The sequence below is a fragment of the Peromyscus maniculatus genome, chromosome 16 (assembly GCF_049852395.1).
Source record: "Peromyscus maniculatus bairdii isolate BWxNUB_F1_BW_parent chromosome 16, HU_Pman_BW_mat_3.1, whole genome shotgun sequence".
Classification (NCBI taxonomy): Eukaryota; Metazoa; Chordata; class Mammalia; order Rodentia; family Cricetidae; genus Peromyscus; species Peromyscus maniculatus.
Window position 1 is genome coordinate 67134270 of NC_134867.1, and position 552237 is coordinate 67686506.

At 37.0% G+C, this 552237-nt stretch overlaps 4 long non-coding RNA genes across 10 annotated transcripts; 3 read left to right on the plus strand and 1 right to left on the minus strand.

Annotated features, from left to right (window-relative positions):
- The first annotated feature begins 22572 nt into the window (after positions 1 to 22572).
- LOC143268986 (uncharacterized) lies at positions 22573 to 142537 on the plus strand. Of its 2 annotated transcripts, none has more exons than XR_013045244.1 (4): positions 22573 to 22947; positions 71091 to 71183; positions 75832 to 75963; positions 142230 to 142537. It is a non-coding gene; the product is annotated as an uncharacterized LOC143268986 (long non-coding RNA). The 2 variants fall into 2 exon arrangements; XR_013045243.1 differs by lacking the exon at positions 142230 to 142537 and adding an exon at positions 104153 to 104541.
- Positions 142538 to 173659: 31122 nt separating this feature from the next.
- LOC121823055 (uncharacterized) lies at positions 173660 to 318520 on the minus strand. Of its 2 annotated transcripts, XR_013045191.1 has the most exons (8): positions 318180 to 318520; positions 299143 to 299313; positions 291582 to 291620; positions 284405 to 284511; positions 210401 to 210530; positions 201977 to 202039; positions 176380 to 176510; positions 173660 to 175161 (listed from the first exon to the last, which is right to left on the minus strand). It is a non-coding gene; the product is annotated as an uncharacterized LOC121823055 (long non-coding RNA). The 2 variants fall into 2 exon arrangements; XR_013045192.1 differs by lacking the exon at positions 291582 to 291620.
- Positions 318521 to 318523: 3 nt separating this feature from the next.
- Positions 318524 to 465542, plus strand: LOC121823113 (uncharacterized). Of its 5 annotated transcripts, none has more exons than XR_013045189.1 (6): positions 318524 to 318809; positions 394523 to 394637; positions 395533 to 395798; positions 398730 to 398873; positions 426157 to 426237; positions 465050 to 465542. It is a non-coding gene; the product is annotated as an uncharacterized LOC121823113 (long non-coding RNA). The 5 variants fall into 5 exon arrangements; XR_013045188.1 differs by lacking the exon at positions 465050 to 465542 and adding an exon at positions 427534 to 427717 and having other exon boundaries at positions 318525 to 318809; XR_013045190.1 differs by lacking the exons at positions 426157 to 426237; positions 465050 to 465542 and adding an exon at positions 411926 to 412071 and having other exon boundaries at positions 318533 to 318809.
- Positions 326165 to 355637, plus strand: LOC121823056 (uncharacterized). Its single transcript, XR_013045193.1, has 4 exons — positions 326165 to 329729; positions 332436 to 332475; positions 334095 to 334153; positions 355198 to 355637. It is a non-coding gene; the product is annotated as an uncharacterized LOC121823056 (long non-coding RNA).
- Positions 465543 to 552237: the final 86695 nt, after the last annotated feature.

The window sequence follows — 552237 nt, forward strand, 5'->3', positions numbered from 1 at the left end:
CATTGGTGAACCATAGGCTATAATGCTAAAGTGTTATATTTGTACTATAGAAAACACCCCAACAAGTTTAATAAGTTCCAAGATTTTTGCTTAAAGCTTATTACAGAGAATGCTAATTTCTACCTTCAACCCATTATATCAAAGTTTACTTTGAAAACACAATATATTTCCCTTCAGCATTTGATTGCTGATTATTTCCAATTTTATGTTTTCAAAATGGTGGTTATATAAAGTTTAACTATTTTTTACATAGGTCTTAACAAAGCAATGTCTTCAGATAGTCCATATATAAATACAGAAGGACATTTAAACAACTTATATCTCATGAATGCTCTAACAGTTTAATTAACTTAGTTTCTGATAAAATAGTCAAGTATGGAAAGCTGATAGGAAGATCTTCCTCTTCACAGTAGTTCTATAGCAAATAAAAAAGAAAACAAGCATTGCCTAGTTACAAGCTTGTCCATATATGGAAAATTTACCCCCTTCTATTGTTTTTAAATTGAAGAAGTATTTTTTAAGATGTACTTTTCATTCTTTATCAATTCCAAATACTGTTCTTGGTGTTTCCTGAAGATGGAATGAGTGTGTCCTGATGAGCAGCAGGAACCACATGGATTGTGTCACACAGGTAACTGTATTAGTATTTCAGAAAGTTTTATAGCTTCTGTAGTTCTCATCAGAAAACTGATGCATAATCATGATAAAAATTACAAATGTGGACTTTGCAATTAAACAGACATGAGTTCCTAGCAAGCACAAAACAAAATTTTATATTTGTTGAATGAATGAACGACTCAATAAAACAATTCAGCCATTGAACACATTCTAATTATAATTCCTTACAGATTACATAATGTTGGGCAATGTATTTAGAAAACTGAAACACACACACACACACACACACACACACACACACACACACAGAGAGAGAGAGAGAGAGAGAGAGAGAGAGAGAGAGAGAGAGAGAGAGAGAGAGAGAGAGAGAGAGAGAACAAACAAAACCCATCACTGGAAACTGAAACACACAAGCAAAAGACCAGTAAGATAAAAAGACACCCAAACCTGTCAGTCATTTTTACAGAAGGAACAGAATACATCCCATAGCTGTCTGCTGTTTTCATCCTCAGTTCATGGACTTTCCAACTTTATTTCTGGTTTTGACAACTGTCCCTTTGGACAAACACTTCCCCACTCCTTTGATTCCTGTCCTCTCTAAAACATACACTCATTCAATCAATCATACACTAATATATATTTGTGTGTGATGTATATGTGTATACATATTCATGTCTGTGTGTACATGAATATGTGTGTGAAAATCGGCATCAAATGCCTTTAAATACTTTACAGCTTATTTTTGAGACAGGGTCTCTCAGTGAAACTGGATTTCATTGATTTACTAGTCTGGCCAATGAGCTCCACAGATTCTCCTGTCTTCACATCCTCATGGCTAGGATTACATGTGTGTCATGGAACTCAGTTTTTCTATACGGTTGCTAGGGATTTACACTCAGTCTTTATTTTTGTATGGCCAGCTCTTTGCCAACTAAGCCATCTCCATAGTGCCCACAAACATTAACTATTTTGATGGTAAATCCAATGTTCTTTTCTTATTTCTTATATTTAAAGTTCCTACCTCATTTTTCTCTTCCTTCCTGAATCTTGTCTTCCAAACTACAGCTATATTTTGTATCTTCAGAAGCTCTGGCTCTGTTTCACTTTTCACTATTTACTTCTTCAATATAGATTTTTTTGTACTGTACAATATGCTTACATATCCTGGTGGATGTGTGATGAACCATCCTACACATCATCCAGAAGATGTCATTATTGTCCTTGCTGCTGGGTGTCCTCAACTGTAAGCATGCCTGAGGACTCATCTCAAATGAAGATAATAACCTAGTGAAAGATCATTTAAAATGGCCGATTGACTAGGACAGCTGTCAAGGATCTTACCATCCTCAGGTATAAACCTACAGGGTTAGCTGAAGGATACACAGAGACCGCATGCTTTTTCCCAGTGTTGGCCCATATATAATCAACAGTCACCAGGCTCATTGTTCTCTTTTAGAGCCTGCTCCTGGGACATTCAGTATGTGACAGTCATCTTTTTCCTTTCATGCTATTTTTCTTCATGTTGCAATCTCAAAACACTCTTTGAACATCAAATAACATCAGATAATCCCCAGGTCATTCCTATGCCCTTGTCCGTATGCCTTGAGCTCCTTTGTTACCTACTGGTTTCACAGTTGTGTGCTGTGAATGTTTATAAAAATACCAATTCAGACTCTTTTTGTGTGTGTGTCAAGTGTCTTCGAATCTTTACATCCAACATCCTTCATAATTATCTTATTTCAGTGTTACAGTTAACAGCAACACAACCAACCATTTAGATTATCCTCAAACTTTAGAATATTTGAATTTTCTTTTACTCTTTCATCTTCTTTATCAACCCCCCCAAATCATGTAATTTTTAAAGCAAAAGCTCTATATCTATTTCTACTATCACTCACTTAGATATTCATTTTATTCATTCATTCACAAGTGTATCATTGAACATCTACTACATCAAATGCCCATCATGAATCATTCATTGACTAACTGGAGGTCTGAATGGTCTGTTTAGTTCTCCTTTCTTTACTTCAACGCCATGCCCATCCTCCTTGAAACAGTTATGATTATGGAATACTTATGTTTAAAAGTCTTAAATGATTCACAACTTTCTGTAGGGTGTAATTCAAGTTGTTCAGCTTGTATTTATAGCTCTTTACATACATCCCTAAAACCAAATCTAAATCTTTATTTACCTCTCCCTATTTTCTCCATTTATGATATTTAGTGACTTGAATGAGTGTACCTTTACATATTTGCATGGCACTATGCACATAGTTGAATAAAATAGGTTGAGTTGAATTTATAATTTAACAAATGTGAGAGACTGCGGCGCGCTCCTCGGCCAGCGAGGAAGAACGACCACCATGCGAGGATCCTTCTCAGAACACACTTTATTGGAGCGCCTCTTGATCAAGGGCGAGCGGGAGGTGAGGGGCAGCAAGGACTAAACTGCAGCTGCTTATATAGGGAATCAGGCAAACGTGCTGTACTGTGATTGGGTCCCGCCAGAAGGCAAGCACGGGGAGCCACGGGATAGGCTGAGGACATAAGGCCAATTACCATACTCGTGCATCATAGCCAAATATGGAGTTGTTTACAGCTAGGCTCCCAGGACGCCAGCGCCATCTTTGAATAGCGGCTCCCTACATCTCCCCCCTCTTTATTAATTAAGCCGCAGGAGAGAGTATAGGTCTGATTTCTGCAACACAAGTATTTCATCCAATCAGGTCCCCACCTCATGATGTGTTGACCGATCGAGGATGAGTTAACTGTGCATAATTGCCTGCATACCTTCCCGAGTGCAATGGACCAACCAGTCCCTGGGGTACAAAGGCTATGCATGTAACAATTGTCCACATACCTTCCCAAGTGCAATGGACTAACCAGTCCTAAGGGTGCAAAGGCTATGTGACTCCATGTGCAGTCAGACTTGCTCTCCTTGAAGGAAGGAAAATGTCCTACACTTCAAGTGCAGTGCACGAGCCTGGCATCCTGTGCTTAATTGTCCACACACCTTCCGGAGTGCAATGGACTAACCAGTCCTGGGGGTGCAAAGGCTGTGTGGATATATCTGGGGGGAGGCGCCACACTCCAAAGCGGCCAATGCTTGAGTGATAATGCCCTTGTCCTTTTTGTACGTGCTCGCAAACGGCAGACCAACCACAGACAAAACACGCATCCTCCAAGGCAGCATGCCAAAATTAAATTCTATCTCCCTTAAACCATCCATACCCAGCCTTAGTCAGGGGGATACAATCCCCAGACTGATCTAACTGGAAACATAAAGATCCTCTCTCGGGAAAGATATGGTTTTCTCCTAAGGTCACTTGTACCATATCTAAATTCAACAAAAAGGAAGATTAATTGCACTATTGGGAGTAAAGTATCTGGGAAAGACTTTTGCATTATGTTGTATCGGCATCGGCTTCGGGAACACAGACAGTATCCCCCATCTCTGTTCCATCATCCCTGGCTGCAGGCTCAGCAGAAGCATCAGCAGGCCCAACCACGGAGGCAACCTTGACGATTCGCGTCAATCGACTCGGTACCCAAATTGGATCCTCCTTGTCCTGTGGAAGAACACAAACAGCTCCCCTGGATCTCGATATTACGGGATCCGGTCCATGCCATTTGTTATTTAATACATCTTTCCACATCACTTTTTCCTCCTGACAGGGAGGTGCCACAGTGTGTCTGTCAGCCGCTGAATCGCCAGCATCATTCAAGATTAAAAAATTAAGAGTAAATAGCGCGAGAGATATTTTCTCTCTGGGAGAAGCATGCTCTGCTATCCCCCGTTTTTGTTTTTGAATCAATTCTTTAATACTTCTGTTGGCTCTTTCAACAACGCCTTGGCCCTGAGGATTATAGGGCAGGCCTAACGTGTGCACTACTTGAAGTTGTGCACAGAAGGCACGGAATCCGCGAGATGTATACGCGGGGCCATTGTCTGTTTTCATACGCTGAGGCTTTCCCCAGGCTGCCCATGCTTCTAGGCAATGAGTCTTGACATGAGTTACCTTTTCTCCCGTTAAGGGTGTGGCATGAATGACTCCAGAATAAGTGTCAACGGATACATGAAGATATTTTAACCTTCTGAACTCAGGAATATGAGTAACATCCATTTGCCATAACGCATTCGGTTTGAGTCCTTTAGGATTCACATCCACATGAGGTGGATGGAGGAAAGTAACACAGGAAGAACAGGATTTTACAATATCTCTTGCCAGATGTCTGGGAATGGAAAATTTCTGTCTTAACGTGTTTGCTGGCACATGATAAAGTTTATGGAATTCTCTAGCAGACTCTACAGGATCCGTCACCACCAAGGCCAAGGATCGAGTAGCACGATCAACCAGATCATTAGCCTGGGACATAGGCCCTGGGAGCAAGGTATGAGCTCGAATATGCCCAATGAAGAATGGATGCTCCCTATGCAATATATAAATCTGTATCTGGTGAAGGATGTTAGACACCGTGCTAGTATGCTTAATAGATGCTGCTACCTCAAGGGAAGCAACCGCATTCACCACATACTTCGAGTCTGAAAACAAATTAAAAGGTTCTGGGAATCTATTAAAGACTTCCAAGACAGTCTGACACTCAGTAATTTGCGGGGCATCAGGCCGAAAATGAAAAATAACAGGTTTTTGTCCTTGAACAACAAAAGCACCTTTACCAGTCTTAGATCCATCAGTAAATATTGTTAATGCAGAAATTATTGGCACCTTGGAGGTGATCTTTGGAAAATAAACTACATTATTATTAACAAAAGTAATCAACTCATGTTTTGGGAGATGGTTATCAATAACATTAGGGAAGGCACAAGTAAGTATTGCCCAATCATCTACTGTACCAGCCAAAATTTCCACTTGATCCTTTGTATAAGGAATAACTAATTTATCAGGCATTTTGGAAAAATGTGCTAAGCTATATTTCAGACCAGTCAATGCCTGAGTAGCAACCAAGGTAGGATAATGTTGGATAGTTTTTGCACCCAAGGACACAGGCCAGGCTGCCTCTGAGGTGCGGACAGGCGTTCCCTAGTCTTAGGGCATTGCCTCTTAAAGTGTCCCTTCTGCCCGCAGTGAAAACATCCTTCATTCTCTCTTCCTTGTGCGGCTCGTGTGGCTGCAAGGACTGCTGCCGCTAGGCCAGCATTACTTAGTGGTCCCCCAATTTCTCGGCAGGCTTTTAGCCAAGCTTCTAATCCCTTTCCTTTCCATGGGGTAATAGCTCTACGACATTGTTTTGTACTTTGCTCATATACTAATTGTTGAACCAGAGGCATAGCTGTTTCTACAACACCAAATATCTTTCCTGCTGCCTCCATCATTCTAGCCACGAAATCTGAAAAAGGTTCATTCGGTCCCTGAATGATCTTAGTCAAATTCCCTGAAACTTCTCCTTTATTTGGTAATGATTTCCAAGCTTTAGAATAAATCTCATTTATCTGCTGATAAACTTCAATAGGATATGCTGTCTGATTTACGGTCCATGGTCCTTGACCCAGTAGCATGTCAACCGTCCACTGTGGTCGATTATTCTGAAGATTAATTCTAGCTTGTACCTGGGCTCTATCTGTAACTATAGATTTGAAGTCCAGATACTGTCCTGTAGTTAAACATGCTCTAGCTATTTCAAACCAATCTGTTGGAGTCATAGCCTGAGTAGTGAGCCGAGTCAATAATGTTAAGGTATAACTGGCTGTTACTCCGTAGGCTCGAGCAGCCTCTACCAGGTCTCTTAATTGTTTATAAGGCACAGGTTCATGATATCTGTTGTTCGTTTGCGGATCTTCAAAGACTGGAAACGCGGACGCTAGCCGCGCCCAGGTGTCTCTCCTGATAAAACGACAACCTCCACCTGTTTGCAGATACGAAGGTGTTGCCGAGGGTGGATGTGGTCCCGAAGGCGCCGTTGGTTCCACATTCACCCCAGCAGAAACATTATAAGGAGGAGGTCGCTGCCGCCCATGTCTCTCTTCCTCATATTCAGCGGCAGCTTCCTCTAAGTCCTCCTCCTCATCAGGGTCTAACTCACCGTCTAATACTGGATATCCTTCCTTTTTAGGCCTACTTAAGTTCTCCCCTTTAACGTCTGATTCTGATAGACTATCCTGGTGCTTAATTAATGCCTTGCGTCCCTTTCTAATGATTTCCACATTGCGTTCTTCCTTGAGACATGCATATACAAAACAGCAAAGAAGAACAACAATTGTCATAGGAATGAACACAAGAGCAAGCACAAACGGATTTATCCCAACAATCAGCATACCTGGAGAACTTACCGACGTCATCGCCGTTCCTGGCGAACTTACCGACGTCACCGCCTTTCCTGGCGAACCTACCGACGTCACCGTTCCTGGAGAACTTACCGACGTCACCGCCGTTCCTGGCGAACCCACCGACGTCACCGTTCCTGGAGAACTTACCGACGTCACCGCTCCGTGTGCTGAGTTCTGAATCCTCCTCGACCCCTCACCTGGTGTCCCGTCCCGGGTTTCGGCACCAGTTGCGGCGCGCTCCTCGGCCAGCGAGGAAGAACGACCACCATGCGAGGATCCTTCTCAGAACACACTTTATTGGAGTGCCTCTTGATCAAGGGCGAGCGGGAGGTGAGGGGCGGCAAGGACTAAACTGCAGCTGCTTATATAGGGAATCAGGCAAATGTGCTGTACTGTGATTGGGTCCCGCCAGAAGGCAAGCACGGGGAGCCACGGGATAGGCTGAGGACATAAGGCCAATTACCATACTCGTGCATCATAGCCAAATATGGAGTTGTTTACAGCTAGGCTCCCAGGACGCCAGCGCCATCTTTGAATAGCGGCTCCCTACAAGAGACTGCCCCGTATCTATTTCTAACTCAATAAAATATGGTGACATAGTAATGACACTGATTAAAGTCCTGCATATAAGCATACAGTGGGAAAATATGTGTGTATGTAATATATGTAACATTATTGAAGACTTATTTGAGACCTTATTTTCCTTGAGAAACATGTTTGTGCATCAAAGTTGTATTCCTAGTATCAAGTAACATGTTTTAAATGTAACAAGGAATGAATATATTGAATGAAGAATTATTTAAAACCATCTTAGTATTAAACTATTTTTTTAATCTAGTTAAGAGGCAACTATACTTTATCATCAGTCTTAATTTGATCCTGGTTGAGGGCTCAGTAAGATAAATCAATAAATACTTGGCCTTTTTTTGGACAATTGTCTCAATTTAAATGGCACATGGGATTAATGTAACTTGTGTGCAATCTTGTGACCTTTTAAGTGTACCTTGAGGCTGGAGTGATATCTGCATCATGAGGGCCTCTGTGGCACTATCTTGGTATACTAACTTGCAAGTCTTTTGCTAGTTATCTACATTCTCATAGGTCCCAGGTACAAAGTCAGTCTGCTTACATCTAAAATGACACAGTCTTTAAACTTTGACACCATTTAAGGAGAACTCTTTAAAGTTCTTGACACAACATGGTTTATTATTTCCCTTTTCTGAATACTATACCAATATGGGAAAATATTTTTGGACTTATTTTTTTATAATTCAAAATATTATCCTTATTTTATGCACCTTTACACAGTGCATTACTGGTAAAAGGGAAATTTCATCTCAACTTTTGAAATAAATGTTTAAATAAATTGTATGCTCTAGGCTTTTGTGAGATATTTTAATGTCAAAGCAAACTTTTGCTTTTAAACAGTTTTTGGAAAATGAAATTATGTTCTGGTTCTTACATGCTCCTCTGCCTGAGTCTACCGACGACTGTTTCCAAGGCTCCATCTCATACCTTTAACTCCTTCAGCCTCATATTTTCTGTCTTTTTTGTAATGGACACCAAGAAGTGTACTAGCGGCTTTTCTTCTTGCTGTAGCTAAGAAAATAATATATTTAAGAGAAGAAGAATTTGTTTTGACTTATCATTCAAGACAGGTACTTCATCCCCGTGGGGGAGGCATGGTGGCAGGTACTCCATCCCCGTGGGGGAGGCGTGGCGGCAGATAGCTGATCACATTGCACCTACAGTGTAGCAGCAGAGATGAATGCTGGTGCTCTGGTCACTTTTTCCTTTTTATTCAGTTTTCAGCTCTAGTCCATGAACGGTATTGTACATATTTAAGTGAGTATTCCTACCTTAACTAACTGAGGAATTTCCTCATAGACCCTGCCTCAAAGTATGTAGATAGTGCCTGAGGAAAGACATCTGAAGTTGAGCTTTGACATCCACATGTACCCATACATGAACACACACATGTACAAATACATAAATACACACACACACACACACACACACACACACACACACACACACACATACGGGCATGCATACGTGTCTCTCTGTGGATTTATTGATCCATCTTTCTGTGTGTTTATTAATCCATTGATGGGCACTGTGATGGTTAATCTCAATAATTAACTTGATGAACTCTAAGGGAAAGGCCTCTGGACATATCCATGAAAGATGATCTTGATTATTAGTTGATGTGGGTGAATCTTCCCAATGTGAATGGCCTCATTTCCTGGCTTGGGATCTTGGACTACATAAAATTAGCAGAACAAAAGCATTCCTTGCTCTCTGCTTCTTGACTAGAGAGTCAATGTGACCAGCTGCCTCAATCTCCTTCAGCTGTGACTTCTGCCATAATAGAAAGAACCCAAATAAACCCTTCTTTTCTACCATAGCTTTTCTCAGATACTTTATCAAAGCACCTGGCAGCTAAGACAGGCATCTAGGTTGGTTCTGTCACCTCAGCTATTTGGGAGCAGTGCTTTTATCAGACACAGTGGTTCCAATATCTCTCATATGCTGACTTCAATTCCTTCAGGCATATACCCAGGAGTGTTATAGTTAGATCACATGACATCTATTTTTAAAGAATCGGCAGAGTGTTTTCCATAGGGGCTTAATTTGCATTCCCACAAGCAGTGTACTAGAGTTCTTTCCCCTGTGTCCTTATGACATTTGATATTTTTTGTTTTGTTTTGATTTTTCTTGTTTGTAGCCATTCTGACTGGGTAGAGATAGAGTCTCAGGGTAGTTTAATTAGTGTTTCCCTGATGGCTAAAGATGTTGAATATTTTTTCTTGTATTTAATTGGCCATTTTTATTTCTTTGAAAAGGAATTGTCTCTTCAGTTAGTTCATTTTCCCATTTATTAATCAGAATTTTTTGTTCTTTTGTTATTCAATATTCTGAGCTTTTCATATATTCTGGACATCAGTACTCTGCCAGATGATTAAATGGGAAAGATGCTTTCCAATTCTATTTCCTTTTCACTCTGGTAATTGCTGTCTTACAAATTTGTATATTATCTTGCAGGTACTTTTCTTATTACAGAACACACATCACACACACACACACACACACACACACACACAGAGAGAGAGAGAGAGAGAGAGAGAGAGAGAGAGAGAGAGAGAGAGAGAGAAAGACAGAGACAGAGACACAGAGAGACATAGAGAAGACTGTTCACAATGATTTTTAACTTTTTAGTTAACATAAATGATGAATTATGTAAAACTAAAAGCACTGTTTTAATTCCCTTAGAAGGTCCAGAAATACTCAAGAGTCTGGTATATATAACAAATCTCACATTGTTATTGAAGGACATAAGCACAAGCAGATTGCTTAGATTGCTTTAAAGGTGTTACTGAAGGCCATTCAAATGAAAGAGAAATATAACCAAAACACACATTTTCAAAACTGGAATTTCTTTCAGTTGGATTCAGTTTTTAAAATCAGGATTTGAAACTAGCCAGTCTTGCAGATGTCTTTCCCTACCATGTTTGGTATTAAACAAGGCAGCTGGATTTATTTTGATTCTTTGGAGTGTTTTCCATTTGGTTTCTTGAAGTTTGCGCAAGGATTTGTAGTGAGGGAATTGTTAAGGTGGCTTTATTGACCAACTTCCAGCTCTTAATCAGGTTAGGTGTACTCAAAAAGCCATCATTTAAATAAACCATTTTATTTCATTATTTGAGCCGGTTATGATGTTATGCACATATGTAGAGTGACTTTTTTGCAATGGAATGAAATACAGAAATACCTAGAAAAACATTGTGTGGATTAAAAGGTGACCCTGGCCAAGGAAAGCTTTTTAAATCTTCAGAAGAGAACATTTAACAGCAATAATAACAATAGATACTAGTTATTGGAAGGTCATTATGCATCAGGGCTTTCATATGGTTTATGTTGCTTAACTCTCCAAACAGAATAAGGATTTTGAAATTATTTTATATTGTCAGATGTAAATATAGAAATAAAGCCAAGTGAGATCAAATAACATTTTCAAGGTAGGAGAATTCATAACAGAGGGTGCGATTCAAACTCTGATCTGATTATACAACTCAAGCTTTTAGTGATTTTATTCTTTTGTACTTGTGTAGGTGTGTTACTGTGATTGTAACTTGTGTGTGTTTGGGAGTACATGTAGAGATCAAAGTTCAACTTGAGATCTCTTTCCTCGGGTGCTATCCATATCTTTTTGAGGCTGGATTTCTCACTAGCCTGGAATTCAGTAAGGCTAGGTTGACTTGCTAGCTAGCCACCCATCTCCACCTCCCAGTGCTTATAAACAGGTATGCTACCATGCCTGACTTTTTAGATGTGGGTTCTGCCTATCAAACTTGGATCCTCATGTCTGGGAGGCAAGTACTTCACTTATGTGCTATCTCCTTGGCTCCACACCCCCTTATACTTAATCTGTACATAATTATACTCTAACTTTTAAAGACTGCTGAAATAGAATATAGTAGGGGTTGACTTTTATGCAATAAAGCCAAGGACCAACTAACTTTAACATAGTTATATGCATGTTACTGTGGAAAATTCCAGGGATTGCATGAAATGAGTGATAAACATAACTACCCCTGTGTAGCACCAGTTATACAGTTTCTTAGGAAAATTAATTGCATACCTTTATTCTTCCCTACAGCATCGAACATTTTTTTTTCTTAAATCCATTTGCCAAGCTTTCCTTTGGAGCCTGGGATATTAAACTGTCATCTTGCAACCTAAAAAGGACAAGAGTAAAATGAAAATGGATCTCATCCCAAATAACTAAAAGTTTTTTTGGCATTGTATAATATTTGGAAAGAAATAAGTGAGCTGTAATATAACCGAGTGGAAAGCTCCTCACTGTCATGGTTTGACTGTTGCTTTTAACCCAAGAATTAAACAGAACAGACAGAGTGCATTTCCTACAGCCCACCACGAAATAATGCTCAGTATTGCAGCACCATTTTTGGAGGCAAGCATACTGTCTTTATACCTACTCTCTGTCCCAAGTCTCCAAGCCAAGCTCCATGTTACACACAGCACAGCCATACTGTTGGATAAAGGATGGTTCCTTAACATTGATGGATACTGCCACTTTTGTTGAATTATGAGGGAGATGTTGCTAGAGTCTATTCTTTCTGAAAGGCTCATATTTTAAAAGATGGAATTTGGGGCTCAAGAGATGGAGCCCATCTTCATGGAGCACACTTAGCTACCAGTTATTAAGAACATTTTGTTCCGTATTCTCTTGCAGCATCCACCCATCTATCTATCTATCTATCTATCTATCTATCTATCTATCTATCTATCTATCTATCAATCTATCATCTATCTATCTACCTATTTACCTATCTATCTCTTATTTAACTTTAAGAGAATTACTGCTGAAGAGGACACTTTGTTGTCTTTGTTGTTTTTTTATTTTTTTATTTTACAATACTATTCAGTTCTGCATAACAACCACAGATTCCCTTGTTCTTGCTGTTTTTTTTATCTTACATTTTTACATCCCTACTTTGCATTTCAGGACACATTTGCATGAAAATAAGCCTTCTTCATTGGAAGCATTATCTGCTTTAGTTTCCGAGGGATTGACCTCCAGTGATAGTGATAGCACAGCTTCAAAGGGTGGAAGACTGCAGCTTTCATCTCAGACTTTGCTCCATTCATCTAGTAAATCCCTCGCTTCCAATCTCAGTGAAGTCCTTTCTTTCACTGACCCTAGGAAAGCCTCAGCTCCCTTTCCCCTTCTCTTGACCTTTGGTCAACAGGCTCACAATCCGGCTGTAATTGTAAGCTTTTCAATAGAAGCTGTCAGGCATCAGTTCTTTTGCAGGCTCTTCCCAGTGGCTGAGGTCTCCAGATGTGCTTTTCTATAAAACTGTAGGTTCTCCACGGTGCTGGTATTTCCATTGCAGTTTGGTAACTCTTAATTCCTACTCACTCTTGAAGAATCAGCTTACCTTTATTTGGAAGCTTCCTTGATCCTCAGAATCCTGGCAGATGTTCCTGCCTGGCCCTGCCTTGGATCCTGTGCATTCACCATAATAAAGTAACTATAGTGGTGCAATTGTTTTTTTAAAATAACTGTTAAGTCCCTAGAAGGTTTAACATAATTTTTATCTATATCTATTGCCTTAAAATAAATCTAGTATTGCATGCCAGATATACCATATAGTTATATATCAGTTCTAATATATTAATATAGCTCACTTTAAAAGTTTACAGTGAGAATTTATTGAATAAATTGCATATTGATCAGTGACTGTGATTGTGACACTTTTTCAACTGTTATTGAAGATGTTCATTGAAGGCAGAAAGATGGTATAACCTTCGCAGAAACTATTTATGTTTCTGGAGCTGCCTGACCAATGAGATCTATATGCTCCACAAATAGCTAGGGAGGTATTTGGTGAAGACACGGGGGGTAAGAATCTCAGAAGAATAAACATGATATACAAAGTCATAAAGGTAGGAAGATGTGAAAGAAGAGATAAGAAGGTCTGAGTTGATTGGGTGAGGAGAAAAACATGATAAAAATGTAGTATATGGTTAAAAATTATTTCTTTTATTTTTGAGATTATGATATATTTAAATTATTTCTCCCTTCCTTTTCATCTCTCCAAACCTCCCCATATGCCCTTTTTTGTTCTCTTTTAAATTTATGGCCTGCGTTTTATTGTTGTTATATACAAATATATATAATATATATATATATTATATATACATTCCTAAATATAGCCTGCTCAGTCTGAATAATGCTACTTGTATGTATGTTTTCAGAGCTGACCACTGGTATTGAATAATCAGTTGATGTACTCTTCTCTGGAGAAGACTATTCCTCTCTCAGCACTCGTTAGTTGCCTGTAGGGTTGAGGCCTCGTGGGTCCTTCTGTCTGCTGTGGCATACCTACTGTTGTTATCCTTGTTCAGCTCATGCTCAGGCAGTCATGTTTATGAGACTTTATGAGTGTAGCTTCTGATATTACTAGGAGACACAGTCTTTCAGCAAATTCCCTGATCTGATCATCTGTTTCTTACAATTTTTCTGTCCCTTCTTTTGCCATGTTCCCTAAGTCTTTGATGTGAGAGTGTTTTTAGAGATGTATTCATTTATTTGATTGGGGGAGGAAAAAACATGATCAAAATGTATTGTATGATTTTTTTCAATAAATAAAAGAAAGTGTGATTTGACACATCAACCCTAGACATTTTCAGTCTTTCCTGACAATCTAGGCCTATGAATACTTCTAAGTTTCACTTCAAATTCTTTTGATCTTACAATGATCTCTTGTTCCCCAGAAAGCTACACTTCTTGAATCTCTTTTGGGCCTTGTGGTTTATAGAACTGACTTAATGTGAATTGTAGTAGCTTGTGTGCATGTAGTCATATCTCAACTGTTCAACTGTAGACTCTGAACATCTGTCCTCACTGATTCTCAAATCTTCTGCCCAGCCTGAAAATTAAGCACGTTGTAGATTACATCCCAATCACATCACCATTAGGAAGTGGGAAGTGATACCAAAACTGATTATGAGGGGTGCCTATATCTTCAATGGCATCCAAGATTGCTAACTATGCCTGTCAAGCAACTTAATATATCCTCCTCAGGAGTTGAGACTCTAAATTTATTTAGGAGATGTATGTCAAATCCTTGACTGCTTCTGGCTGAAGCCAGGGCATAGAAAGGTTCAGGATCTCCACTTCGGACTTTTGGGGCTTGAGGGGTAGTCAAGGGGACTCAGTCATATAGAATTAGATTATTGCAAGGGTGTTGCAGGTATAGATCAACTGTACATAAGAAGAGGCAAAATTAAGACAACAGTTGAGTACACAAGGGCCATGGATGAATGGCATCACTGCCAAGATTGTACTAGTTAAAACCTATCTCCATTATGAACATCCAGAAATCCAGTTCCGAAGCTGTTTACCCAAAGCACTGGTGTTTGACACAGTCTCAGTATGATTTATCTTGTAAAACATCAAGGACAAAATATCAGGAGCATACACGTGACATTGTGATTATAGTTAAGAAAAGCTTGGGAGTTCTTTGATTTAATTAAAACCATGGTGGTTCTGATTACATTACCTGGCATGGTTCAATGGGAGACATTTAAGACTTAGATGACTATATGTCCCTTTTTAAAGTGCTGTCTACTTCACAGACAGTGTGAGCCACCATGTGCTTGCTAGGAATCAAGCCCAGGTCCTCTGCAAGAGCATCAAGTGCTTAATCACTGAGCCATCTCTCCAGTTCCTACTCTAGTCCTTTTGGTTTGTTTCGTTACCACTTATTTTACTCTTTGGCTATAGTTTCCTGCTGAGTATATAAGATCATTTCGGTAGCCAGAATAACTATTTTTTTTTCCACCATCAAGGCCAGTTGAGAATCCAGTCCTTAGAGGTTACCTGGGACTTGGGAGGAGGCCCAGCTCCTTTAGTTTTTCATTTACTGATTGTGCCATCAGCTAGTGACCATCTGGTTTCCCTTGGATGACTTTAGGGCATTTTCATCAGTACTGATTTTCTTTGCAAAATGCATGTTAGTGAGAAAACAACCTCTGTGTTTCCATTGATTCTCTGATCAAGAGGATTAATGACTTACCATAGCTGCAGGATCCATTGAGGGATATCCTGTAGTCCCCTGAGACCTAGTTGAACTGGGACAGGGGCCCAAATACTGGTTTGCTACTTAACTCCAATATCCTCATTGGCTTTGGACTCCAAAGTTTTATCACCAAACACACAAAAGATCAATTACCAGAAATTATGGGGAGACCCTTCATGGTTATCATATGATAATGGAGAAGTTTTTTTTCCTCTTGGGGTTCTCAGACTTGGAGACCATAGTATATACTGTCCTAATATTTGGGATAGATCAGAATGTCATGGCCCCACTTAGGGCCAGAGGTAGAATCCAGATTCTATTCTTTTTACCTGGAGGAAGTTGTCTCTTAACTAGGCCTCAACAAATTCTAAAAATCCATCTTCTCATATGATATTTTAAATCTTAAGGGTGTCAGTTGGCATGCTTCCTTTTCTAGGGTTACCAGGGAAGTAGAAAGTGGGATCTGAGCCAACTGATTATGAGGGAGGTTTTTGTTTATAATTTTTGTCAACTAGAGAGAGTTGGAGTGGTCATGAGGAAGACATGAAACATCTGCAGTTACCAGTTTCCTACTGAGATGGCTCCTTGAGACTGTACCTCTGGCCACATGCTGCCAAGAGTCAGTTCTATGCTATTTCAAAGAAGGAAGAGTTGAGCAAGGGAAGTTCTTATGGTTTAGCTACATGATATGGGATGTGTCAGCTTATTTGTACATATCTAATGTCCACAAGTTGGGTTACATGATATTTTACATGTATCTATCCTCTCTCTCTCTCTTTCTCTCTTCATCATCATCATCAATCATGTATTATCTATCTGTCATCTGTCTTTCTATTGTTATGCTATGGTGTATACCTAGAGGTCAGAGGACAACTTATGGGAGTCAGTTCTCTTCTACCACGTAGGTTTTTTGGGATGAAACTCAGGTACTCAGTCTTGGTGGCCAGCACTTTTGCAGGCTGAACTACCTCACCGACTCTAGTTACATGACTTTTCTTTTTAATTTTTTTGTTTGAACTCATAATTTCAAAGATTTCTCCCTTTCCCTTCCTCCCTCCAAATCCTTCCATATACACATCAATTGCTCTCTTTCAAGTTTATGGCCTCTTTTTGCATTAACTGTTATTACATGCATATATGTCTTGTTTTTTTAGATTCCTTCCAACTTCCAGTTCTTAGGATTCTGTGAAATTTAGGAATTTAAAAAGAAAAAATATTTGATGCACAACTTTTCTTTCCATGCTGTTTTACTCCAGTAGGGACTATAATAAATAAGCTTTATATAATGCCAGTGGTAAGTAGCTCAGTCAGTATTTCTCTCTCTATCTTTTAGTTTTTTCCTTTTTTGTTTGCTTCTACTGAGTGATGTTTGAACACTGTGGCTATTTTACCCAGAAATGTTGAATCTGATAACACAGGTAACAATAGAGTAATCACTATGTTCTTCTTCTTTTCAGTATATGTGAGATATCCTAACACCATCTTTCCCTAGTGATTGCATCCTTTTCAATTGTATACTACAAAGGATTTATAATGTTTTTGGATTTCTAACACCTCATTTGTCTCCTCATGTAATAGTGCTGTACAGCAATAATTAACTAGGGAAAGGTAGGAAGAAATCTAAGTAGTATTTGCTCTGAAACATTTAAGACTTTTTTTTTTTTTAATAAAAATAGCCAGGAAAACCCTCAGAATCTTCTGCTTGGATGAGAACATTGAAGAGAAGATAACCAGTAGAGACAGGATTTTAAAGACAAGGAATTGATAGGAGGAACAAGTTTGTTATTTTTTTTCTTCCAAAAACTTAAAAGGAGATAGGTTGTGTTTCATACAATGTTGGTTTTCTTGTTTATAAAGTATTACATTGCTTTCAGTGACTTGAATTGAGAGGTTTCACAAAATTTCAAGTCTGCCTCTTGCACATAATATATCTGTACATACATATATATGCTTAGTTCCATATGTAATTTTTGAGACTGAAATGTTAACATTTTATAAAATGATAGATAAATAATTATCACTTAATGAATCTAAATTTATAGGTACAGCTTTTTAAATACAAATTTATCTCATTCCATGCATTTCTTCACTTATATGTTAAAAGAAAAAGTCCTATATAGTAAATTTATTTTATTCATTATTAATTTTTCTTTGTGGTTGCTTATATAATACTCACTAGAAACTGCTAAGTTAATCAACTAAAAAGTTTGAATATATTTTTCAAAGTTTAATTAAATATATTTTATATAGTATTTTTCTTGCTCTTAAATATCTAATATAGAATTCTATAACAAGCTACACTTAATTTATTGTTCATTTATAATTATATTATATAAAATATAAAACTATATTCATATATTTATAAAATTATAATTATATAACAAATTACACAATTTGTTAAGTAATTTCATTTAAATCAATAGTGAATTTTCCCCTGATTATTGCTCTATTTTATGTCAACAAAATTAAATATGTAAAAGAGAGAATGAAAGACCTTGGCACTATAAGGGTCCTTGGTCATGACTTAAATGAAATCACTTTATTTTATACATAGTGGGAATTATTTTGTGCTATATTTGGTGCTGCAGACACTTTGATATACATCCAGAAGTGCCCTATCTCACCTTCAAGGGACCCTTTAGGACAATGAGAACTGATGGACTGATGGTAATCCAGGAAGAGGGAACACATACAGGGAGTCCATAAGGGAATCCCGAATAGTGCCGACCAGACCCCGAGATGCACTGAAACTTCATTTGGGTGTCTTCTGGAGCAGAAGTTGTGAAGTAGAAAACTTTAAGGCCTGGAAGGCACAGGCTTCAAGCCATCTTCTGTCAGGTCAAAGGGTTGATCATTGTTGGGAAAAGGCATTTTCATTTTCAACCACAAATTGCTCTTCATTCCTGCAAAAGAATGTGGAAAGTACAACTGGAAGCAGGCCAGGCACTTTGGTGGTTTAGCTTTGGGTGTGAATTTTTTCACAAAGTTCTAAGTTCAGAACATAATGTTATGTGCTGGAAATGCTATGACATATTGTTAAGGGATGTAATGTCCCACAGAGGACCATTCAATTTGCAAAAGGAATTTCACTCCTAAAATACAATAAAACATTATATATATAACATGTTTGTGTATGTGTATGAACATACATATTTTATACATGTAAATGTTCAGGTTTTGGGATCTATTTATAAAAATAAATAAACACTACAAAACAAAAAATGCTAAATTCTCCCACTTTTTATTTAGAGGCAGAATTTCTCTGAATACTCAGTGTACCTCAAGAGGAGAATAGAAGTGTACGGATTGTGCTTGGTGAATTGTTCCTCTTCCTGTGATGATTCAGATTGCTTACCATATTCATTGTCTACATATTTGCAACAAAGTCTGTATATCTGAGTTCACAGTTTGACATAAAACAATTTTTCAAAAGTAGTTGAGCTATGAGGCAGTCTCTCTGTTCTCGGTCTGTTCTATTTGTCCATGTTTTATTAATGTCTCCCAGACTTATAGATAACAGATCTGAGCAGCATACTCAGCGTGGTTAGCCGTGAGATCATTCACCCTTTTACATTTCCAGAGCAATGAGCTGGGAGAGACAAGAGCCAAATGCAGAGTAATGAGGCTTTATGCTCTCTCTGGCTTGATGCAAATTGACTCCTTTGTATAATGTTGTCTTGTTCTTACTCATTGGTTTGTCCTTCACAGTGGAGTTGAAAATCACTCTTGAATTGGATAGGCTGTTTTTTTTTTCCTTCCATAATTTTTCACAGATTTCAGAATATCTGCAAAGAGTAGGCATTGAAGTATATATACATTAAATTATTAGACACCATTTAATCATTGGCACATCATATATTACATTCCAACCATCATGGAAGGCTGGGGATTCTTTTGGCCTGTTGGCTGGTTCCTGCCTAGCAAACTTCAGAGATTCCTGATGTTTTGGGCTGTTTTTGATCCTGGGAGAAACAACTCAAGACTTTGTTTCTGACCTGTAAGACTTGCTGGACTCACCTTTGGACTTCCAACTCCAAAACTCAGCTAGCACCCTAGGCTATGCCAAATGACAATATTATCTTTTCAACTTTTAGAAACACTCACAACATGTTAAAAAAATAAAAGGTCATACTCATTTTTTCTTTTTCTTTTTCTTTTCATTTTTCTTTATTAAGAAATTTTCGCCGGGCGGTGGTGGCGCACGCCTTTAATCCCAGCACTCCGGAGGCAGAGGCAGGCGGATCTCTGTGAGTTCGAGGCCAGCCTGGGCTACCAAGTGAGTCCCAGGAAAGGCGCAAAACTAAACAGAGAAACCCTGTCTCGAAAAATCAAAAAAAAAAAAAAAAAAAAAAAAAAAAAAAGAAATTTTCTACTCACTCTACATACCACCCACAGATCCCCCTCCTCCCTCCTCTCACACTCCAGTCCTCCCTCCCAATCCACCCCACATCACCACATCCCCTAAATCAAGGTCTCCCATAGGGAGTCAGCAGAGCCCAGCACACTGAGCCTAGGCAGGTCCAAGCCCCTTCCCACTGCACCAAGGCTGTGCAAGGTGTCACACCACAGGCACCAGATTCCCAAAAGCCTGCCCATGCACCAGGGACGGATCCCAATCCCCCTACCTGGGTGCCCCCCAAACAGTTCGAGCCAAACAACCATCTTCCATATCCAGAGGGCCTAGTCCAGTCCCATGGGGGCTTCACAGTCACTAGTCCACAGTTCATGGGCTTCCACTAGTGTGGCCGGTCATCTCTGCACGTCCTCTCATCATGATCTCGACAACCCCTGCCTGCAGTATCTCTCCTCTCTCCCATTGATTGGATTCCTGGAGCTCAGCCTGGTAGGCCGTGGTTCTCTTCATCTGCCTCCATCTGTCACTGGACAAAGGCTCTATGATGACAGTTAGGGTATTCACTAGACCGGTCACCAGAGTAGACCAGTCCAGGCATCCTTTGGACCACTGTCAGCAGTCCAAGGTGGGGTCATCCTTGTGGATTCCTGTAGTTGAAATTTTCTCCAGTCCTGCCTGGCCCACAGTCAGGACAAATCTCTCTCACCCACCAGTCCCACAGCCACTCAGACCCAACCAAATAAACACACAGAGATTTATATTACTTATAAACTATATGGCCGTGGCAGGCTTCTAACTAGCTGTTCTTATATCTTAAATTAACCCATTTCTATTAATCTCTAAGTTGCCACGTGGCTTGTGGCTTACCGGTATCTTAACATCTTCTCATGGTGGCAGATGGTAGTGTCTCTCCTACCCAGCCTTCCTGTTCCCAGAATTCTCTTCTTTGCTTGTCCCACCTATACTCCCTGCCTGGATACTGGCCAATCAGAATTTTAATTATACAGAGCAATATCCACAGCAGATTCCTGAGAGCCTTCCCAGCACCCTGCCTCTTCCTGTTCCCATGATGTCCTCATCTATCAGGTCATACTCATTTTAAATATATTTCCCAGCATACTTCTTTGTGAAGACTTGAAGAAACAATAAATCTTGTTCTCATTTCAAAAACAAACAGACTGCTGGTTACTTTGACAACTGACCATTTCTCTTGCTTTGTCCTCGCTCCAGTCCCACCTGTGAAACAACATTTCTTGGTAAAGAGCATGTAGGATACTGAAGAATACTCAGGTGAACCCTACGAAGGATATCTTTGGGACTAGCACAGTCTATTTCTTTAATGTAATTTCAATGCATTTATTCCAGAGTTGTTCATAAATGTTTACAAGTTCAGAAATGCCTGTTGGCTTTTAAAAAATATTTTTAATATTATAGGCATTTAAACTAAATGAGGTTCCTTAAAAGTCTTGTTAGGGATAAACAGGAGATACTGAAGTCAAATGAAGGCAATGCACTTAAATTTGTGTCTTGACCAGAACCTAAAAAATTCTACAAATACTCAGTATAATTCCACAATTGAACCTAATTAAGAGAGATAATGAATCGGTTGCTTTTCTCCACTAGTAAGGACACCTCCACTGACAAATAGATGTCATTCATCAACCAACTTCTTGCTTGCCTCTACTCAGCTGGCTGTGCTCTTTATTCTGTAGAACCTTATATGCCTATTTTCTTTGTAGCAGTGGTTCTCAACCTTCCTGATGCTGTGACTCTTTAATATAGTTCCTCATGTTGTGGTGACCTCCAACCATAAAATTATTTTGCTGCTACTTCATAACTGTAACTTTGCTACCATTATGAATCATAATGTAAATGTCTTATATGCAGGATATCTGATATGCAACCCCTGAAAGGATCACAACTCAGGTTGAGAACCAGTGCTTTGTAGGAAAATCAAAGGACTGCCATTTTTTAAGAAGCACTGGGCCTGCCACTTAACTGGTCTCTTTCTGTTCCAAGGCAGTTTATTTATGAATCTAATTCATTAATTTATTCCAAAAGTTGACACCAGGTTTAAATTTTTGTGGAACCTTTTTTTATATTTTGGGTTTGCCATAATGATGCTAAAGGTAGTATAAAAATGCTCAGGCTCTCACAATTGAGAAATTCCTGTGAATACTTCATAGAAGGGTCTGAGAGAGATGGTGTACAGAGTTCCTAGGGAGAATATTGGCACTGTCATCTAGACTAGTATTTCTCAAAATCTGGAGTGATACAATGACCTTCCCATTACTGAGACATAGATTAATGGACTCTAAACCACAGAGTATCCAATTTGGAAGTGAACTTTAAAAATAAGACAGCATGTATTTCTCACAGTACTCAGGGGGCTTGGACTGTACTATACACTATTGGAAACTCCATACCCCAGTGAGGGCTGCATCCCAGCCTCTAAACAAACATAGACAAGTAAAATAAATGTGTAATTGGATAAAGCAGGATGGAGGACAGTGGTGTCCTTGGTTGATTGGTAAGGTACACATGGAAATGGGGAAGACTTGAAGATGTAGAAACCTTTGTATGATGCTCTAACCTATCTTTGCTTAGAACCACAATATTTATGATATTTATGTGATGACAAGCTATAAGACATTCATAGTCATCATAAGAATTCTTCTATTCACTATTATTTTAATGTTTCAGACACACAATAGTGAGTACTAAAAGAAAAGGGACTTATGATCTGAAAAATAGGAGAAAAATGATCCTAGGTAGCACATTTGACACAGACAAAAACTGCTTAGAAGATACAGAATGATGCATCAATGATTATTTTAGAGAGGAAAAGATATAAAACACCTTTTCATGAATATTACCAGACCTAAATATCCTACCACTAATGCATTTGAAATGTGGGTTATTTTACTTGGGAATATTCCTCACTCATGAGGGAAAGGTAAGAGACACTGTTATGTGGGGTTCTAAATAAGAATGTACCTTTGTTCAAAACGTGTAAACAGTTCGTGCCCAATCTCCTGGACTTCAGCAAGTACAGATGGATGGTCTTTGTGCCAAAGGTAAGGTGGACAGATAAACATTTTGAATGCATTTTCTGGGTACCATCAGTCCAGAAGGAGAACTCTGATTTACAGTCAACAGTTTGAACAAGTGACCCTTGGCAGAAGGGGTCTGCTTTTTCAGCTGGCACTGTTGCTGAAGTTCAGAGGAATTGCTCATCTGTCTCTATTTCAGGCATCTGGCAAAGGGAAACTCCTTCAGCATTCTCTGTTCCACTAACTGCTTGCAGATGACTTCCACCCTCTGGAGCATCTGCTAGTTATCTCATTTCAGGCTATTTTCCCTGCTGTGTTTTGAAAAGATTCCTTCTCCAGCTTTCATTTTATAAGCCTACTATTGTTGCTGTCATCATGTTTGGGGACATCAACAGATGTGCCTGGTGTTAACCTCAAGAGATAGGCCAAACTCAGAGACAGTCTCAAAGCAGAAATGACAATTTATTTTTAAAAAGGAAGTGGAATTATGAATAAGTCTTAAAAACCCCAACTGATTCACAGTTGTATAATATATTCAGGATGTGATTCATGGGCCCTAAATAAACAGTCATCAATAATTTTATAATGTATTTTTCAAAGTTCTTGAAAACAATACAGACCCAAAGATTTCTGTACAGTTATTATTTGATGTGTGATGCATGCATATACAACAATGCTATTTATAATTTCTTAAGTGAATATCCTTGTTTCAACCTTTCCACTGCTTGGCAGTTTCTATGCTTTTCTCTATACCCCATAAAAGATAAAAATAAGCAAATATCTGGGTTATTTCTGAGAGAAGAGAGAATTTTTGTTCATTTCCATAAAAGGCAGACACATATAACTCATAATATATTTATTTCAGCTTCTTTACTTGGCTTTAAGAGCACACAGAAGGTGCTGTGCATGTATTAAGGCTTTTCTTGTTTAGTCAATCAGATATATGGGGCACTTACTCATGAATTTGAATATTAATATATTTATTTAAAAGCAGAGTTAGTAGTGCCATTAAAATTGTGATCTTGAACTGATTAATGCCCAGTGAAAATTTCTCTGATGTAAACTGCTAATTGGACAACATGAATGAGAGTGCTAATTGCAATCATTTCTTTCAAAAGAGGAATGCACAATGTGGTTGTGATTAGCTAATAGTCTTCCTTTATTAATTTTGAGACCTAAAGTCTATAAACAATAAAAGAATAACATGGAAACACCCGTTATAACATAAAGTAAATATGCCACATCATCATATATACTTTACCAGTTTTTAAAGAAATAATATATTATAGATTTAAGCAAAGTTCTCTCGATCTATTCTACTATTCTTAGACAATTTCCGAGTCAATATGCTTGGCTTTCAGTCCATCTCCTATGTATGTTTTTGTACACATATAATACATATTTATACAATGAAATTTTCTTAACCAATGTTGAGAACAACAGCAGCAAAATTCCTATATTCTCTGCTCTCATGGAAAGGGGTAGTTGCACATTTCCTATACCAAAGGGACAGGAAATCTAAATATTAAGATTTAGGTAGCCTTTATTATCTTCATAGTCTTTAATAAGACATATGGCTGATGATCAGAGGAACATCTGTCCATCTTTCTTTGTGACTGCTCATTGGATGCAAAGATTGATTTGTGGGGTTGGATTGTCATTTGGAAGTAGACCAGAAGAAGAAGGATGAAGGTCAGGCACATTCAAGAGTGTTGTCAGGGAAACCAAACCATCATGTTCTTTGTGAAAATTAGACAAAATGGATTTCAGCAACAGCTTGAGAAAACACTTTTACCGTCTCTGCAGGGAGCGGGGCTGTTATATTGACATTGCCTCCTGCTCAGAGGAGTATCAGTTGCTGTCCTTTGTTCCAGAAGATGCCATCACCAATGGTAATCTCTGTACATGTAGAAAACTGAAATTAAAAACTCTAAAGAGAGACTCAGTGGCCTTGATATATTATGGGGGAAAACAGGTTGCACTATTTTGTAGCTGACAGATGTTGCCGATGGTTTACAAGAAGATGATCAAGAGCCACCTTCTGATTTTTGTTTTGTTGTTCTTTGCTTTTAATGCCTTGTGTCTTATTCATTACTCTTATTGACAAAATAGTTTCAAAGAACTGGCCATTTTGGTAAATATGATAAATACTGTATCTGTTCATTTAGTAGAATGCATGCAGGGGTTCTGAATTACCCAGGTGTTTTTCTTCTTAGAATTACTTGGCTGGTGAACTTCTTACCTTCTAATATCTCTTTAGAAAATGGCCCTGCCTCTTTGTTAAGGATGTACTACATGAGTGATTTTATAAAGGAGAATTACAGAAGTAGGTGGAAAAATGGAAAGACCTCACAGGAGCCAATACCAAACTCATCATGGCAGTTACATAATTATCTAGTTTGCTATTTTTAAAACTATAATGAAAAAAATGTACTTCTGCAATATCTATTCTATGACTGAAATTTATATTTTAAACGTTTTAACAACCTTTTTTTTGTTATCTACAAAGAATACTATCTCAAGATGTTTAAAAGTTATTTTAGATAGACATAAATGGTATAGATTTATAATGTGTGATACATCATGGAGTAGTTAAATTAAGCTAGTTAATCTATTACAGTCTCCCATAGATGTCACTTTTGTAGTGAGAACATGTAATTCTACTCTCAGTATTCTTCAAGAATACAAGATGTCATCCTTATTGCTGTCACCACACTGCAGGCTACCCTGAATTTATTCTTCCTATCTATCTTTGATTATGTGTCCTTTGAATAACATATGGCCAGTTTTCTCACTTTAGTCCTCCAACTTCCACTAATCACCATTTTACTTGCCTTTCTATTAGATTATTATTATTTTTACATTTTACATAATTTTGTGATTGGCTGACTTGCTGATTTTATTTTATATAATGTCTGCAGGATTCCTCTATGTTATCTCAAATGACAAAATTTTATTTTTTATCACCGGATAGAACTACATGGTGGGTGTTTGCATAGCATAGCTTTCTTTTTTAAAATATTTCTTATTGAAAAAAATTTTCATACAATATATATTGATCACAGTTTTCTCTCCCCAAGTCCTCCCAGATCCTTGCCATCTCCCCAACCACCCAACTCCATGCCCTTCCTTTCTCTTTCCTTTTAGAAAAAAAAACAAAACAAGGCAGGTAAACACAAAAGAGCCCAAATGAATGAGATTTAAAAAACAAGAAACACATACAAGAAACACACACAAGAAACACACACACACACACACACACACACACACACACACACACACACACACACACACAGTCATACACCACAACCAGTAAAAACACAGAACTGGAAACCATAAAATACAAGTAGAGGACTGACATGATAAAAAATGCCCAAACAAAGTATTATGAGGCAAAGAGTCTACAGAAATACCATTGAGTTCTCTCTGTGTTGGCCAACTACTCCTGGGCATGGGGCCCATCTTGCAGTGTGGTTAATATACCCAGGGAGACTTCATTGGAGAAAAGTAAGTTTTCCTTTGCAAGAAGATGTCAATTGGAAATAACTTCCTGGTTGGGGTGGGCGCTCATGTTCACTGCACCCTCTCAGTGCTGGTTCCCTGTCTGGCTTGAACCTGGGCAGGCCCTGTGCATGCTGTCACCATCTCTGTGAGTTCTTATTTGCATCAATCCTGTTGTGTCTGGAAGACATTGTTTCCTTGCTGTCATCCATCCTCTCTTGCTCTTGCAATCTTTCTGCTTCTCCCTCTTCCACACAATTAGTTCCCCGATCCCTGAGGGGAAGGCTTTGATGAGAACATAACATTTAAGAGTGAGTGTTCCAAAATCACAATGTGCGCATTGTTCAGTTGAGAATCTCTGTGTTAGGATCCATCTGCTGCTGGAGGAGGCATCTCTGATGATAGCTGAGTGAGACACTGATCTATGGGTCAGTTGAAGACATTTCATTGCTATGTGACTTTATCAGGACAATAATAGCAGGACACGCATGAGTTCCATCTCATGGAGTGTGCCTTAAATCCAATCAGATAGTGACTGGTTATGACCACGTCACAATTGTTATGACATGTGGTACTGTCCAGCTTTGGATAACTTTTAAATAGAGACCCTCTTACAGGTTTAGTTCATTTGTTAGTTGTTATTTTAAACTTATTACTGAAAAGAACTGAGCAAGAGCCCCAGATACTAGACCTGTAGTCACCTGTGAAATAGTCTCATCAAAACTGTGGTTTCCTGGCATTGTGATGTCTGAGAAGATCTGGCTGGGCCATTCTTCCTGGTCAGGACTGGAACTTCAGAAAATTTCTCCTTTTGTCTCATTTTCTATGAGAGTATATTAATTGTACAAATTAGTGGATTTCATGATGACATTTTCACACATGTATATAATATACTCACTCTACTTAGGTCCCTCCTTCGCTGATCACCCTACCTTCCCCTAATGTTCCCCCTTCTATCATTCTCCCCTTTATTGTATTTATTTACTTTTGTTCTTTATTATTATTTCTTTATTTTTGAGATTATAATATAATTACATCATCTCCTCCTTACTTTTCCTCCCTCCAAATCCTTCCCTATTCTTTTTCAAAATCATGGCTTCTTTTTCCTTTAGTTGTTATATGCATATATGTATTTATATGTATATGTACATACATAGGTTGCAAATATGAGGGAAAATGCATGTTTTTGCTTTTTTTTCATAGCTAAACAGTACTGCATAATGTACATATACCACATTTTGTTTATCCATTCATCCACTGATAGGAATTGGTCTGATTCCGTGACTTGGCTTATTGTGCAGAGTGCTTTTAAATGCAGTTCTTGGAACATCTTACAATTCCTACCCATTTCAAAGTGGTCCCTTAGAGACTTGAGTGAGCCTTTGAAATGTGAAAACTGGAAGAATTTCAGAATGCAAGTACATGGGTAAATATTCACAAACGTCACAATTTTATTTAGTCCTAAGTGTGGATTCCTGGATTATGTTCATATGTGCCACATTATACCAAATTTCAGTGATAGGTATCCTCAGGTATATCCCTGTCCTGATTAAAAAAAAAAGGATTTTTTTCCCCAGGAGCTAGCTCAATATAAACATAAGTACCCTTTCCTACTCAAAGCTTTTTTTTCTGTTTTTTTTCTTGTGTGTGTGTGTGTGTGTGTGTGTGTGTGTGTGTGTGTGTGTAGGGGTTCACATGCCACAGCACATATGTGGAGGCCAGAGGAGCACATTTTGAAGTTTATTCTCTCCTCTACCTTTATGTGTGCTCTAGGAACCAAACTCAGGCTGCCAGTCATGTGTGGCATGTGCTTTTCCCCAAAGAGCCATCTTGATAGCTCAAGCCACAATGCTGGATAAACATTGTAATCCTTAAGATTAAAAAACAAAAATAAAAAACCTGCCCTATTTTCCCATTATAGTCCAATTATATTAGAATTGGATGATACATTACACATATATATTAAAATCCCAAAATAATTAAAAAATGAATTGAGGTTTGAAAATCCCTGTCTTGCCACTTTAGTACTGTCTGGCTATTTATCCATTGTGACTGCTACTGTATCTGACACGTGAGACAGAACTCATGTTGTATACTCATACCTGACTTTTCTACTATTAGGTAAGCATAAGAACACAAACTAGAGACTACTAAATGCCTATTCTACTGTCTGGTTCTTAATAAATATTTCTATCTCAGTTCATTTTTGAGAGCAAGCTAAACAGGTAGTAATCAATACATATTGTTTATGTATTGAATAAATAGAAGTGGAAAGGGGAAGTTCTTTGTGGTTTTTATCTTCAATTTAACACTTATTTCTCATATTTTCTTTTTTATTATTTCTTTTATTTTTTTTGAGATTATAATAAATTGCATCACTTTTCCTCTCCTTTCCTCCCTCCAAGCCCTCCCATATAGCCCTCCAATCTCTCTTTTAAATTCATGGTCTCTTTTTCCATTAATTGTTGTTACATACTACATACATGTATATATATCCCCAAATACATAAGCAAGCCTGCTTGGTTTATATAATGTTACTTGTATGTATGTTTTTAGGGCTGACAATTTTAAAAAAGAGCTCTATGATTTTTACAGTGCTTAATACAGCACTCAAAACCAAGGTTCCTAGTGAATTTCAGGCAATGGCTCCATTGTTTGCGTAAGTGTCTCATTGTATCTATAATATCTTTCCCTTGATTTGAAATCTAAGTCACTTAAATGAAACAAGCAACACTGCTTTTTTTGGTTAAGTTTACTGCTTTTTATACTTTCTCAAAATGCTTAGCATCAAAGACTATTGAATGTATGTAACTGACCGACTACTATTGATTAAAATAAAGAGATATAATTGGATCATGTTCAATTTTTTTGAACTTTATTCTTTTCCTTGTACTAATACTCTTTTTCTCCATCAACCTCAAAATTTAATGACTTACCAAAGCAATAGCTTGGTCATAGAGCAGTTACCATGCATGAATGTCCTAGGTTCCATCTCCAACAATGAAAAAAATTAATTCATTGAGTAACTATCTCCCTTTTTAGGCTTTGGTAAAAATACTGTTTTTTTTTTATATTATTCAATGTCTTTCCAGAAATTTGCAGTAACAGAATTATTTAACATAGTTTTTACTCAGTAATTCAAATGTTGCTGATCTCTGCTCAGCTTCATTTGTCTACTTCACATAGCTATTAAGGTCTTAGGGTTCATTTGCTCACTCTGGTATCATCTGCTGTTGGAATTGAAATGTTTGCAGTGACAGGCACAGGTTAGACTTCATGCTCACATAGCTTCATTCTTGGAACAGCATAGAGAGTTAGGTGATTGTGTTGACTTTTGTAGCATCTCTTCAAGGAAGGAATAGGATGTCTGTGAAAGCACAGATGCAATGTGGGAAATGACAAATGCCAATCAATCTTACTGAGAATTTTTTTAAAGATTGGAAATCTCTTCTAAGACATTTTGTGTTTGTGTATTTCAGACTTTAGGCTTTTTAGTCCTATATTTGGTGCCTCATAAGCTTGAAATGATCCAGATGGTATTTTCAACCCAAAAGGCCACTAGTTTTTCTTTTAATTGGCTATACATGTATTCTTTTTATTTTTTCAAATATTTTATGTAGATGGCTTGTCTCCAAGGATAATATGACTGACCTTTGATTTTTTTCCAAATAATTTCAATTAATTTCATGAAGATATGGCCTTTTTATTTGAAGATCAGTACAAGTCTTAGTGATGATGGGAATTATTGCAATGAAAACTTCTCCAGTTCTCCAGCCCAATTTATTGGCTCAATTATTTTATTTGTTCTCTGCCTTCAGTTTAATTATACTACAATCCACCGTCGATACTACTACATCAATTTTTATGTTTTTCAAAATACTTGGGAACTTTCAAGATGGCTTTGGGCACTCAAATATTATTATGGTGATCCATTAATTAAACAAAGCAACTGAGAGAAAATAGGCATAGTTATTCCTGCCATGAAAATAAAATATTCATATTATAGAAGTTGTTGACTAAGACTTATGGAAATGTTGACCACCTTGCTGCTTTCTGTACCTTGCTCACTGACTACAACTGATACTAAGATAAACTACATTTTAGACTCTGGATAATTAAAGCTTAAGGCTTCAGCTTCTTATTTTATTCTGTAAGTCATCTTGTAAAATCTTGGCTCAAAGGCTTTCTTTTGATCATCTTCATTTGTAGGCATGAGGTCTATTTTCTAGTAGAAATCTTTAGAATAGTCTTACTCTTGACCTGTTATAATTTCAAATCATGCTCATCTGCCCTTAATTAGCAACATTAAATATCTTATGAGAATTGAAGGGTAAGATGTAATGTTTATGGGGTGCTGCTCAAAGGATTTAAACCACCTAGTTTTAGCTGAGATGTTAGCTGACAATCACGCCACTAGTCTGGGCTTCACAGAATGTTTTGTTGGTCTTTGGTATGTGTATTATCTTACGCTTTGGCATGATGCCTTGAGTTTGCAATGAGGTGCATTGTAGGAAATTTTGTGAAACCTGCTGCTGTCTTCAGTGCCAAATGTTCTTGAGAACATCATGCTTTAAATGAGAGGATTTCAGATGTATCTGCTCATGAGAATCCCACAGGGAGATTGCTATAATCACGACTCTCACAGTTACTGAATTAAAATCTCTGGAAGTAGTCTATAGAAGAAGTCTATGGAAGAAGAATATGGTAGAGTTTGTTATAGTCCCCCAGCTTCATCCAATGATGGTAATTTGATAATGTTAATTCAGTGGTCTAATCCAGGAAATTGACACTAGAAGGTATAGTCCTATTAACTACAGATGCTATTAACCCTAATAACTAAAGACTCGAATTTTAGGACTTTTTTTTCTTGTTTGCTGTTGGTGTAGTCCCTTATGAGATTATATTATATTTGTAGCATGTTATTCACCACCATAATCATGTCACTGGGTTGTTCCATTAGCTGTTAAATACACCATACATTTATTATAATCCTACTCTAGCCTCAGTCTTAATCTATGAACACTGTTAATCTCTACTATTTCTATAGGTTTGTTATTTCAAGGTTATATAAATGGAATTATGTGATCTGTAACTTTTGAAGTTGGCTTTCTTTGCTAGCACAATGTAATTAATGTCAATCCAAGTTGTTCTGCCCACTAGTAATTACATTCTATTGTGTAAATGTCAATTCATATATTTATCCATTAAAATATATTTGTTTATTTGTGGTTTAGAATTATCACAAACAAAACATCTATAAACATTTATGTACATGTATTGATGTATGTGTGTGTTTCCATTTATCTCAGATAAATACAGTCCATACTTCAAGTATGTAAGTTGACCTATCCATCCTTAAAACAGTTCTCTCATATTTCCATTTTGAGGAGTAACTTTTTTTCTGGAGTTAATTTCTCTCTGCACCAAGCCATTTTGTGTTGAGAGATTGTCCCCCAAGTGACCTGAACTGTCACTTTTGTCACAGTTCTATTATTCAGAAATTTATCTGTGCTGGAGTTAAATGTCCTCTTTTGGGGGGACTCCTATGCCTCTTTTCTTTTGCTTTATATCGTTTATCAGTTCACGTACTTTTTTCAGCATGCTTTCTCAGAGGATCCATAATTGAAAAAGGTGTATTTTGCATTCAGAAAGTACCTTCATTTTGTACTCATACTTGATGAATGTTTTCATTAAATTTTAATTTAGAATCACTTCTCAAAAATTTGAATGCATTAGTTCATCACTATTCCATTTTTTTTTCTTTTTCTTTTGCTGCTAATAACACACTTCCACATACTGGGTATGTTTTAAAGACGTTTATGTTGGTTCACAGTCCTGGTGATCCAGGGTCAAGAGGCTGCATTCCATGGTGATCTTCTTGCTTATAGAATCACAAGGCAGAGAAAGGTACCACATGGCAAAAGACAGTCAACATGTACATGTGTATGTTATGATCTCTCTCCCTCTTCTTATAAAGCTCCAATATTCAACCATGGGCCTATACTCTAATGACTTCATCTAGCTCTGATCACCTCCCAAGGATCCTACACATAAGCTATGGTTAGAGTAAGTGTCCACACTCTTAATATCTCAGGATGGGAACAAAACTTCAATGTGAATTTCAGGTGGGGAAAGCTATCGACAAACCATAGCAGTTTTCTTTTGTTCAGCTTTGGAAGTCTACTTCTTTTGTTTATTCCTAAACCTTTGTAGAGTCAAGTTCCTGTCCTTCTCTCTCTCTCTCTCTCTCTCTCTCTCTCTCTCTCTCTCTCTCTCTCTCTCTCTCTCTCTCTCTCTCTCTCTCTCTCTCTCTCCCATCCTGTGTGTGTGTGTGTGTGTGTGTGTGTGTGTGTGTGTGTGTGTGTGTGTGATAGGACTTTCCTTCCTATCTTTACTGTCATAAATGTTTTATGGTTTTTTCTGTAGGTTTCTCTGTCATGATCTTGATGCCATTGCTCATAGAATCCCTCTTCTCTCTCTTTAACTGGACTCCTGGAGCTCGGCCTGGTGTTTGGCTGTGGATCTCTGCATCTGCTTCCAACAGTTACTGGATGAAGGCTCTATGATGACAGTTAGGATATTCACCGATCTAATTACTGGGGTAACCCAGTTCAGGCACCCTCTCCACTATTGCTAGTAGTCTAAGGTGGGGTCATCCTTTGGGATTCCTTTGAACTTCCCTGGCACCTGGTTTCTCCCTATCCCCAGGATGTCTCCCTCTATCATAGTATCTCTTTCATTGCTCTCCCACTCCATCCCTGTTCGAGCTTGACCACCCTGTTCCTTATGTTCTCATCCCCCATGCCCTACCCTCCATTGCTTATCCCTCTTCCTCAGTTTACTCATGGGGATCTCATCTATTTCCCCTTCCCAGGGCAATCCATGCATCCCTCTTTGGGTCCTACAGAGACAACCAAACCAAACTAGTGGAAACTCATGAAATTTAGATCATCAGATGTGGAGACTGCATGGGACTGGACTAGGCCCTCCGCATAATGAGACAGTTGTACAGCTTGATCTGCTTAAGGGCCCCGCTGGCAGTAGGATCAGAATCTGTCCCTGGTGCATGAGCAGGCTTTTTTTTGGAGCCCACTGCCTATGGTGGGACACCTCACACAGCCTTGAGGCAGGGGGAAGGGCTTGTACCTGCCTCTACTAAATGTACCTCCCCATGGAAGGCCTTACCTTCTTGTAGGAGGGAATGGGGGGCATGGGTTGGAAGGGGAAGGCTGGAGGGGCAGGAGGAGGGAAGAGGGGGATCTTTGATTGGTATGTAAAATGAATAAAAATTTTTCTTAATAAAAAAAGCAGAAAAAAATTGTGGTATTATCTTTTCTTTTAACTACATTTTTAAAAGTAAAGTGCTCATACTCAGAGAACCTTCTCTATTTGAATCTTATTCTGTTCTGCTCCTCTTCCTCCTTCTGGTGAGAATATCTATCTATCTATCATCTATCTATCTATCTATCTATCTATCTATCTATCTATCTATCTATCTATCTATCTATCATCTATCTATCTATCATTATCATCTATCTATCATTTATTTTATATGAATGTGCATGCATGTGTTTGCTGACATGCATGCCTACCCATGGAGGCCAGAAAGGGGCAGAGGATGTCAATAAACAGGCTCATATACACTCATACAGACACATATAAACAGATAAAATAAATCTAGCCAGAAGAGGAGGAGGATGAGGAGGAAGAGGAGGAGGAGGAAAAAAGAGGAGGAGGAAAAGGAGTAGGAGTAGGAGGAGGAGAAGGAGAAGTAGGGGGAGGAGGGTGAGGAGGGGGGGGGGAGGGAAAAATTAGAAGAGAGTTATAGGAGATTTTGAGATACCAAGTTGTTTGGATCTGAACTCCAGTCCTCATGACTCATAAGTGCTTTTAGTTGTTGAACCATCTCCCCAGCTCTGATTTTAATATTATTATATTTTGAGAAATTTTCTTGTATGTTTTCAGCCTGGGGAACATTCCCCTCTATTTGATTTCTCCTTCAGAAGTCCCTATTGGTTGGCTGGTTAATGTCCTCCAGAGGGTAAAAATTCATTCCCCCTATTTCTCTCTGCTTAAAATCTTATTCTACTTTCTTAAAAATGCCCTTATTTTCAGTCTTCAATTTTTGAATAAGATATTTTATTAATATTTTTCAAAATTTTTCTTATTCTCTGATTTTTTTCCTTTTAGGAAAAAAAATAAAGTTTTCCTTTTGTGTTCAAAATATCTTCTCTTTCCTCAGGACAGTGTAAAGTTCTGATATTTTGTTTTTTTCTTTGTCTTGATACTTTCCTTGTCCTTTTCCCCATTGTCTTTTATGTGAGAATTTGTGAGCAGTTTTGGCAATACACATTCCCCTATTCACATCAAGCATAAGGAAGCAAATAGCAAGCCTTGAACATGTGGATGGTGTCTTGGTGGTATAAAGCAGCTTGGTTTTTACTGAAGGAAAATATCTGAATCTGGCTATTTATTAAAGAACTGTGTATTTGCTTTTGTTTTGGTGTGCTTTAATTTGGACCTTGCAATGGCTGTTTTTGGTTGTTGACATATCTAGGAAGAGGGACCCTGACTTGGGGAGTTGCTTCCATTACATTGGCCCATGGGAATGTCTGTGGGTCATTTTCTTGAAAACTGATTGATGGAGGTTCCACCTCCGAACAGGTAGTTCTGGGTTATATAAAGAAGCAAGTTGAGCAGAAGCAAGAAAGCAAGCCAGTAAACAGGACTCCTCTGCTGGTCACCGCTTCAGCCTCTGCTTCTGGGTTCCTGTCCCATTTCCCTCAGGGATGTGATATAGAAGTGGAAGCCACCAGGTTGAACTCAATCCTCAGGGGAGTCTTTGCCCTGGAAGAGATGGGAATGGAGGGTGGGCTGGAGGGAAGGTGTGGGGGAGGGGGGAGAGCAAGGGAATCCGTGGCTGATATGTAAAATTAAATTAAATTATAAATAAATAAATAAATAAAATGTTTGTCCTAGCCAAATAAATAAATAAAATGTTTGTCCTAGCCCCCCCCCCCCAAAAAAAAGTGGAAGCCAAACGGACCCATCCCTTCCCCAGGTTGCTTTGGGTCACAGTATTCAACACAGTAATGGGAAACAAACTAGAACAGACCTGTTCAGTATCCCATTGAGAAAAACCTGAGTCCCTTGGGTCTGGGTATGTTTGTGGCTGCCCTGGGTTTGTACAGGAAGAGTAGGATTTACATTTGACTTGATCATTTTTTTTGGGTTTAGAATTAGATTTTAAGTCACATTGCCCTCACTCTTCATTCTCTTCATCTAGTAGGATTTTAGACTTTGGAGGGAAGAATCAAGCTAAACAGAGAGAGCAGGTGGTACCCTGGGGACGGAGTCAAATAACTTGTGTGCATCTCATGAGATGGTGACCACACGGTATTCTGACAATTGCAAAATGTTTAGATCCCGCTTTTAAGGGCAGGTGCAGCACCATAGATTTTAGGTGATTACAAATCTCTGTACATGTCTTCACATGTGATTGACGTTTGCTACTTAGATTCATAAATTGTGTAAAAGTGATTCAATCATTACATATTAAAGGCTAGAAAGGTTGGGGATGAATTTGATTGTATCTTACTGAAGGAAAGTTTTCCTGTAACCATCCATACTCTTTGCAACATTAAACACAGTTTACACCTGGCATTGTGGAGGTTGGCAGTAGGCCAAAGCTATTGCATTACCATATTAGGAAAAAGTGTGAAAAGTAATTTAAAATGCTATTTTTGCTCTGGCACAGTACAGCTTAGATATACAGTAGAAATTATAGTCATTTACCATTTCAGAAAACATTTTTAGAAAATGCTAGTGAGTGATAATTTTGCAAGTTGATCTCAAATAATTTGTATAGGAAATTGAAACAAAAATAGATGACATATTATTTACTTAGAACTTTATCCAGTTTTTTAGAATAGCCAGGCCATGTTTGATAAAAAGAACTATTATTTTCAATTTTTCACATTTAGTGTGCATGTGTATGTAACACTGTGTGCATGTAGGTGTAAGAGAAACCTTCAGGAATTGGTTTTTTTCTTCCACCATGTGGGCTCCAGGGATCCAACTCAGGTTACCACACTCATGGCAAGCATCCTTACATGAGAAGTCATCTTACAGGCTCTAGAATATTATTCAAAAGAATGAGAACTCATTTGGTGTCTTTGTTCAGCTCCTCTTCATTCATTATACCTAACATACATTAGATATAAAGGTTCTATCTAAGCAATAAAAATTGAACATTAAAAATTATTAATTGGCCTACTGGTGATTAAACAAGTTTAATCCCATGTTCTAGGTGAGGAGTAATTTAATATTGTGTTACATATCTAGCTTATATTATTAAGCCTTTTAAATGGCTTATTTTAAACTATTTCTACCAGCATAGTTGTTTAACTGCGGGGAAAACACAAGCCAATTACTTAAATATGTACCTGTCAACCATCAGAATCTTAATTCATTCAAGAGTCATTGCTTGCTCTCATCACATAGACCATGACTGGATGGAATGTTACTAGTTCTCTATTCTCATGGGACTTCTTTAACACATGCACTCTTTTTTTTTTAAATTCTCATTTTTAAGTTTTTTATTGTTTCTTTTATTTTGAAGATTATAATATAACTGCATCATTTCCCTCTTTCCTTTCCTCCCTCCATACCCTTTCATATATCCCTCTTTCCTCTATTTTAAATTCATGGCTCCATGGCTTCTCTTTTCATTAATTGCAATATCAACAATTAACACTTATACTTTTTAAAAACTTTGCCTCAGGAATAAGAAAAGAAGGGATATTTAAGGGATCATACTTTGAATGGGCATATTTTACCAGGCCTAGCTGAGTCATATGATCTTGGTAATTTTAAGGAGGCAGGGAAATGCAGTGCTCAGGAGAGACAGGCAAAGGAATTAAGCCAAAGTATCAATATCTTCCCTGTAGAAACCAGCAACTCAGGTTTCCAGAGAAAATGTGTGTGTGTGTGTGTGTGTGTGTGTGTGTGTGTGTGTGAAAGGTCAGCAGTCCCAGCTCTTAAACCTTTGAACCAACCCCTCAGCCTAAGAATCAGTGACATTTTGGTGAGAGTATAAGAACCAGAGGGTTAATAGTCATGTGAAATTCCTCCAGGAGCAACTTGAACCCAGGGTCCAGTCATTTTCCTGGCCAAAACATTTTCAGGGTTCTCCTGGATTCAGGAGGTGGCCTAACCACCTTTTTCTTTCCTCTCAATGTTCAGCCTATGTAATAGTCTAGATGATCTTGAACACAGAACTATAACAATAAACCTCTTGATCATCCAATGCTGTATTTGTGTTTACTTACAAGAAGTCCTAATATAACATGTATACATCTGGTTACTTGATTCAAAAAATGGAGCACTAAGATGAGATTTAAGAATGGTCCAAGGAAGAATCAAGTAAGTGTAATATGCAGCATGGATAATCCTTGACATAGGTCCTGGCTTACTCCATAAATATTTTAGCAGTACCTTGGTGCCCATGGAAAAATGTCCTAGGAAGAAAGACCTGTAAGAGTACAATATAACAGTTCCCCAGTTTTCCCAGAGTCCATGGTCACTTAAGTGTTTTCACATTGGAGGAAGGGGATTTTCTAGATATCTTGAGAATTATTTCAAGCAGAAATTGAGGTGATATCCATATTAGGAGACTGAAATTTCATTATGGCCCCACTGTGAGAGTAGGAAAGAACAGAGAACAAGCAATGAATGGTATCCTGGCTGAACAGCTCAGAGTGGCTATGGAGTCCATGAATAGAACAACCTTATTATTTCTTGATATTTGAGTATAATATTCTTGCCTGAGGGTTAACACACACCTGGGTTTTTGACTTGTATGATAAGGATTATAGTGAGAAAAGCTAAATCAAGTGAAAATCTCAGAAAGTGTGTTGTCAGATTTTTTTTATGGGCTGCCAGCTCCTAAATAAAACTCGGCCTTTAGCTTAGGCTTGTCTCAACTAGCTCTTATAACATCAATTAATCCATTTGTATTAATCTACAATCTACTATGTGGCTTTTACCTCTCTCCCATTCTGTGTGTGTCCAACATGTTCTGCATCTTGATGGCATCCTCTTCTTCTCTCTGCCAGGAAGTCCTGCCCATCTTTTCTTGCCTAGCTATTGGCTGTTTAGCTTTTTATTACCCTACTCATAGCCATATATCTTCACAGTATACAAATATCCCACATTTCCCCCTTTCCATCTAAATAAAAAGGAAAAAATTTTAACTCTAACATAGTAAAACTATAAACATTAAGAACATTTATCAAGTAATAATTATATTCACAATGTCCAATCTATTTGTATTTGGCAAATTTGGAGAAAGTACTGTATTATCTATCCTTTCTTAGTAAGTTCAAAGTTTTATACCTAAATCATTTTCTATCATAACTTGTAATACCCTAGAAGTACCTTTTTAGACCTTAAAACATTGTCTTATAAACAACTTAAGCTTTTATGTTTCTCAACCTTATAAACTTTACATCTCTTATGTGAGTTTCTTTTCTGAATTTGGTAACAAGGAAAACTGTAAAACTATGGCAATCTAGTCTTCAACCCCAATCAAAGCCCAGGAAGGCTATAATATTACCTGAGTAAACAGGAAGTATAGAGCAACAACTTCCAAAACTACAGAAATGACAGAAACAGCTGGATAGTCACCCAAGGTTTCTCTGCAATATTGGGACATTCACATTTAGAATACAAGCTTAGAATATCTGACAGACTTTTCTCTGAAACTGGAGTTTTGAAGGACTGTTCTGCCTGTTTTGGCAAAGTTTGGTAATTGCTTTCTCTTGTGTCCTGTTTGCCCAGTTTGGACAGCATATTGTCAGCAGTTGAGGCAAGGGAAGTTTTCTTGCCCAGTAGCTAACTCTAGCCAAGAAAAAGCAAACTCCATATGGAGGTTCTTTGATGCCCATCATCTTCTCTGAAGTAGATTGTTGCTGTCAAAAGCAGATGTGTCTTACTGTCATGAAAAGCCTTGTGTTCTTAAAACATTATATTTTTTATTTGACAGTATCTTTATTTCCTTCTTAATAAGCATACCATGTTCTTAGCCCCTACTTAAGAAGTTCTTGTGAGAATCAAGATAATGTTTTGGCAACTGAATATTCATGTTCAGAGATGTCATGTTACATTGAATAGAAAAATACACCCATGCTTCTCTCACCTGGCTTACCACACTCCAACTATGGAAGCTTCTTTTTCACTACTCAACCTACCATGCTGGCTGCTGCCCTTACAGTGGCTGCTACTCATATCTTCATAGGGTTGCTCCATCCTGGAATATCTGTTCTCTGTGAGCATTCCACTTCCACAGACAGGCCATCTGTGCTGGCTAGTTTTATGTCAACTTGACACAAGCTAGAGTTTTTTTGGAAGAGGAAACCTTAATTGAGAAAATACCATCATCAGATTGGCCTTTGGGTATTATTGTTTGCTTAAAACATTTTAAATGCCACATTCTGTAGGTCTTTGAAGTGTTTGAAGACCATCTATCTATTTAAAATATATGTTTGACCTTGAGAACATACCTAACATGACTATAAGTTTGATTGTTAGGGATGACTAACTATTAATCTGTCTTTCTTTATTATCCTAAATAGCTTTCAAGGACAAAAACTTTATATTACATTTCTAAATGAGCTGCCTCATTTAGAAATTTAAGGTATTATAATACCTTAAACAAGAGTAGAAACATATATACAGTATAACAAAAATATCCTTAAATTTGTATCAATATACAAAAATTCATACCATCATTTCTATACTAAATTTCCCCTTTTTCCTTCAGAAAGAGATTCCTGAATCTAATCTCCTTTGTTCAGCTTTTTTCCTGACCATTACCAATATCAGCTTGTAACCAATACCCCTAAACAATGACAAACATCTACAATCCACTGAATGATCAAAAACCACCTACCCTACCTCTTTGGAATGTGGGGATCATATTCTCTCGATTACTTCCTGCTATCTGGGTGTGATTGCATATTTAGGGGATCCTGAGAAAAATGAGATAATGGAGAGAGCTAGCTGTATCATTTGTTGTCCAGTCCCTATATAATGGGAAAATGCAGGACTTATCTCATGTCTTGGTTGGATAGCCAGTGAGGCTGGACCATCTCAGCTAGCACTTTTGAGATTGTTCTGGATGCAGAATTTTGAGGAAACTGCAACAGAGGCATTCTGAGAAGCTGGATCACCTAGGCTACTTGTCTTCATTTGTGTCTGGTCCTTTTTTTCTTTCTGAAGACATGCAAACTTTTAAAGGTAACATATATATCTGCATTAACACAAGTATGGAATGTGCACTGTGCACAAGTCAGTTAAAGATGATTTTTTGTTTTATGTTTGAGCAGGTAAAAGGCATCTGTTAACTTTATAAGTTTTTTGGACTGTATAACCAAACTTCTATCCATGCCATATGAAAGGATGACATCCAATAATAAGCCAGGAGGCCTCTGTAGCCAACAAGATTTATCCTGGCTCATCCAGTCTCAGAGCTGTTCCCATGTCAAGGGATCAGCATATACATCACCTGTCCTGTAGACTTCCTTGGTTCCTTTTGTAATGTGTATAGCCAAGATTTTCAGGAGCTCTCCCCCAATTAAATCTGATCTTTATTAATTTTGAAGAGAACCATAACTTTTTGTTTCCTGTAGAAACAAAAGCATAAACTCTTCCCCAATGCAACATATTTTCTGACTTCCATTTTGAAGACATTTAAAAAATATATAGGTTGGTTTAGTTTAGCATTTTTCACAACCTAGTGTCTCTCAGCAGCTATTGTTATTTGCACATTAGCATTTAAAATAATCCAAAGTCAACAAAGAATCATATAGGGTACAGTTACCCTGTGTATTTTTCATCTTTACGTGGCTTTTTTTATATTACTTTACCCTCTCTTTAAAGACTATTATTTTTAAACTATTTTTTTCTATGACTGTCTATATCCATTTTTCACTGTATCTGTTTTTACTGTACCTGTTTAAAAAAGATTATTTTCCCAGCATGGACTGCTTTACTGCATGCCTTGCAGCATTCTCTGACCATGAGACAAGACTTAAATGGCCAAGCCAGCCACTGTGCAGCTCTGGCAGCTGGCTCTGTCCCCATTGGTTCTCTGAGAGCCTAGTCTTGTGTTGGTGGGTACTGGCCCCAGAGCTGCACTTATCCACCCCAGCTCTGGGAATTTGTTGTGTCTGCCTGAAGCAGGGTTTTGTACCCAGTCCTAGCTGCTCAAGTACTCAGCTATACAGCAGGGCCTCTTGAAAGAGCTACACCTCCATATACCACGCTTACCTTGGAGACCATTTTCTCAGGCCCTATGTGAATATTTGAGCCCCATGTTGGGTGCCATATATAGCTGGACTTTTCTTTGGGCCACCAGCTACCAAATAACAACAGGGAAAGTTCTTATTAATTATGAAAACTCAACCTTTAGTTTAGGCTTATCTCAACTATCTCTTACAAGTTAAATTAACCCATTTACAAAAATCTAAGTTCTACCCCATGGCTTTTACTTCTCTACCATTCTGTGTGTCCAACTTGTTCCACATCTTGATGGAGTCCTCTTACTTTCCCTGCTAGAAAGTTCTGCCTATCTCTCATGCCTAGCTATTGGCTGTTTAGCTTTATATTATACCAGTCACAGCAATACATCTTCACACAGTGCATAGATATTCTACAACAAAAAGTGCTTTTGCTTGGAGTATTCCAGGAAATTAGTTTGTGTGTATGTGTTACATAGATGCATGTTTAGGCCAGAAGTTGTCAATAGGTATCTTACTCAGTTGTTTCCACCTCATTTTTTTGAGACAGGGTCTCTTACTGAACCTAGTGATCTAGGAACCTACTTACTCAATGCTGGGATTCCAAACATGAGCTGCTATGTCTGACTTATTTTACTTGGGTGCTGGGGATCTGAATGCAAATCCCCATGATTATTTTGCAAGCACTTTATTGACTGAGCTATCTCCCCAGTCCCTAATATTTTTTAATTATCACATTTTATAGGCAATGATAGTGTTTCAATTATAAAACTAAGGATGATGGGGATAGTAATACTTACATCACAATTTATTTTTCAATACTAATTTGATTTCTTTAAAGACATTAGACTCAAATTAAATGACATTATTTAGTCTAAGTTGTTATAGAGTATCACAAATTCAACAATGTAACACCATTACAGCTGTTGTACTAAATATTATTACTAGAATATTTGTAAGGCCTTATACATGTGGAAATCAGTTGCTGACTTGGAGAACACTTTTTTCCTATCTTGATTTTGAAGAAAAGTAGTTTTGTGTATGCTGGACAGCAGGATCTGTGTGTAGATTTGTCCACTGATTATGCACAATATATTCTTTTTTTTTTGGTTTTTTTATTATTATTATTATTATTTTACAACACCATTCAGTTCAACATAATAGCCACAGAATCCCCTGTTCTCCCCCTCTCGCCCACCCCTCCCCCCAGCCCACCCCCCATTCCCACCTCCTCCAGATCAAGGTCTCCCCTGAGGACCGGGGTTGACCTGGTAGACTCAGTCCAGGCAGGTCCATTCCCCCCTCCCAGACCGAGCCAAGTGTCCCTGCATAAGTCCCAGGATTCAAACAGCCAACTCATGCAACGAGCCCAGGACCTGGCACCAATGCACAGCTGCCTCCCAAACAGATCAAGCCAAATGACTGTCTCACCCGTTCAGGTGGCCTGATCCAGTTGGGGGCCCCTCAGCCTTTGGTTCATAGATCCTGTGCTTCCATTCATTTGGTTATTTGTCCCGGTGCTTTATCCAACCTTGGCTTCAACAATTCTCGCTCATATAAACCCTCTTCTTACTCACTAATTAGACTCCCAGTGCTCCACCAGGGGCCCAGCCGTGGATGTCTGCCTTCAGATTCCTCAGTCCTTGGATGGGGTTTATGGCACCACTATCTGGGTGTCTGGCCATCCCATCACCAGAGTAGGTCAGTTCCTGCCGTCTCGCGACCATTGCCAGCAGTCTTTTGAGGGGGTATCTTTGTGGATCTCCGTGGGCCTCCCTAGCTCTCTGCTTCCTCCCCTTCTCATGTGGTCTTCATTTACCATGGTCTCCTATTCCTTGTTCTCCCTCTCTTTTCTTGATCCAGCTAGGATCTCCCACTCTTTCCCTCGACTGTCGCCCTTCATTGTTCCCACTCATGACCAGGCTATTCATGTAGATCTCGTCCATTTCTCCGTGTCTTTTTTTGGGGTCCCGTTTTCCAGGTAGCCTCACTGGTGATGTGAGTAGCAGTCTAGTCATCCTTGTTCCATATCTAGCATCTTCCTATGAGTGAGTACATACCATATTTGTCTTTCTGGGTCTGGGTTACCTCACTCAGGATGATTTTTTCTAGATCCATCCATTTGCCTGCAAACCGTGTGATGTCGTTGTTTTTCTCTGCTGAGTAGTATTCCATTGTGTATATGTGCCACAATTTATTTATCCATTCTTCAGTTGAAGGGCATCTAGGTTGTTTCCAGGTTTTGGCTATTACAAACAATGCTGATATGAACATAGCTGAGCAAGTGCTCTTGTGGTATGATTGAGCATTTCTTGGGTATATGCCCAGGAGTGGTATAGCTGGATCTTGGGGGAGATTGATTCCCTATTTTCTAAGAAAGCGCCATATTGATTTCCAAAGTGGTTGTACAAGCTTGCATTCCCACCAGCAGTGGAGGAGAGTTCCCCTAGTTCCACATCCTCTCCAGCATAAAGTGTCTTCAGTGTTTTTGATCTTAGCCACTCTGACAGGCGTAAGGTGGTATCTCAGAGTTGTCTTGATTTGCATTTCCCTGATGATTAGGGAAGTTGAGCAATTCCTTAAATGTCTTTCAGCCATTTGGGATTCCTCTGTTGAGAATTCTCTGTTTAGTTCTAAAGCCCATTTCTCAATTGGACTGTTGGTCCTTTTGATGTCTAATTTCTTGAGTTCCTTATATATTCTGGATATCAGTCCTCTGTCAGATGTGGGGTTGGTGAAGATCTTTTCCCATTCTGTAGGCTGTCGCTTTGCCTTGTTGACCGTATCCTTTGCTCTACAAAAGCTTCTCAGTTTCAAGAGGTCCCATTGATTGATTGTTTGTCTCAGTGTCTGCGCTACTGGTGTTATATTTAGGAAGTGATCTCCTATGCCAAGGCGTTCAAGACTATTTCCTACTTTTTCTTCTAGCAGGTTCAGAGTAGCTGGATTTATGTTGAGGTCTTTGATCCACTTGGACTTAAGTTTTGTGCACGGTGACAGATATGGATCTATTTGCAGCCTTCTACACGCTGATATCCAGTTATGCCAGCACCATTTGTTGAAGATGCTTTCTTTTTTCCATTGTACACTTTTGGCTTCTTTGTCAAAAATTATATGTCCATAGGTGTGTGGGTTAATGTCAGGGTCTTCAATTCGATTCCATTGGTCCACATGTCGGTTTTTATGCCAATACCAGGCTGTTTTTATTACTGTAGCTCTATAGTAGAGCTTGAAGTCGGGGATTGTGATGCCTCCAGAAGTTGTTTTATTGTACAGGTTTCTTTTAGCTATCCTGGGTTTTTTGTTTTTCCATATGAAGTTGAGTATTGTTCTTTCCAGATCTGTGAAGAATTGTGTTGGTATTTTGATGGGGATTGCATTGAATCTGTAAATTGCTTTTGGTAAGATTGCCATTTTTACTATGTTAACCCTGCCTATCCATGAGCATGGGAGATCTTTCCATTTTCTGAGATCTTCTTCAATTTCTTTTTTCAGGGACTTAAAGTTCTTGTCATATAGGTCCTTCACTTGCTTGGTTAGTGTTACCCCAAGGTATTTTATGTCATTTTTGGCTATTGTAAAGGGTGATGTATCTCTAATTGCCTTCTCAGCTTCTTTGTCAATTGTATATAGGAGGGCTACTGATTTTTTTGAGTTGATCTTGTATCCTGCTATGTTGCTGAAGGTGTTTATAAGCTTTATCAATTCCTGGGTGGAATCTTTGGGGTCACTCAAGTATACTATCATGTCGTCTGCAAATAGGGAAAGCTTGACTTCTTCCTTTCCAATTTGAATCCCCTTAATCTCCTTATGTTGTCTTATTGCTCTGGCTAGAACTTCAAGTACTATATTGAATAAGTATGGGGAGAGTGGACAGCCTTGTCTCGTTCCTGATTTTAGTGGAATTGCTTTGAGTTTCTCTCCATTTAATTTGATGTTGGCTGTTGGTTTGCTATATATTGCCTTTATTATGTTTAGGTATGTTCCCTGTATTCCTGATCGCTCCAAGACTTTTATCATGAAGGGGTGTTGGATTTTGTCAAATGCCTTTTCTGCATCTAGTGAGATGATCATGTGGTTTTTTTCTTTGAGTTTGTTTATATGGTGTATTACATTGATGGACTTTCGTATGTTGAACCACCCTTGCATCCCTGGGATGAAGCCTACTTGATCATGGTGGATAATTGTTCTGATGTGTTCTTGGAGTCTGTTTGCCAGTATTTTATTGAGTATTTTTGCATCAATGTTCATGAGGGAGATCGGTCTGTAGTTCTCTTTCTTTGTTGCATCCTTGTTTGGTTTAGGAATCAGGGTAATTGTAGCCTCATAGAAGGAGTTTGGTAATGTTCCTTCTGTTTCTATTATGTGGAACAATTTAGAGAGTATTGGTATTAACTCTTCTTTGAAGATCTGGTAGAATTCTGTGCTGAAACCATCTGGTCCTGGGCTTTTTTTGGTTGGGAGACCTTTAATGACTGTTTCTATTTCCTTAGGGGTTATTGGACTATTTAAATAGTTTATCTGGTCTTGATTAAACTTAGGTATGTGGTATCTATCCAGAAAAATGTCCATTTCTTTTAGGTTTTCCAGTTTTGTGGAGTAGAGGTTTTTGAAATATGACCTTATAATTCTTTGGATTTCCTCAATGTCTGTTGTTAGGTCCCCCTTTTCATTTCTGATTTTGTTGATTTGGATTCTCTCTCTCTGTCTTTTGGTTAGTTTGGATAAGGGCTTGTCTATCTTGTTGATTTTCTCAAAGAACCAACTCTTTGTTTCATTAATTTTTTGTATTATTCTCTTAGTTTCTAATTTATTAATTTCACCTCTCACTTTGATAATTTCCTGGCGTCTATTCTTCCTGGGAGACTTTGCTTCTTCTTGTTCTAGAGCTTTCAGATGTGCTGTTAATTCACTAGTGTGCGATTTCTCCAACTTCTTTATGTGGGCATTTAGTGCTATGAATTTCCCTCTTAACACTGCTTTCATAGTGTCCCATAAGTTTGGGTATGTGGTGTCTTCATTTTCATTGATCTCTAGGAAGTCTTTAATTTCTTTCTTTATTTCTTCCTTAACCCGTTGGTGATTCAGTTGAGCATTATTCAGTTTCCATGAGGTTGTAGGTTTTCTGTAGTTTTTGTTGTTGTTGAAATCTAGCTTTAAACCATGGTGATCTGATAGAACACAGGAGGTTATTCTGATTGTTTTGTATCTGTTGAGATTTGCTTTGTGGCCAAGTATGTGGTCGATTTTAGAGAAAGTTCCATGGGGTGCTGAGAAGAAAGTATATTCTTTCTTGTTAGGATGGAATGTTCTGTAGATATCTATTAGGTCCAATTGGGTCATGACATCGGTTAAGTCCTTTATTTCTCTGTTAAGTTTCGATTTGGGAGATCTGTCCAGTGGTGAAAGTGGGGTGTTGAGATCTCCCACTATTAATGTGTGGGGTTTTATATGTGGTTTAAGCTTTAGTAATGTTTCTTTTACATATGTGGGTGCCCTTGTGTTTGGGGCATATATGTTCAGAATTGAAACTTCATCTTGGTCGATCTTTCCTGTGACGAGGATGTAATGTCCTTCTTGATCTCTTTTGATTGATTTTAGTTTGAAGTCTATTTTGTTGGATATCAGGATGGCTACCCCTGCTTGTTTCTTAAGACCATTTGATTGAAAAGTCTTTTCCCAGCCTTTTATCCTTAGGTAGTGTCTATCTTTGAATTTGAGATGTGTTTCTTGTATGCAGCAGAAAGATGGGTCCTGCTTTCGTATCCATTCTGTAAGTCTATGTCTTTTTATAGGTGAATTAAGTCCGTTGATATTAAGGGATATTAATGACCAGTGATTCTTCATCTCTGTTATTTTTGGTGGTAGTGTGTGTGTACTTCTCTTCTTTGGGGTTTACTGTTGTGGCTTTATCTATTGCCTGTGTTTTCAAGTGTGTATCTGACTTCCCTCGGTTGGAATTTTCCTTCTAATGCTTTCTGTAGGGCTGGGTTTGTGGATAGGTATTGTTTAAATCTGGCTTTGTCTTCGAATGTCTTGTTCCTTCCGTCTATGATGATTGAAAGTTTTGCTGGGTATATTAGTCTGGGCTGACATCCATGGTCTCTTAGTGTCTGCATTACATCTGTCCAGGTCCTTCTGGCTTTCAAAGTCTCCATTGAGAAATCGGGTGTTATTCTGATGGGTTTACCTTTATAGGTCACTTGGCCTTTTTCCTTGGCTGCTCTTACTATTCTTTCTTTATTCTGTACATTTAGTTGTTTAATTATTATGTGTCGAGGGGACTTTTTTTGGGGGTCTAGTCTGTTTGGTGTTCTATAGGCTTCTTGTATCTTCATAGGCATTTCCTTCTTTAAGTTGGGAAAGTTTTCTTCTATAATTTTGTTGAATATATTTTCTGTGCCTTTGAGTTGGTATTCTTCACCTTCTTCTATCCCTATAATTCGTAGGTTTGGTCTTTTTATGGTGTCCCAGATTTCTTGGACATTTTGGTTCATGACTTTGTTGGCTTTAGTGTTTCCTTCGACTGATGGAACTATTTCTTCTACTGTATCTTCAATGCCAGAAATCCTCTCTTCCATCTCTTGCATTCTGTTGGTTATACTGGCATCCGAAGTTCCTGATCTTTTACTCAGGTTTTCTATTTCCAGCATTCCCTCTGTTTGTGTCTTTTTTATTTTTTCAATTTCCCTTTTCAGTTCTTGGGCTGTTTCCTTTGTTTGTTTCATTGCTTTTTCATGATTTTCTTTCAGTGCTTTATTGTTTTCTTCCAGGATTTTAATGTTTTCTTCCAGGACTTTATTGTTTTCTTCTAATTTGTTTGCCCTTTCCTCTAGTTGTTTACAGCGTTCTTCCAATTTTCTTGTCTTTTCCTCTACACAAGCCTCTACCTTCTTCATGAAGTTACTCATAAGGCTACTTTCTTCTGCTTCTTCCAATTTTTGGTGTTCAGGTCTAGATGTTGGAGGCGAGCTAGGTTCTGGTGATGCTGTATTGCTCTTCATTTTGCTGTATGTACTTCTGCTTTGACGTCTGCCCATCTCCTTGTGGTTCCTTCTTGGTCTTATCAGTGGACTTGTTTCACAAAGAGCTGACAGACTCAGGAAGACTCTCTCTCTTGTCCAAAAGGGAGTTCTCTTGTCCAACTCTTTGGTCCAGAAGGGAAGTCAGGGGCAAGCTCTGGTCCAGAATGGCAGTCGGGGACAGGCTGGGAGCTGGGGGCCGGTCTCTAAGTCTCAGGAAGTGGCTGGGGTCTTGGGCAGATGGGCGTGGGGGCAGGGCGCGGAGACTGCAGGGGCTGCCGGGGGCTTGGAAAAGGGGATCCCTCCCGGTGGGGCTAGAAGGGGAGCTGCCCGGTGGCCAGAACCTGGTGCCAAGTTGGGCAGGCCTCTCAGGAGTGGCTGGTGGCCAGGGATGGGGTCCGGGCTGGACCCAGGCACTCACCTCTGGTCCAGAAGGGAAGTCGTCAGGGGCAGGCTGGGAGCTGGGGGCCGGTCTCTAAGTCTCAGGAAGTGGCTGGGGTCTTGGGCAGATGGGCGTGGGGGCAGGGCGCGGAGACTGCAGGGGCTGCCAGGGGCTTGGAAAAGGTGATCCCTCCCGGTGGGGCTAGAAGGGGAGCTGCCCGGTGGCCAGAACCCGGCGCCAAGCTGGGCAGGCTTCTCAGGAGTGGCTGGTGCCCAGGAATGGGGTCCGGGTTGGACCCGGGTACTCACCTCTGGTCAAGAAGGGAAGTCGTCGGGGGCAGGCTGGGAGCTGGGGGCCGGTCTCTAAGTCTCAGGAAGTGGCTGGGGTCTTGGGCAGATGGGCGTGGGGGCAGGGCGCGGAGACTGCAGGGGCTGCCGGGGGCTTGGAAATGGGGATCCCTCCCGGTGGGGCTAGAAGGGGAGCTGCCCGGTGGCCAGAACCTGGTGCCAAGTTGGGCAGGTCCTCCCGGGGTGGCTGGTGGCCAGGGATGGGGTCCGGGCTGGACCCAGGCACTCACCTCTGGTCCAGAAGGGAAGTTGTCGGGGGCAGGCTGGGAGCTGGGGGCCGGTCTCTAAGTCTCAGGAAGTGGCTGGGGTCTTGGGCAGATGGGCGTGGGGGCAGGGCGCGGAGACTGCAGGGGCTGCCGGGGGCTTGGAAATGGGGATCCCTCCCGGTGGGGCTAGAAGGGGAGCTGCCCGGTGGCCAGAACCCGGCGCCAAGCTGGGCAGGTCCTCCCGGGGTGGCTGGTGCCCAGGGATGGGGTCCGGGTTGGACCCGGGTACTCACCTCTGGTGCACAATATATTCTAAAGCAATAAGAATTCTCTGACATTACGTGGATCTGTTATATCACTGACAGAATACTGGCTTGACTGGACACACAGAAGAGGCTGCTGCCCTAGAGAGCTGGTGAGATACACAGACTCTAGAAGGTGGGGGAGGAGGGATAAGCCTCATAAGACTTACAGCTTAGTTACATGGGTAGAGATTTCCCCACCTACTTAGGGACTCTTCTTGGTATTCTATTCTTTCACATCACGTGCCAGCTTGGCTTGGCATACACCACTGTATGGAAGAGCAAATGCTTTCTGGAAAGGAGCAGATAGTAAACAGTTGCAGCTTCCTAAGCTTTATGGGTCTGGTTGTACCTACTCAGCTCTTTTGTTGTGATGTGAACGCCACAATATACAATGTACAAACAAGCCCACATAGTTGTGTTCCAATAAAATTTTATGTCTCAGACAGATGGTGACCAGATTTGGCCCATGGCTGGAAGATTACTGATGCAGATATTATTGGATCACACTATCTTTTGTAACATTTTGAGCTTGCATGTTCAGGAAATTTTGTGGAGTACTCACTATGTGCCAATTCGTCTAGGGCTCAAGATGTACCTGTGGACAAGGTAAAGGAGACTTGTAATAGAATAACAAACAAGAAATAGATTAAAACCAAAAGAAAGAATGAGGGAGTGAGAAGAGGGAGGAAGAATATGAGGGAGGAAAAGACAGCAAAAGATGTGTGTCTGTGATGGTGACTGAGATTGTGACATCGGATGGATGACAGAAGCATTTGATAGTGTGCTTAGCAAATACTTCCTAAGGTGAGGAGGAGGTTTCAGCTGCTTAAGGCTCTGAGGGAAGTGGTAATGTTATGAAGCAGATTCACAGTCTTTGTGACTGAGAAAAATCTCAAGTACAATGTTGAACAAACTTATTGAAAATAAGAGAGATAAGACTGGAGGAAAAACTAGAGAAAATTTTAAGTTATTTGGATTTTATGTTACATGCAATGGGCATGGGACTTGAAGAAAGTTGTGAGAATAACTGTGTTATATGATTTATGCTTTTCTTTTGTATCGTTGATTCCATTTGGAAAATGAATTCTGGGTGTGAAAATCATATGGGAGACTAGTTGGATGAAGATTGATGTACTTAGTATAAATGCATAGTATATATTGATGTAATTGATATTATTGATGACTAGTGGAGCATTAAGAGGACTCTGAACAGTTGGATGACAGGGTCTTGGAGAGGACTATGTGTATAAAGTATTTGGAAGAAGAGCTAATAGGCTTCTAAGAGGTACTGGATTGGGTAATAGACAACATGTGTGTAAATGGTGACTACTTTTGAGTTTTAGCTTGAAACATTTGATAATGCTCCCTACTGAGATAAAAAACTAAGAAAATTACAGTCTTTTTAATGTTTATGCCAATTTGATAGATGAAAAAATGGATAAAATGAAGAAGGCAGTGAAATAGACAAGTCTGAATGCTAAGATGTAATCAAGTACTATACAGCATTAACTTACAGAAAATATGTAAAAGTTGGGGGTTGGGATGGTTAGTGTTGACTGCCAACTTGACAGAATCTGGAATCACCTGAGATATGCCTCTCAGGATACTTGTAAGAGATTTTATAGATCTGATTAGCTTCTGGCCACATTTGTGACGGATTATTTTGATTGGGTAGTTAAATGAGGTTTGAGAACCTGCCTAAAAGAGTGGCACCATTCTCTGGTATTGGATCCTTGATGGCATAAGAAAGCAAGCAAATTGAGCATGGATATCCATCTCCTTCCACTTTCTAAAGGCAGAGGTAGTGTGACAGATGCCTCAAGCTCTCGCTACCATGACGTCCCTACTATCATAAACTGTACCTTGCAACTATGAGCCAGAATAAACCCCTCCTTACTATGTTCCATCTGTCAAGATATTTTGTGAAGGCAGCGACACAAAGGGGGCTAACCAATGCACATCTCCATGCCTAAGCAAAATAAAATAGGATGATGGTAATTAGCCCTACTTCAGATGGAGGAGGCAAAATACAAAGAGATGTACTGACTGAGACTGAGAGGGGAAGACACTTGAGTGGAGCATAGAGAAGAATATAGTGTACTAGAAGTTAAGAAAAGAGAATTCTGAGAAGGCAACAGAAGAAAAAAATGGTAATTCTATTTGAGAGGGCTGTGGCTTACTTAATTGTCTTCTGATGGCAATTTTTTAACCTTAATAATAAGGAGGAAGGCTGATTTATTCAATGAGATTAACTGGAATTCTGACAGGGAACAGAAAGTATCTCATTTGTAATATGGGACATAAAACCCTGAGGAGCCAGCAGAGCTGAAACCAGACAAAGTTGAAACTATTCTGAGGTGTCAGGAGGCAGCTTTGGTTACCAAGGGCCAAACGCCAGAATCAGATATCAAGGTTCTTATGAAGCCAGGAAAGTAGATATCACAAAACTAGAACAAGCTGGAGCAAGCTGAGACTAGACAAAGGAGTCTGGGACTTTCATAATAACCCAGGTGGAGTAGCCCTGAATCCAGCTCTGATGAGGACCAGACTCAAGGCTCATAATCTATAGGTTCTCGTCCCTAGCTGTAGTACACTAAAGCTACCTGTGAATTGTTAGGTGGAAAGTCCTGGCAGCTTCTGTGGGATTCTTGGTAAAAACTGGTAATTTGGGAAATAAAAAAATGATTTCACATAATAAGGGGTGGATTCATATATAGTTCTAGTTTGTGAACATTTCTACAGAGAGATTCATTTTATGAGAACTGATGTTTTTGGTCAAGAGTCATCAGGGACCAAAGGTGGTTCCAGAAGGGAATCTCCCTCAGACGGCCTTGGGGATAAATGCATTCCTGGCAAATGCCTGACTGAATCTTCACACAACCTACACAACCATTTACTCACAGATTTCTGACTCACAGCCACCTTGAGGTAACAAATGTTTGTTTTTGCATAGTCAGTAAGTTTGTGGGATAATTTGTTTCGCAACAATAGATAACTAATACACTAACTTTAAGTAGGTTACATTCTCATAAAAAGGATAAACAGCTCAAGGCTGTGCTTTCAATCCAGTGTTAGACTTGAACAATTTCAAAGAAGTCAGGGAATGGAACAATTGATTACAGGGTGATGCTGTCTTTTTCTTAAGAGACAAGTCTGGGCATTTTCATCATATTGTAAATTGATCATACAGAGAGTATATTTGTGTGGGATGCTTGATAGGACATCTGATCTGTTATCTAAGTCCCAGTAGCAGAGAAAAGAAAATAGCTTGCCGATTCACTAGATGAACTTCCTAGCCTGGAAAAACTGGAACGTGGAGAAGACTGTTGTGAGGAATGTGAAAATACTCTTGGAAAGTTTTGTCACATTTCTGGTAGACGGTGATGTGATCACAAGTCAGAGCTGCTTATACTCCAGGGAGTAACTTTGCTCTGGGATAAGATGTTTCCTGGGTGACTGGAGAATCCAGAGTGCCAATGGCTCATAGGGGACATGGGGAATGGCACTCACTGCCCTACCTATAGGGAGAGATCTAGGTTAGACTTCTCATGTTAGTATGTCAGAGCCAACATGGAAAGGGGAGGCAGGTATAGACAGGATAAGATTTCAGTTGTTTACTACTTAAGAGTGCTGAGAAAGAAGCAGGCAAATTCCACTGCTATGCTAGAAAGCCAAGGAATAGAAATTATGGACCTTTATCAAGGTTACTGTGCTCTATATGATAGGAAATATATTCTTTAGGCTTCTCTAGGTAATTAATAACCATCATATATGATTTCTATCATGGACTAGTTGCTGAAGACTAGAACTAATTGCTTAGGGGACAAAGGCAGGGCCATGGAAAGAAAACTATACAGTTGTTATTCATGTAGCATCCAGTCTGTCCTAAATGTTGCTAAAAGTAGTAGAACAGGTTGTTTACTATCTGAGGGAAAAGCAGTGGTCCTTCTGGACATCAGAGTTCCCTGTTAGCCTTCAATAGTTCCACCTGGAACTTTTCAACAAAACAATATATAAAAGGAGTATAAATGGGAAATAAAAACGTGTGTTGCTTGAAGCCTACAGGATTACAGTGAATAGCATCTACTCTAGTAGGGCAAAGAATGACTTTGAATTGTGGCAGAATGATTGATGTGTAAATAGGTATCTTAACTATGGAAGCATAAAGATTGAATTTTTATTTTTTAGCTATTTCAGAATTCACAGAAGTTCTGCTTGATGTTTAGGAACAAGATGTTTCATAGACAGTAATTGAAGCGGGTAAGATTGGGCTCTCTATTAGCAGATTATTGCATGGAGATTTTTTAAAAAAAGATTTATTTATTTGTTATGTATACAGTGTTCTGCCTGCAGGCCAGAAGAGGGAACCAGATCTCATTGTAGATGGTTGTGAGTCACCATTTGGTTGCTGGGAATTGAACTCAGGACCTCTGGAAGAAGAGCCAGTGCTCTTAACCACTGAGCCATCACTCCAGCCCGCATGGCGAATTCTTTAATGGTCACTTTGATAAGGGAGGGGGGAATAAAGTGTCTTAGATTCCCATAATGCTATATTTTGTGGTCTTGGGGACAGAATTTGAGGCCCTGTGAAGGCTAGGTGAGGACTTTTCGGTGAGCTACATCTTTAGCACCAGACTCCCCAAATGTTTTTGTTATTAGGTTGATTTTGGGGAGTGGGAGAAAGTTCAGTGCCTTAGATCCCCTTAAGAATACAAATTAATAGAAGAGTAGAGGGAGAAGAGCTGCTCTAGCATGAAGGAGAGAAGCACAACTCGTGGATACATTGATTAACTTATTTTGCTTTTCAGGATATTGTCCTAGAAACAAACAAACCAAAATTCAAATTGATCATTAAGACTGATTCTTGTGTTGTGTTACGAGTATATGAAGCTAAGTTGGCACTCCCAACCCATTCATATGGGTTGTCCCATAAAGGAAACCATGTCCCTTCCTTTATGATGCAGGATGGCAGGAAAAACCAAATCTCAGTTGAGTAAAAGCCCCCATCAGTTGTTAAGCCAGGTCAGACAGAGATCCTCTTATTTAAAATAAAGCTAAACTAATTTGATTAATTTTTTCTCCATTGTTCTTAAACTCTGAGGAGCTGGCACGTGGTGGTGTAGCACTGACCTCGTAAGTCCAAAGTCTAGTTTGATCTCTAGTACTGAGAAAAACAAAACAAAACAAAATACAGTTTGTGCAATGCAGTAGCATCATTAAAGCTTGAACCCAAGTTCTCTGTGTTTCAACTAGGAGGAACATCATGCTTGTTAAGAGCTCCATCTCCTTGGATTTGAATTCAGCAAGTCTGTGCTAGGACTCCAAATCTAATTTTAATTAGCATATTTCCCTTCTTGAAGTCATGTTGGGAGCATAATTTCAGGGTCTTTAGAGTGATGAATTCTGAGGACAAGCAGTAGCAAGAAGAGAATCACCAGAAAAGGAACAAGCAGAGCAGAGAATATCCACTGAGGCAAAGCTAGGATTCACTCGTCTTGCACCATAAAGATGCAAAGAAAATTCAGCTCAGACTGTGGACTAGAAGACCAGCTCCTGGCTAGTTTGGCGCATGTCAGTCTACAGACAACAATGAGGAGTTCTCCAGAATGATGAGAGTTGTGAACATTCAGTAATAATTATGATGATAATGATAGTTAATGTTGCTTAGCACTTAGTATTTGTCAAGCACAGACCTAAAACCATCTTTAGTAATTCTTATGATAAACATGTGATATCAGATAAGGAAAGATAGAATTAGCAAATTAACTTTTTTTTTTTACCTGCTCAGTAGAAAAACTAGGCCTTTTTTGTTTTACTTTTTATGGTTTTATTGTGTATAGGTTTCTTCTTCTTCTTCTTCTTCTTCTTCTTCTTCTTCTTCTTCTTCTTCTTCTTCTTCTTCTTCTCCTCCTCCTCCTCCTCCTCCTCCTCCTCCTCCTCCTCCTCCTCCTCCTCCTCCTTCTTCTTTTACTAAATTTATTTCATTTATTTTACCTACTGACCACTGCTTCCATGCCCTCCTCTTCTCCTGTTCCCTACTCCCACCTCCCTTCTACTCCCCACCCCCCACGCTGCCAACTCTTGCTCTGGCTCCATTCAGAAAGGGGCAGGCCTCCCATGGGAGTAAGCAAAGCATGGCACAACAAGTTGAGGCAGGATCAAGCTCTTGCCCTGAATCAAGGTTGGGAGAGGTAACCCAGCATGGGGAATGGGTTCCCCAAAGCCAACTCAAGTGCCAGGGACAGGTTCTGATCCTACTGCTAGGAGTCCCACAAACAGACCAAGCTACACACCTGTCACACACATGCAGGTTGCTGGGTATTGAACCTAGGTCTTCTGCAAGAGCAATAAGTATTATCTACTGAGCGACCTCTCCAGCACCCAAGACTGGCTTTTAATGTAGTTACATCTATCACTTATAGCTCATCCATTGGCCTTAAATTATTCATGGTGAATGCTAGGAAATACCATATAACACATACAAGAGTTCTTTTAACAAAAAGTCTTGAACCACACAGAGTTCTTAGCCCATGTAGTACAGTATACCACATGTGCTGACTAGGGATTGTTTGAAGATTGTGGGGAGGAAAGACAGTCCAGGATTGCCATCTGAAGCCAACCAGCTCATTGATGGCCTCCATACTGTCAGTGACTTGGGTGCTACAGCATGATTGGCACAGCAGAGAGGACTTTTCCCAGGAGGGCATCTGTATTCTGCATATTCAGCCATTATTGCCTGGTTCTAGAAAGTTATCCAACTATTCAGGGCTAGTAAAGTCATGGATCTTGGAGGAGAACCTACAACCACCACTTCACCAAACCAGCATAATACCTAATAGCAAAATAAACATTTGTCTTTATGAACCCAGACAAATGTAGTCTTTACCCCTCATAAAGGAAACTTCTCTTTGCAAGAGATGGAGATCATTACAGAAAAACACAACCAGTCAAAATGTAGCATTATTACAGAGCCTAGTCACAATGGATACATCTACAAAACATTTCCAAATCTAGGGCTCAGGGAACATTGTAGAGCCAGAGCATGAGTGAATTTGCTTTGAGACTATGTCTTCGAGTAATGCCAGAAGCTACATCCACAAAATCTTACTAACATGATTACTTATACATCATCTGAACAAGGATGGAGTCAATAGACATGCCAAAGTGGATCAGAAAAAGCCCATGAGGCCTTAACCCTGCATGAAAAACTCCGGGTGACTATGGAATGCTGTGAGTGAGAGAAATAGCCTTTTCCAGGCAGGGACACACCAACTGGTTATCCAATACCAAGCAGTCAGCCCTGAAAACATACATGTGAGTAACAGTATACAAACTGAGCAAGATGTGCATTAATAACTATTAGTGAAAAAAGAGGCCGTTAATTTGAAAGAAAGCAAGGAGTGGTATATGGATGGTTTAAAGGGCATAAAGGGAAGGGAGAAATGATGTAATCATAGTACAATCTCAAAAATGAAATCAAATACAAGAACTCAATGCTTAAATCCATGTGACTCCAGACCTAACCATGATGGACTTTGAGGGCCTTCAGATATTCTGAATAGTGAGTATGGGCAGAGAACTGAAGAGACTGTTTATAAAGATAGTGCTATGGTTGCAGTGGTATTCAAGTCTTTCAGATGTCAGCCATTACCTCTTGCTTTCTGATACTGAAATACTTGTTAGAACAACACATATGCAATGTTTATAATATGTATAAATGAAATCAATCCACGTGACCAAAAGAAGTCCATAGTGCACAAAGTTATGTGACCTCTGAAGCTAGGACATATCTTGTTCTCTCTGGAAGGAATCTGCCTCCGCATCCAAAGGACCTTCAAACATTTGGTGGAAAGGCTGCAAGGGGAGTAATAGAGAGAGCCTCTTACCAAAAGCCAGTACTTGCCAGTCACTTGAGTGAGACATTCTAGATGAAGCTTTACTAGACTGTGTGACAAAACTTTTTCTGGGAGACACAACACAACACACACACACAGACACACACAGACACACACACACAGACACACACACACAGACACACACACAGACACACAGACACACAGACACACACACACACACACACACACACACACACACACGTCTACTCACCCTAGATAGGGAACCATGAAGACCAGCTTGGTGAACCAATGAGTTTTATTGGGGTTATTTAAAGGTATACAGAGAAGGGGTCACTTACAGGAGCAGAAATGACTCAAAGACAGCTGCATCACCAAAGCCCACCCCAGCAAGGCAGATAGTTCACAAAGGTGGGAACCTGGAGCACACTGAACATTTCAGGCAGCTCAGCGGGTTGGAGAGTGTCCTTTCTAGGTACCTCAGTTGGTCTAAACCTCTTTCAGGCAGCTTAGCTGATTTCTGCTTCTTCTAGGCAGCTGATCTGGCCTCAGAGTCTTCTTTGCAACTTGGCTTCTCTAAGAGTATTCTGTGCAGCTCACCTTTTCTTCTTTCTGTCTGAGATGAACTCAGCTTTTATTGCTTACTACAGCAGGGAGAGGCCAAGTCAATCTGGTTAGTGTCAGGGATTTTCTGAAGAAATTTTGAGTTGTTCGCCTTCCTGCTTGAGGAGGTTTCTGCAGGATGGAATGTTTAAACATGGAGGAGACTTACATAACACAGCCTCAGTCAAGCTTTCACAGATGACACCAATCAGAGCCGTATCTGATTACCTCAAGAGAGATGAGCAAGATCTACTCAGAAAACCCTTTTCAAATTCCCAGCCTAATGTTCTCAAACAAAAACATGTTTTTATTTATTTATTTATTTATTTATTTATTTATTTATTTTGTTCTTCAGATAGTGTCTGAAAAACAGATGAAGCCCTGGCTATCCTAGAAATAGCTATGTAGACCAAATTGGCCTTGAACACATCAAGATTCATCTGACTTCTAAGTGCTGTATTAAAGGCATGCACTACCATGCTCGGTGAAAAAACACCAAAAAAAAAAAAAACCAAACAAAACAAAAAACAAACAAACAAACAAAAAAACAAAAAAACAAAAAACTAAAACTCAACCAACAAAACAAAAGAACACAAAAGAACACAACTGTTTATAGTTCAATATTTGTTTTAAATACTTAGGTTATAGAATCACACTAACGAATTTTCGCTCCTAGGCTAGAAAGACCAGAGAAAAGAATTCAAGTAAGATCCTACTGCTCCTTAATTAGAAGGTAGGGTTTAAATAGGAGCTGAGAAAATGGATCATGTTTTAAAAAGAGGGATAGATATTAGAAAAGAAAGAGAGGCAGATAATATCTGTGTTCAGTCGGAAGAGTCCTCAGGGTAGTTGAGACTGAGTGAACGGTTGAGAGCTGAGGATTTAGGTTGGTAAGCCCAGCTACTTTGAGGACAGGGAAGTCTTTATTGCCAATGTTATGACCTCAGAAGTGACTGAGAAGGCAATAGAAATAAGAGGCAGGAGAAAAGTGTAATGTATATTGTTTTCCCAGACCATGGTTTAATTTGGTGAATGAGACTTGAATGAAGAAGTGTCAACAGCACATGAAATTAAGTGCTCAAATAATTTAACTGTAGACAGTAAATAAATCTGAGTGGGCCAATAGAAATATACATTTAGAGAAGTTGGAGTTAACATTTTTAATAACATATGAAATTCTTAAAAGAAGAAAAAATTTAAATGAAAAACATTTTAAATGACTTTATTATTAGAACACTAGAAAACATTATAATTACTTGCAAATATTTGATTCAGAAGCTATTCTTTTATTAATACAATTTTATGAAATATTTAAGCTAGGAGCTGGACAGAATAGATTAATCAAATGTTAATGCATAATTATAGCAACATAGTGACAGATATTAAGTATTTCAAAGGATTTGTTGTCTCTTGAATTTACAGGTACACATTTTAAGAAAATACAAAAAAATTCTTTTTTTATAGTTTCTTTCAGTAATTTTCTTGTTTGTTAACTTCTATTTTGAAATGGAAAGCAGATACAGTCCTAAGAGAAATTTCACATTTCTCCATCATTATAGAAGCAAATTAAATCAAGATACTAGCCAGATGAGCCCCCTTTGCTGGGACTAAGGAGGAAGGATGACTTATTACTTTTGTCTTCGCTCAGCTGCATCTCAAAATCACCTCACCCCATTTCTATTTTCATTGTTTACCTACACAAATGGGTAGTACTTATATATATATATGTTTTTACATTCAAATAACTTAGCTCTATAGTTACAAATAGTAGTATTTAATTTAAATGTAAAGTGAAAAATTTTGCAATTGTATAGGAGAATTTTAAGGAAATAGTTAAGGGTAGTTGAGTTCTAGTTAATGTTGTCATTGTTTTAAGTCTGACATTAAAAAAATTCCTGAAACCAATGGCCTATTGATAGTTTGCGTTGTAACAAGAATGGTTTTTAAAAAATACATAGAATATTAGGGAATTGAAAATACTGAAGTCTACTGCTCATAGTAAGGGCATAATTTTTTTTAAATAAAATTGTTATTCTCAGTTATATGTGTGCTTGGGCAGCAGTATGAGCTGACCTTTTATCACGGATCATAGGTAACATTTTTGAAAACTACTGCTATTTGGAGATACAAATACTAAAGTATATTGCATTTTTTTTCTGTTAAATGATAATTTACTGAAGAATTTGCTTTTCTTCCAAATTATAAATTGCAAATGATGGCAATGGAAAGGAGAGTGTATCCCAGCCACAGAGGTTAGCCACAACACCCAAGTTGTTCTATAACTGATGATTAGATACAAAATAACATCATACTTCCAACATCAGTTTCAAGGACAGTTATTAACCCTGGGATAGGAAAATATACACACTTGCTAAGCAGACTGCTTTATTCCAAACCAAGGAAAAAACAGCAAATAGGCCTCCAAAAGAACTATAGGATTAGACAGAAATGGTGAGAATAACTTTGTGACTTTAACATACTGGGCATTGGTCAGTGGCATTCTTTCATCAAGACCCATAATAAGCTTCAGCATGTTTCTCTGTCCTCAAATTACCTACCCAGCTTTGCAGTCAAGTCCAAAGCAAGCAATTCTTTGTATGGCACAAAGCCAGTCATAGCCATAGTGCAGTGTAATGGCATTGAAATTAAAGAATTAATTAAACATCAGAAAACTTTGTTAGAGTAATATTGTAACAATTTCGGTATAATAACCTTCACAGACTGTTAATTTGTGACTTTGTGTATCAGTATCAGCATACTTGGAATTTACACCCTGTGGTGTCTATAATGCTCTTAAAGCTTCATTTCCCAGACATCTACCCTTAAAATAGGATGGAAAAAGGTGAAAATACTCCAAACTCTATTATGGTAAAACACAAAATAGGAGAAGCAAACTGGCTGAAGTTTAGAGCCATATGGTAAAGTTTAAGGAATAGTTTGATGATACTATCAAACCCAGGCAGCTGTGGTTCACACCATACATTTGCAATGTACATTTCAGTTCAGATTAATTCAGTTGCAAGTAGCAAATATTTATTGATTCTAACTTAAGGACTAAGCATAGTTAGTTAGTTTTTTTTTTAAATATCCATTTTCAAGCTGTTTGTAATCTGGAGAAAGATAAGCATGCACATATCTCAGAAATCAAGGCAAAATGAGCCCTGGAAGAGATTGTTAACAAAATGCTTATAAGCGCTTATTTTAACAGGGCAGGGCTTTTCTAGATAACAGTAACATTTATCTCGGAGGGATTATTGTGAAGATTAAATACAATAACCCACAGAGAGCAATTGAAGCACTCTCAATAAATGTTAGCTATTTTAATTTTCAATTTTATAGCTGTAGCTATTTATGCACTTTTTTTTTCTAGCAGGCTTATTTGGAGAAGGATGATCACATTTGTCCAGCTCTGCACATTTGTCATATTGATTGCTTTGCATTCACTGGATCAGAGATCTCACTAAGCCAGCTACGTTATTTCTTATCAATATAGGAGTTCAATATGGATGACACCCCTGGAAGGGGACGTTCCTTCCCTGGTTCTCCTATACCAGTAAAGGAATTTCATGGAAAACTCCCTAGATTTTAAAACTTGTGATCTCAAAGCCTTTGTGGAGGTCCACTTGCTTAGCCCCCAAATGTAGCACGAATTTTAAAAGGTCTTATTAATAAAAACAAAACCAGAGCCAGGTATTAAGGTGAACACTGAAAGATCAGAGAAACAGAACAAGCCACAGCTAACCTCACCTCACCAGTTCCTCAGCTGATCTTGTTTCCTCAAACTGGAAGCCTCCGTGTCTTCATCCAAATCGATCTCAGCTGATATGCTACTGAAAGCCTAAAAGCTTAACAAAGGCTCTAGTTCCTTAAATACCTTTCTGTTTCCTGCCATCACTTCCTGGGATTAAAGGCGTATGTCACCATGCCTGGCTGTATCCAGTGTGGCTTTGAACTCACAGAGATCCAGACAGATCTCTACCTCCAGAATGCTAGGATTAAAGACATGTGCTACCACTGCTTAAAACTATGTTTAATATAGTGGCTGTTCTGTTCTCTGACCCCCAGGTAAGTTTATTGGGGTGCACAATATTTCAACCACACCCAAATGTGGTACCAGGCATAACAGATTATCAGAAGATTACTGTGTGCGTGCGCACGTGTGTGCGTGTGTGAAAGAGCTAGTCTAAGTGACTCTGAGGTGTATTGTTAGAGCCATAGATAAAATTATGCTTTTTCCTTAGTTAACCTACTTTACTCTGAGGATGAGTAAGCTGAAGAGTCAAGTATGGATTGACTCTGTGTGTATGTGTGTGTGTTATGGTGTACATATGGATGGATTTATGGGGTTGAGGATCAATTCCAGGGTTTCTCACTTCATAACCCAGTGCTTTATCGTTTAACTACATCCTCAGCACATTGCAACGTATTTTATGTTCAATTATTATTACACATTTAAATTGTGGTGTTGTAAAACTCACTTTTCTCTTTGTGGATGATGATAACTTTTTTTATGTGCTTGACATGGCTTCAGGATCAACTTGGTTTCACACTGCTATGGCTTTGAAATTTTGTAATTTCATTATGTCTGTCCCACACAAAGCCTAGCCATGTTGACATTCAAATTCTCTGGGCAATCCAATGAAGCCAATGTATTATTTTATTTATACTTCTGCTTTTATACTCCATTCAAATTCTATGCAAAATGATAAATATGCCTAATAAATCATTACATGAATCAACTTAAGAATCTCAAAGACTTTCTTTTTCTCTACTGTTTATTGTAATGATACCAAAAGTGGTGGTTGTATTTCAATCAATGATCTTTAATATTTGGGAATATTTCATGTCTGACTAGGGAAAATAGTTATTTTGCTTTGAATAAATAAAGTTTTGGTTGTATTTTAAAGGTATAATTAGGTTTCTCTGGTGGGCACCAGTTATCGTGGTTTACAGAGGAGAGTAGCAAATCTGCAGGCTGAGGCTGTTCCAGATTTCCCATCCCTTAGCTGTGTGATTTTAGATCTCAGTCTCTTAATACCTCAGTGTTCTCATCTGGGCAATAAACAGCTATAAAGAAATGAGATCTGAGGCTACCTGTGAGCTCTGTACTTCTATAAATCTATTATGGTTAGAAAGTTAAAAATTAGCTAGAGGGCTAAAATTGATTAAACAGCCCATCCAAGGAAAAGCCAAGTTAGAGAATTTGAATTTTATTTACCAAGTATATATTGAACACTGAGTATGTCTATGTCTTTGGGCTAGGTGATATGTGTGTCTATGGGTGTTGCAAGATTCCTAATATTTACAGGTTTTAGACTCTCACAGTGGGCATCCAGTGAGTGCCTGAGTGAATGCCATGCTATATTAACAACAATTCTCCTTGTTTAAGATACTAACTAGGGAATTGAGCAACAATTCATCTTAGGTTTTAAAACAGCACTTCATGTTTTCTGATAATTTAAATTTACCCCAGGAAGAAAATAACTTTGTTGCATATTAGAACATCACAATTTGTAGACAAAAAGCTTGTCAACTTTATAAAAATGTGTAGGTGTACCAGTTTATGAGCAACAGATTAGAACTCTGCTTCTACCTTTTGTAAAGATAAATAAACCAACTTCAATCCCTTGCTGATAACCATGATTTATAAAACAGGCATAGGACTGAAAAGACAGATTAGAGAAAGGTGTTCATCAAATCCACACTGTCAGCTTTTATAGAAAACAGCATGGAAATAGATGGTTGGCTTCTGGGACTGCTCGGCTCTGTTAGGTAGCTTTTTAGTTTGATTAATGATGTAACAGGACAGCATTTTCTAATCCCATAGCGTCTTAGAAATCCATATCTTCACAGGCTTCTCCCATTCATATTGCAAGTAGTTCACAGTGTCTTCATTTCTGAGGCAGCCAGGTACCTAAATAGATTTTCTTGGCTCAGGTTTAAATTTTCTTAGATGTTTGGTGGTAGACAAAGGGGTCTTATTAATACAATTGTTTCTGATGCAGTACAGCAGTGCTGATTCGTTGTATAAACAAGTGGAGATGGCTTTAGAAAACGTGGAAGAATGGAGAAGAGGTTATACGAATATAAAGATGGCTCTTTCAGTTTTCTGTAGAATATGGAAAGCTCAGTTTTAAAAAGACGAACCTATGAATAGGTTATATATATAATCTACGACTAGGAAGAAGAAACGGGGAAGGATGTAAAATAATCTTAATTTTATGACTCTAATGAAGGATTTGTACCAGAATGAAGATGGATCCCAGCAGACACAGAATTTAGTGAGTGGCTGAACGAGAGGAGTAGGATAGTTAATCCCAAATTCTAATCTGGATGTGGGAGGAGGGTGGTTTTGGTTTCTATATCGAGGTAAATTAAATTCAAATCTATTTCTGAGTGAACTGTGCCCAGAGCAGAAAGTAAAGACATAATTTCATCAGTTTCCTGTTGGTTTCATTTAGAGACAATTGAAATTGGCAGAGGAGTTGCCAGAATAGTAAGAGTTTACATGATATTGCAGTTTTGGTCTGATAGTTAGTAAAAGCATAGATCCTACAATCAATCATTAGCAAAGATGGGATATTACTAAACCAGCTAGGTAAAGTAACACTGGGAAGAAGGGGGTCATCAAGGACAGATTTTTTAAAACTGATTGGAATAATAATTTTTAATAATCAGGTTTATCCATAAGGATGAAACCTACGTATTGCCCAGTATGTCATGTCATAAAAATATAAGGATCTTTCTTTTCTTTTTGGTGTGGATCTACACTATAATCGACAAAATTAAGTAAATACGTTTTTGGTTATAGTGCCAAATTATTGCAAAGGAAGATTTAAAGAAATAATGACATTTCTGCTTGGAATCCTCTACATTTTCTCTCAGATCCCTGTGCTCATTCTTCTATTCAAATTTATGGCTGATCTTTCCATGTAAGTTCCTTCATTTTCCTTACTATTCTTGCTGCCCCTTTCAGAAAGAAATCTCTTCTCAAGAATTATTACACTTGCCATCTTGAAGATAAAGTGTCTAGCATAATTAGTCTCATGGGTTAATTCAAATGCTCACATCAAACCACATGCATAATAATGTTTCTGGGTCCCCTAATCAGAGTCTTAATTAAGAGGGTGACAGCATATGTTACCTAAATTACCCAAACAGAAAATAAGTTATGAGGCAGATTTGTTTGAAGGGGTTGTAGTCTCTAAGAAATAGAGGGTAGATTTGGGAAAGGTCTGGGTGGAAGTAAGGAGGCCAAGAATGACTCCTGTAGTAAATTCTTGATTAGCAGTAGATTTTGTCATTTATTGAACTTGATAGCACTGTGCTCAGAATGAGAATGCAGAGTTTCATCCAACCTATCATTTCTTACATATTTAATTTTATTTTGTTGAGTTGTGATTATTGGTATTTAAATTGCCCATAAAATTAAAAAAATATGAAAAGGGTATCAATAGTTGGATTCTAGTGGTTATGATCCAGCCTAGAGTTTTGTTTTCATTTCTGTAAATTATTTGTTCTATTTAGTGAAAAATTAAAATATTTCCAGGAGAAATTTTAGATTACTGGCTCCTTATTGAAAGTGCTTCATTTTCGTATCCAGTCAGCCAAGCCAGGCTTTGCATTCCATGTATGTTTCTTCAGAAATATTCTCTCTTCTTCCACCATTCATATGTATAGATATCTGGTCTCGTTTGTTTGTTTGCTTAATAACATATGAGTCTTACTTTTGCACATTTTTTTAGTGTTTAATTTTGTTCATACATTGAGTTTTATGCAAGTAAGAGTAAATGTACCCAGTAGTTCCATGGTATTTGATTGTGCACATATACCACAATCCACTTAGCTGGTTTCCTTCTGCCACAGGGATTTATAAGAATATTTACTGTCGTGAAAATTTGACCAAGCTTCAAAAGGCTTCATATTAATTACATCAAACACCATGAAGGTGGGGCCACCAGATCATAATGCCAGGTCTAAATTTGTGCTTGTTCTGTCTACCCATTTCCCCAGCAGGCCTTAAAGCTTCCTTAGTATCTTCTGTTGTGTGGATATGTGGCTACGGAATATACTCCATTCCAGTTCCTCCCTTTTCCACGTTTTAGGCACTTTTTCTTCACATGTACTGTCTTTGCTCTTAAAACATCCATTTCCTGTTTGTTAAGCTACATACTCACTAGAGTTCCCTCTCCTACTCTTTTGTGCCTTCATTCTTATATTTACTTACCCATTTATTATTTATCATCTAATAAATTTTTTTGAGATTCTATCATTTAATGGGTTTATGGGAGTGGAATTAGGAGTATGGTACACTATTAAGATAAATGAAATATTTCCTAGCTTTCACTCAACTTATCATAGAACATAGAGACAACTAACTACAGTATGCATAATCATACCCAGTATATATATCATATATTATATACCATATAACATACCTAGGAACTTTAAGCTTCAATTCCCTAGCTTGAAAAGTAAAGTACCATGTACAAAGGCATTTCCTGTATGTACTCACAGTGGCATATTATTCAGTCTTAAAGATAAAAAAATATGTCATTTTGTAGGCTAATAGATGAAACTAAAAACCACCATGCTAAGCCAAGCGAGGCAGATTCAGAAATGCAAATATCCCATGTTTTCTCTTATATTTAAAATTTAGATTTAAAAAAATACATGAAGGTAGACTGGATTATATTCAGGAAGGGGAAGGGGACCAGAGGGAGGGGAAAGGGGACAGGAGAAAATATTGGGGGAGGGTGAGTGTGATAATGCTACATTGTATACATGTATGAAAACATCACAATAAAACACATTTTACACACTTAATATATATTAACATTCTAAAGAGTGAAGTACTATAATGTTTAACAATGTATGGCTATAAAATATTTCTAGATTTCTTTGAAGATTTTGTTTTTATTTTAAATTACATGTGTGAGTGTGTCTGTGAGTTTCTATATGTGTGTGTATGTCTGTGAGTTTCTATATGTATGTGTGTCTGTGAGTTTCTATATATGTGTGTGTATGTCTGTGAGTTTCTATATGTGTGTGTGTCTGTGAGTTTCTATATGTGTGTGTGTCTGTGAGTTTCTATATGTGTGTGTGTGTGTGTGTCTGTGAGCTTCTATGTGTGTGTGTGTGTGTGTCTGTGAGTTTCAATATGTGTGTGTGTGTCTGTGAGTTTCAATATGTGTGTGTGTGTGTGTGTCTGTGAGTTTCTATATGTGTGTGTATGTCTGTGAGTTTCTGTGTGTGTGTGTGTGTCTGTGAGTTTCTATGTGTGTGTGTGTCTGTGAGTTTCAATGTGTGTGTGTGTGTGTGTGTGTGTCTGTGAGTTTCTATATGTGAAAACAAGTGTTGGTGGAGACCAGAGAGGGTGTCAGATATCCTGGAGTTGGCAGTTTTAGGGTCCCCAGTGTGGGTACTGGGAATGAAACATCTTCTGGAAGAACAGTACAAGCCCTTAACTGTTGAATTATCTATTCTTCCTCAAACTTCTTTTTTTTATTGTAATTGAACTAATATTTCCCGAGGATCAATTTTCCTCAAGAGAAACACAAAATACAATAAATTGTGATTGCAATATTACAAAGGAGAATGTCCTTTCAACTGTTCATTTTTTCAGCTTACACATAGTAGTTCATAATCTTAGTCATTAATAGAGTAGATACATGTTCCATCTGATTGCTAAGGGATCAATGATGTAGCAAACACAAGTTGAGTCACGGATGGTCATGAGGGCGAGACCTCATCTATCAATAAAGAAAGCAGGGTAAGAACATAAGATCTTGAGCTTGCTTAAGGCTTCTAACTATGTAGGAGTTGGGGCAAGAAGCCAGAGCTGTAAAGGGAAAAATGCCACCTTTATGGGAATAGTAAAATAGAATGACTCCTTGGAGCCCTGCTCCATTTCAAAATAAATATAGAAAATTTGTACAGACTTACTTGTGAGCCTGTGTTCTACCCACTGCAGCTAGCCTGTATCAAATTCTTGAAAAATATTTTAGTATGGTAAATGTTTAATTGGAAAATCAACTATATATATATGAAAAACAATGTAACACAATGTATAGGAAGGTTTTGAAAATAAAAATGAGAGCAGGATGACATTCAATAACTCTATTGGCTGAAATGTTACTAATATCGCTACTCATAGGTTTATTGGGTTACTAAATTTTATGGGGTCCTAAGAAAAAGAAAATAGGCAAAAAAATGGCCTGTCAAGTTCAATACTTGATATATTTCTGTGGGCAAGATAACTAATCAAAGTAAAGACAACAGTGTATTAATTTAACCAAAACAATTAAAAAACAAAATTAAAATGCTTATTTTATATTAAAAAATTATAAATATAAGGATGAATGGATGGCTCAGAGGGTAAAGGCACTTGCTTCCAAGCCCTAAGACTTGGCTTCCCTCTCTGGAACATACATTTTGAAAGAACAGAACTCACAGATTATCTCCTGATCTCACATGTATGCGATAGCATGTACACACATGCATACACCCATATGCTAAATAAACATAGAATAATAAATTATGAATATAAACATGTGTGAGACTTAGTCTTCTCTTTAGTTAGTTGGGAATAATAGGTGTAATATCAACACGAATCTTATAAATTTTATAGAAACAAAATACTGAATTTTAAGTCTTTGCTTTATTCCTGGATCTACTTGGTGGTCAGTTCTTATTTGACATTATTATAATTGACAGTCTTTTAAGTCAAGTGAATCTGAATAATTCCAGGTTCTAGAGGAACAGAAATAGGTGCAATTGCAGTGGTTTGTATAAGGTATAGATGCATTACTCTGCAAGAAGATTGGAAAAATTATTTCCAGGATTAATATCTAGTGTACTGTAATCCAGGAAGATTCTGAGCATATCAGAAAATTTCTATACTTTATTTTTAAAGCAAATTATGTATATTTGATCAAAGTTAAGAAATGATGTATTACCCTACATAGGTACCTTTTGAACAACAGTTTTAAATGTGATGCTGTGAAAGTCAAGGCTCATATGCATGGATACGTTTGGCCAAAAAAACCCCAGCTGTTTCTTTTTTTAAGAATTTTAAAATTAGATTTATTTATTTTATTTAAGTGTGAATGCTTTTGCTTGCCTGCATGCATGTGTATTATGTGTATGCTTGGTTTCTGCAGAGGTCAGATCCCCTAGAACTGGAGTTATGTATTATTATGGGCCACCATGTAGGTACTCGGAATTGAACCCAGGTCTTCTGAAAGAGCAGCATGTTCTCTTAATTTCAGAGACATCTCCGTAGTCTCCACTGAATGTCCTTACCTTAGCTAATGACAGGAATGACTTTCTTATTAGATAGAGCAGAGGTGAGCCTTGCTTAGGAGCTCTCATGAGTTTAGGTACAAAAATATAAAACAGAAGTCTTATGAAAATGACTCCCATTCTTACATTTCTTTCTTTCTTCCTTCCTTCCTTCCTTCCTTCCTTCCTTCCTTCCTTCCTTCCTTCCTTCCTTCCTTCCTTCCTTCCTTTCTTTCTTTCTTTAATTTCTTTCTTTCTTTCTCTCTCTCTCTCTCTCTCTCTCTCTCTCTCTCTCTCTCTTTCTTTCTTTCTTCTCCTCCTCCTTCTCCTTCCTTTTGTGTTTTCAATAGATGTGTCTGTACATATGTTGCAGTATACTGGGATGTTTTGGGCCACTGCAAACTTTGTGGAATGATCATATCCAGATAATTAGCATACCCTCACCTCAAGTATCTGTCATTTCTTGGTAGTAAGAGAACTGAAGTCCTCTGTAGCTCTTTTGAGATGCATGTGCTTATTGATTTGGCTCACCTTTGTCTGGGTTTTCAGTGTTGTCCAGTGGTGGTCTTTTCCTCTCCACTGTATTTGCAGCTTTTTCCCTTCTTTGTTCTTTTTTTATCACCTTTTTTTCCTCCTGCAGTGAAGAGACCGCTATGAAACTTCCCTCCAGAGACCTTCCTCCTCAAATGGCCATATGGGTTTAATGTATAATGCATGAGAGGCTGCACAAACTGCAAATGATTCAAAAGTGAAGCCTCCAAGGCTGGGCTCAGGAGGCATTCCTTAATAATAATTAGAAAATCAAACAGTCCTAGTCATTTCAATGGTCCTAGTCATTTCATTGGTCTAATAGTGCCAGACAGTAATATAGTGCAGTCTTCCCAACACAATTATTGTGCAAATGCACTTTTTCATTACTAATGGGTTTATTATCTGCAGATTCCTACTTAGGGTTTATGGAAATCTGTGGACATCTCTCTAATTTCTGAGGTTTCAGGAAGAGACAAAATGATGTGAAGTGTAATTTGAAAATTAATTTTTCAGTGTCTTACATGAAGGATCATTTGGGTAGAGGCAGAATAGGGGCTTTTCCATAGCCTTTAGTGTAGTGGCAATAGCCTTTCTCTTTTCTTTAGGCCCAGAAATAATATTTGAAATTAGGGTTTGTGGAATTTTTTCATTAAAAATATATGCATTTAAATTTATCATCACAGAGTTTTTTTTAAAGGAAAGTAAATGTAAAAGAATGTAGAAATAACTGCTGAGTACTTACTATATATAAAAAGCTCTTGATAAACTTAAAAGCAACAGAACACAGCCATCTTTCTGATGAACCATACCAAACTTCTTTTTTTATGTCTTCAAGGACTTCAAAGACATCAAGTCTCTGGAATCCTTGCCAGGAGAAGCATAGTTGATTTGAAGAACTTGGCCTAGAAATTTGCTCAGGTGAGCAAAGGTAAGCTTGACATGTGATGTTCTGATTGGGTGTTTTATATGAGAAGATGTATGTATAATTACTTGATAAAATTTTGGGCCCAAAGCATTAGATATAATTACAGGAATTTTTTTTTAAAAAGACAGAGCACTGAACATTAAAGAATCAGCTTCTTTGAACTGGAAATTCAGATGCCACAAACTAGCATAATCATTTAATTTAATCTCATGTTGGTCCTAGGTGGTAGAAACCAGTGTTGCTTATTTTACAAAGAAAGAAATAAGGATACGAAGCCATGGGAAAGAATAGGCTGTTTGTTCATTATATTAGTAAATTTGTTTCTCTGTGCTTATCTAGTGCTTTACTGTACACTGCTTATTTAAATGCCTAACAGGGAAAACGGCTGTCATATGTAATAGAACATTGGGCTACAGTGATTGTACATTGTAATCCTTAAATCTTTAACAGGCCGAAGAAGAAATGTTTCGAGTTCAAGATCAGCCTGTATCACATAGTGAGACCCTACTACAAACACACAAAACAAAGCTCAAACATAACAAAGAATAATAGCAGGAAATGCAGGAAAAGATTATATTTAGGATCATGGAGAAATAAATTTAGGGTTAAAAGACTTTTCAACTCTAAAGCATGAGAAGAAAGCTGATCATATTTTCATCACAATTAAGAATATGTTTAGTGAAGGGTATCACAGAAAAATTCATTCACAGATGCCACAATAGCAGAAGAGGGGAAGATGTAAAACCTAGACAGAAAACCCAATAAAAATAGCAATGCCTATACAGGAGTTTAAAAGTTATCAAATCAGTACCCATATCCATTTTAAATACTGGAAATATGAGCCATAAGAATTCCAATATATTCCTAGAATATGTGGAAGAGTAAGTAATAACAGCTGTTGACAGAGTTACTGACAAATGGAAATTGGGTGTGTTACTGGTAGGAAATAAAACTGATATTGCCATTCAGAAGAACTAACAGGCCAACTTACTCAAAATTTCCCACTGTTTATCTTTTTAAAATATTTACTTGTTTTTATGTATATATATATTTTGCCTGTATATAGGCCATGAAAATAAAAAGAGGGAGTCAGATCCCCTCAAACTGGAGTTATGAGTGGTTGTATACCATCAGTGTTAGCTAGAGACTGAACCCAAGACCTCTGCAAGAACAAGTGTTCTTAACTGGCAATGGTGAGCCATGTCTCCAGTCTCCTACCTTATTTCTAAAAGTTCTTGTCCTTCATAAATATTTCAAGGAGAGTCTCGTACAGATCCATTATGGGATGATGCTAACATGCTCATGGCCACAGTATTTGTGGTGATGTGAGCTGAACCAACCACAACCAGCAGAGGAGAGAATATGATGGGCGTACATCAGTGGCTAAAAAAATTATACTCATGTGGAAATACTGACAGATCTTTAAAACTTGGTACATAGTGAAATAAAATAATAATCTAAGTATTGTAGTAAAAATATATACCTAAATAAATTCTATATGTAAATGCACTCTTTGAATTTTTTGTTTACCCCCCCCCCTTTATGAAACAACACATGAAAACAACAACAAAATGATCAGAATGGGATATCTGCCTAGCAAGCGAGTTAGTGAAGACAAGGAGGCAAAGGAGTACAAAAAAATACAAGTAAGCAAAGCAAAGGGAGTCTTTCTTTCCACAGCTCAGTGTTAATAACTTGCCATGAACCATGGAGACTGATTAACCCAATGCTCTGCACCTGAGGGCCAGGGAAAATGACTTCTCATCACAGTGACCTTAAAGAGCCCAAGGGCCTTTTGAATCATGCAAAAATTCATAAATATGTTTAAATGACATTTCTTCTATATTCTAAGTATTTGACATTAGAGTCCTACATTGTGAGTATAGGAAACATCTGAAATTACTAAAACCTGAGCTAATCAAATATTCTGCCTTATGGTAATGTTTTAAAACATGTATTTTTAGAAGAACTTGCTTATAAAATGTTGCGTTTACATCACTGTTGCTTCCTCGCTCTGTGTTTTACTGAAGTGCATTATCATCATCATTTAGGACTGGCCCCTTTTCAATTGGTGTACCTCTGCTGCTGCTTCTCAAATACTTTCTTGCTCTAATTTGTAGTATGTACCATGCCAGAAGCCATTGCTTTTTAAATATCCTGTCATCATTATTAATATTATTTTTAGCCATCATGGAATAGAACCATTTCCAAATGACTTTCTGTTCAGCAGAAGCAAGTACTGACAGGTGATTGATGCATGGATGTAGGATGGATTCCTGAGCCATTCACTTAGGGTAGCTGCATAGGGTCCTTCATTAGGAGGAATCCAAGAAGCTTTCATTCTCTGTAGTCACCATGATGAAATTCCAAAGGAATTTTAAGATAGGGCTCCTCTATTTTAATTATACACTAGACCCTAAACTTAGGTTGTTATTTAGTATAAACAGAACCAGGGTTCAGTTGATTCACTGATACCCCATTCAACATTTCTTATGTGGTAGGCACTAGCAACTTAGAGGTAAAAGTAATACTCCTTACTTTTCTTATTAAGCACAGTAAGGAGTTTTGCAAGGAGATTTTCATATACATATATAATGTATTTTCATCATGTTTACCTACTGTTATGCTTTCGTGTCTCTGTCCTACTCATTCTTTTCCTTTACCCAATCATTTCTCTGTCAACTTGTATGTGTGTGTGGCTCAGTGAGCTTAGTTAAGGTTGCTTATATGAGCACGGGTTGGGGGTTATTTTACAAGAACAAAGGAATTTACCAGTGACTACATCATTGAAAGTGTTTTCCCTTCCCAGCAGCAGCTATTATTAACTGTCAATAGCATCTTCGGTTTCACGAATCACCACCCCATCCATGGGGAATGTAGACAGGCAGGCTCCATATTGTGCAAATCTTATGCAAATAATTGCATCTATTGTGAGTTCATGAGTATGACAGCCATGTTGTATCCAGAAGACAGCATTTTTTATAACACCCCACCACTTCCTCTGGCTCTTACATTCTTTCTGTACTCCCTCCCAAGATGTTCTCTGAGCCTAAAGCAAGGGAGATACAATGTAGACACAATTGGGAAAGCCTGCTTCAGGTGAACGTATTTTTTATTTGTTTGAAAGCTGTGGGTATTTACAAACCAACAAAGAAGTAGAAACATTTCTATAACTCTAGTAAGTATAGTTAAATATGTATTGGCATTACTACATTAAATGAAAAAAAAGCACAGTGTAAGATGTATGAGGTGACACATTGTAATAATCCCATTGCATGTAAGTGCAGAAGGATCATGAGTTTTAGGCCAGCCTGGGCTCCACAATGAGACCCAAAATTTGGACTTTCTTCAGAGGTTTGTCCCTGCCTTTGAGTGTGTACAACTGTCCTTTTCTTTTTTAAAAAAACATTTTAATTTACTATTATATTATTTCACATGTACGGGTGTTTTGCCCACATCATATGTCTACATACCACATGAATTCAGTGCTCACAGAGGTCAGAAGATGGCATCAGATCCTCTGGCACTAGAGTTATAGATGGCAGTGAGTTGCCACGTAGGTGCTGGGAATAAAACCTGCATCCTCTAGAACAAGTGTTCTTTACTGTCGAGTCATCTTTATTTTCAAGTATCTTTTTCTTAGAATTATATTCTCCTCTCTGTCTTTGTCTCTGTCTCTCCTTTGCCCTCTTTCCCTTCCTTCCTTTTCTATTTATTGGTTAGATTTGATTTTTAAAATTAACTTACTGTTTGACAATTTTACACACACACACACACACACACACACACACACACACACACACACACACACACACATATACACATACACACTCTCTTTCTCTTCCTTCCATCAAGTCTTTCTCCTACTATCATGGCTGTATTTTCCATTGTGATATATTGAGTTTAACCAGGACCACCAACCAAGGCATGGGTGTGATGTTATCCACTGGGGCATGGATAACTCAGTCATCAATGGTTATTTCATTGAAGACAATGACTCCATCTTTCCCAGAAGGCTAATAGCTTTCTGAGGAGGAAGTAGGCCCCATGAGCTACACTCCTAACCCATGACTGAATGTCAATGGGTCTAGTCTTGTGAAGATAACTCTATTTGCTGTGAGTTTATGAGTACAGTGGCCTTCCTTTTCATTGTCTTGTCCTTATATTATTTTCATTACTTTTCTGAAATGTTCCCTAAGCCTCTGGAGGGGAACTATCAGTTTTCCATTGAAAGTTAAGCAAGCAAAAGTCATTTGTTCTAGGCACCTTGACCATCCATGAGTCTTTCTGTGTTAACTACCATTTGCTTCCCCAATAAGCTTCTTTGACAAAGGATGAGGGCAGCACTAATCTATGTGTATGAATATAAATATTTAGGAGACCAATTGACAGTATATCTGTTTATTAAAACAAATGATCATTTCAGCCCTAGGACCTTTGATCTCCCAGTCACAGGTCTTTGACTAAGTTCACAGTACTAGCCATCCATTCCTTCTTGTGGAAAGGACCTCAGATCCGACCAGAACACAGTTGGTTAACTCCACATCACTCATGTCACCATCTCTCTAGTGGGCATTTCTTGCTTGGCAGAGTGTTATTGTAGATGCCTGTTCATAACTGGGTAAGACCATTCATAACCTTTCTTCCCCAGCTACGAAACAACTTCTACCACTGTGGATGTTATTCTGGAAGATGATTGCAGCTCAGTTACAGCATGACTTCTCTATGTCCTTCCAGCAAGTGTGTGGTGTCTTCAGCCATAGAGCCTTACCATCTTGTTCTGGTAGGTAATCAAGAACGATGATATCAGTGTGCACTATTTGGGGTGGTTTCTGGGCTTCTCTGGAGCAGTAACTCACAGGGAAATATCCCACACTTGGCATTAAGATTTTTGTTAAATAACCCACACCTTCTGAGTTTGGAATTATCTGCCCCCACAGGCTACTTCCATTCAAAATCTTTTTGAAAAAGTATGTTTAAAATTTGCCTGTAACTTTCCACATGGCTTCCTCACATATCCTTAATTTTAGTTAATAATCTTTCCACATTCTATTCCATTTTAACACTTAACTACCTCAAGTATTGTCTCTATCTACTTTCATATTCCAAGAAAGTTAAATGCTACATGTCTTCTTATATGCTAATTATAATTTTGAATTTTTAAGTTTGTGTGTATAACTTGGAATGTGTGTAGCGATCTGGAAGCTAGAAAGGGCTTAGGTGTGGAGAAGGGGAAGAGGGGGCCTTAAGGGGATGAGTTACAGTAGAACACATGTGAGTTTCTTTATTTTTGAGCCAGGTTATCCCTGTACAGACTAAGCTGACTTCAAATTTGCTATCCTCCTGTCTCCACATCCCAATAACTGTGATTATAAACATGTTCCACCATGCCCAACACAATTTTTATATTTTTTTAAAGACAGGGATGATTTGAATAACAAAGAAAAGTTAAATCCACTTTCACTATCATATTGATTCATGTCCTTGATCATTTTGTTTTATTTTCATTTCTACATTTTTTATTTTCTTCTTCCATCTCACATATATTATTTTGCTAGATGTTTCTTTATTTGCAAAGTCTGCTTTAATATTGCATAGCAAAGATTTTTAGATCTTGGCAGTAAACTTCAAAACTCTTAGTTCTAGCATTTAAGTCACACTTGAATCTTGTTAAGAATCCTTGTTAAAATACTAGAATTTGCTCAGGACTACAGGATGTCACAGGGTATTTTTTCCCCTTCATTCCAGTGCTGAACTTCACAACTTGAAAATCTTTCCAAGATAAAATATACATTATATAATTTTACTATAAATGGGACGTTATAATGCATTTTTCTAATGTTTGCTGTTTTCCTGGTTTGCACCATAGTTAGATCAACCTTTTTTTTTAAATAATGATTTAGTTACTAACCTTCTTGAGGTGTAATTTACTAACAGTTTCTGATGGTCTTTGTTGCTTAGAATCTACAGTGTCTCTGAGATCAATTCCTTTACCTTAGGTAAACATTTGTCTTCATTTGAAAATGTCTGGATTTTACTTTAATTCGTAGAGGATATTTTCATTTTTGGAAAAATTATGGTTGATAAGTTTGTTCTTTGGGTGCTTTAAGGAGAGGTATCCTGCCTTTGCGCTTCAGACTTCCCTAACAATGAAACTTGTGGCATGCAAGTCTTTGTTTTGTTTGTGCTATTCTTACTGTTTCTTGCTTGGTAGCTTTCCCTTTATGTTTAATTTTGAACAGTCTGACTTTGATTTGTCCAGTCATGGTTTTATTCATATTTATGGCATTTGAGGACTTAAAAATCTTGAATTTGTATATTTATACCTTTGCTTACTTTGAGAAGATGTTAGATATTATTTCATCAAATATTTTGTTTACATTTATCTCTCTTTTCTTCTTTGGAGGGGAGGGAGAAGAGAGGAGGGAGAAGAGGGAAGAGGAGGAGGAAGAACCCTGACCCTCCTTTAGTTTAATGTTTAAAGTTATTTTTTATGGTTTAACATTATAAGAACTACTACTATAATTATGTGTGAGTGTGTTTTGCTGGAAGTGTGCATGTGGAAGCATATACCAAGGTCAGTGAACAACTTTGTGGAGTCAGTTCTGTTTTTCCTTATTTAAGTGGGTTTCAGGGTTCAAACTCAGGTTGCCAGACTTGTAAGCACCATGGTAGCTCTCCAGCCTTTTTCTTTTCTTTTCTCTTCATCTTGTTTTAGAGAAAGGATAGTTTTTTTTGGTCTTTTTTTGTGCACAAATTATTTCCTCTCATTCTGCCCTAGAGCTCTTCAGTGGATTTAATTTTTGAAAATCCTTTTTAGCCCAAAATTTTCATTTACTTTAATTATTTCCCATTTCTCTATTGCTCCTATCTCTTCACATCTGAATATCTTCCTTTGCCTCATTGAACATGATTATGACAATTGCTTTACATCTTTTTGTCCTAATTCCAGCATGTGGGTTATGTTTCTCAAATGCTGAGTAATTTTGGATCCTATCTTTGGTGTTGTAAGTGTGATATCATAAAGGCCCTACAATTTGTTACAAATTGTTGTTGTTGTTTTTTTAATAAAACTGTATATTTACAGACCAGAGTGTGTATGTAAAGAACCAGGCCAAGACAGGGAAAGAATTCCCAGAAAGGGTTAGTATGAACAGTGCTTGATGGCCACTCAGGGTGTGGAACTATGCTTTTTCCTGTCATAGTAAGTAACTTAATGAAGAGTGTACTCAAAGAGGACTTGCCTCGATGTTTTAGATAACTTTAAATCAAATGTTGTTCTGATTTCATTTATGAAATTTAAAAACAAGATATATAATTATCAAACCATTTCAAATTACTTAAATGGATATTTACAGAAACACAACATGCTGAGTTTGGAAAGGTGACGTTACAGCATTGAAACACAACCCAATATTCTCAGGCATAGAAAAGAGCAGAAACAAATATTTAATAAAATGAAAAACCAGTCAAACCACTTTAGAGTTAGATAAGTGTTAAAGTCAGCAAACTATTTAAAATTATTTTGTATAGATGTATTCTGTAAATTCAAAAATTTAAATAGCCATAATATACCAAAGGATTGAGATCCAGCTCTATAAGAGAAAACTATAATGCTTCAGATATGTATTCTGTAATCAACAAAACAATTCCATTTGTTATACACAGACCACGTACATACACACTTAGGAATAAACCTACCAAAAAGATGAAAGATTTATACTCTAAAAATTATGCTCTGTGGGTATTCTATAGTGAGGATACATGCATGATTACTATGTAACACTGATGAAAGGACTTTAAAAAGACACAAATAGAAAGAAATGATCTGTCCATATGTTGGAAGACTTAATATGTATTAGAGACTTTAAGTGTGAGAGCTGGAACTTTTTTCCTGGAAGAAAACAACAAGAAGTCCGCATGGCATTGGTGTAAGCAATGTTCTCAGATTTGACTGGAAAAACATAGGAACAAAGGTAAAGTAGAAAACAGAGAGTATAAACTGAGAAATTCTTCCACAGCAAGGATGACATAATCAATAGAAGTAAAGATACAGTCCATCAAATAGAAAATATTTGCATATTATATGTATGGTAAGGGCTTCATATCTCAAATGCATATAGAAATAGGGTCTGAAAAAGTTGCAAGAAAGCACTTCAGAAATTTTCATCATAAAAAATGGTATCTGAAAAGACAGTTATGTCTACTCTGCTTTATACATTACAGTTAAAACATCATATGGTACTTTGTAAGTATATAAAAATTTTATGAATTGTTAAAAATTATATGAAGAAGTATATAAGAAACTTAACTTTGTAGAAAAAACCCACCTAATTTGAAGGAGAGCCCAAAGACCTGAGCACATATTTCTCAAAAGAATCATAAAATCATAATGTGATCAACTGGTACATCAGCATTCAAATTACTAATAATAAGGGAAATGTAAACAAAATAAAAAATGTTCAATCTTCTGCCATCTGTTAGAATGGCTATTGTCTGAAGTTGCAGTATTGGAGAAGAGGTAGAAAAAAGAAACCCTTGCACACTATTGATGAGGATGTACATTAGTGTAGTCACCATAGAAACAATGTACAATCTTAATTAAAGAACATAATTGACATAGGACTTGCAAGTCCTCCCGTTACTTACATTTCTTTGAGAAATGAAGGCAGCATGATGAAGAAACAGCTATAGTCTCAAGTATATAATACAGTCCTGGTCACCACAGCCAAGGTGTGGAATCATCCTCAGTGTGCTGACCTGTGTGTAAGGGCAGCATAGTCCAATATACCACAGAACACTGTTCATTCATAGAAAAGACAAAGGCTGCCATTGGCAGTAACATGGGTGAGCCTGAAAAACATGATGTTAAAGCCAGACACAGAAAATCAAGCTGTATAAACTGATTACATGTAGAAATATAAAATTTGATTTTTATGAAAATAGGCAGCAGTATGGTGTTAACCAGATCCATGGGTAGTACAGGGTAAAATAGAATGGGAAGGACTTGGTCAGGGTGTATATAATAACAGTTAGGTCAAACAAATACAGAAGTAGAGGTGTAAGTCAGTGATAGAGTGCTTGCCTGACTCATAACGCTCTGCAGTTTCAGGGGAAAGAGTGAGCATTGGAGAATGGCCATGATGGATATTGAGTATCTTTATTGGAGTGATGAAAATCTTATAAAATTGCTTGTTGTGATGGATTTACAACTCTGTGAACAAGCAAAGATCTTATATTGCACATTTTTTCTTTTAAATATTAACTTTCTTGTTTTTGAGACATGTCTTTTATAATCCCAGGCTGGCCACGAGTTCTCCATCATTCTGCCTCCACTTCCTGAAGCTGGGATAACAGGCCTGTGCCACCATACCCAGCCAAATCATACAGTTTAAAAGTATCAATTGTATAAAATATGACTTACATCTCAATGAAGTTGATTGAAAAGACAATAAAAACAGATACATATTCTATCAGAAGATTACTCCCAAATAAGAGATTACTAAGCCGAGGACATGACAACACAATCAATAAAAATATGGAACAGAAGTCTGTGGAGCTTTCTCTAAGGTCTGTCCTCAGGCACTCTGTCTTGCATATTCTAGATGCCTTCCTCTTCCCAGATTCTCATCTTTATTTCTTTGAGTGCTCCAGGCCCATTCTAGACATCTGACCTCTCTATGCCAAGGCTGGGATGCTCTTTCATCAAAGAGGAGTCTGCAGCAATAATTGTGACTACTTTGTTCCCACCTCTCAGAGATCACTGCTCTTCACATAGTTTGCCCAATTTTATGCTTGCTTCAGGTAACAATTACTGCTTTCATATCTTGGATAGAATTGAAAGTAAACATCCTGTTATTCTAAATCTGTTATTGCATAAATTCTTGCAACACTGCAGTCAGCAAGTCAAGTTGGATGTTTCTTAAACACTGCAATGAGCACATCATCAAAGAGCAGAACTTTGGTTAGGTAAACTCCAGCTAAGAACCAAGATCGTCTCTTAGATAAAACTGCAGTTACCTCTGGAGTTGTGTTTTGTAAAGAATCACTTGTGTAACCCTTTAAAATAAAAAAAAAATGTTTATTAATGTACTGATAAACAAATTGGAGGGCGTTTCATGATTCAAGCTCTTAATATAATGGATTCTTCTATAGTTGTTGAGTGATGTGGGCAAATGAAATAGGTTGGCATTCTTGGAAAGTTGACTGTTGCTTAGGCAGAAATCTATGTTACAAATGCAGATACAACAGTAAGAAGGTCATGGGATGTGTCTACCTTTGAAAAGCAAGATAGCAGTAAAAGCAAAAAAATGATGCAAATCTTAGGACATACTTGTGGTTAGATCTTATTCCTTACTATGTGTTTCCCTGGTCTCTAAACAGATATGAAGACTGAATTAATAATCTCTTAAATGAGATAGCATTTGCTTTCTATTGTTCTTTTGGAAAATGAATGTGAGGACTCCTGTGAGGTTGTACTATATCTGCATTACTTATATGTAATATAAGATAATGTATTTTGTGAAATTTTGTAGATCCACTGAAGGGATGAACCTAAGTATAAAATAGTATATCTCCTTAGGAAAAAATGTCACTCATATTTGATTGTACTAATCATTTGGGTTTGTGCTAATTGGCTTGCTTCAGAGCGCAAAGATCAGAGACTATGGTTTCAGAGTGTATGACGAAGTAAAACATCAATGGCAGGCTTTGAACAGATTTCCAGCAGAGTATTTGCTCTCAGGCATGAGGAAACTGAACCGTCCTTTGTTGCTCTGTTGACCACATTGCTGTAATGTGTCTAATTTAAGCACCATTGACATTATCCAGTATTGAGTATGCTATGTCTCAAAAAATTCTTGCTTTTCCTTACTGTTGGACAATTATTATTGACTTATACATTGACTAGGGATCATTTGGCCAAAATCATAGGTTGGAGTTTGGAAACTCAGTTGGTAAATATAATCACCCAAAGAAAAAGAGTAAAGAGTGAACAGTTTTTTTTTAGATGCAGGTTGGAACTTGGCACATATTCAGTCTTTTTTAAATGCAAAATCACAGCTGTCTACCTTCATTGCTCATTTAGTAAGAGAGGGAAACTATTAACACTTGAAGTTCATGGATATTTGGGACTAATAGTTCATAAGGATGCTTGGTCTATGAGACCATTTTTCTGTTTGGTCTTGAATCCTGATTCTGTGTTTTAAGTGCTGTGATCTTAGTCATGTCATTTTATTTCCCTATAAAATAGGTTGGATGCAATCATTGGTTGGTGTAAGCATCAAATGAATTAATGGATGAGGGCATTTAGAGGAGTGTTTGGTTCACAGTTAGCACTTATTAGTTATTGTTAATGCTGTTATTATTGTCATCAGGTAAGTTTACAAAGTGTAGTTTTAACTTTTCCTACACACAACCTCATAGTTGGTGATTTTTCACAATTTGTAAAGTTTATGAAAATAATCTATTTTTAATAAGTGTTAATAGTACTTCATAAATGATTCTATCTATCTATCTATCTATCTATCTATCTATCTATCTATCTATCTATCATCTGTCTACCATCTACCAATATATTCATACATGTATATCATTACCAAAAAATTTCTCTTCCTAGGAAGATTTTGAAAGTCTGAAAAGAGACAGTTTTATTAATATATTCCAATTCACATGATATAGTATTTATCATGTAGTAGGTACTCAGTTCAGTCCCTAAACAGAAGTAAATTCAATCAAAATTAAATTACTTCATTTATTTCCCCTGATATACAGACAATTGTCCTATGATGTGTAAAACAGGAAACTGAAAACACAAATTGTGGTTCTAAGCCTTTTGTGTACCAGCTCTGTCACTGAGCCTACCTGTCAATCACTCTGAGATCTAGTTTCCTCATCTCTACAGTGTACAGCGAATACTCTACAACATCATGATAATAGTTAAATTTAGATTATTGTGTGTGGGACTAACCATAATTTAGAATATGATTTTTATCTTTTACCAGTTGTTATTATTTCTTTGAGTTCCAACTTTGAGAAAATATAGGAAACTGTTAGAAAAGTTGAAGTAGTCTTCAGATATTTCCAGGGCCAAGTGACTCTATAGCTAAAATGCTTCTGCATGCTTGATCTATAGCTCATTACTTCCTTAACTTAATCCTTTAGATAACTCAGTGCAAAGCAGATTGAGAGTTTCTTAATTGTATGTTCCTTCTCTTACCTAATTTAGTCTCTTCTTTGAAAATAACACAGACCTAAAAGGAAATGCTTAATAATCCAGCCTCATTACTTTACAGTGTTTTCCACAAACAAGACAAATGTGTATCTTAATTCACAGTGATTGTGAAAACATGCACAAGGCCTGCATAGGCTCCAGTCAGACAGAAAACCCAGCATAGAAGGGGAAAGACATGGTTTCCCACCACTAGCTAAGTAAGAAGCAGTTGGCACCTGATAGCCGATGGAAGAAGGAGAGGCAGTTTCCTTTAAAGATGTGAGCCCCTGATAGGTAGACCACACACCAACACAATCAGACTCGACAGAAAAGGAGAAAATAAAAGTAATCTCCAAGTTGGGTGGAGGGTGGAGAGGGTGGTAAGGGGAGGAATTGGGGGGATGTGTTCAAATGTATGAAATTCTCAAAAAAACTGATAAAAATGTTGCAAAATGCTATTACTAGAATTTAAGGGGAAAAAACCCCTCAGAAATACTAGACTTATACATTGAAATTTGGAACAACAACATTTTTGCTCTTCTTATATCTTCTAATTTTTTTGTTTATGGAACACAGTCCCTCCTCATAAATTCATTCTGAAACTGATTCACTTAATTGCTGCTATCTCGACATTACCTGATAAATTTTATGTTCATATATTTAAAAATACTGTCAGCCTGGCTGCAGACAGGTCTGGAAGTTAGGAGGGCAGACAGAGGAGCTGGCCAAGAATAGTCACTTAGGCAACAGACATAATGAATTTCTAACAGCAGCAGTCTTGACAAAGAATGAATGCCTACTCTTTCTTGAATAACTCAAGAGAATATTTGCAACTCCTAGACGTTTGCAACTTCTAGACTGAATTCATGGCCATCAGGAAGCTTGTGCTGCAGTCAAGTAACCTTCCTGGAAGATCAGAGGACTTGTTCTTCTGAATCTTCCTTTGATTAACAAGCAGTTCAGCTAATAGCTCTCCAGTAAGACTCATGCCAATAGCATGGAGGGATGGAAACCTATTCTAAATATAAGCGATGTAAATGTCATATCCTGATCAATCTTTAGAAGTTAAATAATTTACTTGGCATTATACAAATGAAGCAATAAATTATGTTTCTATATGTTGGGCATCAACATTAAGTACATCTTTTCACTCTTAAGGTTTTAGTGAATGATTTTTTAAGTTGATAAAAAATTTAAATTAAAATAGTTTAGTTTTGTGTGTATGTGTGTGTGTGTGTGTGTGTGTGTTTGTTGTGACACATATATGCCATTCTAAGTATGCAGAGGTCAATGGACAGCCCTCATAAGTCAGTTCTCTTCTACCATTTGGGTGCTGGGATGGAACTCAGGTCGGCAAGCTTGAAGGCAAGAGCCTGTACCCAATGAGCCATCTAGCCAGACCTCAGGTGATAAAGTTTATTTCCTTTTTTTGTTCTGCTTAAATTTGTTTGAAAGCAAACTTGCAGATGACACATATTTTTATAATGTACAACATGATATTTTAAATATACACAATTGAATGATAAATTTAGCTAAATAAATGCATTACTTCACATAGTTGCATACATAATACACATTCATCTCAGGTTTCAAGAACACAGTTGTAGCTAGAGTTTTCCTGCCTGGCCCACAGTCAGGACAAATCTCTGTCACCCGCCAGTCCCACAGCTGCTCAGACCCAACCAAGTAAACACAGAGACTTATATTGCTTACAAACTGTATGGCTGTGCCAGGCTTCTTGTTAACTGTTCTTATAGCTTAACTTACTTCATTTCTATAAATCTATACCTTGCCACATAGCTCGTGGCTTACCAGCATCTTCACATGCTTCTTGTCCTGGCGGCAGCTGGCAGTGACTCTCTCCACCTTCCTGTTCTCTCCTTTCTCCTCTCTGTTAGTCCCGCCTATACTTCCTGCCTGGCTACTGGACAATCAGTGTTTTATTTATTGACCAATCAGAGCAATTTGACATACAGACTATCCCACAGCACACAGTATTTTTCCTTAGAGTGGCATCTCTGTATATGAATCTTTTGAAATTCATTGCCCTTACTGTGATTATTTACCCTCTGACCAGCATTTCTCCAGCTTCCCTCCATGCTTCTGGGAACCACATTTATATTCTATTTAACTTGTAGGAAAACCTAAAACTGGGGCTGGAGAGATGACTCAGTAGTTAATAGCACTTGTTCCTCCAGAGACCAGAGCTCAGTTCCCGGTACCTGCACTGGACAGCTCACAACTGCTCCAAGTTTTCTTGGAGATCTGATGCCTGCTTCTGGCCTCTGGGGCTGCCTACACACACACACACACACACACACACGCACACGAAGGGAAGTTGATAGATTCTTAATGACTTTGTAGACTTCATATTAAGTGAGTTCCTGTGCTGTGATGTCATCTGAAGTTTCAGTGGATTTTCCCCAGATTTCACCAACATTCATCCTGAGGCTCTAAGGTTTACTCTCTGTGATCCTCAATACTGAAATTAGATCTTTAGGACGGGATGTGCTCTGTAAAGAAAGCATTAGCCAATTGTATTCTTTCAAGTGATAAGTTAGAGAAAATATTATTGAATAAATTCTATAATTATTCTTAGGATATTCACACATGGTATTTTTATATGGCTTTTGGGAAATGATCAGACACATTTTTTTTTTTCACAATAACAACTCATTTGAGAATTTTGGTTTAGTTATCAGGAACTTAGCTTTTCAATGACCTCGCCAGGCAAAAGGAGAGCCAAATGTATCATTCAGTGATTAATTGAAACGAGGAGGACACTTAACTTTGTATGCCTCTGGATTCACCCTAAACTATCTGATTTTCTACCTCTCAAATATCCACCTGCTGCCATTACTATCATTAGGCATCTATATCAGAATTCCCCATGCCTTACCATCTCATAAGGGCAAGTCAAGATCCTGAATATTTTCTTCTGAACTATATGTTATTTTGCAAATAAAAATATGAACTTTAAATGGTATCTGGATAAAATGAATCGAAAATTTTTAATGTATTATAAGACAACTTTAGAAGTTCTAGAGAATGATGTAATTGTATTATGGTATATAATGATTTGAAAATCATTAGTCTATGGTGAATTATTCTTCTAACAATTCTGTTATCAGAGCTGAGCATCAGTTTGATTCTAAAGCTACAACTGAGCTGAAGCAACTTCTAGAACCCAGGGGACTGTCAATTATCTTTTAGTCATGCAGTCTTGGATAATTGCAAAGTAGGTAGATCACCTGGTACCCCATATGTTCAGGGTCCCCCAGAAAAGAGCTGGTGCCATTCTTTCTAATGAAGCTTGGGCTTTTTGCCCAATTGTCTAGGAATTAATTGTCTAGAAAACCTTTTATGATACTGAAGATATGGAAGTCTTTTGAAATCTTATCTGTGGGAGAGTTATTTTATAAAGGGATCGTGGCATTTATATCACACGGTTTCTCTTGTTACTAAAAAGAACATTGGGAAGATGGATATAGTAACTTTGGCTAAATATAAAGGAACTAAGGAGACAAGGATCTATTGTTGTAATTTGATAGAACTGTAGTTAATATTTAATTCCATTCACTTATGGAAACATGGAAGCTACCTGCCTGATCTGGAGCTCAGCAGTTATTATCTGCCTGGCTCTGTCCATAGGCTTGACCTGCAGAACATGATGTGTAGAAACTAGAAGCTTTTAAAAAAGAATAGTAGCAGCAAAACTTCCATCTGCAGCCCTAAGTAGGAATGCACTTCCACAGAACAGGCTTACAAGAATTATTTCCTTCCTGTATTTTCTAGTTGGTGTATTTGTCAGTGAATGTCTCCTTTTAAAAGTTAAGCAAAAATTCTTGACATTTTCCCTGTCTCAACCAAGATTTCCAATTCTGACATCCTTTCCTATAAATCCTTTAACATGTTTATAACAGCTGAGTTAAAGCCCTTGTCTGCTAATAAAAACAGCTAGAATGTTTAGAGGGTGTGTCTATTGATGGTCCCCTTTCCTCAGTTACGGATCAGATTTTCCAGTGTCTCTCATTGTTCCTTTGTATTTTGGACATGATGATTGGCAAACTATACAGAATCCTCTGTGTTTTATTTCTTTCCTAGAAGTTTTGAGTTTCCTTTTGTTAGACAGTTCATAGGTGGCACGTGGATGGCTAGTTTATAGCTAGAGTCTTAAGGTATAGCCTTTCTGGGCTTTTCCTGGGACGTCTGAGGTCCTTTTAAGTTCCTCTTACATGCCCAGGTCACTGATGGAATTTCTACCATCTATCTGATGCTTTCATTCTGCGTTGTCTTATATATGCAGCCATTTAGACAGTGGTTGAAAGCAAGAAAGGATGTTGATTTTTGTTCTTCCTTTCTGTAGGTTTTTCCTTTTCAGAATTTTCCTGGCAGCTTGACCTATTTCTCATTAGTTTATTGGGGCTACTGCTTTTTTTTTTTTTTTTTAAAGATTTATTTATTTATTTATTATGTATACAGCATGTTTGCCTGCAGGCCAGAAGAGGGCGCCAGATCTCATTACAGATGGTTGTGAGCCACCATGTGGTTACTGGGAATTGAACTCAGGACCTTTGGAAGAGCAGTTAGTGCTCTTAACAGCTGAGCCATCTCTCCAGCCCAAGGGGCTACTGCTTTTTATCTGATCTCTATGCCACTGGACTCCATGAAAAAGTAGGGAATATGCTCAGGGGGCAGTGAATAAATCTGTTGCTCTCTCTTTTGCTCCCCTTCGCCAAGCTTTGTGTCAACTCCAGCATATACTTTCTTTTATTCCATGTATTAAAATTGCTTTGAAATATTTTGCTCAAAGCTTATATTACTGGTGGGAGAGTTAATTTGATATAAGTAAGCTATTCTGCAAGCACTAGCAGAAAAATGTAAACTTTTAAAATTAAAGCATATTATCCATACATAAGCACAAAGAACCTAGATATACTTAATGCCACCCACATAATGCTTCTTTCTTCCTTTGAAGCTAGATTAGTTAACATTTATTAATTATGTTGTGCTAGGTAGAGTCCTGGAATTTTATATTAACTGAATTATGTTTTTAAAATTATCAAACATTTATGATAGAAAGTATAAATCATCCCAATATGCCAGCTAAGCAACTCCAATAACTACTAATACACAGCAGATCTTGTCCCCTCTTCCTCTGTTCAGGTTTTCTTCAGTTGCCTATAATACACACGATTCTGTGTGTAAATATACACACATAGTTTAGATGAAAATTTCTCATCTGGGCTGACAATGCTTTCTCCAAAAGCCAAAGACCTTCCAACATTAACAACAACAATACAATGCCAGACATAGAAGCCTTCTTTTTAGTTGTTGTCAGAATTTTCCAAAATATTTCTAAAACATAAAGCCTATTTCTATTGCCCTTAGTTGAGCCCAAGAGGTGGAAGATAAGTTCCTGTTGCTGAAGACACCATGCACGTCATACACAGGGCCCAGAGGCCTCTGAGATAGAACTGACTTGCATGCCTCCTCATGAAGTACCAGAAGGTGTTGTGCAATCTTCTAAAGGAGGAAATCAGCCAAAAATCCTACCCAGTTGTGATGCATATGAAGCACCACATCAACCACCATGGCATAATAATCCTGAGTGTGTAGTAGTGGTGTGCATATATTGGTGGAAACCTACAGCTCTCTAATTGGACTTAGGATCCACTCACTGTTCAGAACTAGGGAAGTCATGGGTCTTGGAGGACAACGTACAACCACTACTTTATTAAACTAGCATAATTTTTAAGTACATTCTAAGCATTTGCCCTTGCATCCACAGATAACTGTAGTCTTTACTGTTCATCAAGAAAACTTCTCAATGAAACAGATGGAGATCTTTACAGAAAACCACAACCACTCAAAATGCAGAGTCATGGTGCTGTGGAATGGTTTTTATGTCAAATTACTCTGACTGGTCAATAAATAAAACACTGATTGGCCAGTGGCTAGGTAGGAAGTATAGGCGGGACTAACAGAGAGGAGAAAAGAAAGAACAGGAAGGCGGAAGGAGTCACTGCCAGCTGCCACCATGACAAGCAGCATGTGAAGATGTCGGTAAGCCACAAACCACATGGCAAGGTATAGATTTATGGAAATGGATTAATTTAAGATATAAGAACAGTTAGCATGAAGCCTGCCATGGCCATACAGTTTGTAAGCAATATAAGTCTCTGTGCTTACTTGGTTGGGTCTGAGCGGTTGTGGGACCAGTGGTAGACAAAGAGTTGTCCTGACTGTGGGCAAGGCAGGAAAACTCTAGCTACAAATGGCGCCTAGTCCCAGTGGATGTATCTACAAAACACTCTCACACCTCAGGCTCAGAGAACATTGCAGAAGAGGAGTGGAAAAATTCTAAGAGCCACTGGGAGTTTGCTGTGAGACTATGTCTCCTAATAACAGTAGAAACTACACCCACAGAGTCTCACCAGCATGACTGCCTAAACATGAATTAACAAAGATGACACCAAATAGACACACCAAAGTGGACCAGGAAACACAAGACCTCAAGCCTACACAGAGAGCTACAGGAAACTAAAGAATGAAAGCTGGAGAATTAGTCCTTTTCAGGTAACAGCACCTCAACTGGTTATTCAATATCAGAAAGACGACCCTGAAAACATACCTACAAGTATGCATGCAGACTGAACAGGTTATATTTAGGAATTTATATGTATTTGCATATATGTGTGTGACAATAATTGATAAAGAGAGGCCATTCATTTGAAAGAGACAAGGAGACAAAGGAGGGTTATATAGGAGGGCTTGAAGGAGAAATGCTATAATCATATTATAACCCCCAACATAAAAGAGAAAAAGGGAGTGATTCCTTAATCTTATCTCATGTTTCTCTCTCTTAGTATTACAATGCTTTTCTTCCATATCTAAAAAAAAACTTGTAGATCATTTCCTTTTCCTTATAAATTATTTGTTAAAATAATTATTTGTTTATACTGTGTTTCTCTACACCATGGATCATTCTGATGACACCTTAAGGCTCTATTTATTACATTTCTCTGTTTTGTTGTTTTAGTTTATTTTCCATAAACCTAGAGAAATTGGGTACTCAGTGTAAATTTTTGTAGCATATTAATCTGAGTTGTGTATTTTTTCATTTGCATCACACCAGGAAACACATGATGCCTAATTGTTGTTCTCTTTGGGATGTCAAGGTTGGTAAGTGGGGTCAGCTGGTGTCACCCTTGTCATATATTGTAGAATTTCTCAAGAGCTCCTGATCTAAGTGTTCAGAATTCATTAGGAATCTTTGCCTACGGGTTTCCTAATTCATTATTGCCTCATTAATTATTCATTCATTTATTAAACATTTGTGCATTTCAAACACAGTGCTAAGCAAGTAATACAACAACAACAACAACAACAAAAATAAAACTAAAATGGTCCTTGAAGAACATCTTACACGTATCTATTGGCCCAGACTGTAGAACTAAATTCCTTTTATAAAAGGATGCCTCTGATTTAGAAGGCTAAGAAATAATACACATAATTTAGAGCTTTAAGGCTGAGGAAATATGGTTGGTGTATTTTGAGAATGTCATTATTGCTAGATGAACTGAATTCGAATCTGGACAAGAAGACCCTAAGTCATCATGTATGGGAGTAGAATTAGAGTCATTATTTTGTCTGAATCATTTTGCAATAAGATAATGCAATCTAAAAAAAACTATTTGTCATATCATATTACACTTTTTATTACCACGAATCTGTTTATAATTTGTCATGTTTGTTTCACAGAGAAATTTTCCCTTTAGTTGTTTTTATATAAATTAAACATTCATCAGACTCTCAAAATTTCAAATTCTAAAGTAATTTCTAAATTCACTACATACAGTTTATGAGTCTTAAGTGTGAACATTAGTTTAGTTAATGAGGCTTTTAAGAAGCCTACAAATTATGTTCTTAAAGTTTACTTAAGCTTTCTGAGATATCATTTTGTTTTGAGACAGCACTTCCTAAGCTGGCTTCAAACTTATTATGTAGCTTAGCTGAGAATGACTTTGAACTCCTGATCTTCCCGCTGCTACCTCTCTCCCTTGTGTTAGGATGAGAGACGTGTTCAGAAATTTGCTTTGTGTGGTAGGGATCAAACCCATGGCTCCCTGCATGCTAGGCAAACATGCCACCAACTGAGTTACATCCTCTACCTTGAAATTTGAGTTTCTGTGTGATGAACAACAAATCAGGGTCACCAGAGGAACATGGATATAACATCTCTAGAAGACAAGTTACGGTAATTTCATGCACCCCTTTCAATAGAAGTCCAGAGCACCTACTACTTACCTGACAATATTCTGGGTTCATCAGTGAATCAGGAACACAAACTTCTGCCTCTTCATGAGATTTGTATTCCAATGCCTAGGTATGTAGGCTTAAAAACTGAAGTTCAACAGATTAATACTCTTATCCTTGTTAAAGTTCCAAATGTTATCTGATATCATAATGTACTGAGGAAAATGATTTTTGTTATATACTTTCTGACACACAAAGAAATAGTTGAAATGACTATTTCAGAGTTAAGGAAACATGAGCCAGGCTTATGGCATGATGTATTTGGAATCCATTAGATTCTTTTCTACATCTAGATTGCACAATAGCATTCACTAGGTGTGCAAAAGAGTTTGGAAGTGATGTGATGTAAGACTGCTCTGAAAAGACCTCAAGGACAGGAAGAATTTGAGTCTTTTTGTAGTATAAACTGATATATATATACATATATATATACATATATATATATTAATATCCATAAGGAGCTTGGTTAATAGAAAATATAAGATGGCAATTGATATTACCTTTAGAATAAAGATAAAGTTTATAGGTCTCTAAGTTTATAGGTCTGTGTTAAAATGGACATTTGAGTATAACTGAGCCTCATTATCAACATTCATTAATCCTTTGTTTAAAAAAGATTTTACTGGGGCTGGGGAAATGGCTTGGTGGTGAAGAGCCCATGTTGCTCTTTCAGAGGACTGGGATTGGGTTTCTAGCACCCACATAGCCACATGGTGGCTAACAAATGTTTATAACTTGTGCACCAGAAGATCTGACAGAGTCTTCTGGTCTCTATGGGCATGGTACACAGTGATGCACAGTCATGCATGCAGACAAAATACAGATACACATAATAAATACATCTTTAAAAAGATCTTAATTTAAATTACGTGTATATGCATGTATGTCTATGTGTAGGTGTGTGCATGTGAGATCAGGTGTTGGTAGAGGCTTGAAGAGTGTATTAGATCTCTTAATGTGGCACTGGAGTTACAGGCAGTTGTGACTACCTGGCATGGGTGATGGGAACCAAACTTGGATCCTCTGCTTGAACAGTTTATGCTCTTAACTACTGGGGCCTCTCTCCATCTTCATACCATTCTTTTAGATGTTTTAAACCTGTGTGCTCCTGGCCCAATGTACAGAGGAATAGTGAGATTTTATTTTATTGGGTATAATTGGAAAGATTGATGCTCTATAGTCTATTATATATTACTGACCTTGAATAATCTACTCCTAAATCTTAGACACTATCCCAGATACTTAAATTTTAACTCAGTTCCAATATCCAATATGTATTTTCACATCTCTTGAACCTTATTGGTGTATTGGTATTCCTTTCACAGTGGTACCCTCACTCCATCATTTCCAAACATGACACATAGTTTTCAGGAGATGGGTAGGGCTAGGGCCATATGAGAGACCATTTAGTGCAAATTGGGAACAACTGGATTCTTTCACATTGTGATTCTGTTAGCCTTACACCGGGGGTTTACATGAATCTGTCTTATTTTAGAATAAAAGTGGACTAAAATTGACCTCTTTATAGAGTTGTGAGGATCAGAGATGGAGGATGTAATCTACTCATCTTGTTGTGTACTGGTCTCCCTTCTACAGCCCTGAGTCCTTACAGTAAAAAACAAACAAACAAACAAAAAAACAAAAAAACAAGGATCTAAAAATGTGAAAGCAAAATACTCCTATTTGTAATATGAGGCCTCAGAGAAGGCCCAGTAATTACTATTAATATTTCTGGTATTTTCAAATTAAATATTTAGCTTTAATCAAAGGAATGGGCCACACTGTGACATTTTTATATGTATTTGTCAATGTGTCTTCCTTGTTCTTAATTATCCTTCCACTGACTTCTACATCTTGCTGATCTTCTTCCCCTCAATGGAATTTTATTCAGCTGTAAGGAAAAATGATATCATGACATTTACAGGAAAATGGGTGGAACTGGAGATCATTATGTGAAATGAAATAAAGTAGACTGGGAATGACAAACACTTCATGTTTTCTCTCTTTCTCATGGAGCCAAGAATTACTGCTTTTCACTGTCTAGAGCAGACTTCCAGAAATGCCATCATGTGATCTGCCATTCACCTTTCATCCATAGCCAAATAAAATGAACTGTGAATATGCTCATCATGTTATTTATTAAGATTGTTTATGCATCATCAGATTTCCATTGCTATGAAAAATAGTTGAGACAAACATCTTAAAATAATGAAAGATTTATTTTAGCTTAACTTGTTTGGCTCAGTTGACTTAAGACCCGAGAGGAGGAAGTATCTCAGGCTGAAGCAGGTAACAACAACAACAAAAAGCAGCTTACCTATGGATACCAGAAAATGGGAAAAAGAGAGAGAGAGAAATAGTGTGATATTCAAGAGTATAAGTACAATCTTAAATAGAGCTATCATTCCAGCCAGAGAAAAAAAACCTTGAACATGAGCTTATTGGAAATATTTAAGATAAAATGTATTAACAGTTGATGTTTTCACTTTTAGATATTAAAAAGCAGCTGCAAATATTTTCTAATTATATATTCATTTATATATGCATTTAAGACAACTGTAAGACTATTCATAGCTATGAAAGTCAGTGTGCCTGCTGAAAATACTTTTTAGATGAATGAAATCCAGTTTGGCTATATACTTGACTCAAAAATATATCATCAGACAACATAGTATAATTTCATAATGGATTTTAGCATGTCATTCAAGAGTGTGTTGCTTAATCCTCATGAAATTGTGTATGTTCTATAGTTGTTCTTACTGTTGATTTATAGTTTTATTTCACAGTGATCAGAAGGAATAAAAGGAATTATTTTAATTTTCTTATCTTTATTGAAACTTGCATTATATGGTAGCATGTGATCTACTCCAGAGAAAGTTTCATGGGATGATGAGATCAGTGTATTTTTTTAGAGTTTGTGTAGAATGTTCTTTACATGACTGTTATGTCCATTTGATTTATGATGACATTTAACTTCAATGGTTTGCTAATTTTTTTCATGTGATCAGTCTACTGGTGAGAGTGGGGTATTAAAGTGAGTGACTCACTATTATTGTTTTGAGGTTTATCTTGACTCTATATATATTTGTTTCAGAAAGTTAGGTGTTTCTATGTTTGGTGCATGTATGTTCAGAATTATATTCTTGATGGATTGTTCACTTATCAGTAGGACATAAACCTTCTTTGTCTCTTCTGACTAGTGATGGTTTGAAGATTATTTTATCTTCTATTAGAATAGACAGACTTGCTTGTCTTCTGAGTCCATTTTCTTAGAGCAGTGGTTCTCAATCTGTGGGTTGTGACCCCATTGGGGGTGTTGAATGATTCTTTCACAGGGTTCACCTAAGACCATTGAAAAACACATATTTTCATTACAATTCATAACAGTAGAAAATTACAGTTATAAAGTAGCAATGAAAATATTTTATAGTTGGGGGTCACCACAACATGAGAAACTAAAGGGTTGCAGCATTAGGAAGATTGAGAACCACTGGCTTAGAGTACTATTTTATAATCTTTTATCCTAAGATGTTATCTATATTGGTGGTGATGGGTGTTTCTGGCAGGCAGAAAAAAAAAGATAGATTCTGTTTCTAATCCAATATGCTAGTCTGTTTCTTTTTATTCAGCAATTGAGATAATTACTATTCAGTTATAGAAAGATTTGTTTGAACTCATCCCAGCTTGTTGGTTTTGTGGTGTTTTCTTTTACTGTATTTTCTGTGTAACTGGCTTATTGGTTATGAATTCCTTTACTGTACTTTTATAGTAGAGTATTTTAATTTTTCATTCAGTTGTGACAGGTATTTTTGTTGAGTATAATAGTCTTGATTGACAGTTGTGATCTTTCAGAATTTGGAATACATCACTTCATCCCTCTTGCTTTAAATTTTTACATTGAGTAATCAGTTGTTATTCCAATCCCTCTATCTTTATCTGTGGTTTGGCCCTTCTCTCTTGCAGTTTAAATATACTTACTTTAGCTTGTGATTTTAGTGTCTTAATTATAATACAATGGTGAGATTTTTTTGTCCTCTCTACTCTGTGTTCTGTATGTCCTTTGTATCTGGATGGATATCTCTTTCCCTGGACTTGGGATTTTTTCTTTGATTTTATTGAAAATATAGTTTCTTTTGCATGGATTTGTTCTCCTTCTTTTATGCCTATATTTGATGGATTTAGACTTTTCACAGTTTCCCAAAATTCTTGCATGTTCTGTTCATATTTTTTTCTTAATTTATCACTGGCTTTTATTAAGTAATCCTCTTCCTCCACTTCCTCTTCAAATCCTGGTATTCTGTCCTCTGCATACTCCATTCTATTGATGAGGCTTTGCACTGAGAATTTTATTTGACTTGTTGAAATTTTCATTTCCAGCATAATTTCAGTTTGTTTTTTTTTCAGCACTTTTATGTCTTTATTAAATTCTATTTTCATATCCTGAAATCACTTCCTTATTTCATTTAGATGTTTGCTTTTGTTCCTTGGAACACTTTCATGTCCTCTTTGAATTCTCTGAACATATTTATATTCATTCTTTTGAATTCTTCCAATAAAATTTATTCTAAGTCAGTCCCATTAAGGACCCTTACTGTGATGTCTTTAACTTTTGGAAGCAACACATTGTTTAAAACTTTTTTTGTCAGTTTTTCTGCATTGAAACTTGTGCATTTGAAATTAATTTGTTGTTTGAGTTTCATTTGTTTATTTATTCATTGTTATTCAAGTTCCCTTTCTTTTTTCAAGAAATTGTTAACTATTCATTTTCTTAATTTGCAATAATAAGTTACCTACTAGTTATTGTTCTGGATCACCACATGGAATTAAACCATGAATGTGTGACATTTCTGCAGATGGCATTTTCCAATGATTCACTTTAAGGAGATATAGGTATTGTTTCTCATAATAATGTAGAAGGAAGATTCACCATGAAACTTTAGAAGCTTAATGGGAAGAGAGTCAGTCAACAAAGGGGAGAAAGGGCCTTCAAGGTCAGAGGCAACTTCTTGAAGGGGGTGGAAAATTATTCAAGAAGGCAGAGCAATGTCCCTGGAATTCAGTGTTTTCCTGTGGATGAAGGAGAACAAAGTGGCAAACAAATGTTTAAATAGACATTCATTTTTAGATTTGTATGCTCTCTAAAAACTTTTCTGTTAGTATCTAATATTTGACAGGGGTGGGAGTGTACCCATATTCCCACCTTGTAGAGTTTAAGAGTCCACTACTCTTTTGACTTCAAGAATGAACATGTGGCCCATGCTTGTTCAGGAGAAATACAGCATGTATCCAAGAAGTGATTCAAATGCAGCCTCATGGTTCTGGTTAGGTTAATTGAGAGAATAACTGGGTCTTTGTAAAAACAGTTTTTTCCCTGCTTTTATAATTTGGTGCTTGCCTATACAGAGCCGAATGGAAGAAAAGAAAAGAGCAATAGAGAAAGGCGGGGGGGGGGACAGAGGGAGGGGTGGAGTCCAGACATAATCCTTAGACTATTGTAAGGGCACTAGATAGTAAAAGGCAAATTTATTCTTTAAAATTAACCAGTATTCTTTTTAATCAAACCAAATACAAGTAAGAGTTCTTATTCACCAGTTTTTCAAGCAAGTGCATGGCAGAAATTTGCAAGAAAACAATATTTGGATGCCTGGGCCAGCAGAATTGGGGATAATGGTTATCTGCCAACAAAGGTCAATATGACCCATAAGCAAGAGATGAAGTTTGTTAACACAGAGAGAGTGGAACTGCAGAATGGGTTCTAGTCTGAAAATATTGGGGAGATAATTCTTTACAAAAGAATCACCCATTAATCAAAAAACTGTTATAACTGGGCCTGAGATTAGAGGTTTTTCTAATGAATTAGGGAGCTCTACATACCAGAAAACAAACTGGCATTGAAATGAATAAAGCAAAGAGCAGGCACACCTAATTTTTTTTTTCAGTGTTAAACTGGGTGTGGTGACACACGCTTTTTTTAAATTATTTTTTTAATTTTATAATTTAATTTAATTTTACATATCATCCACAGATTCCCCTGTCATCCCTCTTCCCACTGTCCCCCCACCCCCAACCTACCCCCTATTCCCATCTTCTCCAGGGCAAGGACTCCCCTGGGGATTCAGCTCAGCCTGGTAGATTCAGTCCAGGCAGGTCCAGTCCCCTCCTCCCAGGCTGAGCAATGTGTCCCTGCATAGGCCCCAGGCTCCAAAAAGCCAGCTCATGCACTAAGGACAACTGGTCCCCCTGCCTGGGGGCCTCCCAAACAGTTCAAGCTAATTGACTGTCTCACTTATCCAGAGGGCCTAATCCAGTTGGGGGCTCCTCAGCTATTAGTTCATAGTTCATGTGTTTCCACTAGTTTGGCTATTTGTCCCTGTGCTTTTTCTAATCATGGTCTCCATATCTTTCGCTCGTACAATCCCTCCTCTTTCTCGCTGATTGGACTCCCAGAATTCCACCTGGGTCCTGGCCATGGATCTCTGCATCTGCTTCCATCAGTCATTGGATGAGAGTTCTATCATGACAATTAGGGTGTTTGGCCATCTGATCACCAGAGTAGGTCAGTTCAGGCTTTCTCTTGACCACTGCCAGTAGTCAATTGCGGAGGTATCTTTGTGGATTTCTGGGGACCTGTCTAGCACTTTGCTTCTTCCTATTCCCATGGGGTCTTTATCATGGTATCTCTTTCCTTGTTCTCCTTTTCTGTTCTTGATCCAGCTGGGATCTCTCGCTCCCCTAAGCTCTCTTTCCCTCGACCCTTGCCCTTCATTACCCCACCCCCTCACATCCAGTTTGTTCATGTAGATCTCATCCATTCTCTGTCATTGGGCTATCCCTGTGTCTTTCTTAGGGTCCTGTTTTCAAGGTAGCCTTCCTGGAGTTGTGAGTAGCAGTCTAGTCATTCTTTGTTCCACATCTATTATCCTCCTATGAGTGAGTACATACCATGTTTGTCTTTCTGAGTCTAGGTTACCTCACTCAGGATGATTTTTTTTCTAGATCCATCCATTTGCCTGCAAACCTCATGATGTCATTGTTTTTCTCTGCTGAGTAGTATTCCATTGTGTATATATACCACATTTTATTTATTTATTCTTCAGTTGAAGGGCATCTAGGTTGTTTCTAAGTTCTGACTGTTATAAAAAATGCTTCTATGAACATAGCTGAGCATGTGTCTTTGTGGTATGATTGAGCATTCCTTGGGAATATGCCCAAGAGTGGTATAGCTGGGTCTTAGGGAGATGGATTCCCAATTTTCTAAGAAAGTGCCATATTGATTTCCAAAGTGGTTGTACAAGCTTGTATTCCCACCAACAGTGGAGGAGAGTTCCCCTTTTCCACATCCTTTCCAGCATATACTGTCTTCAGTGTTTTTGATCTTAGCCATTCTGACAGGTGTCGTTTTGATTTGCATTTCCCTTATGATTAGGGATGTTGAACAATTCCTTAAATGTCTTTCAGCCATTTGAGCTTCCTCTGTTGAGAATCCTCTGTTTAGCTCTATAGCCCATTTCTTAATTGAACTGTTGGGCATTTAGATGTCTAATTTCTTGAGTTCTTTATATATTCTGGATACCAGTCCTCTGTCAGATGTGGGGTTGGTGAAGATCTTTTCCCATTCTGTAGGCTGTTGCTTTGTCTTGTTGACCATGCCCTTTGCTCTACAAAAGCTTCTCAGTTTTAAGAGGTCCCATTGATTGATTGTTTCTCTCAGTGTCTGTGCTAATGGTGTTATATTTAGGAAGTGATCTCCTATGCCAATGTGTTCAAGATTACTTCCTACTTTCTCTTCTATCATGTTCAGAGTAACTGGATTTATATTGAGGTCTTTGATCCATTTGGACTTAAGTTTTGTGCATAGTGACAGATATGGATCTATTTGCAGCCTTCTACATGCTGACATCCAGTTATGCCAGCACCATTTGTTGAAGATGCTTTCTTTTTTCCATTGTACAGTTTTGGCTTCTTTGTCAAAAATTATATGTTCATAGGCGAAGCACACCTAATTGTTGAGCTCTCATTCTTTTTAGAAAGAGGTAGATTATTCTCAGAGCATAGGGCAAAAGAATTACATGCTTGTAAATACAAAACAGAAACAAAAATCTTTCCCACTCTTGAGAAATGTGTATTTGAAGTCAGAGAACAGGTAAGCAACTGATAGACAAGAGGACAGAATCCATTGGAGAGTGGGGACAAACATAGTTATTCCTGAAAGTCTAATGAGGTAGCAAATGTAGCATTAGGTTCAATAGCCTATAACCCTTTATGGTCTTATAGAGATTTTAGGTTCTTTCAAAAGGAGAAGAAAGAGTAAACCTTTTAATTGAAAATGATTTTATTATGTTTATTTTAATATGTTTATCTGTACAATCTATTACTATAAAATATGACATCACTATATACAGTCTATTTCTACATACATTATACACACAATATATATATATATATATATATATATATATATATATATATATATATATATATTTCATTTTAGAGAAGAGACCCACAAACTCAAAAGTTCTCAAGGCCCATAAAAGTCGTACTACTACCCTACCTTGGTGTGGTGATATTTTATTTCTGCACCCCAATAAAGCTTATCTGGGGATCAGAGGAAAAAGCCAGCCACTATATTAAACATAGAGGTCAGGCAGTGGTAGCACATGCCTTTAATCCGACACTGGGGAAGCAGAGATTCATCCGGATCTCTGTGAATTCAAGGCCACACTGGGAACAGAGCCAGATGTGGTGGCACATGCCTTTAATCCCAGTGCTAGTTAACTGTAGAGGTCTGGAGGTCTAGACAGACAGACAGGAAGTGACAGAGCTGGGCAGAAAGAGTAAGTGATGAAGCTGGGCAGAGAGAGGAAGTAAGATGGCAGGGCACAGACATATATATATATATATATATATATATATATATATATATATATATATATATGTATAAGTATATAGGCAATAGCTCTCTCTGGAGGCTGAGGAGTTGGTAAGATTGGCTGTGGCTTGTTCTGTTCTTCTGAACTCTCAGTTTTCACTCTAATATCTGGCTCTGGGTTTTTTGTTAATAAGACCATTTAGTAATTCTTCTTACACCTTGGCACTGTGACAAATAGATTTTTAGCAGAGGAGACATTTCTCTATTTTCTCCACTAAAAGGCTTCAAGAGTGGAGGGCTTTATCCAGACTCTCTTACAGCTAAGAGTGGCACATGTTCAGTTCTAGCTACTGGAATACAAGACACTCACTAAATAGTACATTCAAAAATCACTTTAAAGAGAAAATCAAGAGGACCTTCTAAGTTAAAAATGAAAAATTTTAAGCTCTCTGCCATGTAACTGGCTCAATGCTTTAGATGGGGTGGAGACAAAGGTTCTTAGAGGGAATGTTCAAAAAATAGCTTTACAGGGCTCGGGGTGTAGATCATAGCATTATGAGGCCCTAGTTATCTACACACACACACACACACACACACACACAGAAGAGAGAGAGAGAGAGAGAGAGAGAGAGAGAGAGAGAGAGAGAGAGAGAGAGAGAGAGAATCTATTTGCTTAGGGGAAACTTATATCCTACCTATAATCCCCTCCCCCTCACTCATGTGAGTATGTGAAAATGTAGATATGGACAGTTTAGCATATAGAGAGGAGAACAAGAAAGGGTAAATAAATATTAACAGATGAAAAAGGATGAAATCCAGGTAGTGGACACATGATTCTTGAAAGAGGAAATGATGCTAATTATTTTTATAGTTTTAACTCTGTTATTGTTTTGTCTGGTAGTGAATACATGCATAAAATAAAAATTTAATTAATAGTGAAAATGTAAAATCAATTGTGAAGCTCCACAGTTCTAGACTGGCTATTCTAATTGTATGAAATTTAATTGAGATGTATAGCCCTTGAGTCTGGCTAAATTTGCTAAATGTTTTTTGTTTGAAAGTTATTTTTCAATGAAGTTTCAATTATAAAATACCACATAATACTATTAATGATTTTGTTATTAAAATTGCAATTAAGAACAGAATGGTGTGTTGAATGTTAATATTAATTTTCCATTTCTAGATTAGTTCTTGGATTCAGAAAGTATTGGCTGCCGTAGTCTTCAAAATGGTCAGATAAGTCTTTCTAAATGATAGCATCCTTAGAAACAGCAGTAGCCAATCATAATGGGAGTCCTACAGACACTGGTAGGTTTCTTTAGAGGCAGGCAAGGTCTAAAATAATACCATTAATTGCCATAGAACTTTTAGAGAGGAATGAAGCCTTTGAGTATGAAGTTACAGGTACCTCTTTAGCAGTGGTTCTCAACTTTCCCAATGCTGCGACCCTTTAATACAGTTCCTCATGTTGCAGTGACCCTCAGTCATAAATTATTTTTTTGTTGTTACTTCATAATTATAATTTGTTAGTTATGAATTATAATGTAAATATAAGACATGTAGGGTATCTAATATTAGACCCCAAAGAGGTCATGACCTACAGGTTAAGAACCACTGTTCTATAATTTGTGAACTGGTACTTTTCAGAACATATATGGATATATATATATATAATCTATGCTCTCAAATATTTATCAATTTTGTGTGCTGAGGGAGCTTGGTTAATGGTGCTAGCATAGTGGGATGAACTGGTAATTGTTACATGAATCTTAAAAAGTCTTAATAATAAAAACAAACCCAGGAGCCAGATATTAGGATGAATGCTGGAAGATCAGAGAAGCAGAACAAGCCACAGCTTCCTCACCTCACCAGTTCCTCAGCCGATCCTGTTTCCTCAGACTGTAAGTCTCTGAGTCCTCATCCAAATGAATCTCAGCTGAACTGTTGCTCAAAAGCCTAAAAGCTTAACCAGCTCTAGTTCCTGGTTTTCATGCTTTATATACCTTTCTGCTTTCTGACATCACTTCCTGGGATTAAAGGCGTGTGTCATCATGCCTGGCTGTTTCCAGTGTGGCTTTGTACTCACAGAGATCTGGATGAATCTCTGCCTCCCAAGTGATAGGATTAAAGGCGTGTGTGCCACCATTTTCTGGTCTCTATTTCTATCTAGTGGCTGTTCTGTCCTCTGACCCCAGATAAGTTTATTAGGATGCACAATATATTGGGGGACACAATATAACACCACAGGTAATGACGAGACCATCCACTTTTATTCCCTGAAACCTAAAATCCTTGAAAACATTCCTAGATGGCTATGTTGTACCTGTATTATCACATCACCTTCCAATTGAATCTCGACTATCCAATCTCACTTTAATCTCATTCTATGCCAAACATGTTTTATGTTTCTTCAGTTCTTAAAAGCAATTTTTCTTTCTATTATTGTAAAATTAATTCCCCCCCATTAATCCCAGTGTAATTTTGTCTTTATGTATGTTTTCCTCTCCAGTCATTTTGTTTTTTTTTTTCAAAGTACTATAAACCACAATTTGTTTATATAGCTTAGAACCCCCTTCACAGTATTTAACTTCTATTTATGTTATATTGATTATCCTGGACTCAGTTCAAATTCCTTCTCTATTCTTGAAATCTTTTAGGTTACTGTGATGTCTTTTCTCCCTTGAGCTAGTAAAACTTTCTTCTTAATTTTATGTCTGCAAGCTTATCTAAGAATATTCTTTGAATAACTGCTTAGCATAGAATGATAAAGCTAATAAGAAAAGAATTGTCTTATGCTATTATTTGCTAGTGAAGATATGGTTTTTTAAGGAGAATCTATAACCACAATTTTACTAAACCAGCATAATCTCTAACAACAATCTATACCTTATACCCACAGATAAATGTAGTCCTCACCTGTCATCAAGAACACTTCTCTTTATAATAGTTAGAGGACTGTTTAGGAACATTATTTTAAGGTGTGTTACTTTTGTTTATGTTGCATTTGTTTAACTCTGTGAAGCTGTGGTACTGTGCCTGTCTAAAACACCTGATGGTCTAATAAAGAGCTGAATGGCTAATAGTGAGGCAGAAGAAAGGATAGGTGGGGCTGGCAGGCAGAGAGAATAAACAGAAGGAGAAATCTTGGAGCGAGAGAAGGCATCAGGGGCCAGCCACCCAGCTGCACAACCAGCAATGGAGTAGGAAAGAAAGGTATACAAAGATAGAGAAAGATAAACACCCAGAGGCAAAAGACAGATGGGATAATTTAAGAAAAGCTGATTAGAAACAAGCCAAGCTAAGGCTGAGCATTTATAATTAAGAATAAGCTTCTGCGTGTGATTTATTTGGAAGCTGGTTGGTGGGCCCCATAAAAAGAGCAAAAACAAACAACAACAGAGAACACTATGGAAAACCACAAGTACTAAAAATGCAGAGTTGTGGAACCCAGTCCTAATAGATACATATACAAAGCACTCCCACACCTAAGGCCCAGGAAACATTGTGGAAAAGGAGGCAGAAAGACTGAGAGCCAGCCAATCAGTGAGTTTGCTGTGAAATTGTGTCTTCTAGGAACATCACAAGTTACACCCATAAATTCTAACTAACATGACCAGCCAAATGTGAGCTAAACAAGATTGACACCAACGCACATGCTGAACTGGATGGGGCAAAACCCACAAGGCTTCAAATCTACACAAGGAACTATTGGCAACTGTGGAATGCTGAGAGCAAGAGAAGTGGTCCTTCCCAGGGAAAAGCACACCGACTGGTTGTCCAGTGCCAGGTGGTCAGCCTTGAATACATACGTTCAAGCAACATTGTACAGACTCAACAGGTTCGATGTAGGAATATATGTATGTGCAAATACATATATGAATGTAATAATATTTAGTGAAGAAAGAAGCCATGAATTTGAAGCATTTTGGGGAGAAGGGTTTGGAGAGCTGAAGCGAAAGGGAAGGGAGAAATGTTGTAATAATATTTTAATCTCAATAAAATGTTATTTGACTTCAAATGTGTGTACTTTGAATCTCCATAGCAGTGCAAACAACTTTCTGATTAGATTTTGTCTATCTCACGTTTCTTGGACATGCGTTCTACTGTGAATCATAACCCTGTGTCACAAACCTTTGGTAAATAACAGATGGAATCTGAGAATTCTATAAATCCTCAGGTCCTCCCGGGATCTGAGAGTTTAAGAGGATTTTAATTGTAATAAAACATGTTATTTGTCATTTTTATATTTATTTGAAATGGACCATGGAGTTTTCCAGGGATTAAATGGACAAACTGAGATGAGCATCTGAACGGTTTACTTCTATTAGCTAAATAATTAAGAAATGAGTAAAAATGTAAACAATACTTTTCTTACTAAATTTTTATTCATTTTGAGACCAGTGATTTTTTCATAAAATGTACTGCTAAAAGTAACATAGTTTACTCTGGTAACTTAAAAATGAATGAATATATATTTTCCTTTGTTTTAATTTAAATTATAGTTAACATTTACAGATGCATTATGTATCAACTAAAGATCTATTGAGTGTTTGGTAATTTCTAAGCATATGAAATCCTGAATGTAAACATGAGAGACCTCCTGGTTTTCAGGCAGAGCCTATGATTTGCTATGGACATTGATACAGAATGGCAACAATGGAGAAACCACTGCCTTCTATGGTTGAAAAGAAGTAGCGTTGCTCCAGACAGGATCCTCAAGAGTTTTCTTTTGAATGAGAAAGCAATATAGATGTAAAAATGTCTTATGTGCATGAAAATTAAGTTTAAATTTTGCAACATGCTTTTTTCCCCTGCTAAAGCCTGCATTCTAGTTGTTAAATGTCATACTGTATTTTAGTTATTTCTAAGAATTGAGTTTATATGAGAATTTGTCTAAAGTTGAAGTTCTTCATTACCATTTTTTGCTTCTCCTTAGGCTTCATGTCCTTTCTTTTATGTGCTTCTCACTTACACTAATTTGCTATTTCACAAGGTGAAACACAGCATTGTTTATTCCCAAATACAGACACAAATAATACCATTTGTTGAGCATATGGTATTAGTTTAGGATATTTTTAAATTCTCTATACAAATTAGCTTATTTAATACCTTAGAAATACTGTCATCTTATTGTTCCTGTTTCACAGATAAGAAAACCAAAGGATGTAGAGGTTGAATAGAGAGCTAAAGCTACTTAGTGAATAAATGAAAAACCTCATTCATCATCATACACAGCAATCCAGCTGTAGAGCAGCCTAGCAGACAATGACATCCATCAGCTTTTATAGGCATTTCTCTTCTTTCTTCAAAGAATAAAACAAGCCAGGTGCTATGACATATACTTTTAATTCTAGCATTTAAAATGCACTTTCAAATAAAAAAGTAAACTAACTCATAGACCTTAGAAATTGGTTTGTGATAAACAAAATCAATCAATTAATAATAAAATCTAACACATATATCAAATTGTTCAAATGCTTTCACACGTCACGATTTTCTTTCCCTTTTAAAAGGTCTTAAGAATATATTAGGGTTTCACTGAAGTCAGTTTATTTGGATATGTTATTGGGAAGTTATATTTTAAAAAATAATTATTGTGTATTTATCTCTTTTTATCTCTATAACTTATCATTTGGGACAAACTACTTATCAATAGGACATCAAGGTCTAATTTGTACCCAGCAGGATACTGATTCTGTGGTAGATCCTAAGTTTATTGATACAAACAGATGCCCCTAGAGTATTATTTGGGGTAAATGACTGTTAGACATTTTGTTCATATGCGTATATATGGCAACACCCAAGATTCCTCTTGGCCTTGATTTTTTTCTTTCAGCTCCCTGATTAACTTCTGTAGGTTGACATCCATGTTGCATGGCTACCAACATGAAAGAAAATACTTTTAACAGGTTAGGTAGAGATGATTAGAAGTTTTGTTATTTTATGTTATATTGTTTTATCACTCAAGTATTAAATGCTCATAAGGTGGGTCAAAATACTGCATGATACATAAAGAAAAATAACGATGCAAATCTGTTATTATTAATCAAAGATAACAACTGGCTATCATTTGAGCTATGTAGCACCAATTTTCAAGAATGATTTTGTGAATATGTGTCTAAAATAGGTAGATGACAGATGATAGCTATGTTTGTACATTTCAAACTTGTTTTATTTGACATCCTGGAATGCTTTATTATTCAACTTTCTATCTTAAATATATATCTTAACAAATAAATATACAATTATGTTACTTATATTGGAGAGGTTGCACTGCATAGGATTTGATCATAAACTCTGAAATTAGAGAGAACACGTGTGTGTGTGTGTGTGTGTGTGTGTGTGTGTGTGTGTGTGTGTGTGTGTGTATGTGTGTATGTGTGTGTGTGTAGGCAGGGGGCTGATATCCGATATCTTTGACTACTCTCCTCTTTATTTATTAAGGTAGATTCTGTCCCAGCCTGGAGCTTGCTGAATTGACAGCTTGCTAATGGGTAGTCAGGCTAGCCAACTTGCCCTGGGGAATTCCCTTTCTCTGTTTCCTGAACTCTGGGATTGCAGAGGGCTGCCATGCCTGCTTGGCTTTTTTGTGGATTCCAGAGATCCCAGTTTCAATACTCACGCTTGCTTAGCAAGTGCTTTGTATCACCATGCAGCGCAGTCTCACAATGTCCTCCCTAGGCAGCCCAGGCTTGCTTTCAACTTGAAATCCTCCTGCCTCAGCTTCCTAAGGGTTGGAATTACAAGTGGCATATTTCTGGGTAAAGATACATGCTGGTAACTATTTTACAAATTTTGTTTTTCTATTTTTGGAAATGTGGAAAGGATTTTTCATCTAGTTCTCTTTTATAAATGCTGTGGGCAACAGGAAGATATTATAGGAACTCAGCTGGTAATGGCAAAGTCACTACCTGGAGGGATCAAGGAATTCTTTCAGAGGAAGCCAAATTCCAAGGAGCTTTTGGTGTTACTTGGCTTGTTATATATCAGCTGTTTTTTGTTATGACAATTGAGTGTGCCTTTATAGTTTTTTAAAATTGATTTTTCCCTAAGAAGGGCTAACAGTGTGGACTGATCACTCTCTGGACATACACGTTCCAGGTATTTGGAGAACAGCCTCAGGAAAGGCTTCTTTCCCCCCAGCCCATCTGTTTCTCCCCTTTCAGCACTGGAATCAGATATCTCCCTTAGCCATTTTCAAGGACTAACAGAAATTATAGTCCACATGCTAGTCTCCTGATCTAAGGAAATTTTATAAGGAGACACTTCCTAGGTCAGGTGGATGTTAAGTAATAGCTTTACACAATTTAGCTCGGACTCTTTCTTACAGCCTTACTAACTTTATAAACCCCTAACTTCTTACCTAACCACTTCTCAGAAGGTAGACTGAGCACATAGATCCCCTTTTTCATATACTAACTGGTCATTAGCACTCAGTTGGCCTCCTCTTTTACCATTCCCATTTTGGATTGTAAAAGAAAGCCTGGTGGTCACTGCCTGAGGAAAATTCTTACCTACCTTTATGACCCCATAGAATTCAAGCCTGGTGATCTTGATCAACCAGGGGATTTCTATCGTTTGGGTTTATAACTAGACTCCTGTAAGACTTGGGGTGAGTTAGGAGGTACATAGACAACTGAGAGAACTGAGAGACGGAGAATGGAGAGGGAGAAGGAGGATTTGATCAGAGAGAATGTGTGGATGAGATGGAAGATGAGGAAGAGTCAGATGCGCAAGTACTAGCTGGGTAAGAACGAGATAAAAAGGACGTACATGAGGCAGAATTAAGATAAGAGAATTAAGATAGAACATAGAGGGTGCAATAGATGAATATAGAGAAAAATCAGGCAAGAAAGGAGCTAAAAGAGAATAAAAGCTTGTAGAGAGAGAACTGACACAGAATAATAAAGTATATGGACTAAGAAGTTTTGTGTACATAGATTCATTTCTTATCATCAAAGATTAATTATCAACTGGTTATAGATTCTTCCCAGACCCTGGGAAGGGACTATCGAGGACCTGGACCCCCATAGTCCCTGATATATAAACATTATCTTAAGATAATTGGGAAAATTTAGTCAGTAGCCACATTGGGTTTTTCTCTGCATTCTGACAACATTGCTCTTTCATCATGGTCTAGGCCTGAGAAAATAATACAATTTTACTTACAAATGTGAATGTGAACATTTGATGTTTCCATATTAAGAATCATCAGTCCTAATGAAAAACTTTATTTATAACATCATCAACAGGCTTTTCAGAAACACCCACAGTAGTTCCACATGAGACTGATAATTATAAATGAGGTTATAGGGTCACCATGGAATATTTTCCCAATTTCAAATTTTCTACTCCATTAAATTAAAATTTTTTAAAAACTTAAAAAATTCAGAAATTTCTACCTAGTCATTACTTAAACTTTTTGTTATTTTTATTTTCAAGGTAAATAAAATAAAAATTATAATTGTATAACTCCCGAGTGAACATTTTTCTAAATTTATCCATCAATTTGAATTATCATGTGACATGTAAATTTTTATTTATCTACAAGTGTTACTATATCTGCATATATTTATTACAATCTTTAGATTATTACCCCTGAAATGTGCTATTATACTTTTAAACCTCTTTACAGCACAAAGATAACACTAAAACATCTTTAAAAGAGGAATTGAAACAGACCTGGGAAAAGTATAAATCAAGCATTTCTTAACAAAATTTTACTGTTTTTCAAATCCTGAATTAGTAATATTTTATGTGCCTATAAGTTGCTATTATCAAAATCTTTTTGACATCCTAATGTAGTTGTAGAAAGCTTCCTAAAATGTTCTGTGTAAGGCAGATACCCTGAGTAATCAAGGCTGCCAATGTCTGCTCTGAAAATGAACTGAAGCCTGGAAGTTTAGAAACAAGGCAGAGGCATGAAACAGAGCAGGAGAGTGCTGTTTTAAAAGACCTGTGATAGCTTTGCCTTGTGAATGAGCACCACCCAGACATCATTTCCTGTGTGGGACAGACTCCAACCCTAACTTACAGCAGATTTAATATTATATAGCAATGCTACATGGACCAAGCTGTTCCGAAACCTGTATATGGTTCACAGCAGTTGGTACTGCTCCATACTTCAGCCACAGTGTGAGGATTGTATCAAGTATGCACTGTACCTTTAATGTTTTCACATCCTGATCAGTTACAGAGTGACTTTATTATATTCTTTTTGGCTTAGTTAAATCTTGATTTTCAGGTTATTTTACTCAAAGTGTTCAATGAACAGAATTTTGTTATGCTTCCCTGCTGGATTTTTTTTTCTCTTTTTTTTACCTCCTATTGTACAAATATTGTAATTCTATCTTTTTCTATTGAGATCTTTTAAGACAGGCTCTTTTTTGGTTACTATAGTGCACTCCATGCCTACTATAGTGATGGGCACATATACAATTTTCAACAGGACTGTATTTGTTTAATAAATGAGTGTTAAGAGAGCAAATTTTCAATGTTAATAAATAACCAGCAAAGCAAATAGGAAGCAAGTACACTGGTCCAGAGGAGATGGTAGGGTTTGTGATAGCTCCCTTAGAAAGGACAAATGAGGTGAAGGTGCCTTCCAAATCAAAGCAGAAGTCATAGTTGATTGACACGCAATTTCGTTTCTCCCTTAAGAAATAAGTAAAGCTGGAGCTCAGTGTTGTTTGTTTTTGCTCTTTTTGGGGGGCCGACTACCAGCTCCCAAATAAGTCACACACTGAGGCTTATTATCACATATAAATGCCTGGCTTTAGCTTGGCTTGCTTCTTGCCAGCTTTCTTAACTTTAAATTAGCTCATCTATCTTTTGCCTTTGGGCTTTCACCTTTCTCTAATTTTGTATACCAATGGTGAAATTATTAAGGCCACTCAACGTAGTTAAAAGGGAGGTTTATTTAGTGGTGTAACTTACAAATGAAGGGATAGGTAGGTTGCAGGGTCTGGGAAAGACGTAGCCAGTCCGGCGGTGTTCTCTGGAGAACTCTGCTCGGTCTACCTCCAGTGTCCAGGGTCTAGGAACCAAGAGAAGGCGGCACATCCGGATCTCGGGTCTTCAGGGCTCTCTCTTGACCCCACCTTGTAGGCGTGACAGTTACTGAAGCCTCAGTGGGGGGTGGAACTTCCAGACCAACGCTGGAATGGCTACCCACTACAATATATCTTTTATTATTTCTTACTCCATGGCTTATTGTGTAGCTGGGTGGCTGGACCCTGATATCTTCCTCCCTCTCTGGCTACTTCTTCCTTCCCAGATTTCTCCTTCTATATATTCTCTCTGCCTGCCAGCCCCACCTATCCTTTCTCCTGCCTTGCTATTGACTGTTCAGTTTTTTATTAGACCATCAGGTGTTTTAGACAGCACAATAACACTGCTTCACAGAGTTAAACAAATGCAGCATAAACAAAAGTAACACACCTTAAAATAATGTTCTACAACAGCTCACAGAACAGACTGCAGTGCAGGTCAGGCCAGAGGAGCTCTTCTTGCTTTAAGATGAATAAATAGATAGAAGAGACTGGAAATCTATGAGTTGGATAAATGCCTTGAATTGGAGCCAGACTGGAATGACTCAACAACTGAATACCAGAGTCTAAAAATGAAGGGAGAAGAGGGAGGAGAGCCTGCCATGTCCCATTCCCTTTCTCATGAGACCCAGGCCCACACTATTAGCATTTTGAAGGTTTATTATAACATCTAAGTTACTTGTTGCTTATTTTTATTTTCTGGGGGGAAGATCACAATTATGGCTTGCTTTTCAAAGAAGGCCAGGGTAAAGATAGAGAAATAATAGCATTTTACCTGGCAGAGGATCTTAGTGATTTCTGTGGATTTTCAGCCCATAGGCAGAGTGAGAAGCCTTGCTGTCAGGCTCTGTGTAAACTAGCAAAGGCAATGGGTACCTCCTGTGTTCCCAGGAAAGAACTCTCACAGTTCAACCCTGGAACACATACTTGTGAGAGACTAATTTACCACAACAAATTATATTTCCAGTTGATTAAATGGTTAAGAAAGCATCTGCCATATGGTGATGTGGGTGGGGGATGCCTGTGGCAGGTGGGGACACTGGCCCTGAGGTCATAAGACTGGGAGAATTGTCTCTACCCCTCACCAGCTGCAGCACTCAGGGGAGTGGCTCTTACCTAGTCTGGGCAGCACAGTAGAGCTGACCTGGATAGTGACGGTGTAGGTGTAGGAGAGTTGACCCTGAAGGCCCAAATGCAGGAAAACTAGCACCAGCCCTTGCTTGTGGCTACAAAAGATGAACTAGCCAGGCAATGCTAAAGAGCTCACCCTGGTGGTGAGGACAAGGGAGAGCTGGTGGGATGACCAACATCGTCAGGCCCAGAACCAGGGTTACGAGTTGGCTCACTCTAACATCCACCCCATCTATGACCTGCAGCAGCACGTGAAGGGTCCAGTCCTGCAGACCGAAAGATGCAGGATCTTTATAACATAGGGCAACAACAGGATATCCAAGAGGAGTCCTAGTGAGGGCCCAGCATCCATAGTATAGCAGAAATCAGAGGCTTTGAACCAGACCAGGGACTCTGCAATGAACACTTGCAAGTAAAGATATATGGATAAAAGGGTTCACTCAGTGTCACACTACAGATTCCATGACAAGACTGATTTTTCTTCTTTTTCTCTTAAATTTTATTTTATTTTGGGGAGGAGGTTTCAAGGGTCGATATGAAAGGACAGAGAAATGAATGGGATTAAGATGCATGATGTGAAAGACACAATGAATCAATAAAAAAATGGTTGAGAAAAAGAAGTACCCAAAACAATATTCTGTGGCATCATTATTTGATTGTATGTGTGATATATTTTTATTCATTCTAAATTTATGTTGCTCAGAGTTCAATGCTGAGATAGTAAAAAACAATTTCCTGATAGCTATATTAAACTCAGTAATCTTATTTCCTTTAACTATATGATTTATTTCCAACTCATTTTTGATAGCTTAAAACAGTCTTAAATTTGATGACAAATATTTAAGGTTATAGGAGAAAAGTTTTATATTTTCCCCAACACTATTTTGGTGTTTAATATATCTAACTCACCTTCTCTCAAAATCCACTCCATGCCTCCTTTTATCTCAGGCAATCTGCAGAAGCCCATCAGATACTGAAGATCCTTTCTCTCTCAACATACCCATCCATTGCTGATAAAAAAAAAGCTAAGTGTTTCTGATCATAGGCAGGCTTCTAAATGATTGCTCTCATGCTTCCTTTATTTTATTTTATTATATTATTTTTGCAGGCTATTAAGGTTACATTTATGGTGGTGCCACTACTGAATTATTATCTTTTTTAAGCCTCTTTTTTTAATTGCAGTCTGTTCACTTTATCCCTTGCTGTTTTTCATCTCTTTTACCCTCTTGGGTAGGGCCAAGAGTACTCAGAATTTCATTAAGGATGGAAGGAGTCCTAATGGTGCACTGACAGACAAATGTAGGGCAGGCAGGTGACAACCCTTTCCAGCATTCCGACTTCAAACAGTTCCACACATCTTTGTACTGTCTTTGAGACTCAGTATTTAAAGTCAGTTCATGACACATTTTGAGACATTAATAGCGATTGTTCCCTGGATATGCAACAGCCCTCTTGTAATTTAATGAGAAATGTTCTCCCTAAGCTGAGGTATTTGACACTTGGTTCCTAGTTGGTAGCACTGTTGGGGAAGCTTGAAGTGATACAGACTCACTGGACTCACTGGAGGAGTTATGCCACCAAGGATTGGCTTTCAGAATTCATAGCCTTACCCTAGTTCCAGTTTTCTCTCTCTGCTCTCAGTTTCCTGGGTGGCCACCATGCATGTTGCTTGCAGCCATGCCTCCCCACCATGACGGACTCTTCTTACCCAGTGGAACCATAAGCCAAAAATAAACTCCTTTTTCCTTGAGTTGCTTTTGGTCATGGTGCTTTTAAACAGCAACAGGAAAGGCAACTAATATACCTTCTCCTTATTCTTGAGGTATCAAGATAGGAACACAATCATTCAAGAATTTCAAATATAATTTATAATTATTTGCTAATGTACCATTCTTGGGTACTGAACATTCTAGCCAGTGCTATCTCAAAAGGAGCAAGTTATATTTTTTTGATGAGCTTTAATGTGAATCACGGCCAGTTTTGAGCAACTAATACCCTAGACAATTAGAACTCCATGTTTCAAATTGATCTTCAAAAAGACATAAAGAAAAGGAAATGGCTCTAGGTGGGGCTGCCAGAATTTAAAGTCTTCTGCTGTGTTTTGAGACAGTCACACCACATGGCTTACATTGCACTGGCTGACTTCAAACTTGAGATTCCAACTGCCTCAGCTATTTACACAGCTGACATGATGGACATTCACAACCAACCCCAGCAGAAATTTAAAGTCTTGATGAAAAGGCTCAACCTATATATCCTGGGTTGCTGAGCAAAGCAAATACTTTGAATTGTGTTGTAATGGGAGATTTTGGAGAAGCAGAAATAGAGGTACAATCAGTAGCTCCATCCTACATACAATTGGATCCACATTAGATGAACACGTCTCACTTAGATGTTACTTTAACAAGCCACGCTTGGAGAATGTGCATTGTTTCCTTCATCCCCATAACTTGGTGAGATAAAATGTTAGAATCTTGGCATGCTATAGCTAAAGAGACTTCAGTTGTTTAATTCAACTCTCACATTTTTTAACAGAGAAAAGCTCCCGTTCAGGCTGCATAACTAGCTTAGAGTCCCTTAGCTAGTTTAGGAAGACCAAGCAAAGCCCCGCAAGTCATTGTCCAGTATTCTTCTGAATTAAAGTCAATGATTTTTATTTTTTTCCGGTAGCAAAAGGAAGGCATACAGCAAAGCACTCCTGATTTCCCACCTGTCTCCTGGTTATAAGGTAAAGTTTGGGAAGGTTGTCACCTCATGGAAGTCCTGGGGGTGTTAGTTTGAGGAAGAAATTCTAGAAATGATAGGATAGCAGCATTTATTTTGTCTTGTTTACTTCTTTGTAGTTCTAAGGATCAAACCCATAACCTCACAAGTTCTTTACCACTGAGCTATATGAATCTGTTAACATACATTTTTATCACTAGAATTATTTGGAAAAAAATCCCTGCATGCCAAGAAGAATCTTCATGGCTCATATTTAAAGCTCTGAATATGATGAAGTTAGAGGTTCTAGTCTCCATATGTAGCTTCTATATATGCAACTGATTGATATGACTCCTATGTGCAATTTGTGTTTGGGATTTGATTTTGATATTGTGTTGGTGAAATTCATTATGATAGATAACAGCAAGCAGTCATCTTAATACATGTCTTTATACTTAGAGATCAGCACAGCTCATTTATCTTGTAGGAAAACCTTTTAATTGTAATAGATGGCACCTAACACAGAGACTCTAGTTAGATTGCTAAGAATAAGTCACTGTAGAGTGCTCAACTCCAAATAGGACACCTGTATCACACAACACATCTACTATAGGGTTCAGGGAACATTGTATAGGACAGATGGGGTAGAAAGATTGCTGAGAGCCAGAGTTTCAGGAAGAGTGCTGTGAAATAGTATCCTCTGGACATAACAGGGATGTGGCACTGTAAACAGATGAAGACAATATTATTTACAAACGGTTTTGTCTATGGCTCAGGCTTATTGTTAGCTAGCTCTGACATCTTAAATTCACCCAATTCTATTAATCTATATTTTACCATGTAGCCGTGGTATTACCAGTCTGCTGTTGTCTTGTTCCTTGGGCAGCTAGATGGCATCTGTCCTGACTCCACCCTTCTTCTCCCTGTTTCTCTGCTTAGATTTTCTGCCTAGCTATAACCTGTTCAACCATAGGCCATAGCAACTTCTTTATTAACCAATGGTAGAAACACATATTCACAGCATACATAAAGACAATCCCACAGCATTTCCCATCTTCTTTCTAATAAAAAGGAAGGTTTTCATTTTAACATATTAAAATTACATAAAACAGTTATCAAGCAAGAATTACAGGTACAATATCTAGTCTATTTGTATTTGGAAAAATTAAAGAAAATATTCTATCATCTATCCTATTTTTGTGAGTCCAAAGTTTTATATCTAATTTATATTTTATCATTATAAGGAAAACTATAATTATAACTATCTAGTCTTCAACTCCATCAAAGACCCCAGAAGGATGTAATGTTACCTGAGTAAACAGGAAGTGCATTGTAAGCAATTTTCAAAATTCCAGAAATGACAGAGACATCTGGCTGCCTGACAGTCATCCAAAGTTCTTCGGTAATGTTGGGGCATCCATTTTCAGCCTAATAGGCCTAGAGCATCTGGCAGACTTTTCAGTGAAGCAGGAAATTTGAAGAACTGTCCTATCTGTTTTGTCACTAGTCGCTTTCCTCTGTGTCCTGCAGAATGTCTGGCAGTTTCCTCTGTGAAACAGGATCCAGAAGGACCATCTCGCCTTGTTTTGGCGAAATTCAGTGGTCATTTTCCTATGAGTCCTGTATGTCCAGTTTATACAACATATTGTCATGTAGTCCAGGCAAGAGCAGTTTCTTGACCACATGGCTAGCCTTTCCACATTGTAAGCAAACTCCATAATGAGTTCCTTTGATGCCCATCATCCTCTTTGAAGTAATTGGTGCTGCCAGGAGCAGACGTGTCTCATTGTCCAGAAAAGTGTTAAGTTCTTAAACAGTTTCAAATGCCATATCCTGTAGGTCTTAGAATTGTTTGAACATTGCCTTTCTATTTGAAATATATCTTTGTATATCTAGAAAACCTAACTAATATGACTATAAGTTGATTATTATAGATGACTATTAATCTGCATTTCTTAATTATACATTACAATTTCAAATGAGCTGTATAAACATAATACCCCAAACAAGAGCAGAAATATACATATAGTATAACAAAATTGACCATAAACCTGTATTAATAAACTAAAATTCATACCAATGTAAAGTATTTTGAGACCAACAGTTGTTTTTTAGATTAAAGTAGACCCAATAATCTACCTTTTCCCCATCATTTCTATACCATACCCTTCTCTTTTTCTGTAGATAGAGATTGACTATGGCCATTAACCATTTATAATCAGCCCCCTTTAAATGAAAACAAACATTCATAAACAATGCTTTGGAAATTTGGGTGTGGTTATCTAAACAACTTCTAATTGGACTCAATGGTTTCCAAAGGAAAAATAAGAAGCTGGGATGAAGACATAGTAAGTTACCTGGAAGAAATTGGAGGAGGGTGGTTAGACAAAAGTATTTTTTGTACATGTATACAATTCTCAAAGAATAGAAAAACAAAATAGAAGTTTAGAAATTAAACGCTTGTTTTAACTCAATAAAACCACACAATCTCACAAGCACTAGCATACTCTTTTTATTTTGGGATTCTAATCATCTTTCTCCAAAAATATTTTCCCTATATAGTACAGAGTACAGTGTTATCTCTGCCATTTTAAAGTTTTCCACCAAATACTGACTGATTGTTTCAAATTCTTAGTCCCATATGGAGGGTTTCATGTGTAAGGATAGTCCAGAGAATCATTGTTTATGGAAAACAACAATCTATGGAGCTGAAGTATCTTAGGTGATTGAGTGACTTACTGAAAGAAATGGTGAGGGTGTGTGTGATACGATTCTGACCTTTTCACACCTCCTTTCCTTTCCATTTCCAAGCTAGATCCTTCGTTCTTTGGCTTATGGGTTTGGAAGGCAGTGCTGGAACTATTTTGTATCCCGCTCCTACTCCATTTGAAAAATTGTGCTTGTTTTCTTCCCAAGTATAAGGAGTCTGTTAGAAAAGTTAGTCTGCGTAAGTATGAGAATTCAAAATATATTTAATTAATTCATTAATTTTGTTCATGTGTGTTAAAAATATTCTTCCTTTATGCTATAATACTAGGCTTATTTTATTTTATTTTACAATACTATTCAGTTCTACATAACAGCCACAGATTCCCTTGTTCTCCCCCTTCCTTCCCCCCTCCCCTTCCCCCCAGCCCACCCCCATTCCCACTACCTCCAGATCAAGGCCACCCCTGAGGACCTGATAGACTCAGTCCAGGCATGTTCAGTCCCCTCCTCCCAGACTGAGCCAAGCGTCCCTGCATAAGTCCCAGGTTTCAAACAGCTATCTCATGCAGCGAGTCCAGGACCTGGTACCACTGCCTAGATGCCTCCCAAACAGATCAAGCCAATCAACTGTCTCACCTATTCAGAGGGCCTGATCCATTTGGGGGCCCCTCAGCCTTTGGTTCATAGTTCATGTGTTTCCATTTTATTTTTAAAATAAGTTGAAAAAGTTATTGTCTAGAAGCAAGGGATTCCACTTTTTTTTTTTGTTGTATTTTTTTTTGGTTTTATTATTATTATTATTATTATTATTATTATTATTATTATTTTATAACACCATTCAGTTCAACATAATAGCCACAGAATCCCCTGTTCTCCCCCTCTCGCCCACCCCTCCCCCCAGCCCACCCCCCATTCCCACCTCCTCCAGATCAAGGTCTCCCCCGAGGACCGGGGTTGACCTGGTAGACTCAGTCCAGGCAGGTCCATTCCCCCCTCCCAGACCGAGCCAAGTGTCCCTGCATAAGTCCCAGGATTCAAACAGCCAACTCATGCAACGAGCCCAGGACCTGGCACCAATGCACAGCTGCCTCCCAAACAGATCAAGCCAAATGACTGTCTCACCCGTTCAGGTGGCCTGATCCAGTTGGGGGCCCCTCAGCCTTTGGTTCATAGATCCTGTGCTTCCATTCATTTGGTTATTTGTCCCGGTGCTTTATCCAACCTTGGCTTCAACAATTCTCGCTCATATAAATCCTCTTCTTACTCACTAATTAGACTCCCAGTGCTCCACCAGGGGACCAGCCGTGGATGTCTGCCTTCAGATTCCTCAGTCCTTGGATGGGGTTTATGGCACCACTATTTGGGTGTCTGGCCATCCCATCACCAGAGTAGGTCAGTTCCTGCCGTCTCGCGACCATTGCCAGCAGTCTTTTGAGGGGGTATCTTTGTGGATCTTCGTGGGCCTCCCTAGCTCTCTGCTTCCTCCCCTTCTCACCTTCTCATGTGGTCTTCATTTACCATGGTCTCCTATTCCTTGTTCTCCCTCTCTTTTCTTGATCCAGCTAGGATCTCCCACTCTTTCCCTCGACTGTCGCCCTTCATTGTTCCCACTCATGACCAGGCTATTCATGTAGATCTTGTCCATTTCTCCGTGTCTTTTTTTGGGGTCCCGTTTTCCAGGTGGCCTCACTGGTGATGTGAGTAGCAGTCTAGTCATCCTTGTTCCACATCTAGCATCTTCCTATGAGTGAGTACATACCATATTTGTCTTTCTGAGTCTGGGTTACCTCACTCAGGATGATTTTTTCTAGATCCATCCATTTGCCTGCAAACCGTGTGATGTCGTGATGTCGTTGTTTTTCTCTGCTGAGTAGTATTCCATTGTGTATATGTGCCACAATTTATTTATCCATTCTTCAGTTGAAGGGCATCTAGGTTGTTTCCAGGTTTTGGCTATTACAAACAATGCTGATATGAACATAGCTGAGCAAGTGCTCTTGTGGTATGATTGAGCATTTCTTGGGTATATGCCCAGGAGTGGTATAGCTGGATCTTGGGGGAGATTGATTCCCAATTTTCTAAGAAAGCGCCATATTGATTTCCAAAGTGGTTGTACAAGCTTGCATTCCCACCAGCAGTGGAGGAGAGTTCCCCTAGTTCCACATCCTCTCCAGCATAAAGTGTCTTCAGTGTTTTTGATCTTAGCCACTCTGACAGGCGTAAGGTGGTATCTCAGAGTTGTCTTGATTTGCATTTCCCTGATGATTAGGGAAGTTGAGCAATTCCTTAAATGACTTTCAGCCATTTGGAATTCCTCTGTTGAGAATTCTCTGTTTAGTTCTAAAGCCCATTTCTCAATTGGACTGTTGGTCCTTTTGATGTCTAATTTCTTGAGTTCCTTATATATTCTGGATATCAGTCCTCTGTCAGATGTGGGGTTGGTGAAGATCTTTTCCCATTCTGTAAGCTGTCGCTTTGCCTTGTTGACCGTATCCTTTGCTCTACAAAAGCTTCTCAGTTTCAAGAGGTCCCATTGATTGATTGTTTGTCTCAGTGTCTGCGCTACTGGTGTTATATTTAGGAAGTGATCTCCTATGCCAAGGCGTTCAAGACTATTTCCTACTTTTTCTTCTAGCAGGTTCAGAGTAGCTGGATTTATGTTGAGGTCTTTGATCCACTTGGACTTAAGTTTTGTGCACGGTGACAGATATGGATCTATTTGCAGCCTTCTACACGCTGATATCCAGTTATGCCAGCACCATTTGTTGAAGATGCTTTCTTTTTTCCATTGTACACTTTTGGCTTCTTTGTCAAAAATTATATGTCCATAGGTGTGTGGGTTAATGTCAGGGTCTTCAATTCGATTCCATTGGTCCACATGTCGGTTTTTATGCCAATACCAGGCTGTTTTTATTACTGTAGCTCTATAGTAGAGCTTGAAGTCGGGGATTGTGATGCCTCCAGAAGTTGTTTTATTGTACAGGTTTCTTTTAGCTATCCTGGGTTTTTTGTTTTTCCATATGAAGTTGAGTATTGTTCTTTCCAGATCTGTGAAGAATTGTGTTGGTATTTTGATGGGGATTGCATTGAATCTGTAAATTGCTTTTGGTAAGATTGCCATTTTTACTATGTTAACCCTGCCTATCCATGAGCATGGAAGATCTTTCCATTTTCTGAGATCTTCTTCAATTTCTTTTTTCAGGGACTTAAAGTTCTTGTCATATAGGTCCTTCACTTGCTTGGTTAGTGTTACCCCAAGGTATTTTATGTCATTTTTGGCTATTGTAAAGGGTGATGTATCTCTAATTGCCTTCTCAGCTTCTTTGTCCATTGTATATAGGAGGGCTACTGATTTTTTTGAGTTGATTTTGTATCCTGCTATGTTGCTGAAGGTGTTTATAAGCTTTATCAATTCCTGGGTGGAATCTTTGGGGTCACTCAAGTATACTATCATGTCGTCTGCAAATAGGGAAAGCTTGACTTCTTCCTTTCCAATTTGAATCCCCTTAATCTCCTTATGTTGTCTTATTGCTCTGGCTAGAACTTCAAGTACTATATTGAATAAGTATGGGGAGAGTGGACAGCCTTGTCTCGTTCCTGATTTTAGTGGAATTGCTTTGAGTTTCTCTCCATTTAATTTGATGTTGGCTGTTGGTTTGCTATATATTGCCTTTATTATGTTTAGGTATGTTCCCTGTATTCCTGATTGCTCCAAGACTTTTATCATGAAGGGGTGTTGGATTTTGTCAAATGCCTTTTCTGCATCTAGTGAGATGATCATGTGGTTTTTTTCTTTGAGTTTGTTTATATGGTGTATTACATTGATGGACTTTCGTATGTTGAACCACCCTTGCATCCCTGGGATGAAGCCTACTTGATCATGGTGGATAATTGTTCTGATGTGTTCTTGGAGTCTGTTTGCCAGTATTTTATTGAGTATTTTTGCATCAATGTTCATGAGGGAGATCGGTCTGTAGTTCTCTTTCTTTGTTGCATCCTTGTTTGGTTTAGGAATCAGGGTAATTGTAGCCTCATAGAAGGAGTTTGGTAATGTTCCTTCTGTTTCTATTATGTGGAACAATTTAGAGAGTATTGGTATTAACTCTTCTTTGAAGATCTGGTAGAATTCTGCACTGAAACCATCTGGTCCTGGGCTTTTTTTGGTTGGGAGACCTTTAATGACTGTTTCTATTTCCTTAGGGGTTATTGGACTATTTAAATAGTTTATCTGGTCTTGATTAAACTTAGGTATGTGGTATCTATCCAGAAAAATGTCCATTTCTTTTAGGTTTTCCAGTTTTGTGGAGTAGAGGTTTTTGAAATATGACCTTATAATTCTCTGGATTTCCTCAATGTCTGTTGTTATGTCCCCCTTTTCATTTCTGATTTTGTTGATTTGGATTCTCTCTCTCTGTCTTTTGGTTAGTTTGGATAAGGGCTTGTCTATCTTGTTGATTTTCTCAAAGAACCAACTCTTTGTTTCATTAATTTTTTGTATTATTCTCTTAGTTTCTAATTTATTAATTTCACCTCTCACTTTGATAATTTCCTGGCGTCTATTCTTCCTGGGAGACTTTGCTTCTTCTTGTTCTAGAGCTTTCAGATGTGCTGTTAATTCACTAGTGTGCGATTTCTCCAACTTCTTTATGTGGGCATTTAGTGCTATGAATTTCCCTCTTAGCACTGCTTTCATAGTGTCCCATAAGTTTGGGTATGTGGTGTCTTCATTTTCATTGATCTCTAGGAAGTCTTTAATTTCTTTCTTTATTTCTTCCTTAACCCATTGGTGATTCAGTTGAGCATTATTCAGTTTCCATGAGGTTGTAGGTTTTCTGTAGTTTTTGTTGTTGTTGAAATCTAGCTTTAAACCATGGTGATCTGATAGAACACAGGAGGTTATTCTGATTGTTTTGTATCTGTTGAGATTTGCTTTGTGGCCAAGTATGTGGTCGATTTTAGAGAAAGTTCCATGGGGTGCTGAGAAGAAAGTATATTCTTTCTTGTTAGGATGGAATGTTCTGTAGATATCTATTAGGTCCAATTGGGTCATGACATCGGTTAAGTCCTTTATTTCTCTGTTAAGTTTCGATTTGGGAGATCTGTCCAGTGGTGAAAGTGGGGTGTTGAGATCTCCCACTATTAATGTGTGGGGTTTTATATGTGGTTTAAGCTTTAGTAATGTTTCTTTTACATATGTGGGTGCCCTTATGTTTGGGGCATATATGTTCAGAATTGAAACTTCATCTTGGTCGATCTTTCCTGTGACGAGGATGTAATGTCCTTCTTGATCTCTTTTGATTGATTTTAGTTTGAAGTCTATTTTGTTGCATATCATTATGGCTACCCCTGCTTGTTTCTTAAGACCATTTGATTGAAAAGTCTTTTCCCAGCCTTTTATTCTTAGGTAGTGTCTATCTTTGAATTTGAGATGTGTTTCTTGTATGCAGCAGAAGGATGGGTCCTGCTTTCGTATCCATTCTGTAAGTCTATGTCTTTTTATAGGTGAATTAAGTCCGTTGATATTAAGGGATATTAATGACCAGTGATTCTTCATTTCTGTTATTTTTGGTGGTAGTGTGTGTGTACTTCTCTTCTTTGGGGTTTACTGTTGTGGCTTTATCTATTGCCTGTGTTTTCAAGTGTGTATCTGACTTCCCTCGGTTGGAATTTTCCTTCTAGTGCTTTCTGTAGGGCTGGGTTTGTGAATAGGTATTGTTTAAATCTGGCTTTGTCTTCGAATGTCTTGTTCCTTCCGTCTATGATGATTGAAAGTTTTGCTGGGTATATTAGTCTTGGCTGACATCCATGGTCTCTTAGTGTCTGCATTACATCTGTCCAGGTCCTTCTGGCTTTCAAAGTCTCCATTGAGAAATCGGGTGTTATTCTGATGGGTTTACCTTTATAGGTCACTTGGCCTTTTTCCTTGGCTGCTCTTACTATTCTTTCTTTATTCTGTACATTTAGTTGTTTAATTATTATGTGTCGAGGGGACTTTTTTTGGGGGTCTAGTCTGTTTGGTGTTCTATAGGCTTCTTGTATCTTCATAGGCATTTCCTTCTTTAAGTTGGGAAAGTTTTCTTCTATAATTTTGTTGAATATATTTTCTGTGCCTTTGAGTTGGTATTCTTCACCTTCTTCTATCCCTATAATTCGTAAGTTTGGTCTTTTTATGGTGTCCCAGATTTCTTGGACATTTTGGTTCATGACTTTGTTGGCTTTAGTGTTTCCTTCGACTGATGGAACTATTTCTTCTACTGTATCTTCAATGCCAGAAATCCTCTCTTCCATCTCTTGCATTCTGTTGGTTATACTTGCATCCGAAGTTCCTGATCTTTTACTCAGGTTTTCTATTTCCAGCATTCCCTCTGTTTGTGTCTTTTTCATTTTTTCAATTTCCCTTTTCAGATCTTGGACTGTTTCCTTTGTTTGTTTCATTGCTTTTTCATGATTTTCTTTCAGAGCTTTATTGTTTTCTTCCAGGATTTTAATGTTTTCTTCCAGGACTTTATTGTTTTCTTGGAGGGCTTTATTGTTTTCTTCTAATTTGTTTGCCCTTTCCTCTAGTTGTTTACAGCGTTCTTCCAATTTTCTTGTCTTTTCCTCTACACAAGCCTCTACCTTCTTCATGAAGTTACTCATAAGGCTACTTTCTTCTGCTTCTTCCAATTTTTGGTGTTCAGGTCTAGATGTTGGAGGCGAGCTAGGTTCTGGTGATGCTGTATTGCTCTTCATTTTGCTGTATGTACTTCTGCTTTGACGTCTGCCCATCTCCTTGTGATTCCTTCTTGGTCTTATCAGTGGACTTGTTTCACAAAGAGCTGACAGACTCAGGAAGACTCTCTCTCTTGTCCAAAAGGGAGTTCTCTTGTCCAACTCTTTGGTCCAGAAGGGAAGTCAGGGGCAAGCTCTGGTCCAGAATGGCAGTCGGGGACAGGCTGGGGGCCGGTCTCTAAGTCTCAGGAAGTGGGTGGGGTCTTGGGCAGATGGGCGTGGGGGCAGGGCGCGGAGACTGCAGGGGCTGCCGGGGGCTTGGAAATGGGGATCCCTCCCGGTGGGGCTAGAAGGGGAGCTGCCCGGTGGCCAGAACCTGGTGCCAAGTTGGGCAGGCCTCTCAGGAGTGGCTGGTGGCCAGGGATGGGGTCCTGGCTGGACCCAGGCACTCACCTCTGGTCCAGAAGGGAAGTCGTCAGGGGCAGGCTGGGAGCTGGGGGCCGGTCTCTAAGTCTCAGGAAGTGGGTGGGGTCTTGGGCAGATGGGCGTGGGGGCAGGGCGCGGAGACTGCAGGGGCTGCCAGGGGCTTGGAAATGGGGATCCCTCCCGGTGGGGCTAGAAGGGGAGCTGCCCGGTGGCCAGAACCCGGCGCCAAGCTGGGCAGGTCCTCCCGGGGTGGCTGGTGGCCAGGGATGGGGTCCGGGCTGGACCCAGGCACTCACCTCTGGTCCAGAAGGGAAGTTGTCGGGGGCAGCGGGATTCCACTTTTAAAAAATGATTTTTATTGACTTTTATATGTATGAGTGTTGTGCCTGCAGTGCCAACAGAGGCCAGAAGAGAACATCATTTTACAACTGGGGTTATTGTCATCCTCCTCCCTGTGGGTGCTGAAAACTGAAGTCATCTCTCCAGAATTGAATATCACTTTTTAATAGAATAGTTCAACAATTTTAGGCAGCTTTCCATAGTTCTGTAATATATATCATAACTGAATGGAAAACTTGTTCAACAATACGATTCTTAATGTTTATTTGCAGCCAGTTCCCGCTAAACTCCACACAAGCCCCTGTTTACTATTCCTAAGATCACAGTTTTAAGAAAATGTCAAACTTTAGCAGTCTTCTATAGATACTGAGTATTTTCATCAACTTTGTGTTGCTGTGATAAAACACTATGAACAACAGCAACTTGAAGAGGAATTTTATTTTATTTTTTTATGGTTTATACTTCATTATAAAGGGAAGTCAGAACAGGACCTTGAGGCAGAAACTAGAACAGAGACAACAGAACACTTGCTTACTGGTTTACTCTCCATGGCTTGTGCAGATATATATACCCAGCCCAGAACCACCTGCCTAGAGATGACACCACCAAGAGTGGGTTGGTCTTTGCCACATCAGTCTTAATCAACAAAATGCTCCCCTAGACTTGCCTATAGTCAAATTTTATGGAAGCAGCTTCTCAATTGAGGTTCCTTCTTCCAAGGTGACCCTAGGTTGTGTCAAGCTGACAAAAAAACTTACCAGTGTATAGAAATATGATTTTATGGCTACATATCCCTTGTGACAACTAAGATGAAAAAAATGACTGAGAAAAAGTAGTGACAAGATTGTGGCACAACTTGAACTCTCATACATTGCTAGTGGAAATACAAAGTACAATATGTTAGTACTCCTTACCCTGTGTGCAAGTATGTAGGTCTTTTCAATAACAGGCATGTATGCATACACACATCTACTTGTAAAATTCTTGAGTGTGTCTGAGAAATTCTTGATGAGCAAGAGGTGCATTGTGAGATATCATAATCTAGGTCATTCTTTAACTTTTCAATGGTGATGAACACAAATCAGTCCCTGTGCGCCAAAGCAAATATTACTAGATAGGAAACATGTCTTTCATTCTGCAAACAGATTATATGTTTGGGATATGGTTATGGGCATGTTGAGGAAACTGAGTTAATTTACTTTATGCTCATTCATTGTAATATGAATTAATGATTAGATGACTCAGTAACAGTTCATAAAGAGATTGCTATTTGGTTTTCAGAACAACTAACTAGAATATTGACAAATTCATTCTCATGTCTATTCTCTTTTTACCTCCTGTTTTCTTCCTTCGGAAAGACCAGTGAAGATACTGTTTTAGCTACTTTTTTGTTGCTATGACCAAACACCTGACAATAGTCAGCTTAAGGAAGGAAACATTTGCTTTGATTCATGGTATCAGGGAGTGCAGTTGATTATGGCAGGGAAAGCATGGAAACAGGAGCATGGAAGCAGGTCACACTCATCCACAGTCATGGAGCAGAAAACAAATCAGGTGGGACAGCCTATCAGATCTCAAAGTCCCTATTCACACACTTTACCCAGCACAGCTCCACCTCCTAATGGTTCTACAACCTTCCAAAATAGCACACTCTTCTCCTAGAATGGGAGTTATGAATGGTTGTGAACTATCAAGTGGGTGCTGGGAACAACCACTGGCAGGTTGTATTTGCACACACACACACACACACACATACACACACACACACACAGGAAGAGGACATAAATTTGAGAATGAATAAGGGAGGGGAATGGGGGGAAAGTTGGAGGGAGAGGTCAGGAGAGAGAGAGCTTGGAAGGGAGAAAAGGAGAATTTAGAAATGGATTCCACATTTATGGTGATAGTGACACATTGAATTGGGGTGAGTGCTTTTTTCTTGCAAACACAAGTACTTGAGTTTAACCCTGAGGACCATGTACAAAAAGTCAAATATGGTGGCATTAGCTTTTAGTACAGATGCTAGCAAGATGGAGGAAAGTGTATCCCTAGGGCTCACTTGGCAGCCAGTCTAGTCTGCTTGGTGAGTTCTAGGTCAGTAAGTGGGAGACTCCACTTCAAACAAACAAATTACAATAGCACAAACAATGGTGTGTAGATCTCAGGTGTCATTTGGCTTCTACATTCACACATAACACATACATGGGCATCCACACACATATATGCACACATATGTACTGGTCATGTTACATGTACTATATTACTGTAGATAAAAAAATGAGGAAACTCAAATCAGGCTATACTGGAAAAACTTTTTATCTTTACAATAACTATATAAATATGAAACTATTCTTAATGTTTAAATGAAAGATAAGGTGGTAAAAATTTTACTTTTTGATTATAATTGCCTATAAAGGACTATTTATGGGCAAGTATGAAGTGGTAGAGATAGATTAAGAATAAAGTACTCTACAGAGAAATGATTATGAGAAAAGAGGCAACAATGAATAGGAGCAATTTTTAAATCTATTTTCTTTTTGTTTTGCTGTCCATCCACATCCAATAAGAGCTTGATGCTTCATGGGTTAAATGATGCCAAGCATAGTTTATAGATACAACAATATAATTTCATTTACATTTTTCAGTTTTCCTTTTTATTTTATGCATATGAGTGCTTTGTGTGCATGTATGTCAGTGTATTACTTATGTGCCTGGTGCCAGTAGAGGTCAAAGGAGAGCATTGTGTCCCATGGGACTGAAGTTATGAATGGTTATGAGCTATTATGTAGGTGCTAGGAACTGAACCAGGATCTTCTGCAAGAGCAATAAGTGCTGTTAACCACTGAACCATCGCCCCACCTCCAAGGGGCAGGATTTTAAAGGAAAGGTTGCTGTTTCATTTTCCACCATTCTAGACCCTTGGAATCTAAGCAATCTGGCTTGCTTGATTGGGTTTACCCTTGAAACTCAAAACAAAGACAATAGTCTCACCCAAAATATTTGCATTTTACCCCACAAAATCCCCAACCAACCAAAGGAAATTCTTAGATTCATAACCTTTAGTTGGGTTACAACTCTTAATTTCACAGATAATATAAACTTTCTCAGAAGCATGCAAAAATCACAAATTCCTTTACTGAACTTTACTTAAAACATATGTAGTTTTTCTTAGAGGAGAGATTGGAATTTGACAGCAGACAGTAACATTTCCTTTCCTTTTATGGAAGATATTTTGTCTTTTAGTGCCAGGGCTTGAACCTGGGACCTCACACATGCTAGACAAGCACTCGATTATTCAGTAACAGTCCCAACCCAGAGAAAAACTTTTATGAGTTTCAGTCTTCTCTGGAGATTTCCAGTAATTAGTGTTCTGAGGGGAGCAAGTGTAAAATGAAGCTCCATTGTCCCCAAAATCTCCATTGTCTTGTTTCCCTAAAGTAACATAACAACTCTTGTCAGTCTTAGGTCATGAGACGCTGATTGTTTACTGCGAACATCCTGGAAGTGAATCTTTAATACATCTTCTGGGACTTTTAAGACCTCAAGTAAAATCGAAGTCTTTTGGGGAGCAATGATTCATGACATTGTTCTTTGGGAATCCTGGGAACAGATGTTCTCAATACCACCCACAACGGTTGTGTCGACTCCAAAATGAAGTGGTGAACTGAGGCAGCTTTCCAGACAGAGCTGATCACAAAGAAATTTTGGACTCAATTATTTTGATGTCACATGGGGCCTGCAACCATCTAAATACTCCCCTGGGCAAGTAAAGTACTCACTTTTAGGGAATTTTCATAGAGAAAAAACTGGAACACAAATATATGATCCTAGACACAACTGACATATTTTAATCTATTTAAACAGCTTAGTAGTTAATATAGGTGGGACTGTGTGATACAAGTACATTATATATGTGCACTAAAATATAATGAAACCAATCATTTTGTAAAATTAATTATATACTAATGGAAGAGTTAATTAAGAGCTAAACAGAGTTTCTCATTTAAATTAGTCAACTGTGTTAGAATTTCATCAGGAACAAAGGAGGAAAAAGACAAAGAGTTGAGAAATCATATATTTTCAGGTTGGAAAGTCTTATTTAATAAGTACAATAAAATAGGGCCTTTTTCCTGAAACATCCCTAGGTCTTATTTGTCCTAGCATCATTACTAACTGTTTCCATTGCCCAGCATAACTCCAAATGTTTTCTGGTTCAAATTAAATGGCCATTCCACTTAAAAGCCACTAAGTCCTAGAGCAACTCAAATGATTCTTCCAGTATCTGAATTCCAGAGAAGCAGAGCAGCTCTTGAGGATTAATGTATGTGAATATACATAAAAGATACCATTAACCAAAACCTCCAAATTCATGGTGTGTGTGTGTGTGTGTGTGTGTGTGTGTGTGTGTGTGTGTGTGTGTGTGTTATGTGGTTTTGGTGTTTGGAATTTTACAAACATACAACTTGAAAAATGGCAATCTTACCAAAAGCAATCTATAGATTCAATGCAATTCCCATCAAAATACCAACACAATTCTTCACAGACCTGGAAAGAACAATACTCAACTTCATATGGAAAAACAAAAAACCCAGGATAGCCAAAAGAATCCTGTACAATAAAACAACCACTGGAGGCATCATGATCCCTGACTTCAAGCTCTACTATAGAGCTACAGTAATAAAAACAGCTTGGTACTGGCATAAAAACTGACATGTGGACCAATGGAATCGAATTTTAGACCCTGACATTAATTCGCACACCTATGAACATACAATTTTTGACAAAGAAGCCCAAACTGTACAATGAAACAAAGAAAGCATCTTCAATAAATGGTGCTGGCATAAATGGATGTCAATATGTAGAAGGCTGCAAATAGATCCATATCTGTCACCGTGCACAGAAATTTTTGAGTTTTAATGGAAAATATTAGTTTTGACAGGACAATGAATTGAGCAATATGATTAGAAATAGGGTCTAAATATTACTTATATTATTTATAATGTTAAGTTGTATGATGTAGCTTAGTGTGATAATCAAAAGAACTCCTTTCTCTATTATGTTCTTTGAATGTTCCATACATTTATGCAATGTATATTGCCCATATCCATTTATTTCTACTTTTCTCCGGCTTCCCCTAGTACCTCCACCCCTAGTCCCCAGCTCCATGTCTTCTTTTTATTTACTTTTGTTGTTAATAACCCCTGACTCTATTTAGTTCTGCCTGTATGCATATTGGTATATGGTCATCCATTGAGGAATAAGCAACTTACCATCACACACATCTCCAAAATAAAGTGACTTCTCCTCCCTTCAGTGGTCTTCAACTGCTAATAACTCCTCTGGTGGGTTTGAGCTCTTGGATGCTCCTCCCTCATCAATGCTGGAATTTTGATTGGCTTTTGTTCATGCAGGTCGTGGGCAGGTGACCACAGCCTGTGAGCTGATGTCATGTCCTCTCCCATGACCTTCTTTCTGTCTGTCAGCTCTTACATTCTTCCCATCCCTTTTCTGGGAACTGTGACATTCTTTGAGCCATGGATTATGGCAGGTTAATAAAGATGATGCCTTCACAGCTAAACACTCATTTATACTCAGCATTTTGTCCAGTAATGAGTTTCTGAATTATTATCCACAATAAAAATGTTTCTCTGATCAAAGTTAAGCAGCACAAATCTATGGGCATAGACATAATTTTTTTTAGAATGCATTGTGGCATTTTACATTTGATGAGCCAGATGATCCAGGCACTGCAGAGAATTCCTGCTGCATGAGGGTGAACTAATGAGGTGGGAAGTATAGGATACATACAGATAAAGATACATGTAGAGATGATACAGGGAGAGAGAAATATTCCTGCAGTAATATACTACATTCTTCTGTCCAGGGGTAGCTTCTTGACCTTTGAGCATCTGGGTCAGATAAGAATCACATGAGAGTCAAAAAAAGTGATGTTTCTCTAAGTTGTTCAGTCCTAGGAGAAAGGTCGAGCTGAGCCTTCAATTATGCTAATCAGCAAGTCCTGAACAGATGGAAGAGTCAGGCTTGTGATACCATTGCATCTCCATAGAAGGGAGCATCAAGACTGGGAAATAGCTTTTTTCCTCTTCCAAAGAAAATGTTAATTATTATGGTGAGGAGTGAAAATATAGAAGAGTTTTAGGGACTTAATTCTCATAACATGCTGATAAAGTGACAGTTTAGAAATGAAGCCTCTAGAAAACATATATTTCCTAGTATTGTTATAGAGCAAGGTCTCATAACAGTTGTTGGAAATGCAAATCTCCTCCCACACCTATCCACCCTCAAAATGTGTTCTTTTCCTTGACCCTGTGATGTTATCAAGAGACAGTTGTTAGAGCTGGGACTTGTGGTAAGAGTGTCTCATGTCTGAGCCATGCAACGGGTGTCTGATGGGTAGTACTGTACTCAAAGAAATTTTATTTTACAGATTGATGGCTCACATCACCCATGATCTCACATCTCCCTGTTGGAATCAATTGCATTATCTGCCACAAATCATTGTGTCTGCAGGGTGTTCATTCTTAGACAAAATTACAGACTTATCTATTTGTGGGGAAGTGAATGCCTGGGTGTGCTGATGAGTTTCAGAGCTGAATACACTGACTCATTTTCAGGGAGGAGAAAGGTAAGAAGATGACATGTTTCCCATCGGTGGACTGAACTCTGGAAGGCCAAGAGTACTTTCTGTTTTACATTTAGATTAAATGCTCTTTCTCCCAGCAGTTTCCTGGTGATTACCACAGAGGGGATTTCATATGATGAAGGAAGTGATTACATTTCCCTCACATATACTTGGTCTTGCTTTTGACTTCTGAGGTATTCAGGGGACAGAAAGCTAGTGCTGATAGGTTCCCTGACTCAGCCCTTTGAGTATCACTTTGCTGTGGATGGAAATAGGCTTTCAGAATGAGATGCTTCTCACTGGGGATTTCAGAATCAGCCATCATCTTGAGAGCAAGGTTACCTATAAAGGCATTAACAATGCAGGTCTATGGAAAATGCAAACCGTGCTCTGGGTTAGAGGTGCTCATTTTCCACTTTACCTCAAAATTCAAATTCATTTGTGGTTCTGCTTTCAATGCTGGTCCACGTCCCCTTAAATAGACTTTTTTTGTGTGTGTGTGTGTGTGTGTGTGTGTGTGTGTGTGTGTGACATGGATTATCTCTTAAATTATTACTTATTATGGATTGTTCATACTTATTTGTATATTATTTATTTACTTACTGAACTGAGAGAGATCTTTGAATTTCCTGTCACAGTCACAAATTGCTTCTGTGGTCACCTAGCAACTTGGATATAACACATTCTGAATTGTATTGAGTAGTTTTACTTGTGTACTATATTGTATTATGCAGCATGTTTGAGAAAACAAGGGGCAGGGAAAATCAATAGAAAGAGCAGAGAAGCATTCCATTGTTTCTTCCCCACAACTCCTGGGAACATCTGGTCTCATTAATCTCTAGTGCCTTACTCTATGTGATAGACATATCCTGCATTTTCATTCATCTCAAGCATGGTCTATTGAGAACTGCTGTTGCATAGCAATATGGGCAGATGCTTTTAAAATGTGTGTTTCTCAATGGATTCCAACGGAACAGCATCGTCCAGCAGAATGAAAACAGAACACAGCATGTTTTACCTTATGGGTATTGGTGTGTGGTTCAGGTCAGAAACAACTTTAGGCTTAGTTTAACAAATTGGGTGGTCTTAGCTTAATTTCTTGCAGAGTACTGGTGTGGGGTTAATGTTGACAACTGTGTAGTGAATTATGTTTGAGCTTCCCTAATGTGGTCTCTGAAAGACTGTAGCTGAGTACCACCATATGGTATTGAAACATTAGGAAAATTAGCTACTTTAAAATCCAAAATGAAGATCACCTGATAAAAATTCTGGAATAAAACTGGGATCCTGTATAGCCTGACTTTTTTGGAACTTTTATAGTTAAAAAGGTGGTGAATTTTAGAGTTGGACACACACAGATTAGAAATATACCTAGTATAAGAATTTAGCCAATTTTACCTTGGAAAAAGTAGTTTAATCTCACTAAACCCAAATATTACCATATATAAAGTTGGGATAAAGCTGTCTACCATGCCTGGGAGTGGTGATGCATGTCTTTAATCTCAGCACTCAGGAGGCAAAGGCTGGTGGCTCTCTGAGTTTAAGGCCAGCCTGGTCTACTGAGCGAGTTCCAGGACAGCTAGGACTATACAGAGAAACCCTGTCTTGAAAAAAACCCAAACAAAGAAATAAACAACAAACAAAACTATCTGCCCTAAGGGATGGCAAGAACCAAGCAGGTATGGATTTTCATACTCCTTCCACAACAGAAGAGGTAGACAAAACTGTACTATCTATTCTGAGCTGATTCTATTAAAAGCCCATGGATCAAATTGCCCATTTTGGGGAGGGGATGCTAGGGAAGTAGGAAAGATCACCTCAATGCCAGAAATTATGCAGCTAGTGAAATCAGACAGCACAGGGAGGTGTTCCACCCACTGGCAAAGGTATGCAGTTTAGTTGGGCTCTTGGAATAGAAGGCATGTGATTCTGCAGGCAATTTCATCACAGTATGTTTTCTATGGTTACGCTTTTAGTTCACTGACTTTGCTATTCAACAAATTCTCCTTCAGTTTATGACTGTGTGTTTTATCATGTATGAAGGCAAAACCAAGCCCCTTTGGTGGAGGCCAACAGAGGTTTCCTAGTGAGATCTGAGCTTGCTTAGAAGCTGCATTAAAGGATTGCTTGACCACAGGAGTGGTTACCAGGTGGTTGGAAGGGTCTGTACTTGGCTGTGCTAGGGGGAGGTTCTTTGCTCTACCCCTTTGGGATTCCTCTAAAAAGTCCTTTTGAAGAGACAGAAGGATCATTATCCATCGGCCCTCCTGAGGCTATCCTGTGTTTCTATCTATTTCTCTCCTATCTAAATATTTCTCACTCTTCCCTCCTCAAGAGTACCCTGGGGAAAAAGTGGGAGCAGGCCTCCCACAGAGAAATGGGTAGGTCCTCCCACACCCTTTAAATCAGAAAATCATTCCTATACTAGCCAATGCACTCCTGTGATAGTGAAATCCATCCATTCATGGAGGTAGAGCTCTCATGACCTCCTTGCCCTTTAAAGATCTCACTTCTCAGGACCATTGCAGCTTAACTTGAGCAGGAGTTTTGGAGCAGACATTCAAGACATGGCAGATCATGACACAGATCTCATTTTGTAGTGGGAATTTGCTCCATCCATGACCTTGGATATCTGGCCTGATAGAGGTGGTGCTTTTTTTGCCTGTGTCTACATGACCTCTTAAAAGGGAAGGGGAAGGGGGTCAAGAGCTCTCTTTTGGATGTGGAAGGCTTCCTGGCACACAGTTTGGCAAACTGGTCTGAAGCTTTCCACATCTTTCCTTAGGAGATGAATAGGCAACAGTGTTACTTCATTTTGTCAGTCAGTCTGTTTTCCCCATATAACACACATATATATATATGTGTGTGTGTGTGTACTTTTGTGTGTATGTAGTTGTATGTGTTTCTGTGTGTTTGTGTGTGTAGGTGTATGTATGTGTTTGTGTATCTGTGTGTATGTATGTTTTTTGTGTGTTTGTGTGTGTGTGTATGCACATGTGAGTGTGTATGTGTGGAGTTACAGGCATTTGCAGGATACCTAGTTTTTTATATGTGTTCTGGGATCTGACTCTGTTTCTCATGATGTGGAGCAAACGACCTTAGCCATTGAGCAATCTCTCTACTTCCCCACCCCATCTAGGTATTTTAATATTCTTCTCTTCTTTACACTAATTATCAAAAACTTTAATGTGGTACTATTATATAAAATGTGACTAGTGCTTATTGATTGACGGCTGGGGAGCTTATGTTTTAGTGTAGTTTATCCTAGTAGCTGAACAGATTATGATTATGTAAATATACTGTCTGGCTCTCCTTTCCAAACACATGGAAACATACTTCCCAATGTTCTTGCAGAGCCACATGATTAATTCAGGCCAACAACTGGTGAGTAGGTTATATGTCATCTTCAGACTCAATCAGTAAAAAGTTCTTGAGGGAAGATGGAGAAAGGAGATGCAGTAGCATGGATAACTGAGTTGCCCTCTAGAGGAGAGCTGCCTATGTGAGAAATTTGATTTCACTATATATGTTTTATGAACAAGAAATAAACCTCTGTTGTTCACTCACTGGCATTTTGAGTTTAACTTGTTATCCGAGTATTGCTTTCCTTCTCTGACTGGTTTTATCACAGATTTGATACCCCATCTAGACTTTTACAGTTGGAGCGTTCACTCTAACTAATGGCTTCTGACTGTCTACCACTGATTACTTTTTTGAGAGTTGCATTAGCTAATGGAACTTTACTGGCTCAACATTGTGCTGTCACTACAGAGCACCCTGCATTCAATGACTGACAGCTGAATGGCATAAAGACAATGTCCTTGCATGAACAGGGAACACATATGAAGAGAGAGTTTGAAGTCACTTGTAGGTGGAGTTTTCCTGTCCTAACCGCCTCCTCCTAAGTAGCTGGCAGCTGCTTCCCAAATAACTGATTCAGAGACTTAACATAAATTATAAATGCTTGGTCAACATCTCAGGCTTATCACTAACTAGCTCTTACAACTTAAATTTACCCATTTCTATTAATCTATGAATTGCCATGTGGCCTGTGGCTTTACCTGTCCTCCAGCATGTCTTGCTCCCTCTGTGTCTCCTGGTGACTACTCTGACTCTGCTCTTCCTCATCCCATCATTCTCAGCTTGACTTTCCTGCCTAACTTTATCCTGTTCAGCTATTGGCCAGTCAGCTTGTTCATTAAACCAATCACAGCAACAAATCTTCATAGTGTACAAAGGGATTACTCCACAGCAAATTGTGGCAACTACATGTAAATCACTTCACCAAAAACATTGTTCCTAAGGGTTCTACTCACCAAACTTGTACTTTTATATATCTCCACCAAAGATTTATGCCCAGAAAACTAGAAAACAGGTTAATATAGAGTTATTTCAAATTCCAAAGATTAAAACTCAATGAGAAAATATGAAAAGGGTGCAGCTTGAGTCTTAGGAAGATCATTTATCTATCTTTATTTTTTGTTAGAGGATCTTTTATTAAGTATTTTCTCTCACTGAATTTTAACTAGGTGGAAATTCCACTGCACCCCTCAAAACAAAGGTTGGGGTAGGGTTCTGTTTTTGTCTTTTCAGGATAATGGAAATACCCATCTTCCAGAAATCATAAGGCCTTGGATATCCAGATGTTTACAGCAGAAAGAAAGAATCTATTGGTACCAATCTACACATAGTAAAATCTCACTGTCTAACATCTATATCTCTATCAATCTAGAAAAGTTGTGGTTCCAATTCAATTATAAGCCAAGCTGGCTTTGGAGATGGAATTGGCTCACTCCTTCTCTAAACCCAAGCATATTGCTAAAAGAAAAGGTTGAGAGATTCTTCAGTCCTGTATTAGAAGAGCCCTCTCTGTGGGACAGAAGGAAACCAATAAAAAAGGGACCATTGTCTTCAAGATTCTAATTCTCTCCATGCTTACCCCTGATTTCTCAGAATCCTTTCTTACATGTTATGTCCTCTTTAAATTCAAACTTTTCATTTTGATAAAAAATAAGTTTTTTCAATAGCAATCTCTGAAGTCTCCAGAAGGAAAACGGGGCCCCAACAACAACTCTACCCAATCCATAATGATGCCATCATCATACTACACTTCTTGCCAGAATTTCAGCCAATCTTACCCATTACTCTAAGACTTGCTGTGGAACCTACAGTTAGTCTAACTGAGATCTAACTATCTGAGCTTTCTCACAGTACCCAACAGAGATACCATCATCCCCTAAACAGTAGAAAACAATTCTAAGAAAAGGACACCCCTTCTCCCTAAGGTTTCATATTTCTCAGGGTTATGGATGATGTTTATAGGGTTGGGGTTGGAAGAAAATATTAGACTGAGTATTCTCATAAAAAAGAAAAAAAAGGGAAAAGAAGAAATGGAATGAATAGGTATAAGATATTATGGTAGATTATTGTATTTACTAGTAAACAAATTAGTAAAATAGCAGCCTTAGATAATTTGCACTGTAATATGCACTATTATGGATTCTTATATGTTGATACAAAAGTAAACTATTTTTATATTCCTGTTTAAGATAATTTGTATATTGATACAAATACAAAACTATATTTGTTATAATGTACATATCTTTCTACTTTTATTTGAAATATTTGTATATTGATGCAAATGTAAATTTATATCTGTCATACTTTATGTATGTTCTACTTCTGTTTAGGATATTCGGTATATTGATATATATTTAAGATAATTGTCATATTACATATTGCACTATATATTCCTACCTCTGTTATAAATATCTTGTGTATTGTCACAATTTTGAAGTCATCATTCTTTACCATACATTTTTTTTATAGACTGTTTACCTTGTTTACATGAAACCTTAGTCCTTAAGTTATTTCGGTAGATAAGACTTATAGATTTATAGTCACCTATGCTTGTCATCTCTATAGTTACGTTAGTTAGGTTATCCAGAGTTACAGATACATAGATGGACAGGTAATCTTCAAACACTTCATAGACCTAGAGAATATGACATTTAAATAACTTAGAATTCTGTTGACATGAGACACAATTGCTCCTGGCAGCACCAATTTGATCCTGAGAGAATGTTGAACTTCTAAGACATTTCCATTTGGAAGTTTGTCTTCTTGGCACAAAATGGCCTACTGGGCAAAGAACTGCCCTTGCCTCGACTGCTGACAGTACGAATGCAATGCTGTCCTTTCTGGACAAGTGGGACACAAGGAAAGCGACCACTGTATTCTGCCAAGACAGGGTAAGATGGTCTTTCAGAATTTCTGCTTCTGAAAATGGTCTGTCAGATACTCTAGGCCTATAGCCAATTTGAATGCACCAACAATGCTGAGAAACATTAGGTGACTGTCCAGGCTGCCAGCTGTCTTGGTCTACTCTTGCAAGATTCCCGAAAGTTGCTTGCATCCATCTACTATTTCTCAGATACCATTATATTCCTTCTCAGGTCTTTGATGGGACTGAAGACTAGCAGTTATAGTTGCAACTTAGTGTGTATATGTATGTATGTATATATATATATATATATATATATATATATATATATATATATATAATCTTATATATATACACATATACATTTATATATACATATACATTTATATATATACATATATACATATACATATATATAATCTTAGATAGAGCATATTAAGTATTAGTTTCAGGTTCTTTAGGATAGGATACCCTTTGGAATGATCTTTGTAACATACCATTTACCTACGCTCTAGACTTCTCTGGATTTTAGTATGTATTTCTTGCTTGATATTGTTTGCATTGATTGTAGTTCCATCTTATCTAGGTCATTATCCCTCATTACTCCTGGACAATATTTGATAACCATTCCTTTGTATATAGTCTTGTATTAAGTTAGAACCTTCTTATTTAGACAAAAAGGGGGGAGATGTAGTGGGTAGCCATTCTAGCTTTGGTCTGGAAGTTCCAACCCCCATTGAGGCTTCGGTAACTATCACACCTACAAGGGAAGGCCAAATGAGGGCCCTGAAGACCTGAGATAGGGACACACTGCTCTCTCTCTTGCTGCTGGGAGCCCAGACACTAGAGGTAGATGGAGGAGAGTTTTCCAGAGAACACCGCCGGACGGCACTGCATCTTTCCAGAACCAGCCACCTACCTATCCCTTCATTTGTAAGTTACCCACTAAATGAATCTTCCTTTTAACTACCTGGAATGGCCTTAGTAATTTCACCAATAGCTGGGTCTTGGGGGAGATTGATTCCCAATTTTCTAAGAAAGCGCCATATTGATTTCCAAATGGATGAGATCTACATGAGCAAACTGGACATTAAGGGGGGGTGAAGGGGAAGGGTTGAGGGAAAGAGAGCTTAGAGGAGTGGGAGATCCCAGCTGGATCAAGAACAGAGAGGGAAAACAAGGTAAGAGAGACCATGATAAATGAAGACCCCATGGGAATAGGAAGAAGCAAAGTGCTAGACAGGTCCCCAGAAATCCACAAAGATACCTCCACAATAGACTACTGGCAATGGTTGAGAGAAAGCCCAAACTGACCTATTCTGGTGATAGGATGGCCAAACACCCTAACTGTTGTGCTAAAACTCTCATCCAATGACTAATGGAAGCAGATGCAGAGATCCATGGCCAGGCCCCAGGTGGAGCTCCGGGAGTCCAATCGGTGAGAAAGAGGAGGTCAAGAATTGTTGAGACCATGATTGGAAAAAGCACAGGGACAAATAGCCAAACTAGTGGAAACACATGAACTATGAACCAATAGCTGAGGAGCCCCCAACTGGATCAGGCCCTCTGGATAAGTGAGTCAGTCAATAAGCTTGAACTGTTTGGGAGGCCCCCAGGCAGTGGGACCAGGACCTGTCCTTAGTGCATGAGCTGGCTCTTTGGAATCTGGGGTCTATGCAGGGACACTTTGCTCAGCCTTGGTGTAGAGAGGAGGGGACTGGACCTGCCTTGACTGAATCTACCAGGCTAAGTTGAATCCCCAGGGGAGTCCTTGCCCTGGAGGAGATGGAAATGGAGGGTGGCCTGGAGGGAGGGTGGGGGGGGGCAGGAGGAAGGAGGACAGGGGAATCCATGGCTGATATGTAAAATTAAATTAAATTATAAAAGAAAAAAAATGCTCCCCGCCCCCCCGCAGAGGCATGCACCACCACTGCCCAGCTTAAAAACATTTTTTTGAACTTGTGTTTCCAACTATAGACTCTTTTGAAATCATTATTGGGCAGGTGTTTTTTTTTAATGCAAAATAGAATTATACTCCTGTATTTGGTGACTTGTTTTGCCATATTCTGGCTACATCTGCTCAAAGAGGTTGAAAGAGGTCATCATGCTCCCAAGTGTGCCATGAAAACCCAGCAGCCTGTAAGGCAAACAAAAGCAATAATTGTGTTCCAACTTCCCCAGTGGAGAAGCCCTGCATCTCAGTGCCATCAGCGTTGTTCAAATTCAGAAGTGCAACATCACTGAATCCTATTAGAGCAGCCTACACCAATGGGAAGAAAGAGAATTTGGTAATATTTCAGTCAATAAAAAAACGGTATGTATTTGTTAGCAAGAAAGGGAAACCAGTGGCCATATTTCTATAGCTCATTTCAAATAAATTGCTTCAAAAATGACTTCTACAATAGCAGAAATTATCTCACCAGATTCACTGCAATAAGCCATCTCACCAAGACAAGAGATAAAGTGACACTATAAGATGTTTTTGCAAAGCTCATCATCTCAGACATCAAGGACTGAAGGGGCACAATTTGCTTTTCAGAAACAATGTACCTCTCTTAAATCTTTCGTGAACATCCAATAAGTATAAGCCACTTTAGCCATGATTTTATTTTGCACATATTATTTGACTGACTTGGAACAAGCAATAAAATTAAGAAGTTGTTTGCTGTATAAGATTTTAGTTCTCCTCAGTGTTACCCTTTATTTTAGAGTAAGTATAGTAAGATGTTTTGTTTTTGACATGTTATGATTTTGGACATAAACACACAGTGATATTTGTGGTGTTAATAAAGGCTAAGCATAGCTATAGAATTATGTGAAGTAGTCAGTGGGTTTTTAACCAGTGGCTAAATAATTAGAAATGAAATAGTAATTTTGACTGGATGTTTCTGGTGACCTAGGGTGGTAATGTGTAAAATCAAATTTAGCAGCAAAGATCAGCTGTCATGATCCTTCATCGTCAGCTTCCCTGTGGGCATGTTCTTCATTGTATCTCCTTGTGTGTGTGTGTGTACTTGCCATTATGTCAGGGGGTCCCTTTTATACTTATTTATACAGCAAAACATATTATAATGATGATATCTGTGTAGGAAATGTGGACCTTGGCAGGTGACTAGTAATTTAGTGTCAACTAGAATAAATCTCAGGTCTTAGGTTTTCTCAGTTAACCTTGATATCATCCTTGAACCCCCTTTAGAATGTGTCTTTCATTTTGCATCTATTATCAGTGTCTTCAAAATACATCTAGAATAGTCTAATCCCTTCTCACAACCTCTATTACCACCCCTGTTTAAGTAAGTTAATCCTCACTACCTCATTGTACCCACTGAAATACTATCCATTTCTTCATATTTTTCCTTATTAGTAGATGCATTTGTAGTAGTTCTGTGAAAATATAACCCAAAATTTGTTATTTCTTCATTCAAAGGCTCCAGTGCTTCTTCCCTCTTCTATATTATGTAAAAGTTGTTTTTGCATTTCTGGCATCAACATAAACACACACACATATGTCACTACACACACACATACATACACACACACACACACACACACACACACAAAAAGGTACAATTTTTTTTTTAGCATTTCATGTAGAACAAAAATCTTCCCCTTCAAACCTGATGGAAGTTATATACAGTTGAGTATCACATTTTATAACAACAGCCATACACCATCGGAAAAAATATGTAGAGGGTTAATGCATTACACATTGCAGATTGCAAGAATGTCTAAACTATACTTGTCATTTTAAAGTTTGTTTTCCTTTAAAATTAAAGTATTTATCATTGTGCTGCAAATTAGGATGATTGGTCTCTTATCCCAGTTTGGCATTTTACAATTGCAAACATTTAGTTTCTTCATATGCTTGAAAAGTTTTCTTATTGAATGGATACTAAGATCTAGCTAGTTATAGTAACCTGTAATGATTATCTAGTTTTGCCCTTCTGGACTCTAGGGCTGAAAGTTTTGTGTGCGGTATCAACATACCTCCTTGACCTCAGAACAGGAAAGGGAGGAGGGGAGAGCTGAAGGGTGAATGTGGTTGAAGAGTGAGCTTGCATGCTTCCTCCAGGCATCACTGCAGGTGAAGATTGGAGCTCCCGTCAGACAGTTCTTTCCTCACCACCAGGTTACAGAGAGGACTCTCCTGGCCACTGGCTACCCATGCCCCAGGCCATTAGCTAATTGCTAGGACACCTCTCCAATATTTCATCGCAGAGGTTGAATCTTTGCAAATTTTCTTCCCTTTCTTAAATTCATTATTTCAGGCTGAGCATAGCAATGGTTTTTGCTGGGATTTTAATTTGTTGAGAAACTATGGGATACTACCCCATAAAGAATAGAAATCATGTTACATGGGATATATACTACAGTGGCTGCTTCTGCTTCAGCTGTTATTCTGAAACTTCTGCTCTTTTGGAGACACAGGAGGCAACATTTTTCTCATTGTCAGGGATGGCAGATGATGCATGCAACTGGGAAACAGGTAAAAAGGGATGTATACTCTCACAGAGAGAGAGGAAGGCCAGATAGATGAGGACTCTATATTTTTTTGGTGTGTACATATGACAACAGATCACCTCAGAAGGAATGCTGTCCAGGGAAAAGAACATTGTATTCACAGAAGCCAAGGCTGTGGATTTTTCATAGATATTATTAAGTCCTTTGTGACAGAGAATAAACAGCCCAATTTAACTAGGCTGTGTTTTTGTCTTGCAGAAAGATGCAAAGTCCCACAGCAAAGCTGAATGACCCAGAAGGAATGGAAACTTGGTACATAAGAAAAATCACAGGTGGTACACCTAAGTAAGTGTTCTTATCAGTTTTAGTGAGAAAAAAAAAGAAAGTCAACTTTCACAGAACTTCGACTAAATGCCATATACCTAATGAAGGTTATTTTGGTTTGTTTTAAATATGTTTGCTTTAAATAATATGGAAAAAACTTAGTGATAGGTTAGTAAATATAGATGTATGTAGAATTCCATACAATGCTCAAAACTCAAGTTTAGACATTTTCAAAACTCACTTTTACAAGTAGAAGACACATTTAGAATAAGGGTTTGCTTCTGTTTCTCTTTGTTTCTTTGTCTCTTTATTTTCTTTCTTCCTTTCTTCCTTGTTGTGCTGGGTTGTACCCAGAGCTCTGTATATATTAGGCAAGAATTCCACCCAACTCTAGCCCTGGAATAGATATTTTTTAAAAATGTCTGCCTGTGATGACCATTGAGCATACCTCAAGTGCTGTATCAACAGCAAGGTTGCCTCTTGTCATGTCCTAGTACTTGAGGGAGATGTGGAGGAACATAAGGATGCCTTCCAGGACAGTTGCTGTCCTCCAGTCTGACATGACTTTCCATCAGCTCCACTACCTATCCATCCCCTCCTCTTCATACCTTTTCTCAGAAAGTATCTGCTCTGTGAGTCCTTGAGGGTTGGTTTTTCTTAGACTGTACCATTATTGTTACTATCTTTTAAGATTGTCTTTCTCCCCTCCCTTTCTTGTAGAATATAAACTGCATGACGGAGATTTGATTTGTAATCATAGTCTTTAGTACTTCATTCTTGAACATGGAGGTGCACTGAGCATGGTGGTTTGTGAAATATATTTTAGTAATTGACTAGGAAGAAGTAGAGCTGAAGAGACAAGCTCATCAGTTAAATGTGTTTCTTGATCTCACACAGGACTTGAGTTCAGTTCTTAGAACCCCGGTTCAGTGGATAACAACAGCCTATACCTGCAGCTCCAGGAATCTACTATCTTCTACTGGCCTTTTCAGACACCCCAACACACATTCACATAGAAAATCTTTAAGAAAATGAATGAATGAATGAAGGCAGGCAGGCAGGCAGGCAGGCAGGCAGGAAGGAAGGAAGGAAGGAAGAAAGGAAAGAAGGAAGAAAGGAAGGAAAGGATGTAGGAAAGGAGGGAAAGAAGAGAAAAAGACTTGGGAGAGGAGTCATTCATACCTTTGAGGAGAAGTAAAAAAATAATTTGGGAATCTCTTGCCTTTGAACTGAGTATCATAGATTAATGGTTTGTTTTTTTAGGTGGAAGTAGAGGGTATTGAATAATAAGGGGCAGCGATCCAATTGCCATGAAAATCATCTTGATGTAAGTGCAGCTCAGGTTATAAATGTTTAATTGGAACCTTTATTTAATAGCAATTTCCCTATAACTCAGTCCATTCAAATAGATTCTAGGTGCAGGGGGCATTCCTGGGGACAGTTTAGTACAGAAGTTCACAACACAAACACAAAGTGATGTTGCCTCTCAAAGGGACATGCTAAGTGTTGTGGAAGAATTTTAGTTGTTACAGCAAAGTGGTAATGCATCTAGTAGGTAGAATAAAGGAATGCTTCATGCATCTTACAATGCACAGGGCAGTATCTAATGCCATAGAGTTTTCTTGCTCAAACAATGAATAGTGCTTTCGATGGAACACTGGTTTCCAGGGAGCTGGTAAGATTTAGAATAATAACTAAAATCTATACTAGCACTGAGTAGAATTTAAAAAATATAATTCCATTGATGTTATATACACAAATAAATGCATGTGGGTTATAAATGAAAAATTTCAGAGTGTCCTTTAAAGTCCATGTTGATATTTTAGTGTGTGATTACCAAGAATACATCTTAAAAATTTTCTGTAGTACTAGTTCATCTTTCTTTGTTTTGTGCTGCTGTGACAGGAGAGCTGAGATTGGGTAATCTGTAATAAACAGAAATTTATTGGCTCTCAGTTCTGGTGGCTAGGATATCTGCTAAGGTGTTGGTATGTGGCAAAGACCTTCCTGTGTCATCTCATGGTGGAAAGCAGAAGGGAAAATAGCACAAGAGAGGAAATTGCCTGAGAGTCATTATTATCCATAATATTAATTTGTTCACAAAGTACTCCGCTTCCACAGTGCAAACACCATTAGTCCCACCTCCCTACACTGTAATGTTAGAGATCAAGTTTCTACTCTTGAATTCTGGGAGTCACATCCAAACCATAGCACTATTTTCACAGTGATTCCAAAATGCCAGTCAAGTGGAGATTTCTCAGGTCAATAAATAGCAGGTAAGGAATAATTGCTGTTGTAACCAGGAAGGCATCTACTCATCTTGACTGCTGGCGGTGTGGACAGCCCCATTGCTCTCATGTGTCTGAGACACATGTCCAGTTGCTGAAGTTACACAATTCTAATGTATTTCTATTTTCACCTACATTTGCTAATCTTACTGTGGTTTTCATTGTTAATTAAAAATGCTATTTTCCCCATTTTGTTCACACCAGCTAGGAAACTGGTATTGGGTGATAAAGGTGATTCTGTAAAAAACAGCCTTTGAAATATGGAACATTATCTTATAGAAAGGATAAATGGGAAGATGTATTTTTAAGTTTCCTTTATTGTACTTGCAGGAAACTATGAAAAGGGTACTCTAAGGGTTTATAGCAGGGAGCATCTTCCCAAAAATACATCTTAGCACTGGACTGACCCAATCTCTGTCTCGACAGCTCACTTAAATCGAAATGCAACCAGTGCTACACTTCATCCCCCACTTTCCTCTGGCTTCCATCTCTTCTGATGTTTATTTATGTAACAGTGTAGGTAAGGATCTGGCTATGTCTTCCGACACCAGTTTGGGCATGCCTGGACCAGTCATTGCAATGCTAGTTTCAGCACTAACCCTTGAGCAGCACAGACCTTAACACTGTGCACTCTGCCTGAAGTGTCTTATTTTCCCCTGGTTTTTCTCTTCCTTGCAACTAGCAGACTTTGAACTGGACGGTCTGGCTTAATGTCTATATAGTAAGTAGGTCAGGCTGATGCCAAGTTCTAAAGACCTGCAATGAGAAATCATCCTGACTTGAGTCATCTCTGTTTAGGCAGAGTTACTATTTGTTCTTCTTTCATAGCATTACAAACTTTGACAGTTTTGTGGATTGGTTTATATAATTGTCTTCTACTCTTTCTTTTAAAAGATAGCCTAGATTGGAATTGTTTAATGAACTATTGTTGTGGGACTGAGATGTAGCACACGTTTAACCTGCATGAAGATTTTCATTTACTCCCCAGTACACTCTCAATAAATTAATATAGAAAACTTGATAGTAAACATATTAATAGTTTACCTGGAGAGAATTATACATATGTGTGGATGTATTATCATAAATCATAGTGAGACATATGCTGGCATAGTTCATTATTTCACCTTGAAGTTCATTTTCCTTCATTATAAAATTAGTATACTCTCTTTTCTAGAACAGCTTTAGATTTACAAATACTGGCACAGGCAAGTAATATGGGGAGTTTAAGGCCTCCCTGAGCTACAGAGTATTTTGAAGGTCAGAATTAATAACATATTGAGATCCTGTCTCAAAACTTAACAAAGGGGGTGTGTAGTTTTTGTCTAGCATGTACAAAACCTTTAGTTCAATACTAAGCTGTACACAGATAGTCACACACACAGACAGTTACACATACACACTCGGGGAGGGGATAAGGAGAAGGAGAAAAGACAAGATAGTAAATAAAAACCACTGGTTAATTCTCTGTCAAAATCTTTCATATCATCATTACCTGGCACTATTTGTGTGGTACAGTTATTCAACTGAAAACCAATATAGACAGGTTGTTCCCAACTAGAACACACCTCTTTATGTTATATCCAATAAGTTTTGTTGAATGAACAATGTCCTAAATCTAGCATCATAGCACCATGCAGAATTATTTCATTGCTTCTAAAATACCCTGTTACTGCACTTAATATACCCTTCCTCTGTTCTTCTAAACTTTTGCTAACCAAATTATTTTTAAGTGCTTCTATATTTTAGCCATTTCCAGAATGACACATGGTTGGGCTCATACAGCCTGTGGCCTTTTTAAGCTTTCCCCTTTTGTTGTTCAGCAATTTGAATCTGCTTGTCTTGCCAACACGTTTTTCTTTTTGTCCCTGAGTAGTATCCAATTGTATAACAGATTAGTTTACTTGTTTACTTTTGGAAAATTAAGGAAAATCAATGTAAGATTTTTTTCCTAAACACATGATCTTTTTTCTAAGGTTTTGAGAAAAAAAATGTGAGGTGCCATTGAACACAGCAATCTGGTAGGGACCTTTCAATTACCTGACAAGGTATGCTAAAGATGATGCATAACAAAATACATGTTCCTTCCTAGAATGCTGTCGAAGCATACTATTCATGAGAACACTTGTTTAAATTGTACTAAGTGGCAAAGCCTATTCTGCATGGGGATGGATTAGGACAGGAGGTTTTTTCTATGAACCCTGGTGATAACGCCAGCTAGCAAGGCCCTTAAGGCATAACTGTGTTCTGGTTGCCTCTTGACTGCTTTGCCTTCATGTCTGTTGTCAAATCTCTTTTCTCAAATTCCAGAAATAGAAAACTAAGTGTCCAGAACTCTGTAATAAGTATTAGGAATTCAAATCTTGATGAATATCATTGTTGAAGAATAGTTTAAAACACTTGTCTGTATCAGGATGTTTATTAAATATTTTTTCCATCACAGGCAATTTATTTTGTTCTATTCAATTTGTAAGTATTGCTATATTTTAATGTGTGTATATATGCACATATACAAGCACATATCATACAGAGACACATCACTCATCATAGAAGGAAAGTCAAGAATCAAAAGATAGTATGGAAGCTGGGTGGTGGTACACACCTTTATTTTTTATTTTTTTTCAAATTTTAAATTTTAATATTTTCCCCAGATTTGCAACATGCTGTCAGATATTCTTTCACCATTCTGGTCAATGACAGAAAATAACTTTGCATCATCCTCATGATTATCAGGACAAGCAGTCTTTCTTTGTAGTATATTGGGTGACTGGATGGGTTACATGCCTGCAATATTTACTTAGATTATTTCCAATTTTGGCAGCTTTATCAGTATATAACTTCACTGTTGAGTCACCAAATGGTAGATATGGTGAGTTCATATTTCTGGTATCAGGTTATTAAAGATTATGGTGTCCAAAATTGCTGTGGGATGTTCTGTATGTCAAATTGCTCTGATTGGTTAATAAATAAAACACTGATTGGCCAGTGGCTAGGCAGGAAGTATAGGCGGGACAAACAGAGAGGAGAAAAGAAAGAACAGGAAGGCAGAAGGAGTCACTGCCAGCCGCTGCCAGGACAAGCAGCATGTGAAGATGCCGGTAAGCCACGAGCCATGTGGCAAGGTATAGATTTACGGAAATGGATTAATTTAAGCTATAAGAACAGTTAGCAAGAAGCCTGCCATGGCCATACAGTTTGTAAGCAATAAAAGTTTCTGTGTTTACTTGGTTGGATCTGAGCAGCTGTGGGACTGGCGGGTGACAAAGATTTGTCCTGACTGTGGGTAAGGCAGGAAAACTCTAGCAACACAAAATGACTGTTATTCTGTGTCTTCTCTAAGATATCTCTAGAAAAACCTGATCACAGGTGTGAATAAGCCTTGTGGAGAACACCTTATGAGTGAGCTTCAGATTGGATCTTTTTGGACCTGTCAATGTTATATTAATAAGCTTAGATGTGAATCCTTAAACTTGAGCCTTGACTCAATTGCAGCCCCAGTTAGCACTAAAATTGATCTTATGAGGGAGACTCTGGGCCAGATCTACTAGTCAAATTGCTCTCAGACATCAAAATCATACAATGGTAAATTTTTGCTGTTTCAAGCTACAATTTTAAGTTTAATTTGTTATGCAGCAGCAAGTAAATGGAGAGTATTTCAGAATATGAAGAGGCATTCCTAAGGATTGGAAGGCAGGAGTTATCTACAGACACAAGGGATGTGTCAGAGCTTTGTATGTCTAGAGTAGAGAGTCTTGGGACTTAATGAAAGACTGAGGCCACAGGAATCCCCTTGGTAGCAGTTTGTGTTCAAGCCTGTGAGCCTCTTGATCAAATAGTGTAATCTTACATCTAACACATTTAACGATAGAAAATAAAACAAAGAAAACCAAGGAACATCTCATAATGCTGAGTTCAGACTCGTAGCACACCACTGTTGTCTCAAGAGGTTTTCTTCCCCTGGCTAAGCCTTGTATGTTTGATTCAATACAACATTGTCAAATATAAGCTTGAATCCTGCTGGAAAATTAAGATACTCTCTTCTGGTTATTTAGCACAACTGTGCCAAACTTTAATCTTGCTTACCTGACAGTATACATAAATGATACCCTTAGGTCTTCCAAAAAATTATTTGGTGAGCATATCAATTGATAAACATCAATTCTTTCTTTTTTAAATAGACAATTGAAAAATGCAGGCTATTTCTTTGATTAGGTTTCTTCTTTATATTTTTGGTTAATCTAAGCCCTAAAATATTCAGTTGATTTTATGCTCCTTGAGGGAAAAAGTAATTTGCAATTCTTCTTTCTGTCTTCAATGTATTGATAGTACTTCAGGTCTACTCTTAAATACAATCAAGCAATATTTAGTTAATTGATTTGGACACTGTCTTAGGTACACGCCTTTAATTCCAGCACTTAGGAGACAGAGGCAGGTGGATCTCTGTGAGTTTGAGGCCAGCCTGGTCTACAGAGCTAGTTCCAGAACAGCTCAGGCTACATAAAGAACCTTGACTTGAAAAACTGAAAAAAAAGGGGGGGATGGTTAGCAATGAATTGTAACCTTCAGACTGGATGGATGTAGGGACTAGGCTTTCCTTTCTATGATGTGTGTGTGTGTGTGTGTGTGTGTGTGTGTGTGTGTGTGTGTGTGTGTGTGTTTGTGTGCATGTTGTACATGTGTGTATGTGCATGTGTATGTGCATGTGTGTGTGTTTTTTTGTGCATGTTGTGCATGTGTGTGTGCATGTGCATGTGTGTGCATGTGTGTGTGCATGTGCATGTGTGTGTGTGTGTGTGTGTGTGTGTGTGTGTGTGTGTGTGTGTGCATGTGTGTGTGTGCATTATATAGAGCCCAAGCTGGCTTTGCACTTTCAATCATCCTGCTTTAGCTTCTCAAGTGCTGGCTTATAGGTGTGTGCTACATTTTAGTAGTATTTTTTTAAAGATGGGTTATGTAAAAAATTCTTTCTTTTTTCTGCATTATCAAAATGCTAAAATATGTATCTAAATCATAAGAACTAAAATAGAGCATAGACCAATAGTATAATTTGGGAAACATCCTCATATTCACATTTGAAAATGGAAGAAAAATGCAGGTGTACAGCACTATTTTATCTTAGTGTTCAAATTTCGTTTCCAGATATAAATAGCTTTCCTTAAAAATGTTCCTTCTGGGGAATTTGCTGATTACATGTGAGAATATAAAACAGTTGAGGAATCAGTGAATGTAAAAGAATACTGTTTTCAAGGGGATAATCTCAAAGTGGTCCAGATGCTTGTCTTAACATTTCTTCTTTCTTTCTGAATAGCACAAAATGTTTCCTGCTTACCCTAGAATAAGACTCATAATAATCAAGTATAAAGTTGTCTTTCTATTTTGTCATTTAAAGAGAGCAGGGTGAATACTGAGAACTGCTGAGAATGTGCAGCACCAGCCTTGGCCTGACCACTTGTGAAAGTCTGGTCTCCATTCTGTCTGATACAAAGAAGGTCTGTGGAAGCGCTCAGTCGAGCAAACAGGAATGTGTTGTGTCTCTGGGGTTTCCTGTCCACCCCCCTCCTTTTCTTTTCTCCACAGAGATGGATCCTTTGGTGAAAAGACATCTGTGCTTTCGTCTTTCTCTTAAAGACTGAATGTCATGATTTAGGACACACAAATGTAATTTCAAGTTTGACTGCCTGCTGGTTTATTTCATGCACCTGCTTTTAGAGGAAGGAAAGACATGATTTTAAGAGGCCATTCTGAGGCCAGAGATGACATTTGACCTGAGATATCCCACAGGAACATAGGAAACAGAAGTACTTATTCATAATGGGTGACTTAAACAAGGAAGAACACATGTGCAATTATATTTACATAATCAACACATAGGCTTTTCGCTACCCTATTATTTTGTAAATTTTCTGGGTCACAAAACCAATTTCTACTTATATCTACATTCCTGTATTATTTTATAAGTTAATTCTTGTTTTGTTGACTTCAATCTTAAGGGTTTTTAAAATAATATTTCATTTTTAAAATTAGGTATAAGCTGAAAATCTGTAAATGTGATTTTCTAGTATTTATTATTTGTTTCTAACCAAAATATAATCTAATTAAAATATTTTGCATAGCTCAATATTAAGGAATTTCCCAAACAGAATTGTTAACAAAATTTTCTAAAAGTCTAAGAAATAATGAATGGAGGATCTAACATGCAACTAGCTAACCCTTAAATCATTTTCTGGGATGAATGGGTATTCATCCCAAGTTAGTTACCAAATGTGGGAAAATAAACATCAGAAAAGAGACAAAAAAAAGATAAAAAATAAAAATAAGCTCAGCGTAAATGTTAATAGGATAGCCCATGATTGCTTTTCCTGTTACTAAGAGCATGGATTTCTCCATCTTTGACGCCATGAATCAGGGAAGTTCACTTCCACTACTGTGGAGCTGATTTCCCTAGAATAATTAATTTCTTGTCCATTGTAAGTTGCTGAAACAGAGCAGGGGAAGTGAGCACTGCCAGGTTGTAAACATAAGACGGTGCACTGGCTTTATGGCGATGCCCACACTTGTTAGGACTGATGTACAGCAGGTGTCCCCAAAGCCTTGAAAACATCTGCACCAACATAAGGTGGGAAAAGAGTCCAATTAGTGGTTTGCTTTGTGCTTTCCTTTTAAATTATTTTTCAGCAAAGAAGTAGCCCTTCCTTCTTTCTTTCTTCCTTTCTTCCTTTCTTCCTTTCTTCCTTCCTTCCTTCCTTCCTTCCTTCCTTCCTTCCTTCCTTCCTTCCTTCCTTCCTTCCTTCCTTCCTTTCTTTCTTTCCTTCCTCCTTTCTTTCTTCCTTCCTTCCTTTCCATTTTTTCTTTCCTTATGGAACATAACAAAAATAAGAAGTGTTATTATATTGTTGGTGGGTGAGACATTTTTATTTATTTGTTTTAAAATCAGTGTTCTTTGCTACCATTACAGTGAACTTATCTTTTTAACTGAAGTATTTGTGTGTGTGTGTGTGTGTGTGTGTGTGTGTGTGTGTGTGTGTGTGTGTGCATAAATGTCTGTATAGATGCATATACCCATTCATATGTGTAGTGAATTCAGAGGAGATATCAGGTGTTTTGCTTCTGTATTCTTTGCCTAATTCTTGATGAACCTAGAGTTAGGCTGGTAGCCATCAAGCTTCATTGCTCCTTCTGCATCTGCCTTCTACGGTGCTGGGTATTAGGTTTACATGTGGGAATGCCCGACTTTTTACCTGCTGGGAATCTGAACTCATGTGCCTGCCCAGCAGGTGCTCTTACCCACTGTACCTTCTCCCTGCCCCCCATACCTATCCTTTTGTCTATAGATATTCTTATGCTTGCTTGATGAATTAGTAGGACTTGAGGAAATGAAAGTAAAGGTAAGTTATCAAGAGAATAATTTTTTTGTAATTCCCACCTTATTGGGATGTGATCATGTTTGGTGGTGAGTAGGTCATGAAGGAAAGGCAGATGCCTATTTCTAGCAAGTTCCTCAGTTGACTTTTATTGTCAAGCAACCAACTTCATTCTTTTGAGAGTGAATTCTATAGTAAACCTAGAAGGTTGCAGTTACTTTTCTTTTTTGTAAAGCTCAGGAATTTTTGCATTTTCAGAAAAGTTAGTATGATGTTGGGTTTTCATTCTCTGTAAAACAGTGGTGATTTCTTTTAGAGGAGTGGGCTGTATTTTGGTATTCAGAGTTTCAGCTGAAGGAAGTAAAGATAAAGGAACTCTTTAAAGAAAAGTATTGTCTCATGCTGAGATGGAAGAGTAAGCTAAGATTCCACAGAACTGTACAGAATTAAATCCTGTCTACTTTTTGTTCCACTTTTTCTGGGTAGGAATTTTGTACCTGTCTTTGGCTACAATAATAATTGCCCTCAAGCTAGTAACTTTTTATCCTTAGGACAAACAACTTGTGTGAGTGTGTGTGTGTGTGTGTGTGTGTGTGTGTGTGTGTGTGTAGACAAGATGCAGCTTTATTACGTCTATACTAGGTCAGTGGAATATCCTGAGACCAAGCCCAGAGTGCAGTAGGGTTTTGCTTTATTTACAGTTTTAATCTCTTTGTCCTTCAAATATAGTAACATATATTTTCTCTTTAAAAATCTTATTTTATTTTTAATTAAAATATAAGGACATCATATCGCCTTTTATGGATGCCAACCCAGACCTCTGGAACTTCTTTTCATAAAGAGCATTCTTATATCTTTATTTAATTCTCTTCCTCTTCAAGCCACAAAGGCATTCAAGTATATGTGATTCCTGGGGAAAATTGGCTAGCATGGTACCTATGTTTATTTTCTCCCTAAAGTTTTATTTCCCACTTCTCCTTTTCTGACTTATCCTCATATTTTTTCAACATCAATGACTAAACTTGGCATAAAGGGGAAATTATAGGAATCAGTTCTGTAAGATGTAAACACATGGGTAAAACGAACCACCTTCTCAGTGATTGCTTCTTTGAGGGTATTCTTCTGATGTCCTCAGGGGCTTAGTTAGCTGGAACCTCCAGATCTCTACCACCTTGAAACAGATGGAGTTATATTTCCATCTCTTGAAGGTATGTCTGAGTGACAGCTGGTTTATCTATTGAACTGAAATCTGATCATCTAAATTCCTCACAAGAAGAGGAATAAAAGAGAAATATTCCCATCAAATCAAAAGGAAAAGCAGACTCAGAGCAGACTCCTTTAGGCGGGTCAAGTTTCTCAAGGCCTCCCTATAAAAGTTTACAGTGGAGAAAAGTACAAAAGTAAGTAATTTGTAGACAAAATCCCACCTGTATCCAAAGAAGAATATTTCTTCAAAAGAGTGAAAGACAGACTAAGGCTTCTTCAGAGCCAGAGGCTGTAACTGAAAGCTTCCTCCAACTTAAGGTGACACTAAATCTGATACTGAAGTTCAATACTGAAGAATTGCTCCATCCATTCAAAGTCTGGGAGGAATTTTCTCTTGGAGAAATTTTCACTCATATTCCCAATTCTATTTATCCTGAAATGGTATCAGAACAAAGATATGAAGAAGATGATGAAGAAAAAAAAAAAGAAACAAAGCATAGGAACTTTGAAAAGAGGCCAGTTATGCAAGACAATATTATGAAGCATTAGCAAAGTCTATTCAGTCCAATAGGATAGTTGCTACATGCCTATTATTGGCAAGTCACTCAGTAAGGGGTTTATTGAAGCCAAGGTGAATGTGATGTTGACTTGGAAAGCTGACTGCCCAGTGAAGGAGGAAGAGGTGAACATGTGCAGAGGAGGAACTCTTCTGTGGAGAACTGATATCAGAATGCAAAAGAAGTTAAAGCACATCTCATAGTCTTCAAGTTCCACATAATGAAAATGTCCTTTTTCCTCTCCCCAGGGAGCAAGGCTTCTTGTGATACTTGCACTGAGAATTCGGTCCCTCTTCACTAACTAGTCACTTATTAAACCAACTGTTGTCCTGCCATTCACTTTTTCCTTCCTATAAAATAACCTGTATCAGGATACTTTTCTCTTTCCTGCCCTGGTCCCATGGTCCCACAGCCACTTTTAAAATAATCATTCAGAGGCTAAATATTAATTACAAAATGTTTGGTGTATGGCTCAGGCTTATTACTAGCTAGCTCTTACATCTTAAATCAACCCATGTCTATTAATCTCTGTATCACCACAAGGCCAGTGGCTCACTGGTACTTTCACATCTTTTATCTTGGGTGGCTTGCTGGTGTCTTTCTGACTCCACCTTCTTCTCCCTGTATCTCTGCTTGGATTTCCCACCTGGCTCTATCCTGCCTTGCTATAGGCCAAAGAAGCATCTTTATTAACCAATGATAATAAAACATATTCATCTTGTACAGAAAAATACCCCATAGCAATAACCTTTTCACACTTCTTTATTTGAGTCAATCATAACATATATTTGAGAATCCTGATGTGCTTAAAACCTTATTGGTTTTGATGCATCAGTCAAAAGAAATCATAGTTTTTGAAGTGGGTTTTTGCTGGGGTATGGTGTTCTCTATGCTGTGAATATGTGTTGCTCTGATTAGTTGATAAATAAAATGCTGATTGGCCAGTAGCCAGGCAGGAAGTATAGGCAGGGTGAGGAGAAGAGGAAAATTCTGGGAGGAGGAAGGCTGAGTCAGGAGTCACCAGCCAGACACACAGGAAGCAAGATGTCAAGGCATAACTAAGAAAAGGTATCAAGCCATGTAGCTAAATATAAATAAGAATTATGGGTTAAATTAAGTGCAAGAACTAGTCAGTAATAAGCTTGAGCTAATGGCCAAGCAGTTATAATTAATATAAGCCTCTGTGTGTTTATTTGGATCTGAGCCGCTGCAGACCAGGTGGGACACAGGAAAACTTCCAACTACAGGTTTTAAATTTTATTTATTTAATGTTTTAGAAGCATGCACTTGCTTAATTTACCCAGGCTGATCTTGAATTTCTGCTTTCAACTCCTGAGTCAATCTTCTGAGCTGTTGGGGCTATAGCCATGTATACATCTTATTCTAAAGATAATACTACGGATTCTACTAGAAGCCATCAAAAATAACTCAAATTTTTACCTTGCAGAATTTTCAGGGATTTACATCTTCTGAGAGCTGTTGTACATATTTTTGGAACTTGTGCCAAATATTGGGACTCCAATATTGCATGGTCTATACTCAGTACAATAGTTGACATGCATGTGTACAAAGGAATTGATGCAATGGTATCCTAACTTCCCTACTCCAAAGACTTAAGCAGGTGTTCCTTCATCATTTTGGAGGCTCTCATAGGTGTAACACAATGAGAAATTGCCTAAGCCATGTAATAATAGCAAAATAATATTTAGCTACTCAAAGGAAATAATTAAAGTATCCAGGATATAATGAATAAATTCCATGAATGAAAGATGGAAACTTCCTCTTACTGATCTTTAGATCATAATCTGTTTTTATTTTATTTTTTATTGGCATATATTCAGTGTACCTAGTAATGTATGCCACAGACACTTTTATTCAACTATTTCATATACTTGTAGCACACTTAATCCTCATTCTCTCTATTCTCTTTGTTTCTTTCCACTAGTCTTCTTCCTTCTCCCAGAGAACCCCACTTCTGCATTCATGTCATACACCTAAATTACTCTAATGTATCGATATAAAATCTAGGCTCCACACATGATAGAAAACACACAATACATCTGAGTTGTCCTATTTTGTTTAGTATGATGAGCTCCAGTTCCATTAATTTTCCATTCTTTTTACTAGCAGAATAAGACAAAATTGAAAGACTTTTATTTATACAAATATATTCTTTACTATGACAACAGCATTTTTCAAGATTTAATGTGTATCTTTATCAACCTGGGGAGCTTGTAGGATGCTGTTCTGGCCTCTGGACTGGGACCTGAGAGTCTGAATGTCTGTGTGATGCTGATGGTACAAGTCTCTGGATTTTGCTTTGAGAAGAATTTATTGATCACTTATTTGGGATGCACAGGCTTCTCAGATAATAGTTTTATTCATAATTTTACCTCATTATTCTGGTCCCAAATTCTACAGATTAATTTTCTGCTTATCCCTTTTCTCTGATACAAATTACTGATACCAATTTCTATTTCCTTCACAATTTCTCTCTTGAGGTCTTATTTAGAAATTTCAAAGGTGCTCCTTTGGTCTTCAGTCCATCCATTGAAATCTTTATTCCACTCATCATTTTGTCTTTGCCTCTTCTGAACTCTTAAATTTATGTAGCTCTTTTGAGTACTAAATAAGCACAAAGCTGGACGTTATATTCCAGGTGCATCCCTATTACACATATTTGGAAACACTATCACATCACATCTGTCTATTCTATGACACAGGTGATACAATCTCAATATTGAGTCTGAAACATCCTGCATGGTTTTGCAACTAACAGCTATATTGAAGATTTCTATATAATTTGACATTATAATTTACAACCTCAAATATCACTGATTCTTCAAAAGAAGTAATTTATATCTTTGAAGCTGGAGGGCATGTTTTTTCCTATACCTGTCTGTGTGTTTCACCCATTTTCCACTCTTTCTTGCTACTGATGTTAGCTTAAAGCTATCTCCATTTTCCAGTTTCGGTTGGTTTTTGGCAGGAAAGACTCTTTCATATTCTTTATAGCTTGTGGACTGCTATCAAGGCTAAAATATTCGTTATATCACAAATGCCTTCAAATTGAAATAACAGATCTCTAGGCTATAATTTTAAATAGGGTGAGAATAAAACAAGGTATCCTGTACTTTTATTTTAGGAAACATTGTGAGGCAAGCTCAAGAAGAGTTAATTGTGGAACAATCAGGTAAAGCATTTGAATGTCACTGCCTTGCAAAACTTTCATTTTTAAAATAATATTTTCCACTGCCACTGTGCTTGTGGTGTTGTTAGCCACATAAAAATTCTGTTAGTGGAATAAATTTAATCAGATCCAGGGGGGATCTATGAAGAGAAAGATAGAGTCATGTCTACATCATGAGAGATAAGTGGGCAGCAATTGCTGAGCATCAAATATTTTTTCACTTAGTCTTATATATGTCTAATGAATACTAGGGTCAAATGTAATTATCTTCTTTTGAGTATTAATGTTAAGACTTGGGAAATTATGCTTTACTCCAGCAGAGGTATAATAAAGTCACTTTAAATAAATAGCTGCAAGAACCTACCCAAGAAAATCTAGTTGAATGTGTGAGTGGTGAGAGGAAAGGTGGAGAACAGTAGAGAGATAAACCTTAAGCATTTTTCAACTCAGAACTACCTACTGATGCAAGACATTAAAATGGAGAAAGGTGATAAAGATAATTCATATCTCTAGCAGTTCATAATTACCAACTTACCAAGTGAGGCAAGTTTTTGCAGTTCAAGAAGTTATTATCTATCTTATTATCTTCATTTCATTTTGTTGTTTTATGCCAGAAAAATCTTATTAGGGAGGAGAAGTCCTTGCTTTTAAGAGCGGTAGAAGTACTAGAAAGACTCACTATGGGAACCTTTCAGATAGGACTATAAAGGATCTTTTATTGGCAGTATATGTAAAAGTAGATGCCCAAGACTAACTTTGAAAGTCCCCAGGAGCCAAATCCAATGGGATTTAGTGATGTGTAAAATAGCAATAATTAAAACGTGTAATCTGATTGATAACAAAGGTGTGTGTCTCCCTGGAGAAATAGATTTAGGGTACAGATATATGCCCATGTGCTGTTGCTTGGAAGTAAAATTCTTGTAGAAATTTGAAAGTGACATCTCTACTTCTTTGCTGCCTGAGTTGTATTTAATTACAATTTTATATAAAATTCATAGAAAGGGATATTTACTCATTAATATAGAACTTCAGAGAGATGAGCGAGAATGTTTGTCAATGGCATAGTTACAACATTGTAAGACCTGCTGTGGATTTCTATCAGCATACATTGAAAAAAATTGTCACATTACACTCATATAGTATTTCCATGTTCTGTCAAATATTTGGATATTGGTGCTTTCTTTTTACATTTTGTTTACATAGTGATTTATTTTAAATAGTAATCACATTAAAATAATCATAATTATAATAGCAACTGATATTTATTAGTTGTTAATTGTGTCAGGCACTTAAAGGTATGCCCAAACATTTGATACTGCAACATGCTCTTTTGCAAAGTTAATCTTAAGAACTGTGTGATCAAGTTACAAAAAACTATCAACTAAAAATCTCACAATAACTTAAGAGCATGTATTATTTAGTGTTGGGCTGTATGGCCTGTGAGCCCTAAGTTAAATATGTCTAAGCCTACATACCATTATAAAATTTAACCTCCATAAACATCTTCTGAATTGGGTGTACTCATAAAAGTATTTTACCTGTATGGAAACAAGCTCTAAAAGGTTGAAGAAGTTGTAGAGGCTAGAGTCTAGTTATATTGTAGCTAATGATGAATTCCATCCTTTATTGTCTATAATGTCAGCATGTATACATACACACACAACACACACGTGTATGTGTTGTGTGTGTGTGTGTAATGACACATTGTGCTTTTTGTTCAAAAATTCTAGGTTATAAGAACAATTAATAAACTCTCTGTCAAGATAAACTAATACTCAACCTATGCACTACAAGCTCATGGAAGAAATAAAAGGTAGTGTTTATGTACTTACAACCAAGAGTACATACATTAGTGGGGTTAGTACTTTCACATATATAACTAAAATATAATGCTCTGATAGGGAAAACAGCATTAGTGGAGGATGCAGAAGAGGGATTTATTTGTGGTAGATGACTCAGTTGATTTTCATATATATATATATTATGAGAGAATATATTATTGTGTCATTATCCAAAGGGTTCCATAGATGACCCCCATACATTATAGGCTATTGCCAATGTGATCAGTTACCCTCAATAATATGATGGAAAGGCTCTATTGCTGAAGATACCACTTACTTATGTCATTGAATATGGAGAAATTGTGTGGGTACCCGACTAAAAGCTTCACCCCTATTGACTAGCATTCATAGTGCTGGAAAGTACTGTGAACACTATCATAAGAGAAAAGAAATAATCAGTGTCAACAAGCTATGAACCCTGAAAGCTAAAGCAGAAGTCTTCCTATGAGATATACAGTTGCAGTAGTGGCATAAATATGATGGGAGAAACTAACCACTTTCTGGATGGATTTAAGACCTATTCCATGAGATGAGAACCATACTCAACATTACTAATGAAGCAAAGAGACTGAGACTAGATAGTTCATAGGTCTTTGGAGGGAAGTTACTACTATTATTCTACTAAATTAACACAGCAATGAAATAGACTTCTAATGGCATATTGCTATATCCACAGATTAAGTACACAGCTCAACCTTAAACAGAGAAGCTTATTTTTGCAGCAGATAATAACTAACACAGAGACTCATAACTGGACAGTGTGCTGACAGTGAGAAATCTGTGAGCATTCATCCCTAAATGGAATGTCTTTATCAGATCCCTCCCTTCAATGCTGAAGGAACTATGTGGAGGTAGAAAGATTGTAAGATTCAGAGGTGGTGAATGACTCCAAGGAGACTGTCTCTCAGGCACAGCAGGGCTAATGCATATATGAAGTCACAGATAATACGATAGCATGTTTAAGACCTGCACAAATTTAAGGCACAAAATCTCAGCATGGAGAAGGGGAAATGGGCACAAAGTCATACTCAATTACCAAGAAGTCATGTGCAATTGATTCCTACTGGGAAAGCAAAACCAATTTTCTCTGATGGACCGACACTGGATTTATCAATAAAACTCCAGGTCAGGCTTCATGCTCAGGAGTAGTTGAACAATACAAATCAGACTCCATGTTTTTTTTCGTGTGTGTGTGTGTGTGTGTGTGTGTGTGTGTGTGTGTGTGTGTTTTGTTGTTATTGTTTGGTATGTTTTATATCTTTGTTTTTTGTTTTATTTTATGTTTGAGAGAGAGAACAAACATGTAGTTGAGTATGCAGGGAGGTGGGAGTGATCTTGGAGGACTTGGGGGAGGGAAAAGAATGTGATAAAATATATTGTATGAAAAAAATTAAAAATGATTTTAAAATGTAATAAAAATAATAAAAAGAAGAAAAGATTTAGAGAATACTTAAATCTTCAGTAAGTGACTATACTATTATGGGTTGGAATAATGGGTAGAAATTGGAAAACATTGCAAGAAAAATTGTTCAGACTACAGAGAACACACTAAATAGCAGCAGGTGTGTTAGATAACCAAACATAAATAAGAAAGGAAAAAGACCACCAATGCATGGGAAATTAACTGGAAAATTATACTGAAGATAAATTATAAGTAGATTATTTAAACTTAGGGTTAACTGCCTGAGAATCATGGCTATTAAAAAGTTTCTACTGGCATGTGTTTTAAGAAGATTGTAGTCACTAAAGTTGGATAGTAGTTGTAAAAACATAAAGAATGAAAGTTCATCTTGTAATAGAAGATGAATGGCTGCACTGGCAGACATTGACCTAGAAAGACTGCAAACATGTTCACTCTCATGTGGTTCCTCTGATTTTAAGCAGTATATTTACTTCCTAATCTCAATACACATTTGCAGTCAACCAGGACTGGATGGTTGATTTGCTATCTAAACTTCCTCTGTTTACATTTGCTAATTCAGGATTTGGGATAATTTATACTATCATATAATATAAAGTTTCTGAATTTCATACAATGGAAGATTTTTCTTGATTTACATTTCCTTTTTAACATTTTAATAGGACATTGCCATTCTAACTTGTGGCATTTTGAATGATTTTTATAAAATGGAAATTATAATTTGCCTATATTAGTTCAAAAAAGGGAAAGGTACATATGAAGGGCCTTCACAAATGAATACAACGAGAAACAAGACCCTTTTCTTTAGATTCTTGAAGATTTCTTTTACAGGATGGATCAAACAACATTGAGTATTTTCAAAATTTTGGCTTCTATGGATCTTGGATTCATGTACTAGAAAAGTTGTTTTATCTTTAAATAGATTTTTAAATATCATTGTACTCCATGCTACCAAAAGTAAGATTCCTCCAAATATAAAAAATATTTCAAGCACTATTAGTGATAGCTACCACCCAACACTGCAACACTGCAGTTTGAGAAGGTACATCATTCAAAGTTAAATTTGTATAATTCTAGAGCTCCATTTTGTTCAGTATCTAACCATGTTACTTACAAATACTGAGATCTGTGAATTCTATTAGAAGCACAGTTCAAAATGCTAAAAATAATTATTGAACAACCCCTTTGAGCAAATCCTAATAGGCTCCAATGATTATAAATTATGTTATATTCATTAATAGTGTCCTTAGCTACCATTAATTATCTGGGTATTGTGTAAAGAGAGTGCTCAGTCCTGGCAATACATCCCTGTCAGTATAGTTGACCAGATTTGAAAGGAATTAGTTAGGGTTTCTACTTCTGGAATATAAACCATGACATAGACTGTTGGTGAGGAAAGGGCTTATTTTGTCTTATACTTTCAGGTTACAGTTCATCATTGAGGGAAGTTAGGGCAGGAACTTAAATGGGGTGGGAATCTTAGGCAGGAACTGATATGCAGGCCATGGAGGAGTGCTGTTTACTGGCTTGCTCACCATGAATTGCTCAGTGTGCTTTCTTAACGCACCCAGGACCATTAGTCCAGGGATGGCAATGCCACCATTGAGCTGTGCCTTCCCACATCAATTATCAATCAAGAAAATGCACTATTAGCTTGCCTCCAGGCCAATCCAGTAGTGACATTTTCTCGGTTGAGGTTCTCTTTTCCAAAATGACTCTTCTTATGTCAAGTTGACATAAAAACAACCAGCACAACTCACCAAAACTAATTAAATGTCTTATAAAGTGTATATATAAAGGGAATAAATAAGTCCTTGTGTGGCTGAAACTATATGATCCAAAAGCACATAAGTATGATTATCTGAAGTTGTGTAATAGTCCAAATTTAGGTCTGAATCCATAACATGGAGTAGAGGTTGATAAAGATGAGACTTCAAGACAACCTGCCAATAGGAGTTGAAAGGTGACCCAGCACACTAGCAATATGCAGGCACCAGAAGAAATAAATACACAGTGCTGTCAAGAAAAATATTCCCTCAATTTGGGTCATCACATAGGTCATGTAGTAAAATTTATCAAATATAATCTTGAAATTGTAGACCACTAGACACAATGAGCTAAATAACCATGGAAGACAGTTATCCAACATCAGATAACAGATATAGATTTTTTAGAATTCAAAAATTACACGTAGATTTAAACTTTTAATGTATTTTATTGTACATGTTATTTAAGAAAAATTCTAAAATAACCACACTAATAATTAAATAAGTTAGGATTTTCCAGAGAAAGAACCAATATAATCTCTCCTGTTCCCTCTTCTCCCTTCCCTTCTCTACTATGTTCTCTCTCTCTCTCTCTCTCTCTCTCTCTCTCTCTCTCTCTCTCTCTCTCTCTCTCTCTCTGTCTCTGTCTCTGTCTCTCTCTCTCTCTCTCTCTCTCTCTGTGTGTGTGTGTGTGTGTGTGTGTGTGTGTGTGTGTGTGTGTGTCTTTCACTCTTTTTAGCTTTTTTTCTAGTATTATTTTAGGGTATATGAACACATGACAAGAAGTTGCACATTTGAAAATTGTAGGTCAGCCTAAGAACTCAGGCATGATGTTACATGACCAACCCATGTGAAATCCTTAGACTATGATGACTGACTGGAAATTCAGGCAGGATTTCCATGTTACAGCTGTTGCATGACATTTCTCTGGGGAAAGTAAACAAACACGTATTTACCACAGATAGAGCACCTACAATAGAGTGAAGAAACAGCTCCACTGAAGTCTGGATTAGTGAACCAGTGAGATTTTGAGGGTTACTTACAGGGGTATGGGTAAGAGGTTGCCTCCAGGAGCATGGATAACTCAAATGAAGTTACAGCACCAAAAAGTCCATGAGAGTACTGTTGATGAATTAGACCTAGGAAAATTGCAGAAGCTCCCTGCATGACATGCAGACAGTAAAGCTGGCTAGTCTTTCCCTAGCAATCATTAATGTTTACAGAACCTTGGGGAGGACCCTAGTGAATCTTATGTTTCATAAACCTCTTGAGAGGTATGACTTGTTTACTTCCAAGGTTTAAAGGAACCTCTTTCCAAGATAAACTGTTTCAACTCTGAGGACAAGGCTATACAGCAGTTGAGTGGGAAATTCTTCACATAAACAGTTTTTGCTCTTAAGATGTTTATCAAACTGTAAGCATCTCAGCCCTATCACCAAGGGAAAATAATTTCCTTTATATACAGTCAACTGGCTGTAAACCTTAATCATGTCTACAAACAAACTCAGCACAATTAGGTTAGTGTTTAACCAAATAAATGAGCATCATAGTATATCAGTTTAACATAAAATTATCTACCAGAGTGAATATAATAAATTCTTTAAAATGAAAATATACTTATTGGTGATTATTGCTTATAAATAAAAATAAATTAAAAAGGGAATGATTTATAAGCACAGTTTAGTTGTACAACAAAATCCCTGTGCCACCCATGCACATGGAATATACTTATTGTGAATCAGAAACTGAGGAAGGGCTTGATTTCTTGTGGCATCTTCTTGCTAATTTCCTCTTTGGGTTTTTCTTTATAATCATTCGTACCACAAGACCTATTTAATTTCTTCAGCTGTAACAATACTTTGATACATGGAATACATGGAATCATTCTTGTCTGCATAAACTGATAATTTAATTATTTGTTTACTGATATATTTTTGTGATAATTTTCTTATTGATATAGCTGTTGAACATCTACTAATAAGGTATTATATGCCCTATAAATTCATTCATTGTTGTAATCCTTAGCACCTCAGCACATAACTGTTAGGGAAAAAAAGTACATTTAAAGAAGTAATTAGTAGTTTTTTCCAGTGGTCCTTCAAGCCTTCCTTTCTATCACATCTCCATTCTCTTGTGACCCACCAACCCTCAGTAACACTTTCCAGCAGGAGCCGTGAGTATTCACACACTAGTCTGAGAAACAGGTAGGCAATTTTCACTGTATTTCCGATCATCCTCCATTCAGATCTCTTCAGACTTACTCTTAGTTTTGCTTCAGCCTGCCTGTGGGGACCATTTAGCTGCCCACCTCCTCTCTCTGAAGACTGACATGGACACAAGATTCCCCTAGGCTTTCATAATACCTGTCTCATACTTTCTGCCTAGCCCGCTGCCATTCAATTGTGTCACTAGCCAACCTGCAGAAACGCTCTCCAACAGGGACCCCATGGCCCACACACATGTCTGGGATCTAGAGTGGGCAAAAGCAACCAAAGAATGAATGTCCACACAGCAAAGACAAGAAGAGATATCTACACCAAAAAATATGTCAAAAACCTAACTCTTTAGAAGCCTATATCCCAATGCAGAAACACAAACATGAACAGCATAGACAATATGCCCTCTCCAGAGGCTGGCAACTCTGTAGCAATAGGCACAAAAAAAAATTCCCACTTTAGGTGAAATACAAGAAAGTTCAAAATAGCAACTATGAATATATTTAAGAGCCTTAAGGAGGATATGGAAAATATCTTAATGATGTCTGTGAAAACACAATTGAACGAAATAATGAAAACATTTCAAGATAGGAAATAGAGTTTAACAAAGAGATGGAATCACTAAAGAAAACCCAAACTGAAATAAAACTGGAAATGAAAACCTAGGATGTCAAATAAAAAGCCTCAGAGGTCATTCTGATCAAAAGACTACAAGACAGGAAGAGTGAATTTCAAGTACTGAAGACAAGGTAGAATAAATGGATAGCTCAGTCAAAGAAAATATTAAATCTAAAAAAATCTAGGTACAAAACATCCAGAAAATCTGGAACACTATGAAAGGACCAAATCTAAAAATAATTGGAATAGAGAAAAAACTTAGCTCAAAGGCTCAGGAAATGTTTTCAACAAAACCAGAGAAGAAAATTATCTTATCCTAAAGGAGGAGATGCCTATAAAGGTACAAGTAGCATACAGAATGCCAAGTAGATTAGACCAGATATAAAGTCCCCTCAGCACATAATGTATGATTTGAAGAGAAATACATTAAAATTTAATCTTTACCTATATTAAGTGATCTGAGCAGAAAGAACAAATATGTGCCTCATTACAGAGCAAAACACATAGCATAGTTACTCATACTTGGCAGAGTAGAAGGCTCATAATGGGGAAAAGTCAAAATCTTTAAATATCTTTTCCTTTTGCCTCACATGACACTAATATTGATAAATGTTTAGCACATTCATGCTGAAGTGTATTATACGGTGTTAAGTTAGGGAAAGTCAGTGGATGCTCTACCAGCTTGCGTTCTTGTCTTTTCCCACTATCAAAGAATATTTCTGAGGCTTTGTATCACAGATTACACTTTCTGGCCTTAGACAAATAGCAACATAATTTTTCAAAGTGGCCAAATAAGCTGTTGTCAAGAGTGTATACTATAGGAAAAGCTTGCTCTGTCAGGGAGACCATCAATCTAGAAGGGAAATAAATAAAACTAAAGTGGCTCTTAGGACTTTGTCGTGTCCCGCTTAGAAGAGCATTTCTCATGTTCTGACTCAAGCTCCCACTTGCATTTCACTGGGAGAAATTTTTAAGTTGGCAATTGGTAGAAAACAGTTTAGCTCCAATATCTAGTATATTGATTTAAATATTTGCCTTGTTTAGATACAGTTATATGGTTTGTTTTTCTTATTTAAAGGCATTTTTTAAATCTAAGAAATTCAGTTGCATGTAAACATGTTTATTTTATAATTTTAAGAGTGAAAAAATTCCACAAAGATTTAATTTAATTTAAAGAAAAGCCCCAAAATATTTTTAAAATGATCATACTCAGAAGATTAATTTGAAAGATATTTTTTCAAGAAAACAACAAAACAAAACCCTTCCTCACTGCTGGTGTTGTATATTTTAAATGTAAAAGGTAAAGTTCAACTTTTATAGCAAGTACATTTTCCAACCTAGATTCTGAGATACTAAATACTTCTTGTCCTTTCAAAAACTGACTCAAGGAGAGAAATAATGGAGGTCAGAACCATTCCTACAATTACGTATAGGATCTGCACTAGAAGGCAATGAACAATTCTAGCACAACTATTATGAGTTGGGAGTACAGTACTGTCTTTCCAGCCATCCCTATTTTCTCTATATATTTTCCTCTATATGTTTTTAAATTTATTTTTTGAGAATTTCATGTATGGGTGCCATATAGTAACATGATCCTGACAGATATGGTGGCCATCCCCCATCCACTTGTGAAACTGTTTTTTTTCTTATTTTTCAGTGACACCAAAGTAGACAATCTGATTTTTAGCAGTGTCAGATATTCACCTGGAGATTCCTTAGAGAACAGCAGTTTATTTGAGGACTTATGACTCCTTCAAGGATAATAATCAAGGGCAATAAGCTTGCTCCCCACATCCAACCCCATTTTGTCACTTTCTACTTCCTGCTCAGAATTAACATTTGCTATGATCCCCATTTATCACAAGGAGGTCATAACTTTAAATTTAAAAAGCAAGTGTCTAAAATCAACAGTGCTAGGTCAATCATTATTGATATATTACAATATATGACTCTGAAGAATGAAGATATGTCTTTGTTTTGACAGTCTGAATTTTTTATTTTATGTAAGAAAGATAAGTGCAACATTTTGGATGTCTTCAGTTCATTAACACATTAAAGGAAAAAGGTAAAAAAGGTTTTAAACAAGTTGTTAAAATGAAAATCAATACTTTTCTCTTGAAGGACTTTTTTCTGAGGGTAAGATATTTGGATCTTTCCCTTCACTGAATAGTCATCCTCCAAGTATGAGGTCTAGTTAGGATGGCAGTCACACCCAATAGAGCTACTTCTTACATAGTTTCTCTAGAGCTGCATCATCGGATGTGAGAATTAAATACACATGGCTTTAACTTATTCTGACAGAAATAGAGCACCATATAGTATAGATAAAATGATTTACCTTATTGGTAGAATGCAAAAAAATTTTTTTTTATCTGGAGGAGGAGGGAATGGGGGGTGGCTGGGGGGAAGGGGAGGGGGGCAGGAAGGGAGAGAACAAGGGAATCTGTGGCTATTATGTAGAACTGAATAGTATTGTAAAATAAATTAAAAAATATAAAAAATGCAAAAAATTTAATAATCATGAAAATAACTAGTACTGTTCATTTTACATTTACTGTTTTGTGAAATGTTCTAAAGTGTGCTAACAAGCATTTTGTGTAAAATAACATTTATAGATGATACAAATAATTTTAATTGCTGCAGTGACATCTTTACTATCCCAAATATGTTAATCTTGTGTGTTCTCTGCCAGTAAGATTACTGTCTTTTCTTAGAATATAAGTGTCAGTATCAAGAAATAAATATTCACTTATGCCATTTTTAATACTCCTATCAAATCAAGTCTTACCAAGTATCAAAGCAATATCTTTTATGTTGAAAAGACCTAGTTTAGAATCATACATGAGATTCAGTTATTGTGTATTGTGGTTTTCTATTTTTTTTTCATTTTTCAAACACTGCTTCACTTTTGAACAGCTCCTAAATCCTTCTTGGTACTCACAAAGACTTCAGTTCTATCAACTTGCCAACATTTCATTTATTTATTTACTTAATCTATTTTTATATGTATGACTTCTTTGTCTGCATATAAATATGGGCACCACATGTGTGCCTAATGCCAGAAAATGCCACTGAGTCTGTTGGAAGTGTAGTTACTGATAGTTGTAAGCTACCATGTGAGTATTAAAAACTGAAACTGGTGTCTCTGGGAGAGCAACAAGTTCTCTTAGCCACTGAGCCATCTCTCTACCCTCCTAGGCAACATTTCTACTGAAAGTCAGTGATATACACTGTCAGCATGTGAGGGGTTCTTCCAGTAATGAATGTAAACAAACAATAGTCTGTTGTTTTACTTGCCTTTTGTTGATTATTAGTGTGATTCAGTGTCCTTTCTCAGTTTGGGGGGAATTGTATTTCCTTACATATATTTTACCATTATACTGCTTTTGCTTTTATATTTTAGGCACTTAGAAATATTTTTAATGACAACACTAGTTCTATTTTTCAGTGTCTAAGGAAAATATTTAAACATGGCATGAATATGTTAATGACAATGAAATTTATGCTTAAGTTTTATTTGCCCTGCCCCCCCCCCATCATCACAAAATGTCAAGAGGCTGGGTTATTTTGAATAAAAAGAAATATAATTTTGGAGTTCAGTGATCTAATTTTAATTTACAATTGAACAACAGCTAATGGTGTTGGATTGTTAGATAATCTACTAGCAAGGTCAAATACATTCTAAGTGACCTCATGAAATTTTGGCTAGGATCCAAAAGAATTTTTTTCTCTTTATTAAGAAATTTTTATTCATTTTACATACCAACCACAGATCCCCTTCTTTTCCCTCCTCCCTCTCCCCACCACCTTCCCCTACCCACTCTCTATTCCCTCCTCCAAAAAATGTAAGGCCTCCCATGGGGAGTCAGCTTGGTACATTCAGTTGAGGCAGGTCTGAGCCCTTCGCCCTGCATCAAGGCTGTGCAAGCTGTCCTATCATAGGTAATAGGCTTCAAAAAGCCAGCACATGCACCAGGGATGGATCCTACTCCTACTTCTAGGGGGCCCCTTAAGCAGACCAAGCTACATAACTGTCTCACTTATGCAGAGGGCCTCGTCCAGTCCTATGGAGGCTCCAATAGCTGTTGGTCTAAAGTTCATGCGTTACCACTAGCTTGGTTTGATTGTCTCTGTAGGTTTCTCTATCACAATCTTGATGCCCCTTGTTCATAGAATCCCTCTTTTCTCTCTTCAACTGGACTCTTGGAGTTTGGCCAGATGCTTTGCTGTAGATCTCTGCATATGTTTTAATCAGTTACTGGATGAAGGCTCTATGATGACAATTAGGGTATTCACCAGTCTGATTACTGGGGTAAACCAGCTCAGGCACCCTCTCCACTATTGCCAGTAGTCTAAGCTGTGGTCATTCTTGTGGATTCCTGGGAATTTTCCTAGCATCTGGTTTCTCCCTATCCCCATGATGTCTCCCTATATCAAGATATCGCTTTCATTGCTCCCCCACTCCATCACTGTTCCAGGTCGACCATCCCATTCTGTTATGTTCTCATCCCCTACCCCCTACCCTCTGTTAAACTCCAAGTTTACTCAGGAGATCTCATCTATTTCCCCTCTATGGGCAATTTTATTATTATATTCTAAATATATTTATATATTTTATATTTTTAAAATTTTATATTTTATAAAATTTATATATTTTATAAAAATATTTTATTTTCATATATATCAGTTTTTTCTCCTAGACTTAATATCATACTAAAGGAATCAAAAGATTTTTTAAATATTTCTTTTATACATAATTTTATATATGCCTTTACATTTTTAAATTTGCTTACTTTATAAATTGTTAAGTATGCCACTGCTCTTGATTACAGAAATAATCTACTTACTTCTAAATTAAGATTTTTTACTTTATGTTTTCCATAATTATCTGTTTCTGAACTATGTTTTTATTTTATTGATCTGTTTCTGAACTCTGATTTTATTTTATTGATATATTTGCTAATTTCTGTTTACAACACAATTATGATGACTTTATAATAGATTTCAATTATGGCAAATCATCCTTTAATTTTCTCTTATTCCCAATTTTGTAAAAAATTTATTCATTCATTTATTTACATTATTTATTTTTGTTTCTAATTCTATTCATTTTTATTTGATTTAAAAAATAGAAAGTTAAGAGCTTAAATTTTAGAAATGTCAGCTCTTAACAGCGGAGATGTCTCCATGGTTAATAGGGTTCACCACTCTTACAGAAAAATTGAGTTCAGTACCCAGAACAATCTAGGAATTCCATCTCAAAGTGATTCCACATACTTGTAGTCTTCCTTGACATACACAACCACACAGTGGGAATGGGGGATGGGGTGGGGGAAAGGGGAGGGGGAGGGAGAGGGGAGAACAAGGGATTCCGTGGCTGATATGTAGAACTGAATTGTATTGTAAAAAAAATATTCTCCTTTGGTAATAAGTTTGCTTTAGAATTTTAATTATGTGACATTGATAAACATTTGGAATATCTTTAAATTATCCTTCGGTAGTTGGGATACTTTTAAATTTTCTATTTTAGTAAGATCTAATGTTGTTTTATTAAGACATAATTTGTTATCTATCTGCTTATTTAATTATATTTTTTACATTAATTTAAAACTTGTTTATAGTGGCAATAGTAACTCTACAAATATTAGGTTTTTAATTAGAGTGTCATTAGTTTATATACCATTTTAGAAGATGTTATCTTAGAAGTATTGGATGTTCAGTTTTCATATTTGCCACTGAATGTCATTTTATTACATTGACATAATTTTCAGGAGATATACAACATGCATATGAAAAGTCCTTGCTGTCATTAATCACCTAGTAAATGCAAATCAAAATGTTATGGATGTGGCCTTATTCCTCTCAGAATGGCTGTTGTAAAATAGACAAAAGATAACAAGTATTAGTGAGGATGATGGGAAATGGGAACCTTTGTGCACTTGTTGGTGGTAATGTAAAATCAGTACAGTAGAACATTTTTTTTTTTTTGGCAAAATAGGGTAGTTCAATACTCTATGATTTAGCAATTCCATTATTGCATATATTCAAAGGGAAAGGGTAGAGGAAGAGGTATCTGTATTTTTTATGTCTGCTGCTGCACCCAAGAAACTGAAGTAGCATGCATCTGTCAGTTGAGGAAATGATAAATAAGGACAACAACAAATGCTGAATGGATACACAGAAATTACTATCCCTTCACAAGAAAAGATAAACATAAACAAACAACCCCCCTAAATAACTCCTCATTTGTGACATGAATTGAATCTAAAGTTATTATGTTTGAAGAAATAAGTTAGGCAGAGAAAGAAAAGTATCATCTAATTAACTCACCTGGGATCTGAAAAGACTGACCTGTAGGAAGTTGATAGTGAATGAATAGTGGACCTGCTGGGGTTTGCAGAAATGGGAGGAATGGAGAAAGTAGATCACAGTATACTGCATTAGAGCAGAGAAATTACATTTTGTTGTTTGTGTTTTGAGATGGCATCTCCCTGGGAGTCCAGGTTGGCCTAGAATTTGTGATTTTCCTGTCTCAGTCTCTGCACCACTGCGATCATAGGTTTGTGTCACTGTACTCAGGCCCAAGTTCTGATATTCTTTTGTACAGGCAAGTGACTACTTTTTAGAGTAGGTATAGTAATGTACTTTTAGTCTTTTAAAAGCTTATAGAAAAGTTATATTTTCATCATAAATAAATAACACACAGTTTAAGAGATAGATATATTTACCATGATTCAAGTATTATACAATGTGTATATGTATCAGTTAAAAATCAACTCAATTTTCTTTTCTTGTTATGTATGTATTTTCACAATAATTTATTTACTGCTTAGCTTAATTTAAGTGTGCATTTCCACATATCTAGTAGCTGAATTTTGTATACAATATAACCTATAATGACAGAATTGCAATTGGGGATATTAAACAGTACTTTCTGTTTTAATAAAAATGATAAGTTTTTTCCAATTTGTGCATCCCAGTTATGGAAAAATAAATTATAATCATTATAATTGTGTAATAGTAATGCTTTTGTTCTCCCTGTTAGTGGTGAAATAGAAATCAGTAATTAATTAATTAATTAATTAATAATTTGGAAATTACCTTTAAAAAAGTCAACAGAATGTATTGAGGAGGCAGCTCATATCCTTCTGATCTGCTAGTGGGCTCGATTATAAAATACTTTCTACTCATACTTTTGAATGCACTTGGGAGGCAGAGGCAGGCAAATCTCTGTGAGTTCAAGGCCAGCCTGGTCTCCAAAGTGAGTTCCAGGAAAGGCCCAAAGCTACACAGAGAAATCCTGTTTTGAAAAACCAAAAAAAAAAAAAAAAAAAAAAAAAAAAAAAAAAAAAAAAAAGAAATAAAGAAATTTGCAATTATCAAGGGTATTTTTGGAGTTCATTTATGGGGATCCACATGGTATAGCCTTCTCTGTCTTTTGTACTCAAATGTACACTCCACATTCAAAACTAGAGTCAATATTTAGATTTCATTAAATAAAAATATTGAAATACTTTTCCAAAAGAGTAACAAGCAGACTTTAGAATGACATAATGACAAATTATGAGATTAATGCTATGATTATTCAGTTTAGTTGATGACAGACCTCACTCAGTACAAATTATTTATTTAAGTTTCCATATCTATATACATATTTAAGAAATAAAATAGCATTTTTTTGGTGAGCAGCTACATAATCACTTCTGATTTCACCACAGAATACCCTTAGGTAATTTGAAGTGTTCATGAGTGACATGCAGTTTGGAATCTATTTTTTAAAGTGATGATTGTTTAGAATAATAATTTAAAAATATTTGTAAAACATGATTTTACTGTTTGTATTCACAAAATCTTGAGGAAGAGTCTATGAAGTATAGTTGTTATGTCTTGGTGATTGAAAGCTATGATAAACAATTGGCATGCATTTCTACTCGTTTGTTTTGTACAGTATTCCTTTCTTAAAGATGTCACCTAACCAGTGAGAATGTCTCCAGTTAATCAAATGTGTCATGACACTTTTGCCCTCAGCCTGGAAAATGCCAAACTCTGTAGACTTGTCCCAAGCAGACTATAAGAACACTTACTACTTTTGGGAGAAGTGTTCTCAGGAAGAAAGGTTTAATTAATGTAGTCTCAGGACTTGATTCTGAATTCAATTGACCTGTGGACTTTCTTAGTTTTCACACAACTATTTAGGGCTTTCTAATTCTCTCAGTTCTTTAGTCTTGGATCTATGAACTATAATATTTCATCAGATTAAATGCTCTTTCTAATTTTCAGGATGATTTAATCTTTAACTTTTTAATTCTTCTTAAGATTTCCTTAAGCCAGAGTTGTAGGTTTTCTGGTTGTAAATGTATCACAGCTTATTATGAAAGTGCTGGTAAGGAAAAGCACAGAAGTGTCACAACTCTTAATGATCTTCCCATCTTTCCAGGGTCCATGTTGCTTCTCAAATCTTGACACTCTCAGCCCTTGTGATGCTTATAAATGTTAAAAAAATTTTTTCTTCATAACATGTTTTTTAAATGGTCTTTTGCCTAGACACTTAGCTATAGAAAGATGTGTGAGTTTTGATAAAACTGGTGTTGTCCAGCAAACTTAGAAGCAATAATGAGTAATTACTGTTTAAGTTAGGGAATTGACTCATAGCTATCGCTACCAACACTAGTTTGGCCATAGAACACAGGATGATGACTCTGGAACACCATCCAGGACATGAACAATGCTCAGTAAATGTGAGTAACTGTTGTCAATTAAACAGTACAATATTTTCTCTTTTGTTTACTTTCTTCAAAGTTTTTTTTCACTAAAATTTAAAGCATATGTGAGAACAGATAGCTATATTTGAAATATTAGGGTGACATCACTGAAGAAAATATAAATTACTCAGGGAAAATAATAAATACTCAATGTATCATAGAGGTTTGAAGCCTATTGTTTGGCGGGGGCAGAGTCTGAAATGACTGAGTGCATTTCTTATTGAAAATAATGATGCTAAATCAATAACCCAAAGTTTAATTTAAATAACAAAAGCCTTAGAATATTAGGACACTAAAAGAAAACACATAATAAATGTATTCAAAGACTACTCATAAAGGGAAATATTATAAAACCTCTTTATGATAAAACAATATGTTTTAAATGTCTGAAATATGTATGGAGAAATACATTTTGACATTACATGGTGACATTTTTAAATAATACAACTTTTTTTTCTTAAGTTGCTAATAAAAGCAAAACTTATATGTAGTCATTGAAATGGGAATTCTATTTCGATTATTTTCTAGCAATTTACACTTACAAAAAGTTGCAAAGGTTTGTAGGAATGTTCACTTTCTCATCATTTATTAGGGCAAGAAAACCTTATAGGATGCAGTTGCCCATTTGTAGTGGTCTTCCACAGCTGAATAGATTGTGATTCCTCCCCATGTATATAGAAGAATGCTGGACAGTGCACAAGTAAATAAGTGGCTGAATTTAGATTCAAATTCATTTAGTTTGTCTTCAGAGTCCACCTATTAACTACAACTTTGTCTTTCAGCAAGCAATGATTGCTATACTGTGTTGATAATAAACCATGGGATAGACTCTCCCCTCAACAATTTAGTAGAGATTGGCAAGATCTTCACAAAGTCCCTCTGTAGTTGCCACTGTTGCCATCTTGCAGAGGAAGATCAGGCACAAGAGCGAAACCCATGGAGGTCTGAGTATGTTGGAAGTTTCAGAACTGCTTTCTTCAGATGTGGCATGGGAAACATTGGAGGTAGGATTTGGGCATCGTTTGCCAAATGTACATGGAAGTAGTGATATGGTGCACAGAGAAGGAGGCAATAGAGCTACCCAGGAAAAGGAATCATATTCCTTTAAGCATTACAGAATACAGAGGTAGGACTGGGAAACGTCAGCCACAATTATAACAGTTTGGAGTTGAGAGGTAGGAGGCAAATTGTGTAGGTAATGGACTCCTTGTGATTCAAAAGAATGATCTTAAAGAATGTAGTTCCATACACTCTGGAAAATAGCACACATTCATTTGCATATCCCTCCACTCCCCCTATCCACAGGCACACTTTTCCTGGGACTCAGCCTCCTTCCCCATTTGAATTACTAAAAGAAACAACCATCGTCAGGTTTTCTGTTGCTTGGTTCAGAAAGCAGCCTTCTTCCCCATCTCCAGTTTTTGCTCGTTCTCCAAATGCTGGTTCACATCATATTTTCTTTTTCCTGTGACAATTTCAGTTTGCCACATCTATCTCTGTGCTGTTATTATTCATTTGTTTTAAATAGGTTTTCTTTTTTTGAGTGTGCTTGTCTCTCTACTCCATTATTCCGTGTGCTCCTCAGAAAGAAAAACATGCATTATTCATCTTTCCTGTAGCATAGCCATGAATGTTTGGCACCTAGAGACAAAACAATGATGAATCAATAAATGATTGCTGAAGTGAAAGAGAACTATATTAGCTGAATGTATAGTTGTGGAGCTCAGAAAGGCTCCTTTCTGATCCACCAGCAAATCCTGTTGATGCTGGATTAAAAATGTATCCAGAATTCAACCACTTCTCAGTACCTACCTCCCATTTGATTATGATACTTTGTTGATTGGTTCCCAATTCTTTACCTTTCTTAATTTTCACCTTCATTTGACCTAAGTGAAAGCACACCTCGTACACACACACACACACACACACACACACACACACACACACACACACACACACACTATGCACATGGTTATGGTGGACCAGCCCCCACATTTTTTTGCCCCAGGGACTCTTGAGGAATGAGGGATAAGAGGCTTAGTTATACATGGAAGGAAGAGAAACAGAGAGAAAACACAGGATAGTCTCAAGTGGGCCTGGATCCTTATCCAAACGGGCTTAGAACTTTATTCCAAAGGTCTGTTTATAACAATGCCAAGGGACTTGACTGTTATCTCAATTTTCTCAGGATCTCCAAAGGATTACCAGCACCCCCAATCAGAAGGAAGTTGCTTAGAAAACCACACCCAAATTTCCAAAGCATTGTTTATGAATGTTTGTTTTCATTTAAAGGGGCTGATTATAAATGGTTAATGGCCATAGTCAATCCCTATCTACAGAAAAAAGAAGGGTATGGTATAGAAATGATGGGGAAAAGTAGATTATTGGGTCTACTTTAATCTAAAAAACAACTGTTGGTCTCAAAATACTTTACATTGGTATGAATCTTAGTTTATTAATATAGGTTTATGGTCAATTTTGTTATACTATATATATATATATTTCTGCTCTTGTTTGGGGTATTATGTTTATACAGCTCATTTGAAATTGTAATGTATAATTAAGAAATATAGATTAATAGTCATCTATAATAATCAACATATAGTCATATTAGTTGGGTTTTCTAGATACACAAAGATATATTTCAGATAGAAAGGCAATGTTCAAACACTTCTAAGACCTACAGGATATGGCATTTGAAATTGTTTAAGAACTTAACACTTTTCTGGACAATGAGACATATCTGCTCCTGGCAGCACCAATTACTTCAAAGAGGACTATAGGCACTGAAGAAGCTCATTATGGACTTTGCTTATAATACAGAAAAGGCTAGCCATTTGGACAAGAAACTGCTCTTACCTGGAGTGCTTGACAGTATGTTGTATAAACTGGACATGCAGGACCCATTAGAAAATGACCACTGAACTTTGCCAAAATAAGGCAGGATAGTCCTTCAAGTTCCTACTTCACAGAAGAAACTGCTAGACATTCTGCAGGACACAGAGAAAAGTGACTAATGAACATTGCCAACAGACAGAGTAGTCCTTCAAATTTTCTGCTTCACTGAAAAGTATGCCAGAGACTTTATGCCTGTAGGCTGAAGATAGATGCCCCAGTGTTACAGAGTAACTGTCCAGGCAGCCAGATGTCTCTGTCATTTCTAAAATCTTAGAAGTTGCTTACAATGCACTTACTGTTTACCCAGGTAATATTATTTTTCTTCTCAGGTCTTTGATGGGGTTGAAGACTAGTTACAATTACAATCCTCTAGTATCTTAGTTAAGAGCATATCAGGTACTAGATTTAGATTCTTCAGGATAGGACAGCTATTGGAGTAATCTCTGTAATTTACCATTTACCTATGGTCTGGACATTAGTATGTATTTCTTGCTTGATGTTCTTGTTGGTTGTAGTTCCATTTTTGTTTATGTTATTATCTTTTCCTTCTCTTGGACCATACTTGATAATCATTCTTATTGTATATAGTTTTATATTAGTTTTAGAACCTTCTTATTTCGATAAAAAGGGGAGGTATAATGGGAATTCACTCCACCCATGCCTTAGGGCTATGATAGAGGCAGTGCTTCGTATTTGCCTACATGACTGCTAGAAAGGGAGGAGAAAGATGGTCACACTCTCTTGGGTTTAGAAGATGGGATCAGGTCCTGTGAAGCAACATGTGAGTCTCCAGCTTTCCAGGGACTCTGCAACTGGATTTACCTTATCCTATGTATCAGTGAGTCTGTTTTCCCCATAGAACCCCTTAATAAATTGATATATATGGATCATTGAGGCTCTCATTACATAGCTACGTCTGATTCACCTGTCTGTAAACTAATCTTTTTGCAATAGTTTCTCAGTGTGTACCCATGCTTATGTGCAGGGATATTGTATAAGGTTTTGGAAATTGCTTACTGGGTATTTGGTAACCGCTGTGGAACAATCCTTTTCTAAATTATGAATATGTATTACTTTCATTTACTAATAAAAATTTGATTGGCCAATAGCTGAGCAGGAAGTGATTTAGTGCAAGAGCCAGACTAGGAGAATTGTGGGAAGAGGAAGTGTGGAGTCAGAGAGTTGCTGGCAAATGCAAAGAGGCAAGATGAGAATGCTGTGCTGAGAAAAGGCACCAAGCCATGTACCTAAATATAGGTAAGAATTATGGGTTAGTTAAGTGTAAGAGTTAACTAGTAACAAGCCTGAGCTATTGGCTGATCATTTATAAGTAATATTAAGCCTCTGAATGGTTATTTGGGAACTGGTGGGTGGGACAGAAATATACATTTACAGGTAGTTGGGGGCTGATGTCCAGCTTGTACTCTTGATTGGTTTGTGAATGGAAGGTGCAAGGTATTATTTTTCCTATAAGTTTTCACAAAATCACTGAAAAGCTGCTACTAGTCAGTAGATGTGTGTGAAATGACATGCATAAAGAAATGCTAGTGATCAACAATAACTGAATAAACCACTGTAGGATACAGATTTTCTCTCATCCTGTCTATATATGTCCACAGACCCTGGATAAACTTTGCAGACAAGTGATGGTGGCACCTGCTTTAGTCACTGTAGAGGATCTGCTGAGCAGATGGCACGAGGGATCAAGAGCAGTGAAGAAGACAGGGTGCCTGGTTGGCCTGGATGCAATTTCCAGATGTCTTCCCTGAAAGTAATAAATGGTGCTGAAACTTTAGACAGAGAACATTGTCAGACTTGAGAAACTCTATGAGAATTACAAAGCTGCTCCTGAGATGGCCAGGATGAGGACTCTGTACAATTAAATTTGAATATTGAATGAAATGACTACTTTTTATACTTGGAGCTGTTAAATGAAGCATATTGGGGATGGACACAGTAAAGGCAATAAAAATGGAAGGAAGTAAATTAGTGGGAAACAAAGCAGAAATGAGTGAATCAGACAACAAACACACCAGTGAATAGAAAGGCTAATTACATTGATATGTAAATACCACTTCCTTGGGAGAAAACAAAGCTAGCTTTACTGATTATAAATCCACAAAGTTAAACATCAAAAAGGGAAATATTATTACAGAAGGCAATTAAAGTTATATCATATAAATAAACACCATTATAGTAGATCCTAGGTCTAAAGAGCACGCAGGATTAACTTCTCTAATAATTACTCATGTTACCTGAACATATTTTTTTCTGGAAATATTCTTGGTGTTTTACATATATCAAGTTAATGTATATAAATAATAAATTGAATACTGTAATTATTCTTCATCACAAAGAGGGGAAAATTAAAAAAAAAATAGGGCACATAAGGGTACTCAGTTACTTTTGGTTGAAACAGAATTTGAACTGATGAACTTAAATGGTGATATCTGGGTTGGGTTATTAAGTCATAATACTGTCCTAATAGATGGTTTGTCTAAGGCCAAAGCAAATAATCAGCAAACAAAATCCAAAAGTGCACAGAAGAAAAAATACGGTACTTCTAAATGATGTGGCTCAGTAAGAAAGGTTGATTTTATAATACTTAAGTTGCAGCAAAAATTATTATGTGAGGTATCCAAACAGAAAAAAATCTTTATTTTGATTAATGTCAAAAGCAAATTTGATGAAATTCAACTTTTATTCTGGGTGATGTTTACTTAGCACTAGTTCCATGACATCCAGGATATAGGCGATTATTTTTTAAATATATATATAAATATATTAAAAAATATATAAATAGGGGGCTGGAGAGATGGCTCAGAGGTCAAGAGCACTGCTTGCTCTTCCAAAGGTCCTGAGTTCAATTCCCAGCAACCACATGGTGGCTCACAACCATCTGTAATGAGATCTGGCGCCTGTGGGGATATGTGCAGACAGAACATTGTATACATAATAAATAAATAAATCTTTAAAAAATATATATATATATAAATATATTAAATATATATATATTCACATTACATACACACATATACACCTGATAAAACATTGGTATAATTAATTCATGGAAACATAAGAGCTTGTAATATCATTTATTTAGTCTATTTTTTTCTGGAAATGCTGGTGTTTGCCACTAGAAAAATCATTTAAAAAGATATAAATATTGGAAATAAAGATTTGGTCATGTTCTTCCCTCATAATGGGGTATTTAGAATAACAGAAGATATGTAAAACATACAAGAGTCTTCAAGGGGTTAGGGAGATGGCTTAGTGGTTAAGAGCATATACTGCTCTTGCAGAGGATTTTTGACCTCTGTGAGAATCTGCATACACATACGTATCCATCTACATCCATAATTAAAGATAAAATAAATCTTAGAAACATAAATAAAACATTGTAAAGGAGAGTTAAGGATAGAGCTGCACTTTTCATAGCTACCTCTAGATCTGATCATCCCTACACATACAACCAACCAAAATATATATGCTGTGGGATGTTCTGTTTGTCCTGTGGGAGCCCTTCTTGGGTTCTTTGTGGCGTTACCCAGCAGGTCCGTATAGAGGATGATTAGGACCATGGGCCTGAGTGCAGGTGTTTGAGATGGTCTGCACTTGGCTGTGCTGGGAGATGGTCTGTATGTCAAGTTGCTCTGATTGGTTAATAAATAAAACCTGATTGGCCGTGGCTAGGCAGGATAAAAGGACAGAAAGGCAGAAGGAGACGCTGCAGCCGCCGCCATGACCAGAGAGGCTGCAGCCGCCACCATGACCAGCAGCATGTGAAGACGCCAGTAAGCCACCAGCCACATGGCAAGGTATAGATGTATGGAAATGGATCAATTTAAGATAAAAGCACAGTTAGCAAGATAAGGACAGTTAGCAGGAAGCCTGCCACGGCCATACAGTTTGAAAGCAATATAAGTCTCTGTGTTCACTTGGTTGGGTCTGAGCGGCTGTGGGACTGGCGGGTGACAGAGATTTGTCCTGACTGTGGGCAAGGCGAAAAAATCAAGCTACATTTGGCGCCCGAACTTGGGGCTAAAGAAAAAAAGGGTTAAAGAAAAAAAAGGGAAGAAAAAAAAGGGACTAAAGAAAAAGGACAAATGAACAGGGATAAAGGCCGGTGTTATGAAAAAAAAAAATACTAAAGACAAAGTCCCTTAACCAAGAGGCGCTCTAATAAAGTGTGATCTGAGAAGAATCCTCGAGTGGTGGTAAAGAGGATTCAGAACTCAACACACGGAGCGGTGACGTCGGTAAGTTCTCCAGGAACGGTGACGTTGGTATTAAAGAGAAAGTAAAAGTAATATAAAAAATAAGCCATGTAAAGATGGATATCACACAGAGAGTTTGGATTATATTGTCTTTGGGATTTTTAACTGCAGAAAAACATTTGATCGTAAAAGATGTTGAGTTAAACCAATATGTATATATTAAAGATATCTTGACGTTAAAATTTGGATATAAGGATGTGTTACTTTGGAAAGGAGACTCTGCTTTTGTCTCTACAGAAAGCCAGAGGCTATGGATTTGTTCCAGATTAAGATACATCAGGTTTGACCAGCCAAGACCACCTGAAAGGTCTCCGATGACACCATGGCCCAGATGATGCAACATCCAGAATCGTTTCAAGGCAACTGGCTCAGACGATACGGTCTCACGGACTACTCCATGATCCTAAAATTTTCTTTGCATCCCCATAAGATACAGCGCCCCCCTCCAGCAGGAAGTAGTTAAGAGAAGCTACGCCCAAATTCCCAAATATACCAAGCTGACTTTGGAGATGTGTAAAAGTTAAAACCTTCCTTTTTTAAAAAAAAAAGAAAAGGGGAGGTGCTGTGGGATGTTCTGTTTGTCCTGTGGGAGCCCTTCTTGGGTTCTTTGTGGCGTTACCCAGCAGGTCCGTATAGAGGATGATTAGGACCATGGGCCTGAGTGCAGGTGTGTGAGATGGTCTGCACTTGGCTGTGCTGGGGGATGGTCTGTATGTCAAGTTGCTCTGATTGGTTAATAAATAAAACCTGATCGGCCGTGGCTAGGCAGGATAAAAGGACAGAAAGGCAGAAGGAGACGCTGCAGCCGCCGCAATGACCAGAGAGGCTGCAGCCGCCGCCATGACCAGAGACGCTGCAGCCGCCACCATGACCAGCAGCATGTGAAGACGCCAGTAAGCCACCAGCCACATGGCAAGGTATAGATGTATGGAAATGGATCAATTTAAGATAAAAGCACAGTTAGCAAGATAAGGACAGTTAGCAGGAAGCCTGCCACGGCCATGCAGTTTGTAAGCAAAATAAGTCTCTGTGTTTACTTGGTTGGGTCTGAGCGGCTGTGGGACTGGCGGGTGACAAAGATTTGTCCTGACTGTGGGCAAGGCGAAAAAATCAAGCTACATATATATATAAAAATTTATATTTTAGTAGAGAATTAAGTTTTCTATCACAAAAGAGGAGTGGAAATAAAATGAATTATATTAAGTTTATAAGGCATCACTAGATCCTGCAAGAACCTTTGTAATCTCCCAGTCAAAAATGCTACTTCAGCAGTTTACTTCTCTTAAAACAGAATCAAGTTCTCTTTACATTTTCTTTTATTTGATCAAATATAACCTGTAGATTTATTATTTTTTGAGTTTACTTTTTCACAATGATAGAAATGTGTATAAGGCTAACGACTTTGCAGGTGTCAATCACTGAGGATCACCGCTGGTTTAGCAATTTATTCTATAGTTTCCAGTTTGTGCTATGGACCAACCTGGCAAGGCACTTGCATTTAAATCCCACTCATGGTTGGAAATGCAAATGCTAACTTTTAACATACTAAGTTTTCTTATCAATATATCTAAAAGCTTCCAGGACTAAAAATTATGCTTCTCAGTGTGAGAGGAGACTCAGCAGTTAAGAACAATGGATGTTCTTCCAGAGGACCCAAGTTTTATACCAACACCTACATGAAGGCTTACAACCATCTTTAACTACAGTCCTAGGGGGTCTGATGTCCTCTTCTGCCATCTGCAGGCACCAGGCATGCATGTAAGATCTAGGATAAACACTCATATACATAAAAAAAAATTCTCATTCCCCAGAGAGCAATGAGGTGTTCTAGATCCACTGAAAACATTTTTTGCTTGTTATAATTATCTGCTTTTATACTAAATTTATTTTCTCTGTATTTTAATTGCCTTTTATATGAATATACTTGTGAGCATTTAAAAGTTAAAAATAGCATGGATTGTTTGTGTTTTATGAAAAATATTCAGTATAATAAAATATGTCACTTAGGGGAATAATATAGGGAAAACTCTTGATAGAGATACAAATAGAAGAATAGTTTTCTTCTGCGTTGCATATTGGTTTTTTTGGGGAAGCAAAAATTGTTTTTATTCCAGAAACAAAAGTCTTTGTGGAAAGTATGTTTGATTCAGTGAATATTTTTAATTCATAACTTGAAAGATAAAGTAGCCAGGAATTGCAATAAATTGAAAATGTTTCTGAAAGAATGACAAAGTCAGTTCTACGCGGAAGGCCTTCCTTCTTCCCCAAACTAGATAATTTCTAAATACGTTTCTCCCCCCCCCCCCATATTAGAATTTAAGTGAAATTTCCCAGTTTAGGGGGAAAAAAGCTAGCCTTTGGTACTGAGTGTCTTCTGCTTTTGAGTAGAAATAAAATGTACCCTTTTCAGTGTGATATTGTTTAGGACTGCCTCACCTATCTTCTGAGTGGGGTGCCTGGGACTGTCATCCTTCAGAATACACCATAGCTACTAAGTCATTTTTATGTGTAGAGGAGATACTGTTGTCTTCAAATTGACAAGTCTCTACAGTTAGACTGAAGTGTGAAGTGTAGTAATTTGTTGGGGTATTTCAGAGAGAAAACTTGTTAGCCAAGTGGTTTAGGGACTTGTGGTATGGAGGTTCACCACTCAATAATTACTTTCAGTTTCAGTTCTGGCTATAAAACTCTGCCAATGCATATCAAATTTGTGTCACTTTTGCCTAAGGAATGTTCCCAGAAGTGTTGTCACAGTGAAAATTTTGGGAATGTGCCCTCACGTTTTGTGTGAGGATAGGGGATTTTAATTACTTTTATTTATTATTTATTTTATTTAATTAATTTATTTATTTTACATCCTGACTGCAGCCTCTCCTCCCTCCTGCCCTCCACTCCCTTCCCCCACTGCCTCCCCCCACCTCTCCTCTGCATCCCCTCAATCCACTCCTCCTCAGTATTCACTCAGAAAAGGGCACGCCTCCCATGGGCATCAGCAAAGCATCCCATATCAAGTTGCCTAAAGACCAAGCACCTCCTCAGGTATTCAGGCTGGGCAAAGCAATTCGGTAAGAGGAATAGGCTCCCAAGAGCCAGCCAAAAGCACCAAAGACAGTCCCTGTTCCCATTGCCAGGAGTCCCACAAATAGACCAAGCTACACAACTGTAACATATATGCAGAATGTTTTATTGATGACTTTGGCAAAGGAAATATACAATTATTCTTAAAATATAGGAGAAAACTTTAGAATAATTATAGTTTTGCTGTAAGACTATGTCAAGAAAAATTGTGTGAGGTTTATAATCTGCTTCATTGACAAAAAAACTGTTAGGAATAAATTTATTAGAAATAAATATTCTTAAATGATCCATTGCAGTCTAACCCCAAATAAATGCCTTGAATGTAGAAGAGGCTTAATTTTGAGAACTTTTAAGTTATTTAAACTTTCATATGCTATTAAGATCAATCCATGTGAGTCTATTTAATGGGCAATAAGGATTTATTAAGATATAAATCTTAATATATATATATATATATATATATATATATATATATATATATATATATAAATGACGGCTGAAGTTGTCCTCTGATCTGACCTGGAGCAAATCCACCTAACAGGCAGCGGGGAGAAGGGGCTCACGACCCTTCTCCCTCTCCTTTTAAGGGGTCATGTGTAAGGGCAAGAAGCAATGCCTCCTTCAGACCTTATAGCCCAAGGTCATGGGCAGAGCAAATACCACTACAAATTAATCACTTGATACTCAGAAAAATTTAAAATTATATTCTTTTTATTATAATTGACAACATTGTCTTTGTTTAGAGAAAAAAAAACCCAAGCCAGTGTAAGGTATTCATTGAAATAGCTATGGATATAGGCATTTCCTCTAAATTGTATTTGTCTATATTTTAATTGTTAAGATGAAAACCATTTATTATCTCATGCTTCGTAAAAAGGGTCCATCAGACTTATTATTGAGCTCTGTTAGAAATATGAAATTATTTTTAATTTTTATCCAAAAACCAAAATCATTTATAAAGCATTTTAAAGTAAAAAATTGCCACAGTTACGTTGTAAATTTCTCACTTCTTTTCATCACTTTGTTAGTTGATTATATGAGAGAAAGTATAGTTTAGAGTAGCTAAAATAATTTTAGTTTTCCAAACAAAGCTATAAAAGCATCCACTACCAGTCTTCATCCAACTTCCCCAAATGTCAGCATCTTATATATAAGTGTGGCACAATTACTAAAACCAAGAAAATAACATTGATTCATACTGCTAAAATTGTCTTAACAATATGTTGTTTGTCTAGAACCCCATAAAGTCCCCCCCCCCATTTTTTCTTATTATCCCTTAAGCTCCTTCGATATGGGGTAGTTAGCTCCCTCCATTCTCTAGGGTATTGATTTTGTCCTGTACTGGAAAATTAATGTGTTCCTTATTTATTGTATTATGAACAGGATCTTGCTGTGCAATTGAGGCTGACTCTGAACTCCTGGTTTTCCTGCCTTATCCTCTCAGTGCTGGAATTATGGGTTTGCCCTACCATACACAGCTGGGAAGTTATTGTTCAGAAAGTCCTCCCATTTCAGTGTGTCTGAAAACTATTCTTGGTCAAATTCAGGAAAATATATTCTTGACAAGACTGCCATGTGGTAGTATTGTGTTCCCCAAAATATTGTGTACCCTAATAAATTTATCTGGGGTCAGAAAACAGAAAAGCCACTAGATACTTAGGATAGGCAGTGGTAGCACACACCTTTAATCCTAGCATTCCAGAGGCAGAAATCCATGTGTTCAAGGATACAGCCAAGCATGGTGACTCACTTTTAATCCCAGAAAGCGAGCCTTTAATCCCAGGGAGTGGTGGTAGAAAGCAGAAAGGTATACAAGGCATGAGGACCAGAAACTAGAAGCTTTTAGCTGGTTAAGCTTCAGGCTTTTGAGCAGCACAGTTCAGCTGAGAGCCATTGGGATGAGGACACAGAAGCTTCCAGTCTGAGGAAACAAGACCAGCTGAGAAATTGGCCAGGTGAGGTTAGCTGTGGCTTGTTCTATCTCTCTGATCTTCCAGTGTTCACCCCAATACCTGGCTCAGGTTTGATTTTCTTAATTAGAACTTTTAAGATTCCTGCTACACTGCCATAGACTGTCATGTCAGAAGATGTGTAATGCTGCCTTATCATCCTGGTGATGCCAGCATTGGTCACTTGATTTACATGGTGTCTACAAACTTTTTATGCATTAATGTTGCCTTTTTTCCCTGTCTGTAATTCTCATCTTTTGGATAGGTATTTTGAGACTATACAAATAAATTTCTTAAAAAAAAATAAGTTTCTTACCATAGTTGCCCACTAGTTTAGCATCTGTTGATGATTGTTGCCTACAACTGTTACTATGGTGTCTGCCAGATGGTAAACTATTTCTATCATTATTTTTACATTGTTAATTGGAATCCTACTGAAAGCAAAGCTTCCCCTTCTGTTCTATTTGTTTGCTGTCTTGTTATTCATATCAGCGTAGGCTCATGAATATTTACTTTATTCTGTAGGTCATAATCCTTTACTTCTCATGATTACCTTTTATTCTTCCAAATTTTGGTTACCGAGTCTCTTCAAATTGGTTCATTTGTCTTTTGATCCTGTTTCCATCACATTTTCTTTTTAGTATTTCTTATTTTTGGTGACCACAAGTTATTCTAGGAACATTTTCCTCTTTCTTTCATTCTTTTTTTTTTTGTTTAAGATAGAGTCCCAGAGTCTTATTTAGTATACTTTAATATCTTGGAGATTTTCCTTCACTGTTAGTTATAAGAGGTGTCCTTGAGTTTATGACTAATGATGATAACAATTACCCCCTTTAAAATTATAGACAATTCTCTGTGTGTTTTTTTCTTTCTTCCTTCTCTTATTATCTCCCTTCTTCTCTCCTTTCCCTCCCTTTGTCTTCTTGTGTGGGTACTAGAAAAAATGATAGAAAACTTTAATTATTAAATTATATTGTTTAAGCTTAGGATAAAGTTTGTAAGTTCTAAATACTTGTTTAAAATAAAGTATTTTCTCTTAATTGCAAGTTTCATGCTATGTGGTAACTGACAATGTCTATTATAAGTGAATTAATCTTAATAATCTGTGCTATTATATCTGTGTGACTATGGTACAATTTTTGGTTATGTACTTAATAAATTAAATATGATTATAGGCTATGGTTTTAAAAATTATTGCCAAAAGCAGCAAAATTGCACAATAGGGTAAAGGTGGCTTCCTTACTAATTCTTTCTTAATATTTAGTTAGTATTTCCAAAATAAATATCAATTTTCAAAATTTGGAATATTGGCCTGTTTTAAAAATTACATCAAATTAAATTGAGTTTGATCCATTGGGTCATTTGAGACTTTACCTCCCAAATTTACAATTACAGCCTGGTTTCAGGGGCCTCAGTCCAATTGCAATAGAAAAAGAAATCCTATAAAGAAATTTGAAGGGTAAGAAAAAGCTTTGTAATTTTAGAGGCCAACATATTTAGGTGAACAAACATTTTATTATCCTTTACAAAGGGAAACAATTCATTGTTGTAACCTTATAATTCAAAATTATTTGATGTGAATCTTAAAGATAGTGTCTCAGCATATTTCTTTTGTTAGCATTTTAGGAAGGAATACCTGCTCTAATGACAGCTGTACTTGATGACTGACAGAAATAGCTCATCAACGTTTAATCAGAAATAACTGGTCTGAGTCAATTACAGAGGGCGTTGCTATGTTGTTGCCACAATTCTTACACTTTTGGGTCATCAGGGATGCAAGGCTATAAATGGTGGAAATGAAAAACAAAACCATGAGGAAGTTTCATGTTCATTCTAAATTATTTGTGAGATATGTGGGCTTTAAAGAGTTTAAAGAAAAATAGCTTTATTTCCCCTAATTATAAGAATGAGTTGCTTATTTTAGGCAATTAGAACAGCTTGTTGTAGTAAAAGGACCTAAAATTCATTGGCAGCTCTTCCAAGAATGACAAACACAAATATGCTGTGTGTACGCTATCAATTCAGCTTGATACAAATTGACTTTTCTTTATGGATTTAAGGAATGTTTGGGTTATATGTAAAACAGGAGTTTAGTGACTTATGACTATCCAAGTCTGTGTGGTGGTTGTATAATATGCAGAAACTCCAGTAAGCCATGCCCCTGTCTTGTCTTTCCAAATCACTGATAATAGAGCACACCCCATGAGGGTATAGGTGCATGCGTATATAGGTACAACCCTTCGGACAGGTTTGTAAGAGGAATAGAAAACAGAGGCAAGCTGGGCGGTGGTGGCACATGCCTTTAATCCCAGCACTTGGGAGACAGAGGCAGGCGGATCTTTGTGAGTTCGAGGCCAGCCTGGTCTACAGAGTGAGATCCAGGGAATGCGCAAAGCTACACAGAGAAACCTTGTCTTGAAAAACCAAAAAAAACATAACAACAGACATTGAGGAAATCCAGAGAATTATAAGGTCATATTTCAAAAACCTCTACTCCACAAAACTGGAAAACCTAAAAGAAATGGACATTTTTCTGGATAGATACCACATACCTAAGTTTAATCAAGACCAGATAAACTATTTAAATAGTCCAATAACCCCTAAGGAAATAGAAACAGTCATTAAAGGTCTCCCAACCAAAAAAAGCCCAGGACCAGATGGTTTCAGTGCAGAATTCTACCAGATCTTCAAAGAAGAGTTAATACCGATACTCTCTAAATTGTTCCACATAATAGAAACAGAAGGAACATTACCAAACTCCTTCTATGAGGCTACAATTACCCTGATTCCTAAACCAAACAAGGATGCAACAAAGAAAGAGAACTACAGACCGATCTCCCTCATGAACATTGATGCAAAAATACTCAATAAAATACTGGCAAACAGACTCCAAGAACACATCAGAACAATTATCCACCATGATCAAGTAGGCTTCATCCCAGGGATGCAAGGGTGGTTCAACATACGAAAGTCCATCAATGTAATACACCATATAAACAAACTCAAAGAAAAAAACCACATGATCATCTCACTAGATGCAGAAAAGGCATTTGACAAAATCCAACACCCCTTCATGATAAAAGTCTTGGAGCGATCAGGAATACAGGGAACATACCTAAACATAATAAAGGCAATATATAGCAAACCAACAGCCAACATCAAATTAAATGGAGAGAAACTCAAAGCAATTCCACTAAAATCAGGAACGAGACAAGGCTGTCCACTCTCCCCATACTTATTCAATATAGTACTTGAAGTTCTAGCCAGAGCAATAAGACAACATAAGGAGATTAAGGGGATTCAAATTGGAAAGGAAGAAGTCAAGCTTTCCCTATTTGCAGACGACATGATAGTATACTTGAGTGACCCCAAAGATTCCACCCAGGAATTGATAAAGCTTATAAACACCTTCAGCAACATAGCAGGATACAAGATCAACTCAAAAAAATCAGTAGCCCTCCTATATACAATTGACAAAGAAGCTGAGAAGGCAATTAGAGATACATCACCCTTTACAATAGCCAAAAATGACATAAAATACCTTGGGGTAACACTAACCAAGCAAGTGAAGGACCTATATGACAAGAACTTTAAGTCCCTGAAAAAAGAAATTGAAGAAGATCTCAGAAAATGGAAAGATCTTCCATGCTCATGGATAGGCAGGGTTAACATAGTAAAAATGGCAATCTTACCAAAAGCAATTTACAGATTCAATGCAATCCCCATCAAAATACCAACACAATTCTTCACAGATCTGGAAAGAACAATACTCAACTTCATATGGAAAAACAAAAAACCCAGGATAGCTAAAAGAAACCTGTACAATAAAACAACTTCTGGAGGCATCACAATCCCCGACTTCAAGCTCTACTATAGAGCTACAGTAATAAAAACAGCCTGGTATTGGCATAAAAACCGACATGTGGACCAATGGAATCGAATTGAAGACCCTGACATTAACCCACACACCTATGGACATATAATTTTTGACAAAGAAGCCAAAAGTGTACAATGGAAAAAAGAAAGCATCTTCAACAAATGGTGCTGGCATAACTGGATATCAGCGTGTAGAAGGCTGCAAATAGATCCATATCTGTCACCGTGCACAAAACTTAAGTCCAAGTGGATCAAAGACCTCAACATAAATCCAGCTACTCTGAACCTGCTAGAAGAAAAAGTAGGAAATAGTCTTGAACGCCTTGGCATAGGAGATCACTTCCTAAATATAACACCAGTAGCGCAGACACTGAGACAAACAATCAATCAATGGGACCTCTTGAAACTGAGAAGCTTTTGTAGAGCAAAGGATACGGTCAACAAGGCAAAGCGACAGCCTACAGAATGGGAAAAGATCTTCACCAACCCCACATCTGACAGAGGACTGATATCCAGAATATATAAGGAACTCAAGAAATTAGACATCAAAAGGACCAACAGTCCAATTGAGAAATGGGCTTTAGAACTAAACAGAGAATTCTCAACAGAGGAATCCCAAATGGCTGAAAGACATTTAAGGAATTGCTCAACTTCCCTAATCATCAGGGAAATGCAAATCAAGACAACTCTGAGATACCACCTTACGCCTGTCAGAGTGGCTAAGATCAAAAACACTGAAGACACTTTATGCTGGAGAGGATGTGGAACTAGGGGAACTCTCCTCCACTGCTGGTGGGAATGCAAGCTTGTACAACCACTTTGGAAATCAATATGGCGCTTTCTTAGAAAATTGGGAATCAATCTCCCCCAAGATCCAGCTATACCACTCCTGGGCATATACCCAAGAAATGCTCAATCATACCACAAGAGCACTTGCTCAGCTATGTTCATATCAGCATTGTTTGTAATAGCCAAAACCTGGAAACAACCTAGATGCCCTTCAACTGAAGAATGGATAAATAAATTGTGGCACATATACACAATGGAATACTACTCAGCAGAGAAAAACAACGACATCACACGGTTTGCAGGCAAATGGATGGATCTAGAAAAAAATCATCCTGAGTGAGGTAACCCAGACTCAGAAAGACAAATATGGTATGTACTCACTCATAGGAAGATGCTAGATGTGGAACAAGGATGACTAGACTGCTACTCACATCACCAGTGAGGCTACCTGGAAAACGGGACCCCAAAAAAAGACACGGAGAAATGGACAAGATCTACATGAATAGCCTGGTCATGAGTGGGAACAATGAAGGGCGACAGTCGAGGGAAAGAGTGGGAGATCCTAGCTGGATCAAGAAAAGAGAGGGAGAACAAGGAATAGGAGACCATGGTAAATGAAGACCACATGAGAAGGTGAGAAGGGGAGGAAGCAGAGAGCTAGGGAGGCCCACGGAGATCCACAAAGATACCCCCTCAAAAGACTGCTGGCAATGGTCGCGAGACGGCAGGAACTGACCTACTCTGGTGATGGGATGGACAGACACCCAAATAGTGGTGCCATAAACCCCATCCAAGGACTGAGGAATCTGAAGGCAGACATCCACGGCTGAGCCCCTGGTGGAGCACTGGGAGTCTAATCAGTGAGTAAGAAGAGGATTTATATGAGCGAGAATTGTTGAAGCCAAGGTTGGATAAAGCACCGGGACAAATAACCAAATGAATGGAAGCACAGGATCTATGAACCAAAGGCTGAGGGGCCCCCAACTGGATCAGGCCACCTGAACGGGTGAGACAGTCAGTTGGCTTGATCTGTTTGGGAGGCAGCTGTGCATTGGTGCCAGGTCCTGGACTCGTTGCATGAGTTGGCTGTTTGAATCCTGGGACTTATGCAGGGACACTTGGCTCGGTCTGGGAGGGGGGAATGGACCTGCCTGGACTGAGTCTACCAGGTCAACCCCGGTCCTCGGGGGAGACCTTGATCTGGAGGAGGTGGGAATGGGGGGTGGGCTGGGGGGAGGGGTGGGCGAGAGGGGGAGAACAGGGGATTCTGTGGCTATTATGTTGAACTGAATGGTGTTGTAAAATAATAATAATAATAATAAAAAAAAACCAAAAAATAAATAAATAAATAAATAAATAAGTCTACAACTCCAAAAAAAAAAAAAAAAAAAAAAAAAAGAAAGAAAGAAAACAGAGCCATTTAGGTACCTTCATGTAACTTGCTTGTGCCTTCAGAACTTGCTTGTGCCTAATCACATATATACCACCTCCATTTGATAATGGATTGCTGCTGAGAATGTGCTACTGTAAGATTAGGTGGATCAGATAAAACCCAGCTCAGGTCATATGGTAACTTGGTGGCCCATTGTAAAACATTCAGTTGCTAATAAAGATGAACATTGAGCCAAGAAATGCCTCTCAAGGGAAGAATAATTGTCTTCAGATGATCATAGATCCTTGCTCCAGAATCTTAAAGGTCTTCTCTGTGATTCATCTGTAGGGGCTTGTCAAAGGCTCCAAACAGCATCCCAATCTGCTGCTGACACAAGTACCATTGGGTTTGCTGGATCATATGGTCCAAGTGGTAAAGCAGTGTTCACTACAACCTGAACCTATTGAAGAACCTTCTCTTCTTCCAGTCCATACTTAAAGCTAGCAGCTTTCTGAGTCACCTTGGTACATGGGCCAGAGTAACACATCTAAGTGAGGAATGTGCTGTCTCCAGAATCCACATAGGTTACTAAATATTCTGCTTCTTTCTTGGTGGTGTGAGGGGCACAATGCAATAGTTTATCCTTCACTTTAGAAGGATTATCTCTGAATGCCCCACACTATTGGACTTCTGAGAATTTCCCTGAGATAGAATTATTACTTGCAATTATTTCCCATCTTCTGATATGCATATGTGTTACAAACATTGATCCGTAATATCAATCATATGATCAACATAATGTCATCATTATAGTGGACCAGTGTGATATTTTGTGGAGAGACATGTGATCAAGATCACTTCAAACTAAATGATGACATAGGGCTGAAGAGTTAATATACACTTGAGGTAAAAATGGAAGCGTATACTGCTAGCCTTGCCAACTGAAATAAAATTGCTTCTTATGGTCCTTATGGACAGGTAACAAGAAAAAGGTATTGGCTAGATCAATAGCTGCATACCATGTATCAGGAGATGTTACTCTGCTCAAGTAAGGACACCACATCTGCTACAGCAAGTGCAATTGGAGTCAGTGCTTGATTAAAGTTATAAGATCTCATTCTTTACCAATTAATGCCATTATTTTAACTACTGACAACTTGAGCTACTGATACCCTTTGAGGCTGGGACTTGAATTTTTGTTGTAATCCAGCCAATCTTATAAGGAGGGATTTGGTTTAATTTTCTGCAACTTGATCTTTGTGACTGCTGGAGAGGAGATTTCTCTTCCAGGGCACAGTTAGAGTCCTTTAGAGTACGTATGCTCATCTCGAACTGGTTAGTTTGATCACTGAGTTCATTGTCCTTCTTCCCAATATCCTGAGATGCTAGAGGTTGGTTAATTTTTTTTATCACAGAACTCATTTCTTTACTGTATCAATTTATCCAGAGATGCTAAGAGCAACCAACCACATCATTATTTTCCAAAAATTGTCAAAAGTTTTATATAGTCACTAAATTTCTTGCTTCCCATAATAGGTGCATCAGAATAATTAAACACATTTGTCTTGATGAATGTTTTAATGTTTTCCCCACTTCTAGGAGAGGCTTCAATAACTATAGGGATTGGTAAATTGAAAGCCTGCTCCAGATACTGAAAAAAATCATACTTATATTTCTTTTGCTCTAAAGCCACTCTGGATAATAAAATTTGTATTAGCCAGGGTTCTCTAGAGAAACAGAACTGATAGAATGAATACACACACACATACACATGCACATGCACACGCACATGCATATGCATATGCATGCACATGGTTTATTAGAATGGTTTACAGGCTATGGTCTGACTATTCTAACAGTGAATGTCTCCCAGCTGGAAGTCCAAGAATCCAATGTGTTCTTCTCATAGTTTTCATGTACTAGATACTGCAGTTTATAAAGCTGTTTCTTCAGAGACTTGTGATATTATTTTTCAGCGACATCTAGCATACATAACAAAAAATTGTGCCTTAAAAAAGGAGGTCTTAGAATTTTATTCAATCCTCCTTTTAGTGCATGGCAAACCAGAGGAAAGCGCATTTCTTAGAATACTAAGGATTGTTTCTTTCATTAGAAACCTTCACACCTTTCATGTTGTATAGTCACAAAGCAATAAGTTCATTTTTAAATGGTGATAGGATTCTATTGAGCAAGTTTTCCTGGCCCTATCAGAGTTTATGCTACCTCATCTTTACTACACAAGAAAAAAAGACCAATGAGAACAATGTGAATATAAAGATAATCCAAATGCAATGAATGAGAATATCACACTTCAGCTTTAACCTAATTTTGTAAGAATTTCAGAACCTCAATATTGACCATGTACTGTAACCCTATACTTTATTTCATTACTTGTGTTAAACAGAGGATGGTAATTTACAGTCACATATTTCTACAACGTTGCAAACAAAACATAGTCTTTCATCCTCTAAACTTAGATTTTTTAAAAAGATTTAAACATTTTGAAAAGTCTTAGGATGTTTAAAATTGAGAGGAAAATATTCATGTACATAGTCTTCCATATTTTTAGTATCCTCTCTGCCAAAGTGACATTTTCTTTTACAAATGATAAGTCTACACTTACATGTCATTACAATCTAATATTCATTATGTTCAATATCAGCATTAAATAGTAGATGGCTTTGTACAAATGTACTCATTTTTTTTGTAATATCATGCTGTTTTGTTGCTATCCTAAAACCCAAGTGTTATGCCTATTATTTCCATCTGTCTCTGCATAACTTGCAATGCCCTTTGCATGCTGTCTTACTGGATTTTCCCTTTACTCTGGGATTGGTTAGGTTCAGTCATTTTAGTCACATAGTATAAGGTAAAATTTTGGGTTTGCTTTCTTAAGCACTGTTCCTACAAATAGATTTAATTTTGTAAGAAAGTGAAAGCGGATGGGCAGAATAGGAAGGAGGGAGGGGAGGAGGAAGCAAGGGGGTGCTGGACCATGTCCAATTCATCTGCAACTAAGACTCATGTATAAAAATGTTTTGTATAATATTTATCTACAGACACATACACAGATTATATATTTTAAGGCAGAAGTGTAGTTTAAGCTCTCCTCCAGTCCAAAGTGTGCATATACATATATAAACATAAAACACATAGAGCTTTCTGTGGGCGCTGGTCAGGGTATTGCAACTTTGGAATGTATGCTCACCAGAACTAAGGCTGAGCTGGACCACCCACTAAACAGGGGCCACCCAAGGGAAAATTCAAGACCTGGGCAAGCAGTGCTGCCAGATCTGCTTCATGAGAACAGCTGGCCACCCCAGCACCTGCTGCCTGGCCCCAGACAGCTGGGGATAAGGCAGTGTGGACCCAGCTGCTTTTAGGAAAGGCATTGACAAAGACTACCGCCGTTTTGGCATCTGTCAACTCTTGCTATATTTGGTTGAGGAAGTTTGGCAGGGAGTTATGTGGTGTACCAACTAAAATTTAGGCTGATTAGTCATAAGCCAGAATCATAAAATCATAGGACCGGGAAGGACCTCCAGTAAAGTGGGTTTCAAGCTTTGGTATGAATTAGAATAACATTGGGAATTTCAAACAAGAGTTGCCTCCAGACCTAACACCTTACAGAATCTAATTCAGTGGGTCTTGAGTGAATTTATTTATAATTTGCATTTTTAGTCAGCACATGAGGTAAATTGAGTCTAGATGAACCATGAGTTTTAGAGTTCTAAATAACTTCACAGTTTGGGATGTTTGTTAAAAATAGATAATCATAATGACTTCTTAATTCAAAAATAAGGTTGTATGTAAATCTACTTGAAGTTAGGAATTTGCCCTTTCCTAAGCACAAATATGTAAGAATCATTCAAGTGACCCTTTTTATTACCTTAAAGGCTCAGTGTAGGCCAGCACTCTCCCATTTCCTTCACCAAAGCTCCACCTCCAACAAAGTTCCCACAACTTTCTCAAAAAGCACCACCACATGGAGATCAAGTTTTCAAATAGTAAGCCTAAGGGGGATGTTTCACGTTCAAACCATAGTGGCTAGGCAGGAAATAAAAAGGGTTAGCAGGATCAAGTCAGAGTTTTGTGGCAAGATGATTGATTGCCCAGGAATAAAACCAAGGAGGACCTTGGGGTTCTGTGAAGTTAGAGAATGACTTCATGCAATCAATAATTAGTTTAAAGCACTCTATAGAATTTATCAGAAGGGCTGGATGATATTATAATATGTGTGTTTTGGGGGGGAAATAAACTTAATAGATGTTTTCCACATAATATAGGAAGTTAGACACAGCATTTGTTTGAGCCATTGGAAGTACATGCTGACCAAGAAAATAATTTACTTTTTATTATGGGGCAGGGGATAGATAGATAGATAGAGAGATAGCCTTTAAAAGGATTTTAAAAAAGAAGAGAATACAATGGGAAGTAAGCAGAGTGCAATCTCAGCTTAGCTTAGCAGTTCTCCTCTGGGAGAGAGGAAAGAGAAGCCACTTCCCAAAGGTAAACCAGATAAAGCTGGGTAGTCCTATTTTCAAGAAATATCCATAGCCCTCACAAGCCCAGATCAGGTTTCAGATTTTGGTGAGACCACGACTACTCGGATGTATAAGGTCAGCACTGGAGAGACATCCCCTTTTGTCATTCTCTATGATCTGAGGACAGCAGATAAGCATCACATGAAAGAGAATCTATTGTTAAGAACTGAATACTTTAGGGATCTGAGAGAAGGGAAGAAAGCTTTGATTTGGTCTGCTAAATCTCCTGGGTGAAGGAAGGACTGGAGAGGTAGTTCTGGGGCACAGGAGAGCCAGACAATTGACAGATGGAAGAAGGGTGGGATCAGGCTGGCAAGTGTAGAGAGAAAGATTGTGCAATGGAGAATAACTCTGGTGTGTAGTAGATTTGAGCATAAGGGCAGTGAGTGATCAAATTCTATAGCCACTTATCTGTCCTTCACTGCTGTAGGGCTATAGATAATACCTATAGCTACATCCATCTGTCACGGTTAGTAATTGTCATAGTCATAGTAATAATCAGGAAGCCTTAAAATATGAAAACAGGTCATCTGGTAATATAGCTCTCAGTGCTATGGATGCTTCCTATATTCTCATCACTCTTGGGAGACATCACCTAGATAATGTAAGATTATGCAAAAGATAAGATCTGAATAGTTTTAGGAAGGTGAAAGAATTCTCCATCCACAGACTGTGAAGTTAAGTGTGGCCAGCAGAGAAGGAAAACCACTAAAGTTATGACAGCTCTGGTGGATATAAAACAGCTGTTCAACTCAGACTCAGTAGTGTAATAAGCCATTGGACACAGATTCCACCATGACTTCCTTCCATGCAGAAAACTAGTCTTAATTTTTGAGAACTGAGAAAGAAGCTAATCTGACCTTCATATTTTCCCCTGTGATTCCTTTTTTTTTAGTATTTAGCAGAATTTTTACTTCTTAATGTTTAAATTTTTATGTTCTCTTCACATATTCATCAAAATTTATGAAATGTTTTTTTCATTTTTAGGCAATGCATTTTCTTTTCCTTAGAGTATTTATTCTTTTTTTTCCCTTTGTGTTTTTTCCTACTTATATATTTAGTGTGTTTTGAATTAATTGTCTTGTTTCCAGTGTTCTTTAATAAATTTATCCAATTTTATTTTATTTTTTATTTTTTTTCGAGACAGGGTTTCTCTGTGTAGTTTTGGTGCCTGTCCTGGATCTTGCTCTGTAGACCAGGCTGGCCTCGAACTCACAGAGATCTGCCTGGCTTTGCCGCCTGAGTGCTGGGATTAAAGTCATGCGCCAATACTGCCTGGTCTCCAATTTTATTTTTTTAAAGACTTTATATTATGAAGTTTTTTTCCTCTGTTTTTTTTTTTCTAATTGTTTGTTAGTTTCTCATTATATTGTTCTCCACTCCACTTCTTTTTGCTCTTTTAATTTATTTAACCTTGCCTTTTCTCTGTTTCTTCTCTTTCTGCTTCCTTCCTCTATATCATTCATTTATTGTCTCCACATTTACCTTAAATAATTTAAAACTTAGCTTTTTTAGCTTTGACATTTTCAGAGGTCATTGGTAATAAACTGGTTTTCATTATTCATTTTAAGTACATTTCTGTATCATGTAGGGTTTGATATTATTGCAGCTACAGAAGTCTGGTTAGTGTTTATGAAATGATGCTGAGGATTAAACCCTTAAAAATAACCTGCTCGATAAAAGGATCCATCCCTAAAATCCAAACCAACAGGTGCAGAAATCACAACACAAAAATACAGGAAGTATGGAGAAGTAGATAATATGAGTCTTCCCAAAGACCACAAGTCCTCTACTACTGAAGCCAGAGATACAGGACTTGTTAACGTATCAGATGAATATTTCAAACATTTTCTGGAGAAAGTAATCAAGAACTCAGAGGATATAAAGAAACAGATGGATTTTTCCAGAGTTAGAAAGGACAGTCAGCCAGATAAAGGTAAAAAAATCAAAAAAGATGAGAAAAACAACATTAAAGATGAAAAACTCACCAACATAGAATAAAAATGAACAAGAAAATTGTGATTTTTTCTTTTTTATTTTATAATTTAATTTAATTGTACATATTAGCCATGGATTCCCTTATTCTCCCCCTCCCGCCCCTCCACTTTCCCCCCAGCCCAGCCCACTCCCCATTCCCATCTCCTCCAAGGCAAAGACTCCCCAGAGGATTGAGTTCAACCTGGTAGATTCAGTCCAGGCAGGCCCAGTCCCCTCCTCCCAGGCTGAGCCAAGTGTCCCTGTATAAGCCCCAGGTTTCAAATAGCCAGCTCATGCACTGAGTACAGGACCCGGTCCCACTGCCTGGATGCCTCCCAAACAGATCAAGCTAATCAACTGTCTCACTTATCTAGAGGGCCTGATCCAGTTGGGAGCTCCTCATATTGGTTTATAGTTCATAGTTCATGTGTTTCCATTTGTTTGGCTATTTGTCCCTGTGCTTTATCCAACCTTGTTCTCAACAATTCTAGCTCATACAAACCCTCCTCTTTCTCGCCAATTGGACTCCTGGAGCCCCACGTGATTTTTTTTTTTTTTTTTAAGAAACAGAGAAACATTAGAAATGAAAAGCTGATGAATATAAAAAACCACTACTAATAGACTAAATGATGGGAGACAAAATTTTCAAATATCAACAATAAAATTCTTCAAAATGAAAATGAGTACAATGTCCAAGAATCCTAGGATATATCTAAGGATCCAATTCCATAAGATTCTAGGAGAGAAGAAGCTGAGACAAATCATACTAAGATAAAGGCATAATGAGTCTATTTAATACTATAATAGTAAAAAGTTTTATGAATCTAAAGAAAAAATAGACAATCAAACATAAAAGCTGCTTAGCACCCTGTTTAGACATGGCTGGAGAAGCATCTCTCCATGGCACATAATAATCAAGATGTCAAAATTACAAAGCAATGAACCATATTAAAAACTGTAAGGAAAGCCGGGCAATATGGCACACACCTTTAATTCAGCATTTGGGAGGCAGAGGCAGGTGGCTTTCTGAGTTCAAGGCTAGCCTAGTTTATAGAGTGAATTCTAGGACAGCCAGAGCTACATGGAGAAACTCTGACTTAAAAAAAAAAACTGTAAGGGAAAATACCAACTCACATACAAAGGCAGTGACATCAGGTCTCTCAACAGCAACCCTGGGAGTCAGTGAGGCACAGATTGATATATCTCAAGCCCTAAGAAAACTAGCTACCAACTAGGGATCTGTTATCTAACAAACTGTCTTTTAAAGCTGATGGTAAAACATAGCTCAACACAAGCATAAATTAAAGGCACTTAATAAGAGAACATGTCCTGAAGGTCTTATTTAGACATGTTAAGTCTAAATCAGAAGCATTCTAAAACACTGAGATCCATACAGCCAATGCCCCGCCGTCTTCTCATACTATGTGCTGTTGCTCAATGATTCATTTAGAGTAGTGCAGATGTGCTGGAGTGCAAGGGCTAGATGCCTCCCCCTCAGTTTTTTTTTTTTTTGTGGTGGTAAGAGACTGCTAATTAGTCCTCTCCCTCTTAGAACAGAGAACAGAGTTTTATTGATAATACAAGTTAAACGGAAGCAGGCTCTGTTCTTCTTTAGTCACCCACTATTCTAACTACCTCCAATTGTTCAAACAATAAAATGACTGGCACTTGACAAATGCTATTTTTAAAAGGTACCAGATTATGTAATTTATATCTAACCCCAACAATTATTCTTTTTAAGATTACTACTGTTGTTAGTTTTATTTGTATTAGTAGGAAACCAGAAATTACAGAGTTCAAATGTATTTTCAAGGAATCACACAGCTAAAAATGATGGAGCTGGAATTCAGTCTCAGGTTTGAGTGCCAGGAAAATTAAATTGAGGCAAGAATGACATAATGGGTCAAAGGAAGCCACTAATAACTAAAATAGCAAACAAAAAGAGACTTATGGACTGACTGTTCTGGAAAACAAACACACACACACACACACACACACACACACACACACATAAATTTTAGTATTCAACATGGTGCAGGCATTTCATTTTCATAATGTCTCTTGTTTTCTATAATAGACAGAAATAAAATGAACAATGAAAGGTTACTAGGGAAACACAGTTGAGTTGTGTGTTTGGAAATAGCATGAAACATACAGCCTACCCAGGGGCACTGTAGGATATCCATCTGTGAAGAGTTTCAAAGGGATAGAAGACAACACCCTAGTGGTGTGTGTGTGTATGTGTTTGTATGCATGTACGTGTATGTGTATATTTGCGTGCATATGTCTGTGAGTGTGGTGTGTGTGTGTGTGTGTGCTCAGGGCCAGATCCGAGGCATCACACATTCTGCACATATGCTCTGTCTCTGAACTACATTTCCACTTCCAAAACCCTGGTTCTGAAATTGAGGATGTTCACATAAACATCAGGTCTCTTGCTGTTTTGTGGTTCTCTCACAGAAACACAATCACAGCCAGGAACAAATAAGCCTTACAAAAGGAGTCACACAATCACTACAGTAGTTTATGTTCAATATGTAGCTGTGGATGTGGACATATTTGTCAAGAAGATTTAGCATCATCCAAAAGTATCACACCTGGGGGCAAAAGGAAGCACTGGTGAGTAAAAACAGAGCCTAGAGACCTACCATGGAGTCTGAATAATGACAACTTGAGAAAGCTCCAAAACACAAACAAGAGTAGCACCACACAGGTTGTGTGAGCTGGGCCACAGGAGAGAACCACGCTTCCTAACTTGTTCTGTAAGTGAAAATTGGGCTTCACTAGCAGTCTTCCTCACCTCCCACTAGCTAGGAGGAATATTGAAACCCTCACACCAAATCAGGGCATACCTAGGAAATATCATAAGAAACGAACATTAATAAGTCCAATCAATTACAAAGGAATGTGTTTGATTAATAAAACTATTTCTGGATAAATTTAATGCAGGCTTTTAAGCAACATAAATGTGAGTCATTTTCTTTTAGTAGTTAACTTCAATTGATCCAAATTTCATCTATAAGAAATCTCCAAGCTCTAAGAAATCAATTTATTATTTCATAAAGTTTTAAGTGGCCTTTACATTTATGATAAAATTTTATTCCAGTAACTAACCGTGTTTTACTTGTACTGCTTTGTAATCCCTAAGCAAGGGTGTTCTGTTGTAGAATGAACATGGGACTGAATGACTGTGATGGGGAGAAAGTGTGTGTTTTACTGTAGGCCTTGCCTCACAGTTTGAATATGTGTTAATAGATATGACCTATTACCTCTCTGGGCTGGTGTCCTCTAAGAAAAAGTGACAGCTTATTAGCTGGTAACCTCTGGGCATACATTATATATACCTGGGATTTTGTAAAAGTCTCAACTATATTCATGAATTGAAGGCTAATGATTTTCCTGAGTGAGTTTTCTGGTGAATATATGATGTTACCATAAAGAGAATTAAACCAATTAAAATATTACATAGTAAACTCAAGTACCAGGTCCCTGTATTAAATGTTCCTGGTGCGACAATTGTACATCTTGAAGCAGAGAAGTGGAAGTCAAAGAAATAGATTGAGCTGGCACATTTAACTAGCAGCTATGTAAATATTTGTCTTCACAAATTCACCTTAATGGAGATACCTGTTTAGAATATTGGATACCACTGTGCAAGCCTGTAGGAAGAAATAGCAGAAAAAAATCATTACTTACATTTAATCGGAAGGAGCGCTGCTAGTTGCATAAACACTCTGTGGTCAGTAATTGCAGTCCCCACTGGAAAATAAATGGAAAAGTAATGCATTAAGGAGGTGATTTTGCTGCAACAGCTCTTGTACTCAAGTGCATGAGCACCAGCATGATCTGTTTGTTTCATTTTGTTTCTCCTATTCCTTTTATACATTATACTATTACACACACACATAGCTATACATTGCTGCTACCTGGGAGTTTCATTTGTTATTAAATACATTTAATGAGCATACACAGTTTTAAGTTTCATTTTGGCCTTTTCAAACAAAAGTTGTTTTGTTAATTTACTGCTCCTTTGATCCCCAAATAACTCCTACATGCTTGTACTATGGCCTTCTACCCACCCCTAATAATTTCCCTTCTACTTCAATACTACTTGTGTCTTGTCCTCCCTGCTCCTCAACATCTCCTTTTCCTTCTCATGGTCTCCTTTTTGGTTTGATATCCTATATCTAGTCTCACTGTCACACACACACACACACACACCACACACACACACACACACACACACACACACACACACACCTGATAAACTAGGATCCAGGTATTAGAGAGTACATGCAATTTTTATTTTTCCAAGTTTGAGTTACCTCACATAATACAATACTTTCCACACCCATCTACTTTCCTGCTAATTTAATTTTTTCTTTACAGCTGAATAAAATTTCATCATGCATATCTACTACATTTTCTTTACTTTTTCATTAGTTGATGAACATCTAAACTGATTCCATTTTTGGAGATAGGCAAACTGACTGAGCTAACATGGACTCTCAAAATAGTTAAAAATTGTTCTTTATTATTATTATTATTATCATTATTTATTGTTTGTGCTAGGTGTATGTCTGTGGGTGTACACTCTCTAGGCAGGGGGCAACTTTGTAGAATTGGTTCTCTCCTGCTACCTTTGAGTTAGTTCTGGGGAACAAATTTAGGTTGGGTGTTTTGTCTGGCAAACACTTTGATGTGCTGAACTACCTCACCAGCTAAAAGCCATTTTAATTCATATTCCTCTAATGACTACATATGAACACTTTTAAAATGTACTTGTTCATTTTTCATTTCTTCTCTTCAGAATTGTCTGTTCGTTTCATTAATCCCATTTGGCAACTAGAATTTTTTTTTTTTTTTTTTTTTTTTTACTTTTTGGTGCTTAATTTCTATAGTTCCTTTTATACTCTAGATATTAATTCATGTTTGAAGTACGGTTGGCAAATATTTTCTCCCATTATGTAGGTTGCATATTCACTCTACTGACAGGTTTTCTTTTGCTCTGTGGGAGCTTTTTAATGTCACTTAACCTCATTGTTAATTCTTAGGGCTATTTCCTGTGCTATTAGACTTGAGTTCAAAAAGTTCTTGTCTACACAAGTATCTTGAAGTGTTTCACCCTTATAGTTTCACAGTTTCAGTTCTTACATTAAGGTCTTTGATCCGTTTGAGTTGATTTTTTGTAGAGTCAGATATATAGCTCTATATTCAGTCTTCTTCAGGTGGCGATCTAATCTGCCTGTGCCATTTGTTGATTGGGTTTATTTCAGTGTATGATTTTGATCAATGTATCAAAAATTATGTGACAGCCATACTTTTCTAGGTTGATTTCCAAATCCTCTATTCTGTTCCATTGGTCATTATGTATGTTTTTGTGCCCATAGTTCTCTTTGTCACAATAACTGTATAGTATAAGTTGAGTTCAGGTAATGTGATACCATGATTAGTGTTCTTTCTGCTCAGGCCTGCTTTGGTTATTCATGGTCTTTGTTGTTTCCATATTATTGTTTCATTGTTCCTATTTTTGTGATGAATGTCATTGGTCTTTTGATAGGGATTGTATTGGATAGGTTGATTACTTTAAATAGGACAGCCATTTTCAAATACTAATTACGCTAAACTAGAATCATTGAAAGTCTTTCTATCATCCTGTATCTTCTTTGATTTGTATATATAGAGGTTAACGAACCAATTTCCAAGGTTATCATGTTTTGAATTAAAAATAACCCATTAATATACAGATTGTATGCCTAGAAATCCATCTTTAATTTCTACAGAATACATGCTGGAACATGGAAAATTCAGTGTTTCCTATGTGCCTGCTGTCAGCCACCCCGTGAGTTCAGAGTGCTCACCATGACTTTGGCCCTACTTCTGGGTTACCATGTAAAATCATGGTGCACAGTATATGCAGAGACCTTTCTTCCATAACAAGACAGAGTGATCATAGTACACCTGGCTCGAGGCTTGGCCCTTACTTCAAGAATACAGAATGACTGTCCAATTTGCAAAGATGTTTGAGGTAAAAAGTGTTTTATATAATTGAATTAGGTTTTTATTTGAAGATTTCAAAACAGACTTGCTTTAAGGAAAGCAAAGTTTTAATGGAATAGAATAGATGACTCAGAAATAAGACCATGCGTCTGGAGTCACTTTATTCTAAAGAGAGGTACCAAAGAAAACACTGAGAAGAGAGTCTTTTCAACAAATTATTCTAGGGAAACTGAATATATGAATGTAGAATGGAAAGAAACTCAAAATGGATAGAGACTTTAGTGTAAGATATAAAACTACTTGAAGAAAATAAATAAAATACCTGTAGATATAGACTTAGGGATTGACTCTGAGTACAATACCAGAGGCTTAAGAAGTAATAACAAAGGCTGACAAATGAGATCACAAGAAATCAAAAAGCTTCTCCACAGCAAAGGAAATAATCAGCAGAGACCACCAATATAATAGGAGAAAACCCTTGCCAACTGTACATATGATTGGATTATGGCTAGGATATTTAAAGGCCACAAAAATTAAACACCAAAGCCCAAAATAATTCAAAACTATAAACGTTCTTCAAAAATATATCTAAAATCAAAGTCAGCATACTATAAAGGTTCACTCACATTCATGTTTATAGCAGCACTATTCATAATGGAAAATAGTGGTATTACTCTAGGCATCCATCAATAGACGTAGGGAAAAAATAGGTAAAGAATGTATACACACCCACACAATGGAGTTTTATTCAGCATGAAGAATGAATTTTGTCATTTGTAGGAAAAGTGGGTACAATTGGAGACTATATTGTAGGTGAAATAAGCCAAACTCAGAAAGTCAAGCATTGCATATTTTTTCCTTGTTCATGGAGTGAGATTCAAAGAAAAAAAGAAGGATGTGAAGGTATAGTGAGACTATTTGGGTAGGGAAATGTTAGGGTGGAGAAATATAAGATAAAGTGATAGAATATGATGGAAGGACACAAAATGCCATGATAAAACCACATTACTTTGTTAAATCAATATTTAAAAGTAAAAGAAAGACAGAAAACATGATGTAAATTTGCTTTGAGAATCATTTCATTGATGACTTTTTCTAGTGAGGCCAGACATTTGAAATATTGGATTTTACACCACTGTGGGAAAATAGCAAGTTTCTTGGGATATAATTCTTTCATAGAACTTAATAAAAACAATCCTAAATTACCAATTAAATATTTTCTCTAATAGAGTTAGAGAACATTCTTAGTTGAAGCAGTGGGACTCCCTCCTCAAAATAGCATGCTTCTCACAGAGCTCTGACTTTTCTCTTCTAGGGGAGAGCTGAAGCTGAAAAGGACAAATTAATTTGTGTGTACGCATCCTGTATTTGCCTTCCCTTTGCCATGTTCATTGTGAAGTGTTCCCTCAGGTAAGTGAGAACAGAAGGGAATTATCTTCCCTTCCTGACATTGCTCCATTTGGAATTTCATACATATATAACAGTTACCCAGAGTGGAAAACTAAATCACTATGTAGTCTCAAGACTCTAGGAGTTGAGATCTTTCACTACGGGTAGCCAGGATTTTGTAAAATCCTGGAATTATCGGTATTATCAGAAGTATTGTTGATTTCCAAACTATGTTTAGCCTTTCACACCAGCTTTCAAATTATCTTCCTTGATTCATATGTTACTCTTTTGAGACATGTCATATTATATGTCCATTTTATAGATGTGAAGCTGGTGCTTAGGAAGCTTAAGAAAACTATTCCCAGGTTTAAGGCAGTCATGGCAAAATGGACCTCATTCCAGTTTTGAACTTGTGTTCTTATATTCTTTACTAGCTGACATGTTCTGTGTTTACCACCAGAATAACCAGTAGGTTAAGCTGTTTTTTAATCAAATTTTAAAACTATAGTAACTAAAGGCATGTTTCACCATTTGATTATGGAATTCCATGAAGCAAGTACTAGAAAAAAATTCTAAATATGTTCTGGGGAGCAGATCTTCCTGTGGTAGCACTGCATTCCAAATGTGTGCAAAAAGACAAGGGAAAACATGAACTGCAATAAATTATGGCTAAAGCGAGTTCATTTATTAACTTCCTTTCTGTTTCCTGGAGACTGGCTGCCAGCAACTCTCAGAAGCTTTCAAAACCTAGGAATGATTGGCATCCTGAAGTTCAAAGACTTCCTTGAACTTTTTGGACTTAGAACCACAGCTAGAAGTCCTGTGGAAACAGGCTTCCCTGGGTAACTTCCAATACATTTGTATACATGGTTAGAACTCTCTCTCTCAAGGTTGCTTATCACTGCTACTCTGGTCATAAGTAGGTTTGGAAGAACAGAGATTGTCTGTGAGACTGGCCTGGGACATATGTATACTCCTGATCTCTCTACCCCGGTGCATCTAACCCTGTTCACTCAGACATCACTCAAAGTACCTCCACTCTGACACAGGTGTCAGGTAAGGCCTAGAGTGCTGTCTTCACAGACAACTTATGGGTGTTTTCCACCCTTAATCTGTAATTTCTTGCTTTCTTAAAAATAAAATAAGAAAAGGCTTTACATATACTTGTGTCAATTTCTTTGGTACAGAATTCTACCATTAATATGAAGTCATGTATATTGAAGATCCCTATATTCACAGTCTGGTTAAGCAGTTTTATCTTCAGAGAAAAGGAGAACTTAGCTCAGAAATAAGAGGTCTTACTTATTTTTTTATTGGTCCTACTGAGTGAAATAGGAAGAGGCAGCATGACTCCTATGGACATTATTCCTCTAGATTTTAGAAAAGATGGTGGATCTTCTATATCCTAGACAAGAATGGGCATGCCAGAAACATGATACACATAAGGACCACTGGTATCTGGTTCTTAAAAAAAGAAAAGCAAATTATTCTGTAAGCCACTTAGTGACAAAATTGATGACCTAATGACTTTCTGTCAAAACCTGTTCAGGCCCAGTCAACCCATTTTTAGAAGCCAGTTGTTAAACACTTCATTACAAACCAAATGCAGCCCTCTCCTTGCCAGAAGTATTAATAGTTAAGACCAGAATTTGAAATGAGTTATAAAACTGACTCCTGCAATCAGGTCCAAATGTAGAATTCAAGAGGGAGTAGTTTCTGATATGTGAGGTCCTTCTTCCTGTGGACTTCAGGGGAACAACTCAAAAATTGTGCTAAAGAAGGGACCGACTGTTCCAAAGTCTTGATTCTTCATTCATCATCAGTCAGTACCCAGGTCAAGGACTTCCCTCACATCATTAGATAATTCTGTCTGATGGTAACACTGTTTGTTTTTATGGGGAGACTTTTCTAGTTGATACTAAAAGAAAGCAAGTATTTTAAGGAGAGTGAGGGGAGGAGAATTTGAATGTAGATTTATAAATTCTTTCGCTGTGAAAATGGTAGAAGCCCATAGAGTGTCCCAATCAACTGAAGCTACCTCATCTTTCTAAATAACTGCATGATCTACCATATGATGCTGATGCATGTTCAAAGACAGGAATACATATTTCTGGTGTCTCTATATGAGAAGTGTTCTCTATTTCTAAAATTTGCACTATTATAATAATAGTTTTCTTTTGGTCAAAGTTATTAAAAATTTATTTTACAACAAGTCAAGGTATTTCTTGGAACTACAGAATGTGCAATATTATTTTAGAGTTCCTATATTAAGATGCTTAGGTTTAGTTTGCCAACTAGTCTGAAAGATCTCTTGTTCTTGTGTGTTTTATAATCCAGTCTAACACATGTGGGACTTAAGTTTGGAGCCAAAATATTTTTTCTCTCCCTTGCTATTAGTTCATTTGCAATTCTGGACTTCTACCAGGAAGGAAACAATTTGTGTGTTGTTTCTCAGATTCTCCTAGTTTTGTAGGAGATAAAGGAGAAGACAGATCACACCAACCTGTATTACCAGCCAATGTTATAATAAAGTTGCATTATTATACCAGATTCAAATGTACTTTTTGAGCAGTGTGTTCATTACATTTTCATAAGATTTTACTGAAAGAAAAACAACTCATTTTGATCCTTCAGTGACAGAGTGTAAGTATTTCTGTTAGGGTGTGAACTGAGTTAGTTATACTTATTGCTCGAATTATAGTAATTTTTTCCTGGCCAACAAAAATACACACACACACACACACACACACACACACACACACACACACACACACACACTCACCTGGCCCTATTCTTGTGTTTTTGTTCCTTCTCAGAAAAGATAGTCTGTGATAGTTTTTTTTTCTTTTCCTTAAGTGATTATAGGCCCCAAATGCAAAATCTATGAGACAGAGATTTTGTTTACTTTCTTTCTTGTTGAATAGTATGTGAAAGGTACTCTACTTCTGTAACTTCTTGACAAACATGTATTTTCCCAGGCATCGACATACAAACTTTCTTAATTGTTAAATTTATGTATCTGGATGGAGTAATTGTAGAATGATTGGTCTATTAAATTAAGAGGCTATTTGCAATTGATACCCACTGGCAAAGGGAAATACATTTTCTCCTATGGAATTTCACTGCAGAGCAGGCCTCTGGGCCAGGAGTATTAGGCCAATATAAAATGAACTCAATGACATTGTGTGTGTGTGTGTGTGTACTTTGCTTGGGAAATTTTGTCTTGTTGGCCTTTTGCTTGTTTGGTTTGATTTTCTTTTTCCTTTTTCTTTTCTTTTTTTTTTCTTTGAGAGAGGGAAAGAACTTAAAGTTGGGTGGTTATGGAGGTGGGAAGGAAGGAAATTAGCAAAACAACCTGGTTTGACATGGTAGAGACCATCTGTAGTCCAGCTACTCTGTAGACACAGGCAGGATTGTAGTGAGTCTGAGACCAGCGTCATCTACATAATGAGTTCCAGGACAGCCAGTGCTACATAAAAATTCTATCTCAGCACAAACAAAATAACAACAAATAAGCAAGCAAACAAAGAAATTAATGAAAATCAATGAACTGTAGTGGGAAACATTTAAAGGAAAACAACTGGGCTTATTAGATGTGCATTGTTCATTGTGACTGCATATATATGTGTGTGTGTGTGTGTGTGTGTGTGTGTGTGTGTGTGTGTGTGTGTGTGTGTGTTTCTAGATTTGGTAACTGTTACTGGATATGAATCTGGGGACTCATCCCTTGGGAAGACTAATTTTCTCTCTCTCTATAATTGTTAATTGAACGTAGTTCTTCATTTAGACATGGGCCCTCTGAGATTTCCCCTATCCATGTTAGGCAGCCATGTTGAAGTTTCACAGGTGTAGCTTCCTTGTTATACATAGAAGGCATAATCTCCCACAGACTGCTGGGCCTCTATCATTCAGTCTTTCTGCCCACTGTTCTTTGATATTCACTGTGCCTGAGGTGCAGACATTGTGTTGCAAATATATCAATTTGGGCCGGCCCACCACAGTCAGTTGTCTGCATTTGAAAGCTGAGCCATTTTCTTTTTTAATTGAGACTTTGAACCAGTATAAACTTCAATGTTAAAAGTCACAATAGAACATTTCCTGGGGACCTGCTGACTGGTCTTTACCTCTTCCTCTCTACTCTGCCCCCATCCCCAGTGGATCACACAGACCTTCCCATCCAAACCTTTTCCCCTCCACTCATTGCTTTATCCATGACTCCAGCTCCAGCAGTCATTCTATGGGAACCCATACATCACTCCATTCCAGGGAAGCAGTAGCCTAACTACAGATCTTCACCTGCCCCCACCTCTAAATACAACCCCCCAGTCTCATCCCCAACTCTTTAGTAAACTAACTGCTTTGGCCTCCCCTTTCTATCTGTCCCCATTTCCAGCAGACAAAGTTTTTACAGTGCAGAGGTAGAAGGTTTCCATATGGGGGCTTTGGTGGGCAAAATAGGCAGGGTTACAGAACATAAGCATAACAAGCTAGTCATAATGACCCCCTGAAACAAAGACATGATTGCAAGGTGGTTGTAACAACAGATAGTCATAACAAGGTAGCCATAACAATGCTTTAGAAACAAAGGAAAGGTTGCAACTTTTTGAAACAAAGACATGATTGCCATTCCTGGAACAGGCAGTACAGAGCAATTTGTAGTTAAAGTTACAGTTGGGCCATAGCCCAGTCCTTGACAAACAGAGGTTTAATCATAAACAGCAATGAACCTACTTTGTCTTCACTATAAGATGGCTTTTAAGCCTAAGAGGGAGGCAGGCTGGTCATTTACTTCTTCTCCACTTATCCCTTTGTCTCAGCACCCAACTCTAGCAGGAATTCCTTGGGAATTTGCTGGCCAAGTCTAAAAGAGAAGCAAGTAGGTTAGCAAAGCTGGTAGGTGAGCTCCAGATCTTCACTCTCCCTCCTTTCCTTGAAATCCAATCCTCTGGTCTTATTGTCAGCTCTGTATCAGACTATCTGCTGTGGTCTTTCCTCCCTCTATGGCCACTCAAAGGAGATAAGCAGATGTTCACAGTAGAATACCCTATTTTTATCCCTCCTGTGGAATCCTTTAATATCTGTTGTGGGATGGTCTTTCTGTACACTGTGAATATGTGTTGCTAACATTGGTTATTAAAGAAGCTGCTATGGCCTATGGCAAGGCAGAATAGAGCCAGGCAGGGAATCCAAGCAGAGAGACAAGGAGAAGAAAGGCAGAGTCACAGGAGATGCTGAGAGCTGCCAGGGGAGCAAGATGTAAGGGAACACAGGTAGCACCACAAAGCCACATGACAAAACATAGATTAATAGAAATGGGTTGAATTAAGTTGTAAGAGCTAGTTAATGATAAGCCTGAGTCGTAGGCTCAGTTTGTTATTACAGTTTGCAATTAATATAGGTCTCTGTGTGTTTGTTTACTTGGGACTGAGTGGTGGTGGGACATAGGAAAATCTATGAATAATAGGGATAGAGGAATGAGAATAAACCCAGGACAAAGGCACAGAAAATGTTTTCAACAAAATCTTACAAGAAAATTTCCCTAAACTGGAGAAGGAGGTACCTATCAAAGTATAAGAACACAAATAGACTGGACTAGGAAGAACTTCCCATCACCACATAATAATCAAACATTAAATGTACACCACAAAGAAGGAATTTTAAAAGCTGCAAAGGAAAAAGACCAAGTAACAGGTAAAGAGGACTATTAGAGTGACATCTGACTTCTCAATGAGACTCTAAAAGCCAGAAGGGTCTGGATAGATATTTTACAGATTCTATGACAGTGGTTTTGACTTGAGGGTCTCAACCTCCTTGGGGGTGAATGGCCCTTTCACAAGGGTTGCATATTAGATATCCTGAATATCAGATATTTATACTATGCTTCATAACAGTAGCAAAATGACAGTTATGAAGTAGCAACCAAAATAATTGTATGGTCAGCAAAATAATTTTTGGGGTCAGCACACCATGAACTGTATGAAAGGGCTATAGTGTTAGGGTGCTTGAAAAGCACTGCTCTAAGAGAACACAGATGCCAGCCCAGATTTCTATGCAGCAGAACTTTCTATCTCAATAGATGGAAAAAGAAAGACATTTCAAGATACAACTAAGCAGTATCTAGCTACAATCCCAGCTCTACAGAGGCGCTGGAAGGAAAACTTCAACGTGAAAAAGCTGACCACATCCAAGGACATACAAGTAATAAATAATATCAGACCAGGAAATCAAAAAGGGGGGGTCACATAACCACAAGAAAATAACAATAAATAAATAAATAAATAAATAACAATAAATAATCAATAAATACAGCTCACTGATCACTCTCAACATCAATGTTCACAATTCCCCCAATAAAAAACAGACTGTTTGGTGGTGGCAAATGGCTTAATCCCAGCACTCAGGGAGGCAGAGGCAGGTGGATTTCTGTGAGGTCAAGCCCAGCCTGGTCCACAGTGTGAGCTCCAGGAAAGTCAGGGATATACACAGAGAAACCCTGTCTTGAAAAAACAGCCAACTAACTGACTGACCAACTGACCAACCAATAAACAACAACTACAAACCCTAGGTGAGAGGAGAGAAGAGGGGAATCTGTGATTGGTATGTAAAATGAATAAGAAAAATTCTTAAAAAACAAAACAAAGATACATCCTTCTGCTGCATCCAAGATATACCTTGACAGCAAGGATAGACATCACCTCAGGGTAAAAGGATAGAAAAAGATATTCCAAGCAAATGGTCCTAAGAAGCAAGTTGGTGTAGTCATTTTAATGTCTGATAAAACAGACTTCAAACTAAAACAAATCAGAAGTGATAGAGAAGGACACTACACACTGATCAAAGGAAAAATCCACAAAGAGGACATTGTAATTCTTAAAATTTATGCACCAAATACCAGGGACCCAAGTTCATGAAAGAAACACAACTTACTTTTCCTTCATTAAGATACAATCAAATTATATCTAGATAAAAATTTCAAAATAGTGTTAATTATTTCAAGGAGTACAATAATTCTATTGAAAGTAAACAAACATTCAGTTATAAAAGAATTAAATCTTTAGGTATGTACTCATACAAATGTACTACACAGGAAAGGCTGAAATGAAGGAGGGCTATGATCCCAAATTTTGCAGGTTTGCACTCTACTTTATTGTGATGCAAGATCCTGATAAGAAAATCAAAACCACGGTGTATGGAAAGCATCGTTTGTCTGAATTAAATCCTTAGTAAGATGGTGGGAAAAGAAGAAAAGTAAAAACACAATAGATGTTTATAATGAATTTGCTTTTCATTTGCACACTCATTTAGACTTAATGTAGCTTTGTATAAACAGGAAATTTTAGGATGACAAGATAGCTCAGAAGGGGAATTTGCTTCTCCCAGGGCTGGTGCCCTGAGATTAATCTCTGGGAGCCACATAATGGGAGCAAAGAACTGACTTTCTTAAATTTTCCTTTTACCTCTGTGAGCACACGGTGACTTGTGTGCACATGCACACATAAGTAAGTAGGTAAGTAAGTAAATAAATAAATAAGCAGACAAATAAATAAATATGTAAAATGTGGAATTTCTCAAATGGATGCAGAGAATCCTCTTAAAAATCCCCACAAAAAGAGAAATTTGATTTCGCGATGGCTGCAAGTTTGTAGTGACTTCCATCATAAAGATTTTGCAATTATTAATTTTTATGACACACACAAAAAAAGTTGTCACTAAAATGAAGAGCTGACTGGGTTTAGCTGTCCAAAGCTGGAGCCATTTCCGATTCTCTGGTGGATGCACACTGCAGATAAGGCATTACAGTGCTGTGACAACTCGTAGAGACAGCTGTGCATTTACTACATCCAAACAAGGATTAGACAAGGATGTTTCTTCCAGAGGGTACAATTCTATTCATCTCAAAAGACTACAGTCACATGGACAAAACAGAAGTAAAGTTAAGTGACTTTAAAACAACTCAGAAACAGACAAGTCCCTCTATCTTCTAACAGAGTTCCTGACACAAAATAATCATATGAATAGGAACAAAGTATTGGTTCAATGTGATTTTTATATATGCAAATATTACTTCCTAAGTGCTATTGTCTAAAACACTATTAAGTAATACTAAGTTATAAAATAACATTTACTTTTATCAGCTCAGTCCCTATCTAAGCTTTCTTTTATTTTGATACTGTTTGAAGTAATATTTCTCAATTTAAAAATAGGTTGAGTAGCAATGACTATCTGGTTGCAGTTGGTATTATAGACATAAGTTAATGCTTTAAAAAAACTTTTGTCTCTGTATGGAATGTCAGCAAACTATTCTGAGAAACAAATTCTTAGTGTTCTAAGAATAATTTTTTTCTGCATGTCTTTTGCTCTCTGCAGCACATCATTGTTCTGGCTGTTTCCTCCTCAGTTTTCCTACATCTTTAATGTCAGTTATATTTATTAGCACTCCAAAATTCATACTGGATCAATTCCCATGAACTGATGTCACATGCAGGTGGCCCATACTTCCTTGAACTTTAATATTTCAAAGTCCCCGAACATTAAAAAGATTAATGTGTGGCAAATTATTTGTGGCAAAATGTTAGTTCCTAAAATGAGCACTTTTGGCCCCATGCAGCTCTCCACGGCATGCACTTATTCTCAGCACAGGGACTACGTCAGGCTTTTGTGTGTATAGGACTGTAGACCCATCAGTCATACAGAACAAACAGCTTTTATTTTTTAACGTGCAAGCAATGTGTGTCTTATGTGGATTTTGTAGGATAATTGACAGGTTTTCAAATTTATTATTGTGTTTCTACTGGCATTAAACATATCTAATTATATTCTTCTTTGATTGAAAGGAAAGCGGCATGGGTTTTATTCTCAAGACAATATTTCTAAGCTATAGCTCAGAGAAATAGAATGAATATGTAGTTGTTCTCATCTGCTATTTTTAGATTTTGCTGCTGAGATTTTTATTAGATTTTTATTTTGCTGCTGAGATTTGCAGGGACAACTTGGTTCATCTCTCTCTCTCATCTATCATCTATCTATCTATCTATCTATCTATCTATCTATCTATCTATCTATCTATCATCTATCTATCTATCTATCTATCTATCTATCTATCTATCTATCTATCTATCATCTATCTATCATCTGTCTTTCTATCTTCTATCTATAGTTATATATATTTTACATTTATATTTATTATATTTATATTATATGGTTTATAGTTTTGTATTCATGACTACAATGACTTATTCATATATAATTGGCCAAGAAGAGAAGGATTTAGGAAGTGGGCTTCTACAGTAAAATCAATGTTTGTGAGACTGTCTTTCCTACTTCTCTTCCTGGAATCCTAGCATCTAGCAAAGAATTATGCACAAGCTAAATCATCAACACATCACAATTGGGAGATTAATGAAGAGATAACACTTCCTGACCTCAAGTTTCCTAAATTGTCAGGGGAAATGTAAACCTCACCAAACAAAATTTTATAGTCTTTATTTATAATATCTCAGCATAGACAAAGAAATGAAATAATTTTGAGGTGAGAAAAAAATATAACATTCTTAATTTCCTACATTTTTCTTTGGTTAGAACTTTTAATATAACAGGGATATTTATTTTCTCAAATATTCTTGTGAATCCATGCTTCTTTTTGTCTTTGGCAAAATATTTTCAAATCATTGTGTTCCAGCTTCAGAGGAAAATGGTTTTAATAGTATTCAACTCCTTATGCTTTCCAGGGAGATAGTCAAGGGGAGTTCATACACCCATATATCAGGGATCTGATCTGAAGACCAAGGGGGAGAGATATAGGAAAGGAAAGGGTACTACTCATACATTATTTAAAATCCTTTATTAGCCCTTTGAATGCCAGTACAGAGGAAGGGAGAAAGGAAGGAAGGAAGGGAGGGAAGGGCAGAGGGAAGGAGGGAGGGAGGGAGAGAGGGAGGGAGAAAGAGAGAGAGAGAGAGAGAGAGAGAGAGAGAGAGAGAGAGAGAGAGAGAGAGAGAGAGAGAGAGAGAGAGAAAGCTTTGACTCTAGTTCTATCCCTTAATAGACTAGACATATATAATCAAAGTTTACTTACATAAGTCAGCTGATATTACCCAAAGCAGATTTGTGTATAGGGATGAGATGGATGCTTGAGAATTAGAGATGTGCTCATTATTTAGAGAGCTTACAGATTGTCCCAACAGCAATAGGAATTTATTTAGTACATGTTGAATTCTAATAAAAGTATTCCCAATGGGCCTAATTCTACACTGCTTCCTGCCATAAAAGATCTGCATGTGTTACAGGGAAATTCTAGGGCAGAAGCCTCTGGAGGGAGAAGAGTCAATTTAATAATGCATCTGCTTCTGATCGTCAAGAAGACATACACCTGCACTTCCACAGTGGCTGTAGCAGAGATACACCAAATTATAAAAACTATGCACCCTGGATACACAGACACTTGGGCACATACTGAAAAATGATTTCTGTTGCTCTGCACACCGCACCATTTTTGTTCTTAATATGTAGGCAAGGCCAGTATTAAAGAAATAGAGCCATGACACATTTATATGGTATGGTTATTATTTTTAATCATTTTATTTGTATTTTATAATTACATAATTTACCACTTCCCTCTCCTACCTTTATAGCATCCCATATACCCTTCCTTGTTCTCTTCCAAATTTGTGGCTTCTTTTTTCATTAATTGTCTGACATATACACATGTAAATGAATTTTTATATACTATATATTCCTAAATACATAAATATATCCTTTTTAGTCTGTATAATGTTACTTTTATAAATATTTTCAGAGTTGACCATTGTCATCTCATGTGAGAAAATGTTATTTTTACTATATATGTATATTTATATACAGATTTATGTGTATTATAGGGTCTTTTAAAGCAAATAGTTAAGAGTATGATTTCTTAAGTTTTTTTTCAGACGTCTTTACTGCTGTATTACCCTTCTTTCTCTTTCCTCTGTATTTATTTACTCCACACTCTAATTGGAGCTCTCTCTATTTTTCCCACTTACTCCATGTCTTAGGGTTACTATTGCTGTGATGAAACACCATGACCAAAAGAAAATTGGAGAGGAAAGGGTTTATTTGTCTTACATATCCTGAATCACAGTCCATTAAGGGAAACCAAGGTGGGAACTCCAACCCAGAAGGAACCTAGAAGCAGGAGCTGATGGAAGAGTGCTGCTTACTGGCTTGTTCCTCATGGCTTCCCTAGTCTGCTTTCTTATAGAACTCAGGACCACCAACCTAAGGATGTCCCAAGCCACAATGGGCTGAGCCTTCTCCCATCAGTCACTAACCCTATACAGGCTTGCTAGCTACAGCTCAATCCTCTGAATGCATTCATCAATCAAAGTTCCCTCCTCTCATATGACTATAGCTTGTGCCAAGTTGACATAAAACTGGCCAGCACATGCCCTCAGATCGCCTGTGCCCTGTTATTCCTCTTTATTTTTATTTTAATTTTTTTATTCATTTTACATAACAACCACAGATCCCCCTCTCATCCCTCCTCCTGCTTCCCTGCCACCTCTTCCCCCAACCCCCTTCTAAACAGTTTAAGTTCTCCCATGGGAGGACAGCTAAGCCTGGTACATTCACTTGAGGCAGGCCCAAGCCCCTCCCCGCTTTATCAGGGGTAAGCAAGGTATCCAACAGTAGGTAAGGGAATCCAGAAAGCTGGCTCATACATCAGGAATAGATCCTGATCAAACTGCCAGGGGCCCCTCAAACAGACCCAGCGATACAGCTGTCTCCCATATGCAGAGGGTTTAGTCCAGTCCTATGCAGGTTCCACAGCTGTTGGTCTAAAGTGTGTGAGTTCCTTTGAGGTTGGTTCAGTTGTCTCTGTAGATTTCCCTTTCATGACCTTGCCCCCCCTTGCTCATGTAATCCCTCTTCCCTCTCTTCAACTGGATTCCCAGGGCTCAGCCTGGTGTGTGGTTGTGGATCTCTGCGTCTGCTTCCATCAGTTACTGGATGGAGGCTCTATGATGACAATTAGGGTATTCACCAATCTGATTACCAGGGTAGGCCAGTTCAGACACCCTCACCACTGTTGCTAGTAGTCTAATCTGGGGTTGTCCTTGTGGATTCCTGGGAATTTCCCTAGCACCAGGTTTCTCCCTAACCCTGTAATGTTTCCTTCTATCAAGATATCTCTTTCATTGCTCTCCCACTCCGTCTCTCTCCCAGCTCGACCATCCCGTTCCCTCATGTTCTCATCCCCCATCCTCTACCCTCTATTGCCCCCCCACCTCATCCCCAGTTTACTCATGGGAATCTCCTCTATTTCCCCTTCCCAAGGTGATCCATACATCCTTCTTAGGATCCTCCTTATTTCCTACCTTCTCTGGAGCTGTGGGTTGTAGTCTGTTTATCCTTTGCTTTATATTTAGTATCCACTTATGAGTGAGTGCATACCATGTTTGTCTTTCTGAATCTGGGTTACCTCAGTCAGGATGATATTTTCTAGTTCCATCCATTGCTTGCAAATTTCTTGGTGTCATTGTTTTTTACAGATGAGTAATACTCCATTGTGTAAATGTACCACATTTTCTTAATCCATTCTTCAGTTGAGGAGCTTCTAGGTTGATTCTAGGTTATGGCTATTATGAATAATGCTGCTATGAACATAGCTGAGCAAGTGTCCTTGTGGTATGATTGAGCATCCCTTGGGTATATGCCCAAGAGTAGTATCATTGGGTCTTGAGGTAGATTGATTCCCAATTTTCTGAGAATTTTCCATACTGATTTCCAGAGTGGGTGTACAAGTTTGCACTCCCACCAACAGTGGAGGAGTGTTCCCTTTTCTCCACATCCTCTCTAACATAGGCTGTCATCAGTGTTTTTGATCTTAGCCATTCTGACAGGTGTAAGATGGTATCTCGGAGTCATTTTTGATTTGCATTTACCTGATGACTAAAGATGTTGAGCAATTCCTTAAATGTCTTTTGGACATTTGGGATTCTTCTGTTGAGAATTCTCTTTTTAGATCTTTAGCCCAGTTTTTAATTGGATTGTTTAGTATTTTGCTGTCTAATTTATTGAGTTCTTTATGTATTTTAGAGATCAGCCCTCTGTCAGATGTGAGGTTGGTGAAGCTCTTTTTCTATTCTGTAGGCTGTCAATTTGTCTTATCGACCGTGTCCTTTGCCTTACAGAAGCTTTTCATTTTCAGTTGGTCCCATTTATTAATTGTTGCTCTCAGTGTCAGTGTTACTGGTGTTATATTTAGGAAGTGGTCTCCTGTGGCAATGTTTTCTAGGCTATTTCCTACTTTCTCCTCTATCAGATTCAGTGTAGCTAGATTTATGTTGAGGTCTTTGATCCACTTGGATTTGAGTTATGTTCATGGTGATAGATATGGATCTATTTGCAATCTTCTACATGTTGACATCCAGTTATGCCGGCAGCATTTATTGAAGATGCTTTCCTTTTTCCATCATACAGTTTTGGCTTCTTTGTGAAAAAATCAGGTGTTTGTAGGTGTGTGGATTAATGTCAGGATCTTCAATTTGATTCCATTGGTCCACATGTCAGTTTGTATTTTAACACCAAACTGTTTTTATTACTATAACTCTATAGTAGAACTTGAAGTCAGGGATGGTGATGCCTCCAAAAGTTGCTTAATTATAAAGGATTGTTTTAGATAGCCTAGGTTTTCTGTTTTTCCATATGAAGTTTAGTATTTTTCTTTCAAGGTCTGTGAAGAATTGTGTTGGGATTTTGATGCGGATTGCATTGAATCTGTAGATTGCTTTTGGTAACATTGCCATTTTTATTATGTTGGTTCTACCTATCCATGAGCATGGGAAATCTTTCCATTTTCTGATATACATTCAGATAAAGAAGAAAAGTAATCATTAGTATTATCTAGGTATAAATCCTTTGTCTTAGGGTTTCTACTGCTGTGATGAAACACCTTGACCAAAAGCAACTTGGAGAGGAAAGGGTTTGTTTCACTTTATAGTGTGTAAGTCCATCACTGAGAGAACTCAAGGTAGAAAATTGGAGACAGGAACTGATGATGAAGTCATGCAAGAATACTGCTGACTGGCTTGGTTCTCTTGGCTTGCTCAGCCTGCCCTCTTATATTACTCAGGACCACTAGCTCATGGGTGGTACCACTCACAATGGGCTGGACCCCCAATATCTGTCAAGAAAATGCCCTACAGAATCGCCTACAGGAATATCTTATGGAGGCATTTTCTCAATCTAGAGTTACTCTTCCTAAGTGACTCTAGCTTATGTCAATTTGACATATAACTAGCCACCATACCCTGAAAGCTAAAATAACAACTGGTTTGGTAAGACATGCCAATTGGTGCAATGGTGCCATGGACATCGTGAAGGTGACTATCACTTTCTGATTCCATTTTAGGTCTGCTTCATGAGTTGAAACTTACATCTGGCACCACTATCAGGGCCAAGAACCTTTGGCTAGACAAACGATAGGGAAGAAACTACTACTTCTCTGCTAAGTGGGCATAGCATTAAACTGACTTCTAATGACTTATAATTCTTCCCACAGATTAGTGAGTCTCTAAATCCCATCAAAGAAGTTTCTTTTTTTAGTGGATGGCAATTAAGACAGAGATCCACAACTCATCAAGGTACAGAGAATACTCAGCCATAAATGGGACATTTATATCACACCCCTCTTCCAAAGGCTCACTGTAGGGATGAAGCTTCTAGGTCAGTACAAACAATATCTTCATGTTCTGAATCAAGTATGTAGTCCTGCCAATAACAGAGTCTCACGTTCACATTCTGGAGGGTAACCACAGCATTGACAATAGCCTGCAACATTTAAGGGTCTATGGAAACTCACTGGCTAACAACTCCAAAAGTGGCAACCAATTCCTGGCACTGGGCCTTCTATTTCTCAGCCTGTGGTGTGTACTTGTTTTTACCCACTGTAGGATAACTCCATCTAATCTCTTTATGTATATGCATATGTATATATTTTAGGAAGCTTTTATAGTAATAGGTTGTCATGTGACCTTTTGAATAGTCTTTAGTGTTAGCTCTCCTTTCCCATATTTCTTCTTCTATCTTGCCCTTCCACCATTCACACTCTTTAACTCTTCTTGTTTCACTTTTACTCTTTAAATTTTTTTCATTAAAATTTACTATTTATAACATTTATTTAAATTTATATATTCTAAACTTGTCATTAACTGAATCTTTTTTTTATTTTACAATACTATTCAGTTCTACATAACAGCCACAGATTCCCTTGTTCTCTCCCTTCCTGCCCCCCTCCCCTTCCCCCCAGCCCACCCCCCATTCCCACTTCCTCCAGATCAAGGTCTCCCCCGAGGACTGGGATCGACCTACTCTTTAAATTTTATACCAGTATGTTCATATCTCCTTGCTTGAAGTCATGCCTTACCTTTTAACTGTATGGGTATTCAGAATGGAACACAGATATCTGACAGGTCAAAGTTAACATCCACTGGTAAATCCATGGAGTTGGAAACATTTATGAATGAGGTAATCCAGATCCCAAAATCAAATGTCCCATGTTTTATAAACATCTCTTAACATGCAAGCCAATAGCTTTAGAATATGTAAAGTTTTGTATGTGAGTAATAGGAAAAAAAAGGTCTATGATTCTTTGAAGGATTTAGGGCTAACACCTGAAAAATTAACTGAAAGTCATTAGAAAGAAGAGCATATGTGTATGTGCACACATATAAACCACACATAGATATATGTAATTTACAGGCCAGACACTTTATTGGAAATATTTTTAAAATCTAGAATATTGAAGAAAAATCATGTAAACAATACTTGTAATTTTATTAGATTTTTCCCGTTGATTTTGATTCTTAAGTAGAAAAAAAAAAGAGAGAAGAATGTTTTTCTTCTAAATTATGAACTTGGAAACTAATTCTATGACTTAAAAGCCACAGAAAAATCCTTCCCTCTGTCTCTGTCTTTCTCTTTCCATGTGTAGGCGTGTGTTTTATCATAATGAGGCATCTCCAAGGGGATAATTGCTATTAATAACTGCAGGAATAATTAAACACGAGTGGAGAAAGGATGTTCAGAAACAGGATTTGGCTACTGGTGATTATGATAAAAGTAACAAAGTTCTGTCTTAAATTGAGCATTTACTGTGCCAGATACAACAATTTCTAAGTCAAAGTATATTATATAATAATGTATCATATAGTATCACATAATATGTTATCATATATAGTGATATATAGCACTCTATAATATGAACTAATAATATTATACAAATTTTATAACATATATAGTATATATTAGTGAATATTGACTACCTAGTTTAATTTAAAAATTAATTTGGAAACAATATTCCCTATTTATAAATGAAGTCAGAGCGCACTAGACAAGTTTGACTTACACTATAAAACACAACAAAAAATGGCAATCTGAATGCAGATTTTCAATAATGTGATACTAACAAGGCTTGGCAAGAGCTGATTAATGTTCAAAAATTGTAAAATCTGTAAATGAAGGTTAAGTTTAGTCTGTATAAAAAGTGATTGATTTTTTTTAACCTCTCTGCCAAAGAACAATCATAACTGTTAGAACCTCAGGGTGAGAAAAAGTCTCAATTCAAAAATATATTTTTAAAATTAATTCCCTATATACATATAAAATGTGTTTTGATCAAATTCATTCATTCTCCTGATTCCCCCCAACCCACTCCCAATTCTCTCTCCACACTCTTTTGTGTATTGCTTGCTTGTTTATTTTTATACCCACAAAGTCTTAATGTGTCCTCTCCAAAGATTCTGGATTGCTGTGTGGCCTTCCACTAGAGTGTGGTCAACTTACCATGGACTATACTCTTGAAGGAAACTGATACTCCCTCACTCAGCATCATTCATTGTCAGTAGTTCCTTGGCTAAGGCTGGCACATAGTGCCCACCTTTCTTCTTCATCTTGGAAATTGATCTGACTTGAACTTGCACAGACCTTGTATGTATTGTCACAACCACTGTGGGTCCATTGCATGCGTGTCCTGTTGTGTCTAGAAGATACTGTTTCTTGTAGCCATCCATTGCATCTGGCCCTTATACCCTTTCTACTTCCTCTTTCACAATAATCCTTGAGTCTTGGGAGGAGGGAGTGTGATACAGATGTCACATTTGGGCAGAGCATTCTACTGTCTCATTCGCTGTACCTTGATGAGTTGTGGGTTTGTGTTAATCATCATCTACTGCAAATAGAACCTTCTTTGATAAGGGTTAGATGCACTAATATATGAGTATGGTGAGTCATAAGGAGTCAGTTTAATACCATGCACATTTAGCATAGTCAGAGTAGTAGGTTATCCCCTAGGACCTAGGACCTGTCTCTAGCCACATGTTCTTCACCCACTAATAGCACAAGGCATGGGTTTCAAATTGTGGAGAGGGCCTTGAATCCAATCAGAAAATGGTTAGCTACTCCTATGTTGTTTTGGCCACTAACCAGTGGGTATGTCTTGCCAGACCAGTTGTTATTGTAGTTTGCAGGGTTAACAGCTGTGTAAGATTGATGATTATTTTTCTCTGGTAGCATGTGTAGAACCTTCCAGTACTATAAAAGCTAGCCAATAGGATGAAACTTCCAGAACAATAAAAGCTTGATATATGCTTCTTCTATGACTCAAGTGTGTAGCATCTTCAGCACCAGGGTTTTATTGTCACGTTCTAAAAAATCACAAATAGTACTGGCAATGAAGGCTTATGAGACCTCATTGGCCAACTGCTCCAGAAGACGCAATCCACTTATGTCATTGTGGTTTCTATTTCTTAGCCTGTGGTGTTTAACTAATAGATATATTGTCAACTGTTATAGGAGGGCTCTATTATATATATGTTGCTATGTTATTGCATAGGTTTCCAAATGATCTTTCCAAAAGATCTTTAGTGATATTTATTCTTCTCTGTATTCCTTCATCTGCCCTGTCCTTGAGTTCCCCACCATAATATAACTCTTTCTGTTCCATTATTTCCCTTCAAGCCTTTAAGCCATTGTATTCTATCTCCCAGTCTTTGAAAGCCTCTCTACTATGGACCCTTACTAACTTCCTTGTCAGGGACAAGGACAGCATCTCTAGTTAGTGGAAAAATACAGACCTCCCCCCACCCCCACCCCCATAAGACAGGGAACTAGATCAGCTTACAGTCAGGTTGCCTAGCAACAGGACATTGAGTCAGAGCCCTTGACCCTCTCACCCTGTAAACATCCTATACAAACATCCTGTTAGCTTGCCCCACCTTATGCAGATGACAGCTTCTTGCTCCCCCCACCCTTCAGGAACTATATAAACCCTTGTGGAAGGAAATAAAGTTGCACCTTGATCAGAATCTAGACTTAGTGTATTTTCCTTTGTATCTTTTTTCCCTACATTCCCTCCTTAGGGTGGTCGAGAACCCGTTGTAAACCTGCAGGTGGGGCACTTCCTGATTCATACAGATATTCAAAATGAAGAACAAATATCTGAAGATTCAAAATTAGCATCTACAAATGAGAGAGAACATTTGAAATTATAAAATTCACAGATAAATGGATAACACTGGAAATAATTTTTTTGATTGAGATAACCCAGACCCAGAAAAATCAATTACGTTTTTTGTAGTGAAAGAGGATCTCTATGGTGATATTTTGTTTGTGGTCTAACAAGTAAAGCTTACCTGAAGATCAGGGTGTGGAGCTAAGCCACTAGTTAGCTGTAGAGGCCAGGCAATGGTGGCACACACCTTTAATCCAAGCACTCAGGAGGCAGAGGCAGATGGATCTCTGAGAGTTCAAGGCCACCCTGGGCTATACAAGATTGTTTCAGTGTAAATGAGACACAGAGCCAGGCAGTGGTGGCACACACCTTTGATCCCAGCACTTAGGAGGTGGAGACTGGAGATAATATGGCTGGATGGAGAAAGGAATATAAGGTGGGAGGAGGCAGGAGCTCGGTCCCTTTTGTACTGAGGAGTTGGAGAGGTAAGAGGTGGTGGCTGTTGCTTACTCTTTTGTCTCTCTGACCTTTCAGCATTTACCCCTATATCTGACTCCAGGTTTTTTTTTTTTTTTTTTTGGTTTTTCAAGACAGGGTTTCTCTGTGTAGCTTTGCGCCTTTCCTGGGACTCACTTGGTAGCCCAGGCTGGCCTCGAACTCACAGAGATTCGCCTGCCTCTGCCTCCCGAGTGCTGGGATTAAAGGCGTGCGCCACCACCGCCCGGCTGACTCCAGGTTTTTATTATTAAGACTAATTAGAATTTGTTATACAGATCTCTGTAAAGTATAAATACAATGCAACTCTGGAATAATAGCTATATTACAGGACCAGTCATCATTTAGCGTTCCTTTCTGCCTTGTGGCATTTAGATGAGAATATCCAAGAAATGCAGGTTTGACACTTGATTTTGTGGGCAGCTCCATGCATTCATATTTTTTTCAAAAAATAAAAATCAGCTTCATGCACAAATTCAGATGTTTTAAAATAATAGCATGAATTATTGAATTTTAATACTTCAATTGATATATGCACATGCAAAGGGAATGCAAATAAAAGGTCCATTTACTCATTCCTACAGCTTGTCATAATAATTGTCCCCCAAGGAGAGGAACACTTAATGTTCAAGTCAAAGAAATTTACCAAATTGGAGGCCAATGCCATTTTCACAGTTTTACAGATAATGAAATTGAGGGAAAGAAATGTTAAATCATGTCCCTAGGTTTGTGGATATGATAGATATTATATTCAAACATTTAGAAACATCAATGTTTTAGTAAACTTTGAACACTTGGGGGAACCTCTAGGTTTCTTTGTTTTTTCCAGAGCTGAGGATTGAACCCAGGGCTTTACACTTGCTAGACAAGTGTTCTACCACTGAGCTAAATGCCCAACTCCTAGATTTTTTTTTTTTATCATACTGTGAAATCTCAAAGAAAAGGTAATATTTATTTTTTAAATGAGTATAATTACAATAATTAAAATCCAAAATGAAGAGTTATTTATTTATTTTGCATCCTGCCACAGTTTCCCATCTCTCCTCTCCTCCCAGTCCATACCCCCACCCCCCACCCCCACATCCCAAACCACTCTTCCTCTGTTTCTGTTCAGGAAAGGACAGGTATGCTGTGGATCTCACTCTATATAAATAAAACACTGATGGCCAGTGACCAGACAGGAAGTATAGGCGGGACAAGGAGAGAGGAGAATTGGGGAAACAGGAAGAAGGGGGGAGAGAAACTGCAGCCACCACCAGGACAAGCAGCATGCAAAGACGCTGGTAAGCCACCAGCCATGTGGCAAGGTATAGATTTATAAAAATGGGTTAATTTAAGATAAAAAAACAGTTAGCAAGAAGCCTGCCATGGCCATACAGTTTATAAGTAATATAAGCGTCTGCGTGATTATTTTATAAGTGGATTGTGGGACTGCGGGGCTTGGTGGAACCTGGAGAGAAGCCCTCCAGCAACACAGGTATCCCATTGATAGCAACAAAACATGACATATCAAGTTTGTTAAGAGTAAATGGATTGAAATAAAGTGGGAATATTGCACAAACCAATTGTTTTCTAAATGTTTATATGCAGGTCTTAAAAATTAATTTTACTTTCAGAATTTATTTTCTCACTTACTGTATCTCTACTTTCACCCTGAGGGAACTGACATGTGATGTGTTATGTCTGCTTGTCTATGTTTCATGGCATGGTTGCACTCCAAGTAAGTGGCAATACAATGAAAAATCTATTGTAATGGACTTTGGTTAAGTTATCCAAACCTTGTAGGCCTCAGTTTTCTCACTTACGACATCAGGATAACAATGAAGCTGTGATTATAAATGGTGTCTGGCTTAATAAATGATTACACTATCTTTCTCCAAAGCCTAGACAAAAATGGGTTCAAGCTAAGGAAGAAAGACTATGTATAAAATCCTATAGGAAAGGAAGTGAAGCTCTGTCTTTGTTACTTCAGAAACCTCACACTCCCATTCCTCATTTTACATATTTAGACAGTTCACACTCTGTGTTCCATACTGAAAATTCATTTCCCTTCAAAATTCATCAAGCCTTGGGGCTGAGGAGAGAGCGTGGTTGGTGAAGTACTTACAGGGCAAGCATGAGGAATATATAAAATATATATGTATATAGATATATAATGTTTTGGTTTTTGTAGTTTTTCCTTTTGTGGTGGTTTGAATAAGTATGGCTCCCATAGACTCATATGTTTGAATGCTGGGCCTACAACAAGTGGCACTATTAGGAGATGTGACCTTGTTGGAGTAGATGTGGTCTTGTTAAAGGAAGTGTGTCACTGGGGAGGTGGGCTTTGAGGTCTCATATATGCTCAAGCCACACCCAGTGAGTTACAATTCACTTCCTGTTGCATGTGGATCAAGATCTAAAACCTTTAGCTACCTCTCCAACTCCATGTCTGCCTGCATGCTGCTTTGCTTCCTGCTGGGATGATGATGGACTAAACCTCTGAAACTATATGCCATCCCCAATTAAATGTTTTCCTTTATAAGAGTTTCAGTGGTCATGGTGTCTCTTCATAGCAATAGAAACCTGTAAATTGAGGCTTTTCTGTCCTGCCCGGCCCTGCAGCTGTTTCTGAATAACCAGTCAGAGGCTTAATATTAATTACAAATTGTTTGGCCTGTTGTTCAGGCTCATTATTAACTAGCTCTTACAACTTAAATTACTCATTCCTATTAATCTATGGTTTGCGACATGTCTCATGTCTTTACCTGTGTTCTAATACATCTTACTACTCCAGTGCTGGATGGCTGGTGTCTGCTCATGGCTACACCCTTCTTTTCTCTGTCTCTATGCTTAGATTTCCTGCCTGGCTCTATCCTGCCTTGCTATAGGCCAAAGCAGCTTCTTTATTAACCAATGATAATAAAACATATTCATAGCCTACATAAAGACCATCCCACAGCAGAAACTCTAATTAAGACATTAAAAAAACATTTATTTTATTATTACCTTTTTGAGAATTTTATACATGAATATTGTTTTTATATAATTTCTACCCATAACTTTCTTCCCTATAAATCCTCCATGTCCCCTCTGCTCCCTCTCTCTCAACTTAATGGTTGTTTCTTTAATTATAGATTTGTGTGTGTGTGTGTGTGTGTGTGTGTGTGTGTATGTGTGTGTACATACAATCTACTGAGTACATTTAGTGCTATTCATCAGTAAGTGCGTTTGCTGCACAGCCATATCAAGGACCCCAATGCTTCAGCTCCACGGGAATGGCAAAGTCTTCCCTAGGTTATCTCAGAGAAATGGAAAAACCTTTCCCCTGTTCTATGTATGGATGTTGATAGTGTAAGAATAAAGTAGACCTCCTGCCAAGATTAGCTGAATCTGTTTCCTTGTTTGCCTATATACAATAAATTTGCCTGTTCAATTCGGATATATAAAGAATTGTGCTGAGTTTCCTGGCTGCTGCTGTTGAAACTCCATCAGAGCACATGGCCCACTTGATCTGTATGTGTGTCTTTCCCTTCTTGTTTTCCTTGTCATTCCACTCAGGTTAAATCCAAAGCTATTCATGTTGTGGGACAGGTACAAAGAAAATAAAACCATGCAGGTAAATTAGTGGAAGTTGAAAATACTATACAGAGTGAGGTAACACAGACCAAAAATACAATCACTCCATTCTTACTTGTGGGCCATAGCTCCAAATCTCCAGACATAAGTATAGTACCTGGAGTAACCATAGAAACCAGGAAAGTAAAATGGATACCATGGAGAGTAGAAGAGCTGAAGAGAGGAGAGAAGTGGGAGACAGGTGCAATGAAAGGGGAAGTGGGGAAGTCAAGGGGAGAACTTTTCATGGGGATAACGGGAGAGGAAAGGGTGAAAGATAAAGACACCAAGGATGCTTTAAAAAGCCACGAGGAAACAGAATTATACGTTTACTTAAAAATACATAAAATATGTTTATGATTATATATATATATATATATATATATATATATATATAATACTTTAAATGAAGTTACACTACTTGGAGGTGATAATGTTACCTCAAGGAGCCTTAGTTTACCAAACAAAACCATAGAGACAGGCAAGGAAATCTGCCTGTTGAATCTTGGTCAAAGGAGTCCAAAAGACTCCCAAAACAATATAGAGTATCAATATTCCTGGTGGTTGCCTCCAGAATTTGGCCATAAGATCCTATTGTTTAAGATAACACACACCTTGGACACAGAACTTGAAAGAATTGAGATGGAACTTGTCTTAGGATTTCTATTGCTGTAATAACATATTGTGACCAAAAGCATCTTGGGGAGAAAAGGTTTATTTGGCTAACATATGCCGGGTCACAGTCCGTTGAGGGAAGCCAGGGCAGGAATTCAAGACAGAAAACCAGGAGTCTCTAAGAAGAAGATGTGGAGGAATGCTTGCTGGCTTGTTCCCCTTGGCTCGCTCAGTTTGCTTTCTTAAACAGTCCAGGACCATTTGCTCAGAGGAGACACAACCCACAGTGGTCTAAGCCATGCCCCATCAATCATTAATCAAGAAAATCACACACAGAGTTGTTTTCAGACCAATTTTATGGAGGCATTTTCTCAATTAAGATTCTCTCTTCCCAGATATATCAAAATTTGTGTTAATTTGACAAAAACTAACCAGCACAGTGATAGGTATGAGTCTATGTTCATTCTTCAACCTGTGGACATCCAGTTTTCCAGTTTCCCCAGTGTCATTTGTTGAATATTCTATTTTTTTCCTTCAGTGTATATTTTTGGTATCTTTGTCAAATGTGAAAAGGCTCTAATTAGTGTACTCATCCATGGGTCTTCTATTTTGTTCTATTCATCTATAGGGTTCTTTTTTTTTTTTGTCAGTACAATGCTCTTTTTTTTTTACTCTGTCTCTATAATATAACTTGAAATCTGAAATGGTATTCCTTCCAGCATTGTGCTTTGTGCTCAGGATTCCTTTGAGTGTTTGGGGTCTTCAGAGCCTCTGTAAGAATTTTAGGTTCTTTTTTTCCTATGAAGAATGCTGTTGGGATTTTAATTGATGTTTCTTTGATGCTGTAGATTACTTTTGGTAGGATGATCATTTTCATAACATGATTATACAATTCCATGGGTATAGAAGATCTTTCTATTTTCTATTGTCTTCTTCAGAGATTTAAAGTTTTCATTGCAAAGGTCTTTCATCTCCTTGGTTAGCATTACTCCCAGGGATTAATTAATTAATTAATTTAAGGGAAATTGTGAATTGGAGTATTTCCATGATCTCTTTCTTAGCAAGTGTATTATTGTTACATAGAAAGGCTACAGATTTTTGTAAATTGATTTTTTCTTTTGTTGTATATTTTTAAAATTTATTCTTCTCTTATACTTTACATTCTGACCACAATTTCTCCTCCCTCCACCCATCCCAACCATCCCCCCATCTCCCATCTCCCCCAGATCCACTCCTCATTTTCCCTTCAGAAAAGATCAGGTCTACTAGGGATATCAACCAATACCGCCTAATAAGTCACACTAAGACTAGGCACAAACCCTCATATCAAGGATAGACAGGGCAACCTAGCAGAAGGAAAAGGATTCCAAGAGCAGGCAAAAGAAAGAGCAACAGATCTTAGTCCCATTGTTATGAGTTTCACAAGAATACCAAGCTATTCAACTATAACATATACACAGTGGATCTAGTTCAGACCCATACAGTCTCTGTGAATCCCATTGAGCCCTGCTTAGGTGATTCTGTGGGCCATATTCTGTAGCTGGAGTTTTCTTCAGTCCCGCCCAGGCCTACAGCCACTCAGACCCAGATGAACACACAGAGGCTCATATTAATTATAAACTGTATGACCTAATGGCTCAGGCTTCTTGCTAGCTAGCTCTTATATCTTAAATTAACCCATTTCTATAAATCTATACCTTGCCACATGGCTCATGGGTTATTGGTATCTTTACATCTTGCTTCTCCTGGTGGTGGCTGGCAGTGTCTCCTCATTCAGCTTTCCCGTTCCCAGAATTCTCCTCTCTGCTTGTCCCACAAATACTATATTTCCTGTCTGGCTACTGGCCAATCAGCATTTTATTTATCAACCAAATCAGAGCAACATATTCACAGCATACAGAGTGATATCCACAGCACTTCCCTTTTCTTTTTTTTCAAAAAGGAAGGTTTTAACTTTAACATAGTAAATTTACATATAACAAAACAATTATCAAGCAATAATTACAGTTAACATATCTAGTCTATTTATAATATCTAGTATATTTGTATTTGGCAAAAATTAAAGAAGACATCCTATCTATCCTATATTTGTGAGTCTAAGGCTTCATATTTAACTTTTCTCTTATCATAACTAAGGAAATTATAACTATCTAGTCACTAACTACATCAAAGACCTCAGAAGGATATACTATTACCTGAGAAATGGGAGAAGGACCCAAGCAACTTTTGTCTTGCAAGAGTAGACAGAGACAGCTGGCAGCCTGAACAGTCATCCAAAGTTCCTCTGTAAAGTTGGGGCATCTGTCTCCAGCCCACAGGCCTAGAGTCTCTTAGTCACTTATCTCTGTGTCCTATAGAATGTCTGGCAGTTTCTTCTGCAAAGCAGGAACCTGAAGAACCATTTTGCCAATCAAGGTTCAGTGGTTACCTTTCTATGGGTCCTGAATGTCCAGTCGATATAGCATTTTGTCAAGCAGTCCAGGCAAGAACAGTTTCTTGCCCAAATGGCTATTTTTGCCAAGAAGAAGATAAACTCCATATAGAGTGTCTTTGATGCCCATTCTCCTCTATAAAGTAAATCAGTGCTGCAAGGAGCAGACATGTCTCACTGTCCAGAAAGTCTAAATTTTTGAAATATTTTATATGCCATATTCTGTAGGTCTTTAAAATGTTTGAAGACTGCTTACCTAATTGAATCATATCTATATATACCTAGAAATCTTAACATGACTATAAGTTTGACTATCATAGAAGACTAATTATTAATCTGTAAACATAATACTTCAAATGAGAGTAGAAATTATATATATACACATACAGTATAACAAAATTAAGTTTAAACTTGTATCAATAAACTAAAATCCATAGGAATGTAAAACATTTCTAAACAAGTTGTTGCTCTTTAAAAGTAGGTTCATTAATCTACCTTTTCATTCTATCATATCTATACTATTCCCTTTTCTTCTTTAGAAAGAGATTGCATTTATAATCAACCTGCTTTAAATAAAAATAATGGTTTTCTTCTGTCACACACCAGAGGGCTTTTCTGATATGGGACACAAGAATCTTTTCTTTTAGCAATATGCTTGGGTTTAGAGAAGGAGTGAGTCAATTCTATCTCCAAATCCAGCTTGGTATATTTGGGAATTTAGATGTAGCTTCTCATACTACTTCCTCCTGTATGGGGGCACTGTATTCTTATGAGGACACAAAGAAAATTTTAGGATTATGGAGTAGTCCATGAGGGTGTATTGTCTGAGCCAGTTGCCTTAAAACTGTTCTGGATGTTGGATCACCTGGGCCATGGTGTCACTGGAGACCTTTCAGGGGGGTCTTGGTTGGTCAAACCTGATGTATCTTAATCTGGAACAAATCCATTGCCTCTTGCTTTCTGTGGAAACAAAAGCAGAGCCTCCTTTCCAAAGCAACATATCCTTAGATCTAAATTTTAAAGTCAAGGTACCTTTAAAATATACAGATTGGCTTAATTCAACAGCTTTTACAATCAAATGTCTTTCTGCAGTTAAAAATCCTAAAGACAACAGAATCCAGATTCTCTGTGTGTTATCCATCTTTATGTGGCTTATTTTTATATTACTTTTACTTTTTCTTTAAAGACTTTATTTTTAAAAACTATTTTTTATATAACTGCATATATTACTTTTTTTTCTCTCTTCCAAACCTATGTACATTTTTACACACATTGTAAACCATTTAGAGTTTTATCCCATCTGAATCTGTCTTATTGTGAATCTATTGCTTTAAATTGCAGCATTTTCTGCCCATCTCAGCTTCCCAACATGGTGGTAGTATGTTTACTGCCAGCTCTGGGTCTATGAGCGTGTGTACCATCAACTCTCTGAAGCAGTGGGTCTATGTTTCTATCAAAGCAGTGTGTAGCCCAGAAAACTTTTTTTTTCGTACTAGCAAAGGCTAAATCCACCACAGAGCATAATATGTGGCTTGTAGATGCCTCATTCCTGCCATGCTGCAGGTCAAGCCTGCACACCATGAACTGCCATAGAGTAGCTCAAGCATGCAGGCTGCGGCTAACTTGAGAGCGACAACTAGGAAGCTGTTTTTAGCTCCATTTTAGAATTTTTTTATTTTGCTTTTTCAGGTTTTAGATAGATTTGTAGCTGGAGTTTTTCTGTGTCTACTTGGCTCCTGCAGCAGCTCAGACCCAAGTAAACACACAAAGACTTATAATACTTTTAAACTGTATGGCCATGGCAAGCTTCTTGCTATCTAGTTCTTATATCTTAAATTAACCCATTTCTATTAATCTATACCTTGCCACATGGCTTGTGGCTTACCAGTATCTTTACATCTTGCTTCCTCTGTGTCTGGCTGGTGACTCCTGACTCCACCTTCCTGCTCCCAGAATTCTCCTCTCTGCTCGTCCCACCATACTATACTTCCTGTCTGGCTACTGGCCAATCAGCATTTTATTTATCAACCAAATCAGGGCAACACACATTCACAGCATACAGAGCGATATCCACAGCAATGTTCTTGTGGTGTCCTTGATCCCTCTCACTCTTGCAATCCTTCCTCCCTCTCTTCTGCAGGATTCCCTGAGCTCTGCCTAATGTTTGACTGTGGGTCCCTGCTTCTGCTACTGTCAGTGCTGGAAGATGCCTCTCTGATGATGATTGTGCTGGCACCAATCTATGAGTATAGCAGAACATCATTAGGAATCATTTCATTGACTTTTTTTTTTGTCTTGCCAGTAATATTTGGTTGTGCCCTTGAGTCTCTTGGATATCTAGCCTCTGTTCCTGGCTATCATGGCAGTGTCAGGTGTGGGCTTCTTCTTGTGGTGTGGGCCTCAAGTTGGACCATTAATTGGTTGGCCACTCCCACAAGTTCGGCACCATTATTACATAGCATAACTTGCAGGCAGGACAAAATGTAGTTTGAAGGTTTTGTGGCTGGGTTGATGTCCCAGTCCCACCGTGGAAACTTTTCCTAGTTACAGAAGATGGCTGGTTCAGGCTCTATATTCCCCATTATTAGGAGTCTTCATTAGTGTCACCCTTGTACATTCTTGGGAATTTTCACTGCACTAGGTTTCCACATTGACTGAATTTGGGTTTGGTTTGTTCTTGTTTGTCAAAATTTTGGTGTGGCTTTGTGCTCTTTCTCAGTTTTTGGTATGGGCATTTAGAGCTATACATTTTTTCTTAGGACTGTTTTTAGTACATAGCAAATATTTTTCGTTGTGTTGTGGCTCCATTTTTATTTAATTCCAGAAATTTTAAAATTTATTTTTTGATTTTTTCTTTGACTCATTCATCAGTCAGTAATGTGTTAATCTCCACAAGTTAATTTCTAGAAATCTGTTTTCTGTTGAAATGAATTATTGTAATGGGATCAGATAGAATACATGGAGCTATTTCCATTTTTTTGAATTTGTTAGGATTTGTTTGTGCATCAGGATGTGGTCTATCTTAAAGCTTTAATAGGCTGCTAAGAAGAATGTATAACTTTGGTATTTGGGTGAAATAGTCTGTGGATATCTGTTAGTTTTACTTGATGTATAATACCATTAGATTCTGATTTTTTTTTTGTTCAGATGAGCTGCTCATTAGTGAAAATGGGTTGATAAAATCACCTACAATTACTAAACTGGAGGGAATCTGTGTTGACTTTATCTTCAAGTCCTAATAGTTATATCTTCTACTTGACCCATTCTACTTTTTCGTTGGGTTATTGAGTTTTTCAATTCCATCTTTGTCTCAACTTGAGTTATCTTCAGTATTTCTCTTTCCTGAATTAAATTTTCAAATTCTGATTTATCGTTTCATTTACCAGTAAAATTGTTTTCTTGGGCATCACTTGGGTATTTATTATTATTTTCTTTGTTTATTGAGTTTTTTTAATTGTGACTCCTTCAAACTCCTTGAATGGTTAAAGAAGTTTGTGATTGTTCTTTTAACTGTGTCCTAGGTAATCTAGATAATTCTTATTGGTATCATTTCTACATGACTGGTGAATTTTGCAGGTAGACATAGTGTCTTGGGCTTTCCTGTTGTTTGTGTTTGTATGATGTGCTAGCTTGGCTAGACCTGGAGGGATAGTATGACATGGAGATACAGAATAGGGTGTGGAGGACAGAGAAGATCAGATTGCACATTGATTTTTTTTATTTTAATTATTTTACTTTACAATACTATTCAGTTCTACATAACAGCCACAGATTCCCTTGTTCTCCCCCTTCCTACCCCCTCCCCTTCCCCCCAGCCCACCCCCCCCCATTCCCACCACCTCCAGATCAAGGCCAACCCCAAGGACTGAGATCGACCTGATAGACTCAGTCCAGGCAGGTCCAGTCCCCTCCTCCCAGATTGAGCCAAGCGTCCCTGTATAAGTCCCAGGTTTCAAACAGCTATCTCATGTAGCATTTGATTTTTTTTTAAGGGTGGTGGGTCTAGTTAATCTCTCTATGAAAATGATGCATTGAACTCATTCATTATTAATGGATTCAGGTATATCTGAGCTTCTATGTCTAATAGTGTTTGTTTTTATTAGACTTGGCTTACCAACATTTGGGTGTATATTTGTTCACAATTGTTATATACTCTTGCAGATTTTTTTCCTTTATTAGGATCAATTCTCTGAGCAAATACCAAGATTTTTACAAGGAATGTTATAACTTAAAAGTACCCAAAAATTCCATCAGAAAATGTAGATCTAATAAATGTTGTCAGCTAAGATGGAGAGAATGAAAATCATAAAAACAAGTGTTGTGATTTGAATGATAATGGTCCCCACAAGCTCATATGTTTAAATGCATGCTGAGTCCCAGTTGGTAGAACTATTTGAGAAGGATTAGGAAATGTGGCCTTATTAGAGGAGGCGTGTCACTGAGGGTGGGCTTTGAGAGTTTCTAAACTCAGCCCCAGTCCCTTTCTCTCTCTTCTCTCTCTCTCTCTCTCTCTCTCTCTCTCTCTCTCTCTCTCTCTCTCTCTCTCTTTCTCTGCCTGCTGTCTTTGGGTAAAGATATAAAGCTCTCAGCTACTTTTCCTGAGCCATATCTGCCTGTTTTCTTCAATGTTAATCATGGACTAACCCTCTAAAACTGTAAATAAGCCCACAATTAAATGCTTTTTTTTAAAAATGTGTTGCATTGGACATGGTGTTTCCTCATAGCAGTAGAGCAGTAACTAAGACAGAAGTTAGTACCAGAAGTGGGATATTGCTGTGACAGGCCTGCCCATTCTCTTGTTTGTGGGAATATGGATGACTTTGGGACTTTGGACTAAAAAAGAAGTTGAAAGCTTTAAGCAGGGCTTACTGGGCCATCTAATAGGAACATGAAAGACAGTAGTGCTAAAAGCAATGTGGACTATTCAGGCTTGGCTAAAGGGGCTTCAGAGTGGAAGAATATTACCCAGTGACCTAGAAACTATTCTTGTGATATTTTGGCAATAATGTGACTACTTTTTGTCTTTGTTCTAAACTCTGCTGGAGGCTAAATTGAAGAGTTATGGGTTAATGACAGTGGCAGAGAAGATTTCAAGACAGCCTAGTACTGACTCTGCCATGTGGTTAATAGTGATCCCACTTTTGCAGTTCTACAATGAAAAGGAAGAAGTAAGGAAAAGAGAAATATGAAATGAAAGTTTGAGCAGAAAGGGATCACCAGAAAATTTAATGTTGGAGCCAAGTCATATGTTCAAAGAGATGCAAAGTTTAAAGAAAGGCCTGATGCTAAATAGAATAAAGGTCTTGTGTCAGCTAACCTTCTGATTTGTGTTAAGGAGTTAAAGGAAAGCTTAAGCAGCAAAGGAAGCCATCAACCATGGAAAGCTTATGCAAATGTAACTCAGAAAGGGAGCCACGTTACAGCACCAGCGAGCAGAAGAATTTGGCAGCTCCAGACATGTGGCTACTTCTGGATTTGGTATCAAGAAGAATACAGGAAAGGGGGTTTGGAATCATTATATATGGCCAAGGAAGGCATTGAGATCAGGCATGTGGCAGAGAAAGTCCCTACATGGAGGTCTGGAGAGTCTACTACATGAAGCTGTGAAGTTGAAGCCTGGATTGTTTTGGAGACCCCAAGATGTTTAGGATCCTAGAGCTGTGGGATAACCTGCCAAGGAGACCTGCAAACAGGGTGTGGAACCAGCCTAAGAGAGAGAATTGTCTTAGAGTCAGCAAATGTGGAAGGGAACAGTCATCTAAGCCCTTGCACATTTGACATACAGCTACAAAATTTGGGGTTTATCCTGATGGATTTCAGCCTTTCTTGGTCCAGTGTTTCCTCACTATATCCCTTTCCTCATTTTTGGAATGGTAATACAGATATATATGTATATTCTCTCTCTCTCTCTCTCTCTCTCTCTCTCTCTCTCTCTCTCTCTCTCTGTGTGTGTGTGTGTGTGTGTGTGTGTGTGTGTGTGTGTGTGTGTTGCTGTAGGGCTTCTCTCCAGGTTCCACCAAGCCCTGCAGTCCCACAGTCCACGTATAAAATAATCACTCAGACACTTATTTTACTTACAAACTGTATGGCCGTGGCAGGCTTCTTGCTAACTGTTCTTATATCTTAAATTAACCCATTTCTATAAATCTATACCTTGCCACGTAGCTGGTGGCTTACCGGCGTCTTTACATGTTGCTTGTCCTGGCGGTGGCTGCAGTGTCTCTCTCCCCCCTTCTTCCTGTTTCCCCAATTCTCCTCTCTCCTTGTCCCGCCTATACTTCCTGTCTGGTCACTGGCCATCAGTGTTTTATTTATATAGAGTGATATCCACAGCACTTCCCCTTTTTTTTTCTTTTTTTAAAAAGGAAGGTTTTAACTTTAACATGGTAAAATTACATATAACAAAACAATTATCAAGCAAGAATTACAGTTACAATATTAAAGAAGATGTCCTATCTAGCTTATATTTGTGAGTTTAAGGTTTTATATCTAACTTATCTTAACTTTATTATAACTGAGAAAATTACAACTATCTAGTCTTTAACCACATCAAAGACCTGAGAAGGAACATAACAGTACCTGAGAAATGGTAGATGGATGGAAGCAACTTTCGGGAATCTTGCAAGAGTAGACCAAGACAGCTGGCAGCCTGGACAGTCACCTAATGTTTCTCAGCATTGTCGGTGCATTCAAATTGGCTACAGGCCTAGAGTATCTGACAGACCATTTTCAGAAGCAGGAATTCTGAAACACCATCTTACCCTGTTTTGGCAGAGTACATCGGTTGCTTTCCTTGTGTCCCGCTTGTTCAGAAAGGACAGCACTGTATTTGTACTGTCAGCTGTCAAGGCAAGGGCAGTTCTTTGTCCAGTAGGCCATTTTGTGCCAAGAAGACAAACTTCCAAATGGAAATGTCTTAGAAACCCAACATTCTCTCAGGAACAAATTGGTGCAGCCAGGAGCAATTGTGTCTCATGTCAACAGAATTCTAAGTTATTTAAATGCCATATTCTCTAGGTCTATGAAGTGTTTGAAGATTACCTATCTATCTGAAATATATCTATGTATACCTAGAAGACTTAACTAACATGGCTACAAATATGATTATCATAGATGACTATTAATCTATTTTTTAATTATCCATTACAATTTTAAATGAGTTACATAAACATAATACCTTAAACAAGAATAGAAATATATATATATATATATATATATATATATATATATATATACAGTATAACAAAATTAACTTTAAGTTTGTATCAGTAAACTAAAATTTATACCAATGTAAAACATTTTAAACATAAACTAAAATCTATACCAATGTAAAACATTTTAAACAAGTCGTTCTTTAAAAGTAGGTTCATTAATCTACCCTTTTATCTTATCATCTCTATATTCTCCTATATATCTATATCATATCCCCTTTTCTTTTTTAGAAAGATCACATTTATAATCAACCTGTTTTAAATAAAAATATTGGTTTGTGTGTGTGTGTGTGTGTGTGTGTGTGTGTGTGTGTGTGTGTGTGTCCCACACCAGAAGGCTCTTCTGATTTGGGACAGAAGAATCTCTTAACCATTTTTTTAAAGCAATACATCTGGCTTTAGAGGGGGAGTCGGTAGAGCGTGAGACTTAATCTCAGGGTCGTGGGTTCGTGCCCCACGTTGGGTGCCATTTGTTGCTGTAGGGCTTCTCTCCAGGTTCCACCAAGCCCCGCAGTCCCACAATCCACGTATAAAATAATCACTCAGACACTTATATCACTTACAAACTGTATGGCCATGGCAGGCTTCTTGCTAACTGTTCTTTTATCTTATATTAACCCATTTTTATAAATCTATACCTTGCCATGTGGCTGGTGGCTTACTGGTGTCTTTACATGTTGCTTGTCCTGGCAGTGGCTGCAGGCTCTCCCCCCTTCTTCCTGTTTCCCCAATTCTCCTCTCTCCTTGTCCCGCCTATACTTCCTGTCTGGTCACTGGCCATAGGTGTTTTATTTATATAGAGCAATATCCACAACACTCTGTGTGTGTGTGTGTGTGTGTGTGTGACATTATATGCTGGAAATAAGTGATTTGCTTTTTTATTTCAATGTTACAAGAGTTTTCAATTAAGGCACAGCCTTGTGGCTCAAGAGAGATTTGAACTTTGGTCTTTTAAACACTGTTGAGACCATGAAAGACTACAGGGTTTTTGAAGTTGGTCTGAAGGCATTTTCCTTAAGATATGGCTACAGTCCAATGGGGGTGTGGAAGGAGAATTTGGTGGTTTGAATGAGAATGGTCCCCATAGATTCATATGTTTGAATTCTTGGTCCCAATAGTGAAACTATTTGAAAATGATTAGGAGGGGTGGCCTTGTTGGAGTAGGTATGGCCTTGTTTGATGATATGTATTACTGAGCATGGGTTTTGAGGTTTCAAAAGCCTATGCCAAGTCCTTTCTCTAAATTTTCTGCTGCTTGTAGATTAGTATGTAAACGCTCTCAGCTACTGCTCTGCTCCAACACTATGCCTGTTTGCTTCTTGCCATGATTATCATGGACTAACTCTTTGAAACTGTAAGCAAGCCTCAAGTTAAATATTTTTTCTTTTTCTTTTTGGTAGTTGCCTTGGTTATGCTGTCTCCTTATAGCAATAAAGCACAGACTAAGACAATAAGCTAATACATTTTCTGACTGGGAAGATGGCTCCATTGGTAAAGTATTTCCTGTAGCAGGAATCTTAAAAGTTCTTATTAATAAAACAAACTTGAGGCCAGTTATTGGGGTGAATGCTGGAAGGTCAGAGAAGCAGAACAAGCCACAGCTAACCTCACCTGGCCAACTTCTCAGCTGATCCTATTTCCTCAGATTGGAAGCTTCTGTGTCCTCATCCCAATGGCTCTCAGCTGTACTGCTGCTAGAAACCTGAAAGCTTAACCAGCCAAATGCCTCTAGTTTCTGGTCCTCATGCCTTATATACCTTTCTGCTTTCTATCATCACTCCCTGGGAGTAAAGGCTCGCTTTCTGGGATTAAAGGCGTGAGTCACCATGCTTGGCTGTATCCTTGAACACATGGATTTCTGTCTCTGGAATGATAGGATTAAAGGTGTGTGCTACCACTGCCTATCCTCTATGTTTAATATTGTGGCTGTTCTGTCTCTGACCCCAGATACATTTATTAGGGTGCACAATATTTCAGGGAACATAATACCACCACAATTTCCTCCACATAAGCATGAACACCTCAGCTCTAGTCCCCAGTATCCACATAAAAGTCAGGCAAAGAAGTATGACTCTGTAACTTCAGCACTGTAGTAGTGGGGTGATGGAGGTAGTTGGATCCATGGAGCATATTGGCTAGCCAGTTTAGCCCAATTGATGAGCTACAAGTTCAATGAGATAATTTTTCTCAAAAATTAAGGTTAATAGTGATTGATTAAGAAAACTGCTATCTCATCTTTGCACACATATACACACTACCATATATATATATATATATATATATATATATATATATATATATATATATATATATATATATATACCATATATGGTATATCGATATATATGGTATATTGATATATATGGTATATCAATATATATATATGTATATATATATCTCAAATCTTTCTCTCTCTTTCATTTCTATACCAAAAATAAATAAATTAGACGAGAAACCAGAAAATAATCTGATTCACAGTAGCTTTCCTGTCCAAAAATACATAGGATTAAATCTAACACAAATATGAAAGTACTCTGGTCACTGTACTAGAAGTTATAAACCACTGAAGAAATAAGCTGAAGATATTAGAATTTGTAAATAACTCTTTTGTTCACAGATTGTGTAAATTAACATGGAAATGTCCATAATGCTGAACACAGTCTACAATTTGATGCAATCACCATCAAAATTACAATTATAGTGGTAGAAATAGAAAAAAGAATCATAAACTTCATAAGCCATCAAAAAGGGCCACCCCAAAGAGTGAAACAGTCTTGTGCAAAAGCCTTGTGAAATTATGAAAGTGTCATGACACCTGGCCCTATGTATCAATTTTGGCACAAAATGAGATATAATAAAGGGTGTATAGGAGACTGAACTTGTAGGTTGAGATATCCAGTAGAATGAGTTGATGATATAAAAGGGAAACAAGCAAGGCTCGTATTGTGCTATTGATGAAGCAATGGACATGAAGTTCACCATGAAGTTAGTGGGACTGGCTTCAGTTAAGACTATAGACTCTTCAAAAACAGGAAAGCTGACAAAGAGGACAGAGGCTAATAGGTGGGTATCTATGAGGATGGAATCTATAGAATCTCTCTTTTATTAATTTTCTAGATGATGTTAGATGTCAGAAGAGAAGCTATAGAAGACTTGAAGACAGCAGAATGTGAAATAGAAATCTAGGAATGTGGAATATTACATGGATTCATGAAGTACATTGGCATTGGTAGACATCATTATGAGTTGATGTCAAAACACATTGCACACAATTCTCAAAGAATTCTCAAAACTCTCTTCTTAGCCTCAAAGAAATAATTAAAAATTTTAAAAAATGAAGAAAAAAGAGTCAATTTCTCATTTGTTTCCATAAACTCAAAAATAGGTTATTCTTTAGGTTACTTTGTGGTGGTATTGTGTTCCCCAAGATATTGTGCACCTTAATAAATTTATCTGGGGTCAGAGAACAGACAGCCACTAGATACAGAGGCTAGAAAATGGTGGCACTCACGCCTTTAATCCTAGCATTCCAGAGACAGAAATCCCTCTGGATCTCTGTGAATTCAAGGCCACATTGGAAACAGCCGGGCATGGTGACGCATGCCTTTAATCCCAGAAAGCGAGCATTTAATCCCAGTGAGTGATGGTAGAAGGCAGAAAGATATATAAGGCGTGAGGACCAGGAACTAGAAGCATTTGGCTTGCTTAAGCATTAGGCCTGGTTAAGCATTCAGGCTTTTGAGCAGCAATTCAGCTGAGACCCAATCTGGATGAGGACTCAGAAGCCTCCAGTCTGAGGAAACAAGACCAGCCGAGGATCAGGCGAGGTGAGGTAGCTGTGGCTTGTTCTGGCTCTCTGATCTTCCAGTGTTCACCCCAATAACTGGCCTCAGGTTTGACCTCATTAATAAGAACTTTTTAAGATTCATGCTGCATTACTCAGTTGTATAGATGCAAGTATAGAATAGGCAGAAAGAATGATTTGACCAGGACTTTTGTTTTACCATGAACATTTCATCTCTCTATAAAAAAAGATAGGTAGGAAGAGAGAATACATAAGGGAATGAAGATGTGCAAATAGTAATTTAGCTATGGAATGACAATGAAGAGAACTTGAGTGTGGGCTGGGTAGTTATGAGGGGTTGTCTGAGAGTAGGGTCTACAGAATGGAGTTTGTAAAAGACCTAGATATGGTAATAACAGTGACTGGCAGAAAAGGTCGCCACAGGAGCGCAAGTAATTAGGAGTGCAAAGTGATGGATACTACTTGCATTTCAAGTTCAAAAAGAATGATGGCAGTGATTGTCCACAGAAATGTCTGCCTTAGGATTCAATAAAGTAGAGCATTAATCAGGGTTGCGGGGGTTGGTTGTTTTTGGACATAAGGGACTTCATGAAATAAGTGAAGGTTATTAAAGTGGAAATGAGGAAATACCTTGCCCTAGGGTGGTATGGGAGAAAATAGATCTGTTGGGTGGTCTACAGAGGAAGTATATAAGGAAAGGCATGTCTCACATAAAGCAGGCATGGAGCAGGATGGACACAAAACAAAATAAAACAAAACAAAAAGTGATGCTATTATAGTAATGAGAAAGAATAGAAAATTGTTTACTTATGATATAATTTCATCTTCAGATAATTTCCATTCCTCTTCTTAAGTCTTCATACCCATGACTTTTAATAGTACTATAGGCATTTATCTATAAGTATAGCAGAAGTCCTTTTTTGTAGTTGTTTTTTGAATAATAGTATGTAATTTTATCCTAGGTTCCTGGGCTGTCTAGTCTCTGGTTCTTAGTCACTCAAACAGTGTCAGGTGTGGGATCCATTTCATAGAGTAGGCCTTAAGTCAAATCAGATATTGGTTGATTATTGCCCAACTCCAATGTGATAATTTTTGTTTTATCTTACTAATTTTAAAATGTTATATTTTTATTATCTTTTAGAAGCCTGTTTGTTTTCTGATGATAGACATAAAGGGAGAGAGTCTAGAAGGGATGAGAGGTGAGGATCAACTGGGTGGAGTGGAGGGAGGAGAAACCATGGTCAGGATATATTATGTGAGGAAAAAATCCATTTTCAATAAGAGGGAAAGATAATACTATAGGCACAACTTTTTGCAACATCATTTATCTTTTTATACCTTATCCATTAGAACTAAGTTATTTGATCCTTAAAGGGAGAGGGGGATCTGTGATTGGTATGTAAAATTAACAAAAAATTCCTCAATAAAAGAAAACCCAAAAAACAAAAAATGGACAACTTAAGGGACTGGACTTCTTTAGTTCATAATTTTTTTACACTTCACAGAGAAAAGTTATAATGTTCCTTCTCAAAATTTCCCCAGTATGCTCTGTAATCTTTCTAATACTCAGCTTAAAACTAGAAGTAAACTGGCAGAGTCCTGTCTTTCCCTACAAAAGTCAGAAAAATTGATAAGGAAACTCATAGATTTAATCTACTGACATTTTCGTAGTCTTTGAAGACCAAAAATGTTAGCCCTTTCCCTTCCCTGTGTTTAATTGTGGCTTAAGCAACAGGGAATGGTATTAAGCAGATGCAGTGATTAAGGACTGTTTTCCCATCTTTGGAAAAGTCTAGAGATATAAGCTTTAAATTAAATTTGGTTAATGTTTGATGTTTTCAGTGTTGATGAGTTTTAGCCAATGAGATAACTCATTTTTTTAAAGCTTGATTTGTGTGTAAGCTTTTATTTACTGTATTTGTTATTTATTTTGGGAGTGAGAGAATTTAAAAATATCTTTAAATAAAATCAACTTAGGTTTGATTAAAACACACTTATTAAATCATTTGTAGTTATTCTTTTTCTCAAATGACAAAGTTCTGAAAAAGTTACTGGTGCTCATATATTTTGTTTAGTGAAATTTAATCAAGCAAATAGGACTTTAAAGATCAATGCTATGTTTCTGAGACAGATAAAATTAAGGCTCATTTGAATAATTTTTGTCTTGTTTGTTTTACTTTGAAATAAGTTTTCTGAACATTTTCTATCCAACAGTTCAACTTTTGTGCATCTTGTCATGATCTCCATTAATTAATCTTACCTACTTTGTAGGCTTTTAATCATTTGTAACACAGCAGAGTTCTCAAAATTTTATAACTTGTTCCAATAATAATATTGAGGAGAAAGTGGGACATAAATCCTACAGGATTATTTTTGATCTTTCTGTCTTTCAGAGAGCTTAGACTGATAAGAACACACACACACACACACACACACACACACACACACACACACACATATACACACACACACTGAAATCCTGAAAGATTTTCATATATTGCTTTTAATGAAAATGAGATGACTCCAAAATCCATCAAAATAAGATAAATCATTTTAAACCTTAGTGAGCAGTTGACTTAATGTTATCAACATACACAAACCCCTATTAAGGAAAACAAACTGTCTTTGAAAACTGACCATGAATGGGATTTCATGGTCCAGTTACCAGAATGCAGATCTTAATGAAACTGAGTAGTATTGGTCAATATTATAACATATTCAGCCATGTTGTAAACTGCAGAGCTGTTGGAAGAGCCAAGTGTGATCTAAACACAAGTATTCACCTATTTCTCAGTCAACACCAATTTGCTATTTTCATTGCAGAAAAATGTGTTACTTGATTTTGCTTGCGAATTGCTTTTAAGTCATTGTGTTTTCTTTTGCCTGATTTTCTGAACCCAGATTTAAAGGAAATCTGCTAATTAGCCTTTACTTTTAAAACAGACTCAACAGGGGAATCTGTGGCTGATATGTAAAATTAAATTAAATTATAAAAAAAAAACTAAAAAAATCAGACTCAACAGAAATAAATAGCTGTTAGGAGTGACTTGATTTTAGTAAAGTTATGTGTAATTCTAGTAACATGCTAGTGGGCTCTTTTCTATGATGTTAGGTAATCTGTCAAAAAATCTATTTTAATATTTTGGCAGGACTATTGTCAGATATCCAATTGTACATTACACAGAAAATTGTATCATGTTAGTCTTTTTTTGTCTTCTGACAGTTTTTCCATCTTCCTGACATTCTTAAAGATTGATTTAATATTAAATAGAACTTCCTGTTCATTTTTCACACATCCAGGATATGATTTACCTATATATAGAAGCTCCCTTTGCTGGATTAATTCCCTCCTAAACCCCATTGCCTCAACCTTATCCAAGTCCTATCCACATGGTGTATGACATAAGTTCCACTTCTCCCCTACAGAGTAACTCAAGATTATGTTGATTTTAAAATGCTATCATTGTGGATCTCGTCCTTCAGACAATTTTTCTAACAGTAATAAACTAGTAATTTACAGTTCTAGACACTTTAAGGAGTGATTGATGAAAATTCACTGAGTACATTGAGGGTAATGTTATTACTTTCATTATTCTCCCAGACAATGTGAAGTAAAATCTATAAGGTCTAACTGTTCATTTTTTTCTCTCATTTTAGGTTTTCTGCAGTATTTCTCTCTTAGAAACATTAATTTGGCTGCTACCTTTGTTTAATTTGTCTATTTCACATGTTATTTGAATACTTCAACTATTACTATGTATATAGTTAAAATATAACTTTTGAAAATGAAAAAGAAATAACATGTCTCTTATTATCACTTAACTAAAAAATTAGAATGAAAATGAAAAGTTAATAATCTTTACATTCTGGAGTTTTATGAATATTTGTGAATGATCTGAAACCACCAAACAAGCAAGGCCCAGTATCTCAAATCTTTAACATTATATTTTTCTTGTATTAATAAAATGAAGGTGAACAATAGCCCACTTTTGGGCTCAAGAATTCTCACTATCTCCTTTTTGTCTCTATACAGTTTTGCCAGTGTGTGTGTGTGTGTGTGTGTGTGTGTGTGTGTGTATGAATGTAGGTGGTGGGACATAGTGTTCCATATTCATGTGAAGGTCAGAGGTTGAGTCAGTTCAGTCAAATCATCCTTTTTTATTTTTCTTTGATACAGAATTTCTTACTGAACCTGGAGCTTATTGATTCAGTTAGATGGGTGGCAAGGGATGTTCCTCTTTTAAATTTCCTAGTACAGAGATTTCAGATGTTCATCACTAAGTCTGGCTTTTTACATGAGTATTAGGGATCTGTCCTAGTCAAGGTTAGTATTGCTGTGATGAAACTATGACCAAAAGCAAATTGGAGAAAGGGCTTCTTTGGTTTAATGCTTCTACATCACTATTCATCATCAAAGGAAATCAGGACAGGCACTCAAACAGGGTAAGAACTTGGAGGCAGGAGCCGATGCAGAGGCCATGGAAGAGTGCTGCTTACTGGCTTGTTCATCATGGCTTTCTCAGTCTGCTTTCTTATAGAATCTGCAATTACCAGCCCAAGGATAGGACCACCCATAATGGGCAGAGTCCTCCTCAATCTATCAATACTTAAAAAAATGCCTTAAAGCCAGATCTTATGGGGAATGGAGACATTTTCTTAACTGAGATTCCTTCCCTTCAGATGATTTTATCCTGTGTCAAGTTGATATAAAAATAGTGAGCACAGAATCCAAACTTCAGTCTTTATGTATGTGTAGCAACACTTTACTGACTGAGTGTGGGAGGCCAGCTTCTACCTTTTACAGGGTTCCTATGAGGAGGAGAGAGGCATAAGGAATTTGTAGATAGAAAAATAGCAGAAATTGAGACATACAGAAATAGGATAGTTTTGGGAGGACCTGGATCAATATCCACCGGCCCCTTCTGTCTCTTCAAAAGGGCTTTTTTTTTTTTTTTCTATATCAAAGCATACTGCACAGCCAAGTGATGCAGACTTTTTCACATACACATACCTGGAAGGTAATCACACACATGGTCCATATGCAGCCCTGCTGGTTAAAGCATGCTCAGATCTCACTAGGAAATCTCTATGGGCACCTACAACTGAACTACCTCCCAAGCTCTATTCTGCCACTTTATTGAAGTGGGTACTTGTAGGCAGAACCTTTCTTACCTGCCTATTCCTAAAACCCAGCATAAACTTCCTGAATGTTTGACTTGGAGTCTTAATATTACTTATAAATGATTGGCTGGTAGCTCAGGCTTATTACTAACAAACTCTTACACTTAAATTAATCCATAATTCCTATCTATGTTTAGTCATGTGGGGTACATTTTCTAAATAGAGCATTCTCATCTTGCTTCCTCTGTATCTGGCTGTCAGCTCCTGACTCTACCCTTCCTCTTCCCAGCATTCTAAGTTTGGTTGCTCCACCTACACTTCCTGCCTGGCTACTGGGCAATCAATGTTTTATTAAACCAATTCAAGTGTCAAATCTTTACAGTGTACAAAAGAATTATTCCACAGCAGGTACTTATAGATATTTCTTTGGGCTCTCCTACTTTGACAATTCTGAATTAAAGATATGTCTTCCCACCCCTAAGGTCCTGAATAAAAGTTGATCTTCCCACTTCAAATGATCCCATTAAGTAAAATAATAAATAAATGAATGAATGAATAAAGTCCTCACAGGTGTGCCCAGCCATTTTTTGGATTTTAGTTAATTTCTGATGTTGTTATTGACAACAAAGTATAGTGATCAAAAATGTTTGCCAGAAATATAGCTATTTTATGTAGCATAAGTAAGTTTCCTGTAGTCTTTCATCATTATATTTAATTTCTATATTATCTGCCTAATTAAATTTTTTTTGGTTCACAAAAGTATGTAACTCCAGAAACCAAATATTAGCTTTAAAAAGTAATTTTCACTCCTTAATTAGAAATTATTGATAGAATGGGACAATTTTGGCCAGTTGGAAAAAAATATAAGAAATTTTATGGTGAGACAATATACAGAGAAAAACTGACAGCCTTTTATTCTGATCTTTGAAAGTGGAAAAAGTAAAGAGGAAACATGTCTGCTGTGGCTGTTAAAGCCTATAGTAACTGCACTGTATTGAAAAGCACCTGCTAAACTATTTAAGGGAACATTGCTTCTGTTGTACAATCTGTGTTTCAGACCCTCTGCTGATGACCTACACAGTTGATGGTCTCTCATTCTCAGAAAACTGTGGATAGCTAAATATGGGGTTTGTAATTCAACAGAACATTATATTGCATAAAAGCACAGATATATGTTAAAATATATTGTATTAAAATGCATAATTTTTATAAATGAATAGTTTAGCTATTTAAAAAATAATATAGAAGCCTGTGCCCCAGCCTAGTCTGACTAACCAACTTGCACCAGGACCTGCCCAACCTGCGTCTACCTACAGGTCCCTTCATAGCCACCTCTACTACTCAGTTCCATACCCAGACTTACCACTTCCTCCTCTAGGGTCTAGCATAAACTAGCAAAGGAAGTCCACATGTGCAGATCTCATCATTAGAATAGCAACATTATGAAAGATAAAGCCAGTTTCTTCTTTCCAAAGCAAACAAGTTGTGGTGGTTTGGAAGAAAATGGGCCCCAAAGGGAGTGACACTATTAGGAGGTGTGACCTTGTTGGAGGAAGTGTGTCACTATGGGGGCAGACTTTGAGATCTTTTTCTCAAGCTTCACTCATTGTGAGAGTCAGTTGACTTCCTGTTGCCTCTGAGTCAAGATATAGCACTCTCAGCTCCAGCACCACATCTGTCTGCACAACATCATGCTCCTTGTCATGAGGATAATAGACTAAACCTCTGAAACTGTAAGTGAGCCACCCCAATGAAATGTTTTCTTTATAAGAGTTGCCATGGTCATAGTGTCTCTTCTCAGCAATAATAATCCTAACTAAAACACCAGTCCTAAAGGAAAGCTTGCCCATGAGAATTGCCTAGATGAACCTGGGACACAGAATTTAATCATAAACTTTATCAAAAAATTCAAGGAGTTTAAAAAAGACACAGAAATCACTCAATGAAATCAGGAGAAAGAGCTTAAGGAGAATAAATGCCTGGTAATGACCAAGAACAGACAAACATAAGGGTTATGAACATGACAAAGACAATCCAAGACTTGAGAATGGAATTCAAACAGGAGAAAGGAAAACTGAAGAGGAATCACGATGATATGAAGGTGGAATTGAAAGTCTAATTGCCCAACTAGAAAATTCAAAGGAAAGCCTTACAAGTAGAAAGAACCAAGTGGAAGACAGAATATCAGATCTCAAAGATAAAATAGAGAATATAGTAAAAATAAGCAAGGAACAAAAAAAATAAAAATACAGAAAAGGAACAAATAAGAAACACTGGACAACATGGAGAGGGGGAAAGCCCAAAGCTTTGAATTATAGGCATAAACAAGGGAGAAGAATACCAATTTAACAGCATAAACAACATCTTTGATAGGGTCATAGGAGAAAATTTCCCTAAACTAGAGAAATACCCATATAAATACAAGACACAAGAAGAACACCAAATAGACAAGACCAGAAAAGGAAATCCCCAGGACATCTAAAGTTAAAATAATAAGTATACATAGCAGAGAAAGTGTATAGAAAGCTGTAGGCAGGGGGTGGGTGGTGGGTGGTGGGTGGTGGGTGGTGGGTGGTGCAAGTCACATAAAAGAAAACCCATCAGAAAAACAGCTGATCTCTCAATTGAAACTTTGAAAATCAGAAGAGCTTGGACCCATACATTCCAAGTCCTAAAGGGCATATGACTAAACTAGAAAAAGTCATCCAATGAAACCATTTACCATTATTGAAGGAGAAAGAAAAACTTTCCAGGATACAAACAGTCTAAAACAATTCATATCCACCAAGCAAAACCTAAAGAAACTACAGGAAGCATTATTGCAGGCCAAAGGAGCAGAATGAGCAGAGCCAAAAGACTGTGGAAAGACATAATAAAATACACAATGCCATTGTGATCCCAAACATCAACACAGTAAAACTGCAGCATGATGACCACAACTCACACACATTTCAATAATACAATTAAATATCAATTACCTATGGTGGTATTTTATTTGTACTGAAATGTGATTTTAATTGTATGTTAATAAATAAAGTTGCCCGGGGGTCAGAGCTATTAGAGCCATAGCAAGAGCATGGCCGTGATGGCGCATGCCTTTAATTCCAGTACTTGGTAGACAGAGCTAAGTAGATCTCTGTGTGTTCAGGAATACAGCCAGCATTGGAAAAACACGCCTTTAAGACCTGGAGGGCTGTATTTACAGGCAGTGACAAGGCAGTCACGTGTTTGAATTTACAACCAATGAGAAGGCAGAACAGAAAGACTTTATCAAGACAAACATACAGGAAGTAGGTCTCTTTTGGAGAGGTAGGACCACCGCAGGAAGAAGGGTAAGGTTTTAGCTCTGAGCTCTGACCTCTTGGCTTTCTTCTTTACATTGGTTCTGTGTTTCTTATTTAATAAGACGGTTGGTTACATCTACAATGGCCTCAATTCTCCAATCAAAAGACACAGACTAACTGAATGGTTCAAGAAACAAAATCTGTTGTCTCTGAGAAACACTTCTTAGTTTTTTTTTTTTTTTTTTTTTTTTTTTTTTTTTTTTTTGGTTTTTCGAGACAGGGTTTCTCTGTGTAGCTTTGCGCCTTTCCTGGAACTCACTTGGTAGCCCAGGCTGGCCTCGAACTCACAAAGATCCGCCTGCCTCTGCCTCCCGAGTGCTGGGATTAAAGGCGTGCGCCACCACCGCCCGGCAACACTTCTTAGTTTTAAACATAGACATTGCCTTAGAGTAAAAAGATAGAAAAAAGTAGTCCAGTTGAATGGGAGTAAGAACTAAAAAAGCATTACTACACTAATATCTGGCAAATAGATTTCAAACTAAAACTAGTAAAAAGAGAAAAAGATGGACACTTCATTCTAATCAAGAGAAGAGTTAACCAAGGAGACATTACTATTCTAAATAAATACACATCAAACTCTGGGGCCCCTAGTTTCATTTAAAAAAATTGCTACTGGATTTAAAGACACAGATTAACATTAATCAGTTAATAGTAGGTTATTTCAATACTCTGCTTTGTCCAAAAGACACTTTATCCAAACACAAAATAAACAGAGAAACATTAGAATTAATTGACATCATACATTAAATGGACTTAATAGATATCTACAGAATATTTCATTACACCCCCCCCCAAAAAAAACCCACATTCTACTCAGCAACATATGAACACTTTTCTAAAATAGACAACATCATGGGAAATAAGTCATTATAAATTCAAAAAGATCGAAATCACTCCTTATATCCTATCTGACCAAATTGTAAAATTAACAGCAAAAGAAAAAAATGCTAATAAATACACAAACTCATGGAGATTAAACAACATATTATTGAATGATGAGTGATTCAAAGGGAAGAAATCAAAAAATAAATAAAAAATTTCCTGAAACTAAATGAAAACATACACAACAAAACCTCTGGGACATGTTGGAAGCAGTACTATGAGGGAAATTTATAGCTCTAAGTGCTGACAATAAACAATCAGAAAGAGCACAAATATTGGCTTAATAATGCAACTCAAAATATTGGGAAAAACAAGACCAAGCAATATCCAAACCCAGCCAATGGCAAGAAATAATAAAAACCAGAGGATAAATCAAGGAAATAGAAACAAAGAAAACAATATAAAGAATCAACAAATCTAAGAACTGGTTCTTTCAGAAGATAAACAAAATTGACAGACCCTTGGCCCAATTAACCACAAGAAAGTAGGGGGTAATTAACAAAATCAAAATTAAACAGGGAAACATTACAACAGATACCATAGGAATTCAGAATATTATGAGAGAATATTTTTAAAACCTGTACTCTATTAAGCTAGAAAATCTAAAAGAAATGGATGAATATCTAGATTCAGCCAAACCACTGAAGTTAAACCAAGAACAAGTAAAATTCCTAAAAGACCCACAGATAATGAAGAAATTGAAAAAGTAATAGAAAGCTTTCTAGCAAAAAGGAAAAAAAAAAGCCCAGAACCAGATGTATTCCCAACCTACTAGACATTCAAAGAGAAGATCTGTAACCAGCCCTTCTTAAACTATTAAACAAAACAAAACAAAAACAAAAACAAAAAATGAAGAAGAAAGGAAGAAAAAGAGAAAGAAAGCAAGAAATAGAAGGCACATTCCCAAACTCTAATACTAAATGAGGTAAAGATACAACAACAAAGAAATAAAAACTAAAGGCCAATATTTCTGTTGAACAGAGACTAAAAAATACTCAATAAAATACTTGCAAACAGAATATAAACATATATCAGAAAGATTATACACCATGATCAAACTTGATTTATCCCTAAAGTAAATGCTTCACAGATGGTTCAACATAAGAAACTCAAATCTAGTAAACCAAAAAAGTAGACTTCAAGACAAAAATCATGATAAAAGTCCTATAGAGTGTAGTGCTAAAGGGAACATATCTGAACACAATAAAACCTGTGTATAAGAGACCCGAAGCCAACATCGTCTAACTTGAGGAAAGCTTGAAACAATCACACAAAAGTCTACTATCCCCACTCTTTTTCAACATTGTGCTCCAAGTACTCGTTGGAGCTGTAAAGAATCTCTGGGAGATTTATCAGAAGGAAAGCCTTCTTCCTGGCATTTATAAAACTTCTATCCTTGTTAATGTGTTTACAGAATATATGCTAATTTAAGCATGGGGCCTATCCTGGAGTGTGGTTGATAAAACCAGTGTCATTCTATTGGAGAAAACTGATTTTTCTTTTCCTAGCAGGTATCGTTGTGTCTACTCCCCTTCTCTGTGCTGGGATTTTGTCTGGTGTGAGCATGTGCCAGTCTCATGTACACTGCCTGTCTCCGAGTTTGTATGTACATCAGCCATGTCGTGTCTAGAAGATGTAATTTCCTTCTAGTCATCCACCACCTCTGGCTTCTATAATCTTCATTCTTCCCAGTTTATTTTACTGCATAGATCCCTGAGCCCTGAGGAGGGGGGTTCATAAAGATATCTAATTTGGGCTGAGTATTCCAAAGTTTCTGCATTACTATATACAAATAACAAATATACCAAAGAAAGAAATCATGTAAACAGTACATTTCACAATAGCTTTAATAAATGAATATTGGCATAACTCTAAGTGGGTGAAATATTTGCATATGTATTTAGGAGTTGGTGTGTGCATGACAGTGTGTGTGTGTGTGTGTGTGTGTGTGTGTGTGTGTGTAACAACAATTAGTCAAAAAAGAGGTAATGAATTTGAAGGAGAACAAAGAGTAGTATATGGAATGGTTTGGAGAGAGGAAAGGGAAGGGGAAATGCTCTATATTATAAATTAGAAAAATAAGAGATGTACAATAAGTGAAAAATTAATTAATAAAAAGTTAAGAATATAATGAAAGAATGAACTTAAAAATACATAAAAAGATAAATAATAGATACTCAAAAGGCAAACATGTTGAAATGCTAATTCAACATGGACACACATGCTTCAAGTACCAGTCAAGATGCTACACTGGATAATTCAAAAGAAAATAGTAGACATTGTCTTTTTACTTATGGATAATTTTCACAGAATACTATGAAAGCAAGCCTTAGAACTTCGACTAAAGAATTTTCCTTGATTATATAACTAATGTTTTATTGTAGCTAACAGCTGTATAAGTATTGGGCAAGATATTAAGTGAGATATGTTATTGAACAGACTTGAATATAAGGTAAATGAACAAAATTGTTTTGGAAATTAATTTGGAGACTTCCACAGTAGTATGCATTTTTCAAATACTGGGTACATGAAATTGCATTTGGAGATATTGAATGACATTATAGAGTGGGATATACAAGTTTAAGCTTGCTTACAATTATGTAGGGATCAAGGTGTCTCCAAGACATAGACTATTAGTTTACTTATCTCAGTGACTTTAGACAGTAAATTTTTTACTTGAGTCTAACTTCATGAAGCCCTATGGTATGAGCAGGATATACCCATGTAAGTACATGTGTGAGTGAGCTAGCTGTCTTTTGAGCTAAGGGGAACAGACTTGCATTTGGTGACTCTGAGCCCTTAAATATATAGGAGTTGATGGTTCTTACTATATCTTTACCAGAAATGCACAGCATTATATTCAGTAATCCCCACAGGTATAAAGTGATGTCAGCATATTGGCCTGTATGTTTCCCAAGATAGAGCCTAATATTTTTTTATGTCTTCTTCCTTTCTCTCTTCCTTTCTTTCTTTCTTCCTTCCTTCCTTCCTTCCTTCCTTCCTTCCTTCCTTCCTTCCTTCCTTCCTTCCTTCCTTCCTTCCTTCCTTCCTTCCTTCCCTCCCTCCCTCCCTCCCTCCCTCCCTCCCTCCCTCCCTCCCTCCCTCCCTCCCTCCCTCCCTCCCTCCCTCCTTTCTTTCTTTCTTTCTTTCTTTCTTTCTTTCTTTCTTTCTTTCTTTCTTTCTTTCTTTCTTTCTTTCTTTCCTCCCCCAAAACCCCATCAGAGGCTCTGTGGCTCATGCATTTCATGTCCAGCTTTGTTTCTATCTAACAAAACTGAAAAATTTACAAGTCATATGTCATAGTTGTATCACTACCACAAGCTGAAAGCTTGGCTAGGGAAAGCTAATGTGTGCTGTGGTATGGTCTCCACATTCATTAATGCAATGAAAATCAGTGCTCCATGCCAGGTTTACACTATTGAAGACACTAAAGGAAGGGACTTCTTACTTGCAACCACCACCAGCTTGGATTCTATTTCCCTCTGGGTACAGACAACTCTGCTTACTTTTCCAGCACTCATCCTGTTATTCATGGTACACCTTCTCAGAGTTTGCTTGCTATGCCCATTGTTTTTAGTGTGATTTTTGAACCTCAGTAATTATTCCCATTAAGCATATATAATGTTATTTAATGAGGAGTCTTATGGTGTAATTATGTACATATTCTGATTTTTAAAAGAAATAATATCTCCTTACTCAGATAAGACTTAATTATGCTTCCTTTGAATAATGTCCCCATTTAATGCAGATTTCCTGTAATGTTATACAGTAGGCTAAAGTACACACCGTGAAAGTGCAGGCTTTTATTCAAAAGCCAGAATTTTTACTCAACAATACAGACAAATTATTCGTCTTCCTATTGATAAGGGATAATAATAACAACTTTAGGAAATTGTTTGTATCAATGCATGTAAAATAATCTTCACCTTGCCTGGTATGTGATAAGTGGCCAATGGATACTATCTGGGATGTACTGAGCACATGATACTTGACACGTACTAACAACATAACTATTTACTAATTAATTAAATAGTAGAAAGGTGGGCAAGAAAGGAGACTGGACCCTAGCTTCAGAAGTTATATTAGCATTACAGTCTTACAACGTAATATTGCATTCCTTTCTCTCCTACAAGATACCATCTAAGCCAAAACAATCATGTTTATTTACAAGTCTATTTCATAAGAACTTCCAACTTACTATACTACAAATAGCAGACACAAATATTTTTATTATTTTTAATCAAATTGTTGTAGTTAGGCTAGTCTTTGTCCTTAGGTTCCAGATGACTTGATATAGCCTTGCTCTGCCACCAAGAGGCCAGAGAACAATTTAAGGCCAGCTTTCAGTAAGAGCTGGACTTATCATGCCTGACTTCGGTCTTGCTCCCAAAGTTGCCTGGTGGGTTACTCAAACAGGCACTTTTCACCCACAGAAAGAAATTATCAGACCTGCCCATCACATGTCGAAAGAGCGTCATCTTGACTTTTCCTTTTCTGGTATGTAACACTGGAAATGGATCCCAGGAGGCAACTCTCACACTTGCTACCCTCCATTCCCTCAGCCTAACTGAGTGTAAGTAATGGAACTGCATTTTAATGGCTCACTGTCCCCAATGCCCTCCCAACCCTTCGGCGGATCTGCTTTGTAGCTTGACAAATATGACAGGCAAGGCTAACAGACCCTTAGGCCAGTAATATTCTCATTTTGAATCCATCATGGACATCAAAAAATAATGAGATTTCTTGAAACCATGCCAGCAGTGAGCTCATATGACACTGACATGATGGATTTACCCAAGCACTTACAAAGGAGTAGCCAGCACACCCGAACACCCAGGTAATTTCACAATGCATAGTATCGATGCATGGAAAGTAGCGATTTAAAAAAAAATAATAATCACATATCTCGAGTCTATTCATCCTTAGAATCTACTCCATTTCCAATTTGTGTACCACTTCCATCCTGTGATTTATTCTTCAGTGTGTTACACAGAAATTTAATTCTGCCACTCTTCTCCTGGGAAATCTGATGAGGGATATTCAAACCAGTGTGCATCACACGACTGTTGTCATTAAATGAGCCATTTAAAATGATAGGTCTAAACTGGACAACTAGAATAGCTTTTGACATGGTCCCAGGACTGATATGCTAATGACTAGAGTGTTGGAGACATTGTTGAGGGACAGGACCTGATCACCATGGGCCACTGTGTGGAAATATGTTTCTATTACTATGATCACAATATTTGTTAGAGAAAATAAATAGATGTGAAAAATGGTTTGCCATGTTTCTAATAGGTCTACTGTTTTTCTATTTTTGCATCAGTCTGACACCATGGTAGAATCAAGGCCACTTAGTGGCAGTCTCCTCTAACAATCTACCAGTGGAGTGAACTAAACTGTCTCAGAGAGCTCAAGATCTGCACTGGGAAGTATGATTAGAAAAACCTTGCTTTTGTTCTATCTAATTTTTGGTTTAGAAAAACATAGTATTAGAATGAATGACAAGCAAGGGCCCTGCCAGAGCCTGTGTTACTCCAGCCCAGCCAGGAGGAGGCAACAGGGAGTCTTCTGAAACCGGGGCTGCACTTGCCTCCATTCTCTCAAGAGGCCTAGTGCAGTATCTGAGAGCCCATCCACAGGTGCTCCTTACTGAACCCTGTTACACTGCCTGAGATAAAGGCTAACATCTGAGAAAAGCATGGTGCTTCTCATGCCTGTTAGGCAATAGAATTAACTCTGAGGCCTGCAGGGGCAACTCAGTAATAGAGCACTTTCCCAGCATGTGTGAAATTCTAGTTTCAATCTCTCTGGCCACGAAATTGTAAAATAAGTAAACAGATAGGTACTCATGATTGAAACTATGGTCTGATTAGCAATATCAGCTTCTCCTAAGAGCTTGTCTGAAATATAGTCTCAGGCCTACCCCACCTTCATGGTACAGACTTAGAATTTAACAATGTTCTCATTGTAATTTTAGAAAGGGAAGAGATACATTTGGACACAATACTGTCTAAGCATTAAAGGAAAATAGAATGTAGACATGTGTCTTCTGAATGGAACAGACAGATTTAGAGTAACATGCATACAGTATCTGTTGAGTTCTTTGAGGTCTAGTGAAGAGATTCCTTAGACAGCTGGGTTGAGGGTAGGGGCGTGCAATTAAAGTGATGAGCATGCCTTGGTGCATCTAGAGGTAGAGTGATGGAGCTGACACTCTTCATTATTCTTGTTGAAACCAGAAGTGGCCTTTGCCACACAGGAGTGGTACTGGTGTGTCTCCAAAGAGATGCCTCCTAGAAATGACTCTGTAACTAGGGCCCTATTCATAGTATTGTGACAGCTCTTGGTTGAATAGACAATATCCTGATGATTCCTTCAGTACTTTTAACTAATGGAAAATTGTTGGGTAATTATTATTTACAATGAAATGTAGACAAAAAATAGACTAGAAACCAAAGCAGTTATCTATTAATGGAGCATGCATGAAAGGTTCTACATCCGTTGTGTAGTACTGAATTGAATGGATTATTAATCTGACAGGTGAAATTGTATAAACGCCAGTCTCTTTAAGTTCCTAAATAACATTTTAAAATATCTATTAGTGATATAATGGGATAGGAATTGAGTGGACAGTGGACCATGGTTGCAAACTTTGAGGACCTTGAAAATTCTAAATCAACGGGCAAGGGAAAGATAGACAGGGTGCTAACCCTGGGAAGTCGAATTTACATCTATACGAGGAAGGTAATTTTAGAGAGAGGTAGTTTCCTAGAGCTGTGCAACTTTGGAAGAAAACACTAGATGTAATAGTGCTTGTTTTACTTGCAGTTTAGAGAGTAGTTTTATTTGGTGGTTTAAAATTCACTTTAGGGTAAACTTTATCAGTTGTTCTCAGTCTTATGTGTTCCCATAGATTTAACACACCTGGTATTAAAATACCACCTTGGCAAATTGGAAACATGGCTTCCCCACCTAACTCATTATTCTCCACTTGGCATCAGCATTTGGTTAGTCTGGGCAGGCAATAATAGTTTTATTCTTTCCATATTAGTGGTGGGAGGGATAGTGGTAAAGCATCAGGGAAGAAGGTTATTACTAGGCTAGTTCCAATGCTCACAGGGAGGTCTCCTAACTCAGAAGCTCTGTTCCAGCCAGATATGCATGTAGGAATTCCCCAATATCTTACTGGATCTGGTCCTACATAGTTAACTCATTTCTCTTTATGTCTTAGAGCTAGAGCCAAAATTCCAGTGTAACAGGTCAGATTCTTTCCCTGCCACAATCCTCCCATTTCTTGGGTGGATTGTATTCAGTAGTGAAGCTGTAAAAACTGTTTCTTAGCAATACTTGGAGAAAAGATGTCTACAACCAAGCTCATAGCTAAATAAGCATATGGTCTACTTATTTGGCTCATGTGCAAATTAGAAAACATGGAAGAAGATGTGCATTTATCTATAAGTTCTCTCTCTCTCTCTCTCTCTCTCTCTCTCTCTCTCTCTCTCTCTCTCTCTCTCTCTCTGTGTTTGTATCAGCAATAGGAGTGTTCTTTTTTACACACCCGAATCTACACTTTAGATTCATTTGTACTTTCAGTTTTGATATTTGCATTGTCTAAAACTATAAACATAGCATAGCATAACACTGAAGAATCATGTACTCTTCAGTGAGTCCCAGAAATGTTCTCATTAGCTATATCTGATTGTTAGAATTTTGAGTGAGCAGACAAGGAATTAACTGTTATAGCAAAGAATTTGAAAATTAAGTCAAGGGGTAGACTCAATCAGTTCTTCAGAGGAAAACTGTTGTGACACTTAATTCTTTTGTTTGTTTTTTACCTGTCCCTCTGTCCTTACCCTACTCTGTTCTGAATTGCAGGGATTTGGCCCTAACAGCACACTTCATAATTCTTTAACTGTTAGCTTTTATCTAGCCTTTCTCAGTGGTAAGCATCTTTGAAGACTGAAAGTTTAAAAGAAAATAGAAGAGCCAGAATTTTTCTAAGTTTCTTGAGGCAGTTTTTAGCGCTGTTTGTGTCTGCTCTATAGTCTTAGCTCATGAAAAAAGACACTGAATGACCCTTGCTTCTAAGTTTCACCAATGCCTTCTTCTACTTGTGGTTTTGCAGTGCTAGAAATGCTTTGTGATTATTCCTGCCTTTGTTAGTTTCTGTTCTTTTGACTTTTCTGTCCTCTGGAACCTTAGTTGCTGATACAAAAAATTAGTTTTCTTTAATCATTTTGGCATGAGTTTCCTGAAAACAGTTGACTTTACTGGAGCTTTTCTTGAAATTCAGCAAAAGAAATTCAGAATAGGTAATATGACCATAAGTTTGTACCAGCAACTAGGCTAGGTTTTGGAATCAAGAGAAAGATGATACTTTGAATTTTAGGAATAAACCTAGCATCAAACTTCATAATAGAACTTACTAAGCAGAAAGGGCTTGGGAAGAAACATAAAGTAAGCTATTATAAATGAGTATCTATCTGATTGTGGTCATAGAAAAAATCTGGATATTGAAATAGACAAAATTTAAATTAATACAAATGCTTAATGAATATTCTCAACATGGCATGGTGTGGGGGTAGTGGGGGGTATATTGCCTAATACCCAAATGCTTCTACATTTTTAATCTATTATCTACATATCCACTCATTCATCAGTTTACTTGTTTGTCCATCCATGCATTTATCTAATCAATCCATTTCTGGCCCATACTCTTAACTTCCTCTAACACACACACACACACACACACACACACACACACACACTCCTGCTCTTCCATTACTTTTGCTTCTCTTTTAGTTTTTTTTATTACAGACCCTTATCTTTTGTAAATAAATCAGAGCTAATGCATATTAAAAAATTCTTATACTTCATTGTATTTCCTCACAGCAATCAACACAAACCAAAGTGGAAAAATAGAGATCTGATTAAGTTATACTGAAGAAAAGTGGGAGAGGAACTAAGAGATACTTATTATTCTCATAATAGTGGTGAATAATATTTATGTAACAATTTTGGCTAATTTACACAGGCGAAGGACTCTGCTATTGGCGCTAAGGCAATTTAGGATTCAAAGCTGCATATAGAAACTGTTTAGCAACTGTTTAGCCTTTTAGTTTTTTTTTTAATGCCACTGTTGGGGGTCACCTCTCTTATATGCTAAGCAAGTATTCCTACTGACTTGTACCTCTACCCCTGGAAACCAGCTGTTGAGAAGGAAGAATGTTAGAAGCTTGATAAACAAATGCACAATACTTGAAATGTAGTATGTTATCCTATACAAATGTTCCAGAGAAAATAATCAGATGTGAATGTGTTGCTAAGATAGAATCAGCTTCATTCATCTTGAAATATGAGCTTCATATCTTTCAGGTCATGAAAATTAAATTAATTTTCTTAACTTCTTTATTTCCCGTGTGATGTACATGCTGTTGCATCTATTACTGTTTCAATTAGTAATTATTGAAAATGTCATTGTAGGCTCACCTAGGATGCAGTGAGATATTCTGAAAAATAAGCTGTGACTCCAAGAGGATCAGCAGAACAGATGTTGCTAGGGAGACATTTTAAGTCTTTCATTAACTTTTAAATATGCTTTCAGTATGGCATATGAGCTTAATATAATTACTTTGAATAAAAGTGCTATTTATTGGTTTGGAGATAGCTCAGATGGGGTAGATTCTTGCCTTACAGTGTGAGGACCTGTGTTCCATCCCCAGAAAAGGAGATATACGTTGTGGTGTGTTGCTGGAAACCCCAGCAATGGGGAGGCAGAGCTAGATGAATCCTTGGGATTCACCAGTAACCAATCTTAGCCTACTAGTGTTAAGTCCCTGCTTCAAATGACAAGCAAGCCCCAGTTCATAAAAGCCCATTCCACTATGAATTTGTCAATGGCTTATTTCATTGATGAAGTTTACAACCTCATAATCCAGTCACCTTTCAATGATGTCATCAGTTGGGGACCAAGTCTTCAACACAAAACCTTTCTTGATAGATACTTTATATACAAATGTAGCAACCTATATAAGAGAATATTACTCAGTGTTGAAAGGAAGTGATGTATCAACCTATTAAAAGATATAGATGACTCTCAATTGTTAAAGAAGCCACTTTGAAAATGCTATGAAATGTGTGATTCCAATTAAATGACATTGTATAAAAGAACTATAGAAAAAAAAAATCAATGTTCTAGAGTTTTCAGAGGTTGGGACAAAAAAAGAGTCAAAGGTTGAATCATGTTTTTTTTTGTTTGTTTTGGCATGTGAGTATATGTGTATGTATGTATATATGTATGTATAGTGAAACTTACAGAATTCTGGGTGATTTTATTTTTTTGCAGTCTTGGAGATTAGACCTAAAGCCTTGCACATGTTGAGCAAGTGCTCTATCACTACCCCTGAGTTGCATCTTCAGACTAGTTGTATTATACTTTCATGAGGTATATGACTTTAAGCACATGTGAAACCACATGAAACTTTACAGTGTGCAGTGAAAACCTTAGTACTTGAAAACATAAAAAAATTACTTTGAAAGGCAGTGAATACCAGATGAAATCAGAATAACAAAACAATCTTTCAGTTATAAATGCTTAAAATAGCATCATTTAAAGGGATTGGGAGGGATGTGATGAACTCAATACATATAGAAATTAACCAAGTCCATAAGAATAAAGATAAAAAATGCACATACATATTGTGCTTCAGTTGAAAACGGTTTTCTTTCTCATAGGCATTTTTGTTGTTAACTTAAAAATATAAATTATAAAAATGTCTAAAAATCAGAAAATGAATGTCCTCAAAATGCTTCAAGTGGGAAATTCTGTGCCATGAAACTTGTTTCATGTATATAATCATTGGAAATCTTGCATCAAATTATTTTCAAGATTTGTTGGTAAGGTAAATATGGAACATAATTGATTTGTGTATTTGATATGAGTCTCATTTTAAGACATTTCATTATATATGTAGTAAAATATATTGTATATTTTTTTTACTAAAGATGTAGACTTTTGTTCATGTGAAGATATCATAATTGGTTTACTGATTATAATACAAATATCACAGTAATAAATGAAATACACAGTGGAGGTTGACTATGAGGGCTATAAAAACTCTGTACTATCTTCAATTTTTCTATAACTCTTAAGCTGCCCTATAAATTAAATTTCATTATAAAATGTAGATAAATGAAATAGGGTTATAGAATAAATATGATAACTCTTAAATTGATAATTATGGAGAATCATATTGGTATATATTAGACCATTTTATTTACTTGTATTTTTCACAATAATAAATTTTATTTTATCTATAACATTTACACATTTATGTGGCTACATTGTTGTTTCTACATAAGTACACAATGGGTAATGATTAAATCAGAATACTCAGCATCTCCATCAGTTCAACCATCTATCAGTTCCTTACATTACAAGGCATTCAAAGTTCTCTCTTCAGGTTGTTTTAAAACATGTAATCCATTTCTTTTAGATTTTCCAGTTTTGTGGAATACAGGTTTTTGAAGTATGACCTGATGATTCTCTGGATTTCCTCATTGTTAGTTGTTATGTCTCCCTTTTCATTTCTGATTTTGCTAATTTGGTTATAAAAATGTCTAAAATCAGAAAATGAATGTCCTCATAATGCCTCAAGTGGGGAATTCTGTGTCATGAAACTTCTATCACATTTGTCTTCATCTTAAATCTGTTTCCCCTGCCATTTTATGGTGGAGTAAGAAAGCACATAGCAATTGTTAGTGCCTGACTTCGTATTTTTCAACCTCTAGAACTGTGAGAATAATATTTTCTTTATAATTTTCAATTTCAGACATTCAGTCATAGTGGCAAAAGCCAATGAATATTAATGTTCATGGGATGAATAGCCATCTGCAAACTGCAAGAGCTAGAAGAACTTACTCTGACATATTTTGTCATTAATTCCTTTTTAAAAAATCTGCAGGATTTTAGTAGGTCTGCTTGACTCTTGTCTGCTTTGCATATGCATCGGAACCATTGGCTTTACTCAATGTACAGTATCATATTGTGTTCTCACCATTCCAGCTGTGTTCTATTATTGATGAAGCCATCAGAGAAAATGAACATCCCAGGGTGAGAAGATAAAAGGAAAGAGGAAATGGGAATATTTCCTCTAGTGGCTGAAACTAGAGGAAAAGAACTTGGCATCTCTAATGTAAAGTTTTACATATAGGCGATGACACATATCTATTACTGTAGCTCCTCACATTCCCATTATAATCTATCCCACCCTCAAATTTCTCTCTCTTCTGCTTTTTTTTTTTTTTTTTGGTTTTTCGAGACAGGGTTTCTCTGTGTAGCTTTGCGCCTTTTCCTAGAACTCACTTGGTAGCCCAGGCTGGCCTCGAACTCACAGAGATCCGCCTGTCTCTGCCTCCCGAGTGCTGGGATTAAAGGCGTGCGCCACCACCGCCCGGCCCTGAATTACATTTTTTTTTTTTTTTTGGTTTTTTCGAGACAGGGTTTCTCTGTGTAGCTTTGCGCCTTTCCTGGGGCTCACTTGGTAGCCCAGGCTGGCCTCGAACTCACAGAGATCCGCCTGCCTCTGCCTCCCAAGTGCTGGGATTAAAGGCGTGCGCCACCACGCCCGGCCTCTTCTGCTTTTTAATCCATAAAACAATCCACAGAGAACTAAATAATGAAAACGGAAACTTATCCCAATTAAATCTTATTCTTGCAGAAATATGCACAGTACTATTTTCTTTCACCTTCCCTAAGGCTTTGCTTCATCTATATTAGAATGTGAGACGTGAGAGAAGACAACCTGTGGTGGTATTCTAATTGTACTGAAATGTGATTTTGATTGTATGTTAATAAATAAAGTTGCCCGGGGGTCAGAGCTATTAGAGCCATAGCAAGAGTGTGGCGGTGGTGGTGGTGGTGGTGGTGGTGGTGGTGGTGGTGGTAGTGGTGGCACACGCCTTTAATCCCATAGATCTCTGTGTGTTCAGGGATACAGCCAGCATTGGAGACATATGCCTTTAAGACCTAGGGGGCTGTACATTCAGACAGTGACGAGGCAGTCATGTGTTTGGGTTTACAACCAATGAGAAGGCAGAATGACTGGAAAATCGACTTACACACAGGAAATAGCTCTCTTTCGGGAAGCTGGGACAGCAGGAGGAAGGGTGAGATTTTAGCTCTGAGCTCTGACCTCTCGGCTTTCTCTTTTACATTGTTTCTGTGTTTCTTATTTAATAAGACTGTTGGATACATCAACAACAACCATTTAAAAGTATTTTTAAATAATCTTTAGAATATAACATTATTTTTAAATTATTATTATTTGTAAATTTATATAATTTTCTTTTTCCCCTTCCTTTCTCCAAACCCTCCCATGTACATGCCTGCTCTCTTTCAAATTCATAGTCAATTTTTCTTTAACTGTTACTAAATACAGAAATACAACCTTCTTAGTCTTTATAATTTTACCTGTATGTATGTATTCAGGATTGACTAGTTGGTACTGGATAACCAATTGGTGTGCTCTTCCCTGGGAAAGACTATTTCTCCCACTTTAGATATTTCTTAATTGCATGTATTTTTTTGGTAGGTTTAAGGCCCCCTGAGCTTCTCCCCATCTATGTTAGCATGTCTATTCTTGTCATTCTTTTCAGGTCATGTTTAGGCAGCCATGCCAGTGATACCTGGTATAGATAGATCCTAGTATTTCTAGGAGGCACAAGCTCACAGGAAACTCCCTGTTTCTCTGGTTCTTACAGTCTTTTTGCCTCCTCTGAACCTTCGGTAAAGGAATTGTATTGTAGATGTTTCAGTTGGGACTAGACTCCACATCTCTACATTTTGATTGGTCCTGCTTTTCTGTAATGGGCTCCATCTATCACAAAGAGAAGTTTCTTTGATGAGGAGTAAGGACTATCCTTACTTGAGGGTATGAGGACAAATGTTCATAGATTGTTCTTAGGAATTATTCTGATTTAATAAAGTGGTTGTAGGTTCTTCTTTACATTAGTTCTACGTGGCTTGGTAGATTTCTAGTACCAGGCATGATTTATCTGTTGTTGAAAGGGTCTTAAGTCAAATTAAGAGAGCTATTGATTACCCCAAGGTATGCATTTCATTATTGCACGCTTATGGTTATTGTGCAGTGCTGGAGATCAAAGGTCCTGCATCCATGGCTCAGGGATTATCACAGAAGAGGAAGTGAAAAGATTTTGAGAGCTAGAATACCAGGATAACTTCCACGAAACAGTCTCTTATAGAAATACCTCCATAAACAAGATTCGAACAATGACATTACCAACGCATGTGCTAAATTGGAAGGGCAGAAATTTCATGGGATCCCATTCCTAGGTAGAGAACTACAGGTAAGATGAATTCTGGGAGGAGTATTAGTCTCTCCCAGAGAGGACCCTTCTTTTTTGTTGTACAATGAAGAGTGATTGGGCCTGAAACCATATACACACAAACAAATGTGAACTCAGCATCACACACACACACACACACACACACACACACACACACACACACACGCATACATATATGCATATAATTGTAACTAGAATTTTCCTGCCTGGCCCACAGTCAGGACAAATCTTTGTTACCCGCCAGTCCCACAGCCACTCAGACCCAACCGAGTAAACACAGAGACTTATATTGCTTACAAACTGTATGGCCATGGCAGGCTTCTTGCTAACTGTTCTTATAGCTTAAATTAATCAATTTCCATAAATCTTCCACCTTGCCACGTGGCTCATGGCTTATCAGGGCGTCTTCACATTCTGCTTGTCATGGTGGCAGCTGGCAGTGACTCCTTCTGCCTTCCTGTTCTTTCTTTTCACCTCTCTGTTAGTCCCGCCTATACTTCCTGCCTAGCCACGGCCAATCAGTGTTTTATTTATTGACCAATCAGAGTAATTTGACATACAGACCATCCCACAGCATATAATAAGTGTGTACTAGTAATAATCAAAGAAAAAGAGGCTATAAAATCAAGGGTGGGGATGGAGAATTTTAGGAGTTTCAAAGATGGCACCTGGCAAGGGAGAGTAAAAGTGATGTAATTCTATTCCAATTAAAAATACATTTAAAAAGCACATAGTTTTAAAAGCTCTACCCTTTGTTCCAGGTCCCTCTATGTAATGATGTATATGTTATCTGGATGCAGCACAGGAACCCTTGAATCAACAAATCTTCAATGAAGCCCTTAACCACAGCATTAAGCCATCACTTAATTCACCCTTCTTCTGTCTTGTTGATTCTCTCAAATGAGTCTCATAGGTCTTTTAACTTGGCTCCTTTTTAACTTTTTTCTCTCTCTCACCTTCTTTCCACTTTCTCGCTATTTTGTGAGGCTGTGTTTGAGCTTTGGAGCTCAAATGATCCTCTTGTGTTAGTTTTTGGGATAGCTTGGGCTGCATCCCTGTACCACCATCTCTGGTTGCATTTTACCCAAGAGCCTCGCTACTGAAGTAATTGTAGAATTTGGGCCAAGCTAATTTTAATTTTCTTGAGTATTTTCTCATCTGTCTTGAATTCATTATTTGTATTGATAGTAACATAAAGGTTTCCTCAATTCAAATACGAATACATAATTTCCCTTTTAAATGTTAGGGTCTTTCATAGTGTCTAAGAATACAGTCTAGCATAGAAATAAGTTCCTAAAATCACTTCCTGAGCTTTGTGCCATTGGTAACTCCTTGTGTCAGAAGGGTAAATATACTTCTGTATCAGCATGCTTCTGCTTTTCCATGGCCTTCCTCCTGAAACTGTCTTGCTCTGTCTCTGTCTCTCTGTTTCCCTCACTCTAGTAAAATATTTCATAATGGCTTTCCTTACATGAACATTTTGTACATATTTCTTAGTATTTCTAGCTTAAAGACAGTGAAAGTTCTCTTATATATTTCTTTGAAACCTTCTTAAGGACACATTTAACTGTTTTGAAAGATTAGTTTTTTGAGTTTCTTATTAGATTCTGAGAAAATTGAGATAATAAACTATGTCCTCATCTGAAAATAATTTGTATGCAGGATTGAAAAGGAGGCATATAAGAAGCATAACACTAATGCTAGCTCAGCTGAAAGCTAATGTATTGTCACCTAACTATAAATAATTATGATTTATTCTTCTCTAGTACTGAGATCTGTTCAGTTTATATGAAAATAATTTTATTTTCACTGTTGTTTAGCTTCTGCAGAAAACTGTTTTAGCCTTAAGAACTCATTCCTCTGTGAAGGCAGTGGCAGCTGTTACATGTTTTCAGCATTGAAAAAAGTAATCTCTATATTTGGATTTTGGAAGAAATTAAAGTCTGTTCCGTTGGACAGAATGAGCAAGCTGTTCACTACCCATCACTCCTCGTCTCCCTGGGTGCTTCGCTTATATCAGTCTGGTCAGGCCAACATCTGTTGCTTTGTCTCTCAAGACTTCTCTGGGAACTGTGTTAAATTGGATTAAAATATTCCAATTATTTTTCTGTATCTGAATTGCCTTCACTATCATGAATTAATTTTGAAATAGATCCATGAAACTGTACTATCTTGACCCAAGTTCCTTGCTAATTATTATATATCTTAATTTCCTTTACTGAGGTTTGTGTTTGTAACAGAGCAAATAGCATGTGGGGCTAGTGTGTCAGGGAATCTGAACTCAGAGAAGCCTTTTGCTGTTATGTTTCTTGCTCTGTCTGAGACCTTCAGGATCATTAAATCCTAGCTCCCTTTGGTTGCTTTCAATTCCACAGTAGGGACATAAGCCCTGTTATGGGTTGAATTCCATCTCCCTGACATTCAGATTTTGAAGTCCTAACCCTGAGTACTTTAGAATGTCCCCTTATTTGGAGATAAGGCTGTGGCAAATTAAAATGAGATCATTACAGTTGACTCTGTGCCAATATAACAGCTATCATTAAAAAAGGAAAAGTCTGGAGGCAGATACACACAGAATGAAACCACTATGTGAATAAGAATTCCCATGGCCATCTGATTACAAAAATTGCCAGCAAACAAGCAGTTAGGGGAGCGGCACAGAACACAGGCAAAGGAACCACCCAGCTGTCACTGTAATCTCACTTTCTAGGCTGATGAACTGTGAAGCAATACTTCTATGTTGTTTAAGGTCTTGATTTGTAACACTCAATAATGATGGACCTACATAACTGATACAGACCACTGTTTTATTATTTTGTGTGTTAAGTCTATTCATGGGAAGACATTTGATAGTTATGAGATTCTGGACTTTGTAAAGCAAGAAATGCAGAAAAATGAAAAGCAAATAAGGGAAGGTTGAAAGAGGAAAAATGAGGGAAGGAGGAAAGAAAGGAAAAGGGGGATAAGGAAGACAAAAGGAAAGGAAGAAGGAGACAGGGAGTGGAATTACACAAAATTCACAGTACAGATTTTACCATTTCTAATACAGGAGGAACATATGGCTAAATCTATACATTAAGGCTAAGTGCCATTACTTGGTTATTAAGAATCTATTTATTCACTCAGTATGTATTTATTGAGTGCTTACTATATATTAAGCATCATTATGGATGCTGATCACTTACTGATGATAATAAATAAAAAAAAGTCCCTGTCATTAAGGTAATTACAGTCTGGGAGAGTGTTTGTGTATGTAATTGATTTAAAAATATTTTAGACATTTATTTTATGTGTATGGGTGTTTTGCTTGAATGCATGCATATGCAGCACAGACATCTCCAGCAAGTCAAAAGAGGGGTCAGATCTCCTGGAATTGATTATGGATGACCCAGCTGCCATGTGGGAGGTGGGAACTGAACACAGGTCCTCTGTAAGTGGAACAAGTCCTCTTTGCTGCTGAGACATCTGTCTAGCCCCAGTGTATGGCACCGATTTTAACCAGTGAACATAAGACCTCAGAAATAGAGGTGCAATTTTATAAATATTTAATAGAAGAAGAGAAGACAGCAAAATGAAAACAATATGGGTAGACACATCTCAAGGGAAGAGGCTCTGAAGCAGTATTATGGACAAACTTAAAGAACAGTATGAGCTGGGGGTGGGGTGGTCAAGGCTATCACAAGGGAACCCACAGAAACAACTAACCTGGGCTCATAGGAGCTCATAGACTATGGAACAACAGCTAGGGTGCCTGCATGGGACCAGCCCAGACTCTCTACATACATGTGACAGTTGTGTATCTTAGTTCACTTCTGGGACTCCTAGCAATGGGATCAGGGACTGTCTCTAATACTTGAGCTAGCTTTGGGGAACCTATTCCCCATACTGGGTTACCTCTCCCAGCCTTAACACAAAGGGAGGAACTTAGTCCTACCTCAACTTGATATGCCATGCTTTGTTGACACCCCTGGGTGGCCTGTCCTTTCTGAACAGAAACAGAGGAGGAGTGGATGGGGGGTGGGTGAGCAGAGGGGAGGTGGGGGAAGGAACTAGAGGGGAAGAGGGAAGGAAATGTGGTCAGCATATAAAAGAAATGAAAAATTTTAATTAATTAAAAAATAAAAGGAGAACAGAAAGATGGCCAGTGTACCTGAAACAGAGAGCAAGGAGAATTCTAAGGCATGAGGTCACAGGAATAATTTTGTATAGAGATGGATTTCTGCTTCCATTTAATGTGAATGCTGAGTACTTAAGTTTGACTGGTACAAATGCAAATCGTTGAGTCTGGATGAAAAGGAAAATCTACAGGAAGCTCCAACTACCTTAGATGTTCAAGTGGAGATGCTGACTAGCTTGCACTGGGGAGGAGACCGAGTGGTTAGACACATACTCCGCTGTGCAGGAAAGATCTGGGGTGTGTAGAGACGAGAGCTGGGAAGGTCTGGATGTAGAATGGCTGGAAAAGATGACCCATTACTAACCTGTCTCAAAGCCAAGAACTGAGGGGTCTGAGGAAGAGACTAATCCCCCACATGAAGGATGTGAGCTAGAAGTATGTCTCTAAGACTGACTCTGTCCTTATTACAGCCAGTTAGTGAAGAAAGCAAAGAAAGATTTGAGGCTAAAGGGAGCTTTGCTAATGAGGAATTGTGCAATATTGGTGGAAATTAGTCTCTAGAAACTGAAGAATAATGTTGAGCATGTTGTAACTGACAGAAATACGAATAAAGAATATGATTAAATGCATCCTGATGGTTACACATCACATGAGAGTGAAGGTCAGTTCTGTAGGAGGAAGGTTGGGAATCTTGGCAGGATTGCTAGGCTGCATACTTGGCACACACTGCTGAATGAATAAAGATTGGGAGGGGCACTGTCTCTGCGAGCAAGTAATTCTTTGATATTCTCTGGTAGAGCACATACTTCTTTTTAATACCTGTATATTGATGCAAGCTTATAGATCAGGACACACAAATGTGTAAGGTACCCACTTTACCTTTTTATATGGAGTCCATCAGGCCAAGGCAAGTGATCCCAGGTAAAAATGTGGTCCCCTCAGGAAGCAGTTGGGGGAAAGAGACCTCAGAAAATTTCGGTTCTGGGTGACTTCTTATTCCCCTTGAACTGAATATGTTTCTGGGGACATAGAAGTAATTGAGATTATTTTACAAGTATCTTTTCCTTATATCTTTTTGTATTCCACATGATGGTTTTTAGAAGAAGCTAGTGTAGTTTTGGAGCTTTAGGGTTTTTTTTTTTTTCCAACTCTTCAGTTTATCCTGGATAATCTTGAACTAAGTCTCAGGATTCTATATGGTTTTGATTTTGTCTTTAATGTATAGTGTTTGGAGCTCTGATATGATAGAGATGTATACACAACCATCCTACAGTTTCCTCTGGTTGTCTTTAATATAAACTTAAATATTGGTCTTGAAGTAATGAATATTAAGTTTTTAAAAAGGAGGAGAAGTGAATGAAAGATTGGGAAGTGATGGCAACAGTGTCATTGTGGGGTTTATTGAAAGATCAAGTAAGATGTAAAGTTGTAGTCGAATTGCTAAGCAGTCTTACAAATGAAATAACTGAAGCCAGGTATTGGAGTAAATTCTGAAAGATCAGAGAGACAGAACAAACCACACCTCACCTCACTGGTTCCTCAGCTGATCTTGTTTCCCCAGAATGAAAGCTTCTGAGTCCTCACCCAGATGGATCTCAGCTGAACTGCTGCTAAAAGCCTCAAAGCTTAAAAGCCTCTAGTTCCTGATCTTCACGCCTTATATACCTTTTTGCTTCCTGCCATCACTTCCTGGGATTAAAAGTGTGTGTCTTTCCCAAGCAAGGCAAGAGATCTCAAGTGCTGGAATTAAAGGTGTGTGTCTTTCCCAAGGAAAGACGAGATCTCAAGTGCTGGGATTAAAGGTGTGTGCCACCATGCCTGGCTCTATTTCCAGTATGGCCTTGAACTCACAGAGATCTGGATGGATCTCTGTCTTCAGAATGCTAGGATTTAAAGGTGTGTGTGCCACCATTTTCTGGCCTCTATGTCTATCTAGTGGCTGTTTTTTTTTTTTTTTTGTTTGTTTGTTTGTTTTGGTTTTTTGAGACAGGGATTCTCTGTGTAGCTTTGCGCCTTTCCTGGACCTCACTCTGTAGCCCAGACTGGCCTCGAACTCACAGAGATCCGCCTGCCTCTGCCTCCTCAAGTGCTGGGATTAAAGGTGTGCACCACCACCACCCAGCTTTAGTGGCTGTTTTGTTCTCTGACCCCGTATAAGTTTATTAGGGTGCACAATATACTGGGGGACACACTATCACCACATAAAGTTGTAACTGGGGTGTGTACTGATGAGAGTTGGAAAGGTCTGGATGTAGAATGACTGGAAAAGATGACCCATTACTAACCCATCTCAAAACCAAGAATGGAGGGGTCAGAGGAAGAGACTAATCCCTCACTACTTTATGTAATTTATGTTACCATAGAATCAGAATTCACTCCCCAGAGACTCTCTTGATATATCATTCTTCTCAGAATAAGCTAAGAGTTATAAATCCCATGAAGATTCAACAGTGACACTGATGATATGTTGAATGATGAAAACATTGAAGATTTTATTTTTATATCTGCAATAAATGAGAAGATAATACTTTTAGACTATTCAAAAATAGTTTTCCTGTTTATTTTCACTTAAAATATTTCCACATTCCTCTCAAACTTAAAGACAGTGTTTTAAATTCAGTTTTGCTCCTTAGTTTTCATCTGGGAAATGGAGACTCTATGGAAATGGTTGAGTAGCTCCTCTGTTTCACATTCATGACAAGTAAACACAAGCCACAGCCTCTCTTCCCAATAACTCTAATGACCCTACTTACTGCGAAGCGAAGCTCAAGCTTTATGGGTATTTGGAGGACGAAGCAAAAAGCAATCTTATCAGCCTTAATTTGTCACTCCACAGCTTCCTCTGTATTCAGCTCTCACATCCAGAAAGGCCCATAACTTTGAGATTAGCTAAGCCTATGAGATAATGCACTCGATTCCTTTAGCCATCTGTTTCGTGTTGCCAGGGACTTATAAATGCTGGCCAATGCTTGTGTTCACTTCAGGATACTTTAATCAGTCTTTGGAGACTTGAGTGAAAAACCTTGCAGCCTTGAGGAAAGATGACTTACTTATTCAGATAAATAAAGATATAGGGAAGCTAGGATGACCAAATAAAACAAATGGGGTGCTAAGTCTGAAACAGAGAAGGTGGTTTTCCCAGAAGGAGCCATATAGTTATAAAATAAGAACTTTCAAATTATCTGGTTCCACTTTCTCACTTTAATGATAAAAAAGCTCCAAATGAGACTTTTACAAGGTCACTGTGGATGTGAGCTGAAGTCAACTCTGAAGGACACCATGTCATTCGCTAAGAAGCCTCCCTGTGTAGAGGGACTCACTGAGAGTGTGCTACAGACACCCATCACTATGGGAGGCTGAGATTCTATGTTATTTGAAAACATAATATAGCAGAAGACACAGATCCATACTCAGACAGAAGGATTGCTTTTAGCTACCAGAGGCTGCTGGTCCTTTTTTATTTACAATTGAGAGACTTGTGAAGATTTGAGAGAATACCTTTGGTATACATACACATACCCTTATTCTCTCTCTCTCTCTCTCTCTCTCTCTCTCTCTCTCTCTCTCTCTCTCTCTCTCTCGGCATGGGAAAAATAGAAAAGGAAGATAATATTGGTGGCTAAAGTCAAGAGTCTTAGGTGACAGAATTGGACAGAGCTTCTCTAGTGAAGGCTCAAGCTTCACAGGGCATAGCACACTAAGCCTAGGCCCTGGCTTCCTGGACCAGGATAGTATGGGGATTGGAGAGGCAGGTGGAAAAGGGAGATAGCTGAGAAGTAAGGAATCTATACTAACTAGCACTGTAGGTAGGAAGTCATGGTTTGAAGAAATTCTAGAAAGAGATCTGTGGTGGTATTGTGTTCCCCAAAATATTGTGCACCCTAATAAACTTATCTGGGGTCAGAGAACAGAATAGCCACTAGATACAGAGGCTAGAAAATGGTGGCACTCACACCTTTAATCCTAGCCTTCCAGAGGCAGAAATTCGTCTGGATCTCTGTGAGTTCAAGACCACTTTGGAAACAGCCAGGCATGGTGACACACGCCTTTAATCCCAGAAAGTGATGGCAGAAAACAGAAAAGTATTTAAGGCGTGAGGACCAGGAACTGGGGCTGGTTAAGCATTCAGGCTTTCGAGAAGCAGTTCAGCTGAGATCCATTTGGATGAGGACTCAGAAGCTTCCAGTCTTGAGGAAACAGGATCAGCTGAGGAATTGGTGAGGTGAGGTTGGATATGGCCTGTTCTGTTTCTCTGATCATTCAGCATTTACCCCAATAACTGGCTCCAGGTTTGATTTTATTAATAAGACCTCTAAGATTCCTGCTACAGAGATCAATTGTTTTTCTTGAACTTTCAGAATGACTGACTCATTGCATCTTCTCTTGCCATAACTCACATCTCAAATGTAGAGCCTACACTCCAGACTGCTTGAATATGAGAACCATACTGAGGAGCAATAGCTCCAAAGTCAGGTCAGCCATCTCAAAGGACTATTACCTAAACATCTGGGTGAAAGGAAGTGATGTGGAGTTCCCCAGCTCAACACACAACACTCTTGAGACACAGCAGTTGTGTTTCAATTATGTCTGAATCAACAGTGTCTAGTCCAAAATTTGGCCTTGAACAATTGTTTCATAAATGAAGACTTCATATTGTTGGAAATAGTGGACATTTTGTAATCTCTAAGCAACTGGAAGATCTGAAGAAAAAAAAACTAAGTGAACTATTGCCACTTGATATTTATTACTTGCTTTCTTATTGACTGGAGTTTTAACTAACATCTAAAAGGTCAAGCACAACAAAAATTAGGAAGCTGTGTATTTTTGTATTTAAGCATATTATGAACAAGTGTGCTTTTTCTTTGAAGCTCTTTAGATTCTTTTCTAAAGCCAAGAAATCATACACACTTAAAGACATAATACACAGGGATTATTGATGTTTTTTTTCTCTAAAATTAATGAGAGATGAATGCCACTTTCAAAGGACTCACAGGAGGGGATGTTGAGTTAAGTGGAATACAGCAGTTAGTCGGTTCACCTTGTCTGGTGATCATCGTCTTCAAGAGGGAATGTCAAATCCCTGTGGTTCTAGAGTCTTAAGAGAAAAGAGCTTGAGTTGCATATTTGAGCCACCACCTTACAAGTCTTAGGTCTAGGAATTCAAGGAGAGGATAAGGGATTATGAGAAGGAAGTCACCTGTGACAACAACAACTTACAGTTTATTAACCTTGAATTGACATTCACTGGAACCTATTTCCTCTCAAAGGCCACAGAAATTTTACTTTTCATATACCCATGACTGCAGAATAATGAAATGGAGTTTTATGTGGGTTTTCAATAGTACTTTTCATTATATTATAGTTACTTCCTGCCCCTTTCTCTAGTCTCAGCAGTAAATTCTCTTTGTTTTAATGTTCTATACCCCTGCCTCACTTTCTAATCTCTTTGGAGTTAACAAAGTTCCAGTGACCAATAAAGCCAAGTTGAAACTTCTATTTGTTTTTGTGTTTGTTTGATCCACCTGAATTTATTACTCAGGAGAGGAAGAAAGAATCTTTCTCTAGATATTAAAATTCATCTTTTGGACATTTCTTTTGTATAGTAAAGAAAGTTAAATCTTAAGGAAACTGAGAGGATTGTTCTAAATTACTAACTAGTTTATCTTTAAGGCAGCAGGAAAAAGAAACTAACTTATGCTTAAAGAATTTTAAGAAATGCATTTTTATATTTTTGCCAACAAATTCTTCAGTTGAGTAGGTACAGAAATTGTGGGTTTCTCAGACCATGTAATATTTAGGAATAAGATCTGTTTGTGGGAAAGAAATATAAGTGTGTTATCAGAATTATCACATACTCAACCCACACTTGTGTGTGTGTGTGTGTGTGTGTGTTGTATATACTTTTATTTATTTAGATGGTAATGGGAAGATGTGTGGTATTTCTCTTTAGATTTAGAGTTTGAAAAATATCAAAGAAATGTTTGCTGATTTCCCACAATCCACATGGGGCTCATGTTCCCACAGTCTTGCTCACATCCTAGACTCGGTTATATTATCTGCCTTCTCTCTTGAGAGCAGGTGATACTTCATCCCTTGGAAATCTAGCTGTCACATGGGTAATGAAACCTGCTGAGGAATGCAGGAAAATCATGAAAATTGCAAGGGCTACTTAAACAACACAGCAACTGCTAAATCTCAATGATGTCAGCTTTCAGAGAAGCATGTGCATATGTGTTTTCCTCAAGAAATCTTAGCTGAAGCTCTTGTCATACTATTGCCTGATATTTCTTTTCCACATTGTTTCAAACAAAAGAATACTACGAAGGCACACCATCTGCAGCTAAGTCATCCGTAAGAATATATGACATTTTGAGAAAAAGTCTCAAGCTAAACATTTGTTTGGAGATGAAGAGGAAATGACCATTGTGAAATTTCTGAGAAAAAAAAAAAAGGATTTGGGTGGGGGTGACTTGGAAGGCCAGAAGACACTCTTTTCTGTTACAGCTGCTTAAACATCCGCTATGAATTAAGACATTGGGAGGTTTTCTTTGCTTTATGGCCATGATTCAACTCAGCGGTTTCAAACTTTTACTAAGGACAAACTGGTCTTGAAAATAGATCTGCTTTGCACTATTTCTTTAGAAAAGAAAATGTTTAGCTTTCTGCAGTCTGTCAATCTTGTGGTAAGAAAATGCCACCAAGGTACCTTTTATAAGAATCTGGGCTCAGAAACAGCTGTGTAAATCATACAATAAGATTTTCCTTCTTTAATTCAACTAGCATTTGAGTCCACAGCATTTTCAGACACATTATAAAGCAGGACTCACATTGAATCCCAATCTGGAAAGGAGCTGTGTACAACCACAAGAGCCTGCTCCGAAAGGAACATATGGAGCAAAATCACCTGTGATCACATAAGCAAACTTGTCCTGGAGCTTTCCTCTTGTTCTTAAATAGAAAGAGAAGCTGCACATCAGCCCAGTTTCTGGAACACACAGAAAGAAAAGTCCTTGAGAGATGAGATGGAGGGTATTATTCTTTCATGAACTAATATACTTTCCTTGTCAGTTTTAAATGAAAGAAGGTTTTAAATCCCCAAATGGGAAGCTAAATAAAGGCTTCTCAGGACAGAGCAATAACAGGCAAATGGCTGAAACCAATTTCAGCCCCAGAGTGACAGATAATAGTAAATCATTTCCTTCCCCTTTAAGGTGTCCCCTCCCTGACAAAAATAAAATTTGTTCTTAGACATTACCCATTAATATATGATTTTATCTCTTTCCATGTTGGCTTTGTCACCAAGACTCTTCCTTTGCCTCTTAAGAACCAGTCAGAATTAAGGTATTATTGAATTTTTTCTATATTAAGTAAGCATATACATTTTATTTTTAAATTTTTATTGTATTATTGTAGAGATGTGTAACATAAAATCTATGTTGTTAAATTGTATCCTTAAATATAACTTTATTTTTAATTCATACAGCAATTCTAGGTGCTTATGGAATACAGTATAACATTTCAAAGCATATATTCAATGTATAATGGATAAATGAAAATCTATCAAATCAGGTATTTATCATTTTTTCCTGTTCATTTATTTCAAGTCCTCTGTTGTTGGAAATGGTCCAAAAAGAGTTGTGTGAGGAAAAATTCCGAGTGCTTATGAGAAAACTCCAAGAAAACAAGACCAGAGTCTTGTGACCTCAGTTTCTTCAAAAACATGGAATTGTTCTTGAATTATGCTGTCATGCTCCTCCCAGATGTAGCAGATAGGGGTGAGTTTACTTCAGATTTTTCATTACAACTGGCTATTATTAGTTTATATAACTCCATAGAAAAAAACATGTTTTTGCCACATTCAGCTTATCCTTGTGGTTGTATACTTCCTCACATGACTCTTCTTAACTCTCAGAGTATAAATTGTATGAAACCCTGAATAAAACAGACTAGTGCATGAGGCTTTAGTCCACTATATTTATTGACTCTATTCTCCCAGGCCCCACTGTGTTTAGTGCAGTAAACAGACCATTAGCTGCTTAAAATATTCAATTGCCATTGTCCACCATAGTCATCCTTTGCAGGAGAACACTGGAAGATTTTCCTCCAATCCAGTCACAGCCTGTGTCACTAACTATCTTCTCTATTCCCCAACCCTCTTCCAGACTGCTAACCATTATTCTCTAGCATATTTTGGCTTCCACATAAATGAAAATGTGTGGTATCTGTCATTTTTGTGAATGATTTATTTTAATTAACATGATATCCTCAGTTCCTTTCATGTTGCTACAAATTACAGAATTTTCTTATTCCATTGTGCATTTATAATGCATGCTCTTCAATCATCTGCCAGTAGAATTTAAGTTGATTCCATATTTTGGTTATTGTATAACAAAAATGAACATCCAAAAGTCTCTTCAACATGCTGATTTTAGTTCCTCTGGATACATACCAGGTAGTTAATGCAGGATCATATGGCATTTCAACCTGTAGTAACTGAGGAGCCAGTATAGTAACTATACATTCCTACTAATAAACAGTGGATCACAGTTTTTCTCTCTCTCCATCTGCATCCTCATCAGCTTTTGTTACTTCTTTAATTTTAATAACAGATATAGTTGGGACCAGATGATTTGTTATTGTGACTTCGCCTTTTCTGATCAATTGTGCTATTCAACAAATTTTCAGATATATGTTAGCCATTTATAAATTCTTTTTCTAAGTTTTTTTTTTATTCTGGAAATTATAGCCTTGTTTGACTACCAGATTACAGATGTTTTCTTTGATTCTCTAGGCAGCATATACCTGTTTATATTTAAATTCCATTTTCCCAGTCTATACCTTTTAACTAAGAAATTTAATCTGTTTCCTTTCAAGGAAATGTAAAATGTAAAAACTGACTTCTGTATTAGTGGAGCTCTATTTCCTTCTGCTTTTATTTTGTGCATCTGGCTTACATTTTTATTGTTGTATGCTTTAAGATGGTAGTTATCAAATTTGTTTCTGGTATAGGATTCCATTCTGTTTCTTGGGAGGCTTCAGTTTTGGCTTGAGTTGAAAAGAACATATTTTTATGACATTTTTGAAAGATAACCTATCTGAATTTAGTACTTTGTGTTCGCAGTTCTTTGTTTCAGGAAAGTGGATATGTTATCACATTCTTTCCTTTACTCTAAAATTTCTTCTATTAAATCTACTAATAATCTAACAGGGGTTCTCTTTTGTATGTACCTGGACCCTCCTCTGACTCCTCTAAGGATTCTCTTGCATTATGGATTGACTCCAGAATTTTTCCATGTTTTGAATTCTTCACTCCCAGCTTTTGGTATTATTCTGAAACACATATTCTGAAGCTCCATTATTTTGGCAATTTTAGGAATCCTGGAGGGTAGAAATAAGGCACAAGGTTGGGCCTTTGAGGGCTATACTTACTGGTTCTCATGGTGTCCTCTGTTTCCTGGGTCACAGGCATGTGAGGAAACTCTGCCATATGATTCCACTACTGTGATCCATCACCTTTGCCATATCTTTCCCACCACCAAGAGCTGAAATCTCTCTGGAACTCTGGGCAAAAAATCAACTTTGCCTGTCTTCAGTTGTTTAGTTTGCCCAACAATATAAAAATAACTAACATAAGCTGTTCCTGTGACTCCTCTTTCCCATTAGAAGCAGCAAAAATCATATTTGAATGATATGGCATAAGTTTCAAAGGTATTCTCCATTCTTAGTGATTTCTTCCTCCTCTTCTTCCCCTCCCATCCTCTCCTCTCCCTAACAATATATCTTTTTGTCATTACATTTTCTTCAGTCTGCCTGGGTTATTTCAAAAGATCTGTCTTCAAGCTTGGAGATTATTTATTGTGGCTGATAAAATCTATTTTCTTAATTTGATTTTTAAATTTATAAACTTTATCATAAAAAGCTTGCTAATATATTTAAATATCACACATCTAAAGTAGCCATGACCAATTGCTATACACCTCGATGAATTTATATACAGTGAGAAAAGTCATTCCAAAGAGAAGCTATAGTGTTGCTGTGGCCTTGCACCATATTCTTTCTTTTCCTTCTCTTCACAGGTATAGATGTGTGGTGTGACCTCAGGAATCTTTCTTAGTAGCTTTCTTCCTTATCTCCCCACATTTTTTGATGGTTCTCTCATTCATATCCAGAGATCATAGCATAGCTTCTCTGGCTAGTGTTCTCTGGGAATCTCATGTCTCTGTCTTTAGGGCCTGGAATTACAGGTTGGCAACCATATTCAGTATTACATGGGTGCTGGGGATTGGAACTCTGATATTCTTCTTATGCTGAGTCAGCTCCCAGCCACTGCACTATATATTTTTTATTTCATATGCTAAGTTTTTGATACAAGATTTATATTTGACTCACTTTTTATAAACTGCATGTTTGATAAAGTTCTCATTTGTGTTATGAGTTGTCATTATACTCATTGAATTGTCCATTGGTGTTTCATTTTATTACATTCCATTGTTTTCTTAAAGTCATTATACAATTTAATTTTCTTTGGGATTCAGTGCTGCATGGGTATCATGTTTCTCTTAAGGAATTATAATACCTTCTTTCTCCCACGTTTCTTGTTCCTTTGCATTGGTGTTTGTATGCCTGACAGGTTAACTGCTTCTACTAATTTTATAGGGTACATATAGCTATTAGACAAGCTACCATGCTACAAGTCTTGCTATGCTCCCATGCTGTCCTTAAACTCTAGCACAGGCAGGCTATCCTTTTGCTTTATTCTCCAAGCTTTGGAACCACAGGCGTATTCCACCACACATACACAGCACCACATGAGTTCAAAAGCTGTCTTTGAAGTGCATTTGCTATGTGCTTAGTGTAGCTGTACTTTTCAGATTCTCATCTATCTCTTATGGGAAGAAAACAGAGGTTGGGGAGCAGATAGAAATACATTCTAGATCAGGCTTTTTGTGAAATTGATTCAATGTGTTTTCAGTACCTCACCTTCTACCTCACTAGATTTTACAGAGAAACTGAACTGTTTTCTTTTTCTGTGGATCATAGAGAAGCATAACTACAGAACTGTGTTATAAATAAATTATTACCGAGCTATTTCCTTCCTGTTTCAAAGTCTAAAGGTCTCTGTTGGGCTTTTTAGAACAATAAGATCCCAAGGAAATAGGCACCACTACAGTGCTCCAAGACAGCCCAGGACACTGGAGAAAAAACAGTTTGGCCAAGAGAAGACAAGCCAGGAGTGGGGCGGTGGTCAGATTTCTGAAGTCAGAATTGTTGAAAAAACAGGAATTCTTCATGGGAAAACATACAAATCATCAGGCTGTAAAGAAGGCATGGAATTGAATGGGTGGAGCAGTGTGGAGGATCTGGGGGGAATTGGGGGAGGGGAAACCATGATCCGCATATATTGTATGGAAAAAATATTTTCAATAACAAATGCTACATACTAAGCAAACACCCCTGGAATATACAATTACAAAAAGGGGTTTATCACGTGTTAAATAAACTGCTCAAATAATTAAAATAAAAGAGTGAAAATAAAGAAAAGAAATAATAAACTTTCTGAGACAAAGAGAAAAGGGAATGACCCACTTTTCCATCCCCCACCATGATATTCATTTTGGACAGCTAAGTAGTACTCAATAGTAATCAGCAACTAATGAGCACCAGTTAAAAGTGAGGCATGGGACTTGAACTCAATCACACAAAGTCAATAAAGGCTTGGTTTCTAAGGAGACTGAACATACATAAAATTTCCTCTGTGGAGTGCTGCCCATCTGGCTTGGAATCTGTCATTATATGCACAGCAGGTGGTGTTATCTTGCCTAGTCTAGAGTTTTTAATTCTTCAATATGTGCCAATGACTTTGTTAAGAACTTTAAATTTGTTTCCCATTGGTAATCCTCCCAATTAGTACTGTAGATTAAATATTATCTGCCATGACTGTCAGCCAAATAAACCAGAATTTTAACAGTAGATAAATTTGTTCCAAATCTCTTACAAACAGATAGTGGGATAATTTCCGACAAAAAAGACAACATCCTACCTATACAAAGGTGTCAGAGTTACATTCAGGCAAAATATATAACTAATATGATTAATCCTATGGTTATCAACTTCCTCCTATTTCTTTTAATCTTGAATCTATTTACACATATGAAATGGAAACATGATAAATGATTGTGAACTGTGTGTAATCCTCATTAAGGAAAATGTTCAAATTGGATGCACACTTATTTGGAAGATATTTTCTCCATCTCACAGATATGTCTGCATATCTGGGAGGGAGGGACCAAGCGAAGAAGGGAAGAAGTGAGAGGTGGGGGGAAGGAGAGCTTGGGCAACACTGTGGGAATCTGAAGTATATTATTAGTATTATACTTTCTGATTATAGTAAAAATTAAGATCACAGTGTCCTCACTGTCATTGCTCTAGAGGTGGTGGGACCTGGAAGAATGGAACCAATAAATGAGGTGTACTAAAGTCTCATGCAAAAGCTGACTTTACTCAGAGCTTCAGGCAATTTATACTTATCAGAGGATTAAGAAAAGATCACATGACTATGAGTTCAATCTGTATAGAATCACAAGGACAAAACACACATTGCAAAAGCTTTTTTCCATAGATAGTTTAAACATTTAATTGAATAAAAACAGCAAGCAATTTGAGTAATGTGATATAAACATATGCCTATCAACTACACCTGGGAGGAGCCTGGAAACACATTACAAGAACAATTTCCATGTTTTGAAGAAACTGAGGTCACAAGACTCTTGCTTTATTTTCTTGTAGTTTTCTCACAAATACTCAGGATTCTCCTCACATGATTCTATGCCTGGACTGTGTTCCTACACTTTATATATTAAATAATATCAGCAGAGTTAAGCATGGATGAAAACAATAAACCCAAGTAATAATTTGACTTGCTTCTCAGTGATCTATCAATATTCTGGAAACATTAAAGGAAAAATAAAAGTCATAATCATGTTATAGATTTCAACTTTAACTGTTATGTTTCTATTTCTTTTCATAGTACTAATTCTAAAAACTGTTATCTTTGAAATTAGTTAAGAAAGAGGTTAATAAGCATTCATAGAGCTAAGAGTAAAGTAAGATTCTTTTTTTTTTTTTTTTTTTTTTTTTTTTTTTTTGGTTTTTTCGAGACAGGGTTTCTCTGCATAGCTTTGCGCCTTTCCTGGAGCTCACTTGGTAGCCCAGGCTGGCCTCGAACTCACAGAGATCCGCCTGGCTCTGCCTCCCGAGTGCTGGGATTAAAGGCGTGCGCCACCACCGCCCGGCGTAAAGTAAGATTCTTAATGTTGTTATTTCAATGGTTCCTTTGCCTTTCATAAGGAACTTTCATTTTATCTGAAAATAGAGTAGGCATAAAGTAAAATGAATACAAAACTCCCTCCAAAGCCTGAAAGATTGATTCTAGGTTCTTTTATGGATACCATAATACATAGATATCCATGTGTTTTATAACATATGATGTAGGGTTTGAATGTTATCTATGCAAATCTTCTCATATATTTTAAATGATCTCTAAGTCACTTACAATGCCTTTGAACAATATTAGTGCTATTTGAACATTTGTTATTTTATGTACTTTGGTGAACATCTTCATATACAAAAATATTGTTTAGAGAATAACAAGAAAATAGTGTGTACATATTCAATGCAGACACAATATTTTTCTTTTCTGGTTAGTTGAATCTGCACATGGAGAATATGAGGACAAGAATGGCTGCCTACATTTTATGTTTTCATTATATTTAATACTGTAAAATATGTCATTGCATACTGACCTCTTATTAGTCTTACACAGATATTCATTTTATATTCAGTTATTTATCTTGGAGAAGACTGAGATATAGCTATTAACAAGCAACCAGCTGAGCTTTTGTTCACTGTTATAAGTCACATAAGATGAATAGACTTCATTATTATCCATCAAAATGTTAACAGAGATAAGAGAAATGTGAGAAAATACAGAAAACTATGTTTATTATTGAACAGATATTTATTTGTCATGTAGTAGGGAAGTAGTGTATCCTCAGAAGAAAAAAAAATAGCTCAAGAAAATCTACTGTGGATAATTCAAAGATTAGTAATAAGACTAGTGTGGAAAGACTGAAGTGCTGGAAATGATTGAAAATGAATTCAGATAGTACAGACTAATCAGGTCATGCTTGTACATCACAATGAGTCCATTTCTTCGTGAAATGGGAAACCAGTGAAGGGTGTTCCTCTGAGGCATTACCTGGTCCAGAGTCTAGTACAATATGGATCCACTGCAACATTTTCTCGTGAATGTCCTTTGTCTTTATCTTCATGGGCAATATGTATTCTTGAGTCTCATAGCCTGACCTGTAATCAGCAACACCAGATATTGTCAGTTACTTGTCCAAATGAATTTCTCTATATCACTATCACTACCAGTACATGATTGCAAATGAAAGGAGTCAAAGTGTAAGAATTCTGTTGTCATTAAATAATTCTTTAGTATCTTTGAGTTTTGTCAGCTTTATTTGATCTTTTTTTTTTAAAAAAAGTAATTTTAGCTAGATGTTGTAGTTCTTTCCTGTAATTACATCAGTAGGGATCTGAGGTGGGATATCGTGCATATGAGGCCAGCCTGAAATACATAGTGAGAGCCCATTTCAAACAAACCACCACCAACAACAAAAAATAAAAACAAAATAAGGAAAGTACTTTGTACCAGGTTAGAAACAAATTTTGAGTTTTGGCCAAATGCATATAAGATAAATAAGTTATGAAACTCTATCATTTTGCCTGTCCATTCAGAAGCACTTATTCTGAATGTTACTGTTACATGATTTTAGATCATCTAAAAGCATGTTTAATGTACAGTCATGTAATTTAGGAGATACTGAGATAAAATGCTAATTTGGACCATAAATATGTACCTTTCTGGTGCATATTTGATGGTAAGTAAAAAGGAGGGATCAGTTAACGACTGGATTGTTTTCCTTAAGAGTCTGTTTCTTGCTGAGTGTTAAAAGCTTGAACTTCTCAATGAGGTTTCATTTTAAACACAAAGGTAGCATAAACCAGACAATGAAACAATTGGCATTTAAAATCAAGATCATCAATCCTTCCCCCCTCTCTTCAACAGTACTCCCTGAACTCTGCCCAAGAATTGTAGAAGCCAGAGAGGTCAAGATCATGATGGGGAAACCCACAGAGACAGCTGACCCAAGCTCATGGGAGCTCACAGACCCTAGAGCAATGGCTAGGGAGCCTGCATGAGACTGACCTAGACCCTCTGCGTGTGGGTGACAGTTGTGTAGCTTGGTCTGTTTGTGGTGCCCCTAGAAGTGGGAACAGGATTTGTCCCCTGCACATAAGCTGACTGTTTGGAACCTATTCTTTATGATGGGATGCCCCACTCAGCCTTGATGCAGGGGAGAGGAGCTTAGTCCTGCCTTGACTTGATATCCCATGCACTGTTGACTTCCATGGGAGGCCTTACCCTTTCTGAGGAGTGGATAGGGGGTATAGAAAGGTAGTGGTGGGAGGGAACAGGAGGAGAGGAGGTAGGGGAAACTGTTATCAGTATGTAAAATAAATTTAAAAAAAATGAATAATAAAAAGAATAAAATCAAGATCATACCTAAAAGCATGAAATTATTTCATTGACATTTTTAGTTTAGTATGAAAACAGTAAAGATGAACGTTGGGCCTGACAGAGTGTTTTTTTTTAAAGAATATTATTACATGAAAAGAAGATATGGACATCTAGTCACCATCAAATGTCTTGGAAAAAAAGTCAAAAAATTCTCTTTCCAAGTATCTATGTAAAAACTGTATCAAGTAAATAGTAGGAGTGGGACGTTTGTCAAGAAACAAGTGGAGTTGGCATTGTGAACAATTACAATGACCAAGTAGAAACAGAAGACAGGATTTAGTGTGACTATATCCCAGGCTGTAGTTGACCATTAAAAATATCACATTTATATAAGTAATACAAAAAACAAAGGTTTAGAGAACTTACATCAGCTGTTCAATCAGTGGTACATATAGCACACTTAGGAACTTTGGACAATATTTAGGTGTCTTTGATTGTCAAATTATTATTGCTACTGGGGTTGCTACTTGCTTCTGGTGGGTAAAAGTAGGCATGCTGACAGATATCCAACAATAAACAGAGAAGTCAATCAGAAAATATTTACCCACTTCTATGTATTAAGAGTGCCTAGATAGAAACAGTGATCTCAATGACTATTTTTATGTAAAAACACACAGAGAAATTTTATTTTCTAACATTGTTGAAGTCAAGATTAATAGTTGCAATGACTGCACACCCTGAGTAGATAATGTTGACATGTTAGAAGCATTTTGAGTTGCCATCCTAAGACAAAAGACAGGGAGAAAATGGTGACTGTCCATCATGGTGTACTATATAGTAGTTACAAGCATCAAGTTATAAAAACACATACTATACAAAAGCTTAAGCATTTATTAAAAGTAAGGAGGAAAGCAAACTCTTAAGATAATGTTTACAATTATAGCCATGACAACAATCAACACTTTATATATTGCATATATAAAGCAATACTATACATTAAAAAATAGCTGGTAAATCCTTGTTTGCTTGTCTTGATTGATTCGTTGATTTATTCTATTCCTTCCACAGTTCTCTACTTTCTGTTCTTAGAGGGTGACTATGAATTGAGATTGGTGATTGCTGCAATACTCATCTGATATCCAGAAATGCATGATGCTAAAATTATCAACTTTAAATAAGAATACTCAAAGTCATTACTGATGGTAGTTCAATAGAAATTTAATTATACACATCAACACTTATAGATGTTCTTTATTGTGGAAAGATATGAAGGAAATATTTTTCAGGCAGTAAATGCTTCTTAGATTACATAAATTTAGAACCCATATGGAAAGAATATCCAATGAGTTATACATGAAAGGCAGGAAGTGAATCAGGAATTATGCAAACCATTACATATTAGTGATCGGTCCATGATTAAGTCACACTTTCTGCTGAAAATTAGAAAGCTAAGAAACACAGACTATGTGCTAACTCACTTTAAAAAGGGGATCTACATCAAAATATGGATTAGCAAAGAATGAGTGGGGAGTGTAAATAATCTACCAGAAGCTGAGAGACTATTTAAAACACCTTATCTGAAGCCTAAAGAGAATCTGTGCCAAGGTCAAGAACACATGACCTTGAACAAAAACTTCTGATGACTAATGACAAAGCAAAAGAGAATGTGGAAGAGAGAAGGAGGGCAACATTGTTCAGTATTCTGAAGAGTGAATAAATATCAAAGCAAAACATGATCATTGATATCTTTTCTTCCCAGCAACTTGCATAGCACTTTCTTTCTCCATAAAAACTATCCAGAGGGGAAGAAGTTTCCTGGCCTGTTTGAGGCTGACACTTATATGCCCTGTACCCAAAGTGTGTGATGTCTTCAGCAAAATGTCTTACCAGGTAGTTATGGTTGATAACTAAGGGCAACAACAATAGCCTGTGTTGTTTACATGACCTCTGAGGTCTTCATGATCAGTAATTAGGGAGGTATCCCATTCCTTACAATTTGATTTTCATTAATAAACCAAGTCTTCTGTGAGCAGTATTATCCTCCCATGCAAGGTGATTCTTTTCACACTCTTCTTTAATTTTTACTTTTAAATTAGCTTATGAACTAATGGGTTTCCCTATGACTCTTCATACGTTTTAATTTTGGTTAACTCACTCACTCACTAGCCCCTCTTATTCCCTATTCCCCCATGTCCATCCAAGCCCCACTCAAACTTTATTCTTTATCCCAGAATATACCCCTGTTTTTCTTTTTATCACATTTATTCTATTACCACTCCAGTTCTACTTTAAACAACTTGTTCTGTGACTTAACAGGCTTCCACGTGGCTTTTCACTTACCCTTTCTTTGGGTTGGCTTCTCTTTCCATTTCCTCCATATGCTCATCCTCTTCCCCAAATGAGACTTTCCACCCTCAATATTTAAACCCTCTACTTTAATAGCATTTATAATCTTCTATGCCTTACCCTTCACATGCCCCTGCAAAGTCCATGTTCCAATTTTACTTCCATTGTGCTCCAAATTTAACATAAAAGATTTGAGGTTAAGAGTCACATATGAGAGAACATGGGACATTTATATTTCTGGGCTTGAGTTGTATTACTGTTTTTTCATTTATCTGTAAATTTCATGATTTTATTTTTTTTAAGCTGAGTGATATCCCATTGTAAATATGTACCACATTTTACTTCTCCAGGAATCTGCTAACAGACATCTAGGTTGATTCCATCCCCTAGCTACTGTGATTAAAGGAGCAGTGAATGTAGATGTGCAAGTATTTCTATAGTCAGATATAAAGCCCATTTATGGTATATCTGGGCTATATGACAATTTTGTTTTTTTCAGAAATGTCCAGACTAATGTACAAGTTGGTTGCACTAGTATATATTTTCATTAAAATGTATGAGTTCCCCTTCCACTTCATTGGTTGTCATTGATGTTCCTGATGATGGGCATTCTGATTGTTAAAAAATGGGATCCCAAAGTAGTTTTAATCTGTATTTCCTTGCTAGCTAAGGATTTTGAGTACTTTTTAAAAATAGAGTTTCCAAGCCATTCATAGGTTTTCTTTTGAGATTTTTGTTGCTGTTGTTCAATTGGATAACCAGTTTTATAACTGGGCTGTATTGAACCTCAGGAAACATAGAAGAGGCAGAAATAATGTAAGAGCCAGCTAATGGTAAGTAATGTAAAATGCAAATGTTTTCAGTTGATATTGGTATGAGTATCATACTCATAAACTCATACCAGCTGTGATGACCTACCCAAGACTAATTCAGCCAAAATCCCAGCATAGATGGAGAGATGCTCTCTTGGCCCTATTTGTCATTCAGGAACTACCAGTAATCAATAACTGATAGGATATGGAGAAATATTCTGATATTTGTTTTGTTACTTATATGTGGATACTGGTAGATTTCATATGCTCCACTAGATAGACCCATGCTCACACATATATGAGTAACATTAATTAGACTTAATAGGTTATCAAAAAGTGAAGAGGATATGTAGTTAGGAGGGAGCCATCATGGGTAGAATTGAAGGAGGTAAATCACTATAGATATGATCATGCTTCATTATATAATATAATAAATTCTCAAGAATAAAAAAAGCTAATATAAAACAACAATAAAGCAAAGCAAATATTTCTTATTAAGATAATGTAAGAGAGTTGGAACAATATATTTCACAACAACCAATCATTCTTCACTTCAATAATTGAAGTCAATCTTGACTTCAATAATTCTAGTTTTAAGTACTCAGACAATAAACTATATGAAAAAGTAAAACAAAATTGAAATGAACAAATGGCTTTTGCTTGCTCTGAATCCTGGGACATAGTAAGATTAACTTAATTGCCTGCTGTAGTGTTTTTCATCTTTTATTTACCTATTTTAACAGGAATTAGCTGATTAAATTAAAAGGCTGTGCTGTACCTCCATTTCCTGGTATTTACCATAGTTTGAACCAAAAGTAGAACAAACAAGTCAAGCACTCTATGTGATAGCCAATTATGGGGTCATTCATCCTGCAATTAGGCATTGGAATAATGGGCATGACTAAAAAGAAAACTTCTTACAAAAGAAACTCATTCTCAGGAAAGTGGAAGAAGTGGTGACGGCATATAGTCACAATTCATTGTGACTGGTTTTATAGTAGCTCATAGGAAGTGATGTGATCAAGAAAAGGGGTTGGAGACTAATCCTGTTCATTACAGAGAAATTAATGAGTACTTAAGAATAATCATTAGACTTCTCAAGTAGAGGAAACAAATGTTCACTATGTCTAGGTGAAGGAGGATGTGACAATCATATTGTTTTTGTAGGAAAAAAAGAACTAGAAATAGTCTGAAGGATAAATTAAATATGGTATGATTATACCCAGATAAAGGACATATTTGAAAAGTGTAGGTAGATGTCGATAGATGAAAATGTAGTCAAGCTAGATGAAGAACACTGAGAATTACACATAAAACTTGTTCAGAAGAGAAAATATTTTAATTTGCAGAAGAATCAGGAGTCAGGGGTGGTTTTAGGGGGTTAATATTAGTCTGGATGAATTGTATTGTTCTTATTACTGGAGGAGAACATACAAATCATTAATGGAGAAGAGCATATCCTGACTATACCAAGCTGAGGCACCTTAAAAACATAGCAATACCAGAAAATATTCAACAGAAAACTGAAATGGAGTGCTTAATAGAGATGGGATTTGAAGGTAGACTATCAAAATCTTTTAGTGAAACCATGAGATATCATTGTTGGCAAGAAAAAATATTCTCTGTTGTCAGTGTCTCTTAAAGCTCTCACAGTGAGAGACATGTTAAGTTTACTTTCTATCCTTGGATAAAATTCATAAAAGATCCCCTATTATCATTCTTTTACAGTAGAACAAAATTAAACAATAAATAACAAAGTGAAAAACAAAACTTCACTCTACTAATTTTGAGAAATTATTACAATTCTTGCTCATCAAGGTCCAATATCAAAATGTAAGTTGTCCAGGCAAAGAATTACCTATTAGCATGTCAATATTAAGTAGAAAAGTGTTCCAAATGGCATCAGGGACAGTGAAGACAGTAGTGGCCCAGGTGTTAGGTGACCATGTCAGAACAAGTTCCTGATGACTGGGCTACTAGCAAGTCCACTTTGTACCTGTCTATGGCCACAGGGATGAGGAAAGTTACCAGAATGAATCATAGATCAAGCATAATTTTACCATTTTAAGTCTCTTGTATGAACTCTTTTCTGAAACCAGGAAGATCTGACTATAACACATGGCAGAACCTTCACACATAGTCCTACTTCCCATGACACATCTGGGAATGTGTTTCAGGAGGTGTAAACTTTTGAACGACCCTCAAACTCTCTTCTTATGAACATCACAATTCATTAAAATACAACTTCGGCTCTAGTTTGTGCTCACTAACATTGCCAACATCCTATTATTTATCACGTGCCATGGCTTATTTCTTTGCTCCCTGTGGAGCCTATAATAGTGTCAAACATTCACATGCTTCTGCTTCAATTCTGGAGGAAAGTAAGAAGGAGGAGAATAAAAGGTAAGTGTAAGAAGTCCATTGGAACATGGGGGAAGAAGGGCTTCTGAGATTACAAGAAAGTCAGAGTTCAGAAATCCTATAGATAAATGCTTGTATTTAAGGCCATAAGAGTTCCACCCATGTCATCCCATCTCTACCCCCAGTCCTCTCATATATTTCCTGATCGGCTGAGTGTTTAGGAAGCAGGACAAGTGATGTGCAGGACATTCCCAGGCCACGTGAACTAAGTACTGAACATTTCATTACTAGACATGTTTTCCTTTAGCAGCTAAACCAGACCAGCATACCTTTGAAAATGTCTCAGACCTCTATCTTCTGTTTATTCCCTGTTGTGGTGATAGAAAAAAATTGTTGTTTTGAAATCTTCACTTAGTGTTGCTCTACTGGGGATGTGTCTAATTATGGTAAGTTTCCTTATTATTTCAAACATAACAATCTTTGGGTAAAATCAAAGTGTTTTCTTATTAATTATGGAACAAAAGAAAAAACACATGAGTAAAAATTCAATACCAACTTTGTGCTTTAATTGGCTGTTTTTAACAGGCTAATTGGTTGGAAAATAGATCTTTGGATAGAGTAAATTAACAACCCCCTTTCCATTGGTAAATATTAATAGATGAGAAAGAATGATAATTCTTTGTTTACTAAATACTAGACACTTAATGAAATTCAGCATCATTTGTAATTTTGTAATCTCTGAGTGCTGCTAGTCAGGCTACTGCTTCTGGTAGGCTTCCTCCAGCTTTATGACTTCCCCAGAGACATGGCATATTGCAAAGAAATGCTCTTTTTTTTAGAAAATTAAAATTTTTAATGAGTGTGCTTTGTTCACATAATGTGAAAAAATCCAACAAACACAGACATACATTTTTAGTTATACTATCTCCAACCACTTTGCAACTATAATAAAACCCCATGTTCATAATCCTGATGAGCCCAACCAACCACATAGATGGCTCAGGGGTTAAGAGTACTGGCTACTCTTCCAGAGGTTCTGAGTTCAAGTCCCAGCTACCACATGGTGTCTCACAACCATTTATAAGAGGATCTGATGCCCTCTCCTGGCATGCAGGTATACATGCATAGAACTCATATACATGAAATACAAACAAATATTTTCTTATAAGCATAGTTAAGAGAAATGGCAATTCTCAGAACTTCCAAAGATTTTCCATTATTAAATATATGTTAACAGCAAATTGTCTTCTTTTGTTTTTCGATGTTCTTCCACATCAGGACCTAAATAAATGATCTTTCTTATGCAGTTTGCAATTTATACAACATTAGGTGATGTGCTACCTAGTCAAAAGCTACACATCTAAAAAGCACAGCTGCATAGGTGTCCTTGTACCCAAATATTGTTGCCCCTCACTCTTAGTGTTCCATGTCCTACTTCTTCATTTCTTTACAGGTTGAAATAATTCCAGTACTCTACAGTAGATTACTTAGAATTATACAAGAAATAGTGAATTCTATGGAGTGAGGTTTATTGTTTAGCTAAATTTTATGATATCCCTATGAAGGTGTTAGTAAATTGCAAAAACTCTGGGTTTGGTGTCCCGGGTTTCAGCACCAAAATGTTAGTAAATTGATGCCTGAAACTGCAAGGAGACAGTTCAGCCCTAGAGGGTGAGGTATCCCAGACACCTCCAGCTACTCAGAAGAAGAGCTCTACCCTGAAGGTGTCCTGGATACCTGAAGCTGTTTAGCACAGCTGTGATGACTGAACTGGAGACAGTTCAGCCCTAGAGGGTGAGGTATCCCAGACACCTCGAGCTACTCAGAAGAAGAGCTCTGCCCTGAAGGTGTCCCGGACACCTGGAGATGTTTAGCACAGCTGTGATGGCTGGGACTGCAAAGAAACAGCCCAATCTTGCAAAGGAAATTTTTCTGACTTCTCAGGAGAGTCACGCCTGGAACTGCTTCAAGCAAGGAAGGGTATCCTGACTCTTCAGGAAAGTCAGGATACACCTGGTGTGATGGGGCATGGTCTCCCCGCAGCACACAACAATCTTGCTCCTCTCCTGGAGAGTTACAATCTCTGGTTTAGTGTTACCAGCTCTCTCTTGCTCAGTCCACTATGGGACGTCTTAGCAAGGTTCTTCTGTTCAGCTCCCCTTGCTCAGTCCACTATGGGATGTCCCAGCAAGGTTATTCTGTGCACCAGTGAATGAAGGTTTCACTCAAAACTCTTTTGAGAAAGAGGTTTATTTGGGAAGGAGGAGTCCAGGAGAGTAGATGCCTCTACCAGGATGGAGAGAACAGCTCACAACTGACCGGGCAGGGCAGTTTATATAGGATGTCAAGGGGGTGGGGTCAACTGTGATTGGTTAGCTTATTTTCTGCCCAGGGATTGGCCAGTTTTGTGGGCAACAGGCAGAGATGGCCCTGATTTCAGGGCCAAACTGTGTTTCTTTCACTGGCCTTTCTTGGCTTTTTGACACTACCTCTAAGGCCAGGGCACATTTCTTTCACTGACTCTGATTCTAGGGGCCAAGAGTGTTTTTTTTTTTGGTACTAGTTTTAGAGTCAGGGCATATTTCCTGGGTTCTGGGTTTGGGGATAAAGTGTTCATTTCTCTGGCTCAGGTCCCAAACACAGGCTGTGTTTTTTTCCCTGGTCCTGGGCTCGAGGGCCTGGATTCTGCTGTCCTGCTCTGTGACTGGTTGGTTTCACAAGTCAACTGGACAGGGGCAGAGACAGTTCTGATCTGAGCTAAATTATGTTTCTCTCACTGGCATTATCTGAGCCATCCTTCCCTAATTCTGGGCTCCAGGGTCAGGGTGGGTTTCTCTAGCCAGCCCCTTTTCTCTACAGAATGTAAATATGCACACCAAGTAAATACAAATAAAGGAAGATTTTCTAAACAATCACAGAATTTCCATTTGCTTTCTTTGAGATTTTTCCTGGGACTTAGTTTTTCAACTATTTCAAAAGAATGATATTTTTAGAGTCTACATTTTAAGAATCTTATAAACCTTGTCTGATTACTTGTTCGTTGTAGGAATTATAACAAAATTCATATGTGGCTTCTGATTCAGGATGAAGAGAAGTAAAAATGATTACATTATGAGTTCTCCTTGAGCATCACACTCAGTGTTTCCATTACTATTTCCCTTAATTCTTTCTTAAATTTTTCTGTTAGGAAACATTCACTTTCTGAACCTTCTTTGCAGCTAATAATATAATTCTGAGCACAGAGAGTATGGTGTGAAAGAGGAGAAAGAGAAAGACAAGGAAGAAAATATCATAAGGGGAAATAGGATCAGAAGGAGAGAGGGTGAAGGAGCAAGAGGAGTAGAGGAAGGAGAAGAAGAGGAGGAAATGCCAAAGTCTTCCAATCAAGCCAAATGGGAAGAATCAGATCACAGTGTTGGGGGCCATTCTTAGATATGTTTTATATTGCAGTTAGTCACATGAATAAGTAAAGATGTTTAAAGAAAATAAAACATTGAACATATCACACAGCATTAAACTTTTGAACTAGAATAGTCAAAACAAATATTTTAGCCTCAAAGGAGGTCATCCATTATGTGCAACCATTAATAACTATTAGCCTATTCAAAGGTTGACATATTGATTTATGTCACCAATATTTCATAAATATGTACAAACATTGCAAACCAATGAAATAAGAGTGACAGAACTCTATGCTAAGCCAGAATGTAATAGGTTCCAGGAGAATAAAGGAACAGGGACGACATCACAATTCCATACCATGCCCTAGCTTCACTTTCTAGGCCTTTTTAACTTAAAAATTTGTTTCAAAAGCATGTGATCTAAGTCCTCTCTAAAACCATAGGTGGCCTGACAACACAGATAAACAGGTATGTGAAAAAAATATTGCTAATCCTAGTGAGTGTCAAGTTAACTGCCTTTTTAAAAATTTTATTTATTAAATTTAATTTTACATATCAGCCATGGATTCCCTTGTTCTCCCCCTTCCCACCCTCCCTTCCCCCATCCCACCCCCCCCATTCCCATCTTCTCCAGGGCAATGACTCCCCTGAGGATTGAGTTCAACCTGGTAGATTCAGTCCAGGCAGGTCCAGTCCCCTCCTCCCAGGCTGAGCCAAGTGTTCCTGTATAAGCCCCAGGTTCCAAACAGCCAGCTCATGCACTGAGGACAGGTCCCGGTCCCATTGTCTGGATGCCTCCCAAGCAGATCAAGCTAATCAACTGTCTTATTTATCCAGAGGGCCTGATCCAGTTGGGGGCTCCTCAGCTATTGGTTCATAGTTCATGTGTTTCCCTTCATTTGGATATTTGTCCCTGTGCTTTTTCCAACCTTGGTCTCAACAATTCTCGCTCATACAAACCCTCCTCTTTCTCACCAATTGGACTCCTGGAGCTCCACCTGGGGCCTGGCCGTGGGTCTCTGCATCTGGTTCCCTCAGTCATTGGATGGGGTTTCTAGCATGACAATTAGGGTGTTTGGCCATCCTATCACCAGAGTAAGTCAGTTCCGGTTGTCTCTCAACCATTGCCAATAGTCTATTGTGGGGGTATCTTTGTGGATTTCTGTGGACCTCTCTAGCATTTTGCTTCTTCCTATTCTCATGGGGTCTTCATTTATCATGGTCTTTTATTCCTGTTTCTCCCTCTCTGTTCTTGATCCAGCTGGGATCCGCTCCCCTAAGCTCTCTTTCCCTTAACCCTTGCCCTTCATTACAGCCATGAATGTTGTTCATGTAGATCTCATCCATTTCTCTGTCATTAGACTATCCCTGTGTCTTTCTTGGGGTTCTGTTTTCTAGGTAGCCTCCCTGGAGTTGTGAGTAGCAGTCTAGTCATCTTTGTTTTACATCCAATTGTTTTGTATCTGTTGAGATTTGCTTTGTGGCCAAGTATGTGGTTGATTTTAGAGAAGGTTCCATGGGGTGCTGAGAAGAAGGTATATTCTTTTTTGTTAGGATGGAATGTTCTGTAGATATCAATTAAATCCTGTGAGTCATAACATCAGTTAAGTCCTTTATTTCTCTGTTAAGTTTCGATTTGGGAGATCTGCCAGTGGTGAAAGTGGGGTGTTGAAGTCTCCCACTATTAATGTGTGGGGTTTTATATGTGGTTTAAGCTTTAGTAATATTTCTTTTACATATGTGGGTGCCCTTGTGTTTGGGGCATAAGTGTTCAGAATTGAAACTTCATCTTGGTGGCCAACTGACTTATAAAGGCAAACCCATTAGAATAACACCCGATTTCTCAATGGAGACTTCGAAAGCCAGAAGGATCTGGACAGATGTAATGCAGACACTAAGAGACCATGGATGCCAGCCTAGACTAATATACCCAGCAAAACTTTCAATCATCATAGACGGAGTGAACAAGACATTCCAAGACAAAACTAGATTTAAACAATACTTATCCTCAAACCCAGCCCTACAGAAAGCACTAGAAGGAAAATTCCAACCTAAGGAAGTCAGATATACCCTCAAAAAACACAGGCAATAGATAAAGCCACAGCAGTAAACCCCAAAGAAGAGAAGTACACACACTCTATCACCAAAAAATAACAGGAATGAACAATCACTGGTCATTAATATCCCTTAATATAAATGGACTTAATTCACCTATAAAAAGACACAGGCTTACAGAATGTATACAAAAGCAGGACCCATCTTTCTGCTGCATACAAGAAACACACCTCAAATTCAAAGATAGACACTACCTAGGAATAAAAGGCTGGGAAAAGACTTTCCAATCAAATGGTCTTAAGAAACAAGCAGGTGTAGCCATCCTTATATCCAGCAAAATAGACTTCAAACTAAGATCAATCAAAAGAGATCAAGAAGGGCATTACATACTTATCACAGGAAAGATCCACCAAGATGAAGTTTCAATTCTGATTAATTGCTTTTTTTAAGCAAGCATTATTATATGTGTCAAGATTAACTGCCTTTTTAAGCAAGCATTATACTATATTCATACAAACAGGTATCATTTCCTTCAAAACTGATTATTTGAAGAGTCATTCTGAAAGATTTTCCATTAATTGATGTATTTATGAAATTTATCTTTTAGGAGCATTAAGAAAACATACTTTACAATTTTATACTATCCAGTTGTCCTTTCGGGTGGATTTGACTTGTGGCCAGATGTGTTGCCAGACCTGAGGTTAGGTTTGGTAATCATATTTGTGACATGTGTTTAATGCAAATGACACTATGAATAAACAGATACACTTGTACATTTTGGGTATTCTGACACTGGACTTAAAGTTCATATAATAAAGCAACAATTTACATGTGTAGACTCTTTAATATATATTTAAAACAGTTCAGTATCTTCCTTGTATAATCAACATGCTGTGCCACATGACAAAGATAGAGTTTTCTATGAGGTAAATTGTTTTCATTCACCATCTTTAAAATACAGTGTCTAAAATATTTGAAAAATTTTGGATTTCTCAATTAATTACTTCTAGCTCTTCAAGAGGAAATCAATGAAAACTCATTAAATTGACTTCTGCCTTATGCCTTCTCTCTAATATTCAGACCAAGGCTAAAAATTGATGGTATTTGTGTTCTTAGTAATTTGTAACATTATTTAACTCTTTAGCAAAAAAGGTGTCCATAAAGAGCTTGGCTGCAATTTTCTAAGATGAATTATTATATAGAATATACTCTACAATAAATGCTTCATTTTTAGTGTCTGAATGACAAGAAATCACTACCAAATGATACCTGAGAAGTAGGAATTTTACTTCCCTAACGCTCCCTTTGGTTGATTTCTCTGCAGAAACACAATAACTTACCCAACATCCTTTCCTTCTTTCAATTTTGGAGACAATGAAAAAGCTGAATGTTTTAAAGTTAATATCAATAGCTACAAAAATAAAATATCCATTGACAGTCATGTTACAGTTACTAATTCTTAGAATATTCTAAAAGATAAGAGATATTTTGTAATTATTTAGATAAACAAGTAGAATTAACCACAGTAATCAGAGGCAGGCTGAGATTTGATCTCAGAATCCTTGGAATCAGGAGTAGCCCTACAAGCAAAGGAGAATAAGGTTTAAGTTTGGCAGTAATGACAGGAATAAGTTGTTACAAACAGAACATAAAATAAAGATGATCAAATGTCATTTTGGGGTTTCACATGAACTTAACAATTACAGTGTCAAGGTGAGGACAATCAATTTTCAACAGGAATAGGAGACAACAGCCAAATAAATCCTAGCACTTACACCTTCATACACTGACCCCAGAATCCCAGTGGAAGATTTTCACTATTCTTTTTCCAAGTCTTCAGTTCTAATAGAAGTTTACATTCAAGAAGCCAAGTTGATCTTAATTTATTTGGGGAATATTACATTAGTTTTCTCAGAATAGTAAAGAACATGGAAACCAAAATCTTGCAGAATGAAAAACAACAGATGTCACACAGCTGCTCTTCACACCATAGCTTTGTAAAGGGAGTACTATGACCTTCACATTGGCTTTGCCATTAGTTCTATTCAGCTGACCTTGGTGGATTTCCACATTTTTTTCTCTTTACCAGTTGGAAAGTTTTCTTTTTAAAAAATACTGTGACTTTGTGTAACTCAAATGGTTATGGTTCTGAACAGAAAATTCTCAAAAGAAGAAATAAAAATGGCTAAGAAATCACTCAAAAAGAGTTCATCATCCTTGGCAATTAGGAGAATGCAAATGAAAACAACTTTGAGATTTCATTTTACCCCAGGAAGACTAACTAAGATCAACAAAACCATCTAGAGCAAAGGCTGGCAAAGGTGTGAGGAAATGAGAACCCTCATGTACTGCTGATGGGTTTACAAACTGGTTCAACCACAATGGAAATTAATGTGGATAATTCTCAAGAAGCTAAAAGTACTGCATGACTCACCTATACGATTCCTTCAGTATGCCCAAAGGCTTGACATCCTCCTCCACAAATACTTGCTTAGCAATGTTTTCTTTTTGCTGTTCTATTCACAACAGCCATAAACCCCATCCAAGGACTGAGAAATCTGGATGCAGACATCCATGGCTAGGCCCCGGGTGGAGAGCTGGGAGTCTAATTAGTGAGAAAGAGGAGGGTTTATATGAGCGAGAATTGTTGAAACCAAGGTTGGATAAAGCACAGGGACAAATAACCAAATGAATGGAAACACATGAACTATGAACCAAATCCTGAGGGGCCCCCAACTGGATCAGGCCCTCTGAATAGGTGAGATAGTTGATTGGCTTGATCTGTTTGGGAGGCAGCTGTGCGGTGGTACCAGGTCCTAGGCTCACTGCATGAGTTAGCTATTTGAAACCTGGGACTTATGCAGGGACGCTTGACTCAATCTGGGAGGAGGGGACTGGACCTGCCTGGACTGAGTCTATCAGGTCGATCCCAGTCCTTGGGGGAGACCTTGATCTGGAGGAGGTGGGAATGGGAGGTGTGCTGGGGGAAGGGGAGGGGGGCTGGAAGGGAGAGAACAAGGGAATCTGTGGCTATTATGTAGAACCAAATAGTATTGCAAAATAAAGAATAATAATAATAAAAAAACAATAAAAAAGAAATGGAAACAACCTAAATGCTCTTCAACCAATGAATGAATAATGATAAAAATGCAGTACTTATAAATGGAATATTATTTAGCTGAAAGGAAAGCTGAAACCATGAAATTTGTAGGTAAATGGATAGAAGTAGAAAATATTATACTGAGTGAGGTAACCAAAACCCATGTTCTCTCTCATTTGTGTCTCCTGGCTCTAAATTTTTATATTTGAGTGTGTAACCTGGTGTAACCACAGAAACCAGGAAAGTAAAATGGGAGAATGGGCCAGATGGAGCTTTAAAGAGGGGGATGATTGGATATAAGTGCTATAAAGGAGAACATGGGCAGAAGAGCAGGAAGAGGCTTTCCTGGGGGAGGGGAGCAGAAAGCAATATAGAAATTGAGGGGGGAATACATAACAATAAGGATATTTGAAAAACTCTAGGAAATCATTGTTGTTGGTTGTTTTTGCTTTTTTTGGGGACCCACTACCCAGCTCCCAAATAAATCACATCCAGAAGCTTATTCTTGCTTATAAATAATTGGCCTTAGCTTGGCTTGTTGCTAGTCAGCTTTTCTTAACTAAATTAGCCTATCTTTTGCCTCTGGGTTTTTCCTGTTCTCTTACTTCTGTAAACCGTACTCTCACTCTTGCTCTGTAGCTGGGTGTCTGGTCCCTGATGTCATTCTTCTCTGGATACTTGTATTTCTTTCCTCCAAGATTTCTCTTTCTATTTATCCTCTTTGCCTACCAGACCCACCTATTTCGCTTTCCTGCCTCCCTATTGGCTGTTCAGCTCTTTATTAGACCATCAGGCATTTTAGACATGCACAGTAATACAGCTTCACAGAGTTAAACCAATGCAACATAAACAAAAGTAACATACCTTAAAATAATATTTCCCAACAAATAATATTATTTTGTTTACTTAAAATTACACACACACACACACACACACACACACACACACACACATATAAATTAGTACATGAAATAGTTATGTCTCTTGGGGTGATAATTCTCCCTGAAAGAGCCACAGATTGTATAGCAAAATCTAAGTAACAGGTGTGAGAAATGTCAAGTTGTTGGTTATAGGTGTACAAGCAACTCCCAAAACAATAAAAGCTATTGATGTTTCCCTAGGCTGATTCACAGAATTCAAAAGTAAGCCTCCCATTGCTAAGGATACCAAGCACTTCAGACACAGAATTAGGAAGAATATATCTGCGTCTGACCAAGCTCAGAAGACTAGCTTTCATAATACCAGAAGGTGTTAATAAAAACTGCCAAAGAGAAAAGCAATTAAATGTCTTATACATCTGTGCTGACTATGAACCACAGCTATGACTAATATGGCAAACTATTATTAAACATGCAATAGTGGGATTCATATCATGACAGTAACCAATAACTGTCTAATTGGACTTAAGTTTCACTCAGCAAGAGGATTTCATGTCTGATACTATAAACCAAGCCAATTATTCATGAATAGTGAGGACATGGAACCTAATTGGGAGTCTACTATTGCCACTTGCCTACACCAATAAAATTCCTAAGTGCATTCTAAACATTTTTTGTACTGGGTAGTTTTATGTCAACTTGATACAAGGTAGAGTTATCAGAGAAGAGAGAGGCTCAGTTGAGAAAATGCCTCCTTAAGATCAGGCTGTACAAAAACCCATAGGATGTTTTCTTGATTAGTGATAAATATATATGGGCCCAGCCCATTATGGGTGGCTCCATCCCTGGCTAGTGGTCCTGGGTTCTCTAAGAAAGCAGGCTGAACAACCCATGTGGAGCAAGCCAGTAAGCAGCACTCCTCCAAAGCCTCTGCATCAGCTCCTGCTCCAGGTTCCTGCACTGTTTGAGCTCCTTTCCTGACTTCCTTCAGAATTGATGATGGACTATGGATGTGGAAGCATAAGTCAAATAAACCTTTTCCTCTCCAACTAGCTTTTAATCATGGTGTTTCATTATAGCAATGGTAACTCAAACTAAGACATCCTTATACCTACAAATTAATGTAGCTCTCATTTATCATCAAATAGCTTCTCTTTGCAGCAATTAGTGCAATGATTCTAAGCTTGTAGGTCACAACTCCTTTGGGGATCCCATGACCCTTTCACAGGGATTGCCTAAGACCATCAGAAAACACAGACATTTGCATTATGACTCAGAATAGTAGCAAAATTATAGTTATGAAGTAGCAACAAAAATAATTTTATGGTTGAGGGTCATTACAACATTAGGAACTATATTAAAAGATCACAGCATTAGGAAGGTTGAAAACCCCTGAATTAGATAGGTCATTACAGAAGGAAACAAATGGTCAAAATGCAGAGAACAACTAACTCTGGGGTGTTCAGCTCCAATAGATCCGTCTACAATGCAACACTCATACATAGAGCTTGGATAAAAATTATGGAAAAGAGAAAAGAAAGATTCTAAGAACCAGGGCACCAAGACTTTTACTGTGAGATTGTGTCTTCTGTATATAACAAAGTTTTATTCATGAAATCTCAACAAAACAGCTGCTAAAACTAGACCTGAACAATGACAACACCAGTTTACACGCCAATGTGTGTGTGGGAAATCTCACTGGCTCCAACCCTAGAAGAACAGCAATAGGCAATTATTGAATGCTGGGACAGGGAGATCCAGTCTTCCTCAGGGATGAGGCCACTAATTGGTTATCCAATACTATGTGGCCAGCCTTAAAAAAATATGAGCAATTGCTAATGGACTCAGCAGGCTGTATTTATATATTTACACAATAGATATTTAAACAGAGAGAGAGAGAGAGAGAGAGAGAGAGAGAGAGAGAGAGAGAGAGAGAAAGAGAGAAAGAGAGAGAGACAGACAGAGACAGAAAGAGAGAAACCATGAATTTCGCTGGGAGTGGGAAGGAGAAAGAGAAAGGTTAGAGTGAGGAAAGGTGAAAATGATGTAAATAAAATGTAAGAAATTTTTCTAAGAGTTTTTTTTTTTTAATAGAAATAATCAAGTAACAGCCTGATCTGATGTTTCTTTTGTTCTTAGTACAGGGCATAATGGCAAGCTCAAATTACAAAAGTATCATCTTATCCAGCTTATCCCTTAATTGTTTTTCTATTTTGAGACTTCAATAAACTGTAGGTTCTCCATTCTTTTCATTTTTCAAATTCAGAATTTCTAGATAAATAATTTAACTGTTCAGCTACTGTTCTACATCATGACATTCCATAGATGCCACCCATCCTTTTTTCTTGGGTGAGGTGTTCACATCTGCTTCAAAGCTGTGAAATGGTGGGTGGAGACAGGGTAGCCAAGGATGAAGCAGAGCCACCCAGCCTGCCTTTGTCTAAGGCACTTGTGGAAAATAATCACAAGGAATATTTTGGTTGCTGTGTCTAGATCCAGCTATCCACTTGCCCCTCGCTCCCATTCCTAGCAAGCCTTCTACTCTCTCTCTCTCCTGTTTCCATCATATATTCATCTTTGTTAGGTTGGTTTAAAAAACTGTAAAAGTTTTACTATAAAAGTTTTATTGTTGTAAAGACAATTGTTTTATTGTCTACCTTACTTAGAGCACAAATTTTCCCCCTGAGTGAACTATACCCAGTCGATAATTTTGGTAAATCATACTAGATTTTATAATCTCATCTTAATGTAGACATTAAAGAAACGTGCTCTCTTCTAAATAATTATTTTTATATTTACAAATAGTCAATTTCAATTTAAGAGAACTAAATTAAGGATAAATTTTAATTGCTAAAAGAAAACATTGTATCATGGAATTCAAACAGAATAAAATCAACCATGATTTTACCCTTTAGCTATTTTTTTCTATTCCAGTTCTTATTTTTCTCTCTAAACATTTAACCATGGTTTTTAATCATCAACATCCTTTCCTGCTTCTCACAAACTTTTATCATTTTTCTGTCAAGTTTTGTTGATTTGCAGTTCAAAGTATAATTTACCCTGGTCAATTCTCAGTCATAGCACTCACTTTACTCTAAACTTTTAATAACTCTTGGAAGAGTATTATTGCTATTATTTTAGATTGTTTTAAGCTTTCTACTATATCTTTCTGCTTTCTTTTTCATTTCCTTTCCATTTAGCCACAAAATTATCTTTTAGCTATGACTGATCATTCCCTTGTTTAAAAGCCTCTCACCACATTTAATTATAACTGCAGACCCCAACTCTGCCACCATCTCCAATGGTATTAGGTGACTCTTCCGCTTGGATTCACTCAAATCCATCTGGCTCATTCGTCACTGTCAAACATTAAATGTGGTATAATCTCAGAGGTTTTACAGTTTCTCTCTACATATGACATACATTTTAACATATTTACAGATTTTGCATTTGAATTTCTATTCTGAAAACCTTGCTTTAGTTTTTGTTTTGTGTAGATGTGGGGACATGTCGCCCAAATCCTTCTGTGAGGAAGAATATACTGCTGTGAGGTGCAATCAACATTGTCTCATCTACCAGTTCTTTCAGGGTTGTCTCTTTTGTAGAGAAGTTCTGCTGAAAGACTTCCTGATTCCATGGTAGTCTACATTCACTAACTAAAGTAAAGCTGAGAAGGATTAATCATAGACACAGTCTAATGAGCTCATGTGGGTTAACTGAGACTGTGTGGACTGGATCTCAGATTAATTTTTTTCTTTCATGTCAGTAATTAAAATTAAGAAAAGTCTTAAACCTCATTTTTTTTTTTTGCAAATATCTGTTCAGAATCACAGAGAATCTAGACGACTTGGATGCCTGTCTTCCTGTCTCCCGCCACCCTCTCTTCCTTCTGTGCCTTTTGTTTCCTTCATAGCATCTAAAACAATGCTGTGCATTTGTTCATTTGTTGCTCTATGGTGGTCAAAATTCATCTATGCTGTTCAGTCTGTATCTAAGCAACACAAAATATTTTATCTGGCACATAAAAGCTGTTCAATAATATATGAACACAAAAGGAGTAAGCTTCTCTGGGCTGGAGTGAAGAGTCAACCACTCCTTTAACATTCTCTTGTAGAAAAATGTGTTCCAAATTGGTGAATACTGCAGGAATTCAAACCATTTGTAAAGTTAGAGATTGACAGTGTGTATTGATTATAACTTAACTATTTTAAGAACCAAACACATTTATAGCTATTGGAGACTTATTATTTGCTATAAAAATGAGGTTCTTTTCTTAATTTTGTAAATGATAACTGCATCAGACCCTTGACCATACAGTTCATCTCCGCATCATTAATCATGATGAATAGTTTATAAAAAGCAATTATATTGTGAGCGACTTGGATCTTGATGGAAAAAAGATAAACAACCATATGCTCATGCAACACAGCAGCTAGAATTGCATTTGGAGAAAGGTTCCACCTTGAGCAGCATCCAGATCAGCCAAATCACCATCAGCATTGTCTCTTCTGTAACATGCTGAGTAGCTAAAACTGTTGTTTTGTTCCCAACTGCCTGCCAGACTTTGAGAGCCCTAGGTCACCCTGTCCTGGCCTTCAAGTCAACATAGATTCCTTCTTATCTTATTTGCATAACAAACCATCTTGGAAATACTTAGATGACTCTGAGGCATGGTTGCAGCACTATTGCCAGTTACTTAAGCACTATGGTGCAGAAATCTAAGGGTTCTCAAGGGATGTTATTAAATTTTTTCTTGACATTAAAACCTGATAGATAAAATAACTCCTTAAATATGTGTAAAAATCCCTTAAACTGTGTGCATTTTCTTCTTCTCAATATTTAAATCGATTGTAGTACTATATGATCAGTGAACAAAATTCACATTTATGTATAATTATTGTAAAGTAAAGGAAATGAGTAGTATTCATGATGGTATCCAACTCATAACTAGTAATACATGGTTTGAAAGATATAATCCATGTAATGAGTGTTTAAACTTGAAAATCAAAAATATTTTTAGCATTTTAAAAATAACTATCTTTTAGAAAAAAACATGAAACAGCTCTGCATATTTGGTTGTATGAAATAGTTGCTAGACAAAACTTTCATTACTGCCATTCTCCTAATAAAAGTTAACATAGTTCTTTACTAAACAGAAATGTGTTGTAATTTGTATAGATGAAGTATCATAGTAATGACTATTTCTAGATCATGAGACACGGGAAAATTAAGAGAAAGAATGCTAGGGTTTTGTATAAGATGGCTAGTGAGCAAGAGCCATGTAAAAAGGACAATATATTATTTGGAATCTTAATAGTCAACAGGTCATCATGGATATAATTTATAGAAACGGCTGTTTTTTTTCTGACTCTCAAAATGTAAAGACTGTCCTTTCTAAGACTCTACCAGGAGGGTCACTGAAGTTTATTTAGTGTGGAGCTGAGAAGGATGTGGGCAGTGTCACTAACTATGGTTATTTGAAAGCCCTGAGCTGTGAACCCACCAGTGTGAGAGACTCCAACATATGAAACTCATTTTCAAGCCCCATAGGGATCTTCACGGAGCTCAGTCACCAACTGTCTTCCATCTGTGCAATACACAAAACATGAAAATTTGTGCCTGAAGTGAAACTAAAGTGATTTACGGTAGACACAAAGGATTCTGACAGTGATGTTTATCAGGGATGGAACACACAACCTATTCAAGTGAAGCCTCTGTACTGGAGCTCTTCATTTTGCCTCATTTTCTCCTTCTCTGGGGTGGTTTTAATTTTTACAAAAGTGGGAGATGGTCATAATGAGTTATTCAGAACCTATAATCATGATAAAAAGCAATATAGGCTATTTGTTTCCTTGATTTCCAATGCTTTGAGTTCTTTATGTATTTTAGATATTAGCACTCTATTGAGTATGGAATTGGTAAAACAAAACAAAACAAAACAAAACAAAAAACAAAACTTCTCCCATTATGTAACCTGCTGCTGTGTTCCATTGATCATGTTCTTTGCCATACAGAAGATTTTCAGTTTCAGATTCCAATTGTTATTGTTGCTTTTAGTGGCTGTGCTATTGGTATTCTGTTCAGAGAGTCTTTTTCTTATATCAATAAGTTCAAGACTATTCCCCACTTTCTTGTCTACCAGATTCAGTGTGTCTGGCCTTATGCTGAAGTCCTTGATTCATTTGGATATGGCTCTGGTGCAGGGTGATGAGTATGGATCTCTTTGCATTCTTCTACATGCAGCCAGTTTGTTCATCACCATTTGTAGAAGATGTTCCCTTTTTTCCAGTGTGTATTTCTGGCTTCTTTATTAAAACAAACAAACAAACAAACAAACAAAAAAGCTTTTGGTAAGCTTGCCATCTTTACTATGTTAATCCCGCCTATCCATGAGCATGGGAGATCTTTCCATCTTCTGATATCTTCTTCAATTTCGTGCTTCAGTGTTTTAAAGTTTCATAGAAATGTTTTGAATTTCTTTTCATTTTGGTTGTTATTGGCTCTGAGATTGCTGTAAATTGCCTTAATTATGTTGAGGTATGTCTCCTGTATCCCTAGTCTTGCCAGGACTTTTGTCATAAAGGGATGTTAAACTTTGTTAAAAGCCTTTTCTGTATCAACTGGGATGATCATGTGGTTTTTGTCTTTCATTTTGTTTATATGTTTATAGATGTTTTATATGTTGAACCATCACTAAATCTCTGGAATGAAGTCTATTTGATCTTGGTGGATGATATTTTTTGTTTGTTCTTGGTTCCAGTTTGCAAGTATTTTGTTGAGAAATTTTACACCTAAGTTCATAAAGGAAATTCATTTTTCTGTGGTTTGGGTATCAAGGTAACTGTGGCTTCATAGAAAGAATTGGACATTGTTCCTTCTGTTTCTATTTTGTGGAATAATTTGAGCAGTATTGGCATTAACCCTTCTTTGAAAGTCTCGTAGAATTCTGCACTAAAATCATCTGGCCTTGGGCTCTTTTTATTGGCAACTTTTAGTTAATGCATCTATTTCAGTAGGGATTATAGGTACATTTAAATTGCTTATCTGTCCTTAATTTAACTTTGTTAAATTGTATATATCAAAAAAACTATCTGTTTCTTTTAGATTTTCCAGTTTGTTGGAGTATATGTTCAGGGGTCTCTACACAGCCAAAGTAGGCAAAGTAAATATCCATGGGAGATAAGAAGGTAGTTCAGTTCAGCACAACTTAGTAGCTGGTGTTGGTTCAAATTTCAAAAGTCTGACTTCAGGTAGTATATTTTAAACATATTTAAGCATAGCACAATTTGCAATCCCCCCCCTTGGTGATAATGAACTCAATTCCATGTGAACAACAGTGCTTAAGACATGATTACATTGAAACTCTTTGTAAAGTACCAGTGACCTCTTTCATAAAGATAGAGTCTATAGATTAACTGAGAAAAGAGCCTCAAGGTAAGGGTCTGAAGGAGGATAGTACTATAGATTAACTGACACAAACAAGCTCAAGATAGAGGTCTGGGAGATCCAGGATTGCCTGGCCACACAAGTCACCAGGCTATTAACTGTATCCACTCCCAGCCTTCTGGATAGGAAACAGGTCAAAGAGATAACCCCATGTGTTTAACATCACTGTTTTCCCTAGTGCTTATAGTGAGCACAGGGATCTACATGCCTTCTCCATATAGGGTTTTAAAAGCATGTTCTTATGATTCTCTGGATTTCCTCAGTGTCTATTATTATGTCCCCTATCTGTCTCTAAGTTCGTTAATTTGATCTTCTACCTACACTTTTTAATTTGGCTAAGGATATGTCAATCTTACTGATTTTTCTCAAAGAAACAACTCCTTATCACACCTAATCTTTGTATGGCTCTGTTTGTTTGTTTGTTTTGGGGTGTTGGTATTGTTTTTATTTTATTGATTTCAGTCTAGAGTTTAATTATTTCTTCACATATATTCTTTTGGGTGTTAATTTTTCTTTTTCTTATAGAGTTTCTGGGTGTGCTGTTAAGTTATAATATGAAATCTTTCCAAATTTTTAATGTAGGAACTTAGTGCTATGAATTTGCTCTTATTTGCCTTCATTGTGCCCTATAAGTTTGGGTACATTATGTTGTGTTTTCATTTCCATTTAATTCTAAAATAAGCTTTTAATTTTTCTTAATTTCTGTCTTATTTTTTATTCAGTAGTGAGTTGTTCACTTTGCATGAGTTTGTAAGCTTTCTTTTGTTTATGTTTTTCTTGGTATCTGTGGGGTACAGATCTAAACAGAATATTCTCAGAAGAGAAAAAAACAAATGGCTGAGAAGAACTTAAAGAAATGTTTAACATCCTTAGTCATTGTGGAATCAAATGAATTTTTGAAATTTGAAATTTAATCTTATACTAGTCCAAATGGTCAATATAAATAAAACAAATGACAACTCATGCTGGTGAGGATGTGGAATAAGGCGAACACTCATCCATTGTTAGTGTGACTGCATCCCTGTACAGCCACTATGGAAATCAGTGAGGTGATTCCTCAGGAAGCTGGGAATAGATCTACCTCAAGATATAGCTATATCATTTTTAGGCAAATATTCAAAAGACTCTACATCCAACTACAGAAATACATACTCAAACATGTATTCATTACTGCTCTATTCATAATAGCTAGAAACTGGAAACAGACTGGATGTCTGTCAACAGATGAATGGATAAAGAAAATGTGATATGTTTACATAACGGTATATTTCTCAGCTGTTAAAACAATTAAATCATAAAATTCACAGATAAATAGATGGTGCTAGAAAAAAAATCATATTATCCTATGTGAATTAACTCAAACTCCAAAAGACATATATAGTATGTGTTTGCTTATATGTGAATGTTAGCTGTTAAGTCTTTAATAAGCAGGCTACAATCTATATAACCACAGAGGTTAGATATAGAGTAAGGGACTAGATGGGAGGGATGAATTACCCTTGGAAGGAGAACTAGAATAGCTATGGGTAGATGAGGGGGATTGGAATGGGAGGGTCCAATGAGGAAGGGTGGAAGAAGTAGGAAAGGGTGAAATAGTGTGGGACAGCTAAAACTAAGGGTCATTTGAGGGATCATAAAGAAATCAAATACAGTAGAAGCATATATATATATATATATATAGATCTAAATGGAATTACCAAATAACTGGGGAAACAGATCCCCAGCTGGATATTAAACATCACCAAATGAAGTCTCTAGTTCTGAGAATGGGTTACATCTAACTGAACTATTAGTCAAAAGGACTCTGTGGTAGTTTGAATGTAGTTGGTCTCCATAATCTCATAGGAAGTGGCACTGTTCAGAGATGTGGCTTTGTTGGAGTGTATATGGCCTTGTTGGAGGAAGTGTGTCAATGTTGGGGTGGGCTTTGAGGTTTCCTATGTTCAGGATACCACCCAGTGTCTCAGTTGACTTCTTGTTCTCTGCAAGATATAACTACTCCTCCAGCACCACATCTGCCTACATACTGCCATGTTTCCCCACCATGATGATAATGGACTAAACCTCTGAAACTGTAAGCCAGCCCCAAATAAATGCTTTCCTTCATAAGAGCTGCTTTGGTCATGGTGTCTCTTCACAGCAAGAGAAACCCTAACTGAGACAGACTCTATGGGAATCCTCAAAGAACCTAGGCTATTGTCAGTCTATTGCTTCCTCTCCTCAAACTGAGGGTGATGCCCTATTGCTTAAGACAACATTAAACAACTTATTGAACATGGAAAAGCTGACCTAGTGCCTACCTTTACCCCCACTGAAGGAACTCTGCATACTACCAGAGGAGAAAGGTAAACACCAACCCTCTTACAAACCCTTCAGTCTACAGTGGTGAACTGCCTGCAAGATGCACTGGTGTAATGATAGCACAATGCTTGTGGGACGAATCAAACAGTTTCTCCTTAGATTTAAGTCCCACTCCATGAGATGGAACCCATCCCCCACAATGCTCAGGTGGTCAAGAACCTAAGACTAGATGGGCTAATGACCCAGGGGAAAACCAAATACTACTGTTCTATTAAAGGAAGTTAGAAATAAAATGACTCTTAAGGACATTCTGATATACCCATAGATCAGTGTCTTACTCAGCCATCATCAGAGAAGCTTCCTCTTGCAGTAGATGGGAACTAATGCAGAGATTCACAATAGGCCAATAAGCAGAAAATAAGCAACCTTGGAACACTTAGTCTGAAATGGGATGTCTTCATCAAATCCCTTCCCTCAAGGATCAGAGAGTTCTTCAGAAAAGGAGGCAGAAAGAATGTAAGAGACAGAGGGCATGGAGCATACCAAGGAAACAAGGTCTTCTGACCATAGCATGACGATGCATAAATGAACTCACAGAGAAAGGACTTTTGACTTACAAGTCCAAGTCATGGTCTGTCATGGAAGGAAGTCAAAGCAGAACTCAAGGCAGGAATGTGAAAGCAGTCCTGCTTGCTAATTCACATAGCATTATCTGGGACCATAGCACCTTCTAGTAGTTGTTGTCCAGCGGAGTTACTAACAGCATGGAGTAATAATGTATTTAGGAAAAATTGAATTAAATAACAGTATCAAAGATGCAGTCTTCTTCAAGACAAATAATGTAACTAGCTTTCTCAAGGTACAGGCTACTTAGTGAGGAAGAATGAAATTGTTGAAAATGGACAAAACAATGGTACACTGAAGTGGGAAGTAATTAAGATTAGAAACAGTTTATTCTTAACATTGAACTCCAATTCTTAAAATATAACTTTGCATGTGCTAATTAAAGTACCCAGACTCAGAAATAACAGAGCAAAGCTGAATTTATTCTTAGAAATTTGTCTTAGATTATGGGATAAGATGCACTTCTCTTATAGCCATGAGTATAACTACCAGGATATGCCAAAGTCCTTACCTTATCCACCTTTAATATTTCTACTTGAATCAAAATTACATTGACTCACATTAGAAACTGACTGGAAAAGTAGGCTAATCCAGAGCACGATAGTTCAATGTGACATGGTTGCAGAGCAAATGAATGCCAGTCAGTTTCTGTAACTGAAAAAATGCCCAAGACAACACATATATCAGGAGGAAAGGCATTTTCTACTGTACAGTTTCAGAGAATTCTGTTCCTGGTCACTTGGCTTTGATGCCTTTTGGGCTTGCAGCAAAGCCTAAAACTATCCTGGGGGTGAATGGAGAAGGAAGCTGTTTTCTTCAAGGCGTCTTGGAAGAGATTGAGGAAAGATCCAGGTCTCAGTATTACCTTCAAATTCCTACCCCAGAGTCCTAACTTCCTTCTAATAAGCCAAGGATCTTACAGATTTTGCCAACCCTTAATAGTGCCAAAGGTTAGTGACTGCTAGTCAACTTTCTGTCACTTACAAGTCCCATGAGATGATTGACTTTAAAAGAAGAAAACATTGTTTTGGCTCATGATTTCAGGGGTTTCAGTACATGGTCACTTTCAGTTGCTTTGTTACTTTGACAAGATAGGGTATGTTTAGGAATGCATGGAACAGAGCATTTCACTTGGTGTTGGAAGGTAAGAGGACAGTGAGAAAGACAGGCGGGGTGAGGAGGTATAGGGTAATGGGGAGGAGGAAGAACAAATATATCCATCAGACACTTATCTCTGACAACCCACTTCCTCTAATGAAGTTTCATTTCCTAAGGCTTCCATCACCTTCAAATACCCCCAATGTTAGTCCACCAACAGAGGCTACTGCCATGGTAAAATCTCTCATTATGTAACTGAACCCCTACTCCGTCATTCATTCAACAATTGCATATTGCTCAGCTATTACGTTTCTACATGGGTGATCTTTACCCACCAGTAGACAATAGTCTGATAGGGAAATAAGCTATTGGATTGAACATGTGAAGTAAAATCCTTTCATCAGTGTTTTTATCATATATACTCAGCATCAATACATATTTGGTTGTTTATGTGTCCTATAAAGTCAAAAATAGATAACCACAAATTCCCAGGATAATCTTCATTTAGGTTTCCATTGAACTAAATAGAAAATCAGTTATATCAATACTTTTACTGAACTTCATAGCAAACAAATCTTCTTGTCTATTTTCCTCAACTCTTAACTCTTTTCCTCAACGTGCCTCTGAAAAATTGTTACAAACTAAAGGAAAATATATTCTGAGATAATATGTATGTAAAAATAAGCAAGTAGACAATATTTGCTTTTATCCTTTCTGGAAAGAAATAAAATTTGAAACTAGAGAGATAGATCAGTGGCTAAGAAGACTTGATCTTGAAAAAGGACCAAGATTTCATTGCTAGGACCCACATAGTGGCTCACAGCCATCTAAAACTCCAATTCCAGGGGGATGCAATACCCTCTTCTTACTTTCCTGGGCACCTGCCATGCATATGTTGCACAGATATATATGCAAGCCAAACAGTCATAAACATAAAATGAAATAAATAAATATTAAAATAAAAAGAAATAAATTTTCCTTCACACAGAAGAAAGGCTTTGAGAACTCTTTCATTTTTGCTAGCAAAGCTAGAATGTATACACTCTAATAGATTTGCAAAATGAACAGCAGACATATGACACATCTTATTTTTGTTGCATTATATCTTAACTGCTTAAAGTTAATTAAGAGAGAGAGGGACTTATTAAGGATCAGGTTTTTTTGTCATCCATACAAAACAAAGTATGGTACTGGAAAATCATGTTGAACTGAATGAAAACATAGTAAGGCTTATTAGAGGGTGTTTATATCTAGTCATTTCAATGACCTGTGTACTTCACAGAGGATTTTCAGCCTTTTGTAGGAGATGAACTATCTAGAACTATGTATTTCTACTGTGTCAAATGTTTGTTTCAGCACAGAAATGCTGACAATTAGATCTTATGACTCTAACAAGGTCAGTAACTCACACAGCTCTAAATCAAGAACTGTTTTGCTGATATTCATGGGCCTAAATCTGGGACCTAAGTTGTAAATATATTTTTGATTTGGAAAATAACGTATTTTGGAAACACATTGCCTACTAAAGCATAACAAATTGAAGATCTTTATATGTGCATGTATAAGTACAAATTTAGAATGTTTTAGGATTAGTAAGATAGTACAAATAGAAGTTTAATGATTGAGGAGATTTTTTCTAAAACAATGCAACATAGAAACAAGGTATTTTCTCTGGTGGCCAAACTGGTCATTATCCATTAGTTCACCTGACGTCAGTTGGGTTAGCTTTGTCAGCATGCAGATCTGTAGGAGATGCTGTCATGTAATGTGTGGGGACTATAGTGTAGAATTTTCACCACCTGGTGCAAAAGCTACTAACCTTCTCTGGTTACCAAAATTTAAATTTAACTTGCTTAAAAATAAAATAGCCTGTAACTGAGATGGCACTACTCCAGGGCTCGATAGCCATGTGTTGTGGTGTTATGCAGTACTGCAAAAGAACATTTTCTTATTGCCAAATTTTACACTGGACAATGTGGGTAGAGAGAATCTCAAAGAAACAACATTGAAAAAATGGGACTAAATCAGCCCTGATGATTGATCAGCCTCTGCACTTCCAGGTATGCTAATGAATAATTATCATTGTTGTTTAAGCTAGTTTGAGCTCAGCTTTCTTTTTTTTTCCATCTAGAAGGATCCTAGCTAATTAGATATTTTAATTGTTTAAACATTCAAATTTAAGATGTTCTGTGTACTAAGTAAGAACTGTGGTTCCTTAAAGTAAGGCTCCTATCATCACATCAGGACCCTTAATATGCATTAAACACTTTTGCTCAATTTATAAGGAAATGATTGAATAAATTGCTTAGGCCCCTTGCATTTAATAGTTTTCAGTTTTCTCACAAAATAGGCCAAATTAATTTGTTTGAACCTTTTGAAATAAAGTGCAACATTCTTAAAGCTCTGTATTAGATAAAAGCTCTACTGAACCAACCAACTGAAAGGGTTCTTTGATTTAGTCATACAAAGGCCAGCTTCTCTTCAAAGCCTTGTGACTTTACATGGTTTAGCATCAGATGTAACTGTCAACCCCCTTGCACACCATCCCTTCCTATTTAGGAGCTGGATAGGACTCATTAAATGGCAATATAACAATAGGGGTCAATTATATTTTTATCATGAAGTAATCATTTTTCTCAGAAAAGCTCAGGCACCCATCTGTGGCCTTTGCCTTAGGGAGGTAGTTTTCCTTTGATAATCTCACCTATTGAACTGTCATGTTTCATTGCTCAATTAATTTAGCCTAGGATATGGTTCAATAAAATGCCCCCTCTACTCAGGCATTTTGATGACTCTCTGTGCTCTTTCAGACAAAACACAATGAAGTCATAGCATGAGTTCCTGCAGCTGCACACAAAAGCTTCCAGACCCTGGATACCCCAAGGTATCCTCCTGTGACCCTGCTTTGGGGCAGATGGAGACAGAGTGTCACTGATCTTTCTCTATGCCTCTGAGAAGCAACCCAGCTGTTTTTCTGTGGCTCAGTATAGTCAGGTTAAACAAATAACTAAAATTCCCAATGGAGATCTGTGCCTCACATATGACCTCTCAACTCAAAAATAAACCCTTGTCATCAGTGAAAGAGTGATTTTATCTGACTTGTGCAATGTCCAAAACATCTGTTTAGTCTTCCGTTCAATGATACATTTGAATCCTAATAATGCTAAGCAGCCACCACTGGCTAAATATCCTTTTTAGTATAATTAAATGTGCTAATTCTTTCTGTTATAAAAGAAGCCCAAGGATGGAATAGAACAGAAAAGTTATTGTCACCACACTCTAATCTCACTTTTCTGTTTACAGATGTATTATCAAATAGAGTGAATTTCCTTCGAGAGATGCTTTTGTATGCTCGGGACACATGCTGACATGATATACGTGTGTATATCATGAGTCCAATCTACATATATGAAATCTTTTTCTGTGCAATATTATGTGTCCAGCTTTATTACTTAAATAGATAATGTTTGGATGCAGATAACTTCCATTCGACAATGAATGTAGGTGCTCACTTTCTAACATTTTAATCACCCTTTATGTTAACAACTTTAAGATTTCTCTTTGCAAATCTGAAGATCCACAATATAGTTACACACTCTTGGAAACCAGTGAGAGTAAGCTTACACTTAATTTTTCATTATTTTATAGTCAGTCTTGGGGAATTGCCTAGTTTTGTGTTCATCTTTCTTTTAGGCTGAGGTTTTCTTTTTGTATTTATACAAACTTGTAATGGGTTTATGATATTTATAGTGGATAACAAGTTTGGGCTTTACCTTTGCTAGATACTTGCTTATTTTTTCCCTCTTACGTGCCAATTTTTTTCTGTAATAAGTATGTTCATTTTGTTTGTAAGAATATATTTCCATATATACAAGTATATATATGAATATATATAGTATATATATATAATGTGAATTGGCAAATTTGAATATATTTATTATATATGATGGGTTATCTTGAAGTATATATGAATTGATCATGGAATTACTAAATATATGTAGTTAACATGTTCATTACACATTTGTCATAGTAACAAAATTTAAATTGATTAGTAGTGGTTTTCAGAAAAAATAATGCTATTGATTATAGTCACAATATTTTACAATTGATCTCTTGAACATATTTTTCCTATGTAATGGGAAGTTTGTATCTTTGATGAACATCTCCTCTGCCCCTGCTAACAACCATCCTCTTATTTACTTTATGTCATCAGCTTTTCTAGCTTCAGATGCTAGTGACATTTCTCGTATTTTCTTTCTGTAGGTAATTAATTTTAATTAACATATTATATCCTCTGGGTATATCTATGTTAGCCCAAATGATTGTGGCTTAATTGTATTCTATTGAATACATTTACCACATTTTATTTATTTATTTGTTGATGGATTCCTAGATTGATTCTATATTTTGACTACTGTAGGTAAAACCACAATAAACACAGGAAAGCAGATGTCTATGACATATGGATTTAATTCCTTTGGATATGTGCTCACTAAAGGGATTGTTGATCATCTGGTAGCTCTATTTATAATGTATTGAGGTTTTCTATACTGTTTTACATCATGGATATAGAAATGAATGTTTCCATCAACATTGCAAACAATTTCCTTTTTTTAAAATCAATGTGCTTCCTATTTGCCTTTTTAAAAAATCAAATGTGAAATATTGTTTATAACCTACTGTCATAGTGATTATTTAACTAGTTTTTCTCTGTCCCACCAGCCAGCTCCCAAATAACGACACAGAGACTTATTAATTATGAAAGCTTGGCCTTAGCTTAGTCTTGTATTTAACTAGCTCTTATAACTTAAATTAACCCATTTCTAGTCCCCTGTGTTCTGTCATGTACCACCATCCTGCTTCCCCCATGTCTTCTTGTGTCTCTCTCTCACGCCTAGATTCCTCCTCCTTCTCTTTGCCTGGAAGTCCCACCTATACTTGCTGCCGAGTTATTGGCTGTTCAGCTTTATATTATACCAATCGCAGCAATACAACTTCAGACAGTGAACAAATATCCAACAACAATTTCTTCTATTTTTGTCTAAATAAAAAGGAAAGGTTTTAACTCTAGCAAAGTAAAACTGTATACAATAAGAACAATTATCAGGTAAAAATTACATTTACAATGTCCAGTCCGTTTTTATTTGGCATAATTGGAGAAAATACTCTATTATCTATTTTATCTTGATGAATTTAAAGTTTTATATCTAAACTATTTTTATCATAACTTGTATTACCATCCTTAAACTATCTTTTTAGACTTCAAAACATTTTTTAGATTAAACAATTGAAGCTTTTATGTCTGTCAACCTTATATACTTTATACCTCTTTTGTGAATTTTTTTTCTGAATTTGGTAATAAGGAAAACTGTAATTATAATTATCTCATCTCCAAGTGTATCAGAGACTCAAACAAGATATAATATTACCTGAGTAAACAGGAAGTGCAGAGCAAGAAAACTCCAAAACTACAGAAACCACAGAGACAGCTGGCTGCTTGGACAGTCACCAAGTTTTTTCTGCAATGTTGGGGCATCCATCTTTGGTCTACAGGTCTAGAATATCCGACATACTTTTCTGTGAAGCAGGAATTTTGAAGGACTGTCCTACCATGTTTTGGCAAGGTTTGGCAGTCACCTTCTTTTGTGTCCTGCTTTTCCAATTTGGACAACATACTGCCAGCAGTCAAGATAAGGGCAGTTTCTTGCCCCGTGGCAAGCAAATAGACTAAAGAAGCAAATAGGTGTAGTTATTTAATATCTGTCAAAATAGACTTCAACCCAAAACTTATCAGAAAATATGAGAAAGGACACTACATACTCGTCAAAAGGGAAAAAAATCCACCCAGAGGATATTGCAGTTCTAGACATGTATGGACAAAACACAAGGGAACCCAAGTTCATGAAAGAAACACTATTACAGCTAAAATCTCATACTGACCCTCACACAGTGATAGTGGATGACTTAAACCAGAGAATTACTTTAGAAAAATCAGGCCTAAAGGCAGTTATTTTAAAGAGTTACCTTTGTGCTTCCTTCTACAAAGAGAAAATGATGAGCTGTATTGGGAAATATGTTGCCTAGGTTACAAAAGGAACAGTAATCTGGCAATCAAATTCTCAATGTTCAACTGATCTTGAACAGAAAACTTTTAAGAAGAAAACTCTAACAGAAAACTCTCAAGAGGAATCAGTGGGGAGCAAGGTATCATCACACCTGTGATCCCAGCAATTGAGAACCTGAGATCACTGCATATTTGAGGCCAGCCTGGGCCATGCAGTGTGACCCTATCTCAATTGAAAGGGGAAAAAAAGACAAAAATTAATGGGAGATCTCTGCATCTGCTTCCACCAGTCACTGGATGGGATGAGAGTTCTATCATGACAGTTAGGGTGTTCGGAACCAATAGCTGAGGAGCCCCCATGGAACTGGATCAGGCCCTCTGGACAAGTGAGACAGTTGATGAGCTTGAACTGTTTAGGAGGCCTCCAGGCAGTGGGGCCAGGACCTGTCCTTGGTGCATGAACTGGCTTTTTGGAACCTTTTTGGAGACACTTTGCTTAGCCTTGGTGCAGGGAGGAGGGGACTGGACCTGCCTCAACTGAATCTACCAGGCTGGGCTGACTTCCCAGGGGAGGCCTTGCCTTGGAGGAGGTAGGAATGGGGGATGGATTGGGGGGGAAGAATGGGGAGGTGGGAGGAGGGAGGACAGGGGAATCCATAGCTGATATGTAAAATTAAATTAATTATAAAATAAAAATATTTAATAAAAAATTAATAGAGTTAATGCAATTTAGTTACAACAAGTTGAGTGTCACCTTTGGATGTTAGCAGCTGTATCACATTACCCACATTTTCCACAAAGAGGAGAATAATGCCTTTAGTTTAAAAATCACATATTTCTACATGTTAAACATACATTATAATATACTGGTTATAGTTGAAGAAATATTTGTCAAGGATATTATAAAGCATGCCCACATCTTTAAACTTGAGGTTTATATTTAATGAAATGGATAGCCAAAGAACAGGTTCACAGGATCCTATTTCTCACTTTGAATGTCAATTGACAATACAGTGGTGTTCTTTAGAAATTTACTGAGATGAGACTCCCCATAATAATGTAAATACAAGAAGACTTACAGAAAAATTGACGCGTTCAGTAACATTCATGGTGAAATAAAGCAAAAGTAAAAATCAGTCTAGCAAAACCTTGTTTGGGTTCTCAAGGTAAAAACAAACCTCCTCATACATTTATGTAAACCTATGTTTTTTTCAAGAGGAAAATTTGTCAAAGAAACTGTAAATAAAAAAACCGTCCACATACATTAACTTCAAAACTCTGTCTCTAATGTATATTAGTAGCATTTATGTGGAGAACAATCAAGGAATAGTTTATAACATCAAAAGCCTGGAAGTTTGCTGTCATATGGCAAGCACTGGTTGGACAAATAGTACTGCATTTATAGTAAGAATATTACATAGTCATTAAAATAAATGAAGATAGATATTGGTTGTGACAATCTGCAAAAGATTGTGTGTATAGCATTATACTATTTTAAACAATTTACATTCCTCATTTTGTACAAAGGAAAGAGTGCTCATAAATCCTTAAATATACAGAATAACTGAAATGATACAAAAACTAACAAGACAAATTTGATATTGAAAGACAGAGTGTTAGATTTAGAAAGAAGACCATTTTATAGTTTCTGTGGTATTTACATTTTAGTTTTATGCACTTATTTTTTTCCATTATATAAGTATTTGATTTATAACCACAGTACTTGATCTACTCTTAGTTTACAATGAAAGCCTCAGGTGAACTGCATCCACCTAAGTCCCACCACAATTTAGAGAAGTTTCATTTTTCTACAGTTTCTCCAAATCCAAATTTTTAACAAAATATATTATAAATAAACCTCTTGTACTATTGCCTATTACATAATAAGCATCCAATAAACAATATTACTGGTACTCTGTCTTTATTAATATTAATGGCAAAATCAATTTCATAACTTTTAAGATTTTAAACTACCATATGGCTACACAGGTCAAGTTTAAAATCTTTTTCTGATATCCAAGATAAAAGTGTGAATAGTATTTTTAGGATTATAGCAGCACCTTAGAAGATATGTAAATGTCTTTAAATCTTTCTTGTCCTTTTTGTTCACATTCCAGCAAAATTTACTGGCTTAGAAGGAAGCATGGCGGATTATGAATCAATGAGAGTGATACAAACTTGTGTTGACAATTTGAGTTGTAGAAACAGCTGCAGTTTAAAAAATTACACCAATGTTTATTTCTCTGAAATACCAGGAACAGCCCTTCTGCAGAACTGCTTTTATAAACAGTATTGCTTTAGGTAGTGGGATAAATTATGTCCCAGAATTCTACAGAGCATGTCCTTGTATGTTCATGTGAACTCTTACAGCACAGAGACAGATTTTGGCAAATTCTCAACACTGTTGATGACAGATGTTCACAGAGGCTAATATTTTAAATTTAATTTAGGCAACCACTTTTCATAGGAATAATATTTTGATAATCTTCTATTCACTCAGTTTTGGGGGCTTATAATTTTAGGTACTGAAGGGTTACTTGCTAAGAGAACAACGTTAAGAAACCACATGAAACCATCCTGCTACTTTTGAAGAATTTTATGTTTTGTCAGAATTTAGTATGAGAGCTGAGGGAAATAAATACATAAAATTAGAAAGTTTTATAAATTACAGGCAATATAATATTTACAAAAGCATTTTTTAGTATTTAAAAAGCAAGTCCACTAGATGACTTTTAATAGAAAAAAATACCAAAGTTATCAACATCACTTTCAGCCTTTGTATTTTACTTTCCAATAGAAGATGTAGCAATCCTTCAAGTAGACATTGGCTGTGGTTGATATATTGTGCACCTTAATAAACTTATCTGGGGGTCAGAGAAGAGAACAGCCACTATATCAAACATAGGTTTAGGCAGTGGTAGCACACACCTTTAATCCTAGCATTCCAATGGCAGAGATCCGTCTGAATCTCTGTGAGTTAAAAGCCACACTGGAAACAGTCAGGCATGGTGACACGTGCCTTTAATCCCAGGAAGTGATGTCAGGAACCAGAAAGGTATATAAGGCATGAGGACCAGGAACTAGAGCCTTTTAAGCTTTTAACTTTTAGCAGCATTTCAACTGAGATCCATTTGGATGAGGATTCAGAGGCTTTCAGTCTGAGGAAACAAGATCAGCTGAGAAATTGGCAAGGTGAGGTTGGATGTGGCTTGTTCTGTTTCTCTGATCATTCAGCATTCACTCCAATACCTGGCTCCAGGTTTGTTTTTATTAATAAGACCTTTTAAGATTCATGCTACAGTTGGAAATGTCATTCAGTAGATGTGCTGAGACAAGTGACTTTTGTCTTGGAAACATTTTGATACACCAACAGTAAGGTCTTCTCAAAGCTGACAATGCCCTGAACATCCTCAATATTGAAATATTTAGAAGGAAACAGCAACAGTTTAATGTGACATTTTATTGTAACACACAAATATTTTACCATGGATTTATACAGAAGATAATGTAGATTCTGACAATACAAAAATAGTTATTAAACATCTAATGTGTCTGTTATTGAATGATGAAACAAAAAAAAAAGGATAAGGCAAGCTTGCCTCTCAATTTTTCCATAGCACACAAAGGCAGTGATACACCACACTTAGCTTACTGCAGCTGAATGAGGATATGGTACTGCTGCTCCTGAGATCCCTTTGCTGATACAGAGGAGAGTGCTGTTAATCACGCCTCTAGCTGGTATTGCAAGTAGTAATAGTAAAAATTCACTGTGAGTTTGGAGAATGATTGCAAATGACAAGCAATGAAAAGAACAAAGGAACGGTTTGAGAAAAAGCTGAGAGAACATTAAAATGCACATGCTTCCTCCTGGACATAGCGAGGCAGAACAGAACACAGAAACAGCAATTAGTCTGTCCATTTGGGTAGATGTAGTTGGAAAGGGAGGCTGGGCCCTGATTATGTGTTATTTAAATTTCTGTGGTAGGTGTTGAATAATTCTTGAAGTTAAGTGGAAAATGAAAGACAGAAATCAGATTTAGGAAGTCTTTTCCATAGTGACAAAGACTATTCTCAGATACTTGAGAGACACAGTACATCTGGATGACTCCAAAAGCAAGAAGACAGAGCACTATCAGTCATAATTCTTACTATAAATAACTATGAGGTTATTGAGTCATTTAAGGGCAGTATAGGTAAGAAGGTGAAACAGATGTGGGAGCTTCCAATGGATGGAGTTTCTAAGAGCAATATAATTGGTGCAGTCGGGATGAAGCATGGAATTTAGGAAGATGGCTTTGAGTGATGAGGCTCATCAGAGGCATTGCTAGATGGGTGGAAACAGAAACCGTAGCACTGGCTAGGATGGGTGGAAGGGGCACTCCCGGTATTCCTTCACTAGGAAATAGTTTAGTAATTCTGCAAGCATTGCACAGTAATAAATGTATATATTTTTCCACATTTAAGGCACCACAAATCCTGTTCCTCAGTTTAATCCTCACCATATTTTAGTTATTCATTAATTTTGGCCATTTGTAGCGATTCTACCTTATAAATTACTAGCCATTCTCCGTCTGTTGCTACTACACATAGGCAAGCTGCACTTATTTATCACTTGCATAAGGCAAGAGCTTTAAGAAATATTACAGATATTTCCCTCATATACATGAATACATGAATGTTTAAATGTTTATACCAACTGATAATTATCAGAGTTATTCTTTTTGTTTGTCTTTTCATTTCTTGGTTAAAGGACATCCTACCCAACACATAACCAATGTATAGTAGTCTCTCCTTATGCTTGCAGACATTTTCATGAGTAACCATTATCACACCCGGAATTAACATACATTATTATCATTTTCTATAGTTTCCATAATTGATTACACTTATTTTTAATTGTTCATTTGTAAAAAGGATTATTTAAAGAGACATGTCTAGACTCTAGATAACACTTGTGCTGATATAACCATAAGGTTCAGTTATGGATGCTGGAATGCAATAGGGCTCAGTAGGTAAAAGTGCTTGCTGCCAAGTATGATGACCTAAATTGGATGCATTAGACCCACATGGCAGAAAGCCAAACCTGACACCTGCAAGTTGTCCTCCGGCCTTCACATGCACATTGTGGCCCATGTGCTTTCCACACACAAACAAATAAATAAACTAAAAATAAATAACTTTGTGTTCCTTTAGCTGGACATTTTCATCATTAACGCAAAGAATATTAAGAATATTCATGGCTTACTTTCTGGTATTGAATAGGTCAAAATGCATAACTGTACAAAAACTTAGGCATGCTTAGCATGAAACCAATTATATGATAGTTACTCAATTTAGCTTCTCTTCTTGCTCAGCATCTCCTTGCTCTCCCCAGACCAGCAAAATGTGTTTAACTTTAAGTCAAAATTACTTAAGCTGGCCCACACACTGCACATGTTTGTTTTCATAAGTTAGCTCTGTACTCCTCCACAGTGTGATTCCTTCCTTATCATTGCCTTCCTGATGCTCTGTGCTTAACCCACTGAAAAATGTCCTCTATGGGTTTCATCTGGTGTGTCATTCTCTTGCTTCATTTGCTTGTAACAATATTGTGTGCTTTCCTGTGGTAAAACTAGCTGGTAATGAGAATTAAACTCAAACTAGACATTACTTTCTTAGGAAACTTCTCTGGACCAACCTTTGTGGTGGTATTGTGTTCCCCAAAATATTGTGCACCCTAATAAATTTACCTGGGGTCAGAGACAGAACAGTCACTAGATACAAAGGCTAGAAAATGGTGGCATTCACACCTTTAATCCTAGAACTCCAAAGGTAGAAATTCTCTGGATCTCTGTGAGTTCAAGGCCACACTGGAAATGGCCAGGCATGGTGACAAATGCCTTTAATCCCAGGGAGTGATGGTAGAAAGCAGAAAGATATATAAGGTGTGAGGACCAGGAACTAGAAGCATTTTGGCCTGGTTAAGAATTTTGGCCTGGTTAAGCATTTGGCTGGTTAAGCTTTCAGGCATCTAGCAGCAGTTCAGCTGAGACCCATTCTGGATGAGGACTCAGAGGCCTCCAGTCTGAGGAAACAAGACCAGCTGAGGATCCAGCAAGGTGAGCTAGCTGTGGCTTGTTCTGGTTCTCTGATCTTCCAGTTCACCCCAATACCTGGCCCAGGTTTGATTTTATTAATAAGAACTTTTAAGATTCCTGCTACAAACCTTAGATGGGTGCTATATTCATGTGTGTGTGTGTGTGTGTGTGTGTGTGTGTGTGTGTGTGTGTGTGTGTGCGTGCCCTCACAAGCATGCATGTAGAAGACAAAGGTTGATGCCTCATGTCTTCTTTAATCACTCTCTATTTTTTCAAACAAATAGAAACATTTTAATAATGGACTTATGAATGAAGACTTAGACACAGTAGAAAGGTAACTAACACTGTGGTTGACAAACACACACGCACAGGCTTGGCTCTGTCTTCTTTGTCTATTTTAAATTTCCTCAATCAAGTTTAATAATATAGGTATAAAGTTAAAAATAATGACCAAAGTATTAACTTAGTTGTCTTTGGGTAAAACATACCTGTATTTTATTGAATTCTCATCTGGAATGAGGTATGCGAGCAGTTACTGTAAAGTCTTGCTATTAGAAGAAATGGTTCCTAACGTTTGAGGAATCCCATCTTTTCCTATGCATTTTTCCAAGTCTAATCAAGGGCCTGTCTATTCCAATGCTCATTTTAATCTTTCACTTTCTAAAATACTTAGCAGTTCTAAAAATTGAAACATCATTCCTTTGAATGCCTTTTTCCTTTACTGGAAATTCTAAGTGATATTAGAAAGCTAAGTCAATCTTTAAATTTTCTTTTCCCCCTTTTATTGAAAATAGATTGTTTTCTCATACAATATATGCTGGTTACAGTTTCCCTTCCCTCTGCTCCTCCCAGTTTCTCACCATCAACCCTCCCACCTGGATCCACTCCTTCTCTGTTATTAGAAAAGAACAGACTTCTAAGAGGCAACAACAAAACATAACAAAATAAATATAGAAAGAAAAAACAAACCTACCACATTGAAGATGGACAAGACAAACCAACAGAAGGACAAGAGCTCAGAGAGAAGGCATAAGACTCAGAGATCCACTGGCTCACACACTTGGGAGTTACTTAAAAATACTAAAACAAATGATATAATACATACACAAAGGATATATGAAAAGGACCTGGTGCAGACCTGTGCAAGCTCTGAACTTGCTGTTTCAGTCTCTCTGAGTTCATATGAGCTTTGTTCAGTTGATTTAGAGGATCTTGTTCTCCTGGTGTCCTCCATCCCCTAGGGCTCTTACATTTTTTTTATTACAAACCTGGATGAATATTTTCACCTCAGTCAAACCTTTATGAATATGTATTCAGAGGTTTCTCTTTTTTCATTTTATATACCAACCACTGTTCCCCCTCCCTCCCCTCCTCCCACTTTCCCCCCACCTCTCTCCATTCCACCCCCATCCACTCCTCATAGGGTTCCAGATGGCCTAGTTGGGGGAAGGATAGAGAGGGAGAGCAATGAAAGAGATATCTTGACAAAGTGAGCCATTATGGGGTTAGGAATAAATCTGGTGTTAGGGAAATCCCCAGGAACCCACAATGACATCCCCAGCTAAGACTCATAGCATTGATGGAGAGGATATTTAAACTAGCCTCCCCCTGTACTTAGATTGGTGACTACCCTAATTGTCATCATAGAATCTTACACTTTTTCTGCCTCCTTCTCTGCAGGGTGCCCTGAAATTGGAGGGGAAGGATTTGATGACTATATCTCATTTAGAGCTGTGTGTTTCAAGGTCTCTCTCTCTCTCTCTCTCTCTCTCTCTCTCTCTCTCTCTCTCTCTCTCTCTGTCTGTCTCTGTTTTTCTCTCTATCTCTCTGTCTTTCTTGCTCTGTCCACCCACATGCACACGTGTGTGTGTGTGTGTGTGTGTGTGTGTGTGTGTGTGTGTGTGTGTAATGTCTGGCTGTGGGACTGTATTTGTTCCTATCTGCTGCAAGAGGAAGCTTCTCTGATGATAGTTGAATAAGGCACTTATCTATGAATATTGCAGAATAGAGTCATTTTTATTACTACATAGTTAAGACCAATCGTACTTGGAATTACCCTAGGTCTTTGGGCTCTCTAGTCTCTGGTTCTTGGTCACTCAAGCAATGTCAGGTATGGGATTCTCCTTGGAGAGTGGGTCTTAAATCAAATCAGACATTATCTTGTTACTTTTACAAGCTTTATGTCACCATTGCCACAGCATATTTTGCAATCAGAACAACATTTTATATCAAAGGCTTTGTGTCTGTGTTGTTTATGTTTCTTGTTTGGTAGTCTGCAGAGTACTTTCATGTACCAAAGACATTAGAATGTAGGGGGTGAAGGTTCTATGTAGGCACTAGCTTGACCTCTTCATGTTTAACAAGTTTTGTTGGTGTTGTCTTTAGCAATGGGACTATGTTGTCTTGCTATTTACTTGTTGCTATTTATCTTGTTGTGGCTATTGTAAAGGGTGATATATCTCTGATTTCCTTCTCAGCTTCTTTGTCCATTGTATATAGGAGGGCTACTGATTTTTTTGAGTTGATCTTGTATCCTGCTATGTTGCTGAAGGTGTTTATAAGCTTTATCAGTTCCTGGGTGGAATCTTTGGGGTCACTCAAGTATACTATCATCTCATCTGCAAATAGGGAAAGCTTGACTTCTTCCTTTCCAATTTGTATCCCCTTAATCTCCTTATGTTGTCTTATTGCTCTGGCTAGAACTTCAAGTACTATATTGAATAAGTATGGGGAGAGCGGACAGCCTTGTCTCATTCCTGATTTTAGTGGAATTGCTTTGAGTTTCTCTCCATTTAATTTGATGTTGGCTGTTGGCTTGCTGTAAATTGCCTTCATTATGTTTAGGTATGTCCCCTGTATTCCTGATCGCTCCAAGACTTTTATCATGAAGGTGTGTTGGATTTTGTCAAATGCCTTTTCTGCATCTAGTGAGATGATCATGTGGTTTTTTTCTTTGAGTTTGTTTATATGGTGGTTAATTTGGATATTCATTCTCTTCCTTTTAGTTAATTTGGATAAAGATTTGCCAGTCTTACAGGTTTTCTCAAAAACCACCTGTTTTTCTCATTGATTCTTTGTATTGCTTTTTTTGTTTGTTTGTTATTGACTTCAGTTCTGAGTTTGGTTATTTGTTGCTGTCTACACTTTGGGGGGATTTGATTTTTTTCTTTTTTTCTAGAGCTTCCAGGGATGCTGCTAAGTTGCTGGTATAAAATCTTTTCCATTTTGTTTGTTTGTTTGGTTTTAATATAGGCCCTATGTGCTATGACCTTGCCCTTATCTGCCTTTATTGTGCCTCATAAGTTTGGGTATTTGTGTTTTCATTTTCATTAAGTTCTACAAAGTCTTTAATTTTTTTAAAAATTTCTCTCTTAATCCATTTTTCATTCAGTGGAGGGTTTAGTTTCCATGAGTTTGTAAACTTCTGTTGCTGATATCCAGCTTTAATCTGTGGTAGTCTGAGAGGATGCAGGATCTTATTTCAATTTTCTTGTATCTCATAAGATTTGCTTTATGTTCAAATATGTGGTCAATTTGGAAGAAAGTTCCATGAGGTGATAAGAAGAAGGTATATTGCTTTGTGTGTTTGGGTGAAATGTTCTTCAGATATCTTTTAGGTTTGCTTGGTTTAAAATGTCTGTTAGGTTCAGCATTTTTCTTATCTATTGACTTATCTAATGACTTATCTATTGGTGATAGTGGGGTATTGAAGTCTCCCACTACGAGTATGTCAGGAACTCAATGTGATTTAAGCTGTAGTTGTGTTTGTTTTATGGATTTGGGTGCTCTTGTTTGGGGGGGCATAGATGTTAAGAATTAAAATATCATCCTGGTGGATTTTTCCTTTGGTAAGTATGTATTGTCTTTCCCTAACTCTTTGGATTAGTTTTGGTTTGAAGTTTATTTTGTTAGATATTAAAATGGCTACACCAGCTTATTTCTTGGGTCCATTTGCTTGAAATATCTTTTTCCAACCACTTACCCTGATATAATGTCCATTCTTGATGTTGAAGTGTGTTTCTTGGATGCAGCAGAAGAACAGATCCATTCTGTTAGTCTGTGTCTTTTTATTTTAGAATTGATACCATTGATGTTGAGAGATAACAAGGACCAATTATTGGTGAAAATATTAAGGCCATTCCATGTAGTTAAAAGGGTGGTTTATTTTGTGGGGTAACTTACAAGTGAAGGAATAGGTTACAAGGTCTGGGAAAGGTGTAGCACAGTCTGGCAGTGTTATCTGGAGAACTCTGCTTGATCTACCTCCAGTGTCCAGGGTCCAGGAACCAAGAGAGCCAGCCCTTCCAGATCTCAGGTATTCAGGGTCCTCTCTTGGCTCCACCTTGTAGGTGTGACAGTTACCAAAGCCTCAGTGGGGATTGGAACACTGGAATGGCTACCCACTACAACCAGTGATTGCTGATTCCTGTTTTTTGGTTGTTGTTGTTGATGGTGGTGGTAGTATTTATGTGTTTCACTTCTTTTGATTTTGCTACTGTTTGATTATTTATTCAGTGTGTATGTGTGTGTGTGTGTGTGTGTGTGTGTGTGTGTGTGTGTGTGTTTGATTGTAGTTAACCTCTTTAGTTGGAGTTTTGCTCCTAACACTGTCTTTAGGACTGGATTTATAAATAAACATTGCTTAAATTTGGCTTTATATTGATATGTCTTATTTTCTCCATCTATGGTGATTGAATGTTTTGCTGAGTATAATGTTCATAGTCTCTTAGAGTCTGCAGCATATCTGCCCAGGTCCTTGTGGCTTTTAGAGTTTCCACTGAGAAGTCAGGGTGTAATTCTTATAGGTCTGCATTCATGTTACTTGTTTTATTTTCCCTTGTGGCTTTTAATATTCTTTCTTTGTTCTGTAAGTTTAGTGTTTTGATTATTAATTGCCAAGGGGACATTCTCTTCTGATCCAATCTATCTGATATTCTGTAAGTTTCTTGTATCTTTATAGGCATCTCCTTCTTTAGGTTAGGAAATTTTTCTTCTATTACTATGTTGCAAATATTTTTCTGGGCCTTTGAGCTGAGATTCTATTCCTTTATCTATTCCAATTATTCTTAGATTGGGTCTTTTCATAATGCCCCAGAGTTCCTGGGTATTTTGTGTCAGGCATTTTTTACATTTAACATTTTCTTTGACTGATATATTCATTTTTTTCTATTGTATCTTCAATGCCCGAGATTCTCTCTTTCATCTCTTGTATTCTGTTGTTTTCAACAATAGAAGCTTGCCTCTGTAGTTTCTGTTTGATGCTGTGGATATTGCTCTATATAAATAAAACACTGATGGCCAGTGACCAGGCAGGAAGTAGGTTGCCAGGCAGGAAGTAGGTGGGACAAGGAGAGAGGAGAATTCTGGGAAACAGAAGGCTGAGGAGGGAGACGCTGAAGCCACCGCCAGGACAAGCAGCATGTAAAGACTCTGGTAAGCCACCAGCCACGTGGCAAGGTATAGATTTATAAAAATGGGTTAATTTAAGATAAAAGAATAGTTAGTAAGAAGCCTGCCACGGCCATACAGTTTATAAGTGATATAAGCATCTGAGTGTTTATTTTATAAGTGGATTGTGGGACTTCGGGGCTTGGGGAACCTGGAGAGAAGCCCTCCAGCAACAGTTTGAAGTCCTAAATTTTTCATTTCCAGAATGCTTTCAGTTTGTGTTTTCTTTATTGTTTATATTTCTGTTCTTCAGATCTTGAACAATTTTATTCATTTAGTTCCATTGTTTGTTTGTGTTTTTTTTTTTTTTTAAAGGATTTACTTATTTCCTCTTTCAGGACCTCTACCACTTTCATACAGGCTGTTTTAAGTCTTTTCTTGTGCTTCAGTTTGTTGGAATATTCAGGGCCTTCTATGGCAGGGTTGCTGGATTCTAGTGGAGACATATTGCTCTGTTATTGATTGCATTTTTATGCTGATATATAACCATCAGGGGTTGGGAATATTATAGTTCTAGGTTCTGATATCTGGCTTTGTCTTTGTTGGGTGGGTGTTTTGTTCCTTGGTTTCCTTTATGGATTTTAGGAAAAGTGTGGTGGCTGTGTTGCCTGGTAGGAAATGCTCTGTGAATCTGATAGGTATGGCCATTGGGAGGTCCAGGTAAAATGTGTTTCAGGATACTGGGAACTGACACTTAGGAATGAAAATAGGTTAGGGGCCTGAGGGGGGTCAAAAGAGGGAATAAAGCAGAGTGTTCTGCTAGGATCTGTTTATTTAGTCTTCTTGGAATGGGAATTGAGCATGAAGAGAGGTCACCCAGAAGGTCTGCTATAGCACTGGGGATGATACTGGGGGATTGAGTCAGGAAGAATTCAAAGAGAGGGGATGATCTACAGTCAGTCTACCTGATTTCCTGGCAGCAGTGACTTGTGAGTTAGCAGAGAGAGCTTGCTGTAGTTGGGATAAAGCAAGGAGTAGGGGAAGGAAGTCAAGAGGGGGAAGATCTATGGGGTCCACAGGAGACGTGTGCAGGGAAGGAAGGAAGGCTGCAGCAGAGGTTCCTGTTGAGACTGGGGGATTGGATTTTGTGAAGGTCTTAAGTTAGCTTTGGCCTGTTTCTTTGGCCTGCTCAGGTAGTGTGTTCTCACTGTGAACGTCTGCTGATACTGGAGGCTAGGATAACAGATGAGATGGGGGACGGAAGGTTGGAGGAGAAGACCTTTGTGACCTGGGGATGGCGTCATAGAGGAAAGGGAGACTGCAGCAGGCATTCTACTACAGAGCTGGGGCATTTGATCTGGAGGAGCAGAAGGAGAGGTGAAGATCTCTCTCCATTTTATATTTGAGACTGTCTCTCACTGAACTTAGTACTTACTAATTGGCTAGACCGACTGGCTAACCTGTCTTTGCCTCTTCCGCTCTGCTCCCAACACCACAGTGCTTGAGCTATGGACCAGGGTTACCAAGCCTGACTTTTTCTGTGGATTCTGGGGATCCAAACTCAGCTCCTGCTGTGACAGGAAGAACTTCACCCACTAACCCATCTACCCAGCCCATCTTAGTGGGACTGGGTCCTGTCCTCAGTGCATGAACTGGCAGTTTGGAATCTGGGGCTTATACAGGGACACTTGGCTCAGCCTGGGAGGAGGGGACTGGACCTGCCTGGACTGAATCTACCAGGTTGAACTCAATCCTCGGGGGAGTCTTTGCCCTGGAGGAGATGGGAATGGGGGGTGGGCTGGGGGAAGGTGGAGGTGGGGGGGTGGGAGGAGGGAGAACAAGGGAATCCGTGGCTGATATGTAAAATTAAATTTAATAAATAAATTTAAAAAATGAAAAAAAACCCCAAATAGACCATATAAAAAATAAAATAGTGATTCAATGAAAAAAAATATATTACTTTTCAATCTATTGCTTTTCTTTTTTACTTTCCCCATGTTCATGAATATTATTAATCTATTTGTACATACAACAAAACACTCATGACTTTATAACCAATAATTACAATTCTTCACATTTCAACGGGCTGAGTAGCCAAAGGGACATCAGTTTCTGTGTCTCATAAGGGTTGGTCTGTTTTCAGGATGGGGTTTTAAATGCTTGTTCTCTATATGGGAATAGTGCTGAGTCCCCATTTTGCAAAAAGATGGAAAGGTGAAAGACTGAGTTCATGAGATGTCACAACTCACCTGTATATACTCTCATACTTTAATCATGATATAAAGATGTTACCATTTACTTATACCACATTGGTATAATATATTTCAACACATAAATTTTGGAAACAGTTTTTTCATTTTGCTAAAAATGATTCTGACATCTAGCTCAGTGTGTGGTACACAATGTGTTCTTAATAAATTCTTCATCACACACATATGGCATTCTTCATGTGATACAGAATCTAGAGTTTATGCTATATATTTTTACCACCAAGAGAAAGTGAATTAAACACAGCTACTATCTCTAGTCCTCTTAAAAAGAAGGCTATGTGTAAACATACAAACATCATTTGTTAACAAGTTATTGTTAAATAAACTTAACAGAGATTGTTAGTATCATGATCAAAATAAAATGAAAAAAAATCTTATTGTTTATGGTGGCTCAACTCATAACAAAAAGTTTCAATTAATTTTTATATCAATAGAAATGTTTTATTATTAGTTAGAGAAATAAAAGGAAAACTTTCCATAGGTGCCACAGAACTTGCATCCAATCTGGTGTTGGTTTGAAAGTAAGTCATGCTCACTCAATTTAAGCATTTCAGCATTTTAAATTAATTTCTTGGATTAAAAACTATCTCAAGCTAAGATACTTGATTGACTAAGAGAATGCTGTAAGAATAATGGATGGCAATAAACAGAAAAACATTATGAGGAAAGATGAATACAAAGTTTTAGATACTTTATTGAAATATTTAAAAATAATTACATAATAAAATTTAATAAATTGCAATTATTAATACATTTTAAGTATTCAAAGAATAGTAACTAAACTTAAAATGCAGTCTAAGAATGCAAGCTAATGATAAAGAAATATTTTGTTATATTTGAGTAAATGTAATTTAGGTAAAAGCATAGATAATTTAATTATTTCAATTAATATAATCAGATGCAAAATTTAAAATACACAGACATCTATCAAGACAGGAAATATGGAAATAGTTAGTGAATAGTTCATATAATTAATGTAGAAGTGCTAAATGCACAAATTGTATACTTATACTTTTTAACCTAATCATGCTTAGTTTATGTATATGGTTAGTGTAAAAAATTTGAACACTTTTCATAATTTTTACTAATTTTGCTTTGCTCTAAAGAAAAAGCAAATGAAATCAATGTTTAACTGTATTTGAAGTGATATAATGTTGACATTCTATGATGTGTGGAATAATGTATAGTGATTGTTGATCACATGGTACCTGTGAATACCTATACCTTTTTGATTTTACGCTCAGTTAAAATTTTTTTGAAATGTTTAAAAATGCCCACAGCAAAGGCAACACATGATGATTTAGCAATATCAGAGGCAGCTCTGTGTACCAACATTCAACCTGGCCAAGAAGCCCACAGCCAAGTCTCCCAGAATAGGGAGCTGAGTGTGTGCTGTCTGCTGTCCCCATTGCCTCTCAATTCAGAGATAATTCAGGAGCTCTTAGCTTACTGGGTAGCTGGTTTATATTTCTATTTAGGCAATTGCTTTATAGGAATTTTTTCATGTACATGGAAAGAGACATAGAATATTAGAAAAATATATGAAAATAATCAGAATTACTATTATCTATTAGAAGAAAACAACATTTCAGTTGATAGTTGAAGAATAAATGTGTGTGAGTATGTGTGTGTGAGTGTATGTTCATGTTTGTGTGTCTGTGTGTGTGAGAGCATGTGTATATGTGAGCATACATGTGTGTGTGCCTGTGTGTGTAAGCATGTATGCATGAGAGTGTGCATGCATGTTTGAGCATGTGTGGGTGTGAACATGTGTGTATGTGTGTGAACATGTGTGTGAGTATGTGTGTATGCCTTTCTGCGTGCCTGTGTGTGTGTAAACGTGTATGTTGGGAAGAACAGGATGGTTAACTCAATGGATGGTAGGAGGTGAAGAGTATTGATAAAAAGGAAATGTATCAAAGATGAAGCAAAAAAGTCAATTGCTGCACCATTTTTACTCTTAAATGTAATGTTGTTGTAATGCTAATTTCCAGACTTTTGATTTTCTTGCAAAATCTAATTTCTTCTGTGCTTTTTCAGTTGGCCTCATTATTTGTTGTTTCCATAATCTCAAGAAATGTATTATCAGTCACGTTTTGCTATTGCTTTCATGTCTGTTCCTTATGTTTGCCCTTTTTAGAAGAGCAAATCAATTCCACCAGCTATGGACAGATGTACATGTCTCTGCAGTAACCTAAGGTTTGTAACAAAAGAATTGGAAAGGAGGAAGGGAAGAACGGAAGGTAGAAAGGGAAGGAGAAAGAGAGAGGGGGAGATTGGGAGAGGAGAGAAAGAGAGAGTGGAGGTGGGGGCTGGACATTATTGTCAAGTTGCAAACTTTCTGGTTTACTCATCAAATGGAATTGCAGTACCTTTGTTATTCATGTTTATAATGTTTTTCAAACCAGTTGACTCAAAAGATCCACATGTTCCTTAACTAAGCAGATACCAAGTCTCTGTTTTGTACACAGAGAAATATAGCATAAGTATAGAGAGCCGTTTCCTTGGAAGACTAAAACCATAGAGCAGAGATATGTCATCCTTAAAATCACTCACACCTTTTTGTCTGCATCTGTTGAAGTACACTTTGATAAGTCAGTATCTCCAATGGATGACACCAACATAAATAAATGACCCACAACTTGGACCCACACACAGCATAACAAGTATACAAACCTATGATCTGCATACTGCTTCTACTGATTCTATTGACAAAGAATTACATAGCACTTGATTTTCTTATAATGTCCAAGAATATTATATAATTTTGAGGTGCTTGATTTTCAAGATGCCCCAAGGATCAACTTACTATGCTTGTGCTAAGGAAGGCTTAGGTCATTAAATCTGAGAATGTGTGTATATGTTCATATATACTGGTAAGGCTTCATGGTAAACTGATAAGAGTACTCTTGACTCCAATTGCAAAGTAGTTTATATCAACAAATACAACATGGCAAATTATATTTTCTTCAGCAAATACAGTGATGATTCAAAAGGTACTGTTTATGGCCCAACATTCACCCCATCGTTATTGCCATCAATCACTTTTACATTCCAATTAGCCTCTCTGGTCTATCAGTTCAGCTCTCCCATTAAGATATAAAATGCAGAATTGTCTCATTATAATGATAGAAAAATGGCCATGTGTGGCTAAAAATAAGACAAAGATTTGGGAACTGCTTGCTCTATTTACCACTTCTTTCTCTGCTGTCATTCTTTTGCAAAAACATGAAAGATAACCATATTGTTTGTAGTCAGAAAGTTTTCCAATAATTAAATAGCTATAGGAATAAATGATGTCATCAGCATAAGACTATGATATAATATCATTATGATTATGGAAAGAAACGAGGCTCATTTCTGAGTTCTCACTGAAACGTCATCAGCCAACCTCAGAAGATAGTAGTTCTTTTCATTCTTTTCAAGCAGAGGATAAAAATTAGAAATGGAGAATGAGAAAAAGCTCTGTTAGGTAAGCAGACAGCATGTTCTTTCATCTTAATGCTATTACATTTCATCTAACAAAATTACATAATTCCAAAGAAAGGTGTATCTAAAAATGATCAAACTGACCATCTCTAAAATTGCAAATGGTATTATGTCCACATAAAGCATATAATCAATGGCATTCTTGTCAGAATTTCTCAAAAGTCTATTTTACAAAGGGTTCTTTCAAATTGATGTCAAAGAGTGTTCAAAAGAAATATTGCTTTTTACCAATAGCTAATAATAAGAGTAGTTCAGCTCATGAAGCCACATAGTATTATCTATGCTACCTGGAATGAAAATTGAGTTAACTGAATAGTATATTTAAAATTTTATACCCTTGTAAAATAAGTATTATTGGTGTTTTATGGGCTTGAGAAGTAAGCTTTGGGAATGTTATAAATTGCATTAAAGTCATATTGTGAATTATATAGCTGGCATAAAGTCATTTATTCATTTCAATATTCAATGCATATGTACCCTAAGTCGAGCAGCATAGTACACATAGGAAACAGTCATTAAGTATGCAGAAATATTATTGTTACTATGACACATACTGTGATGGAAGAGAAATTAAACATGCTAGAAAATAACTTTTCTAAGGAAAGAATAAATACTAATTATAGCTCATTAATGATAATTATGAAGAGAATATAACATAAAAGCCTTAAGAAAATACAAAAAATATTCTAGAGACAGAAATGAGCTGTTTATGCGTTTGAAGTGATAGGAAGACAGTTCAATTGGAGAGTATAGGAGTTATATGAGAAAGTTGTGAAGAACCAATGTATTTCTACACAACCAGCCAAATTAAAACGTCTAGCATTGTCATTTGAACCAACAAAATGATAGCAGTGTTCTGTACAGGTGTCCAGCTGACAGAGATATTACCAATTTCTTCTGCAGGAAGATAAGACAGCTGTTTGCCATATGGCACACTCAGATAAAAGTCACTAATTGTCTTTCCGGAAGTTTTGCAAGAACTAGTGGCATGAATGTGAACACGGGTATGATGGTTTGAACACGGGTATGATGGCGTGAACATGGGTATGATGGTGTGAACATGGGTATGATGGTGTGAACTCAGGTACGATGGTGTGAACTCGGGTACGATGGTGTGAACACGGGTATGATGGTGTGAACTCGGGTATGATGGTGTGAACACGGGTATGATGGTGTGAACACGGGTATGATGGTGTGAACACGGGTATGATGGTGTGAACACGGGTATGATGGTGTGAACACGGGTATGATGGTGTGAACACGGGTATGATGGTGTGAACATGGGTATGATGGTCTGAACACGGGTATGATGGGGTAAAACTTGTATCCTGTCACTCTTTTGCCTTTGCCATTTATTACCCTTCACCTAATTTATGAAACATGCCCCCTCAATTGTTTCTAGCTTCTTGGGTCTATCTGACATCCATTCCCACACATTAAACTTATTACTAAAGAAAAATTTATTTCCTAAACAAAAATTTGCTCTTGGAACTCTTAGATTTGATATGCTTCAAGTTTCTCTCCTCATCCATAACATTAATTCTAAATATAGTTGATGGACTCCACAAAGACTTCATCCTTGACAACTTGCTATCTTCCTGCTCTTTACATACACAACCACCATATACCTTCCCTCCCTCTACCTACTAGTACACTTATGTTCCTACCCTCTAGTATTGCTAAGCAGAGCAACAGCAGTGGTATTTTACATGAATATCATTGGAAATACAGAACCCAGGGCTCCATGATTTCACTTTTAAGGAATTAACAACTTTATGACTTAATGTTTTTAATTTGAGATAGTATACTCACTCTCTATACAGTTCAATTTTGTACTTTCCAGGCATTGTATACAATTTTGTGAATAAATTTTTCAGCATCTATATTAAATTTATTTCTAAATACTATGATATGTTTGTTGTTTTGATATGAGAAATTCAATTGCCTTGTACAATTACTTGTTACTATAGAGCAGTGGTTCTCAACCTTCTTAACACTGTGACCCTATAATACAGTTCCTCATGTTGTGATGACCCCCAACCATAAAATTATTTTGTTGCTACTTCATAACTAAAATTTTGCTACTGTTATGAATCATAATGTAAATATATGATATGTAGGATATTTGATATTTGACCCCAAAGGAGTCATGACCTACAGGTTGGTAACTACTGCTATAGAAGGTTATGTTTGATACTTTGATAAGGAATGTTCAACCCTTTGACATTGTGGTATGTAACCTTCATTTTAAATTATAAATTAGATGGAAGAATAAAATGTTACACTTAAGACTCACAATTTTCAAAATGTTTAAAACTCTACTGTCATTTTGTTTTGCTTTGTTTTTAAAGCAACATGTTATTTCCCCTAGTCTATTTTTTCTCTATTTCCTTTTACAATTGTGGCTACTATACAGTTTTATCTTTACCATTTATACCCATGCTTTTTTTTTTCTTTTTTCTTTTGTTTTTCAAGACAGGGTTTCTCTATGTAGCTTTGCGCCTTTCCTGGAACTCACTTGGTAGCCCAGGCTGGCCTCAAACTCACAGAGATCCGCCTGCCTCTGCCTCCTAAGTGCTGGGATTAAAGGCGTGCGCCACCACCGCCCGGCCTATACCCATGCTTTTTAAGTATTCATACTATAAAGTACATAATCTCTCTTTTTCTCTCTTTCTCCTTTCCGGCCTCCCTCCTTCAGTCCTCCTCTCTCTCTCTCTCTCTCTCTCTCTCTCTCTCTCTCTCTCTCTCTCTCTGCATGTGTGTGTGTGCGTGTGTGTGTGTGTGTGTGTGTGTGTGTGTGTGTGTGTGTGTTTATTTTGCTTTAGTTTGTTTTCTTCCCTAGTTCCTAGTTCATACTCTGTTCCAAAGGCAGGCCTCCTCCAGGAGCACGTCAAAATGGAGCTTGCTACATATCCAATAAAGCAACAACAACAAAACAAAACAAAAACAACCAGGCTTTCCTGGGTCTCCCTGTCCAGTCTTTAAACAATTGTAACTATTCAAGACAAATCCATAAAACCCAAAATATGAGGCTTGAGGAGTTTCTAAAAAGCTAGACATGGTGGCTTATGGGAAGAAAACAAGAACTTTTGGATCCATTTGCTGAGAACTCCCCAGGAATGGAAATTTCTTCTCTAAAGATCATTTCAGACCTTGCCCTATGTACCCTTTCACCTGGCTGGTAGTTTATACCAGTTTATAGTGTTTCCAGCTAAGTGATCAAAACAGTGAAGTGTCTGCTGGTTGAGCCCTCACTCTGTAGGTTCTGGCATTTCTCCAGGTAGGTGGTCTTGTAACTGAACTGGACCACAGGACAACCAACTTGTCCACAGGACTGATTGTGTTGGTGGAGAAATCTGCAACCTTTCAGACTCACAGGAGAATAAGCACAGAGTAAAAGAAGTTTGGTTTCCAACACCCGGAGACAGGTGGAGTGAGTCTTAGCACTATACACCCATGAGGAGACTAGCTTATGAGTTTAAATAGTAAGAAGAAATATTTAAAACCATGTCTGTCTTTGAATATTCTCCCTCCAGGTTCTAAATGACATTTATCATTAGAGAACCTTGTTTTGGGGACACACTTTAAGCCCTGTCTCTCCTATAGTGCTTATTAGCCTGCAAATCCTATGAGTTAGAAAATAAAATATAACCTCAAAGTCAGCAGGTACCAGCAGGGGACAAGTAAGACTTGGTTAGAGATCTGTTAGCTTTCTAGTTCCCCACAGACATGCTGATTTGAGCTTCTGAACATTTCTTAATATTTTATCCATTCTGTTCAATATAACTTTTAAAACTGTAAAATTTATTAACATTAATATTGTTTTCAATGGACAAGTTGTGCACACCGACAGAAATAGGACCAACGGTTCTTTTCCACCCTTCCTAAAGTATAGTCTCTGCTGGGAAGGAGTCTTGATCTGCAATGCTGATCATTTCATCTAGTATCCAACAATGTTTTGCTATATAACAGTCAGTAAACATTGATAATAAGCAAATGCATAGGAAACATGGCACAGAAAACAGTATTGAGATATTGAGCAAGAATTATTGACCAGAGAAATGCAAGTATTTTCGTTAGAAAATTAATAGTCTTTATATCAGTAATTCCTATTACTTCATAATAAATCCATTTACTTGCTTTGCATGGAAAACCCAAATGTAACCTGGAATAAGGAATCCTTTTTGGAGCAGAGGAGCTTGGTACAAGGGAGGTAGCTCGGTGTAGCACTTATCTAGCAAGGGCTGAGTTCAAGCTTTAGAAATGAAAAAAAAAATTAGAAAATGTTAAATTCTATTTCTGGTAATGCTGTAATCCTGGACCTTGTATTTTGTCTCTGAGTTCTCTTTTTATTTTTAATTTCTAAAACTTAGATCTCTAGGTATTAGCAAATATCATACTAAAAATCAGGTGGATTTTACAAAACATTGAAAAGCATGGTTGTAGCCTTTCAAAGGAAACAGAGCCTGTCTGGGTGTTTGGCTTACAAAGAACTCCCACCCATTATAGATACTATGAGAAAATGAGATTCCACCTTAGGAAATCATGAATGATTACCATCATCTCTCCTTTGTGGAAGCACCATATAATTTTCATTGGTTTGTTTCATTTAAAGTTATTTTAGGTTATTTTACAAGTACGGATATGGGAATTTGCCATTTTCAAACTGATAGAATTTCTAGAAAAGCAAAATTAACACAATAGGAAATATTGGTTTCTCAGTTTAAGTGATTTATCTTTTTCCCTGAGTAAGAATGATAAAAAAAATATTTATGGCAAAAGAAAATCATGGGATACACAGTGGTTGCTGTTTCTCTTCAGGAAATATATAAGTTGACATATGCAACAAATATTGTGTACAGAAACCATTTCTTCAACTCCCACTGCATCTAAAATTACCACACAGTGTTGATGGATTCCCATGAGGATTTTTTTTTTTTTTTACAGCACAGGGTAAAGGGAAAATCCCGAGAGCAAGAAAATTCAAAGTAAAGTAGACTATCTCAAAGAAACGAAAGAGCACTGAGGATTCCAAAGGGTAATAACTAAACTAACAGGTGTTAAGAGATCAGATCAAGGCTATGGAATTAACATGGTATTATCAAAAGGCATTCTAGGCTTGTGATATTTAAGATTACAGTCAAAAGACTGAGATCACGTGTGTGTGTGTGTGTGTGTGTGTGTGTGTGTGTGTGTGTGTGTGTGTGTGTTGCTAAGGTTAGGATCGCAAGAGCTTCTCAGAGGCAATAACCTTTTTATAGAATGGGAATAACACAGAGGGATTGCAATCGTATTTTGAAAACAAGCCAAGTAATAACACGTCACCAGAAATCTTGAATATTTTATTTGGAATCTGTCCAGAAGGTAAATCAATAGCCATAGGAGTCCAGGAAGAACAAAGCAAATTCTCCTCAGACAGCAACACAGAAAGACAGACCCACAGTGAACCTTAAGACTCTCAAACTACCGGCTCTCAGGATGAGTGAGGAGGGGCTGTCAAGATATGTGGTTTCCAAGGCTAAAGCAAGGAAATGGGAGTGTGAATTTCAGGATGCTGAGGTGCCTTTGGACAAGGAGCCCTGGGTGCTGCTCATATGAGAGCTTAGATAATGCAAAAAGCCACATGTAGATAAACAGTGCAAATAGTTTAGGATTTGACTATAAGGGTTATACATTTAAGTTTTCCCTATGAGGTAACTGCATTTCTTTAATGTGCGAGTAAAATAAAAATACTCCAAGAAAATGCCTTTGAGACCTTTGCAACCCTGAGCATAGGAGGTTGTACTCAGCCTACATTACCTTTAGTCCTGCTAAGGTCTGCTTTCAACTGGAGGCATTGAGTCAACAGTGTGACTGTATGCAGAGTACCCTGGGCACAGGCCGGAAACCCATCCTGGTTGGCCGTTTTAATCCTGGCCTTTCCATATCATTTTCAGTTGTAGTTTTTGGGCATGCGCATCCACAAACTAAAACATCCTCGTTTAAAGTCAGTGGCAATTTTTTTTCGTTTTATAGCAAAAGGTATATTATTATAAATACACTGTTAAAAGAAAGATAACCAACAAAATAGAGCAAAGCACTGCCCACCTAAGAAGCCCTTTTCTTGGTAGACAACACATTGATTTGCACATACATATGATGTTCTCACAATTGATCCAATTTATGTTAGCTTTTTTTTTAAAGTATACCAGGAAGCTAATATTGTGTGCAAAGTGAAAAGATAAGGGCTTTCTTTCCCTTTCTTCTGAACACAGTGGTTGACATCTGTGGTGCTTTTTTCTCAGCTTAAATAAACTTTGTATCATGTTGCTTCTACTAAAGGCAAAAAGAAATATGCAGAGAAATAGTATTTCCAAGTCACTGTGCCGTCATCCAGGCAGTGTCCCCGGAAAAGGTCATTGGGCAAATGTAGTATATATTGTATAGGACATAAAATAATTAAACAATAAGTTCTTATTTACTAATTTATGTTTGAAGGTTTAACACAGAGCATGTAGAGAAAACTGCGCTACAGATAACAGCAACTCTGTATTGTTATTAAGGAAATGCTTAGGAATTTTAGAGAAAAAAATAGGTGATTGCCATTTAAAGAAAGAATCTGATAGGTAATTATATTTCCCGAATCATCTCCAAGATATTATATAACAATAATTAAATCTTACAACAGATGTTTGGACCATGCCTAAATATGAATGAAACAAAGATGACTGAAATACTTACTTTGTACTCTGAAAATGAAACATAAAAATCTACATATTTGTCAAGTTGGGTTATGAGACTTTCTAGTTTGACTAAAATGATGCTAGTAAATTTTAATAAGAAATTGAGGATGTGGAAATAGAAATAAGGTGTGGCCATAGCTTTCAAAGTCTTTATACATGCTTTTCCAAATAAGGAATTATGATGTGTTTTAGAGGTCATTCAAACCAGGAAGGTAAGATTTCAAAGGGCAGCTTATTGGGGGAGTCAGAACACTTTTGAATTCCATGCTGGGTTAGGAAAGAGACAAAGAGATTTCTGAAAACAGTGTTAGTTAGCCTGTGTATTAGTCAGGGCTCTCTAGAGGAACAGAACCTATAAAATGAATACACACACACACACACACACACACACACACACACACACACACACACATATATATAACTAGGCTCTAGTTCCTGGTCCTCATACCTTAAATACCTTTCTGCTTTCTGCCATCACTTCCTGGGATTAAAGCCTCACTTACTTCCTGGGGTTAAAGGCATGTGTCACTATGCCTGGCTGTTTCCAGTGTGGCTTTGAACTCACAGAGATCCAGACAGATCTCTGTCTTTGGAATACTAGGATTAAAGGTGTGTGTGCCCCCATTTTCTGGCCTCTATGTCTATCTAGTGGCTGTTCTGTTCTCTGACCCCAGATAAGTTTATTAGGGTGCACAATATTTTGGGGAACACAATATCACCACAGAAGCTTCCTCCACAGCAGATGGAACAGATGCAGAGACACAGTGAGACATTAAGTGGACAGAGAGTCTAAAGTAGAAGTCTCTATCAAATCTTTCCCTTCAGAGCTCAAGGAATCCCTTGGAAGAGGTTGAGGGAAGATTATATGAGCCAGATGGGATGGTGGACACCAGGAGCACATGACTCTCTAAATCAACTAAGCAAGGCACATATAAGCTCACAGAGCCTGAAACAGCAAGCACAGGGCCTACATGGGTCTGCACCAGCTCCTCTGGATAAATACTATAGTTATTAGCTTAGTATTTTAATGGGATTCCTGACTGACTCTTTTGCCTGCTCCTGGGACTCTTTTCCTCCAGTTGGGTTGGCTGGGTCCAACTTCAATATGAGAGTTTTTGCTTCATCTTATTATATTTTATTTTTGTCTTATCACATTTGGTTGTTATCTTTTCAAAGCCTGTTCTTTTTTAATGAGACACAGAAAGGGAGTGGATCCAGATTGGAGGTGAGGGGAGGAGGAACCGGGGGGAGTGGGAGGAGGGGAAGCTATAGTCAGGATATACTGCATGAGAAAAGAATATTTTTAAAAGTGTCTTTATATTTCAAATGATTTAAGAAAAAAATCCTCACAGGTATAACCAGCTGCTGGGGTCTTAGTTAATTCCAGATGTAGTCAAGTTGACAACCAAGACTAGCGATCACTGTCTGGGAAGGAGCCCTTTCCTGGGTTCTGTGTTGCTTTGTGTTCAAACTCAGCTTGGTAAATGTGCTAAGACAATACTGTTGTCTCTGAGCTGAGTCAGACATACTGATTTCAGGAGAGCAAAGATTATTTCTTTATCTCTTCATTATCTTTCTTCTTGAAATCACTAAAATTTTTCAAATTAAATTACCTTACTTATTAGACTAGTTTGTCAAGTTCAGCTCCTTTCACATGAGAAGTAAATGGGGCGGCACAGTCAGTACTATTGGAGCTGAAACACAAAGGAAGAAAGAAGAAAAGCACATTATTTCCCCAAAGAGCTGCCAATCCAACAGCTGCTTGGAGCAGTTGTAGGTACTGCTCTATAATAATAGTTTTTTTTCCCCTTGGCACAGTAACTCTAGGAAATTACAAAGTGAAAAGTTGGCTTCTTAACACGATTAGGGGAAAATATAAATCCTTTAGTTTTAGAAACAAATAAGGCAAACAGACTAAAATTATTTTTGAAATCTCTCCTCAGGCGTCGCTGCTTTTAGATCACAATGCAAAATACCAATTAAAAAATGAAGGTGATATTGAAAAATACAGGATTGCTATCCTTTTGAATAAGAATAATGAAAATATAGATGTTAATATGTTTATTTCTAAATTTTAATATCTTTACTTAGACTAGTGCTATATAGAACGGCTGCTACTTTTAGATTATAATAATGTACCTTTTGTTTTACAAATATACATATGTTTTTACAAGCAGTTTTGGTAAGTTTTACACAAATACTTTGCTTTCTTGCTTTTATCAAATACAAAAATGTCTTATCTTTTCAAGAATTTATCAACTGGTTTGTGGAAGAACATTTTGAAAGAAGAGTGGTTTTTGTAGAATTTTCTACTCATTTCTATGGCTGTGACTTGCTATTATGACACACACTAATCCGTGTGTGAATGAGACAAGAACACATGCAAGGTATCTGGCAGACAAAACATCGATGTAATGGCACATTTCTGCCCTCAACAGATGTATTTTCTTTTGTTGGAATTAGATTCACCAGGTCTTATCAGCACAAGCATGACAATTCCTTAAGATTTGCTTATTTTTATTTCCATGTAGACAAATGTTTGCCTGAATGGATGTATGTATGCAGTGTGTATGCGCTTTATGCCTGTGGGGCCAGAAGAGGGTGTTAGATATCCTGGAGCTGAAGCCACAGACAGTTGTGAGCCACCACATAGGTCCTGGCAAACCAATGCAGCCCCTCTTTAAGAGAAGCTAGTGATCATAACCACCAAGCTGCCTCTCCAGTCCTAATATACATTTCTCTTAAAAAAATGAAATAATTACTAAAACGACTTCTTTATATAGGATTGAAGACAATAATAAAAGATAATACAAAATAGAACTTCTGTGAGTGTAAACATATTGTAAAGCCTTTATATGTCACAGTATTATTTTTCTAACATGAAATAACTCTAATCTGAGAAAAATCCTATAGATGTTTTGAAATAGAGTAAATTCTTTATATATAAAAGTTTTCTTCAGGTACATATAAGTGTGCACACTCAATAAAAACCAAAACAATATAAAAAGTTTAGTAAATCCACTAGAGTAAAAAGGAAAATCAGGTACATACACATATAGAAAGAGGGTGATTTGTATATAACAATAAAATAGAGGAGAAACTGATGAGCATACATCCATTTAAAAACAATGGTTTATTTTCCCTTTGAATAATTTTATATCTGATACAGCTTTATATACATACATACTTTAAATGCTCTTTAATATTGAGGTTAAATCAAGTTATCTTGAATTCCACACACATTTATTCAGTAAACATTTATTGACAGTTACCTTAACCAGACATTGTATAATATAGTATAAGTTGCCATTATGTTATTAAAAAAAAAAAAAAAACCAAACTAACCTAGTCTTCACTTCTCATCAAGGAACTTCTCTTTGAAACAGAAGGAGACCACTGCAAAAAACCACAACCAATAAAAATGCAGAGTTATGGAGCCCAGTCCAATGGACACATCTACAAAATACTCCCATGCTTAAGGCTCAGAGAACACTGTGGAAGATGAAATGGAAAGATTATCAAATCCATGAATTATTTTGTTTCTTAGTAATATCAAAAGCTACACCCATTAAATTCTTACCTGCATACATGACCTGAACAAGGACAACAACAACATGCCTAAGTAGATGGGATAAATCCCACAAAGCCTCAACCCTACACAAAGAACTATAGGCAACTGAGAAAAGCCAGGAATGGGAAAGGTGGCCTCCTCCAGGGAAGAGCACACCAATTGGTTGTCATGTGCCAAATAGCCCTAAAAACATACACACAGGTAGAATTGTATGGACTGAAAAGGTTATATTTAGGAATATATGCAATAACAATCAGTGGGGGGAAAAGCCATAAATTTGAGGGAGAGCATGGAAGGGTATGTGGGAGGGCTTAGAGGAAGGAAAGGGAAGGGAGAAATGTAATTAAATTATAATCTTAAGAAAGAAAAGTTGATGTAAGTAAAAATATTATTAGGGCTTTTGTGGGACTATTTTTATCATCATTTAATTCTTAAAGTATTTAGCTTAAAATTATTTTTATGTAAATAAATTCTGTGAGAAATCTAAAAAGGAAGGGAGGGAGGGAGGAAAGAGGGAGGGAGGGAGGGGGGAGGGAGGGAGGGAGAAAGGAAAAGCAATTTGTCCAGATCTGACTAAAGAGATGGAGATTTCAACATGTTCAACAGTCTCACTAAGACACTGGGCCTCTCAAAGCCACCCTTCAGCATTCAGGGGCTGCTACAGATTTCTTACACAGGCACATTTTGATCGGGTTATCTGCTAGGAAGTGCTGACTACAGGGCTCTAACTTAGAGAAATCTGTTTTGACATAATCAGTTCTGGTGGATGTGTTGTTAGAAACCATGCAAGAAGCCAGCTGCACACAATACTGCTAATTCCAGCCAATTTGTCTTTGCCAACTTGTCACAACCCTGAATGCTTGCTTTTTGAAGAAGCACAGACCCAGTGCAATGAATGCTGCTGGGCTTCTCCTTTATAAAGCTGTTGCTCCAGGCTTTAGAGAGACCAATGAAGTTAGACTCTGTTAACCTGGTGTAGTGGTCCAGGCCCCACATAGATAGCCTGCTTGGGGAAAGGGATTAGGACTATCTCCCTGGTAAAATAGTGAATGCAATGATATACTTTCTTTATACTTATTAAATATAAAAGGAGAAGAGCTGTAATAATGCAATATAAATCATATACACTGGGAGATTAGATAAACTTCCCATCTTAATTTACCAGTGCCCTTTATTTTTCATGTGTTTTCAAATTTCCTCTGAGTTTTATAGTTTTAACTCTTTTTTCATTGTTTAATTAAAAACATTTTTAATTAAATTGCCCATTTGGATTAATTGTCACTGTCACTGTTGAGATGTTTGGCACACCAGTATTCAATATATGTGAAATAATTTGATGGAATGTAACCTTGTTCATATTTTTTTAAGTTTTTTAAACATATACAATGAGTATTAACAAAAATTTTTATTATAAACATCTTAGGAAAGAAGTATGTGTTCCTCAAAACTATGAAAATATAAATACATCAGTAGACTTGTATAGTACTTATCTATAGAAATCCTTGAGATGTAGAACAGGAACATTAAAATCACTGTAATTATTGTTTCTTTCAGTTAGCAGTGTGCATTATTAAAGTGATCTCAGATCTAATGGGTTTTATACTCAGGGCATTTTTTAATTTTCAAAGTATATTATTATATAAAAACAAAGTTTTATGGGAGTCATTCATATACCTGTAATATGTTTTTACAGGTAAGTTAAAGTATCAATGGCCACAATCATTTTTATATTGATGTTATATCTTATGTAGTCTGAACATATTTAGTCCCTGCGGCGAGCTCCTCGGCCAGCGAGGAAGAACGACCACCACTCGAGGATTCTTCTCAGATCACACTTTATTGGAGCGCCTCTTGATTAAGGGAGAGCTGGAGGTGAGGGGCCCTGAGGACTGAAATGCAGCTGCTTATATGAGGATTCAAGCAAATGGGTCAGTCCGTGATTTGATCGCGCCAGAATGCGAGCACGGGGAGCCACGGGATAGGCTGAGGACATGGAGTCAATTACCATACTCTCGCATGCGCGGACCTTAGGACACGTAGTCCTAGAAGCATAGCCAATTATGGAGTTGTTTACAGCTGGGCTGTCAGGAAGTCAACGCCATCTTAGAATGGCGGCTCCCTACAAGTCCCCAAAATGACACTATCCCATGAGCTTGAGCCAATGTGTCTAGGAGCAGCAGGGGGTATTGTAGGTGAGTTTTCATGGTCCTGCCTGGCCCAAGGTCATGATAAATCTCTCTCACCCTCCAGTCCCGCAGCTACTCAGACCCAACCAAGTAAACATACAGAGACTTATATTACTTATAAACTGTATGGCCATGGCAGGCTTCTTGCTAACTGTTCTTATATCTTAAATTAACCCATTTCTCTTAATCTATAAGTTGCCACATAGCTCCTGGCTTACTGGTATCTTAACATCTGCTTCTCATTGTGGTGGTTGTCAGTGTCTCTCTGCCTCAGCCTTCCACTTCCCAGAATTCTCCTCTCTCCTTGTCCTGCCTATACTTCCTGCCTGGCTACTGGCCAATCAGCACTTTATAGATCAATCAATCATCTTCAGCAGGATGTGGTGATAGATTTTACTCTCAGGACCAGATCAAAATGAAGTAAGAATGCCGTTAGTTGATGCCAACCCTGGTAGGTAATAGCAGGACACAAGCGCATTTCCCCATTTTCTCAAGCTCATTTTAAAATTGTTATCATGTGGCACACGCCTTTAATCCCAGCACTCGGGAGGCAGAGGCAGGCGGATCTCTGTGAGTTCGAGGCCAGCCTGGGCTACCAAGTGAGCTCCAGGAAAGGCGCAAAGCTATGCAGAGAAACCCTGTCTCGAAAAACCAAAATAAATAAATAAATAAATAAAATAAAATAAAATAAAATTGTTATCATGACTTCACTCAACTCAAGCTCATTTTTTCAAATGGCTGGAATATTGTGTCTCAAAACTGGGCTTCATGTACAGTTAATATTTTAACTTCAGCACTAATTCTGAGTTATGAGAAAAGCTGGTGGCTGTTAAGTCTGAGACTTTCTGTGAACTATTTGCTGTGGTGATCTACCTCTTATGATTTTCCTTTTGTGTGGTTTTAAGTCATGATTTTACTAACTGTTCCTTTATTCACAGACTATAAAATATCTGTATATGTTGCTTGCCTTCTGTTGTCCCATTTTAAATTTTAACAATGTCCTCTCCTCATAGAAACTTGTTTCTTCTTCGAGTTCTATTATGACACCCTAGAATGAAGAATGGCCTTAATCGATGCATGTGCTCAGATATGTTACATCACCAGGAATTATTTGAATAGTATCAATGAAAACAATTACATGAGCTGTACTTTTTCTCTTATTGAAAATAATCACCTTTCATACTATATATTTTGATTATGATTTTCCCTCCCCCTACTCCTCTCCATTCCTTCCCTCTTCTCCTTCTAGATCCACATCCTTTCTCTCCTTAGAAAATAAACAGGCATCTAAGACATAATAATAAAATAGCATTAAATACAATAAGATAAAACAAACAGACAAAAAAACCCCAAGTGGAATGGGCCAAAATGACCAAACAAGAAAAAGAGCCAAAGACAAAAGACAAAGAAACACATATAGATACAAAGACATATATGTGTTTGCACACTCAGGGATTCAAAACTGGAAGTTGTAATATATACACAAATGACCCATGTGGTAGGAAAAGAAACAAGACAAATAATCAAAAATGTCCTAACTTAACATTGTAAGACAAAGAACCTCTAAAGATGCCATTGGATTCATTTATTTTGGCCATCTACTTCTGGGTGTGGGGCCTACCCTTAAGAGTGATTTGTTTCCCCAGTGAGACTCCCTTGAAGACCAGAAAAATTTTATTTGCAAATGACTATAAATTGGAGTTGCTTCTGAGTTAGGAATGGGGGCATGTGTCTACTTCTCCTTTCAGCTCTAGGACCACATCTGGTGCAGACCCATGAAGGCCCTGTTCATGCTGCCACAGCCTCTGAGTTCATATGCACATAGGCTGTGCTGTGTTTAGAAGGCCTTGATTCCTTGGTGTCCTCCATTCCTTCTGGCTCTCATGCTCTTTCCTTCTCCTCTTCCTGCAAAGTTCGCTGAGGCCTGAGGGGAGGGATTTGAGGGAGACATCATTTTTTATGTGCTGTAATTTTGAACAATCTTCCGTTTGAAATAAATAGCACTCTCTTATACAACTTGCAAGAAAATATTTGGCAAGCATTCTCTTTTATTTAAAATTTAGGTACTTCTCAATATATGAAGAAAATAGATTTTCCATGTAAAGTTTAAGAATGTGTCTGAAAGAAGATATTACAATAAAATAAAACTGAGAATTTTTTCTTTTATATTACAGTTACAAAATTTCTCCACCAACTTTCCACCCTCAAAACTCTGCTATATACTCCTTCCCATTCTTTCTTTAAATTTATGGTCTCCTTTTTTTTTCTTCATTAATTAATCTTGCACGCATGCATGCATGCGTATGTATGTGTGTGTGTGTGTGTGTGTATGTGTGTGTGTATGCATGTAAGTGTGTATTCCTAAATATAACCTGTTCAGTCTGTATAAAGTTACTTGTATGTAAATTTTTTTGTTTTTAGGACTAACCATTTGATATTGAAAATCAGCTAGTATGATCTTCCTTGGATAAGACCACCTTGCTCACTCCCAGTTTTCCTCATTTGCCTATAGATCTTTGTGTAAGGTTGAAGCCTTGTAGGCTTTTCCAGGTCCACTTTAGCATGTCCATTGGTGGTGTTCTTGTTCAGCTCACTGTGAAGCAGTCATGTTGGTGAGACTTTATGGGAACAACTTCTGACATTGCTAGGAGACACAATTTCACATCAAATTACCCGATCCTTTGGCTCTTTACAATCTTTCTTTCTGCCTTTTCCACAGTGTCCCTCAAGCACTAGGTGAAGAAGTGTTTTATAGACACATTCGTTGGGACTGAGCTCCACAGCTGCATTTTGATGGTTGTGGAGAAGTTTCCTTGATGAGTGTTAAAGACTATACTTATCTATCTATGGGTTATCTGAGGACACATGTTTGTAAATTGTGAGGGATTATGCTGGTTTTGTAAATTATTGCTGTAGATTCTCCTCCAGTAACCATGACTTTCCTAGCACGGAGTTGTTATCTAGGTTTTCAAGCATGGTCTCCCTCTTGTTGAACAAGTCCTGAATCCAATTAGAGAGCTGTTACTGCCAAGATATGAGCACTACTACTGCATCCTTAATATTATTGTGCCATGGTGGACATTGATATGGTTCACAAATGTCACAGTTTGGTGGGATTATAGGTTGCCTTCCTCATTTGGAAGCTTGTATCACACCTTCTGGTACCATGAAAACTAGTTTTCAGAGTGGAAGCATTCAGGTTAGTTCCAGTTCAGTGGCCTCTGGGCCCTGTGTCTGAAGTACATGGCAACAGGGACTTAACTTCCACATTTGGTGACGGTAACCAAGGGCAACAGTGACTGGAAGTGTATTTGGGGAGTCTATTGGACAGCCCAGCCAACAACTCAAAAAAAAAAGGCTTCCCATGTCTTCTAATAGTTTTGTTAGGTGGTGTTTGGCTCCTGGAGGAATCACCATTAGCCCAAATGAGAAAATTTCACTAAAACTGTACAATTACATACAGATATTTTTAGAAAATAATTTATAGTCTGATTCCCTGAGGCTTTTCTAGATATTGTTATTTTAACCACATCTCTCCTTCTTCCCTATATACATCCCTCCACCTCCCCAAAGAACCCTATTTACTCACTGAGACCTCTTAGTAGCTGAGTGGACATCTTGCAGGGCAGCATCTGTGACTTACACATTGTGTTGTAGGTATTATATTGTGGCTTGAACCCTGAGAATCCACTCAGCTTTGAAATTCAGGGTTTTGTTTTCTTAAAGAATTCCAATACTTGAGCTAGAGAGATGACTCAGATGGTAACTTGCCTGACACTAGCCCGATAACTTTAGCTTGGTCCCAAGAACCCACAGTGGGAGGGAGAGTGGACTCTTCAATGTTGCACACTGACCACATGTTGAATGTGATTTGTGTGCACCTGCAGTTATACCTCACCATGCATGCATGAGTGCGTGTGAGCATACACACACACACACACACACACACACACACACACACACACACACACACAATTTTAAAATAGTTCCAATACTTAAAAAGAGAAGTGAATTGTATTTTTTGGTAATTTAATGACAGATCCCAGCATAATTTCTATTATTAATATTCAAATTGTATTTCTATTTCAGAATATTGAAGTTCTAAACATATGTCTATGAAATTCTAAACTTTGCTACTTAACACAATAATGAAAATAAGCTACCAAAAAAAGACACAAAAACAATTTCATTATTTTTATCATCTATTTCTTAAAATACTATTTTATTATGGAATTTACCCTTTGCCAATAAGTAGAATATACACTCAAGCGTGAAAAGTAAGAGTGAGAAAATCCAAGTCAATGGAAGTTTGAGAGTCCACTGACTTTGGAAATAAAATCCAGCACATGGTAGACATTCTTTCTACCCCTGAGTTAGAAACCTAGCCATGCCTTGAATTCTTTGTAATATATTCCCAGGAGGGTTATATCAGATCATATAGCAGTTACATTATTAGATTTTTGAGGAGCTTCTATATTTAATTTGTTTATATATTTTCAAAAACTTATTTAATGGAAACATGGGTTGATGGCAAAAAAGAAAATAAAAGAATAGAAAAGGCAGCAAAGACGTGTGGAGAGAAAACCTGAGGCCATAGTTGGTAAAGATATTCAAGGTGATTTGATATCAGCCTTAGCCATTAATGAGATGATGGAGGTTACCACAAAAATTCACCCAAGCTAGAACAAGTATGGTAAGTGCCTCACAGGTGTATCTCTAATATTTGCATCTCTGTGATGTTAAATAGATAGAGGAAGGGGTATAGTGGTCTTCACCAACATCAAATTTATTCATGGGCTCTCTCTTGTGGAAGCTTGCTGTACCAGACTGCTCTGACTCTAAGTGAAACACTGAAGCAGGCTTTCTTGACTGCCAGCCCCCCAGTCATGACACAGAGACTTGTTATTAGTTATGAATGCCTGGCCTTATCTTATGCTTGTCTGAGTAGCTCTTATAACTTAATCCATCCTGTGTTTCTTCACCTACATTTTACCTCAGGGCTTTCAACCTTCCTTTTACTCTGTATGTCCTACTTCCACCATGTCTGGCTGGGTGGCCCCTGGTTGCTCTCTCTCCTCCCTCATTCTCTCTCTCTTCTGGAACCTAGATTCCTCCTCCTCCTTTTTCTCTCTGCCTGACAGCCTGGCTTATCCCTCTACTGCCAAGCTATCGAATGTTCAGCTTTTTCTTAGACCAATCAGGTGCCTTAGGCAGGCAAAGCAACACATCTTTACATTGTTAAACAAATGAAGCATCAACAACTGTAAAACATCTTTAATAGTTACACAAGTACAGCATAAACAAATGTAACACATCTCTGCCTAGTTAAAGTACCACAAACAAAGCACCACCCATCATTTGAGCACAGATGATATTATATATGAAATTAAAAAACTGTTTTGTTATATTCCTGGGAATATATAGGAGAAATAAAAACACGCTCTTACAAAATCTTAAGCAGTTTCTAAGCTACATTATTTGTTATTGGAAAGAAAAAAGAAATAAATAAGTTAAATGCTCCTTAGTGGTTAACTAAGTTGATAAATTTTTTTTATAACCAAACAATGGAATATTATTCAGCAGTAAATAAGAATACAGTACTGTATTAGTTACTTTTGTGTTACTGTGACTAGAGGTCAGAAAGAAACAAGCAAAGGGAGAAAATGATTTTTACTCATGGTTTCAATCCATCCTGGCAGGAAACACAGGGTGGAGAAGCTCAGTTCATAGTGGTAGGACTATGTATTGGGGGATGTTCATGTTCTATCAGGTCAGCAAGGAAAGAGCTATATTGAAACCAATGGTCAGTCTATAATCTTCATAGTCCTTCTCGTAACCTACTTCCACTAGCTGGACTTATCCTCCTAAGCATTTCAGAATTTCCAAACTGGCACTACCAGATGGGAGCTAAGCACTCAGACCATCACTCTGTGGGAAACACTTCACCTTCAAGTTGTTACAAGTAATGAAGGATCTGCAAGATGGACAAGCCTTGCTATACTTAGGATACATGAGAGAACTTAGAAACAAAAGATCACATAACAATAATTCAGTTACACAAAACACCTAGGACCAAAGAAACCATCAGACAGAAATTGTAGTAGTGGTTTATAGGAGCTGGTGTAGAGGCAAGAGTTGGGGAGAGATTGTTGATTGAAATGTAATTTCTTCTGTGGGTGGTGAAAGTGTGCTCAACTCAATTGTAATGATTGTACAACTCAATGGATACACCTGAATCTACCTAATTACATATCTTAAAAGCATTAATTTCTTGATACGTGAGTTACCTCAACGTAGCTGTACTACAAAAGAAAAATTATGCACATAGTGAAATATTTCTTTGCAATGGAAGTATATAAATCAGTTATTACCTGTGGGAATACACATGAAACGGGAAAGATAGACTATAATACAGATGAATGTCAGGATTTTTGATATATATATACATATATATATATATATATATGTATATATATGTGTGTGTGTGTGTGTGTGTGTGCATGCATGTATATGTGTATTTATGTATCTCTCATATATAAATATATAAATATGTATATACACATATATATGAAGGGAAGATAACATTTTATTTAAGACACTCAGTGCTTTACTACTTTATTGAAGGCAGTTTAAATAGAGACTGCATTTTCAAACATAGATGTTTAGTATAAAATATACCCTCTATTTATATGTGAAATAGAACAAGACATTTTTTTAAAAAGGGGAACATAGTCATTGTTAGAATTGTGACCTAAAAGACATTCTGTTGAGCAATTCTGGCCCTTCTGAGCCATCTTTCCATTTTCAGTCTCCAAGCTATAAAAGGCCCTACTGAAAACCCCTGGAGAAAGGAACAACTTAGATTCTGTGTAAAGAATGAAGTCAGGAAGTGGCAGTCAATTATGCAATACCGATCTAACGATGGTTGGAAGATAAAGTATGAAAATTCCAGTTCTAACATAAACAAGTTCAAGCAAATTTCATCTGAGAAAGCTTCCTACTAATACAAAGCAGTTACTTCATCCATGTTATCTACCTGATATGCAGTGAAGAGCACCATGAAAACAGGAGTCCGAGGGTCTGAATCTAGATCCTCAGGTCTCTTTTATTAACCATGAGTTTCTGAGGGAGTAATAACTTCCTAGGTTGATTAGTTAATTTTGAAGGCATTTAAACTCTCACATTAGTTACTTGAAATGACTTTGGTCATTTAGAATGAGCATTTTATACACAGTTTTACTTATTATATGAACACATTTTACATTGTTTCAGCAGAGAAGAAGAAATGGTCTTCCATCTTCAGAGAATCAAAGCTGCAGACATGTAATAGTTTGTCACTGCCAGCAAATGACAATGCAGAGGTGAACTGTATCCATGTGGAGAACCATGTGGAGAACCATGTGGAGAACCATGTGGAAAACCATGGGGAGAACCATGTGGAGAACCATGTGGAGGAGAACCATGTGGAGAAGAACCATGTGGAGGAGAACCATGTGGAGGAGAACTATGTGGAGAACCATGTGGAGAACCATGTGGATTATTTCTCATCATGATGCTAGTGAAGAAGTGGCAAAATCACCTTAATTTCTTTAATTCAGATTGTCTGTGGTTTGATATTGAAGTAGCAGCTAAAAACATACCCGCTGAAGCATGAAGGTTGCTACTATGTGTTATAATTTCTTTTCAACAAAAATACAGCTATATTTAAAAGATTACTTTGTAGGATGTGGTCCTTATTCCTGAATAGCAATAGAAATATATCTTTTAAATATTGTGCACAGATTCCTGATGCCAAATATTAACGCTGACTTCACTTGTATTTAACAACCTCACTTGTCTTTAAACTTCAAGGCTTAGTCAATGAGTCAATGCTGGGATGTTTGTGGAAGGTACCGAATGAGGTTACAACCAAGAATTTCAGAAAAGAGGAACAGAGAGTGTGAGAGAAAAGGGACAGTCATTGGAAACCACACAAAGAGAAGCATTCAAAAATAAAAGGAATTGGCAATTAGCCAAGACACCAAAAGCAGGAGTTCATATGTAATACAGCTGTCCCTGTTTCTCACAGTGCAGCTGCTGGGGGATTTTACACATCCAAATTGACAAGTACTTTCATGCCGATGAATTTTGTGGGTTATAATTCTTTGAGTAAGTTTAACTGTTTAAAGTACAGCATACAAAAATAGAAATTCCTAAGCCTTCCTTTCCCTACACTGAGATGAGTGAGTGGATACAGAAAGCTGGGGGAATAGTTAGGAGTGGGAGCTAGAGGACACAACAAATCGGCAACAGAACTCAAAGGTGACTTCCAAGTCGGCTAGGTGTTAAAAGGGTCATACGACTTGTCCCATGCCACACAGGTGGTAAAAACACAGAGGGATTTTAACCTGAGTAGTATATTCCAGAATGTCTGTTCACACTGCATAAATTACAGTGTTGCTTAAAGAACTATTAGAACTACGTATTAGTAACATACAAACTGAGCAGTTGTACTTATGTATTGAAGAATGTACATATACACACAAAACTAAATACTTTAAATGCTAATATGAGTATTCAATAAATATTAATACTTAGGTTTTAAAATATGTACAATGTGCCTTTCATTCCAGTGTCACATCCAGATGTGACATGGATGAACAAAGAAAACATGGTTTCTCACTAATTACTCTGATTTAACATGCAAACATCTATTAAAATACCACATTGTACCCTGTGAATATGAGCAATTATTACATGTTAATCACATTTTCTGCAAGGTTCAAAGAGACACAAGTGCTAAATACACTGAATTATTTCACTTTATTTAAAAGTATCAAATATTCCTAGAAAATGATGTTGATCAATCAATTATGTTGATTATCAACATAATTGGGTATAGAGGTGCCTAAGACATGGATAAGATGCATTTCTGTGTTTCCAAAGAGGATTAATTGAAGGGAGCCTACTCACTCTGAGTATACCCTCAACTTGCAATAGGCAGGGGGTTTGAATGAAGTTCAAAGAGAAGTACATTTGGAGTAGACATTTTCTCTTTGTTCCTTCTGGATGCCATAATGTGAGATTGTCTGTTTTTCCATGCCTTTCCACTGTGATTGACTGATATCTTTAAAACTGGGAACCAAAGTAAATCTTTCCTTCCCTAGGTTGCTTCATTATAGTGACAAATAATTGACTAACACAACACAGCATCTCATCAGTTTGTACAACTAAAATAATAAGTAAAGAGAAAACATACATTGAGTAAAAGGAAAAAGACTGTTTCTTACAAGCATGTGGCACAGTTTTAGCCTTTATAACTTCGTCACAGTTTACAAGTAAACCCTTTATTTAAGCAATCCTGTATGGACACATATAAAGGTATGCTTAAGGAAAGAAAAAAATCACAACTCTTATATATACACAATTCCAAGCTAGTCTATTTTTGTGTCAGCATGGCCAAAGCTCAAAATTAAAACAATTTATTACATTTGTTCTGTCTTGTGACCACACACACACACACACACACACACACACACACACACCTGTGTGTAAGTAATCAGTCTTACTATGGGTTCTTCATTTGTAAGCCAATCCTAGATAAAAAAATATTTTAAAAATTTCATTTGTACTGAATATTTTCACATTAGTTCTTTCTTGTCTTTATTTCCTAAGCAACATGGTGGAGAAATTATTTAATATCATGCATATCAACTCAATTATAAGTAATCTAGGGATAATTTAATGTATAGAAATGTAGACAGCAACATTTTATCTTAGTGATTTGAGAATATACGAATTTTTATATTGTTTTTGGGTCTAAGCAGTAATGGCCCTCAGATAAAGAAGGATGACTATATACTCAAAACTACATAGATATTTAAATATATGTGATATGTTCTTTTAATCAAATTCATAGGGCATATTGATTACAGTTTTTTTATATAGTTGAAGTTTTTTTTCTACCATTATATAATCAATATAAAAATGAATTCAAGCAGGAGTATCAAAGCTGCCTCATTTCATCAAAAACCCACTGTAGACTTGAGAAAGCAATATAACTTTGATTTTGCATTTACCACAGGACAGTTGTTTGGTTTTAATCTTAGTGTTTTTATGAGAGAGATGTGTCATTGCCTTTGGAGCAATGTCACCTGACATCAAGAGGCAATCAGATGCTGTAGGGTGATTTTTTTCCCAGGGGAAGAAAAGGAGTCTTATCTTTACAAATGCTGCAACTTTAGCTGCAGATAAAAGAAATTTCCCAGTGCATTGACAAAGAAGTCCAGGTAGCCCCTGGCTTTCTCCCAGTGCTTCTGTCTATGACCTTTGCCAACAATTCTTGTATAATTTTTATTTCACAGAGGAAATCATTATGAAAACAAGGGAGGAATAAATAGAATAATCAGCTGGAATTATGTGGCAATTAGATAGTTAATTAATGCCTTGTCTTAGCTCTTAATCATTCATCTGTTATTCAGTATAATCAAGGTTATTTGGTTTTGCTGATTCTCTTCGATGTAATTAGTCAGACATCAGGTCTTAGAAAGGATAGAGAACTGGATGCTCTTATCAACATTCAGTTCAGGGTTTATAAAAGGAAACTCTGAAAACAAAACAAATGCTCTTTAGTAGGGAATATGAGGGGAAAATGAGGCTTCCTTTTTTTGTAAACTCATTAATCTCTAGTGAGATGGAAGTATTGATAAAATAATGCTTTATCATAAGTGATATGATGAATGTGGAAACAGGAAAAGGTGCTAAACAAAACATTCAAGGAGAAAATATTTTTGGAGCTCCATTTTTCTTAGTTTACTGGATTTTGTATACTATTGAAATACAATTAGTTTATAGAAATCAAATTAGAAGTTCTAGTTTATAAAAGAAATAGTTTAAATATGAATGCAGTTACTAAAATTACTTTGTTTTAATTATATAGCTTTACATGTATTGATAACTTTGCTTTACAGTAATATTTGAGTAAGTAATTATGATTTCTCATTGATATCTATGTTTTCTTAGAAAATAGAAAAAACATTAGTAAGATTATATATTCTTATACTACTTAATGTGAATCTGAAAAGACAGAAATTAGTGAAAATTAAAGAAATGCATTTAAGAATGGCATACAAAGGAATATATAGAGTAACCATCTATATACATAAACATTAAGGAAAGGATATTTTTTAAATATTGAAAATATATAAGATTCTAAAACAGAGGTATCTGAGGAGCTATTGGCAGTTAATGGTAATTAGGAGAGAAAGAGAGTCAATTTTCTTCTGATGTGAGGTCCATGCTCTAGCTCATGAATCCATAACCATGCATATATGGGCAACATTATTTGGACTCAGTAGGTTACTGAAAATAAAGATATAGAAGCATGGAGTTGGAAGGGGGAATGTGAGGTGTCCTAGAGGAGTTGTATAAGAGGGGTAGGGGAAAATATGGTCAAAATACATTGCATATATTTATGAAATTCTCAAAGAATAAATAAATAGTATATAACAACTTTGTGGATAAAATTAATCCATGTTATAAAGTGCTTGGAAATCTTCTCATAAAATCAAGGTTCTATTTTATTCTTTCTGACAGTAAGATGTGTATCATAGTATCTATTCGTTAAACAAATTTACAGTCTTCAAAGGAAATTCTATCAATTGATTTCAGTTGCAATAATGTATGCCATGCATAAAACCATTCACTAGAAAGCAAACAATCTGATTCCTGATTATAATTCTGGTCAAATTATTGGCTTATGTCCTTGACAAAATAATTCAACAAAAACCAGAATATCAAACATTATTGTACAGTAATCCCAAAGAAAAATTTAAAATTTTTTAAAATGGGTATTTCCTATTATTTTTGCATCTTGTTCAATAGTGGACCAAATATCCACTATTTGTCTATAAAAGAATGATTAATACCTTATGGAAGGAAATAAAATATTGAAATAAATGAGCAAATGACTAGTCCTATTTAAATATCAAATTTTAGAATTCATATAGATTATACTAATTTGTTAATTTTTTTTTTTTTTTTTTGGTTTTTCGAGACAGGGTTTCTCTGTGTAGCTTTGCGCCTTTCCTGGAGCTCACTTGGTAGTCCAGGCTGGCCTCGAACTCACAGAGATCCACCTGGCTCTGCCTCCCGAGTGCTGGGATTAAAGGCGTGCGCCACCACCGCCCGGCTAATTTGTTAATTTTTAATGGCACAATGTTACAACAAAATCCACTAGCTTCTGGAAATCAGGAGACAGAGAGGAAGGAATGAGGTGTGAGTTTCATACATGTGCATCTCCCCATTAGTGTAAACTAAAACAGGGCAAAGGTCATTGCTGTGGATATCACTCTATATAAATAAAAGACTGATGGCCAGTGATCAGACAGGAAGTGTAGGTGGGACAAGGAGAGGAGAATTGGGGAAACAGGAAGAAGGGGGGAGAGACACTGCAGCCACGGGCAGGAGAAGCAGCATATAAAGATGCCGGTAAGCCACCAGCCACATGGCAAGGTATAGATTTATAAAAATGGGTTAATTTAAGATATAAGAACAGTTAGCAAGAAGCCTGCCCCGGCCATACTGTTTGTATGCAATATAAGTCTCTGTGTTTATTTGGTTGGGTCTGAGCGGCTATGGGACTGGCGGGTGACAAAGATTTGTCCTGACTGTGGGCAAGGCAGGAAAACTCTAGCTACAGGTCATCAGCACAGAGAACCTGTAATGCCATCGAGGAGTAAAAGTCCTTTTTAGATTGTAGCTGAACATGCACTTCAGGTCACTGTTCTTTCTCATTCAATATACAGATATTGGTTATGGAGCTTATTTGTTTAATTTTTTCTAAATATACACTTAAAGTTTATTCTTAAATGAAAAGATACCTATAGTTATGACAAAAAGGTGACAGAATATATTCTATTTAGTTATAGAGTAACTTCAATAATTTTTATAACACTACTGAGTTTCAAAGCTTTTAATTCTTGCCCCTCCCTACAATTCATTTACAAAACAGTCTTCCCCAAGAAAGTGTATGCCAAATGGCCAGCCCTGAAAATATACAAATGAGTAATATTACATAGAGTGAGCAAGCTATAATTAGGAGTATGTATGTATACCCACACATAAATGCATGCAACAATTAATGAAAAAAGAGGCTATGAATTTGAAAGAGATAAGTAGTATTTGAGAAGGCTTTGAGGAAGGAAAGGGATAAAAAATAAAAGGACAAAGTAATTAAAACTTACCCAATAAATAAATGAATAATCACAAATGCAAACCATAAATATATCAGTTAAGATGGCAAAAAAACCCAGCAGACCTCACTTTATAATCTTGTTTTATATTTTATAGATCACAAAATAATTTTTTTTCTCCTGAGAGAAATGAAAAATGAAAAATGCATCATAAAGCACATAGCTGTCCTGAATTTTATCTGTAGGTGAAAACTTCTGAAATTTATGTTATTTTAGAACAATATAAAAATGAAACATCACTGCAATTCAAACTCAAAATAATTTTGATGCTTCATACTAATGAGCTACTCCATGTGACATATTGGACTCAGCTGCTTGTGCCAAAGCAAACCAGGCAGCTAACATTAATGTAATCATGTACCTCTTTCAGGACAAAGAAGCCATTCCTAAGGTTTTATATCTAGGAATGACAAGATAATTCAAAATTCACAGGTAGAGTAGTAAATCTCTAGGTAGGGCATGTAGAGTTCCTTTGCTCTATCCTTTGCAGTGTTATGAGTGTCTGGTCCATTTGTGCTTTCTTCCTCCCCATGCAGACCAGGAGACAGGAAGACTCACTTTCCTTCTTGCTATTTACTTCATTGTATTTGCTCACCACAGCACTGCCTGTGCAGCATGCTCAACAGTGCCTAGGATTTAAGGACAAAGATATTTGAGGCAGTGTTTTGTTTTATTTTATTTTTTAATAGCTTTTTAAATAACCTGGTATTATGATATATATCAAATATGAACACACACCTTAGAGATTTACAGTAATGATAATAGATAAAAAGTAGTGTGCATTGTAAAGAGGATTCTGTTTTTTCCCTTCCTTTTTAGTGGGCCTTGTTTTATGGGACACTATTTGCCATTAATTACACTTTTCTAGACATCTAAACATTTGACTTCTGTATTCATTCTTTGCAAGAGGACAAAATGTTTCTCATGACTTTTATGCCCATGTTATCCTGGAAGCAAGTTCCTAAATCTCTTTGGTGAGGCCAGCAGAAGAATGTTCTTCTGTACATAGCAACAGACTTGGAAAGTAAGGACTGAGAGTAACTGCCTTCACTTTCAGAATAGTCAATTTCATGAGTGAGTTGAGTCCAAAGCTTTGAGTTTTCAGAGACAAAAACGAACATTTGGCCAACACTTTTCCCTCTATTCCCAAGAAATATAGGCAAAATATGAAATGGGAAGCTTTGAACAAATCTCTCCTCATTTTTAGGATTTCTGAAGAAAGGACATTATACCTTGACTATTATATTCTTTTTTTTTTTTTCACTTATAAACTGTATGGCCGTGGCAGGCTTCTTGCTAATTGTTCTTTTATCTTAAATTAACCCATTTTTATAAATCTATACCTTGCCACGTGGCTGGTGGCTTACCAGAGTCTTTACATGCTGCTTGTTCTGGCCTTCCGCTTCCCAGAATTCTCCTCTCTCCTTGTTCCACCTACTTCCTGCCTGGCAACCTACTTCCTGCCTGGTCACTGGCCATCAGTGTTTTATTTATATAGAGCAATATCCACAGCACTTCCCCCTTTTTTTTTTAAAAGGAAGGTTTTAACTTTAACATGGTAAAATTACATATAACAAAACAATTATTGAGCAAGAATTACAGTTACAATATTAAAGAAGATGTCCTATCTATCTTATATTTGTGAATTTAAGGTTTTATATCTAACTTATCTTTTATCATAACTGAGGAAATTACAACTATCTAGTCTTCAACCACATCAAAGACCTGAAAAGGAACATAATGGTACCTGAGAAATGGTAGATAGATGCAAGCAACTTTCGGGAATCTTGCAAAAGTAGACCAAGACAGCTGGCAGCCTGGACAGTCACCTAATGTTTCTCAGCATTGTTGGTGCATTCAAATTGGCTACAGGCCTAGAGTATCTGACAGACCATTTTCAGAAGCAGGATTTCTGAAAGACCATCTTACCCTGTCTTGGCAGAGTACACTGGTCGCTTTCCTTGTGTCCCGCTTGTCCAGAAAGGACAGCATTGCCTTCGTACTGTCAGCCATCAAGGCAAGGGCAGTTCTTTGCCCAGTAGGCCATTTTGTGCCAAAAAGACAAACTTCCAAATGGAAATGTCTTAGAAGCCCAACATTCTCTCAGGATCAATTGGTGCAGCCAGGAGCAATTGTGTCTCACGTCAACAGAATTTTAAGTTATTTAAATGCCATATTCTCTAGGTCTATGAAGTGTTTGAAGATTACCTATCTATCTGAAATATATCAATGTATACCTAGAAGACTTAACTAACATGGCTACAAATATGATTATCATAGATGACTAATTATTAATCTATTTTTAATTATCCATTACAATTTTAAATTAGTTACTTGAACATAATACCTCAAACAAGAATAGACATATATATATATATACAATATAACAAAATTAACTTCAGGTTTGTATTAATAAACTAAAATCTATACCAATGTAAAACATTTTAAACAAGTTGTTCTTTAAAAGTAGGTTCATTAATCTACCCTTTTATCTTAAAATCTCTATATCCTCCTATATATCTATATCATATCCCCTTTTCTTTTTTAGAAAGAGATCACATTTATAATCAATCTGTTTTAAATAAAAATATTGTTTTTTCTCTGTCCCACACCAGAGGGCTCTTCTGATTTGGGACACAAGAATCTCTTAACCATTTTTTTTAAAGCAATATGTCTGGGTTTAGAGGGGGAGTAAGCCAATTCCACCTCTAAAGCCAGCTTGGTATATTTGGGAATTTGGGCGTAGCATCTCTTACTACTTCCTGCTGGAGAGGGGCGCTGTATCTTATGGGGATGCAAAGAAAATTTTAGGCCTATGGGGTAGTCCGTGAGGCTGTATTGTGTGAACCAGTTGCCTTGAAACTGTTCTGGATGTTGGATCATCTGGGCCATGGTGTCATCGGAGACCTTTCAGGGGGTCTTGGCTGGTGAAACCTGATGTATCTTAATCTGGAACAAATCCACAGCCTCTGGCTTTCTGTGGAAACAAAAGCAGAACCTCTTTTCCAAAGCAACATATCCTTAAATCCAAATTTTGAAGTCAAAGTACCTTTAAAATACATTTTGGCATAACTCAACAGCTTTTGTAATCAAATGTTTTTCTTCAGTTACAAATATCAAAGAGGACATAATCCAGATTCTCTGTGTGGTAGCCATCTTTACGTGGCTTATTTTTTATATTACCTTGAGCCTATTGCTTTAAACTGCACCATTTTAAGACTGAAACGGTGCTGTGGCTGCTGGCTCCGCCCAGTTCAGCTTCCCAACATGGCAGTGGCACGTTTTCCGCCAGCTCTAGGAGTCATCAAGTCTCAGAAATAGTGGGTCTAAGCTTTTATCAAAGCAGCGTGTAGCCCAGAAACCTCATTTTTTTAAAAATACTAGTAAAGACTAAATCTACCACACAGCTTAATGTGCCGTTGGCAGACGCCTCATTCCCGCCATACTGCCGGTAAAAGGCACACGCCAGGAACCCGCCAGTGTTCAAACCTGCGTTTTGTGGCATCTAGCTGCCCGTATGAGACAAGAAGCAGGAATCTGGTTTTGGCTCTGTTTAGAATTGGTTATTAAATATTCTCAGGTTTAAGGTGGAAACTCGAGCCGTTGGGCACCATTTGTTGCTGGGGGGCTTCTCTCCAGGTTCCACCAAGCCCTGCAGTCCCACAATCCACATATAAAATAATCACTCAGATGCTTATATTACTTATAAACTGTATGGCCGTGGCAGGCTTCTTGTTAACTATTCTTATAACTTAAATTAACCCATTATTATAAATCTATACCTTGCCACGTGGCTGGTGGCTTACGAGAGTCTTTACATGCTGCTTGTCCTGGAGGTGGCTGCAGTGTCTCCTACTATTATATTCTTAGTAAGCCATCAAAAACAGAAGGAACTCTGTTTTCTTGCTTGAGCTGCTGGGCACATTAGCTACAGGTAAGTAAACCTGGTGTTTTTACATTTTGAGGACATATGCTCCTCCCATTTGTCTTTTGTTTGGACACTTATGACAGGGATCTTTTCATTTTATTTATTTATTATTTATTTGAGATCTTTTTTTAATTAAATTTTTTTATTCATTTTACATAGCAGCCACTGATTCCCCCTCTCTCCCTCCTTCCATCCCCCAGCATTCCCCCCTCACAACCCAACCCCCATTCCTTTCTCAAAGTAAGGCCTCCCATGGGGAGTCAGCAGAACCTGGTCATTAAGTTGAGGCAGACCCAAGCCCCTCCCCCTACATCAAGGCTGTGCAAGGTGTCCTACCATAGGTAGTGGGCTCCAAAAAACCAGCTCATGCGCCAGGGATGGATCCTGATCATACTGCTAGCAGGTTCCTTAAGTAGATCAAGTTATACAACTGTCTCATTTTTCAGAGGGCCTAGTCCAGTCCCATGGAGGCTCCACAGCTGTTGGTCTAAAGTTCATCAGTTCCCACTAGTTTGGTTTGGTTGTCTCTGTAGGTTTCCCCATCATGATCTTGATTCCCCTTGTTCATAGAATCCCTCTTCTCTCTCTTCCACTAAATCCTTGAGCTCGGCTTGGTGCTTGGCTGTGGATCTCTGCATCTGCTTCGAACAGTTGCTGGATGAAGGCTCTGTGATGACAGTTAGGGTGTTCACCAATCTGATTACTGGAGTAAACCAGTTCAGGCACTCTCTCCACTATTGCTAGTATCTAAACTAGGGTCATCCTTGTGGATTCTTGGGAACTTCCTTAGCACCTGGTATCTCCCTCTATCATGGTATCGCTTTCACTGTTCTCCCACTCCATCTCTGTTCCAACTTGACCATCCCGTTCCCTTATGTTATCACCCCCCATCCCCTACCCTCCATTGCTGCCCCCTCACCTCCAGTTTACTTATGGATATATCATCTATTTTATCTTCCCAGGATGATCCATGCATCCCTCTTATGGTCCTCCTTGTTAGTTAGCTTCTCTGGGGCTGTGGGTTGCAGTCTGGATATCCTTTGCTTTACATCTAGTATCCACTTATGAGTGAGTACATACCATGTTTGTTCTCCTGAGTCTGGGTTACTTCATTCAATATGATATTTTCTAATTCCATCCATTTGCCTGCAAATTTCATATTGTCATTGTTTTTTTTACTACTGAGTAGTACTCCATTGTGTATATGTATCACATTTTCTTTATCCATTCTTTGGTTGAGAGGCATCTAGGTTGTTTCCAGGTTCTGGCTATTATGAATAATGCTGCTATGAACATAATTGAGCAGGTGTCCTTTTGGTATGCATTTCTTGGGTATATGCCTGAGAGTGGTATAGCTGGGTCTTGAGGTAGATTGATTCCCAGTTTTCTGAGAAACTATAAGGCAGTATTTTAAATGCAAATGATATCTTTAAATTTAATGTAAAGATATCTTTTGTGTTATGAATTTTATCAACATGTTTTAGTTCACTGCAGAAAAAGTAGCTCAATATTTCTTTACAGACAAATCAATGGCCCATCTATCTTTGCCTTGGGCTTTATGAATGACAGCTAAATGCATTTGTTACAGCTTTGTCATCCAAACAGAACTTCCAGCAAATTCTTCAAATACAACTTGTGGTAGCAAACAATCAATTGTTGATCACTCTTAAGTCTCCTGAATAATTAAATAATATTCTTTGAATAAAGTCATAGTTTGTTCTTCCTAGAATTTGAAATGGTGCCACTTTCAAATCTTGTTAAAAAAATTTCCATGTTTCTAAAAACCTCTTTCTTGCATAGTGAATCCTAGCCACCTTGGAGGCATCTGCTGATTGTTTCATCCTTTTGGAATGACTGGTATTATTTGGCCTCCAGCTAGAAGGGTACCAGTCATGTAAATAGCTTTCAACATCCAGCAAAGCCAACACCAATCCAACACCATGGCCAATAAGTAGGCATATCAGGTTAACATTAGATCATGGTTTTCTCCATCCCTGCCATGAAAGAGATAGTTTTAGCCTGGAAAACTCCTTGACTGTGAAAAATTAAAATTATGAATGACTTTATGTAAACATCTAGTAATAATTATATGCTAACAATTCATAATTACCAAATGCTGCATGAAAATGTGTGAAATATTTTCTTTTGTTTATTTTGGTTTTCTTTAGGGTTTGGTATATTTATCTGAGATTCAATTCTTTCTATTTAGAAATAGTGTCTGGCTATATTGCCCAGGCTTTCTTCAAACTCGTAATTCTTTTTCTTCATCCTTTTGATTGCTGGGATTTCAGGACTATGGTCATATATTAAATATTTATTTACATATATCATTATGCTTTTTTCCAGCTACACACTAGAAAGACATTTCTTGAAGGCTAGGTACCAAATCAAATGTGTAACATTTTTGTATCCCACAAACTTATTATAAAGAGAACAAATTCAAATGACACTTTTCTTAAATCCTTAGACTGAGGAATCTGGATGCAGACATCCATGGCTAGGCCCCAAGTGGAGCGCTGGGAGTCTAATTAGTGAGAAAGAGGAGGGTTTATATGAGCGAGAATTGTTGAAACCAAGGTTGGATAAAGCACAGGGACAAATAACCAAATGAATGGAAACACATGAACTATGAACCAAAGGCTGAGGGGCCCCCAACTGGATCAGGCCCTCTGAATAGGTGAGACAGTTGATTGGCTTGATCTGTTTGGGAGGCATCTAGGCAGTGGTACCAGGTCCTGGGCTCATTGCATGAGTTAGCTGTTTGAAACCTGGGACTTATGCAGGGACGCTTGGCTCAATCTGGGAGGAGGGGACTGGACCTGCCTGGACTGAGTCTATCAGGTTGATCCCAGTCCTCGAGGGAGACCTTGATCTGGAGGAGGTGGGAATGGGGGGTGTGCTGGGGGGAAGGGGAGGGGGCAGGAAGGGAGAGAACAAGGGAATCTGTGGCTATTATGTAGAACTGAATAGTATTGTAAAATAAAAAAATAAAAAAAAATCCTTGAGATTATGAAGGATTATAGTTTATCAACAGTAATATGGCCATGCAGTTTTATATGTAATTATCACTTTAGATTATTTCAGAAAGCATATAATTAGATAATTCTTTCTTTTTATTCACTTACCCCGGAATCCGCCTCTTGAGTGTGAAGGCAATGGACCATCACTAACACATACCAACTGCAGGTTGTCTTATGTATGTTTGTGTCCTGCTCCTTGGGTAAGGGATCGTATTACTAATTTTAATGTATTTTAGTATAACCCATCTTGTCAGTGGCTACATTACTGAAAAATAGCAATGAGTTGTCAATCTAATCCTTGTATGAATTTCCTATCACTAAACATTTTTAAAAATTGGAAGAAAGAGAAACAGCAACACAATACATAGAAACTCTAGAATATGGGATCAATCTGAAACTGGGTGAAGGTATCATTTCCAGAAGAAAACAAAATCACAGAGAAGAAAAACATTTTAACACAACAGTAAGGACAGGAATAAAGGCCTATCAAAGAGATAGAAGTCACCTCTGTGTCTGTGTCAGACAATTCTATTGTTTGCTCCTACTTCAGTTCCCGAGGTAGTGAGTCTGTGCCAAAGTTTAGTCTGTATGATCTTTGCACCTTTTATGGACCACTTTGCTAGTAAATAAAGGTTTTTATTGTCTTCAAGAGACTAAAGATCAGTGTCCACAATATGGTCACTTTAATTCTGCACAATTTGGGAGAGGAGGCCAATTTTCAGGATGGAAAGTATTTTACTTTGCTAGAAGTTACCACCTTAACACAAATATAAGCCTGGCATAGTCTATATTTTTCAGTATAGAAAGTTTACAGGAAAGCATTAGTACACTGTTAAAAAGGAAAAGAAAATAAAAAATGGTGAGCTTGTTCAAATACCTCAGTTAAGTACATATAGACAGCCATTTAATTCTATATTAAGCTCTTGTCTTTACATTCCATCCCCCAAGTATAATACAAAGTGAAATGTCGGAATTGAGATTATTCTTAAGCCTATGTACAATAATATGTAAACCATAGTTTTGTTATATGTTGGAGACCACCTTTAGGTTTCCTAATGGCTTTACCCAGCAGGTCTGCATAAAGAAGATGATTGGACCAATGGTCTCAAGCACAGATGTCTGAAATGGTCTGCACCTGGCTGTGCTGGTGGGCAGTGGTCTGCTCCACCCCTTGACATTCCTTTAAATACCCTAGGGCAGAGACAGTTGGGCCCAACAGATTAGGATGCAGGCCCTCTTGAGGCTATCCTGTATTTCTACCTTTTTCTCTCACTTCTATCCTTCTAACTAATATTTCCTGCTGCTTCTACTCAAGAGTACTTTGGGAAAATGTGGGGTTGAGGGATGGCCCACAAATCTTAGATGGTCTTATTAATAAAAACAAACCTGAGGCCAGTTATTGGGGTGAATACTGGAAGATTAGAGAACCAGAACAAGCCACAGCTACCTCACCTCACTGGATCCTCAGCTGGTATTGTTTCTTCAGACTGGAGGCCTCTGAGTTCTCATCCAGAATGGGTCTCAGCTGAACTGCTGCTGCTAGAAGCCTGACAGCTTAACCAGCCAAATGCTTAACCAGTCAAATGCTTCTAGTTCCTGGTCCTCACGCCTTATATATCTTTCTGCTTTCTACAACCACTCCCTGGGATTAAAGGCTTGCTTTCTGGGATTAAAGGCGTGATGAGTCACCATGCCTGTCTGTATCCTTGAACACATGGATTTCTGCCTCTGGAATGCTAGGATTAAAGGCGTGTGCTACCACTGCCTATCCTTTATGTTTAATATTGTGGCTGCTCTGTCTCTGACCCCAGATAAGTTTATTAGCATGCACAATATTTGGGGCAATACAACACCACAGCCCTCCACAGTTATGTAGCATTGATCCAGTGATTTAAGACTTTAAGATAAACTTCTGGTGAAAACTAACTTCCAGTGTTGGCAGATTCCCCAGGGCTTATGTGAAACATCTGAATGGCAATTTAGGTCTTAATTTTTCTTAATTATACATTTTATCTCAATAACAAAAAATGATATGTTGAACTGGCTGCTCTCTCTTTTCTCAAACAAAACAAAAAACCTGAAGACAATCTTCCAACAAAATCATGCTTCACTGAAACCCTATTAGCTCTGTCCATGCATGCTGAATGTTCTCATGTTTTCTACTCTTCCTCATGAGTCAATAACCCACTCTCCAGACTTTGAAAGAAGTCCTGTAATTGGAAAAATGCAAGATAAAAGAAAAATCTAAGCCGGGCAATGGTGCATGCCTTTAATCCCAGCACTCGGGAGGCAGAGCCAGGAAGATCTGTGTGAGTTTGAGGCCAGCATGGTCTACAGAGCAAGATCCAGGACAAGCACCAAAACTACATAGAGAAACCCTGTCTTGAAAAAAACCAAAAAATAAAAAAATAAACAAACAAAAAAGAAAAATCTACACACAAAAATAAACAGACAAAGCTATGATGAAACGTATTATACAAAGATCATGGTAATTTTCTATAAAAAAGTTTGTAGTCTCAGTCTGTTATTCATTTGTATCTCAAACAAGCACAGGAAGGCTATCATACTATAAAAGTATTATGCGATGAGAAAAAATAAAATTCTTTGACATTAAATATGTAATTTAATTTACAATAAAATAAATCTCACAGAGAACATTTGTCAAAGAAATAGAGTGCACTGCAGAAAGTTAGTAAAACAAATGGCTTTAAAATGGATTTACAATATTTGAATGTGTAGCCAGTAAGTATTATATAGTTTCCATATGCAAAAGAACAACCTTGGATTGTCCATGCTGTAATTCAATTATACCAGCAGTAAAACAGAAAAGCATAAGGGACTATACATGTATAAGTCACTTAGCAAGTAAGTGTTGTCTTAGAAGCAATATTCAGCTCCATCAATCTGCATGCATGTGTCTGCCACACTCAACCTCTACGCCACATTCGTCATTAGATGTGATGCCATCCTCAACTCTGTGAAACCCTGAGCTCTTCTGGAAGGGAAAGGGACTCCTCAGGAGAAATTAAATAACTAGATTGAGGGTGGAGAATCTTATCTTATAAAGTTTAGCTTTGTCACTGGGCAGTGGTGGCACACGCCTTTAATCCCAGCACTCGGGAGGCAGAGCCACGTGGTTCTCTGTGAGTTCGAGGCCAGCCTGGTCTACAGAGTGAGATCCAGGACAGGCTCCAAAACTACACAGAGAAACCCTGTCTTGAAAAACAAACAAACAAAAAACAAAAAACAAGAACAATGTTTAGCTTTGTCAATATGAGTTTACTTGACAAACTTGTCAATATGAACTGTTGAGACATCACATGATATACTTGTACATGGAAATACAATGTTAGTTTTATAACTTCTTGTCTGTACTAATGAAATTCTCTCAATTTTCCAACGTTTTTCCAAGTTGAAGCATCTCCTGCTATATGTGTTTTTCTTCATCTCACCAAATGTAAACAATCTTCACAGATATCTGTGACCATAGATACTTCAGACTTCTCAGTGCTCTCGGGACTTTGTTATAATAAGATTTTTCCAGTACATTTTGAATGAAATGAAAATAACTCTTATGAATATTTGCATAAGAAACATAATCAACCTTTAATTCTATCACCTAAAATTTCTAATAATATTTAAGAATTATGACTTTTCATCAGTCTTCAGTTCCATCATGTTCTCACAGCTCCCAACTGCTTGGGGGATAAAATGCAGGGGATTTTTATAGCCACATTGATTTAACAATCATCTTTTTCTTCTGTAAAAGCCAATGCAGACTTAGAGTATAATTGTTGAGGGACTATGTGCCTGTTATAATGGGTCAATCATCTGCCTGAAACATAAATGGATGACAATGATTTCAGTCCCTTGGGAGTTCCAATTGTTCATAAAGCTAACAATAGTTTGTGGTGTGTGTAGCAATTTTCCATTGACCTTTGAAATTTACACAAATGTCTTAATTTATATGGAAAAAATCATTATTGCCATTCAAAGATTTATAAAAATCTAACCCATTCAGTATATGGTAGAATGGCAGAGAGTTCATGATCAGTGAAAATGAGAATATCCAGAAGTTCCAAATTTTAGTTCTAACAGAGTATGTAATTCTTTAGTAAATGTTTACCACCTTGCCTAGTGTTCACAGAGTTATAATTGAGTTCTTTCAATATAATGCTTATGTTCCTAAAGTAAAGGCTTTGAAATTAATTTATACTATATCAATATACTGTTTTTATGAAAGCCACACTCCAGCAACCAAAAAAAATGTATAAACACTTCTTAGAATGCAAAAAATAATACACTGGTGAAATGCTGCCTATGACATACCTCCCAAACCATCACTAATTTAAAAAATAATCACCATTTGAAAATCTTAATATAGCAATGCATTACAACAGAAAAACTGAAAGGAGAGATACATACTGTCATCATCAGGTTTTGCCAGCTCTGTCATCCAAATACATACTGTAGCTGGAGTTTTCTCCAGTCCTGCCTGGCCCATGGTCAGGACACATGTCTCTCACCTGCCAGTCCCGCAGCAGCTCAGACCCAACCGAGTAAACACACAGAGACTTATATTGCTTACAAACTGTATGGACGTGGCAGGCTTCTTGCTAACTGTTCTTCTATCTTAAATTAACCATTTCTATAACGCTATACCTTGCCACATGGCTTGTGGCTTACCGGTATCTTATATGTTGCTACTCATAGCGGTGGCTGCCAGCGTCTCCTGACTCAGCCTTCCTGTTCCCAGAATTCTCTTCTCTGCTTGTCCTGCCTATACTTCCTGCCTGGCTACTGGCCAATCAGCATTTTATTTATACAGAGCAATATACACAGCATCATACCTTATTTTTTTCTTCTAATATCTAAACTTATACCAGGACTTGTGTGTCCCAAGTGACAGTCATCCTTACACTTCTTTTGTTTTCCTAAATTATATTCTCCACAAGGCAACTAGAGCTTTTTTTTTAAATCCAGATTTTATTATGTAACTCAGGCTGGTCTCAAACTAATACTAATCTTCCTACCTCAGCCTTCCAACTGCCAAGTTTGCAGATGTATTCCATCATAACTATACAAAAGTTCTTTTTAAGGTATAAATAATATTGACACTTTAAGTATGATAGTTATTTATATACTTATAATACTTAAATGATTCATAACTGCAACTGAGTAATATTCATCTCATTGGAACAATGCAGGGCTACATATTAAGTGTCATGTCAGGTCCCCTAGCATGCAGTCTTACATACCTTATGACCCCTTGAACATCCAGACTTGACAATTTTTTAGTTCTTAAAACTTGGCAAACTTGCTTATTCTTTACTGTCTTTCTGCTGATGAGTTTCTGTGCTTTTTTAGTATTTCCATGAGCCTTGAGTATAGTGTTGAGTTAGAGCTAGCAGATAATCCAACTAAATGTGGTTGACACATTAGGTTGATGAACTCTTATCATAACCTACTTCATCTGGTAGGCACACACCTTCATTTCCATTGCAATCAGAGGCAGAAGGAAAGACAGAGGCAGAGGGATCTTTGTGAATTCAAGGCCAGCTAGGACTATATAATTAGTTTTACTCAAAGTCACAGTTGGCACATTATGTATGGCATCATTATCAGATTAAGACTCTAATAGGAGTGGAAGACTTGAAAGGAGCTTCAGAATTTAGCCCTTACATAGGTAAGTGTCCTATCTTCAAATACAGTTTAGTAACAATCTTCTTGTAGTACAAATCCTGAGCAACAATATTAACAAATTTGCTAATGTCCAAATTCCAATATACTATAATTATTCACAATTCAAACTCTAATTAGAAAAAATGGTTAATTTCAATATTTAATTAAGCCTGTATTATTTTAATTAAAATAAGTAGATATGAGGTGTGTCTGTTAAAAAAAAATTCCAGCAAGCCTTGAGTTAAAGGGAAATGTAGAATTAACATATTTTACCAGGATAAAAACGAAAGCAAAAATACCCATAGACTTTGGTTATTTAGCTTTTTTTCAAGTTCTGTTTTGCAATGCAATAGAAATTTATAATTGTAACTTGTTTCTTAAAAAGCAAGATGTTGTTTTACTTCCATTACTGTGGCTGCACTTTAAATTACTAGTGACCACCACCCCCATAGGCCCTTAGTCTGGGGAAAATTCTGTTCCCCCACACAATGGGTCTTTTTCTGCCACTAAAGGTAGTTCTAACTAAATCTCTATCATTATAATAAAACTTGGGATTCAAAGGCTAGGATGAAAATCTGTGATCTCAGAAAGCTAGAGTAGCAATTGGCTAACTTTCTTTCTTTGCTGTCAATCTGGAAGACACTCTGTTCCACACCATCCCAACTTAGAAAACCCATACTAAACTCCTCCTTGCTACTTCCTGCCAACCAGTTGCTAACCCTGCCTCTCTGAGTCTAGGTTAATTTTATTTAATTAACACAAATGCAACACATCTTTACATAGCTAACAAATGCAGCATGACTAAATGTAACACATCTTTGCCTGGTTAAGCAAATATTCCACACAACAGCAAGGCCCTTATATTCCTTACATGATTCATGCTTACTAGAGTAATCTCTGCAGCATACACATCATCAGCTTTAATGAAAAGGATAAAAATATATACAGTGTTTGATAAGCCTTCCTGCAATAACAGAGCAAAACTCTCTAGTTGCAACAAAAATCCTTTGTAATCAGAAGAAAATAAAATATATCTCACATAGCTACTGGCAAAATAAGAAGGTTTTCAAATTTAAACAAATGGTATCTTTTGTTTGGGGCATAGTTTTGGCAATTTATGTGGAAAGAACAATGGCAAAAAACTACATTGTGATGGCAAGGGGTTTTTTTTGTTTTGTTTATTTTTAAAGCTGGTAGGAAATGAGTCTTACTGAACTTCAGTCTCTTCCTATGGTAAAAGGAAACACTTAAAGGAATTAAACTATTTTTTAAAAGGGCTTGCAATGAACTGTTTCCAGGAGCACACCTTTAATCCCTGCTTCTCCAAAGGCTCTCTCTTCTTCCTCCATAATGGCCTCTTTGGTTTTATTTTGTGTCCTTTTATCTTTGTAGGAATTCAGATTGCCAGTTGAGCTGCAAGCATAGCAATCTTTGTCACTTTGATCATAATTTACTGTAAAATGTGTTTGGAACTATTTTTGAAAAGAGCTTTAATAGGAAAACTAAACCTAGCACTCAAGAAACTGGTCCTGAGCAATTTATGGTGTCCTTCCTACACAATATAAACTAATAAACTCTGTTATGAAAGCATGAGCCCTTCTTTTAACACACTAAATTACCTGAGCATCATGGGGATTGGAATTTCCCATTCATCTTGGATGAAATGAATGCAGCTGTCTCACTGGTATATTAATGCAGAAGGAGGTTCTGAAAGCACCATGTATTTCAGTGAATAGCATCCCTAGGTCTAGGGCTCATTGAAAATGGTAAATACTATATGAAGGCTTGATATACTCTCTTGCACATGTACACTGTATAATCAATTCAGTTTTGATAAAGAAAATTTGCATAATTTTATTCGTGTTTCCATTCAAGACTTATATTTGATTTTTAAAAAAATTCATAATTGACTGGTGAGTAGGTCTCTAGCCATTACTTACTACAAGGGAGTAGTCCATATGCAATGTTTAATTCTCTAAAGTTATGTGTGTGTGTGTGTATGTGTGTGTGTGTGTATTTCTTTTCTTTTAGTTTTAGGGAATAAACTCGGAATGAAGTAGAAAAAAAATTAAAGAATGCAATCTGAGAGAAAAGCTATTTTAAAAATTAAAGCTATGAAGATAATAATATTGTGAAAACTTGACATTGTAAAAACTTGAAAATGATCATCAATCTATTGACTTTGAATCTATTTCTAATAAAAGATATTACAATTGCTCTTTTTAAAAAATAAGCAACCATTGGAAAATGTACAAAGTAGAACAAAAACCATAATTTGCCCCAGCCTATAAATGCTATAAACATAGCATCTAAAACACTTGATGCCTCTTTGTGCTCACATTACAGAGGGAGAAATTTTGAGGAGGAAAAGAGATTTCCAAGTCAATGCTATAGACTAAAAATTTCAACAATATCATAGATGAAAACTTCCCCAAACTAAGGCAAGGCGTGCCTATTCAATACAAGAAGCACATGGAAACACCAAATAGACAAGACCAGAAAGGAAATTCTCCAGGGCATATCATAGTTTTAAAAATAAGTATACATAAACAAAAAAAGTGTACTGAAAGCCGACACAGAAAAAACACAAGTTATATATAAAAGAAAACCCATCATAATGATTAAAGAGAGAAGAACCTGGAGCAATGCATGCCAAGGCCTAAAAGATTATGGCAGCCAAACTAGAATAAGATACCCAGCAAAAATATTTGCCATGGTTGAAAGAGAAAGAAAGACTTTCCATGACATTAAGCAGCCTAAAACAATATATCCAACAAATGAAACCTAAAGAAAATATAGGAAGCATTATTTTAGGCTGAAGAGAGGAATGAGCAAAGGCAAAAGACTGTGGAAAGAAATATAAAATCATAATTATTAAAAGATATATACTTGTCTTTGCTGTCTTTAAAATCCATGGCCTCTTTTTTATATCATTTATTATTGCATACATTATGTATACACACACACACACACACACACACACACACACACACACACACACATACACACACACAAATACATTCCTCAATATAACTTAGTCCATATAATGCTACTTGTATGTATGTTTTCAGGGCTAACCATTTGGTACTGAATAACCAACCGATATACCTTTTTCTGAAGTCTATTATTCCTACTCTCAGCATTCCTTAGTTGCTTGTATGTCTTTGTGTAGAGTTGAGGCCTTGTGGGCTCTTCCTCATCCACTCTGGCATGTCTACTGATGTTGTTCTAGTACAGGTCACATTTGGACAGTCATGTTGATGAGACTTTCTGGGTGTAGCTTCTGAAATTACTAGGAGACACAATTTTACAGCAAACTCCCTGATCCTCTGGCTCTTACAATCTTTCCTCCCCATCTTCCACAATGTTTCCTGATCCTAAAGTGTGAGAATGTTTTGTAAATGTATTCATTATGATTGGGTTCCACAACTTTGTATTTTGTTGTTGTTGTTTTGGTGGGAAGATTGTTAAGACAGGCTCTCCTCTATGTAGCCCTGGTTGTCCGGGAACTCATTATATAGACCAGACTGGCCTCTAACTAACAAAGATTTGCCTGCCTCTGCCTCCTGAGTGCTGAAGTTAAAAGCATGGGTCACAATGCCTGGCTTGACAACGCTAAATTTTGAATGGTTGTAGTTTTCTGCAGGGGTCTCTGTCTATTGCAAAGGGAAGGGTCCTTGATTGAGGGTGACTAATACAATTATCTGTGGGTCTAAGGACAAATGTTCAGATACTTGTTAAGGATTATGCTGGTTTAATAAGGTTGGGGTTATCAGTTTTCCTCCAAGATTCATGGCTTCAGCCAGTTTCCCTCTTGTTGAGTAATGCCAGTCTGTCTCACTTATGATTTTATTATTTCCCTATGTTGATAATATTTATATGTTTTTATAAGGGTATAACATTAGCATAAAATAACAATATTGGGAAAGAATTATGGTTCATTTGTTTTTTGTTTGTCTGTTTTGTTTTCTTTCTTTTTAAAATCTTTTTTGGGTTCTTTATATACTCTGGATATTAATCCTCTGTCAGATGTATAGCTGACAAAGATTCTCTCCTACTCTGTGGAGTTTTTTTTTTCCTAGTTGATTGTTTCTTTAGGTGTACAGAAGAATTTTAGTTTTATAAAGTCTCACTTGTCAATTGTTGACCTTAATTCTTTGGCAAACTGAGTACCATTTAGAAAGTTCTTTCCTACACGTCCATCATATAGGATCCTGCCTACTTGGGGATTGGGCTCCACAATTTTGCATTTGTTTTTGTTGGTGGGTCGTGTTGAGACAGAGTCTCTCTGTGTAGCCCTGGTTGTTCTGGACTCACTATGTAGACCAAGATGGCCTCAAACCCCCAGAGATTTGCAAGTTTCTCTCCTTTTCTAATGTTAAAATAGAGTACTATTTTGCTTTTCATTATTAGAGTTAAAAAAATAAATGTTATATTAGTTTTAGTCAGTTTTTAAGTAAGTTAGGCAATGGATAATTCTCACACCAGTTACATCATAAGTAGGATACTATAATTTCTGATAAAAGATATTTTCAAGTAAGAAATCTGTTATATGATAGACAGATTGGGGGAAGGGGCAGTCAAGGTAAGCAGTAGTTGAAAGCTTCTAATAAAATATAGAATTATTATAAACAGTTTCACAGTGTAAGTCCCAAAATACAAGATACAGATGTAACCAATTAAAAAAATAGAGAAAATCAGTAAGGTCAGATATAACAGTGATATAGAGTCACAGGTCACCTGTGGTCTGAGATACAATACAGAGAAATGATAAAGCTCAGCTCAATAGGACCCTCGGTAAGTAAATAACAAGCATGGGTCCTACATTACAAGAAAGTGTAGGTAGAACTGATAAATAAGACAGGGAACACCAAGGGTGTCATAATCCTTTACTTAATCCTCAGGGCATGCTTAGCAAGATGCCTACACTGTAGGTAATGCGCAATAAAAGCCTGTTGAATAAATGGCAGAAACCACAGACTTCTTGATGTCAGAGTCTGTTCTGCACACCCTGCCACATTCACAGCCTTCAGCACTGTGCTTGTCAGAGTTCAATGAATATTTGCTGAAGGGATGACAGCAATGACAGTCCTCAAAGATGATCATGAAAGATGAATTCCACAAGGTTTCTGCAGTGCCAATCTGTCCCTGAAACTGTTTACAAGGCTTTATTTGCCACCTTCTTTGACAGAGTAGTCACCTGTTGAAAATTATTTGTCAAAAGCATATTTATTTCACTTTGGCATTTTGCCAGTTTGTGATATCTGATAATAAAGTAAATTTTAGAATAATTATTTCTTCTAGTGTTTCTGTGAATTTTAGTTTCTAATCATTCTATAATTAGTTTATATTTAAGGATTTTAGATTCTGTAGTAATGTTAATTACAAATAACTTTTCAATTGGAAAATAATTTCTCTCAGAAGATTAAAGGTAGAGACAAATTCAAGTAACTGTCTCTTATGCAACCTTCATGCTGTGCTGAAAAGCTAATTAATTCAGTCTTATGTCCAATTGTTACTTTAAGCAGCAAGTTTCATACAGTAGTGTTGTAGGATATTTGTACACTGGGTGAAGATGTGTTGCTGTGATTGGTGTAATAAAAAGATGAATGGCCAATAGTAAGGTAGAAGAGAATGAGTTGGACTTTCAGACAGAGAGAGGAAGTCAGAGGGATGAACATAGGCAAGCAAGAGATACCAGGAGATCTGAGTCAGATGTACAGAAAGGGAGAAGAGGTCAAAAAAGCCACGTCATAGAAGGTAGATTAATAGAAGCTGATTAATTTAAGTTATAAGAGCTAGTTGGGAGCAAGCCTAAGCTAAAGCTCTAGCTTTCATAATTAATAAGAAGTCTCCATGTCATTATTTGGGGGCTGGTGATCCAAAGATAGTCCAACAAAAAGTTTGCAGTAGACCTCATCCAGACATATAATTAGAAGATATGAATTGTTTGTCTAAATTGACAAAAGATACAGAGTAAAGATAACAATAGTGAAGGTACATTTCACTAAAAAAGTAGATGGGACATTCTATGAAGCATTTACTCATGGAATGTTAAAATATTACAATAAAGTCATCAATTTATTTATAGACCTTAGTCCATTAGTAATCACAAGATGAACAAAAATAAATAAAATATTTTTTCCAAATATATAAATAATGCTATAAATGTTTGCAACAAATAAGAAGCATACTGTATTTACTTTAGGAAGCTGATTACCCTTAGAAAAAGATTTAACAGACGTTTGTCCAGTTGTATGTGTTGTCTTGTTGTTACACATTCTTTAAAACAAAACCCCTTTTCTGCCTGAAGCACTAACAAACTACCAGCAATCATTCTAACATTTTCCTAGTTTCCTCTTCAACTCGTATGTATGGTTACACCTCGCCAAAGGTATCTGAATAAGATGGTCAACATCATTACACTTTCACTCTCTTTTAATTCATATATCATTTGACTTATTCCCTCTGTTAGTAAAAGCAATCTGGCTACACTTTTGTCTGTTCTGTGTGCATCCTTTCCAACCTGCATGAGCATTGCTTGGTGAGTCTTGGACAATCACTTGTCAAGAGTCATCTTCAGTGTGCAATGAGGCACAGCTGAACTATTTTGTAATACAAAAACAAATGATTAACTGGCAAATACACCCAGAAAATCAAGTAAAAACCAAGTCTGACAGTACATTAGAAATGTCTGAATAGGGACAGCAGTACAGCATGTCATGTTATTGATTTTCATTAGCGGGAAGAAGATACTGAAATGAAACAAGAAGGAACTTTTTTCAAACTTCATAACCAATAATAATGTTTTGTAATTGAAAGAGGTTTTGTGCTGTGATTGTGAAATATTTATCTAGTTTTGTAAGGTTTATTTCTAGAACACAAATTTTTTTCCCTTGTACCCCATTTTTCTCATAATTTACCTGTTTTCTTCATCCTTTTCCTTTTCTTTTTCCCCATTTATTTCCCTCCTCTTAATACAGTATTGCTAACTTGTGGATGAAAGAAAGAAGGGTGGTCACAGGGGGTCTGGAATGAATGTTCTATGGTGTATAAAAGGTTGATTTCTGTGCCCAACTCATTAATGGTAATCTTGATCATTCATAATATAATTTTATGAATGATGCTAATCCAATACTATTAATGTGCTTATAAAAGAAGAAGTTTGGAACCATGCAATTATATGGATAGGATAATGAAAGACAAAAGAGACCACTAATAAGCCAAAGAAAAATCTTAGAATGAAGCTTTTCATTGCATCCTCAATAAGAATACAGACTATTAACAATGTAATTGTGGACTTTAGTCTCCATAATAGGGAAAAATAAATTTCTGTTGTTTCAGCCCCCATGTCTGTGACATCTTTATAGACCAATTCTGCCATGTTAATACATATATTATCCTTTGATTTACAGTGTGATTACTTCACTATTAACTCATTATAGTTGAAGTTATTAAAAGCAAAACATGTTCATTTAATATGTCTAACCTAAAGAACACTCCACTTTAGTCCTAAGGTTTTCTATAGATGGAACATTTGTTGTTCATCCTCATAATCACCTGGCCATATGGGAGCTGCAACTCAATGCTGCTGTTCAGCAGTTAGAGAAAGGATCTGCCACAGCCAGGAAAGAGGAAAAACTGAAAACTGAAAGTATGAATGCATACTGTTTTCATGCCATTGTAAAGTAAAAACCTATGAGTTGAAACATCCTAACTCACACCCAGTCTTTACTGGGATTCTCTGGAACTGTGTCTAACAAATAGCAGGAGTTTCTATGTGTTTATTTTCCATATACTCTTTATTTGGAGGGCAAAGTATTTGTTATAACTTTAGCTTCCAGTGCCTATAGTAAACCTTTGGAGACATTTTAAAAACAGGACATGTGAATAGCCTTCTAAATACCAGCTATACCTTTATTAATATTGTTTTGGAAAAAATACCTGAGATAGCTTAAACTTGATGATAATAAACAATTATCAGCTAAATATCAAAAAATCAAACCCTGTGATTGAGCCAAATCAGAAGCAGTTATATGGCAAATAAAAGATAAGTGTGAATTTTTGACATCCCTGACTCCAAAAAATGAGTTTTTTCTTTAACAATTGAACCTGGCTGGGACAATCACATTTAATGGAGTAACACTGTAATAGCTGCAGCTTAAATTCAACAGGATTTGCAACCTCCTCCTCCCCCCTCCTCCTCCTCTTTCTCCTTTTTTTTGGAAGACAGTTACTAGATAGAAAACCCAACTATCCTGAAACTTCTGCAGTGAGAAACCCACACCTTGTTACAATGAGTGACAGAATTGCCCTGTGAAGTTCTGAATCACTAGACATGCGAAAAAACCTCCTTAAATCCTGATATGGTCATGCTTTAATGCTAGGAGTCTTAGTTACTTTTCCTATTGCTGTGAAAAGACACTATGAATAAAGAAGCTCTTAGAAAGCATTTATTCGGGGGCTTGCTTACAGTTGGTCCATGATCATCATGGTGGGACATAGTAGTGTGCAGGAGGGGTGGTGCTATAGCCATGCTGCCAGGTTAACATCCTGACGTACAGGTAGCAGGCAGAGAGGCAGACACTGGGCCGGTTGTGTGCTCTTGAACCTTCAAAGCCCACCCCCAAAGACACACATTCTCCAACAAAGACACCCTTACTCCAACAAGGCCACAGCAGAACTAGGCTAACATAACTGTCTTGATTGATTTGGGATGCTATAACAAACTGGTATGGACTAAGTGATTAAATCAATAAATATCTGTCACTGTTCTGAAGAATAGGAAATCTAAGACCAAAGGGTTGAAGGTTTGCTTTTAAGTTCCTAGACAGGTATCATATTGTTGTATACACACATAGCATGGCAAAGAGGAAAGAAGGAAGGAAAGAGGGAGACAGACAGACAGATAAGGAGAAAGGACAGAGGGAGAAAAAGAGAGAGAAAGAACAAGCTGATCTCACTCTCAAGACCTCTCCCAGAGGCCTCTCCCCCAAACACCATCATGCTGAAAATTGGTTTTGGACATATGAGTAAGGAGGAATACATTCTGTCCACAACTGGTCTTTTTTTTTTTTTTTTTTTTTTTTTTTTTTTTTTTTTTCGAGACAGGGTTTCTCTGTGTAGCTTTGCGCCTTTCCTGGAGCTCACTTGGTAGCCCAGGCTGGCCTCGAACTCACAGAGATCCACCCGGCTCTGCCTCCCGAGTGCTGGGATTAAAGGCGTGCGCCACCACCGCCCGGCTACAACTGGTCTTAAGTAAGCAACAGTAGTCCATCCATAGATGTTGGAGACACTCTAACTGCACCTCCAAGAGCAGAGCTGAGATGCTTTCCATGTTCATGATCCTTAGCCATGGGGGGTGGGTGGGAGAATCAAAATGTTAATTCAAAGCATTGTACTTTGAAATAGTTTCTATATAGAAAAACCAACTGAAACTATTTTATGCAAGCTTGCAAGGGTCAATGGAAGTCACTTAGAGTGTTCTGAAACACATTTGGATCAGGAGGGAGGAAATCAATAATTTAAATAAGCACTGACTGATTATGGACTTCCAATTGCTGTGGATTTTTATCTTACCCAGCTTCAAACTTAGAATTTTGGTGTAAATATGGATTTCAGCGGCACAGTGACCGCCCGATCAGCATCACAGCTCTGCATCAGTGTGGGAAAATCTGCAACAGAGGTCTACTGTCTTAGTCACTGTTTTATTGATGGAAAGAGACACCATGACCAACCCTTATAAAAGAAAGCTAATTGGAGGCTTGCTTATAGTTTCAGAGATTTAGTCCATGATGATCATAGTGGGTAACATGGTGGCAGGCATGGCAGGCATGGTGCTGGAGCAGTAGCTGAAAGTTCTGTCATGGGACCATTCTTATTCAAACCCCCATATCCACTAAGGAACCCATTTGGTCATGACCACAGTGCTCAGGGCCTAGTGGACAGTTTTGAGTTCAACTAGTTCAATTTTCTAAGTTTACACATAATAATTGAAGTCTTAGAAAATTTAAGGGCTCTGTGTTATAGAACCAATATGTAAAATAGAACAATTTCAAATGTCTTGGAGCCAAAGCAGTACTCTGCAATACTAGTTTTTATTTTAATTTTATATTAACATGTGATACTGTATGTATTTACTATGTAAAACATTATTTTTAAGGTATTTAAACCTTGTAAAATAACTAAATCTAGCTAATTGAAATAAACATTGCTACACACTAAAGTTTTATTGTGGTGATGGTGAGACTATGTCATTTTCACTAAATACAGTCAATATATAATATAATCACCAACTATTAAAAATACAATATCATTTAATGCTGTTTCTAACCTATTAAAATGATTCCTTTAATAATTCTCACAATTTTAAAAATTTAAAAGTCGACATTGGAATAAACCAAGATTTTTCTAATCTTCATACACAGTACCTTATCAGCAATATATACACAACCATACACATGTATCATGTATTCTCACACACATTTCAGTATATACTAGCTACTGTTGTTTTGTTTTTTTTACTCTTTTGCTCTTAACTCTTTGGGGGGCCCACCACCCAGCTCCCAAATAAATGACATACAGAAGCTTTTTCTTTCTTATGAATGCCTGGCTTTAGCTTGGTTTATTTCTTGCCAACTTTTCTTGACTTAAATTAGCCCATCTACCTTTTGCCTTTGAGTTCTTACCTTTCTGTATTTCTATATACCTTTTATTATTTCTTACTCTGTGGCTTGCTATGTAGCTGAGTGGCTGGCCCCTTATGTCCTATTAACTTCTTTTCTCATGCTGCCTTCTTCCTCTCCCCAATTTTCTCCTTCTATTATTCTCTCTGACCGTCAGCCCCTCCTATCCTTTCTCCTGCCTTGCTATTGGCCATCCAACTCTTTATTAGACCAATCAGGTGTTAAAACAAATGCAACCTAAAAAAAATGCAACACATCTTTGCATCATTAAACCAAATGTTCCGCAGCATTTAAAATAATTTAAGTAATTTAAAATAATTTAAACAATTTTAAAAGAATTAATAATTTAAAATAATATTCCACAACAAACTACTAGTTTAACTTTTTATGTGTGCAAATTTGAAAGATAATGTGTTAAATTTTTTAAAAAAATTGGTATTTCTGTCTCTCAAAGTATATCTTATGAGACAGTGTACAAACCGCAGAATATTTCTGCAAAGACTTCAATATAATTGAGATTAGTAAACTATTAATATAATAAAACCCACTTCAATTTGGCAGTATTGAATACAGAAAAATCTGACTCATTGATTGAAAAAATCTCTAGAGGCAGCAAGCCATGTGCACCCAGATATGGTGCATGTGATACTGGCCAGAGTTCTGTGCTATATACTATACTGTGATGTAAACCAGTGGGGACTTCTGTGCAAGCAAACTAAAATTATTTCCATATTCCAATGAACACAAAGGAAGAAAACCTTATTAAACACAGATTAGGTTCATTATTGTATAAATCTCTCCTTGGAAAACAAAGCTAATCCTGTGTGCTCAAATATAAAACATAACACTGCTATCACAGTAAAGAGAGCTAATGCACTCATCTTTATCTTGGCTCACCTCAGTCATGTTAACAAGGCAAGTATGTAATAGCTGTGGCCAGTACTTATTATAAGAGGGCCTACAAGCTACATCTGGAGTCGGATTCAGCTATCTGGCTAGCTGCACCATTTTTTTCTCCCACAAAATCTTATACTGAACTTCTTTCAAAATCCCTTTGGCACAAGCTGATCTGGGGTTTCAAGTTGCAAAGGTCTTGGTTGGCAAACCATATATATTTGCATTACTTGGTGATTACATGTGACTGAAAACACTAATTGCAAAACTCTCAGGAATCTTGAGTCACACCTTGGGAGACCTGTTATTTCACATGTGGTGAAGAGCAGCTTTAGTTTGTGCATATTTGCCTTTTTCCAATAAAAATACATTTTTTATAATTGTTTTAAAATTTTATAATTTAATTTAATTTTACATGTCAGCTACAGATTTCCTTGTCCTCCCCCCTGCCGTACCCTCCCCTCCCCCACCTTTCCCCCAGCCCAGCCCCTATTCCCAAAGGTACAAAAGAATGTTTTCTAGCATTTTGGATTTCAATTTAGTCCTCCCCTCCCTTTTAGAGGGTTATATGTGAATGCTTTGTATCAAGAATTGTCTAACAAAATTTATGTGAGCCAGAGTCAATTTCCTTCGAAAGTTTAAAAGGGAACCTAGAATTCTAATAAAAGTACTCATCACCTCTGTCCCTTATAAAGAAATAAAAGGGTTTTTGAATCACTTACTGTATTACTGAGGGAGAGTAGGAAGAGATTAAAGAGATTCTCAGGAAACAGAAGGAAGCGGAGCGAACAGGGTAAAGACTTTATAAACAAGAGGTAGAAACACGAGATGCTCTTGATTTCAACTATGTGTGTTTCCACTCTCAGCTGCTTCATCATGGCTGAGATTTCTTCCAGGTAACTTTCTGTATGAAATATAATTGGTAAGAGACTATAACAGGAGGGTGTGGGAAGATGAAACCAATTTTTCTTTCCTTATCTAAATTCAATGTCCTAAATGTCTAAAAACAATGTCCTAACAGCTTGGCTCATAGAAATTAATCAAACAAATAATGGCTCCCTAAGCTTTTATTTATTTAAGGGATGAGCTGGAAGGCTGCTCTTTAAGAATCAGTGACAGGCCGGGCGGTGGTGGTGCACGCCTTTAATCCCAGCACTTGGGAGGCAGAGGCAGGTGGATCTTTGTGAGTTCGAGGCCAGCCTGGGCTACCAAGTGAGTTCCAGGAAAGGCGCAAAGCTACACAGAGAAACCCTGTCTCGAAAAACAAAAAAAAAAAAAAAAAAAAAAGAATCAGTGACAGATATTAAAATTTTTAAAAGTTGGAGCAGGAAAAATTTCAAGTGACTCTGCTAGTGTTAAAAATGAAAAAATATGAAGTAAAATCTTCCTACCAGGTAACTGACATGTTCAGCAAGGATTATTGTCATTGCAGGTTGGAAACACCTTGTGAATTTTAGTATTTATTTAGAGGGAAGTTGAAGGTTAAAAGCAGACCCAGAAGACTTCAGGATGCAAGCAACTAGACCAGGGATTTGTTTTTCCTTTTATTCTTCATGGTCTAATTGCTATATAACATCATTATACATTTTCCAGCATCTTTGGTACAAAGTTTTAGACAAATGAAATCAAGAAAAGTGGACAATATAAGAAAGATCCTTGTATGTCCAGAGACATTACACACAAATCTATAGGTATACTCAATATAAATCAGTTTTTTCCTGTTCACCAAAAGACAAATCCCATGTCATCTTTTCCATTTACTCTGCCCTTTATTTCTCAAAATTTCTAATTCCTAAACACTTACTAGTCTACAGAGAATAATTTAAGCTTTTACTTAATTATAAAAGCTAGAAATCACTTCCCCCTCTAAAGTGTTTTAATGTATCACTTACAGCAATCATTTTCATGCTTTATAAAAATTCTTAAATGTTCAAATGATGCCCCCAAATCAAGTAATAAGAAATAAAAATTTAACAAGAACATCAAATCTAAAATAAAAAATATCAATAGCTTAGCTTGTAGAAAGATGTAAAATGCCTTTCTTGTAAATATACTGAACATTTCATTTTTATGAATTGGCAATTTTTTAAGAACCTGAGTTAATCATTATAAAACCATGCAAAGATAGGAAAAAGTAGTTTATCAGACAAGTCAATGTGATAAATAAAATGTGAAGATATATATGATTTAATTATTACTTGCTAAAATTTTAAATAAAAAATTTAACACACAAAAAGAAGACATAATTTACAAAGACCCATTTCTTTTATTGTATTTATCAAATAAATTATATAAGTGTATGAAATTTTCAAAGAATAATTTTAAGTAAAGTGTATATTATAACAGGAGGAATCCTAAAATTATGAATGCCACATAATAATTCCTTCTTTGAAATTTGGGGATTCATCTAGATGTGGTAGTACATGTGTGCTTTAAATTGTGGCATGTGAGAGGCAGAGGCTGGTTGATCTCTGTGAATTTGAGGACAGAAAAGTTTATATAGTGAATGCCAGACCAGCAAGGACTACATAGAAAAGTGCTGTATCAATAGATAGATGTTGGATAGATGATAGATAGATAGATAGATAGATAGATAGATAGATAGATAGATAGATAGACAGATAGGTAAGGACCACCTGGACATCTGGACAAATTACAAGGATGATTTGCTAGACAGAGAGAGAGAGAGAGAGAGAGAGAGAGAGAGAGAGAGAGAGAGAGAGGAGATGAGGCAAAACACATTATGTTATAGAAGTATAGAATACCAGCACCTGGTTGTTGAAGGAAATTTGTAAATGGTTCCTATTAAATAACATGAACACTTCTGGAGAAATAACTTCAAAAAGTGAACCTTTAGCAAATTCCTATTTTCACTGTTGAAACAGGTTATCAATATGAAGAGTAAACTATCAAATTCAGATGATGTAAGTCAAGTTTTAGAACAATAATAGTAACACATTTTAAAGGCATTTTCTTGAGATTCCTTGCTATGATGCCTACACAAATACCTCCCAATTGTATACTGCCCAAAGAACATTCATTTATCCTTAAATAGCCTGAGTTTTTCTCAAAAACTAGATTGTTCTAAAAGTTTATCGTTGAATTTGCAATCTTTTTCAAAGTTAGGATATTATAATATAATGAGAATAAACAAACGTGGGATGTAAGGATACATTTTCAGTATTCCCAAGAAGTCCTTGTAAATAAGCACTGTATGAATTTTTACTTTTAATATTTTTGTATTAAATTTTTATTTTCATTTGGTTTTATATGTGTGAGTATTTTTACCTGCATGTATGTCTACATACCACTTTAGAGTTGCCACTTACAGAAGAGGACATTGGATCCCCTAGAACTGGAGTTACCCGGTTGTTAGAAGTCATGTGTATGCTGGGAATAGAACTTGGGTCCTCTGCAAGAGTAGTCAGCGACCTTTATCACTGAGCAATCTCTCCAGTGTTCTCTCATGGATTTTTACTTTTAGACTTGGTTTCCTACTGCTAGATTACAGTTTTATTGCAAACCTTGTATGTACATAATGAGTTCTATGAATGTCAGAAATTTGTCCAAATTTCATTTGCATCTACAAAGTAGAAAGTGGTTAATTAGATCTGTCTCTCAACTTCTCTCAGAGTTTCCTAAACTATAAAATGTGGTTGTCTGATATGGTGATATTTTATTTGTACTCAATTGTGATTTTATTTGTATATTAATAAATAAAGTTGCCTGGGGGTCAGAGCTAATAGTAAGCCATAGCGGAGCTGGGCATTTGTGGTGCATGCCTTTAATCCCAGCACTTGGTAGGCAGAGCTAGGTAGATCTCTGTGTGGTCAAGGATATAGCCAGCATTGGAGACACATGCCTTTAATCTCAATACCAACCATAGAAGACCTGGAGGTCTGTACAGACAGGCAGTGACGAGGCAGTCATGTGGTTGGGTTTACAACCAATGAGAAGGCAGAACAGAAAGTCTATATAAAGACAGACACACAGGAAGCAGGTCTCTCTTGGCTGAAGAGGATCGCTGAAGCAGGAAGGGTAAGGCTCTTAGCTCTGACCTCTTGGGCTTTTATCTTTACATTGACCCTGTGTTTCTTATTTAATAAGACGGTTACTTCTACAGTCTGATGTTAATATTACTATCTCTGGCTAATCTACTATCCATTGTCTTTATAATTATTTCAATTTTACACAAAATTAGAGTTTAAAAATCATATTTTTATAACTTTAAACATGTAACCCAAAGGTCCAAATTTTCAAGACGACAGGTCAAAGTTTAGGGTTATCTTTTTTGATGGAGTTCTTCTCTGTATTGCTTTGTAAGTCAACTATTTATTTATAGGCTCATGTTAGATAGGAGCTCAGAACTACTAAGTTCTGTTTGGTTCACAATCATATACCTCTTATCAACTGTCTTACACAGATATGCCATTGGTATCATGGGAAGATCAGGAGAGCTTAAGTGGTTGAATTTCACTATCAGCAAAGACTCCTCAAGTACCTTTTACACCAGTAGGCAGAAAAAAAACTCCTTACATTACATTTGTATTTGTTCTCTTGTTGTGTATGAGCATGGTATAATAAAAAATATTGCTTCATAGAAATTTTATGATTCTATTTAAGATCTATTTTAGAAACAAATTACATTAGAAAAAAAGAATTCTCTTTTCCTCCTATGAGCACTTAATAGTGGCAATTTCACTACCTACAAAGATAAAGCACATTTTATAGGTGAATTTCTTTACTACATCTCATAAAATAAATCATTCATGCCTTCATTCATTTGTTCTATGCATAATTTGTGAGCTAACGTGATTGAAACCCATATCACATGTGTCTGGAGATACACTGGGGAGTATGAAAGAGCATGGACTCACAGGACACTTAAGTTCATGAAGTAATCTTTTTCACCTCTCTCACAAATCTCCTAAGTCTGTACAGGACAATGCCAGCTTCCTTCACAGGTCTTCTACCCCTATAATCCATTCTATAATCTTTTGGGCCTTCTGCTTTGTTAAAGTTCCCTTTTTTTTGCAGTTAGTTACTGAAATGGCCTGAAGGATAGTGCTGTCTCCTCTGATGGACTCTGCAGAAGTAGTCATTTGATGTTATTATAGGGAAGATAATAAATGTTATTTTGTGAAAGGTTGTTGATCTAAATAAAGAATATTTAAAAAGCCGTATAACCCCTCAAGAAGTTTGGGAGATTTTGAAATATTATTCTATGAGGATTTACTTTGCTAATAAGGTAAACCTTAGTTCTTTGAGATAAAGAAAAGACTTTGCAGCCATAGTGAGCTGAACACGCAATGTGCATACGCCTGTCATTTTCTAAGAGCAGCTGTCTAATCTAGGAAAGAAATCATATAATGCAGGATCCTAATATATGATTTTCTTTAGTTTTAGAATTTTGTGCATGTCATTATTCATGATTTTTTGCCTATGTTCAACTATCTAAGCTTGGGCAATACATGAGTATTTATAAGGCACTTTGCCCGACCAATGGTCTAGCAAAATAACAGTTAATTCCCTTGTGGGGCTTATGATGTTCCAAGCCATGGGATTTTGACTGGACTTAGAGTACCAGTCATGAGTCTCTCATAGATCAGTCCTCAAATTCAATCAGAAAGTGGATGATTTTCCCTGTCAAAAGCATGCTGTTGCTGCATCAATGGGCACATTTTTGTTAGCTGGTTGATATTGTTGTAGTAATCAGGATCCAGTACTGGGTAAAACTACTGATTTCATCTTCCCTTACCACCTCCATATCACCTTTCCACTGTATAAAGCTAACCAGCAAGTAATTTCTGGGGCAGTTTCCATCTGATTTGTGCATGTGCTCCAATCAAAGTGTGCTATGTCTTCAATAATAGGGACCTACTATCTGATTCTGACATGTAATCATGAACATTAGCAATAGCCTATGTTGTTTTGAGGCATCTAAGGCTTCCCCAAACAAGGATTCAAGGAAGTGTCCTAAATCTGACATTGAGAGTTTTGTTTATTGACCCACATCTCCTGGAAGTAGCATTGTACACCTCTCTTAAATGTCCTTTTGTTAAATTATATTTTTAATCAGCTTACCAACTAGTGGGTTTAGCTAAGGTTTTTTTTTTATATATCATTCCTTTTGGTAAATTTACCCATATTGCATTCACTTCTGCCCTCCATGTCCCCTCTTTGTTCCTATGTAACCGTTTATCTCCCACTACTCTCACTTTCTTTCATATCACATGTTCTCTACTGTCCTTTCCAATTAAAGTTCCCAATGAACTACAAGACTGTATTTTTCTGTGTGGCTTTCTCATGAACAATTTGTCTTGGTTACTCCTTTTACCATTCCTTTGCTTCCCCATCTCCTCCAGTGCATCTTGCTTTGAATCCTTCTGTCTCCAGTATCTACCCTCTCTACTGTTATTTTATCTATAGTCTGCTTCCTCATTCCCATAATGCACATTTTTACTAATGACCTCTTTCTAATTTCTATTCCCAGAGGTACTCCAAGTTAAACATACAAAACAAAATATTTGAGGCTATAATCCATGTATGACAGAATACATACAGCATTTGTTTTTCTGAGACTAAGTTACCTTGTTCAATATATATATTTTTCCAATTTAATCTGTTAAACCACAAATTTCATAATTTCATTTTTTAATTAATTGATATTCTATTGCGTGATTTTACTACATTTTCATTATCTATTCATCAGTTTGGGACAGGCATCCCTTCCCTACACCCTGTAATGGGCCAGCTCCATTTAAACTAACACATGTCTATTAGCAGACTTCGGTAGTAGAAGGTTCCTATGCAGTCTCTGCAAAAATCTTCAGTGTTAGTTATCCCTCCCTGTATTCCATTTTTCCCTCTCATTTCCCACACCATTTAACACTTCCTGTTCCATTATGCCACTTTCTTCTCTCAACCACCTGTGTTTTATCTCCTTGTTCTTAAAAATCACACACGGCCCCTTATTAGTTTTCTGACTTCCATGGGTACTCCTGTCTACGCACACATATCTAAAGCTGGCATCCTCATGTGATAGAGAACGTGACATTTGAGTTTCTGGTTCTGGGTAACTTCATGAAGAATGATTACTTCCAGATCCATTCATTTACCTGTAAATTTCTTTTAAAATATTGAATACTATTCCACTGTGTAAATGTGCCACATTTTCATTATATATTTTCAGTTAATGAACATGTAGACTGTTTTAATTTCCTGGCCTTTGTGAATAGAATAGCACACAAATAAGAGTATCTATATAGTAGGACAGAGAGTCTTTGGGGTATATGCACTGAAGTGGTATAGTTGGATCACATGGCAGTTCTATTTCTAGTTTTTAAGGAAGAATCCAGACTTATTTCCAAAGTGGTTGCACAATTTTAATTCCTACCAATAGTGTCTAAGTGTTCCCCTTCCCCTTCTCCCCATCCATGGCATTATTTGTTGTTATTTTTGTTTTTATCTTAGCTATTCTGACTGGGGTAAAGGAAGTCTGAAAATGGTGTTAATCTTCATTTTCCTGGTGGCTCTGTGGATATTGAACACTTTTTAAAATACAGTTACTCACCATCTGTATTTAAACCCACTTTCTCACCATCTGTATTTAGACCCAGTTTCTCATTGTGTTTCTGGATTTTTTTTTAAAATTTTTTTGTACATTCTAAACATTAATTCTCTGTCAAATTATATCTGACAATGATTTTTCTCTGATTTTGTAGGCTGCCTCTTCACTTGTTGAACAGTTTCCTTTGTTATAAGAGTGTACAGCTTTTTTGCTTTTTAGTTTCATATCACTTTTCCATTGCTGGTCTAATTTCCTGTACTGTAAGTGCCCTATTCTATGGTGGTATTTTATTTGTACTGAAATGTGATTTTAATTGTATATTAATAAATAAAGTTGCCCCGGGGGTCAGAGCTATTAAAGCCATAGCAAGAGCGTGGCGGTGGTGGCGCACGCCTTTAATCCCAGCACTTGGTAGACAGAGCTAGGTAGATCTCTGTGTGTTCAGGGATACAGCCAGCATTGGAGACACATGCCTTTAAGACCTGGAGGTCTGTACAGACAGGCAGTGACGAGGCAGTCATGTGTTTGGGTTTACAACCAATGAGAAGGCAGAACAGAAAGACTATTTAAAGACATACACACAGGAAGTAGCTCTCTTTCAGTGGTAGGAGCACTGCAGGAGGAAGGGTAAGATTTTAGCTCTGAGCTCTGACCTCTTGGCTTTCTCTTTTACATTGGTTCTGTGTTTCTTATTTAATAAGACAGTTGGTTACATCTACACTATTCAGAAAGTCCTTATCTGTGATTGTAAATTGAAGCATGCTACCTACTTTTGTCTCTAGTCCTCAGAATAGCAAGTCTAATGTTGAGATCTTTCATCCATTTGGATTCATTTGCATCACAGTCTACCACTGAGGGAAGTCAAGGAGTGAGTCAAGCAGGTGGAGAACTTGAAGAAGAACCACGGAGAAGCACTGCTTGCTGTCTTCCTTACTTGCTGCTCACAGCCCCAGGCTTAGGCACTATTCCTACACAGCTGTGACACACCTGACCAGGGATGGTGCCATAGTCCCACTCATAGTTGGATAGGCCATCACACATCGATTAGTAATCTAAACAATCCCCACAGACATGACCACAGACCAGTCTCATCTAGGAAATCCTTCAGTTGAAGCTTCTGCTTTCAAATGATGCTAGACTGTATCAACATAACAAGCATCTGGACACTCTGGAAGAGTGTTACAAATAAAAAAGAAAAAAATTGAACCATGTAACAGTAGAAGAAAATTTATTGTATTTTCCTATATGTCCTCATCCCCCATACATCCTCATACATATGAAGAGGTTGATCTGGCAATGGGGTACACACTACACTGTGGTCTATGCTGACTGCCAGGGACAAAAAAGTGGGTAGAATTTATATTAACCTCCAAATCCAGTGAGGTTAGATATAAATTAGTGCTTTTAACTAATTTCTTTAAAAGCTGTTTAGGGAAATGAACACAAAAAGATGAACAGTATGGTTGGCTTAGAATATGAGGATTCTTGGTAGGTTTCAGTTTTTTTGGTTGCTTCTGTTCTATAACACAATGAATAATGATTACTCTGCTACACAACTGAGGATTCATCTGTTATCCATATCCACACAGAGCCATTTCAAGTGGAGAGAAACTGGCCACTAGATCTCTACTTGATGTACCTCAAGTAGAGAAGGATTCTTTGTGTTCCAGTGACTGACACACAAGCAACACTTTGTTTAGCAAGGTAATCAAGTGAATTTTGAGTGATAATTTTAGCATCCATGTAATTATACCCAAATAACTTATAAGTGGGTTAGTAAAATCAATGGAAAAAGTAAAACCCCAGCCCTGTGAGGGAACTGATATTTTCCTTGATACAAATTCTTATTTTGGTGCTCAGATCTACTTTATAAATAAATATTGAGTTGAGAAAGAACACAATCTGGCATTTCCTTCAAGCACATGATTTCCATCTGCATTACCATTTATTTCTCCAGCATGCCAATAAAAGGCTAAATAGTTCAGTGAGCTCCTCCTAACATTTATGGCCATAGAAAGTCAGTATCTATTCATGACAGAAAAACATCAGCAAAACAAATAATGGACAAATCAAAAGGCTTGGTTTCTGTACTTTCTACAAGTATATTGATTGTTAATCTTGTTAGAATTTTAGTAACTTTCCTATGCCAGACTATCACAGGTAACTACCTATGATTTTCTCTCAGCTCCAACCTGAAAAATGCCAGTCTTGTTTATAATTTTATTATTTTTCTATGTTGGAAAATATTTAGATGCTTTTATAATGGTATAACATTAGCACAAAATGACAATACTGGAAAGGAATTATTACAACTAAAACATTGATATTGAGAATATTATGGCAATAAATAATCAAAAGAAACAACACTAATTTTAAAATGGTAAATATAGATTGTTCCATGAACATTAGAGAACAAGGGTTGCTTCTAAAAATAAATACCCAACTGGACAACACAAGCCAAAGGAAAAAAATACTACATGTTTACATTGAAATAAGCAGGCAAACGCTGAGAAGGAGAGATATCACAGGTCTGTCTGCCTAAAATTGCCCTCCACTCAACACTTCTCTGGGGACTCACTAAATGCTTCCTCTCTCCTAGAAAGTGAATAATTCATCGTGTGAACTTCCCTTCACAGTCAACCTGAAACCAGAAGTGTCTTTGAAAGTTCACTGGTCTGTGAATAACGGTGCTACTCACAATCGCAGTGAGTGCAGCGCATGTGAGGAACCTGCAGGTAATGGGCTGTTGTCGACTCAGCAACAGAAGCACTGTGAACCACAAATGCGACTCTAAATAATCCAGGAGACGTATTTAAAATTGCAAATTAAAAAAGTGAATTTCAATAGTAAAATGTTCAATCCAAGGTAATCAAGATATTATCTTAACATAAAATTCATATAAAATATTGATAATGTACTGCTCATTACTTTTCTGGTATTTGAAACTGTGTGTTTCACTTACATTTTATCAAATCCTCTACTCTTCAAACTAACCCCAGTTCAAGGCTTATCATTCACATGTATCTTCATTGGAAAATCCAAGAATAATTTATAATGGTCTTACAATATTATTGGTCTGTTGATTTTGTATAAAATGCTAAAAAGTAAGCTTTATTCCTAGATATTAGCTGTAGTTTTAGAAGAATTAAAATGGAAATAATGCTTAAATAGGATTTAGAGATGTAGCTCAGTGGTGGAATACATATTTAGCATGCAAAATGATCTAAACCAAAGTACTAACAAGTACACACACACACACACACACACACACACACACACACACAGAGAGAGAGAGAGAGAGAGAGAGAGAGAGAGAGAGAGAGAGAGAGAAAGTCAGAGACAGATCTTTATTTTAAAGTAATTTGAAGATGATAAAGTAAATGCCAGCAAACTGTCTCAAAGATGTAATCACAAGGCAAGGAAATTTTTTCCATTTAAAAAATTTTGATACTATAATATAATTGCATCATTTCTCTTCTTCTCTTTCTTCCCTCCAATCCGTATCTTATATCCTTCCTTGCTCTTGGGTTTCTTTCTAATTCATAGTCTCTTTTTTCATTAATTGTTTTTCTATGTATGTACTTCTAAACATAACCTGCTCACTCTGTATAATGTTACTGATATGTATATTTTCAGAGCTGACTTTTTGGTACTGGATAACCAATTGGTGTGCTCTTTATAGGAGACTACTTCTTCCACTCTTAGTATTCCTAGTTGCTTGCAGCCCTTTGTGTGGGGTTGAGGCCTTGTGGGCTTCCACTTGTCCTCTTTGGCGTGTCTATTGTCATCCTTACTCATCTCATGGTTAGGCAGTCATGTCGGTGAGACTGTGGGTATAGCTTCTGACAGCAGTAGGAGATACAATCTCACAGAAAAGTCTCGGTTCCCCTGGCTTTTACATTCTTTCTGCTCCCTCCCACTATATTTGGTGAGCCTTAGATGATGAAGTTGTGTTGTACTTGTTTCCATTGGGAATGGGCTCCACAGCTCTGCAGTTTGATTGCTTGTAGTTTCCTGCAATGGTGCATCTGTTACAAAGAGAAGTTTCCTAGGTGAAGGATGAGGACTATAATTATAAGTGGGTTTAAAGACAAATGTTTAGAATGTAGTGAGGGATTATGTTGCTTTAGTGAAGCTGTGGTTGTATGTGCTCCTACAAGATTCTAGGCCTTCTGCATGTAGGTGACAGTTGTGAAGTTTGATCTGTTTGTAAGGCTCCTAGCTGTGAGATCAGGACCTGTTTCTGGTGCTAAACTGACTTTTGGGAACTTGTTTCCCATGCTGGATTACCTTGCCCAGCCTTTATGCAGGGGGAAGAGCTCAGTCTTACCTTAACTCTACATCAATTTAATAGGGAGACAACCTACAAAATGGGAAACACAATCTCTACAAAGTCATACATCTGACAGAGTATTAGTATCAAGAAACATTCAAAGAATTAGATATATGAACATCAAGAAAACAACTCAATTAAAAATTATGATATGGAACTAAGCAGAGTTCTCAGAGAGGAAATACAAATGACTGAGAAATATTTTAAAAAAAATATTCAATATCCTTAGCCATCAGGAAAATGCAAATTAAAGCTATTTTGAGGTTTCATCTTACATTTGTCAGAAGTACTAAGATCAAGACAAAACAAAACAAAAAACCCAAATGATTACAGGAATGAATGTGGAAAAAGGGAACCTTTATATACTATTCATGATAGTACAAAAACTAGTGCAGCCACTTTGGAAATCAGTGTGGAGGTTCCTCAAAAGTTAGAAATGGATCTACAACATTATTCAGCTATAACACTCTTGTTATAATTGAAAGAACACTACATCTTACTATGGAGATGCTTGTTTATCCATGCTTATTTCTACTTTATTCATAATAACCAGAAAATGGAAACAGCTAAGGTGTTCACTAACTGATGAATGAATAAAGAAAATATGATACATTCTCACAGTAGAATGTTACTCACTTTAAAGAAGAAATGAAATTATGAAACTCACAGATAAAAATCATGGGGCTAGAAATCATGATTTTGGGTAAAGTTACCCAGACCCAGAAAGACAAATGCCACATGCACATGCCCTCTCACATACATGGATGCTAGCTTTGGATCTTTAGATATGTGTGTTTAGTACCAATGGAGGTCAGGAAACCAATAAGGGGCCATGGGTGGACTTAAATTAAGTTACCTGAAGGGATACAATAAAAAATAGAATACTATGCCAGGTATGGTGATGCACACCTGTAATCCCAGCTTTAGGAGGCAGAACCAGCTAGATATCTGTGAGTTTGAGGATAGCCTCGCCTACATAGTGAGTTCCAGGCCAGTCAAGACTATATATAAGACCCTGTAACAACAACATGAGAATAGGCCAAAACTCTAGAGGAGCAGTTCTCAACTTATGGGTCTCAACCTTTGGGGGTTGAATGGACCATCCACAGGGGTCATGTATCAGATATTTACATTATGATTCATAACAGTAGCAGAATTACAGTTGTGAAGTAGCAATGAAAATAATTTTATGATTGGGGGTCACCACAACATGAAGAAGCATATTAAAGAGTCGCAGCATTAGGAAGGTTGAGAACTGCTCTCGATCATGAGTGTCTAGAATGTATACTAGCTTATGACTAGCTAAGTGACATGCCCTATGAGTTATTCTGCTAAGTAGACATAGTATCAAAATGCCCCTTTAGTCCTTATCTTTATACCCATAGGTTATTCTATCTCTTGACTTTCATCAGAAAAGATTCTTTTTTGAGATGAAAGCTTTTTTTTCTTTCTTATTTCAATAGGCAGTGATTAACACAGAGACTTACAACTGCTAAAGATGCAGATAAACAGAGCCAGTTTCTTGATCAGCATTAAAGGGGACATCTATATCATGCATCCTCTCTCCAAGGATCAAGAATTATTGTTGAAGAGGCACTGGAAAAATGGTAAGAATCAGAGGCAGTGCACATCTATGGGGAAATAGTACTTGCCAGACGTGACAGGGCATTGCACACACGAACCTACAGTGGCTATGATTCCACCCATAATCCTTGTAGAAAATCAAACCAGCCAAAATGCCAGTGTGGAGATGGTTGCTAGGAGCAGAGAGAGTCAGTTTTTTTTTTTTTTTTTTTTTTTTTTTTTTTTTTATTCAGCCCCTGATAGATTACCCATGCTCCAGTAGCTGGTCCTACACTCATAGACACATAGGCTACACTAAGTGAACTTAAGCGGAATTTAAAAAAAGGAGTAAGTGAAGTTTGAAGAGAAAGTGGTTGGTTAGATAGGGAACAGATTGAAGGGGAGAAATGAGTAGATATGATTTAAAAATGTTATATGTACATATAAAATTCTCAAACAATAAATAATGGGGAAAAGAAAAGATTTAAAAAATAAAATTAATGTTCTTTACTGTTCTTGGATTAAAAATACTTTAACAAATATTGACATTACTAATATTTTTCTTTCAAGATATATTTCATATGTTAAAATGTATGAAATATTAATACATTATTCACAGAAAGCCAAAACTTACATATATTGTAAACCAATTTTATGCTTGGCTTATTGTGACTATTTTTTATAAATCAGTGATGAATAATCCAATTATTTTATCATCAGTGTTATGAGATATATGCTTTGGGTATTTGTAGAAAATGATAAATATATAGCTATATATGCATACACACACACACATATACACAAATGCTCATTACCTTAAGTCTTAAGCATTTTAGTGAAGATGTCTTATAGAGAGTTTGCCATGGTTTCCACATCACCAATACTGGAAATCTGTAGCTGATTTGGTTACAGAAAGTCAGATGTGAAATCAAAGAGAATTTCAGTTTCTTCCATTTCTAAACATGACCCTTCAAATACGCAAAGTTATGTGGTTTATTTTTTTCATATAGTAAATCAGAACACTAGTGGCAAATTAATTACAATTTGTTTTTGAAAAACAGGATAACAGTATAATTTGTCAAACGTATGAGATTTTTTTTCTTTACTAAAAAAGTTCTTGGCCAGGCAGTGTTGGTGCACGCCTTTAATCCCAGCACTCGGGAGTTAGAGGCAGGTGGATCTCTATGAGTTCAAGGCCAGCCTGGGCTACAGAGTGAGTTCCAGGAAAGGCGCAAAGTTACACAGAGAAACCCTGTCTTGAAAAAACAAAAAAGTTTTAGTAAAGAATGGGCTGACACTTTAGAAATCAATGTAGATGTTTCTCAAAAACAAAACAAAACAAAACTAGAAATAGAGCTTTCATATGACCCAGCTATACCACTCTAGAGATATATCCAGAAGAGATCTCAACAAACTTTTCTGAAAAGAAAGTATAAATTACCAACAAACAATATAAAAATGTTCAATATCAGCAGTCATCACAAACTGCATTCAAAACAGAAAAGGATAACACCTGACCCAACTAAGATTGGATATTCTCAAAAAAAATTTAGAGACTGATATTAAATGATGACAAAAATGTGAAGAAAGAGGACTCTTGGAACTATTAGTGTGAATATCAATTATTTCCCTAGTATAGAAAAATATGGATGTTTCCATTAAAAGTTAAAAATAGAAGTTCCACATGATTTAATAATTTCATCAAATTGTAGATAACTAAATAAAGTGAAATCACTCACCAATGAGACATCAGCACATGCTGGGGTTTATATCACTGTTTATAATATCTAGGAAATGGAAACAAAAAGCATCCATCATCTGATGAATGGGAAAAAAAAAACCAATGGTTCATAGAACCAAGGAAATACTATTGACAATAAAATACCATTAAAATAAATACATGCTGAATGGACAAGATGGCTCAGCAGTAAAAATGCTTACCACTAATGACTTGAGTTCAGTTCCTGGAACCCACGTTAAAGGAAAGAATTGACTCCAGGAAGTTGTTCTCTGACTTCCAACCATTTGTTGTGGCTCTCACACACATCCAAAATAAATAATAAATAAATCAAAATAAAAAAATTAATTTGCCATCTTGTCCTTCACAGCAACACAGAACAGGAAATCCTACATTCAATGAAGTAATTCAGGCACTGCAAAACAGATCTTGTAAGTCATTCACATGACAAAAATAAAAATGAAAGTCGACCTTCAGGCTGGAAATGATTAAAAGGATCTAAGCTCAGTTCTGAACAGCCACACTGGAAGCTCACAATTTCCTGTAACTCCAGCTCCACAGAGCAAATTTTCTCTGCATGGCCTCACCCATGAACAAAACGCACACAGACACAGAAAATAAGTAAATAAAGAAATATTTTTAAATGAAACCTGGTCTTTTTTTTTTCATCTTAATTTTGTATTTATTAACAAAAGAGTTTCTTAAGGAATATAGCTGGGCTATTTTCTTTAAGAAATTTTCTACTCACTCTACACACCACGCACAGATCCCACCTCCTCCCTCCTCCCACCCCCCAGACCTCCTTCCCAAGCCACCCCACATCCCCACATCCCCCAAATCAAGCTCTCCCATGGGGAGTCAGCAGAGCCCAGCACACTGAGCCAAGGCAGGTCCAAGCCCCACATAGAACTTGAGAGTAGAGCAGAGGTTATCAGATGCCTGGCAGGGAAGTGGGAAGGGGAGAATGGGAACTGGTTAGTGGTGCTAAACTGTGAATAGACAGGAATGAGAAATTTGGGTAAGAAAACCTGAGAGGATAGGTAAGTAATCTTGTCTTCATTGTAACATTCTACAATGTATATATGTATTGGCATATCACATTTACCACATATAAATGAACTACTTTCATGATTTTACACATCAGTTACCAAAATAACAAATTTCAAGAAAGGGTAACAAATATTATTCTGGGTTTTAGAAGCATATCTTATGAGGTGGTGATATACCTCATTGGTGTTAGCAAGAATGCTTGCCTGCTGAGCACAAATTCCTATGCTCAATAACAAGCACTGTACTTCTAATATAGATAATTTATAAATCAGTGAACTTGGACATATAACTAAAAATTACATGTATAAAAATAATTTTTGCATGTTTTTCACATGTTCTGAAGCTTGGGGAAAATTTGAAGAAAGAAATTAACCATTTACTAGCAAAGAACCATGTCTCCATTTTCTGGGTACTTCAATTAAAAGGCTTTCAAAAAAGTTAAGTCCAAGAAAGAATATGATAAAATTTGATAGTATTTATAGAAAACGAGTAAGAACTTAAGTCATCTAAGGGTGGATAGAGGGGTGGCTCAACAGTTAAGTGCTTTTGCTGCTCTAGTACAGGATCCAGGTTCAGTTCCCAGGACCCACATGGGGGATCACACTGTATGTAGCTCCAATTCTAGAGCAATCAACACTGTCTTCTGGCCTCCTCTGGCACTCCATGCATGAGCTGCACTTATACACACAAAGGCAAAGAACTCATGCATATAAAATAAAAATAAATAAATCTTAAAACTAAAGTTGCTGAAGGTCTTCTCTGGTTTATGAATGTGTTGCACTTTAACTGAAGACACCCTACATATTTGGAAATTGCAAATATAGTTTCTAGAAACAAACAAGAGATCTGATTATTAAAATGAAATCCGTAGTAAGAAGAGAGAGCAAGAAAGAGAAAGGGAACCTAAAAGGAGGAAGGGATGACAGTGAGGTACTTTTATTCTCCCAATGATCTTTCAAGTTAGCTAGCTTGTCTATCACCACCACAAGAGGAAGAAGAAATTATGTAATATGTTCATATGATTGAATATGAAAGGGTAAGTTTTTAAAAAAACTATCTATTCTACCTTCTCAGTACTTCAACAAGGCCACAACTCCCAATAATGCTACTCCCTATGAGCTTATGAGGGCCAATTACATTAAAACTAGCACACTGTGAAGAATACAGAGGAGGGAAATTACATACCATCATTTATTCTCTTATTTTTCACTCATTTACTGGCCTTGTTGAAGCAGGTGTAGCCTTGTTAAAGGAAGTGTGTCACCGTGAGGGCAGGCTTTGAGGTGTCATATATGATCAAACTTTGCTCAGTGTGATACACAGACTGCTTCCTGTTGCCTTTGAGTCAACATGTAACAGCTCCTTCTCCAGCACCATGCCTACCTGTATGCTGTCATGCTCCCCACCATGATGATAACAGGCTAAACCTTTGAAACTGTAAGCTTCCACTTCAATTAATTCTTTTCCTTTATAAGAGTCACTGTGGTCATAGTGTCTCTTCATAGCAATTGGAACCCTAATTAAGGGGACAGGTGTTCACGTTGCTGTGTTCTATTAGCATTACCTGTGAAGCAATGAGGTTTTTTTATTTTTTTTTCTTCTCCTTATCACATCACAAATGTTCCATCTCTCATAAGAGACACTTTAACAGACATTACTCTATGGACTTTCAGGCATTGTTACCTATGTGTGGATATTAAGAGTGATCCAGACAAAGAGGTAGTTATTTTTAATATTTTTTGTCTCAATGTTTATTTTAATAAATATTTTAATGTCTCAATGAAATCATGAGAGTTTTATTTTAAAGGGAAAGATAAGAATTTATGTTAGTTAGTCATATCTTTCATCAACCTCTATCTTTTTGCAAGATCCTTGAAATATTTGTTGATTTACATGAAGTTATAAGTATGCAAAAGAATATCTTATTTAAAACATGGTTGGGCACAACTGAAATAAAACATGAAATTGTTATTCAAATATATTTAAATTTTCTTTGATTAATCAGGATTAGAAGAAAGACACAAGACTAAAGGAATAGCCTAATATACTCATAATTTAGTTTTTCACACTAGGTGAATGTGTCATGATTAAGGGGTGTGTGGCCTCTGCTCTATCAGATTGTGGAGCTCAGATGTGAACTACATATTTAACAGCATTCAGTCAAAATATAATTCAGTTCAGATCAACTAATATGATTCTAAGTGTAGCAAAAGCTTTTCCATTTTACAGTTGATTAGAAATTACATAGCATATTTTGTACACTACTAATAGTTCAAAACCATAATATAGACATTCTATTAATGAATGAACTAAATGAAATACAATGTTTATTTTAAAAATATTTTCTGTAGGCTTTGAATTCTCCTCAGTGTTTCTGACCTATCTCCAATTCAATGAGTTTAATTTAACAAATGACATTTACTTCTGATAGATATGAATAATGCATATTTTGAAAACATTAATTTCTAAAGCTGTATAAGGCACAGTTTGGATGCTTTCACTAATTTTATAAAAAGAAATCAGCTATTCAGAATCACAAGTGATACATTCTCTTCTCCTCAGCTTGTATCTTTCTGTTTGGTTGATTAAGGCATTACATAACTATCCAACCATAGGAATAAATAAAGTGTGTATGACTAATGCCAGCATGACAGTCATGAATAAAACAAAGCAGCCACAAATAAAGGGATTGAGTTATTATGAGGCTTATATATGATAATTTATGCCAAAGTACTTAGAAAACCAAAGCAGTGGTAATATAAGGTGTTATTATTATTATTATATGCTTGATACTCTATACCAGAATGGCAACCAAATCTATTGTAAGGCAGCATTCTTAGAAAACAATGAAGCTAATTTTAATGATGATTCAAGGTGTCGTTTGTATTTGAAACATTAAGCAAAATGAGCAATCATTAAAAGCTTCTAATAAAACTCACAGATATCGCAGAAACTTCTCCGCTGAGTCTCAGTGCAATGGGAAACACTTTGTTTGTAAAAAAATAAATAAATAAAAAAATAAAGGCATTTTTAATATTACTTTCCTTTATTATTCCATCAAGTTAAAGGGTAGTGCGAAGCAAGGAATCAGAAATCAGGGTAGCTTTACTTATAGCCTTCTACATGAACATAAAGACATTCACCCAAGCCTTTCTTTTTTGCACTACAATTGTATTCAAAATGCCCATTTCACAAAAATTCGGTAGAATGAAACATTTGGGTACATGTCATTAATCTGAGTATGTAATGCGTTCAAATGAATGCTAAAAACAGTGTTTTAAAGTTTCCTTTGTGTGTATCAGCCAGTCATAGAGAGTATTACCTGGTCATGCACTCATTTGGGTTGTCTCACTACATTCTGTTTATTCACAGGAAGCCCTTACAGCTTTTCTCCCTTGTTTGGGAAGTACTCCCAAGCCGCTCATTCGCAGCACCATGAAAGTACACATCTACAGTCCTTGAGTCCGCAGTAAACTACCATAGTTTCTGTTTTGGTCATGGAATTTTTGGTACCTCACAATACCTTAACCAGACTATGGCCCCAAACCAGTGATTCAACTACCTCTCATCTTATCTCTATCAGGTGATATTTGTCTTATTAGAAAGTAAATGATGGATCCCTCCCTCCAGGGCTCAGGGAACCCAACCAAAAACAAACAAACAAACAAAAAAAAAAAAACAAAAACAAAAACAAAAAAAAAGGAGGCAGAAAGATTGTAAGAGCCACAGGGGATGGAGAAAATCAAGGAAACAAGGCAGGTCAGATGCACATGTGAGATTCACAGAAACTCACGCAGCATGCATGGGGCCTGTATGGGCTTAAGTCAGAAGGGGTCCTGGTGCTGAGAGGAGAATGGACATAAACCCCCATTCCTAACCCAGAACTTATCTCCAATTGATAACTACTCACAAATGTAAAATTATTTCTCTCCAATGAGTATACAAATAACTTTTATTTGTTTATTTGTTTGTTTGTTCGTTCATTCATTTTACATACTGACCACTATTGGTGTAATTATTAAGGCCACTCCACTTAGTTAAAAGGAAGATTTATTTAGTGGGCAACTTACAAAAAGGGAAAGGTAGGTCGCAGGGTCTGGGGAAGGTGTATCGAAATCCAGCGGTGTTCTTTTCACCTCTATGATTCAGGGTCCCAGCACAGAGCCAGCGCTTGCCCATCCAGCTCTTGGGTCTCCAGGCGCCTCCCCTGGCCCCACCTCATAGGCGTGACAGTTGCCAGAGTCTCAATGGGGGCTGGAACTTCCAGATCCAAGCTGGAATGGCTACCCACTACAGACCACAGTTCCCCCTCCTCTCGCTCCCCCACCTCATTCACTCCTCAGAATGGGTAAGGCCTCCCATGGGGAGTCAACAAGGCCTGGCATGTTCAGTTGAGGCAGGACAAGAAGTCCCCTCCCCTTCTTCCCCCCTGCCACCCCTCCTTCCCGCACCAAGGTTGAGCAAGGTATTTCACCATATGGAATGGGCTTCAAAAGGCTAACTCATGCATCAGATGTATCCTGATCCCACTGCCAGGGGCCCACAGACAGACCAGGCTGAGCTATGGGAGTCCAGTCCAAGAGAGGGAAGGGTGATTATAGGAGCAAGGGGGGGGGGGTCAAGATCATGATGGGGAAACCCACAGAGACAGATGACCCGAACTTGTGGGAACACACCGGACACTAGACTGACAGCTGGGGAGCCTGCATGGGATATGGGTGACAGTTCTGCAGTATGTAAACAACTCTTAAGGCCAGGCCCCATGCTTATCCGTAGCGGATCAACAAAAAACAGTTGTGTAGCTTGGTTTGTTTGTAAGGCTCCTTTGCAGTGGATCAGGACCTGTGCCTGGCCCTTAGCTGGTTTTGGGAAGCCTGTTTTCCCATGCTAGATTTCCTCACCCAGCCTTGATGCAGGGGGAGGAGCTCAGGCCTGAAGCAGGCCCATAGGAGGCCTGCCTCTTTCTGGGTGGAGAGGTAAGAGGAGTGGATGGGGAAGGGGTAGATAGGAGTCAGGGGCAAAGAGAGGGAGGATGGGGAGAACTGTGGTCAGTATGTAAAATAATTGAAACAAATGTTAAAAATAAATATAAACAAAAAATGAACTCAGTGGCATTCTTGGAAGTTCTTTAATTTTACCCTGGAGATACTTTGCATATATATTATGGTTTCCAGTTTTGTATTCTTACAGAATTCCTGTGTGTGTGAACATGTGTGCCTCTACATCCATATGTTTCTCATGCTTTTTTTGGGGGGGGAAGGGAAGGGGCTCTTTTTCTTCTGTTTGTTTGCTTATTCTATTCTGGTTTGTTTTTATTTTATCTTACTACTGTTTTTAGATGTATATTTGTTTTCTAACGAGAGAGGGGAGAGAGGATTCGGGTAGGGGTATAATTTGGGAGGAGTTAGGGGAGGAGAAACAGCAGTCAGAATATGTTGAATGAGAAAAATCTATTTTCAATGTAAAAAAATAGGGGAAAAAAGAAAGTAAATAAAACACGAAACACCTCTTAACTTTACAACAAGGTATCTATTCTTATGTAAGTCTAGCCATCCTACCTAAGCTCTAGAGAAATGTTTCTCAAATTATTTTAAAGAACCGATTTATTTATTGCCAGTCTGTGGGGAAAGGGCTTATGGAGCCAGGTGCTAGTAGAGCTGGCCCCCAGGGAAAGTGTAGAGGGTATAACCCAAGTTGTTTACAAAAAATATGATTGGAGCTTCAGATCAAGAAAGATGATGTCAGTACATGATTCCCTTTAAGCTGATTGGCCCAATGGGGCATTTCTGCCTCCCACCCCACCCCCTTGTTTTCTTTATGCTTTAAAAGGAGCTTTTTTTTTTTTTTTTTTTTTTTTTTTAATAAATGAGTTCTTGCCTGACTTGGCTCCCTGCTGCATCTGAGGGAGGTAGGGGAATGGACAAGCAGCAGCGCACTTACCTTTCCTCAGTTCCAGGTCTCCCTTCTTGGAGGACCTAAGTTCCAAGTGGGGCATGACCCCACACCAGTCTATCCAAAACACCCAGTTGCCAGGGGCCATGTCAGAGGAGCAGCAGATGGTAGTTGACTTCAGGGTGTCAGCCCACCAGGAGGCAAATCCCTGGTGGTGAATCTCGGATAGGCAAGGACCTGTGACCACAGACTCCAGAATGTTTTGGCTTCTGCTGTGCCTTTATGTGTTTGCTGCTGCCATCTTTCTCTGGTATCTGGCATGGTGTGAATGGGTGTGGGGAGATTCCCACTGCCTGTGATATAGTGTGTTTATCTCATGGAAATATTCCATTCTACTGGGCATTTTTACCTGTGGACTATTATAAAGATGATTTCTTCTTATGCTGTACCGTCTAAATAATAATAATAATGTTAGTTTAAACTGAGTTTTGATGATAAAAAAATTAAACAAGGAAGTGTCACACAGCTACATTGTATGAGTTTCTATTGAGGAGCTGTATAGACTGTAGCTTAGGTTAATGATTAAGAAAAACAATTGAATCACAGTAGCCCAGGTAGCTTAAATTCTTCTAATCTTAATGTTGGGAGATATGTTCACAGGTTTTAGAGTGCATCGTAACTGAAACAAAGCTTTAAAAATAACTTAGAGTTAGACTAAGATGTTTTTGTCAAATGGCTTTGAGGTAAAAACGTAAGAAGATCATCTAAAGTTTTAAAAAGGCACATAGTTGAGTGAGGAATTCTTTAAGGTAAAGGGAACAAGAACAAAGCAGCTCAATTATTTCTAGCTTACACACTTTTCTTGCTAGGATTGGTTGATGACTTAAGGTGATGATTAATTCCTTATACCCATTTCTGCCCTCAATCTCCTGATATTTAAAAACAAAACAAAACAAAACAAAATAAAACAAAACAAAATAAAACAAAACAAAACAAAACAAAGCTATGATGAGTGGGCATGTACCCTAAAGGTTTAAAGTAGAGCTGACTGATTCTTTTTCATAATAACATTTAGGATTGTGATTCCTTTAAGATTCCTTATAAGATTACCTTTCAAGATAAGTAACAAAGTAGTTGGTCCTTTCTTTGTAACTGGAAAATGCAGCCTAGCAGTAAAATACCTGACTGAGAAGAACATCTTGTTTGCCTACACAGTTAATCTATAACAAGTTGCTTGGGTATGAATGTACATGGATTCTTTGGATTATTTGTTTTTCACCTGTAATATGTAAAATGCTTAATCATCTAGGGATATGGAAAACATGCTGTATTTTACTTGTATTCATTACAATAATTCCCTTGAACAATAGAATGTAACCATATTGTGATTCCTATATTGCCTGAAAGATTTTGCTGGGGGTATATAAACTGTAGAAAAAAGTATATAGCAGAAGAATAAAGAAGGAAACCATCAAGAGAGTGTATGAGCATCTCTTTCCCTGGTTCTCTCAGATGAAAAGTGTAGTAGGTGCTGACTCTGTGGATTTCTTTCCAGCCCTGTGGTGCTGGAGACTGGCCCCCAGGCAGCAATACCCTGTATATAGATACATTGTATAATGAATGCATGTTAAGTAAATGGAATTTGTGTTATATGACACAGATGCCACCATTATCCTAATTTTATAGCTATTGAGTCCAAGGCAAAGAAAGGTAATGAGCTTCTCTGGGTATTGGTTTGTGAGTCAGTGTTAGAACCAGGATGCACTGAATACTTTGACTACAGAGGTTATATTATCCAAAGTGGTCTGTTTCCTTCAAGGTAAGACACAAAGATTGTACAGGCTCTTGTCATGGTGTGGAGCTTATTCCCATCAATATTATTTGAAAAGAAGAGACTTATTTCTAACTCCTTTGACAGTCCATTAGATACTGGGCATGATAAATGCTGCCTTCTTTCTCAAGCCCATATAGTGCTGAATATTTTCATGTACTTGTCACTAAAGAATTACAGAATGTATTCTAGACATGATTAACTCATTAATCTTAACAAAACCAAGGCAAAGTTAGTAAATTAATTATCCTTGTTTTACAGCAAACACCTGAGGTATGCAAGGGCACAGAGTGTATCTGTGGCAAGAACTCACAGTGGTCTCTCTTTCCTTCGTCGTCCTCAGGAAGTCATTAGAGAAATTTTCTGTCTGTGCAGTAGCACAGACCTTAAACTAGGTATCTGTTCCATTTATAACTAAACACCACAAATTGAAATTAAAAATCAAATGCAAGTTTAATTTATAACATCTATTCATTGAATTAAATCTGAAAAAGTTATGAAATGGGAATTAATACATTCTATAGTTTTGCCAATGATGTGTTTACCACATTGACTGAACACTGTCACATGATGGTAGCTGAATGATTTCTTTATTTTCATTACTGAATGTAATTTCAATACAATCATGAAGGTTATTGATAAGGATTGTTACAATAGCACAAAGGAATTGGTGAGGTGATTTAGTGCGTGAGTCACAATCCCTCAGTCCTAGACCAAAATTTGAGCTCTATTAAATATTATGATTTGGGTACCTAAGCAAGTACTTTAAGTCTGTTAATTTTGTTTGTCTTTTTCATCATGGAAATAGAGGTGGTAATGGTATCCATTAGAGGATTCTTTTGAGTATCACCAGCATAGAGGGTTTTCAAGACTTTTGTATTCAGTCAGCTCTTTGGGATAAATGATACCATTATACTTTTATCACATCACTTTTACCATTATTATAACTGAAGTGAGGGCTTGTGATTATTTCACATAGACAGACTATAAAATTACAGTTCACTATTTGCAGGAACTGTTTTCTAAAATGTTGCTGCTCTAGAAGCAAGAGAGGAAGACATGCAGGGAGCAAGTTACCTTCCATTAAATGGAAACATCCATTTACTTTCACTCACATGCTTTGCATAAGCTATGAATATCTTAATGCAGCCGAACTTACTATTGGATTGTTAATAATATTCACCATTTACTCTGAGTAACCCTGCTCATATCAAGGTCCAAAGCTCATGTTTATTTATAGTTATTTTTATTAATTATTTTTCCAATTTTAAGTAATGTTTTTCACCTGTTTAAACTTGTAGGGTCTTTCATTTTGAAATCAAACTTGTTCTTGAGAATAGTAGAACAGAAACCAACTCAGGCTAGATTTGTGGTAAGAATCTAGAGAAACTGACTCCAAATTGTAGGAGATCATATGAGACCTTACAGTGATGAAATCCTTACCCAACAACTCTCTCTCACATTACATGTGCATTCTGCTCTTGGGTTTCAGTCATCTCTGTGAAGCCAGTGTAACAGGCCCTTAAAACTTAGTAGATCCGATAGGCCTTAGTATACTGACTCCATGATGGAAGTACCATTCAGGCCATAGACTCAGCACACAGACAGCACCACTTGCCAAAATGAAAACAAAGACCTAATTCCATCAAAGTCCATAGTTCTGGGGAAGTCTCTAAATATACTAACCTTGTCTTTTTGGTTTCTGTAGTTCTGCTTCTGGCTAACTGTTCTTGTTAAGTGAAGTATATCAATCTAGGATATGTTTTTTGTGCTTAAAAGCTCAACCTGAAAGCTAGCCAAAGTGCTGCACCTTATACTGGGTTGCCTTGCTCTGCCTTAACACAAGAGGAGAAACATTCCTACCAATACTTGATATGCCAGGCTTTGTTGACACCCATGGAAGATCTGCCCCTTTCTGAACAGAAACAAGAAACAAAGAGGAGCAGATAGGGGTTCAGGAGTAGGCGAGGGGAGGGTATGGGAGGAGAGAAGAGAGAGGAAACCAGTCAGATGTAGAATAAATGAATACATTTAATTGATAATAATAATAATAATAATAATAATAATAATAATAATCACACCCCAAGAAAGGCTTGGGACTACACCAGGATCCCTCATACGCAGTGTAGTCACTGGCTGGCTAATAAAGACTTTTTATTGGCTTAAACCCATGTCTGAGCAGAGCAGTATTAGCTGGTGGATACCTTACAACCCCAGCTTTCTCAGAAAGAGTCAGGTTTCATGAGCCCCCCCCTCCTTTACATTTCAAGTAGCTGTGTGTTGTTATTTCTTGTAATTTTGTCTGACACCTGCAATCTTTCAGTCTCAGCATGCAGTACCATATAACTTTTAAGTACCTTGACATTTCTGAGAAACGGCTACAGATCAAATGTTTGTATTACCCACAAATTTTGATATTGAACCCTAATTCCAAATGTGATATCATTAAAAGGTGGGAAGCACTAGAAAGAACAGTTTTGGGATGTAGTTAGATTTAGACAAGGTCATGTATGTGGAACCACCATAAGAAGTCAGAACACTAACTCTTCCCTCTGTCTGTCTCCCTCTCCTGGCCTCTGCTATAGTGAAAAGATAGTTGTTTATGCTCCAGTGTCCAGGAACACAGAGGAGGAAGGTTACAAGAACTTTAACCAAGATGGAATCCTCATGAGACTTCTCACCTAGGACCAGAAACATTTATTAGAAATAAATACTTATTTAAGCTACAGAATCTGTGGGATCCTATTTAAGTATCCTGAAAATATATAATGACCATTACCATCAAACTTCATGTTACATTCTGCAGGACCCAGTGCCAGAACAGCCCCATGTGCCTACACTATTACTAACCTAGTGTATGCTGTAGGAATTGTAAAAAACATACATGATTGCAAGCAGTTTTTTTTTTTTTTTTTTTTTTTTGGTTTTTCGAGACAGGGTTTCTCTGCGTAGCTTTTGCGCCTTTCCTGGAACTCACTTGGCAGCCCAGGCTGGCCTCGAACTCACAGAGATCCGCCTGGCTCTGCCTCCCGAGTGCTGGGATTAAAGGCGTGCGCCACCACCGCCCGGCCACAAGCAGTTTTTTTAATTGGATAAAAGGAATGCTTACTCAAATGATTAGTAAAGACTGGTTGTTTTACAGTGAAAACTTGGTCTATTATGGTAGGTTGACTTGTACCATGTCAGACATGTGCAAGTCCTAATGTTTGCTGACTTTCCCCATGACCTTATTTTAAATAGGTCCATGCAGATATAATTAAGAATCTTAACACAAATGTATCCTGAGAGTCAGCCCTTAATTCAGTAACTAATGTTTTTATAAGAAAGAATGAGGAAACTTTGAGACAATGAAAGGCCATACATACAGTAAAGCAGGGAAATAGAATTACCTAGGTGTGGTTCTCCTTCTTCCTCAGGGATTGTTAGAGAAAGGGGAGGGAGCAGAAGAGAACGAGCAGAGTTGGATGGCATGTGGGTTGATGGAGGTAGCTTTTTGGGAGGCAGCTTAAGTGACTCACCTCAACTTTATTCCAGATTACAGGGGATATATAGGACCGGGGTGATAGCTGGGGCAAACCCTAATTTGCGTTAGGTGGCATGCTCCTATTATATAGCTGGATTAGTGCCAGCACAGCCCCATGAAAATAGCTAGAGCATGTTACCTAAGTACTGTGGGCAGCAGGGGAAGAACATTTTCAGAGAACTGTCTCAAGGGTCATCTTTGAGATAAGTCATACCTCCAGGCCTAGAGACATCCTCCAGATAAGACTAGGAAGACAGCAGAAAACACCCCCCCCCCCCCCGCAAGGGAGATGGGTGTACTCCATGTTGTGCCAAGCCCAGGGAGAGCTGCTAAGCTATGATAGGCTGCATCCTCTGACCAGCGGGGCTTCTCAACATATAGGTAAAACTAAGTGTTACCAAGATTCACCAAAGGCTTGAATAAGCAAAGAAAGACTTCTCCAAGAGCTCAGAAGAAGTGCAGTCTTGAGGGGATTGTTTCCTTTCAGAAACGTGAACGAATAAATTTCTGTTGTTTAAAGCCACCAATTTTATAATAACTTGTTGAGGCTCTGAGAGGAAATGAAATGAATACAATAGCCTTTTAATCTAAGATCCTGAATATTTCCTCATCATGCTCATAATCAATGAGTGAAATATATCTAAAGTTAAATATTTACTTTATATTATATAGGCATGTAGAATTTGTCTAGTTAAAGGTAACTTTTCTAGATCTTTATAAAATCTGAGATTAAGAATATTAGAAAACTCATTCATCTTTTTTGAATACAAAATACAAATAAAGTAATATTGATGTTAAGAATTCGCTGGCAAGATAGCTAAGTGGTTAAAAGTACTTGCTCCTCCTGCAGAGGACCTGGGCTTGGTTCTCAGCACCACATAAGGCACTTCACAACTACCTGTAACTCCAGTTCCAGTTGGCATCAATATGCATGTGTGCATACACACTGCACACAGAGACACACCCAAATTTAGCTGAAATAAATTTTTTTTTATCAGTTAAGTCCTTTATTTCTTTTTTTTTCTTTTTTTTATTATTATTATTATTTATTATTATTATTATTTTACAACACCATTCAGTTCAACATAATAGCCACAGAATCCCCTGTTCTCCCCCTCTCGCCCACCCCTCCCCCCATCCCACCCCCCATTCCCACCTCCTCCAGATCAAGGTCTCCCCCGAGGACCAGGGTTGACCTGGTAGACTCAGTCCAGGCAGGTCCATTCCCCCCTCCCAGACCGAGCCAAGTGTCCCTGCATAAGTCCCAGGATTCAAACAGCCAACTCATGCAACGAGCCCAGGACCTGGCACCAATGCACAGCTGCCTCCCAAACAGATCAAGCCAACTGACTGTCTCACCCGTTCAGGTGGCCTGATCCAGTTGGGGGCCCCTCAGCCTTTGGTTCATAGATCCTGTGCTTCCATTCATTTGGTTATTTGTCCCGGTGCTTTATCCAACCTTGGCTTCAACAATTCTCGCTCATATAAATCCTCTTCTTACTCACTAATTAGACTCCCAGTGCTCCACCAGGGGCCCAGCCGTGGATGTCTGCCTTCAGATTCCTCAGTCCTTGGATGGGGTTTATGGCACCACTATTTGGGTGTCTGGCCATCCCATCACCAGAGTAGGTCAGTTCCTGCAGTCTCGCGACCATTGCCAGCAGTCTTTTGAGGGGGTATCTTTGTGGATCTCCGTGGGCCTTCCTAGCTCTCTGCTTCCTCCCCTTCTCAGCTTCTCATGTGGTCTTCATTTACCATGGTCTCCTATTCCTTGTTCTCCCTCTCTTTTCTTGATCCAGCTAGGATCTCCCACTCTTTCCCTCGACTGTCGCCCTTCATTGTTCCCACTCATGACCAGGCTATTCATGTAGATCTTGTCCATTTCTCCGTGTCTTTTTTTGGGGTCCCGTTTTCCAGGTAGCCTCACTGGTGATGTGAGTAGCAGTCTAGTCATCCTTGTTCCACATCTAGCATCTTCCTATGAGTGAGTACATACCATATTTGTCTTTCTGAGTCTGGGTTACCTCACTCAGGATGATTTTTTCTAGATCCATCCATTTGCCTGCAAACCGTGTGATGTCGTTGTTTTTCTCTGCTGAGTAGTATTCCATTGTGTATATGTGCCACAATTTATTTATCCATTCTTCAGTTGAAGGGCATCTAGGTTGTTTCCAGGTTTTGGCTATTACAAACAATGCTGATATGAACATAGCTGAGCAAGTGCTCTTGTGGTATGATTGAGCATTTCTTGGGTATATGCCCAGGAGTGGTATAGCTGGATCTTGGGGGAGATTGATTCCCAGTTTTCTAAGAAAGCGCCATATTGATTTCCAAAGTGGTTGTACAAGCTTGCATTCCCACCAGCAGTGGAGGAGAGTTCCCCTAGTTCCACATCCTCTCCAGCATAAAGTGTCTTCAGTGTTTTTGATCTTAGCCACTCTGACAGGCGTAAGGTGGTATCTCAGAGTTGTCTTGATTTGCATTTCCCTGATGATTAGGGAAGTTGAGCAATTCCTTAAATGTCTTTCAGCCATTTGGGATTCCTCTGTTGAGAATTCTCTGTTTAGTTCTAAAGCCCATTTCTCAATTGGACTGTTGGTCCTTTTGATGTCTAATTTCTTGAGTTCCTTATATGCTGAAATAAATTTTTAAGGAAAAAAAAAAGTCACCAACCAATAACTAAGACTGAGGACTGGAGGCACAAAGCTGACTAGTTACATATCAATTATAAAGAGTTTGTATACAGTCTGAGAAATCCTACAAAATTATTTGGTTCCTATTTTTAATTACACTTTTTATTTTGTTTGTGGGAAAGTGTGTGTGTGTGTGTGTGTGTGTGTGTGTGTGTGTGTGTGTGTGTAAGATGAACATGTGGAGGGGTTTGTTCTCTCTTCCTGCCTCCTACCATGTGAGTCCCAGGAACTGATTTCAGCTCACCAGCTTAGTGGCGAGTGACTTTACTCTCTGGGCCATCTTGCCAGCTCCCTGTTTTCTCATTTTAACTCTGGAGCCAACACTCAGACTCAGATATACTGGAATAGAATTCTTAACATTTTCCAAGAGTGTCAGTGTCAGACCTGACTAACGTTCTTCCCTCTGCTGGGTCTTAATTTCTCCTGTGAAAATCAAGACAAAAATAACAAAAATGAACACTGCTCAGTGCTCAGTCTTCATAGTATATAATAATTATCAGAATAAAATAGAATGATCTGAGCTTGGCCCACCTACCTAGACATCAGTGTCTGCATATTACTGACTACATCTAAGATACTAGATTTACCAAACATTTTTTATTTTTAATAATTGTCTTTTATTCTTGTTAATCCTTCACTATATTTTTTATTTTGATTCATCATTGTGCTTTTTTAATTTTCACCAGGTTTACCATAACTTGTTTTACATTCTTGGAACTCTTAGGTACACTAGCTGTAAACTGAATTGGTTTCAATCAAGAAGACGAAAATGTAGCTAATGTTCACTAATTCTAAACAGACTTTTGTAGGAGGACTCTGATTCAGCCAGTTTTTATTGAACTTACAAATCTTACAAACTATAAAAAGATCCAGAAAAGGCCAGGTGGTGGCGGTGCACTCGGGAGGCACAGGCAGGTAGATCCCTGTGAGTTTGAGGCCAGCCTAGGCTACAGAATGAGTTCCAGGTAAGGTTCCAAAGCTACACAGAGAAACCTTGTCTCAAAACAAACAAACAAACAAACAAAAACAACAACAACCAAAAGACCCAGAAAACAAGAGAAGAAGTGATGACTAATGGACTGGATTGACTAACCACCACTTGATCCAAATAGTTTCTGGAGGAGTTAATTACTCTAAAAATATATCTGACAGAGTCAATATGTCACTATCATTACCTCCTCTTTGCTGATAGGGTAGAGACAGGTAGGCTTCTGACTAATAATGTGAATTCTAAAAGTAAACATCAGTTTATTGTGCCATACTTAGGAGAAAATAACTGTATCATTGATTTAATCAATAAATTCTTGATTTTTAGAGCAACCTGTCATTGGAATAAAACTGATGCATCCTTAACATTTACATCAATGGTATTAGCTAGGTAACTTAAACTAACTTCCTGTCCACCTCTCAAGCACCTGTCATACATCTCTTTCATGATATCATCAAGCTGAAACAACAAAAATGTGATCCAAGAAGAAAAAGTTTCTGACAGTGGGACTTTGGTTCCTTCACAAGTTCATTAAAGAAGCATTGGAAATGTTTTAAAAGTTACTGTTAAATCCCAGCAAGGCCAAACAATAAACATTTACTCATCTAATGAAGAAATGTGAGGTCCACAGTTAGAAGGACCTCAGTTAATTTCATGCAATTATTTCAGCTTGGAGCTTTTCAAAGAAACTTAAACCAAACATAAAGTTTTCAAAATTGGTGCATAGAAAACAGATTTTCTGAATGGCCTTTTACAGTACTGTTTAAAAGGGAAAATAAATTAGTCAGTAACAAAAAGCATGAAAACTCCAATTCTACCATATTGTACATAATATTTTTTCTAATTTTCTCCCAACATCTGTGCACTTGAAGCCATTCTCAAATATAATTATAGCATTTTAATAAAAATGTTACTAACTGATTATGTAGTCTTAAATATATTAGTTTAACTGATATAATTTTCTAAATGTTTGACATTTGCTCTTATGGTATGTTTTGACAAGGCTTTTTTATTATCTGGATTTTTTTCCAATAGTTTTATGTTCCAGAAAATAAATAATAAGAATTTTAACATCCTTTAAAGCAGCACTGGTCAATACTAAGCCCATGGTCCAGAAGATGGACAATGCAGCAGGGTAGAAATCAGATGGGAGAACAGTGCTTACTTGGAAACTGCTGCTTCCAGATCTTTCTAACTGCTTCCTTTCCAGTGTGCAGGGATGTGTTGTCACCTGCTCTTTATCAAGAGGGCACCACAACAGAACTAATCCAGTGTCGACTTCCCACTTCCTATAGTTTTATTCCAATGGCAGCTTACTCTAAAATCAAGACCATGGGCTTAGTATTGATCAGTGCTGCTTTAAAGGATGTTAAAATTCTTATTATTTATTTTCTGGAACATAAAACTATTGGAAAAAATCCAGATAATGAGAAAGCCTTGTCAAGAACTGTAAGGTTCTTCTAGACAGAAACAGCAGCTAGAGATATTTAGGGGATAAAGGTAATGTCTTCCCCCTGAATTCACCCTCAGATCATAAGGAGAGCATTGTGTGTGTGTGTGTGTGTGTGTGTGTGTGTGTGTGTGTGTGTGTGTGTGTACTGCATGTTGTAGATGTAACCATCTTATTAAATAAGAAACACAGAGCCAATACAGAGATGAAAGCCAAGAGGTCAGAGCAATAGCTAAGAGCTGAAAACCTTACCCTTCACTGTCACTGTATTTCTCAAATATGGAATACCAGTATTCCATATAAAGACTTTCTGTTCTGCCTTCTCATTGGTTGTAAACTCAACCACATGACTGCCTCGTCACTGCCTGTCTGTACAGACCTCCAGGTCTTCTATGGTTGGTATTGAGATTAAAGGCATGTGTCTCCATGCTAGCTGTATCCTTGAACACACAGAGATCCACCTAGCTCTGCCTCCCAAGGGCTGGGATTAAAGGCGTGCACCACCACTGCCTAGCTTCTGTGATGGCTTGCTATTAGCTTTGACCCCCAGGCAACTTTATTTATTAACATACAAATAAAATCACATTTCAGTGCAAATAAAATATCACCATAGTATGTGTATGTGTGTGAGTCTGTGTATGTGTATGTGTGTATGTGTATGTGTGTGTGAGTGTGTGTATGGTTGTATATTGTGTATATGTGTGTATGGGTGTATATTGTGTATATTTGTGAGTGTGTGTGTGTGTAAATGTGTGTGAGGGAGTGTATTGTGTGTATTGTAAGTGTATGTGTGTGTCCGTATGTGTTTGTGTGTGTGCACGAGTGTATGTGTGTGTGCGTGTGTGTATGTGTATGTGAAATGTGTGTATATGTGTGAGTATGTGTGTGAGAGAGAGTGTGCATGAGAGGGGAGAATTTTAGTGTGATCTGCTCTCTGTAGAAACCTCATTCTGTTCACTGAGCTCCTATCACAGCCTTATGAATGCTTTGCTCATGGGAGAAACTGCCAGATTCCTCAGAGGATGTTCTGTGCTACCTTGTTGGCATCTTGTTGTCCTATAAGCCCCTAAGCCACTGGCCATCTAAAGGACAGATACACACCAATCAGGTAGGTGCTACCTTAAGAAGCACAGAGCATAGATTCAGATATGACTCATAATATCTCTGTAGGATTTAAAATACCTTTGAACAGCTAATTTACCCATTCTACTGAAAACCCTAATTTCACAACTGAAACACAAATCCTGGAATTCACTGATGCTAAATGAAAAAAAGTGTTTTATAAATAAAATCTGTATTAGTCTAAATTAAAAATGTAGTTCAAAACAACTGTTTCAGGTGTGTGGCCTTTTAAGCAATTACTAACTGTAGCCCACAACTGCTTTAATAAAAATTAAATTTTATTAAATATCTTTATTTTTAAATAGATACCTAATACAAACTAGTTTATTAACATTTTCCCCCAATGCTCTGAACAAGGGGTATACATTCATTTACTTAGAAGGCATAAGTTCAAAAGATTATTGCTAGCATGATGATTATTATCAATGATAGTGTATTGTATTCTTGCAATAAGAAAATAGATATTCTGAGTTTGAAACTATAGGAGGAAAAGAGAGTAAGGAGTGTGTGTGTGTGTGTGTGTGTGTGTGTGTGTGTTTAACACAAAACAAACAAAAACTATGCCAGATATCTTAGCTTATTCATCATCTGCTGCTATAATAAAACTACCTAGGGCTAAGTGATTTGCAAAGGAATGAGTCAAAGCTCTGTGTAAAAGCCTGATGCTGACATCATAGCAGAAGGCGCGCCTAAATGACAGAGAATGGAGGGAGGCTCACCTGCTCTGTAACAACCTGTTCTTGTAGTAATGAATCTAGTCAAGCAGATCCCAATGCACTCTCTGGAGTCTACACTCTAATATATTATCTTAAAAAAGACATTCTTTAAGGATGTCAGTGCCCTGTGATTTCATCATCTTTTATTAAGGTCAATGTTTTAATGTCCTGATATCTTTTAATGCCATAATATTGGGAACAAAGCTTTCAGCACATGAGCCTTTAGGAGGCAAATAAACCCAAACAATAGATTGAAGTGATGTTAATTATATCAATCTAACTATTCCACGGTGTGTATATGATTAATTTATAACACGTAGCATACAATATGCATTTTCGCATATAATTTTACCTATTTAAATGAAATAAAATGTTATAAAATTAAAATAAGCAGCAGAACAAATAATTTATTCTAAAAAATGTTTATCAAGTAAAACATGTATTCAGGTTGAAGCTGCTGTCTTTGTGCTCCTTGCTTTAAAAAAAAGTATAAAAGTAATTTTTAGCTGCTTTACAATGACAATGAAGATGCAATATACTAGAATGAATAATGTGAGTTTTGAATCATTGCCAGCCCTTTTCTGATTGAGGAGTCAAATTTTAAGCGTATGGAAAAAAATCAAGGCTATCCTGACACAAAAGGAAGAATAGTAGAGAAGAAAGGCATCAAATACTAAAACTCTTTAAAGGCAATTTTACAATTCTGCAGCCACTACCTCTCTTGTCTGGGGATGAGGTGTGGAGCTGATTCACAGCAGGCCGATCTGTTAGGTGTGCCTGAGCATCTTGGCAGCAAGAGGGCCCTTTTGTGTAATCGCTTCTCACACATCGCCTCTCTATAGCATTCATACAGCTGTATTCAAAATCTTAAATAGGTCCCATCACTAACTATTCAGTTATGACCACTAGAAGTAATAATACTAAGTTTGATGATAATGCTCTGCAACCTTTTCACCTTGTTCTGTTTGATGCAGTGCTGGACACTGAACTCAAGTCCCTTTGGTAGGCTATACCACTAAGATACATCCTCAGCACAACTTAATTGTATTAAACAATGAACACAATAAATATTTAAAGGTATTCTCAACACAGAGAACTCTGAAAAAAAAGATGGGAGGTGAGAGACTGGGACATTAAACAGTTTATGATCCTCTACCTGCTTTCAATTCTTCCTGTGATCCTTCCTGTAGATCCAAACTTCAATCTTCTCTCACATGCCATTTGCGAAGCACATTTCCTCACCCATTTCTTCAGTTTTCAATTATTCCTTAGCTGACTCTTCTATCTTTTTTGCACCAAGACTCATGTTCTCATCAATTTTCTCAGTGGATCATCTCACCACCTTAATCATTCTTTAACTGTTATTTCTCTAAGCATACTTTTAAAAATATTTTTGAGATTATATTCTAATTTGAATTTCATGTCTTGGCCAATGTCATGGCTACACAGTTCAATACATGTGTTAAAAAATCACAGAGCTGTATATCCAAAAGGGTAGATTTAGACATTGGAAGTGTGACTAAATAAACCTGACATTAAATATGAGCTTTTCTCTAAAAAGTCCTATTTTTAGTTTCATTCACATCTATCTGATTCCACAAATGAAAGAGAGGAAAGGAGGAAATAAAAAGGTACCTTTAGGTTTGGGGAAGATTATTGAAATAGTGTGTTTCATTTACAGTCTTCCCTTAAGGATTCATCAGTAGATGGTCAAAGGATAATCAATTAACAAGTTGGAGAAATATACTTCCAAGTCAGATTTTTAATTGGTTGAAAATATTACTAGAATCAAGAGCCCAAGAATCCTAGTGGATCTGAGGCAAACTGAGGTCAGTAACTTTAGCAGAAGTCTAATATTATAATTTGTCTTTAATATATGTCTAATATTATAATTTGTCTTTAATATATATCTTGGCTGAGTTTAAATTATAACAGGCCATGCTAATGCAACCAAGGTTTCCAGGTTTATAAAGATAAAGTGTCAAGTAACACCTGGGAACATTACATCTGTTCACATGTGTGTCCCTCACTGATGATGTCAGTAATGAGTGCATAGTATTGGAATTACTGGTATTCCATATTTGAGAGAACTGTAGCAGTTGTACAGTGATAATCTCGCCACTTCCTTTTACTTGGTGTAAGTGAATATTACACTTCTGTAGCATTCATTTCCTTCCTCTGTGCCTGTATCTAATAGTACGCTGCTTACTTCCAGATTATACTGTCAGTTGCCTACATTTTTTCTAATAGTAAGGCACCCATCCAAAGAAAGAAATGTTAATATTCCCAGTAACTGCAAGTTTTTATTAACATGGGTGAATTATATGTGGTAATAGGGTTCAGTGTGGTATTTCCATGCAGGCATACAACCTATACTGATTAAATACAACCTTCATTTTTTCACTTTTCTCTCCCTACTTTCAATCTAGTAACCACTACTCTTCATTCAGATCTACATTGTTTTGTTTCCACATATAAGAGAGTTTGCCATGATTATCTTTCTGTTACTGGCTTATGTCTTCCAGTTCCATCTGCTTTAGTTTAAGTGGCAGCATTTCATTTTTTTTTCATTGTAAATGTCTTAGTTAGAGCTATCATTGCTGTGCTGAAACACCATGACCAAAGAAACTTGGGGAGGAAAAGCTTTATTTGCTTTACACTTCCACATCACAGTTCAGCATCATAGGACGTCAGAACAGGAACTCAAGCAGGACAGAGAACTGGAGGCAGGAACTGATGCTGAAGTCATGCAGTAGTGTTGATTGCTGGTTTCCTACTGTGGCTTGCTCAGCCTGCTTTAATATGGAACCCAGGACCACCAGCCTAGGAATAACCCCACCCACAATGTGTTAAGACCTCCCACATCAATTACTAATTAAGAAAATGCTCTGAAGTCTTGTCTGCAGCCCAGTCTTATGAAGGCATTTTCTCAAATGAGGCTCCCTCCTCTCAGATGACTCTAGCCTATGTCAAGTTGACATAAAATTATCCAGCACAATATACTAAAAAAAAAAAAAAAAAAAAAAAAAACTTCAAAATAGATTTTTCCAAAACAAACAAACATAGTTCAGAGACTTAGAAGGTACTTACTGTGGATATCGCTCTATATAAATAAAACACTGATGGCCAGTGACCAGACAGGAAGTATAGGCGGGACAAGGAGAGAGGAGAATTGGGGAAACAGGAAGGAGGGAGAGACACTACAGCCACCGCCAGGACAAGCAGCATGTACAGATGCCAGTAAGCCACCAGCCACGTGGCAAGGTATAGATGTATAAAAATGGGTTAATTTAAGATATAAGAGCAGTTGCCGGGCGGTGGTGGACACCTTTAATCCCAGCACTCGGGAGGCAGAGGCAGGCGGATCTCTGTGAGTTCCTGGCCAGCCTGGGCTACCAAGTGAGTCCCAGGAAAGGTGCAAAACTATACAGAGAAACCCTGTCTCAAAAAATCAAAAAAAAAAAAAAAAAAAAGAACAGTTAACAAGAAGCCTGCCACGGCCATACAGTTTATAAGTAATATAAGTGTCTGAGTGATTATTTTATACATGGATTGTAGGACTACGGGGCTTGGTGGAACCTGGAGAGAAGCAGGCAGCTAGACACCACAAAACGCGGGTTTAAACACTGACGGGTTCCTGGTGTTTGCGTTTGATCGGCAGTATGGCAGTAATGAGGTGTCTGCCAGCGGCACATTACGCTGTGTGGTAGATTTAGTCTTTACTAGTATTAAAAAAAAAAAATGTTTCTGGGCTACATGCTGCTTTGATAAAAGCTTAGACCCACTATTTCTGAGACTTGATGACTCACAAAACTGGCAGAAAACGCCATGTTGGTAAGCTGAAATGGGCGGAGCCAGCAGCCACAGCGCCATTTCAGTCTTAGAATACTACAGTTTAAAGCAATAGATTCACAATACGTAGGCTTGAAAGAGACAAAAAAAGATAAATTAATATAAAAAAGCCACGTAAAGATAAATATTACACAGACAATCTGGATTGTGTTGTCTTTGGGATTTTTAACTACAAAAAAACATTTGATCAAAAAAGATGTTAAATTAAAACAATAATATATTTTAAAGGTACCTTGACTTCAAAATTTGGATTTAAGGATATGTTGCTTTGGAAAAGAGGTTCTGCTTTTGTTTCTACAGAAAGCCAGAGGCTATGGATTTGTTCCAGATTAAGATACATCAGGTTTCACCAGCCAAGACCCCCTGAAAGGTCTCCGATGACACCATGGCCCAGATGATCCAACATCCAGAACAGTTTCAAGGCAACTGGTTCACACAATACAGCCTCACAGACTACCCCATAGGCCTAAAATTTTCTTTGCATCCCCATAAGATACAGCGCCCCTCTCCAGCAGGAAGTAGTAAGAGATGCTATGCCCAAATTCCCAAATATACCAAGCTGGCTTTAGAGGTAGAACTGGCTCACTCCCCCTCTAAACCCAGACATATTGCTTTTTTAAAAAAATGGTTAAGAGATTCTTATGTCCCAAATCAGAAGAGCCCTCTGGTGTGGGACAGAAAAAAAACAATATTTTTATTTAAAACAGGTTGATTATAAATATGATCTCTTTCTAAAAAAGAAAAGGGGATATGATATAGATATATAGGAGGATATAGAGATTTTAAGATAAAAGGGTAGATTAATGAACCTACTTTTAAAGAACAACTTGTTTAAAATGTTTTACATTGGTATAGATTTTAGTTTATGTTTAAAATGTTTTACATTGGTATAGATTTTAGTTTATGTTTAAAATGTTTTACATTGGTATAAATTTTAGTTTACTGATACGAACTTAAAGTTAATTTTGTTATACTCTCTCTATATATATATTTCTATTCTTGTTTGGGGTATTATATTTATGTAACTCATTTAAAATTGTAATGGATAATTAAAAAATAGATTAATAATTAGTCATCTATGATAATCATATTTGTAGCCATGTTAGTTAAGTCTTTTAGGTATACATAGATATATTTCAGATAGATAGGTAATCTTCAGACACTTCATAGACCTAGAGAATATGGCATTTAAATAACTTAAAATTCTGTTGACATGAGACACAATTGCTCCTGGCTGCACCAATTGATCCCAAGAGAATGTTGGGCTTCTAAGACATTTCCATTTGGAAGTTTGTCTTCTTGGCACAAAATGGCCTACTGGGCAAAGAACTGCCCTTGCCTTGATGGCTGACAGTACGAAGGCAATGCTGTCCTTTCTGGACAAGCGGGACACAAGGAAAGTGACCACTGTACTCTGCCAAGACAGGGTAAGATGGTCTTTCAGAATTCCTGCTTCTGAAATGTCTGTCAGATACTCTAGGCCTGTAGCCAATTTGAATGCACCAACAATGCTGAGAAACATTAGGTGATTATCCAGGCTGCCAGCTGTCTTGGTCTACTTTTGCAAGATTCCCAAAAGTTGCTTGCATCCATCTACCATTTCTCAGGTACTGTTATGTTCCTTCTCAGGTCTTTGATGTGGTTGAAAACTAGATAGTTGTAATTTCCTCAGTTATGATAAAAAATAAGTTAGATATAAAACCTTAAACTCACAAATATAAGACAGATAGGACATCTTCTTTAATATTGTAACTGTAATTCTTGCTCGATAATTGTTTTGTTATATGTAATTTTACCATGTTAAAGTTAAAACCTTCCTTTTTAAAAAAAAGAAGAAAAGGGGAAGTGCTGTGGATATCACTCTATATAAATAAAACACTGATGGCCAGTGACAAGACAGGAAGTATAGGCGGGACAAGGAGAGAGGAGAATTGGGGAAACAGGGAGAAGGAGGGAGAGACACTACAGCCACCACCAGGACAAGCAGCATGTAAAGATGCCAGTAAGCCACCAGCCACGTGGCAAGGTATAGATTTATAAAAATGGGTTAATTTAAGATATAAGAACAGTTAACAAGAAGCCTGCCATGGCCATACAGTTTATAAGTAATATAAGTGTCTGAGTGATTATTTTATACGTGGATTGTGGGACTGCGGGGCTTGGTGGAACCTGGAGAGAAGCCCCCCAGCAACAGGTACTAAGTATATAAAATAATATGCTGAGTAGTACTACGTGATGTACCACATCTTTCTTATCCATTCATTTGTTGAGTTGATAGGCACTTGAGCTGATTTTCCATTTTAGCTATTATAAAGCATATTGCAATAAACAGGTGGGCCTGCATGTACATATCTTTTATATAAGTAGATGGGATAACTGAATAATACAGTAGATCTATTTTAATTTAGAGAGGAAACTAAATATTGTTTTATTTTCCTCCCCCACTTCCTTCTTCCTTTCCTTTTCCTGTAGCCCCCAAAGGTATTGAACTCACTATGTAGCTGAAGGAGTAAGATGACCACAAACTCACATGCTGGGATTATGACATTACAGGTAGGTGTGCATCACCATAATAGTCAGTATATACAACACTGGAGATTGAGCGGAGGGCATATGGCAATTACTCTCCTAATGGATCTTTACTCTCCAGCTCCTCATATTGTTTTCTGCAGTGGTTGTACTAATTTATATTCTCACACAGAGTGTATGAGCAATCATTTTTCTTTATATCCTTACCAGCATTTGTTATGATAAATAACAATGATCTCAGATAAGATCTTTCCCAGTAGTTTTGCTTTATACTTACCTGATGGCTAGTGAAATTAATTTTACGTTCTTAATTTTTGTTAGCTATTTATATTTCTTCTTTTGAAAACTGCCCATGTAGGCCATTTTTTCATGTTTTAAAATGGATGAGTTGTATGATCTCTGTTTTTCTATTCTCTATGTATTGTCAATATTAACCCTCCTCAGGTGACTAGATGCTAAGTACTTTTTCCCAATCTATATTTTTTTCCTTCACTATATTGATGCTTTCCTTTACTGTGAAGAAGCTTTTTGATCTTGTTTGTCAATTTTTTCTTTATATCCTGTCTACCTAAGGTTTTATCCAGAAAATCTGTGCCTATAACAACATCTTACAAAGGTATCTCTGTGATATCTTTGGCAGTTTCAGAGTCAAAGGTCTTGCTTTTACATCATTAGTATATCCTTAGTTAACTTTTGTACAGAGTGAGTGATAGGAGTCTCATTTCAATATTCTGTATGTCCCATTGACACTTAAGAAAGCACTTAGTCTATTTGATTTTTGTAATAACTGATAACCCCATTCGTATTATACTTAAAAGTTAAATTTATTTTTTTTTCTGGGCTGAGATAACAAAAATATCTATAAATATGGATAGCCAGCCTAATGGCTTTATGTGCTGGAAAAGAATATGGCCTCCATTGTAACATGAGCTCTTGGTACTGACAGGATGCCTTAGCCACACTGGCTTCTTCTTTAGGATGTATTTTACCCTTGTCACTTTATGGAACTTCATGTTGACAATATGAGGATTCACATGTTTCTCCAGTGTTTTCAAAAAATGGTTTTCCCAAAACTTGGGTTTTAAAAATCCAATATTCTTTTTAAAAGGTTGTAGAACACATGTGCCCTGGATAAAAATACCAGCATTTCCTCGTTGTAAGCTAGTTTCCAGAAGATGATATGGAATGCAAAGGCTGGGCAAGGTGGCTCTGCTGTCCCAAAAGAGTTATTTTGTTTATTATTTAAAGATTCAGGACAACCAGAGTTCCATTTATTATGTATTCTTAATTTTGAATCTGATTTCTAACTCTTATTGAAAGGAGATAATTACCAACAGACAATAACTAAAACCTGCATGACGGCAAGAAGGAAACCTGCAGAGAGGTGGCCAGCAGTGGGAATCCTGAAGGAGCAGCGGTGAATCCAATAGGATTACTCTGCAGAGAATTCAGATCTTTTTAGGAATAAAATTTTAAATTATTTGTAAGCCTTATACCCTTTTTTTTGAAATGTCATTTAACTTTTCTTTTTCTTTTTTTTTTTGCGATTGAGGCTAAACAAATGTCATTGCATTTTTAATAGAAAATAGCTCTTTTAGTACTCTTTTTTTAAAAAAAAATCAATAGCTGTATATGGTATAATATATTCCTATCACAAAAAATAATCAATGGGTAAGTTACATGATAATGAGTTTGTGATTTCCACTAATGTCTGTTTATAAAGAGATCATGTTAGTACTTGGGGTCCATTTTTACTTTACTGTTCAGTGAATCAGACTCAGAATAAAGGCCAGCTCAGTTTCACAATCTAGGTCATGTGATCACAGTGGTACAGGAAGGGAATGGGCTTGCACACCCCAGAAAGGTCTTGTGCCACAGTTTCCATACTGACTGTACTAAACATAGTTTGAAGTACTCAAATGCAATCCTCTTGGTCACATTTCTGGAAAGTGTCTTAGCTTGCTTCTATTGTTCTCTTTGAAAATCACCAGAATGTCAGGTCCCACACTGAAAATTCAGAAATTCTTCTTTGTCTTCCTTGTCCTCTTGTTTCATACATAGCAACTGACACATTGGCATTCACTTTATTTACTTCTTATACTTTAACATTGGCGTGGTTAAGAAACTTTATAGACTTCTCAGAGTTTACCCCAAGAAGTATTTTCATGTGTACACACTTCCAAATGATGACATTTTATCAAAAATCTTGCATTCTTTTAGAAGGAGACTTTCTCTTGATCCCAACACAAGCCTACCACTGCAAACACACTTGGGGGCTTCCTGCTGCCATCATTGGTTCCTGCAGGACAACGTACATAGTTGTCCTGTTTCAGAGTAGAGATAGACTTTTAAGTTTATCCCTTCTAAACTCCTATCATAATAGTAACTACTTATGAAGTTATTATAAAGTTCTGAGAAAAGTAAACAAAGTTAATTCCATGGAAACAGAAAGAAAAGTAACTTTGAGAGACTAACCCACTGAGGGAAACAGATTTTTGTTTCATTGTTTTGTCCTTTTCTCCCTGGAGTTGATGGATAGCTTAGACTAGTAAGATATAAAGCTAGACTTGTTATTCAAAAATTGCAATTGCACAGTCTGTGTGATCACTACCTCCAATAACAGTGGCTGTGTTTGTCCCATGAGCTAAAGCCAGAAGGTAATTTTAACAACTAATACAGGAGAAGCAAAATACTCTAGACCTAGAGAATTAGGACCATTTTATTTTTATTAATAGCTATTTATTTGCACTTGTGGTGTCGGCATATGTACTTTATATATGCTTTTAGGGGTACATGCACATGTGTGTGAAGGTACACATCCATATGCACACATGTGCTGTAGTGGCTAGATATCAGTCAGGTGTCAGTGAAATCTTCAATGCTCTCCTTATTTATTTATTTTTTGAGACATGTTTTCTCACTGAGTCTGAAGCTCACCTTTCAGGGAGGCTACCTGGTCTTTGTGCTCCAACAACCTCCCAATCTCTCTCTGCCCAGCACTATAATTATAGATGTATGTGCTGTACCCACCTTTTTATACATAGTGCTAGCAATACAAACTCGGGCCTTTATGCTTATGTGGTCTGACTGAGACATTACCGCAACCTCCCCTATTGACAATTGACAAATTGCCCCAAAAGTTAGTGGCTTTAATCAATAATCATCTTATTAGCTCATATAATAGTAATTAAGATCTTTAGTTCAATGACAGTAACTATTCTTCTACTTAGAGATTATTTAACCAGTCTCAGATGGCTGAAGCTAGGCTAGGCTAGATGCACCAAGAAGGCTTTGCTTACATCAATGGTTACTAAAGGTTTTCCTACACTGATGATTTTACATATCTTAGGCTCTTCTACAGAATGATGGTGGCAGGATAATAGTTCTTCTTGGCAGGGCCTCTGATTTCCCGGTGTTTTACACAGAGACTGTAGACTTTTGAAACCCCAATCTAGGAATTTTGTAGTTGCTTCTGCATTATGTTGGTCAAAACAGGCACAGGGGCACCTCAGATTCCAGGAGAGAAGATAAAGACTGGATAACCACTGAGGTAAAGGAGAAAACAATCATATTGGAAAACAGCAAGTAAGACCACAAGTATTTTATGGACAGTATTAAAAAAGAAAAACCAGAGCCGGGCGTTGGTGGCGCACGCCTTTAATCCCAGCACTTGGGAGGCAGAGCCAGGCGGATCTCTGTGAGTTCGAGGCCAGCCTGGGCTACCAAGTGAGCTCCAGGAAAGGCGCAAAGCTACACAGAGAAACCCTGTCTCGAAAAACAAAAAAACAAAAAAACAAAAAAAAAAAAAAAAAGAAAAAAAAAAAGAAAAACCTCTGTCTCAGTCCATAAAAACTTACCTTCCTCCTGTGAAATATATTCACCCCTTTCTCCTAAAACCGCACTCACTATATTACAGTATTAGGCCTGACATGCAGACTAAGATTTAACTATCTAAATCAGGTTCAGAAGAGAAAGTTTCATCAAATACAGTTCATCAGGTACAGCATCTTGGCATGGGGAATGCAACATTATATATTAGGTTATCATAAAGATGCTTCACATATTGTATTTATATCCATATATAACATAAATTAAGTGGTCTCATCTCACCTCTTTTTGAAATATCTTGTTCATTCAGCACAAACTAACTGTAGATGAAATGAAGTATATTTTTCCTATATTGCAAATTATAATCCACTCATTAGGCAAAGGGCACTTCTACAAATACCTTCAAGCTAAGTTATCCTTTATTCCAAGTTATGACTGAGGTTTCCTATGGCCAAATCTTCATAAAACTTAGATGTCTTTAGTTAAAACTAGATCAAATAAATGACTTTTGAATTGTTCTGATATCTTAACAAAAGGTCTTCCAGGAAGACCTTGACTTAATTTTGACCTCAAAGGCATATCTTGAAGACAGCAGCTTACATTTGACCTCAACTCTGTGTCTATATCCCAATTTGGAGACTGTGCCACAGAAGAAGATGGGAGTGATAAGGATTTATTTTCTAATCCATCATGGCCTCAATTAGAATTAATTTCTCCAAACTTTCATTGAATATAAAACACTCCCTTTTCTGTTGATTTTTCTCACTTTACTTATTACTTGGCAATTAAGTCAGGTTAGTTAACATTGTTGCTAGAACGCATTAGTCAGATCCGCAAATTAATTGTCTTCCTTTCTACCTTACAAGGCACTCAAGGGAACAAACTATGTTGCCAATCATTCCACCCACAATTGAAATAAGCCATTCCTCCAGGCAGTTGCATCCGTGGCTTTTACTATCCTTGATGAATCTTCTAAATTCTAAAGCTCTTTCTTTTGTGATTCCTGACTCCAGGTGTCTACAAGTGATTCCATAGTAGTTGGACTAGAGGATTCTTCTGCAAGTTTTGTTTCCATTCCACTGTTTAAGAGCTTTACTATGGTTCTAGTTGGACTTACTCATTTTCTTTTTGTTTTAAATTTCAAAGCTTTAGTAAGATTTATGGACAGCTATTAAGTGAAGTCTATGCAAACTGGTATATCTGACATGAATAGAGCTTGCACAGTCACACTGAACTAGCTGTATTTTCTACAATAGCATCTATCTCAATGTTAAGGACAGAAAGTGCACATATAAGAAGCAAACTAGTGGAGTGGAAAAAGCATTTCATATTCTTAAAAATCATTTTATTGTCCTAATTAGCATATATACATAAACATAAATCAGTCTCAATTTGAAACATCTAATTTATGGGTAAGTACATTATATGAAAGCTCCAAATATTTCATCTTTAAGTAGAATGCTTAACATACTGATACATTTTATTATTTTCCAATTGCTCATTTACAATATTGAATGGATAATGATTTGGAAAACATCCAGCATCTTAATGGAAACATATACCAGAGTTCTGCCTACAAAGAAGAATTCATACTGGCAAATTTAGAGCTCAAGATGGAGAGAAAAGGGGAAATGGGGAGAGGAAGGAGGAGAAATGGGAGGAGGAAAGATAAATGAGAGAATGGGAGGGCAGACTTTGAAATATATGGGCAGGTCTGTCATTGTCTTCTACATAATTTTGAGAAAAACTAATAATTGTGCTGTGTAGTTCAATAAAATTAATTCTTTGTAGCACTCTTTCATTTCATTTTTTAGTGTATTTTTATTTATTTGTTGATTTTGAGAAAGAGCCTCACTGTGCAACTCAGGCTGCTCTAAATAAAACTCATCCTGTAGACCTCACTCTTGTGATTCTCCTCTTATCATCTTAATTGCTAGGATTATAGGCATGAGCTATAATACCCAGCGGCAACTATGTTTTTAATCTTACCTTGAAATAGTGTGAAACATATTAAGAGAAACATGGCTGACCTTGGTGGACATATCATCAAATGTTTTAGTATCTTTAATATGTTTGAAAAAGAAATGGAATTCACAAGAAATCTGCTTGGGCACCTAAACCCATGTGCATGAAAACATAAGAAAAAAATAGGTTATGATTCCAATTTGTGGTTGAACATTCAGGATTTCGTGCGGTTATTAAGCATACCACAGTATCTATTAAACACTGACCTTTGCCACAGAAACTTGACATTAACTGTTCTCCTCAGGAAACAGACACATAAAGAAAGCCTCTGCTTTCTGTTAGATACACACAGAATATTGAGCCGATCAAGTCATGTTTGGTATAGCTATCCAAGTATAGACTGTGGAAAAACATGATAAATTATGGTTAAAAGGGGAAGGCTAATTGATATTAATTAAGTGGTCTAAAATTTAATTTCAATTAAATCATTCTTAATGAGCTTCCTGGTGATTTAGCAATCTTCCTTTTGTTTATCATATTACTGTAAGAAAGCCATAATGATACAGGAAAAATATAGCATAAGGAAAATCACATATTCTGATTGAAATTGAGTATACACTCATTTTTCTGCTTTAAAATCTTTAACAATAAACTGGGAATCTACCCATTTTCTATTATACTCCACTGTGTTTTAAGGTAGGTATAGAAATAAAATTATTCTGTTCCTATAAATATCAAGTGACATACCCAGAATTATCATCTCCATTTTACATACAAGAACACTGATAAATGGAGAAATAAAAAACATGCCAGTATTCACACAGACTTCCAAAGATTTTTAACTATAAAGTGTCTTCACAAACAGGGCTCACCCTCAAGTGGTCTCTGGTCTCCTTGATGACAAGCCTTCCCTTCTCCTAAATCATTGCCTGTCATCAAGCTAAATTATTCTAGTGTTTGAACAAGCAACCTTTCCCTCAACTTTATCACTATTTCTTCCTCCATTTCGGCATCAATTTCCTTGAAAATACATGGAAAATTGTCTTTTTTGTACAAGTTATGTACATTGATTCCTACTTTTTGTGATTTCTTCTCCTGTGTCCTCTCAGAGTAATCTATGGTTATTTCTAAATTTTACATTTACTCAATTGTATGATATCTCTAAATTTTACATTTTCTCAATTGTATAATATCATTGATAAGTAATCTCTTTAAGCCTAACATCAGTTTTGAGTATTAAAAAGACATGTTACATAATATGTACATGTCAGCTATAATAAACTTTTTTCAGAAACTTAAATATGTATTAAATCTATCTACCATCCACACACATGCACACACACACATACATACACACACACATACACACACACACACACACACACACACACACACAGAGCAGATCATGCTACAACACAAGCTCATAGTGCCTGTTTAATCATATTTATTGAGTAAGTAAGTGAAAGGGAAACATTATTTTTGCTTTTAACTTTCAATAATTATAATAATCTTGAATAAATAATTTTAAAGTAAAATGACATCAAATGGATTTCATTCACATATTAGCAACTTCCAATTATAATATGAGTGATAATCACACAATTTCCTTCTTTTTTTTGAAAGAGGGTCTCTACATTATGTAGTGTTAGCTGTTCTAGAACTATGTAGACGAGGCTAGCCTTGAACTCACAGAGTTTACTTGCCTCTGCCTCCTGAATGCTGAGATTAAAGATATGTGCCACCATGACTGGCATTATACAGTTCCTTCTTACATTCAAATACATTAGAATGAGGTAAATAGTAGAAAACTCAAAAAGATTTGGGAAATATTTAGAAAAAAATTTTTTAAAAAAAAGGATAACATTGTTATTTTCCTGGATGATTGTGAGAGATAATTTTGCTAATTCTTAAATGTAAACAAAAGCTTTAATTGTTATCTATCAAACATAAGTAAGTGGATAAAAGATAAAAGGAATGAGGGCTAAAAGCGTATAACTAGAATTCTGGGAGCAATGTGAGCTTAATGATTCCTAGGATAGTTTACCGTACAAAATATGTGTGGCTTGGAGAAACGCTAATACAGGAAACTGCTTCTTGATTGCACCAGCAGGCCTATTTATACAATCAGACATGTTTAAATGCTTCAGTGCCTATGGCGAATATCTATGGCCTTCTGGGGAACAGAAATAATATCCAATGAATAAATATTCTCAAGAAAGACCTCCATATTCTAGGGAAACAGAAAAAGAAGAGACCGCCCTCAGAAAATGACAGCACACGATAAGGGATGCACATGACAGATCTTTCCCAATGTGCTGCATCCATTATGGTGACTTAACTGAGTCATCTTCCTCTAACCCTTCAAAATGAAGAGATATTGGCATTAGCTCGGATGACTCATAACCACAATAACACATTTCACAAACATCCTCCGGAGCATGAGCCACAATCTATGAGATAACAGCTATTATCCTGTAAGCCAAGAGCCCTTCAAAGCAAAGATGCTAAAGCAAAAAGAAACTGCATTATACATAGCTCTCCTGGTTAATTCAGAATTGCTTATAAGTACCACTTTAGCTGCATAATTAATCAGTGCTTTATCCTTTGCATTTTAGTATCAAGTTAAGAAATCTTTCCATTTATTTTTATACTTTTCTGAAATATCTCCTTACATATTCTTTCCACTGGTTTTAAATTACAGTATTTTAATATATTTTTTGATCCTGTGTGTCTTAGACATTTAAAGATGCTTTACACCTGGTCTTTGAATTTTCACTTCAATATTTAATATTTAATAAAAGTATTTATTCAAAATTAAAACAGTATCCTAGAGCCCAAAGACAGGATTGAATTATCTTAGATGAAAATTATTAAAACATCTGTATAGTGCATCAAATGAATAGTCATCATGTTTATTTAAACAATCTAAAATATTATTTATTTCAAAATTCTGGAATTCTGAGGATTCTGCAGTGAAAAAAATACTTATTTCTCTTTCTATAGACATAGACAAATCACCTGAGAGAAATGAAATTTCAGTAAGTCTAATGAACTGACACTTCGGTTAATTTGTTCCTGTGCATTTTTAGACCTTGAAAATCAGATTTAATTAAAAATTATACAGTAGAGTCATAGCACATATCAAACTAATCAAATTTATAAATGAAAGGGCCTATTTAAATTGTGACATTGGCAGGATAGAATCAATATATAACATAATAGCAATGTTAATTCTTACGTGAGAGTTTCTTCTATGTCAGTTATTCTTCCAAATTTATCAATATTTGTAGTCTGGGAAGCTGACTTTTAGAGATAACATCTAAGGTTTCATTTGCGCCTGTATTTCTAGGGCAAATGCTACCCACTGATTCCAGAAGAGAAAGCAGAGTGAGAACATGGCTTTTTAAATAAGGACTTTTCAAAGATATCTGCTCCCAAGTTCTAGAACAAGCCAATATTGTGCCTTACATGGTCAAAACTCTTCGAAGATATGATTAAGTGATAGATTCTTTAGAAAGGGTTATTATTCTGTATTTTTCCCATGGATTTAATATACTCACAAGGTTCTTGACATGAGAAATATGGAAGTATCAAACTCAGAATGAGAGAATTAAAGACAAAGTGATATGAGGTTAGAAAAAAAAATCAGCCTTGATGCAATGGGGAGGGGCTTGGTCCTGCCTCACCTTGGTATGCCAGACTTTGTTGACTCCCCAAGGAGGCCTTACACTCTCTCTGAGGAGTGGATAGAGGGTAGGGTGGAAGGATGTAGGGGGAGCCAGAGAAGGGAAGGGAACGGGCTGTTATGTAAAATGAAAAAAAAAATTAAAAAAAAGAAAAGACAAAAACAAAACCAAACAAACAAACAAGGAGCCTCTCCAAACATGTTGTCTCCTTGGAGACACAACAAAAAGGAACAAAGGAAGAGAGAGGGACAGAGAGAGAGAGACAGAGAGAGAGAGAAATCAGAGAAATAGTGATGCAGGTATTTGTAATATTGCAATGCCATGATTTTTAGTCCAATGAGACCCATGTAAGATTGTTTACCCCTGAGAATTAAAAGATAAACATATATTCTGTAAGCCATTTTAGTGTTCATTTGTTATAGCAACATTCCAAAACTTGGACATAAAATAAAGGCAAGCATTGTTTCTCTCAGCCCCATCCCTGTAGGATTAACACCAGGCGAATTATTTCTTATACTGAAGGTTACAGCTGTAATGAGCAGCCTTTTCCATTGCAGCTACTGCCTCTAGGATCCAGTGGCCACTCCACTCCCTCCCCTTCAGGCTTCAGGGCCACTCTGCACATTCTTTGCTTGTGTTTTTAAACTCAGCCCACACCTATTTAAGTAATCTATCAAACCACTCAGTTTGAGAATGTGAAATGCTTTCTTCTAAGGCCAGGAAACTCTATAATATGCATCTACTTATTGAAACTGATTTTCCTAATTTTTAGTCTGTGCACTCTATTTCAATCTATATTTTGGCACCTTTTATCTGTTTTCAAAGCTATCTGTTCAAATTTGTTTATTCAGCATATATGTACTGATTGTCAATTATATGCCTGACCATAAATACTAGTCACTGGACATATAATACTGAGTGTACACAGTTAAAGAGTGTCTTACCAAGTTTATAGTTTTATGATAAAAGGGAGGCAGTAATGAATGACTCACAGTAAATATACTACTGTAGCTTTGATAAGTGTAGTGAGTGAGAAATGATATAAGAGAGAATGAGTGAGTTTTTCTCGTTATGGAAGCTAGGGAAATCTTAGTTGAAGAAATGACATATAACTGAAGTATGAAAATGAAGAGGAAGTAAGACCATAACAGACAAAATAAAACATGTAATAAAATAGACTCCAATAGTATTAAGCTGAATGTAGCAGATCCTACCTAGTGAGAGACGCTTTAGCATAGAGAACAGAGCAAAGACTGTAATAGAAATTAGAAGTGCAGACCATTCATCACTACTTGAATGAATTTCCTTAAACATAGTAGATTAAATGCTATGTTATTGAATGACCTAAATAATAAATCCCATGATCTATTTTTATTTAGATCAATATTTTTGATGACATATATTCACACTTCAGAAAATATCAATTTTAGCAACCTAGAATGAAGTAGTGAGTTTCATTAAACAGCTAGAAATGTTTGCAAAGATTGACATTGGCTATGATATGAGACTAAATTATAATAGCAAAGTTTTCATTAGAGTTGCTAAATACATTGGCTGATACCATTAACAAAGATAGGAAGTAGTAGCAGAAAGCCAGTTTTAAGAGGAAATATCAACTGTGAATTGTGAATTTTCAGATTGCATGACTTACTTGAATGCATGAATTTGTAGCTTGGCCTCAGTAGAAGGTAAATAAAAAATGAATCCAGAGAAATGTCCAAAAGAATTATTAATGGAGAGGTTACCTATTAAGAAGAATTTTCATTGTACCTTTGATAAGTACCACATTTACCTTTGAATTGAAAAAAAGGCAAATATCCTAAAGAACAGGAAAGGTGTGGGCATAGATGTTAAGGGGAAAATCAGGAGCACGGTATCATGGAAGAAATGGGAAGATAAGAATGTAAATCCACCTTCTCTTTTGGTACTAAGTTCATTAGATAGAAAATTACTTAAGACATCATTTTCATATAGTTCTTTAGTTGTGAAAACAAGGTAAGTACAAAGATGCTAACAGTGATTTTTGTAGGTGTGCATTGCTATACGTTTTCACTCTAACATACTGGCGTGTACACAGGAATGCTTTCATGTGAATGATACCAGCAAGGCATAAGCATGCTGGATTTTGTTGCTACTTTCCAAGAAGTCATTATAACGGATTTGATGTTTATGCCACTCCAACTTCTATATTGAAATTCTATCCCTAATATAACAGAGCTAAGATGTGGGGTTTATGGAGGCAGCCACTGAATTATGAGAGCAGAGACCTTTATGAATCATAGTAGTGCCCTTATTAAAGGAATAACACAGAGCACTCTCATATACTTTCCAACAGATGAGGACACAACCATTTATAATATGGAAGAGGCCATTCATCATATCAAGCCCAAGCCCATGCTTGCATTCTTATTTCAGACTCCAGCATCTGGAATTATAAGAAATAAGCATCTGTTACTAGTACCCATCACAGAAGTACTGCTGTAATGAGAAGAAGACATGGCTGTCATCAGTCCAGAGTTTAGAAATAGTTAAGTTGCAGTGAAGACACAGTGTCTTTGTGGCTCTTATGTCCATGCTTTTAGAACCCCTCTAAACTCCCACTAACTAGATAAGGCCCTACCCTGAAATGTTAATGTTTTAGTTAAATTTCTAAATATTCAACCTAAATTACCCCATCTATTTCTTAAGTTTTTACAGTAAAAAAAATCTATAATATAGGCCTATTAATAACACAGTTCATACATATAATTTAAAGAATCCCAAAATCATTGAGGAAGAGGGGATTTCTGCTTGAGAGAGTACAGAAAGGGTAAAGAAATCAGTCACATAATCATTCCACAGCTCAGTCAGCTAGGTAATTTTTAAAATAAAAATCAAGGGGAAAGTATATATAAGAATCCTGCCACATGCGTCTCTAGCCAATTTCTTGATGTTTCCACAAGATCTTTTGGAACCTACTTTCTTGTTTTAATTTATTTTGTTGCCCATAATACTGGATCAGATTTACCCAGGTTGTCTCTACTATTTATATAAAAGAAGACTGAATTAATCCTTATAAATATTCTGTCACTAGCCAGGCAAATTTATCCTGAGGCCTGAGAAACACGAGAGTCATTGTGTCCATATGGAGAAATGAACAGTCCTCACTAGGGATGATTCCATCAGAATAAAAGTCAAATTGGCTGGAATGATCCCTTCTATTGCTGGTGCAGTAGAAGACCAACTGCACCCTTTAGGCCCACACATTCAGACTGGAAGAGAGAAAACTTGAAGCCTTGCCTCTGGTCAAAAGGAAGCTTTTTAGTTTATTTAAAAGAAGTGAAGATTAACAACTCAGAGTAGTTTAAAACACAACTTTAGGACTTCTATTTTGAGCAGTATACTAAGCTATACAGACATAAACTTCATTGTGGGCTGAAAATAGTTTCTTGTTACCTTCCCAGTCTGCAAGAAGCAGGAGATGGCAGGTCACACAGGAAAGGGCAAAGTGAGATGAGCGCGCAGCAACGGGAAGCTGAGGGAGGAGCATGTTATTTGTTTAATTAATTTTTTGGATTTTATTTTGTTTTTGTTTTTTGTTTTTGTTTTTAAGATAGGGTTTCTCTGTGTAGCCCTGGCTGTCCAGAAACTTGCTCTGTACCAGGGTGGCCTTGAATTCAGAGATCCACCAGCCCCTGCCTCCTGAGTACTTAGATTAAGGGCATATGCCATAACACCTGGATTTGTGTAATTAATTAATTCTGGTTTGGAATTTTTTTGACATACTCTTGCTGTGTAACCTAGATTGGCTCAAACTCACTGGCAATCCTTCCTTCAGCCCCTGCCTCCCAAGTGCTGAAACTACAACCATGCAAGAGAATGCCAGATTCATTATTTTTGAGGCAAGGAATGGAGAAAACAAACTAAGAAAATGGGACTTTTGCCTCCCCCCCCTCAAAACACAACTCTCACCTCAAATAGAATTAGCAGTGGTTTATTCTGGAGCCAAATTTGAGTGACCATGATCTAGGAACACAGATTTAGGTTATTCAAAATTCCATATTCCAAAATGGAAGCAGCTTCATGAAATTTTCCTGGTAACAGAACAAAGTCATAAATCAAAGAATTATTAAAAATGTAATATTGGACATATCAAAGAAATGGATTACAGCAAGGTTGGGGTGTCTTTCCTAAGGCCTTGGATGCTATCTAATAATATTCTCCACTTCTGGTTTGGTGGAAGCTAGTGGTCTGCTAAGTTCACCAGTTCCAAAGTTTTTTTTTTTTTTTTTTTTTTTTTTTTTTTAAATCTATTAATCACAGGATGTTAGTTCCAATACAGAGGTGGGCAAAGAATGGCTACTGGGGGAGTTAAAACTAGCCTCAAATAAGGTAATTAGGCTCTGGACTTGGAATCAGTCTTTTCAGTCAGTTACTTTCCAGGAATTCTCAATTAAAGTACAAACCTATGATTGGGCAAATTGAATAATTCCAGGAGGCTCTTGATTATAGGGATGACTTCCAGTATTCAGGTACCTGGTTTTATAGTACTTATAGCAAGTGAAGCAGTTCTGAATTCTAGAAGTCTAAGAAAAGAATGCGAGCATGACTGAAGAGCTCAGGCTTGATTAGTTGGCGTTAACAAGGTCTATTGACAGCACTGTTGCCAGCTCTAGAATTTAGCTGACTCAGAGAGGAACAGCATTCTAGGTCTGGAAGTACTTGAGTGCCAGAGCATGCAGAATAAAGAGGGAGACATAAGTAACATAGAAAACAAAGAAAAGGAGCATTCTCTTTGTTTCAGCCCTCCCAAGAACATCTAAGAAGAAATGTACAGATTAAGATGAGGAATAGGATACATCATGGTGTCTATAGAACATGTTTAAAAGTAACTTCTGTGTTTACCTTCTCTTTGGGACTGAATTCATCAATTCCCAGCCATGCTGCTATTCCCTACCTCTATTCTTTGCCTCCTCAATCTAGTGAGAATGGACCTCCAAGCTTAAATATTTGCCTTCTTTCTTCACACTACAGAATGCTATCAGAAAAAAATGCATTATAAATATAAATTGAACCACATGTCCCTAAATTTTGTCAACAGTTTTAGCGATAACATTTTCTTACAGTTTTAGTATCCATTCAACAACAACAAAAATGTCTTCTTTGTATGCTCTACATTGCCTCTCTTTTGTATTCACTGTCCAATCTAAGGCACTCCACTGTGTTGCTTGCCCCTTTAAGGACATTAGTACTGAAGTTGATCTTTTGGTTGTTTTCTTTTAGTGCCTCAGAATTATTCCAACTTTTTTTGCTATCACTCTTTCAGTTAAGAAGTCAGTTCTTAGGCTAACAGGTTATTTCTTTGAAAATAATCTTTTCTCTGTTTCTGTTCTTTTTTAAAATTCATATTCTCTTTACTTTTCAAAAATTTACCATGAAACTATATGGTTTATATTTATTTTTATTTATATTGATTTTAATACTATATAACTTTTAAAATATTTATCTTGAACTCTTTATTCTTGGAATATATTTACCTAGGTGTTCTCAAATATTGATTCTATGTGATCTTATTTCTCTAGAAGTCTGTTAAATTGATGTGACACATGTCTCTGATTTTTAGTTTCTCTTCCTTCTCAATTATTTGTGCCTATTTACTTCTTCCTAGTATTTTTTATTTTTATTTTTTTACTTTCTAATTTGCTATTAACATCATCAATAAAGCTAATTTTTTGTTATTTTCCTTGTCATTAAATGTACATGTATTTGTTTCATGAAGCTCCTGTATGGACTGTGCATGACACTGTGAAGTACCATAATTTAAATTTTTTAAAAATTTAACTGAAATTCCTATGGTTATTGGAATGCTAATGTTCTGTAATGTCTATAAGGAAAACAGCAGCTGTTAAGGGTAACTTTTGCTCTTGCAGAGGACCCATGGCACCTAATACTATTACTGGCACAGTCATGGGCCACTTCTACCATGTCTTCCCCACCATGATGTCCTTTGTCTCTTGAAACTATGAGTGAAGCTAAATATCCACTCCATTGAGTTTCTTCTGTGGCATAGTTAGTCATAGCAAATTTCATGATAACCAGTGCAGAAAATTGGTCCCAAGAAAAGAAACCACTGGTGTGATAAAATTGATAATGTAGCTCATAAACCTTTGAAGCTGGTTTTCTGGAAGAACATGAAATGGTTTGTAACTGTGGGGTACAGAAATTCTAGAATCCTGTAAGCAGAGCTTAATGAGCTATTTTGATAGAAATGTAGGAAGACCAGAATGCTGGTAGAAATGTAGACAGTAAACACTGCTCATGAGATTTCATAGGGGAAAAATGGATTCTGTGAGGAGCTGGACTAAAGATCAATCATGTGAGATTCTGGCAAATCATAAAGCAACATCCTGCACATGTCCTGAAATTTTGAGTGAGGCTGCATTCAAGAGTAATAGACTAATTTCTTTGAAGAAGGAAATACCAAGACAGCATACTATTCAAACCAATGTGTGGTTATTGTTCATTGAACTTAGCCAGGTTTATCATGACAGAGAACAGAAAGAGCAAAAAGGTTGTGAAAAACATGAAGACTGACAAGAAAAGGTGTGGGGATATTTAATTTGTGCTCTAACAAATAAAGCTTGCCTGAGGGTCAGAGGACAAAGCCAGCCACTATATTAAACATAGAGGTCAGGCAGTGGTAGCACACACTTTTAATCCTAGCATTCAGAGGCACTGATTCTTATGGATCTCTGTGAGTTCAAGGCCACACTGGGAACGGATCCAGATGTGGCGGTACACATCTTTAATCTGAGCACTAGTTAACCATAGAAGTCTGGAGGTCTGTACAGACAGATAGGAAGTGATAGAGCTGGGCAGAAAGAGGAAGTGATGTATCTGGGCAGAGAGAGGAGGTAAGATGGCAGGGCACAGAAAGGTATATAAGGCGTGAGTATACAGGTAGTAGCTCTCTCTGGAGGCTGAGGATTTCCTAGCGGTAAGAACTTGTGGCTGGCTTGTGGCTCCAAGTTTTTTTTTTTTAATTAATAAGACCATTTAGCAATTCATGTTACAAAAAGGGGCATCAATTTGGCTACTAAGAAGGTAGAAAAAAATGAATGCAGGCAATGTTACTAATGAACTCACAGTCGCTGTGGTTGCTGTGTAAGACCTGCACAAAATCAAGCCAATCAATATCCAGCATAGAGGGAGGAGGGTCTCATAAATGCCTACCTGAACTAATTGGGTGTTGAGAGTTGATGGCTTCTGCTGGAATGAGAGTCAGTTTTCTTACAGGATATGGCTCCTGGTAGGTGAACCACGCTCTGATCGATAGCTCTACACCTATGTGCATATGGGCAGCACAAATTGGAATCTGTGAGCTAAAAAAACAAGGAAAGGAAGAAGACATGAAGATGAGAGGAACTGGGGAGTAAATCCAGGAGAGGTTCTAGAGAGAAGCAGGGGAGAATATGATCAAAATACAGTGTACACACACACACACACACACACACACACACACACACACACACACACACACGAAATCCTCAAAGAATTAATAAATATTACATTTCAAGAAAACCACCTTGTGCAGAGTACTTTTCTTTCTTTCGAAGTCTAAAACTAAAGACAGCTGAAAAAAATGGAATAGTAAACTCTAAAATGGACTTGAGTGTTTCTAGAAGAAACAATGTGACAATAAAGAACAAACAAAAATATTGACAACACAGGATATAAATAATGACAAATGGCTTCAAATAGTAAAACAATGTAACTCTTGAAACATGAAAAACTTTCAATTTATGTTTGCCTGATGGAAAGATCAAGGTTTTAATATATAGAGATAACCACATATAATGTGAATTTTAAGATGCCACTGATCTAAATAAACAAATGAAGTCCAGGGAGAATGGGAAGTTAGTCATAAAAGACTATCAATCTTGTAGTTCCTGAGGTGATGTTCTTTTTAGTAATGAGTCATTCTAAAATTATGTCGTTCCATTAGTATTGCAATAAGAGAAAAATAATTAAGTAGATGATCATTTAGTGATTCTAATAATTTTAATAAGAAATACTATAAAGGCAAGATTCACTATAAAAAGTTAGTAAGAGCTAAGGAAGCCACTAGATGAAAGCAAATTTTAAGTGTGATAAATGCCAAAAATATGGAAAAGAAACAATGTCATAATTGTCTTAGAGCACAGTGAAGATTTTTAATTTAGGTGGTGAAATCAAGTAACCAAAGCTTTTCAATTGCACTATTTAAGTTGATAGTGGTTTATAGTAACTATTATCTTCAAATAGATGTTGACTTTGCAGTTTATTCTGTCACAGCTTATAATTAAAAAAAACTATGGATATGTTCATCATGATGAAAAGAAAAAGAAATTCAGCAAAGAAACTGAGATGTAAGCAAAGTGCCATAGCAAGACAAGAAACTCTGAGAGAGGTTATACTATGTTATACATCTGTTAGGAGCTTAAAATGTGTATGAAAAAAATTATTTAGGGGTATAGGACAAACAGATCCTAAATTATTTCCATTAGAAAGAAGTGAAAACAAGTATAAAACAAATTACACACCCATAGTTTTCTATATAAATGAAAATCCCACTGTATTATGTTATAGTTGTAGCTTTTCATATTTTTATGTTGATTTCATAAGCTAAAATACAGCAAAGGAAGGATAATTCAGAGAAAGTGTAAAATATCGCTGCAAAGTCAATCAAGTGTAAATAAGCAAAGAAAGTATTTTTTAACAGATGCTCAAGAAAAATAATTGTGAATGAAATGAGCAGCAAATCACAGAAAATCCCTGATATTATTAAATCATTAAACAGATGTGTGTGCCCACATTCTGAAAGACACTTTTCAGGCAGGATAGCACACACTGGTAATCCCAACTACCCAGGAGTTGTGGCAATTGGTGACTCTATTTATTCACAAGTAGAAGACCAGCCTGGGCAAAGGACCAGATCCCTGTGGAAACCAGTGGACTGTTCCTTATGCCTTCTCTTGTACTCCTTATGTTTGTTTTGTCTTGTTATGTTATATTTGAACTTACTGTTATCCCTTAGAAGCCTGTTTGTTTTCAATGGGACACAGAAAGGGAGTGGATCCAGTTGGGAGGGGATGCGGATAAAACTTGGAGAAGTAGCGGGAGGGGAAGAGGTCATCAAGATTACATGAGGAACGTAAGAGAACATTGTGGGATGTCTGAACGTCCTCTCTGGACAGCATGTGGCGCTAACAGGATAGCAGAATACAGTTTGGAGAACAAGATAAATACTTCCTAAGTTAACTATGAATGACTTATACCCATCTATATTATGTTAGGAAAAACTCCATTTTCAATAAAAGGGGGAAAAGCTGTGTTTATAGAATTCTTTATTCTAGTAATTAGCTTTCTATTCTATCCCATATTTATTCTTACAGAGGTTTTATATATTTTGTATATTTCACAAAATGCAATAGAACAATAATCTCCTGTATAATAGTAAAATATGGGAAAGAAATTAAACTTACTCTAAGGTGGCTGAGAAATTAATTTATATTACATGCATAGCACAAACTCACACAGCTGCAAAAAACATGTAGCAGTTCTATATCCATTAAAATGAAATGATGTTCCCGTAGAAATCTCGTGAAAGTACAGATTAAGTTGCATATGATACAGTTTTCACTGTTTTTGCATGCATAAATATTGGGAGTGGAACTATTATCATTTGTGATAACTTGAAGTATTTGGCAAATATCTGGAAAGATATTCAAGAAATAAAAAAATGGCTTTTTTATTACACAACTCGAAACAGAAAAAGTTAATTATTACTGACTATCTGGAAAATTGATATCATATAATAAAGTAAATATATTTTCCTGTTAATTAAAATTATCCCAATAAAAAACACAAGATGATTCCAAAACAAGCTACATAGAAGCATCTAAAATTCCATTTTACTTATAAGTAGTCTATAATCATTTTGAAAAAAAAGAGTATCAAAATAAATCCAAGATATTTAAATTTTTTTATTTTTATTACACTTATTTTGTGTGCATTTGTTTGTTTGTTTGTGTGTGTGTGTGTGTGTGTGTGTGTGTGTGTGTGTGTGTGTGTGTACCATGGTGCATATCTGTGGAGGTCAGAGTATAAATTAAGGGAATCAGTTCTGTTATGTAGGCCCCCGGGATCAAACTCAGGTCCTCAGGTTTGGTGGCAACATTTACCCACTGAGAAATATTGCTGGCCTAATTTTCAATTATTGAATGTACCATTTTAGAAATTTCTAAAATTGTTATAACAACCAAGCTGAGGTGGATATAGGTCATTATGTGGATTTTAATCATTGTTATACAGGATTTTTTTTTACTGTTTATTTATAACAGTCAAATAAGATTAGACTCTGATATAAAAGAATTCAGACTCTATACCAATAGCTGAGGAGCCCCCAACTGGATCAGGCCCTCTGGATAAGTGAGACAGTTGATTAGCTTGATCTGTTTGGGAGGCATCCAGGCAGTGGGACTGGGACCTATCCTCAGTGCATGAGCTGTCTGTTTGGAACTTGGGGCTTATACAGGGACACTTGGCTCAGCCTGGGAGGAGGGGACTGGACCTGACTGAACTGAATCTACCAGGTTGAACTCAATCCTCAGGGGAGTCTTTGCCCTGGAGGAGATGGGAATGGGGGGTGACCTGGGGGGAAGGGAGGGGGTGGGGGGGAGAACAAGGGAATCCGTGGCTGATATGTAAAATTAAATTAAATTATAAAATAAAATTTTAAAAAAATGCCATAGCCTCCAAGTGAAACTATCTTTTCCCTGAACCCAGGATACCTTCTATATCTGAGTGATTCATGTACACATATGAAAAAAATTAATAAAATGGGGTATACTATCTCCTATATATGCTCTTAAAGAAGCATTTTTGACAAAATTATAGCTTCTTTCTTCATGTGGTTTTCTATCACAAATGGGCTAAATTGCTTGCCATTTTTTAGCACAGTCTGTATCATAAATTAAAATCTAATTCCAGCAATAATTTACTCCTCCATGAATACACAATGCATGGGGAAAACAGCATTGGCTCCTGAGCTTATATATAATATTTCAGTGAAATACTTGCACTCAAGTAATAAAATACTATTATTTTACATTTAAATGTCAACTATATTATTCCTGTATGGCTAATTTCTTTTGCTAATATACTTTGTCCACCCTTTACTTAATATATTTAATGAGTATCTGAAAGTGTCTCTCCCAATGTGTGTATGTCTTCATCCTTTTCTGAGAGAAAACAGAAACTGTTCATGAATTTCACAAACCAGAAATGATTGATAGCTAACTGTATTTTATATTCTAAACTAAACCCAGGTTTTTCATGGTGAATTTTATGATAACCAGCTAAATAGACTTTTAAGAATGTTTCATTCATTCACAACTCTCTTAAAATGGAGGGCAATCAGGGCATTCAGTAAATTTCTCTAGGTTAAAGACACCAACTTTTAATGCATTTAGCAGGAAAGGACTTTAGAATCTACTTCTGACTGTTGTTTAGAAAGTGAAGCAAAAACAGACTCTGCAGGCAGAGAAATTATTAGTGAATAAAAAGAGATCGTCAAGAGTGAAATGCACATGGTGAGGCAATCAATCCACCCTTCTCCCTTCTCTCTTCCCATTGGCTCCTGACTGATGAAGTTCTCTGAGAGTTTCATAACTCCCTTCACAGCACACTCATTAACCTCTCTTGAGAAACCTCCCCTAGTCCCTCTGCCTTCTCTTGCTCAACTTTGCTTTTCTCTCACTAATCACTTAATTTTTGCTCCTCTTCAGCATAAGTCCCACCGAAGCACAGACACTCTTTTTATTGTGGTATTTCTAGTCCCTGAAGCTCTACCTGACAAAAATATTATTTAAAAACATGAAAATTTAGTGAACAAGATGCTGAATAGAATTTTTAAACTGATGCTTCAACATGGTCGAGAGTTATTTAAATTTTTTTCATTGAAACTTTCTCTTGAAGTTATTGTAAGCCATAGAAATGCAATTAAAAAGGGGCACAGTGGCAGGGAGAAGTGGTCTATGATGTTTGATTGGGACAAACTGCAAATTTTTCCTGTTTGATGAGTGTTGGTCTGCTTTCACACAAATCAATGTAAAAATCTCTCGTAGAATTGATGTGATGTTTGAATCAGTTTCTGTATTCTGGGTTTATCAAGCATTTCTACTTAGAATCAACACACAACAAATAAAAGACTTTCATGTCCTAGCAACCTGCCACATACACAAAGAAGGGAGTAGAATACAAGACAGTGGTAGCAGTTAGGGAAGTAGGATCTAAAATCGGGCTGCACCTCCTAGATTTAGTTGTTATTGAGAGTTTTGGAACTTATTCACTTTTAAACTTAACTATCTTAACAGTGCCTCCTTCCTAGACTAATGGGATGTTTTCACTGATTCAAAGACAAAGCATTTTATGTTCTTGGCACAAAGAAAGAGCTCAACAAATTAGGGACCTTTGTGGTGGTATTATGTTCCCCAAAATATTGTGTACCTTAATAAACTTATCTGGGGTCACAGAACAGAAAAGCCACTAGTTAGGCAGTGATAGCACACGCCTTTAATCCTAGCATTCCAGAGGCAGAAATCCATCTAGGATCTCTGTGAGTTCAAGGCCACATAGGAAACAGCCAGACATGGTGACTCATGCCTTTAATCCCAGGAAGCAAGCCTTTAATCCTAGGGAGTGATGGTAGAAAGTAGAAAGGTATATAAGGCATGAGGACCAGAAACTAGAAGCATTTGGCTGGTTAAGCATGTGGCTGGTTAAGCATGTGGCTGGTTAAGCTTTCAGGCTTCTAGCAACAGTTCAGCTGAGATTCATTCTGGATGAGGACTCAGAGGCTTCCAGTCTGAGAAAACAGGACCAACTGAGGAACTGGTGAGGTGAGATAGCTGTGGCTTGTTCTGTCTCACTGCCCTTCCAGTATTTACCCCAATAACTGGCCTTGGGTTTGATTTTATTAATAAGAACTTTTGAGATTCCTGCTACAGACCTTAGTAGGTTTTTCTTTGTTTCTGAAGACCAGAGACTATGTCTTTTTTTTTCAGCAAATTGTTATTGATTCATTTCTAGTTATTATGTATCACATTATTTTAAACATTCATTCCCAACCTTTACACTTTTGTAGACAAAAAAAAGACTCAGAATGAAATCATAAAGCAGCATACTCTCCCCCATTCATAGGCTGAACACTTTCAAAGGTTAAATAGTTTCTCTCTTTATTGATGAATTCTCAGCCTCTGACACAGTGCTTGGTACACAGTACATACTCAATTGTTAGCTATTAGATTGATGAATGAACCTTAATGAACTACCAATATTTTACTAAATAAAATACTTTAATATGTAGTCTCTCTTTTCACATTATTCTAATAACTTTACATATTTAATAACATTTTATTATAATTGGTAATCCAAATTAATTGTGTACACATTACTGGATTTCACTGTGACATTCCCATACAATGTGATCTGGTTGTACATATCTACTAACTACTCTCTTTCTCTCTTTCTCTTCTCCCTTCCTGAAAGTCCCTCTTTATTCCATAGTTGTCCATCTACTTCATTAATTTTATATTAAAAGTTCCTCATTTGAAAAATTTGGTACTAATCCTTATTCATCTGACTTATTTCATTTAATAGATTGATGTGTCATTCTACACATTTTTCTACAAATGTTTGGATTTTTATTCTTATGAATGAATAACACTTTAGAATATAAAAATATACATATATGATATATATGTGTGTGAGAAAGTATATAAATATATAATTTTTATTCATATATACATAGTAACCTAGAGCAATTGCATAGTTTTACACATAGTTTTATATATAGTACTTCAAAGCATGTACATAGATACTCATTATGCATGCTGATTTTGTTTTCTCCTGACACATACCCAGAAGTGGCACAGATGTATCAAATGGCAGTCATAATCTTACTTGTTTGAGGAAACTGTATAAACATTTCTTGTGGGAGCCCACGGTGACTCCAGCTTGTGGCTTGATTCCATCTCAACTCAAAGTCAGAGACTTCAAGCTTGTCTTCACTCCTTAAGTCAGGATAACAGGATGTTTGGCCAAAGACGTGGTTACTCCTCAAGTCAGGATAATAGGATGCATGGCTAAAGTGCATGGCTGCCAAATGTCTTGAGAGTTAGGGAGGTGTTTCTGCTTGTTTGTTCCTTGACCCATGGTGTCCTTGAGAGGGGGAGGTCTTTTGCCGCCCTTGCTTTGGGTATAAAATGCTGTGGGAAATAAACTTGTGGCTGCTGTGGTATTGACTCAAAGCCCCCCTGAACCTAACCTGGGTCTCTATCTTTCCTTTTATGCCTCTGTTTTCCTAGCTATTTCTTTTAATCAATCTTCACTCCCCTACTCAAAGCCATTTGACAGACTGGGCAGGACCTGAACATTTCTATAGTGGATATAGTAACTTATTTTCACAGTATGTAAAGATTTCTTCTCTCCCACTACTTTTTTTTAATAATAGTAATTTCAAGTAAGATGGAGTCTCAAAGTGGTTTATTATATACTTCATCAATGGCTAAATATGTTGAACATAAACTTAAATTACTGATTATTTGTATTTGTTTCAAGAAGCATCTTTTAGAATATTTGCCCATGTATTGATTGAATGATTTATTCTGTTAGTTAATTTTTGGTGTTCTTTATGCATTTTGAATACTTTTTCTTTGTCAGTTAATATAGCCAGCAAGTACTTCTTCTATTCTGTAGGATATCTGTAGGCTATCTTGCACTGTTTGATTGTTTTATTTGCTGTGAATTTCTTAATATGATATAGTTTTACATGCCAACTATTGCTTTTCTTTCCTTTTAGGTTATATCCAGGAAATTATAGCCTGAGATAATGTCTTAAAGTGTTTTCTCTTTGTTTTCCTTTAATAGTTCCAAATCTTACATTAGTCTTTGATCCACACTTTGGTAATTTTTGTATAGTGTCAGAGATAAGGATTGAATTTTAAGTGTTTACAACTTTTCAAGCACTGTTTCTAAAAAGGTTGTCTTCTCCCTTATATGGTTTTAGCTTCTTTGTAAAGGACCAGTGGCTGTGGTCTGTGGGTAAGTTTATATCCAGGTCCTCTATCTCCTTCTGTTTTATTGTTGCTGTAGCTCTGTGATACTTTAAAACAGATACTGTGATGCCTTTAGCATTGTTCTTTTGGTGCTTCCAGATGAATGATGGAATTGAATTGTTTCTTTCTAGTTCTGTGAAAAATAACATTAAAATTATGATCAAGAACTCTGAATCTATAAACTGCTTTCTTTCCATTCATTTCTATCTTCATATTTGTTTATTTGTGCAGACAACCCTCCAAGTTTTATGGCACTATTCATTCACCTAGTGAGCGGCATTCTCTTAAGGGCCCAATGCTCAAGACTGGAGGCATGGGCAGAGGAAATGAAGTCAGAGCTGTATCCTAGCATTTGGATGTCCAAGGCAAAAGCACTGAGTTTGAAGTCAACCTCCATTATATAACAAGTTTGAGGCTAAGACACACAGTGAGAGTCTATCTAAAAACAATTCAAGACATGGGGTGTAACTTAGAAATACAACTCCTATCATCAAGCCCAGAGTTGGATCCACTGAATCACAGAAAAAAAGAATAAATGGATGAATGAATGAACAAAGTAACAACACAAAACAAAACAGATTTAGAAGTATAGTGAAAAAATAATTAAAATGAACAACTATGCCACAAATAAAAATAGAAAGGGTACAAAAGTAGCATAAAATAAACTAAAATGTCAAAATTTAATAAAGCTGAAGCTAATAACGAAATAATTTTTAAAGGGAGGTTATAGATTTGGGGATAAAGAAATATGTTGCAAAATTTTTAAATGGAAAAGAAAATAAGGATAAGAAAAGAGCAGTGTATTTTTAAAATCCAATTTAAAAATAAGTAAATAAACTCGGACAAATTAAGGGGGAAATGAGAGAAAACAACTCAGACATTTCTCTTAGCTGAGACACTTGAACAAGAGAAACTTCCTTCTGAGTCCTCCAACATTAAAATCCATGTCCAATATTAGAATCCACCAGCTGTGCATGGATGGAGTGAGTTGTAACTGAGGCTTACTGCAATGTCTCCTTGTTCCCATCAAACATGCTATGTGTAGGCTGAACTCTGCCTTGATTTCCCACTAGATTGAAATAGCTAAGGGTATGTTCTCTGTGACAAGACTGTAAGCACTTAATTTTTTAAAAACATTTACTTATTTTTATTTTATGTGTAAGGGTATTTTGCCTGCGTGTATGTCTATATACCATGTACATGCCTCATGCCAGTGAAGGCCAGAAAAGGCTATTGGATCCCCAGAAAGGGGTTTACAGATATATGTAAGGTGTGCTATATGTGCAGGGCAATCAAACTAGGGCCCTCTGAAAGAACAGTCAATGATTTTATTTGTTGAACTACATGTTCAGCCCCTTTATGGACATTGATTTGCCTATGCCCATTATGATAACTTTACCTTTGGAGATTCCAAAAAGGCCATGTCTTCTGTGCCTTCTAATTGTGGAAGATTACATTTTACACAGTGTACCCACCCTAACATTGCAATTTCCTTGAGCCTTAAAATCCTTTCATCAATCCTAAATGAGATAATTTGAGGTAAGAAGATGCACTTTAAATATGGGCCACACATTCTCATGCCAGTGTCTATAATGCACATGGAAGGAGGAGGCCCTTGCTCTTTGCCTGCTTGCCTTCACTCTGGCAAGTTTCAAAAATGTCCATAACAGCCTGACTCATAATGGGTCACTCAGGCAGGGTCACTTTTATGGTGACCTGACTTGTTTGGACTTTTGGTACTAGCTAATTAGTCATGATGTTTCTGGGTGTGAAAGAGATAGGAAGCCTACTTCATTTTTGTTTGATCTGTGTAACTAGAAAGTTCTCAAATGAAAGAAACGTTACATTAAATTTTGGCAAGAGGGAATGTTGGCACCTGAAGACATTTCCAGACTTGAACCCATTTGCAGACCCAGAACTCCTTGAATGAAAGGAAGTCCAAGTCTCCCTCAGAAAACATTTCACTAAAATCCCTAAGAATTTCATGGTTAGTCTTTGTCCCATCCTTCTCTAGAGGGAGGGACCTATGGCCTTTACAAGAGTAACTGTACACTGGGAAAGGGTGGATGAAATCTGACTTTCTGTAATCAATTGGATAGTTGTTTAGAATTGAAACTGATTCCAGGAAATCATAAAAAACATTGTGGCCCTCCTGTTAAAATAGGGCTCTGGTTTGGGTTGAGGTTTGACTTACAGTATACCAGTAGGTTCCTGAACACACCCTGTTGTTATTTCTCCATTGCCAGAATGTATAATTGAGAACTCAGCAGAAGATTCACATTGGTTTCCTGTGCTGTGGAGTCAGGACTATTATGGTTGGAAAGCCCAAATAGAAGCTGCTGGAGATGTCTTTATCAGAGAAAATAGTGAATGAAATACAATATGACAGCACAGAAGGAGTTGTAGAAGTTAGTACTACCATCAAGGCTTTGAAAGAAGAGGGGTGGTGTTCCTACCACATCACCCTTTAACTCCTCTGTCTGTGACATTTGGGCAGCAGAAGACAGGTGGGTCATGGAGAATGACAGTTGACTATTCAAAATTTAACTAAGTAGTGACTCCACTTGCAACTGATGTAACAGATATAGTGTCCTTACTTGAGCAGATTAACACATCTCTTGGTACACAGTATGCAGACACTGATCTAGCAAATGCCTTTTGCTCAATAGATGTTCATAAGGACCACTAGAAACAATTTGCTTTCAATTGGAAGGTCTATAGTATACTCTTACAGTTTTACTGCAAGGATATATTAATTTCCAGCCCCATGTCATCACTTAGTTTGAAGGGATCTTGATTGTCTTTCTCTTCCATAAAATACCACATTGGTCCACTATATTGATAACATTATGTTTATTGGGCCAAGTGAGTAGGAGGTAGCAACCACTTTGGACTTGTTGGTAACACTTATATGCATCAGATGATGGAAAATAAAATTAACCAACATTCAAGGTCCTTCTACTTCAGTGAAGGAGTCCAGTGGTATGGGGCATTCAGAAATATTATTTCTAAGATAAATTATTACACCTGGCCCCTCCCACCATCAAGAAAGAAGCACCATGGTTAGTGGGCCTACTTTGATTCAGTAGACAGCACATTTCCTTTCTTGTGTGTGTTCCTCTGGCCCATATACCAAGTGACTAAATGCCACTAGCTTTGAATGGGGCTTAGGGCAGGAAACAGATCAACAGATATAGACTGCTGTGTATATAGACTGGGATTTTGGAGCAAGACTCTACCATCATCTTCAGACAACTATTCTCCCTTTGAGAGACAGTTTTTGGTCTGCTGTTAGATCTTAGTGGTAAATGAATATTTGACAATGGCCCACAAATTACTATGTGACCTGAGCTGCCCATCATGTCCCAAGTGTTATTTGACTTACCAAGTCATGAAGTAGGACATGCACAGCAACATTCATTATCAAATGGAAGCAGTATGTATATGATCATGCCCAAGCAGATCCTGAAGGCCAAGCAAGTTATGTTAAGAAGTTACCCAAATACCTATGGTTTCTACTCCCATTACAATGACATTTTCTGCCAAGCATACACCTAGAGACTCGTCGGGCGTGGCCTATGATTGGTTGACTGAGGAAGAGAAGACTAGGGCCTGGTTCACTGATGGGTCTGCACGTTTTGCAGGCACTACCCAGAAGGGGACATCTGCAGCATTACCTGTGGGGGAATGTTGTTTTAAGGTGTGTTACTTTTATTTATGTTGCATTTGTTTAACTCTTGGAAGCTGTGTTATTGTGCCCGTCTAAAACACCTAATGGTCTAATAAATTGCTGAATGGTCAATGGCAAGGCAGGAGAAAGGATAGGCAAGTCTGGAAGGCAGAGAGAAGAAATAGAAGGAGAAATATTGGAGAAAAGGAAGGGATGAGAGAGGAAGGAGGAGGACTTCAGGGGCCAGCTACCCAAATACCCAGCTACACAGCCAGATACAGAGTAAGAAGAAAAGAAAAGACATACAGGAATAGAAAAGGAAACCCCACAGGCAAAAGATAGACAGGAATAATTTAAGTTAAGGAAAGCTGGCTAGCAGCAAGCCAAGCTAAGGCTAGTCATTTATAATTAAGAATAAGCCTCCATGTGTGATTTATTTGGGTGCTGGATGGTGGGCCCCCCAAAAGAGCAAAAACAAACAATTATCCATTTCAGGGACAACCCTGAAAGACACTGGCAAAGGTAAATTTTCACATTGGCTACAACGTAGGCGATATATATCATACACTTTGTTTAGCAGCAAAAATGGCCAGATGTGTGATTATTCACTGATTAACGGACTATAGCCAAAGGATTTATAAAGGGCATGATTGGAAAAATGATGAGAAAGACATCTGAGGATAAAGTATATGGATATACCTCTCCAAATGGGTGAAGGATGTGAAGACACTTCTGTCCAATGTAAATGCTCACCAAAAAGGTGAGTTCAGCAGACAATGAGTTCAATAATCAAGTATATAGGATGACCTGTATTGTGTACAATTAGTCTTTTTACTCAGGCATCACTGTTATTGCCCAATGGTCCCTTTACAAAATGGCCATGCTTACAGAAGTGGTTGTTATGCATGGACTGCACAACTTAGTCTTCTTTCACCAAGCCTAACCTTGCTACTGCTGCAGCTGAGTCCCAAATCTGCCACCCAAAAAGACACCAACACTTAGCTCCTAATATGGTATATTCCCTATGGTGACTATCCAGCAACCTGGTGACTCGTTGTCTACTTTTGATCATTTCCTTTGTGGAAAGAACAACATTTTTATCCTTGCTGGAATATATACTGCTTCAGGGTATGAATTTGCCTTTCCCACAAATAATGCTTCTGCCAAAATAGTATCCATGTCTTACAGAATGCTGTATCCACGGTCTTGGTATTTCATACTATATTGGTTCTGACCAAGGAACTCACTTTACAGCCAGAGAAGTGCAACAATAGGCACATGATCACAGAATTCACTGGTCTTTCCATGTTCCCCACAATCCTGGAGCATTTGGCATCATAGAAAGATGGACTGGCCTTTTAAAGACACAGTTAAAGTACCAATTAGTTGGCATCAGTTTAGAGGGCTGAGGCAGTGTTCTCCAATAGGCTGTGTATTCTTTGAATCAGAGTAAATATCTAGTATAATTTCATCCATAGCCAGAGTACACAGGCCCAGGAATCAAGGGGTGGAAGAAGGAATAGTTTCACTCAATATCACCCCCGTAGTGACTCACTAGGAAAATTTCTGTTTCCTGTTCCCACAAGTTCTGCTTACCTAGAAGTTTGGGTTCCATAGGACTGAACAGCAATCAGGGAAGAAAACATAAGAAACATTCCATTGACCTAGAAGCCTAGACTTCCCCCCCGGCCACTTTGGGCCTCTGATACCCTTAAGCCAACAGGCTAAAAAAGAAATAATAATAACAGCATTAGACGGGGTGATTGATCCAGATTATCAAGGAGAAATTGGATTGTTTCTCCACAATGGAGGTAAGGAAGATTATATCTGGAGTACAGGAGAGTCTAGGTCATCTCTTGGTGTCATGTCTTGTGATTACAGCCAATGGGAAACTACAGCAACCTAATCCAGGTGGGATCACATGATCACAGACCTTTCAGGAATGAAGATTTATGTCACTCCTCCAGGAAAAGAGCCAAGACCTGCTGAGGTGCTTACTGAGAATGCAGAAAATTAAGAATGGGTAGTAGATGAAGGTAGTTATAAATACTAGATAAGTCCACATTGTAGCTAGAGTTTTCCTGCCTTGCCCACAGTCAGGACAAATTTTTGTCACCTGCCAGTCCCACAGCCACTCAGACCCAACCAAGTAAACACAGAGAATTATATTGGTTACAAACTGTATGGCCGTGGCAGGCTTCTTGCTAACTGTTCTTATAGCTTAAATTAATCCATTTCCATAAATCTATACCTTGCCATGTGGCTCATGGCTTACCGACATCTTCACATGCTGCTTGTCCTGGCGGCGGCTGGCAGTGACTCCTTCTGCCTTCCTGTTCTTCCTTTTCTCGTCTCTGTTAGTCCCGCCTATACTTCCTGCCTAACCACTGGCCAATCAGTGTTTTATTTATTGACCAATCAGAGCAATTTGACATACAGACCATCCCACAGCACCACATAACCAGTTGCAAAACTAAGGATTATAATTGACATGAGATTTTTCTGTCATATTTTGTTAAAAATGTATTTGTATAGATATTTGAATTTCAATTCCTGAATATCTTTATCATCTAATGTAACATCAATTCAGAGACATCAGTGGTTATCATATTGTTTTGAGATACTAAAAATGTCTCTCAAGAGACATTGCTATCTATTAAAAATTTATAATGTATTATGAATTTGTATTTGCATGTATAATTTTAATATATTACCTATAATCTTTACCTGGGTAAACATTATATGTTTTTGGTTGTATGTGGGACAGTTATATGATATTAGGCATAATTATGACATGGTTATTGTTTGCATTTGAATATTGAGCATGATATTCAGTCTAAGAGTTACAGACAGGAAAAATGACAAAATTCTAAAACTGGATTTTGGTGATAGTTGTACAGCAATGTGGGTGTACTTGGTTCAGCAGTATAATTCAGTGCAACTTGGAGCAGGGGCATGGAATATTTGATTAAAGTTCCCATAAATATTTATTTTTGAAAATCAAAATAAAATACATCTTTCAAGTTTTTGTAAATATGTTGTCTCCTGTAATCAACTTACCTTCAATATATCCTAAAAAATTTCTTCTCATTCAGACATAGAACAGCTGCATCATATGGTGATGAAGTCAGGTTTCCTCTCTCCAAACACTTGTGGCTTTTGTTTCCTTATACAGAAAAAAGAAAACATGCCATTCCTCTTTTGTCTGTTTATCTGTCTGCCTGTCTATCTTGAGGCAAGATCTTACTAACTTACTTAGGCTTGCCTTTAACTCACTATATAGCCCAAGCTGACTTTTAATTTGTGATCCTTCTGCCTCAGCCGTCTGAGTAGCTGCCATGTCAGATATATGCTGCCAAATGCAACTTTATAATTTTTCTTTCTTAAAAAGTATTACTTTGTCTAATTCCAAAAACCATGATCTATATTTGTCCTTTTAAAATAGAAACAAAATCCAGATTTGGAGTGTAAAGGTTAATTCATATTTTCCTGAACAATATCATTCTTACTGGTTCAAGGGAAAGAAGGGACATACTTCTTTGCTATTTTTTAAATTTTATTTTATTTTTAACTGAAATATGATTATATCATTTCCTCCCTCTCCAACCTTTCCTATGTCCCTCCCGCTTTGTCTCAAATTCATGGGCTCTGTTTTCTTTTTTTCTTTTTCTTTTTTTTTTTTTGGTTTTTTGAGACAGGGTTTCTCTGTGTAGCTTTGCGCCTTTTCCTGGAACTCACTTGGTAGCCCAGGCTGGCCTCGAACTCACAGAGATCCGCCTGGCTCTGCCTCCCGAGTGCTGGGATTAAAGGCGTGCGCCACCACCGCCCGGCCTGTTTTATTTTTTTCAACAATAATGTATTGATATGTATGTATATATGTATATATATATATATATATATATATATATATATATATATATATATATAAACAATACATTACTGTTAATGTATTGTTACATTACAACACACAAATATATTGTATTGTTACATTACAACACACAACAATACACAAATATAACCAGCCGAGTCCATTTAGTGTTGCTTGTATGATTTCATATGTATATGATTTTAGTGCTGACCACCTGATAATGGATAACTAATTAGGAGGCTCATCCCTCAGAAGGACTAATATTCCCTCTCTCAGTAAGCATTAATCACCTGTGAGTGGGGCCCTGTTAGAGTTCCTCCATATATATTGTCATGTCAACTGGTGTTATTATTGTTCAGGTCTTTTTAGGAATCCATATTTTTGCAATTTCATGATATAGCTTCCCTGTCATAACTTAAAGACACACGTGAATTCCTGGTCCTCTGGCTCTTACTGTCTTTCTTACCTTTTTCTTCCATGTTCCTGAACTTTAGGTATAGGGGTTGTGTTATAGATATATCATCCCACAGTCAGTTGCTGAATAAAAATATGAATAAATTTACCCAATGGTGTATCATCCACCAGCACTAGTGCAGGTGATTTAAAGAAAAGTAAAATCTCAAAGAAATTGTATGATGTATTCCCATTTTATTTGCTACAACTTCAACCAATATCAGAAAAAATACAATGTACATCAGTTCTAAAGTAACCTTTATACACACAAATGTGTTGCATATTAACAGGGCATAGATTAATTTCCTAAGAGTTTCTCAGTTTCAATGCTATTAGTTTTCATTAAGTCAAGCACTAATTTAAGGGGCAAAGGCAATTTAAACATTTCTCATTATTTGCATTGCACTTTTCATTAATGGGGCACTGAAGAGGGGGGAAAATGTGTCTTTTTTTCAATTTGTAAAGAATTTAGTAGCATGAACACACCAACCTGAAAGAAAAAAGGAAACAACAGCTTGATAAAATTAGTCTGTAGTAACTTGTTTCATCATCATTCTTTGCTAGCATCTATAGACTAAATGCAACAGCCACTTCTTCATTAACAAGAACAACATCCAAGAAATAGGATGAGGAGAAAAGATGGAGTCAATCAGGAACATAGAATCATTCATTCCTTGCCTAAGCATTGGTTTTGGACATTTACTGATCCCAGGAAATAGGATTAGGAGCACATGAATTCTACCTTGTAGCCGGAAATTTTCCTGTGTCCTGCCTGGCCAGTGGTCAGGACAAATCTCTCCCACTTGCATTCCCCAAGTAAACACACAAAGGCTTATATTAATTATAACTGCTTGATCATTAGCTCAGGCTCATTACTGACTATCTCTTACACTTAAATTAAACCATAAAACCATAATTCTTATTTATGTTTATTTTGGTACCTTTCCTCAGTCCTTCCATGTCATTTTGCTTCCTCTGTGTCTGGCTGGCTACTCCTGACTCAGCCTTCCTCTTCCCAGAATTCTCCTTATCTGCTTATCCTGCCTATACTTCCTGCCTGGGTACTGGCCAATCATCATTTTATTTATCAACCAATCAGAGCAACACACATTCACAGCATACAGAATGACATTCCATAGCACCACCTAAATATTATCAAAATACAGGTTGTTGAGCATAAGTATAATTTTGGTAATCAGTGTGTGGAAGTAACTAGAACATAATAGTAGGTAGAAATAAATTGACATATTGGGGAAATTCCATTAATTCAGATGAGTGGAATAATAATAATTTAACCAATGTTAATTTAAATAAATTGCTGTGTCTTAGGGTTTCTATTGCTGTAATAAAACACCATAAACCAAAAGCAACTTGGGGAAGGAAAGGGTTTATTTCATCTTGCAGCTTACAATCCATTACCCCAAAAAGTCAAGTAGGAACATGGAGGCAGGTACTTGTGCAGAGGCCATGGAGGAAAGCTGCTCATTGGCTTGCTCCTCATGTCTTGCTTAGCCTGCTTTCTTATAAACTCAAAACTACCTGCCAAAGTTTTGCACCACCCACAATGGTATAGGCCCTCCCATATTAATTAGTTAATCAAAACCAAATCACAATACATTTGGTTTTGTTTTAATGGGTCAAGTTTGTGATTTGAAAAGAGATATAAGAGTACAACCCCTGTACATTTAATCAAATGCATCATTATTTCAGACTTACTGTCATGGTCAGAATTAGGGTGATGAGGCTTTCACAAGCTTGCACTATCATATTTCTACCATAACTGTCTGTATTGTTCATAACATCAGGAGAAAGCAATTGAAAGCTCAGCCCCACAATCTTCATCCTGTATATGGAAAATGGGCTTGAAGTTTGGACAGTTTTTAAATGTGTTCACACCAAGATCCTATCATTACTAAGCCTTTATATTCCCCAATTATAAAGAGGGTATAGAGTCATAAAGACATTTTAGAATCCTGTCAGCTAAAATTCTGTTCCAAGAGTATTCAAAAATACTCAGGCATTCCCTTTGCCTCAAGGGTAACAGTGTAGAAAATACTTATAGGGCCCTTTACAGAAAGATGAAATTAAACACTACATGATTCAGAATCAGTCTTCCTTGCAGTCAGTGTGCTTTGGATTTTAGAGCTGAGTCAAAACTTCAACTTTCATAATCAATTATAATTTTCCACTATAATGAATGACTTTAACTCTTTAATTGTTCTTTCTACTTTTTAGGTACATGTGTCAAATAACAGACTAGGTTAGTGTTCATGTTCATCTGTCTCTAGCTTAAAATAGCATAATCTATTATCAGAAGACATACTTTTCTGTCAGTAAAGCCATTATGTCCAAAATCTTCCAAATTGTGTTCACTTTGGCTCTGAGAGTTAAGTGCCACCACTTGACCTCTCTATTTGGGATTCCTACCATCTCTGTCAGCACCAGGAGCCCAAATACATAGCAGTGTACTGCTAGTTTCTTAGTAATACATGTTCCTTTACATATTGTTGTTGTTTGTTTTCTTGGAGCTTATTTTAAAAACCAATTCTGATATGAGGTTTTTAAAAGTCTTTCTTAAAACTTTTGTAAGAGAGGCACACAGTTTTATCTCATTTACTGCCTGGTTTTCAACCCCCCATTCCCACTTTGAATTCTGTACATGGACTAAGAATAGACTTAATATATTTAAGCCTATTTTCACTTCTCTTATTCATCTATCCTGACATGTTCTTCCATTTCTTGCCAGCATACATTTGCCAAACATGTAGTTCTTTTTAATGAATAGTCCTTTCTGTTCTATCACAAGGAAAGTATGTTTTCTTGTTGTTTTTTACGGAAGATATTTTCTGGTCAAACAATACTTTCTAGATTAAAAAAAAAACATAGTTATTGGATTGGAAGCAATAATTCAAAGATTAGTTGAGAAGAAGAGATGTATCATCTTGTAAAATATTTACCTCATGTGTACTTATGTGGAATACAGATATTGGGAATCCCCTCTTCTCTAATAAGGAGGAGGGAAGCAATTCCTCCCATATTCCTTGGGAGTTTGAATTTTCTGAAATTATCCTTAGCCTGGGACTCAAAGCTCCACCATTTCCCTAGGAATGTGATTTTAGTATAACAAACTCACTACTACTCTAAATACAGCCTTCTTACTTGTTCCTGTTAATATTAATCTAATAATCTGATTTCACCACAACCTGCTTTCTACTATATGAAATAACTCTTCATTTCAGTACTACACAGAAAGTATGGTTTTAACTAACCATTAAGATGACTGAGTCTCTTGTCTTCCCAGAATATTTTAATAGCAATTAGAAACTTAACAACAGGCCGGGCGGTGGTGGCGCACGCCTTTAATCCCAGCACTCGGGAGGCAGAGCCAGGCGGATCTCCGTGAGTTCGAGGCCAGCCTGGGCTACCAAGTGAGCTCCAGGAAAGGCGCAAAGCTACGCAGAGAAACCCTGTCTCGAAAAACCAAAAAAAAAAAAAAAAAAAAAAAAAAGAAACTTAACAACACATTTCAGGCGCCATTGGCTCGTCATTGTTCAAACACTGCAGGCATTATAAAGTCACTTGCTCTCCTTCTTCTACATTTATGCAGTATCAGTACCTTAAAAAAGAAACATTTAGTGGTTTCAATGTGACAGTAATCCAAAAATTACCATCTGGCCAAAATCTTATCCTAGGGGCTTCTTTTGTAAAAGTACTCAGATACCACCTGTCGTAAGTTAAATTTGCCAGCCTGTAGACATTAAAACAAAGATTTCATAAAATTGGATTTTTGGACATGATTCTATGAAGTACTGAAGAAAAGACAGGCATTTGCAAACGGAAATAGAAGGAAGCCAACAAAGAATGCCAAGCGGAGCAGTTGACAACAGAAGTTACAGGGAACTTCATCTGAGCAGGAAACACTGGGTGGCAGTGAAGCATATATGTTGAATGGGCTCCATCTGAGTAACCTGTAACCTATAATATTTTCTTGTCATTTTCCATCAGTAATTCATTGGTTGATGGTAATTTGCGGAGTTAAGGTGGCTATGTATCTACTACCGGGGTTATGGACAACAGAAATAGCGTTTTGGTAAAAAGGCTGTTGTGCCTCCTCTTGACAGCATCATTTTCAGCACCTTTTTCTGTATTTAAATGCACAGCCACATTTAATATTCAATATTTTCAATATAAATACAACTGTAGGGTTTCTACTTTCCCCAAGGAAGGCAATCACCATTGTCTCTCTTTTTATTCCAACTCTTTCCCTATGTTCTTGGTGGTAACTCCATGTTCTGACCCCTGTAGGTTTGGAAAATGCAAAGGAAGTCAAACTTGGGAGACTGAAAACTTCTGACTTATCTGGCATTGTTACACACTAGTGACAAGCATTCCCTGGAGCCAGCTCTGCTAGAAGGCCTGCTTTTTGTCTCTTGGAAACTCCCCTGGGCTTCTCTGGGCTCCCTCACCATGATCTTCTTTTAATTAACTCTTCTCTGATTCATAAGTTTCTAATCTTGTAGCCCCCAAAAGCCCTTAGTTACCAATTCTCTATTCCAAGGCTTATTTGCCTATCAAGCAAAATTAAAGTTCACTCCATGCTGGTCTTTGGTATAAGTGAAGCTCATCTGTCCTCAGAAAATTTCCCTAACCCATTGATCCTGCTATGTTCTGAAAGTGCAGGTTACCATGCAGCCATCTGGCTTTTCTTTCATGAGTGAGAAAATGAAACAGATCACCTCGATTTTTTTAGGTATTTCTATATATGTGTCCAATACCAGCCCTGAATAAGTCTAACTACAAGAAACCTTTTGAAATTCTGTGACTTATCTAATGGAAACTTCTTCTACAGGCTTAAGAGTGTGCCCAGAAATTTCTGACTCCCTTTTCAAGGTAGAAAAGAAAACTTTCCCAGAACAAAATCTCCATGAACTTCTGAGGTCCACTGTCACCAAACATGAGACACAACTGATATAAGTTGATTGAAATTTAGCAGATCTGTATAATGGTTTAAAGTAACAGTATTTGAAAATGCAAAATATGTTTGCAGAGATAGATTTAGAACTTCATTTTCTTATTACAGAAAAATACTGAAAGGAGAGCAGCACAATATAAATAGGAGAGAAAACCATGACACATCACTCTAAAACACACAGATAAACAGTAATACATCATTTTGATTGATTTCCACCCAGTAACATGTTATTCCATACATATGGTTCTTACATGTTATAGTAATGCTCTATATACAAATTCTCTTTGGTATGCCTTTTGACTTAATTCTGACATTTGCCATATGATTCTTAATTCTTCACCAAGAGAAATAATAGAGGCAAATTAATCCATGGAGAAAGACATAGTATAATTTATTTTTCTTTCTCTATTACTAAACATTGTGATTGCTTCCAAATTTTAGCAATTAATACCATAAACATTTCCCAGCCACCAAAGCTTTACCTCAGATTTAAGATCTAGCTACAGAGGCAAACTAAGAAAGATTTAAAAACCTAACATACGTCTAATCCTAGAACTTGCTGCTCTTTGTGCCTGAGTATATAAACTCAGAAAGACTGAAAACATGAGCTGAACAAGAATACCACCAATGGACATGCCAAAGTGGATGGAGAACTCCTGTTTTAAAGCGCTAAAAACTTGTTCATCATGTTCTAAAAACCCATCTGAGGACCAGACAATGAAGGCATTATGTCTTCAATTAGGGATATCTCACAAAATAGTATCCAGAAATAAATTAAACATGTCTACCATTGGGAGGAACAAATAGCACACATATTATCTTGTCTTCTTTTTTCTAAGTTAGGAATATGGAAAAAGGTAGAAAAAAGAGCCATGAGGTTGCAATGCCTTTGGAAGAAGTAGGAGAAAGAAAAAAACTTAGTATAATGTTAGAAAAAGAAGACCCACCTGGTACCACATACAAACTCTTTCTCCTCAGTTACATGATAGAAATATAAACCTGTAGTCAAGAAAAGTCAGGATGTGCTCCCAAATCTCAAATTTGTTTCAGCAAACATTGTAAAGTCAGATTTTTTTAAAAAGCAATATCAAAGAAAAACCACATAAATTTCTATTTTATGTTTACTCTATTAGGAAAAGCTTCCAAAAAGTAAATAAATAAATAAATAATTATATGAATTAGTGTTTACTGATAAATGTACTAATATGGCTTCATTTTAAATCTGTTTATTAATTAAGCATTTCTGTGTTTCTTTAGTATGAAAACTGAGATGATTTTCGTTGAAAACTCTCCTCTGTTTCTTGGCAAGAATAATTTCCTCTGGAGCAGTGCAAGTCTCAACTTCCTAATTAAAATAAAGTAATGGCTTTCCCGTCAGCTGTTGGAAGGTGACATTTAAAGAATTATGAGAACTTCACAAGAAACATCGACGTTGAAGGATGAATGTAGGTAGCTGAGCACTGTGCTGCTGCTAAGTTCAATTCAGTGACTAGGTGAAAGCGGTGGCATTTACTTAGCGCCAAACCTGGATGCAACCACATAAATCGTTTGGCATGTGCAGTATTATGAGTCAAACAGCTTTGTGCCTGTGAAATAATTTTTGATGCAAAGTCCCAGAAGATAGTTCCCAGAATTCAATATTCAGCACATAGAACTCAATTCTTAACTTTGCTGGAATGAACTTATTGGTATATGCTTCTTAACAAAATCAAATAACATTCCTACTGTCCTTACCTAGGATATGAACATTCTGTGTCAAAACTGAGTTTCAGGATTATTGGTGAGTTTTTTAAAATTTATTAGTTACTAACTAACTGTAAAATATATTCTATAGGGAGATAAGAAATCTTTAATTTTTTGAGAGGAAAAATGCTAAACAAATCAATGGAATAAATATAGATGTCTATGGCTGAGGAGACAGCCCAATTGATAAGCATTTGCTTATCATGTAAAATTGGGCATCCCTAGCACCGGTTTAAAAACTAGTCATGCCAGTACATGTCTATAACCCCAGAAGGATTAGGGAACAGACTCAAGTGGATCCCTGGGGCTTGCTGGCCAGCCATTTTAATTGGATTGGTGAGAACCAGGGCTCAAGCAAACAAACAAACAAACAAACAAACAAGAGATGGAGAGCAATTTGAAAAGACACAGAACATCAAACTCTGTCTCCTACAACACATTCATGTATGGTCACCTGCACATGCATCCATATTCACAAGTACACACATAAACATCTATACAATGTACAACAGAGAGAGAGAGAGAGAGAGAGAGAGAGAGAGAGAGAGAGAGAGAGAGAGAAGAGAAATGAATACCAATTTAACCAAAATAAAGACTGGATGCTGGGTGAGGGGGGAGGAATGTTTCCTTCAGAGACAAGCTTCTACATAGGTGTCCAATCGAAACAGTTAGTCTTCAACCTATGTACACATGAGCAACTGATACTAAATGGACTCAGTAAGTTGTTTCCAAATATGAGATTGTAGCATGACTTAAATGGTCCTATTAATAAAATCAAACCTGAGGCCAGTTATTGGGGTGAATGCTGGAAGATCAGAGAAACAGAACAAGCCACAGCTACCTTGCCAGTTCCTCAGCTGATCCTGTTTCCTCAGACTGGAAGCTTCTGTGTCTTCATCCAAATGGATCTCACCTGAACTGTGCTGCTCAAAGCCTAAAAGCTTAACAGCTAAAAGCTTCTAGTTCCTGGTCCTCATGCTTTATATATCTTTCTGCTTTCTGCCTCACTCCCTGGGATTAAAGGCTTACTTCTTGGGATTAAAGGCGTGTGTCACCATGCCTGACTTTTGTGGCCTTGAACTCACAGAGATCCAGAGGGAATTCTACCTCTGGAATGCTAGGATTAAAGGTATGGGTGCCACCATTTTCTAGCCTTTGTATCTAGTGGCTGTTCTGTCTCTGACCCAAGATAAGTTTATTAGGGTGCACAATATTTTGGGGAACACAATACCACCACATGAGATTTTTTCCTATATGTGAGTTGTGTTATATAAAACAATTGTAATGAAAGAAAAGGGGTCACAAATTTGAGAGAAACAGGAGAAATTGGGGGTAGTGAAAGGAGTGATGTAGATGCGGTATGCAATATGGTGTTCTAAAAAACTAGTAAGTTAAAATAGTAGTTGATTTCATCAAGACAACCTCTAATCAGATGGGTTGCTAAAGTCATGGCTGCAAATAGTAGAGGTTCTTAGTTGTGTGCATGTGGGGCAACAACACCTGTATAAGCAATTACCGACATCACATCATCTCTGGTGTGCTTCTCTAGGCACCACAGTCTTCATCTGAAACAGACGTTTGTTCACCTTAAACTCTCTCTCTCTCTCTCTCTCTCTCTCTCTCTCTCTCTCTCTCTCTCTCTCTCTCTCTCTCTCACACACACACACACACACACACACACACACACACACACTCTTTTTATAGGATTATTAGCAATATACCTATGTCAGCAGAAAGTTGGGAATCATCCCAGATGCCTATAACACCATTTGTTACTAAATCACCTCACTTTTTCTGCTCTTTAGATTCCCACTGCTTATACCTCCAAAATATACATTTTAATATATAGAGCCATATATATGTTATATAGTGCTATATATAATTTTGATACCAAGTTATTATTTTCACTGGCTGTTATCGCCAGAGTGAGCTGCCTGGAACAAAATCTGATCACTCAGCAAGATAAATATTAAAGATCTTCCTATCAATCATATTTCTGGCTTTTATGTCCAATCATAAACTATTTCTTATAGGTAAGAATATATCTTTTAAAAACATCCAGAGGAAAAGAATTGTCCATTCTAATACTTCCTGTGTTCTAGACATTTTTTGCTACTGAAAGCATGTCTCTTATAATATCATTAAAAGATTTCCCTACTGTATTTACTCATAATGTTATAATTTTCATGAAATATGAAATATGCATGCTAGTTATTTGTAAATTTCCCTAATACATAACCCAGTTCTCAATTGCCTCCCCATTTAAAAGGCTACTCACAATTCAGAAAAGGACTAATATTGTTGAGAAAGCAAAGTCTTTGGTGTATAGGACCCTTTCTTCTCCTTGTCAGTAGTGACTTCTCATTCCTCAAAAGTCCTCTAAGAAGCGTTACAATTCCTCTGTACACAGGCTGGAAGGATAGACTCTCTCAATGTTGCCAGTGTTTCTATGGCAGGCAAGTGTAGTGAGAGATATCTGTATGTATGTCAGATTTATAGGTTAATACTCACTGTTGTATGTAAAAAGGATAACATAATGTTCTCAGTAATTCTGGCTTTTTGAAACCCCAAGACAAAAACTTTAAATGAGTCGACTAGCATTTCTCATGAAGGAATACCCTATATTGTAAATTGTCTATCTCAGGATTCCTAAATGGTGGGTCTTTCTCTAAGAGTCCATATGCCCACATTTTTTCTTTCCTTTATTGTAAAACCTCAACTCCAACCCCAAATGGGATCTTCTTCTTTGTTTTTGTTATACTCCACCCCACATACGCACTCCAGTCTACAGTATTCTATTGGAATAGCAAACAGGGACTTTGAAAGCCAGTGACAGAAGCCTTTAGAAGAATTGAAGTTAGGGGACTTAAGCACCCTGGGTTCCATGGTTTAGTCTGAGACTGGATCCTCCAGCTTGGATTTTTTTTTTTTTTTGAGTCTCACTAATGGGAAGTGAAAACTCATCTCGAGTTCTTCAGTTAATGAATCATTAGATTAAACACAAGACCCGCCGCTAGTGAAGATCCAGTTGGAGTTAGTGTAATTGATATCAAAGCACACCCCACTTTCTCTGACATCAATTAGCTGGCTCCCTGCTGCACACTTACACTTCAGGCTTCATTTCTAGGCTTCCTTGTGCTCATGCAAAGTAAAATGCAAATGTGCTACCTGTAGTGAGGTCTCTACTTAGAAGTCCTCAAAATTGCTCATTCTAGTAGGGTTTCAATTAAGTCTTTAACTTTAATCTTTATTTTGAAGAAATGGGCAAAATGAAAGGGCATAGCCAATTCTTCCTAATAATTTTTTGTAAGTTTTCTTTGCACAAAAAGGTTGTGCCTCACAAGCTATAATTTTCACTTACTCAGTAGAGCCAAAAATGTCAATGTCTAAATTAGTGCCTAGTGTATATATCTTTAATTACATGATTAAAACATGGATGTATTACATAATAAACATGATTTAAATTTATTGTACAATAAGGACACTATAGATAACAATATATTATTTAAAATTTCTAAGAAAAAATAGATATCAAAAATATTCACCCCCATAAAACAAATATGTAAGGATATGTGCATGGGTGTATTCTAACTTGTATTATACAATACATGCATATTTCAAAATAACATGCTTTATTTAAGTATTCTGTATCTATTTCTTCTAAACTAAGGGAAAGTAATACTCATAAGACTTGAGGAACAAAAGAAATTTAACTGGGCTCAGGAATCTTGCAAAGTTATAAAATTTGTCAGCTCCCACCACAAGGTTCTAAAAGCAGTAAACACTTTTGCAGAGAGGAAACTCTCAAACCAGCCAAGGTGCCTGCAGTTCGGGCTGTTTGCTACAGGAAGGAAGATTTTTTTTTAAGTCATTCAGGTTTCAGTTCACTTTTACGTGATGCACCTGCCTTTAAATCACCGAGGCTCTTTTCAGAAAGCCACATAACTCACTGACTCACTAAAGTAGACCTGGGTGGAATCATTCTTTGGTCTGTTGTTAGTGCCCTTTCTGAGGTGAACAAAATGTTTGCATCTCTCCATGAAAGTTAACACAACAATAACTGTACAACTTTATGTTTATCAATTAAAATAATTCTAAAAGAAATACTGTCACAACAAGTGTCCATAGAAAATAATTGATTTATTAGTCAGTGTGTGTTTTCCCATCACACCTACTGCCAAGAAAAATGGGTTATTTACTACTTGATGAATACAGAATACCTGAAAGTATAATTTTGAATATCACAACAAAACCAAACATTGGCACTTGTTCTTGTAAAGTAACATGCTGCCAAGGCTTTGATTAAAATCAAGACTCTGATGACTATGGGTTAAGTAGGTTCTTGCAGAGACTCATCAATCCGTGATCTACCTGAATAGAGAAGCCACCAACCATTCAGATGTGATTTCTTCCTTTGTTACTGAATTTTCAATGCATGTCTTTTAAGGACAGAAAATAACAGGCAAAAATTTAACAGTCAATTTTTAGTTGAAATTCTGACATATTTCTATCTTACCTATGAAGATCTTTAATCTTTTCTTAGAATAGAAAACTCATTGTTGGATAGCATTATCCTGGGTATTGTAAGAATTTCAAACTTTCATGAGCTAGCTGTCAAAAAGGAATATAAAATATGATCTAAGGCAAGTATAAGAAGTCAACATTGAGCACTAACAAAAGCTACGTAAGAGAGAAGTAAGCCAAGAAGAAACAGGAGAAATGGCATCCTCAAGCACACGCTGAAACCTGGATATAAAAGTAGTGAGTAGAGACAGGTAGCAAAGGAGATGCAATGGCTAACAACAATTTCCACCACCAAAATTGCATATTCAGGTTACTCACTGAATATCGACATAAAGCATGTGACAACGGCTGTGAGTGACAAAAAGAAATCAATAAGAAAATAACACAAAAATAAAGCTGAAGGGCTGAGTCAACAAGCAAAGGCATTTGTTCCAAGTCCGAAATCCTGATTTTGATCCCCAGAGCTAGCATGGTGGAAGGAAGGAACTGATTCTAGCAAGTTGTTCTCTAATATCCACACCTGTATATGGCATGAATGTGAACCCTACCCCTCACACTAAATACATAAATACTTGCATTTTTAAATTAACATTAAAAAGTTAAAGTACAAAAATAAAAACCATAGGCAAAAATGTTGAAATTATTGAGTTTATTGTTTTTATATAAACAAAAGTATGTACTTTACATCCTGTTCATATACTATGGCTCGTGGTCTATAATATACTGTATGTAATGCATTCTGGCCATGTGATAACTTTACAGAGAATGTAACAGTATTTCTTCATCGTAGATGAAGATAGATTAGGTAATCATGCACCCCCCCAAAAAAAAACTGTCCAAGGAGTCCAGAGAGTTCTCATTGTTTCCCTCCAGTATTGCTGAAGTTTGTGGAATGTGTGAGAACCAAGATATTTTAAAGTTTATATAAAACAAAAGGGAAAACAGCTGTAAAAGATGGGATCCAATAGATGAATGTGTCTAAGGTGGAAAACAGATGTTGCTCAAATTTATTTCCTGTTTCTTCCTGTCAATGATGTAACACTGAATTCAGACATTAAGCCCAGATGGTTTAGGCAAAAGGAGACCTGTGGCCAGAGGCACAACAATTTTGGCAAAAATTAAAAAAACTCTTTTTATCATAATATAGTTCTTAACTTCATGGTGTTTAACTTCTAAATTTAACTGTAGTGTATTTTTAAAATGTACCTAAGAAGTATTGCTATCTGGATATATTCAACCAAGAAATTATCTGGAAAGATTATTACAATTGAGTCCAAGCACGGTAAACTGTTCTTGGCAGCACAGGGCGAGCTACATGACAGAGACTGCAATGTGTATCACACTTGTCTTAACCTAGTGTTATGGGAAATTGAAGCTAAGATGGCCTGTCAGACCAAAGAAGGGTTGCAAATATAACTGATCATATTCATTGCAAGAAGCTTAAAAAGTAAAATTAATAAATATTGAGCATGAATAAATAAAAGTGGCACAATTGTCGAAAATTAACATTAGAAATGATATTTAGGAAGATAGATATCTTACACAAATCAAATAGATTTGTAGATTCCAAGAGCTAGTGGAAATAGGGGTGGATCAAAGCTGTAGAGTATAAAAATTGAACCCAGGTAATTTCAACTTGTCTGTAGTTTAAGTGTATGAATTCTATCATAAAAGTGTGTAAAATAAATAAGAGCAGCACCTTGTTTAAAAATCAAAAAAGTATTTTAAAAGTTTTATTAAATATTAAACACACAATAAAAATAAATGTATATTTTACTTCTTATTAATTCAATACTATCTATAAGAATATGATATAAACTATGACACTCTTGGGCATATACCCAAAGGGTGCTTCAGTCTACTACAGAGACACTTGCTTAACAATGTTCATGGCTGCTGTATTCATAATAACTAGAAATTGGAAACAACATAGATGCCCCTCAACAGAATGGACAAAGAAAATGTGGTACATTTATACAATGGAGTATTACTCAGTTATTAAAAAATGTCATCATAAAATTTGCAGGCAAAAAGATATAACTAGAAAAAAATCATCATGAGTGAGATATCACAGACCCAGAAAGATAAATTTGGTGTATATATAAGCACATATAAATGTGCTTATTATCTACTAAGTCAATGACAATCAAGCTACAAATCCATAGACCCATAGATGGCAGGTATAGAGTAAAGGATGACAGAGAACAGATAAATCTTGTTAGGAAATAGAAATAGAATAAATAGCTATAAATAGATGAGGGAGAACCAGAATGTGACGATCAAGTGGGGAGAGGTCGCTATAGAATAGAATACAGAGAGAGACTGTAGTCAGACTTTCCTTTGGGCTGCCAACTCACATATGTCCAACTTCTTCAGTGATTCACTGGTGTCTCTCACATGCCTAGATTCATCCTGAGTTACTTTCTCTGCCCAGAAGTCCTGCCTGTTCTCTCCTGCCTATCTATTTGCCATTCAGCTCTTTATTAAACCAATCACAGTAACACATCTTCACACAGTGTAAACAAATATTCCACATTTCCCCCTTATAACTTTCTGTTGTAATATTAGTAGCTATTCAGAGTACTAACTAATTCTAGAAATAAACTTCATCCAGCTTCATTTGCTTTCATTGTGGCAAAGTTAGCCACTGGGCAAGAAACTTCTCTTACCTTGACTGCTGACAGTTTCTAAATTAGAAAAGCAGGACACAAAAAAAAGCAACTGCTAAACTTTGCCAAGACAAGGTAGGACAGTCCTTCAAAATTCCTACTTCTCAGAAAAGTCTGACAGTTAATTTAGGATACCCCAACAATGCAGAGAAACCTTCGGTGACTGTCCAGACAACCAGCTGTCTCTGTCATTTCAATAGTTTTGGAAGCTGGTTGCTCTGTACTTCATGTTTACTCAGGTAATATTATATCCTTCTTGGGACTCTGATACGTTTGAAGACTAGACAGTTATAGTTGTCCTTGTTAAAAAATTCAGAAAAGAAACTCACAAAAGAGGAGTAAAGTGTAAAGGTTGAAAGTCATAAAAGCTTAAGTGGTTTATCTAAGAAAATGTTGTAAGGTCTAAAATGATATTTCTAGGTTGGTAATACAAATTATGATAGAAAGTAAATTAGGTACAAAACTTTAGATTCACCAAGATAGGATAGGTAACAGAGTATTTTCTCCAAAATTGCCAAATACAAATGACTGGACATTGTGAATGTAGTCCTTAGTTGATAATTGTTCTTATTGAATATAGTTTTACTGTGTTAGAGTTAAAACCTTTCCTTTTTATTTAGACAAAAATGGAGAAATGTTGCAGGATATTTGATCACACTGTGGACCCTGAGATTACATTTGCATTAGTTAAATAAAATTTACTTTGAGTCAGGAGGCTGAGTTAGCAACCAGTTGATAGAAAGTAATCATAGAGAGTCAGAGGGTGTCTGGAAGATGATTGAGAGATGCATAGGAAGTAGTAGGGAGGGGCTTTGAGTGGTGAGGTTTTTTGTTTGTTTGTTTGTTTTGTTTTGTTGGGGTTTTATTTGTTTATTTGTTTGATGGAGCACAAGGACATTCTCTTTAGGAGATGTTGGAAAAGAGACAAGGTCAGCTAGTTGCTACTCAACCTCTCTGAGCTAGCAAGTTTTCATCCCAGCCTCTTACTTCCACGTCTTATTGATAAATAGAATGATAGAGATTTAATTAAAAGCTATATTTAGTGGCAGCAACAGAGTTAATGCCTGTAGGAACAGATTTTGTGCCATGGCACCACATGAGTGGCCAGGCCACTGATAGAGAAGCAGACTAGTAACTGTGTAGCCACAATTACTGGCTGAAACAGTAATAAATTAAAGCACAGCCTCTGTGCTGACAGAAGAACAACAAAAGACAGCTAAAAATCAAGGGGCATTATGGAAACCTAATACAACAGAAACTTCCTAAAATATATATGTGCATGAAGGCAAGCTAAATGAAATAGCTAAATAATGTGGCAGACAGAGTCCCACCTGGACATCTGGATGTCTCTTGTCACCAAACTACACTTCCAGTACCAGGATTGGGTTACAAAAAACAAAGAAAGAAAAAAGGAAGAATCTGATATCTTACTTTCAAATAAGCAATGAAAGTCAATGTTATTTTGAAATATTTGTGATGACTAAGATGTAATATTCGAACTTCTAAATTTTGCTATGAAAAAATTAACCAAGGCTGTAAATAATTCTGTGTTTGATACCAGCTCTCACAATGGGTAAATGTGCTAAAATTCAGTTTTGGTTTAGTAAAAGTAAATTCAATTTCTTTTCTGTGCATATTTTAAATACTTTGAATGTAATCCTTGCATTCTTTGGTTCACAGTACATAAGTTAAGAATTAGAAAAAGGAATTTATTTAACATTTTTTATATTTCAATTTTCCCATCAGTAAATAGGAATAATAGTTCTACTTACAATGATTTAATGATGTTTCAGTAATAAATAAAGAAAAATCTGTTAGGTGATTATGCACATAAATAGTTGTTGCTATTGTTGTTGATGTTTGAGTCATTCAATAAATAGCCAAGTCTTACCTAATAAAATTTAGTCCTGAATGTGGTAAAAGATAATGGCAAGTTGATTTAATAAAGCTTGCAAAATTACCAAAGTAAATCAAATAAAGCAAGCATATAAAAGTAGTCATTGATATATTTCACTTACGAACATATCTGTAAAAACTCCAAAATGGATGTAATAAATTATTCTTATAGTCTGTGAATCAACATTAGAAAATTTTAAAATTATATTTACTACATTAATGAACTGATAGATAATAGTAACATAAAAGTATATTTTCAATGTTTAGAATTTACTTAGGACAGAAACTTTAGGAAGCAATAAAGAGATTTGAATCTGTAATGAAGAGTAAAGTAAAAATTATATTTAATAAATCTATACATAGGGAATTCTCAGAATCAGGCAATATTTTACAAGAACATCCACTGTTACTCATTTTGCTATTAATAGAAAACTTAACACTGACTAATATAAAAATAATATTAAAAATAGATAAATAAAATGATATAAAAATTATTATGGTAAAGTTCATCTAGATACAAAAATCAGCAGAATGAATTTTAAAAAGTAGTATCAATAAGAAACCTTAATATGCTTGGTAAAATCAGGATAATTTTTTTAAAATATTCAGTTCTATAAAACTTACAGAATTTGAAATAAAATAAAAGAGAAATAACATTTTATTAGTAGTAATAAAACATAGTACTTATAATATTAAAAAAACTAGAAGTCACTAGCAATCATCTCATCAAAACTGCTGGTTTTTCTGAACAGTGCAAATAAGTAATGGAAAGAGTAGCTGATGTTGGATGGGAATAACTAAACATCTTTTTAACAGCTTCATTCCAGTAATGCAATTGACCTTAAAAGAAGTTTAATAAACATATCCTAATATTTATAAAGAAATATAATTGTTCATGGGTATATTTATATGAATTCTAGAAAAATATCAAGACAAAAAAATGACCTGATAGTAAACAAACTTGAACACTGATATAGGAGCAACATAAATGACTACAAGACACATACAAATAGTCATCAGAACCAAAGGTAAGGCTTTGACTAGCCTGATTTATATATGGGCTTTAAAAAAAATATGCAAAGATGGTCCCATCAAACAATTGGCCAAACATAGCTTATTTCATATGTTATCCAACCAAATAATTTTATGAAGAACGGCAAAGCTGAAGTCTTACTCAATGCCTTTTACAATTAACGCCATAATGTGCAATGTGAAATTCATGGAGGAAAAGTACTTTTTGAACAAGCATACAAAGGGAATGTCGATGAATCAAAGAATTTCTGCTCAACAGACAGACTGATAATACATGGGAAATTATTCTTCAGGTGAAACAAAATGATATGGGATGTCTTTTTTTCTGAGAAAGAATCAATATGATTTCTATAATTTAAAAAAATAATTAAAAGCTGCAGAAGTAGCAAGGGAAATACCTTTCCAAGATGACTGGTGATTTCACTCCCTTTCATCAAAGTCTTGCAAATCTGAGTGTAAACTAAGGACTGAACTTGGCCTACAGAAGAAACTTTATTGTAGAAAAAAGAAACCATTGAAGTTTCTGAAACTCGAAAAAAGGAAACTGGACAGGCAGCTTCTAGGACATTATGAAATTCTTCACACTTGTAGGGTAATTAAGAGACAAAATCGATTAAATAGGAGGGCTTGTTTCCAACTCTGAATCAATAGTTCACTTTAGATTTGCAGAAATTACTGTAAATGGAATAGAAGGCTGAGAGCTCTTTCCCATGGTTCTTTAGAAATGTGCACACAGTCTTACCAGTTTTTTAGTCAATAAGCAAAGGGGCCTTTATTTTATACAAGCCAGGATGTACTGACATTTTCTTGACTACAGCATAATTCTAAATTGTCTGAATAACCTTTTGAATGAATATTATATCTAGCCAACAGATGAAAAGAAAAACCTCCCCTGAAAGGAAATAATATTGTAGCTGGAGAGCTTTTCTCTCTGGGTCCCACCAAGTCCTGCCAGCCCCAGAGCCCACTTATAAAATAAACATACAGATGCTTACATTATTTAAACTGCTTGGCCATTAGCTCAGGCCTATCATTGTCTAGCTCTTACTCTTATATTTAGCCCATTTCTATTAATCTATACTTTGCCACGTGGCTCATGGCTTACTGGTACCTTACATATTGCTTGTCCTGGCGTCGGCTCCAGGCAGTCTCTATCTCTCTCTGCCTTCATGTTCCCTCAATTCTCCTCTCTGTTAGTCCCTCCTATACTTCCTGTCTGGCTACTGGCCAATCAGTGTTTATTTATACAGAGCGATATCCACAGCATAATATCACCTGGAGCAGCTGATATTCATTTACATTCTCTGCTACATGTGCAGGAAAACTTTATTAGAACCCCAGCATGAAGAGAAAAGAGGGTGCATGCTCAAGAGAAAAGCAGGACTCCATATGTATATACATGGTTCAGCTACTGTACTTCTGAAGTCAGAAGGTAAACACATTAATGTGCATATTCATATGTATATACATTTGTACAAGCACACATACTGTAGAAAGAAACACAAATAGATGAAAAGATGGCGAATATCAACAGAGAATTGTATCAATTTTAAAAATTAAGAAAATATTTAATTAAAATTAAAGCATCTAAAGTGTTTTGATGTATTTGTAATCATGAATTCATTTAGTTCAACAGATAAACTCCACAGAAGAAAGAAATGGCATATTCAAAATAGAGAAAGAGAAAATATTTGAATAAAAACACAGAGAGATTAAAAATGGAAATGATAATGATAAAGAGGCAAGGGAAACAAAAATGGAAAGCTAACTTGTAGGAATGAAATCCTAGTGAGGAGGAGGAAAGGATCTCATGTCAAAACAATAGCTGAGCATCCTCAAAACTGATAAAATAGATCAGGCTGTACAAGAAAGAAACTAACAAATGAATAAAATCAAACAGAATACCCAAGACAAAGAACCATACTGAAAAATAACCACAGTCAAGAAGAAGGGAATTTATAGTAAGGAGAGTTTAATATCATTCAAGACAATGAACCATTTCAAAATATTAAGATGAATTTTATAAAAATAGATATTTTAAAATAAAATTGATGTGGGAATAGAGTATGCAAAAATATCTGAAAATATGTCAGAAAAGATGTAAACTCTAAGGAAATTAATGAATATGAACAGAAAATTAACAGAGGTAAAACACTAAACTCAAATAATATGAAAAATGTTTAAAAGCATGTATATTGGATAAATACAATTTATGCCTAAATATATTGGCAAAATTTATGACCAATAATGTTAATTTTGGTTGATGTATGTAAGCATAGTAAACATGCTAAACAGCTAGAGTGGGCCTCAGCAGATAAAAGAATTTTGGAAATTGCCCGGAAAGATTTAATCAACACCAGCTCCATCTCTCTTCAATTTTCCTAACGGCTATGTATAACAGACTTCTCACAAAGCCCCATAAGGAATTTATGCAAACACATCCATCACTGTATCTTTGGCTTAGCTGGGAATTGGAACAAAAAGCCTGATTTCCATTTCTGTCTATTTATAATGAAACGTGTGAGTCAATCTCTGAAATGCTAATTGTAATTTAGAAGCAATATAACCATATACCATGCTGGGTGTGTAGAGTATGTCTGTATTCATAGCTACCCAAGAGTCTGAAACAGAAGAATTGTTTAGGCCCAAGATTTAAGATTAGCATAGGCAGCAGAGCAAGACTCTATATTAGATGTTTTAAAAATGAAAAATGTCTGTCTACACATGCTATTGTTTAGAAAAATTAAATAAAGTATTTATCTCAAATCCTATGAATCTATGATGCAATGGGAAGGCTATAAACCATATAGTAGGCAAGGGTATTCATATCTGATTACTGATGGTAGATAGAATTAGGTAAAGAAAAAATACTTTTAAATGCTGAACACATGTGTGAGGACCTAAAACTAAAGGAAGAAAATGTTTGCAGAGTAAGGAAGAATGAAATAAAATGGTAAAGCAGCAGAGGAGGAACTGGAGGGAAGGAGTTGTGCCGGCTAGTTTTATGTCAAAAAAAAAAAAAAAAAATAGGGCAGTTCATTGAGAGCTATCTTTTCAATTTCACACCCCAGTTCTCTTTTAATAGGACTCTTTGTTTTTCTTCTAGTGTTCTGCTTTTTGAGTTCTTTGTTTATTCTACACACAAATCCTCTGTCAGATGTATAGTTGGCAAAGATTTTTTTTCTCCATTACCTAGACTTCTCCCTCACTCCACCGATGGTCTCCTTTGCTGCACAGAAGCTTTTTAGTTGTTGCATGAGGCCTCATCTGTAAAGTGCTGGTCTTATTTTCCACACTATTGGAGTTCTGTTCAGAAAGTCCTTATTTATGTATATAGGTTGAAGCATACATCAAACTTTTTCTTCTAATGGATTTAGGAGAGCTGATCAACTGCTGAAAGGTCCAATGTAGGGAAAGAAAAATTCATCAGCAGTTTCACCCAATTGAGAATCCTGGAACTAAAATAGCAATTAATTAATTGGTCCAAGGATGTTGTAGAGAGTAACCAATAACTTTTTGTTTGGATTCAAGACAGAAAGCCCACTTCTCACTCATTTTCCCAAGCTTCACTTCAAGAATAAGCACCGAACTTCTTCACCACCTATGTCATAATTGATCATAAATATGATACAAGAGTTTTACATCTAGAAATATCATCCAATCCACATTCTAGAACCTATCAATACATTTTGACCTAACTTATTACTGACTTTTATAATCAACAGAAAAATAATTGCTATATAAATGCTACACAATAGATAAATGACCAACATGGTAGATTGATAGAAAAGAGATGATAGATATATAGATGATGATAGATGATATATAGATGATATAGATGATAGGTAGATATATAGGTAGATAGATAGATGATTGATAGATAGATAGATAGATAGATAGATAGATAGATCACAAAATTTTTATACCTACTGTTTTTATAGTAAAAAGAATAGGTCTTATGATAATGCTCCAAATCTTTCATCCTTGTCTCAATGATAGGAAAACCTGTATCAAATGGAATCATTGTATTTACAATTAAAAAAAAATAATTTCATGTGCATTATGACATTGTTTTTCAAAATCCCTAAGAAATAGTTAGGATGCATTTGATACTGTTGTTATTCTCTTTAGCCTGATAAGTTAGTTAACTTATCTGAGAGAATTTAGGAAGATGGTAGAAGAAATAAAACTCTACCTTCAGTGTTAACTGTCTCCTTCTGCTTCTGTTGCTAGTTATCTCAAAGCATTTAATGTGTTTGTAGTTTAGTCTAGAATATTTGGAAATAAAATGGGTTCCATCTCATTAGCAATATTCTAACTATGTTAATTAAACCAAGAAACAAGCATGATTTGACCTTGTAGTCCTTTTGCAAAATGTAAATGGTATGCAAATACTCTCTTCTGATTTCAAAATTAATACAGAACACAAGATTTTTAAAGTAGTAAGAGGAATGGAAACATTATTTTGTCTCTCGTTTAACAATTGTTAAAATGCCTGGAATAATCTCAGAAAAGCATATTTTCCTGGGAACACTATGGTTTCAAGTAAAGTGCAATTAGGATATTAATAAGAACATTCATGTAGGTAATATGATTTCTACTTAATTAGGAATAGATTATTTAAAAAGTTTCATATCTCAGTAGTTTCCTTATAACTTCTGAGTGCTTATTGACCTACTGACTTCAAGCATGTAAATAGCAATATAAGCAAACCTGTTACTTCTTCTATTACAGAAACCTTTGTTGATACAACTCAACATCCAATCTTTCCAGTGTTAATCACTCTTATCAATTGACTATAACCTATTTCTCAAGGGATTACAAAGAAAACATCGTTGCATACCCAATGATCCTTCACAAAAAAAATCTGGGAAACAAATTGCTTCAACAAAGCCCACATATTAATCTGGTAATGGAGCCAAATATTAAATAACTATGTATACAAAATAACTGAATTGAAGCTCTTTGGCCTAAATTATCTAATAATTCAGGAAGAGGAAAACATAGAAAATCAAATGACCCTAACAAATTATAGGGGGTCTATACTTTTGCTCTAAAAATTAGTTTCCTCTATATTTTCATTCAATCCAGAAGCCTGAAAGAGTTCAAGTTCTCAGAGCATATGGATGAAGTGAATTATATGCACTTCAGTGGGACAAATTGAGGAAGGTATTATAGAAATAGAAATTACCAGGTAACTTCTTCACTTCATATTAGCTCTTATGAAAGATGACAAACTCAAATGACAGCAGCATAGGCTGAAAAGTGAAGAAGGAGGAATTAACCACTGAGTACAACACTTCAGTTGGAAATGAAAAATAATCATGGTGTTCTGAGGCCCAGCAGAGTAACTATCATTTTTAAAAAATTGTGTTATTATCTTCTCAAACATACACAAAGAACTACAGGCAACCAAGGAATGATGAGAGTGAAAGAAATAGATTTCCTGTAGGTAATAGCACAATTGGTTATCCAATACCAAATAATCAGCACTAAAACATAAATACAAGCAACATTATACAGAATGAGCATGTTGTATTTGTGTATTTATGAATGTGTGTGTGAATGTATGTATGTAACAACAATCAATGAAAAAGGAGGCCATGAATTTGAAAGAATGTAAGGAGGGGTTTATGGGAAATGTAGAAGGAGGAAAGTGATGAGAAAAATGATATAATAATATTATAATCTCAAAAACAAAAGAAAACTATTTTTAAAATTGTATGTGAATAGCTGGAACATTGTTGAGAATTATTACACAAAGGACTCATAAATGTTTAAAATTATTAATCTAAAAAGTTGTTCACTTATTGCATATATGCCTGTATGAAAACATTCTATTGTATTCCTCAAAATTAAATAATTATTATGTGCTATTGACTTCAAAATATAAGTAAATAAAATAAAAATTTAATATGATGCCAATAAATTGAAAATACTTTGTTACTTTTTCTTTTTTTTTTCTGGAGCTGAGGACCAAACCCAGGGCCTTGTGCTTGCTGGTCAAGTACTCTAAAATACCCAGCCCCTTTGTTTCTTAAAGATGTATTTTATTTGCATTTCGTTTGGAAGTTATATCATGCAGAAATTGTCAATTTTAAGACTAAATGTCCCTTAGATGAAATGTTTGAGAATAGAGTACATCAATTTTGAGAAAGTCAATATTTGCAGTGTTGCCATAGATTTAATCAGTTGAACTTCTCTAACCATACATCCAAAATCTGAATGTTTCAAAAACTCAAGTATTTTTGTGTCTACTTGGTAGATTTGAGAATCTTCTTGTTATAAATGCTCAGTTATAATCCAGATATGGTATCACAAGGCGAGAGAGTCAAAAAAAGCAAAGTCATCTTTAGATACATATTCCAGGCCAGCCTGATTAGAGATCTATACTTAAAAATAAAAAGACATGAAGCCTGGTGTGGTGGTTGATACCATTAACGCCAGTACTGAAGAGTAGATGGGTAGATCTCTGTGAGTTCAAGGCCAGCTTGGTCTAAGTAGCAAGTTCCAGAATAGCCAGGGCTGCACACACGCACACACACATGCACACACACACGCACACACACACCAAACAACAACAAATAGACATGAAAAGAAATTCAGTCTTTGATGAACATTAACTAAAAGTATACTTGATAAAGTAAAACAATTTCTAGAGATGAAATGCTTTTTAACCCAAAGAAGTAATATGGGCAGAAGGAGGGAAGAAAGGAAATAAAAGTATCTGAGTATCTGGAAAACTGCATGGAAGAAACTTGTGAACAATTCCTTCCAAGTACTTCTGTCAGGAAAAATTGAGTATTAATCACATATTACAAATATTATAGACAAAATAATCAGAAAAATGGGTATAGATTAATACCTGGATGACAGTCCCTACAGAACTGTGAATCTTTGCTTGGAGAGTAAACTTAAAGATGTCTACTACACCTGTGAGTTTCTATTACTGTCATCATAGATAGTATTCATATATAAGGACTTGTAGCCAGAAGGTTCTCTCAGTCCCACCTGGCCCTGCAGTTGAGCATTCCTCTGGAACCACCCAGCCCCGCAGTCCCTCAGCTGCTTATAAAATAATCATTCAGAGTCTTAATATTAATTATCAATTGTATGGCCTATGGCAGGCTTCTTGCTATCTAGCTCTTACAACTTAGTCCATTCCTATTAATCTATAAGTTGCCACATGGCCGGGGCATTACCAGTATGCTGACATACATCTTGCTTCTCCTTTGGTGGCAGCTGGCATCTCTCCCACCTCTTCCTTTTTTTTTCCTGTCTCTCTCCTGGATTTCCTGCCTGGCTATAACCTGACTTGCCATAGGCCAGAGCAGTTTCTTTATTAATCAATCATAGCAACACATATCCACAGCATACAGAAAGACCATCCCACAGCAAGGACTCCCAAATGTCATGACATTACCTGCTTTGGGGCCACACATTTTGACTAATTCAAAAACCAACTCTTATTTTCACTGACCTTTTTTGCAATGCTATCTGATACTGGCTAAGAGAACTTACTATACCTACAGAGGACCTGGGTTCAGTTTCCAGTACCCACATGGTAGCTCACATCTACCCATATCTGAAGTTCTAGGGGACATTTCACCCTCTTCTGGCCTCCACTGACACTATACACTCAAGTGGTACAGATACATACATTCAGGTACACACACTTAACATAAAAATAAAAACAAAGAGTAGATCAAAATTTATCTCTTCTTAGAGGCCAACTAAAGCCCTCACAACACTACTTTTATAGAATTGTTGATGCACACCTGTCACATTTATAGTATTGCTAACTTTATTTTAGTTTCTACTTACTGAGCTCCTGAATCTTGTACTGAAGGAGAAGGAGGAGGAAGAGGAGAGCTGTCTCATAGAAAGATAAAAGTTCTCAGAGTTGAGAAACAAGAGATGTAGATAACAAGTTTTGAGACATTTATTCCCAGGGAACACAGCTTGACCCTAACTCAGGAACATTTTTTGCCCTTAGTGTGAGTAGCACTAATAACTTGAGTTGCATAGTCCAGTGATTAATACCTTCTTCTCATTCATCTGAAATGGCAGTTTCTATTATTGGCACCTCTCTCTGGTTCACTGTTGTATACATGATCGGACAGAGTCGTTGGATTTTAGGTCATGAATATCTGGATTAAGAGTTGCTAGACTCCAAACACCTCATCCACAATCAGACCTGATCTGGTTTATAAGATCATAGACTTCTTAATTGATATCATGACAGCATGAAGCCATGGGTGCTTAGGAGAGTTTAAATGCATTTTGTGTACTGCTAAAACATGAATCACTGGAGCTGGAGGTAAGACTGTGGTAGGCTGTGACCAAAGTGGAATCCAGAGACTCACAACTTCTTGTAACCATAATCTCATAAGATTCCCTACTTCATGGGATTTGTGTTTGTCTGTGGGATATCAGCACATTCACTGCATGCAGAGATTCCATAATTACTTGCATGTTGGAATTTGTGCTCTTTTAAAAAATATTTATTTATTTATCTGTTTAGTGTGTGTGTGTGTGTGCGTGTGTGCGTGTGTGTGTGTGTGTGTGCGTGCGTGCGTGCGTGTGTGTGTGTGTGTGTGTGTGTGTGTGTGTGTGTGTGTGTACCATGTGCAGGCAGGAGTCCATAGAGATAGGAAGAATCATCAATTCCCTTGAAGCCAGAGTTACAGAGTCACCATTTTACAAACCCACTATGGGAAGAATTAATTCTAGCTATTTAAAATATCAAACACCACACAGAAAGAGGTACTGAAATGCTGCTTTTTTTCTAAAGCTTGTATCCAGCCTGTTTTCTAGCTGGACACAGTGGTATCATTAGTATGTGTTGTTGTTTGTTTTGCTCTTTTAGGGGTCCTGCCACCCAGCTCCCAAATAAATCACACATGGAAGATTATTCTTAATTATAAATGTACAGCCTTGCCGGGCGGTGGTGGCGCACGCCTTTAATCCCAGCACTCGGGAGGCAGAGCCAGGCGGATCTCTGTGAGTTCGAGGCCAGCCTGGGCTACCAAGTGAGCTCCAGGAAAGGCGCAAAGCTACACAGAGAAACCCTGTCTCGAAAAACCAAAAAAAAAAAAAATAAAAAAAAATAAATGTACAGCCTTAGTTTGGCTTGTTTTGAGTCAGTTTTCCTTAACTTAACTTATTCATCTACCTTTTGCCTCTGGGCTTTTTCCATTCTCTTATGTTCTGTAAATATTACTATTACTCCATGGCTTGCTGTGTAACTGAGTGGCTGGCCCTTGGGTCCTCCTCCTTCTCTGGCTACTTCTTCTTTTCCTCCCAGATTTCTCCTTCCATTTATATTCTGTCTACCTACCAGCCCTGCCTATCCTTTCTCCTGCCTTGCTATTGGCCATTTGGTTCTTTATTAGACATCAGGTGTTCTAGAAAGGTAACATAGCTTCACAGAGTTGAACCAGAGTTGAGAAAGGTAACAGTAACATAGCTTCACAGAGTTGAACAAATGCAACATAAACAAATGTAACACACCTTAAAGTAATATTCCACAACATATATAATTAGGTAAATGCAACAAAAGAATTACCCAGCTATTGTTTAGGAGGCAATATCAAGTTTCCCTGAGACCCTATGTTGCCCAGCATTATCCTCTAGGTAAAACTGCAGCCATGTGCACAAGACAGTTATGTCTTCTTGCAGAAGACCTTTACAACTGGGCTGACTGACTGCAGACATTCCCTCATAAAAGAAGAGGGTGTGGGTCATTAGTCACTTACATGAGTTTTCAGTCACTCCTCCTATCCAATTATATGCAATTTTGCTCTAATTGCAAATGGCCTCAATAGCTGAACGCTAGGGCTAAAACATAGGTAGTTATGAGGAATCAACATCTGCACTGGGTGAAGAGTCTACAGTGTGGTTGCTTTGGCTTGTTTTATAAGTAATTCCAATAAACTCACTAATTCCCCAGGGCAATTTGGGGGACTGAAACTTGGATTTGTTATTAGGACCTTAGCGCAAATGGGAATAGATGCCTTTCTCTCCCTCAACCTTACTCCCTGTGAAAAATTCTCAAAACACACTATTATGCCTAAGACTGAGAAATAGGAAGCATTTAATTAATAACACCTGCTTGACCCTTCACTAACAACTAGCTATTTTCTCCAAAGATGCTTTAGTCACTAAAGTTGTGTATCCACAAATATATACTATTTTTAAAAAGATATTTACTTAATAGGAGTTGTGTTAGTTATCCTTAGCAATCTGGTACCACCAGGATAAATTCAGTTAAATTTGAATATTTTTTCTGCCTTCTATGCTTTTAACATATGATGATGTACAAATTGAGAAGATCTTAAAGCAGTTTTACAGCTTGGATCAAGTCTAAACTCATTTACTCATGCATATTCAAGTTTGACATTTGGAATTTAAACTTAAAAATCTGGATTTTTCCTGAATAATCTTTGCTGAAGCTGAAAGGTAGGATTTTGAATGTAGGATGAGAACAGACAACTATTAAAAGACCACAATTCCTAGGATGGTTACCATGCTTCAGTAGTTTTACTTGAACAAATACTTTCTATTTGTTCAAGCTGAATCCATGTCAATTTCCAGAGTCCAGAAATTTCTGGTATTGGTAATTTTGCAATTGTATTACCGCTTTTCTTGGAAAGTATTTGCTTAGCTCCCTATTCAAACTTTCTTGAAGTTTTTCCCTGAAACATTTCTATGTTTTGTTGCACAAATCCTAAATGTTCTTATAATAAAAACGCAGAGGTAGATATTGGGGTAAATGCTGAAAGATCAGAGAGACAAAGGAATAAGCCACAGCTACTTCTCACCTTGCCAGCTCCACGATCCTCTAACCAAATGTCTCTGAGTCCTCAGCCAAAAGAGGTCTACCTGAAAAATGCTTAGTTCCCATCTCCTCAGGCCTTATATACCTTTCTCTGCTCAGCCATATTATTTCCTTCCTAGTGCTGGGATTAAAGGCATGTGATTGCCAAGTACTGTGATTAAAGGTGTGTACCACCATTGCCTGGCTTGTTTTCTCTCCGAGACTGAATTAATCTTATGTAATCTATGGTGACTTTGAACTCATAGAGATCCAGATGGATCTTTACCTCCTGAGTGCTAGGATTAAAGGTGTGTACCACCACTGCCTGGTCTCTATGTTTAATCTAGTGAGTTGTTCTGTCCTCTGATCTTCAGGCAAATTTTATTAGGGTACAACAAAATATTACCACAGTATTTAAAGTCTTTATATAGTATCTTCTTACTAATGTACAAATAACGTGTCAATATTCATTTATTTAAATCTATATTATAGTGTACTGTTATTGGACATGCTTTCTGGTTCTTCTTGTCCTATTGTTAGAACACTTAACTTGCTTTTTCCATTCCATTTATGTAATTACTTCTCAGACAAAGTGTATATTTTTTATGCTCCAGTTCATAAAAACTAAAAAGAGCTAAAACATCAATGGGTGCATTATTCCCCAGGGAACAACACTCATTCTACAAGTGATCTGACATAGAAACTGAGTCCACATAGACGAACAAGAAGGCTTACCCTGGGTCTCCCACAGAATCACAAAAAAGGAAAATCTTGCATCGATCTCCAAAAGAGACAAGAGAAACTGCTTACTGATTAAGAGACATATTAGAGTGAATTAAATAATGTATAAAGACAGAATTGCTTTCACAAAATCAGTACTACAAGTCTACCAGCTTATAAGTATCAAACTCAAATTCAAGCAATGTGCATGATGAGAATCCTAGACTAAGAAAGACACTGACATAAGATCTGGATGAAAAGAGGATAAAAAGGTGAGGCTCAAGTAACATTATATCCATAGTAACCCTCAAAAACTCTTAGACAAAATGTTCATGGAAGGTGAATTTATAAGTGTAATAGCAAAGCCTATGAGAATAATGACAATAATATGGCTGAAGATGTTATAGACACAAAATTCATATCTAAAAAGCTGAAGCAAATAGACCAATATGAAATGGCATTGAAGCAAGCATGTTTCATATGTAATCTATTAACTCCTTAAAACAACAAGAAAGTTATGAACAAGAAAAGTCACATGCGAAAAGTATACAAAACCCTTTGTAAAGCAATTAAAATAAAAACAATTGTACATGGATCAACTATATATGAGATATTGTTGAAGGAAGCACCAATAAGCTGCAATAAAGAATTTAGACATAGAAAGACATGTGGGTAAAAAATGAGTAACAAAATCATGACAACTACCTAGATGGCTAATACTGGGATATCAACTTAACAAGGGATAGCTCTGGACATGTCTGTGAGTGACTATCCAGATTCAATTAATTAAAGTGAGAAGACCACCCTAGACATGGGCAGTGCCATTCTATGTGCTAGACTGAATAAAGAGTAGAAAGTAAATTAAGAACCCAGCATTATTTGCTTATTGACTACAGATGTCATGTGATCAACTTTGTAGACTTCCCATCACCATTACATCTCTGCCATGATGGATTATATTCTAGAAGTAAGACCAAATAAACTCCTCCTTCTTTAAGTCAGTTTTGCTGGATGTTATGTCTTAGTCATAAGAGAAGTAAGGAATGTGACTGTCAGTCACTATCTCAGACACTTTCCCCCTACACCCCAAAGTTATATATTCAGGGGTCTACTCTTCTATTTATAAGTGTATCTCTATAGAGCATCCCAACCCTGCATACCTAATATCGTATTTCTAATTCTTTCATGCTATTTACCAACATTCCCATTTCAGTGCCAACTTTATTCTTCTACTTACATGGACCAATTACACTGAATGTAAACTTGGTTTGCCCCAATAAAATTATATAAAATTTAATATGTTATCAATATGGTAACTAATTTCAAGATACACATCATATGTGATGTATATAATCATCTATTCTTCAACCTGCCTGTTTGTGCCACCATCGTATTTCATTGTATAATAACATTTCACTATTACAATAGCCTTTCTGCAGTCTTCTTGTTCTACCCACTCTCAACACAGAAGCTAAAGCAGTCTCTTTATAGTGAAGCCAAATTTATGGCAATCCTGTGACCAAAATGTAATTATTTCATTTTCACCTGAGTAAACATGACAATTTTATAAGTTTTTTACCAGGGTGTATTAATTGCATAAAATGTTTCACTGTGACTTTCTTTTATATGTATGAAATTGACTTTGATCTTTTGCCATCTCTTGATCCTCCCCTTCCATAAATCCTACTCCTCTTCCTAAAAGGTTCACCTTCTACTTTAATGTTTAAAAAAAAATACCCCTCCCCCACACAAACAAAAATTCTGTAAAATATTCCAACCTGAATCTTCAAGGGTCTATATAATCTGCCATCTGCACTTTCATCACCACCTGTCTCCACTCTTTTCTCCCCATCTCTATTACTGACAGTGTTCCAGATGAAGTGAGATTATTTTTTAATGATTTTTAATTAATTATTTGTGATTTTCATACAATACATTTTGAACATATTCATCCTCATTAAACTTCCCCTAATCATCTTTTTGTATTGTTTTGATTTTATAGAGACATAGTTTCTCTATGTAACTACTCTGGATATCCTGGAACTCACTTTGTAGACCAAGCTAGAAACCACAGAGATTCACATGCCTCTTCCTCCTGAGTGCTGTGATTAAAGGCCTGTGACACCACCACCACTCAGGCCCTAACCATCTTTTCTACCCACCCCATCCCTTCCCACTTAACTTTCAGATTACTTGTTTTGTTTTTTTCATTTCCCCATAAAGTCTAGTTGTTTGTATCTTGGGATTTAGAGCTGCTTTGGTTTGTAGCCAGCCTACCAGAAGTCTCAAGATTAAATGAAACAAAACAAAAAACAAACAAACAAAACTGACTCTACCTTTCCCAACAGCTATCAAATTCTAATAGCTCCTCAGCTAGTGGTAGGATATCACAGAGACCTCCCACGCTCTATACAACGGGATTCTTAGGACTCCCTGGTTGTGTCTAAAATGATGTGTCCAGGGCCTTTTCTCAGGTTACTGCTTCCTTTAAGAACAGCCCTTAACACAAAAGTCATGGCCAATTCTCTCATAAAGGAACTGCTCCAATATCTTTTCACTGAGGACTCTTTGACTCTGCTATTTAAATTTCAAATCCATCTCTCAAACCAAGGATAATCAATAACCAGAGTAAACACTTAATATGTCAGTGATTGATATACTTTACTTAATTTTTTTGAAATAATGAATTGATAGATAATAGTGACATGAAAAACATAGAGAAAACTACTTGATTTCACTGAATTATGTCAGGTTACACAGTAAACGTGAACAAAGGACATAGTATACATGTATGAAGGTATCATAATGTAACACATTATTTTGTACAATGAATGTATCTTAACATTTAAAAAGTTATATTGTCCAAAGAAGATAAACTATAATTTCAAAGGCATGATTAATTTACTCTGAATGAGAAACTAGACCCAAATTAATTTAGTTGCAAATTGCACAGGACATAAGGTAGGTAACTATTAAAGCAAGCCTGACCACCCACAGGAGTTATTAACTCAAATGTTGGTAAGGATCAGCTTGGCAACCCTAATGTATGTACTAGAGAATGTTCAACACAACGGGAAGTATTAAAGCCGGTGGTGAATGAGAAAGTACATAGCCAGTAAAGTGAACCAAATACAGCACCCCAAAGCTGCACTTCCTCATGAGATACGACTCCTGACTCCTAGTGGAAAGTACTAAATCAACGGACATGCAGTTTCTTTGTTTCTGTTGGAAGATTATTATTATTGCCTGAGATAATTTTAGTGAAAGGACACATTTAGATACTCTTTAATGGACAGCTTCCAAATGTGCTAACATCCCTGCTTTTGTTCTTAGTGTTCTGACTGAAAGAATTACTTAGGTACCCATGAACTTCCTTGTTATAAGAATAATTTCAGTGTTTGGTCTTAATCTAGTATTTGAATCCTTACAGGATTCAGCTGTCATTTCTCTGGTATGCAAACCAGGCCCTTGTAGGACAGATTCTAGGAAATGACAGACATCTCTTGCCATATGGCTTGCACATGCGTTTTCTGTATGCATGGTTAATTCAAGGGCATGAGAAAAACACATGCAAGTTCTGTTGGGCATAAAAATTCAGATGTTCCTTTGACATGTTGACCTTAAGATGTTTAACACCTGCAGTATACAGGATATGACAACATCTCACAAAACTGCAAATCTTCGTTGTAAGTACTACTGGGAATGGTCATTTATGAAAGGAGGGAGAAGCTTATTATCCATATAAAAGAAATTCCCAATAAGATAAATTATTAGATGAAAGATAGTTATCTATTCCAATGTGATATTTTTCTCAAAATAGGCAAGACAGTTATTATAAATAAAATTTCCATCATCTTACAACCTACGCAAAATAAGCAATGAATAAATAACAAAATATTCAGGATCATTCTTAAGAAACAGAAATAAAAATCATGCTTTAACCACCCTGTTTTCTCCTTTGTCATTATAGTAAAATTCACATGACCCTGGGTTTATCAGTGTGATGGTTTGTCATTCGCTTAACTTGAAAATATCCTGAGTAAGGAAAACATGTGTCTATAGGGATAGAAAAACCTGTGACACTTTAGCCATAGCTATAATTTTAATTAACATTATATGAGGTATGTGAGACAAACTGTTTTGGTTCCTTGAGCCTCTGTTTACTCATCTGTAAATGGGTTTAAAAATACTAATCTAACAGGTTATTGTAAGTATCAAATGCCCTAAGACAGATTAATATGATTTATAAATTATGAGATACTGTCTGTAAGATAAATTAGAGAGAAGCTAGATCAACCAGGGGCTGAATCTTAATCCTTCCACTTGTATACTGTATCTCTCAAACAATTTATTTTGTAGTTCTACTTCTTGGTGGTGTGGCCATTTGGATAGCCTACAACAAACCTCTACTTTCTATTCTGTACTTTAGGTCATTGCTGAAAAAGAACTAGAAAGTGTGAAGGGCAATGAAGTGGAATTGATAAAGATCAAATTTCAATAGTAATAACTACAATTGATGCTTTCTGAGAATTTTGAAAACGTATATAGGCTACATGATTCTCTCAGTATTTTCAGCACCCTTATAAAGTAGTAAAGTAAAAACCAAAGTAAAACAACTCAGAAATATTGAATAAGCCAAAACAAAATAAGGACAGCTAGGAGAGATGGGGATACAAGGAAGACTTTCCCTTCTGGTTTCATAAGATTTGACTCTATATTGATAATAACAAGGGTAAATTTTTCATTGTATTTTTTGCTATGGCTAAAATAAATACACAGTCACTTTGTAAATGTTTAAATTGTGTGTGTGTGTGTGTGTGTGTGTAATTGTGTGTTTTCATATCTGTGTCAAGACAAGTTCAAAATATTATTATATAGTACTCAATCTTACAATTCACCCTTCAGAACAAGTATTAAAATTACTTACAGTATAATTCTCAGCTTTATGAAATATGTATGCATGGAGAGTCCTGTGATATAAAGATCAGAGAAACATGGAAAGAACTCTGACTCATTTAAACTGAGAAGACCACATAGAGACATCAGGAACCTGTGAGTTACTGCTCCCCCATCTGGAGATTCAGGCACATACTACAAATGCACCATAGTGTACTTAAACTGAGTCCATGCATGACCTTTGTCTCATTCTCAATATAGTTCTCTAGACAGCTGTCAATTTCTTGATGCTGTTTCATGGCATGAAAACATATTTGTCACATATGTCTAGAAAGGTCCTTTCAACTGTTATTATGCAATAGAACTTCTGAAAATGTTTTTTTATAAATTAACAGTGCCCTGGTCCTGCCAGGAGTTCTGAATCATTTAGTATGGGTAGAAACCAAAGTCCTAGATGTTTTCTAGTGTTCTAGCTTGCAATCATATTGAGGAACTCAGGTTAAGATTGTGAATAGGTGTGGTTATCACTGTGTTCAAAGGTATACAAATTAAAGAATAAATTTACATGGGAATTCATAAATTCCTAAAAGATATAATTGAAAACTAAATTAATTAAAAACAGTAACTATTGAATCAGACTCTTAATTTTAAAGACTTGAATGTAGAGTTGCTCCAAGTGGTTAAAATATGCAGTGTGATTAATGGAGGGTTCAAAGTGGAGACAAGGTAATTTTCCTTTTCATCAAATGTTCATATATATATATATATATATATATATATATATATATATGTACATATATATATGTACACACACAGATATATCCTCTTCATTCCTGCTCATATCCATTTCTTGTAAGTGGCAATTACATTTATTAAAAACATTCACTTTTTATATTCTATAAAATTCTTTACAATATCTATAATAATTTTGATAAATGTAAAACAAAGTAATATTTTGAACTAATATTAACTTTTTTCTTTGACTAAAACACACACACACATAAACTGTGGTCTGATACTAGCAGCAATGACATTCTGTTCTTACTTCTAATCTGAAAAAAAGAAAGTCATTAGGGGTTTTGTGTCAGGGTGAAATGACAAGGGTGTCTTCAGGACACTCACAGTCTTTGCTGAAACTACAGTGAAATTGCTGGTTTTCACTGACATTCTTTAACAATTTGGCAGTTAAAGTCTGAGTTACAAATCAGCAGATTTCATTTCAAACATCTGTGGACATTTAACATTACCGGAAAATTGGCAAAATTATCCTAAAGGATAAAAGACACTTGAGAGTGGTATCAGTCATCCATCATCTCTCACAGTCATTCCAGCAGAGAAGCAGACTCAGAAAATTGGCATTGGGCTGGACTCTTGCCTTCTCACTATTTCCAAGCTGCTTCCCTTTCTTTCAAGTGCCCCATGAGGTGTTTTCATGGTGAAAATTGCTCACATAAGCATTTATAGTGACTGATGGACGGTCAATGCAAAGCATGAAAAATGCTGCCAAGTGACCTCTCACCAAACATGTCACTCTGACGACCCATATCAAAAGAAAAATGTGAGGGTAAGACAAGCCACAATGGCAAATAGGAAGAAAGAAATAAAGAAAAAAATATAGTTGCTGAAAATGAATTGTTAGCACCAAGGTTTATTTAATTTCTCTTATTGTCCACCACCATGTCACTGTTTTCAAGGTTAATGCTAGTTCACCTTTTACTATAAAACAGATAAAAAAGTTATGAAAATTATCTGTGACTAAACAGACAGTGAATAAGTCATGATAAAAGATCTGCTTATATATTATTTGTTTTTATGTTATTATTTGAAATAATATATTTAAGACTAACATTCTCCAAAGTTGTTACAGAAGGCTTTGGAGCTCCTGAAGGATTTCAGGGGGTAGACAAAGCCAATATTTGTGTGTGTGTGTGTGTGTGTGTGTGTGTGCGCGCGCGTGTACACCCATGCTGTGTTTATCTCATTTTTATTTTCTTATGAAGACATAGCAGATATTCCAAGGTTATATGAAAAGGCTATTAAAGTGTCACTCCCAACTATATGCTTGTGTGAGGTTGGATATTTTTTGATAGACTTCAACCAAAAGTATAACTTTGTTTTTTTTATTCAAGTAGGTATCAGAAAGATTTATAGAAATATAAAGCAATGAGTTTATTATTGATAATATTTACTTTTGAAAATTTAGACTGTAAAACTATTCTTATTATATAAGCAAATGGGATGATTATTATTGTTTAATTCAAATGGTTTATTAAATAAGTATGTTCTAAATGTCTCAGCTTTATTTTTTAGTTCAGTAATTAAAAAAATAAAATAAAAACCACATAAACTAAAGTTTTGGTGGTCCCTAATAATTTTAAGGTTTTCTAACCAACAAATGGCAGGAGAATTTCTGTTTTAACCTACCTGTAAATGCTATCAACTAATCTGGGGCACTTTGCATCATTTGTGATTTTTCTTTTTCTTGAAAAGCCAATTGTGTACCAGCTCTGACATGTTGGTTTCCAATATCATATTTCAATTAAAGGAGCCAGAGTTTGCTAAGAAATAGCTGGCTCTAGACTTTGGCAGGGAATATCCAGGATGAGCCAGGAGGATCTTGCAGAGCTGGAAAGCAAGATAATGCTAAAACAATAGACAACAAAGCAAAGACAAACAAACAATAGTGGTGGCATGCCAAGGGGCTGTGGAGCCAATGAACAGAGCCCCAGTGACCACAGATTAAAAAGTAACACTGGATCATGACTCATTGTAGCACTAGTGACCATAGATTAAAAAGTAACACTGGATCATGACTCACTGCAGCACTAATATGTATCTGTTTAAATAAACAGACAAGGATGTTTGGTGAGATGGTTCAGCAGTAGAGGGACTTGTGAGAGGGCCTGGTGGCTGGAGAGAACTGACTCCTGAGAGTTGCCCTCTGACTTCCAAAGGCTCACTATGGCATATATACACCATCACACATACACATACACACACACACACACACACACACACACACACACACACACACACACACGGGCAGGCACACATGAGTAAGAGAGATGAAGAAATTAAATCTCCTTATAATTTGAATAATACATTCAGATACTCCACACTCAAGGAGTTACATAATCCCACTCCACCATAACTGTAAACTTATTTCCACAGACTGTGGAAACAAACAAGGAAAAATAAAAACTTTCCAGGAGAGAATTGTTACAAAAATTATATCTTGGTAGTCTTATGTAACATTCACAAGATCAGATGAAAGTGTATCTTACCTCTGTGCAAACATGATCTCTTGATGATCCTATGTAACATTCATATGATTGGATGAAAGCACACTTTATGCTTATAGTCTTTCTCCTAGAATCTCCTAACCCATGGTTAGAACAACAGACATTTCTCAATAAAGCAGTACTCTTAAAAAAAAAAAGACAAGCAATGTACTCTTAATAATCAATAAGCAAGAGTCTATCAACTTGATAGGGAAGGACATGAGAGAGACCGTTCTTGGGAGGGCTGGAGGGAGGAAAAGGAAGAGGAAATGATGTGATTGCATTATTTCCAAAATAATTTAAAAAGATATAATTTAAGTGTTCAGAAGCAAGAAAAGACTGGACAATTGTCCCAAAATAGAGAGACTTAAGGAGGCATGGCCATATAATGGCATCCCAGGTGAGATGTTAGACCAAGAAAAAGCATTAGTTAAGGGAAAGAAAACTTAAATGAGAACGGCTTTGGTCAACATACCCACATTGGTTCTCTAGTTATGACAAATGTACCGTATTGCTATACATGTTAATAAAAGAGAAAACTGGGTACAAGGTTCACTAGTTTGCATTATTTGCAAGGCTTTTGCTTTTGGGTTTTTGTTTTGTATGTCTAAAGCTGTACTGATAATTGAAGGCTTGCTTTCCAAAGATGAACTTTTTTCTAAGTTCTAAGGTAAGTAAGTAGAAGAAGAAATACTCGTGGAAGATCTATGACTTACCACTATTCTAGGCACACGTGCATGAGAGTCTGGGAAAGGAACTCAGTGAAGGAGATCCCTGCACGTTTCAAAACCCATTGACTCCTATTACAAGAATCAGAAGGAATAAATCCCAGGATACTTAATTCAAGCAGGTCTGAACTCCACTACTTAATGAAAATTGGTACATTAACCTGAAAAATATTTTCTGTGCCATTATTCACTTCATTAAAAGAAACGAAAGAAAAGCTGTCCAAATAACAAATAAGCAGCAGATCAAAGAAAAACAATAAACCATAATAAATAATATATATGATATAATAATATAAATTATAAGTCTTAATCACATTAATCAAAATTATTTCAAACAATTATCCCAAGTGTGTCCAAATGTATTTTCTCAGTTTTAAGCTAATAGATAATTGATGCATAAAGCATTAGAAAAGTAATCACTAATTATGTGTCAAATTTTAGTGTTATCCTAAAATTAGATATGCTTTATCTTACTATGCACAAGAGTACCTGTGGAAGGACAACAAATTCCACTTAATTTCAACTCAATTTAGAATTTATAATGAGTCTAGTTAATTCTGAATCGTTAATCTCCCTTCTGTACTACAGTTGTTCCCTTCTAAAGCAAAATTTTAGGAAGAAACAAGGATGTGTTACAATTTGGAATGACGAAGGAAATAAAAACATTAGTGTTAGAGTGATTGAGTGGGATAGTTAAGAGAGAGCAGGAAACGTTGTCTCCCTTCCACATCATGCATGTCACTCTGAACAGCTCCAACAGCTTCAATCCTTTATACCCTCAGAAGGATGATGCACATTTACAAAGCAGGAATGGTCAGATTGTTTTCCAGGAATAGTTCATATTTTACAAATGGCACATATAAATCTGAGTTTTTATTTCCTAATCTGCCTTCATCCTTGATGATTCTTGAACCTTTACCAAGAGAAAAAAGTATATTCACTGTGTATTTCTCAATTTCTGAAAGCTTTTATTTATATACAAAACTTTTATTCAAAACTTTTATTTACAAAAATAAAATTCCTAAATATTTAACCTTAATGAAAAATTTAAATATTAAGATGTCTGAAAATGCATAACCAATTACCATTATCAGTCATAACTTATAATATTTGAACTTTTGATGGCTAGAATTCTGATAGACATTAAACAACAGTAAATGGATGTAGCAGGAATCTTAAAGAGTCTTATTAATAAATTCAAACCTGAGCCAGGTATTGGGGTGAACTGGAAAATCAGAGAACCAGAACAAGCCACAGCTAACCTCACCTGGCCAACTTCTCAGCTGGTCTTGTTTCCTCAGACTGGAAGCTTCTGTGTCCTCACCCCAATGGCTCTCAGCTGAACTGTGCTGCTCAAAACCTAAAAGCTTAAGCAGCCAAATGCTTAACCAGGCCAAATGCTTCTAGTTCCTGGTCCTCTAGCCTTATATATCTTTCTGCCTTCTACCATCACTCCCTGGGATTAAAGGCGTGTGTTACCATGCCTCGCTCTTTCCAATGTGGCCTTGAACTCACAGAGATCCCAGATGGATTTCTCCCTCTGGAATGATAGGATTAAAGGCATGAGTGCTACTATTTTCTAACCTCTGTATCTAGTGGCTGTCTGTTCTCTGACCCCAGATAAATTTATTAGGGTACACAATATTTTGGGGAATACAATACCACCACAAATGAAGCTTCAACTATTCAAGTCCTTTGGCTGCCAGGAAAAGTTAAATCTCTAACTATATGAATTCTGTCACAAGTATTTACATGAATAGAAGCATAATGAGTTGTATGTATATAAAATTACAGTTATAAAAGTATTCTTTGAACTGCTAAAAACATCAATGATATATTCAATATAAGAACTCTACTTAAGATTTAAACACATATGTATATTAATATATACATAATTGATATAAATATTATCTTACCAAATTAAGTATTTATGAAATTTAGACTCATTTTCTGTAACTCAATTTATCTTAAATTCTGAGTATTTCTGGTCTAATCATAAAATAGCAATAATTTGCTTCAGTCATTAGGGCCTCTTCATCCTTCACTGGTTTTACCACTTACTTTGGGAAGGGGATATACAGTTCATTTTCACCTTCATCTATGCGCATGTTATCTTGCAGCCCACTGAGATGCTGTTTCCCAGACTCTCTCCGGCCTTTCAGTTTATTCGTGCCTCTAGCAGCCTTCTTGCCTTGAAAACAAAGCATTTGCTGTTTACCTGCCTCTATGCTATGGTCATAACACAGCTAAGAGTCTTACAGGGGTGCAGAAAACTCTAGAGGGCTGCTTCAGGCCCACTTGTCACATGCCCAACATAGATGCTTCAGTACTAAGCTGGGACCCATAAAAACTGTGGAGTCTTTCATCTCTGAGACTCTTGCTCTCAGAATCAAGGGAGGAACACTATCATTTCACTCTCAATGTCTAAGAAGGTGATCCAGGGGTAAGGGTGTTTTACTTCTCATCCCTTTCTCTCTCTCTTCCTCCCCCTCTCTCCCTTCTTCCCTCCTTCCCTTCCATCTGAAATCGACCATAGACTAACGTCTTTTTTTCCCTTTGATTTCCCCAGTACTCAAGCTTACATATTTCTTTTGTACTCAGTGGGGATAAGAATACCTTAACTCCCTTTAGTTCCAGCACTGGGGAGGCAGAGCCAGGTGGATCTCTGAGTTTGAGGCCAACCTGGGCTACAAGTAAGTTCCAGGAAAGGGGCAAAGCTACACAGGGAAACCCTGTCTCAAAAAAAAAAAAAAAAAAAAAAAAAAAAAAAAAAAAAAAAAAAAAAAAACGCCTTAACTCTTATTCATCTTGTTTCCCAACTTTTTGTGTATTTTATTTGTTCCTTAATGTTTGTAGCATTAAAAAACTCTTAAAATTACTATAATATTCTATTTTATTTCTTTTAAAAATTGTCTTCATGTATTGGGTACCTCATGGTGTCACTGTGGAAATGACAGATGGACACTATGCAATCTGAAACACTTAAAGAGGAGACTGTATAAGTTTTATTACAAATCATTCTGCCTAATGTGTGATTCCATTGTAAGATTAAATTCTTCCATGCTTGTATGATTTTTGTGTTACTAAAAATACATTATCACAGAAGCTTCATGACTAAAGAAAACATCATCATAATAAAAATGCTTTATGTAAGTGTTGACTATTTCATTCATACCAGGGTAATTACACAGGTGTGTTAATTTTGGGAAAGGTTGAGTTGACTGTGTACTCAACATTATGAGGACACAACCTGGAATGAAGAAAGCAACCTGTGTCCCTTGTTTGCCCACTAATATCAATCACCTTGATAAATATGGAGACACAACTCATGAATGTTGTATATATACTCAGAAATTCTCAGGTGAGTTGGAAAATTATATATGGTAAAGCATTTGAATGACTATTTTCATTAATAAATACTTTAAATACAAATTTTAACCTTAAAAAGGTACCACTATTTACTACAAATCTAGCAGAGATTCCTTTCCTATCTCCAACTTCATTTCTAAGTCTTATCAGACATACACATTCCAAACAGAAAAAATACCCTAAAAGAGATAATTTTAAGTTATTTGTGGTCAGTTGCTATAATTAATATTTTATTCATAGTCATAAAGGATATCTACAGTGAGTAATCAACCTGTATAAGGTCAGACAGTCAAGGAATATGGCAATATGGTGAAAATTAAAAGAGTTGATATCTGTTTGTTGCTTAAAATTAGTCAGAAATTTGCAATAATTGGAGAGGGTAACAGGGCAAGGAGGAAGATGAAGAGGTAGGGTTGAGAGTAAACAGATGCATTACACACTCACAGGAATAGTGTAGCTACCAGCCCTCCCCAAGACACTTCTCTTTACAGCAAATGGGGACCTCACAGAAAACCACAACTGAACACAATACATAGACCAACAGATCATGGGGAGCCCAACTCCAGTGGGTACATCTACATCACAGTTTCCACATCCTACCGCTCAGGGAACACTAAAGAGGGACCTCAAAGATCGTAAGAATCAGAATACCAGGAAGTCTGCTGTGGAACAGTCTCTCCTAGAGCACAAACAAAACCAGAGTAATAGCAATATCAAAGGACATGTTAACATGGAAAGGAGAAATTTTCATGAAGTTCCACTATAGACAAAGAACTACAGGCAACTAATGACTGCTGGGGAAGGAGAATTAGACTTTCTTAGGGATGAGCCACTTTATTGGTTGTCTAGTACTGAGTGGTCAGCCCTGAAACTATATATACTCACAGGAATAAAAAAATGGACTCAGGAGATTGTGTGTGTATGTGTGTGTGTGTGTGTGTGTGTGTGTGTGTGTGTGTGTGTGTGTGTAGGGGGTGCAAACACACATAATAAATGCATGTATGTCTGTCTATAACAAATATAATCCATGGAATAGAGTCTGTCAACTTAGGAGTAGAGAAAGACAGAAGTGATTCAAGGGAGAGTAGCTGGGAGGGCCTGGAGGAAAGAAAGGGAGAGGGAAAATGATATAGTTCTAGTTCAATTAAACCAAAAATTTTTTAAAGAAATACGTTTTACATGGGCACAATCTATTTAACTACTCAAGTTCTATAATGAAATACCTCACAGTTTTATCAAACGTAAGAATGTTGTATATCTAATTCTATTCAGCAAAGGCTTGCAACAAATTGATTCCTCTCCTCAACCACACATGAAAATATGAAGACACATCACAATAAGGAAAGAAATACATGTAAGATGAGAACCCTTTGGGAAGTACCCAGATAAGTACAGATGCTGAACAATCAAAGTATATTATAGCTCACTGTCCTCAGAACATACTGCTAGAATACTGTCTCCAAAGTAAGACCAGTTTCTTCCTTTGAGTATTATGTTTTTCACCTTTTTAAATCATGTATTAATTGCATAACATAATGAATTTTATTACAACATTTTAACATGTGTGCATATGATACTTAATCGCATCTTTCCCCAATAACTCACAATTACCTCCTGCCCAATATTCTAGTCCTTGACTTATCACCTACTAATTTCAAATATACTTTCAGATTTTAAGATTGTACATATGAAAGAAAATATCTACTAATTGTCTTTCTAAATCTGGCTTATCTTACTTAGCATGGTGACTTCTAGTTACATTCATTTTCCTAAAAATAACATAGTCTTTTCTTTATGGAGAATGATCCATTCACCTGTTGGGTACCAGGCTGATTATGACTTAGCTACTGTATATAATACAGCAATATATATGGGTGTGTATGTATCTCTATTGTATTATTCTTTTGATTCTTCAGGGGATATATCCAGGAATAATATTGCTAGGTCATGCTGTAGTTGTATTTTTATGTTTTGAAGACTTTCCATACTGAATTTCATGGTGATTATAATTTATACACCTAGTAACAGTTTGCAAGACTTTCTCATCCTGCCCTTACATCTTCACCAACATGTATTTTGCTTTGTTTTGTTTTTATTGATAACATGTATTCTGACTAGAGAGAAATGAGAGCTCGATGTAGCTTTCATATGCAGTTTCCTGAGGATGAGGCACATTGAAGTTTTTTTCCATGTATTTATTGGTCACATACGGTAATTTTGAAAAGTGTCTATTCAGTTCATTTTATCACTTATTCATTGAATTATTAACTCTTTTTCTATTTAATTTTTGATGTCTTTATATACTGTAGATGATAATACACCCTCTGGTGAATAAGTAGTCAAGAGTTCTCCATTCTGTAAAACTTTAACTTTCACTATGATTATTGTTTTCTTTTCATTTGTTTGGTGTTTGTTTATTTGGGGCTTTTTGTGGCTGTGGAGAAGTTTCTAAATTCTACTGAATCCCACTTAACATTTCTTATTATGATTAAATCAATATTTTAAATATAAGGCAGTGATTTTTATTAGATCATTTATCATTTGACCAATGAGCACTGTGTGCACTAAATCTTGTAAAACATCACTCAGTGATTCTCAACAGTATAGATGTGAATATCCGTGTATACCCATCATTGTGAGTGTGAACATATGAGTCACTGTAGCTGTAGAACATTACATTCTTCCCTACTACCACTACTCTGACCAGTCAATGAGTTGATTTTGAAACTTTTTTAAGTGCCAAGATATTAATTCTCTAAGAAATAATGTTATTATTCATGAATATTAGTTTAGCAACTGGGGGACCAAAGTACGTGTATCCGCAGAATTATTTTTCTTTAAGAAATCCTTAATTTAAAATATGCATAAGGTAAAAATTAATCCCATTTTTTTCTTCTCTTTAACGAACAGCATGAAACATTAGATTCACTGTATATACTTGAAACTCTGTAACACTGCATTCTTCTCTCTAAAATTTTCTATCCAGCTTTACTGCTGGAGTTAATTTTAGTTATGGTACTATGGCTGCTAAATTGCAGTTTAGGTAGAACGTACTTAAGAAGTCCAACTTGTTCACACATCAAGCCACCTTATCAAATTGGTCCACTGAGAAAACAGTTCTCTTAAGCCATATCTTCTCCCACCCGCATCCCCTGCATGATGCTAATGAACATAAATCTGCCTGTCTTAGTTCTAAAGGTAGAGGCTTTTATTGGTTGTCTCCCTTTGTGCTATTCTGACACAAATTGCCTTCTGACAAGAGCAGGATCAATTAAGCTGATAACAGTAGAATTAGGTGAGAACAATGGGAGGAGCCTCAACCATAAAGTCAGGGCCCATTGCTGTGCTACTTCAAAGGAATGAAGGCCTATGTCACCTAATAAAGTCACTTGCAAAGCTATTAGCTATGCAGAGCAAGTGCTTAGGCAGACACCATGCATGCTCTTTGAAAGTAAAAGTGCTGACACCTTGCTGAGCTGAACACAAGGGAAGAAAATGAGAGGGGACAGAGAGATGAGAGAATACAAAAGGCTCCACAGACACAGTTGGAGTACAATTACACCATGCAAATATCCCTTCACAAAAAACTAATGTTTTAATATTTCAAAAAGTACATAAGATGTTTACCAAGTCTACTTCTTATTAATCTTGATTAAAAATAAGTTAGCTCCTATTAGTGAGAAGAAACAAGAGTAAGATTACCAGTCTTTATCCATAATTACACCAAAAAAATTATCAATTTTAGGAAATATAAATGAAACTAACCTGTTCCTTTAAGTCTTGGTTATTGGCAATGTTTATTTTACATGTTTTTCATATTGATACGAGCCTGTGTATGATTCCATACAATAGTACTACATTTTCCTATATAAGAAAATGTATAACATATTATATGATTTATGAATTTAAATTATGGCACTTCATTGTTCACACTTTCTTTGTATAACTATCAAATAGTCATAAATGTCTATTCTCTAAGGTCTTCTGCATGTCTAACTACCAGCACATTTTGAGTTCCTGTCTGTGATGATTTGAAAGAAAATGGTCCCCAAAGGGAGTGGCACTATTAGAAGATGTGGCTTTATTGGAGTAGGTATGGCCTTGTTGGAGCAAGTGTGTCACTATGGGGGGCTTTGCTCAAGCTTCACTCAGTGTGACATCCAGTCTACTTTCTATTGCCTACAAGATGTAGGACTCTCAGCTACCTCTCAGTACCATGTCTGCCTACACACTGTCATGTCCCACCAGGTGATAAAAGACTGAACCTGTAAACTATAAGCAAGACACCATAATTGAATGTTGTTCTCTATAAGAGTTGCAGTGATCATGGTGTATTTTCACAGCATCAGAAACCCTAACTAAGACACTGTCTGCGCCGCAGTTTGTAGAAGCTACTCCTCAAGTAAATGTCCTAATGGGTGTAGCATGAATCTTAAAGAGTCTTATTAATAAGAACAAACCTGAAGCCAGGTATTGGGGTGAAGGCTGGAAGATCAGAAAAGCAGAAAAAGCCACAGCTAACCTCACCTGGCCAACTTCTCAGCTGATCTTGTTTCCTCAGACTGGAAATCTCTGTGTCCTCATATCCAAATGATTCTAAGCTGAACTGCTGCTAGAAGCCTGAAAGCTTAACCAGCCAAAATGCTTCTAGTTCCTGGTCTTCACGCCTTATGTACCTTTCTGCTTTCTATCATCACTCTCTGAGATTAAAGGCTCACTTCTTGGGATTAAAGGCATGTGTCACCATGCCTGGCTGTTTCCAATGTGGCCTTGAACTCTCAGATCCAGAGGGATCTCTGCCTCTGGAATGCTAGGATTAACGGCATGTGCTACCACTGCCTAACCTCTGTTTAATATTGTGGCTGTTCTGTCTCTGACCCCAGATAAGTTTATTAGAGTGCACAATATTTTGGGGAACATAATACCACCACAAATAGGTGAATTCTATTGTTTTGTAATTGTCCTGTCTTGAAGTTATATGAGCAATAAAAATGCAATGATGACTAGATGCTTTCAATATTTTTATTATTCTGGAAAAGCATCATTGAAAAAGCATCATTTGAAATCCTTTTGCTCCATCCTATAAATTAAAAAGTTTTAATGATGAAAATAAATTGTAATTACATATCAAGACAAAACAAAATCTAGAAAAGATAAGCAAGCATTTTTATATAAGATTTTATGAAAAAAGTGGTTGTTTATTTCAATGAAATTACAACTTTTCTGATTATTCTTAGCAGTAGCTCAGTGATCAAAAAGAGTTAATATAGTATATTCACATATAATAACAATTGAAATTAGCTAAGAAAGCCACCATCAGACATGTACGTATGCTTTCAGTTTCTTGCTGAGGAAGTTTATGTAAAGAAGAGACAGGGAGTAGAAGAATGTATTGACATAGTCAATATATGATACATGCATGTCTAGATAAAATACCACCTATGACCCTATCAATTTATACAACTGCTATTGTTAATAATTAATTGTAACAATAAAAAGTACTGATGCCACAGGGTGGACTCGGGGTTAATATCCATTTGAATGCTCAATGCTATGTATAGAAAATAAACATATTCTCAGTTGCCAAAAAGTATAGCATTGTCTGTTTAGATCTCCCTAAAAATGCTAAGCAGGATTTTGAAACCTTGGATGGGAACTTGTCTATCATTAGGAGTGTGCTGTCTAGTTTTAAGCCAACTTTAAACAAGCTAGAGTTATTAGAGAGGAAGGACTCTCACTTGAGAAAATGCCTCCATAAGATCTGACTGTAGGCGAGCCTGCAGGGCATTTTTAGGCATGTAAGAGCCAGAGCAGATGCAGGACAGCAAGGAATCAAGGCCTTCTAATCAAAGTACAACTGATGTTCATATGACCTCACAGAGACTGTGGCAGCATGTACAGGGGCTACACAGGTCTTTACCATCTGGAGTCCAAGAGCTGAGGAAAGTGGACATGTGCCCCATCCTTAAATCAGATGCTATCTCGTATTGATAATCACTTGAAAATAAATTAAAAAATTAGTTTTCTCTGGGGAATCTAACTGGGGAAACAAACTACTATTCTTAAGGGTATGCCCCATGCCCAACAGCAGATAACAAGCACAAAATGAATTCAATGGCATCTTTGGAGGTTCTGTATCTCATAATGTTGTATCAGGGCATTCTTTAACCTTACGGGTCCTTTGTTTCTATATTATGGCTTCTGGTTTGGGGTTTTTAAGGGATTCCTATGTGTGTGAACATGTGTGTCTATGTGTCTATATATGTTTCTCATGTTTTTTCTTTGACTCTTTTTCTTCTGTTTGCTTTGTCCTATTCTGATTTGTTTATTTTTGTTTTAACTTATTTTATTTATAATTATTATTCCATAGATGCCTGTTTATTTTCAAATGAGAGGCAGAAAGGGTAGAATCAGATGGAAGGGGAGTTTGTGAGGAACTGGGAGGAGTTGGGGAAGAGGAAACTATAATCAGTATACATTGTATAAAAATTTTTTTCAATTAAAAAAATAGTGGTTGATGTGGGAAGGTCTAGCCCATAGTGGGTGAGGCCATCCCTGAGCTGGTGGTCCTAGGTTCTATAAGAAAGCAGGCTGAGAAAGCCATACAGAGCAAGCCAGTAAGCAGCTCCTCTCTATGGCCTCTGCCTCCAGGTACCTGCTCTTTTTGAGTTCTTGTCTTGACTTCCTTCAATGATGGACTAAAATGTGGAAGAATAAGCCAATTGCACCCTTTCCTCCCCAACTTGCTTTTTGTCATGTTGTTTTATCTCAGCAACAGTAACCCTAAGACAGAAATTTGTACCAGAATCATGGGGTATTGCTGTGACAGACCTGTTATTTGAGGAATGATTGTGGAAGGACTTTGGAACTTTAGACTAGAAAAATCAGTGAATGTTGAGAGACCAGCTATTCTGTGGGAGCTTGGAAGATCAGAATGTTGAGAGAAGTGAAGAAAATAGAGATCTGGCTTATGAGGTTTCATATAGTATCTGGTTAGCTGGAACTGAAGAATCAGCTGTGATTAAGAAGAGACCAGCTTCATTGATTTGAGATCTTCTAGGAAGTATTTCCTCAGAGTCAGCACATAGAAGTTGTGTGCCAGAGGCTGCCAACATTGTACCTTGTGCTGATAGCCAAACTTGATAGTGTAAGAGTCACCTCAGTCATACTGGTTTTGAAGTCATTAAGGGGTCATGGAGAGCAGCTGTGGCTTGCCACTGTGACAGAGCTGGAGTCCATGTAGAGAGCTCAGAAGTGGCTATTGCTAAAAGTGTAGCCCAGATGCAGCATGAACTATGCCTTTACCAAACAGCAGCAGCAGTGGAGTGGAGACTTTTAGAGTCTAGAAGACAAGATATGTGTTCTGCATAGCTTAAAGCTGGAGAAGTGACCTAGGCCCTTTGGAGAAACCCAAAAATGTATCCCAGATATCAGACACTGAGCTATTTACACAGTTGGAATTTGGCTTTTCTTTATTCAGATAGTGAATGTGCCCTCATTCTTACTTTGTGAGGTAAGAAAATAATTAATTTTTTTATTGAGGTGAAATATTTTGAACTTTTAAAAAGATTTTGGAGTTTTATAAGACTTTGAATTTTAAAATAGACTAAATATTTTAAAGAGACTGAAATTTTCAAGTGTTTTATTTTATAAAGACCATGAGACTTTTTAAGTTTATAAAAATGTTTTATATATAATGATGTCAATATTAATGTGTGATCTTAGCAATGAACAATAAAGGAAAGGTGGCTTTATAATGATGTGTTTGTGTGCCACGTTGACTAGGGGTCAGTTTTGCTGGCTGGTTTCATCATAGCAATAGTAACTCTAAACAGGACAAGGAGAGACTGGGGAAATTACAAAGGAAAGAATAATAAACACTTTCTTGAAAATGGGCCTTCCCTACTTAGATCTCAGAGAGACTAGGGACATGCAGGTCAGATTCTGAACAAAACACATTTCTTGGAATCTAATAATATGTCTCACCTTTAAAATTGAAGTCAAGTGGATTGGGAGCCCAAAGAAGGCACCCAGGCTTCCCAATTTGTGTCTTACTGTTCTGCTTACTTATTTTCTAAACTGTGTGAAATAGGAACTCACAAGATCTAAAAGCAGAAAGATGCAGGAATTCTGATTATGGCCCTTTCCTAGAAAATCTGAAGGTGTTTTTTTTGTCATTTTTGCCCATTTCTTTTCCCATAATACTATGATGCACCTCCCAGATTCTGCAGGAAGCAGATATACATGTGGTAATGAGTTTTCAGCCATTTCTCAAGCTCATACTTTTCCTCCAATTAAATATTTATTTGTTAGATCTCTCTCTCTTTCTGTCTCTCTCTGTCTCTCTGTCTGTCTCTTTGTCTCTCTGTCTCTCTCTGTCTCTGTCTCTGTCTCTCTCTCTCTCTCTCCAGTTGACAGACTATGTTCAACATAGAACTAGCTGTCTTCCCAATATATTTGACCTGCCTATTTCACAATGAGTCTTTTGAAACAAAAGCATACACATTAATTTCATTTTTCCTTCTTCTAGTCCACCATATATAATCAATAGCTATCATTTCCTTCTTAATACATTTTTCGTTCCTGATGCTGGCTTGATTTTGATGTGTATTCCCCCTTCTCTCGCTGATCTCTCATTGCAGCTTAGGATGTCCTTATTTTTGATCTTCCTGTCTTAGCCTCCCAAGTGCTTCATATAATCTACACTGTCTTTATTGGTCTATTTTGACATTCACACATGCAAACACAGATAAATCTATGCTCACAGTTACACCAGCCCCCAGAGAATTCATTTTTTTTTACAATATACAAATGCAACCCATAGTTGAAATACAAATACGAAATCAAATAACTTTGTGTTTTATTTTGTGTTGCATTTATAATGTTAAAATATTTACTTTCTGATATTTTAATTTTATTTACCTATTTATTTATTTATAGCCCAACCTCAGTTTCCCCTCCCTCCTTTCCTCTCATTCCCTCCCCCCATCTCTCTCCCCACAATCCACTCCTCCTCTGTTTCTGTTTAGAAAAGGGCAGGCCTCCCATGGGTATCAACAAAGCATGGCATATCAAGTTGCAGTAAATCTAATCACCTCCCTTTGTATTAAGGCTGAGCAAAATAACCTAGTATGAGGAATAGGTTCCCAGAGTCAGACAAAGCATTAAGGATAGTCCCTGCTCCCATTGTTAGGAGTCCCACAAGAAGACCAAGCTATGCAACTGCTACATATATGTAGAGTGTCTAGGTCTGTCTCATGCAAGCTCCCTGGTTGTTGGTTCAGACTCTATGAGTTCTAATGAGCAAGATTAGTTGTTTCTGTGGTTTTGCTTATGATGTGTTCTTAACCCTTCTGGCTCCTACAATCCTTCCTCTCTTTCTTCAGCAGGATTCCCTGAGTTTGGCCTAGTATTTGGCTGTGGGTCTCTGTATCTGCTTCCATCAGTTACTGAATGAAGACTCTGATGACAATTGGGGTAGTAACCAATCTGATCACAGGAGATGGCCATTTCAGGCTACATACCTACTATTGCTAGAAGTCTTAGCTGGGGTCATCCTTACAGATTCATGGAAATTTTCCTTGCATCAGGTTTTTATCTGACTTCAAAATGCCTCCCCCACCCCCGACTTTCCAGTCATCTCTTTGAGAACTGGCCCCTCTATACACCCCCCAACCCAGTCCCTCAAGTTCCTAACCCCATCCACCCCCAGTCCACCCAGGGGTTCTCTTCTATTCCCCTACCTAGCAAGATCCATACCCCCCCCACTTCCACCTTGGGTCCCACTTCCACCTTGGGTCCTCCTTGTTACCTAGCCTCTCTGTGTCTGTGAATTGTAGCATGGTAATCCTTTTCTTTATAGCTAGTATCAACTTATGAGTGAGTACATATCATGTTTGTCTTTCTGGGTCTAGGTTATCTCACTCAGAATTTTTTTCTAGTTCCATCCATTTGACTGAAAGTTGCATGATGTCATTGTTTTTAACAGCTAATACTCCATTGTGTAAATACACCATATTTTTTAATCCATTCTTCAGTTGAGGGGCATCTAGGTTGCTTCCAGGGTCTGGATATTGCAAATAAAGCTGTTATGAACATGATTGAGCAAGTGTCCTTATGGTAGGATTGGGCATCCTTTGGGTATTCACCCAGGAGTAGTATAGCTGAGTCTTGAGGTAGGTCAATTCCTAGTTTTCTGAGTAACTACTATATTGATTTCAAAAGTGGCTGCACAACTTTGCACTCTCACCAGTAATGGAGGAGTGTTCCCCTTGCTCCACATACTCTCCAACATAAGCTGTCATTTGTATTTTGATCTTAGTCATTCTGACGGGTGTAAGATGGAATCTAGAGTCATTTTGGCTTGCATTTTCCTGAGGTCTAAGGATGATGAACATTTATTTAAGTGTTTCTTTCTCCAATTTCTTTCTTCAAAGACTTGAAGTTCTTGTCATACAGGTCTTTTACTTGCTTGGTTAGAGTTACCCCAAGATATTTTATATTATTTGTGGCCATTGTGAAGGGTATTGTTTCCTTGATTTCTTTCTCAGGCCTTTTATTGTTTGTATATGAGAAGGATACCAAGTTTTTTGAGTTAATCTTGCATCCAGCCCCTTCACTAAATGTGTTATAAGTTATAGAAGTTCCCTGGCAGAATTTTTGGGGTCACTTATGTATACTATCATGTCATATGTAAATAGCAATAATTTGATTTTTCCTTTCCAATTTGTATCTCCTTGATCTCCTTTATTTGTCATATTGCTCTAGCTAGAACTTTTGAGTACTAGATTGAATAGATAGGGAAAGAGTGGACAGCCTTGTCTTGTCCCTGATTTCAGTGCAATTATTTTGAGTTTCTCTCCATTTAATTTGATGTTGGCCGTTGGCTTGCTGGATACTGCTTTTTATTGTCTTTAGTCATGTTCCTTGTATTCCTGATCTCTCCCAGACTTTTATCATGAAAGGGTATTGGATTTTGTCAAAAACTTTTCAGCATCTAATGAAATGATCATGTGTTTTTTTTTTTCCTTTCATTTTATTTATATGGTGGTTTACTTTGACAGATTTTCATATGTTGAGCCATCCCTGCATCTCTGGGATAAAGCCCACTTGATCGTGATGGGTGATATATTTGATGTGCTCTTGGATTTGGTTTACCAGTATTTTATTGAGTATTTTTGCATTAGTGTTCATGAGGGAAACTGATCTGTAATTACGTTTCTTTGTTGAGTCTTTGTGTGGTTTGGGTATCAGGGGAACTATGGCCTCATAAAAAGAGTTTGGCAATGTTTCTTCTGTTTCTATTTTGTGTAATAATTTGAAGAGTACTGGTATTAACTCTTCTTTGAATATCTGTTAGAATTTTGTGCTGAAACCATCTGTCCCTGGGCTTTTTGTTGTTGTTGTTGTTGTTGTTGAGAGATATTTTATGATTGCTTCTATTTACTTAAGAGTTATAGGCTTATTTAAAGTGTTTATCTGACCTTGATTTAACTTTGGTATGTGGTATATGCCAAGAAATTTGTCCATTTCTTTTAAATTTTCCAGTATTGTGGAGTACAGGGTTTTGAAATATGATCTAAGGATTCTCTGGATTTCCTCTGTGTCTGTTTTTATGTCTACCTTTTTATTTCTGATTTTTGTTAATTTGGATATTCTCTCTCTGCCCTTTAGTTATTTTTGGATAAGGGTTTGTCTATCTTGTTGATTTTATCAAAGAACCAACTCTTTGTTTCATTGATTCTTTGTATTGTTCTCTTTGTTTCTATTTTATTGATTTCAGTCCTCAGTTTGATTATTTGCTGTCATCTACTCCTCTTGGGTTTGTTTGCATCTTTATGTTCTAAAGCTTTTAGGTGTGGGTTAAGTCACTAATATGAGATTCCTCTAAATTCTTTATGCAGTTACTTAGTGTTATGAATTTTCCTCTTAGCACTGCTTTCATAGTGTCCCATAAGTTTGGGTATGTTGTATATTCATTTTCATTGAATTCTAGGTAGTCTTTAATATCTTTCTTATTTATTCCTTGACTTGGTGGTAATTGATTTGAGAGCTGTTCAGTTTCCATGAGTTTGTAGGTTTTCTGTAGTTTCTGTTGTTGTTGAACTCTAACTTTAATCCTTGGTAATCTGATACAATACAGGGAGTTATTCTAATTTTTAAAAATGTGTTAAGACTTTCTTTGCAACAGAGTGTGTGGTCAATTTTGGAGTTTTCCTGAGGTGCTGAGAAGGTATATTCTTTTGTGTTTGGATGAAAAATTCTATAGGTATCTGTTAGGTCCATCTGAGTCATAACATCTGTTAATTCTGTTATTTCTCTGTTTTAGTTTCTGTCTGGATGATCTATCCTTTGGTGACAGTGGTATATTGGAGTCTCCCACTTTTAATGTGTGGGGTTCAATATATAATTTAAGCTTTAGTAGTGTTTCTTTTACAAATGTGGATGCCCTTGTATTTGGGGCATAGATATTCAGAATTGAGACTTCACCTTGGTGGATTTGTCCTTTGATGAATATGAAATGTTCTTCTCCATCTCTTTTCACTAATTTTTATTTGAAGTCCATATTGTTAGATATTAGTATAGCAACACTAGCTTGCTTCTTCAGTCCATTTGTTGGAAAATCTTTTTCCAACATTTTTTTCTGAGGTAATGTCTGTTTTTTATGTTTGGATGTGTTTTTTGGTATGCAGTATAAGGATGGATCCTGCTTTTTGTGTTCATTCTGTTAGCTTTTGTCTTTTTATTAAAAAATTAAGTTAATTGATATTGAGAGATACTAATGACCAATGATGTTTAATTCCTGTTATTTTTGTTGTTGATGTTATTTTTGTTATTGTTGTTGTTGGTGGTGGTGGTAGTGTGTGATTCCCTTCTTTGGGTCATGCTGGTGTGGGATTATCTATTGCCTATGTTTTCATGGGTGTAGCTAACTTCCTTGGGTTGAAGTTTTCCCTCCAGTACCCTCTGTAGGGCTGTATTTCTGGATAGATATTGATTAAATTTGACTTTGTCATAAAATATCTTGTTTTCTCCATCTATGGTGATTGAAAGTTTTGCTGGGTATAGTAGTCTAGACTGGCATCCATGGTCTCTTAGAGTCTGCAAGATGTCTCTTCAGGCTCTTCTGGCTTTTAGAGTCTCCATTGAAAAGTCAGTTGTAATTCTGCCTTCATACATTATTTGGATTTTTCCTTTTCAGCATTTAGTATTCTTTCTTTATTCTGTATTATAAGTGTTTTGACTATTATGTGGTGAGGGGACCTTTTTTCTCTCCAGTCTCTTTGTTGTTCTGTAATCTTCTTGTACCTTTATAGGTATGTCCTTCTTTAGGTGGGGGAACTTTTCTTCTATGATTTTGTTGGATATATTTTCTAGGCCTTTGAGCAAGGAGTCTTCTCCTTTTTCTATCCCCATTATTCTTATATTTGGTCTTTTTATAGTGTCCTAGATTTGCTAGGTGTTTTGTGTTAGGAAATTTTTTTAACATTTTCTTTAATTTATTTCCTTTATAATATCTTCAACACCTGAGATTCTCACTTCCTTCTCTTTTATGCTGTTGATGATACTTGTACCCATAGTTACTATTTGCTTACCCAGATTTTCCATTTCCAGATTTCCCCCAGTTTGTGTTTTCTTTATTGCCTCTATTTCCATTTTCAGGTCTTGAACAGTTTTATGCATTTCTGTTAACTATTTGTTTTTTGTTTTTTTCATTTTCTTGACACTCTTTAAGATATTTATTGATTTCCTCAAATTTTTGTTCTTTTCAATTTTTTTTTTTGCAGCTCAATCTATGGCTTTATTCAGTATCCTTTATTTTTTATTTTTTAATTTATTTTTTTATAAATATATTTTATTTTACAATACCATTCAGTTCTACATATCAGCCATGGGTTCCCCTACTCTCCCCCCTCTAACCCCCTCCATTTACCCCCAGCCTATCCCCCATTCCCACCTCCTCCAGGACAAGTCCTCCCCCGAGGACTACGATCAACCTGGTAGACTCAGTCCAGGCAGGTCCAGTCCCTTCCTCCCAGACTGAGCCAAGTGTCACTGCATAAGCTGCAGGTTTCAAACAGCCAACTCATGCAATGAGCACAGGACTTGGCCCCACTGCCTAGTTGCCTCCCAAACTGATCAAGCCAATCAACTGTCTCACCTATTCAGAGGGCCTGATCCAGCTGGGGGCCCCTCAGCCTTTGGTTCATAGTTCATGTGTTTCCATTCATTTGGCTATTTTTTTCAATAATTGAGTAAAACTGAAATTTATTATAAGCCACAGTTGTCCTAGGGACCTCCATGCTATATATATAGCCTCTATGGTTCTATGGGTTGTGGTCTGATTGTTCTTTATTTTATATCTAGAATCCACCTATGAGTGAGTACATACCATGACTGTCTTTCTGGGTTTGGGTTACCTCACTCAGGATGATTTTTTCTAGTTCCATCCATTTGCCTGCAAATTTCATGCTTTCATTGTTTTTCTCTGCTGAGTAGTACTCCATTGTGTATATGTACCACATTTTTTTCATCCATTCTTCCATTGATGGGCATCTAGGTTGTTTCCAGGTTCTGGCTATTACAAATAGTGCTGCTATGAACATAGCTGAGCATGTATCTTTATGGTATGAATCAGCATTCCTTGGCTATATGCCCAAGAGTGGGATGGCTGGGTCTTGAGGTAGTTCGATTCCTAATTTTCTGAGAAACCGCCATACTGATTTCCACAGTGGTTGTACAAGTTTACATTCCCACCAACATTGGAGGAGTGTTCCCTTTGCTCCACATCCTCTCCAACATTGGTTGTCACTGGTGTTTTTGATTGTAGCCATTCTGACAGGTGTAAGGTGGTGTCTCAGAGTCGTTTTGATTTGCATTTCTCTGATGATTAAGGATGTTGAGCATTTCTTTAAATGTCTTTCAGCCATTTGTAGTTCTTGTTTTGTGAATTCTCTGTTTAGCTCTTTAGCCCATTTTTTAATTGGACTGTTCAGTACTTTGATGTCTAGTTTCTTGAGTTCTTTATATATTGTGGAGATCAATCCTCTGTTGGATGTGGGGTTGGTGAAGATCTTTTCCCATTCTGTTGGCTGTCTTTTTGTCTTATTGACTGTGTCTTTTACCCTGCAAAAGCTTCTCAGTTTCGAGAGGTCCCATTTATTAATTGTTGTGCTCAAGGTCTGTGCTGTTGCTGTTTTATTTAGGAAATGGTCTCCGGTGCCAATGCATTCAAGAGTGCTTCCTATTTTCTTTTCTATTAAGTTTAGTGTAACTGGATTTATGTTTAGGTCTTTGATCCTCTTGGACGAGTTTTGTGCATGGTGACAGATATGGATCTATTTGTAATCTTTTACATATTGAGATCCAGTTATGCCAGCACCATTTGTTGAAGATACTTTCTTTGTTCCATTGTATAGTTTTGGCTCCTTTGTCAAAAACCAGGTGTTCATATGTGCATGGATTAATGTCAGGGTCTTCAATTCAATTCCATTGGTCCGTATGTCAGTTTTTATACCAATACCAAGCTGTTTTTATTACTATAGCTCTATAGTAGAGTTTGAGGCCAGGGATGGTGATGCCTCCAAGGGTTGCTTTATTGTATAGGATTCTTTTAGCTATCCTGGGTCTTTTGTTTTTCCATATAAAGTTGAGTATTTTTCTTTCCAAGTCTGTGAAGAATTGTGTTGGAATTTTGATGGGGATTGCATTGAATCTGTAGATTGCTTTTGGTAAGATTGCCATTTTTACTATGTTAATCCTACCTATCCAAGAGCATGGGAGATCCTTCCATTTTCTGATATCTTCTTCAATTTCTTTCTTTAGAGATTTAAAGTTCTTATCAAAAAGGTCCTTCACTTGTTTAGTTAGTGTTATCCCAAGGTATTTTATATTATTTGTGGCTATTGTAAAGGGTGATGTTTCTCTGACTTTTTTCTCAGCCCTTTTATCATTTGTGTATAGGAGGGCTACTGATTTTTTTGAGTTGATCTTGTATCCTGCCACTTTACTGAAGGAGTTTATCAGCTGTAGGAGTTCCCTGGTAGAGTTTTTGGGGTCACTTATGTATACTATCATATCATCTGCAAATAGTGAAAGTTCTTTGCCAATTTGTATCCCTTTGATCTCCTTTTGTTGTCTTATTGCTCTAGCTAGAACTTCTAGTACTATATTGAATAAATATGGGGAGAGTGGACAGCCTTGTCTTGTTCCTGAATTTAGTGGTATCGCTTTGAGTTTCTCTCCATTTAATTTGATGTTTGCTGTTGGCTTGCTATAAATTGCTTTTATTATGTTTAGAAATGTTCCTTGTATTCCTGATCTTTCTAAGACCTTTATCATGAAGGGGTGTTGGATTTTGTCAAAGGCTTTTTCAGCATCTAAGGAGATGATCATGTGGTTTTTTTCTTTCAGTTTGTTTATATGGTGTATTACATTGACTGATTTTCGTATGTTGAACCATCCTTGCATCCCTGGGATGAATCCTACTTGGTCGTGATGGATGATTGTTTTGATGTATTCTTGTATTCGGTTTGCCAATATTTTGTTGAATAATTTTGCATCAATGTTCATGAGGGAGATTGGTCTGTAGTTCTCTTTCTTTGTTGCATCTTTGTGTGGTTTGGGTATCAGGGTAATTATAGCCTCATAAAAAGAGTTTGGTAGTGTTCCTTCTGTTTCTATTGTGTGGAACACTTTGAAGAGTATTGGTATTAGTTCTTCTTTGAAAGTCTGGTAGAATTCTGCACTGAAACCATCTGGTCCTGGGCTTTTTTTGGTTGGGAGACTTTTGATGACTGTTTGTATTTCTTTAGGGGTTATTGGTCTATTTAAATGGTTTATCTGGTCTTGATTTAATTTTGGTATGTGGTATTTATCCAGAAAATTGTCCATTTCTTCCTGATTTTCCATTTTTGTGGAGTACAGGTTTTTGAAGTATGATCTGATGATTCTCTGGATTTCCTCGTCTGTTGTTATGTTTCCCTTTTCATTTCTGATTTTGTGAATTTGGGTGCTCTCTCTTTGCCTTTTGGTTAATTTGGCTAGGGGTTTGTCTATCTTGTTGATTTTTTCAAAGAACCAACTCTTTGTTTCATTGATTTTTTGTATTGTTCTATTGTTTTCTATTTCGTTGATTTCAGCCCTCAATTTGATTATTTCCTGGCGTCTATTTCTCCTGGGTGAGTTTGTTTCTTTTTGTTCTAGAGCTTTCAGTTGTGCTGTTAATTCATTGGTATGGGATTGCTCCATCTTTTTTATGTGTGCATTTAGAGCTATGAATTTTCCTCTTAGCACTGCTTTCATAGTGTCCCATAAGTTTGGGTATGTTGTACTTTCATTTTCATTGAATTCTAGGAAATCTTTAATTTCTTTCTTTATTTCTTCCTTGACCCATTGATGTTTCAGGTGGGCATTATTCAGTTTCCATGAGTTTGTGGGTTTTATATAATTTTTGTTGTTGTTGAGGTCTAACTTTAAGGCATGGTGGTCTGATAAGATACAGGAGGTTATTCCAATTTTTTTTGTATCTTTTGAGATTTTTTTTTTGTCCAAGCATGTGGTCAATTTTTTGAGAAGGTTCCATGGGGTGCTGAGAAGAAGGTATATTCTTTTGTGTTAGGATGGAATATTCTGTAGATATCTATTAGGTCCATTTGAGTCATAACATCTGTTAGGTCCTTTATTTCTTTGTTAAGTTTCAGTCTGGTAGATCTATCTTTTGGTGAGAGTGGTGTGTTAAAATCTCCCACTACTAATGTGTGGGGTTTGATGTGCATTTTAAACTTTAGTAGTGTTTCTTTTATGAATGTGGGTGCTTTTGTATTTGGAGCATAAATGTTTAGAATCGAGACTTCATCTTGGTGGATTTTTCCCGTGATAAATATGTAATGTCCATCCTGATCTCTTTTGATTGATTTTAGTTTGAAGTCTATTTTATTAGATATTAGGATAGCTACACCAGCTTGTTTCTTAGGACCATTTGCTTGGAAAGCCTTTTCCCAGCCCTTTACTCGGAGATAGTATCTGTCTTTGAAGTTAAAGTGTGTTTCTTGTATGCAGCAGATGGATGGGTTCTGTTTTCTTATCCATTCTGTTAGCCTGTGTCCTTTTATAGGTGAGTTGAGACCATTGATATTGATGGATATTAATGACCAGTGATTGTTAATTCCTGTTATTTTTTGTGGTTGTGTTGTGTTGTCCTTCTGTGGTGTATGTTGGTGTAGGATTATCTATTGCTTGAATTTTTATGGAAGTGTTTAGCTTCTTTGGGTTGGATTTTCCCTTCTAGTGCTTTCTATAGGGCTGGGTTTGTGGACAGGTATTGATTAAATCTGGTTTTATTCTGGAATATTTTGTTTACTTCACTTATGGTGATTGAGAGTTTTGCTGGGTATAATAGTCTGGGTTGGCATCCATGGTCTCTTAGTGTCTGTATGAGATTTGTCCATGATCTTCTAGCTTTCAGAGTCTCTATTGAGTAGTCTGGTGTTATTCTGATGGGTTTGTCTTTATATGTTACTTGGTCTTTTTCCTTTGCGGCTCTTAATATTTTTTCTTTGTTCTGTGTGTTTAGTGTTTTGATTATTATGTGGCGAGGGGACTCTTTTTTTGTATCCAGCCTATTTGGTGTTCTGTAAGCTTCTTGTATCTTCCTAGGTATTTCTTTCGTTAGGTTAGGAAAGTTTTCTTCTATGATTTTGTTGAATATATTTTCTGTGCTTTTGAGTTGGTATTCTTCTCCTTCTTCTATCCCTATTATTCTTAGGTTTGGTCTTTTCATGGTGTCCCAAATTTCCTGGACATTTTGTGTTACGACTTTTTTGTCTTTAGTGTTTTCTTTGACTGATGAATCTATTTTCTCTATCATGTCTTCAGTGTCAGAGATTCTCTGTTCCATCTCTTGCAATCAGTTGGTTATGCTTGTTTCTGTAGTTCCTGTTCGTTTAGTCAGGATTTCTATTTCCAGCATTCCCTCAGCATGTGTTTTCTTTATTGTCTCAAATTCATTTTTCAGATCTTGGAATGTTTCTTTCATCTGTTTAATTGCTTTTTCTTGCCTTGATTTGATTTCTTCCCATTTTTTGTTCGTTTTTTCTTCCATTTCTTTAAGGGAGTTTTTTATTTCCTCTTTAATGGAGTTTTTCATTTCCTCTTTAAGGGAAGTTTTTATTTCCTCTTTAAGGGAGTTTTTCATTTCCTCTTTAAGGAAAGTTTTTATTTCCTCTTTGAGGGAATGTTTTATTTCTTCTTTAAGGGCCTCTATCATCTTCTTAAAGTCATTTTTAGGGTTGATTTCTTCTGTTTCTTCTGTCTTGGTATGTTCAGGTCTTGCAGGTGTAGAATGGTTCTGATGTTGCCATAGAGGTCTTTATGTTGTTGCCTGTATTTTTGCACTGGTGTCTACTCATCTCTTCCTCTGTGTGGTGCAGGTGGTGTCTGTGTCTGAGAGTGCCTCTCTTGTTCTAATTTTTAGTCTTGGTTTAGTAGGGGTTCTTGATTAAATTGATGCTATTGGGCTATTTCTTCAGGGGCAGCTGATTTCAGTCGGTGAAGTATATACTTATGATTCTGGTGATCTGGTTTGGTGGCTGGGCAGCGCCTTCTTCTGTGTTCCCAGGTCACATTTTGTTCATTTGTCAACTCCTCAGCTGATCTTGTTTCTTCAAACTTCAAACTGTAGTCTGAATCCTCTCCCAGATGGGTTTCAGCTGAGCAGGGTAGTCTCACCAACACCTCCAAATTGTTGGGTTTCACAGGATCAGCAGCTGGGTGTTCAGATTCGTTCTGGTTCCAACCCACGGAGATAGCTTCTTCCCCAGGTGTTGGGGTTAGAGGCGTCCCTGTTCCAAGCTGTGTCTGCTTGTCTCCGTCCCTGGGCCTGTCTGCCTCTGCAGGCCGCCACCGGGCCTGTATGTCTCTGCCAGCTGCCACTGGGCCTATATGTCTCTGCCAGCTGCCGCCGCTGGCCTACCTACTTTTGCTTGTCACTGCTGCCAGGCCCGTCTACCTCTGCGGGCTGCCGCTGCCACAGGCCTACCTGCGTCTGCTTGTCTCTACCACATGGCCTGTCTACCTTTGTGGGCCACCGCTGGGCCTGAATCTCTTTTCAATTTCTTTAAGGGATTTTTTTCATTACATATTTAAGGCCCTCTATCATTTTCATAGTTATTTTAAGGTTGTGTTCTTGTTCTACAGCTGTGTTTGAATGTTCAGGTGCTGCTGTCACTGGGTTCTGGTGGTGACATATTGCCCTTTCTGTTATTGGTCATGTTTTTACATTGATGTTTAGGCATATGGATTTGGGATGATTATAGGTCTAGCTGTTGATTCCCGTGTGTGTCTTTGTTGTACATGTATTTTTTTTTCTTGATTTCTGTTTCTTCTCTGGTCTTCTGGCTTAAATAGCCAAGGGTTCTGGTGACTGGTGTAACTTCAGGTCCAGTAGGGTGTCTCTGCTAGGGTTTGGTGGCCTTTGGTCTCTAGATCCAGCCTGGCCTCCAGCAAAGCCTGAGTCTTCTTCTGGGGTATCTAGGAATAGCCTGCCCTCTGGTAGAGCTGCTGAGGCTGTTCTTCCAACTGGTGTGGACTGTACTTGGGCCTATGGCATCTATTCTTTCAACTAGTATTGACTGTGCCTGGACCTTTGGAGTCTGCTCAATTTCTGGGGAACAGGTTGGTCATGAGGAGGATGATGAGGTGGGAGGAGTTGGGCAGCAGTGTGGGTCTTAGGGGAGCAGAATCCAGGGGATGGCTGCAGTCCAGATGGCATGCAGGTCACTTTCCTTCTCTTTGATGGGTGAGGGCTGCACCAGAGCAGTGGGATTCCTTTGGGGGGGGCATGGCCCATCGGTAGTGCTGGCATTGAGATGGGAAGAGGACAGCCACAAGACAGGAAAGTCACTCACCAGTTTTGGCTGGCATGGTTTGTACCTCGGTGGCAGAAGTCTGCTGGGGTTAGGGGAAGGGCCCAGTAGCAGGAGGACCAGGGACAAGCTGGGATGGCATGGACCTGGGAAAGCTTCTCAGTGGATAGAATCCAGGGAGGAGTACAGTTCTCCTGGCATGCAGGTGAACCTGTTCTGGCTTGTGTGGCCTGGGCCCTTTGGGGAAGTATTCTACGGTTGGGGGAGAGCCTAGCTGAAAATATTTACTTTTTAAATAAAAAAGTAAATCAATTATAAAGAATTGTTTATTCAATAATGTTTAGTTAATTAAATATATTTTTAGCAATAAGTAATGTTATTTTCTAAGACTTTCTATTTAAAACACATATTATGCATTAAATAATTTCTTATATTTTATGCCAAGTCATCTACCTAAACTGTTACATCATAGAACTCTGAGGTTGTATACTGGTTTGGTTTATGATAGCTAATATCTTCCTATACTTCAGAAAAAGATAAAGTCAAAAATCCTTCAGAATAATAGGATTGAAAACACATTTAACATGCAATAGATCTGAAATAAAATGACCTAAGCTTTTAAAAAGGATGGCAAAGGTTTGGGAATCAGGCAACATTATTGCCTTTAAATATATGCTGCATATACACACACATGTGCAAATTATAACTACAAATCGTGAATCTTATTCTGTTCAATAACCAAAAAGTCTAAATACTACACATACTGTGTATTGTAGTAAGCAAGCTAACCCACATAGCAGAGGTCATAGTGACTTCCCTGAATTGCTCTGTGTCCTTTTGAATTTCTCAGTTCTTTCCTCAAATGATTTTCTTATTTTACAGTTTTTCCACTTTTATTTTGTCCTCATTTACACTTACCTTGTCTTGTGTTTTTGCTTCATCTATGTAGTAACCTAAGAAATCAGAAGATTTAGTAAAAATACATTTTCATGTCCTGGCTATGAGGAAATAAGAGGGTGGGTGTGGCGGATAATGAAATAGGCTAAGAACAACTGGAATTTCTACCCCTTGTGACAAGCCCTGCCTTCCACACTCTGACCCAGCCACAGTGTCGTTGAAACATGTCTTCATGTCCCAAGCTCTTGCCTTACCTATACTGGTTTACACATCTTTCCTGTAACTGACTGCTGAGCTCTTTGCTTCATCCAATCTCAGTATCAGCTCCCCTTTTCATGATGTCTTCCCTGTCCCTGGTGTATAACAGATCTCCTGCTCTTCTCCCCTGTAGCATATTCTCTTTTCATTATAACATTTGCCAGAGGTGCTCCAGGCTTACCTATGGATTCACAGGTGAGATGCCCTTTCTCCTAATAGAAAGCACATTCTATAGCAGAGGGCCTCTGTTGTTGTTTGTTTGTTTGTTTGTTTTAAACACCGTGTTACAATAGTCAGATAATACCTGGCTTTGTATGTGGAAAACACACAACAAATATTTAAGGAAATGAGATGGGGATAAATGAAAGAAGAACACTGATGAAAATTAAAAAAGAAAATAAGAAGGAAATTAGTAATTTTTGAAAGAAAAAGAAAGATAAAACAAAAGGTATAAAATGAAGAAAAGACAAACATAGAAGTAAAAGTATTACAGAATGTTGGAAATAAAAATAAGAAGAAAGCATAAAATCAAAACAAAGTGAGCCCTAATGCTGTCCAGCAAATCTAGCAGTATTTGTGAATATCAACTAGCCAATGATGCTGAAACCAGATTGTGAGTGTCAGCAGTGAAAAATGGTCATACTGTTGCCTCCTTGAATGCAGCTTTGGTTTATGGACCCAAACTTCTTGAGTCAGCACCACAAATCTGACTAATGTTCTTTAGAGTTCCACTTGCCCCCTTAGGGTCTGGATTTAGGTGACAGATGTGTAAAACCTCTATGGCCAGCTGTCTTGTTATTGATTGCACATTGGTGAGGCTTATAGGGTCATGTTTTGCAAACTAAACTCAGTTTTACCTTAAGCCCCATGTCCTAATGCTGAGCTGTCTGTATCTAAGAGCGTGGCATAAATTCAGGCTATACCTTGACTATTTCTATCTTCTTCTGCTAGTGTTTGCATAGATGAATATGGAAGGCATTGATCTAAAGTTCTCTTCTGGGAAATGAATGTGTATCCATGAATTTTGGGGGAAGGCCAAAGTTTCATTCTGTCTCTCTCTTATACATGAGTAAAGCCAAGTTTTGAAGTTGGCAGAGGATATACCTAAGTGAATTTAAGGAAAAAAAGAAAGCCATTAATGAATCCTACTTTTATACTCAAATTAAATTTGTAATACTATGAATCTCCCTTATCCTACTCTTTTGTTGATGTTGTATTTAGCAGCTTCTCAGCTTTTCCATGATTTACACCACTTACTATTTATTTATAGTTGCTTGATAATAGGGATATCTTTTTAGAATTGGGTTACAAAGTGATTTTATGGTTGTAGGAAGATAACAGAGTATACTTTAAAACCTAAATATAATAGCCTATCACACACACACACACACACACACACACACACACACACACACACACATGTTATGATGTACTTATACACATCTATAAGGGTCAGTCTAGTGTTCAAAGGGTCATGGTGAACAAAACAACACAATATTACATCAAGCTCAAGAGAAAAAGATTCAATAAAGAGATGTAGTAAACACACGAGGTAGGAGACTACTGCATGATGCATCTTTAACTGTCTCATAATAAACACTTTGTACATGTAAGTTATAAATTTCAATTCCAATACTACATTAAAAATACATGTAGTAAGTGAATAAATCTGTAGTATAAGCCAAGTGGTGTTGGTGTTCACCTTTAATCCCAGCACTTGGGAGGTAGAGACAGGTGGATCTTAGTGAGTTCAAGGCCAACCTACTCCACATAGTGAGTTCCAGGATAGCCAGGCTGTTAAAAAGAGAAACCCTGTCTCAAAAACAAACAAACAAAAATGAAAACAAACACAAATCCTATAGCAAGAAAGTTTATTAACCTTATCACTTATGATATACTGTATGAAACTGTATATGCTATGCTTTTATATGGCTGACTACACAATTAAGTAGGTTTGTTTATACTTAGATGTGCTGTATATGAGCTTATTAACATTACAGAGACAGGACTGTTTCATATCCATTTTAATCTTAAGGATCTGCTGGTGTCTATGTCTATGTTTCCTTTGTTTAACAAAATGTTATGCAGCACCTGACAGTATTTCATTCTCTTCCCATTAGAATATAAGTAATGAGGTCAATATAAATATAATCTCTGTATACACTAATGTAGTCTAGATATCTAAAACAGTGTGTGCCATATAATGGACATATGATCCACACTTTGTTAAATGATGAGTTGATGGATGAACAAGTGAATGAAAATAAGCCTTCTGTATTGTGGAAAGTAATGATGAAGACACAAAGATGTACACTTTCGAGGATCTTTACCTTTGAAGAGAATGGAGTTTAGATGGAAGAATAAATATTCAAATGAGAAACTAGACAATAATGCCAATCAAATAATAACATTGGAAAATAAAACTACACAATTAATAAATGTAGTTGGACTATATGAAAGGAAGGTTGGTGTACCAGAAGTAACACTAGACAGCCATAGTCACATTAATAACTCATCAACCATGCTTCTCTCAGTAATCTCCACAAACTCATTTGTTCTTCAAGCTACTGGAGGTGGAATCATTTCTTTGGCCTGTCATAAGTACCCTATCTGGAGTGAATGGATTTTTGTTCACACATCCCAGGAAAAGCAAAACAAATGCTTATTAAAAACATTTATTCAACAAATGTTTATTAGATGAACAGATTTTATTTACAAGAAGAAAAGACAGGCATAGTGGTTAGTTTAATTGTCCAAGGTCATTCAGTTAACATCAGATTAGAATCCTGAAGCTCCTGATTCTAAGCCTGTGTTAGTGAAAATGGAGCATGGTGCCAACACTGGCCCTTGATTTTATTCCTATGAGCAATTCTATTTCTCACACATAACAAAAATTTATTATTTGTTCTAGAATAGGGGCATCATTTCCCTGAAACAACCTCATTAGGCTCCAAGATGTCTAAGCTCTGTCTCTATTTAATCGGTTTACTTGTGAAGGAGCAATTTGCTTTACGACCTCTTTGCAGAGTCTGAAGGGTTTATGACCATGTGGTGTCAACAAGGAGCCCTAAGATGCTTTCAGTTCCATTTAGTAACTCCAGACTCTTCAAATTGTAGGAGCCTATTTGTTCCAAAAAGACTGGAGTTTGAGCATTAAATCTGAGCATCCTCATGCTTTTAAGCTTACTTTCAAATAGAACAGTCACTTCTCATAGTCTGTTCCACAACTAGCATAGGATTCAATTAAGCAGTGTGATCAGTAACAGTAATCTGATGTATTTTTAATTGAAGCACAGACTCACCTTCCCACAAGGCTTCAACCCAGGCTGGGTAGTCTTATTTGGTTAATCTCATAATGATTTTGTTAGTGGACATACAGATTTCTAAAGCACTGACAGACACATCATATCCAACCTGATGTACTAATGCCTGTCATACTGAAAGATACCATGATCTTGGAAAGATTATGCTTTGTCCTTCCTTCCAAGTGGATGAATTAAGTAATAAGACAAATCATCTAAAAGCTCAGAGAACTCAATTCTTTTCATTATGCAATTAATTATCTCAATGTGATTCTTAAGTCATGTGGTCCAGGGCCACAATACTGCTGAGAGAGGAGAAAAAGGACATTAGGGTTACAGCTAAAATGAAAGCAAATTCTAGTAACTGCTCATTCTCGGTATACTGAAAGAGAGTAACCACTATAGTGCAGATGTTCTGTTGTAGCAATTCAAGAGCAAATGAAGAAATGATAAGTCGAACAACACTGAGTCTCTCAAATGCTACCCTCTGTCTCGATTGTCTTTGCCACACCCCATTCATTTCTACTCTTTGCTGATCAGTCAGATGACTTTTTCTCCTTATCCATCAACAACTATATGACTTTTCATGTCACATTGCCAGTTTTCTGACCCAGGTTTTGATGTCTCAATTTCTGCAGTCCTAAAAAGTAAAAGAATTCCACTTGTCTTTTCAGTTTTTTCTTACTAGGCTGCCATATGGCTGGGGAACTTCAGGCTATAAAGCCAAGTGGAGAGTAGGGGCTGGAGGGAGAATGCTCCTACAGAAACACGGGGTTTGATCTGATAATAAAATCCCACACAAGTGAGAAAAATGCTTGTGTGTTAAAATCTGGAATAAATCCACTTTTCCCTGAAACCACTACCTTATTTCAAGCGAAGTTACTGCCTGTTGTCCTGTCTGTACCAGCACAACTGATCTCCCCACATCCACATCTTCCTCTTCCAAATACTGCAAGCTTCATCCAAACAACTCTACTGTGTCATTCCCATGCTCAAAACTATAATGGTTCCCTTGTGCCACAAACTCCAAATTTTTAATACACCTCATCTGTCCCACAGGCATGTCTGCACTCCTCTTTGCTCCTCACATCACCTCCACATCCCTTGCAGTGTCATGCTTCAGAGGCAATGCTTGCTTCTAAAGCACACTACACTTATTGTCATCTCTACTTGCAATTACATTCTCATTTCTTCATTCCTTTCAAGATATATATTTCCTTTGAAAAATAATATAGGTGCAGGTTTACTTGTTTTATTTCCCACATACTAAGACAGGTACCTTATGTGTATTCCCATGTTAGCATGTATTATAGTCTCTTGTCCTGGATTTTCACTCTTCTGTGCCCATCACTTCTACAAGAATTTCAATGCCCAGGAGACAGACTATGTGAGCTCACATAGTCTGTCTCCTGGGTATTGAAAGGGGAAGCCAAAGTTCACTCAGAAATTCCTAGAGGTATCTTCCATTACCTTTTGCTATAAATGTTTTTATGACACTCTTTGATAAGCTCTATTTTATTCCTTCATCATTATGGCAAGAAAAAGCCACCAGAGTTCACAAAGCTGTAGCTTAAAAATATAAATTCTTTTTCCTTTTATTTTATTTTACAATACCATTCAGTTCTACATATCAGGCATGGATTCCCTTGTTCTCTCCCCTGTCCTTCCCCCCACCCCACCCCTCATTCCCACCTCCTCCAGGGCAAAGCTTCCCCCGAGGACTGAGATTAACCTGGTAGACTCAGTCCAGGCAGGTCCAGTCCCCTCCTCCCTGGCTGAGCCAAGCGTCCCTACATAAGCTCCAGGTTTCAAACAGCCAACTCATGCAATGAGCACAGGACCAGGTACCACTGCCTAGATGCCTCCCAAACAGATCAAGCCAATCAACTGTCTCACCTATTCAGAGGGCCTAATCCAGTTGGGGGCTCCTCAGCCTTTGGTTCATAGTTCATGTGTTTCCATTCGTTTGGCTATTTGTCCCTGTGCTTTATCCAACCTTGGTTTCAACAATTTTCACTCATATAAACCCTCCTCTTTCTTGCTAATTAGACTCCCAGAGCTCCACCTGGGGCCTAACCGTGGATCTCTGCATCCAGATTCCTCAGTCCTTGGATGGGGTTGGACCCCAAGAAAGACACAGGATTGCCCAATGATGGAGAAATGGCTGAGATCTACATGAACAACCTGGAGTGGGAGTAATGAAGGGCGAGGGTCGAAGGAAAGAGAGTCTGTGGGAGTGGGAGATCCCAGCTGGATCAAGAACAGAGAGGGAGAACAAAGAATAGGAGACCATGGTAAACGGAGACCACATGAGAAAAGGAAGAAACAAAGTGCTAGAGAAGCCCACAGAAATCCACAAAGGTAGCCCCACAATAGACTGCTGGCAATGGTCAAGAGACAGCCGGAACTGACCTACTCTGGTGATGGGATGGCCAAACACCCTAAAAATATAAATTCTTAAGAAATATGTTAGCAGTATTCATATAAGTTGCCCAACGATACTCTCATTGATTGCAAAACATTGCTTTTCTTGTCTGCTTATATCCACTTGGAGACATGCCATGAGTGATTCAACCCCAGAGTGATTGAAGTTATTTGTAATTGGCTGGCTTGCTGACAGATATTTAGACACATACACTATCTGAGAGATTTCTGAGTCCCCAAGTTCACACAGTTCCTTTAACAACTGCCCCTCCCAATTACAGTCCTCAGTAGAATAAATTACATACCAATACATCACCATACAAACTGAACAAGGTCAGCTGATGAAAAAGCCAGTGTTCCGCCAGGAAAGAAATGTGATATATCATGGTATTAAAACACAGCACTGGGAGAAGAAAGAATATGACAGTTGAAGATAGGGAGATGTACATGACATAGACTTGTACTCATGAACTTACTGAAATCATGAATGTTTGCACAAGAGTAGACCCTTTAACAGTTCATCATGGATGAGACAATGACTATAAAGTCTAATCTCTCCCAGAGAAATTATAGCCAATCCATGCTTGTTGGGGTAGGTATGTCACTTTTTCAGTGGGGTCATCACATATAAGTTACCTTTGCTGCAGTAGAAAACTCCTCACCCACCCTTAGGCAAATAATTGACTTTAAATAAAAGAAATCATGAGCATAGGAAAGGAACTCTTAAGAATAAAGATACTTGGCCGGGTGGTGGTGGCGCACGCCTTTAATCCCAGCACTAGGGAGGCAGAGCCAGGCGGATCTCTGTGAGTTCGAGGCCAGCCTGGGCTACCAAGTGAGCTCCAGGAAAGGCGCAAAGCTACGCAGAGAAACCCTGTCTCAAAAAAACAAAAACAAAACAAAAATAAAAAGAATAAAGATACTTATAGGAGAGGGATGAGAGGGATAGATGAGAGAGGAGAATGGAAGGTGAAGTCACTAAAATTAATTATACAAACATACAAAAATGTCCAACAATTTAAATATAGAAAAGAATCAGAAGTGGGTAAAAATCTTTGTCAGCTATACATCTGACAGAAGATTGATGCTATAATGTAGAAAGAGTTTTTATAAAAACTAGATAGCTAAAAAAATAAATAAGCCAATTAAAAACATGGTATACTGAACTGAACAGGAAGTTCCCAAAACAAATACAAAAAAGTAATAAATACTTACAGAATGACAAATAAATACTAATAAAAATATTCACCATCTTTAGCCATCAGGGAAATATAAGACCTTCAAAGGAGGGAAGCAACCAACAATTCTACCCAGCTGTGATATCTACGAACTACGACAATGACCAGTATGGCGCAATAACTCAAAGGGTTCAGTGGTACCACACATACCTTGGAGGTAATGAACTGCTCTCTATTTTGACATAAGACTAACTCAACAAGGGAGAAATCATACATGGTACTGGAATCCTAGCCAACTACCCAGGACTAGTAAAGTCATGGATCTTGGAGAAGAACCTACAACCACCACTCTACTAAACCAGAATACTCCCTAACTACATTCTAAACACGTGTCCTTAACACACATAGATTAATGAGGTCTTTACTCCACCACTAAAGTAAGTTCTCTTTTTACCATATGGAGACCATTATAAAAATACACAACCAATCAAATACACCTGTGGCTCTCAGTCCAAATTGATACATCTACAAAATAACTCCCACATATAAAGTCCAGGGAACATTGTGAAGAGGGGGCAATGTAGCAAGCTTTCTCATCAGACTTTCTTGGACTGCTAGCCTGCAAATAATGGCACTTATTATTAATTGTGAAAGCTTGGCCTTTAGCTCAGGCTTTTCCTAAGCTAGCTCTTATAACTCAAATTAACCAGCTTCTATTATCTCTCTTCTGCCACAGGGCTTTTACCTCTCTTCCATTCTGTACATCCAACTTGCTCTACATCTTACTGGCTGCTGCCATCGCCTGCTCACCTAAATTCATTTCCTACCCCTCTCTCTCATGGGTATATAATCAAGGTACCCCATGTTATAAATAAAGATACATGTATTTTCATGTTTATTGTGGCTCTATTTACAATAGTCAGGGAGTGGAACAAGACTAGATGCACATCTACTGTAAATAGTTAATGAAAATATGGTACATATGTACAATGTACAAAATGAAATTTTATCCAGCAGTAAAGAAAAATGAAATTGTGAAATTTTCAGGAAAAGGAATGGAACTGAAAAAATTATACTGAATAAAGTAACCCAAACTCCAAAAACCAAATAGCACATGGTCATCCTTATATGAGGATCACGACTACAAATGTATAGATAGTGTGCTTTAATGTTGTATGTTGATAAAAGACAGAAAGTAGCCAGTAGAGGGTTCAAGTGGGGGAATAGAATACAGTGGAAAGAAAGAGAAGAGGAATACTGGTTGTAGAAAGATCTAAGTAGGGATTGGGTGGGAAGATAGGGAATAAGATGGAGAGGAGAAAGGTAACTAAAATTAAGGACACATGAAACCCTACTATTTTGTAATTTTATTAAAATACATGTTCACGTATCAAAGTACCCTCTGCAAAATATTGTTCTTCCCAGAATCTATGGGTAATTAAATGAAAATTCTAGCATGGGACATGAGTTGTTGGCCAGCCAGGCCACAAAGGCCCTAAAAAATAATACATGTATTGCCATTGCTTCTGGTTGTCCATCAGACCTTAATGCTAAGACCCTATTGCAGAATACAACATACACTTTAGTCAAAAGACATGATAAATCAAGCTAGAGTTGATCTGGAAGCTTCCTCCCTACCAGGTAGTATTCATAGTGTCAGAAGGTACTATGAAGGCTGCTGTGAAAGAAGTCATCAACAGTCTTATCACTTATCCAGCGAATTCTGAAGGCTATAATAATTGCATGTCAGACTAGATGTGTTCTTTCCTGTAACAGTAGCATGACTTCATAGGAGAGAATTCATGTTTGGCTCTGTACTTTGGTCAAGAGTCTCTGGCTTGGAAAATCATAGATGCTAAGGGGAACTATGCTAAGTAGCCATGTTGTCAAAGTGCCCAATGAAATACTCATATTTATATCGATAATTAATGCTGCACCCAGCATTTTTTAAGGAAACTTCTTACAGCTGTGGATGGTGGTTAATACAGAAACCCCTATGTGCTGGCTAGGTTTTGCCAACTTTACACAAGCTAGAGTCTTCAAGAGGAGAGAACATCAGTTGCAAGAGAAAATGCCTCTGTAAGACTGGCCTGTGGGCATATCTGTGAGACATTTTCTTGATTAATGATTGATGTAGGATTGTCCAGCCCATTGTGGGTGGTGCTAACCTTTGACAAGTAGTCCTGCAGTGAATAAGAAAACAAACTAAACAAACCTGGAGAAGCAAGCCAATAAGCATCATTCCTCCATGGTTTCTGCTTCCAGCTTCCTGCTTTGAGTTCCTACCCTGACTTACCTTCATAGTGGACTACAGCTGTAAACTAAAATAAACCCTTCCCTCCCCAAGTTGCTTTTGGTTGTGGTCTTTATCACAGCAACAGAAACACTAAGATACCCACACTTGCCAAGGGCTGAGAATAAGTGATGTTGGGGTGTTTGGCTCTAAACTGGGAGGCCACACCATCCTCTTTAAGGCTCAGGAAACATCAAGGAAGAGAGGCTGAGACAATGAAATGCCAAAGGAAATGTGCAACAAAAAGATATCTTCTGAGGTGACATGGTGATTGCAACCGTGAACTCACTGTGGCAGCTGTGGTTATATGCACAAGATTTAAACAAAATGACACCTCTACATCCCATCATGAACCTGGGATAATCTGTGAAGCCTCACCCTTCCCAGAGAAACTATTGCTAGGTAATTAGTGGTTACTGGGAGAGGATCATTTTTTTTCAGAGATAACCACTGGTAAATTGCCCTTGCTCAAGTAATAATCTCCCCCACACTTAATCAAAGAACTCTAATTAAATTCTTTGGGCAATACACAAAAAGAAGACACAAAACACAAAAGTACAAAGGGGATGACTGAGAGAAAAGGGCTCCAATTGAAAAGGAGAGAAGTAGAGGAAGGAAAGGAGAGTCAAAGATGACTACAGTTCTTTATAAAAATGTATTAAACTTACAAGCAACTCAAAAATTAAGGTACACACATATAATCACACTAATTTTTTATATCTGCCAAGGAGCTATTAATAACTATATGTGCATGCATTTGTGTTATATGTGTGCACTACATGCACATGAGTGTGAGTGTGTGGGACATGAAACTGTATGAATATGGGGAGGACAAAGCAGGATGTTGGGTGTCTTCTATTGATCTCCACTTATGGCCTTGATACCATGTCTCTCACTAAGTTGCAGACTTGTAATTGGAGCTAAACTAGTTTGCCATTAAATTCTTTGAGTCTTCCTGTTTCCATGACACCTTTCAGTTCAATGCTGGGGTTATAGGCATGTGCAACCATGCCCGGCTTTTAACCTGGATACCAGAAATTCTAACTCAGGTCCTCACACCTACAGAACAAGTGGCCTTCCCACTGAGCCACCCACCAATCTCCAGCTCAGAAATCTTTTAACTACTTTTAGTTTCCACTTATTAGTTCCAAATTGGATCCCTCTACTGTCTGAAGTTTCATGTTACATATCTAGAACACTTCTAATACATGGGAATATCTTCAGGGTTTCTATGTCTCCTGAAATGCCTGGTGAGAAGGCAAAATGCTATTTAACTTTTCATCTGTCCAGTAATAGAACCTGATTAATATAGATTTAGACATTTAGAAATTTATGAATCATGATTCTAACTGGGTTTTAAATCTATTGATATTTTGTTGTGGTTGTGCCCAGATTTTCAGAAAAGCAGCCACTTAGCTCACATTATCTGGTCAAAGGCTCAACACCAATTTTCTATATAGTACTTTATAGTCACCTACAAGCCAGCATCCCATGAGCAGAAGCAATCTGTGTGAGCTGAATGTTTCAATGTCACTCATTCTAAAATCAGAATAAAAAATGTATCTAATTTTTAAGTGGAAGCTGTTAACTATTGAGTTTTTTCTTTTTATCTTTTAAACTTCTGAGTCTTTTTGTTTAACCTAATTAAAGTAATTAATTGTAGAAAACCCAAACTGTCATTTGAGGGCATCTCACTAAATTCCAGTTAATAGCAATTTTTCCAGAAGTGAATATCTCTGTAACTCGGTGCTTTTCTCTGTCTTTGTTTCTGGACACAGAGAGAACATGTCATAAATAATAACGTGGCCCTGTCTGGGTTGTACAAGGAACCGGGTGCTCTTGTTTTTGAGAAAATAGCAATAACTATAGTATTGCCTTATTTAAGAAGTTGGCTTTTTCCAGAGTGATGGTAACACTTTACACTTGTCTATTATTTAGTAGCTCCAATATTTTCAAACTAAAATCAGACTTATATCATGATGATGAGTCTCTGCAATTGGTTAATTTACACCAATCCAAGTGGGAAGCTACGTGCAGAAAGGAAAAAAGAAAAAAACTGTATTAATTTTAATTCAATTATGATGCTTTGTTTCTTTTCTTTGGCCTTCTAAGCAAAGTATAGTTTTAGGATTAAACAGGGATAATGAAATTTGTGTTTGGACAGAAAAATCATGTCCTCCAATCATTTTTATCTTACATCCATTATGGATAATATCAGCCTGGTCCATACATTATTGCTTAGATATTAATTTAACCTACTTTGAATTTATGTATTTAAAAGCAAATTGATACACTCATGCTCCAGTTCTTCCTAAAAATAAGAAAATAGACAAAGTATAATTTTCATTAAATGTTTTGACAAAACCTTAATGTTCTCTATTCTCATTCCCATTAATCTCCACTCCCATAAACCTAAATTCTACTTTGACCTCACTACTAGATTTGTTCTCTCATAATGAACTCGTAATTTCCTAGTGATTATTTTTGATTGTTTTCTTCTATAATCTAACTTCATTTCTTAACTCTGATATTTTTCACTTTTCTTTCTTTTTTGGTCTTCATGTGTCCTTTCTATCATTGATAGTGTTTATGCTGATTGGAGTCATCTGAGAACTTTTGCAGATTTCAGCTCTCATTCCTAAGTGGTACTAATCATTCTTATTGATTCATAGAAGTGTCAGTTTCAAAGAATAAACTTACTGTGATGCTCTTAAAATCCATTATTCTGATATCAACAAGCTGATACTGAGTAGCTGTAAAGCTTTTGAAAATAAAAGTAGTATTACACAAATTTCCTGATTTGTGATCTTCTACAGGACTACAGTTAATATTAATATTTTTGTGTACTTCTAAATCAGTGGAATAGAGGTGAGAACCAATAAAAAAAATTAACATTATGATCAGTTAATCATTGTCAAATAGGCCAAAGCAATTCAACTTGAGAAATAATTACCTTTTTAAATAACTGGTAATAAAATTAATGAATGTTGATGCCCATTGTAGACTTCTATAACCTTTTAATTTTACATATAAAAATAAATTCAAAGTGTATTATAGATTAAGTATAAGAGCTAGAATTGTAGAATTCTTCATAGTAAATTCTTATCGCATAAGCTGGCAACAGGAAAAAGTACATTTAATAATATAGAAATTTAAGAAGTAGAATTTTAGTAAAATTTCAAATTTATGCACATCAAAAGATGTTATCAAGAAAGTAACAAAGACTAAACACGTGCTAAAAGAAAACATTAACAAGTGATATATCTGACAGGTAATTTAATCCAAAATGTATAATAAATTCTTAAACAACAATTTTAAAGACAATCCAATTTCAAAGGGAAATTAGGCATATAGAAATTTGTTCAAAATTTGCACAAATGGCTACAAAGATACTTTTATTAGCTATTATGCACATTTGTTATAAAAAATCATTGCTTCAGTTTTTAACATATTTCATCACTTTAGTTCTCTTCAATTTTGCTTTTCCGGTGAGTTCAGACAATGAGAAGCACAGACAAAATATACAATGATGTAGAGAGAGGTGGATACTAGAAAATTTATTCTCTAGCTAACATCCTTCATGCTGAGCAAGAAAATACATTCTTCCAAAAGTGGAACAACTTTTGTCTGAAGACAAAATGGTCCTGATCACCATTTCTCCCGTTTAGGATGACTCTTACTTGCTCTCCATTGCTTCCTAAGTATTGAATTTTTCCTTTTTGTTTTTCTTCTCAACTTCCCCCACAATGATATAAATGATCCCCCTATAAATATATCTTTAAACACCCTTTCTGAGCAGGCTATCTGTTTCAAAGAAGCAGAGACTGGTGACATTCCAAGGAAGAGATTCCCATCTCAATAGATGTCCACTGAGGAGCAAGACATGAGCCTCTATCACTGAAAAATCCCATGTGTGCTTGCCTTCTTTTCTTGTCTTTGCTCAGTTCTTTTTGGTGAAGAAAAAATGATCTCTGTCCAGATTTCCAGAAAAGACCAAAAGGTACTCCCTTTTGTTTATTAAGGAAAGGAACTTCTGTAGAACCTCAGGACCTCAGTTCTACTCCCAAGACCCACATGGTGGGAGGAGAAAACTTATTCCTGAAAGTTACATTTTGACCTCCACATATACAGCACTACATGCCACCAGGCAGGATTACTTCTACCCCAAATTCTACCGGGAAGGCTCCCCTTCTCCAAGACCCCCAGCAGACCCTGTAATCTCCAAGCCCTGCCTCTACACCCATCATCACCTGAGACCCCAGCCACTTCCTGAGACTTAGAGACTGGCCCCTAGTGCCCATCCTGCCCCAGACTTCCTGACTGGACAAGAGCTCCCGTCCTACCCTGGACTTTCCATCTGGACAAGAGAGCTCCCATCTGGACAAGAGAGAGAAACTTCCTGAATCTGTCCGCTCTGTCTGGAACAAGTGCGCTGATAAAGACCAAGAATGAACCACAAGGAGATGGGCAGATGTCAAGGCAGAAGTACATACAACAAAATGAAGAGCAACACAGCATCACCATAACTTAGCCCTCCTCCAACATCTAGACCTGAACATCAAAATTTGGAAGAAGCAGAAGAAAACAGCCTTATGAATAACATCATGAAGAAGGTAGAGGCTTATATAGAGGAAAAGACAAACAAAAAATGGGAAGAACGCTATAAAAAACTAGAGGAAAGGACAAATAAAGTAGAAGAAAACAATAAAGCCCTGGAAGAAAACAATAAATCCCTGAAAGAAAATCATGAAAAAGCAATGAAACAGATGAAGAAAACAGTCCAAGACCTGAAAAGGGAAATAGAAAAAATGAAGAAGACACAAACAGAGGGAATGCTGGGAATAGAAAATCTGAGTAAATGAATGGGAACTTCAGATGCAAGTATAACCAACAGAATGCAAGAGATGGAAGAGAGGATCTCTGGTGTTGAAGATACAGTAGAAGAAATAAACTCATCAGTCAAAGAAAACACTAAAGCCAACAAAGTCATGACCCAAAATGTCCAAGAAATTTGGGACACCATGAAAAGACCAAACCTATGAATAATAGGGATAGAAGAAGAAGAAGAATACCAACTCAAAGGCACAGAAAATATATTCAACAAGATCATAGAAGAAAACTTTCCCAACTTAAAGAAGGAAATGCCTATGAAGATACAAGAAGCCTATAGAACACCAAACAGATTAGACCCCCTCCAAAAAGTCCCCTCGACATATAATAATTAAACAACTAAACATACAGAATAAAGAAAGAATATTAAGAGCAGCAAAGGAAAAAGGCCAAGTGACTTATAAAGGCAAACCCATCAGAATAACACCCGATTTCTCAATGGAAACTTTGAAAGCCAGAAGGACCTGGACAGATGTAATGCAGACACTAAGACACCATGGATGCCAGCCTAGACTAATATACCCAGAAAAACTTTCAATCATCATAGATGGAGTGAACAAGACATTCCAAGACAAAGCCAGATTTAAACAATACTTATCCACAATGCCAGCCCTACAGAAAGCACTAGAAGGAAAATTCCAACCCAAGGAAGTCAGAAACACCCTGGAAAACACAGGCAATACATAAAGGCACAGCAGTAAACCCTAAAGAGAAGTACATACACACTACCACCAAAAAATAATAGGAATGAACAATCACTGGTCATTAATATCCCTTAATATCAATGGACTTAATTCACCTATAAAAAGACATAGGCTTACAGAATGAATACAAAAGCAGGACCCATCTTTCTGCTGCATACAAGAAACACATCTCAAATTCAATGACAGACACTACCTAAGAATAAAAGGCTGGGAAAAGACTTTCCAATCAAATGGTCTTAAGAAACAAGCGGGTGTAGCTATCCTGATATCCAGCAAAATAGATTTCAAACTAAAATCAATCAGAAGAGATGAAGAAAGGCATTACATACTCCTCACAGGAAAGATCCACCAAGATGAAGTTTCAATTCTGAACATTTATGCCCCAAGCACAAGGGTACCCACATATGTAAAGGAAACATTACTAAAGTTTAAACCACATATAAAACCCCACACATTAATAGTGGGAGACTTCAAGACCCCACTTTCACCACTGGACAGATATCCCAAATTGAAACTTAACAGAGAAATAAAGGACTTAACTGATGTCATGACTCAAACGGACTTAATTGATATCTACAGAACATTCCATCCTAACAAAAAAGAATATACCTTCTTCTCAGCACCCCATGGAACCTTCTCTAAAATCGACCACATACTTGGCCACAAAGCAAATCTCAACAGATACAAAACAATTGGAATAACCTCCTATGTTCTATCAGACCACCATGGTTTAAAGATTTCAACAACAACAAAAACTACAGAACACCTACAATCTCATGGAAACTGAATAATGCTCAACTGAATCACCAATGGAAGAAATAAAGAAAGAAATTAAAGACTTCCTAGACATCAATGAAAATGAAGACACCACATACCCAAACTTATGGGACACTATGAAAGCAGTGCTAAGAGGGAAATTCATAGCCCTGAATGCCCACATAAAGAAGTTGGAGAAATCTCACACTAGTGACTTAACAGCACACCTGAAAGCTCTAGAACAAGAATAAGAAAAGTCTCCCAGGAAGAATAGACACCAGAAAATTATCAAGTGAGAGCTGAAATCAATAAAATAGAAACAAAGAGAACGATACAAAAAATTAATGAAACAAAGAGTTGGTTCTTTGAGAAAATCAACAAGATAGACAAGCCCTTATCCAAACTAACCAAAAGACAGAGAACATCCAAATTAACAAAATCAGAAATGAAAAGGGAGACATAACAACAGACATTGAGGAAATCCAGAGAATCATCAGGTCATACTTCAAAAACCTCTACTCCACAAAACTGGAAAACCTAAAAGCAATGGATAATTTTCTGAATAGGCACCACATACCTAAGTTAAAGTAAGACCAGATAAACTATTTAAATAGTCCAATAACCCCTAAGGAAATAGAAACAGTCATTAAAAGTCTCCCAACCAAAAAAAGCCCAGGACCAGATGGTTTCAGCAGAGAATTCTACCAGATCTTCAAAGAAGAGTTAATACCAATACTCTCTAAATTGTTCCACACAATAGAAACAGAAGGAACATTACCAAACTCCTTCTATGAGGCTACAATTACCCTGATTCCTAAACCAAACAAGGATACAACAAAGAAAGAGAACTACAGACCGATCTCCCTCATGAACATTGATGCAAAAATACTCAATAAAATACTGGCAAACAGACTCCAAGAACACATCAGAACAATTATCCACCATGATCAAGTAGGCTTCATCCCAGGGATGCAAGGGTGGTTCAACATACGAAAGTCCATCAGTGTAATACACCATATAAACAAACTCAAAGAAAAAAACCACATGATCATCTCACTAGATGCAGAAAAGGCATTTGACAAAATCCAACAACTCTTCATGATATAAAGGTCTTGGAGCGATCAGGAATAGAAGGAACATACCTAAACATAATAAAGGCAATTTACAGTAAGCCAACAGCCAACATCAAGTTAAATGGAGAAAAACCCAAAGCAATTCCACTAAAATCAAGAATGAGGCAAGGCTGTCTGCTCTCCTCATACTGATTCAATATAGTACTTGAAGTTCTAGCCAGAGCAATAAGACAACATAAGGAGATTAAGGGGATGCAAATTGGAAAGGAAGAAGTCAAGCTTTCCCTATTTGCAGATGACATGATAGTATACTTGAGTGACCCCCAAGATTCCACCAAGGAACTGATACAACTTATAAACACCTTCAGCAACATAGCAGGATACAAGATCAACTCAAAAAAATCAGTAGCCCTCCTATATACAATTACATCACCCTTTACAATAGTCAAAAATTATATAAAATACTTTGGGGAAACACTAACCAAGCAAGTGAAGGACCTATATGACAAGAACCTTAAGTCCCTGAAAAAAGAAATTGAAGAAGATGTCAGAAAATGGAAAGATCTCCCATCCTCATGGATAGGCAGGACTAACATAGTAAAAATGGAGATTTTACCAAAAGCAATCTACAGATTTTTACAATTTTACCAAATGCAATCCCCATCAAATACCAACACAATTCTTCACAGACCTGGAAAGAATAATACTCAACTTCATATGGAAAAACAAAAAAACCCAGGATAGATAAAAGAATCCTGTACAATAAAAGAACCTCTGGAGGCATCACAATCCCTGACTTCAAGCTCTAATATAGAGCTAGAGTAATAAAAACAGCTTGGTACTGGCATAAAAACTGACATATGAACCAATGGAATTGAATTGAAGACCCTGACATTAATCCGCACACCTATGAACATATAATTTTTGACCAAGAAGCCAAAAGTGTACAATGGAAAAAAGAAAGCACCTTCAACAAATGGTGCTGGCATAACTGGATATCAATGTGTAGAAGGCTGCAAATAGATCCATATCTATCACTGTGCACAAAACTTAAGTCCAAGTGGATCAAAGACCTCAACATAAATCCAGCTACTCTGAACCTGCTAGAAGAGAAAGTAGGAAGTAGTCTTGAACACATTGGCATAGGAGATCACTTCCTAAATATAACACCAGTAGCTCAGACACTGAGAGAAACAATCAGTCAATGGAACCTCTTAAAACTGAGAAGCTTTTGTAGAGCAAAGGATATGGTCAACAAGGCAAAGCAACAGCCTACAGAATGGGAAAAGGTCTTCACCAACCCCACATCTGACAGAGGACTGATATCCAGAATATATAAGGAACTCAAGAAATTAGACATCAAAACGACCAACAGTCCAATTGAGAAATGGGCTTTAGAACTAAACAGAGAATTCTCAACAGAGGAAATTTAAGGAAATTTAAACAGAGGCTGAAAGACATTTAAGGAATTGCTCAACATCCCTAATTATCAGGGAAATGCAAATCAAAACAAATCTGAGATACCAACTTATGCCTGTCAGAATGGCTAAGATCAAAACCACTAGCCAGGCGGCTGTGGCACACGCCTTTAATCCCAGCACTCAGGAGGCAGAGCCAGGTGGATCTCTGTGAGTTTGAGGCCAGCCTGGACTACCAAGTGAGTTCCAGGAAAGGCGCAAAGCTACACAGAGAAACCCTGTCTCGAAAAACCAAACCAAACCAAAACAAAACAGTGAAGACACCTTATGCTGGAGAGGATGTGGAGCTAGGGGAACTCTCCTCCACTGCTAGTGGGAATGCAAGCTTGTACAACCACTTTGGAAATCAATATGGCGCTTTCTTAGAAAATTGGGAATCAATCTCCCCCAAGATCCAGCTATACCACTCTTGGGCATATACCCAAGGAATGCTCAATCATACCACAAGGGCACTTGCTCAACTATGTTCATATCAGCATTGTTTGTAATAGCCAGAACATGGAAACAAGCTAGATGCCCTTCAACTGAAGAATGGATAAATAAAGTATGGTACATATACACAATGGAATACTACTCACCAGAGAAAAACAATGACATCCTGAGGTTTTCAGGAAAATGGATGGATTTAAAAAAAAATCATCCTGAGTGAGGTAACCCAGACTCAGAAAGACAAACATGGTATGTACTCACTCATAGGAGGATACTAGATGTGGAACAAGGATGACTGGACTGCTACTCACAACACCAGGGAGACTACCTGGAAAATAGGACCCCAAGAAAGACACGGGGATCACCCAATGATGGAGAAATGGGTAAGATCTACATGAACAGCCTGGACGTGAGTGGGGATAATGAAGGGCGAGGGTCGAGGGAAAGAGAGCTTGGAGGAGCGGGAGATCCCAGCTGGATCAAGACCAGAGAGGGAGAAGAAGGAATAGGAGACCATAGTAAATGAAGACCACATGAGAATAGGAAGAAGCAAAGTGCTAGAGAGGCCCACAGAAATCCACAAAGATGCCCCCACAATAGACTGCTGGCAATGGTCGAGAGACAGCTGGAACTGACCTACTCAGGTGATAGGATGGCCAAACAGCCTAACTGTCATGCTAGAAACCCCATCCAATGACTGAGGGAACTGGATGCAGAGATCCACAGCTAGGTCCCGGGTGGAGCTCCAGGAGTCCAATTGGCAAGAAAGAGGAGGGTTTAAATGAGCGAGAATTGTTGAGACCAAGGTTGGATAAAGCACAGGTACAAATAGCCAAATGAATGGAAACACATAAACTATGAACCAAAGGCTGAGGGGCCCCCAACTGGATCAGGCCCTCTGAATGGGTGAGACAGTTGATTCGCTTGATCTGTTTGGGAGGCATCCAGGCAGTGGGACTGGGTCCTGTGCTCAGTGCATGAGTTGGCTGTTTGAAACCTGGGGCTTATGCAGGGACGCTTGGCTCAGCCTCGGAGGAGGGGACTGGACCTGCCTGGACTGAGTCTACCAGGTTGATCTCAATCCTCGGGGGAGTCTTTGCTCTGGGGAGTGGGATGGGGGGAAGGGGAAGGGGGTGGGAGGGGGGTGAACAAGGGAATCTGTGGCTATGTAGAATTAAATTATATTGTAAAATAAAATAATAAAGACAATGAAAGGGAAGGACAAATGATGTAATTATATCATTTATATATGATGTATGTGGGTGTATACATATATATACATATATACCATACAAATAAAAACACACATATATTTAATTTTAAAAAATATATAAATATGAAGAATGAGCATGCCTAAAGTAAAGGAATAAAAAACAAACAAACAAACAACAATAAACAAACCTAATACCCGAATGAAAAATGAATAAAACAGGAAAAAGTATAAGAAAGCAATTTTAATATTTGAGTGTTGTTCTTCATTGTCATTCAGTTAGTTTTTATTTTTTTCTTTTCCTTTTATAAATGACTATTGAATAAAGATCAATGGTTGCTGTGCTCCTATACGATATATCTAGTGGTAACTGAAATATGTTTACACATAAAGCTAATATGAGATACTCAGTCCACCTGCAGAACAGACTTAAGACTCGCAATTTTTAAACATGAAATGAAAAGGAAATGTGATTGTAAAAAGCCCCACCCACTAGCTTCTTAGATTTTCTGATGTTTTGTGCCTAGTATCTGCACATACTAATTGGCTTTCACTGCCCATGATTGTCAAGCACATAAGAAAGAATCTTGAGACCATGGGCTCAAATACCTATTATACATTATTACCTTTCAACTTCTTACATGAGCATTTCAGAACATAAAACTACAAAATGTGAGCTCTCACAACAGCAGAACAATTGAGTGCCCCTGTGACTAGTTGCTCTGTTTGAAAGTTTTTTAAAAAGACATCAAATATCCTCTGGTGGCCTGTTTATCCATTTGATCCTTGATCATTCTATGTTTTTTTTAAACATAGGATGGCTGTGTATTATTTGAAACTCAATGAAGCCGCTACATTTTTGTGTCATTAAATGGTAATCTGGGTTCTACTTTGTCAGTAACCTTTGACCAACATTGGCTCAGTGGAGTCATGTATATATGAAATTTTTAAAAATTTTATCTTAAAAGCTAAGAAAGGTAGTTATGAGCATTACAGCTCCATTATTTGTTCCCTGGAAATTGAGCTCTGGTTCATACCTTATTGAACATTGTATAAACCCCCTTCCAAATCTCTATATCATCTTTGTAAATTAAAAATCCAGTTTTAAGTGGCTAGTATGTGGTTCTTCTGGATGATAGATGGACCCATTCTAGTTTGTGATCTGTAACTTTTAATTTAACTTGAGATATTTCTAACTTGATTCTAGAGTACTTTACCAGTTGTGAACCTAGGTTGCTGCTTTGAAGGTCAATAGTACTGAAGTAGCTGTATTCCACGAAGAAAATGAGACACCACATTTTCCAGGACATTCCTTTGGGGAGTTAGCCTACTTTGTCTATCTTTATCTGCCCCTGGAGTGCATAGGTGTGTCAGTCAGGGTTTTGAAAAAAAAATGTGTGTGTATGCATGCATCATAGATGTATGTATACAAGAGGTGCATTATAATGAACTGGTTCCCAATTATGGAAAGTAAGGCATCGCGGGCAGTCATAAAAAGGAGCTATTTACAGTGAGCTTCTCTAATTGTCCAACTAAAATTTTAGGAAAATTGAGGATAAAAATTAGTGCATAATTTTGAGAACTAAAATGATTTGTAGAATCTTGATCTTCATGGGCATTTTCTCTCTCCTTGTTACAGTCTATTTATATATTCTCAGGACTTTAGAAACCCATATACAGATAATTTCCAAATTCCAAACTTAAGTCCCATGCCATTTCCCTGCTCTAGACTTATCATTATAGAATGTAAATTCCATATGCTCAATACTGACAACTTATTTCTCTATCTTTACCATACTGTCTTTTGATAGACTCTTCAATTTCAAGTATTTCACGAACATTCTGATGATTAAACAAACATTTAGAAGTCATCCTTGATTTCTTTTCTGTAATGAAATAAATCAAGAAACCCTAATAACTAACTCCAAACAGATCTGAACACCAACATCCCACTATCTCCATAGCTGTTTTCCTGATGCACTGAAAAGGCATCTTTCTCCTCCATGCCTGTTAAGGCTCTCTAATTAGAACACATTTTCTGCCTGCTCACATGTGCTCTTGTGTCCACATAAAAACATATTTCATGCTAAGAAAATAAACTTGTCCTCCAAGAAATGGTTATATCAACTAATAAGTGGAATACAAACATGTCCCATGGCTCAGAAGGGCTATGAGAGGCAGAGAAAAGATTCAATATGGAGTCTCTATAGGAAGGTACAAGTTGAAATAAAACCATTTTAGTTCGCATGCAGTACTTTCCAGTATATATTAGGCAGCCAATGAGAGGGGCTCCCGAAGGCACTGGCCAGATTCACAGAACAACCCATTTTGCATAATTTAAGCAGTGAGCTTCAATCTTTAGATCAAGGATTCTAGGTCAACGTACCTGGAGTGGGTCTGATATTCATATTTTTAATTTTCATGTGATTAAATCACATCCATAGTTGAGAACCACCATATTTTGGTGTAGTCTGATTTTCTGTCCTTTCCAAGATTTTTTCCCTTTTGTGTCATATTAGTCTGTCAGATAAGTTCTATGCTTATCATCTGAAACAAATTTCATAATATCTCAGAAATGATAAGGCATCTCACAAGTGGAGGCCAAAGATGTTGCCAAATGTGGATGATACACAAATATCTTCTCCAGAACTAAGAATTACCTAGTCCACCAATCCACACCACAAAGTGGATAAATCCCATTCTGAGGGTGAAGTGTGGGGGCCGTGTGTTTTACCTGGAAGGATTTGGTTTGGTTTTAGTGATATGAGGAGCGTAAGTAAACTCTTGAAGCAATTGCGCTCTTTTGATTCCCAGTAGTGAGAGAGAAAAGAGAAGAAACTGTCAACAACCCAAATTAAACTTCAGTAACTTCAGGCAAATGAATCTTTTAAAAAATCTTTTCCATAATTCTTTCTATATATAACTTCTGGCTATGCAACATTAATAATTTTTTGTTTTTTGAAAAAATGATTACTTTTATTTATTTTGTGCACGGGGAGGTCATAGAATAACTTTTGAGAGTCAATTCTCTCATCCCATCATGTGGATCCCAGAGACTGAACTCAGATATTCAGGATTGGCAACAAAAACCTTTACTCACTGAGTCATCTCATGTGCCCACCCCTTTGAGAAAAAGTCTTGCTGTGTAGCCATGACTAGGGTAGAATTCATTCTGTAAATTATGCTGTCCTTGAACCTGCACTGATCCTTCTGCCTCTGCCTCTCAAGTGCTGGAAGTAAGGGTGTATGCCACAATGGCTAGAGCTAGTGTTTTTTAAAATGTTTTTCTTAGTTCTGTTTTTTTGCAATTTTTAAAATTAAAATTCTATTTCTATAAAATAACTGAAGTATTTAATGGGATGGCATTATTGGTTCTAAAACCTTGTAGTATACTCTCTTGTGAGATTGTAAAAGCTTGAGATAGCTTCAACAGGTCAAAGTAGTTGGCACCCTATTAGTGGGACAATGTTCAGGATTAAAAATGCCATTTCTCAATTATTTGTTAAAGTTAATTGTAAAGACCTAGTAGGAAAAGCACAAGGCTTATTTAGGCTTTCCTTTATTGATGTCTGTCATTGATCACTATTTCCCAACAAGTTGTTCATGCTAATTTCTGATGGCACAAAATTGCATTCAATGTTTTCTCTCAAGACTTTGCCCCTAAAGTAAATAAAAAGATAAGTATGTATAGAAAATTACAGAGTACTTTGTTATTTTTGGGGTCCTTTTTAAAATTACTGTTGACATTGGCAGCATTTTGTTATTCCTATTGTTTTTACAGCATTTAAAATTATGAGTGAATAGAACCAAGATATATAAATTACTCAGTCTAGGCACTGTAGTGGTTTGAAATAAAATAACCCACATAGGGCACCCAGGCAGGGGGATGGGTATCTTTCCCTGGTCTATGGGCAGGCTTCTGGAACCCGATACCTGTGGTGTGACACCTTGCACAGCCTTGGTGCAGTGGGAAGGGGCTTGGACCTGCCTAGGCTCAGTGTGCTGGGCTCTGCTGACTCCCCTTGGGAGACCTCGATTTGGGGGATGTGGGGATGCAGGGTGGCTTGGGAAAGAGGGCTGGGGGATGGGAGGAGTGCTGTGGATATCACTCTATATAAATAAAACACTGATGGCCAGTGACCAGGCAGGAAGTATAGGCGGGACAAAGAGAGAGGAGAATTGGGGAAACAGGAAGAAGGAGGAGAGACACTGCAGCCACCACCAGGACAAGCAGCATGTAAAGATGCCAGTAAGCCACCAGCCATGTGGCAAGGTATAGATTTATAAAAATGGGATAATTTAAGATATAAGAACAGTTAGCAAGAAGCCTGCCACGTCCATACAGTTTATAAGTAATATAAGCATCTGAGTGATTATTTTATATGTGGATTGTGGGACTGCGGGATTTGGTGGAACCTGGAGAGAAGCCCTCCAGCAACAGAGGAGGGTGGAGGGAGATCTGTGGATAGTATGTGGAGTGAATATCGCTCTATATAAATAAAACACTGATTGGCCAGTAGCCAGACAGGAAGTATAGGTGGGACTGACAGAGAGGAGAATTGAGGGAACAGGAAGGCAGAGGGAGGGACCTGCCAGTCGTTGCCATGACAAGCAAAATGTAGGGTACTGGTAAGCAACAAGCCATGTGGCAACTTATAGATTAATAGAAATGGGTTAATTTAAGATAGAAGAAGTAGATAACAAGAAGCCTGCCATGGCCATACAGTTTATAAGTAATATAAGCATCTGAGTGATTATTTTATACGTGGGTTATGGGACTGCGGGGGCTTAGTGGGACCTGGAGAGAAGCTCTCCAGCAACATTTTTTAATAAAGAAAAATGAAAGAAAAAAAGATTAGAAACAGATATAGAGTATTTTTAATAAAAATAACCTTAAATTTGTATCAATATACAAAATTTATACCAATGTACAATATTTGAGATTAATAGTTACTGCTTTTTAGTTTAAAGTTGATTAAAATAATCTACCCTTTGTTCCTAAAAAAAATAAAAATAACCCCCATAAGCTCATAGGGAATGGCACTATTAGGAGGTATGGCCTTTTTTTGGAGTAGGTGTGGCCTTGTTGGAGGAAGTGTGTCACTGGGACCAGGCCTTGAATTCTCAGAAGTTCAAGCCAGGCCTAGGGGCTCAATGTCTCTTCCTGCTGCCTACATATCCAAATGTAGAAATCTGCCACAGTTCCTTCCCTGACACCATGTCTGTCTGCATGCTGCCATACTTCCCACCATGATGACAATGGACTAAGCATCTGAAACTGTAAGCCAGCTCCAATTAAATGTTTTCCTTCACAAGAGTTGCTGTGGGGGCTGGAGAGATGGGTCAGCAGTTGGCAGCACTGGCTGTTCTTCCAGAGGACCTGGGTTCAATTCTTAGCACCCACATAGCAGCTCATGACTGTCTGTAACCTCAGTTCCAGGGTACCCAATGCCCTCATGCAGATATACAGGCAGGCAATTCGCATTGAAAAAAAAAAAAAAAAGAGTTGCTATGGCCATGGTATCTCTTCACAGCAATAGAAACACTAAGACAGACTGTCAATAGAAGGCCCATTGGCATCAGTTTCACTGAATTAGGCAGGGGAAAGTGTATTTTCTAAGCAAACACTAATTATTTCAGTAACTATAGGAATTTGAAGTCAAATGTTCTCACTCTGCATACATTGCCTCTTCTGCTGAAATAAAAAGACAGAGTTCTGGAAATTTTTTTTCAAAATAGCATATTTCCAAAGAACCCATAATTAGAGGATTGGTGGATAAAGGAATATAAGAGGAAATATTTATGAGTAGTTGTTATTCACCCAGAAAAAGGAGGATTTGCTGTATCAAATAGTGTTTAAGGATAAATAATTACATGGATACCATCAGTGAGGTAAAATGTAGACAAAAGGAGATTAAGCAGACATGTCCAAAAGTCATTTAGCAGAGTGGTGCAACCTGTAACCCCAGATTATGGAGGCAGAGGCAAAGGACAACAAATATGATACCCTCTTAGAAGGAAGAAAGGGGCTCTGGATGTAGCTTGGTGATAGAGAGTTTGTCTTCCATGAGCAAAACCTTAAATTTGATTTACAGCATTGAAAATGTATTAATTGATGATTGATTGATTAAAATAAAACAAAAATTTCTAACTTCCAAGTCACCTTTAGGGCTATGTGACATTGAAAAATCTTTGAGTTTCAAATCCTAACTCCTCTCCCACCTTATCTTATAATTCCTGCAGAACCAAACAATTCATTATGAGAGCCTAGGACCCACTGGTGTTGAGCAATAGTTTTAGGAACAACCAATTCATAAAATGCTGAATCTGGAGAGAAAAAATACCAACTTTCTTCTACCATGCCATACTGCCACTGCAAGCAGTGTTCTGGACTGGATTATTGCTACTTAATTCTTTCATAATACGTGAAACACTTCTAAAATATTTACATGGTACTCAATCACCTTTCAGAGAAACACCAGAAGGTGCTGTTCATTTACAGAATTAAGAAAGGATGCGCCTGGACTGAGTCTACCAGGTTGATCTCAGTCCTCGGGGGGGGGGGGGCTTGATCTGGAGGTGGTGGGAATGGGGGTTGGGCTGGGGGGAAGGGGAGGGGAGCAGGAGGGGGGAGAACAAGGGAATCCACGGCTGATATGTAAAACTGAATGATATTGTAAAATAAAATAAAAGGTAAAATAAATAAATAAATAATAAAACATTTTAAAAAAGAAAGGATGCAAAAAAAAATAAATCTATGGATGCTGGTACTTGACTTGACACAGCTTTAACTCAGATATGGGCTGGTTACCTCATCCCTGTACTCTCTTCTTGTACTCTAGACTGCCTCTCTCTGCTCACTGACTTCTTCCCCCTCTTGCCCTTATTCTCCTCAATTGCCTTATTTTTCTCCAGTTTTACAATGAGGATGACAATATTAACTGGAATGTTTTTATAAATGAAACTAACATTTATTAGAATGTGTTGTGTTTTAACATTATATATATATACATATATATAATATATAAATGGTTATATACTAACATGCAGAAACATAACCATTCCCCTTAGAGCAACAGACTTTGTAACAAAAGCCCTAGTGCCAGAAATGCTGGTCAGAGGACTCAAGAGACTCCCAAAACAATAGAGGGTATTGCAGTGGCCCTTGTTTCTCTGCCATAACTTAAAGGTAAGATTCCCATCCCCCATCCTTTACCTAAGTTATCACCAACTGATAACCACACGCAAATGAAAAATTAGTTTCCTCTAAGGTAGTCTTGCTGTGTATATAAGCCACTCTTAAAGGTAGGATTCATGCCTAGCAGTAGATGGCCAAGATGAAATGATCTCAAGAGCATCTTTGTAGGTCTTTATCTCATAATGTTAAGTCAGGGCATTGTTTCTTTTTTGTTTGTTTTGTTTATATTTAACAGGGTATAATTATATATCCTGGAACTCACTATGTATACAAGGCTGGCCTTGAACTCACATAGATCCACCTGTTTCTGTCTCCCGACTTCTAGGATTAAAGGTGTGCACCACATGCCCAGCCTAAGGATTTTCTTGATACAAAGAGAAAAACTGAGCAACCCAAGTATGACTGACAAGTGGAATGTGAAAGAATATCTTACGTACAATATGGATTTAAAAAAAAGATATGAGCACAGATGAGGACTGGTGGAAAAATAAAGTTGAAGCATATAGTCAGTGGACTGTGCCCTTCAAATTTCTTACTGCATACAAGAGGAACACTGTCCATTCTCTGCTGTCAAGTGGAGGGCAGATATTAAGAAGGCCCTTGGAGACCTTGAGGTGGGGGTGGTTGAATAAGAGCAGAGTTTCATCTAATTCTATCTGAAATATTCCCTGTGAATAGAGGAAAAGAATAGAAGATACCCAGTCCCTTCTTCTTGCTATTAACCTCAAGCCAATTACAAGCCAATTTAAATTTTCTGATTATACACTATACTGAATACACTCATTAATATGGGAATTCTCTAATTTGTAACTATTGGTGACTACAATACTTTTCATCTAAGATTGGAGAGATACTCCATTTATATGGTTTTCTTTATATTTCAACTAGCAATGATTTAAATTTATATCATTATCCTCTTTTGCATTTCTACATTCCTTATATAAATAATTATTTGCTTTATAAATAAAAGAAAACATGATTATTTTAAAAAGCAGTATGTCATCTGAAGGAAATATGAAGCTAGAGAAAAGATGTTATCAAAAATATGTTTTAAAAGTTTTATATCTTACATTATATTTAGAAACCATACTTTTCAAAGCATAGTTTCTAACAAAGATGGAGAATTTTCAAGTAAATCATGCAATATAACAAATCTATGAGGTCAATGATATTGTCCACATATTATAGATGTGAAATACATTTCAATAGCTATGAATGCTTAATATCAAGTAGCCACTAAGACTCAGGGTCAAATGCTAAATTATTTCAACTTGTTATTGGAAGAAAAATTCAAGTATTAGGTGGAGAACAGAACCAGTTATCTTTGAAGGCTCTTTATCAGTCTGATATGTTACTCTTTCATTCCATTAGATTAAACATAAAACCAAGCAAAGTCACATCTGTAAAGGAAGAGAAATATGACAAAGGAGTTATGCTTACCTTGCTATGTTTACACAACATATCTAATGGTTGCAAACAATCCAAGCAATGGGTGGAAATGTAGCTCTCCAGGACTGAAATTTCTATGAATGAACAGAAATAACACAAAAGTGGCAGAATAAAGACACTGAAATCAGATGATAAATTTTTTTTAAAAAAGAATAGAATAGCAGAAGTTTTTTTCTATTTTGTATGTGAAATTGAATCATGTATTGATGAGAATTGCCATACAATGACCTAATATGTTTAGTGTTTACCATCGCTATGAAAGACAGGGATTTTCTGTTGATTTTTTTAACTAATGAACAGGAGGTTTTAAGAACAGAATTGAAAGCTATTTTAATTTCCCACAAACAATTTGAGACTACTAGTCCGAATCTCTAACATAGTGATTGTGACTCTAAAGACGCCCAAAGAGGAAAAATTTAGTTTGGATACAAATCTACCATTATTATTTGCTCTGAATATTATACTGTCTGAGAGATAATATATGGTAATGGAAGAGAAATAGAGAATTCACACATAATTATAACTATGCAGATTAGTCTTTCTTTACTAAATAATGAAGCTGACTGAAAGGGTTAGCACACTTCTTTGTAAAAAAAAAAAAAACGCTTGGGAAGTTGCAACTGTCTCAGAAGAAAGTGAGATGACAGGACAGATGTGCAAGTCTAGCCTGTGGGTTCAAGAGAACAGTCTGAAAACTTTTTTGCAAGATTTTGCATAAAGTTATCATATATATTTGTTCAACAAATCTAATAGTGACAAAGATAAAGTGAGTGAACATTCTTCTGATGCAGGATTTTCATCACAAATGTACCTTCTGATGAGAATAGCTCCAAGATTTGGAGCTGGTTCTTCATTTGACAATGATAACACAGTAACATGCCTGTTTAGTTCTTCAAAAAGGTAATGTAGCAGATTAGGATATTTGGATATTATTCTAAGTTTTTCTTCTCTTTTAGAGGACAATACTACTTTATGGGAATGCCTTCCATCTTGGTAGAGCATTGGTGTAAATTTGTAGCTCTCTCAGTAAGTGAAGATCTGACCAACCATTACTGAAATTTGGAGCAAATACTCTGGCTAATTTAACTCCAGATTAAATGGATGCCTCAGGTTTACCCATAATTCAGACTTCTGTTCAACTTCTGTAATACTTGAGATGGTTGTCATCCCCTTTGTTTTGGCTTTATCTTTTAGGTAACTGATAAAACTCTTCTAACTCTAGGTATCATTTAGCATTGTTTCCAGAGACAGAGAGATGCTTTGTTTAGGAACACTCTGCAAGCATTCATACTTCTCTCAAGGAGTCTGAGCTGACTTTTCTCATTGACTTGAATTGGCATACAGCCAATTATAAGTTAAAGAGCACCTAGTAGCATACATTAACAACTGGCTTAGTTTAGATTCCAAAACTCTCCTCAGTGTCAAAAGTGCATAAGATAAAACACTAAATCAAGTATTCCTGGTATTTAAAATGATTTTACCTAGAGCAATGGTTCTCAACTTGTGAGCTGTGACCCCTTTGGGGTTGCATATCAGATATTTACATTATGATTCATAACAGTAGTAAAATTACAGTTATGAAGTATAAACAAAGTAATTCTATGCTTGGGAGTCACCACAACATGAGGAACTGTATTAAAGGGTCATAGCATTAAGAAGTTTGAAAACGACTATTAGATTGTTTTAGAGGTGATATGGGCACAAAAAGGGAGCTTGCCAGACTGTCAGAATGATGGAGATGTGAACATTCATGGTAGATAGCTGAAAATGTACTTCCCCATTATTTTTCTTAACAATAACAAATATATATATAATGTGTGTGTATATATGTATATTTGCAGTGGGGGATATTAATCACCCCAAAGCAAAGAAAATATCAAGCCTCTTATTTCTGATGTTCTATGTTTTTCTGAAAGAATGGAGTATGTGTTAGAAGTCATAGTTTGGCACAAGTCAGTTTAGTCTTTCTTTAAATCATTAAAAATAGGTATAATATTAAATGTTGATAATCTTGGTTCTGTCAATATTCAAGTCTTGTTTAGGCAGTCATATTTTTGCAACATCATAGATGTAGCTACTATTACTTCTAAGAGACACAGTCTCACAGCTGACTCCCTGGTCCTCTGGCTCTTAGAATCTCTGTACCCCTCTTCCACAGTCTTCCCTAAGCCGTAGGTGCAGGAGCTGTGTTGTAGATATAGCCACTGTTGGTTTTTGTCATGATCTTTGCCTGTCATAAAAAGAAACTTTTTAAATGAGGGGTGACATAATAATATCTCTGTATACTAACCTATATAAATTAAATTCCATTTAAACATTTTTCATCAAGAAATTTAGTAAAGTAAGATTTACAAGAAGTTAATTT